Genomic DNA, 576,716 nt, shown 5'->3' with positions numbered 1-576,716 from the left:
TGCCTGTGTGTGTACAACAAATGCTTAACACTACCCTCTGATAGGCCTACTGCTCGACCACACTACCACAAAATAGAGCATTAGAATGATCTAATTTTGCCACTATCTTACCTCTAAGGGGAACCCTTGGACTCTGTGCACACTATTTCTTACTTTGAAATAGTATATACAGAGCCAACTTCCTACAGCGCTCATCTACATTCTCACCAAAATTGCATAACGCAGCTAGTTTACATAACGCTGTCACAAAATCTACTATGGACTCATCATTTTGTTTCCGCTTACCAAAATAATATCTCTGAAGAATAATGAACATTTTCGGTAAATAATGTCTGTCCGATCTAAGTAACGTAATCTCAAATTAATTCAAAGGAGTATATCCCTCACCACCTTCAGGAGAAGTAATAGATGGTAATGTCTCTAACATTTCTTGCCCTTCTGCGCCTAAGCAATGTTGTAAAACAGATAGTTTCCTTTCAGCTGACAAATTACTGCCACAAATGCGTATATAAGGTAAGAAAACTTTTTTCCATTTAGGCCCAGGAATGGGTGGATCTCCTGGGATAGATAAAAAAATGGGGGTGGAGTAATGCTTTGCCTTTTATGTGTGATAGAACAAAGCGAAAGAGAAAACCTGCAAAAGAGTGGAAAGTTAATAAAGATAATGAACTAAAATAACAACTAACAAAAGTATTCTCAAAAGTATTCTTCAACAAAGTCTGTCGTCTGAGCTCTGAGAAAATACAAATATTCTACAACCAGATTGGAGAGTGGAGCCCTTTTTCAATGTCCATTACAATGCCAGGAAATTAGTGCCTCTTCAGTGTTCATACATTGTGAAGACGACTGTCAAAGCAAATCAAAAAAGAACAGAGAGCAAAGTAAGATCCTTTTATCGCTTGTAATGTAATTGAGACGAATGTGGATAGTTGATATAATTCATGGAGCTGAACAAAGTTTTTGGAAATAGCTAAATAATCACCAATGTAGATCTTAGTACTGCATCCTCAATTACACGTGCATGGAGGCGCACGTTGAAAACAGTACGAGGTTTCAAAAATCAACAAGTCAATGTCTCTGACCAAAGCTGCTGAAGAATGCCATTCTAAAACCTTTTCCAAAATGCGTAAAGCACACATTATCGTAATCCAGAGCAATACGCTTGGTAATAAGCTTAAAAATTAATGAAATTTGTAGAAGGGAACAGCTTTAACTGAAGGCGCTTAGTAATCAATGAAGCATGTCGAAGGAACAGCTTTAACTAAGCGCGAGAAATGCCGCACAGAGAATGTTTTCTTTCCAATGCGTGGTGTTAAAGGAGGTTATATTAAACATGCCCCAGCTGGATAGTATTAAAATATTAAGGTTAACACAGTACTTTTTCAGTAAAAAAATAAATCCTATACAATATGGAGTACGTGTGTTGAAGTTTCTTTGAGAAGTTGAATTTTGGTCCAACCAGATCATCACCAAGTTGTAGTGTCATGAAGGAAAATCACAGGAATCAAAGAGTCCAGGAAGTTCTTGATATTCAGATGTATTTATTCTGGATCATCTTCACACAAAGAAACTCCATCCACATTTTAGGATCCAACCTCCCCTCAATAACCACCATTCTAGAATCTCTCTCTGGCCAAATACAATAGTGCCACAGAGAAAGGGACGATAGGAACATACCAATTGTACATAAATATACAAATTGAAATAAACATAAAGTGGAAAGGATACACAGTTCCAACAAATAATACTTCACTACTAATAAACAATACTACAGTATAGTTTGTGTATAAGAATGTCGTCTTGTGCGCATCGTCCTTAATTAATCCAATATCAACATTCCCCTCTCTAGTTGAATTTTCAACTACACCATCAAGCCCACGTTATGATGGTCATAGGGTTGGTACTTTGTTGTCCCACCTTCCTCGCTACTTGTGCTCTACCCAGCTTGGGGGCTGCATTTTTACAGCAGAAACCCCCAATTGTAGGAAACCACACAAAAACAGTAACATGACGAATATGGGCAACAGTGATATGCACAAACCGGTCAGCAACCAGGGGAGCCAGGAGAAGCAGTTTGTGAACCACTCTTGCTCAGGGGCGCCTCCCTCTTCATGCAGGTCCTGTAGTTGGTGCAAAGCTTGAATGGCAAGTGTCAAAGTTCCACTGTCCATATCATTGCCAGGTATGAAAGTACAGCAGGATGCAATGATCGTGGCACACACCCAACCCTCCATTGCAGTCATCAGGTCCAAATCATCCTGATTTTGCATCTCCATAAGGCGAATGGCCCTTGTAGGAGGCTGGCCCTCTATGTAGTGTGCAGAGCTAGGCACACAGTGCAGGGGGTCCAGGCAGCCACACATTGGTTTACATAGGTAAAAACTAGATCACCTAATGCTCTAATTTTTACAGTAGCTTGCTCGAGCAGTTAGGTCAGTCTTGGAGAAGTGCAAAGCATTTGCTGTACTCGCAGTATCAATCATGTTACTCACACATTCGAAGGAATAACTCAAGACTAATTTATAAAAATACTTCAGATTTTTATATAAATTGTAAGACCAAGATTATCAAAATTGGTTTAGTATAAGGAAAATTGTCTTTTTGCCCGTAATTACGCAGTATAGGAATCAATGGAAAGTCACCTTTAAAAATGCATATAAAATTGTACAGTTGAGTTACCCAGTTCTCCTTTTGCAGGTTGGTCGAGGTCATCGGTGGGTACACTGTGCCAGCTGGAGAACTTTGGGCGGCTCACCGTTCCGGCGGGAGCAGCTGGAAAAAGTCTCCGGAGCTGGTGCAGGGCCACTGCGGGGGACCACTTGGGAAAGCACTGCACAGGTAAGTTTAGAGGTGGTTCCTTGGGGTCCTCTTGGAGGGTCGAGGTCTTAAGGGGTGAGGTACCCTCAGGGAACAGCAGGTTCTTCGTTGCAGGGCACAGGGTGGCTGGGTGCAGAGCGAATTGGTGATCCAGGAGCTGTGCTCGAACATGCCCTTTGGATCTGGAGATAAGTCCCTTCCAGGGTTGCTTACAGGACAACGGGGGCACTCTGACAGTAGGTCTGGGGTGTTCCTAAAGTCCCTCAACTGGGGCTTCCTCCTGGTCCTGTTTCAGCCTGGTTTTCCTGTGTCCGACGTCAGCTGACCAGTACCCAGGGTATTGGTACGGTTCAGCCACTGGAGGGTGCAGTGCCAACAAAGTTGGCACACTTGCAGGGTTTGTCCTTGTGGTTGTTGGTATCTCGTCGGGTCCGGCTACGACTTCCAGTTCTGGATTTAGCTGCTGGTCAGTGAAGTGACCCTCACAGGGCTGCTGGTGCTTTAGTGGTTGTTGCAGAGTGGTACCTCCACTCTGGAGGGAGTTCTTCGACGATTGGTGAAGCCTGGAGGTCCTCTGGGTTTCTTGAGGTCAGTCCAGTTGTCCAGCAGCTCCTCAGCGGCGATTGTCAGGTCCTGGGTGCAGCAGGCAGGGTTTGGCACCTTTTCTTTGTGCAGCAGGTTCACAGTTCTCGTACCTTTGATCTTCTTTGTGCTAGTCTTTTTTGTGTCCTTTGAATCTGATTTCTTGGTCTAGGGATGCCCACTAAATAATTAATTTAGTGGGCGTTCCAGGGGGAACCTGTAGTGTCCAATGGGACACTTAACTTTGGGAGACTATACCCACTATAGTGACCTCTTCCTTTGGGAAGGGTCACCTCCTTAACCCTGATTGGCTATTTTCCTTCCATCTAAGATGGAGGAAAATGAAATGGAGTGTCCACCTCGCAGACAACACCTTAGGGGTGGTGCATGCCAGGTGGGGTCACACCCCCTACCCTTTGTGTGGTTTCCCGCCTTTGCTCCCTCCAAACTGGGGATTTGCAAAGGGGGGAGGCCATCTGCTGCTAGCAGCAGGCCTGGGAGTTGAGTTTCAAGGCCAGTAAGCCCTTTGAAGCTCACCAGCAGGGCAGTGCACATTCCTGGGGAGGGAGTGTTAGCACCTTTGCTTTTACAAACCAGAGACAGAGTTCTCCCCTAAGGTTTGTATATTGGATGTCTAGAGGTGGCAGGCTGGAAAGAACCAGTCCGCAACCATGCCAGGGTTAGTTAGCTTTTGCAGGTGGCACCACTTAGGTGACCCTGGGTGCATTTTATAATAAATCCAGTACTGGTACCAGTTTCGATTTATCATTCTTAGTTGTTTGATACCAACCAGGGTTTAGAGTAGCCATCATGTAGCTGGGAAACTCAAGTTCACCAGTGTCCAGTCCATATATTAAAATGGCTGCTCTGTTCACTCACTATGTCCCAGGTTTGGCAAGGACACAGTGGGGGCATATTGCTCATGCAGCTATGCCTTCACATATAATATGGTGCACCCTGCCTTAGGGGTTGAAGGCCTGCCAGCGGGGTGTCTTATTCATAGTGTATGCAGTGCATGGTGGACAGGGCACACAGGTAGTGTGTTATGTCGAGTTTGTGTTTTAGGGTTGCACCAGGACACCCAGCTTGCAATGGCAGTGCTGGGTGCAAGTGGATGCATAGCCCTAGAGGCTGGCACAACCAGAGCTGCTGCCCTCAAGGGCCTACCCTTAGTACCCCATGCCCTGGGTACCTAAGTACCTTTTCTTAGGGACCTACAGTGGTAGCTAAAGGTGTTTCCAATTACCTTTACAATGTTTTAGGGATAGAACACTGGCACTGGGAACCTGGCTAGGAGGATCCTAGTGCACTCCAGTCCAAGTTGCATCCAGAAACAAGGCAAAAAGTTTGGGGGTGGGGTTACTGCAACCAAGGTGCCAGTTTCCCACAGCCCTTAGAACTTTGATGCCATTAAGACCAAGCTCAGAGCTCAGTAGTGCTCATCATTTTGAGCATTTCCCACCATGTTATTTGCAACTAGCGGGCATTAGCTTTTGTCTGCAAGGTGAAGAAGGGTATAGACCCTCCTGGCGATACTTTGGCATCAGAGAACAGTCTAAACTCCTCGGGAATATTCTTGTAAAAAAGGCAAAATAATCAGCAGTTCTTTTCCTTTGAGCCTGATGCAGCAGTGTTGTTTTCTCCCTTAGCTGGTGTTGATACAGTTCAGACAGATCTTCTCCTGGGATGACTAGGTTTGTTGGCTGTATAGTGAAGATGGAGCAGATGCCATGCTTCCAGGCGCAAGCTGGGTGTAAGCAAACTTGCTGCACTGATCTACGGTGTCTATCAGCGGGGATGTGACCCATTGCATGTCCTGAATGTCCAGTATTGTGCCACAATTCTTGTTCGTGTCCACAAGCGGAATGGTTCATTTGCCTGTGAAACATAAGGAATACAATGCGAGTTTTCGTACAATTAGGGGTTGCCCCTTCTCTTCTATCCACATGTACCTGTCTATCTCAGTGTTCCAGAACTCCTGACACAGGGTGTCTATGCTGATGTTTAACCCTTTCTTATGAGACCCATTTGCCTTCCTATCACCGAGGTGGATGGCTCTGCACTGAGACTCCTTGTCTAGAATCCATTTGTTATTAACATAGACAGCCCAGACATGCTATGGGCCAACCTGGGACCACAAGCGGAAGCAGACGAGTTTGTGCAGTGGTTAGGTGGTTTAGCTACCTCCAAGAGTCTTTTCTCGTGAAAAGCTCAGGGCCAAACAGTGTCCTTCCCTAGAACTCCCTTCCTGCGCATTCTGTCCAGCTTATTTTGTATGTCGCTAGGCTCGCTAAGAAGGAACAGTGCTGTAGGATTTGTGTCATAGTGGGTCAGGTTTACTACTATCCTATGGGGCTGTACTCTGTTAAGTTGCATTTTAGCCCTAATTCTACACAGTTACAGATGGAGAAGGCATTTTGCTTTCTCAGTGGCTACCTCTAGGGATAAGTGTAGGAGGCTGGCCTGCCTTGTAGTGGGTACCAGAGGTACTTACACCTTGTGCCAGGTCCAGTTATCCCTTATTAGTGTAGAAGAGGTGTTTCTAGCAGCTAAGGCTGATAGAAGGTAGCTATGGCAAAGCAGCTTAGGCTGCACTAGGAGACATGTAAAGCTCCTACTATGCACAATATCATAAGAAAACACCATACCCAGAAGTACTAAAAATAAAGGTACTTTATTTTTATGACAATATGCCAAAAGTATCTCAGTGAGTACCCTCAGTATGAGGATAAGATATATACACAAGATATATGTACACAAACCAAAATTATGCAGATAATAGCAAAAGGAAGTAATGCAAGCAATGTAAAATTACAGTAGATTGCAATAGGAGCACATAGGTATAGGGGCAACACAAACCATATACTCCAAAAGTGGAATGTGAACCACGAATGGACCCAAAACCTATGTGAGCTTGTAGAGGGTCGCTGGGACCGTAAGAAAACAGTGAGTGTTAGAAAAATAGCCCACCCCAAGACCCTGAAAAGTAGGTGTAAAGTGCACCTACTACCCCCAGAGAGCACAGAAGTCGTGATAGGGGGATTCTGCAGGAAGAACAAACACCAGCAATGCAACAACCGTGGATTTCCAGACCTGAGTACCTGTAAGACAAGGGGACCAAGTCCAATAGTCGCGACAGTGTCGAAAGTGGGCAGGAGACCAGGAAATGCCAGCTGAGGGTGCAAGGAAGCTGCCACCTGTTGGAAGAAGCTTGGAGTTCTGCAAGAAAGAAGAGGACTAGGAACTTCTCCTTTGGAGGATGGATGTCCCACGTCGCGATGAAGCTTGCAGAGGTGTTCCCACGTAGAAAGACCACAAACAAGCCTTGCTAGCTGCAAGGGTCACGGTAGAGGTTTTTGGGTGCTGCTGTGGCCCAGGAGGGACCAGGATGTCGTCACTTGGATGAGGAGACAGAGGGGGCACCCAGCAACGTAGGGAGCCCTCACAGAAGCAGGCAGCACCCGCAGAAGTACCTGAACAGGCACTTGGAAGAAAAGTGAACCGGAGTCCACCCGAAGTCACAAAAGGGAGTCCCACGACGCCGGAGGACAACTCAGATGGTTGTGCACTGCAGGTTAGAGTGTCGGGGACCCACGCTTGGCTGTGCACGAAGGAAATCCTGGAAGAGTGCCCAGGAGCCGACGCAGCTGCAAATCATGCAGTACCCAGCAATGCAGTCTAGTGTGGGGAGGCAAGGACTTACCTCCACCAAACTTGGACTGAAGAGTCACTGGACTGTGGGAGTCACTTGGACAGAGTTGCTGAGTTCCAGGGACCACGCTCGTCGTGCTGAGAGGGGTCCCAGAGGACCAGTGATGCAGTCTTTTGTTGCCTGTGGTTGCAGGGGGAAGATTCCGTCGACCCACGGGAGACTTCTTCAGAGCTCCTGGTGCAGAGAGGAGGCAGGCTACCCCCAGAGCATGCATCACCTGGAAACAGTCGAGAAAGCCGGTAGGATGAAGCGATACAAGGTTGCTAGTAGTCATCTTGCTACTTTGTTGTGGTTTTGCAGCCGTCCTGAGCAGCCAGCGGACGATCCTTTAGCAGAAGGTGAAGAGGGAGATGCAGAGGAACTCTGTTGAGCCCTTGCATTCATTATCTGGTGAGATCCCCAAAGCAGAGACCCTAAATAGCCAGAAAAGGAGGTTTGGCTACCTAGGAAGGAGGATTGGCTACCAAGAGAAGTGGCTGGCACTGGCCACTCAGAGCAGTCCAGTGTGCCACAAACACACCTGTTTCCAAGATGGGAGAGGTCTGGGACACACTGGAGGAGCTCTGGGCACCTCCCCTGGGAGGTGCAGGTCAGGGGAGTGGTCACTCCCCTTTCCTTTGTCCAGTTTCACGCCAGAGCAGGGCTGGGGGATCCCTGAACCGGTGTAGACTGGCTTATGCAGAGATGGGCACCATCTGTGCCCATCAAAGCATTTCCAGAGGCTGGGGGAGGCTACTCCTCCCCAGCCTTCACACCTATTTCCAAAGGGAGAGGGTGTTACACCCTCTCTCAGAGGAAGTCCTTTGTTCTGCCTTCCTGGGCCAGGGCTGCCTGGACCCCAGGAGGGCAGAAACCTGTCTGAGGGGTTGGCAGCAGCTGCAGTGGAGACCCCGGAAAGGCAGTTTGGCAGTACCCAGGTTCTGTGCTAGAGACCCGGGGGATCATGGAATTGTCACCCCAATGCCAGAATGGCATTGGGGTGACAATTCCATGATCTTAGACATGTTACATGGCCATGTTCGGAGTTACCATTGTGACGCTGTACATAGGTAGTGACCTATGTACAGTGCACGCATGTAATGGTGTCCCCGCACTCACAAAGTCCGGGGAATTTGCCCTGAACGATGTGGGGGCACCTTGGCTAGTGTCAGGGTGCCCTCACACTAAGTAACTTTGCACCCAACCTTCACCAGGTGAAGGTTAGACATATAGGTGACTTATAAGTTACTTAAGTGCAGTGGTAAATTGCTGTGAAATAACATGGATGTTATTTCACTCAGGCTGCACTGGCAGGCCTGTGTGAGAATTGTCAGAGCTCCCTATGGGTGGCAAAAGAAATGCTGCAGCCCATAGGGATCTCCTGAAAACCCAATAACCTGGGTACCATATACTAGGGAATTATATGGGTGTAACAGTATGCCAATGTGAATTGGTAAATTTAGTCACTAGCCTGTTAGTGACAAATTTGGAAAGCAGAGAGAGCATAACCACTGAGGTTCTGGTTAGCAGAGCCTCAGTGAGACGGGCATCACACAGGGAACACATACAGGGCACTTACTTATGAGCACTGGGGCCCTGCCTGGCAGGGTCCCAGCGACACATAGACTAAAACAACATATATACAGTGAAATATGGGGGTAACATGCCAGGCAAGATGGTACTTTCCTACACAACCCCCCCTCCCAAACGAAGGACAATAAGACTAGCCATGACCTGATGAGTCTACATTGTCCCCCTCTGATAAGCCTACTGCTCGACCACACTACCACAAAATAGAGCATTAGTATTATCTCTTTTTGCCACTATCTTACCTCTAAGGGGAACCCTTGGACTCTGTGCATACTATTCCTTACTTTGAAATAGTGCATACAGAGCCAACTTCCTACAATTTGTTTTAGCCAAAGTTGATGTTTGTGGTCTGTCTGAACAATAAAGTGAGTACCAAACAGGTATGGCCTCAACTTTTTCAGTGCCCAGACCACAGCAAAGGCCTCCCTCTCTATGGCAGACCAACACTTTTCTCTAGGGGTCAACCTTCTGCTGATAAAAGCAACTGGTTGATCCTGGCCCTCAGAATTCAGTTGTGATAAGACTGCTCCTACCCCTAATTCAGATGCATCAGTTTGAACAATGAATTTCTTGGAGTAACATGGGCTTTTTAGGACAGGTGCAGAGCACATGGTCTGTTTGAGCTCCTCAAAAGCTTTCTGGCAGCTAGCTGTCCACAATACCTTTTTAGGCATCTTTTTACTGGTGAGATCATTAAGTGGGGCTGCTATGGAGCCATAGTTTTTAATGAATCTCCTGTAATACCCAGTGAGGCCTAGGAAGGCTCCCACCTGGGTCTGTGTTGTAGGGGGAACCCAATCCATGATTGTTTGGATTTTCCCCTGCAGTGGTGCAATCTGTTCTCCACCTACCAGGTGTCCCAGATAAACCACCTTTCCCTGCCCTATCTGGCACTTTGAGGCCTTGATAGTGAGGCCTGCCTTTTGCAGGGCCTCCAAAACTTTCCAAAGGTGGACCAGGTGCTCATCCCAGGTGGAGCTAAAGACAGCTATATCATCTAGATATGCTGTACTAAAAGCCTCTAACCCTTGCAGGACTGTCTTCACCAACCTCTGAAAAGTGGCAGGTGCATTTTTCAAACCAAAGGGCATTACTGTAAATTGGTAGTGCCATCCTATAGTTGAAAATGCAGTTTTAGGTTTAGCATCCTCAGCCAATTTGATCTGCCAATACCCTGCAGTCAAATCAAAGGTGCTTAGATACTTGGTAGATGCCATTGTATCTATGAGCTCATCTGCCCTGGGTATAGGGTGAGCATCAGTTTTTGTTACCTGATTGAGCCCTCTGTAATCAACACAAAACCTCATCTCCCTTTTTCCATCTTTTCAGTGAGGCTTTGGTACAAGCACCACAGGACTCGCCCATGGGCTTTCAGAAGGTTCAACCACTCCTAGATCAAGCATTTTCTGAACCTCTTGTTTTATGGAGTCCCTGACATGGTCAGGCTGCCTATAGATTGTACTTTTGACAGGCAAGCTGTCTCCAGTATCAATTGTGTGTTCACACCAAGATGTGGTGCCTGGCACAGTTGAAAAGAGTTCAGAAAACTGTCCAAGGAGATTTATGCAGTTGTCTTTCTGTTCTGCAGTCAGACAATCTGCCAAAACTACTCCCTCCACTAAAGCATCCTCTTCAGTGGAGAAGAGATCAGGGAGAGGGTCACTCTCTTCTTCCTGTCGTTCATCTGTTGCCATGAGCAGGGTGAGATCAGCCCTGTCATAGTAGCGTTTTAGGTGGTTGACATGAATCACCCTAAGGGGACTCCTGGCAGGGCCCAGGTCTACCATATAGGTAACCACCCTTTTTCTCAACAATTAGATGGGGTCCACTCCATTTGTCTTGGAGTGCTCTTGGGGCCACAGGCTCCAATACCCACACCTTCTGTCCTGGTTGGTCCTGAATCAGAACAGCCTTCTGGTCATGCCATTGCTTTTGGAGTTCTTGGCTGGCCTGAAGGTTTTTACTGGCCTTTTCCATGTACTCAGCCATTCTGGATCTTGGGCCAAGTACATAGTCCACTATGTCCTGTTTGGGAGCTTTTAAAGATTGTTCCCAGCCCTCCTTCACAAGTGTTAGTGGGCCTCTTACAGGGTGTCCAAAGAGGAGTTCAAAGGGGCTGAAGCCCACTCCTTTCTGGGGTAACTCCCTGTAAGCAAAAAGGAAGCACGGTAACAGGACATCCCATCTCCTCCTGAGTTTTTCAGGGAGTCCCATTTTCATACCTTTGAGAGTTTTATTAAACCTCTATACCAGTCAATTAGTCTGTGGATGATAAGGTGTGCTGAATTTGTATGTTACACCACATTCCTTCCACATAGCTTTCAAGTATGCAGACATAAAGTTGCTATGCCTGTCTGATACAACCTCTTTTAGGAAACCCACCCTGGAAAATATTCCCAGGAGGGCTTTTGCCACTGCAGGTGCTGTAGTGGTCCTTTAGAGGAATTGCTTCAGGATTATCTGTGGCATGGTACACAACCACCAAGATAAACCTATTGCCTGAAGCAGTAGGAGGGTCAAGGGGGCCAACCATGTCAACCCCTACCCTTTCAAAGGAGACCCCAACCACAGGTAGTGGAATAAGGGGAGCATTTGGTGTGCCACCAGTCTTGCCACTGGCTTGGCAGGTCACACAAGACTTACAAAAATCTTTTGTGTCCTCTGACATCCTAGGCCTGTGAATCAGGGGGACAAGCCTTTCCCATGTTTTGATCTGGCCCAAATGCCCAGCTGTAGGAGGCTGGACTGGCTTGCCACTGGCTTGGCAGGTCACACAAGACTTACAAAAATCTTTTGTGTCCTCTGACATCCTAGGCCTGTGAATCAGGGGGACAAGCCTTTCCCATGTTTTGATCTGGCCCAAATGCCCAGCTGTAGGAGGCTGGACTGGCTTGTAGGGGTAGGGGTACTTGCACCTTGCACCAGGCCCAGTTATCCCTTATTAGTGTATAGGGTGTCTAGCAGCTTAGGCTGATAGATAATGGTAGCTTAGCAGAGCAGCTTAGGCTGAACTAGGAGACGTGTGAAGCTACTACAGTACCACTTAGTGTCATATGCACAATATCATAAGAAAACACAATACACAGTTATACTAAAAATAAAGGTACTTTATTTTTATGACAATATGCCAAAGTATCTTAGAGTGTACCCTCAGTGAGAGGATAGGAAATATACACAAGATATATATACACAATAGCAAAAATATGCAGTATAGTCTTAGAAAACAGTGCAAACAATGTATAGTTACAATAGGATGCAATGGGGAAACATAGGGATAGGGGCAACACAAACCATATACTCCAAAAGTGGAATGCGAACCACGAATGGACCCCAAACCTATGTGACCTTGTAGAGGGTCGCTGGGACTATTAGAAAATAGTGAGAGTTAGCAAAATAACCCTCCCCAAGACCCTGAAAAGTGAGTGCAAAGTGCACCAAAGTTCCCCTAAGGACAAAATAGTCGTGTTAGAGGGAAAATGCAAGGAAAACACAAATCAGCAATGCAACAACGATGGATTCCTGACTGAGGGTACCTGTGGAACAAGGGGACCAAGTCCAAAAGTCACAAGCAGCTCGGAGATGGGCAGATGCCCAAGAAATGCCAGCGGTTGGTGCAAAGAAGCTCTTACTAGGCTGAAGAACTGTGAATACTGCAGGAACGACAAGGGCTAGAGACTTCCCCTTTGGAGGATGGATCCCCCACGCCTTGGAGAGTCGTGCAGAAGTGTTTTCCCGCCGGATGGACGCCAACAAGCCTTGCTACACGCAAATCGTGCGTTTGGCGTTTTTGGACGCTGCTGGGGCCCAGGAGGGACCAGAAGGTCGCAAATTGGACCTGCAGAGAGAGGGGACGTCGAGCAAGACAAAGAGCCCTCACTGAAGCAGGTAGCACCCGGAGAAGTGCCAGAAGCAGGCACTACGAGGATGCGTGAAACGGTGCTCGCCGAAGTTGCACAAAGGAGTCCCACGTCGCCGGAGACCAACTTAGAAAGTCGTGCAATGCAGGTTAGAGTGCCGTGGACCCAGGCTTGGCTGTGCACGAAGGATTTCCGCCGGAAGTGCACAGGGGCCGGAGTAGCTTGCAAAGTCGCGGTTCCCAGCAATGCAGCCCAGCGAGGTGAGGCAAGGACTTACCTCCACCAAACTTGGGCTGAAGAGTCACTGGACTGTGGGGGTCACTTGGACGGTGTCGCTGGATTCGAGGGACCTCGCTCGTCGTGCTGAGAGGAGACCCAAGGGACCGGTAATGTAGCTTTTTGGTGCCTGCGGTTGCAGGGGGAAGATTCCGTCGACCCACGGGAGATTTCTTTGGAGCTTCTGGTGCAGAGAGGAGGCAGACTACCCCCACAGCATGCACAAGCAGGAAAACAGTCGAGAAGGTGGCAGGATCAGCGTTACAGAGTTGCAGTAGTCGTCTTTGCTACTATGTTGCAGGTTTGCAGGCTTCCAGCGCGGTCAGCGGTCGATTCCTTATCAGAAGGTGAAGAGGGAGATGCAGAGGAACTCGGCTGAGCTCATGCATTCGTTATCTAAAGTTTCCCCAGAGACAGAGACCCTAAATAGCCAGAAAAGAGGGTTTGGCTACCTAGGAGAGAGGAAAGGCTACTAACACCTGAAGGAGCCTATCACAAGGAGTCTCTGACGTCACCTGGTGGCACTGGCCACTCAGAGCAGTCCAGTGTGCCAGCAGCACCTCTGTTTCCAAGATGGCAGAGGTCTGGAGCACACTGGAGGAGCTCTGGACACCTCCCAGAGGAGGTGCAGGTCAGGGGAGTGGTCACTCCCCTTTCCTTTGTCCAGTTTCGCGCCAGAGCAGGGGCTAAGGGGTCCCTGAACCGGTGTAGACTGGCTTATGCAGAATTGGGCACATCTGTGCCCAACAAAGCATTTCCAGAGGCTGGGGGGAGGATAGATCTCGGTCACAGGGAACGCCGTGCAATGATCTGACCACGGCTACGATGTTCCCATAAAGATACTAGCATATTTGATTAAGATTACATATTAGGATTCCTGCAGTATTATACTGGGATGTGATAATTAACTGCGTTCATCACACGAGATTTCCTAGACCACGATAAGAGTACCGTTGAACACAGGCCGTACCTGACTTTAAGCCCTGATGAAGTCCGTGAGAGGGATCTCTCATTGGACGAAACACGTGTTGGCTGTGGAGGCTAATTGTACATGATTTCAAGGACATTTCCCTATTATGATTGAACTACTTCAAGAAATAAATTTATCCTGAACCAGAGCCTGGCGTGATTGCCTTTCACACAGAGGATTTATTACATCACCATACTCTTAAAACTTTACTCTTGTGAGTGCTCTGACAGCTGTTTGTTGTTACTGTCAGTTTCCTTTGAAACATTGGAGGAGTCAGGAAGATCCTCCTGTCATGAGCACCATGACATAAATAATCTGTGAACTCGACTGCATGGACTTACTGTGAGCGCCCGTTACCTATGTCCTTCTTCCTAGCGGCTTTTTTCTAATCCAGAGGCTGGGGGAGGCTACTCCTCCCCTGCCTTCACACCATTTTCCAAAGGGAGAGGGTGTCACACCCTCTCTCAGAGGAAGTTCTTTGTTCTGCCATCCTGGGCCAGGCCTGGCTGGACCCCAGGAGGGCAGCTGCCTGTCTGAGGGGTTGGCAGCAGCAGCAGCTGCAGTGAAACCCCAGGAAGGGCAGTCTGGCAGTACCAGGGTCTGTGCTACAGACCACTGGGATCATGGAATTGTACCAACAATGCCAGGATGGCATAGAGAGGGCAATTCCATGATCATAGACATGTTACATGGCCATATTCGGAGTTACCATGGTGAAGCTACATATAGGTAGTGACCTATATGTAGTGCACGCGTGTAATGGTGTCCCCGCACTCACAAAGTTCAGTGAATTGGCTCTGAACAATGTGGGGGCACCTTGGCTAGTGCCAGGGTGCCCTCACACTAAGTAACTTTGCACCTAACCTTTACCAGGTAAAGGTTAGACATATAGGTGACTTATAAGTTACTTAAGTGCAGTGTAAAATGGCTGTGAAATAACGTGGACGTTATTTCACTCAGGCTGCAGTGGCAGGCCTGTGTAAGAATTGTCAGAGCTCCCTATGGGTGGCAAAAGAAATGCTGCAGCCCATAGGGATCTCCTGGAACCCCAATACCCTGGGTACCTCAGTACCATATACTAGGGAATTATAAGGGTGTTCCAGTAAGCCAATGTAAATTGGTAAAATTGGTCACTAGCCTGTTAGTGACAATTTAGAAAGAAATGAGAGAGCATAACCACTGAGGTTCTGATTAGCAGAGCCTCAGTGAGACAGTTAGTCACTACACAGGTAACACATTCAGGCACACTTATGAGCACTGGGGCCCTGGGTTACCAGGGTCCCAGTGACACATACAACTAAAACAACATATATACAGTGAAAAATGGGGGTAACATGCCAGGCAAGATGGTACTTTCCTACACCAGCCAAAAGGAATGTCATGTGCCAGAGTTAAGAGGAACTCTCTGTACTGGAATGACCAATCTCCTGGCTGCTCCAGGTTTTGGGTCCCTTGCCTCTGTGTACAAGAGGTTGTCCTCCCAGTAAACTCTATGTGAGTCACTGACATCCCCATTTTGCTGCTTAACAGCTTGCTGTCTGAGACCCTCTAATGTGGGACAGGATTGCTGTGCCACACTCAGCTCTTCCCTGGCAGGCCCCCCTCCACCCAAATGCTCAGCAGTGTCTGCTGCCAGCTCATCTGGTGAAGGTTCTGCACAGGGAGGAAATTCTTCTTCCTCAGAAGGAGAATCATCTGTAGAGGGAGGGATAGTGGGTAGGGATTTACCGTTGCTACCCCTAGCTTTAGGGAGCACTTGGTCCATTGTTCCAGGATCCAAGTTACCCTGTCCTTTTTGCTTTTTGGCCTGAGCCCTTGTCAAAGCAAAAATATGCCCAGGAATGCCCAGCCTTGCTGCATGAGCCTCCAACTCCACTTCTGCCCAAGCTGATGTCTCTAAATCGTTCCCTAGTAGACAGTCTACAGGTAAATCTAAAGGCAACCACAACTTTCTTTGGACCAGTAACCCCCCCCAGTTGAGATTCACAACAGCAATGGGGTAGCTAAGAGTGTTGTTATGACTGTCTGTCACTTGGTACTGGTGACCAAGTAGGTGTTGTTCAGGGTGTACCAGTTTCTCTATCACCATGGTAACACTGGCACCTGTGTCCCTGTAGGCCTGAACCTCAACACCATTTATTAGGGGAAGTTGCTTGTACTTATCCATATTAAGGGGACAAGCAACCAACGTGGCCAAATCAATGGCACCTTCAAAAACTAGCACAGCCTCTGTGGCCTCCCTAACAAGACCAACCCCAACTAAATTACCAAAAGTGAACCCAGCTACTCCCTTGGATTAGCTATTAGTAGGTTTGCTCCCACAACCACTGCTATTACTAGGGGCACTAGAATTTGCAGTAGGGGTTGTGGTAGTGGGAGGTTTGGTGTTTTTCTTTGGACAACTGGCATCAGTTGTCCAATGGCCTTTGACTTTACACAAATAACACCAAGGCTTTTTTACTTGATTTGAAGAGGATTTGGACCCACCACCCCCACCAGAGGATTTTTGTGGGCCTGATGAAGACTCATTTTTAGTTTTGTCCCCACCTTTGTCAGAAGACTTACCATCCTTCTTCTTGCCATCCTTGTCACCCCCTGTATGAACTTTTCTATTCACTCTTGTTCTGAACCATTTGTCTGCCTTCTTTCCCAATTCTTGGGGAGAGGTCAGATCTGAGTCCACTAGATATTGGTGTAACAAGTCAGACACACAGTTATTCAGAATATTCTCTGTCAGAATAAGATTATACAGGCTTTCATAGTCAGAAACTTTACTGCCATGTAACCACCCTTCCAAGGCCTTCACTGAACAGTCAACAAAGTCTATCCAGTCTTGTGAGGACTCTTTTCTGGTGTCTCTGAACTTAACCCTGTATTGTTCAGTGGTTAAGCCAAATCCATCCAAGAGTGCATCGTTCAAAACTGCATAATTGTTAGCATCACTTTCTCTAACAGTAAGGAGCCTATCCCTACCCTTTCCATTGAAAGATAGCCACAATATAGCAGCCCACTGCCTTTGATGGACCCCCTGTACCATACAGGCCATCTCAAGTGCAACAAACCACTTGTTGATGTCATCCCCCTCCTTGTAAGAGGGAACTATCTTGTGCAGATTCCTGTAATCATGCTCTCTAACAGGATTACTATCAGGAATACTGCTACTGCTGCCACCAGGGGGGTCCTAACCCCAATCTCTGTCTCTCCTTCTCCAGGTCTAGGGATTCCCTATCTAGAGCCAGCTGTTGCTGTTTAAGCTTCAGTCTGGTCTCTTCCACTCTCAACTTTTTGAGTTCCCTTTCTAACATGATGTCTTCAGGGTGCGTTGGTTGGGAATGCTTGGACACAGAAGATAAATTGGAAACAACAGAGGGAGATCTGTCCCTAACTGACTGGACTCTAACAACCTGGCCTCCGGGAATAAAAACACCCCTACTATGATGGGAGTCTCTATTACTACCAGCATTACTAGGTGGTCTGGTATGGGGCAGATTTGGAACAGAACCCTCCCCACCTCCCTTAAGGTGATCCCCTGAGTCAGAATGGGAGCTATCTATTAACTTCTCATTTGAAGTGCCTGCTTGGGACTCATCATTCACAATAAGCATGTTACATAGAAACTCTTTTGTGGGGTTCTTTCCTATCACTAAACCTCTATCTAAGCAGAGACTCCTTAGGCACTTGTAATTTAAATTGTCATAGGTCGTATTGACCATTTAAGAGCAGACTCTACATCAGACATGATAAAGGAAGGTTTAGAGACAGTGAGGAGAAAGACAAAGTTTCAGAACTTTTTAAAGAACAGAGAAAAAAACTGTTTCTAACTTTTTGGAAAATTTTAGAAGTTTAGAGAAACTTTTCAGAACTTTGTAAAAAGTTTAACAGGAGAAAAGCAAAACTTTTTGGTTAGGTGTACATACACTGAACTTGTTTTGTATATTATTCTCTTATGAAAAGTACACAATGACAAAGTGGTAAGTAGTTACAAGTACTTATCCCACCGCTGCACAACCAATGTAGGAGGCTGGCCTGGCTTGTAGTGGGTACCAGAGGTACTTACACCTTGTGCCAGGTCCAGTTATCCCTTATTAGTGTAGAAGAGGTGTTTCTAGCAGCTAAGGCTGATAGGAGGTAGCTGTGGCAAAGCAGCTTAGGCTGAACTAGGAGACATGTAAAGCTCCTACTATACCACTGGTGTCATATGCACAATATCATCAAGAAAACACCATACACAGAAGAACTAAAAATAAAGGTACTTTATTTTTATGACGATATGCCAAAAGTATCTCAGTGAGTACCCTCAGTATGAGGATAAGATATATACACAAGATATATGTACACAAACCAAAATTATGCAGATAATAGCAAAAGGAAGTAATGCAAGCAATGTAAAATTACAGTAGATTGCAATAGGAGCACATAGGTATAGGGGCAACACAAAACATATACTCCAAAAGTGGAATGCGAACCACGAATGGACCCCAAACCTATGTGAGCTTGTAGAGGGTCACTGGGACTGTAAGAAAACAGTGAGGGTTAGAAAAATAGCCCACCCCAAGACCCTGAAAAGTAGGTGTAAAGTGCACCTACAACCCCCAGAGAGCACAGAAGTCGTGATAGGGGGATTCTGCAGGAAGAACAAACACCAGCAGTGCAACAACAGTGGATTTCCAGACCTGAGTACCTGTAAGACAAGGGGACCAAGTCCAATAGTCGCGACAGTTTCGAGAGTGGGCAGGAGCCCAGGAAATGCCAGCTGAGGGTGCAAGGAAGCTGCCACCTGTTGGAAGAAGCTTGGAGTTCTGCAAGAAAGAAGAGGACTAGGAACTTCTCCTTTGGAGGATGGATGTCCCACGTCGCGATGAAGCTTGCAGAGGTGTTCTCACGCAGAAAGACCGCAAACAAGCCTGCCTAGCTGCAAGGGTCGCAGTAGAGGTTTTTGGGTGCTGCTGTGGCCCAGGAGGGACCAGGATGTCACCACTTGGATGAGGAGACAGAGGGGGCGCCCAGCAACGTAGGGAGCCCTCACAGAAGCAGGCAGCACCCGCAGAAGTACCTGAACAGGCACTTGGAAGAAAAGTGAACCGGAGTCCACCCGAAGTCACAAAAGGGAGTCCCACGACGCCGGAGGACAACTCAGAAGGTTGTGCACTGCAGGTTAGAGTGTCGGGGACCCACGCTTGGCTGTGCACGAAGGAAATCCTGGAAGAGTGCACAGGAGCTGGAGCAGCTGCAAATCACGCAGTACCCAGCAATGCAGTCTAGCGTGGGGAGGCAAGGACTTACCTCCACCAAACTTGGACTGAAGAGTCACTGGACTGAGGGAGTCACTTGGACAGAGTTGCTGAGTTCCAGGGACCACGCTCGCCGTGCTGAGAGGTGACCCAGAGGACCAGTGATGCAGTCTTTTGTTGCCTAGTGTTGCAGGGGGAAGATTCCGTCAACCCACGGGAGATTTCTTCAGAGCTCCTGGTGCAGAGAGGAGGCAGGCTACCCCCAGAGCATGCACCACCTGGAAACAGTTGAGAAAGCCGGCAGGATGAAGCAATACAAGGTTGCTAGTAGTCGTCTTGCTACTTTGTTGCGGTTTTGCAGGCGTCCTGAGCAGTCAGCGGTCGATCCTGTGGGTGATGCAGAGGAATTCTGATGAGCTCTTGCATTCGTTATCTGGTGAGATCCCCAAAGCAGCGACCCTAAATAGCCAGAAAAGGAGGTTTGGCTACCTAGGAAGGAGGATTGGCTACCAAGAGAGGTAAGAGCCTATCAGAAGGAGCCTTTGACGTCACCTGCTGGCACTGGCCACTCAGAGCAGTCCAGTGTGCCACAAACACCTCGGTTTCCAAGATGGCAGAGGTCTGGGACACACTGGAGGAGCTCTGGGCACCTCCCCTGGGAGGTGCAGGTCAGGGGAGTGGTCACTCCCCTTTCCTTTGTCCAGTTTCGCGCCAGAGCAGGGCTGGGGGGATCCCTGAACAGGTGTAGACTGGCTTATGCAGAGATGGGCACCATCTGTGCCCATCAAAGCATTTCCAGAGGCTGGGAGAGGCTACTCCTCCCCAGCCTTCACACCTATTTCCAAAGGGAGAGGGTGTTACACCCTCTCTCAGAGGAAGTCCATTGTTCTGCCTTCCTGGGCCAGGGCTGCCTGGACCCCAGGAGGGCAGAAACCTGTCTGAGGGGTTGGCAGCAGCTGCAGTGGAAACCCCAAAAAGGCAGTTTGGCAGCACCCAGGTTCTGTGCTAGAGACCCGGGGGATCATGGAATTGTCCTCCCAATACCAGAATGGTATTGGGGGGACAATTCCATGATGTTAGACATGTTACATGGCCATGTTCGGAGTTACCATTGTGACGCTGTACATAGGTAGTGACCTATGTACAGTGCACGCGTGTAATGGTGTCCCCGCACTCACAAAGTCCGGGGAATTTGCCCTGAACGATGTGGGGGCACCTTGGCTAGTGTCAGGGTGCCCTCACACTAAGTAACTTTGCACCCAACCTTCACCAGGTGAAGGTTAGACATATAGGTGACTTATAAGTTACTTAAGTGCAGTGGTAAATGGCTGTGAAATAACGTGGACGTTATTTCACTCAGGCTGCACTGGCAGGCCTGTGTAAGAATTGTCAGAGCTCCCTATGGGTGGCAAAAGAAATGCTGCAGCCCATAGGGATCTCCTGGAACCCCAATACCCTGGGTACCTCAGTACCATATACTACGGAATTATATGGGTGTACCAGTATGCCAATGTGAATTGGTAAATTTAGTCACTAGCCTGTTAGTGACAAATTTGGAAAGCAGAGAGAGCATAACCACTGAGGTTCTGGTTAGCAGAGCCTCAGTGAGACAGTTTGGCATCACACAGGGAACACATACAGGGCACATGCTTATGAGCACTGGGGCCCTGCCTGGCAGGGTCCCAGTGACACATAGATACAGTGAAATATGGGGGTAACATGCCAGGCAAGATGGTACTTTCCTACAATAAGTACTATCTATCTGCACCTACTGCGTGTGGTATCAGCGAACAGACATAACATGATCTGGCTGATGTCCTAGAGCCCACGGTGGTCATGTGCTGCTACCACGTGTTCTGTAGAAGAGCTCTGTGTAATGCGTGTGGAATACTAGGGTTGTGTGTGGTGTAATCAAAGGTGACGTGTGTGAGGTCCCTATGCAAACTTGGTGACATTTTTCAAATCAACTCCATTAAATCAGGGGATACATGGATGCTATAGCACCCCTAGCAACCGGAGAATGTATAAATGCATGAGTATGTAAATTTTTAACATCTTGGTATGCACCCAGGTGGAACGTCTGTAGCCCTTCTGGCGGATTGAGTTTGATGGTTTCAACAGTTCAAAGGAAGTTTGTAGTGCTGTTCATGGGGGTATGCTATGGAAGGTTTCAGCCACATGTAGGAAATGTGGAGCCATAAAACTCTCCCTTCCACTTTGAGGGCGGTAGGCGTGGCAGAGATTACTTCAAATTTGGCATGCTTCTGTTTTCTTACAAAGTTCCACATGTAAACTTCTTGACCAGGTTGAGGTAGCTGAAACATTAGCTTGGTGGTGGTGCACTTGGCGCTCCGATGGGTGACCTGTTTGGATGAGAACTTGGCGATTTTGGTTAGCTCTGAGAGATACACATGCAATTCGGCCCCCAGTGCCCGACAGCTAGTCCCCGCGCTCAATTTGGTCTGAGTTTTGGGGATAGGTGCCCTCATCAGTCTCTTGGTTACTATCTGGTGTGGTGTGAGGTGGTGATCGCTACTGGGTGTGTTCCTCAGAGCGAACAAGACTAGGGGCAGGCAGTGGAACCACGTCTTGGTGAGGCTGGAGCAAATTTTGCTTATTTGTATTTTAGTAGGCCGCTGAGCCTCTAAACTATACAGTTGCTTTGTGGGTGGTATACTCAGGCCAGCTTGTGTGTGATCCCTAATAGGGTGCAGATATGGTCAAACATGGAGTTAACTAAGTGCTTTCTGTTGTCTGACTGGATGACGTCTGGCACTCCCCACCTGGGTATTACCTCTCTGACAAGGAACGTCACCACTGTCTTAGCGTTGCAGAGTACTCAAGGACTGGCTTTGATACCCCTAGAGTATGGGCAGAACAATCAATCATATCTATGAAGTTGATGTGTAACACCCTGAAAAGCCCCGTTGGTCTCGGGAGAGCCGATGACACGACCTTGAGAGTGTGAGAGTGTAGTCGGCAGATGGAGCATTTGTTTAGGGTCATGGTCACTATTTCTGAGAGGATGGGAATAAAACAATCACTTTGAAGATCTTCCATCATGTTGTTCTTCACTGTGTGTGTTGGTAAGTGTAGGTGGGGGAAGCTATGTAAACTAACCGTTTCACCATAACGGGCTTCCCTGTGGATGTGTCTGTATATGAGGTTGTGTTCTGTTTGTGTGCATCCCCTGGCTACCCATCGCTCCCTTTCTTCAGGTAATGCAGTTTCTTGTAACTTACTCAAGTACAAATCATCCATTTTTGTATAAGGCCTGTCCTGGTCCTAAGGGGGTTCCATTTATGAAATCTGGTGGACGGGGAGTACACAACCATACCATATGTTGCCCTTTTCGCAATCTGGTCAGCTACCGCATTCCCTGGCATCCAAAATGTTTGCCCCCGGTATGGGCAGCACATTTTACCACAGCCACATGCTTAGCCAGGGTCAGTGCATTGATTAGCTCTAGAAGGGCCCCAATGTGTGATGGGCGTGCTGTCTGACTTTAGAAACCTTCGCCTTTTCCACCTACCTATGCTCAAGTGTACTGTGGTGGTAGCACAGGCTAAGTCCTTCCCAGAGCTCTAGGAGAGGGCTTCAATTAGTGTGGTCAGTTCTGCCGCCTGTGTTTAGAGGTGGGGAAGGAGAGTCAAATGCGTGATGACCTGTAGCTTCTCTGAGGTTGTGTGGCTCTGGGATATGACTGACAACCGCTGCCCCCCTGTGTCTTACCCCATCTCTTGATCGATTATGGAGGAACTGTTGAGGAACAGTGCTTCACTATTTCGGATGGGATCCTCCTCTGCTTGGTTGATCCCCTCAGGAGAGTATGTTGCTCAGTCATGGATCTCCTCCCCCTCTTGAGCCAGGAAGATGGCTGGGTTCACGAGGTGGTATCACACTACCCTAATTTAAGGCTGTAGGAGGCTGGCTCTCTATATTGTGTACAAAGACGATGTGCACTGTTCAGAGATTCCGAGTCACCCCACATTGGTTTACAAAGGTAAAAACTAGACCACCTAATGCTCTACTTTTTGTGGTAACTTGGTCGAGCAGTTAGGACAATCTTGAAGAAGTGCTAAGCATTTGTTGTACTCACTGTATCAATAAACATTGACATGCACTCAAAAGAATAATTCAAGACCAATTTACAAAAATACTTCAGAATTTTATAAAGCTTTTAAGACCAACATCATCAAAATTGAGTAGGCACTTCTTAGTTATGATTTTTCAAAGTTCAGCACAAATAGTATTTTTGTGCCTAATTATGCATAATAGGAATTAATGGGAGAAAATTTTTAAAATGCATATTAAATCAGGCAATGCTTTCACAAATGTCACCTTCTGGTTTTAGGTCGAGTTCATCGAGATGTCCTGTTGGCCAGCTGGAGACGTTTGGGTGGTTCCCGGTTCGAGTGGGAGCAGCAGATGAAAAGACTTGGAGCCGGTGCAGGAAAGGCAAAGGGGACTGCTTGGAAATGCACTACACAGGTGGACTTAAAGGTGAGCCGGGTGGATCTCTCTGGAGTTTAGAGGTTGCAAGGGTTTGAGGACCCCTAAAGCACAGCTGGTTCTCAGGTGCCAGAGAGGCCAGGTGCAGTACAGATAGGTCAGCCGAGAACTGTGCACAAAGGAGTCTTTGGAACCAGGGGGCAGGTCACTTGGAAAGTGGATTTCAGGTCAGGAGGGCCACTCTGTCGGGTTGTTCTTGGTGTCCTGAAGTCCCTTGACTGGTGCTTGTTTCTGGTCCTTGGAGAGTCCAAAGTGGACTTTAGTTTTGGATATCCGACATTGGGGGTGCAGTACCTCTGCCTATTGCATGGTTCAGCCACTGGAGGTCGCTGTGCCACAAACTTGCCACATTTGCAGGGTTTGTCCTCTGGATCCGCCAGGGGAAATTTGCTCCAGCTGCTGTGTTTGGTTCCTTAGTTAGTGGCCGGTCAGTGAACTGGACTTCACTGGTTACAGGGAGTGACACTTTCACTCTGGAGGGATGTTCCTGGCACTTCCTAGAAGGTTAGAGGTCATCTGGTGTTTCTTAGAGTCCGTCCAATGTCTAGTCAATCCCTCAGCGACGCTTGTTGAGTTCTGGGTGCATCAGGCAGAGTTTGGCGCCTTTTTCTTGGTGCAGCAGGACTTCTGTTCTCGAAGCCGCGGGTCTTCTTTGTCGCTGGTCTTCTTGTGTCCATCGAATCTGATCTACAGGTCTAGGGATGCCCACTAAATACTGCATTTAGGGTGCGTTTAGGGGAGATGTCACATCCCTAACCCTGATTGGCTATTTTCCTACCATGCAAGATGGAGGCAAATGAAATGGAGAGGTCACTTCACCACCCACACCTGAGAGGTGCTGCAGACAGAGGGCGGCCACTCTTACTCTCTGTGCATTTTCCTGCCATTGCTTCTGCCAAAAGTGGGGGTTTGCAACAAAGGCAGCCATCTGCTTCTAGAAGCAGGGCTGGGGGTCGCGTTTGAAGGTTGTCAAGCCGTTTGAAGCTTGCAGGCAGGGCAGTGCACATTCCTGGGGGAGCTGGTGTAATATCTCTGCCCAGGAAGGGCTTTGTTTTCTGGTCCCAGAGAGCAAAGGCCCTCACCCCAGGGATCCAGAATCTTGTCTGGTGGTGGCAGGCTGATTGGGACTCACCAGCTAATCTGCCAGCGCTAGTTTGCTTTTCAGGTGTCACCGATAAAGTGGCCCCCTGGATACATTTTGCAAACAATTCAATACTGTTACCAGTTTGGAGTTGTTGCCCTGAGTTGTCTGATACCAAACAACCCAGGGTTCAGAGTGGCCATCATGTAGCTATGAAACTTGTACTGACCAGTGTCCAGCACATGCATTTAAAATGTCTGCTTTGTACCCTTACTATGTTCCAGGTCTGGCAAGGACACAGTAGGGGCATATTTCTCATGCAACTATGCCCACACATGCATTGTAGGGTACCCAGCCTTTGGCTTATAAGACCTGCCAGGGGGCTGCTCACCTATATTGCATGCAGTGTGTAGTGGACAGGTCCCACAGGCTGTGTTCCATGTCATGTTTGCGTTTTAGGTTTGCACCAGGACACTCAGCCTGCAATGGCAGGGCTGAGTGCACTTGGATGCAGGGTCCCTGAGGGTGGCATAAGCTGTGCTGCTGCCATCGGGCCTACCCTTAGTATCCTATGCCCTGGGTACCTAAGTACTATTTACTAGGGACTTATAGTGGCAGCTAAAGGTGTTGTCAAATGTGCCAATACATCACAACTGTTTTTGGGAAAGAGATCTGGCCCTGGGAACCTGTTTAGCAGAGGCCAAGCGCACTCACAACTTTGAAACCACATCCTATATCAGGCAAAATGTGCGGGGCTAACCATGTCAAACCATTTCAAAAGAGGCACTTTCTCACAACAGCCTGGAGAGGATCAACTTATAGCCCGAAACCCATTGCATAGTCAGCATGCTCTTGCTCTTTTGGATAACCGCAAACACTGAATGTTCTGCATAGTGTCAACAGTGCCCCATCATGATGGGGGTGCTTTTGTTGACAGCAAAGGCTGCTGCCAGTGCCTGTTCTCAGGGAAAGTGACCCTGCTTGACGGAGTCCAAGAGCCCGCTGTAACACGCAAGGGGCTTGTGCCCCAGGGGACATTTTTTTGTTGGAACAGCTGACATGACTCGCTGCATTAACACTGGGAAACGTTGTGCATTTAAGGTGTTCAGACTTATTCCTTGTGGCCATCTTTTGCTTTTCTCATGGTATTGAGCAAAGGGGCAATGAGCATGCTGTAATAGAAGACCCACTGCTGAATGTAATTGCACAGGCCCAAAAACTTCTGCATGCCTCTCTTTGTTTACGTTGGTGGCATAGCTCTGATAGTCATGCGCTCCCGTGTGATTCGACGACTACCGCTGATTTCAGTTGACCCAGATAACTAACCTCCTTCTGTACGTACTGCAGCTTCTCTCAGCAGGTGAAGTCAGGAGGGCTATCATGTTCTGATGACATAGATCCTCAAAGGGACTGCATATCAGGATGTTGTCAGCATGCTGTATCATGGTGCTATCCAATCGGAAGTTGGCGAGGTCATTCATCAGTATCCTATTGGGAATCAGGAGTTTGCTTAGCCTTCTGGCTTGCAGCCCTGTGCCTTGGTCATCTAGTGACTTTTAACCTACTTAGCCTGCTCTGTTTTAGCACATTTATTTAATTATTTCTTCCAAGATGGTTGCTATTTTTATAGTTCAGAAGATGTGTTGATTTCTCGTTATCAGTGCCACTCTGTGAAGGTGTCACTGTCGGCGTCAAAGACAAGGATATATGTAGGTATTCGCATCATGTATCTTTCCCACTTATGTGTGACAGGAACATAATGTACTTTTGGAGGGAATTGTTTATATAATTGACACCCCAAGCATGACTTCTTATCTATTGTTTGGGAACATACTTATGTCAGGGGTCCTACAAGGTCTGTATAAATACATCTCATGCACACAAGATTATTAGAGGGATTCCTACCAGATGCCATCAATGCTATCTGTGCTACACGTCGCCTTAATGTAGACCCAGCCTTCGTGTCCCCATGGAGACTGATCTAGAGACCTCATTCCAAGGTAACAAGGGTTGGGGGGCACTTCTCATGGACATGGTACTTGCAGATTAGGTTTATCACACCTAGCTCTCTTTAGGTTACAGATTAGGTTCTCCAGGCTCGGGTTTTAGGGATCTTTTATATCTCATGTAATTGCAAGATGGTGGGGGTCTTTATATTCACAACTCTTGTTTTCACAATTTTGCTTCTTGCATTGTTCATTATCCTAATCATTGCAGCTCATGCATTTTACAGTAGTATGACGGCACAAGGAATCGGGCTGGACCTCCCATACGCTTGGGGCACTACACAGGATGCCGCAAGGGAGTTACAGGCCATACGTCAGGACGGCTGCCGAACGCCGGGGGAGGAGACAGAAATACCCGGAAGACGCCAGGAGGAAAAAAGAAGGAGGAAGAGGACGCGCAAGAGAGAGGAGAAAGAAGGAACCCACAGTGTGGTAACCAAGGAGGAGACGCAGGATGGCGAGCCGAAGGAACACAGAACCGAAGATGGACGTTGCAGAACACCAAGGAGAAAACTGCATCGAGACGACCGAGAGGGAGAGCGATCTATGCAGAAGCCGGCCACGTTCCAGGAGGAGCGTGGCCCAACCAAGTATGTGAACAGAACAGGGGAAGGGGACGTAATTAGTAGCGGGGAGGGAAAAGAGGTTCACGGAAATGGGGAGAACAGTTTTGGCACTGCGTAGATGTGTACATTCCAGAGCACTAAATAATTAAAGCACAAGGTGATGGGAAAACGGGTGATGCAATGTTTGGAAAGAAATGTAAATAACAGAAAAGGAGAAAAACCCAAAAGGAACACAGATTAAACAGAGCAACAGTACTAACAGAAAGGAAAGTAAAGGAAGTAAACCTAGGAAATTAACCAAGACACTAATCACTAAAAAAAGGGGCACAGAGAAGGATAAAGGAATAGCGTAGGAAAAGAAATAGTCTTAAAGAAAAGAAACAGAAACAAGATTTCCCCTACACTTACCTATTAAAAAGGCTTCTTCTTTTCTCTCTCCCTCTACTGGTATGAACGACCTTGTGGAGCCCTGGAACACCTCAACCTGATATAGAAAGAGAAGATATATGAGGAACTTGAAAGAAGGAAAAGAAGGAAACATCCCAGAAACGACATATGAGGAACTTGAAAGAAGGAAAGATCCTAAAGGCGTTCAGCAAGAGTAGAGGATAATTAAACACGGAAAAATAATTACAGAAGCAAATAAGAAGCCATAAATAAGTGTTCTGCCCACTAACTTGCTTAACTATTCACTTACCTGTCACAGTGGTGTCAGAAGTGGGATTTGAAAATCATCATCCCAGACAGGAAAAGTCAAATGGAGGAGAAGCCTAGTCTGGCAGACATGATAGCCCAATTGGCTGAAGGCCAGATACACTTACAACTAGTATGAGAGTAACAGATAAAATAAGCCAGAGAAGTTCGTGATGCTCCACAGACGGCACTGAAAAGCCAGACTACAATCTTAGCCAACAATCAAATCGTACATAAAACAGCACTAGGGGAAACTCACAGAGACAATTGCTACCACTAGAGTTCACTCGACTGTCCCTAGCACTATATTGCAGAAGTATCAGGCAGGTGAGGACTCTGATGCATTTTTTACCAACTTTGAGAGGGTAGCGAGTTCAGCTAACTGGCCACAAGAGCGCTGGGGCCAGTATATTGCCCCTTTACTCACTGGTCCTCTACACGCTGCCTATCAAGCGGTAAACACGGGCGGAAGAACCCCCTATGTAGACATTGAAAAGGCTATCCTAGAACGGGTAGGATTAGACCAAGAAAGCTACAGGTTGCGATTTCGACACACTAAGTGGATGAGTCCTGAGAATCCACATACTCTTTATTATCAGCTTCAACATGAAGCTTGTAAATGGCTATCTCCTACAGAAACTACCAAAGAAGAGATGTTCCAAGCCATAGTACTTGAACAGTACTTAAGAAGCCCTACCTACAACCACTCGGAATTGGATCAGACAGCATCCCAGCTTGGACAACTCCTCTGCTATTGAACTAGCCTGTGCATATCACAAGGCTCCAGACTTTAGGGGTACTGTTACCAGAACTGTTTCCAAACCGTCTCCTCAGCCCCTCGCTATAAAACCTCTAACTGGACTAAACATGGACAAAAACCCTCCTTATCGACCACCACTAAAGGAGCCCATGTCGAACCCCCAATGTTATCATTGTGCAGAATGGGGCCATATTGCACGATATTGTCCACAAAAACGGAATGAGGTAGAACCAATGGAGATAGGGATGGCCAAAGGAAGAGTATTGCGGTTGGGTAATACCACTACTCGGTATACCACATCTTTACTAGTAAACCACCAAATAAGAAGGACCTTGGTAGACTTGGGCGGTAGTCAAAGTGTCGTAAACCAAAAATACGTACGACCAGAACAATGGTTAAAGGGAGAGTATGTACTCATCACATGTGTACACGGTGATAGTAAAACCTACCCAGTGGCTGTCATACAGGTGAAGTGGTGGGGAGAAGAAGAGCAAGTTGTAGTTGTTGCCATCCCAGACCCAGTGGAGGAATTCATTATAGGAACTGATTATGTGGCATTTTAGGAGCTATTTGACAGCCTAAAACATACTAACCTGACAGAGTCCTGGTGGGCCAAGCACCTTTTTCCAAAGTAGAAATAGAAAAGAATATACCCAGGGAAAGACTGACCAAGACCCAGAAGCGAAACTAGAAGAAAACGTACGGCAGGGAAAATAATGATAAAGAAGGAAGCAACACTGATCCAATGAAGCATGTATTATCTGTTGCAGGAGATTTCTGACAGTCCCAACAAGATGAGCCTACTCTAAAACAGGCCTGGAATAGTGCCCTCACGAATAACAATCCTACGGTAGGTCTTTATTTCAACATCAGAACTGATTTGCTATATCGAGTGGTAACCCAACAAGGGAACAGAAAAACACAGTTGCTAGTTCCCAAAGATTACTGAGCCCAGGTACTACACTTAGCACATGGGGAAATGGGGGAAGGACATCTAAGAAGGGAAAAGACTGAAAAATACATAATGAGACGGTTTTATTGGCCAGGTATAAATGGGGACATACGGAAACATTGCCAACAATGTCCAAAATGTCAATTGATTAATCTCTCCTTGAAAGCCAAGGTTCCCCTTCTCTCTTTACCTATTATAGAAACACCATTCACGCGGGTAGGTATGGACTTGGTAGGGCCTTTGGTGGCATCATCTGAAGGTCACCAATACATCTTAGTCCTAGTTGATTACGCAACTAGATATCCTGAAGCCATACCTTTATCAAGCATGATGACTAAAAGTGTGGCTCACGCCATGATAGAATTATTTTCCTGTGTCGGATTTCCTAAGGAACTTCTGGCAAACCAGAGAACACCTTTCATGTCTCATTTTATGACTGAGATATGTCATAGTCTGGGCGTCCAGCAAATACGGACATCAGTTTACCATCCACAAACAGATGGCCTCGTAGAACGCTACAACAAAACAATCAAAAATCTCTCACGGAAAACCATAAACGATACCGGTAGGAATTGGGATAAAAAACTACCCTTAATGTTGTATGCTATAAGCACACATATACAATCTTCCACTGGACATAGTCCTTTTGAACATCTCTTTGGAAGAAAACTGAGGACTATTTGAGACATGAGGGCTGAACAGTTGGAAGAATTGGAGGAGGAGACAAAAGACATACTCACCTACACTAGGGATTTAAAAGAAACATTACATTCAGTGTGGGAGGACCTACACACCCAACTAGAGGAGACCCAAAAGAGACAGAAGACCCACAATGACATTGGAAGTAAGACACGGGAACTGACCATAGGCCAAAAAATATGAATACTCCTAAGTACAACCGAGAACAAATTGTTAGCCCGATGGCAGGGACCCTTTACTGTCCTAGAAAAGGTAACTCCGGTAACATGCAGGATCAAAATACCCACAGGGTCCAATAAAAGTCAAATTTATCACATTAACTTGTTGAAGACGTGGTATGAGAATGATGACGATGACTTGAATCTCTATATTACTACAAGTCAAGATTCAGAGATACCTTTATTCCCTACTCCTCCCGAATCCGATCAAGTAGTAGAGCCTCATTATGGTACTGAACTAACAACATCTCAACATCATCAATTAGAGGAGATAGTACGTAGCCACAAGAGGGTATTTTTTAAAACACCCGGTATAACTCACCTCATTAAACACCACATACGCACCATAGACAGAAGAGTATCCCAACAAAGACCATACCTCATACCTGAAGCTAGAAAGCAAGTTGTAGAGAAAGAAGTAATAGAAATTATAAAAGCAGGCATTATTGAACCTTCCTCCAGCCCCTGGTGTTCTCCTGTAGTATTGGTTCCCAAACTCGATCGCTCTATTTGTTTCTGTATAGACTTTCGACAGCTTAATTCCTTATCACACTTTGACACCTATCCCATGCCATGCATAGATGATCTAATAGAGCGATTAGGACATGCAAAATACCTCACTAGATTGGATTTAACAAAAGGCTATTGGCAGATCCTGCTACAGAAATCAGACAGGGAAAAAAACAGTGTTTTCAACCCCCTCAGGGTTATATCAATTCACGGTTTTACCCTTTGTGTTACATGGGGCACCAGCTACCTTTCAGAGATTAATAGATATCATGTTACGCCCTCATCATGAGTATGTGGGGGCCTACCTACATGATATTGTGATTTACAATAACACCTGGGAGAAACATTTAGAACACTTTTCAGAAATACTTCAGGCCTTCCAAAATGCCGGACTAACAGCTAATCTGGAGAAGTGTAATATAGCTAGAAATTCAATTAATTACCTTGGTTATGTGATAAAGAATGGAACAATCAAACCACAGGTAGTTGTTTTGCGTTCCTTAATGACCGAGCTGACAAAACTTCTCTGGAATGCACTTCTAAGTTTAAAGAAGACAATTTTTATTACTTCACCACGAGGTTCCTGAGAGAAGAGATTAGCAGGTTGGAGGCACACGATTAAAAGTAGTCACAGCAATGAAAGGAAATATATCAAAGTGATTCTCAATTGCAATGTACACAGCAAATACATGTGATTATATTATAGCATAATTTCAAAGCAAAGAATAAAAGTCAAAATTCATCACTGTAGGGCCTATCACTGCTCTTCATCTTTCTCATGCCTGAAAGTTGATGACTCCTGTTCAACTGCGAAAAATATATTTTCCACCCATACGGGAGGTCAGGCAGCTGACGTCTGCTCCTGACTGAAGACTTGGAAAAGTCCCCCTCGCTGCTGCCCAGGGACTTCTCTTATAATGAAAAAGCCTGCTAACAGGCCCTTTCCTCTAATCACAGCTGGAAAAGAACAAGCCGGAGAGTGGCCAAGTCTCCAAAGCTCGCTCCTTCCCAAGGCTGGGTAGAGAGGAAAACACCAAAATATACGCTCCCTTATCACGCTAGGGTTCGGTGTGAACAAAATACGAAAAACACAGCTTGGTCTACCATGTGGAAAAAAAACAGCTCATCTGCAATGTCTCAACTGCAATGTCTAACACCAAGATAAAGCCCATAGGCAGCTAAACTGAATACAAAATGTAATGTCTAATGCCACGTTAAAGCCAATAGGCAGCCAACCTAAATACAACATGTAGGTGGTCATTACAACCCTGGCGGTCGGTGTTAAAGCGGCGGTAAAACCGCCAACAGGCGGGCAGTAAAAAAATTGGAATTATGACCGTGGCGGAAACCACCAACAAAGACAGCCACTTTAACACTCCGACCGCCAAGGAGGTACAAACAAACAGCGCGGCGGTCACCGCCAACAGACAGGCAGAGGACAATGTACCGCCCACAGTATCACAACTTACTAATCCGCCACCTTTTCCGTGGCGGATTCACCACGAACAAAAACACGGCCGAAACTGGACTTTGAAGGGAAAACGCTCTACACACCCCACGAGGAACCAGGACGCCATGGAGCCAGAGCTTCACATTTTCCCAGCCTTTATCTTCTTGCTCCTCTACCAGGAGCATGAACGCCGGCGGCGAAGACCACGGTGAGCACTGCACCTACGACACAGGGGAGGGATGAGGGAAAAAACAGGGACACACACACGCAACACGCAACACCCCCACCCCCACCCTCACCCACTACAACACACACACAAGTACATGTTGCTACATTACAGTTACACCCCCAAATCCTCCTGGAAGAATGCAAAGACAAAAGGAAATGAGTGTAACCATTGTAATCTAGTAAAATCCAGTACTCAAAAAATATATATACACTGTTAACAAATATATACACCAATAATAGAAGTCCAGGTATTGCTACATTTAAGTTCGTGGAACACTGGGCCCACACTGCATGGTCGAGGCCCACACAAGGTACCCGAACATGACTGAGAGAACACTGCAGGGGCATCAGATAGAAATAAAACAGGCACCTCAGGGGGAAGGGAACGGGGGTGGGGGGCACCTCAGCCAGTTGAGTGCACAATGCCAAATCCACAAGGGGGTCACATGCCCACTGTTCAATCCTGGGGAGTGCAAAGCCACAGTCTCTCAAGTCTCTACAGTGGGTGGGTTGCCCACTGTTCAATCCTGGGGAGTGCAAAGCCACAGTCTCTCAAGTCTCTACAGTGGGTGGTTTGCCCACTGTTCAATCCTGGGGAGTGCAAAGCCACAGTCTCTCAAGTGGATAACAGTCTCCACTGGTTCTGGAGGGGGCTTTGTGCCCAGAGTGCTTCATCCTGCCAAGGACTGAGGTAGTAGATGCCTTTCTCCACTGGTTCTGGAGGGGGCTTTGTGCCCAGAGTGCTTCATCCTGCCAAGGACAGAGGTAGTGGATGCCTTTCTCCACTGGTTCTGGAGGGGGCATGGTACCCAGAGTGCTTCATCCTGCTTGTGGCGGACTCAGTAGCGTCAGTTCTCTTGGCGCTCATGGGCCAGCGGTGCTTGTGGGGGCGGTGTCCTGTTCAGCGGTGCTTGTGGCGGCGGTGTCCTTGGCAGCGGTGCTTGTGGCGGTGGTGTCCTTTGCAGCGGTGCTTGTGTCGGCGGTGTGCTTGGCAGTGACTCAGCTGCTGGCGGTCCTGTCTGGGCCTGCGGGGCTGCTGCTGGCGGTCGCCTCCTCGCCAGCGGGGCTGTTGCTGGCGGTCCTTTCTGGGCCTGCGGGCTGCTGCTGGCGGTCGCCTCCTGGCCAGCGGGGCTGGTGCTGACGGTCCTGTCTGGGCCTGCGGGGCTGCTGCTGGTGGTCACCTCCTGGGCAGCGGGGCTGATGGCGGTCGCCTCCTGGGCAGCGGGGTTGATGGGGGTCGCCTCCTGGGCAACTGGGCTGATGGCGGTCTTCTCCGCCGGTGCGATCTTCCCAGACGGGGCAAAGGCTGAGGGGCTTCCGTAGTGTTGCCCTCCAGGGCCATGTGGGATGCAGCTCCCTCCTGCTCCGGTGCCACTGTACCTCTGCCTGATGATGCTAATGCACACAAGAACAGGGAGACCACAAAAAGGGGGGGGGGACGACAGAAGAAAGACATGTTTAGTGCATGCATTACCGCTACCGTTGGCGGACACGACAGACACAGAAGCCCCCTGCACTACGCCGCGCACTTGGGGTCCACTATGCAATCCCTGGGACCTGGCCTACAAGGCTATTGCCGACATCTGCACACATGGATGTCACAGGAGCCTGACTAGGTGTAGTTGGCACTGTACCCAGGTGGGGTGGGGTGCCACAGGGCCTCCCTGAAAAAGGGGACCTAACTAGCACACTCGCCCTGGCCTAGGGGAACCCACAGACCACCTTCCCCACCCAGACACCTCCACTGCACACTGAATCAGCAGAATGAGAGTGTACTCACCCCTTTGTTGCTGCTGTGATGCCCTCACGCGCTTATCCAACTCCGGGTACACCACCACCAGGATCCTGAACATCAGGGGGGTCATGGTGCGACGGGCACCCCTCCCACGTTGGGAGGCCATCCCCAGCTGGGCCTCCGCCGTCTTCTTGCTCCAGCGGCAAATGTCCTCCCATCTCTTACAGCAGCGAGTGCTCTGTCTGTGATAGACCCCCAGGGTCTGGACGTCCTTGGCGATGGCACGCCAGATATCCTCCTTCTGGTGGGCGCTGACCTACAGGAATTGTACAGGGGAAAAAGAGAAGGTATTACCAACTACACCGTCACAGTCATTGGCCCGCATCCCTACCCTTGCCATGTGGCACATGCACTCACCGTCGTTTCTTGCACGCCTCATACTCTCCCCCCCTATCTTTCATCCACCCCACTCCACACAGGCATAGCCCATACAGCATGCTCCCAGTGTACTTACCTGTTTGTCTGGAGGACCGTAGAGTAGCGTGTACTGGGGGAGGACCCCATCCACGAGTTTCTCCAACTCCTCTGATGTGAAGGCATGGGCCCTTTCCCCAGACGCACGAGCCATTGTCTCTTCCAGACTGAGGTCACAGCAGCACTTGCAGTGTAGGTCCTTTCCTGTCGAAGATCAGGTATCGAGTGATTGAACAGATAGAAAATGGCGGTCACGTCCGCGGCGGTGCGTACCGTCACTGCCGGCATACATCGTCATTGGCTCCTGGGACCCATAGGGTCCAATGTTAACCAATGCAGAATTGCGCCGCGGTCTTCGACCGCCTACCGCGACGGTGTACAATGCCAGCGCAGTTACCTCATATCCCATTGTCCCACTTTACAGGTCAGGCAGCCGCCATTTCAGGGGCCCACATGGCTCTATTTTTAACTGCGTCACACATACCTAGGCCTTGCCTCAACACTCATACATGCTAATTTTGGATTATGAATCGTGTTCTGTGTAAGCTGCGTGTGCGTACCTCTGAGTTGGTTGACTCTGTGCTCGCTGTTGTCCGCTGGGACATGTGAGGAGATGGCGGCATCCTCCGGTGTACAGACGGCTGGTGGACCTGTCGACAACGTAGGAAAGACATGTAATCATCACCTACAGGCTTGATCGTGCCACAATCCTGGAACTTTTCTAACCTTATGTGAGGAAAGATATTGTGTTAGAACTTCATCCACTGGCTCAACAGAAAAGCGTTCAGGAAGATAACGACCAATTGTCAAGAGAAAAAAAAATGAAACCAATCCATAAAAGAAAGGCAAGCAATGTCAGAAATATCCACAGATAATACCATGGATAAACCAAATAGTTATTTTTTAACCATGTGTACAGCTTTTGTGTCTTTGAAATAGTTTCAGTTGCAGATGAAGATGAAGTTGTAGAGAAGTAATCTTGGTCGAATAAGTACCCAGAACCCGTCTCTGCAAAGACAGGAGCCAGTGCATTACTGGTGGATAGATCCACTTCACCTGGAGGTTCATAGTAGTTGGTATCATCAGTTTATGTTGCATTGGGGTAGAAAACAGCCACATCTTGGACAGTTCTTGTTGGTGAAGTGGTAACAAGAATCAGCACAAGGTAATTCTCTGCCCTCTCCATGCTCGAGGAGGCATTTGTAGCATTGGTGTACATGCTGGTATATTCAAGTGTTGTTCCTTCTTTGGAGAGGTATATCCTGTTGGGTAGTGAGAGGGGACTGGGGACTACCCAAGGGACCTCTGGATCTACTGTGCAGGATCGGCCACATGATGCAAATGTATGTTGTCGATGGAGACAAATCTGTTCCCTTTGCAACCTGGTAGCGGTGGTAGGATGACAGTTCTGGTGCCTTGTATTCCCAGGACTGAAACCTGTGCTCTGTAAGATGGGCTGAATTCCTTCTTCCCAGCAATCTTCCCACGAACCACAGCCCCAACTTTAGGAATCCAGCCTGTTGTTGGCAAATCCCTTATTCCTAAAGTAGCAGCACTGGCGGATGAATTATCATCACAAAATTGTTGAAGCTCCTGGAAGACAGTGAGACATTCATTTATATCAAAAGGGGTGTCTGGTGCCACAAAACCAGGGCCATGTAGCTATGGGATATCCATAAGTATCCCAAAGAGGACCTCATAAGGAGTGTGTCCTCCCAAGGACCATCTTGGCAGATTGGTCAGTGCTGTCTGGACCCCATGTAGGTGTTGAAGCTAACTGTGGCCTCAACCTAATACTCTAGCTGTTAAGGACTGCTTTAGGTAAAGATTTCTCCTTTCCGCAACACTATTACCCTTGGGATAATATGGGGAAGACTAATGGAGTTCAACACCCATCGTCCTCATGGTGTCTCTGAAAACAGGGCCCTGGTCCGAGTGGAATGCTGCAACTGCATATGTACCGATAAAGACCAGCAAGTCTTTTATAACAGTTTGACCGGCAGCCCACCGCTGTGGCCATACCCACCGGAATATAGAACAAGAATCTACAGTGACTAAGATGCATTTGTATGCACCCTCAGGTTGTAAGGGGCCACAGTGGTCCAGGTACACACAGTGTAGTGGCCTACTGGACACCAAGAGGGATGTCTGCGGTGGGCGTTTGATGTTTGAACCCTTTATTTGCTGGCACATTGCTTGTTCTGTTTGTATGGACTCGGCCACCAGAAGCATTTCTGTAAGAGCAATATTGTGGCCGTGATACCAGCACGAGCAGATGCGACACCCTCATGCACTGCTTTAATGAGATCTAGTCTCTGGTCCTGGTTGGGGATCACTCGATCTCCCACCCCAGGAATAGTCGTAAAGGCAGCATTCTGTGCACTGATATGGTAAGAATATTTATTATATTATATTTATTTATTAGGGTATGCTTTTGGAAGAGGCTTGCCCTCAGCCAAATCCTTCACTGCAGCATGTACCTCATTATTCAATCCCATGTGGGAACGAGTCCCCGCAGTACCAGAAGCTGTAGCTACTTCAGAGTTGGCTGCTTCGTCAGCCAAAGTGATTCCAATAACGTGTGCTCCTACCCGTTGGTGGCCTAGTGCATGTACTATATGAGCATCTGGTAGCTTATCCCTGAATCAGACCCCCTCCCCCACAGAATTCTGTGTTTAATGGTGTTCCCGTTTGAGCATCTCAATCCGTTCAACCGCCAGTGATTGAGGTAATCATTGTAAGACTGGACACAGTGGTACGAATCACACACAATCAACGTGAGATATCCTGAATCCGTATGTTCTAGTGCCAAGATGACAGCTTTAAGCTCAGCCAACTGGGCTATGCAATCCCCTAGGGTCTGCGTGCAGGTATTCTGAGGGTGGAATGCACCATCCTTCATTACTCCACTCACGGCTTCACAAGCGGCTGAATATTGATGTTTTGTACCTACAGCTGGTTGTGCTGAACCATCAGTGCAAATGACAGTATGATAGCTGTCAAGTGGCAAGATGTTAAGAGGTGCTGGTGACCCCTGCTCATACTGCAGAAGTTTTGGGTCAATGATATAATCAACATCGCCAGCAGTCAGCGACGTTGACCATTGAATCGAGTGTGGATGTAATGCTTTAGCATTGGGAACACTTGCTTTGGTGACAGCCTCTAAAGTCGGCACTGTGGTAATGAAATAATGCATTTCCCTTGGCAGGTGGCCTCTTCTTCAGGACAGCCATCTGTACATCAGTCAGAATATTTTCTGTGGGTTCAAAGTGTTGTTCTGTGTTGGGATATAAGTGTGATTTGTAAGCTATGGGCACCATGTCACCCTCATTAAAGATGACATAGGTGAACCTGATGTCACCAGCAATTATTCTGACTAAATTTGTTTTGTTGTCACATGTGTGTAAGTGTTTTTCTTCTAGCATGTCTTGCTGCAGTCCTCTAAGGATGCGTGTGTACTCAACTGTCCAATGGCTGTTTGAGAAATCTAGGTGAATTAAGTCATAGAGTGGTTTGATGCGTTGTGCATAATCTGGAATGTAAGTTCTGCCAAAGTTAAAGAAACCAAGTAAAGACTGCAGTTTCTTGATAGTGTTTGGTGGTTGCAATTGAGCACATTTTTCTAAAAAAGTGTGGGCCAGACTCTTACCCTCGTTTGATTGCTCGTATCCTAGGAACAATACAATGAGAAAGGCTATCTTAGTTTTCTTGAAATTCAATTCGTAGCCAAGGGCTGCGAATCCTAGAATGATCCGATCGACCCTGGCAAGATGAATGTTGATGTTGTCATCTGTGAGATAGATGTCATCCACTAGGACAACTCTTTGGGATCAATATCATGCAATACTGATTTTACATGGGCAGAAAACAACCCTGGGATATTCTTATAGCCCTGGGGCAAAACCGTTTTTGTGAGCCAAATGAGAATGCACTCCGGGCCCGACTTTCATGTGCTACGTTTTGGCAGAAAAACATATTGGAAATATCCATGGTTGTTTTGTATTTTTATGCACTAGGTTGTTAATTAGTGCAGTGCTGTGTGAATTTTGTAATGCAAATACAATGTAATTGTTTAAGTGTCTGTAATCTAAGACTACTCTATATGAATGGTTTGGTTTTGCAACGGGGAATAACTGGTTATTCATTGCAGAGACACAGGGCTCTAGTACTCCCTGGTACTCAAGCTGAGTAAGGATGTCTCTCATTGGAGCTTTAGCCTTGTTTTTAACAGGATATTGGGGCTGAGGCTGGAGTGTAGACCTAATAGGTATCACATGGTAGGAGGAATCCTTATCCCACCCTACATGGTTGCGGTATATCGCGGGTGCCTGAGCCAAAACCTAGTTGACAGCGGAGGCTTGCTTTATCGCTTCCAGAACAAGATCTGAGAAAGAAGGCAAAATGACATCTTCCCCATGTGGGAGCTTACAGACGTGTTTGGGTGGCCATTTCCTTTCAGCCAATAGGGTATCACGATTAAGCTCATCCCTTAAAATTACACTAATGGTGGCCTCTATGTCTCCCTCGATCTGGATATTTAAATCACAAACCCTGTTGGGACGGAGAACGCGCCGGTCTGCAGTCTCGACAGCAAGAAAGCCGTTAGTTGCTGTTACATCCAGATGATCTTTCAGACTCTGGTGACATATTGTGACTTCTGCCGCGCTGTCCAGCAGGGTCACTGCCCACGTCTTATTCTTCAGCAATGTTCTCAAGTTTGCTGGCATGTTTAATTTACATTTCTGCCACCTTTTTCTTTCCAAATTGTGGATTTTGTTGTGGGGATTTGTCTTCTTTCTTGTCTGAAGACCGATGTTAGTCTCTCTTTTGTTTCACGTAGTCAGAATGTTGCTCTGACCGGCCCACTCTTTCACTACGTCTAACCGGTGTGTTCTGAAAGAAACAAGAGGGACGTGAATCAGTATATCTGTCAGGAGCCTTTAAAGTTTCTGTGTTTCTGAGATTATTGGGGGTCATTCTGACCCCCGCCGGCGGCGAATGCCGCCGGCCTGGCGGGAACCGCCAGAAGACCGTACCGCGGTCAAAAGACCGCGGCGGTCATTCTGAGTTTCCTGCTGGGCTGGCGGGCGACCGCCAGAAGGTCGCCCGCCCGCCCAGCGGGAAACCCCCTTCCACGAGGATGCCGGCTCTGAATGGAGCCGGCGGAGTGGAAGGGGTGCGACGTCGCGATTTTCAGTGTCTGCCACGCAGACACTGAAAATCTATGTGGGGCCCTGTTAGGGGGCCCCTGCACTGCCCATGCCAGTGGCATGGGCACTGCAGGGGCCCCCAGGGGCCCCACAACACCCGTTCCCGCCAGCCAGGTTCTGGCGGTGAAAACCGCCAGAACCAGGCTGGCGCGAAGGGGGTCGGAATCCCCATGGCGGCGCTGTTTGCAGCGCCGCCGTGGAGGATTCCCTGGGGCAGCGGGAAGCCGGCGGGAAACCGCTGGCTTCCCTTTTCTGACCGCGGCTTTACCGCCGCGGTCAGAATGCCCCCGGAAGCACCGCCAGCCTGTTGGCAGTGCTTCCGCGGTCGTTGGCCCTGGCGGTCCATGACCGCCATGGTCAGAATGACCCCCTATATCTCTTTTCGGAGCCCTCTGGATGCCGAGAGTCTGCTCTCTGACTTCTTCTCTGTTTACTTTGTTTTTGTTTATCCCAGGATTTTTTAGAACCCTCGCGTCCTTGGAGGTAGTACTCTGAATTTCAGGCTTTTTTGGCTTGACTCCCAAACTATCCCATCCTATACTAGTATAGGTGTTGGAAATAATTTTTGGTAGTTGATGCTCCTGTTCCAACTGTGGAATCTCCCAGAGTCGCTAGTGTGTAGCAAATGCTATTACTTCCCCTTTCATGTTACTGAGTATGACTGAGGACCGTGTGTCAAAATTACTCATCAGTTTCATCACCAAATCCAGGCTGGAGCAGCCCTGTGCTCATTTTGAATTTGTTTTAACACTTATGGTAAATTGGCAAGTGCCAGGGTACCAAGCGTGGCAGTGTAAATTGCATCAAAGACTGTACCCCATTTGGTGCAGTCATCTTCTGAGGGAACTATTCCACATGGCAAGCACATTGTGAGAATTCTATGTTTATCTTGGGCTCCCATATTGGGAAACATTGCTTCCAGCTGGTTAGTTTTTTGTGCTATCTAGAACTGAATTTTCTCACGTTCCGTGGGCGCTTTGCTCACGATAAAATGTAAAATTTGTGGGTTAAACCCAGTAATGGACAATTGGCGACCAGCTGGTGTTGGGGCGGTGTTCAAGGTCTGCAAAGCGAATTGTACTAATCGTCTGTAAAGTTTTACTAGTTCATTATAAAGTGTGCCTATGTCAGCTATTTGCATAGCCTATACACCAGGATGTGGTGTATATGTGGCAAACATGGCCCATGTTAGTACGTCATTACTTAAGAGACCTAGGCCCTCATTACGACCCTGGCGGTTGATGGAGAAGTGTCGGTTTTACCGCCAACAGGCTGGTGGTAAAAAAAATTGAATTATGGCCATGGCGGTTACCGCTATGGTCACCTACCACTTCTCTGATCAGACCGCCATGGCGGAGACGACCGCTGGGCTGGAGACTTAGGTCTCCAGCCCGGCGGCCGTCCCACTACCGCCGGCGGTATCATGACCCGGCTCACCACCATGGATTTCATAGGGTTGGGAACCGCCATGAAATCCATGGCGGTGAGCACTATCAGTGCCAGGGGTCTAACCCACTCCCCACCCCCAACCCGAGTCCTTCCCTGACACCCACCACCCCCCCCTGCCACGCCTCAAAGGTGGCAGGACCCCCCTCCCCACCCCTAACATCACATTACTGATTCACACCCGACACGCACGCAGGCATCTCCAATACACGCGCACACTCCAACAAATATGCCAACAGCCACACACACAGTCATACACACACACCCACATTCAGACATACAAGCACACATCCATACAGACATACATATATACAGCCACACACACATTTCCAAACACACAACACCCCCGCATGCATACACGCACTCACACACCCCTTCTACATACTCACACCCCCATGCACACACACAACACCCCCCACCCCCTCCCGTAACGGACGATCAACTTACCTGGTCCGTTGATCCTCCGGGAGGAGACGGGATCCATGGGGGCTACTCTGCCACCAGCACCCCGTCAACAGAACACCGCCACGCCGAATCACAGAACGTGATTCGATGGGCGGTGTTCTGTTGACGTGGCGGTGGAGGTGGAGCAACCTCCAATTCCCCGCCGACCGCCAGTATGGCTGCTGGCGGCTCTCCGTCCAGAAAAGGACGGAGGGCTGCCAGCAGTCATAATGCGCCAAGCGGAAAACCGCCTGCACTGGCGGTCTTCAGCACGGCGGTCCCTCCGCGGTCTTGTAAAAAGACCGCTGAGGTTGTAATGACCCCCCTAATTTCATGAGTTGTATTACATGTGGTAGGGCGCCATTGAACAAATTTTTATGTTCTTGTTAGGAAAGTGCTATTTCTAGATACTGATATGCTCGGTACCGCTGTGCTTAGTTTGTTATTTTGTATGGGTGAAATGTATCTTGTCTCATCTTCTTCAGGAAAGGTGACCCAGAAATAGTTTCTGTTTGGGAGGCTTCATGAGCTTCCACTATAAATGTGACATCCCCGCTCTCATCTGTTAAGCCATGGGCTATTAGATGTTTTGTTAATGCGTGTCTGACATTTTCTGGAATGTCTATGGCGTTAGCCATGTTGAGTAATGGCAACAGAGATGGAACACCAAATGGCAAGAAAGTCCTTTTAGGAGTTCAAGCTTGGACAGCCTACAGCCTCGTTAGATGGCTCTTACTCCGCTGAGGAGGATTATCCCTAAGATCACAGACGTCTCCGTTTAATGGTACCTAGGGTACCTGCTGTGCGTGAGACTGAGATACTCAGGATGTCCGTAAATTAGTGCCAGAACACCATCGTTGGTGGCGCCATGTTGTGGTTGGACTCTCGCTCCTGGAAGAGTTTGCTGGTTTAGGGATGAAAGCACTTTTGTTTGCAGGTGACTAAATCAATCCTACAACAAGTCACAACTGTTGGCCCAGCCCTCTCAGCTCCCATCAGTACCTCACCAAAAACCCTAACAGTAAACGGTGATTTCTGGCAGCCTTTACGTATGGACTCCAGAGTGCGACGTCTCAGGGGCGTCATGGTGGAATGGAAATTATCCTTTTGACATTTTAGTAATAAGTCTCAGTCATACACAGGCAATGTAGGAGATGCAGGAAAGTTTTCAATTGGTTTATTGAAAAGACAGCCATCTACGGTAAAATGGATGAGCTGCAGTGATTAGGATAATGAAAAATTAAAGTACCATAATTGTAAAGACGAGAGTTGTGAATACAAAGCCCCCCACCATCTTGGAATAAACATAAAAATGTAAAATCCCTAGCATGGAGAGCCTGATCTCTAACCTTATGAGAGGTAGGTGTGATAAACCTGATCTGCCAGTACTGGGTCCATGAGAAGCGCCCCCCCAACCCTTGTTGAGGTCTCTAGGACAGACTCTGTGGGGACACGAAGAAGAGTTCTGCAGCGAGGTGACGTGCAGCCTAAATGGCATCTGGAAGGAATCCCTCTAATGACCTTGTCTGTGTGGGATGTGTTTATACAGATCATGTAAGGCTCCAGACGCAGGTATGTTCCCAAACTATGGATAAGGAGACAGACTCCTGGCGACAATCATGTAAACAATCTCCAACAAGTGTACATAATGTTCCTGTCACAGGTACGTGAGAAAGGGACATGATGTGAGTACCTACACACATCACTTGCTTATGACACTGATACTGACGCCTTTACTGAGTGGCACTGATAATGCAAATCAAAACATTTCTCTAACTATAAACAATAGCAGCCATCTCAAAAGAAATAATTAAATAAATGGACTAAGACAGAGAAAGCTAAGTAGGTTAAAAGTCACTGGGTGACCGGGGCTCAGGTCTGCAAGCCAAAGGGCTAACCTAACCTGAGTACCAATAAAAGCTAAATTGGATTCAGTCTCTCTTGTGATCTCAGTCCCTGACAGTTTTTGACACTGTCTGCCAGAGTGGTGTCTATTTGTAGTTATCGCAGACAGCCCTCCACAGGGAGTGGTGTCTCTTCAGTGATCTCACCCTGTCAGCCACCCCCTGGGAACAGTCTCTCACTCCCAGCCCTACTCTGTGAGTAGTGTCTCTGTAGTGATCTCGCTTTCAGCCGTTGTCTGTGAGCAGTGTCACTGTAGTGATATCACTCACCTCTGTGAGAAGTGGCTCTCTGCACTTATCTCACTCTCACCTCTCCTGGGGATCAGTGTCTCTGTAGTGATCTCACTCTCAGCCCTCCAGGGGGATCAGTGCCTCTCTGCACGGATCTCACTCTCAGCCCTCCGGGGGCTCAGTGTCTCTGTAGTGATCTCACTCTCAGCTCTCCCGGGGGATCAGTGCCTCTCTGCACGATCTCACTCTCAGCCCTCCCGGGGATCAGTGTCTCTGTAGTGATCTCACTCTCAGCCCTCCTGGGGATCAGTGCCTCTGCACGGATCTCACTCTCAGCCCTCCGGGGGATCAGTGTATCTGTAGTGATCTCTCTCTGAGCCCTCCTGGGGGATCAGTGCCTCTCTGCACGGATCTCACTCTCAGCCCTCCGGGGGATCAGTGTCTCTGCACTGATCTCACTCTCAGCCCTCCTGGGGACCAGTCTCACTCTCAGCCCTCCCGGGGATCAGTATCTCTGTAGTGATCTCACTCTCAGCCCTCCTGGGGATCAGTGCCTCTGCACGGATCTCACTCTCAGCCCTCCGGGGGATCAGTGTATCTGTAGTGATCTCTCTCTGAGCCCTCCTGGGGGATCAGTGCCTCTCTGCACGGATCTCACTCTCAGCCCTCCGGGGGATCAGTGTCTCTGCACTGATCTCACTCTCAGCCCTCCTGGGGACCAGTCTCACTCTCAGCCCTCATGGGGATCAGTGTCTCTGCACGGATCTCACTCTCAGCCCTCCGGGGGCTCAGTGTCTCTGTAGTGATCTCTCTCTGAGCCCTCCTGGGGGATCAGTGCCTCTCTGCACGGATCTCACTCGCAGCCCTCCGGGGGATCCTTGTCTCTGCACTGATCTCACTCGCAGCCCTCCTGGGGATCAGTGTCTCTGTAGTGATCTCACTCTCAGCTCTCCCGGGGGATCAGTGCCTCTCTGCACGGATCTCACTCTCAGCCCTCCGGGGGCTCAGTGTCTCTGTAGTGATCTCACTCTCAGCTCTCCCGGGGGATCAGTGCCTCTCTGCACGATCTCACTCTCAGCCCTCCCGGGGATCAGTGTCTCTGTAGTGATCTCACTCTCAGCCCTCCTGGGGATCAGTGCCTCTGAACGGATCTCACTCTCAGCCCTCCGGGGGATCAGTGTCTCTGCACTGATCTCACTCTCAGCCCTCCTGGGGACCAGTCTCACTCTCAGCCCTCCTGGGGATCAGTGTCTCTGCACGGATCTCACTCTCAGCCCTCCGGGGGATCAGTGTCTCTGTAGTGATCTCTCTCTCTGAGCCCTCCTGGGGGATCAGTGCCTCTCTGCACGGATCTCACTCGCAGCCCTCCTGGGGATCCGTGTCCCTGTAGTGATCTCACTCCCAGCCCTTCTGGGGGATCAGTGCCTCTCTGCACTGATCTCACTCTCAGTCCTCCGGGGGATCAGTGTCTCTGTAGTGATCTCACTCTCAGCTCTCCCGGGGGATCAGTGCCTCTCTGCACGGATCTCACTCTCAGCCCTCCGGGGGAGCAGTGTCTCTGTAGTGATCTCACTCTGAGCCCTCCTGGGGGATCAGTGCCTCACTGCACGGATCTCACTCTCAGCCCTCCGGGGGCTCAGTGTCTCTGTAGTGATCTCACTCTCAGCCCTCCCGGGGATCAGTGTCTCTGTAGTGATCTCACTCTCAGCCCTCCTGGGGATCAGTGCCTCTGCACGGATCTCACTCTCAGCCCTCCTGGGGATCAGTGCCTCTGCACGGATCTCACTCTCAGCCCTCCAGGGGGATCAGTGCCTCTCTGCACGGATCTCACTCTCAGCCCTCCAGGGGGATCAGTGTCTCTGTGGTGATCTCACTCTCGGTCCTCCTGGGGATCAGTGTCTCTGCACTGATCTCACTCTCAGCCCTCCAGGGGCATCAGTGTCTCTCTGCACGGATCTCACTCTCAGCTCTCCCCTGTTAGTAGTGTCTCTGCACTGATATCACTCTCAGCCCTCCGGGGGATCCGTGCCTCTCTGCACTGATCTCACTCTCAGCCCTCCGGGGGCTCAGTGTCTCTGTAGTGATCTCACTCTCAGCTCTCCCGGGGGATCAGTGCCTCTCTCCACGGATCTCACTCTCAGCCCTCCGGGGGAGCAGTGTCTCTGTAGTGATCTCACTCTGAGCCCTCCTGGGGGATCAGTGCCTCTCTGCACGGATCTCACTCTCAGCCCTCCGGGGGATCCGTGCCTCTCTGCACTGATCTCACTCTCAGCCCTCCGGGGGATCCGTGCCTCTCTGCACTGATCTCACTCTCAGCCCTCCGGGGGCTCAGTGTCTCTGTAGTGATCTCACTCTCAGCTCTCCCGGGGGATCAGTGCCTCTCTGCACGATCTCACTCTCAGCCCTCCCGGGGATCAGTGTCTCTGTGGTGATCTCACTCTCGGTCCTCCTGGGGATCAGTGTCTCTGCACTGATCTCACTCTCAGCCCTCCAGGGGCATCAGTGTCTCTGCACGGATCTCACTCTCAGCACTCCAGGGGCATCAGTGCCTCTCTGCACGGATCTCACTCTCAGCCCTCCGGGGGATCAGTGTATCTGTAGTGATCTCACTCTCAGCCCTCCTGGGGATCAGTGCCTCTGCACGGATCTCACTCTCAGCCCTCCGGGGGATCAGTGTATCTGTAGTGATCTCTCTCTGAGCCCTCCTGGGGGATCAGTGCCTCTCTGCACGGATCTCACTCTCAGCACTCCCGGTGATCAGTGTCTCCACCTCAGTGCATGTGCAGCAGGCGCAGGGACCCGCTGATCTTTGTGCCTGGGGACGATGCTGCTGGTGTTTTGGGGTCTCCTCTGCTCCGGTTCTTGCACAGACTGAGTCCCCCCTCTCTTTAATTCGGATCCTTGAGGGAGATCCTCGGACAGGAGTCAGTCCAGAGATGCAAGACTCCGAGGTGAGACCCCACCCCGGTGCAGCTGCACACTGCTGCTGGGGTGAGAGCAGGCACTGCTGGGGCTGCTGCTGAATGTGCCCTGGGGCTGACATGTTTCATGGGGTGCAGGGTCCTGGCAGGGTGGACGGCGCCCCCCGACTTGTGTCCTGCCTCCCTTTCTGAGTCCCGTTGTGTTGTATAGCGCTTCGGCCGCCTCTCGGGCCTCGTAGCGCTGCGTTTGGCTGGAGTGAGATTTGAGTCCCAGCCGGGTGAGAAGTCACTTTCTTGTTGGGAGTGAAGTTGGGGCGCCTCAGTTTGGGGGGGTCCTCTTGGGAGGGATATTCTCCAAAGCTTTGACATTTCACTGGGGGCTGTTACCAGAGAAAGAAGGTAATCCTCAGTGACCTCCTAGTGTCCGTGGGTGACCAGGTGGGGTCAGACTCCGGGCTCCTGTGTCCGTGGGCGACCAAGTGGGGTCAGACTCCAGGCTCTTGTGCTCATCTGTTGGGCCAGTGGGGTCAGACTCCGGGCTCCTATGTTCGTATGTTGGGTCAGTGGGGTCAGACTCCGGGCTCCTGTGTTCGTCTTTTGGGCCGTTGGGGTCAGACTCTGGGCTCCTGTGTCCGTAGGTGACCAGGTGGGGTCAGACTCTGGGCTCCTGTGTTCATCTGTTGGGCCAGTGGGGTCAGACTCTGGGTTCCTACGTTCGTCTGTTTGCAAGTGGGGTCAGACTCTGGGTTCCTGTGTTCGTCTGTTGGGCCGGTGGGGTCAGACTCCGGGCTACTATGTTCGTCTGTTGGGCCAGTGGGGTCAGACTCCGGATTCCTATGCTCATCTGTTGGGCAAGTGGGGTCAGACTCCGGGCTCCTGTGCTCATCTGTTGGGCCAGGGGGGTCAGAGTCTGGGCTTCTGTGTCTGTCTTTTGGGCCAGTGTGGTCAAACTCTGGGCTCCTATGTTCATCTGCTGGGCTAGTGAGGTCAGACTCTGGGCTCCTATGTCCGTCTGTTGGGCCAGTGGGGTCAGACTCTGGGCTCCTATGTTCATCTGTTGGCCCAGTGGGGTCAGACTCTGGGCTCCTGTGTCTGTGGGGGACCAGGTGGGGTCAGACTCTGGGCTCCTGTGTCCATCTGCTGGGCCAGTGGGGTCAGACTCTGGGCTTCTGTGTTCGTCTGTTGGGCCAGTGGGGTCAGACTCTGGGCTCCTGTGTCCGTGGGCGACCAGGTGGGGTCAGACTCTGGGCTCCTATGTTCGTCTGCTGGGCCAGTGGGGTCAGACTCTGGGCTCCTGTGTCCGTCTGTTGGGCCAGTGGGGTCAGACTCTGGGCCCCTGTGTCCCTCCGTTGGGCCAGTGGGGTCAGACTCTGGGCTCCTATGTTCGTCTGTTGGGCCAGTGGGGTCAGACTCTGGGCTCCTGTTTGTCTGTTGGGCCAGTGGGGTCAGACTCTGGGCTCCTATGTCTGTCTTGTTGGGCCAGTGGGGTCAGACTCTGGGCTCCTACGGCCAGTGGGGTCAGACTCTGGGTTCCTACGTTCGTCTGTTTGCAAGTGGGGTCAGACTCGGGGCTCCTGTGTTCGTCTGTTGGGCCAGTGGGGTCAGACTCTGTGCTCCTGTGCTCATCTGTTGGGCGAGTGGGGTCAGACTCTGGGCTCCTATGTTCGTCTGTTGGGCCAGTGAGGTCAGACTCTGGGCTCCTATGTTCGTCTGTTGGGCCAGTGGGGTCAGACTCTGGGCTACTGTATGCGTCTGTTGGGCCAGTGGGGTCAGACTCTGGGCTCCTATGTTTGTCTGTTGGGCCAGTGGGGTCAGACTCCGAGCTCCTATGTTTGTCTGTTGGGCAAGTGAGGTCAGACTCTGGGCTCCTGTGTTTGTCTGTTGGGCCAGTGGGGTCTGACTCTGGGCTCCTGAGTTCATCTTTTGGGCCAGTGGGGTCAGACTCTGGGCTCCTGTGTCCGTCTGTTGGGCCAGTGGGGTCAGACTCTGGGCTCCTATGTTCATCTGTTGGGCCAGCGGAGTCAGACTCTGGTCTCCTATGTTCGTCTTTTGGGCCGGTGGGGTCAGACTCTGGGCTTCTATGTCTGTCTTGTTGGGCCAGTGGGGTCAGACTCTGGGCTCCTATGTATGTCTTGTTGGGTCGGTGGGGTCAGACTCTGGGCTCCTGTGTTTATCTGTTGGGTCAGTGGGGTCAGACTCTGGGCTTCTGTGTTCGTCTGTTGGGCCAGTGGGGTCAGACTCTGGACTCCTGTGTCCCTCCGTTGGGCCAGTGGGGTCAGACTCTGGGCTCCTATATGTGTCTTTTGGGCCAGTGGGGTCAGACTCTGGGCTCCTGTGTTTATCTGTTGGGCCAGTGGGGTCAGACTCCGGGCTCCTGTGCTCATCTGTTGGGCCAGTGGGGTCAGACTCTGGACTCCTATGTTCATCTGTTGGGCCAGTGGGGTCAGACTCTGGGCTCCTATGTTCGTCTGCTGGGCCAGTGGGGTCAGACTCTGGGCTCCTGTGTCCGTCTAGTGGGCTAGTGGGGTCAGACTCTGGGCTCCTGTGTGCGTCTGCTGGGCCAGTGGGGTCAGACTCTGGGCTCCTATGTCTGTCTTTTGGGCCGGTGGGGTCAGACTCTGGGCTCCTATGTCCATCTGTTGGGCCAGTGAGGACAGACTCTGGGCTCCCGTGTCCGTCTGTTGGGCCAGTGAGGTCAAACTCTGGGCTCCTATGTCCATCTGTTGGGCCAGTGAGGTCAGACTCTGGGCCCCTGTGTCCGTCTAGTGGGCCAGTGGGGTCAGACTCTGGGCTCCTGTGTCCGTTGGCGACCAGGTGGGGTCAGACTCCGGGCTCCTGTTTCCGTCTGTTGGGCCAGTGGGGTCAGACTCTGGGCTCCTGTGTCCATCTGCTGGGCCAGTGGGGTCAGACTCTGGGCTTCTGTGTTCGTCTGTTGGGCCAGTGTGGTCAGACTCTGGGCTCCTGTGTCCGTCTGTTGGGCCAGTGGGGTCAGACTCTGGGCTCCTGTGTCCATCTGTTGGGCCGGTGGGGTCAGACTCTGGGCTCCTGTGTCCGTCTGCTGGGCCAGTGAGGTCAGACTCTGGGCTCCTGTGTCCATCTGTTAGGCCAGTGTGGTCAGACGCCGGGATCCTGTGTCCGTCGAGTGGGCCAGTGGGGTCAGACTCCGGGCTCCTGTGTACATCTTTTGGGCCGGTGGGCTCAGACTCTGGGCTCCTGTGTCCGTCTGCTTGGCTAGTGAGGTCAGACTCTGGGCTCCTATGTTCGTCTGTTGGGCCAGTGGGGTCAGACTCTGGGTTCCTGTGTTCGTCTGTTGGGCCAGTGGGGTCAGACTCTGGGCTCCTGTGTTCGTCTGTTGGGCTACTGGATCCAGCTGGGTCAGATTGAAAGCTACCAGTCGGACTAGTAAGTTCAGCAGGAAGGCTAGTAAGGTAAACTGGTAAGCCTATGGGGCCGGTTAGCCATCTAGCAGGTTGAATGAGTAAGGCAAATGGAAAGTGAAACATTCACCAGTGGAAACACAAAGCTTGGACCGCTTTGCACACTTTTAGGGTCACCTTGCTGGCTTCTAGTGTCGTTCGAGAGTGAGTGGGTTTAAATGGAAAACTAGGAAGGGCCACTTAGCAGTGAAGGAGGGTCACCTGGTTAGCTTGTTGGATCACCTCGTTGGCTCATGTAGTCACCTGGCGCCTAGCGGAGTCTCCTGGTCGGATTGAAGGGTCACCTGGTTAGATTGTTGAGTCACGTGGTTAGTTTGGTAGATCGCATGGCTGGCTTATATAGTCATCCGGTGAAGCTAGTGGGGTCATCTGGTCAGTTTGAAGGGTCATCTGGTTGACTTGTATGGTCAAGTGCATGATTCAGAGGTTACCTGTTGTGCTTTTAGAGTGATCTAGTTGGACCAAGGGTCATCTGGTGGTCTCGTTGGGATGTTCTGGGTCTTCTGGGGTCTCTAGGTTGGATTGCAGTGTCACCTGGTTGGATTGCGGGATCACCAGGATAGATCAGGAGATCATGCAGTGTGCTTCATGGGCTATCTGACTGTCTCGTTGGGTTGGTTAAGGTCTTCTGGAGTCTCCTCGTTGGATTGCGGGGTCACCAGGTTAGATCAGGGGACCACCCAGTGTGCTTCATGGGTCTTCTGGTCCTTCAGGGTCTTCTGGGGTCTCCTGGTTGGACTGCATGGTCACCTGGTTGGATTGCAGGGTCATGCAGTGTGATTTGATCTTGATATGGGGTGGAAAGTGCTTATGAGGGCTGGGCCTTAGCGGCTACCTCAGGGAACGTAGACTCCTGGCACTGGCGAGTGGGCAAGGCGCTAGAGTGGACAGAGCGGGTTCTGAAGAAAGACAAAGAGACGCTGGCCATCCCCACCAGAGGTGAGACTGCTGGATGTTATTGGGTGGATTGCTATTCCGAGTTCTCTGAGTGTAATGCCAGAGTGAGTGTGAGTCATAGCTTTGTAGTCTTCACAGCCAGGGAGCGTCCGCCAAGTCTCGCCTTCGTGGACCTAGGGGACAATACTCTGGAAGGCGTAACAATTTCTTCGGTCTCTTGTAGGGTGATACTGTGCAGACGTTGTTGCCATGTAGGACGTATGTGTCTCGTTGCAGATGGTTTTGTGGCAAAGGCATAGGGTCATACTTACAAGCCCCTTGCCCTGCCGTTGCATCACTTTTTGTAAAGCAACAGAGGTGCAAACCACTACATCATATCTATGAGGCCACGCAGAGCCACTCTGCATGGCTTTGCATGGCCTCGTAGATATGCAGTAAGGTAAGGCAGCGCAAATTGCTGCATTGGCGTACTCTGCACCAGGGAAGCGTACCATGGGCATTACGGTGAGTGTTCCCATGCACTTTTGACAACAAGCTTACCTGAGATCGCCACGTCAATAAGGTGGCGGGTACCTGCTTTGCCCTGCTTCGAGGTTTAAGGAAACTTTTACCTTTCTTCCACCGAATGCAAGGACTCTGTGAGAACTGTGATTCTTAGCAGGCTTGACTGTTGTAGAGCACTGCTGCTCAGAGTACAGGAGTTTCTGTTAAAGAGGTTGCAGAGGGTTCAAGGTTCAGAAGCAAAGGTGGCTTTGAATTGGCCAAGAAGATCATCTGCTTCCAGTGCCTTGAGGGAATTGCTCTGGCTTTCAGTTGGGTCACGGCACAGAGCAGATAGGCTGACCTTAGGGGCAATGTGGAAAGTATTTATGCTGTACCAAGACTGAGAGAAAGTCACAACACAAGAAAAATCAGAAATCAATTCAGATCAAGTATTGGCAAAGGCAATAGGCCTCCCCTTTGCAAGATAGATTGGCTTTGTCAATGTTTTTATGTTTTTTTAAGCAGAATGGCAGGTTTATCCCGGTCCCGTGGAGGTGCTTGGAGCCAAATCGTTACTAAGTCCCAGGTTTTAAGTGATGACAGAAGGAATACACTTTGACACATCCAGGGGTCAACACTTAGGGGGTGAAGAGTCACTCCGTCAGAGGCCAGCAGCAGGGCAGTCAGTATTGTGTTGGACTGAACTCCCAGTGGACTACTGGATTTTGAGTCACGCTGCGTCCCTTTTCTGCTCCGTTCATGTAGCGGCTGCTCATAGTGTCACCTGAATGCGAGTGACAAGCAGGGTGCAGATTCCGTCTGCCTTCGGGACTGCTGCTGCTTGACATCAACTATTGTGTCTAAGAGAAAGTCACCCCCAGTTTTTGATGTGGCAGTATCCCCAAAATGTCTTCCGCTTGGGAAGTTAAAGTCAAACCCACGTCCCTTGCTTTGGCTCTCAGAGATCAGCGGGGGGAGCTCCATGGGCTCACGGGGTATCGTTTGAACGTGTTGGCAGCCGCCCGCTAGCGCTGCAGCGAGTAAGACAACTGATGAGGCACTCGGTACTGTGGTTACACTCGCCTGCTTAACCTTACCCTGGTACTAGGCCACACCTCCCCTGCTTCCGGTGGCACTGGGGCTTATGGTGCAATTGGAGCTGTTGCTTACAGGAGAGCTCCCCGATCATCTGTTGCTTCGGCGTCATCAGCTGGTGGTGCACAAATCTTAAAGTGATTATTTATTGTCCCTGTACATCTCTGTGTGGCTTAGCACTCCCCAGGTCTTTAATTTTACTCTTTCAAACACTCTAGGAGACATATTTATAATCGTTTGATGCAGGGCAGTGTTGCAAGCCTTCTTGCTGCGCTGCCTTGCGTCAAAAGAAAAAAACAGGAAAGCACCATAACTACAAGATACGGCGCATGCCTGTCCTTTCCCCTGCCCTGGAACACAATTGGCTGCCATGTGCCAACGCAGGCACCCTTGCACTATGGTACAGGGGTGTCTACGGTGTGGGGGAGGATTGTTTTTTGTGCAGGAAGATACACCTTCCTGCACAAACACAATAATTTTCCTCTTCCAAAGTGTGCTGCAGAGTGCAGCACAGCACGCATAAAAAAAGCAAAAAACGAGGAGCAATAAAGGTCTCTCTCCTTGTTGCGCTTCCCTTACGCCAACCCCGAGGAGCATAGGCCTTTGACACATTCCCAGGTTTACAAATCCTTGTAAATCTGGGAATGTGTCAAAATCCATGGGTGTTGCGTGTTAACACCCACTGCAACACTCATGGAACGCCTCTTTGACACAGAGTAAGGCAACCCAGCGACTTGCGCTGTGTTGCATTACTCCATATCAACAAGGCCATGTAAAGCCACACATGATGGCTTTGCAAGACCATATGAATATTGGCCTACACCCTGCGCCATCAGTGCGTCAAAAAAGTGATGCAAGCTGCTTGTAAACATGGCTCTACAGTTGCATTATTTTTAGTGGGCCTGTCTCCAAGGCCTCCCACATCGGGGCCTGCTTTGTTCCGCCTTGTGGGTTGAACTAGGTGGATCCACCTCAAACTCAAAGCGGCTGCGTACTCGCTCTACATTGGATTGTTCAATGCACAGCGTGTCTGCCATGGTCACCAGGAGGTCTTTCAGCAGGATCGAGGTTCCCTGCTTCTTTCTTTAGTCCTGTCTGGGGCCTGCCACCATCATGCAATCTTTGCCAAGGTGGGCTTAACGTCTGGCTATCGACTCCCAACTAAAAGCTTACCATTAGGGGTTAAGATTGGAGCTCTCTATCAGAGCCACAACATCGCTCCAGGTCTGGCCACGTCCCCCTGGGCTCCCTAAGTTTGAGGTTTTTTAGAGGTGTGTGCTTGTTTGTGGTATTTTTTGTGGTACACCTTTCTGGTCAAAGTAGACTGTGAAGCTGAAAGTTGTAAATGTTAAATCCTCTAAACAGACAACTTAACAAACACTACTGAGATGCCATCCACTTTCTCAATGTGATGTCTTACCTGACCACACCGAGGAGGCAAAGGCTAGTGTATGCTTACTGGCCCAGTCGGCAGCCACTCGTCTTCTAAAAGAAATGCTAAACCATGTATAAATAAAGGTCTTATCCCACTGCTGCACCACCAGTGTAGGAGGCTGGCCAAGTGTGTGGTGAGCACCTATGGTGCTATCACCCCATACCAGGTATCCCCTATTAGTGAGGTGTAGAAAGTGTCTAGGAAGCCAGGCTCTCTAGAGGTAGCTGTGAATGAGCAGCCAAGACTTAATAAGGAGGAGTGTAAAGCACTTGCAATACCACAGTAGTCACCCAGTAACTTAACACACATGAAAGGAACCACATAGCGTTGCAAAAATAAAGGTATTTTATTACAGGAACATCACACTAGATTACTGTAGGCAAACCCCCTTCTGGAGGTAAGTACACACAAAATATACACAGGTAAGTATTGGAAATAGCATAAAATAGCAAGGGACCTATGGGGGGCTGTAGGAAAGTAGTCTTCTTTTAGCATGATTGCCCCCATTTTTGGCCTGTGTGTCAGTGTGTTTGACTGTGTTCACTGGGATCCTGCTAACAGGACCCCAGTGATTATGCTCTCTCCCTTCTAACTTGGTAACTTGTACCATTTTCACCCCACATTTGGCATACTGGTGGCCCCATGTAAGTCCCATGGGATGCAGCATGTATAATGCCACTCATGGTAGCCCATGCAAAGGGTTCTGCAGTCCTGCCATTGCAGCCTGCGTGAAAGGGTGCATGCACCCTTTTACTTTACAGATCACTGCACCAGGTCACTGTAAGTCACCCCTGTAGCAGGCCCTCATAGCCCAGAGGGCAGGGTGCAAATACCTGTGCATGAGGGCACCCCTGCACTAGCAGAGGGGCCCCCATGAACTCCAGTGCCATTTTTATGGACTGCGTGAGTGCTGGGATGCCATTTTATGTGTGTACCGTACATAGGTCACTACCTATGTCCAGCTACATAATGGTAACTCCGAACCTAGGCATGTTTGGTATCAAACATGTCGGAATCATACCCCAATACTGTTGCCAGTATTGGAAATATGATTCCATGCACTCTGGGAGCTCCTTAGAGGTCCACCATCATTGCTACGAACAGTCTTCCAGCGTTTTCCAGGCAGCCCAAGCTGCTGCTACCCCTCAGACACGTTTCTGCCCTCCTGCTGCTTGATCAGCTCAAGCCCAGGAAGGCAGAACAAAGGATTTACTTTGGGAGAGGGAGAAAGCACCCTCTCCCTTTGGAAATAGGTGTTACATGGCTTTGGAGGGGTAGCCACCCCAAGCCACTGGTATGAAGGGCACATTTGGTACCCTCCTTACATAAACCAGTCTTCAACGGTTAAGGTACCACCAGTCCCTGCTCTGGCACAAAACTGGACAATGGAAAGGGGAATGAGCACTCCCCTGTCCATCACCACCCCAGGGGTGGTGCTCAGAGCTCCTCCAGAGGGTCCCTGGGTTCTGCCATCTTAAATCCAAGGTTGGCAGGGACCTCTGGGAGCATCTGACTGACCAGGCCAGGCAGGTGACATCAGAGCTCCCACCTGATAGGTGGTCACCTGGCTACGTGACCAATCCCCCTTTCAGGGCTATTTAGGGTCTTTCTCCGGGGTGGGTCCTCAGATTCAGCTTGCAAGATTCCAGCAGGACTCCTTTGCAACCTCCACTTTGACTTCTAGCCACTGAAACTGTGACTGGACCCTACAAGAACCGACAATCTGCATCAATGAAGAAGACTCTTCTTGCAACATTGTTTCCACTGCTTCTTCCAGCTTCCGCAACATTTCCCCGGCTGTGCATCCTCTGAGGGCAGCAAGTCTTCAGCCTGCACGAGAAGGAAGAAGGAATCTCCCTTGGAGTGAAGGAGTCACCACCCTGCATCTGCAGGCACCTACTGCAACGACAACTGGCTCCGTGGATCTCCTCTCACCCTGAGCTGCGTGGATCCTGCATCACAGGTGGTGGTCCAGAGTAGTTCTCTTGGTCCTCTCTGCCAGTTGTCCAACTTTGGAGGCGGCAAGCCCTTACCTTCCCAAGGAGGACAGTACCTGGGTGCACCGTGTCTCTTGCAGCTGCCAAGGCTTGTTTGCATCTCCTCCAAGGGATCTTCAGGATGCATGTAGCTCCGGTCCCCAGCACTCCTTCCTGCAATGCACAGCCCTCTGCGTGGTTCTCCTGCGGCTAGGGACCCTCCTCCAGTTGTGCTGCGTGGGCTCTTCTTCGACTCCTGTGTCCTCGTCCTGTGGGACTCCTGTGGGTGCTGCCTTTGCTCCTGTAGGCTCTCTGTGTCGCCGAGGGTCCCCTCTGACTCCCATTCCTGGGTTGAGACCTCCTGGACCTTGCTGGTCCCTGGCAGCACCCTTTTCCGCAAACCTCGATATTTGCCTTTGCCAAGGCTTGTTGGTGGAATTCCTGCAGCGACACCTGACGGGAATGGATGAAGTTCAGATGCGGGGCCCAGGAGCTGCATAGAAGTCCCTGAGGTCACCTAGAAGCTGCCTGTCGCCGGACACCGGATTGGAGACGGGTCAGTGGTCAGGAGGTCCACCAAAAAGCAAATGCAAATGGGGCTGTTGCAGATTTGCAGAGCTGAAGAGAATCAGCAAGGTCCTGGAGACAGGACCCTTGGAGGGGAGTCCAGGCTGACCCCTGGCAAGGTCGAGAAGACAGGAAAGCCAGCAGAATCAGTCAAAGCCCCCACGAGCAACCCACTGGCAGCAGGCACAGTAAGTTGCAGTGAGGCCCAGGCAGTACACCTGAAGAGGAGTCCCATGTCACTTGAGCAGCAGAGAGGAGACTGGTCTTGCAGAGGTAGAGTGCTGAGTGCCGGGGCTACTTGGAGCCTAAAGATCCCTCTGAGCAGGACTCAAAAATCCTAGGTTGTTGCAACAGCCACAGTGCACAGGTGTTCTGTCTTTGAGGTAGAGGCGAGGACTTACCGTCTCCCAAGTTGGACAGAAGGCAGAGAGGACCCAGAGGATGCCTCAGAACCACCACCTGTGTTGGAGAATCTTCCAAGTCCAGGGGACAGCAGATCCCAACAACCAGATGTCGTTGCCTTAGGTGCCTGCAGGTGCAGGGGAGTGACTCCTTCACTCCAAGATAGATTCCTTCTTGCTTCTTTGGTGTAGCTGAAGTCTTGCAGACACCAGAGGATGCACAATCATGTTGCAGGTTGCTGACAAGAGCTGTGGAAACAATGTTGCAAGAAGAAGACGTCTCGGTTGTTGCAGTCTTGTTCGGTTCCTGTGGAGTGCATCAGCGGTTCCGGTGGCCAGGTGCAGAAGAGGCCTTTGCTGAGGAGTCCTGGTGGAATGTTGCATGACGAATCTGGGAACCCACCCACAAGGGAGTCTCTAAATACTTCAAAATGTGCCTTGCTCACCTTCTGAGGTGACCACCTATCAGAGATAGTCACTGACAACAGCTACCTACCCTGACCAGTCAGATGCTCCAAGGGGCCTCTGCACAGCTTGTTTTCAAGATGGCAGAACCAAGTGGCCACCTGGAGGAGCTCTGGGCACCTCCCCTGGGGTGATGATGGACAGGGGAGTGGTCACCACCCATTCCTTTGTGCAGTTACACTGCAGAGCAGGGACCAGGGGTCCCTGGACTAGTGCAAACCGGACTATGTAAGGAGGGCGCCAAATGTGCCCTTCAAAGCAAACCAGTGTCATGGGGAGGCTACCCCTCCCCAGCCCTGTAACACCTATTTCCAAAAGGTGAGGAGGTTGCACCCCTCTCCCACAGGAATTCCTTTGTTCTACCTTTCCCTGCCTAAGCTGGTCATGCAGCAGGAGGGCAAAATCAAGTCTGAGGGGCTGCAGCAGTGTGGACAGCTCGCAGACCCTGAAAGACTGGTAGGAGCAGTACTGGGGTGTCCTCTAAGAAGTCCCCAGAGTGCATGGAATCATGCCACCAATACTGGCATCAGTATTGGGGTTTGATTCTGACATGTTTGATACCAAACATGGCTAGGTTCGGAGTTATGATTATGTAGCTGGATCACAGGTAGTGGCCAGTACATAGCTAAAATGGCTTCCCCGCACTTACAAAGTCCAGGGAATAAGAACTGACATTTGTAAGGGCACCTCTGCTCATGCAGGGGTGCCCATGCACACAGGGACCTGGACCCTGCCCTTTGGATGGAAGGGCCTACCATGGGGTGACTTACAGTGGCCTGGTGTAGTGACCAGCAGTGAAAAAGGGTGCCTTCACCTTTTCACACAGGCTGCAATGGCAGGCCTGCAGACACAGTTTGCGTGGGCTCCCATGGGTGGCATCATATATGCCGCAGCCAATGGGGACCCCTGGTGTACCAATGCCCTGGGTACCTATGTACCACATACGAGGGACTTACTGGGGTACACCAGTGTGCCAATTGTGGGGTGTAAGAATCACCGCAGCAACTACATTTGGAGGAGAGAGCACAATCATTGGGGTCCTCGTTAGCAGGATCCCAGTGAAAACAGGCCAAGCACACTGACAGGCAAAAAGTGGGGGTAACCATGCCAGAAAGAGAGGACATTCCTACATCACCATTTACTCAGGGATGATCTTGCTACACGTGGGAGTCGCACCTCTCCAGAGGGGTCAGTCCTCCTGTGTGGGTAAGTTAATATTTTAAAACCACTTTCGTTCAGGTGCAAGATTTTTTGCTGTGATAGAGACACCCTGAAAATTCAACCCAGAAGTGCATTCCTCTAGCTAACCTTTCCCGGGGATGTGACCTACTAGCGTAAGTCAAAATGGCCTTCACTCGGACAGCAGTGGACATACAGCTTATCTTTTTATGACTGTACGATATTTCTATTTCAAAAGGAGTATGTAGATGAGGTGTTGTGAAGAATGTCACCTTGTTCTCTTGCAGGCACAAGGAACCTTCTGTGATGCTTCTGGCTGTTTCTCTGAAGAGGAGTGGAAGCTCTTGCAGGATTGGCAGAAGGAACTGTACAGCAATGTGATGAAAGAAATTCACCAAGCTTTGGTCGCACTGGGTAAGATTTCTCCATTGAGTTATACCTCAGGATTTTAAATATATCTAGAAAATTCCTGAATTGCTATTTCAGGAGTCTTAAAGGTACTTGTACGTGGCCTCCTTTGCTGTAGCCTGATGTGTGCTCAATGCACTTTATGGCCGGCCTCACCTTCGTACTTAAATTGATTTTACGAAAGTCATTCTTGAACAGTTTCTGTATAAATACATGCAAATGGACTTAGAACCCAGAGTTAGAAGCTGCGTGCATGATGTCTGAGGGTTATAAACCTGAGGTAGAAGAGAGGACCAGCTCTGTCAATGGTTCCCTTGAGCGTATAGACAAGATTTTGGAAGAGCAGCTGCATCTCCACAACGGGGCAGTGATTGTGTGGACACAGTGAACCTGCCATTGTGGCCCAATATAGGCAATGGGAATCAAACAAAATGTTTTGGTGTGCTAAGTATGAAATACAGGATCTTCTGCCAAATGAGCAATTAAATACTGTATCATCAAATGTTGGATGACGATGGATTGATAAATTGTGATATGTATAAGACAAAATATTGTGAACAAAATCATTGCGTGGTGCAAATATTGAGTCACAAATATTGTTTGCATAAGTATCATGTTCCTATAATTAAAATCTAAATGACAAAAATTGTGTGTCAAAAATCTATTGAAACAGATTATTGACTAAAACAGATAAGGCTATAGTTTTTCTAAATATTGACCTTAATTTATGTAAATAGTTAACAATAAAAAATATAAAAATAATATTCACACTAACAAATAAATGTAATAATGAAATATAGTAATATAAAAAAATCGAAAAAATATTACATTCAAATAAACTATTTTTCTAAAAATAATAATAAACACTACTGAAACAAAACATTAAATAATAACAACAAATAATACTATGCAACAATATTAAAATATTTAATATTAATTCATTCTAAGGAACAGCAGGGAAACAAATTGGACTTCGAAGAGACTAGATTTACTATTCCCACTCCAGTCTAAGCAACTGTAGGGAAAGTGTTGGACTCAGGGGGGATAAAATGTATTATTCCCACTCAAAATCAGATTTTATTAATATTTATATAGACCTCTGCTGAGGTGAACAACAGAATGCATAATAACATAATAATATAATAATACACCCGTACCCATTGGCACCTTTAATCTCAATTAATTACTCAAAAGAGTAACACACAAGTTTTGAAACACCTATAAAAGCCCCTTAAAAAATAAAAATCATATAACATATCAGTGGGAAAGGAGAATGAGAAATAAAATGCAAAATTTCCTCATACCTAGATATATTAAAATTCACAGTGAAAGGATATAAAAAACATTTTCTAACATCACTTAAGAAAGACAGAGATGCAATATGTGAATAAGTCTTGGGAACCCAAATTATATGTCCTGGACATTGAAGAATCGCCTTTTCATTTTGCTTTCAGAGTAATAAGGGTAAGATTGCCAATCTGTAAGGTGAGGATTACGTGCTTTACTTTGAGGCTTTTGGTAAAAAAGGTAAGGTTGTACTAATGCAAAATTATTCCCTGTAACATATTTCCCAAACAATTTAAAATTACTTCAGTGTTGTATGTCATGATTAAGACTGAGTTCAACACTTTATATCTTTAAAAAATTGCATCAGTGACCAGGAGACCAGGTTTTTAACAAATCCTTGCTACAATTAAGAATTTCAGATTCCGGGTTAATGGGGCACTCTCCGATAGCTTCGGGTTATCTAGGGGTACACGACAAGGAGGCCCACTCTCGCTATTTGTGGTGGAACTTGAGCCACTGGCATTTTGGATCCGAGTGGACGTGCAAATACGAGGCCTCCTATGGGACCCAGAGTGGGAGGATGTTGTCTTGTGATACACTGATGTCTCTTGTATCTGGTGGACTCCCTGAATTCTGTACCACAAATCCTGCACATCCTAGATATTTTCAGGACCTATGCAATGCTCCACATTAATTGGCACAAGTCGGTGGCCCTCCCAGTGGGAACGGGAGACCCGGTCTGGGATTGAGACTACCCTTTTTGGTGGGAGACCTGGGGTGCTGATACTTAGGGATATTTGTACCCCTGGATCAAGGTTTGTTTCTCCAGGAAAACCTAATGAGAGTACTGGAGGCCTACCGTCGGGATGCAGAAGGTGGAGGAAGCTTCCATTATCCCTCCTGGGTCATTCAGACCTTTATAAAAATGATTAGCTGGCCTAAATTCTCATATGTTTTGCAAAACACCACCTTCCCTGTTCCAGACACGGTCTTCCGCGTGGTAGATGGGATTACAAGGGTGCTACTATGGGATGGTGGGTTTCCTAGGATTACCCTATCACTCAAGCCTCGACACCTGATGGAGCGGGCATTGCCCTCCTGAATCTCCGGCTCTATTACTTGGCCTTACAGTTGCTGGTTGTTAATGACTGAGAGTTCTCATCCCAGCAGGAATCATCCCTGTGGGTGAAACAAACTGCCATGGCCCCTGACGACTCTTGGAGGGAGAGGGCTTTCTGCTCACCTCTACTCCATGGGTTTGTTGTTTAATATTTGGAAGAGGGCGACACGTAGAGTAGGAAATTTACACTGGAGACCCTGCTCTGGGCCTCGGACCTCTTGAGTGGTCTGCGTGAGGTAGAGGGACATAGGAAGTGGGATCTCTTGGGGATTTCAAAATTAGGTGACATGTGGAATGAGGGCACAGTGATCTGGTGTGCAGACTTAGAAGCTGAGTATGAGCTGACAGAGAACCAAATCTTGAGATAGCAGCAGATGCAATACATATTGGGGAAAGTGTGAGGCCCTTCGGGGAGACATGGAGGAAGAATCCCACTGGAGTGTAAGGTATTGGGTGCTCCACTGACAAACCAAGCAGTGTCCCAAATCTACTCCACGTTGTTGAATGATAGTCTTCCATCGATTGCACCACTGAGAGAGGAATGGGAACAGGACCTGGGTTGGCTTGGGGACTATGACTAGGGACAAGTGTGCAGATACGCCAGCGACGCTGCAGTCAGAGTGGGATTGATTGGTCCAATTGAAAATCCCGCATAAGGCATGTTATACACGAACCCGTCTGTTCTGCATGGGGGGGTGACTGAGGAGTACTGCTTAAGGGGATGTAAGATGAGCGGCACCTGCTACATACACTGTGGGAATCCCTGAGGACTGGGGCCTACTGGGAGCGGTTCGGTAGTGGAATATCTGAGGTCCTGGGCTACAGGGTGCAGCTTATGTCCAAGTTGATCACATTGGACATTTGGAATGAGCAACCTTTGGACCACTGTGCCCTGCTCTTCAGCAACCTCACGCTGATGGTGGCACGCAAGGATATACAAAAGTTCTGGGGGGCACAGACTTTGCCTACCATGTAGGCATGAACTGGTATACAGGGGCAGAGAAACTGGTGTATCAAGTGAGAAGACGCTCACGTAAATTTGACAGGATGTGGGACCCATGTGCTGAGGCGAGGGATGGCAGGGTGTAGAGATTCCTGCGTGGGTGAGTGTTGCAATGTGGGTGCTTTTCTTGTACTGGCCTGCTTGGTGTTTTTGAGACAAACAGATGTTTTTAACCGTCATTTTCACAGCGAAATGATTGTAAAAGTGCTTAAGCAACAGGCCTAAGAGGAGGAAGTTTGGCAGCTGGTACAAAGCTGTTAATGAGAAATGCCCTAGACGGGCACACAGTAAGAACAGCAAGGACTCATAAACATTCCCCTTTGTTATATCTTAGGTAAATGACCACTCTAGGTCTCCAAGCTCTATTTTGTTGCAGTCGAACTTGCTTGACTCCCACTCCCACACTCAAAACACAAGTGATGGCTCAACTCTAACCCCCAGGGGGCTCACACCGGAGGCCGCATTCACACTGCCTTCAAACAAATGTGCTCGCTTCACCCCTTCCTGTGTGGTCCTGCCCACCACATCCCAGCACGGCCCAAGGCCTCTGCACCTAATTCCCCCCAGCTCTCTCCGCAAGCCTTCTCTGACTGGAGACAGCCCAAACGATGGACCATTGTAGGAGCACAAAGCCAGAAGTCCAAGGTTGCAGCCGCTCGCCAGGACTGTGATATCTGTCCTTAGGAGCTGCCTGCTGTAGGTCTATGGATGATGAGGCCTGAGTGGATGTGCGTAGATGCCATTGTATCTAAGTATATTAAAGCATCTCAATATTTCTGACCCCTACTTTTTGTACACTGGAACAATGTTTGTGATGTTCTTGATATTTTTTGATGATAAGATAAAAAAAAAACTCCCTCCAATAAATTAATAAATAATTGAAATAAAACAAATAATTTACATAAGTAAACAATTGTAAACTAAACATAAATTTCAATTTAACATTTAAATACATTTATGAATTAATTAAAAACACATTATAACTTCAATAACTTTCTGCCATATTCCCCTGAAAAACCAACAACCTGCTACTAGAATCTAAATTAGTTTACAAAATATAATAATTAAAATATACATCAAGGTTTCTAAATTAAGCCTAAATAAATAACATTAAAAACAAATTATACAGTTTGCACAATTATCAATCACTTAGATATTTAACTTGCAATAAAATGATAACAATAACATTAAATTAATCATAATCTAATTCACAACTCACCCTATTCACAACTTGCACAAATAATCAATTTAACATTTACTTTATAGTAAAAATGAATTAACAACTACGTACATTAATAATAATTTAATTAACTTCCACTCTATTCCTCTACAAACCCAACAACCCCCTACTACATTATGTTACTAAATTAAATTAAAAATGTAGAATTACAAACTATATTTAAAACCATTAAGACATTTCTAATAAGAATGCTAACACCTAAAATATTATACTAGCTTATATATATTAAATTAAATTTAAAAATATAGTTATTACACCTATATTAAACAATATTAGATATAACAATATTATAAGAACAAAGTTATACTCCAAAAACCTGATAATCTTACCTTCGATATTCTGTTCCATGATATGTTAGTAGACCCAATTATTTTGAGGCAATGCTAGGGTAGTGCAATATTTGGTTTCAGATATTTGTGTTATTCACCATGAGCCAGAAAGAGGAAAATGTGCCTCCAACCACGTAAGGTGAAGGCCGATCATGTGTTCAATACGGGAAACTTTTGCAACACCTTTGTATAATCTAATTAAACATATACCGGGGCAAGGTAAAGGCAATGGCTCACTGTCTGTGGAAGCCAGGATCAGTGGGACAGGTTGCATTGGGTGAGATGTTCTCCATTACAAGTGGCATAGTAAAGGACCCAGCAGGTCCCGGGGTGTTGGGAGCCCCGAGCTCTATGGTGGACCCTGCCCGAGAGCTCCTGAATGAGTCTGGGGGGGGGGACCTCCATGTATTTTAGAGGGGGCCTCTCAAGTTTCATTACCCCACTGGATCTCTGCACTTAGACATCAAACACTTCAATCTTTTTGAAACGTTGTGTTGAAAGTTTGCACACATCTTTGAACATTCAGTTTACTTGCAATGGCTCACTCCTGAGACACCTTAGTAGAATCCCTGCCAGAGTATTTAATTCAAACTGCATATTTCTGCTGGAAATATTCTTCTCAGGAAAGCCACACAGAGGGAAGTTAAGCTCAGGAACCTACAGTACACTCATCAATTTCTAGGCTAACTAAAGAATAAGTCCTTGTTTTAAAGGTCTCTCTCTTATTGCACCTCTAAAGTCCGGTCTGACTTTTCATATTTTAACATTTCATCTATTTACTCATTCCTATTCTCTTCAGCTGTTGCAATTAACTGTGATACGTAATTTGACAAAGCTGTATCTAAAATGTAACGATGTATTAACTTTCATTCATACTTTTTACATCTGTTGTATTTTTGAAAATTCCAATAAAAATGAAAATAGCAAAAAATAACAGTACAAGTTTCTGTCAATGGAGACACATGGCAGACGAACAGATGCGGTGTTGACATATTACCAGTCACGATTCAATAAATACTTTATTCGGTCACATTTGAACATAAAAGCAACAAATAAAACAACACCACAAAATTTTAAAACGGAGATAACAAAACAACATAATATCAATAAAAACATAAATCACAAATTTAAAAAGAACATTTCATCTTCTCCAATTCATTACAGTTTGCGCCAAACACATCTATAACTAACGCTCTTATCTCCTTCTAATGGCCAATGCACTCCTTATAAAATTAACAACGGCCATAGCAATTTCTGTTGTTTCCCTCCTTTGAAGGCAAGTCGAATGCACTCCTGTAATGACTGATATTTGCTGTCCTCAGACATGGCAATAAAAACCACCTACATGGGTTATCAAACAACAGGAAAAAAGAATAAAGTGCAAAGTGCTCTGAGGTGTGCAGTTATCAGCAGCGTTTTAAACCAAGTTCCCGAGATGGGAAAAGAACATTAAAAAATGTACTGTATTCAGCCTGAATCTGGTTAAATAATACCTATGCTTAGACTTTAAAAATACAAGATATGGTTTGACGTTTTTAGATGGACCTAGGTCTATATACTCTCTCACCGTCTGCATATTCGTCACCTTTGTCAGTCGCAGGTCCTGCAGATGCTCCCCGAAGAGTGTTTTTGCCCTTTTGACTAAAGGCTGGGGAAACTAGAGCAGGATTTGTTAACAAATCACCCAACCCTATATCATTTAGTAATTGTTTTATATAATTCAACCAGGGAATCCTTTCCAATCTGCCAAGACAGTTCTTGTAAATGCAAGTTCCGGTGTTAGCCAGATCCTAAACCATAACATTATAGGGGCAATCTGAGCCATATCCTCCAAGAAATTCAAACTAAGCTCCTAATGCACAATAAATGTTGCTACTGTAGGTGGGGTTTGCAAGATACGACTAATAAAGAGATTTTCCTCCACTTGGAGACAACTAGGTTTTGTATAGCCCTGCATCCCTGCCCCGTAGAGCCCAAGCGATACACATTTACTTTTATATAGAAGTAGCAATTATTTTATCCACTTGACGCCTAACCTTGATGAAAAACGAAAAATTGCTTCCATGGCACCCTGCAACTGATTCTTCCTAATTTTAAGTAAATGAGTCCACGTTAGGGGGTATTAAAAGGACTACCAAGATAATTAAATTTGAAAACTCTATTTATCGTAACCCTTCCACCACATGTGTCCTCGACTTCGTCATTTTGTGACTCGATCACCATAAAGGACTTGGTGGAGTTAACCTTAAGATCTAAATTCCCCATGAAAGACGTAAACAACTCTAATAATCTCTGCAGACCATTTGTGGTTTGGGCAATAAGGACCGCATCATAAGTAAAAATGAGACACAGTATCCGACTGCCCCCACCTTTAGCAGAGCTACACAATTTGTGGATAAATGTACATCCAACTCATTGATATATAATAAAAAATCTCTAGTTGGCAGTCGGTTTAAGCCCTGTCCAAGTAGGGACCCTCACTCTAGTCAGGATAAGGGAGATACCGGCTCAGAAAACCCCTGCTAACCCCCATGGTAGCTTGGCATGAGCAGTCAGTCTAATATCAGAAGCAAATGTGTAAAGTATTTGCACATAACACACAGAAATAAGTGAAAACACTACAAAAGGACACCACACCAGTTTTTGAAAAATAGCCAATATTGATCTGTGTAAAACAAGACTAAAATGATACAAATTCAACATACAGGGCCTCATTATGACCCTGGCGGGCGGCGGAGGCCGCCCGCCAGGATGCCGCCCTCCATAATACCGCTCCGCGGTCAGAAGACCGCGGAGGGTATTATGAGTTTTTCCCTGGGCTGGCGGGCGGTCTCCAAAAGACCGCCCGCCAGCCCAGGGAAAAACTCCCTTCCCACGAGGATGCCGGCTCGTAATCGAGCCGGCGGAGTGGGAAGGTGCGACGGGTGCTACTGCACCCGTCGCGTATTTCACTGTCTGCTATGCAGACAGTGAAATACTAGCGGGGCCCTCTTACGGGGGCCCCTGCAGTGCCCATGCCATTGGCATGGGCACTGCAGGGGCCCCCAGGGGCCCCACGACAATCCTTACCGCCATCATGTTCCTGGCGGGCGAGCCGCCAGGAACAGGATGGCGGTAAGGATTGTCAGAATCCCCTCGGCGGCGCAGCGAGCTGCGCCGCCTTGGAGGATTCTTAGGGGCAGTGGAAAACCGGCCGGAGACCGCCGGTTTTCCCGTTCTGACCGCGGCCAAAGCGCCGCGGTCAGAATGCCCAAGGGAGCACCGCCGGCCTGTCGGCGGTGCTCCCGCCCCCGTTGGCCCTGGCGGTTCTCTACCGCCAGGGTCATAATGAGGCCCCCAGTGTTAAAGATATGAATTTTGCAGGATTTACTAAAAAATACAGTTCCTTAAAGTTGATAGCTCCACATCGGCTATCACGGTGTCGTGATCAACAAAACCAACAGTTCATGCCGGCCGCAGCGTCGCAGGCGAGCTACGGTGTCAGGGAGACCCATAAAGAGTACCTTTCGAATTGCAGGACATGGTGATCCTTGCGGTAAGCTCTGCAGAGCGCCGTCGTTGGTGTGGTAGTGTCGATTCCGGAGACGGTGTGGGGGTCGCCAGGTCCTTGAAGTCACACGAGTTGCAGATCGAAATCCCGGCTGATGAAGTCAGGATTTCTGGTGCGGATGGCACCGGGGTAGTGGTGCAAAGCGGGACGATGTGACGTTCGGTGGCCACAGGTCATGGTGCAAAGGGCGGCTTGGTGATGGCACCCAGTGGCGTCAGTATAACCAGGGCTGCGGTGTGAAGTGAGACGGTGCGACGTGCTGTGTCACCAGGTCACGGTGCAGGCAGCAGCGTCTTTGTTGCTGAAGCGCTGTTATCAGTAGGCCCAAGCCGGCGATGCGAGATGGTACAGTTCTTCGTGACCCTCACGAGCAGTGTCCACAGCCCACGGAGCAGGCAGGGATGCCTGGTGATGACACTGGAGTCGATGGTGCTGGCGTCAGTGGGCCGGGACTGTGTTGTGCGGGACGGTGCTTCGTGCTCCTCTCTAACGGTGTCCACAGGCCACAGTGCAGGCAGCGGCGCCGATGTCAGCTGGAGCGTCGTAGTTGGGGATGCTCATGCTGCGGTGTGAGCAAAGTGATGCCGGAGTGCGGGGCCTACAGGTCGCAGTGCGAGCAGCGGCTTGGTGAAGTTGTCCGATGACGGCGTTGGTGAGACCAGGATCGCAGTGCGAACAGGTGGCTCCGTGCGGCGTCAGCAGGTCACAGTGCAGGCCAGCGTCGGCGTTGACGGCATCGCCGTGGTTTTTCTCCTTGAGCAGCACAAAACACACAGTTCCCAGTGCTGGTGGAAGAGGAAACTGAAGTGTTTGATAACCCTGAGACTTCCAACAGGAGGCAAGCTCTACTCCAAGCCCTTGGAGAACTTTCTCAAGCAGGACACATAGCAAAGTTCACCCTCTGCACTCTTTTCAGGCAGAAGCAGCAACTGCAGGCCAGTCCAGCAAAGCAACACAGCAAAGGGACAGTACTCCTCCTTCAGCTCCTCAGTTCTTTTCCTGGGCAGAGGTTCCTCTTGATTCCAGAGGATTCTAAAAGTCTGGGGTTTTGTGTCTACTACTTATACCCCTATCTGCCTTTGAAGTTGGCAAATTTCAAAGCAAAGTCTCACATGTTTGCAAGATCCTTCCTTGTCCAAGCCAGGCCCCAGACACACACCAAAGGGTTGGAGACTGCATTGTGAGAGGGCAGGCACAGCCCTTTAAGGTATGAGTGACCACTCCTCCCCTCCCCCTCAGCACAGATGGCTCATCAGGATATGCAGGCTACACCCCAGCTCCCTTTGTGTCACTGTCTAGAGTAGAAGTGTAAACAGGCCAGCTGTCAAACTGACCCAGACGGTGAATCCACAAACAGGCAGAGTCAGAGAATGGTTTAAGCAAGAAAATGCCTACTTTCTAAAAGTGGTATTTTCATACTCACAATCCAAAATCCAACCACACTTAAAGATGTATTTTTAAATTGTGCGTTCAGAGTCCCTAAACTCCATATTTATATCTGCCCTCAAAGGGAATCTGTGCTTTAAAGTTAAAGGCAGCCCCCATGTTAACCTATGGGGTAGACAGGCCTTGCAACATTGAAACCCGAATTTGGCAGTATTTCACTGTTAGGACATGTAAAACATACCAGTACCTGTCCTACCTTTTAAATACACTGCACCCTGCCGATGGGGATACCGAGGGCCTACTACATGTAGTAAAAGGGAAGGTTTAGGCCTGGAAAGTGGGGACACTTCCCAAGTCGAATTTACAATTTAAAACTGCACACACAGACACTGTAATGGCAGGTCTGAGCCATGTTTACAGGGCTACTAATGTGGGTGCACAACCAGTGCTGCAGGCCCACTGGTAGCATTTGATTTACAGGCCTTGGGCACCGCTGGAGCACTTTACTAGGGACTTACCAGTAAATCAAATATGCCAATCATGGATAAATCAATCAACAGTACAATTTACATAGAGAGCACCAGCACTTTAGCACTGATCAGCAGTGGTAAAGTGCGCAGAGACAATAACCCAGCAAAAACAGACCTGAGAAAATAGGAGGAAGAAGGCAAAAGGTTTGGGGATAACCCTGCAAGAGGGCCGTTTCCAACAGCCACATATCGCTGCGCTCAAGACAGTCGTTAACAAGGGGCCCCATAGTTCAATAATAGTCTTAAACAGATCCATGGGGACACCATCTGTGCCGTCCGCTTTATCAGAAGAACATTTTTTAATGGCTAACATTACCTCCTTACAATCTGTGGAGTTAATTAATACCACCCTCGGGGACTCAACCATGTTGCCACCGTCTAATTCGTCCAGATCCACCACCTCTGATCATGTATAGTAAAAGATATTATAATAATAATTCACAACAACCGAATTCCCAAGGCTTTAGATGACACCTGAAGAACTTGAAACCAACTGGAGGTGTAAGGATGTGGTGCTGTAATACCGGGCAGACTAACTGGACACAGAACAGCTAAACCCCCTTCTGCGCGACCCTTAGGCGATGCTACCGCATCGGAGCAATAACCGTGATAACCAAACAGTCACTATTATTACGTCTTTCAGGTTTGATGGGAGGAGATTTCAATGAGAAATCCACAGACTCGTCACTCTCAGGGAGTGCCTAAAGTTGAATGCGTCCTAGTAGCGTGGGGCAATATGGGCATGCCAGTGGTGTAACATAGGCACCTGCTGCCCGCAGTGCAGAGGGCGGTCTCAGCACAATACCCTGACCTCAGAGCTTCTGACTGAGGCTGAAGGGGGGGCACAACCATGTACTTTGCAAGGGGGGCCCCCTCAAGTTTCGTTACGCCACTGGGGCCTGCCCATTTGCCTGACTCCAAGATGGCTGACACAGTGAAAGCGGACTGTGCTATTCATGTAGATGTCATAGAGGAAGACCTTGTGCAGTGGTTTTGGCGAAAGAGGAGAAAGAAAACATGGGAGTAATAATTGTTGTTTGGAAAGTGTACAGCTTGCAGGACAGTAACAAGTGTTACAGGGAGGCATTCTTGAGCGCATTGCAAGTTGCACAAGCGGTGAAGCACTTGACCTTTGGATGTTTGACATAGGGATATTGATCGCTGCAGGACAGGGATGTGTGCTCACTCCTAGTGCAGTGACCTCACTGCAGAGTGGGCCTTTCGAACAGCTGCATTTACAACCTGCCTTAGTAAACGTGAAACCTAGTATGACATTGTGAGTGACACTTCACCACAATGTTAAAAAGTAAACTGGTGTAATAAAGAAATGGTCAATCCTAAAAGTGCCTAAAGTGATTGTACTGTGAATGGTAAAGATACCAGAATCCATAGGCAAACAGACCTAGATTAGTTATCCACAACCATCGTCATCTCTAGGCTCTCACATGGTGAACATCTTAATAGTTGACAAATTACATGAGGAACTGTAGCCCTTCATTTCTCTGTTTACTTTTTATATCAGGTCCCCTCATTGCTTCCACTGTAAGTTCCTTAAGAGCGAAAGACAAGGAAGAACTGGGCCGTCCGGAGGTTCAAGACTGCGACACCAACCACGAGATACATCGGCCACCAAGTAAGTAAAACACCAGGTAAGAGTGAACTGACATAGATGCTTCCCAGAATGCTCTGGGCCCTGCTTGGCAGCATCCCCCAGCTGCAGTTGACCTCCTCCTCCAAGCACCAGGTACATGTCCACAGAAGAGTGCCTGATGATGGGGACAGAATTAGGAATACCTGCGGGAAATGGCCCCTTAACACCGGCTCTGCAGTTTATTCACCACTTTGGGTTTATTATTTCATAATGGGCGGGTTATTGAGGGGGAGACTGGCCAAAAACCACATTACTCCTAACAAGTCCATTGTAGTGGTCTGTGTTGAAGAGTCAGTATTTTTGCAGGTCACTAGTATAACTTTCATATTGTGATTCTACACCTAGGAAGAATGTTGGCAACAATCATCGTTTAAAAAAGAGAGATTTTGAATAAAAAATGAAAAAGAGGACAGAACAGCAAAATAAGTATAAAACAAAAGGTGTCAAATGCTTACAGCGTGAATGTGGGCTTTTCACTCTAGTTCAACATAAACTCATTGGATAAACATCACACAGGTCAGGAGGAGTTTCCAAAATCAGTGAATGAGGGCTGAAAACTGGATTTAGTACAAAGAGAACTGGGAAATCACTGGAGGGTGTGTGAAAGTCACGGGTTTCTGTATTCATACAGCGGGTACCACAATGTCTGAATCTGAGGTGCCCTTCTAGAGACAGAGCAACGAACCCCTCAAGGCCGCACGTCTTCAGGACTCAGAAGGAAGAGGAAAGCTTTCTACAAGTGCAGCTGATGCAGAAACATAACACACTCTAATTCACCTACCAATGCTCACACCTTCCTCAGAAGAATCCATTGGTAATGTAAAATTGACAAATAAAAACACACTAAAAAGATTTGCACTTTTACAAGAAATTTATCAAATTAGGAGTTGTGTAAAATCTTAGATCCAATGAAAGTGTTTAAAAAATGTCCGTAGGTGTCCCTAGAAAAGAAGCCTCAATGCAACCAGTAAAAAAGTTGTAAATAAAGCAACTCTCACAAGTAACTTTTATAATCTAAATTATCAGATTGTAATTTAATTTCATGCCTAAAGCCATGCACTAAAACATAAGTGTAGGAAGCTGGCTCTTTATATACTATACCAAAGTAAGGTACAGCGTGCACAAAGTCCAGGGGCTTAACTGAGGCTAAAGTAGATAATGCTAATGCTCTCTTTTGTGGTAGTGTGACCGAACAGTAGGCTTATCGTAGGGTTGTGCTAAGCTTTGGTTGACAAGAAATGAGGCACACACAACGACTAACGCCAGGTTAATATTGTTATGTATCAAAAAATATACTTTGTTACTTTATTTCTGAAACCAAAAGGATCTTTGCTGCAGCTAAGTACAGTTTCAATAATAAATCACTTTCAAGTATACAAAAACTTTGCACTTTGTTTAGAATTCACAATTAAAACAGTTTACAGGTAATTAATACTTTTCAGATAGAAAAGTAGACACAGTGCAATTTCTCATAGAGAGCAATGCAATTCTAGAGGGAGGAAAAGTAACAACACAATTTGCAGGTAAGTACTCTACTTACGATCCCAGTCTTCGGGGGTTAGGGTGTGCACAGGGCAAAGTTTAGGAGGACACCAAGGGTGGACCACCAGCAACCCAGGCCGGCCGAGGTGCAGAGGTCGAAGTTGGTGTCGGGCGGCCAATGGAATCCTATGGAGACAGCGGGCATTCAGAAAGAAACAGCTAGCAGGAAAGTACCCACGACTTCTGGGCACAGACTGGGGGGTTTAGATCAGCACTGACGGGGGGAGGGCCACAGGTCAGCACCAAACACATATCCTCAGCTACACAGGGGCGGCCGGGTGTAGGGTGCAAACACCGCGTAGAGCGCACAATGCTTTTCAATGTGGGAACCCCGGAGGTCACAAAGATGCTGCAGGCTGGGTCCAGGAAGTTGACTGAAGGAAACCAACTGCTGGACAGGTAAGTAGGGAGACCACTGGATGTTGCTGAACCATCAGTTGATTTCTCCAAGGCCAGGGGGCCGCGGGTGCACGGGTACCATTATGAATAAGGACATCTTCCCTGGAGCCTGTCACAGTCAGGGAGTCATCTGCATTTAGGCTGCAGGCATCGTTGTGATGGTCAGTAGGGGTCAACCCAGGGGCTCGAGGGCAGAATTGCCTGGGGACCTTCTCTGGACTGGTGGGCCACCTGGACACTGGTCCTGGCCGTTGGGGGCAGAGTGGGCAGGACCCGCGGGTCCAGGTTGGTTCTAGAGACCTTCTTGGACATTTCTTTGTGGGCAGGGCTGCTGTCCTTGGTCCTTGGGTAGGCAGGCAGTCCTCTGGGGGTTTGTAGAGGTCGCTGGTCCTGCAGGGCGAGTCATCTTCTTGTAGCACCAATCTTGAAGCTTCAGGCAGCCCAGTAGGGCTGGGGCTAAGTTAGTTGTTGTCTGGAGTCTTCCCTGCTGATGTGGCTCTTCAGCCCTTCTTCTTCTTTCAGGTTGCCAGGAATCTTGAGAGCAAGGTTCAGGGCCGCCCCTAAATAGTAGATTTAGGGGCGTTACAGGGGTCAGAGGGCAGTAGCCAATGGCTACTATCCCTGAGGGTGGCTACACCCTTTCTATGCCCATCTCCAAGATGGAGGATTCTGCCAGGAGAGGTTCACCTCAGCTCTGGGCATCCTAAGGGTGGACCCAGGTAGGGTGGATACTCCTCCTGGTGTTTACTAATTTTCCCGCCGGACCCGCCACCAAAAGTGGGGCCTGGTCCGGTGGGGGTGGCACCTCCACTAGCTGGAGTGCCCTGGGGCAGTGTAACATGAGGCAGGCGCCTTTGAGGCTTGCCGCCAAGTGTTGCAGTTCCTGCAGGGGGGAGGTGTGAAGCACCTCCATCTAGAGCAGGCTTTGTCCGGGACCCCAGAGAACACAACAGCTCTCACTTCATGGGGTCTGAAAGTTGTCTGTGGTGGCAGGCTGACACAGACTGGTCAGCCCTACACTAGAGGGTTGAATGAAATACAGGGGGCCTCTCTAAGATGTGCATTTTTCAATAAACCCACACTGGCTTCAGTGTGGGTTTATTGAGCTGAGAAGTTTAATACCAAACATCCAAGCCTTCAGTGAAGCCATCATGGAGCTGTGGAGTTAGTAATGACAAAATCCCAGCCCATGTATTCAGTATGGCCACACTGCACTTACAATGTCCAAGAATGGACTTAGACACTGCAGGGGCATAGTACTCATGCAGCTATGCCCTCACCTGTGGTATAGTGCACCCTGCCTTAGGGCTGTAAGGCATGCTAGAGGGGCGACTTACCTATGCCACAGGCAGTGGTTTGTGGGCATGGCACCCTGAGGGGAGTGCTATATCGACTTTGCCCATTTCCCCCACCAACACACACAATCTGCAATGGCAGTGTGCATATGTTAGGTGAGGGTTCCCTTAGGGTGGCACAACACATGCTGTAGCCCTTAGGTACGATCCCTGGCCACAGAGGCCTTCTTACCATTTATACCTTTTACAAGGGACTTAGCTGTGTGCCAGGGGTGTGCCAATTGTGGAAGCAATGTTAGAGTTTAGGGAAAGAACACTGGTGCTGGGGCCTGGTTAGCAGGATCCCAGCACACACTCACTTAGCATCAGATATCAGACAAAAAGTTGGGGGTTGACCAAGCCAAAAGGGGCACTTTCCTACAATAAGCATAACGTACGTCCTAGTCAGAGTGAATTTGCTGAATGGAATGTGAAGCACAATATGAATGGAGCTGGCCGACCTCATCCTCTTTACTAGTCTGAAGTAGGTTTCAGCAACTGCAGTGAGATTGCTGTGAATAAGCCTTCATTTGGTATTAAAAGCCATTTGGTTCCTTAAGTGGCCCTCTCCAGGTGCCAGATGGACAACTGCTGGTATGACCGGGCAGTGTAGTGGCGAGTGAGCCACTCGGTCAAAGGTTTGTGGCGACCGAGCCATTGGAAGTTCAGCCTATAGGACCTGGTGCTTCTCCCCTTCTAGGAAGGGTGCTGGAAACACGGGTTTGATGGGGCTGGGGTACAACTGATTTGTAGTGATTCTCCTGGTCCGCCAAAGCCCAAACAATTCCTGGTATGAGAGTCACTGGCCTTTAAACATTCTACCACCAACACCAAGACCACTTGATGATCTTAAAATTAAGTAACATTAGCCCACCTCTTGTAAAAAAAAGAAGAGTTTTAAGTGAATGCATTTTGTAGTTTTTAAATGTTACAAATCTCTGTTTCTAGATGCATCAAGTCAGGTTCTCAAAGCTGACACCTGCGGGAGGAAAGAAGAGCCTGCTCCAGTCTTCATTGATCCTCTTAGTGCAGAAGCGGGAGAAGGCAGCGCTGAGCCCACTGCAGGTCAAGTTATTGTATTTCTGACCATTAAAAATACTCAGCATGTTTAGAGTCGCCCGGTGGCGGCTCTGTTGAAGGCACTGGAGCTCTGATAGGCGTGGGCCATGCTTGATGTGACGGCTCAACAAAGTTTTATTTAAGTTTTCAAGAATGAACTCTGTAAGCAGGACAAAAACAGCAAAATCAATGACCTCCCAAGGCATCTTTCTACCTGCCAAAGGGGCCATTAAATGAGCTCTGTGCTGGGGTTGCGGGGCTTTCATGGTGGTCGAAGGCAGGAAAACAGAGTGAGGGTCAGCCATAGCGAGGGGGGTGACTGTCTCTGGCGGCTCTGAAGTGGACGGGCTGTCAGGTCAGTGGATTCCAGTGGAGGAGACGGCGAAGGTTCCACTGCCACTAATCCAGCACTTGCCGCAAATAAAGATGGGGGCTGCTGTGTTCCTGCGTTATGGCGCTGCTTCTCCTCCGCCAAACTCCAGCTACACCCTTAGATTTCCACACTGAGAGATTCCTTCCCTGCTCAGATAAGTTATGAAAATGTTCCAGGAGTTTTACACTGCTCTGAATTTACAGAGGGAACATTCCTGTCTCACACTGTTCTACATTCTGCATTTAATGCCTTATTTATTTGCCATAGTTTTGTTAACATTACTGAACATTTCAGGGCACCAAAAGGGCCTTTAACCACGGATATATCTGTTGCAAATGATGTTATCTGATACAATTACAGTCTTTTTAACCCTTTTTTGCTGTTTAGATCAAGTATGCATCTTTAAGCTGTCTTCTGGTGGTGATCTGTGACAGCAGTGTATTGTATATTGTATGGGTAGGTCTGCTCCCTGGCCGATCTAGGTTACAGCGAGTCCTGTGCAGAACGGGGACATTTTTTCCAATGTGCCGTTGGACTGCTGCTCTTACAGACATGTGGTGGACACAGCCTCTTTATTCACCCACTCATTCCTAGCTCAAGCCTCTATTGCTCTTGTAAGGAGCATCATCTGTACATTGACCCGAGCACCTTAAAGTGCTGTGGGTGACCCCTCTTCCAAGAACTTTTACTGAAAGGATGCTGCCAGTCTGCAAACCCCTAGGGTGCATTTGAATGAAGTGCTGTTTGATATGGTCTGTGTGATAATCATGCTTCAGCTATTATCTATTAAATGACAGGATACGAGGTTGCCTCCTGCTCCATTAAAGATGAGGAGACGGACTGTTGCATGAAGGCTCCAGACGACAAGAGGGTAAAACGCAGCTGGAGTCCCAGAGGTGAGTAGGCGCTACTTCTCTGACTTCGAACAAGAGTGCACGTTTACCAGACTCCACTGCACGCACTGGCATCGTAGTTACTTAAGTCTCTGAAGCTTTGAGGTCAGCAGTCCCTGCCCCTAGCAGTTGTGTTCTCTGATCCCAGCCATGTTTTCTGTTTGTCGGTATAGCACTGCAGGCCCCTTAGTACCACTACTATACTGTGCTGAAGTTACAAAGTGGACAGATACCGTGCGTTGGGGGATCAAAAGAAATAATGAAAGAAGACTGACGCGGACCAGCAGAAATGTAGGAGGCTCCAGGGATCAGAGCATAGAAGAAACAAAATGACAGTCAAAATACTGTTAGAAACTTAACAGAGTTAGAGACTTCATGAAGTATTTAAGGTCTGAGGTTAGTCTTATCGCCGCTGAAGCACTGGTTGATTTTGAGAGTGGTCAACCTGGCTCTCTTTACCAATCCTAAATGCCAGGATAGTTACTGTTGCGGGATTCTTCCTATTTAACGATCTGCTCTAGTACTCTGAAAGTTAAGCACGCGGTGGTAGATGTGAAGAGCTCTGAAATGGATTCTGTGTTCACTGGGGATCCATTGATGATCTTATAGAAGTCATGTGAAATTTTCCCTTCTATTTCTTTGTAATATAAGGTGCTGCTTAGTTTTGTACCAGCTGAGATTTATTACCTTTCTTCCCAGGCCTAGCACTAGAGTAACAAGAGTCGGCACAGGGAGAGCGTTCCCTCACAGTCTCAGGACGGTCTTTTCCAAAGCACCGTCCAGCGAGAGACCCACCGACAGGGAAACAGGGCCAGGTCTGGGACAGAAAGGAGAAAACGATAGCTCTGCCTGGAGCCGAGACCAGTGTCACTGCAGCATCAACCGCTAGTCTCCATTTGGTTTCCTTTCTCCCCCAATTGCTCTGCCGTTGGTGACTCAAAGCATCTGTGGGCATTGGCAGGAACCTTAAGGTGTGCAGGAACATGTGATATATCAGTCCTCATCTCAAGGCTCAAAACAGCAACTCCATTGCATCAGCAGGAGCCTTAGGGCCTCATTCTGAAGCTGGCGGGCGGCGGTAGCCGCCCGCCTGGCGGGAACCGCCATATGGGCGCTCCGCGGTCGAAAGACCGCGGAGGCCATTCTGGCTTTCCCGCTGGGCTGGCGGGCGACCGCCAGAAGGCCGCCCGCCAGCCCAGCGGGAAACCCCTTCCCACGAGGAAGCCGGCTCCGAATGGAGCCGGCGGAGTGGGAAGGTGCGACGGGTGCAGTTGCACCCGTCGCAAATTTCAGTGTCTGCTAAGCAGACACTGAAATTCTTTGTGGGGCCCTCTTACGGGGGCCCCTGCAGTGCCCATGCCATTGGCATGGGCACTGCAGGGGCCCCCAGGGGCCCCACGACACCCCATACCGCCATCCTGTTCCTGGCGGGCGAACCGCCAGGAACAGGATGGCGGTATGGGGTGTCGGAATCCCAATGGCGGCGCAGCAAGCTGCGCCGCCATGGAGGATTCCTGAGGGCAGCGGAAAACCGGCGGAAGACCGCCGGTTTTCCTGTTCTGACCGCGGCCAAACTGCCGCGGTCAGAATGCCCTGCGGGGCACCGCCAGCCTGTTGGCGGTGCTCCCGCCGACCCCGGCCCCGGCGGTCCTTGACCGCCGGGGTTGGAATGACCCCCTTAGTGTCTGCAGAAACAGGCGATATCTCAGCTCTGCTGTCCATGACTCGAAGAAGGAACTCCTATGGACATCCGCAGTGGCCTTAAGGTCTGCAGAAACAGGGAATACCTCAGCTCTGCTGCCCATGACTTGAAGCAGGGCCTCGTATGGACCTCCGCAGGAGTCTTAACGTTTACAGGAACAGGTGATATCTCAGCTCTGCTGTCCATGACTCGAAGAAGGAACTCCTATGGACATCCGCAGTGGCCTTAAGGTCTGCAGAAACAGGGAATATCTCAGCTCTGCTGTCCATGACTTGAATCAGCGCCCTATATGGACCTCCGCAGGAGTCTTAACGTTTACAGGAACAGGTGATATCTCAGCTCTGCTGTCCATGACTCGAAGAAGGAACTCCTATGGACATCCGCAGTGGCCTTAAGGTCTGCAGAAACAGGGAATATCTCAGCTCTGCTGTCCATGACTTGAATCAGCGCCTTATATGGACCTCCGCAGGAGTCTTGACTCGTAGTAGGAAATACTATGGACATCTGCAGCGGCCTTAAGGTCTGCAGGAACAGTTAGTATCTGACCTCCGCAATCCACAATTTGAAACAGCGACTCCTATGGGAATCTGTAGTGCTTTAAGTCTTGCAAGAACAGGTAATGCTTCAAGAGCCGCACAGGCTGCAGCGAGCAGAGCCACCACAAGAAGTCAGTCCTGCAGTAGACCTGGTCCAGCTTACTCTGGGGGACCAGGCCCCTCAAGGCGCATGGTCAGGATCTTGACAACTCTTGAATGAAGACTGCCTAAAAGGATGAGCTCCTCCAGAGGTGTGGATGGAGTAGAAGAGCAGGTGATACAGCCTCATCAGTCGTGAAGAGCACGTGATGTAGGGCTCAAGTAAATCTTCTCTTGCCCAGAGGAAGCATTTGAGCTCCTGGTCCACTCTCAACCTGTGCCATATTATGGAGGAGCTCCTGAGGACCCACAGCTTTAAGGCACTCTGATGAAAATTTTGTAAGAAGCTGAGATCCATTGGATGATTTGACTTGTGTTTCCCATTGTGCTCCTGGTGTTTTTTTAGACAGAGGTGTGATTCTAGGGAGATTGTAAAGGAGCCTTGTAAAGGAGCCTTTAAGAACATCAATGTATAAATGCGGCCTGGGATTAGGATTACAAATTCATCTCAGCTGTCACTCCTTAAACCAATGATTAGAGTTACCAGGGCTTGAATTTGGGGAAAAAGTGGGAGAAACTGGTTTCAGTTTGATGCATGAGTATGGCAACTGTGGTACTTGACCCTTTAACACTCAGAGAGTGAGACTGGGTCTAAACATCTAGGCCCTCATTATGTACATGGCGGTGTTGAGACGGCAACGCCGGCGGCGGTGGTAATTACCGCCACCGGCATGGCGGTCTCGACCGCCATATAAATAACAAGGGAAGACCGCCACAGGCGGTCCTCCGCCACTGCCAGGCAGCCGCCGACAGGCCGCCTGATGATGGCAGATTACATTATCCGACAGGGCAGCGCTGCACTTCGGATAATGTACCCTGTTTCCCCAGCCTGGCGGAAGGGGTGCTCCAGGGCCCCCCTGGGGGCCCCTGCACTGCCTATGCACTTGGCATGGGCAGTGCAGGGGCCCCCATACAGTGCCCTGTGGTGCAGGTCACTGCCTGATGTACGGGCAGTGATCTGCGTGACGGGTGCCGCTGCACCCGCCGCACACCAACATGGGTGGTGGCTCCATTTGGAGCTGCCGTCCATGTTAAGGCCCTGTTCCCTTCTGGGCCGGCGGACGGAAACACTATAAAACATTATATGGCCGGCGGGGGGCCGGCGCGCTGGCGGTCTTCTGTTGACCGCCATCGCTGATCTCGGCGATCTTTACCGCCAAGATCATAATGAGGGCCTTAGTGCCCAAATGTTCAAAATCCTTTGTCATTTGATGTGCCACATTGGAGAGTTCACCAGCGTAGTCTTGACATAACACAGTAAGACTGGGAACTGAAGGGTCTCCTGCGCAGAACAGGTGCTCACCTAGACTGAATTCTTTAATGTCTTGTGTTGTTTCTTGTGTTGTTGTTGCCTGTAATTCCCCCTCTGTTACCAGAGATGTCAGATTCCCCCTGCATGAAATTTTGAGTACAACAGTTGCCTACTGCAAAGGCTAAATTTCATTTTCGCTCACCTTTCAGCCATACAGTTAAATGCTGTTTTCTCCTTTTTATAAAACCATAGCAAGGGCACCTCGTTATTTGTGTCTTCAGTCTCTGAACCTACATCACTCTACTGGAGTAAGTCTTGACTGCTCATCTTCTCAACCACTTGAAAGTAAAAGTCGAAACAGGATGGTCTTGGAATTTTAGTGAGCTCGAAGTAGGGTCTGGTTCTCTAGTCTCCTGTGATAACGTAATGTTTGTTATGAGGAGTATCCCGCAGGCCCTGGAGACTTGGTCTGACACTTAGCTCAGCTTCATGGTGGATTAATGGATTGATGACCACCCAAGTCTTCAGGAATTGAACAATATAATAGTTTTATATGGGACAGTTTGTAGTTGTATCTAATCTAAGATCTAGATGAGGAATAAAATGTGATGGTTCAGATGTTTTCCTATAGTCGCTTTAGACACCACAACAGAAAAGATGCACCAGAGGGTTCCAGAGATATAGAATTTACAATGTAAAGACAATCAAGTTATTTCACTCAACCGCAAACACGCATTGGAAAATTCAACAAACTTAAAACTTAGAAACTTTTTCACCAAAACGTTTGGGCTATTAAGAGTGTGGTCACTTTAGGTACCTAATTCCAGTATGGGGCCAATCAGGGAGACTAGCCAGGTCCTCAGAAACACCTCAGCAGGTGAAGCAGTCTTCAGTCAGTTCCAGGCACTTTTATCCATTGAAGGGCTTTCCTATGGAGGTGGTTCTGATGCAAGAGATAAAGGATGGTGTGGATGTGATGTGTTCGGCAGGGGTCTTGTTGCAATTAATCCTCAGACCACGAAGAGGGTGAGGTTGTCCTGGCCCCAGGGTCGATGTCCCTCTAAGTCCTCTCAGGGCTGATAGAAGTCTAGTCACCACTGGACAACCGGTCCCCCAGTATCGCTGTCACAGGCCACTCGTTCCTGGGTCAATAACTCATGCTCTGGGGGCCCCAGCTGCACTCCGACAACACTCCTGAGCTCAGCGAAATTGGGTGCAACTTTTTGCATCAGTCCCAGTCACTGGTGCTGTACAGCAGCAATTGGCAACAGGTTGATGATCTTGGGCTATTAACTTGCCCCAGTAGGCCTCTCAGCTCTTGTGTCTCTGTGCTGTGAACAGGAGGCCAGCTCACTGACTCTTGGAGTTGCTTGGCTCAGGCTGGGCTCTGGAGACAACTTCTCCTCGAGCAGGATACAGCGGGCATAGTCCCTCTCCTTTCCTAGCCTTCAGGTTCAGCAGGTAGAGTCCACAACGGTGCAGCGTCTCTTTGCCAGTTCCATGGTGCAGCAGGGTAGTCCTTTGCCAGTCCTTCTTCCAGTCCAGTCAAGATCAGAGTTCATGGTGCCAGGGGTGGCCTACGTATGCTCAGAAAATGCCCTCAGGGCAAGATGTGCATGGTAGTCAATGAGCTACACGGTAACCTCCCACCTGATAATCACTTCCTGCAAAGTGTGGCATCTGGACATCCCTAGGATGCACCATTCTGCAGTCTTCCAATACAGCAGTAACTTTCTCCTGGCATGTGAAGCTCCCCAGCCCAATCCAGAGGAGTGGCTACCAAGGGGGCTACGTGCCCTTGAAAAACTGGTTGGACAACTGGCTTTCCCTTCCCTGTCCCTAGTGCCAACTTGCCTACCTAACAATATAGGAGCCCCTTTCCCAAGTTTTCCACATTTGCTCTTCAAAGACGGCTTTGCCTTTGCTGCGTCCCTTTTGGTCTAACAGCTCTGTGGCTTTCTTCCTGGGGGAGGTAACACCTCCTCCAGTGGCAGGTGGCTATTGTTACCTTTCCTGGGAGTCATTAGCTCCTCTCCCCAGGAGGGCAGAAAGCTGTCTGCAGGACAACAGTAAATGGACACTGGAAACCTTGGGCAGCTAAAGTGGCAGCTTCTAAAGTTGCACTTTGCCCACCAGTGACGTTAATATTGATGCAACTATTCAATTGGATTAAATGCACTGATTCTTCTGATACCTTACATTACCGACTTTAGTAGTCCCATTCAGAAAATAGCAGGCCTGTAACACTGTACTTGCCAATGTGGCTACTACTGTTTCCACACTAAAAACGAAAATGTAGGTTTTTTACTGCTGGAACATGTAAAGGTAAATGCTCCACCTTTAAGTAGACATCACCCTGGGCTCATTAGGCCTACCTTAGGGATGGTTACATATAATAATGCCATAGATCTCGCATTTGCAAGAGTTAGAGCTATTGCTGTTGTAAATGCATAATTGGACTTTTACTGCCACATAATAATAATATCTTTATTTCGGCTGAAAGCCATAAAAGCAATTTAAAAGAAAGTTATAAATACATGTAATCATTAATTTGAAAGAATTGAAACTTGAATAAGACCAGTCTAAAATAGCGCGTGATTAGTAGCTATCCAACCCTAAAAACATTTAGAAAACTATTGCAAAGTCCATTACTCGTCACGCTTCGTTTGAAGTATAGACTTTATTTCTTCTTCTCCACTCTGCGCCTACCTTCATCTCCTCACCTTCACCTCATAACATTCTAACATGTCCTCCAGTCCCTTGCCACCTCCCGACCAGTCCATTCTTATCATTCCACAGGGGAGCGGAATATACCATCCTGAACCAAGTCCTATTGGTATCGTTAATACATTATGGGGGTCATTCTGACCCCGGCGGGCGGCGGTCGCCGCCCGCCTGGCGAGAACCGCCATTTGACCGCCCCGCGGTCAAAAGACCGCTGGCGGCATTCCAACCTTCCTGCTGGCCTAGCGGGAAGAGGGCCTGCAACATTGAAGCCGGCTCCGAATGGAGCCGGCGGTGTTGCAGGTGTGCGACGGGTGCAGTTGCAGGCAGACAGTGAAAAGCAGGCTGGGGCCCTGTTAGGGGACCCCTGCACTGCCCATGCCACACCCGTTCCCGCCAGCCTCTTCCTGGCGGTGAAAACCGCCAGAAACAGGCTGGCGGGAAGGGGGTCAGAATCCCCAAGGCAGCGCTGCTTGCAGCGCTGCCCTGGAGGATTCTCCCAGCCGGGGGAAATCCGGCGGGAAACCGCCCGACCCGGCTGGGCGACCGCGGCTGTACCGCCGCGGTCGGAATGACGAATGAAGCACCGCCATCCTGTTGGCGGTGCTTCCGTCATTCGCGACCTTGGCGGTCTATGACCGCCAGGGTCGGAATCAGGGCCTATGTTATCTATAACATTAATTAACTAATGACACTTATTATTAAATAACATAATTAAGATAAACTATCAACCAATGTAATCCTCTATCTTTATGACATTAAACTAGGACATAACACATCTTCCCCCTATAATAAAACGACTAACAAGATTTTATATAGTATTATATTCAACTTTACCTAGAATTGTGAAAATTCAGGAACATAGGTATGCATATTATTGTTCATATTATTTAGTATAGTCCTTGCTCCATACAGGAGGTTTGGTCAAACGAGTGCTTGGAGTTCTCTGCACATTATTCTGGGACCTTCTCTGTGTAGGTTCACTTTGTGTAGAATTTTCACCTGGGTTTTCAGCTGTGACTGGATTCACATATTTTGTAATTCTGTCCAGGCTCCAGCATTATCCATTTCCCAGAACCACAACATTGTTTTTTACCTTAGAAATGCAAAAGGGGCCCATGAATTTAGAGTCTTTTAATCCTACTTTCGAATATCCTATCGGTTTTCTGATCATTACCTGATCCCCTACCTTCCAGCATTGTTTTTTTACCCCAAATTTAGTATTGTACCTCTTTTTATACTTTTCCTCGTGCTTTGATATGTTCGCATAATCGTATGAGGATGCATTTTCACTCCGTCTTCCCCCATCCAACCATGATGGATAGAATTTAGTACACGGTTCCCTACCTCGTAACGCTGAGAAGGGTGATATTTTGGTAACCGAGTTGGGAGTGGTATGATAGGCCCATAACATTTCTCTAATGGCATTTTCTACATTCAATCTGTTAATGCTTGCTAATTGGATACATTATTTTACCATTCGATTGGCTCGTTCTGCTAATCCATTGGCTCTGGGGCAATATAAAGCTGTAGTATAATGTTTTACCCCAAGGGAATTCAAAAATTGCTTCATCGAGCTTGACGTCAATTGAACCCCGTTATTAGTTATGAGAACTTCAGGAATTCCCTCTACGCTAAATACATTTTTCAGGAAATTAATGACTGAATCAGTGGTAATTTGGTTAACCAGTTTAGTGGTGATCCAATGTGATTGGTAATCTATGAGAACGATAGCAAATCTTGTTGGAAGCCCAGTATAATTAAGAGGACCAATGATGTCTATGGCTAATTTAATCCATGGCTTGACAGGAATCTGTACTGGAGATATGGGTGTTCTGCGTATTATTTTGGACTTGTCGCTTGGAACACAAATGGAACACTCTTTGACTTCGTTCTCAATCATAGAATCCGTATTCGGAAACCAGAATCTTTCTCTTACTCAGGCCTTAGTAAGACTTCTCCCTAGGTGGCCTTCATGAGCAAGTTTTATTATCTTTTGTTTGAGTTTCTGAGGGGGTATAATTTTATCATTCCTGAGAATATAATTGTCTTTTTCGTTAATTTCTAATCTAACCTCCCAAAAGTCTTTGATGGTGTCTTCTAGGTCTTTTTTCCCCAAGGGCCAACCTTCTTTTGCCTTCGATCTCAAAAGAGCTAAAGTATCGTCTTGTTGGCAGGCTAAGTTCCATTCCTCATCACTAATGGAGGGTAAGTCAATTGATAAAATGGGGCATTCCGTAGTATCGAAAGTTTCCATACAGTTCAACGGGGTTCTTGAAAGGAAGTCTGCTGCATAATTTTTATCTCCTGGTAAATATTCAACTGTAAAATAGAAGTTTTCCAGAGCTAGAATCCATCTAGCTATCCGGGGCGTGCTATTATTGAACCCCTTGGTGGGGAATACATATACTAATGGTTTATGGTCCGTGCGTAAGGTGAACTGAGTGCCCCATAGAAAGAATTTAAAATGCTTTACTGCCCAGAAACATGCAAGAGTCTCTCTCTCAATGACCGAATAATTGGCTTCAGCTTTGTTTAGAGTCCTAGACGCGAACTCTACTATCCTCTCCTTGCCATCTATGATTTGCGATAAAGTGGCCCCCAGACCCAGCTTGCTGGCATCAGTTGTAAGAAAAGTTTTTCTATTGTGGTCGAAATTACATAAGTATGGTGCATTCACAATGGCAGTTTTGATTTTCTTAAATGCATTATCATGGCGTTCGTTCCAGTTGTAAGGAACCTGGTTTTTAAAGAGTTCTCTAAGATCTGAAGAGACAGAAGATACATTTTTTACATATTTTGCCATAAATTCGGCAAGACCTAGAAAGGACCTTAGTTCATCCTTGTTTTTTGGTGCTTTGGCATTCCTTACTGCGTCAACAAGGGAAACTTCAGGCTTGAAGCCATCTTTTGATATGACGTGCCCTAAGTACTCCACTGAATTCACCTTCAACCGGCAATTGTCTTGCTTTAGTGTAAGACCCGCTGCTTTGAGTTTTCCAAGAACGATTCTAAGGATTTTGTCATGTTCGTCCTCTGTTGATCCATATATAAGTACATCGTCTTGGAAACAGAGAGTATTAGGTACATTACCCAGAATATTTTGCATGATTTTTTGGAAGACTGCCGCAGCAGATGCCAGGCCAAAAGGCATTCTATTAAACATGTAGGATCCAAATGGAGTAGTGAACGCTGTGAGCCATTTTGAATCAGGGTGTAATTCAACTTGGTGGTATGCACTAGAAAGGTCTAACACTGAGAAGCATGACGCCTCCCCTATAGTGCTTAATACTTGGTGTATTCTTGGGAGTGGATGCCTTTCTACCCAGATATTTTTGTTTAAATCTCTTAAATCCACACATATTCTGATATCATTGCAATTACTCTTCTTGGCCACCACAATGGGGGCCAACCATTCCGAGCACTCAATGGGTTGAATAATTCCTCGCGACTCTAAATTCTCTAATTCTTTTTTTGACTGACTGTCTCAGTAAGTGTGGCATTGGTCTGGTTTTATGTACAATGGGCTTATTTTTGGGCTTGAGTTTGATTTTATGTTGAATTTTTTTTAATAGACCTAGTTTATCGCAAAATATTTCGGGGAACTCTTGAATGAAAGCTTCCCCAGAATTCGAATTCTCGATGCACATAACTTGTTCAGGATTATTAGGATCCAGTTTTATTCCCAGTTCCTTTTGATGCTGCCAACCTAGTAAGTTGGAACCTTCCTCTACAACATAGACTTTACCAACCGTGGACCTATTTTTGAATTAAATAATACCTTTAAACATGCCTTTCAAGATGATAGGGTCTTTATTGTAATCTTTCGGGCTATTATCTGGATTTTGGAGTTCCATTGTGTTACCCTTTTGAATCTTGTTAAAGTCTGCAGTACTTATTATGGTGAATGGTGAACATGAGTCAGCGTACGCTTTTATTCTTTCATCATTAATTGTAATTGTACACACCGGGTATTGAGTGTTGATTTTGTCATCTGTATTCACTTGCAGTATAATTTTTTTAATCAACTGTGGTAGTTCTTCAGATTTTTTGCTATCCCCATTTTTTGAATTGTCCTTACATACCCTCGCAAAATGGCCTCTTTTATTGCACTTTCTGCAGATTGCAGATCTTGCCTGACAAAAGATGGAATTAGCAAGGTGATTGTTACTCCCACAACGGAAGCATGTTAAATTCGTTCTGTTACTACCATTCTTTTGGGGTTGTTTTTCACTACCTTTAATTTTTAAAATGTTATCCTCTCTTACATCTTCCATTACCTCATTTATATGTACCTCTGGGGAAGGGGAATTAATCTCCTGCAAACAAATTGCAGTGTGTTCAATTGATTTTGCTTACTCAATTGCTTCCATTAAACCTGGTTGCTTCTGTAGAAGCTTTTCTTGTATTTTAATGTTATTAGTGCAACAAACTAATTGATCTCTAATTAATGAGTCGTTTAGATCTCCAAACTCACATAATGTGCTTAAACCCCTTAAAGCTGCAATATAGTTCGTCACACTTTCCTGTTTGCCTTGGCATCGTGAAAAAAAATTATGTTGCTCTAGTACTACGTTGATTCTGTCTCCAAATTGCTTTTCTAGTTTAGAATATGTGGTAATGTATTCATCTTGGGCTTGACCCTCAATGAATATTGGATCAGGAAGAGATTCATATATTTTCCTTCCATGAGTTCCCAAATTGTGAAGTAATATTTGTTGCTTTCTAATGGGGTTGAACTTATCCCCTCCGATTGCAATTAGGTAGGATTCAAAAATCTTAAACCAATCTTTCCATGGTATGTTTGGTTCACCCATCTCATTCAAGAAAGGGATTGGTTGGGACATCCCGGCTGCTGCCATTGTACTGGGTTAATAAAGCCAAATTGCAATAAGTTATACTCTAAATAAATACTTCAACGAGGAACAAAATATTACAATTAAGTTAGACTTTTTTTTTTTTTTTTTTTGTTTCTTGCAGGCACTATAAGTTACTTCCTTAAGCAAATGAAAATAAAACTATGGATGGAACAAAGAATGTGCTGCCGTACATTCAAAATTTAAGTAAACTACAATAATTGGAGACTCAAAACATTGTAAAGTTGATGATAAATATACATTCAATTACGTGCTTGCCAGAGGAGTCTCTGCAAAGCAGCACTATACGTTGAATGTTCAATGCTGTCGGTATGATACGATGTTGTGCTTGTTAACGTGGGTTTTTTGACAGGCTAGAATGCTGTGCCTGTCAGCGTAATACTTACAGGTAAAAAGTGCATCCATCAATGTGGAGATCAACACTCACAATAAAATATAAAACAGTATAGATTTCTAGACATGAACTGTAAGTGCTGTGCCTGTCAGCGTAGAAGGACGACGGATCGGCTTTAATTGTTTGTTTGTAGAAGGGAAAACCTTGCAGTGGTGTCCCGATCGTGTCAGAACACCGAGGCAGTAAGTGAACAGCTGTGGAATTCCTGAGATTCCAGCTTGTGCGTAGCTTAGTGCTTGCCGAGTTCCAGTCAGAAGCGTCTTCTTCGCACTGCGATTAAATTCCACCTCGCTGTGTCAACAGTTCTTCGAGCCCCGATCAGCCGTGTAAACACGCTAAAGAAATTCCTGAGATTCCAGCTTGTGCGCGGCCCGTAGCAGTTGCCGAGTTCCAGTCAGAGGCGTCTCCGTCGACTCATCGAATCCTGCCTCACTGTGTCAACACTCAATGCCCTGGAACCTCTTCATGCGCGTTGCCTCCCGCGCTGTATGCCCGCCTATAATTTATTACTTATGGTGTTCCATAAGATCGCGCCTGAACACCACGGCTATGCGCGAAGCCTGTCTCAGGGCAGCCCCCTGATCAGCTGTGAAAACACGCGAACACTCAAAAGGAATTCGGCTTGCGCGCGGCTTCCAGTGCTTCCTTAATTCTAGTGCGACGATTAAATCTTATCACATCAATGCCTTATGAATCTTTGTAAGCGCTGCTCTCCGTGCTGTATGCCTGTATATATTTTCAGGTAATTTAAAGTCCTTATATAAGAAATACAGAAGGACACAGGATAGGTGGTACTGCTACCAACCTGAAAAGGGGTGGAGAAGAATGTGCCCCCTTACGCACTCCTCGTCGCCAGTATTACAAAGTCCATTACTCGTCACGCTTCGTTTGAAGTATAGACTTTATTTCTTCTTCTCCACTCTGCGCCTACCTTCGTCTCCTCACCTTCACCTCATAACATTCTAACATGCCCTCCAGTCCCTTGCCACCTCCAGACCAGTCCATTCTTATCATTCCACAGGGGAGCGGAATATACCATCCTGAACCAAGTTCTATCGGTATCGTTAATACATTATGTTATCTATAACATTAATTAACTAATGACCCTTATTATTAAATAACATAATTAAGATAAACTATCAACCAATGTAATCCTCTATCTTTATGACATTAAACTAGGACATAACAAAAACACTGTCAACGTATATTCATTGAGTCTAAAAAGGATGTAATTGATTAAGTTCAATCTATAATGTCACACAATTAATAGCCTATCGTTGTGTGCTGCATTAATAAGTCAATAGTTTAACCAGACATCTGGGCAAAGTTACAGGTCTATCAATGTAAACTCTGTCTGGATCGTGCCGCCCAGGCACATTGCAGATACCTTGCTACTACAAACACTACCTTATCACTTGTGTCACTTGTCAGTATACGGAGAGATTCTCTATGATTCCTTATACCAAAAAGTCTACATGAGGGGATGATCCACTTTCTCCTATGAGTTGAGTATCTTGGACAGAAAAAGACAAAATGGGCCATGGGCCACATAATTTGGTCAATCCTGCCTCATAATTTGGCCTTTTCCTGCCACATAATTCCACAGGCACTGCATATAAGTAAAGCACTTCAATTTTCCTCTATCTGCAGCAAAAAATGGAAATATTGCAAGTTAGCATCCTAATTTCAATCTGCCATGCTAATTCCAATATAATACCACTTTGGCCACCCCACCATCGGAGACGCTGGCTGGCTAACACAATTCCTAAAAAAGAAGACACAAGACAGCCACGGAGGAGAAATAAACTAGAAGGGTCACCCAAACATATCAAGAGTGTTCAAACAGTGATAGTGTTATAAGGATGTCAAGTTGGCCTGGGTCATGGTCATAATTGTGATAAGGAGAGCTTACTAAAATTTATACAACCATCATGTAAACCCAATAAAAAACCTTTATCATAAATAAACTTTTTGCATTAGACTGTAATACTCAAAACGGTCCCTAGAGGGCACCACAGCAAAAATAGCATTTGGGTGAAACATGGTCATGGAACTGTACAGTCAGCCCCTAGAGGGCATAACCACATGAAAACAGAATGGCAGAAAGTGATGCAATGTAGCCCCTAGAGAGCACAGTGCCTTACACATTTTCAAGCCTACTAGAATATTATTACAATCAAGGCATTTAAAACACAAACTACTCCCAGCTGTAAAACAAATGTTCCAGCCATGAGAGAACTTAAAAAGACACTGAATGGTGGGAGGGGTTATTATTTTGGGTCCCTCAACCTAGTGTGGGGACCCAGAGATGACCTAGACAGAAAGAGTACGTTATGCTGAACATTTCGATGGCGGTCCCCCTGTTCTAGGTCCACCACACGGTGAGTTATGGGCAAAAATGTTTTGTAAAAGGAATTTCCCGCAAAGCATTATGGGCAAGTTTGCAAGTGCAGCGAATATTGTAGTATCTTAACTACAATGCTCACAACAGCCCCTAGAGGGTATAGTGCATTTTGCATTTTCAGGCCTACTAGAATAATATTACAAACAAGGCCCTTTAAGCACAAACTACTCCTCGCTGTAAAATAAAAGTTCTAGCCATGAGAGAGCTTAAACAGACACTCAATGGTGGGAGGGTTTATTATTCTGGGTTTCCCACTAACCAAGTGTGGGGACCTAGAGATGCCCTAGACAGAAAGAGTGTGTTATGCTGAACAGTTTGGTGGTGGTCCCATCGTCCTTGGACCACCACAGACTGAGATATAGGCAAAAATGTTTTGTAAAACGAATGCCCCGCAAAGCACAATGGGTCGAGTTTACCAAGTGCAGTGAATATTGTAGTATGAGCTCTCCAGCTGTGCCGGAAGAGTCGTGTTGAGGAGTTCTGCATTTTTTACTATTGAAACGGCTGCAGTTTGCATACTTTTCAATTGTTAAACCTGGGAAGAATTTAGGAATGTGGTTGCAAATTTAAATGACTAATATTCGGTAACAAGATGATTAGCTGGTTCTTATACAAAGAGCTCCAATACCTCTGATTGAGTTCATGCTTCAAACTGCCATGGCCGCCGTGGAGCGTGAAGGGGAGAGACAAAAGAAAAATTTAAATGACTCAGATTCGGTAACAGTGTGACGTAACTGAAACTCATGCAAATCGCTTTAATACCTCTGATCTAGTTCTCACTATATGAAACTTCATGGTCACCATGGAGCGCGAAGGGGACAGACCAAAGAAAAAGTAGTGCACACACACAAAAGTATATGGCTGATCATGCAGTAACCCACGTAACAGGGTCAGTCTGCAAGATGTAACAAAGCAGCCTCAAGCCAGGACAAACGTCAAGCATTTACCTAGGAAATCAAGAGAATTTTGAAAGGTAGGCCCAGGAATGAGTGAAAGTGATGGGTGTGAGATGGGCGTGGTTAAATCCCACAGAATAGATTACAACATGTTGAGAAGAGCAACGCTTGTGCGCTGCTATGCTCAACCTAATCAAAAGGGAGTTTTGGGGTTTGCCGTTATCTTAAATGGCAAAGTCCAGTTAGCAGTTTAAAACTGCCCTTCTAGTCTGCAGTGGGAGCCATGTTTTAACTTGTACCACTCAGGGCGGCACAAGAAGTGTTGCAGTCCCTAGGGGACACCCTAAGTTACAGGCCCTGGGCACCCCTGGTACCATATGCTATAGAATTATACGTAAATTAGACTATGCCAATTGGGGACAAGCCTAGTAAACATGCATCATTTTAAGGATCAAAGCAGATTCACTGAGTAATGATTGTCAGGGCTCAGGCTGTTCAGCGTCATTATACCAGTACCTAGCCGTTAGTACTTACCTTTGTGTGTGGCCCCTAAAGGTATGGTACTCACCTTTGTAGGTGGCCTCTAACAGGCTGGTGCTCACTTCGGTGTGTGCCACAAAGAGTATTTTATTAAGCCCTTCACTTGAGTGCCATGTTATATAACAGGTTCACTGTTGACCAAACCCACCAGATTTCCCTTGCTCCTCAGGCAGTACAGGTACACCAACCAACCTACCATGCAAAGTAGGGGAAACAGACTGGGGGTGTCCCATACATCTCTGCTGAACGCACCCAGAGAGTCCGAGCCAGGAAATGAGGGTCATCAGTCAGAGACAAACCTGAAGCGCCTTCTATGTATATTGTGTAAAGTGTCACAGGTTCAGTTGTGTAGAATTCATTACTTAAGTCGGAGAGATGGAGAAGCCGTATGTTGTTCAAACATCAAAATCACCAGGTTGTGCAAGCATTTATGTACCGTGATAGGTTCCATTATTAAGATTCGATGAACAAATGTATATTTTTAGCTCTATTATTCTCCATTACAACAGTATTTACGATGCCTTTTGGAATGGGACAAGCCAGCGTCTCTGCATGTTTTATTGTGTATTTTATAAGCAGTCACAGGTCATCTTGCAGCCACTGCATCAAATGCTTGTTTTAATCAATAAACATTATAAATGTGGGGAACTGGGTACGGATACTTAATGCACCTCCATTGAATGGTACATATATATTTATATCTTGTAGTAATATACTTAGATTGGGTTTTTATGACAGGGCAGGAGATGATTTCATTTTGCACGAAAGAGGAGGACGAAGAGACCACTCGCTTGGACAAGTCATTGGAAAGTGTCCGCAATCGTTCAGGTGAGTCAGTTTATTTTTTTTTATATTAGTAGTTGTTTTACATAGTGCATCATTTCAAGGCACTATAAATACAAATCAAGTTGCTGATAGTGGGTGAGAAAAGCTCAACTTTTCATGTCAATGTAGACTCATGCTTTGAAAGACTAGTACAAGAGGACAAGGGTCCATGCAGTGTGTAGATTATAGTTGCAATTTAAAGTTCTGTGCAGTTTGTACTTAAGGTGCAAGGACCTGGTCGAGGTAATAGATGGATCTTCACAGTAACATGAGATGGACAAGGACCGTGTGTTCAAGTGTTTGCTTTTGAGATATTTTTCCAAGTTTTTTTGAAAGTGAGGAAGGTGGGAGAATTGGATCCTAGTTTTTGGAACTTGTTGTGAGAATAATCTGGATAGCTGAGGTCTTCTTCTGAAGCTGGGGTGACAAGTAGCAGTTTGTTTTTGTTTCTAGACTGTCCGGCTTCTCTAGAGACTTAGGGCCAGATGTAGGTAAGTGACAAATTGCGACTTGCAATTAGCAAGTCATAACAACTCGCAAATTGCAATTCGCGAGTCATAGCGACTCGCAAATTGCAACTCGCAATTCGCGATGCAGAAAGGTGTCTCATACACCTTCTGCGACTCGCTATGGGGTCGCAAAGACCCACCTCATAAATATTTATGAGGTGGGTCGCAGGTTGCGACCCCATAGCGAGTCTAGGCACTCACGGGGATAGTGGACTGCTGGAGACAGCAGACTACCATGTCCTTGACTGCTGTCTGAATAAAGCAGTTTTTTTTTTCTCTTTGCAGCCTGTTTTCCTTAAAGGAAAACGAGCTGCAAATAGAAAAAATACTGAAACCTCCATGGGACCACTGCCTGCTCTGAAAAAATAATTTTGTGAGCATTCACAAAGGAGAAGGGGTCCCATGGGGACCCCTTCCCGTTTGCGAATGAGTTACCATCCACTTCAAGTGGATGGTAACTGCGAGTTGATTTGCTACCGCTTTTGTGGTCACAAATCAACTCTACATCGTGGTGCGAATCGCAAATAGGAAGGGAACGAGTCGTAAACACATTTTGCGAGTCGGTACCGACTCACAAAATGTGTTTCTGCAGCGCGTAAGGGCTTTTGCGCCTCGCAAATGGCATTTTTCGCGGTTTGCGAGGCGCAAAAGCCTTCCCACATCTGGCCCTCAGAGTCTGATTTAGAGCTTGGCAGAGGGGTTACTCCACCAAAACGGTGACGGACATCCTGTCCGCCGAAATATAAGCCCCATAGGATATAATGGAATTTATATTGTGATGAATGGGATATCCATCACCGTTGTGACAGAGTAACCCCTCCGCCAAACTCTGAATCGGGCCCTTAATGTTTTTGTTTAGGTAGTTTGGGCTGCTGAGGTGGATGGCTTCATACGGAAGGAAGGCCATTTTGAAGGCGCTCTGAAATGCAAGCAGTTTAAGCTTGCTGCGGCAGGAGTGGTGTGCTTTTTTTAGTTAGTGTTAAGAAGCAGGATGCTGCGTGCAGATCAATAGCTTTAAACAGGGTGAGGCTTTTTTGGGAGACTGGTGAGAGGGGCATTACCATTGTCTAGTCGAGAGGTGACTTAGGCTTTGGCAACTGTTTATAGCTCTTGGTACGAGACAAAATGTTTGAAATATAATTTATGTTTAATGGCATGTGTGGCTGTAGATACACAAGCTTTGCATAAGTCCGCCATCTAGTGTTGGGCTCGGACTGTTACAAGTTGTTTTTCTTTGAAGAATCTTTTTGACTCACAAGGTTGAGTGACTCCTCTCGGTGATAGTGCGCATGGACATTGAGTTCTTTGTTAGATTGTTTTCTCTCTGCTGTCGGGTTGGGACATGTAATCCTCTCGCTCCGGTATCCCTCGGATCGGTCTGTTCCGAACTCTTCTTCCTGTCTTTTTTTCAGCGACGCTGTTGTATTTTGATTGTGTATTCTCTATCTAACACATTCAAATCTAATTTCTACGTCGGGGGTCGGTTTAACCGCCCTTTGGGGCCCCAGCACCCGTCTCAGGCCTATTACTCCATGTGGTGTTGAGAAATGTAGGGCCAATGGAACGCACTCCATTTCGATTTTGCCCTTCATTCCATTCGAAATTCCCACACACCTATCATCACCAGGTGTGTAACCTCTGCTTGTTCCCAGGCCACAGGGAAGAAATCTGTTATGCCTGTCAGTCTTTCTGCTCCAAGAAGACCCTACGAGACCGAAGAGCATGTCAGTTGGAGATGTCATCGAAGACCCCAGACAACACCCCTGATATCTTCGGGGAAGAGCATGCGCAGGAGGAGATCCACCAAGAAAGGGCTTTTTCAATAGGAGATTCGGACTCAGATGTTCAATCGGACATCGAAAGCCAGCCTCTTACCTCGGCGCAACCTGTGAGTACTACCTTGAGCTCCCAGGTAAAGACTTTAAAGAAGCCACATAAGATGGTTGTTGGTCCACCACTGCCTTCGGGCCATGGTCAGAATCGAAAATTACACTTGGATGCCCCACCTTCGGGCTTTGCAGTGAAAATAGCCAAGACTAAAACGTCTTTGGCATCAACTTCTGGCTCGACACCTCATTCAGCCTCAGCATCGAGTTGAACCCTCGATCTTTCGGCTACGACCAAAAAACTATCTACCTCTGTTTCGGAGTCAAAGGCTTCTATTCGACAAAGGCTCTGAGAATTTCTGAATTGAAAATCTCTCCTTCAAAAGACAATCCAGCTCCATATCCAAAAATGAACAGATGAATTATTGCTTATCTTCTAGGTATAATTAAAAGGGAACTTACTTTCCTGGAAACATTGGACACAGCTCCTTCACCTAAGAAGCTCTCCAAAGACAAGGCTCCTGTACAACCTAGTGTCACGATCTGAATGCTTCTTACCTCGATTGTTTGTCAGTCTCAGGCACCACCTGGTCTCTTGATGGTTCTGGACTGACCAAGGTAAGGGCGACCCTTTCCAGTAGCCACAGTGCTGATGATAGAGTAACACCAAGCAGACAGTGACCTCCAAAAGGAGTCCCAGAGGAAAAAACCCAGTCCTGGGAAAAACCTCAGAAGCAAGGAACTCCTGGAAAGGAGGTAAGAAAAAAGAGCTGCATAATATAAACTGGAAACAGCAATACTGCAGCCAAGAAAAAACACAGGAGAAGTCCAAAAATCACTGGAAACAGGAGCGAGGAGCACCACCAGAACGGAAGTGTTTGCAACGCAAGGAACAGAAGACCAACTGTGCTTATATACTGGAAAACAGTAAGTGACACGCAGGAAGTTCCAAAGACACCATCTTGAATTGGTAAAAGCCACATTTGAGTGAATGGAAAAATAGCCATGGTGTAAAAGAGGAAGCAAAGCATGCAAGGAAGGAAACACAGACTCCTGGGACGAAGAAAAGATGGCTAAGAGGAAAACCATAAAGAAAGAGAAAACAAGAAAAAAGAAAAAAGGCAGAAAGAATAGGTAAGAGAGATTATAAGGGCGAAAAGCGGGCGCAGCGCGAAGAAAGATTGACTGGTCACGCTGTGGACGGAAAAATAGGCAGCGGCCCAAAACGCGGCTCAAAACGCGGCCTGCGGCAGAAAAAGATGTCCAGGACTCAGACTGCTGATCTGACTGAGGTCCGCAAGAGGGGCGCTGCAGGTCCTCGCGGCGTCACACCTAGGCCTTCTCCTCCACACTCTCCTGCCCCCCCTCTTACTCTTACTCCTCCTCCACCTCCACAATCTCCTCCACCTATTATGGAGCCACAATTTTCTCCTCAAGGTTCACCAACACCTCAGGGAGATGACATGGAAGACATTCCACAGGACATAGGGGGTCATTCTGACCCCGGCGGTCAGAGACCGCCGGGGCCAGGGTCGGCGGGAGCACCGCCGACAGACCGGCGATGCCCCGCAGGGCATTCTGACCGCGGCGGTTCGGCCGCGGTCAGATGCGGGAAACCGGCGTTCTCCCGCCGGTTTCCCGCTGCCCTGCAGAATCCTCCTCCGCCGCCATGGGTATTCTGACACCCCCTACCGCCATCCTGTTCCTGGCGGGTCTCCCGCCAGGAACAGGATGGTGGTAGGGGGTGCCGCGGGGCCCCTTGGGGCCCCTGCAGTGCCCATGCCGATGGCATGGGCACTGCAGGGGCCCCCGTAAGAGGGCCCCACAAAGTATTTCAGTGTCTGCTATGCAGACACTGAAATACGCGACGGGTGCCACTGCACCCGTCGCACCCCTGCAACTCCGCCGCTCTTTTGGAGAGCGCCCGCCGGCCCAGCGGAAATGTATGAATGGCCGCCGCGGTCTTTTGACCGCGGTGCGGTCATTTGTCGGCGGGACCTTGGCGGGCGGCCTCAGCCGCCCGCCAAGGTCTGAATCAGGCCCATAGACCCTTGAGATTTTTATGATGTAGGTCCCGTACTCCCAAACGACCCTGCACAGCCTTCACCTCCTGAAGACGTAACATCTTATCAGCAGGTCATAGCACGGGCAGCTGCCTATCATAATGTCCAAGTGCATTCTGACCCAGTTGAGGAAATTTTCTATTTGACACACTAACCTCCACCCACAAAGAAAGTCAATTTCTTCCCATGCTACCATGCATGCTCAGATATGTTACAGACATTTTTAAAGAGCCTGTCAGATCTAGAGTAATTGCTCCAAGAGCTGACAGAAAATACAAGGCAGCTCCTATAGACCCTATATATATTAGGTTAGAATTGCCCCTGGATTCCATTGTGGTTAGTGCGGCATGTAAGCGTGCCAACTGTCAGTCAAAAGGTGATGCACCACTTCCTGATAAGGAAAGTAAGAAATTAGATGCTGCAGGTAAACGGGTAGCGGCACAAGCAGCCAATCATTACCGTATCACCAATTCCCAAGCTCTTCTAGCATATGATAGGGCCCACTGGGATGCGGTAGAAGACCTTCTCCAGTATCACCCAGAAGAACGCCGTAAAAGGGGACGGGAGATAGTTTCCAAGGGCCAAACTAATTCCAGTAATGCCATTAGGTGCGCCACTGAGGCTGCTGATACAGCCGCACTGGGCATCAATACCAGCATTATTATTAGAAGACATGCTTGGTTAAGATACTCTGGGTTCAAGCCTGAAATACAACAGGCAGTGCTTAATAGGCCTTTTGACAAGGAACATTTATTTGGGCAACAGGTTGACACCACTATAGAGAAACTGAAAAAAGTCTCAGACAGCAAAGGCCATGGGAGCCTTATTCACTACACCACAAAGGGGTACTTTCCGTCACCCGCAATTTAGGGGAGGTTTCAAGACAACATCTACTGGGCCTTCCACCTCCAAAACAAAACAAGGCACACACTTCTACAATAGAGGTTCCTTTAGAGGTTCCTGTATATGTGCCAACAATAAAGGTAGAGGGAAGGCGCCCACCTCTAGAGGTTCTGCCTCAAACACACGCCAGTGACTGGCTCCACCATCCACTAGCGCACACGTCTCCAATAGAGGTTCCTATACAGGTGCCAATGATAGAGGTAGAGGGAAGGCGCCCACCTCTAGAGGTTCTGCCTCAAACACACGCCAGTGACTGGCTCCACCATCCACTAGCGCACACATCTCCAATAGAGGTTCCTATACAGGTGCCAATGATAGAGGTAGAGGGAAGGCGCCCACCTCTAGAGGTTCTGCCTCAAACACACGCCAGTGACTGGCTCCACCATCCACTAGCGCACACGTCTCCAATAGAGGTTCCTATACAGGTGCCAATGATAGAGGTAGAGGGAAGGCGTACACCTCTAGAGGTTCTGCCTCAAACACACGCCAGTGACTGGCTCCACCTTCCACTAGCGCACACTTCTCCAGTGGGGGAGGGATTAAGACTGCTCCATTTCTATCTCCAGAGGTCCAATGTTACCACGGATCAATGTGTTCTATTAATTATCCAACATGGTTTCTGTCTAGAACTCCTTTACATTCCACCAAATATTCCCCCTTGCACTCACAATCTTTTACACGCCCACCTCACTCTCTTAAAAGAAGAGGTACAATCCCTTTTTCTCAAAGGGGCTACAGAACCTGCTACCCTATCACAGCAAGGGTTAGGAGTATATTCCCTATACTTCCTTATACAAAAGGAAGATGGCTCATTAAGACCAGCGCTGGACCTCAGACCTCACAACCTATGGTCGCTCTAAAAGATGTTATTCCGCTATTACAGCAAAAAGATTAGATGACCGCATTAGATCTTAAAGATGCTTATTTCCACATTCCCATACATCCAACACATTGCAAATACCTCCGATTTGTCATTGCAGGGAAACATTAGCAATTCAAGGTTCTACCATTCGGGGTAACAACCGCTCCCAGGGTATTCACAAAATGCTTAGCTGTAGTTGCTGCATTCCTCAGATGACAACATACTCATGTTTTCCCATACTTGGATTATTGGCTCATCAAAGCCAATCCCATCCAACAATGTCAGAAACATACACAGTAAACCTTCTACTCAGTCTGGAATTCACAATCAACTTTCTCAAATCCCATCTCCAACCCTCTCAGATACAGCCTTATCTGGGAGCAATTCTCAATACTCACTCAGGGTTGGCATATCCAAACCCCATACGGATTCAAGCTTTCCAAACTTTTCTGTCTCAATTACAGGAGAACCATACTTACAGAGTCAGACTAGTGATGCAGCTCTTAGGGATGATGGCTTCCTGTATTGCCATCGTTCCTAATGCCAGACTACACATGCGTCCATTACAGCAGTGTCAGTCCCGTCAGTAGTCCCAGTCACAGGGTCATCTTCAGGATCTAGTGTTGTTGGACCACTAGACTCACTGCTCTCTGCAATGGTGGATTCCCACCAACCTTTCCAAGGGGCGGCCCTCTTAGGACCCTGTGCCTCAGAGCACTCTCACTACAGATGCATCACAGATAGGCTGGGGAGCTCACCTCAACAACCTCATAATACAAGGCAGATGGGATCCCATTCAACAAACTTATCACATCAGCTACTTGAAGTTACTAGCAGTCTTTCTAGCGCTCAAAGCATTTCTGGACACTCATCTCAATTGTCTAGTGCAGACAATTTGGAAGTGGGCAATTCACAATCACATTCACTTACTGGCAGAATATCTCCCAGGAATGGACAATCAGTTTGCAGACCTCCTAAGCAGGATGCAGCAACAAGTCCACGAATGGGAACTTCACCAACAAGTATTTCATCAATACTTTCACCACTGGGTAACACCAGAAATAGATCTTTTTGCTACCGTAGAAAATTCAGAATGCCAAAACTTTGAATTCAGATACCCACAACCTCAGTCCAAGCGCAATGCTCTATAGATGAATTGGTCAGGGATATTTGCTTACTCTTTTACGCCTCTCCCACTCATTCCATTTCTGGTTCGCAAACTGAGACAGGCATCACTCACCATGATCCTTGTAGCCCCCACATGGGCATGTCAACCTTGGTCACAACACTATTAGATCCGTCTGTGGTTCCCCACTAGAAACTTCCCAACAGACCAGACCTTCTGACTCAAAAGCGAGGTCAAATCCGATATTCAGACCCCAAAACACTCAATCTTGCAATATGGCTCCTGAAGTCATAGAGTTTTGATATTAACTTCCATCTGAATGTATGGACATTCTTAGAGAGGCATGTAAACCTACAACTAGACAGTGTTATGCGCTCAAAATGGAAACATTTTGTATGCTATCATCCTAAACACATTGATCCACTCAAAGCATCAGTGCCAGACATTGGCCCTCATTACAACCTTGGCGGGCGGCCTCTGCTGCCCGCCAAGGTTGAACCGCTGAGCGCCCACCTATGCAGCCGCAATCCCGCCAGCCGCATTACAACATCCCCGCTGGGCCGGCAGGCGGAAACAGAGTTTATCTCAAACTCTGTTATCTCAAAGCTAAAAGACAATTACCTACAACTCCTAGAGCACACTCTACCAGGAAAAAAGGGGCTCCTATGGTCTTTTAAGGAAACATTCCAATAGCAGATATTTGTAAAGCTGCTACTTGGTCTGTACCACACACATTTACTACACACTATTGTGTAGATGTTTTAGCTCGCCAACAAGCAAATGTTGGTCAAGCAGTCCGCATAACACTTTTTCAAGCAACTCCAACTCCGACAGGGTAGTCACCGCTTACTTGGAGGGGACTGCTTTAGAGTCTATGCAAAGCATGTGTATTTACAGCAACACATGCCATTAAATGTAAAATGTTACTTATCCAGTAGATATCTGTTTGTGGCATGTAGTGCTGTAGATTCACAAACAGATGAAACTTGCTGAGTTTTCCATGAGTTTTACACAGTTTTTATGTTGGAGGTTGTCTTTAAGTAAAAATCTGAGTGATTTTGCTGATGTGGCCAGTTTTGGGGTAATGTTTGATCTTCATTAATTTGATTAAAGTAAGAGCAGTTGTTGAATTATGAATTTAAGTCAACGGGAGGAATTCTGTCTTTGTGGTCTTGAATTTGAGATTTCTTTTCCACTTATTGTTCTATGCCTTTGAGCTGATCAGGTGTGGAACACTCCCTCTATTCTGAGACTGTTTTGCCTGTTTTGAGTGAGTCCTGAGATGGGTTGTTTGTTTTCAGTTATATAAAAGTTCAGCTCAGATTTTTTCAAGAGCAGTTTTCTGTTTCTTATTTTTAGATATTGCAGTATATGTCTGTTTAGAGAGGTGTATTTGCCCACAAGAGCCGGTTTGAGAGAAATGTTTTGGATAGTTCTTTGCAAAGTGGTTAAAGAAGACGGTTGTTTTCAAGTGCAGTGGGCTTAGCATCCATGATGATGTTTAATCAATGTGACCTCTGAGACTGTAGAGGAGTCAGTCAAAGCAGCACCTTTTGGAGTGGTGTGTTGATATGTAATTAAATTATGTTATTAATATACTTCTCTTAGGTTTGGCAAAGAAAAAGGAGACATCAATTCACTTAGATATCTTGGGGTCTTCAAATACAGATTCTTGTATTTGATGTGTAAGCCTGAAAAAAAGTTGGCTTTTTTGTTGCTCTTTTGAGTCTTTTCCAGCAAGGATAGTGTTAGTGTATTTCTTTCTTTGTCTAAATAATCAATTTAGGAATGGAGTATTTGTTTTTACTGGTGTAATTTGTTGAGATTGTGATGGCGACAGCACCCTTTAGTGTCAACCTATAAGCGTGGAAAGGAGAGAGACAGTCATTAGATGTAAATGTGGAGAGTAGGGTGGAGGAAATGCCATAGCTCAACAGTTATTATCCATCTAGATTTATTGAGTTCCACTCCCATATCTGCCCACATTCTCATTGGATGTCAGTTTCTGTAGCATAGCCTGATATCGTAAAAGGGATTAGAACGTGGTGAGATGAGTAATTATGAATGGGACCTGCACTAGACTTTGCTTATTAATTTTAGGATCATTATTAATAGTACTAGTACAAAAGGAGTGGGATCGGAACTAGAGGGGATCTGAAGGGTAGTTCCCTTTGATGTTGAAGTGGCCTAGGAAAGTTTTGCTTATAGATGTGAAAAGGAGAGCAATATGGAGTTCTGTTGTCTCATTCATGAGAGAAGTGTTCAAAACCTCTGTTTTATCAGGAGAATGATACAGGATGGCAATTTAAGTTTTAAAGGAGACTAAATTCAGACCCCAACTTTCAAAAGATTTGAAGAATTGACCAGGGAATTCTGAGCGCGAGAAGTTATTTCTGTGTATAGTGGCCAAATCATCCCCACACTTGTCCTTGCGGTCTTGGGAGGAGTGATTCAGCCACGAGGAATGATATTTGTTGGGTTTGTTAATCATATTCTATCTTTTATAAAGAGCCTTTCTCCACGGTGTGTTACCAAAAGAAGCACCAAGCAGTACAGTATATAATAAGAGAATATTGGGTCTAAGAAGGATGACAAAGATTTGCTCTCTCTCTTATGATCAGCACATTATCCCCTAAAACAGAAAGCGTAGAAGCAGAATGGACTGAAGTGAAATCAGAAGATGATTTCACAAATAAGGATCAAGGAGTGTGAAGGAATGAAAGCGTGCAGAGGCATTTGGAAGTAATCAAAAGAAATTGCTACTCGGAATGAAGGGACAGAGTAGGGCGATAGGGAGAAATTAAAGAAAAGTGAGTGAGTGTAGGCCCTTAAAGATGCCACAAATATAACAGATCCTGACGGTGCCTGGTGGGACTCCAAGTTCCAGGCACCCCTGTGCTCTCCCTACACCTGGGGACACTCGCGGGTGCTACAAAGCGCACCGCGCAACGCCACTGCCTGACAGTGCCTGGTGGGACTCCAAGTCCCAGGCACCCCTGTGCTCTCCCTACACCTGGGGACACTCGCGGGCGCTACAAAGCGCACCGCGCAACGCCTCTGTCTCTGACAGTGCCTGGTGGGACTCCAAGTCCCAGGCACCCCTGTGCTTTCCCTACACCTGGGGCCACTCGCGGGTGCTACAAAGTGCACCGCGCAATGCCGCTGCCTGACAGTGCCTGGTGGGACTCCAAGTCCCAGGCACCCCTGTGCTCTCCCTACACCTGGGGACACTCTCAGGCGCTACAAAGCGCACCGCGCAATGCCGCTGCCTCTGACAGTGCCTGGTGGGACTCCAAGTCCCAGGCACCCCTGTGCTCTCCCTACACCTGGGGACACTCCCGGGTGCTACGAAGCGCACCGCGCAACGCCGCTGCGTGGGACTCGCCCGGGCAAAGCCCGGGCCAAGCGCGGGCCCGTCCTTCGTCCGTCAGCGACCGACTGAGGCCGGGCCGGGCCATCCCTCTTTAATTTTTGTTTGGGGGCCCTAGTTTTTGGCTTTGGATACCACGCAGTCAATAATGGGGAAACGGAAGGCAGATGACGTTCCTGCGCCACATTCTGGTGCCAAAAAACACAAGAAGCGAGCTAGCAGGAAAGCAGACGACCATCCTAAGCCCTTTAGGAATCAATTTCAAACTATTGACTCCTTGTTCGAGGAAGTAGAGGCAATATTGAGGAGCCCATCTATCACCGCTCCCCCTCTTCCTGCCACTTCGACCCATAGGAAGATTCCGGATTTACTTAATAAAAAACTGCGGACACCTCATTTGTCTGCGAAAGTGGACCTCCATTCGCCTCCCATATCCAAGGCTGCAATTCTTTCGCCACCAATGAGGCATACTTCGAATGCTGAAGTTGTAGAATGTACCCAATCCAGGGACTCTCTGCATTCAGGCTCCAAGACTGTAATTTCTAGTGATATCCCCTGTTCAAACAGATTTCAACCCCTAGCCTAGGTTTCTCTCCACCTTTAATTCCAGCGGAACCTGATACAGAGGAATTGGACTGGCCGATCCAACGTAAAAGGTCACTTGAACTGGAAATTGTTTCCCAGAAGCTGGATGATTTAAAATCCTTGGTAATGGTAATTTTGGGTAAAATTTCTGGACTATCTGATCAGAAGGTAATTTGTAATTGTAAATTGCCCAGCACGAATGTCCACATCCTTGAGCTGACCGGGGGGTCCAACGCGCTAGCAACATTAGACACTGGGGATAACTTAACTTCTTTCCCCAAATGCCTGAAGTTGGGGGCGAAGTCCACGAGCATGCCAATGAATAAAAAGGGGAGTTGTCTATTCTTTCCCATTGACAACCCCACTGATACCGGCCGTATGCTTAATCCTGCCTCAAAAAATAATGATCAGCGTCTTCCCTGTATAAATCCCCTGCCCAAGGAAGCCAAGGACGGGAAGGGTGCACAGGTGCCTGTAAGTCCACTTAGAGTCTTACATCAAGGTCAATCTAAACTAATTCAGGCGACTGATTCAAAGGGGAGATATGACCAGAGTAGAAAGGATGCATACATCTACATGATAGGGGTCCCTAGGTTGTCTGTTGGTCAGAGAGAGTCTCACGAATCTCTCATTAATAAAGTCATTTATTGTATTCGCATACAGAGGAAATGTCTGTCTGTTACCCGTTCTGATATTCGGGAGGTACGCAGACATGTCCAACCAGACTCAGATTTTGATTACATTTCAATTATTTTTTTCGATACCTCCATAGTCGATAATCTTATGGCTTTCAATTCACGGACCAGTTTTCTGGAATCTGGTAGAGACATCGGAATTGGCCTCTGTATGTACTCTCCAGGGGGCGAGACACGAAGGATTGATAGACCATCCAATGTGCTTGTGGGAGGGGTCCAGGGTCCACTCAATACAGTAGTAATCGACCAGTTTTGACCGAGATCCGTTCCCCCCGGTTATCTGATTTAGACTGACTAAATGCTGTCCCTCCCTCAGTGTTCCCCATTGCAGTTGCTACGGCCCACAGAGGCAAACGACCAAGGGCTTTGAATTTCACCGTACCACTGAGAGCTAGGCCCACATTTGTGCTTTCTGAACTTAATATTATGTCTTGTAATGTGGCTGGAATATAGAAAAAGATGGGAGATCCCGGATGGGTCAACCTTATTACTAAGCAAGATTTATGCATTGTTCAGGAAACTTGGGCGGAAGAGATAATATATGTTGAGGGGTTCACAACATATTTTGTCGCAGCTCAACCTGCCTCTGGAGGCTTTGGTAGACCTATGGGTGGGCTTATGATTTTAGTGAATAAGAAATTGCAATGTGACCATTCTGCACTATCCCTTAACTCGTTAGATTTACTGGGTGTTAGACTTACATTTCAGCCTGGTTTTATAGTGATTATGGTCAATGTGTACGTGAGGTCCGTCCCCCGTAGCATGGAATCTAGGGTGCTTGCTCAGCTAGCTGAGTATATGGAACATTTGCATCCATCTAATCATCTGGTGATAGGGGGGCGATATAAACTGTTCCTTCGTATTCAAGAACCTTATAGGCAATTTGACAACTGAAGAAGATGAATCTTGGGGGATGCCCCAAACGAAGGACGATACTCTTAGCATCGGTTCTTGTGTTGCCACGCAGATGGCCTCCCTTTGTTTACGCTTTGGACTCAGAGAACGCAATGGTCGCACTAGATCCGATCCAAATTGTGCCCCCACTTTTAAGCGTGGATGTTCTTCCAGCATTATTGATTATTTTTTGGTCGACATCAGGCTCTGGTCAAACACTCTGGATATGAAGGTGGAACCCCGCTATGATAGCGACCACCACCCCCTATGTTTTACTTTATCCAATAAAGCTTTTGGGAGAACCCAACATCTAGAGACTACTGATGTTCCGATCCATTGCCCGAACCTTAGGCAAACTCGCGTCAGTTGGCCAAAAGTTACATCTAATCCATTCCTGATCAAACACATTTATTTTTCCTTTCTACAGCTGTTCTCCGGTTTTGATGAGCAAGAGGTCGATAGTATTCCAATCTTGAAAATCCACGCCGAATTGACAAACATCCTACAGAATTTTTTCTATAAAGAAACCAATTTTAGGTATACTCTCGATACCATCCGATCTAGAGAATGGTTCACCAAAGACTGTGACCTTGCGAGGCTCAATCTCAAATTGGCCCTCCACAAGCACTCACAGGAGGAGATCAGGGACGCTAGATTTAGTTACACCAAGGCCCTGAATCTAGCGAAGAAAAATTGGGAATTTGAGATCTGGCAGAAGCTGCTGGAGGCAGTCAAAAATCGAGACAAGGGCTCTTTTTGGAGGTTGCTGACCAACAGGCATAGAGAGGGTAATGTCACTTTAAATCTCCATATCCAGCCCGAAAGATGGGTGGCTCATTTCTTCGAGATCTACGCTTTATCCATACAGCAGGACCATGAGGACCATAGGGCCGTTGAACGCAGACCTCTCATTGAAGGACCTACGGAGGACATTGTTTTCTCAATTGCTGAAACCACAGCAGCTATTAGTTCTCTGAAATCCGCTAAGGCTCCTGTTCCTGACAAGATACCGGGGGACCTGTTTAAGTCAGAACCCGTTATTTGGCCGTGGTATATTAATTCACTATCGAATGCCATCGCAGCAGGTGGCCCTATTCCGGATTCGTGGCTCGGGCCAAAATTATCCCTATCTACAAAAAAGGAGATGTGGGACTGCCCGTAAATTACCGCCCAATTAGTCTCATTGACAATCTACAAAAGATTTTCTCTAAGCAAGTCCTAGACAGGCTTATGGATTGGGTCCAAGCCAACCAGGTCCTATCCCTCCTCCAGGCTGGTTTCCGTTCAAGAATTAGCACTATGGACCAAGTTTTTAGATACTTCCGACTACTTTGGAAATACATTACTTTGGCCAAACAAAACTTGTATGTTGCTTTTGTTGACCTAAAGTCCGCTTTCGATCTTGTTCCAAGAGAGAAATTGTGGGAAGTCCTAAATAAATTGGTGTCCCTAGGAATCTGGTGCACCTAATCCAAAGATTGCACAAGAACACCTATGCTCGAGTAAGATGGGGTAGTCAGGGGGAACTTACTGATCGTATTAATATCAGGCGGGGGTACGCCAGGGCTGTTTCTTTGTTCATTAATGAGGTGGTGCAAGTTGTAACTGATTGTCAAAATGATGCCCCTTCATTGAACAACTTAAAAGTTCCAATTCTCTTATTTGCTGATGACTCCCTCTTGATCTCTAAAACACCTATGGGCCTTCAGGTTCTCCTGGATAGGTTCAGTGTGTTTTGTGCAGACCATGGATTGGAGCTCAATTCTAGTAAAACAAAACTTATGATCTTTGGTCTTGGTTGCACCAAACGATGTAACATCTTATATAATGAGGTTCCTCTATTGATTACCTAGGGGTGAGAATCAGCAATGACATGAACTGGCAGGCCCAGGTAGGAAAATGTTTAGCTCTTTTAGCACACAGGTCAGGGGCAATTTTGCGTTTCCAAAAGTCCAATACTGTGAAAGTTGTTTCCCCAGCTATTAAACTTTACCTAGCAAAGGCTCAGAGCGCCGCGGTTTATGGCGCTGAGGTTTGGGGCTGCTTCAAAACTAGTGAGTTATCTGTGGGGGAAAATAACTTTGTAAGATCGCTCTTGGCATGTCCTCGTAGTACGCCCTTGGTTCCAGTGTTTTTGGACTTAGGGTTCCCCCACATTTCTGATGTAATAGCCCCAAGGCCTCTAACATTTTGGGTTCGTATCTGGACCACCCCTGAATTAGTTGTATATAAGGAGTCCTTGCAAGATTTGTTGGATAGACCGAACGTACTTTCTATCCCTTGGTTTAAGTACATTTCGGAATGGTTTCACACCCTGGGACTTAGTGACTTTTGGAGCCAGCCAAATAATTTAAGGAGGGCTCACAAGGATCATTTAAAATCAGTTTAATGGTCCCATGTTAGGAAAAAGTATCTGTTATGCACTTCATATGGTAGGTTGACGTCTCAATTTCTCGATTACAAGTGGTTTCCCCACTTTGAACCCTTTTTAGACTTGATTACCGATCAACTAAGCAAAAGTTTGTATGTCCGGTTCAGGTATGGATGCCTCCCCCTGAAGTCTTTTACCAGTTCATGGTGCTCTACTCTGCTAACCGATCAATGCCCAAGTTGTAACGGCTCTGTAGAAACTGTAGTGCACTTTATGTTTATTTGTCCTGCCTATGGCCTTGTCCGGCGGAAATGGCTCCGTCCCGCTTGCAGGAATATGGGGTTGAGAACGTGCAAAGATGCCCTAAGGTTGATGTCGAGAGACTGCTCCCCCTTCCTAACTTGTGCGGTCAGCAAGTTCCTTGGTCCGCATGGCATATACGTACACATTTCTTAAAAAATCATAGTGATTTGTTATTAATTGAACCCTGATCTTCACTTATTTAATTTAATTACTGTTCATACGATAGTTTGAATTTTCTATCAAATTATCGATGAGGAAGTTAAAGGTAGCTAAAATGTGATGATTCCTCTTCATATATAGGATGGGAGACATATATGAAGATTTATATCAAGATTTATATCAACACCTTTTTGTATACTCGCAAATCTCTCATTTTATCCTCCTTATTACTTTTAAACCTTGTTATTATATATTTATTATGTATAGATCATGGTTTTACTGTTGTAAGTTATTGCTTTGATGGTTTAATTAGACTGAATAAAGCTTGTGTGACTTGAACAGATCCTGAACTCAGATGTGAGTACTAATTGATCAAAGCAGAACCTAATAGGGTGAAATAGGAGTTGGATAGCAAAACAATAAAAGAATACTAACACAGGAATTGTTGATAGATTGATGCAGAGGGATCAGATAATTTGAGAGGCGTACTTATATAGTAAAGAACAGCAGTTGATATGAGAAAACAAGCATGGTAGCAGCAATTTGAGCAAAGAGAATGCTAGAAAAGATATGACTATAGGGATAGCATGGAACTGCAAGCAACAGTTTTTGACAAATAACAAAAGTTGTTCTGGAAAAGCGAGTGATGAACCAAAGATTATCCCTGAGTCCTAGTTGAGGAAGAAGATGGGCTAGGAAACATACACCTGAGGTGGAGTAGATATGGCTGACAAGGCAGGGAAAAAAGATAAGCTAAGTTTTTAGGGTTCTATGTTAGGAATGCTATTACACACAATGCTCAAGGGTGTAAAGTCAAGCGATTATCAGGTTATGAAGAGAGTCAGTAAAAGCGGAAAGTGAGAAATAGACCAGATAGTTATCGGCATGGAAAAGAGGAATTAAAGGCAAAGGAAGACATCATAGAAGATAAAGGGATATTTTACAAACAAAGTATTGATGGAAAAACAAATAATTCTTGAAAACCAATCTTGAGAACTGGAAGGAAACTGATACAGCCTCTTTCCAGAAACAAAAAAAGAACAATCGGAAAGCCAAGAACAGAATAATTTAAGAACATTACTACAAAAAGAATAGCTAAAGAATCTATAGAGAATGAATGAAAATAAAGTGATCCATCAGGTTGAAAGCTGCTGAAGGATCAAGAATGAGAAAAAAAGACTGATTTTGATTTGAACATGAGGTAATGTTAGAGATTGAAAGTAGTACAGACACGATGGATTCACCAGGACGAAAACCAGACTGAACAGAAGAAAGAAGATTATTAGCCTGGTGAAAAGAAAAAAGTTGAGAAAGTAAAATATGTCACTTAGAAAGAAAGGGGTGCAAATAAATGAGATGGGAATTAGAGAAATCGTTAGGGTTAAGAGCAGGTTTTCTTCTCCCCACGGCTGCTCGCCAGCACCACTTTGGGGTTTCTGCTGCAGTGACATGATGCTGACAATGCAGAACTAGTTTTATGACAACAGTATGGGTCCTTTTTCATTGTTTGTAATCCTTCTCCTGGCCTTTTTGCCGTATCTGAGGACCCTTTATGTATAGTTACAAACCATGAGTAGCATTGGTTCCCTCTACCCCAAGTACTGGCTTATTTAAGTTGTCAAGTCAGCTACCATCCCCTCGCCAGTTCTTGGCTCCCAACATTCACTTACATGGCTCACCTCCGTGGGGCTCGCCTTCAAAATGATCTGATCTCGTTTCTCTCAGGCCTCCACGCACCCCGCTGTTTTATTATCTTCTCCTTATCCAGATAGCCGACAAAGGTCAGATGTACATTTTGCATTTTTGTTTATTGCAGTGGGGCCTTTTCGCATAGGTAAACATACAAATGAGTAAATGTATGCACTTAAATTTGCTTTTATATTTTTGAGTAAATTTACTATTTATTATCTTTTCACTATTTCCGAGTGTAAATTACTCAAAAGATTAAACTTGCATGTCCCCACCCCTAGAAGAAGTGGTTGGAGCTTAATTTACAACTGTTAAGAGCCTACTAGTAACTGCGAGACCTAATTTTACAATTCTGCACACTTGACGGAGGCCTCTGCCACTGGGGTGGATACCTTGACCTGTAGAGCCAACTTCTTTGTCACCGGGGTGGACGGCTCTCCAGGGTAAAGTATAGGGAAAGTGTAAAAGTTCATTATGCTTTAAAAAAATATTTGAAATCCTCTTTTTATTAAATGTATACATTTATTTTATACCTAGAACAAATTAAATAAAAAGCTGTAGTATTTTTAAGTTAATTGTAGATTAAATAACTAATTCTGTTATATTTAATTTAAAATATATTTATTTTTAAGTGCAAATATAACAGATTCTTAAGCCATATTTAATCTACAGTAAGATGTTTACATTTATTTACTATGTATAAAAAAATATTAAAGGTATGTATAGAATGTAATTATTTGACATATATTTAAAAATGAATGCTTGCCATCAGACAACTTTGGATTACTAGAGCTAGAAGAAGACCACTACAACATTTGAGAAATGTTCTGCAACCCAAACAGTTTAACACTGTTATAGTGACTCTTTGGAATGCCACTTTTGACGGCTAATATTACTCTGTCTACTTTTGAACCCCCTATGTCTCTCTTTCTTTTGTTTACATACCGAAGGCCTGTCCCTTTAAGGCTTGATCACGTGTCTACCGCTGTCTTCAAATTAAGTACACACCCATCTGAGGTGTGGTGGAAAGTTTCGTGGGCTGGGCATGGCTCAGCAGCTGAGCTCAGCGACTTACTTCTAAACTGGGTCCAACGAATTCGCATACAACTCCTCTTTGAGGGAGCAGCGCTCTGCTGCCAGCTTCAGTGCTTTGTTTTCCTTCTCTGGCATCTGTAAACAGTGGACCTTCACACCAGCTGTGCTCTGCATGGACTTGTTATGTCTGATTCTTCCTCTGCTTGATGCTACTTCCACCATCTAATACTTCCTTCCACACTCCAGGTTGTTATGCAATTTCTTCCTTAGTCTTCCTGTTTATAATATATTGTCCCTTTGCAATGTTTATTTAGTCTTTTGCATTACAAGGTAGGATTGTTATATGAATTATTGTCTCTATTTCAGGTTGTCCAGTTATCTCATCTGCTTTTACTAGAAGCATAAAACCAGAAAAGCAGAGACAAGAGGAAGAGGATCATTTACAGAAGAGCGAACCCAAGACATGGACCACAGGTGGGTGGGGACCGTGTGATGTTGATGCAACGATGGCAGCCAGTCAGTCTGTGGGACACAAAGACAGACAGAGAATGGGGACGAACCATGACTTCTTCAAGGTAACCTCTGGTGACCATTACTTGGAGAAAATGACCTCTTAAGCATCATCAACCTCATTTTCTCTTAGACTGTTCACCTTGTCAAAAGATAAATACTGTACATGTTATACACTTATTTATTTGAATTGAATTTAATATATTTAGATGGCTCCTCACTTAATGTACATTAAATTGATATAAAAATAATTATACATTTTCATTACTAAGGAATAATGTAGGAGCTACAATTGGGGAACCAGAAAATTATTTTAATACAATTTAAAGGAATGAAATTGGAATTTTATACAAATAATTAAATATTTATCATACCTTAGGTGCAGAGTTAAGATTGAGGCAAAGTACACTATGTGTAATTTAAAATAATGTAATAATAAAAGGAAGAGGTAAGGGATGGGGTAACTTTATGCTTTATGGGTGAGGACCTTTGAAAAGGCGAAAGTGGGACGAGAACGGCAGACAAGGCAATGCAGGAAAAAAAATTAGTATGAGAGTGAGGGGCAATAAAAAATAGAGAAACAGGGAGAGAGATAAACAAAGACAGGGAAAAGAGGGGGACAGAGAAAGGAAAGGAGAAGTAGAAGGTGAGAGAGAGGAGGGGGAGCAAGGATGAGAGAGGGAGAGAGAGGGGTTAGCAGATTGATGTCAGTTCATGGTGGAGCATCATGTTCTTTCTAATTATAACAAATACATGTGTACCATTTATTTAAAGCAACAGACGAACCAGGTGGCACATCTACACTGTCGGTGAATCTGAAAGATGAGAGAGGTGACCTCCTGTGGGAGCAGCAGGAGCCTTTGGTGAAAAGCACAGGTAGGAGCATTGAGACACTGAGAGGATTTGGTTCACCTGAATCACCTGAAGCTTTTTCAACTTGGTGTATTCTGCTCGTCCTCTGTATAAAACAAAAGCTTTCTGGTGGATGCATCTTTCTGCAGGTTCCTCCCCTTTCCAGTATCCTTGCTGGTGTCAAACTGAGCTTGGAAACGTACTTCCCCAGTAGTGGTTCTCACGTGCTGCGAGGTGGTGTCACGTGGACTCATCCGCGATACTACCTGGTGGACATGACAACTCTAGTGTATATTAGGCACCAGCATCCACAATGACCTCAGTTCCTGTTCTGTGCATAATCGATGGATTCTGGAGTACCTTCTCTGTGCTTCACCCTCAAAACTTTCCTCCGCTCAGACAGTGTCTAGGTGAAATGTCTTCCCTGATAGCTTTAGGGATCAATTACTTCTTAAGTTCCACACAGATGTCCACAAAACATGTGCATGTGGTCTCTTGCATCCGACCATGGTGAGGAGTCCTGAGGTTAGTGTTTCTTGATGCATCCTGAGGCCATCAGGGAGTGGAAGCCCGTTATTTTGGGCCATGTCCAAAAAAGGAATATGCCAAATTGCGCTCCTTCTCCTACAGGTGTATATCTGGAAAAGCAATGATCTCACAAAACATCTTTCCACAAAAAAGCACCCTATGAGGAAATAATCCCGTTCTTGGGACCTTTCGGAGGTTGCAGGGACCTCTGTTACACCCCTGCATCTGACCTAAACCTCCCAATGGCGGAGGTTGCTGTGAGCTCTGCAGTTTAACAGGATTCTTTTCTGGGACTGGTTTCTATTTATGTATCAATACGCTGATCTAAATCCCCCACCCCCATCCACCTCCAGTGCTTGGGCCGAATGCACAGCATTCCCTTCCACTCATCACCTTATGAGTACAATCCTAACACTAGTGTCTTTGTTCTCTACATGGGCTGCTCCACTTTCTGTTCAGCTTTCTTGGGATCCTTTGCCCCTACAGAAGACTGTTGTGGCCCTCATTATGACCCTGGCGATCTTCTGACCGCCACATTATGAGTGTGGCGGGTTGGCCTCTGCCAACCTGCCACATCCCCACTCAGACCGCCAGGTCGGTTGGACCCGCCGGGCCAGAGATGAGTATCTCTGACCAGGCGGTCCATAGAAGACCGCTGGTGGTATTTTGAGCTAGCTTTCCACCGGGGTTTCCGCTGCCGTAGCCCTACCATTAAAACCCTGGTGGAAAGGCTACCGGTGACGAGTCCCCCACCCACCCCCAGCAAGCATAATACCCCTCCGCTCCCACTCCCCCCTCGAGGTACAGCGCCCCCCGGGTACAGTGTGCCCTTACCCGCATACATGCACACGCACACAGACACCCACACAAACCCAGCATACACTCATTCGTCAACACTGACATACACGCATTCACTCACATGCATCCATACACACATTCACTGCAACACTCATACACTCATTCACTTCAACATTCATACACACATTCACTTCAACATTTATACACGCATTCACTTCAGCACTCATACACACATTCACTTCAACATTCATACTTGCATACACACATGCATACACACACTCAGATAAACATGCATACACACATGCAGACAAACATGCATACACCCGCATACACACATGCAGACAAACACCCACTTACACACGCACGCACGCACAACCCCCCCATCCCTTGTCAGACGGCCGACTTACCATATCTGGCGAGGAGGTCGTCCAGCAGGGAACGGGTCTTCCACCACCTGCAGGGACCCGCCATCAGGACACCGCCAGGCTGCATTACTGCTCATAATACGGCTCGTGGAGTCCTTTTGGCAGGGCGGGCCGGTGGTGGAACCATCCATGTGCCTCTGCCTGCCAACATGACTACTGCTGGATTTCTGCCCAAAATGTGGCGGAAATCCTGCAGTACTTGTAATATGGTGGGCGGAAGTCCGCCAGCACTTCTGGCGCCTGCAGCTTTGGCGGTCTTTGAAAAAACCCACCAAAGTCAAAATGAAGGCCTGTGTCTTCCTTTTTTCAAAAGTGCAAATGGATTTGAAAGATTTGCTTCTACCTTAGCTGCCTCATTGCGGCTTCACAGTCCTTCTGGGATTCAAAGGCCACTGTATCTAGGGAAAAATTACTAATTCTTGAAACCAGTTCCCAGCATAGGATGAAGAGCTTGATAATGCAATTGAGGCTTCTATATCCACACCAGTTACCTCCAGTCTATTACACTGTGATTCAGCGAGTGCAGTTTTCTGAGGTCCATATCCTCCTACTTAGAGCCATTCCTCATTACTATCAGACATTGGTTGTATAGGTTGAGAGAATGTATTTACTAAACTGAATTCAGATGCTGAGCCACCAAGTTTTCTATTTTCTTACGCTTGTGGGTCTAGCGTATAAGATCTGCCTGATCTCGTAGCCTTAGATTTTGAAGATCTGAATGCTTTCCTTGCAGAAAACTTGATGCCCCTGTTTTGACTGATACTGAGTTCAGACATGATCTCTTTGTTGTTTTCATGGGAGGACACACTGCACGACCTTATGGACACATTCCCACAGTAGGGCAGCAGGATGCAAGAATGAAAGACCTACTTTGCTGTGGTTCACGCCGCGACCTCCATTGGCACAGACTTGTGCTGTGGATCCTGAGTGATGCCACCAGCTGTCCACAATCACTCCGCAGCACCTCCCACTTGGTCTTCAAGGTCTGCAATCTGTTTCCTGGGTCAGACTCTGCAGCTTTGATTTCCTTTGCTCATCTGTATCGTACACACTGCAGCCACCAGCCTGTCTCCAATCTGGAGGTGTTGTACCCGCCATTACACTCTCTCTGGCAGCAACAGATGTCACACGTGTCATAGGCTCAGGCTTCGCTTTCACCAGTCTGCAGCCTCCAGCTGGTGCTATTCACATACCATCTTTGCACCATCCTTTGTTTCCATGAAAGACAGACCCTGGCACGCTGCGTTAACCACGCAATCACTTTCTTTCAGGTGCATGACATTTACTGTAGGCAAATATGCAATGGAAACATACATAATCTACAGACTTGAAAAGGGGTGTGTGGTACCATTCTTTCCTACTCCCACCTCCCCACATCTGTACCTCCAACATCCCTTAGACCCAGCCCCAGACAAGCTAGAAACCCTAGTTTGAGCTGCCACATGCTTCAGCATGGAGCCTCCTGATGCTAAGGCTGACTTGCTACAAGTATCTGCGAGGCCCGAGTCCTCCCAGGATTTAAATAAAGGGCTCCCTGGATGCCCTTATCTACCCACGGGGTGGGGTCCCTTTGTGGTTGTCCAGGACTGCTGCACACTGACAGTCTTCCTTATAGATCTATCACTCCATGCTACCATCCAGTTCCAGACCCCTCAGTCCTATGAGGGTGGGAGAGGCCAGGCTTTAGGGATTTTGTGTCTTGGTGGAGATGTGGTGGTGGTGGGGGCGAAGTATGGCCTTTCCAGGGCCACGCCACGGTGTTCTATGGCATGGAGTGCCAGCAGCTCTCTGTGGGCCTAAACCTATCCGAAAGTCTATCTGTCCAACTCATGGATGCCCAGGAGCAAGTCCCAGCCTTAGACGGATCATTTCTAGGTGTGCACCAGACTCTTACCTTCCCCCGGTGAACACTCCGGGGGTTGAGCTGATGCAGCACCAGTTCCTCTCTTTCCCCATGGAGGCTGTAAATATAAGTGACAAACAAATGTTTTTAGGTAGTCTGTAATGTCCCAGTTTTGCATTATACAAATGAAGTAAATGCCTGGTTTTTCTGTTATGTATTTTAAAGTAGTCAATTTACCAACTTCAGAAGTTTGAAAGGCTGAGTTGATCTTGCCGGGATTTAGACTCATGAGCTGCAGATCACCTCTCTTTCCAGCAGTAAGCATTTAACTCACTGAGTCATCTTCCTCCTCCCTGCAGATGATCAGTCACACACAGTTCATACGTGCTGACAACTAGACCCACCCGGGCAGTCCACGGTAGCTGCTCTATCATTATGGATTATTTTCCTGATCTTCTACTGCCACTATTGCCCTGCAGAGACCCAATAATACCATTAGTACCCCTGATGGGCGAGTCGAAGATGTTGCGTGTGAGGGGAAGGATGGCCCAGCTCTTCCACAGCAGTTCCTGCAGAAAGCGACCCAGAGCTGCACTTGCTGCAGGAGAGAGGGGCTGTATGCTCCAAAAGCAGCGCGGTCACCACTCCCTTGACCCGAAGGAGAGAAGCGGTGCCTGTGAGGAACATATCAAGACATGCTCCTTCACGTCAAGAGCCCATTGATTACAGTGCTGAAGACATCACCACAAATGGAACTTCTTTTCTGAGACATTGCAGCGCATAACTGTACAGCATCCCCTTTTACTGTTCTGTGGTTCAGTTTAAGTGGCTATTTCTCAATCCTTTCTTTTTATAATATGATAGATGAAAATGATGCTTCTGTCTGGTTTGTTTTCGGTGATTATGATTAGTATTGTGTCCGTCAATCGCCACCATATCTAATCAGAGGCTAATGGTCTTATTTAGAGTTCTACCGTGTGGCCTGCCATATGTCAGCCTGGCAAAGGTTATAGCTGCCACCACTCTGGCAGATTACCACCGTCCATATTTAGAGATCTCGACCTGCCTGACAGAGATGCCGATGGCTTCACGGGAGCCGCAGTCACGGCCACTCTTCTCAAATCACTGAAAGTTTTCTGAGCAGCTGCCATGGGTCAGGCGGCCGCTCAGCAAATACTTTTTTCAAAAACAAACTCACAGAGTGGGAATTATATTCTGAAAAACAAAATACTAATGACCCTGGGAGTTCTCTCCTGGGCTGTGAGGGTTGTGTTTATTTGTTTTACAAGTTCAGGACCACCAGTGGTCCCAAACAGAAAGACAAATACATGAGAACATCCATCCTGAAAAGAAATTCAGGTCCCTACACAGATGTCACCAACTTAATCAGAAAAGTGGCGTAAGGTTTTCTGCCAACGGAGCCAGTGGGGGCTCTTCAGGTGGAACCGTGATGGTCCACCCGACTAGACAGAGGAGGAGGGCATCAGTTTGGCAGGCAGGGTGCACTGCCACGCTTGTTGTGAAGTACCCTTCTGCCAAGAAAGGTCCCAAGCTTTTGGCGACACAGGTGAAGATGGAATTGTCTGCAGATGTGGTGAAAGGTAGGTTAAGATATTCATTGTGTTAGCCACATGGGCCATCTCCACATTGTTTACTAGTCTTTGTGTCTGTGGAGGTAGTTGCGGAGACCTCCTCAGTAGGAGAAAGGGAATAACATGTTTACGTTCTGGGAGAAGCTAGCTTCCTTTTAATGAGAAACACCAAATTTGTAGGGAATATGCACACATTTAGAAACATGTAACTTAAAAATGTGCAGATCTCCTTTGTAAGGTGCGGCACTGCAGGGCTGGATTGATGTTAGTAAGGAATGAATTATCTACCTCCTCTCAAACAGGCTTCCACCTCCAGGGGATGACCAAGGCTCGAGAGAAGCCTCTTCACTTGTATCACACAGGAGGAGCTTTCACTCCTCAGGGATGCTGAATTTGTAGGTTCCTAGTTGATTGCTTTGTCTATCACTGTCCTGTAAGGAGATCCTGGTCACCGGCATCGAAGGAGACCTGGATCGCTGAGCTTGTTGCACACAGCCATGTGGCGCGTATTGAACGGTAGAGCGGTGCTATATAAAAATGTGAAATCGATAACTTGCTTGATAGTAGTAGCTGTACTATCAAGTCTTGGAACAAACAATGTTTAATATTTTTTTTAATATTCAAGAGTTTCCTGTGGATAATTCTACTTATATATGTTTTAATTTACAGATAATGAAGATTTAAGCAGCGAAAGAACATATTTAGACTGTATTAGCACAACTGCACCGTTAAAAGATTCATCCAGAAAAGGGAAACAGAGCAGTCTTAGCAACGCTGAAGCAAAAACGAACTTTGAAAGTTCACCCTGGACTGAAGTCATATGGGGTCTTGAACAGTTAAACAGCAATCATTGCGAAAGGGCTGTCGGCAGTCAGGCGTACTTTGGTTTACACTCAGCACCAATATCTGGAGAAGGCACTAAAAGCGACATTCCTGTGAGAAATGAAATGCTTTGGACAGGTCAGCAAAGCATCCCTCCGAACGAGGCATCATATACCTGTACCGAATGTGGGAAAGGCTTCAACAAGTCAAATCTTAAAAGGCACATGAGAATACACACCGGAGAGAAGCCATATCAATGTCTCGAATGTAGGAAATGTTTCAGTTTGAAGAGCTCTCTCGATCGGCATCAGAGAACACACACGGGCGACCGCCCTTATCAATGTAGCGAATGTTACAAAACCTTCAATACAAAATACAATCTAACCATGCACTATAGACTGCATACAGGAGAGCGGCCGTTTCACTGCACTGAGTGTGACCAAACCTTCCATCGGAAAGACCATCTTCTTTTGCACCGCAAAACGCACATGAGAGACTGCATGCTTGTGGGAAAAGCCTCAGTATGAAGATCATGCTTAGTAAACAGTAGACTGCAGGGACACTTAAGGAGGTTTGACAGGAAATTGTATTTTTCTTCTTGCAGCTCCCCTAAGTATACTTCACTGTGCGATTACCTAACCCCCATTCTGATGGAACTCCATTGGCTCTTCCGGCTGCCCCGACATCTTCAAAATTAGCTGCATCATTTACAAAGCCACCTCGACCCCCATCCCGCCTGCAGGCAAGCTCACCAGCTCTGGTGGTTCTTGGATCACCTACAGCCAGGGGACCCTCAGACTGGAGACTAAGAAGTGTAAAAAAGAAACTAAATAAGGTAGCAGGCCTGTTCTCTCTGTGCACTCAGGATCATGGACAGCATCCCGTTATCCATCTGACGCTCTCCCGCCGTGTCCCAGTCTGGGAAAGAGCTGAAGACTTGCTTCTGTAAAGAACGCCGCAGTGCAGGAACAGTCCACTTCTGTCACCAGAGCCCAGCTACGACTCCTGTCTCTCGTGCACTGTATGCCAGCCTTTGACTCTGCACACGGGAAGAAATGTGTCCTTGCGTCACAAGTTCTACCCATGGAACCTGGGGACCAAGGTTCAAATCCATGCTAGATCCAGCATCGTGTGATTTGGGAATCCTGTTGCAAAATACTAGAAAGAGACTTGTGGTTGGGAAGTGGAAGGAGACGGGACTCTTGGTAAAGTGTTATTAGAGGGCTGAGGGTTGGGCAAGGCACCTGTTTGGGGAGTGGAGGGGAAGTATGAAGGTCAGAGGTCAGGTATAGTGCTGTGCTTGAAGGCTAGTGGGACAGCTGGTATGCCAAACTATGGTTGGGAACATGAGGCTCTCACATCAGGTATGGAACTGTGTGTGTGTAAATATTTCTTTGTATAGATTTGTTAAAATCAATTAAAATATGAATGTATTAAACAGGGGCGTAGCTCGGGGGGGGTTGTTTTGGGTGTTACAGCCCTCTTAAAAAATGTCTGTCGGATTTCACCTGGGATTTTTACATGCCCACATTGACATTGTCTATGGTTTGAAGGCCTTAAAAATGTTGATTAGTTTGAAAATATTGTGTTTTAGGTACCCTTAACAATCAGCACTCATCTCTCTTTCCACTTCCATGTGAGCACCCCCCCCATGTCCTGCTTCTCATGTAATTTGCTTTAACAAGATGTTTCCAGCGTGATTGTTGGGATATCAGAAGCTCGCGCCCACCAGTCATACTGACCAAGCTGTGCCAGCCCTGGCGATAAATCTCATAAAACATGAACTCATAAGAAGATCTCACAAATTCGCCTGTGCCACTGTTAAAGTTGTGACTTAGGTTACATTTAAAATAAAAAAAGAGAAATAGGGATGAAAGGAATTTCTCAAAATACATTGTTGTAAATAATAACTGTTTACCATGTAAAGCAATTTGACTAGGCAGCCAGTACAATTAGTAAATATTCCTTTAAAACAGCACATGGTAGCCTCCTTCACTGTTCTATTGTTGGCTTCTCTGAAGAAAGGATGCAAATATTTTTGAGGTAATTTGGAAACAAATAAATGTTCACCTGCTCTTCATTCTCTTTAGATAAGCAACATATGTCATGTTATGCTAAGTGTACTTGAAAAGCATCAACGTACGATGAGAAGTGGATGCCGCCCTGACTGCGTCCTAGGGAAAAAGCCAGGTTTTCAGTTTCTCCCTGAATTCTAGAACTGAGCTGGCAGCTCTAATGTGGGGTGGGAGTTTGTTCCAGGCTTTAGGAGCCAGGTAGAAGAAGGTAGAGCCATCTGACGCGGTGGCCAGCATCGAACAGGAGGTTGGCCGAGCGGAGGTGTCTGCTGGGCGTGTGGAAGCTGATGTGCCTGTTCTTGTAAGTGGAGCCTAGATTGTGTTGTGTTTTGTATTTGTGTGTGAGCAATTTGACCATGGACACTTGTGTATGGGAAGCCAGTTGAGACCTCTGAGGTGAGGAGAGATCGGTGTGAGTCAGGCTGCAGTATTCGGAACGATCTGGAGCTGCTTGGTGAGTTGGGTGTAGATTCTAATGTGGAATGCATTTGCATAGTCTAACTTCTTGGTGACGATTGCCTCGGTGATTGTTCAGTGGGTGTCAACAGGAAGTCACCTGAAGGGAATCTTGAAGCTGTGGAAGCAGGGTGACGTAATCTGGTTGACTTGGCTGGTCATCAATAGTTTGTTGTCGATCACGATTCCCAGGCTGCTGGTTTGACTGTACAGGATAGGTGTAGCTCTGAGATCGGACAGTCACTAGAACGAGGACCATAGAGAAGAGTCCTACCCAAAGAGTACTACCTCCGTCTTGTCTAAGTAGAGTTCAAGGCAGTTAGGTTTCCTTCATAACGTGTCTTCTGACAGACACTTGATGAACTTTGCTTGAGTGCTGTCGGTGTTCTTGGAGAGGGCGAGGAGGAGTTGTGTGTTGTTGGTGTACAAGATGATGTTGATTCCATAGGTTTGTACAATGTTGGCCGGTGGTTCCATATAGATATTAAAGAGTGTTGGGCTGAGTGAGGATCCTTGGGGGTCTCATCAGTCAGGGCAATGGTTCTGATGTACCTGGACCTCCTGTGAAAAGAATGGTTGATGGTGCTAGTCCTTCTGAGCATGAACCCTTAAGTTCTAGTAACAAAGGCACACTCCTTCAGCCAAGAGAGGTACTCTGCAAAAGGAACACAATCACTTCAGACAACCATACATGAATGCTTTACAGTCAGCCTGAGGTAAAAAAACTTTTTTTTAAAACACCACACTAGAATTACTATGCGAAATCCAAGCCCATGTGAAGGCCTTTGAGCATTTCCCCCTTTACTGAAACCTAAGCACGGATCCTCTGCTCAGATGATTCTTAAACCTTTATCTGTCCTTAATGCTGTGTTATTGCACACAAATAGTCCTTTTACTTTAGCCATGTTTTTTTGTATTTAACCTCAAATTGCTTGGGTGTCCTTGAAGAAAAAAGGAAATTCCAAAACTAGAAGTGTCAGTTTAGTGAACTAAACTGAGATCCATGTAATGGTCTGGAATTGTTGTAGCATTAAATTGTGGTGAAAAAACGAAGTTAGGCGATGGGAGTTCGCCAGCGCCAGCTCCATGACTGTGTTCTAAGGTTCAAGATTGTTGGAAGCTATCACGAAAAGAGTTCCAAGAGGGGTTGCTGGCCCCCTGCTTACAGGTGAAGGTGTCCAGGTTACTCTTGTCGTTGGCGGTGGGGTCCGGAACCCAGAGACAGCGCTGACAGGAGACACCGCTCGACAGATTGACGAAGCTAAGGGGGGGGCTGTGTTTGAAAGCAGTGTTTCCTGTTAATTAGAAGGCTGTCTCTGGCAGGAAATAGAGACCTTTAATTAGATGACAGGACAGTTGGGAAGCACCGACCAAACAAACAGACAACAGAACTAACATCTCAAAGTAGATGATCTTCATAGTGAAGGAGTCCACCACACCCGCCCCAGCTCCACTACCGTTGCCCCCTCCTAGGAGTGTCATACCCCGGTCTGGCTGTTCCGTTTGTTCTCCTTTATCAACACTTGTATCCAGTTAGGCAGGTGCCATGTACTCTGCTGTGCATTGCAAAGAGATCTGCTTAACTGAGTGTGAGCGCTTGGAATCTGTTTGAACAAACGTGGTGCTGAGTACTTCAAAGCCTCTGTTTCCTGCTGTACTCAAGGTTGCCTGATGTGCTTGTTTGTTGTTTGTTTGTTCAGTTGCTCTAACATATGATGCTGATTAGTTCAAAGCCTCTGTTTCCTGCTGTACTCAAGGTTGCTTGTTATACTTGTTTATTTGTTCACCTGACGCTGTTCCGTTCTGGAAACGACATTAAAAGCCACTTCCACTCGCTGACAACAATTCCTTTCTTTCTTGCTCCACCAGACACGGATCTGGAACTAAACCTCACCTCTTTTAGACCCTTACTTCGATCAAAAAGGTGTTTTACAGTGTGCAAGAAACATGTCACCTCCCAGAATGACACGTTGTAAGCCCTGTAATGGATGTTGCAAATGTTGGTGATAGATCCTCACCAGATTTGCAAGTAGTGCCTGGGGTCACGCCATGACTCTAAGGCCTGCAGTGACTGCGTGTCAATGAACACAAAGGCCATAAGAGACAACGGGGGGAAATTCTAAATCACCAAGCACCAGAAGACTCTGCGATGCAACCGGTGCAAGTTACAAATTCTGTCCAAGTCCCATTTGAGATCCAGAGGTCACTGGAGTCATTCTAGAAGTTGGTCTTCTCAAAAAAGGCAACAAATGTAAGTGCCACTTGTGCCATTTCCACTACTCACACTTCCCTGAGAAGGTGCAGGGGGTGGCACAATACATCTCAGTCTTGCTCCCAAAGTTGTTCAATTTATGAACCAATCCCGCAACTTGTTCTGGCACTGATCTTTCAGCCTTTGTCTTGGGTTTCATTGATGTCAACACCGAGGCTACTGGAATTGTAGACCTCCTGCATCCTCTGGTCATGCACGCCAGGTGGAATATGCGGGCTCTGTGGTGAGATCTGAAGTCGAGCTCAGCCACCGGTGTATGAAAGTAACCTCTTTTTGACATGGTTACTCACACTTTTTGCCTGCTGTCAGTGTGTTTTGACTGAGTTTACTGGGATACTGCTAACCAGGACCCCAATGACTGTGCTCTCCCCCCTAAAATTGGTTGTTACTGACCCTACAGTTGGCGTACTGGTGCCCCATGCAAGTCCCTAGTACATGGTACCTAGGTACCCAGGGCATTGGGGCACAAGAAGTTCCACATGGGCTGCAGCATGTCTTCTGCCACCCATGGGAGGCCAGGCAAAATGTGTCTGCAAGCCTGCCATTGCAGCCTGCATGAAAAGGTGCATGCACCCTTTCACTACAGGTCACTGCACTAGGCCACTGTAAGTCACCCCTATGGCAGGCCCTCCTAGCCCAGAGGGCAGTGTGCCGGTACCTGTGTGTGAGGGCACCCCTGCATGAGCAAGGGTGCCCCTACAAACTCCAGCTCCATTCTCTTGGACTTCATAAGTGAGGAGAAGCCATTTTACTTGTGTACTGGACACAGGTTATTCCCTGTGTCCAGCTATCTAATGCTAACTCTGAACCTGGGCATGTTTGGTATCAAACATGTTGGAATCATACCCCAATACTGTTGCCAGTATTGGTTGTATGATTCCATGCACTCTGGGGACTCCTTAGAGGACCCCCAGCTTTGCTCCTACCAGTTGCAGGGTTTTCCCAGGCAACCTGTGCTGCTGCCATCCTACAGATAGGTTTCTGTCCCACTGCTGCTTGACCAGCCAAAGCTCAGTAAGGCAGAACAAACGATTTTCTTTGGGAGAGGGATGCAACACCCTCTCCCTTTGGAAATAGGTGTTGCATGGCTTGGGTGGGGTAGCCTTTCCAAGCCATTTGTATGCTTTAAAGGGCACATTTGGTGCCCTCCTTGCATAAACAAGTCTGCACCAGCCCACCAGCCCAGGGACCCTCGGTCCCTGCTCTGGCGCGAATCTGGGCAATGGAAAGGGGAGTAACCACACCCCTGTTCATCACCACCCCTGGGGTGGTGCCCAGAGCTCCTTCAGTGGCCGCTTGATTCTGCCAGCTTGAATCCAAGGTGGGCAGAGACCTCTGGGGTGACCAATCCCCCTTGAAGGGCTATTTAGGGTCTCCCTCTTGAGTGGAGCCTCAAATTCGACATGCAAGATTCCAGAAAGACTCCTCTGCATCATTTACTTTATCTTCTGGCCACTGGAACTGCAACTGGACACTCCAGGAACCGATAATCTGCATCCACAGCAACGACTCTGTTTGCAACATTGTTTCCACGGCTCCTTCCTACAACTTCACCATTTCTCTGGCTGTGCATCCTCTGAGGTTGACGAATCTTCAGTCTGCACAAGAATCGAGAAGTAATCTCTCTTAGAGTGAAGGAGTCTCTCCTGCATCCACAGGCACCAACTGTGGATCTCTTCTCCTTCAGAGCTGCCTGGATCCTGCATCACAGGTGGTCTGAAGTGGTCCCCTTGGTCCCCTCTACCAACTGTCCAACTTGGGAGATGGTAAGCCCTTGTCTCTCCACGGAGGACAGTACCCCAGTGCACCGCGACTCTTGCAGCTTGTTGGCACGTCCCCCAAGGGATCTCTAGGCTCCGTGTTGCCCAGCAGTCTTCTCTGTGATGCACAGCCCTTTGCGTGCTTCTCCTGCGACTTGGGACTCCTTTCTAGATGTGCTGCCTGTGTGTCACCTGTGTGGGCTGCCTCCTCTTCCTGTGACTTTGCTCCCTGCTCATGGTCACTCAAACTCCCTTTCATGGGTTGAGTCCCCCTGGACCTTGCTGATCCCTGAAAGCCCCACATTTCTTCTTCCACAACATTTGCCTTTGCCAAGGCTTGTAGGTGGTTTTTGCACACCACTGACCGACTGCAATCCTTCTTCCAGTTTGGGACATCGACTACATCACTCAAGAAACTCTTCAGCTGCTCAAGTGCTGCACTGCTGACTGTCTTCTTCCACCGTCGACCTGGTCCTGCATCCACAGACAGGTGGGTAGTGGCTCCTGTCACGACCAGGCACTCCAACGTGAAATGGACTTGGTACCTTACTTTACAGGTCTTCCTCTTCCAGGATCCACCTTTGCCTCCTTGCAGTATTGTCTGGGTCTTGCATTATCTTCTTCTGAATTCCTTTTAGTGGGTTTGGGGAAAACCAGATCCTCACCTCTCTTCTTCTGGTCGCCGGGGGCATTCTTGTACTTAACTTTTGGGGTTCCTAGTTCCTCCAGGTCCTCTGTACTAATTCCATTTCCTTGGGTGAGGACCCGACTTTCTCATGCCACTATCTTAGTAGATGGTTTGGTACCCACTCCTGCCCTGGGCCTTCAGTGCTATTGCTTTCACTGTTTTCTATTGCTTTTTTTTGCTAATTCTTGACTCCTAATGTGGGGTATTGCCTATTCAGTATTTTAGTATTTGATATGTGTCACTGTAGTAAAGTATCTTTATTTTTGTAACATTGAGTGTTTTTCGTTCATGTGTGTAAGTGCTGTGTGACTACAGTGGTATTGCATGAGCTTTGCATGACTCCTTGATAAGCCTTGGCTGCTCATCCACAACTACCTCTAGAGAGCCTGGCTTCTAGACACTTCCTACACTACACTAATAAGAGATAACAGGACCTGGTATAAGGTGTAAGTACCATAGGTACCCACCACACGCCAGGCCAGCTTCCTACACACAGGCACCTAGTGGATCACAAATGGCAGTAAGACCTTGAAATGGCACAAATGAGAAGAACCTTGGCTGGATCTGTTCACAACTGCTGAGAATGTGCAATGTTAGCACTTCTGCGTATTGTAGTTTCCTTGACGTCGGTCACTTGGAGATGCTTTCCACCTCCAGTAGAACTAACTCAGGAGTCCTGTATGCTTGTCTGCCAATACCACTCCAGCCCAAGTTCTCATGAAGATCAGAACCAACCAGGATCAAGTCATCCAAGAGGCTCTGATTGGGCTCAGAGAGAATGGTATTCAGAACTCCTTGTCTTGAGCATTTGTCCTCCAGTCAGGCTGCCCCTCCTGGGGGACCTGCTGCGGCAGCAACAGGGCAGGGTTCTGCACCCAGACTGTGCAGTCTCCAGCTTCATGCTTGTAAATTAAGCAACACAGCTGAACACCTTTGACCTGGGCCGGAGGTGATTGATGGCATCCTGGCAGCATGGCGTCCTTCAACAAAAACTGTATATGCCTGTTGTTAGGACAGATTTGTGGCTTGATGCTGTAGTCGGCAGATAGACCCTTTTCAGGCCCAGTTATCTGACATTTAATTATTTTATTATTATCTCTAGCCCAGCAAGGCCTTGTCCTGGGCAGTTAAAAGGTAAATTTTTGCTCTTTTGGCCATTTTGTGGTTGTTGGATCAGCCCTCTTAGTTTAAGTCTCAAGTCATATGGTTTTTGAAAGGTTTACATTTGTTACCTCCCTCTCCCTTCGTCATGCCGCTGTGGGACCTTAACTTGGTCCTCACATATCTAATGTATCCTCCATTTGAGTCACTTCACAGCTGTTGCTCGCGTCTCCTCACCCTCAACACAGAGTTCCTCATCGCCATAACATCGGCGTGCTGTGTGAGTGAGTTTCAAGCTCTGTGTCAACCCACCGTACACACCTTCTTCACTGATAAACTGTTTTGACTGATATGGACCTCCATCTTGCCTAACGTTGTGACACCATTCCAGGTCAGTTAAAACATCACCTTGATGCTGTTCTATCCTCCACCACAACCCTTTAAGGAGGAGAGACTCCACCATTTGAACCCCAACTAAGCTTTCATATTGATCGTACCAAAGAGCACCAGGTAGACTACCAGCTGTTTGTGGGGTCTCTGTAATGAAAAAAGCAAGGGTGTCGGAAGAGAACCACGACCTGCTGGACCGTGCTTTGCATTAGGATCTGCTACGCATTGGCCAAAAAGCAGCTGTCTGAAGAACTGCATGCTCGTTCTTCAAGAGACGGAGCTGCTACCACTGTCGTAGACATTTGCCAGGCAGCTATGTGGGTTTCTCTTTAAACATTCACAAATTACTATTGTCTGGATACTCAGGTTGGCTGAGCACAGTGTTTCTTGTGCGAGTAACTGATAATCATTAATTGTATCGATCAGGGGCGACTGGTGTTTATGGGTACAAGGAGCGTTGCCCTGCCATCCTCAGGGGAGAGGCAAGAACAGGGACATAAACACAGAGCAACTGAAAATAATTCACTGCTCTGAGACAGTGTGGTGCATCTCCTGCGTGAACTCTAGTGAACTTTACAGATGTCCTGCTTCGCAAGTGTCAGCTGGGCGAGGTTTTTTTCGACCTGCAGGCACAAGCTACAGCAGTGACATCATCGGAAAGGGAGTGCTGAATTAGAAAACCAGGGATCCGATTGCTTTTGGGGCACATGAACAGTGGCCCTGGCCGGAATTAGCAAAGATCCATTTACTTCAGTCGTTCGCGTGGGTGGCAACAATATGTTGATCGTCACAGAGGGGCAGGTTGTAGGAGGGGTCAAGGGGGGCTGCTATCCTGGTAGTACACGTGTAGTACTGCGTTCGGTTTCACTTTGTAAAAACATTATGAAGCTGAGCACTATGGACAGAGTGCTGCTTATCGCGACTCCGTAGAGGCCCAAGAGAAGGAAGGAACCAGCTGCGGACAACAGCTCCACTAGTGGACTAAGGTTGTGTGCAGTGAAGCTTCTGCATCAGGGTCACCCTCTCCCTCCTCTCCCCCACCCCACTCCACTCCTGCTTTAGCCACTACGGGCCGCTCTTGTTGGGCCTCTTGTGTCTGCAGCTCAGCAGGCAAAGGCTCATAATTAACTTGGGAGGGTGAGTGAGTAAAAGGAAGGATGGGTGGATGAAATGGTGGATGGATAGATGCATGAATGAATGAGTAAAAGGATGGATGTAAGAATGAAAATGAAATGGAGAGAGTGTGTATGAGTGAAAGGGAGGGGTGGATGGATGGAAGAGTGAAAGATGGATGGATGAGTGGAACTGTAAAAGGATGGATGGAGAGAAAATATGGATGGATGAGCGAAAAGGTTGATGTGTGAAAGGATGGATGTAAAGATGGATGAGTAAAACAAAGGATGGATGAGTGAAAGGCAGGGTAGATGGATGTCTGGATGAAAGGATGGATGGGTGGATGAGTGAGAGGGTGAATTGATTGATGGACGGATGGCTGGATGAATAGATGGATGTGTGAGTGAAAGGAGGGATGGCTGAGTGAAAGGGTAAATAGAGGGCTGTATGAATTGGCAGACGGATGGATGGGTGGCTGAGTGAAAGGGTGGATAAATGGATGAGCTAAAGGGAGTATGATGGGCGGATGGAGTGAAACTATGGATAGATGGAGCAAAAGGGTGGATGGATCAATGAAAGGATGGATGAATGGATGGATAAAAGGGGGATGGGTAAGTGAAAGGATGGATGATTGAGTGGATGGATTGGTTTGATAGATGGGTGTCACTGGACCAGTGGCGACTCCCCTTTATGGGCTCCACAGCTACACTACACCCTCCTTGTTCTGTAGTCTGTTTTTATTGTATATAGAGTGAATAATTATTGACTCTTGGTATAATGAAGATAAAATGCAGGCCAGGTTCGGGTCCAGCAAGAAGCTGAGGCAGCTGGTGACATTGTTTGATGCCGACACAGGTGCATGAAGGGGCCGGCACCAACCATCAGAGATACTGTTCAGAGCTGGTGAATTCCCAGCAGTGTGACTATGTGTGTGAGTTAAAGTCACAAATAGTGAAGGAGTGAGTGTGAGTGACAGTAAGGGCGAGTTTGTGTGAGAATGATTGTGAGTGTTTGAGTGAGTGAGATAGAATGACAGTGAGTGTAACTGAGTGCTACTGTGTGTGAGACACAGTAAGACTGAGTAATTTAGAATGAGTTGGAATGAATGGGACTGAGTGAGGGAGTGGGTCAGAGTAGAATGAGTGAGTGCATGAATTAGTGAGACAGAGTGAGTCAGAGTGAGACTATAAACCTAGGGGGTTATTCACGAGAGGCTCGCGCCACCACGGCATCACTTTTCGAGACACTCTAGTGGCACAGGTCATATCTCTGAAATGACGCAAAGCCACCCTGCATGAATGACCTCATAGATATGGAGTAAGGTAAGGCAGTGCAAAGGGCTGTTTCTCCTTGCTTTGCATCAAGGAGGTGTTCCATGGACGTTGCCATGCAACACTCACGGACCCATGGATCGTCACACTGCCCCAGATTTACAAAGTCACGTAAACCTGGGGCAGTGCAAAACCTCATGCCTCCCCAGAGCAGGTGTAACGAGAAGAAATGTTTTCATTTGTCTTCATTTTTTCCTCTTTCCGTGTGTGCTGCATTCTCTAACACACCTCCATGGATTGTGTTTGTGCAGAAAGTCCCCCTTCCTGCATACGAAAATAATTCTGCCAACAACACAGACACACTTGCTCCATAGTACATGGGTGCCTGCGTTGGTGCCCAGCTGCAAATTGTGCACTGGCTGGAAGCACAGGAATGCACCGTATCTTTTAAATATGGTGCATTCCTGCCCTTTTGATTGGCATAGGGCAGTGTAGTAAAAAGACTTGTGGTGCTGCCCTATGCCAAATCTTCATAAATGCGGCCCTTAGTACAAGAAAGTGTGAGAGAACCCTCCAAGAAGCAGCTCCTTGGACCGAACCAAGGATTACGCCCAACCACTTTTAAAGGTCCCCAGCCTCCACTGTTTTGATCTGTCAATTAAATAAAGACTACAAGTTCATCTTTGTTGTTAATTCTTTGTAGATGACTTTATTCGGGCTATGTTCCTCTGAAGTCTTGCAGTCACCAAAGTAATTGAAGGAAGCGGTGTTATCTGGTGAGGACAGGAATGTAGTGCTCAGTTTGAGCCCAAGTCTGCAGTGCTATGCAGAGGATTTAAGGTTAAACAGTTGTCAAATACTTTTATTAAGTCTGTGAACTTTCTTTGTTTGCAACCCCGGGGAACCATAAAGCAAAATGAGACTCAGGGGGTCTTTCCGACTATGGCGAGAACTGAACAGCCATGCTGGCGATGGTCTTTTGACTGCCGCCAGGGTGGCGGCGCAGACCGCCGTATAACGAGTGTGGCGGTTTGGCCTGTGCCAAACTGCCATTTCCCGTTCCTACCACCACGGCAGTTGGACCCGCCTGGCCGGAGATGAGCATCTCTGAACTGGCAGGCCACCCAATACCGCTGCCGGTATTCCGAGTCCCCTTTCCGCAAGGGATTACGGGGCAGTAGCACCGTCACAAAATCCCTGGCGGAAAGGCTACCGGCAACAGGAATTTGCATTCCTGTTGCTGGTAGATGACTCCCCCCCACTCCCAGTAGTGACCCTCCCACCCCGCTGATCCCCGTACTTAACCCCGCCCTGGCATACACACACGCACCCACAGACACGCACACCCTGACACACCCTCACTCTCACTCACAACACCCTTACACTCACGTGCACACACACACGCATCACCATCAGCACATTTACACACAGACGCACGCACGCACAAACACTCCCCTCTCACCCCACCATTCATGCCATGCATACGCACACTCACACACACCCATTCACACACTCCACCCTCGTCCCCTTGCAGAGGACACTTACCTCATCCAACAAGGTGCTCCTCCCTGAGGGGACGGGACCTGGCTCTCACACCGCCTGCCTCGCTCCGCCATCAGGACACCGCCAGGCCGTATTACAGGTCGTAATACGGCTGGTGGAGTCCTTTTGGCAGGGCGGGGTCCGCGGTGGAACCACCTCTGCACCGCCGACCGCCAGCACGACTACTGGAGGATTTCTGCCCAAATTGTGGTGGAAATCCTTCAGTACTCGGAATATGGCATTTAGAGGACCGCCAGCACTAGTGGTCCTCTGGCGCCCGCAGCTTTGGTGGTCTAAGCAAAGACCACCATAGTCGGAATGAGCCCCTCAGTTTTTAGTTTGCAGCAGTAAGAGTGGGTCCCCTTGGCCTTCAGCTAAGTTGCCTAGAAATGCATTTTAGTGCATCAGTGACACCAAAACGTTTATTGTCAAGTTTTGTGGTGGTTAGTGGAAGCAACATGTTGGGTGGGAGAAAACACTTCTGACCAAAAGCAGGACGGCTAGGGTGGGAGAAGCAGGAAGGTAGTAGGGTCTGTGCTTGAGGCATGCAAGAAGGCAGGGTTCTTGGGGTGGGCTGTGGTGTGGAGTGGGGGAGAGCAGTAGACGTGTAGCTTTCCTGTCCAGGTGCATCCTTATTGCATGCACCCCTGGTGTTCATGTGCTGGTGTGTTGTGGACAGCTCCTGGCAGCCTACTTCCTGGATTAAATGCACTTGACAAGTTATACCGATTGGGCGGCAGAAAAGTGCAAGCAATAGATTTGAGAGAACCACAATGTTTAAAGGTTGCTGCAAAATATGCTACTGTGTGTGAAAAGGCTTCCATTTTCATGCTACACAATTTTGTAATCTAAGCTCCGATATATTGGGGGTCTGAGTGCCTCATTCTATAGTTCCATTTTAGAAAATTCATAAATTCTGTAAGTCTTTGCTTTGAAAGCGATGCACTGAAATCATAAAATTCACTTCTGCACTTCCTGTCCAACATTACGGATTGGGGTTTACACCTGGTGTGTGTGTGCTTTGATTATAATTCATGTAAAGCAGGAATTTACAAATAATCTGACACGTGACAATCACAAGGCTGGTTCTTTGTATTTAATTACCTTTATGTGCTGTGTTAGGTTTTGTATTTTTGATGTGGGGTTGTGGGTTGAAAATGTGGTAAATGTAATTTATGGACAGCGCTTTATGGAAGGTTTTGCATTCTAAATAACTGTCACATCAAATGGTGCCTGGTTAGCATTTATGATTTTATAGAGTTTATTGAATACAAAACAGAGAAACTGTAATATGCAATTATTTTTGTGATCGGACTGCCATGGTTTTAATAACATGTGGCGTTTGTGCCCAGGTGAGGCTCTAGTGACAGCACTTAGCTGGCTGGTGCTTCATTCACAAGCTGTCTTTGGACTCCATTAACAATCTTTCAACTCCATAACTCCACAGACAAATGAAATATTGTTTTCTTGTATTACCCTAATAGGACAGCAGTTTAAACCGTACTTCACTCTAGTGAGTTTAAAATATTTTTCCACTTCATGAAAAATCCTGTGTTACTAAAGGATGGTAAGTCCATCTCGCGTTTGATGGTTTAAAAACGAACCTAAGGATAATTCTACGTGCAGCCAGGGGCAGTGGGACTGTGGCTCTTCCCTGGTTACTGTTCAGTAAAGAGCATGTCTAGGTATGTTTGTTGCATGTGTGGCTGTAGATGCACACGCTGTGCATGCGTCTGAGACTTAGTATTGGGGTCCAACATTACAACTTACTTTTCTTTGAAGAAGTTTCAAGACACAAGATGTGCTGCGACTCCTCCCTTGGTCCACGATGGCCTTGGGCTCCGGCTACTACCTAGATTGTTTTTTCTCCGCCATCGGACTTAGACGTGTCCACCAACGGGTCTGGGACAGGCATGATACTTTCGAGCCTACTTACTCACCCTTCGAGACCGACGACTAGGATGAGAATCTTTCCATGGACTGTGACTTTCCAACGATTCTCACAACCGGCAGTCCGCTCCAGCTTCATCAACCGCGGCTGTCTCACCTCGATGTCCCAGGACTCATTGTCTCCGTTGTCTTCCTCAAGTTGATCAAGTTCTCTTAGATCCTGCAGAGGTCCTTTCGGAGAATGAACACTGCAGGGGTTTACGCAATACACACCCTTCCAATTCTGTCCAAGGTGTAATGCAAAATACTCCTTGGTGGACCAGCCTGGCGGTTGCAACCCTTGCCTGTCCCCGACCATCAGAAGACCTCCTGTGAGTTCTGCGTTGCCTTTTGCTGTAAGACAACCTTAAGTAATTTGTGAAAACAATGTTATTCTGTGAGGACAGAAATGAAAGCCGCAGTCTGCAGTGAGGAAGTTTATTTACTCTAAGCAGCCTTTATACTGCTTCAAGCATGATCCCGTTCACTTGCTGCTAATATAAATTTAGGCACAATTTAGGAGGGCCTAGCTCCCCCTTGCGCCACATTAGGTACGTTTTTATTTATGTACACTAATGTGGCCCAACGAGGCCAAAATCGCCACGCCAGATTTACAAAGGGATGCAGTGCATGCATTGGGCCAGTGTGTAACCCCTTGTGCCACATTATGCGTGCGCGAAGCATAATGTATGTAAGGGAGCATTCCCCCTCTAGAGAGGCCGAAAAAATGGTGCAAAGAAATCTTCATTTGCCATTTTTTGTGGCATTTTTAACGCCTGCTCAAAGCAGGCGTTAAAAGGCGGCACACCATTGGTTACAACGGGCCCCTATGTACTGTTCAGAGTTAGCACCAACATTTTGGCGCCAACCCTACACAGTACATCAGTAGCATCAAAAATGTTGAGGCTATTGCTCTGTACCCTGCACCATGGTGCGCCGTATTTTGAATATGGCGCACACATGGTGGTGGTAGGGGGTGCTGGGGGTGGAAGGAAAGTGACGCTGCACTCGGTGCGGCACCGCTGGTCTTAAATCCGCCTCTTATTGTTTTCACGTAACTTATTTTTAACTCTGGTTTAAAACCTGTGTTTCTAAATCTTATCTTATTTCCAATAACTATCTGAATTGGTGCTATTCTTTTTACCAATGGGTTTGTTTTGTCACTTTGTGAGTTACGCTTGTGGTGAACTTCTAGGCTTGTTGGGGACCTCCCGCGCCTTGCATCACTTGCTTTAAGTTCCTCTACATTTTCTCAGGCTGATCTTGCTTTACTTTGCACATTGTGCCTGCGGTCCTCATACTGATGTGGAGTACACGCCAGTCTGACGGGATTTCCCTCCACTTTAGGGGGTCCTCCTCTAGATGCCATTTTGGTTGGTGCTCCAGTTTCTTAAATGCATGTCCAAGATGGCACCTACGTAAGGCCGTCAGCGTGATGCTGGCACGCCAAAGGCAAGCGCTCCTTCGCATCCGCTGCACACAGTGCCAGATAGAAGGGATTTTAGGGACACTTTTTTGAATTTGAGGGAGGGTTATTTAAATCATGTCAGCTGCTGTAATTTCTCTTTGGCTGCACATTTGTCTGAACGTCACAGGCCTGAGCTGAATAAAGGGAAAGAGTCAACTACTACCCTGGAGATCGTGAATCCCTCAATCTCTGACCACATGGCTGCTTATTTAGCCTCTGAAGCTCCCCCTCCAGAAGAAACCGTTCCCTTAGTGAGAGATGGGATTGTACTATAGTGGGACTTAACTGTTGTAATCTAGATGAAATCATCTGACAGAAGAGAAGTTCGATCCTGTTTTTACTACTGAATCTTGGGTAAGTAATAACTCTGAGTTAGGAAGAGCCTGTCCAGAAGGCGGTAAAGCCATGCACCTTCCCCGTCCTTCTCTCAGGAGAGGTGGGTTAGGGATGCTCTTTAAAGCCCAGAGGAACACTAAAGTTCTTCAATCACAAGAATGGTTTCTTACAAACAACTGCCTCCCACACATCAGCTGGTATTTGTTATCGGATACCTGGCCCGGTGGCCAGAATTTTTGAGTCGGTTGATTTTATCACTCTCTTCCTTTTATCCAACTTTGGGGCTTATTTACAAGGAATTAGCACCACTTCAGCGTAATTTTTTTGCAACTAGCCAGAATCTAACTCCATGCGGTGCCATTTTGTAAATATGGTGCAAGTGGGATCTGTCATTAGCCGGTGGTAAACTTTTTGACGCTCCGCTGCCGCAGCGGAGCGTTATTTCTTGTAAATGAGGCCCTTTGTTTTTCCATCATTAGGTGGTTTTAATGTTTGAGCGGACAGCTCAGACAGCTGGCATGCATTGGATTTAATCACCTCTCCGGACCGCCGTGAGGCTCGATCAGTTTGTCTCTGGCCCAACACCTGGAGATGGCCACACGCCAGGTCAGGTTTCCACCCCTGATGACTTAGTGGCCATATCCCTCTCCAATCTGGTCTCACCACTTTTTAGTTCCATTGTAAGTTCCTTTGTCTGGCCTCTCGCCGTGAGACCCTCACGGGTGAGTAGTGCACTTTACAAATCTCCTGATTGATTGATTGATTGAATGGCACACTTCCACAGTCTGGCATTACAAACGCTCTCCCATTACTTATTGAGGCAAGCTGATCCAGAAGTCCTAGGAGACCGTCTCACTCATGCAGAACAACTTGACCTGTCAGGTCGTGCACAGCCTGTCACCTATAACCAATGGGTACAGTCATCTCTCTGTAACATCTCCCTCCCTCCCCCCAAAAGATGGGCACGGCCACGCAGGCGTCCTTCTGCCCTAAGGTGTGACCACACATTGAGAACCACCAAGTGGCGCTTGAGAACCATAAAAAAATCATTATGTCCACCAAAGCGGACTTCTTCGCAAGTGAAATACTTCATGCTTCTAATTCTGGGTAAAGGGTCTTTTCCGTATTTTTGGCAAATCCCACTTGTCTGTCACAGTCATTTGTCCATGCTCCATCACTGTGACAATCTGGCACTTTTCTGCAAGAAGTAAACTCTAAATAATTCTGAGCTGGCACTTCCATTACAGGTGGAACAGACGTGACTTTTCCTCTGCAGGAGCCATGTGAGGTCTTTCAATCACTTTCAGATTTTGGTCAGCTTGACCAGGTAGTTTTGTGAATCTAACCAAATCCGTGTCTGTGGATCTCCGCTTGATTCTCTCCTCGAAAAAAAAGTGGTTAAAAAATACTGACTGCGTGAACCGGCCCGTGGCCTTCAATATTTGACCTCCGCTTCTCCTCTGGTGCTGTGTCGATAAAGTGAAACCAATCCATGGTGGTTCATTTCATAACATTTTTGGCCAATATCTCTTATATCTTCTCCAGTAAAAATAATTGAAAGGCATGGGATCAGGATTTACTGGAGTATCTGGGGCACAATTTGCTGCTTGATCCAGCTCAGTCTGGATTTGATCCCTGCAAGGCACAGAAGGCCATATTTATACTTTTTGACGCAAAACTGCGCTAACGCAGTTTTGCGTAAAAAAAATTAGCGCCGGCTAACGCCATTCTGAAGCGCCATGCGGGCGCCGTATTTATTCAATGACGTCAGCCGGCGTTAGCCGCCGGCGCTGCCTGGTGTGCGTGAAAAAAAATGACGTACACCAGGCACCGCCGGCGTAGGGGAATATGGAGCTTGGGCGCCAAAAAATGGGGCAAGTCAGGCTGAGGCAAATTTTTCGCCTCAACCCGATTTGCGCCATTTTTTTCGACTCCCAACCCCCATTGAAATGACTCCTATCTTAGCAAAGACAGGAGTCATGCCCCCTTGCCCAATGGCCATGCCCAGGGGACTTCTGTCCCCTGGGCATGGTCATTGGGCATAGTGGCATGTAGGGGGGCACAAATCAGGCCCCCCTATGCCACAAAAAAAAATATAAAAAAATACTTACCTGAACTTACCTTAAGTTCCCTGGGATGGGTCCCTCCATCCTTGGGTGTCCTCCTGGGGTGGGCAAGGGTGGCAGGGGGTGTCCCTGGGGGCATGGGAGGGCACCTCTGGGCTCCTTCCGAGCCCACAGATCCCTTAACGCCTGCCTTGTCCAGGCGCTAAAAAACTGCGCAAAAGCAGCTGGACGTCATTTTTTTTGACCCGCCCACTCCCGGGCGTGAATTTTGCCCGGGAGTGTAAATACGGCGCACATGCCTCGGAGTCACTTTTTTAGACGGGAACGCCTACATTGCATATCATTAACGCAAAGTAGGTGTCCACGCTAAAAAATGACGCAAACTCCATGGACTTTGGCGCTAGACGCGTCTAACGCCAAAGTATAAATATGGAGTTAGTTTTGCGTCGGAATTGCGTCAAAAAAAACGACGCAATTCCGGCGCAAACAGAGTATAAATATGCCCCAGAGTCTGCCTTGAAGTCTCTATGAATGATCTTCAGAAGGCAGCTGAAAGGGGCAGCTCGCTCTGGTTTCAGTAGATCCCTTGGCCATCCTCAGCACAGCTAGTCATGCAATGCTGTCATGAGACCTTCTGCATTGAGCTGGTGCAGCCATCATCTTGAAAACCGACGGCAAGCGAAACTCTTACTACGATTTCAGTCAGACTTCTGCCCAGATCCTCAGCGGTTTAGCGTCGGTTTAGCATTGCTTTTGTAACGCTAAACTGACGCTAAACTTTTTTGAAATTCACAAACCACAAATAGATATTTGCTTTGCTTGTGTGGCACAGTTATGCCAAGCAGCACGAAACGCTGCTTTGCATTATTCTGCATGAAGGGGGGGGTTACATGGGTGGTACATGGGCGTACCCGGGATACCACCCATGCTTTTTGATGCTGAGCCCTGTTCTGAAACATCAGAAGAAAGGGTTTAGCGCCAAAAACTAACGCCTTTGAAAAGCATGCACAAAATGGAGAAATGTTTTTATTTCTCCCTGCTTTTCCGACTTTGCATATCGGCTGCACTGTACTGCACACATACAAAGGTGGAAAATAATATTTACACTTGTCTAGGTATAGTATTTTGTACAGTAAGAGTACCCTTATGCTAGACTCGCGCACACACCCTAGCACTATGGCACTAAGGTGTGTGCATGGCGCACAGCAGCTGAAAGAGAGGGGGGAGGAGAGTGCAGTTTTTATGTGTCTATGGCGCTCTCCTTCTCTCCTTGTTACGCAGCGCACCATTTTTGGCTGCTGCACTGTGCTGCGTGACACCTTTCTGAATTTAGGCCTTTATGTCCATTAGTCGAGGGGTACCCCAGGGCTCATCTTTGAGTTTTACCTTGTATGACATCTACCTCAGACCGCTGACCCAGATGAGTCTAAGCCAAAGCGTCACTTTTATGAACTACGCTGAGGATACTTAGCTCATCTTTGTGGATCAATCATTCCCAGGCCCTTTTGAATAACTTCACACTTGTTTGTGCAACATTACCACCTACCTCACAAGGAATCCGCTTAAGTTTAGAAGATATCTCAACCACTTCCCTCTTATTTTTGGCCATGGATAATTATTTGCTCTCACTGTTCTTTTTCCTTAAAGGGAAAGTAAAAGTGATTTGGGAAAGCTGGGAGACTGGCCTTGTCCCAAAAGCGGCTTACTCAGACAGGAGAGAGGGGTGGCCCAGCGATGTGCAAAAGAATTTCAAGACCCTAATAAAAAGGAAAGTAACTCCCTTAGCATTGTCGCTAGGGCTACAAAGGGCTCTGAAGTGGAAAGGATGCGTTGACACAGAGGGCAAGATTTACAAGGCCCTAGCCCCACCGGAGCGTTACTGTTAGTGATGCTCCGGCGGCGGCGCTTTTCACTGCACCATTTTTACAAGGAGGTGTTAAGCCACTTTTTGTGGCTTAACATCTCCTTGTAAATATGGCCTGACGCAGTTTTCTGCTTCAGAGGGGCATGCAATGGGTGTTTCTGTGGGCGTTCCACCACAACACTCATTGCTATCAATGCTGCCCCACATGTACAAGAAGGGGTAAATCTGAGACAGCACCAAAAACTAACGCCACCCCTGGGGTGGCATGGCACAACAAGGAGAATACTTTTAATTCTCTTCATTTTTGCTTTTTGTATGTGTGCTGCATTCTGCAGAACACATAGAAGGAGCAAAAGGCCGTGAATGATTGTTTATGTGCAGGAAGGTGTCCCTTCCTACACATAAACAATCATTCCAAAAACCTGCTTTGGTACTTCTTGTGCTGTATTCTGCACAGACCTAGAAGCACCAAATCGCCATTATAGATTGTTTACCTGCAGGAAGGGACACCTTCCTGCACATAAATAATCGATCTCCTCAAAGCAGATACCTTTGCACTACGGTGTAAGTTTGCCTGCGTTGGCGCAGGCAGCTTAATTCAGCACAAGGTGAGACACAGGGGTGTGCTGTAATCCTGTAAATACGGCGCATCCCTACATTCCAAGAGTGGCCCGTCTGCTAGTTTTGGTACAATACTGCGCTGCGCTACTTTGTCGTAAATCTGGGCCTGAGTTTTTTTGTTTATTTTATTTTTACTTCTTTTCTTAGACTTATGAGCATTTGCTGCAATCTTTGGAGGCCTTCTGCCATCACCGCAAGCCTGAAGAAGAAGAAAGAGAAGAAACATTAGACCTGAAACCAACAACTAGTCACATACTGGAATTTATAAAAGAAACACGTCATTTTCTTATGAACTTTTCTGTTTTGAGATCAATCAAATAGACAACCTTAAAGCTCTTTCCTGGAACAGTTATCCCCCACAACCGCATGAACCCCAAACCTTCCTTGGAACAAGTGGTGTCAGAAGTGGAATTTTCTTATCATCTGCAGAAAAATGGATGCTGTTTTTTAATTTTCCTTATTTAAAGCTTATTTAAACAAGATGGAACTTTAGAGTCCACAAACATGTCTCCTATGGTGTGCATTGAGTCAATCGCTCACAAGTGAGTGGTAGCCACGGGGGATGTGTGGTGAATATAAGGTATCAAAACCCAAATAGCGGAGCAGCCTGGTCCAGGCCCTGCATGCCGTGGGAAGTATCTGGATTTCTGCCGGATTTCTTGGTAAGCCCTGAGCCAATAAGGTAGAGAGGGGCGTGGGAGGGGCCTGCGACTGTTCCGGTATAGGATATTGAATTCTAACATCTGGGTGATACCAAAAGTATGCAGAATGTACTTGGGCAACTAAATAGTACATACCAGAAAATACTCTGTCGCAAGTCTCTCCTTATCAGCGTGGAGAGGTTGGTAGCTGGGTCCCGGACAAATACCAGAATATCATCTGCAGACAGTGAGGCCAAGGGGCCCATGAAGAAACCCTGGGCCCCGATGTAGATGCCGTTCCTGCAGGTGGAGCACCGAGGGATTCATGCACATAATAAACAAAGGTGGGAAGCGGGCAACCCTGTCTGGTACCTACAGTCAAGAAGAAGGGTTCGGAGAGGGCACTATCAACCCGGGGACGCGCTGAAGGGGTTGTGTACAACAGTGTAACTAAGTCCCAGAAGCCCCATGGGATTCCCAGTTTAATCAAAATGGCATGTAGAAATGGCCATTCCAGGGAATCAAAAACCTTTTTGGCATCCAACAACAGCTCAGGTGCTGGGAGTTCCAGGGTTATTTGTTTAATAACAGCAAATACCGTGCATAGATTGATTGAGGTAGATTGATAAAGAACAAACCCAGACTGCATGGGAGCAATTATATGTTCCATTAAGAAGGATAGTCGCGTAGCAAGTACCTTTGCTAATATCCTATTGTCTTGATTTAATAGGGACAGGGGCCTATATGATACAGGGACAAGAGCCTATATGATACAGGGACAGGGGCCTATATGATACACGGACAGGGGCCTATATGACACACATAGATGAGGTGGCTTACCAGGTTCAAGGAGGAGCAAGATTACTGCTTCATGCATTGTAGGGGGTAGGACACCTTGTTCCAGGGATTCAGCCTACACATCCAGTAGGTGTAGGATCAGGATGTCCTTATATGCTTTATAGAGGTCACCCGTCAAGCCATACAGAACAGGGGCTTTAGAGCCATTGAGGGCACCAATGGCTTGTGATACCTCTTTGCAGGTAATGGGAGAAGCTAAAAATTGCAAGTGGCCATCGTCAAGCCACACCATTGCGATCTCAGCTAGGTATCCCGCAGGGGAGTCAGCAGTGGCAATGGTGTGTGACGTGTATAGGGATTCATAATATGTGGTGAATGTCAACATTATTGAGGAGTATCTATGGCCATAGCGCCATCTTCCTGTTGCAAAGTGGTGACATAAGAGGGTTGATAGGAAGGTCGCAGTAATCGGGCAAGTGAACAACCAGGTCTCTCCCCCTCCCCGTATCGGCGTGCTTCGGCATATTTACAGAGGTATACAACCTCACCATCAGCAAGTTCCTGGCACTCCCGTATCAGCGAAGTTCTTGTGTGGGAAGGTTGGGATGGAGAGGAAGTTATAGCTTGACTATCCATATCTTGGAATTCCTTTTCAATTTTTGCCAAGTCTCCTCTGATGGAACAAAGCACTCCGGCATGTTTGGCCACACAAATCCCCCTGATATATGCCTTGAAGGCTTCCCAGAGATTCGCATGCTGCCGTACTGTACCTGCATTGAGCGTGAAATACTCAATTATTGCGTCTTGGATCTCGGCATGGAACACCGTGTCATGCAGTGCATTGGCAGAGAAGTGCCATGCGCAAAGCGGTGGAGTCTGGCAAGGGACTTGTAGTGTAGCCACCACTGCGGAGCGGTCACATGATGTGCGTGGGAGATGGGTAATGTTTGTGAGCCAAAGGAACATGGCAGGTGACAGGTACCGGTGGTCAATGCGAGGCCAGACATTGTAAGGGCTAGAGTAGAAGGTGTAACCTCTAGTAGAGGGATTTTGGGTAGCCAGGCATCAATGAGTTGAAAAGCATCAAGGAGAGTAGTCAGTGCTTGAATGGAGTGGGGCTCGGTAGCCCCAGTGGAACAGTGATGTCAAGATGTGGGATGCGTCTAAGGTTAAAATCACCCCCAAAAAGGATGTGCTCGGACTGAAAGTGGTCCATGTGTACCAACAAGTCGTGAAAAAACTTGGAGGAATCCATGTTAGGTGCATATACATTGACAAACAGGAGTAATGTTCCAGCCAAACAACCATAAACCAATAGATGTCGCCTCTGCATCTGAAAGCGAATCTCGACACACAAAGGGGAGGCTTTCGTCAATAAGCATGCAGACGCCCCAGGAGTAGGAGCTCTAATTGGAAAAAATGGTTTCCACCCCTTGCGTGGCAAATGTGCAGTTTGTGCGTGATGTCAGATGGTCCCCTGCAAGAAAGCACTTGGTTCCTTTTTCTCAGGTTATTCAGACTCCTAATATTCCATGTGACACAGGGGACATCAATAGTGCTATCCCCGGTCTTTGCAGTGTCATGAATTAAGGGACATATTTATAGTGTTTGTCAAAAGATTTACCGCCGGCTAACGCCATTCCAACGCACCAGCCGGGCACCTTATTTATGGATTGACGGTAGCCGGCGCTGCAGGCTGGTTAGAGTTAAAAAAAAAATGACTCTAACCGGGCAGCGCAGGCGTAGGGAAGAATGGGGGCTGTGCATCAAAAAATGGTGCAAGTCAGGTTAGAGTAAAAAATCATGGCTCTAACCGGACTTGTGCCATTTTTTGACACATAACCACCATTTAAAAGGACTCCTGTCTTAGGAAAGACAGGAGTGATGCCCCCCTGCCAATGGCTATGCCCAGGGGACTTCTGTCCCCTGGGCATGGTCAATGGGCACAGTGGCATGTAGGGGGGCTCAAGTTAGGTGCCCCTATGCCACATAAAAAAAATATCTCTACTTACCAGTACTCACCTGGGATGGGTCTCCCCATTCATGGGTGTCCTCCAGGGGTGGGTGAGGGTGGCAGGGGGTGTCCCTAGGGGCAGGGAAGGGCACCTGTGGACTGCTTCCATGGTCAGAGACCATGGAAATGAGCCCACAGGTCCCTTAACGCCTGCCCTCGCCCAGATGTTACAAAACAGCGCAAATCAGGCTGGGTGCCATTTTTTAAGGCCCACCCCCTTCCTGTGCGTCAAAATGACGCAGGAGTATATATAAGGCTTACAGGCCTTAAAGTAATTTTTTGGAGGGGAACGCCTACCTTGCATGTCATTAACGCAAGGCGGTATCACGCATCCAGAAAATGACGCACACTACTGAATTTTGACATTCGCAGGGTTGGGCAGCAAGGTATAAATATGGTGTTAGGTTTGCGCCGAATTTGCGTCAAAAATGTTGATGCAAATTTGGCGCAAACAGAGTATAAATATGCCCCTCAGTGTATGACATTGGAACAGTAGGTATAGTGTGAGTAGTTGTGAAATAAAGAGTACAAACGAGTATCAAATACAAACAATACAAAGTCAAACATCTCCAGCTCCTGACCCACATCAGAGGGAGTAGCCCTCGGCGAAGTCCCATAAACCCAACCAGAACGGAAAAACCAACTAAGTGTTGTACACCTTGGGGATGTAGCAACACTCCATACTTGGAAAAACATTGCCATATAATAAGGAAATGTAAGGCAGGTAAATAAACCGCTAGGAGCAGAGAAATCATAGGGGACATTGAACAATTACATCTTTGCTTATTGGCCAGTGAAGAGAGCTGAAGGCTCAGGCATCAGGATAGCTGAGCTTTAAGGGGATGAGGCAGTCTGGGAATTCAGGGGAACTTGGGGAGCCGCCCGTAGAGCATCGCCCAGATACAGATTGTCCCTAATTATGCTGTTTACAAAAAAGCATTGCATCTGCAGGGGTGTTGAAGACATGGGGGGTCATTACAACATTGGCAGGCGGCAACCGCAAAAGCTGCACAGGGCCCTGTCAGTGGCGACTCCCCGTACTGCCAGCCTTTTCCTGGCAGTTCAAACCGCCAGGAAAAGGCTGGCGGTAGGGGGAATCGTAATCCCCTGGGCAGCGCTGCAAGCCTGTTGGCGGTGCTTCAGCCAAAACAGCCCTGGCGGTCTTGGACCGCCAGGGTTGTAATGAGGGCCATGATGTTTGTCGTTCAGTTCCATACATAAACGTACCAGATATAACATGCCACATTGGAGGCTGGATTTCTGTAGCAAGCACTTTACCTCCGCATACTTGCGCTGTGCCTCCTGGACCACAGGGGTAAGGTCCGGGAAGAGTGACAAGGTAATTCCTTGGTATTGCAGCAGGCCCCCCTTGCGTCTGCGAAGTGCAGCATCCCAGTCCCTGAAACTGAGCAGGAGGGCAATTATTGGGCGCGTGGTGCACCTGGGATGGGACGTGGGACTAGCGACTGATGAGCCCTCTCAACAACAAAAGTAGCAGTGAAGGAGTCTCTGCAAACAGGTCAACTAGCAATTGTTCAACAAAGATGTCCATGTGTCCGGTGTTAGTGGTCTCAGTTACCCCAGTGATGCGAATGTTGTTACGGCGTGAGCGCGCTTCTACTTCTTCATTCTTCGCCGCAACAGTTTTTAGCAAGTGTTCAATTCTCTCCACACGTTTAGTGAGGGCAGCGCTGCTATCCTCCATATCCGATATCCTACGCTCAGCGCTATCCACTCTATTGGAGTGGCCTTCTAAGCATTCATGCATTCTGTCCAGGCACTTGGTGAGGGCATCGAAGCATGCATCTATGGGCTTAAAACTCACCTTCAGCTCCACCATTATCGTCGCAACGCTCTCCAACTGGGAGGCAGAGGTAACGCCGTCAGCAGAATCGTAATAAGTCAAATCTTCTGACCCCTGTATCCTGGGGGCCCTGGCAGAGTCAAAGGACAACTGTTGCTGTGTGGGGTCTCCACGGCCCATGGTATGTCAAAAAGGGAATCCCATGTGTTAGGGAAGAAGGGGCAATCCGCAATTGCAGTAAGGAGGGGTGCCCCCAGCTTAACTCATGATATTCATTGTGCGCTACCATTTCTTGGCATTCACATGGTGGCATTCGAATCGGCAAGACGCGCAATTCATTTCTTGTGCTTAACTCATGATATTCATTGTGCGCTACCATTTCTTGGCATTCACATGGTGGCATTCGAATCGGCACGACGCGCGATTTATTTCATGACACAGGGGATGGGGAAGGGAAAAAACAGAGACACATACATGCAACACCCCCACTCCCACCCCCCCACCCACTACAACACACACACTAATGCATATCAATACATCACAGTTACACCCTCCAACCCCCCAGAAGAATGCAAAGACCAAAGAAAATGAGTGTAACCATCTGAATATATTAAAAACAAGTAGGCAGAAACATATATATATATATACACCATGTAAAAATAAATACCAGGCATAGTAGTCCATGATATTCATTGTGCGCTACCATTTCTTGGCATTCACATGGTGGCATTCGAATCGGGACAACGCGCGATTCATTTCTTGTGCTTAACTCGTGATATTCATTGTGCGCTACCATTTCTTGGCATTCACATGGTGGCATTAGAATCGTCAAGACGCGCAATTCATTTCTTGTGTTGAACTCGTGATATTCGCAGTACGCCACCATTTCTTGGCATTCACATGGTGACATTCGAATCGGCAAGACGCGCGATTCATTTCTTGTGCTTAACTCATGATATTCATTGTGCCCTACCATTTCATGGCATTTACATGGTGGCTTTCAAATCGGCAAGACGCGCGATTCATTTCTTGTGCTTAACTCATGATATTCAATGTGCGCTACCATTTCATGGCATTTACATGGTGGCTTTCGAATCGGCAAGACGCGCAATTTATTTCACGACACAGGGGAGGGGGAAGGGAAAAAACAGAGACACACACATGCAACACCCCCACTCCCACCCCCCCACCCACTACAACACACACACTAATGCATATCAATACATCACAGTTACAGCTCCCCAACCCCCCGGAAGAATGCAAAGACCAAAGAAAATGAGTGTAACCATCGGAATATATTAAAAACAAGTAGGCAGAAACATATATATATACACCATGTAAAAATAAATACCAGGTATAGTAGTCCAGGTACTGCACAAAGAAAGTCCGTGGAACACTGGGACCACACGGTATGGGCGAGGCCCACACAAGATCCCCGACCATGACGGAGAGAACACTGCAGGGGCATCAGATACCAAGAAAACAGGCACCACAGGGGGAGGGAAAGGGGGGCACCTCAGCCGCTTGAGTGCACAATGCCAAATCCACGAGGGGGCCACATGACCACTGTTCAATCCTCGGGAGTGCAAAGCCACAGTCTCTCAAGTCTCTACAGTGGGTGTCTTGCCCACTATTCAATCCTGGGGAGTGCAAAGCCACAGTCTCTCAAGTGGATAACAGTCTCCACTGGTTCTGGAGGGGCATGGTGCCCAGAGTGCTTCATCCTGTGAAGGACAGAGGTAGTGGATGGATCTCTTCACTGGTTCTGGAGGGGGACTGGTGCCCAGAGTGCTTTATCCTGTGAAGGACAGAGGTAGTGGATGGATCTCTCCACTGGTTCTGGAGGGGGACTGGTGCCCACAGTGCTTTATCCTGTGAAGGACAGAGGTAGTGGATGGATCTCTCCACTGGTTCTGGAGGGGAACTGGTGCACAGAGTGCATCACTCACCCCGTGACGGACCCAGTTGCGTCAGTGCCCCTGCCGCTCCTGGGCTAGCGGTGCTTGAGTTGGCGGTGCCCTGTTCAGCGGTTCTTGAGTTGGCAGTGCCCTGTTCAGTGGTGCTTGAGTTGGCGGTGCCCTGTTCAGCGGTGCTTGAGTTGGCGGTGCCCTGTTCAGCGGGGTTTGTGCTGGCGGTCCTTCATGGCCCAGCGGGGCTAGTGCTGGCGGTCCTTCATGGCCCAGCGGGGCTTTTGCTGGCGGTCTTTCATGGCCTTTTTGCTGGCGGTCCTTCATGGCCCAGCGGGGCTTTTGCTGGCGGTCCTTCATGGCCCAGCGGGGCTGGTGCTGGCCTCCTGGGCAGCGGGGCTGGTGCTGGCGGTGGCCTCCTGGGCAGCTGGGCTGGGGCTGCCATTAGCCTCCTGGGCAGCTGGGCTGGGGCTGGGGCTGGCGGTGGTCTCCTGGGCAGCTGGGCTGGGGCTGGCGGTGGCCTCCTGGGCAGCTGGGCTGGGGCTGGCGGTGGCCTCCTGGGCAGCGGGGATGATGGCGGTCTTCTCCGCCGTGCAGCTCTTCCCAGACTTGCCGGGTTTCTTGTGGCCCTTCCCCACCTTGGAAGGTGTCACAGGTGACTCCACACTCCCACCGGGACCCCTGGGAGCAGCTTTGTTGGCTGGAGTCTACCCCCTTTCCCGCCGGGCACTGGCCAACTTCTGATGCTTCACAGGTGGGGGACTGTCTGTGCTGTGGCTCCGTGCCACACTGGCTGTCCTGGTGGCCGGTGCACTCCACATACCGGTGACTACAGGCACCACTGGTGCCGGAGATGTTTTGGCTGAGGTGCTACTTCGGGACCTATGAGATGGACAGGTTGGGGGAGGTGTGGGAAAAAGGTCAAGGCTGGACAGGAACAGTTTTTTGGACACACTGGGAAGGGTAGCTGGAGGGGGTTTGGGAGTGGAGAAAGAGGTGGTGGTAGTAGGAGGTGTTCGTTTGGTGACTTTGGGTGAAGGTGCATGCGCTGGAGGCTGTCGTGAGGTGGATTGCTGTTGGGTGGGTGTGTGCCTGCGTTTGTGTATCTTGGGAAGGGGCGTCACAGACACACTGGGAGAGGACACAGGGGACGTGTGAATGGTAGTGGGGGTGATGACTGCACGTGAGCGGGGTGTGCTGGTGGGTGTGCTGGTGAGGGATGTAGTGGCTGTAGAGGTAGTGCATGCAGGTGTGAGTGTAGACGAGACTGGGAGGGAGGAGGGAGACGACGAGGAGGAGGACACAGTGGAGGCAGTGGATGTTGGTGTGTCTGCATGTGTGTGTTGCTTGCGTGAGTGCCTGTGGGATGTGTGGTGCTTATGTTTGCCAGAGCTTCCCTTGTGTGTTGAGGTGTGTGCAGGCTGGTCTGATGGTGTGCTTGGGATAGGCAGAGGTACAGGGGATTGGGTCTGGGTGGAGGAAGTTGGAGGGGGGAGGCTAGAGACGGGGACACTGGCTGCCATCAGTGCTGAGGCCAGAGTTTGAAATGCTCGGTGAAGGGCCGCCTGACCAGAATGAATGCCCTCCAGGAATGCATTAGTTTGTTGCAACTGCCTTTCTACATCCTGGATGGCATTCAAAATGGTAGACTGCCCAACAGTGAGGGACCTGAGGAGGTCAATGGCCTCCTCACTGAGGGCAGCAGGGGTGACCGGGGCAGGGCCTGAGGTGCCTGGGGCGAAGGTGAATTCCACCCTTCTGGGTGAGCGGGCACGGGGCGAAGGCTGAGGGGCTGCTGGGAAGGCAGTGCTGGTGGGGGGGGGGTGGCGGCTGTACCTGTAGATGTGGGGGGCACAGATGTTGCCGCCACCACAAGGGAGCTCCCATCAGAGGACGAGTCCGTGTCGCTGGTGTCAGCTTCTGTCCCCGCCGTGGAGCTCCCCTCGCCCTCCGTCCCACTGGTGAATTCCGAGTCCGTAGTCTCGCCCTCCAGGGCCATGGGGGATGCAGCTCCCTCGTGCTCCGGTGCCACTGCTCCTCCGCCTGATGATGCTAATGCACACAAGAACAGGGAGACCACAAAAAGGGGGGCTATGACAGAAGAAAGACATGTTGAGTGCATAGATTACCGCTACCACTGGCAGACACAACAGACACAGAAGCGCCCTGCACTACGCCGCGCTCTTGGGCTCCACTGTTCAATTCCTGGGAAATGGCCTACAAGGCTATGGACAACATCAGCACACATAGATGACACAGGGGCATGACTAGGTACACTTGCCACTCTACAGAGGTGGGCTGGGGTGCCACATGGCCTGCCTTATGGAGGGGCCTTGCCTACGGAACTCGCCCTGGCCTAGGGAAACCCACTGCCCAACTCCCCCACCCAGACAACTCCACTGCGCGCAAAGTCAGCAGAATGAGAGTGTACTCACCCCCTTGTGTCTGCTGTGATGCCCTTAAGTGCCCATCCAACTCCGGGTAGGCCACCGCCAGGATCCTGAACATCAGAGGGGTCATGGTGCGACGGGCACCCCTCCCACGTTGGGAGGCCATCCCCAGCTGAGCCTCCGCCGTCTTCTTGCTCCAGCGGCGAATATCCTCCTATCTTTTCCGGCAGTGGGTGCTCCGTCTGTGGTAGACCCCCAGGGTCCGGACGTCCTTGGCGATGGCACGCCAAATATCTTTCTTCTGGTGGGTGCTGACCTACATGAAATGTACAGGGGAAGAAGAGAAGTCATTACCAACTGCACTGTCAAAGTGATTGGCCCCCATCCCTACCCTTGCCATGTGGCACATGCATTCACCGTCTTTCATGCACGCAGCACTCTACCCCCTTCCTTCTTACATCCAGCCCCCTCCACACAGGCATAGCCCATACAACATGCTCCCTGTGTACTTACCTGTTTGTCTGGAGGACCGTAGAGTAGCGTGTACTGGGGGAGGACCCCATCCACGAGCTTCTCCAACTCCTATGATGTGAAGGCAGGGGCCCTTTCCCCAAACGCACGAGCCATTGTCTCTTCCAGACCGAGGTCACAGCAGAACTTGCAGTGTAGGTCCTCTCCTGTCGAAGATCAGGTATCGAGTGATTGAACAGATAGAAAATGGCAGTCACGTCCGCGGCGGTGCGTACCGTCACCGCCGACGTACATCGTTATTGGCTCCTGGGACCCATAGGGTCCAATGTTAACCAATGCAGCATTGCGCCGCAGTCTTCGACCGCCTAACGCAACGGTGTACAACGCCAGTGCAGTTACCTCACATCCCATTGTCCCACTTTAGAGGTCAGGCAGCCGCCATTTCAGGGGCTCACATGGCTTCATTTTCAACTGCATCACACATACCTAGGCCTAGACTCAACACACATACAGGCCACCTTTTGTGTATGATTGATGTGCTGGGTAAACTGTGGGTACGTACCTCTGTGTTGTTTGACTCTGTGCTCGCTGTTGTCCTTCTTAAGCACCATCCGCTGGGACATGTGAGGAGATGGCGGCATCCTCCGGTGTACCGACTGTTGGTGGACCTGTCGACAATGTAGGAGCGACATTTGATAATCACCTACAGGCTTGACCGTGCCACAATCCAGGAACTGTGTACCCAGTTGGAGCCAGACCTGATGTCAGCAATCCGCCATCCCACAGGAATCCCCCCGCATGTGCTGTCAGTGCTCCATTTCCTTGCAAGTGGGTCATTTCAAACAACTGTGGCCATGGCATCAGGGATGTCCCAGCCTATATTTTCCAACGTGTTGTCCAGAGTGTTGTCTGCCCTTCTGAAACAAATGCGGAGCTACATCGTTTTCCCTCAGGTGGAGGATTTGCCTACAGTGAAAGGTGATTTCTATGCCCTGGGACAAATCCCCAACATCATAGGTGCCACTGATGGGACCCATGTGGCTTTGGTCCCCCCCCACAGGAGTGAACAGGTGTACAGAAACCGGAAGAGTTATCATTCTATGAATGTACAGATGGTATGTTTGGCAGACCAGTACATCTCCCATGTGAATGCCATGTTCCCTGGCTCAGTGCATGACGCCTACATCCTGCAGAATAGCAGCATCCCTTATGTGATGGGTCAACTCCAGAGGCACCGTGTGTGGCTATTAGGTGAGCACCTGGAAGCTAGTCAGTGGGAATGGTTGTCTGGGTCTGAGGTTATCCCTCCAGGTTAGTGTGTGTCTAACAGTTGCCCCTCGCCATTTGCAGGTGACTGGTTACCCCAACCTGTCATGGCTACTGACCCCAGTGAGGAATCCCAGGACAAGGGCAGAGGAATGCTACAATGAGGCCCATGGGCGAACTAGGAGGGTGATCGAGCGGACCTTCGGCCTCCTGAAGGCCAGGTCCAGGTGCCTCCATATGACAGGTGGATCCGTATTCTACTCACCAAACAAGGTGTGCCAGATCATCGTGGCCTGCTGTATACTTCACAACTTGGCTTTGCGACGCCAGGTGCCTTTTCTGCAGGAGGATGGTCCAGATGGCGGTGTTGTTGCAGCTGTGGAGCCTGTGGACAGTGATGAGGAGGAAGCAGAGGAAGAAGACATGCAGAACAGGGACTCAGTGATCCTGCAATATTTCCAGTGAGACACAGGTAGGAATACAAACCTGCCTACTACATGTACTTTGACACTACTACCTTTCTCCTGTCTGTCGTTTTCACCCAGTGTATGCTCACTGAGTTGTCACTTTCCCTTACCATTTCACAGATGTGGGTCCCACTGTGTGACATCTGCTTAGATTCCTCATGGACTAGAGTTGTGTGACATAGGTATGTTGACATTACTATTTAAAAAGCATTTTGTCACTGTAATTGCTAATACACTATTTCGAAACAGACTCCAGCTCATTTTTGCTTTAGGTGTGTTTATTTAAATGCTCAATATTGGAGGGGGTAGTGAAATGGTGAGGGGTGATGGTGGAGGAATGTTCATGGCAGAGTCCAGTCTATTAGTCTCACAGGTGCATTGCCCATATGGGCAAAGGAAGTGGAGCTGGGGCAGTTTAATTATGGACAGGGTGACAAAGTGGGACAGTAGGATGACAATCAGGGTGGTCTCATTTCTTGGCGGGGGTCTTGGCATCGTGCTCTGTCTTTGTCCTGGATCTCAGGGACCGTTTGCGGGGTGGTTCTCCCTCTGCAGGGGGTGGGGTGCTGGTGTGGTGGTCCTGTGGTGGGGCGTCCTGTCCACTAGCGCCGGCGGGGGGGGTGGGCAGTTCATCGTCCATGCTAGTGTCAGGGGCCCCTTGTAGTGCCACAGTGTCCCTCCTGGTGTTGAGTACTTCCTTCAGCACCCCTACGATGGTGCCCAGGGTGGAGCTGATGGTTCTGAGTTCCTCCCTGAAGCCCATATACTGTTCCTCCTGCATGCGCTGGGTCTCCTGAAACTTGGCCAGTACCATTGCCATCGTCTCCTGGGAGTGGTGGTAGGCTCCAATGATGGAGGAGAGGGCCTTGTGGAGAGTGGGTTTTCTTGGCCTGTCCACCCCCTGTCGCACAGCAGCCCTCCCAGTTCCCCTGTGTTCCTGGGCCTCCGTCCCCTGGACCATGTGCCCACCACCACTTCCCCCAGGTCCCTGTTGTTGTTGGGGTGGTGGGTTAGCCTGGGTTCCCTGTAGTGGTGGACACACAGCTGATTGAGGTGTCCTGGGGACGGAGGTATGGGCCCGCTGGGTGGGTGCTGTGCTGGTGTTTCCAGAGGGGGGAAGGTCTGTGGTGGCCTGTGCCTGTGTGAGGGGAACCGACTGTCCCGAGGTCCCCGATGGTCCGGGCTGGTCATCTAGATCCAGTTGGACAGAGGTGCTGTCATCACTGTGGGCCTCTTCTGTTGGTGGTGTGGACATGTGTGGACCCTCCTGTCTGGTGACGTTGGGTAGGGGTCCTGCAGGGGTATAAAACAATGTTTATTAAATCTGTGTGTGTAATGGTGTGCAATGGGTGGGTGACCGTGTACCCCAGTGCTAGCATTCCTGTGTGGGAGCTTGTGTGATGATGGTTTAGGGGGGTGCATGGGTATGTGCAGTGGGCATGCTTTGGTGATGGGTGTCCATGCTTTGTTGTTGCATGCAGGGCTTGGTGTTGGGATGTGTGGTTTGTGATGTTGGGACATATGTGAGGAGTTGGGGTGCTGGGGGTGAGGGTGAGGGTGGGGGTATGTGATAGCATGCAGGTAGGGTGGGGGATGTAATAGTAAAACTTTGTCTTACTAGAGTCCAGACCACCTACTCCTGCGAGGCCCTCAGGATGCAGAATTGTCAAGACCTGCTCCTCCCATGTTGTTAGTTGTGGGGGAGGAGGTGGGGGTCCGCCGCCAGTCCGCTGAACCGCCAGGTGGTGTCTTGAGACCACGGAACGCACCTTCCCCCGTAGGTCGTTCCCCCTCTTCCTGATGTCCTCCCGATTTCTTGGGTGTTGTCCCACCGCGTTGACCCTGTCCACTATTCTTCGCCATAGCTCCATCTTCCTTGCAATTGAGGTGTGCTACACCTGTGCTCCAAATAGCTGTGGCTCTACCCAGACAATTTCCTCCACCATGACCCTGAGCTCCTCCTCTGAGAACCTGGGGTGTCTTTGCCGTGCCATGGGGTGGTGTAGGTGATGTGTGGGGTGGAGTGTGTGGTGATAAGTGTGGTGATATGTAGTGGTGTGTTGTGTGAGGTGCGTGGAAGTTGTGTGGGTGATGGTGTTGTGTGCCTGTGGGTGCTGTTGTTCTTGCTGGTGCTGTCTCTCTCCGCCCTTCTTTCAGAATTTTTGGTTGTAGGGGTTTCTGGGTGATGTGGGGGTGTGTTTTATATTGTATTGGGTGTGTGGGAGTGGTGTGTGTATGTGTATCAGGTGTGTGTATTTTGAATTGTCCAATGTGTCTGTGTTTTGTAAAAGTGTGTGTATTTTGAGCACGGCTGTGTGTAACGCCAATGGAATACCGCGGTTAAAAGACCGCCGCGTGGATTCGTGTGTCGTGATAGTGTGGGCGTATTTCTATTAGCGTGGCGGTGTCGGTTTTGTTTTTGCCAGTTTATCACTGACCTTTGGTGTGGCGGACTTGTGTGGGTGTCTGACTTTTGGCGGATTCCGAGATGTGGGTCATAATAGCTGTGGCGGAATTCCGCGGCCGCGGCGGTGTGTTGGCGGTCTTCTGCACGGCGGTAAGCACCTTTTACCGCCAATGTTGTAATGACCGCCATAATCTCGATATTGTGTGTTTTAACCTTTTGCTTCCTACAGGTCTCCTTCCCAGCTGTTCCCTACCTAATCCCCTTTTCCCCACTTGGACTGTCTTAGACTCTGTGACATTCTAATCAGAGTATTAGAACTGTCTTGTGGTAGACATGTTGGGAAGTGCGCAGACCCCGAGGATCTGGTGACTCTGACAGAATAGTGAGCCCACAAATTAATTATCCTCCTGGTTTGCGTGTGTTCTCAGCATGGCCACCTTGGACGAGCTAGTCAAGGTTATCACGCAGCTCCAAGCAGAGGTGGTGTCCTCAATAGATATAGCAGCTCACCTAGCTAAGAGAGTGAGTCAGTTACAGGAAAAGGTAGAGAAGAAGGAACAAAATCCCTTAGGTGCGTCTTGGCCTGGTACTTCTTCTCAGGCTTCTGGAAATAATCCTCCTACGAACATTTCCCTCAACGTTTCTTCGGCCATTCCCCTAGCTCCTCCAGAACGTTTCTCAGCGCAACGTTTCTCCCTTGAAAGCGCAATCTTTCCTGGTTCAAGTGGAACTGCATTTTACCTGCCGACCACACACTTTCCCTGATGCCCAATCCAGAGTAGCTTTCTTGTTATCATACCTGTCTGGGGATGCAGCTACCTGGGCTATTCCTCTTGTGCGTAAAGACAGTCCCCTGCTTTACAATTGGAAACATTTTGTTTGTGGGTTTGAAATAGTATTTGATCGTAGAACTGTGACATTGTTGGCAGATCGTGAATTATTAGACTTGCGAAAAGGTACCCAGGATCTAGGGGGTGATTCTGACCCCGGCGGTCTTAGACCGCCGGGGCCAGGGTCGGCGGGAGCACCGCCGACAGGCCGGCGGTGCCCCGCAGGGCATTCTGACCGCGGCGGTAAAGCCGCGGTCAGACCGGCAACACTGGCGGTCTCCCGCCAGTGTACTGCTGCCCTATTGAATCCTCCAAGGCGGCGCAGCTAGCTGCGCCGCCGAGGGGATTCCGACCCCCCCTACCGCCATCCAGTTCCCGGCGGTCCGCCCGCCGGGAACCGGATGGCGGTAGGGGGGTCGCGGGGCCCCTGGGGGCCCCTGCAGTGCCCATGCCACTGGCATGGGCACTGCAGGGGCCCCCGTAAGAGGGCCCCCTACAAGTATTTCACTGTCTGCTTGGCAGACAGTGAAATACGCGACGGGTGCAACAGCACCCGTCGCACCTTCCCACTCCGCCGGCTCGATTACGAGCCGGCATCCTTGTGGGAAGGGAGTTTTTCCCTGGGCTGGCGGGCGGTCTTTTGGCGACCGCCCGCCAGCCCAGGGAAAAACTTAGAATACCCTCCACGGTCTTTCGACCGCGGAGCGGTATTTCGGAGGGGGAAGTCTGGCGGGCGGCCTCCGCCGCCCGCCAGACTTAGAATGACCCCCCTAGTGTCTTATCTAGCTAACTTTAATCGGCTGGTACCTGAGACATCCTGGCCTGAAGAAAAGCAAGTGGCCTTGTTCTACAAGGGACTCAAGGAGGAGCTAAAAGATATTCTAGCTCAAATAGACCCACAGCCTACAGACTGTCAAGACCTGATAAACCTTGTTTTAAGACTGGATCATCGTTTAGCGGAACGAAGGGGAACACGCAAAAAGACTGAGAAATATTCCTGGCGTGTTCACGACAATAGAGAATCAAGGACTCAGAAAGAATGAATGCCAAAACCTATGGAAATCGGTACAATCAGGAGGCCTCTGACCCAAGACGAAAAGGACCTACGTAGAAAGAATGGGCAATGTCTTTATTGCGGGCGCAAGGGTCATTTTGCCAAAGAATGTCCAATGAAACCAAAGAGCAAACAAGGTCCTCTCAAGAAACTTGCAGCCAAGGCACAAGTCGAGCCGGAAAACTAAATCACACAAGATGTAAAGAAGGGTTGCTCTTGGGTGTCACCGTGGACCCTTCACAATCTAGACATCCCAAGCTGGGCATAAAAGTTCAAGTAAAGAAAAATAAAAATTTCAAGAAGGCCCTAGTGGATTCTGGGGCTACCGGGAACTTTGTTGACGCCCAATTGGTCCGCGCATGGGGGATCCCATGCATCGAGAAGAAGACTCCTGAAATAATACAAGCAGTCGTTGGAAAACTCTTGACAGGAGGCCTAGTCTCTCCTCAGACTGTCCTCTTGTCGGTGACCTGTGAAGGGAAGAACCAAAGAAACAAACATAAAGAGAAACTCATCCTTGACGTGATCCATGCTCCTCAGTATGGAATTATCCTTGGCTTACCCTGGTTAACTCATCATAATCCTGAGATTAATTGGGCAGAAAGAAAGCTCATATTCTCCTCAGCACTATGTAAAGAAAAATGCTTCCAAAAGTCTCAAGTAACCAAAGTTGGCAACTCTTACATAGCCACTGCAGCGGAGAAAGAAGTTAAGTTGCCCAAGCAGTATTCATCCTATGAAGATGTATTCGATGAAAAGGAAGCAGAAAACTTGCCTCCTCATAGACCTTATGACTGTCAAATTGATCTAATCCCAGGGGCGATACTTCCCAGCTGTCGTGTTTACGCCCTGTCAGAACATGAAAACCAACATTTACGAAAGTATCTAGATCAATTCTTGGAGAATGGTTTCATCCGCCCTTCTAAGTCTCCTGCAGCCTCTCCTTTGTTTTTTGTCCCTAAAGCAAATGGAGATCTTCAAACTTGTATTGACTATAAGGGTTTGAACAAGGTCACCATCAAGAATAAATACCCCTTACCCCTGATTCTGGTCTTGCTGGAACAAGTAAAGAAAGCTAAAATCTACATTAATCTCGATCTAAGAGGTGCTTATCATTTGGTCAGAATGAGAGAGGGCGATGAATGGAAAACAGCGTTCAAGACAAGAAATGGCCTCTTTGAATACACCGTCATGCCTTTTGGTCTGTGCAATGCTCCAGCAGCATTTAAATTTTTCCTGAATGACGTTCTTAGAGAGTATCTCGACATATTTGCAATAGTAATCAATCAACGTATTCCATAAGGTGGTTGATGTTAAACGTCGCACATCCGATACAGGTAAGTCCAGAGTAGCAAATCAAAAGTGCAATTATGTGGAGGGTGCCATCCTGGTAAGAAAACCCAACCACCACGGGTTTCAGGGTGCACAGAGACACTGGCGGCACTACGAGAGAGCCACCTATGTCCCGCGCTGTAATAAACAAAGTGTAAAGGAAACAAGGCAACAAGGGCACTCCTAAGTCATGGATCCGAGATAAGTAGATTTGTAGAGGAATTTATTGGTAAACCTCAGTGGTGAAAACTTAATATTTATACAGCAATATTAGCGTCCATATGTTATGACGAATGCATGAAAATTCGGTAACAGCCAACACGTGTTTCGTCCTCAACGGACTTCTTCAGGGCTGGAAACAAAGACAGATTGGAGCTCTTAAAAAAATATATAGATTCACTACCAACCGGTAGGTGCGAGTATAGATTACACACTTACTTGTAAATTGGAATTTAGCGGGAAGCAAACATTTTCCACAAATAAAGTGCAAAAGCCCATTTGGAGTACATATGCAGTCAAGATAGAGATAACCCATTCATTCGTAGTGTGTTGTGTCCAAAGAGTACTCCTCTATATGACAAAAATGGTGAATAACAGTGAAAAAACCCAGACAGTTTATTTGTGAATGATAAAGACAGTGACAACCATCACCGGGAAACGGGGTATGCTACGGAGGGTGCTAATTCTTTCCAAGAAAGAGGATAGTGGTAAGATTGACATTCCATGCACATGAGTGATATAACATGGTGCCCGTAGAGAAATAAAATTACCTCAGGAACTAAGCTGTAAGGGGGACCAAATTGTTTCCGTTAAAGTTCCACGTGAGAATTCTATAATAGTAGAGAAAACCCAGAGGGAAACGCATTAATAGTGTGGAAGGCTCATATAGATAAAGTACAATAGGGAAAAAGGTGCATCAAGGCCAAAATAAGACCTACCAGGGAGACCAAAGGGTTCTCCATCATAGTAACGGGGTCCCTTTTTAATCCAGGAAAGAATGATTTCTAGGAAGCTAGCAAGCTATCATGTAGAGTGTATCCGTAGTGTAGGAAATACACTCTGAAAGCGGCCTTGGTAGAACCAGTCTGTGAATATTGAGCTAGGGAGAAAGGGGAGAAGGAGTTCCAAATTAGAGGCATAGCATAGGACCGAGAGCAGCAGCTGGGATAACCGTAGGGGAATTCTAGTTGACTTATGGGAATGGTGGGAGAAAGAAAGCACAAAGCGGGGCCTTCGCTTCTATAACTTTAAGTGTATCAAAAGGTAAAGGGCCACTCGCCAGAGATACCAAGATTAGTACCCTGCCAACTAAACGAAGTCGAATAAGGTATGGGAGTGTATCCCATTCCAAAAATAAAAAGTGAATGGGTTAAGCGATTGTTATCATAAGGAAACTGCACCGTTATAGTATTGTGTGTGGCTATTTCGCAGCTCGCCAGAGCACATTTTAAAAGTACAAAGATCATAGTCTATCCCCATGCGCCGGGGCATGTTATAAATCTCAAAACATATTTCCCATTTATCTAAATAGGTTATATTCCGGAACTACATACACAAAAGGAATACGCAACCAAAATCCTTACCCGTGTTTCCCCAGGCTCCGGGAAACTGCACACCGGTATGTGTGCTCGGTCGACAGCGTGTGCTAACGCTGCCGTTTTCAATCCGAAAACAGAACGTTTGAGGAGTATCGGCGTGTAAGTACGCGTACTCCGAAAACAGAAGAGGGACTAGCGTCTTGTCTACATGAGCGCAAGGGCATGTAGGCTCCATGATAAGAGCACTCCATGGACGCCATATTGGGAGTAATAACGCGGATGTCAGTGTCTTGGTGCCACAATGGTAGCGTGAAAGACCATGGTCACACTAAAATAGAAAAAAGGCGGGTGAGTGCCACTGTTATATATCGAAAGAATGTGGTAATAGATGGAAACCCCTTCACCAGAGTGATTACATGCTTCCTACAGTTTGATTAGAAAACAAGTGGTTTTAAATGAAGGGGGGGAGAAAAGAGTGCATGTATAGTGAGTTCCCTACAACATTTCGTAGGTAAGAACACAGGAAGGAATGCAGAAACAGAACACAAAATAAATGCATGGATATCAATTGAAAATATGTATACATACGGTGTACAGTTTGTTGAAAATTAAACATGGTATTTAACAATACTACAGTTTGGCATTCTCATAGAAATACTAACTTGGGAAGCTTAGTAGTGGGCACGAACAAGCGAACATCATGGAAAGGTAGTCCTTGCTTGATTGACCTTTTGGGGTCTGCTTGAGCCCATGTCTGCCATTTCTCAATGGTGAAGGAATTAAGGATATCTTCAAAGAAATCTTCAGGTTTTATGATGCATAGGACTTTGTCTGGAGCAATGATAGCTCTGGAGAGCTGGACTGCAGGCACCGCGGTAGACTATGGCGGGACAAGGGGTCAGCTTTGCGATTGTCTTTACCAGGACGGAATGTTACCACAAAATCAAATTCAGCAAAAAACAACATCCAGCGTAATTGCAGAGGAGTCAAAAGTCTGGCTGAACTCATGAACTGGAGATTGCGATGATCAGTATATACTGTGACAGTGTACTTGGCACCCAACAAATGATGTCTCCATTCTTTAAAGGCGTCACAAATCACCAGAAGCTCTTTCTCCGCAATGACATAGTTTTGTTCGGCTTCGTTCAGCTTACGAGACATGTAAGCTACAGGATGAAGTTGGCCAGTGTCTTTGCTTCGGTGTGACAAGACTGCACCAATTGCAACATCTGAGGCATCGGCTGCCACTATGAAGGGACAATCCACATCAGGGTGAGTCAAGACTGGGGCAGTGGAAAAAGCTTCCTTCAAAGATGAAAAGGCTTGGTCAGCTTCTCAGGACCATACAAATTTGTCTTTCTTTCTCAATAACTTAGTGATTTGGGCCACTGTGTGAGAGAAATGGTTTATAAACCTCTGGTAAAAATTTGCAAACCCCAGGAAACATTGTACATCACGAACAGTCTTTGGAGTGGGCCAATCAGATACAGCTTTTATTTTATTTTCTGCCATCACCATGCCTTGAGGGGTAAGGATAAACCCTAAAAACTCAACTGTGGTAACATGAAACTCACACTTGGTTAGTTTGCAATATAAATGGTGCTTTCGAAGAGCTGCAAGAATTTTCTTGACATGTTGTACATGTTTGTTTTCATTGTCAGAGTAGATCAGAATGTCATCAATGTAGACTATTGCGAATATGTCGAGATACTCTCTAAGAACGTCATTCAGGAAAAATTGAAATGCTGCTGGAGCATTGCACAGACCAAAAGGCATGACGGTGTATTCAAAGAGGCCATATCTTGTCTTGAACGCTGTTTTCCATTCGTCGCCCTCTCTCATTCTGACCAAATGATAAGCACCTCGTAGATCAAGCTTCGTGTAGATTTTAGCCTTCTTTACATGTTCCAGAAAGACCAGAAGCAGGGGCCAGGGATATTTATTCTTGATGGTGACCTTGTTCAAACCCCTATAGTCAATACAAGTTCGAAGATCTCCATTCGCCTTCAGAACAAAAAACAAAGGAGAGGCTGCAGGTGACTTAGAAGGGGGGATGAAACCATTCTCCAAGAATTGGCCTAGATACTTTTGTAAATGTTGATTTTCATATTCTGACAGGGCGTATACACGACAGTTGGGGAGTATTGCACCTGGGATTAAATCAATTTGACAGTCATTAGGTCTATGAGGAGGCAAGTTTTCTGCTTCTTTCTCATCGAACACATCTTCATAGGATGAATACTGCTTGGGCAATTCAACTTCTTTCTCTGCGGCAGAGGCTATGTAAGAGTTACAAACTTTTGGTACTTGAGACTTTTGGAGGAATTGTTATTTACATAGCGCTGATGAGAACACAACCTTTCATTCTGCCCAATTAATCTCAGGATTGTGATGAGTTAACCAGGGTAAGCCAAGGATAATTCCATACTGGGGAGCATGGATCACGTCAAGGATGAGTTTCTCTTTATGTTTATTTCTTTGATTCTTACCCTCACAGATCACTGACAAGGGGACAGTCTGAAGAGTTACCGGACCTCCAGTCAAGAGTTTTCCATCTACTGCCTGTATGATTTCTGGAGTCTTCTTCTCAATACATGGGATCCCCAATGCACGAACCAATTGGGTGTCAACAAAGTTCCCGGTAGCCCCAGAATCTACTAGGGCCTTCTTGAAATGGGTATTTTTCTTTACTTGAACTTTTATGCCCAGCTTGAGATGTCTAGATTGTGAATGGTCTACGGTGACACCTAAGAGCAACCCTTCTTTACATCTTGGGTGTTTTAGTTTTCCGACTCGACTTGTGCATTGGCTGCAACTTTCTGGACAGGACCTCGTCTGCTCTTTGGTTTGATTGGACATTCTTTGGCAAAATGACCCTTGCGCCCACAATAAAGACATTGTCCATTCTTTCTATGTAGGTCCTTTTCATCTTCGGTCAATGGTCTCTTGATTGTTCCAATTTCCATAGCGTCTGGCGTCCTTTCTTTCTGAGTTCTCGAGTCTCTATTATCGTGAACACGCCAGGAATATTTTTCAGTCTTTTTGCGTGTTCCCCTTCGTTCTGCTAAACAATGATCCAGTCTCAAAACTAGGTTTATCAGGTCTTGACAGTCTGTAGGCTGAGGGTCTATTTGAGCTAGAATATCTTTTAGCTCCTCTTTGAGTCCCTTGTAGAACAAGGCCGCTTGCTTTTCTTCAGGCCACGATGTCTCGGCTACCAGCCGATTAAAGTTGGCTAAATTTGACACTAAATCCTGATTACCTTGTCTAATAATTCACGATCTGCCAACAATGCTACAGTTCTACGATCGAATACTCGTTCAAACTCACAAACAAAATTTCTCCAGTTGTAAAGCAGGGGACTGTCTTTACGCACAAGAGGGATAGCCCAGGTAGCCGCATCTCCAGTCAGATATGACAACAGGAAAGCTACTTTGGACTGGGCATCAGGGAAAGTATGTGGTTGGCAGGTGAAATGTAATTCCACTTGAACCAGGAAAGATTGCGCTTTCAAGGGATCGCCAGAGAAACGTTCTGGAGGAGCTAGGGGAATGGCTGAAGGAACATTGAGAGAAATGTTCGTAGGAGGATTACATCCACAAGCCTGAGAAGAAGGACCAGGCCAAGACACACCTAAGGGTTTTTGTTCCTTCTTCTCTACCTTATCCTGTAACTGACTCACTCTCTCAGCTAGGCTAGCTGCCAAATCTTTTGATGACACCACCTCTGCCTGGAGCTGCGTGATGGTCTTGACTAGCTCGTCCAATGTGGCCATGCTGAGAACACACACAAACCAGGAGGATTATTAATTGGCTCACTATTCTATCAGAGTCACCAGATCCTCGGGGTCTGCGCACGTTCCCAACACATCCACCACCAGACAGCTCCAATACTCTGATTAGAATGTCACATAGTCTAAGAGGGTCCAAGTGGGGAAAAGGGGATTAGGTAGGGAACAGCTGGGAAGGAGACCTGTAGGAAGCAAAAAGGTTAAAACACACAATATCAAGATTATATCATATTAATCATTACTAGACTATGATTATAAGCACTGTCATTGTCCTCAGGGTCAACGACTGTCCCTGTCGCCACGGGGCCTCTGAGGACCGTGCCATTCTGCGGCGCCCAGAAGCGGGCTCTCCAGTGTCACGCCAGTACGAGCAAAAACTAGCCAGACTCCTGGGCAGGTGGTCTTTCTTATCCTGGGTGGTACCCCATCACCCAGCAGGGAGACTAGCAGGCCCTGGTCCCCAGTCCTATTTACAGAAAGACGTCTTGCAGAGCTTCCCCTCCTCACACAGCCTGTCTCCCTGCTCGGCAGATGACAGATTTTGGGGCCTCAACCTCCCATTCTTATAGTCTATTTCCAGACATCAAATGTGATTTAGCGTCTGAGTCTTTGAAGTTTGATGTTGGGATTCTGCGTCTTTTGAAGTGTACACTGTTCTCTCTCTTCTTCCTCGTGAAAGGCTGTCTGTCACAGCAGGAGAGGCTCTGAAGCCGATAGTTCCACAACACAAGCCATGGGAGTGACTATAGTTCACACCAGGATATCGGCCACAGTGGTATCTGCATCAAAACATTAATCCTGGGCTCCTAGCTCTTTTCTTTATGATTCCCCTATTAGCGCCATCTCCTTCCTGAAATGTGTCCAGGCCCTTTCCTTGTGATTTATCACTGAAGCAAAGAGCACCTTTTGAAGTCCACAGGGGGAGTCTCTCTCTCCCTTCTCCAGTGCACCTCACCCAGCTCACAGGAATGCAGCAAAATGCAAATCTGGCTGGGTGATTTCTCAACTCTTCTCCTCATGTCTTTACTAGACAGGCTTGAGTTTCTCAAAATGGAACCCATGGTCCTACATGTAATGTACCATTGCAGGCACAGTTGTGGTGTACCATGGTGAGCTACTTGCAAACACAGACTTCCACTACACCCATTTATCATGCGCACACTGCACAACACTTAACCTTTCATGTGTTGTACTTTTTGCAAGCACATGTACACCCAGCACATGCTTCCACTGTGCATACACTGCACAGCACTCTATCTCTCATGTAATGTACTCCTCGCAGGTACACATACACTCAATACATGCACTCACTTGCCAGGAAGATTAAAGCTGGAGATGTAACTACTGCAACGCTGGATCCAGGAGCGAGAGAACACAACGAGGGCAATCAAAGCATTGCAACACAATGGAAGTCTTGAAAACACTCCCTTCAGTAGGCTCTAAACAGGAAGAGGAAACAGAAGCATTTAAAAACCATGCATAAAATAGTGTCGGTCATCTTGGATTGAGTTGTTACATATCCTACCAGAAACTCTGGAAGAAGACTGGCCAGCAAGATGGCCCCATGCAGGCTGCCTGCTCTCCCCAACACCCAAGACATTTCAACCAAGGCGTACAACAGGAGGACCAAGCTCAAAGTAAGGCAATGGAAGGGCAGCTCTGGTCCGCCGGTGCCCCAGAAGGCTGTCACCACATGTGCTGCAGAGAGGCAACACGTCCTGCTTGACTGAGGCAATTTGGTGGGGCGTGAGCAGCGCAACCCTATGAGGGTAGCACTTTGGGCACCCCTCCTAGTCCAATAAAACAGCAATCTGTAACACAGGCCTATGTCATAGCGCACTCATGATCCGTGGTTGCCTGTAATCAACAAAAATCAGCATTAGGGATCCAGAGAACTGTACAGTTGGGCACTAAGGACAGGGTTACAAGTCTATTACTTTGCAGAGTACTTTGCTGTCCCAACAGAGAGCCTCACATGCTCACTTAAGTAATTTTTTACTAGCCAGGTAACGTGTTTCTGCAGCCTCCAGGAAAATGGTTTGTAAGGCAACCAATCAGATCTGCTTTGATTGTCTGACAGTTTTCACCTTCTTCAAGCTTAGACCTGGTGCCTATTTACACACTCTGTACTGCTGGTTTCAGGGAGCTCTGCTCCGTTACACACTTTCACATGAAACTCAACTTTGAATCAAAAGTCTGGTAAAGGGGAAGTGCTGTGCATCCCATGTGGGCAGTGCCAACCTCGGGCATGCAACTAAGCCGAGGGGCACACACCCAGCCCTTAATGCCTGTAGCTGCTTTTGTCGGAGATTTGGGCTGCCCTTGTTCCAGACTCTCCCTGAACTGCAACCAGGTCATTACCACCCCACAGCATCATCTGTAGCCAGCCCCGGCATCACTTGTTATGTTATGTTGATTTGTACAGCACACTAAGGGGCATATTTACAAGCCTCAAGCGCCTCCTTAGTGTTTTTTTTTTAATGCTTTGGTGGTGCTAACCAATCCCCCACCCTGCGCCATATTTACAAAGTGGCGCAGATCAAATATTGCACCACTTTGTAACCTCTTGCACCACATTGTACTTGCACCAGGTATGATGTATATAAAGGGGGTTTTCCCCCGCAGGGATTTCCAAAATAATTACATAGTGAACGTCTCCGATGCGCCAGTTTCCTTGCTTCGCCCTACGCCCCCATAACAACACCATGGTAGCGCTGTATTTACAATACAATGCACCATGGTGCACGTTAGGACAATAGCATCAGAATTTTTTATTTTATTGTGGTGCTTTGCTGGACTAAATAATATTGGCACTAGTCCAGCAAAGGACAGGGAGGCCCATAGGCTAATACACTAGTGTCAATTTAACACCTACCCAGAGCAGGCGTTTTTCGGAAAGTACCCTCTTTTTGGGTTGGTTACCCCCACTTTTTGCCTGCTATCAGTGTGCTTAGACTGTTTTCACTGAGATCCTGCTAACCAGGACCCTAGTAATGTGCTCTCTCCCTCTAAATTTGGTTACCTAGGACCTTTGTGCACTCCACAATTGGCATACTGGTGTCCCCTTACAAATCCCCAGTCTATGGTGCTTAGGTACCCAGGGCATCGGGACACCAGTGGTGCCTCATGAGCTGCAGCATGTATTGTGCCACCCATGGGAGCCCATGCAACTTGTGTTTGCAGGCCTGCCATTGCAGCCTGCCTGAATCGGTGCATGCACCCTTTCACCACAAGTCACTGCATCAGGTCACTGTAAATCACCCCTATGATAGGCCCTTGTAAGGAAATGCCTCCTTGGCATGGTTACCCCCTGACGTTTTGCCTTTGCAGATGCTAAGTTTTGATTGAAAGTGTGCAGGGACCCTGCTAACCAGGCCCCAGCACCAGTGTTCTTTCCCTAAACTGTACCTTCGTTTCCACAATTGGCACAACCCAGGCACTCAGATAAGTCCCTTGTAACTGGTACCCCCGGTACCAAGGGCCCTGATGCCAAGGAAGGTCTCTAAGGGCTGCAGCATGTCTTATGCCACCCTGGGGACCTCTCACTCAGCACAAGCACACTGCCTCACAGCTTGTGTGTGCTGGTGGGGAGAAAAAGACTAAGTCAACATGGCACTCCCCTCATAGTGCCATGCCAACCTCACACTGCCTGTGGCAAAGGTAAGTCACCCCTCTAGCAGGCCTTACAGCCCTAAGGCAGGGTGCACTATACCACAGGTGAGGGCATATGTGCATGAGCACTATGCCCCTACAGTGTCTAAGCAAAACCTTAGACATTGTAAGTGCAGGGTAGCCATAAGAGTATATGATCTGGGAGTTTGTCAAACACGAACTCCACAGTTCCATAATGGCTACACTGAAATCTGGGAAGTTTGGTATCAAACTTCTCAGCACAATAAATGCACACTGATGTCAGTGTGGAATTTATTGTAAAATGCACCCAGAGGGCATCTTATCGATGCCCCCTGAATACCAATCCAACTTCTAGTGTTAGGCTGACCAGTTTCTGCCAGCCTGCCACAACCAGACGAGTTGCTGGCCACATGGGGAGAGTGCCTTTGTCACTCTGTGGCCAGGAACAAAGCCTGTACTGGGTGGAGGTGCTTCTCACCTCCCCCTGCAGGAACTGTAACACCTGGCGGTGAGCCGCAAAGGCTCACCCCTTTTTGTTACAGGCCCCAGGGCATCCCACCTAGTGGAGATGCCCGCCCCTCCGGCCACTGCCCCCACATTTGGCGGCAAGGCTTGAGGAGATAATGAGAAAAACAAGGAGGAGTCACCCACCATTCAGGACAGCCCCTAAGGTGTCCTGAGCGGAGGTGACCCCTACCTTTAGAAATCCTCCATCTTAAGTTTGGAGTATTCCCCCAATAGGATTAGTGATGTGCCACCCTCCCCTCAGGGAGGAGGCACAAAGAGGGTGTAGCCACCCTCTAGGACAGTAGCCATTAGCTACTGCCCTCCCAAACCTAAACACACCCCTAAATTTGGTATTTCGGGGCACCACAGAACCAAGGAAATCAGATTCCTGCAACCTGAGCTACAAAGAAGGACTGCTGACCTACAAGCCTGCAGAGACGACGGACGACAACAACTGCTTTGGCCCCAGCCCTACTGGCCTGTCTCCTGACTTGAAAACCTGCAGCCAGCGACGCATCCAACAGGGACCAGCAATCTCTGAAGCCTCAGAGGACTGCCCTGAATCCCAGGACCAAGAAACTCCTGTGAGCAGCGTCTCTGCTCAACAACCTGCAAAAAACTTTTCTGCAACTTTAAAGAACCTCACTCTTCCCACCGGACGCGTGAGACTTCACACTCTGCACCCGACGCCCCTGACTCGCGATCCAGAGAACCAACACCACAGGGAGGACTCCCTGGCGACCCCGTGAGTAGCCCGAGACAACCCCCCTGGACCCTCACAGCGACACCTGCAGAGAGAATCCAGAGGCTCCCCCTGACTGAGACTGCCTGTAACAATGGTGCCGATGCCTGGACCAAGCACTGCACCCGCAGCCCCCAGGACCTGAAGGAACCGAACCTCAGTGCAGGAGTGACCCCCAGGTGACCCTTTGCCTAACCCAGGTGGTGGCTGTCCCGAGAAGCCCCCCACTGTGCCTGCTTGCACCGCTAGAGTGACCCCCAGGTCCCTCCATTGATTCCTATATGAAACCCAATGCCTGCTTTGCACACTGCATCCGGCCACCCCTGTGGCGCTGAGGGTGTGTTTTGTGTGCCTACTTGTGTCCCCCCAAGTCCTCTACAAAACCCCCCTAGTCTGCCCCCCGAGGACGCGGGTACTTACCTGCTGGCAAACTGGAACCAGAGCACACCTGTTCTCCATAGGCGCCTATGTGTTTTGGGCACCTCTTTGACCTCTGCACCTGACCGGCTCTGAGCTGCTGGTGTGGTAACTTAGGGGTTGCCCTGAACCCCCAACGTGGGCTGCCTATGCCCAGGAACTGAGACTTGTAAGTGTCTTACTTACCTCACAATCTAACCAATACTTACCTCCCCCAGGAACTGTTGATTTGTGCACTGTGTCCACTTTTAAAATAGCTTATGCCATTTTAACAAAACCTGTATATGTTATTTCTCTAATTCAAAGTCCCTAACTTACCTGTGTGGAGTATCTTGCATTTAATGTATTTACTTCAAATCTTGAACTTGTGGTTCTAAAAATAAATTAAGAAAATATATTTTTCTATATCAAAACTATTGGTCTGGAGTTAAGTCTTTGAGTGTGTGTTCCTCATTTATTGCCTGTGTGCGCACAACAAATGCTTAACACTACCCTCTGATAAGCCTACTGCTCGACCACACTACCACAAAATAGAGCATTAGAATTATCTAATTTTGCCTCTATCTTACCTCTAACTCACTTTGAGATAGTATATACAGAGCCAACTTCCTACAGCCCTCCTAGCCCAAAGGGCAGGGTGCAGGTCACAGGTCCCTGTGTGTGAAGACACCCCTGCATGAGCAGAGGTGCCCCTACGAACTCCAGTTCTATTTTCGTGAACTTCGTAAGTGCAGGGAAGCTATTATACCCATGTACCGGACCTGTGTACAGCTCCAAACCTGGGCATGTTTGGTATCAAACATGTTGGAATCATACCCGAATAATGTTACCAGTATTGGTTGTATGATTCCATGCACTGTGGGGGCTCCTTAGAGGATCCTCCAGTATTGCTCCTACCAGTCTTTAATGGTTCTCTGGGCAGCCAGTGCTGCTGCCACCCCACAGACAGGTTTCTTCCCTCCTTGTCCTTGACCAGCTCAAGCAGAAAAGGCAGAACAAAGGATTTCATGTGGGTGGGGGGAAACACCCTCTCACTTGGAAATAGGTGTTAGAAGCCTTGGGAAGGGTATCCTCCCCAAGCCACTGGTTTGCTTTGATGGGCACATTTGGTGCTCTCCTAGCATGAACTGGTTTGCACCAGTCCAGGGACTCCCGGTCTGGCACGAAACAGGGCAAAGGAAAGGGGAGTGACCACTCCTCTGTCCCTCACCACCCCAGGGTGCCCAGAGCTCCTCCAGGTGGCCACTCGATTCTGTCATCTTGAAACTAAGACGTGCAGAGGCTCCTCCGAGCATCTGAGTGGCCAGGTCAGGCAGGTGATGTCAGAGACCATTCCTGAGAGGTGGTCACCTTGCAAGGTGACCAAACCTCCTCTTAGGGCTATTTAGGGACTCCCTTGCAGGTGGGACCCCAGATTCGACGAGCAAGACTCCACCAGAACTCCTCTGCATTGTTTACTACTACTCTTCAGGAACTGACAAGACTGCAACACCTCAGATGACCTTGCAACATTGTTTCTCCGGCTCCTTCCAGCATCTGCAACATTTCCCAGGCTGTGCATCCACTGGGGTCGAGAGACTTCAGCCTACATCAAGAAGCAAGAATGAATCTCCCTTGTAGTGAAGGAGGCACTCCCCTGCATCTGCAGACACCTACAGCACCGACGTCCAGCTGCGTGGATCTGCTCTCCTCTGGAACTGCGTGGATCCTGCATCACATGTGTTGGTCTGGAGTTGTCTCCTTGGTCCTTTCTGCCAGCTGTCCAATTTGGGAGACAATGAGCCCTTGCTTCTCCTTGCAGGACAGTACCCTTTTGCACTATGACTCTTGCAGCCACCAAGGCTTGTTTTCACCTGCTCCAAGGGGTCTTTAGGCTCCGAGTAGTCCCGGCCCCCAGCACTTCACCCTGCCAAGCACAGTCTCCTCTCTGCTGCTTGAGCGACGTGGGACTCCTCTCCAGGTGTGCTGACTGGGCCTCACTGCGACTTATTGTGCCTGCTGCCAGCGGGTTGCCTGTGGGGCCTACAACTGCTTCTAGTGGCTCTCCCGACTGCTGAGGGTCAGTCCGGACTCCTTTCCAAGGATCGAGTCCCCTGGACCTTGCTGGTCCTCTTCAGCCTTGCAACTCTTCTTTTTCTCCTCTTGCATTTGCCAAGGCTTGTTGGTGGTTCTCCCGCACAACTGACCATCTGCGACCCGATGACCGACGTGGGACACCGTCTGCACTGCTCCAAGGACTCCTCTGCAGCTACTGGGCTCCACAGCTGGTCTTCTTCAGCGACAGAAGGGTGGGTAGTGGCTCCTGCCCCCACTGGACACTCCATCGTAGACTGGACTCTGTCCCCTCCTTTTGCAGGTCCTCTTCTTCCAGAATCCACCTTTGGTTTCTCCGACACTGGTCCTGTTCTTGCACAATCCTTTTTCTAAGTCCTCTTGTTGGACCTTGGGAAGACCAGGTACCTACCTCTGCTCTCCTGGTCGCTGGGCGTCACTCAAGTACTCACCTCCTGGGGTCCCTAGTAACTCCTGGGGTCTAACTACTCCATAACCTTGAGCGGGGAACTTCACTTTGCATTTCACTATTTTAGTATATAGTTTGATCCTCCCCTAGGGCCCTAACTATTTTTCACTAATTCTTGCCAATGCTTGTTGTTTCTTGTGCCAATTCCTAATTATGACTGTTGGGAGACTGCCTATGAGTAATCTAGGTGGTCATTACAACCCTGGCGGTCGGTGTTAAAGCTGCGTTAAAACCACCAACAGGCCGGCGGTAAAAAAATTGCAATTACGACCGTGGCGGAAACCGCCAACAAAGACAGCCACTTTAACACTCCGACCGCCACGGCGGTACAAACAAACAGCGCAGCAGTCACCACCAACAGACAGGCGGGAGACAATGTACCGCCCACACTATTATGACAGGCCAATCCGCCACCTTTTCCAGGGTGGATTCACCGCGGATAAAAACACGTCGGAAACAGGAATTTCGAAGGGAAAACGCTCACCTCTACACACCCCACGAGGAACGGGGACACCATGGAACCGGAACTCCAAATTCTACCTGCGATCGTCTTCCTGCTCCTCTACCAGGAGCACGAATGCCGGCGGCGAAGACCACGGTGAGTACTGCACCTACGACACAGGGGAGGGGGGAGGCAAAAAACAGGGACACACACACGCAACACCCCCACCCTCACCCACTACAACACACACAAAAGCATATCAATACATCACAGTTACACCCTCCAAGCCCCCCGGAAGAATGCAAAGACAATAGAAAATTAGTGTAACCATTGTAATATATTAAAAGCAAGTAGGCAGAAATATATATATACACCATGTACAAAATAAATACCAAGCATAGTAGTCCAGGTAGTGCACTAAGAAAGTCCGTGGAACACTTGGACCACACGGTATGGGCGAGGCCCACACAAGATCCCCGACCATGACAGAGAGAACACTGCAGGGGCATCAGATACCAATAAAACAGGCACCTCAGGGGGAGGGAAAGGGGGGGCACCTCAGCCGCTTGAGTGCACGATGCCAAATCCACGAGGGGGCCACATGCCCACTGTTCAACCCTGGGGAGTGCAAAGCCACAGTCTCTCAAGTCTCTACAGTGGGTGGCTTGCCCACTGTTCAATCCTGGGGAGTGCAAAGCCACAGTCTCACAAGTCTCTACAGTGGGTGGTCTGCCCACTGTTCAATCCTGGGGAGTGCAAAGCCAAAGTCTCTCAAGTCTCTACAGTGGGTGGTCTGCCCACTGTTCAATCCTGGGGAGTGCAAAGCCACAGTCTCACAAGTCTCTACAGTGGGTGGTCTGCCCACTGTTCAATTCTGGGGAGTGCAAAGCCACAGTCTCACAAGTCTCTACAGTGGGTGGTCTGCCCACTGTTCAATCCTGGGGAGTACAAAGCCACAGTCTCTCAAGTCTCTTCAGTGGGTGGTCTGCCCACTGGCCCATCCTGGGGAGTGCAAAGCCACAGTCTCACAAGTGGATGACAGTCTCCACTGGTTCTGGAGGGGGCATGGTGCCCAGAGTGCTTCATCCTGTTAAGGACAGAGGTAGTGGATGACAGTCTCCACTGGTTCTGGACGGGGCATGGTGCCCAGAGTGCATCATTCACCCCGCGACGGACTCAGTTGCGTCAGTGCCCCTGCCGCTCATGGGCTAGCGGTGCTTGAGATGGCAGTGCCCTGTTCAGCGGTGCTTGAGTTGGCGGTGCCTTGTTCAGCGGTGCTTGAGATGGCAGTGCCCTGTTCAGCGGTGCTTGAGATGGCAGTGCCCTGTTCAGAGGTGCTTCAGATGGCGGTGCCCTGTTCAGCGGTGCTTGAAATGGCGGTGCCCTGTTCAGCGGTGCTTCAGATGGCGGTGTGGCGGTTTCCATTGCAGGGTCTCAGCTGCTGGCGGTCCTTCATGGCCCAGCTGGGCTTGTGTTGGCGGTGGCCTCCTGGGCAGCTGGGGTGGTGCTGGCAGTGGCCTCCTGGGCAGCTGGGCTGGTGCTGGCGGTGGCCTCCTGGGCAGCTGGGCTTGTGCTGGCGGTGGCCTCCTGGGCAGCTGGGCTGGTGCTGGTGGTGGCCTCCTGGGCAGCTGGGCTGGTGCTGGCAGTGGCCTCCTGGGCAGCTGGGCTGGTGCTGGCGGTGGCCTCCTGGGCAGCTGGGCTTGTGCTGGCGGTGGCTCCTGGGCACCTGGGCTGGTGCTGGCGGTGGCCTCCTGGGCAGCTGGGCTGGTGCTGGCCGTGGCCTCCTGGGCAGCTGGGCTTGTGCTGGCGGTGGCCTCCTGGGCAGCTGGGCTGGTGCTGGTGGTGGCCTCCTGGGCAGCTGGGCTTGTGCTGGTGGTGTCCTCCTGGGCAGTGGGGATGATGGCGGTCTTCTCCGCCGTGCTGCTCTTCCCAGACTTGCCGGGTTTCCTGTGGCCCTTCCCCACCTTGGAAGGTGTCACAGCTGACTCCACACTCCCAACGGGACCCCTGAGAGCGGCTTTGGTGGCTGGAGTCTTCTCCCCCTCCCGCCGGGCACTGGCCAACTTCTGATGCTTCACAGGTGGGGCACTGTCTGTGCTGTGGCTCCGTGCCACACTGGCTGCCCTGGTGGCCGGTGCACTCCACATTCTGGTGACTACAGGCACCACTGGTCCCAGAGATGTTGTGGCAGAGGTGCTAGTTCGGGACCTATGAGACAGACGGGGTGGGGGAGGTGTGGGAAAGAGGTCAAGGTTGGACAGGAAAAGTTTTTTGGACACACTGGGATGGGTAGCTGGAGGGGGTTTGGGAGTGGAGGAAGAGGTGGTGGCTGTAGGAGGTGTACGTTTGGTGACTTTGGGTGAAGGTGCATGCTCTAGAGGGTGTTGTGAGGTGGATGACTGTGGGGTGGGTGTGTGCCTGTATTTGTGTATCTTGGGAGGGGGCGTCACAGACACACTGGGAGAGGACACAGGGGACGTGTGAATGGTAGTGGGGGTGGTGACTGCACGTGAGCGGGGTGTGGTGGTGGGTGTGCTTGAGAGGGACATAGTGGCTGTAGAGGTAGTGCATGCAGGTGTGAGTGTAGACGAGACAGGGAGGGAGGAGGGAGACAAGAAGGAGGGGGACACAGTGGAGGCAGTGGATGTTGGTGTGTCTGCATGTGTGTGATGCTTGTTTGCGTGAGTGTCGGTGGGATGTGTGGTGCTTATGTTTGCCTGAGCTTCCCTTGGGTGTTGAGGTGTGTGCATGTTGGTCTGTAGGTGTGCTTGGGATAGGCTGAGGTACAGGGGATTTGTTCAGGGTTGAGGACTTTAGAGGGGAGAGGCTAGAGACGGGGACAATGGCTGCCATCAGTGCTGAGGCCAGAGTCTGAAAGGCTTGGTGAAGGGCCACCTGACCAGAATGAATGCCCTCCAGGAATGCACTGGTTTGTTGCAACTGCCTCTCTACACCCTGGATGGCATTCAAAATGGTAGACTGCCCAACAGTGAGGGACCTGAGGCAGTCAATGGCCTCCTCACTGAGGGCAGCAGGGGTGACTGGGGCAGGGCCTGAGGTGCCTGGGGCGAAGGTGATGCCCACCCTCCTGGGTGAGCGGGCACGGGGCAAAGGCTGAGGGGCTGCTGGGAGGGTGGTGCCGGTAGGGGGGGTGGCAGCTGTACCTGTAGATGCGGGGGGCACAGATGTTGCCGCCACCACAAGGGAGCTCCCATCAGAGGACGAGTCTGTGTCGCTGGTGTCAGCTCCTGTCCCCGCCGTGGAGCTCCCCTCGCCCTCCGTCCCACTGGTGAATTCTGACTCCGTAGTGTCGCCCTCCAGGGCCATGTGGGATGCAGCTCCCTTGTGCTCCGGTGCCACTGCTCCTCCGCCTGATGATGCTAATGCACACAAGAACAGGGAGACCACAAAAAGGGGGTGGGGGGAAGACAGAAGAAAGACATGTTGAGTGCATGCATTACCGCTACCGTTGGCAGACACGACAGACACGGAAGCCCCATGCACTACGCCGCGCTCTTGGGCTCCACTGTTCAATTTCTGGGAAATGGCCTACAAGGCTATGGACGACATCTGCACACATAGATGACACAGGGGCATGACTAGCTGTACTTGGCACTCTACAGAGGTGGGCTGGGGTGCCACATTGCCTGCCTTACGGAGGGGCCTTGCCTACGGAACTCGCCCTGGCCTAGGGAAACCAACAGCCCAACAGCCCAACTCCCCCACTCCGCTGCGCGCAAAGTCAGCAGAATGAGAGTGTACTCACCCCCTTGTGGCTGCTGTGATGCCCTCAAGCGCCCATCCAACTCCGGGTAGGCCACCGCCAGGATCCTGAACATAAGGGGGGTCATGGTGCGACAGGCACCCCTCCCAGGTTGGGAGGCCATCCCCAGCTGAGCCTCCGCAGTCTTCTTGCTCCAGCGGCGAATGTCCTCCCATCTTTTCTGGCAGTGGGGGCTCCATCTGTGGTAAACCCCCAGGGTCCGGACGTCCTTGGCGGTGGCACGCCAAATATCTTTCTACTGGTGGGCGCTGACCTACATGAAATGTACAGGGAAAAAAGAGAAGTTATCACCAACTGCACCGTCAAACTGATTGGCCCCATCCCTACCCTTGCCATGTGGCTCATGCTTTCACCGTCTTTCATGCACGCAGCACTCTGCCCCCTTCCTTCTTACATCCAGCCCTCTCCACACAGGCATAGCCCATACAACATACTCCCTGTGTACTTACCTGTTTGTCTGGAGGATCGTAGAGTAGCATGTACTGGGGAGGACCCCATCCACGAGTTTCTCCAACTCCTCCGATGTGAAGGCAGGGGCCCTTTCCCCAGACACTCGAGCCATTGTCTCTTCCAGACCGAGGTCACAGCAGCACTTGCAGTGTAGGTCCTCTCCTGTCGAAGATCAGGTATTGAGTGATTGAACAGATAGAAAATGGCAGTCACGTCCGTGGCGGTGCGTACCGTCACCGCTGGTGTACATCGTCATTGGCTCCTGGGACCCATAGGGTCCAATGGTAACCAATGCAGCATTGCGCAGAAGTCTTCCACCGCCTACTGCGATGGTGTACAACGCCAGCGCAGTTATCTCACATCCCATTGTCCCACTTTACAGGTCAGGCAGCCGCCATTTCAGAGGCCCACATGGCTTCATTTTCAATTGCGTCACACATACCTAGGCCTAGACTCAACACACATACAGGCCACCTTTTGTGTATGAATGGTGTTCTGTGTAAACTGTGGGTACGTACCTCTGAGTTGTTTCACTCTGTGCTCGCTGTTGTCCTTCATGGGCACCGTCCGCTGGGAACTGTGAGGAGATGGCGGCATCCTCCGGTGTACCGACCGTTGGTGGACCTGTCGACAATGGAGGAGCGACATTTGATTATCACTTACAGGCTTGACCGTGCCACAATCCAGGAACTGTGTACCCAGTTGGAGCCAGACCTGATGTCAGCAATCCGCCATCCCACAGGAATCCCCCCTCAAGTGCATGTGCTGTCAGTGCTCCATTTCCTTGCAAGTGGGTCATTTCAAACAACTGTGGCCATGGCATCAGGGATGTCCCAGCCTATGTTTTCCAACGTATTGTCCAGAGTGTTGTCTGCCCTTCTGAAACAAATGTGGAGCTACCTCGTTTTCCCTCAGGTGGAGGATTTGCTTACAGTTAAAGGTGATTTCTATGACCTGGGACACATCCACAACATCATAGGTGCCATTGATGGGACACATGTAGCTTTGGTACCCCCCCACAGGAGTGAACAGGTGTACAGAAACCGGAAGAGCTATCATTCGATGAATGTACAGATGGTATGTTTGGCAGACCAGTACATCTCCCATGTGAATGCCAAGTTCCCTGGCTCAGTGCATGACGCCTACATCCTGAGGAATAGCAGCATCCCTTATGTGATGGGTCACCTCCAGAGGCACCGTGTGTGGCTATTAGGTGAGCACCTGGAAGCAAGTCAGTGGGAATGGTTGTCTGTGTCTGGGGATATCCCTTCAGGTTAGTGTGTGTCTAACAGTTGTCCCTCGCCATTTGCAGGTGACTCTGGGTACCCCAACCTGTCATGGCTACTGACCCCAGTGAGGAATCCCAGGACCAGGGCAGAGGAACGCTACAATGAGGCCCATGGGCGAACTAGGAGGGTGATCGAGCGGACCTTCGGCCTCCTGAAGACCAGGTTCAGGTGCCTCCATATGACAGGTGGATCCCTATTCTACTCACCAAAGAAGGTGTGCCAGATCATCGTGGCCTGCTGTATGCTTCATAACTTGGCTTTGCGACGACAGGTGCCTTTTCTGCAGGAGGATGGTCCAGATGGCGGTGTTGTTGCAGCTGTGGAGCCTGTGGACAGTGAAGACGAGGAAGAAGGGGAAGAAGACATGCACACCAGGGACTCAGTGATCCAGCAATATTTCCAGTGAGACACAGGTAAGAATACAAACCTGCCTACTACATGTACTTTAACACTACTACCTCTCAACTGTCTGTCGTTTTCACCTAGTGTATGGTCACTGAGTTGTCACTTTCCCTTACGATTTCACAGATGTGGGTCCCACTGTGTGACATCTGCTTAGATTCCTCATGGACTAGAGCTGTGTGACATAGGTATGTTGACATTAAGCTTGAAAGAGCATTTTGTCACTGTAATTGCTAATACACTATTTCGAAATCACAGACAGACTCCAGATTGTTTTGTGCTTTATGGGTGTTTATTTAAGTGCTCAATATTGGAGGGGTAGTGAAATGGTGAGGGGTGATGGCGGAGGAATGTCCATGGCAGAGTCTAGTCTATTAGTCTCACAGGTGTATTGCCCATATGGGCATAGGAAGTGGAGCTGGGACAGTTTCAGTATGGACAGGGTGACAAAGTGGGACAGTAGGATGACAATCAGGGTGGTCTCATTTCTTGGCGGGGGTCTTGGCATCATGCTCTGTCTTTGTCCTGGATCTCAGGGACCGTTTGCGGGGTGGTTCTCCCTCTGCAGGGGGTGGGGTGCTGGTGTGGTGGTCCTGTGGCGGGGCGTCCTGTCCACTAGCGCCGGTGGAGGTGGTGGGCAGTTCATCGTCCATGCTAGTGTCAGGGGCCCCTTGTAGTGCCACAGTGTCCCTCCTGGTGTTCACAAGTTCCTTCAGCACCCCTACGATGGTGCCCAGGGTGGAGCTGATGGTTCTGAGTTCCTCCCTGAAGCCCATATACTGTTCCTCCTGCAGGCGCTGGGTCTCCTGAAACTTGGCCAGTACCGTTGCCATCGTGTCCTGGGAGTGGTGGTATGCTCCCATGATGGAGGAGAGGGTCTCGTGGAGAGTGGGTTCCCTTGGCCTATCCGCCCCCTGTCGCACAGCAGCCCTCCCAGTTCCCCTGTGTTCCTGGGCCTCCGTCCCCTGGACCGTGTGCCCACTACCACTGCCCCCAGGTCCCTGTTGTTGTTGGGGTGGTGGGTTATCCTGGGTTCCCTATAGTGGTGGACACACTGCTGATTGACGTGTCCTGGGGACGGTGGTATGGGCCCACTGGGTGGGTGCTGTGCTGGTGTTTCCAGAGGGTGGAAGGTCTGTAGTGGCCTGTGACTGGGTGATGGGAACCGACTGTCCCGAGGTCCCCGATGGGCCGGGCTGGTCATCTAGATCCAGTTGGACAGAGCTGCTGTCATCACTGTGGGCCTCTTCTGTTGGTGGTGTGGACATGTGTGGACCCTCCTGTCAGGTGACGTTGGGTAGGGGTCCTGCAGGGGTATAAAAGGATGGTTATTACATCTGTGTGTGTCATGGTGTGCAATGGGTGGGTGACCATGTACCCCAGTGTTTGCATTCCTGTGTGGGACCTTGTGTGAGGATGGTTTAGGGGGTTAGAGTATTTGCAGTGGGGCATGCTTTAGTGATGGGTGTCCATGCTTTGTTGTTGCATGCAGGGCTTGGTGTTGGGATGGGTGGTTTGTGATGTTGGGACATATGTGAGGAGTTGGGGTGCTGGGGGTGAGGGTGGGGGTATGTGATAGCATGCAGGTAGGGTGGGGGTTGTAATAGTTAAGATTTGACTTACCAGAGTCCATTCCTCTACCTACTCCTGCGAGGCCCTCAGGATGCAGAATCTCCAAGACCTGCTCCTCCCATGTTGTTAGTTGTGGGGGAGGAGGTGGGGGTCCGCCGCCAGTCCGCTGAACCGCAAGGTGGTGTCTTGAGACCACGAAACGCACCTTCCCCCATAGGTCATTCCACCGCTTCCTGATGTCCTCCCGATTTCTTGGGTGCTATCCCACTGTGGTGACCCTGTCCACTATTCTTCGCCATAGCTCCATTTTCCTTGAAATGGAGGTGTGCTGCACCTGTGCTCCGAATAGCTGTGGCTCTACCCGGACGATTTCCTCCACCATGACCCTGAGCTCCTCCTCCGAGAACCTGGGGTGTCTTTGGTGATGTGTGGGGTGGAGTGTGTGGTGATATGTGGGGTGATATGTAGTGGTGTGTTGTGTGAGGTGCGTGGAAGTTATGTGGGTGATGGTGTTGTGTGCATGTGGATGCTGTTGTTCTTGCTGGTGCTCTCTCTCTGGCCTTCTTTCGGAATTTTTTGTCGTGGGGTTTGTGGGTGATGTGGGTGTGTGTTTTATATTGTATTGTGTGTGTGGGAGTGGTGTGTGTATGTATATCAGGTGTTTGTATTTGGAATTGTCCAATGTGGCTGTGTTTTGTAAGAATGTGTGTATTTTGAGCGTGGCGGTGTTTACCACCAATGGAATACTGTGGTTGAAAGACTGCAGCGTTGATTCGTGTGTCGTGATAGTGTGGGCGTATTTCTGTTGGCGTGACGGTGGAGGTTTTGTTTTCGCCAATTTATCACTGACCTTTGGTGTGGCGGACTTTTGTGGGTGTCTGAATTTTGGCGGATTCCGAAATGTGGGTCATAATAGCTGTGGCGGAATTCCGCGGCGGTGTGTTGGCGGTCTTCTGCACGGCGGTAAGCGGCTTTTACCGCCAATGTTGTAATGAGGGCCCTAGTGTAGTGTTACTGTAATAAAGTACCTTTATTTTTGTAACACTGTGTGGTTCCTTTTATGTGTGATGAAGCCAGTGTTTCCTATATAAGTCTTGGCTGCTCATTCACAGCTACCTCTAGTGAGCCTGGCTTCCTAGACACTGTCTACACTCACTAATAGGGGTCACCTTGTCGCGTGGGCTCTCATTATCCTAAATGAGACTACTGGATTTCTAGGCAGCAGGATCGATAACGGTGTGGGGGACTGAGTCTGACCCACGTGTAAGGAACTCTGTCACCCTAAATCCGGTTTTTGCTCCGGCTAACTAGCAGTGCCTCATTTCTCCCATGGGGAAGAGATGATTGGGCAGCCGAGTGCATGACATCTTTGGAACTTCTCAGGGAAGTCGTGGTCACTCAGATCCAAACCAACTCTCTCATTTACAATATGATCTCATATACAAATGACGAAGACAGTATAAGTTTTATATAATGATTTAATAAAACGACTGTATTTTAGATAATAAGGCATGAGCCGCAATAACCAGAACCATACAACACAGTAGGATTGAAATAGTTACCAGGAGAGTAAAACATAAGAACAAAGCGATCATTGTGTATAATAGTTTCTACTCTCCCTCTGCTTGTTATATTTCGAGCACAGCATGTTAAGCTTCTAGCTTGCCTGTCTGTATCACTGGGGAGACATCAGCCCTCATACCTGAGCAAAGGCCTGTGATCTTGGTTCAGCATCTGCAACAAGGCAGTCGGCGTCTAGTTGTGGTTCCCTGGTCGGAATCTCCCTCTTGCGTGTATTGGGACAAGGAAGTGATTTTATAACTAACATGTCAGTGTGATCACAAAATGTCCCTACGCAGGAATGCCAAGTCTAAATTCCTACCACGTCTATCGGCAATGTACCAGACTGTATCCTTGACTGAAGCACAGAGTGAATGTGTTATGGAGAACTCCAGTGCTGAAGTAGGCAAAACAGTGTGATGTGAATAAAAAACAAAACCGTAGAACTGGCTATTTGAAAAATAACAGTACGAAGCCTAATAAAAAAGCATTTAGGGCAAAGTGCACAGAGGCTCTAAGCTGCCAGCAAATGAATAAAATACATCCAGGGCAAAGTGCACAAAGGCCAAAAGCCTGAAGCGAACGCGCAAAGGATACGTAAAACCAACCACACTACAACCTGGTATAAGGTGCCAACACCATAGGTGTCCACCACACACCAGGCCAGCTTCCTACAGAGGTTAAAAAATTACGCTCGAGCGGCATAGTGAAATCTTTTAAATTTCACTGGGCCATTTTTGGGCCAGCCTGCGTGGGAACGCCCCCTTTGCATACATTGTACCTGACGCAGGTATAATGTGGCACAAGGGGTTACAAAGTGGCGGAATGCAAGCATTGCGCCAATTTGTAGATATGGCGTAGGGTAAGTGACTGGTTAGGGCCGCCTTAGCATAAAACAAATGCCACTAAGGTGTCACTAAGGGCTTGCAAATATGCTCCTAAGTGCCCGAGAGAGTATCCAGGCCTTTTGGAAGGTGTGTAGGTGCACCCAAGGTGCCTATAGGAAGAGTCAGGTCGTCAGATTCTTGCAGAACTCGAGAAGCGAGGAGGAGGCTGTGATGTGTTGAGTGAGTTTATTCTGCATCTTGGGCGTGATGTAGGAGTAGGTGTGACCTCTGCCTGTGCTTTTGCGGTTGGGGGGGAATGCGTGCGAGTGAGGGACAGAGCGGGTGTCTGGTGGATTAGTGAAAGTGTGTGCGGCTGCTCAGGTATTCTGGGCCTGTGTGGTCTAGGTGTTTGTATGGGTGCCTCAGAAGTTTGAATTCTCCTACAGAAGGGGACACCGGAGAAGACAGGATAAGTGCTCTGATTAAATGAAGCAAACAAACACAAATGATGGACGCAATGCGGAAGCAATCAAACATTCACCCCAGTCACAGATCTGGGTTTAATTCATCGTTTTTTTGCTCACCATGCCACACCAGTTTGGACCCAGCCATATGCAAATCGGTCTTGACCCTGTTCCCCATGGAAACAGTCCAGCCCAAACTGCCCGGCCAGGTCCTCCCTGGACTGGAAACTAGCATCCTGGGACCGGTTTCTGGGTATCACCCTTCATCAGCCAGGCTAGCTTGAATCCAGTGGCACAGCGAGCAAGGGACCCACGTCTGGGCATACCGGGGTCACTTATGGCGACAAAAGCAAACATTTTATTAAATTAATGTCATCATTATGTTCAGATCTGACTAGTGCTGCAATGCGTAACAATCTTGGGTGCTTGAGGGGATGCGTGAAAATTTCTAAAATGCGTTAGTATAACGCGAGATGCCTCGCAGGGCTGCTCCGTGAAGCAGTTTCTCTTTGTATTTATCTCACTTCCTGGTAGTCTCTGACACTGTCAGGGGGAGCAGTCTCTCTGTCTCTCACTCTCCACCCTCCTTAGGAAGTACTGTCTCTGTGTAGTTTACTGGTGACCTCACTTTCAGCTCTGCTGGGGGATCAGTGCCTCTCTGCACGGATCTCACTCTCAGCCCTCCGGGGGCTCAGTGTCTCTGTAGTGATCTCACTCTCAGCTCTCCCGGGGGATCAGTGCCTCTCTGCACGATCTCACTCTCAGCCCTGCTGGGGGATCAGTGCCTCTGCACTGATCTCACTCTCAGCCCTCCGGGGGAGCAGTGTCTCTATAGTGATCTCACTCTCAGCCCTCCAGGGGGATCAGTGCCTCTCTGCACTGATCTCACTCTCAGCCCTCCGGGGGATCCGTGCCTCTCTGCACTGATCTCACTCTCAGCCCTCCGGGGGATCAGTGTATCTGTAGTGATCTCTCTCTGAGCCCTCCTGGGGGATCAGTGCCCCTCTGCACGGATCTCACTCTCAGCCCTCCGGGGGCTCAGTGTCTCTGTAGTGATCTCACTCTCAGCTCTCCCGGGGGATCAGTGCCTCTCTGCACGATCTCACTCTCAGCCCTGCTGGGGGATCAGTGCCTCTGCACTGATCTCACTCTCAGCCCTGCTGGGGGCTCAGTGTCCCAGAAGTGATCTCACCCCAGCCCTCCTCTGTTAGTCGTGTCTCTGTGTGGTTTACTAGAGATCTCACTCTCAGCCCTTCTCTGTGAGTAGTGTCTCTATAGTGATCTCACTCTCAGCCATCTTGGGGGATCAGTGGCTCTCTGCACGGATCTCACTCTCAGTCCTCCTGGGGTATCAGTGTCTGTAGTGATCTCACTCTCAGCCCTCCTCAGGTAGTAGTGTCTCTGTGTGGTTTACTAGTGATCTCACTCTAAGCCCTCAGTGTCTCTCTAGTGATCTCACTCACCTCTGTGAGTAGTACCTTTCTGCACGGATCTCACTCTCAGCCCTCCAGGGGGATCAGTGCCTCTCTGCACGGATCTCACTCTCAGCCCTCCAGGGGGATCAGTGTCTCTGTGGTGATCTCACTCTCGGTCCTCCTGGGGATCAGTGTCTCTGCACTGATCTCACTCTCAGCCCTCCAGGGGCATCAGTGTCTCTCTGCACGGATCTCACTCTCAGCTCTCCCCTGTTAGTAGTGTCTCTGCACTGATATCACTCTCAGCCCTCCGGGGGCTCAGTGTCTCTGTTGTGATCTCACTCTCAGCTCTCCCGGGGGATCAGTGCCTCTCTGCACGGATCTCACTCTCAGCCCTCCGGGGGATCAGTGTCTCTGTAGTGATCTCACTCTCAGCCCTTCTGGGGGATCAGTGCCTCTCTGCACGGATCTCACTCTCAGCCCTCCGGGGGCTCAGTGTCTCTGTAGTGATCTCACTCTCAGCTCTCCCGGGGGATCAGTGCCTCTCTGCACGGATCTCACTCTCAGCCCTCCGGGGGAGCAGTGTCTCTGTAGTGATCTCACTCTGAGCCCTCCTGGGGGATCAGTGCCTCTCTGCACGGATCTCACTCTCAGCCCTCCGGGGGCTCAGTGTCTCTGTAGTGATCTCACTCTCAGCTCTCCCGGGGGATCAGTGCCTCTCTGCACGATCTCACTCTCAGCCCTCCCGGGGATCAGTGTCTCTGTAGTGATCTCACTCTCAGCCCTCCTGGGGATCAGTGCCTCTGCACGGATCTCACTCTCAGCCCTCCGGGGGATCAGTGTATCTGTAGTGATCTCTCTCTGAGCCCTCCTGGGGGATCAGTGCCCCTCTGCACGGATCTCACTCTCAGCCCTCCGGGGGCTCAGTGTCTCTGTAGTGATCTCACTCTCAGCTCTCCCGGGGGATCAGTGCCTCTCTGCACGATCTCACTCTCAGCCCTGCTGGGGGATCAGTGCCTCTGCACTGATCTCACTCTCAGCCCTGCTGGGGGCTCAGTGTCCCAGAAGTGATCTCACCCCAGCCCTCCTCTGTTAGTCGTGTCTCTGTGTGGTTTACTAGAGATCTCACTCTCAGCCCTTCTCTGTGAGTAGTGTCTCTATAGTGATCTCACTCTCAGCCATCTTGGGGGATCAGTGGCTCTCTGCACGGATCTCACTCTCAGTCCTCCTGGGGTATCAGTGTCTGTAGTGATCTCACTCTCAGCCCTCCTCAGGTAGTAGTGTCTCTGTGTGGTTTACTAGTGATCTCACTCTAAGCCCTCAGTGTCTCTCTAGTGATCTCACTCACCTCTGTGAGTAGTACCTTTCTGCACTGATCTCACTCTCAGCCCTCCAGGGGGATCAGTGCCTCTCTGCACGGATCTCACTCTCAGCCCTCCAGGGGGATCAGTGTCTCTGTGGTGATCTCACTCTCGGTCCTCCTGGGGATCAGTGTCTCTGCACTGATCTCACTCTCAGCCCTCCAGGGGCATCAGTGTCTCTCTGCACGGATCTCACTCTCAGCTCTCCCCTGTTAGTAGTGTCTCTGCACTGATATCACTCTCAGCCCTCCGGGGGATCCGTGCCTCTCTGCACTGATCTCACTCTCAGCCCTCCGGGGGCTCAGTGTCTCTGTAGTGATCTCACTCTCAGCTCTCCCGGGGGATCAGTGCCTCTCTGCACGGATCTCACTCTCAGCCCTCCGGGGGAGCAGTGTCTCTGTAGTGATCTCACTCTGAGCCCTCCTGGGGGATCAGTGCCTCTCTGCACGGATCTCACTCTCAGCCCTCCGGGGGCTCAGTGTCTCTGTAGTGATCTCACTCTCAGCTCTCCCGGGGGATCAGTGCCTCTCTGCACGATCTCACTCTCAGCCCTCCCGGGGATCAGTGTCTCTGTAGTGATCTCACTCTCAGCCCTTCTGGGGATCAGTGCCTCTGCACGGATCTCACTCTCAGCCCTCCTGGGGATCAGTGCCTCTGCACGGATCTCACTCTCAGCCCTCCAGGGGGATCAGTGCCTCTCTGCACGGATCTCACTCTCAGCCCTCCAGGGGGATCAGTGTCTCTGTGGTGATCTCACTCTCGGTCCTCCTGGGGATCAGTGTCTCTGCACTGATCTCACTCTCAGCCCTCCAGGGGCATCAGTGTCTCTCTGCACGGATCTCACTCTCAGCTCTCCCCTGTTAGTAGTGTCTCTGCACTGATATCACTCTCAGCCCTCCGGGGGATCCGTGCCTCTCTGCACTGATCTCACTCTCAGCCCTCCGGGGGCTCAGTGTCTCTGTAGTGATCTCACTCTCAGCTCTCCCGGGGGATCAGTGCCTCTCTCCACGGATCTCACTCTCAGCCCTCCGGGGGAGCAGTGTCTCTGTAGTGATCTCACTCTGAGCCCTCCTGGGGGATCAGTGCCTCTCTGCACGGATCTCACTCTCAGCCCTCCGGGGGCTCAGTGTCTCTGTAGTGATCTCACTCTCAGCTCTCCCGGGGGATCAGTGCCTCTCTGCACGATCTCACTCTCAGCCCTGCTGGGGGATCAGTGCCTCTGCACTGATCTCACTCTCAGCCCTGCTGGGGGCTCAGTGTCCCAGAAGTGATCTCACCCCAGCCCTCCTCTGTTAGTCGTGTCTCTGTGTGGTTTACTAGAGATCTCACTCTCAGCCCTTCTCTGTGAGTAGTGTCTCTATAGTGATCTCACTCTCAGCCATCTTGGGGGATCAGTGGCTCTCTGCACGGATCTCACTCTCAGTCCTCCTGGGGTATCAGTGTCTGTAGTGATCTCACTCTCAGCCCTCCTCAGGTAGTAGTGTCTCTGTGTGGTTTACTAGTGATCTCACTCTAAGCCCTCAGTGTCTCTCTAGTGATCTCACTCACCTCTGTGAGTAGTACCTTTCTGCACTGATCTCACTCTCAGCCCTCCAGGGGGATCAGTGCCTCTCTGCACGGATCTCACTCTCAGCCCTCCAGGGGGATCAGTGTCTCTGTGGTGATCTCACTCTCGGTCCTCCTGGGGATCAGTGTCTCTGCACTGATCTCACTCTCAGCCCTCCAGGGGCATCAGTGTCTCTCTGCACGGATCTCACTCTCAGCTCTCCCCTGTTAGTAGTGTCTCTGCACTGATATCACTCTCAGCCCTCCGGGGGATCCGTGCCTCTCTGCACTGATCTCACTCTCAGCCCTCCGGGGGCTCAGTGTCTCTGTAGTGATCTCACTCTCAGCTCTCCCGGGGGATCAGTGCCTCTCTGCACGGATCTCACTCTCAGCCCTCCGGGGGAGCAGTGTCTCTGTAGTGATCTCACTCTGAGCCCTCCTGGGGGATCAGTGCCTCTCTGCACGGATCTCACTCTCAGCCCTCCGGGGGCTCAGTGTCTCTGTAGTGATCTCACTCTCAGCTCTCCCGGGGGATCAGTGCCTCTCTGCACGATCTCACTCTCAGCCCTCCCGGGGATCAGTGTCTCTGTAGTGATCTCACTCTCAGCCCTCCTGGGGATCAGTGCCTCTGCACGGATCTCACTCTCAGCCCTCCTGGGGATCAGTGCCTCTGCACGGATCTCACTCTCAGCCCTCCAGGGGGATCAGTGCCTCTCTGCACGGATCTCACTCTCAGCCCTCCAGGGGGATCAGTGTCTCTGTGGTGATCTCACTCTCGGTCCTCCTGGGGATCAGTGTCTCTGCACTGATCTCACTCTCAGCCCTCCAGGGGCATCAGTGTCTCTCTGCACGGATCTCACTCTCAGCTCTCCCCTGTTAGTAGTGTCTCTGCACTGATATCACTCTCAGCCCTCCGGGGGATCCGTGCCTCTCTGCACTGATCTCACTCTCAGCCCTCCGGGGGCTCAGTGTCTCTGTAGTGATCTCACTCTCAGCTCTCCCGGGGGATCAGTGCCTCTCTCCACGGATCTCACTCTCAGCCCTCCGGGGGAGCAGTGTCTCTGTAGTGATCTCACTCTGAGCCCTCCTGGGGGATCAGTGCCTCTCTGCACGGATCTCACTCTCAGCCCTCCGGGGGCTCAGTGTCTCTGTAGTGATCTCACTCTCAGCTCTCCCGGGGGATCAGTGCCTCTCTGCACGATCTCACTCTCAGCCCTCCCGGGGATCAGTGTCTCTGTAGTGATCTCACTCTCAGCCCTCCTGGGGATCAGTGCCTCTGCACGGATCTCACTCTCAGCCCTCCGGGGGATCAGTGTATCTGTAGTGATCTCTCTCTGAGCCCTCCTGGGGGATCAGTGCCTCTCTGCACGGATCTCACTCTCAGCACTCCCGGTGATCAGTGTCTCCACCTCAGTGCATGTGCAGCAGGCGCAGGGACCCGCTGATCTTTGTGCCTGGGGACGATGCTGCTGGTGTTTTGGGGTCTCCTCTGCTCCGGTTCTTGCACAGACTGAGTCCCCCCTCTCTTTAATTCGGATCCTTGAGGGAGATCCTCGGACAGGAGTCAGTCCAGAGATGCAAGACTCCGAGGTGAGACCCCACCCCGGTGCAGCTGCACACTGCTGCTGGGGTGAGAGCAGGCACTGCTGGGGCTGCTGCTGAATGTGCCCTGGGGCTGACATGTTTCATGGGGTGCAGGGTCCTGGCAGGGTGGACGGCGCCCCCCGACTTGTGTCCTGCCTCCCTTTCTGAGTCCCGTTGTGTTGTATAGCGCTTCGGCCGCCTCTCGGGCCTCGTAGCGCTGCGTTTGTCTGGAGTGAGATTTGAGTCCCAGCCGGGTGAGAAGTCACTTTCTTGTTGGGAGTGAAGTTGGGGCGCCTCAGTTTGGGGGGGTCCTCTTGGGAGGGATATTCTCCAAAGCTTTGACATTTCACTGGGGGCTGTTACCAGAGAAAGAAGGTAATCCTCAGTGACCTCCTAGTGTCCGTGGGTGACCAGGTGGGGTCAGACTCCGGGCTCCTGTGTCCGTGGGCGACCAGGTGGGGTTGTCCGTCTGTTGGGCCGGTGGGGTCAGACTCCGGGCTCCTGTGCTCATCTGTTGGGCCAGCGGGGTCAGACTCTGGGCTTCTGTGTCTGTTGGGCCGGTAGGGTCAGACTCTGAGCTCCTCTGTTCGTCTGTTGGGCCAGGGGGGTCAGACTCTGGGCTCCTGTGTTCATCTGTTGGGCCAGTGTGGTCAGACTCTGGGCTCCTGTGTCCATCTGTTAGGCCAGTGTGGTCAGACTCTGAGCTCCTGTGTTCGTCTGTTGGGCCAGTGGGGTCAGACTCTGGGCTCCTGTGTTAGTCTGTTGGGCCAGTGTGGTCAGACTGTGAGCTCCTGTGTTAGTCTGTTGGGCCAGTGGGGTCAGACTCTGGGCTCCTGTGTCCGTCTGTTGGGCCAGTGGGGTCAGACTCTGGGCTCCTGTGTTCGTATGTTGGGCCAGTGGGGTCAGACTCTGGGCTGCTGTGCCAATCTGTTAGGCCAGTGGGGTCAGACTCTGGGCTCCTGTGTTCGTATGTTGGGCCAGTGGGGTCAGACTCTGGGCTCCTGTGTCCATCTGTTAGGCCAGTGGGGTCAGACTCTGAGCTCCTGTGTTCGTATGTTGGGCCAGTGGGGTCAGACTCTGGGCTCCTGTGTTCGTCTGTTGGGCCAGTGGGGTCAGACTCTGGGCTCCTATGTTCGTCTGCTGGGCTAGTGGGGTCAGACTCTGGGCTCCTGTGTTTATCTGTTGGGCCAGTGGGGTCAGACTCTGTAGGAAAGTACCATCTTGCATGGCATGTTACCCCCATATTTCACTATATATATATATGTTGTTTTAGTCTATATGTCACTGGGACCCTGCCAGGCAGGGCCCCAGTGCTCATAAGTGTGCCCTGTATGTGTTCCCTGTGTGATGCCTAACTGTCTCACTGAGGCTCTGCTAACCAGAACCTCAGTGTTTATACTCTCTCTGCTTTCTAAATTTGTCACTGCAGGCTAGTGACTAAATTGACCAATTCTCATTGGCACAGTGGTACACCCATATAAGTCCCTTGTATATGGTACTTAGGTTCCCCGGGTATTGGGGTTTCAGGAGATCCCTATGGGCTGCAGCATTTCTTTTGCCACCCATAGGGAGCTCAGACAATTCTTACACAGGCCTGCCACTGCAGCCTGAGTGAAATAATGTCCACGTTATTTCACAGCCATTTTTCACCACACATAAGTAACTTATAAGTCACCTATATGTCTAACCCTCACTTAGTGAAGGTTGGGTGCCAAGTTACTTAGTGTGTGGGCACGCTGGCACTAGCCAAGGTGCCCCCACATCGTTCAGGGCAAATTCCCTGAACTTTGTAAGTGAGGGGACACCATTACACGTGTGCATTGCACATAGGTCACTACCTATGTGTAGCGTCACCATGGTAACTCCGAACATGGCCATGTAACATGTCTAAGATCATGGAATTGTCACCCCAATACCGTTCTGGTATTGGGGTGACAATTCCATGATCCCCCGGGTCTCTAGCACAGAACCCGGGTACTGCCAAACTGCCTTTCCGGGGTTTCCACTGCAGCTGCTGCTGCTGCAAACCCCTCAGACAGGTTTATGCCCCTCTGGGGTCCAGGCAGCCCTGGCCCAGGAAGGCAGAACAAAGGACTTCCTCAGAGAGAGGGTGTTACACCCTCTCCCTTTGGAAATAGGTGTGAAGGGCTGGGGAGGAGTAGCCTCCCCCAGCCTCTGGAAATGCTTTGGTGCCCATCCCTGCATAAGCCAGTCTACACCAGTTCATGGATCCCCCAGCCCTGCTCTGGCGCGAAACTGGACAAAGGAAAGGGGAGTGACCACTCCCCTGACCAGTACCTTCCAGGGCAGGTGCCCAGAGCTCCTCCAGCGTGTCCCAGACCTCTGCCATCTTGGAAACAGAGGTGTTGGGGGCACACTGGACTGCTCTGAGTGGCCAGTGGCAGCAGGTGACGTCAGAGACCCCTCCTGATAGGTGCTTACCTCTTTCAGTAGCCAAGCCTCATTTCTGGGTAGCCAAACCTCCTTTTCTGGCTTTTTAGGGTCTCTCCTCTGGGGTATTCTTCAGATAACGAATGCAAGAGATCACCAGAGTTCCTCTGCACTTCCCTCTTCGACTTCTGCCAAGGATCGACCGGTGACTGCTCCAGGACACCTGCAAAACCGCAACAAAGTAGCAAGACGACTACCAGCAATATTGTAGCACCTAATACTGCCAGCTTTCTCGACTGCTTCCTGCTGGTGCATGCTCTGAGGGCTGTCTGCCTTCACCCTGCACTGGAAATCCTGAAGAAATCTCCCATGGGTTGACGGAGTCTTCCCCCTGCTAACGCAGGCACCAAACTTCTGCATCACCAGTCCTCTGGGTCCCCTCTCATCCTGACGAGCGTGGTCCCTGGAACACAGGAGCTAGATCCAAGTGACCCCCACAGTCCAGTGATCCTTCAGTCCAAGTTTGGTGGAGGTAAGTCCTTGCCTCCCCACGCTAGACTGCAAACCTGTGTACTACATGATTTGCAGCTGCTCCGGCTTCTGTGCACTTCTCCAAGGATTCCTTTACGCACAGCCTAACCTGGGTCCCCAGCACTCCGTCCTGCAGTGCTCAACCCTCTGAGTTGGACTCCGACGTCGTGGGACCCTCCTTTGTGACTCAGAGTCGACCGCTGTCCTCAGATCTTCCAAGTGCCTGCTCCGGTACTTCTGCGGGTGCTGCCTGCTTCTGTGGGGGCTCTCTGAGTTGCTGAGCGCCCCCTCTGTCTCCTCCTCCAAGGGGCGACATCCTGGTCCTTCCTGGTCCCCAGCAGCACCAAAAAACCTCTACTGCGACCCTTGCAGCTAGCAAGGCTTGTTTGCGGTATTTCTGCGTGGAAACACTTCTGCAACATCCAGCACGCCGTGGGACATCTTCCATCCAAAGGAGAAGTTCCTAGCCCTTTTTGTTGTTGCAGAATCTTCTGCTTCTTCCACCCGGAGGGAGCCTCTTTACACCTTCATACGGGGTTTCCTGGGCTTCTGCCCCCCCGGACACTATCGCGACTCTTGGACTTGGTCCCCTGGCCTTGCAGGTCATCAGGTCCAGGAATGCATCTTCAGTGCTTTGCTGGTGTTTGTGGTTCTTGCAGAATCCCCCTATCACAACTATTGTGTCATTTTGGGGCAGTAGGGGAACTTTACTCCTACTTTTCAGGGTCTTGGGGTGGGTATCTTGGACACCCAGACTGTTTTCTTACAGTCCCAGCGACCCTCTACAAGCTCCCATAGGTCTGGGGTCCATTTGTGATTCACATTCCACTTTTGGAGTATATGGTTTGTGTTGCCCCTAGTCCTATGTTCACCTATTGCATCCTATTGTAATCCTACACTGTTTGCATTACTTTTCTTAATATTACTTACCTGTTTTGTGTTTGTCTACATATAACTTGTGTATATTACTTACCTTCTAACTGAGGATACTCCCTGAGATACTTGTGGCATATTGTCATAAAAATAAAGTACCTTTAGTTTTAGTAACTCTGAGTATTGTGTTTTCTTATGATATATTGTGATATGTGATATAAGTGGTATAGTTGGAGCTTTGCATGTCTCCTAGTTCAGCCTAAGCTGCTTTGCCATAGCCACCTTCTATCAGCCTAAGCTGCTAGAAACACCTCTATTCTACTAATAAGGGATAACTGGACCTGGCACAGAGTGTAAGTAGAACAAGGTACCCACTATAAGCCAGGCCAGCCTCCTACAGACTCTGGGCTCCTTTGTTCGTCTGTTGGGCTGGTAGGGTCGGACTCTACACTCCTATGTTTGTCTGTTGGGCCAGTGGGGTCAGATTCTGGCCTCCTATGTTCGTCTGTTGGGCCAGTGGGGTCAGACTCTGGGCTCCTATGTTCATCTGTTGGGCCAGTGGGGTCAGACTCTGGGCTCCTATGTCTGTCTTGTTGGGCCAGTGGGGTCAGACTCTGGGCTTCTATATCCGTATGTTGGGCCAGTGGGGTCAGACTCTGGGCTCCTGTGTTTATCTGTTGGGCCAGTGGGGTCAGACTCTGGGCTCCTGTGTTCGTCTGTTGGGCCAGTGGAGTCAGACTCTGGGCTCCTATGTTCGTCTGTTGGGCCAGTGGGGTCAGACTCTGGGCTCCTGTGTTCGTCTGTAGGGCCACTGGGGTCAGACTCTGGGCTCCTATGTTCATCTGCTGGGCCAGTGGGGTCAGACTCTGGGCTCCTATGTTCATCTGCTGGGCTAGTGAGGTCAGTCTGTGGGCTCCTATGTTTGTCTGTTGGGCCAGTGGGGTCAGGCTCTGGGCTCCTATGTTCGTCTGTTGGGCTGGTAGGGTAAGACTCTGGTCTCCTATGTTCATCTGTTGGGCCATTGGGGACAGACTCTGAGCTCCTATGTCTGTCTTGTTGGGCCAGTGGGGTCAGACTCTGGGCTCCTCTGTCTGTCTTGTTGGGCCAGTGGGGTCAGACTCTAGGCTCCTATGTCCGTATCTTGGGCCAGTGGGGTGAGACTCTGGGCTCCTGAGTTCGTCTGTTGGGGCAGTGGGGTTAGACTGTGTGCTCCTATATTCGTCTGTTGGGCTGGTAGGGTAAGACTCTGGGCTCCTATGTTCGTCTGTTGGGCCAGTGGGGTCAGACTGTGGGCTCCTATGTCTGTCTTGTTGGGCCAGTATGGTCAGACTCTGGGCTCCTGTGTCCATCTGTTGGGCTAGTGGGGACAGACTCTGGGCTCCTGTGTTTGTCTGTTGGGGCAGTGGGATCAGACACTGGGCTCCTATGTTCGTCTGTTGGGCCAGTGGAGTCAGACTCTGGGCTCCTGTGTTCGTCTGTTGGGCCAGTGGGGTCAGACTCTGGGCTCCTATGTTCGTCTGCTGGGCTAGTGAGGTCAGACTCTGGGCTCTTGTGTTCATCTGTTGGGCCAGTGGGGTCAGACTCTGGGCTCCTATGTTTGTCTGTTGGGCCAGTGGGGTCAGACTCTGGGCTCCTATGTTCGTCTGTTGGGCTGGTAGGGTAAGACTCTGGGCTCCTATGTTAGTCTGTTGGGCCAGTGGGGTCAGACTGGGCTCCTATGTCTGTCTTGCTGGGCCAGTGGGGTCAGACACTGGGCTCCTATCTCTGTCTTGTTGGGCCAGTGGGGTCTGACTCTGGGCTTCTGTGTTCATCTGTTGGGCCAGTGGGGTCAGACTCTGAGTTCCTATGTTCGTCTGTTGGGCTACCTGGGTTGGTCTCTGGGCTCCTTCGTTCATCTGTTGGGCTGGTAGGGTCCGACTCTGGGCTCCTATGTCCGTCTGTTGGCCCAGTGGGGTCAGACTATGGTCTCCTATGTTCATCTGTTGGGCCAGTGGGGACAGGCTCTGGGCTCCTTTGTTCGTCTTTTGGGCTGGTAGAATCCGACTCTGGGCTCCTATGTTCGTCTGTTGGGCCAATGGGGTCAGACTCTTGGCTCCTGAGTTAATCTTTTGGGCCAGTGGGGTCAGACTCTTGGCTCCTGTGTCTGTCTGCTGGGCCAGTGGGGTCAGACTCTGGGCTCCTGAGTCCCTCTGTTAGGCTGGTCGGGACAGATAGTCGGCTTGAAAAGTTACTGGTTCGACTATTAAGGTAGGTCGGAATGGCTAGTAAGTTAAACTGGTTATAGAATTGGTTTTGGATGTAGAAGGGTGGGTGAGTAAGAAATGTAAAGGATTACATTCACCAAAGCAGCATTGCCCTACGCCCACTTTCCTGGCTTTTAGGGCCACCTTGCTGGCCTGTAGGGTTGGTTGGAGAGCCAGTGGGTTTAAAAGGAAAACTGAAAGCTCAATTAGTGGTGAAGAAGAGTCACCGCTTGTAAGGTCACCTAGTTAGCGGGGTAGTAGTGTGATATGGTTGGCCTCTTGCAGGCTTGTAGGCCACCTGCCTAGCTTGTTAGGTCACCATGTTAACTTGAAATATCACTTGGTTAGCTTGTAAGGTCACCTGGTTACCTTGTTAGGTCACCTGGTTGGCTTGTTAAATTACCTGTTTGGCTTGTAAGATCACTTGGTTAGCTGGTAAGGTTACCTGATTGGCGGGGTGGAAGCTTGATATGGTTGACCTCTTGCAGGCTTGTATGTCACCTACTTAGAGGTCACCAGGTTAAGGTGAAATGTCACCTGGTTAGCTTGTAAGGTCACCTGGTTGCCTTGTAGGGTCACCTATTTGGCAGGGTAGCAGCGTGATCTGGTTGGTGGGGAAGCAGCGTTTTGTGGTTGGCGGGGTAGTGGAATGATGTGGTAGCAGTGTGATGTGGTTGGCAGAGTAGCAGCGTGATGTGGTTGGCAGGGTAGTAGCATGATGTGCTTGGGGTAGTAACGTGATGTGGTTAGCGGGGTACCAGCGTGATGTGGTTGGCAGGGCAGGAGCGTGATGTGATTGGCAGGCCAGTAGCGTGATGTGGTTGGCGGGTAGCAGCGTGATGTAGTTGGCAGGGTAGCAGCATGAAGTAGTTGGCAGGGTAGCAGCGTGATGTGGTTGGCGGGGTAGTAGCGTGATGTGGTTGACAGGGTAGCAGCATGATTTGGTTGGTGGGGTAGCAGCGTGATGTGGTTGGCAGGGTAGCAGTGTGATGTGGTTGGCGGGGTAGTAGCATGATGTGGATGGTGGGGTAGCAGCATGATGTGGTTGGCGGGGTAGCAGCATGATGTGGTTGGCGGGGTAGCAGCATGATGTGGTTGGAGGGATAGCAACATGATGTGGTTGGAGCTGCAGCAGCATGATGTGGTTGAAGGGGTAACACTGTGATGTGGTTGGTGGGTTAGCATGTGATAAGGTTGGACAGGTAGCACTGTGATGTGGTTGGTGGAGTGGTAGCGTGAAGTGGTTGACGGGGTAGCAGCCTAATGTGGTTGGAGGGATAGCAAAATGATGTGGCTGGAGCTGCAGCAGCATGATGTATTTGAAGGGGTAACACCGTGATGTAGTTGGCAGGGTAGCAGCGTGATGTGGTTGGCAGGGTAGCAGTGTGATGTGGTTGGCGGGGTAGTAGCATGATGTGGTTGACAGGGTAGCAGCGTGATGTGGTTGGTGTGGTAGCAGCGTGATGTGGTTGGAGGGGTAGCAACATGATGTAGTTGGACGTGCAGCAGCATGATGTGGTTGAAGGGGTAACACCATGATTTGGTTGGCGGGTTAGCACTGTGATATGGTTGGACGGGTAGCACCGCGATGTGGTTGGTGGAGTAGTAGCGTGAAGTGGTTGGAGGTGTAGTAGTGTGATCTGGTTGGCGGGGTAGTAGTTTGATGTGGTTGGCAGGGTAGTAGTTTGATGTGGTTGGTGGGGTAGAAGCGTGATGTGGTTGGTGGGGTAGTAGCGTGATGTGGTTGGCGGGTTAGGACTGTGATATGGTTGGACGGGTAGCACCGTGATGTGGTTGGTGGAGTAGTAGCATGAAGTGGTTGGAGGTGTAGTATTGTGATCTGGTTGGCGGGGTAGTAGTTTGATGTGGTTGGCAGGGTAGAAGCGTGATGTGGTTGGCGGGGTAGAAGCGTGATGTGGTTGGCGGGGTAGAAGCGTGACGTGGTTGGCGGGATAGCAGCGTGATTTGGTTGGAGGGGTGGTAGTGTGATGTGGTTGGTGGGATAGCAGCGTAATGTGATTGGAGGGGTAGCAGGGTAATGTGGTTGGAGGGGTAGCAACGTTATGTGGTCCGAGGGGTAGCAACATTACGTGGTTGGCAGAGTAGCAATGTGATGTGGTTGGTGGGGTGGTAGCATAATGTGGTTCGCCTTGCAGGCTTGTAGGGCACCTGATTGGCTTGTAGGCTCATCAGGGTGTCATGCAGGGTTAGATTGGCTGATTTTACGGTCACATGCTTGGATCGCAGTGTTATCTTGTGGGGTTCTGTGGGGCACTTCTAGGGTCACGTGCTTGGATCGCAGGGTCATCTTGAAATCGTGTGGGGTTGTGAAGGGTGCTTCTAGGGTCACATGCTTGGATCGGATGGTCATCTTGTTATCTTGTGGGGTTATGCGGGGTGCTTCTAGGGTCACATGTCAGGATCGGATAAGAGGGTTATCTTGTGGGGTTCTGTGGGGCACTTCTAGGGTCACATGCTTGGATCGCAGGGTCATCTTGAAACCGTGTGGGGTTGTGAAGGGTGCTTCTAGGGTCACATGCTTGGATCGCAAGGTCATCTTGTAATCTTGTGGGGTTCTGTGGGGCACTTCTAGGGTCACATGCTTGGATCGCAAGGTCATCTTGTAATCTTGTGGGGTTCTGCGGGGTGCTTCTAGGGTTTGCTGGTGGGCTTGTGACCAGACTCTTCAGAGTGGTAGACACAGTTGTGCTGTAAGTGACCTCATCCCTGTGATAGAGTGCTGCGAGGAGAGTGCGCTTACCACAACTTACTCATGTTCTTGGTGTGGAGACCGCAGTAAGTGGCAGTAGAGTAGTCCATGCTGGCATGACCACCACGGGCACCATGGTAAAAGGGCTGCCACACAGGGGCAGTGGGTGGACCCTTCAAAGACACCACATATGGTGGAGGGTACGGCTTGTCACAGAACTTGCTTGATGTTTACAGGGGTCTGCATCACATCTGGCGCCTGGAGTGTGGCACTGAGAAGGCTCGGAGAGGTAGCCAAATGCCCAGCAAGACTGTGTAAAATAATCCCGTATCCCAAGGTGTCTAGAGTCACGATTGGGGCAAGGAGTCTGAGAGCAAAGGCGAGACACTGGTGTCCGGTGATCCCTGTGGGCCTCTGGATGGGGTGGCCATAGACTAAGATGGACCAGCGGGCCAGCTCTGGTGTCTCTGCGGCTTGGTGCCTTCTGCAAGAGATCAATTGACTTGTGTACGCAGGTGGGCCTCTTCACTCCTTGCCTTTGCCCCAGCTCCTATACTCTGCTTCATTGTGTTATATCTAACATCGAGTTATGTGAATAACCCCGAACAGACAAGGCACTGGAGAAGGTAGAGTGTGCATAGGGGATCTGAGCAATGCGAAGATCTTTATAATGCAGAATCCAACCAGAGAATCCAAGGTTGGAGTCGTGATGGAAGACCTCACAACCGGGGAGGTCGTTAGAACCTGGTGGTGTGTGGGAGCCAGATTTATTCCTGAAGAAGGGCAGGACATCGATGTTTAGTTGGGTATCATCTCTCCTTGATTCACCATCTCTTGGTAAATCCCACAAAGCCCCTTCGGTAGTTTCCACCATGAGAGGTTTGGTCTTGGGGGAGGGGCTTGTTTCCTCTGAGTATGGTCTGTCTGTAACCTCTGCAGTCAATGGGTGTTCGGTTAACTGACGTCCTGAAACCTTTGTTGAGGGCTGCTCAAGCGCTTTGCCGCCTCTTTTCAGGGCAAGGAAGTCTTCAGCATAAACTATTTTTGGAAGAGTGGGGGGCTGTTTATATAAATATATATATATATATATATATATATATAAATATATGTGTGTGTGTGTATATATATATATATATATATATATATATATATTATTTTTTTTGGGGGTGGGGAGGGGGAGTCACTTAGGGCCTGATTTAGTCATTGGTGGATGGGACGGGTTACTTCATCCAAACGGTGATGGATATCTTGCACGCCGAAATATATATCCTGTAGGAAATAATGAGATTTGTAATCTGGCGGATAGGGAATCTGTCACTGTTGTGACGGAGTAACCTTTCTGCCAAGAACTAAACCCGGTCCTAAGACTAATGTCTAATTCTCCTTCATGTCTAGACGGGTGATGGTTCGTCTGGAGCTGCTCCTGACATTGAGGTCTCTGGAGTAACATTTTCCATGACTGCAGCTGTCAAGGGCGAGGTCTTGGCTGACGCTTCACTCCATGCACAGTAGTATAGTTGCTCTTAAAATGCTGTTTTCCTGCAGTATGTTTAACTGCAAAGAATAAGTATGCCTTGTATATTAAATGACGACTTCCCAAAAAGTACATTTTTGGATGAACACAGGCAATTCGGATTCGTATTTATCTGTGAAATAGGATCTTTGATTATCTGCAAGTTACTTTGCATGTTTGCTTTGTACTTGTGTGTGTTAGAAAGCTGTAACATCTTGTGTGTTAAATGATAGTTCTGGCGTCATAAAGTCTATGCAAACACTTACACAAACTCACCCTTCAATTACCAAGCATCGTCACTGATGTAAAGCCACGACTAGCGCATTGCGAAAAGCTCACCTGATCAAGATCTCCTGATCATTACAAAACATGTAGTAACGGTGTGTCAAGAAGTCTCGCTATTAGTTCACTTCCTTGTTCAGTTGGTTCCTATAAACAGGATGAAACTTAGGGATGTTGGTTGTTTGATTTTAATTTTTAAGTCTCTTCTACAGACAGATTTTAGTTGCTGTTATGGAAGATACCAATACTTACTGGGGGTTTGGGGCAGCTCTTTGCTGTACCATTGGTTGGATTTCTTGTCAATCTCATTTGCTTGCTTCTTATTTGATCCCTTTTCTTCATCTTCTTGTGTTTGTCCCTCCCATGGAGTTTGCCTTCTTTACCATCCTTTTGATTGTGTGTCTTGGTTTCCTCTTCAGTTTGGTTTCAGGGAACTTCTGTTTTTCTTGCAGCCCTCCATGGGAATGCGTGTCTTTTCTTGCTCTCTCTATATCTCACACAAATCCCCACATGTCCACACATGCTGTGGCTTCACCCTGGCCCCATCCGCTCCTCCCTGGCGTCCTCTTGCACATGGCCCTTTTTGTAGGGTCATCCCCAGTCTTTTTGCCTCCTTCCTCCTAATTTTTCTGAACAGTTTTTGTTGGCTTTAGGACTGGGTACTCCACCACTGCATAAAGTGCATATGCTTTCTGTGTAAATTGTACTGTTGATTGGTTTATCCATGATTGGCATATTTTATTTACTGTTAAGTCCCTAGTAAAGTGCACTAGAGGTGCCCAGGGCCTGTAAATCAAATGCTACTAGTGGGCCTGCAGCACTGGTTGTGCCACTGTTGTATTGTGGCGATGTGTTTCTTTATGGAACTCTCAAGGGTTGGAATGCAGGGGAGGTAATGTAGAATGTTGGGCGGGGAAGTCATTCGTTGGGCGGTTAGACAGGAGATCGGACGTGTATTGAAGAGCTCAATAAACTTCTTTTATTGACGCAACCTGTCTCTTGAAGATTGAAGAATCTACAAAATTTGGCGACGAGGGTGTGGACACACCTTTTCTTACTTAAGGACTGTTACTGTGTGTTTCATGTAACACGCTGCGTCTTCCGAAGTCTTGCTGGTTACTAAGTATCTGGATTTTCTCCTCCTGGTTTGCCGACAAAGTTTACTTGGAAGATTGGTGAATGTCGGTAACATTGTTTCAACTTTTATCTGCGATTAATCTCTGTGCTAAGGAAATCTCGCTCGCGACCCTTCCTTGCCTAGCAACGCCGCTTCGTTGTTTTCTTTGCTGCCGGATTACGCTTACAAATCATTGCTAGCTACGCCACAGCTTGGTTTCCATGCTGTCAGCTGTCAAGAGCCTTTGAAACACGCTACACCGCTCGCGCGCTTGGATTTCTTTTTTTAAATTACATTCAATGTGCGCTGACGCGTTGTTTTCCTTCGCACTGAGGAGTTTCCTTCGCGTTGTTTCTGGTACTGGTATTTTGTATCAGAAGGGAAGCATATGAGTACACAAGTGGATTTGGACAGACTATTACATTCTTCATGTTCCTGTTAAAAATTACTGTGAAGAAGTTTTTTTAATGGAAGTGCTGTGTTTATTCTAATTCGTTTTCCCTAACATAGTGTGAGAAACAAACTGAATAATTACTAAGTGCAATACAAATAAAGACAATGATACTAATTTCCCAGAAAGAACAAAGATACTAATTTCCAAGAATGATGCAGTTTGAGCCACCAGCTAAATTTCTACAAATGAAAGGGGACCCACCCATACCATGGTCGAGGTGGAAGGAAGAATTTTTAACTTATTTGAGGGCCATTGATGAAGAAGGGATGTCACAAGAGAGAAAAAAAAAATAATTGTTACACTGTCTGGGTTCAGAAGGACAGCTTATTTTCAGGACACTTCCACCAGGTATCCTTCAAGATGATGAGGTGGATGTATTTCAGGATGCACTGAATAAACTGGAGCTTAGGTTCAAACCTACTACAAGCATAGCTTTAAATAGGTTCAAGTTCTACACTAGAAGTCAACAATTGGATGAGACATTCAATGAGTTTTTGACAAGTTTATGCAGTCTTTCCATGCATTGTAGTTTTGGGCGCATTACTGATGAAATGATTAGAGATCATATTATTGTTCATGTCAGGAGCAGGAGAATACAAGAGCAGTTATGGGTCATGGGTGATCCGAAGTTACAAGATGTTATAAACACAGCTAAAGCGTTGGAACAGTCTGAGAAATGGATGAAGTCGGTGCAAGGAACTGAGAAGAATAAGTTGTCGGACATGGATGTAGTAGGAGCGATTGGTGCGGGTGGATCGACCAACGATACCTTTACAAAGAAGACTACGTGGAGCAGGAAAGATGACAAAAATGTTAAAATGAACTCATGTGTTATCTTTGTGGCAGTTCTAATCATTTGGCTAATTTTCCACAGTGCCCAGCTGTTGGAAAGGAATGTAGGAAATGTAAAAGAGTGGGGCATTTTGCAAAAGTTTGCAGAGAAGTTAAGAAAGCTGATGATGACAGCAAGAACAGAATTGCGTGTGTTTGTGAGGAGAGAGAGAGAGGTGTGGTGTTATCTATCATGAATGATTCTGGGAATAACGAAGAGCATGTTGTTAAACAACCTAAATGTAAAGTTCTTGTTGAAGGTCGTGATTTGGAACTTATGGCAGATTCAGGATCCCCTTGGACCATCATTATGTGGGATTATTTACTCAAAAATTTAGTGAATTATGGGACAGTTCGAGTTTAGCATGCTCTGACATTGTAGCAGAAGGTTTTGAGGGCACTGTTATTAATATAATTGGATGTGTAAAAACTACAATTTATTTTAAGGACCGTTCTGTACAAATTAAAATATATGTGGCTGAGAAAGGAGTGAATGTGTTAAGGTGGAGAGATCAAGCTGAGTTGGGAATCATTTTGAATCCCAGGGCCCGCGAACCTGTGATGTTGGTCGAGCAAGGATTCAAAGGCAAATTAGTTGTCTCTAGGTTCCCACATGTGTTTTCTGATACTTTGGGCAAGTTGAAAGGTTATATTCACAGGATTAAATTGAAGGAGAATGCCAAACCAGTGGTACAAAAACTAAGGAAAGTTCCTATTGGGGTGCGTGAAGAATTGAAAGATATGTTGATGAAGATGGTTAAAGATGGAATCATTGAGGAGATTGAATCGTCTGAATGGGTTTCACCTATTTGTCTTGGCAAGGAAATCAGATAATTTGTTGAGGTTATGTGTGGATTTGAGAGCATTGAATGCCAATATTGTAGTAAATTGCCATCCATTACCCAACATAAATGAAGTTGTTAGTTTGCTTGATGGAGCTAAGATTTTCTCCAAACTAGATTTGAGGTCAGCATACCATCAGATTGAACTCACTGAGGATTCTAGGCATCTTACCACCTTTATTACTCCTCAAGGGTTGTCCCAATTCAGGCGTATGCCGTTTGGTTTGGCCTCTGCGGCATCGGTATTCCAGAGAGCCATGTTTCATCTATTTAAGGGCATGGACAAGTTTGTAAAGTGTTTCCAGGATGACGTGTTAATCTATTCTAAAGATGAAGAGGAACATAAGGGGCACTTAGTTAGAGTGTGTGAAGCGTTCAGCATGAGTGGTTTGACGTTGCAATTAAAAAAATGTTTTTTTTTTGTTAAGTCGTTGATTATCTGGGTTACACTGTCTCTGGTGAGGGTGTTGTGCCTAAACAATCTCTGGTTAAAGCCATTGTCAATGCACTGGCACCTGACTGTCGAGAAAAACTACTATCTTTTACTGGACTATGTGAATATTACAGCAAATTTATTGAACATTTTGCCACTAAGATGGAACCCTTGAGGGAACTGATAAGGAAAAATGTGGATTATGTTTGGTCAGAAAGGCAGGAGAATGCTTTTGTGGCTATCAAGAAAGAGATTGCTGATGTACCTACGCCTAAACCGTTTAATGTTCAAGCCCAATGTATTGTAACGGTTGATGCTAGTATGTATGGTGTGGGGGTGTGCTATCCCAGGAATGTGGCAAAGATAGGTGGAATGTTGCTTTCGCCTCACGCACATTACCCTATACGGAAAGAAGGTATGCGGTGATTGAGAAAGAACTACTGGCTTGTGTCTGGGCTATTGAACATTTCCGGAATTACATTTGGGGTTCACGCTTTATACTTCAAACAGATCACAAACCTTTGTTGGGTATCCTGTCCCCAGGAGGGGGGTGGAATGCGACAGCCCGTATTGCAAGGTTAGTCTCGAAGTTGCAGGAGTATTCCTTCCAAGTAGAATATGTGCCAGGAAAGAGAAATGTTGTAGCTGATTGTTTATCACATCTCCCTCAGAACGTTTCCGATGATCTGGAAGAATGTGGTGACTCTGATGTTGTTTCTGTGGTGTCAGAGTTTATCTCTGAAGGGTTTAAAGCCATTGAAGAAAGGGTTTGGCATGATAAAGATCAAGGAGACATAACTTTACAAGAAGTGAAACAATTTTTGAGGTTGGGCTGGCCAAGGAAGGAACTCATCTTAGGTGAGGTTATGTCTTTCTTTAAGGTAAAAGACGAATTAGGGATCGAAAATGAACTTGTGTTTAAAGGAGGGAAATGTGTTCCTCCTGAAGGGATGCGAGCTACCATTTTTAAGTTGGCACATGAGGGGCATCCTGGGATGTCGTCCATGAAAAGGCTTATACGTTCTTCTTTTTGGTTGCCAGGTATGGATATGATGGTGGAGAGGATGGTCAGGGAGTGTGGCGTTTGTGTGAGTGCTGACAAGATGTTGAGGACGGTGCCAGCCCCATTGTGTCCTGTGCAGTGGCCTGAATCCCCTTGGCAAAAATTGGGTTTTGACATTGCTGGTCCATTTTTGTTTTTGCCTTACGAGGCCAAGTTTGCTTTGGTATTAGTCGATTATCACTCAAAGTGGCCTGAAGTGAAATTGGTACCACATGTTAGAACGGCTGTGGTAATTGAGTTTTTCAAAGAGGTGTTTGCCAGAGAGGGGTATCCGGAGACGATAGTTTCGGACAACGGTGTTCAATTGGTGTCTAAAGAAATGCAAGAATTTCTTAGATATTGTAACATTAAGCATGCCACTACTTCATTATATGAACCACAGGAGAATGGACAAGTGGAGAGATTCAATCGGGTTTTGAAGGAGTGTATTTGTTGGGCACGTGGTTTTGGTGGGTCATGGAAGGAGAAAGTGCGAGAGAAATTATAGTATTATCGGATCACTCCTCATAGTACTACAGGAGTTAGCCCATTTGGATTACTGAGGGGCAGGGATCCTGTTTCCAAACTCTGTCCATGGTGGTTTAAAAAGAAGCACAGTAAATAGTGTGAGTGTGTTTATGTGGAAAGGATAAAAGATCATGTGAAGTTGAAGCAAGAGAAGAGCAAGGAGGCGTATGATAGGAAGTGGAGAGTTAAGGATCCTAACTTTGTTGTGGGAGACTGGGTCAGGGTAAGGAAGCCCAGAATGGTAAGGAAGGGGGTGTCTAGATTTGGTAAGCCTATGAAAGTGGTAAGAATGTACAGGAAAAAAGTGGTTACACAAGATGGCAAAGTTTGGAATGTGAGTAAATTGGCGAAGTGTTTTCCAGAATTTGGTGAAACTCAGGAAGGACACCGTGATGTTCCGGGACCCATTGTGTGTAAAAAGGGGGAAGAGCCCATTCTTGAGGAAGGAAGTCTGAATGATGCATGTTCTGGAATAGGTGAGTGTGAGATTTCAGATGGAGTTGATAGTGGAGAGATGGACAGTCAGGGTGAGGAAGAAGACTCTGTAGCCTCAAGAGTAAAGTCTGATGGTCGTTCCAGGAAAAAGTCTACTTGTTTGGCAGACTATTTATGAATAATAAGTATTGCTGATTAGTTTTAGTTTTTTTGTTTTTTTGTTTTGTTGTTAGTCTGTTTAAGGGGGGAAATGTGTTGTATTGTGGCGATGTGTTTCTTTATGGAACTCTCAAGGGTTGGAATGCAGGGGAGGTAATGTAGAATGTTGGGCGGGGAAGTCATTCGTTGGGCGGTTAGACAGGAGATCGGACGTGTATTGAAGAGCTCAATAAACTTCTTTTATTGACGCAACCTGTCTCTTGAAGATTGAAGATCCTACAGCTACCCACAAAAGTAGCCCTGTAAACATGGCTCAGTCCTGCCACTGCAGTGTCTGTGTGTGCAGTTTTAAACTGCCAATTCGACTTGGCAAGTGTACCCACTTGCCAGGCCTAATCCTTCTGTTTTATTACGTCAGGCACCCCTAAGATAGGCCCTAGGTAGCCCCAGGGGCAGGGTGCAGTGTATGTTTTAGGTAGGACATATACTAGTGTGTTTTATATGTCCTAACAGTGAAATGCTGCCAAATTCGGTTTTCACTGTGCAAGGCCTATCTCTCTCATAGGTTAACATGGGGGCTGCCTTTAAATATCCTTAAAACGCAGATTCCCTTTGAGAACAGGTAAAAATGTGGAGTTTAGGGCCTCTGAACTCACAATTTAAAAATACATCTTTTAGTGAAGTTGGTTTTTAAACTGTCTGTTTGAAAATGCCACTTTTAGAAAGGAGGCATTTTCTTGCTTAAACCATTCTGTGACTCTGCCTGTTTGTGCATTGTCTGTCTGGGCCAGTTTGACAGTTGGGCTCTTTGTGCCTCTCTAGACAGTGACACAAAGGGGGCGGGGGCGAAGCCTGCATATCCTGATGAGCCATCTGAGCTAGAGGGGAGGGAGGAGTGGTCGTTCACACCTGAAAGGACTGTGCCTGCCCTCAGACAATGCAGTCTCCGACCCCCTGGTGTGTTTCTGGGGCCTGGCCTGGACAAGGAAGGATCTCACAAACACTTGAGACTTTGCTTTGAAGTTTGCCAACTTCAAAGGTAGAAAGGGGTATAAGAAGAAGTCCCAAAACCCCAGACTTTTAGAATCTTTCTGGAATCAAGAGGAACCTCTGCCCAGGAGAAGAGCTGAAGGAGGAGTACTGTCCCTTTGCTGTGTTGCTTTGCTGGACTGCCCTGCCGTTGCTGCTTCTGCCTGAAAAGAGTGCAGAGGGTGAACTTTGCTGTGTGTCCTGCTTGAGAAAGTTCTCCAAGGGCTTGGAGTAGAGCTTGCCTCCAGTTGGAAGTCTCAGGGATATCAAAGACTTCAGTTTCCTCTTCCTACAGCACCAGGAACTGTGTGTTTTGTGCTGTTCAAGGGGAAAAACTACCATGACGCAGTCAGTGATGCTACTGGGCTGCACCGTGACCTGCTGACGCCGCACGGAGCCGCACTGGCCCGCTTTGCACCACAACCCTGGTCTCACCGACGCCGTCATCGGATGACTTCACTGAGCCGCTGCTCACACCGTGACCTGTGGGCCCCACACTCCGGCATCGCCTGCTCACACCGCAGCCTGGGCATCCCGATGAAGCTGCTCCTGCTGACACCGGCGCCTTTGCCTGCACCATGGCCTGTGGACACTGCTCGTGAGATACACGAAGCACCGTCCCGTCCCACACTGCAGCCCCGGTCCACCAACGCCAGCACCATCGACTCCAGTGTCGTCACCTGACATCCCGGCCTGAACTGTTGGTTTTGTTGATCACAAAGCAGTGATAGTCCCAGGTGGAGCTATCGACTTCAGGGAACTGTATTTTTTAGGAAATCTTGCAAAATTCCTATCTTTAACACTGTGGGGGGCATTCTGACCCCGGCGGTCTAAGACCGCCGGGGCCAGGGTCGGCGGGAGCACCGCCGACAGGCCGGCGGTGCCCCGCAGGGCATTCTGACCGCGGCGCTTCGGCCGCGGTCAGAAGAGGCAAACCGGCGGTCTCCCGCCGGTTTACCGCTGCCCTTTGAATCCCCCATGGCGGCGCAGCTTGCTGCGCCGCCATGGGGGATTCTGACACCCCCTACCGCCATCCTGTTCCTGGCGGTTCGCCCGCCAGGAACAGGATGGCGGTAGGGGGTGCCACGGGCCCCTGGGGGCCCCTGCCGTGCCCATGCCAATAGCATGGGCACGGCAGGGGCCCCCATAAGAGGGCCCCGTAAAGTATTTCAGTGTCTGCTAAGCAGACACTGAAATACGCGACGGGTGCAAACTGCACCCGTCGCACCCCTGCAACTCCGCCGGCTCAATTCTGAGCCGGCGTCCTCGTTGCAGGGGCATTTCCTCTGGGCCGGCGGGCGCTCTTTTGGAGAGCGCCCGCCGGCCCAGAGGAAATGTCTAAATGGCCGCCGCGGTCTTTTGACCGCGGTGCTGTCATTCAGCGGCGGTAGCTTGGCGGGCGGCTCCCGCCGCCCGCCAACATTAGAATCAGGCCCTGTATGTTGGATTTTTCTTGTTTTACACAGATAAATATTGGCTATTTTTCTAAAACTGGTGTGGTATCCTTTTGTAATGTTTTCACTTATGACTGTGTGTTATGTGCAAACGCTTTACACATTGGTTCTGAGATAAGCCTGACTGCTCGTGCCAAGCTACCAAGGGGGTGAGCAGGGGTGTCTCCCTTATCATGACTAGAGTGAGGGTCCCTGATTGGACAGGTTTCAAACCAACTGCCAACTAGAGCCCCCATTTCTAATACGTCCCCTAACCCTCCAGCTCATTTTTGGTCTCATCTACGGACAGCTTTTAGCTGTTTGTTGTGGAAGAACTATTGTGGAGAATACCAATTCTTACAGGGCAATGGCTTACCATTGGGTGACTCTCTTGTCAGTTTCATTTGCTTGCATCTTATTCAGTGGCTTTTCTTCCTCTTATGTAGTGGTTGCAGTCTTAGAGCATAGCTTTGTTACAAGCCATTTGATTGGATGGCATGTATCCTTACACTGCTTCATGTAAGAGACCTACTTTTTCCTTTGCCACCGCACTCCAAGGGAGTGCTTGTGTTCGTTTGCTCCCATCCCTACTCTGTGTGCTGCAAGCTTGCCCACATGCACTCACTGCTTCTCCATCGGAGCTTATTTCGGGAGCACATCCCATTTGCTTCTAAGAAGAGTTTTTATGGAAACACATTTTACCAGCGCCTTAACATTTTTTATGTTTGAGGGAATTACATTTTGAATGGAAATGCATGTGCGTTGCCTTGTATAAACAACACTAAGTATGGGATTGCTTGTCTCTGAGAGGACAGCTCTGCTTCTAGCAACACTTTCTATGTTGACTCTTTTTTTGTATCCGTCATGATTTCTGACACACAGTGTTGGCTGTTTAAACGTGAGCTTACCTGTGCATTTGTTTTGTAATTTAATATCATTAACAACGCCGGCCGCTCCATAACTCAAAGGGAGGGGGAGGGGCGGAGATGAGTTGAACATAAAAAAAAAAAAACACACACACTTAGCTCATTCCTCTGTTTCTGCTGCCTCGCTTGTCACTCCTCTTGTGGTGACCCAGTGTTCACTGCTGGGACCCCAGCACACGCTCCCTATGCAATCCGGGTGCTGCTTTCATGCTAAATTTAGCATGAAAGCAGTGCCAGGATTGGTCTGAGCAGCTCAGACTGCCACTCAGACACAACCCTGGGGTCTGTGCAGTTTGTTCAGGCCAGCTGTTAAACATAGCTGGGCTGGATAAACCTAAGAGTGCATGTGTGTTTAGCCACCCTGAGATGGCCGACCCAACACACATGCACACTTAGTGCACACCACTCCTCCTCCCCCTCCCAGTGCACAGCCCCGCCCCTCCCTGCTGGCTCAGCCAGGGGGGCGATGCTCCTTCGACACAGCAAAGGCGCCGCCCCTGATCTCTAGAGCTTATATTGTACTGTACTGTAGCATTTATGTAGTGCTTCCTACCCTGGGTGGGACTCTGAAATGCTGCCCTTCTTTAGAAGTACAATGCACAGTGTAGGGTGTGTGGTAGGAAGGATGGTTCCTTTATTTCCATCCTATGTGGCAAGAGTTTCCTTGTTGTGCGTGATGACCACCAAGGGGCAGTTTTCACGTTATGGGGCGCAGCGCGTGCAGTGGGTTGGATGAAGACGTGTGAGAGACAGAAGCCCAGTTTTATGTTTTCAGCACGCTGGTAGCCTTGAACAGCTCTGACTGTCCATTAATGGTGTTTCCTATGATATAATCCGCTTAGCTGGTTACTGCACGGGGTTGTCCAATCTGAGAGTTTGTGTATAGTTGTGGTCCCGAGCTGGCATGTTTGGCGTGAGAGAGAAGTGGAAAGATCTACTGGGATCTGTATTTTCATTTTCATTCCATACCTGAGGGTCTTTGTGTGGTGTAAAGAAGAGGTCAGACTCTATCAATACTTGGGACCTGCAGTAGATGAACTGTGCTAAAGTCCTCCAAATTGTCCAGTATCGTTTGACACATCTCTTCAGTTTTTCCATGCCTGTTCATTTGGTGATGTTTGTTTTGTTGTTTGCACAGTGCTGGTGATGGACAGCCCTTGTAGCAGATATGTTTTATCTGAATTTACTAGGTATAACTTACATTTTGTTCCTGACCGCTGCATCTTATGACTTTAGTACTATTGTGGTCCATAGCTGTTATATATGTAAGTTTGTAACTATATATAACCACACATTGCCACAGTGAACAATAGGGCGGCATTTTATTTTGAGCTTACCTGCATAATGACCTGGTTGAGTTGTTTGCAGTTTGTGGGTGTAAACTGAGGATTGCGCTTGAGGGTCCGGCTGTTTTCTGGGCTCTTTTGCTAGGATGTGGGTGATGCTGTGATCTAGGAAATAGCCATGTTTTCAGCTGTCTTCGAAAGTGTGTATGTTCCTTTCGTAACCTCTGTCTTCGCGGTATTGAGTTTAGATGGTTCTTCATCATCCATGTGTTTATGGCGCGAAGGCAGTCATCGAGGTTTGAACTGTCGAGGTCTTCGGAGCTATCAGTTTTGGAAAATGAATCAGTGTCACGTGTTGCGCAGTGTAATAGGTGACAAATTATTGAATCTGGTTTGGGAAGGGGTTAAGGTAGCGGGCGAATAATAGAGGGGACATGATGGACCCCTGACGAACGTTGCAGGGAAGCGTCTGACGAGCTGGCGTGAAAGATGGTCGGTTGACTACTCTTTGTCTGTGAGATAAGCAGACATACGCGCACATTTTATCAACATATGTACAGTTTGCTCTTAATTACTTAAGTGCAAGTGAGTGTGTTGAGGACAATAAAATGAAAACATTTCCCCCCACACCTCTGCAGAATGTGCATCGCAATACAAAAATGCAAATCGTAACCACGGACAAGAAGGTAACTTTGAAAGCCTCCAAGATGAGATTGTACAGACTTCCTAAAGGAAGAATGAAAGCCTGCCTGGGCCTTCAAGACATGGCTCCTGCAGACTTAACATGCATGTGCTTCACATGTGAACCGCTGTCTGATGCAGAGCACAAGGGGGGGGAGAGCCCGGGGAGAGTGGAAACCTACAGAGAGAGACCACTGTTACAAAATCAAGACTTCTTGGGACTAAGAAGGGCTTGTCTGTCACAAGTGTTTGGAGTGCTTTAGAAGTTAAGGCTCAGTCCGGTCTGCTAGGACTACCTTGTACTAGAGATGACTGCCCTGCTGAGCCGTGTTACTGGGTTCCAAAATATGTTGTAATCAAAACCATGTACTTCATATGAGATCCCTTCAGTGTGGCAAATTCAAGCATTTAGGTGCAGAGCATATTGGCCACTGAGGGGGCCAAACTGCTGGTCTTGTAACATGCTTCTCTGCGAGCAGATCAGATTTTAGCACACACTCTGGCATTTAGCAGTGCTTTTTATGTAAATCTGTGTGTGTCTATATATCAGCCGACCCCCCCCTCTCCTTTTAATGTGATTCTAATGCAGCTTCGCCTGTTCTTTGCTCTCATTTCAGCTGCCTCCCAAGGTTGCTCTTAGCACATTAATACACATGTCATTAAATAATCGATTATCACTGTTTGCTGCCTGCCATGGGACTGAGTATGGAGGAGTGAGTGCTGCACCAAGCAGCCTGGGACCCTCTCTGAGTATAGTCACCCGATGCTCTGCGTGAAGTATGAGCTGTGGACTAACACAGGCTCGTTTATGTTTTCATATAGAGACATATATGACACATGCAGTGTCCGCTATAGAGTTTGGCCAACAAAATCCAAGTGACCATATGAGGAGGCAGAATGTTTACCACCAGAGTGCAGAGCTTTGAAGCAACATATCTTAGACCAAAAAACACTGTATTTGACGTTTGTGGTTGTAGCACTGTCCAAACTGAACCACAGTGCAATCTACAACAATCAGCTCTTGGGAGAAGATGTTTCACCAGCTGAGATATTTTATGACTTTTCAAAAAAGATGAATGCGTTCAGTAACCACTCATCTTGATAGTGGTTTGCCAAGAACACAGACAACCATTGGTGAACCTTATAGTGTGGCACCACGTGTTCAGGGCCAGACATTTTGGCTTTGCCAAAGCTTGTTTTCTCTTCTTGTATGTATGCAGCCCCATGCTACTCCTGCGGTGATCACCTGGTTCTGCCCCTCTCTCCTTACTTCACCCCCACTCTGCCCCACCGTTCCTCCTTACCCCTATATCACAGCATTCGTGAATAGAGATCGCAAGTGAAGGCGAAGAATAATCAATGAATATTAAGCGTTGGCTGTTAATGCACAATAATGGAGCGGCCGCTGAAGGAAGAGTAGAAATACAGGGTAGAAACGAGAGAGAAAAGGTGGAAAAAGGGAAGGACGGAAGAAAGACCATCTAACGACAACATCTTCATAGAACAATATGTGCAACATTACACTTGTGAAGTCAATTACGGACAAACACAATAAAAGAAACCTGTAATGAAAACTCCACGGTTCAAAGGTAAGACCCATTTCATGGATGTCAGAGAAGCATTTCTATTTGCAGCCGTAGGCTAGCGTCTAGTAAGCGATGGCTTCAAGGTATCGCGGTGAACAGATCCATGAAAGGCTTAACTTGCCCTCTTATGGAGTCTATGACTACAGCAGAGTGAGCTCCACCAGTGTTGGATGGCGGTAGATGTATGAGCTCCACCGGTGTTGGATGGCGTTAGATGTATGAGCTCCACCAGTGTTGGATGCTCCACCAGTGTTGGATGGTGTTAGATGTATGAGCTCCACCAGTGTTGGATGGCGTTAGATGTATGAGCTCCACCAGTGTTGGATGGCGTTAGATGTGATCACCTGTAGACCAGTTGCTATTAGGAGAACCTCTAACGTGCTTAGCATTTTATTATGGGACCATCAATGTGACCATAAATTATGTAAGCCACCGAGGAACAACCTATCTAAGGAATAAGGTATAGAGATCTTAGTAATAGCCCACTGAACCCCAAAATCGGGCGCTGTTCGTGTAGGAGGCTGGCCTGGCTTGTAGTGGGTACCAAGGGGTACTTACAAATCTGTACCAGGTCCAGTTATCCCTTATTAGTGTAGAAGAGGTGTTTCTAGCAGCTTAGGCCGATAGAAGGTAGCTATAGCAGAGCAGCTTAGGCTGAACTAGGAGACATGCAAAGCTCCTACAGTACCACTGGTGTCATATGCACAATATCATAAGAAAACACAATACACAGATATACTAAAAATAAAGGTACTTTATTTTTATGACAATATGCCAAAAGTATCTCAGTGAGTACCCTCAGTATGAGGATAAGTTATATACACAAGATATATGTACACAATACCAAAAATATGCAGTAACAGCAAAATGAAGTAATGCAAGCAGTGTAAAGTTACAATAGATTGCAATAGGAGCACATAGGTATAGGGGCAACACAAACCATATGCTCCAAAAGTGGAATGCGAACCACGAATGCACCCCAAACCTATGTGAGCTTGTAGACGGTCACTGGCACTGTAAGAAAACAGTGAGGGTTAGAAAAATAGCCCACCCCAAGACCCTGTAAGGTAGGTGTAAAGCACCTACAACCCCCAGAGAGCACAGAAGTCGTGATAAGGGGATTCTGCAAGGAAGACCAACACCAGCAATGCAACAACAGTGGATTTCCAGACCTGAGTACCTGTAAGACAAGGGGACCAAGTCCAAGAGTCGCGACAGTGTCGAGAGTGGGCAGATGCCCAGGAAATGCCGGCTGAGGGTGCAAGGAAGCTGCCACCGGATGGAAGAAGCTTTGTGTTCTGCAAGAACGAAGAGGATTAGGAACTTCCCCTTTGGAGGATGGATGTCCCACGTCCTGAAGAAGCTTGCAGAGGTGTTCCCACGCACAAAGACTGCAAACAAGCCTTGCTAGCTGCAAGGGTCGCGGTTAGGGTTTTTGGATGCTGCTGTGGCCCAGGAGGGACCAGGATGTCGCCACACAGAAGCAGGCAGCACCCACAGAAGTACCAGAACAGGCACTATGAAGAGGAGTGAACCAGAGCTCACCCGAAGACACAAAAGGGAGTCCCACGACGCCGGAGGACAACTCAGGAGGTTGTGCACTGCAGGTTACAGTGTCGGGGACCCAGGCTTGGCTGTGCACAAAGGAAATCCTGGAAGATTGCACAGGAGCCGGAGCAGCTGCAAATCACGCAGTACCCAGCAATACAGTCTAGCATGGGGAGGCAAGGACTTACCTCCACCAAACTTGGACTGAAGAGTCACTGGACTGTGGGAGTCACTTGGACAGAGTTGCTGAGTTCCAGGGACCACACTCGTTGTGCTGAGAGGGGACCCAGAGGACCGGTGATGCAGTCTTTTGTTGCCTGCGGTTGCAGGGGGAAGATTCCATCGACCCACAGGAGATTTCTTCAGAGCTCCTGGTGCAAGAAGGAGGCAGGCTACCCCCAGAGCATGCACCACCAGGAAACAGGCTAAAAAGCCAGCAGGGTGAAGCGATACAAGGTTGCAGTAGTTGTCTTTGCTACTTTGTTGTGGTTTTGCAGGCGTCCTGGGCAGTCAGCGGTCGATCCTTTGGCAGAAGGTGAAGAGGGAGATGCAGAGGAATTCTGGTGAGCTCTTGCATTCGGTATCTGAAGAATTCCCCAAAGCAGAGACCCTAAATAGCCAAAAAAGGAGGTTTGGCTACCTAGGAAGGAGGATAGGCTAGTAACACAGGTAGGAGCCTATCAGAAGGAGTCTCTGACGTCACCTGCTGGCCCTGGCCACTCAGAGCAGTCCAGTGTGCCAGCACACCTCTGAATCCAAGATGGCAGAGGTCTGGGGCACGCTGGAGGAGCTCTGGGCACCTCCCCTGGGAGGTGCAGGTCAGGGGAGTGGTCACTCCCCTTTCCTTTGTCCAGTTTCGCGCCAGAGCAGGGCTGGGGGATCCCTGAACCGGTGTAGACTGGCTTATGCAGAGATGGGCACCATCTGTGCCCATCAAAGCATTTCAAGAGGCTGTGGGAGGCTATTCCTCCCCAGCCCTGACACCTTTTTCCAAAGGGAGAGGGTGTAACACCCTCTCTCTGAGGAAGTCCTTTGTTCTGCCTTCCTGGGCCGGGCCTGGCTGGACCCCAGGAGGGCAGAAACCTGTCTGAGGGGTTGGCAGCAGCAGCAGCTGCAGTGAAACCCCGGGAAAGGTAGTTTGGCAGTACCCGGGTCTATGCTAGAGACTCAGGGGATCATGGAATTGTCTTCCCAATGCCAGAATGGCATTGGGGTGACAATTCCATGATCTTAGACATGTTACATGGCCATGTTCGGAGTTACCATTGTGATGCTATACATAGGTAGTGACCTATGTATAGTGCACGCGTGAAATGGTGTCCCCGCACTCACAAAGTCCAGGGAATTTGCCCTGAACGATGTGGGGGCACCTTGGCTAGTGCCCGGGTGCCCACACACTAAGTAACTTAGCACCCAACCTTCACCAGGTGAAGGTTAGACATATAGGTGACTTATACGTTACTTAAGTGCAGTGGTAAATGGCTGTGAAATAACGTGGATGTTATTTCACTCAGGCTGCATGGCAGGCGTGTGTAAAAATTGTCAGAGCTCCCTATGGGTGGCAAAAGAAATGCTGCAGCCCATAGGGATCTCCTGGGACCCCAATACCCTGGGTACCTCAGTACCATATACTCGGGAATTATAAGGGTGTTCCAGTATGCCAATGTGAATTGGTGGAATTGGTCACTAGCCTGTTAGTGACAATTTAGAAAGCAGAGAAAGCATAACCACTGAGGTTCTGGTTAGCAGAGCCTCAGTGAGACAGTTAGTCATCACACAGGGAACACATACAGGGCACACTTATGAGCACCGGGACCCTGGCTGGCAGGGTCCCAGTGACACATACACTTAAACAACATATATACAGTGAAATATGGGGGTAACATGCCAGGCAAGATGGTACGTTCCTACACAACTCCCCCCAAACGAACGACAATAAGACTAGCCATGACCTGATGAGTCTTCATTGTCTAAGTGGAAATATCTGGAGAGTCCATCTGCATTGGAGTGCGTACTCCCAGGTCTATGTTCCACTGTATAGTCCATTCCCTGTAGAGATATGGACCACCTCAACAATTTAGGATTTTCACCTTTCATTTGTTTTAGCCAAAGTAGAGGTTTGTGGTCTGTCTGAACAATGAAGTGAGTGCCAAACAGGTATGGCCTCAACTTATTCAGTGCCCAGACCACAGCAAAGGCCTCCCTCTCTAAGGCAGACCAACACTTTTCTCTAGGGGTCAACGTCCTGCTGATAAAAGCAACAGGTTGATCATGGCCCTCAGAATTGAGTTGTGATCAGACTGCCCCTACCCCTAATTCAGATGCATTAGTTTGAACAATGAATTTCTTGGAGTAACATGGGCTTTTTAGGACAGGTGCAGTGCACATGGCCTGTTTCAGCTCCTCAAAAGCTTTCTGACAGCTAGCTGTCCATAATACCTTTTTAGGCATCTTCTTGGAAGTGAGATCATTAAGTGGGGCTGCAATGGAGCCATAGGGGGTCATTTTAACCCTGGCGGTCCAAGACCGCCAGGGCTAAAATGACGGGGGCACCGCCAACAGGCTGGCGGTGCCCCGCTGGGCATTCTGACCGCGGCGGTTTGACCGCGGTCAGAAGTGGAAAACCGGCGGTCTCCCGCCAGTTTTCCGCTGCCCATTTGAATCCTCCATGGCGGCGCAGCTCGCTGCGCCGCCATGGGGATTCTGACAGCCCATACCGCCATCCTGTTCCTGGCGGTTCGCCAACCAGGAACAGGATGGCGGTATGGGTTGTCGTGGGGCCCCCGTAAGAGGGCCCCACAAAGAATTTCACTGTCTGCATTGCAGACAGTGAAATTCGCGACGGGTGCCACTGCACCCGTCGCACCTTCCCACTCCGCCGGCTCCATTCGGAGCCGGCGTCCTCGTGGGAAGGTAGTTTTGCACTGGGCTGGCGGGCGGCCTTTTGGCGGTCGCCCGCCAGCCCAGTGCAAAACCCAAAATACCCTCAGCGGTCTTTCGACCGCGGAGCGGTATTTTGGAGGGGGAAGTCTGGCGGGCGGCCTCCGCCGCCCGCCAGACTTAGAATCACCCCCATAGTTTTTAATGAATCTCCTGTAATACCCAGTGAGGCCTAAGAAGGCTCTCACCTGGGTATGAGTTGTAGGGGGAACCCAATCCATGATTGTCTGGATTTTCCCCTGAAGTGGTGCAATCTGTTCTCCACCTACCAGGTGTCCCAGATAAACCACTTTCCCCTGCCCTATCTGGCACTTTGAAGCCTTGATAGTGAGGCCTGCCTTTTGCAGGGCCTCCAAAACGTTCCACAGGTGGACCAGGTGATCATCCCAGGTGGAGCTAAAGACAGCTATATCGTCCAGATATGCTGCACTAAAAGCCTCCAACCCTTGCAGGACTGTATTCACCAACCTCTAAAAAGTGGCAGGTGCATTTTTCAAACCAAAGGGCATTACTGTGAATTGGTAGTGCCCTCCAATAGTCAAAAATTCAGTTTTTGCTTTAGCATCCTCTGATAACTTGATCTGCCAATACCCTGCAGTCAAATCAAAGGTGCTTAGATACTTGGCAGATGCCAGTGTATCTATGAGCTCATCTGCCCTGGGTATAGGGTGAGCATCAGTTTTTGTTACCTGGTTGAGACCTCTGTAATCTACACAAAACCTCATCTCTCTTTTCCCATCTTTTGAGTGAGGCTTTGGTACAAGCACCACAGGAGAGGCCCATGGGCTTCCAGAATGTTCAACCACTGTAGTTCAAGCATTTTCTGAACTTCTTGTTTTATGCAGTCCCTGACATGGTCAGGCTGCCTATAGATCTTACTTTTGACCGGCATGCTGTCTCCAGTATCTATAGTGTGCTCACACCAAGATGTGGTGCCTGGCACAGTAGAAAAGAGTTCAGAAAACTGACCTAGGAGATTTATGCAGTTGTCTTTCTGCTCAGCAGTAAGACAGTCTGCCAAAACTACACCTTCCACTAGAGCATCCTGTTCTGTGGAAGAGAAGAGATCAGGGAGAGGGTCACTCTCTTCTTCCTGTCCTTCATATGTTGCCATGAGCAGGGTGAGATCAGCCCTGTCATAGTAGGGTTTTAGGCGATTGACATGGAGCACCCTAAGGGGACTCCTGGCAGTGCCCAGGTCAACCAAGTAGGTGACCTCACCCTTCTTTTCAACAATGAGATGGGGTCCACTCCATTTGTCTTGGAGTGCTCTTGGGGCCACAGGCTCCAATACCCACACCTTCTGTCCTGGTTGGTACTGGATCAGAACAGCCTTCTGGTCATGCCAGTGCTTTTGGAGCTCTTGGCTGGCCTGAAGGTTTTTACTGGCCTTTTTCATGTACTCAGCCATTCTGGATCTTAGGCCGAGTACATAGTCCACTATGGGCCTCATCACGACCCTGGCGGGCGGCGGAGGCCGCCCGCCAGGATGCCGCCCTCCATAATACCGCTCCGCGGTCAGAAGACCGCGGAGGGTATTATGAGTTTTTCCCTGGGCTGGCGGGCGGTCTCCAAAAGACCGCCCGCCAGCCCAGGGAAAAACTCCCTTCCCACGAGGATGCCGGCTCGTAATCGAGCCGGCGGAGTGGGAAGGTGCGACGGGTGCTACTGCACCCGTCGCGTATTTCACTGTCTGCCAAGCAGACAGTGAAATACTTTTAGGGGCCCTCTTACAGGGGCCCCTGCAGTGCCCATGCCATTGGCATGGGCACTGCAGGGGCCCCCAGGGGCCCCACGACAATCCCTACCGCCATCCTGTTCCTGGCGGGAGAGCCGCCAGGAACAGGATGGCGGTAGGGATTGTCAGAATCCCCTCGGCGGCGCAGCGAGCTGCGCCGCCTTGGAGGATTCTAAGGGGCAGTGGAAAACCGGCGGGAGACCGCCGGTTTTCCCTTTCTGACCGCGGCCAAAGCGCCGCGGTCAGAATGCCCCGCGGGGCACCGCCAGGCTGTCGGCGGTGCTCCCGCCTACAGCGGCCCTGGCGGTGTTACACCGCCAGGGTCGTAATGAGGGCCTATGTCTTGCTTAGGAGCTTTTAAAGGTTGTTCCCAACCCTCCTTCACAAGTGTTAGAGGACCTCTTACAGGGTGTCCAAATAGAAGTTCAAAGGGGCTGAAGCCAACTCCTTTCTGGGGTACCTCCCTGTAACCAAAACGGAGGCAAGGTAACAGGACATCCCATCTCCTGCTGAGTTTTTCAGGGAGTCTCATTATCATTCCTTTGAGAGTTTTATTAAACCTCTCTACCAGTCCATTTGTTTGTGGATGATAAGGTGTGGTGAATTTGTATGTTACACCACATTCCTTCCATATTGCCTTCAAGTATGCAGACATAAAGTTGCTACCCCTGTCTGATACAACCTCTTTTGGGAAACCCACCCTGGAAAAGATTCCCAGGAGGGCTTTTGCCACTGCAGGAGCTGTAGTGGTCCTTAGAGGGATTGCTTCAGGATATCTTGTGGCATGGTCCACTACCAACAAGATAAACGTATTGCCTGAAGCAGTAGGAGGGTCAAGGGGGCCAACTATGTCAACCCCTACCCTTTCAAAGGGAACCCCAACCACAGGTAGTGGAATAAGGGGAGCTTTAGGGTGCCACCAGTCTTGCCACTGGCTTGGCAGGACACGCAAGATTTACAAAAGTCTTTTGTGTCCTCTGACATCCTAGGCCAGTGAAACAGGGGGACAAGCCTTTCCCATGTTTTAATCTGACCCAAATATCCAGCCAAAGGAATGTCATGTGCCAGAGTTAGGAGGAACTCTCTGTACTGCAGGGTAATGACCAATCTCCTGGCTGCTCCAGGGTTTGGGTCCCTTGCCTCTGTGTACAAGAGGTTGTCCTCCCAGTAAACTCAATGTGAGTCACTGACATCCCCATTTTGCTGTTTGACAGCTTGCTGTCTTAAACCCTCTAATGTGGGATAGGATTGCTGTGCCACACTCAGCTCCTCCCTGGCAGGCCCCCCTCCACCCAAAAGCTCAGCAGTGTCTGCTGCCATCTCCTCTGGTGAAGGTTCTGCACAGGGGGGAAATTCTTCCTCAGAAGTTGAATCATCTGTAGAGGGAGGGATAGTGGGTAGGGATTCACCCTTACTAACCCTAGCTTTAGGGAGCACTTGGTCCATTGTTCCAGGATCCAAGTCACCCTGTCCTTTTTGCTTTTTGGCCTGAGCTCTTGTCAAAGCAAAAATATGCCCAGGAATGCCCAGGATTGCTGCATGAGCCTCCAACTCCACTTCTGCCCAAGCTGATGTCTCTAAATCGTTCCCTAGTAGACAGTCTACAGGTAAATCTGAGGCAACCACAACGTTCTTTGGACCAGTAACCCCCCGCCCCCTTCCCAGTTGAGATTCACAATGGCTAACACAGCCTTTGTGTTCTCCCTAACAAGACCAACCCCAACTAAATTACCAAAGGTGAACCCAGCTACTCCCTTGGATTGGCTATTAGTAGGTTTGCTCCCACCACCACTGCTATTACTAGGGGCACTAGAGGTTGCAGTAGGGGTTGTGGTGGTGGCAGGCTTGGTGCTTTTCTTTGGACAACTGGCATCAGTTGTCCAATGGCCTTTTACTTTACGTAAATAGCACCATGTTTTTTTTACTTGATTAGAAGAGGATTTGGACCCCCCACCAGAGTGTTTTTGTGGGCCTGATGAAGACTAATTTTTAGATTTGTCCCCTCCCTTGTCTGAAGACTTACCATCCTTCTTTTTGCCATCCTTGTCACCCTCTGTATGAACTTTTCTGTACACTCTTGTTCTGATCCATTTGTCTGCCTTCTTTCCCAATTCTTGGGGAGAGGTCAGATCTGAGTCCACTAGATATTGGTGTAACAAATCAGACACACAGTTATTCAGAATATGCTCTCTCAGGATTAGATTGTACAGGCTTTCATAGTCAACAACTTTACTGCCATGTAACCACCCCTCCAAGGCCTTCACTGACTAGTCAACAAAGTCTACCCAGTCTTGTGAGGACTCTTTTCTGGTTTCTCTGAACTTAATCCTGTATTGTTCAGTGGTTAAGCCAAATCCATCCAAGAGTGCATTCTTCAAAACTGTAAAATTATTGGCATCACTTTCTTTAACAGTAAGGAGCCTATCCCTACCCTTTCCACTGAAAGATAGCCATAGGATAGCAGCCCACTGCCTTTGAGGGACCCCCTGTACCATACAGGCCCTCTCAAGTGCAGCAAACCACTTGTTAATGTCATCCCCCCTCCTTGTAAGGGGGAACTATCTTGTGCAGATTGCTGGAATCATGCTCTCTCACAGGATTGCTATCAGGAATACTGCTGCTGCCACCATGGGGTCCTAACCCCAACCTCTGTCTCTCCTTCTCTAAGTCTGTGGATTCCCTTTCTAGAGCCAACTGTTGCTGTTTAAGCTTCAGCCTGGGCTCTTCCACTCTCAACTTAATGATTTCCCTTTCTAACATTTTGTCATCAGGGTGGGTGGGTTGGGAATGTTTTGACACAGAAGAAATATTGGAATGAGCATAGGGAGACCTGTCCCTAACAGTTGGCACTCTAACAATCTGGCCTTCAGGAATAAAACCTTCCCTACTATGATGGGAGCTTCTATTACTACCAGCTATGCTAGGTGTTCTGCTAAGGGGCAGATTAGGAAGAGAACCCTGTACCACTCCCTCAAGGGGCTCCCCTGAGTCAGTGTGAGCTGTCTACTAACTTTTCAAATGAGGTGCCACCCTGGGCCTTATCATTCTCAACAAGCATGCTAGACAGAAATTCTCTAGTAGGGTTCTTTCCTACCACTAAACCTCTATCAATGCAGAGACTCCTTAGGCTCTTAAAGTTAAGATTGTCATATGTTTTACTGACCAAATTAAGAGGAGTTCCTACACCAGACATGATAGAAGAAGGTTTAGAGACAGATAGAAGAGAGAAAAAGTTTCAGGACTTTTTAAAGAACAGAAAAAAAACTTTTTCAACTTTTTGAAACTTTTAGAAAGTTTAGGAGTACTTTTCAGGACTTAGCAGATAGTGTAAGAGAAGAAAAGCAAAACTTTTTGGTTAGGTGTACATACACTGAACTTGTTTTGTATATTTTTCTCTTATGAAAAGTACAAAATGACAAAGTGGTAAGTAGTTACAAGTACTTATCCCACCGCTGCACAACCAATGTAGGAGGCTGGCCTGGCTTGTAGTGGGTACCAGTGGTACTTACACCTTGTGCCAGGTCCAGTTATCCCTTATTAGTGTAGAAGAGGTGTTTCTAGCAGCTTAGGCTGATAGAAGGTAGCTATAGCAGAGACATGCAAAGCTCCTACTATACCACTGGTGTCATATGCACAATATCATAAGAAAACACAATACACAGATATACTAAAAATAAAGGTACTTTATTTTTATGACAATATTCCAAAAGTACCTCAGTGAGTACCCTCAGTATGAGGATAAGTTATATACACAAGATATATGTACACAATACCAAAAATATGCAGTAATAGCAAAAGGAAGTAATGCAAGCAGTGTAAAGTTACAATAGATTGCAATAGGAGCACATAGGGATAGGGGCAGCACAAACCATATACTCCAAAAGTGGAATGCAAACCACGAATGGACCCCAAACCTATGTGAGCTTGTAGAGGGTCGCTGGGGCTGTAAGAAAACAGTGAGGGTTAGAAAAATAGCCCACCCCAAGACCCGGTAAGGTAGGTGTAAAGTGCACCTACAACCCCCAGAGAGCACTATAGTCGTGATAGGGGGATTCTGCAAGGAAGACCAACACCAGCAATGCAACAACAGTGGATTTCCGGACATGAGTACCTGTAAGACAAGGGGACCAAGTCCAAGTGTCGCAACAGTGTCGAGAGTGGGCAGATGCCCAGGAAATGCCAGCTGAGGTTGCAAGGAAGCTGCCACCGGATGGAAGAAGCTTTGTGTTCTGCAAGAACGAAGAGGACTAGGAACTTTCCCTTTGGAGGATGGATGTCCCATGTCGTGAAGAAGCTTGCAGAGGTGTTCCCACGCAGAAAGACTGCAAACAAGCCTTGCTAGCTGCAAGGGTCGCGGTTAGGGTTTTTGGATGCTGCTGTGGCCCAGGAGGGACCAGGATGTCGCCACTTGGATGAGGAGACAGAGGGGGCGCCCAGCAAGTCAGGGAGCCCTCACAGAAGCAGGCAGCACCCGCAGAAGTACCGGAACAGTCACTTGGAAGAGGAGTGAACCGGAGTCCACCCAAAGTCAGAAAAGGGAGTCCCACAACGCCGGAGGACAACTCAGAAGGTTGTGCACTGCAGGTTAGAGTCTCGGGGACCCAGGCTTGGCTGTGCACGAAGGAAATCCTGGAAGACTGCACAGGAGCCGGAGCAGCTGCAAATCACGCAGTACCCAGCAATGCAGTCTAGCGTGGGGAGGCAAGGACTTACCTCCACCAAACTTGGACTGAAGAGTCACTGGACTGGGGGAGTCACTTGGACAGAGTTGCTGAGTTCCAGGGACCACGCTCGTCGTGCTGAGAGTGGACCCAGAGGACCGGTGATGCAGTCTTTTGTTGCCTGTGGTTGCAGGGGGAAGATTCCATCGACCCACAGGAGATTTCTTCAGAGCTCCGGGTGCAAGAGGGAGGCAGGCTACCCCCAGAGCATGCACCACCAGGAAACAGGCGAGAAAGCCAGCAGGATGAAGCGATACAAGGTTGCAGTAGTCGTCTTTGCTACTTTGTTGTGGTTTTGCAGGCATCCTGGCCAGTCAGCGGTCGATCCTTTGGCAGAAGGTGAAGAGGGAGATGCAGAGGAACTCTGGTGAGCTCTTGCATTCGGTATCTGAAGAATTCCCCAAAGCAGAGATCCTAAATAGCCAGTAAATGAGGTTTGGCTGCCAAAGAAGGAGGATAGGCTAGTAACACAGGTAAGAGCCTATCAGAAGGAGTCTCTGACGTCACCTGCTGGCCCTGGCAACTCAAAGCAGTCCAGTGTACCAGCACACCTCTGAATCCAAGATGGGGCATGCTGGAGAAGCTCTGGGCACCTCCCCTGGGAGGTGCAGGTCAGGGGAGTGGTCACTCCCCTTTCCTTTGTCCAGTTTCACGCCAGAGCAGGGCTGGGGGATCCCTGAACCAGTGTAGACTGGCTTATGCAGAGATGGGCACCATCTGTGCCCATCAAAGCATTTCCAGAGGCTGGGGGAGGCTACTCCTCCCCAGCCCTGACACCTTTTTCCAAAGGGAGAGGGTGTAACACCCTCTCTCCGAGGAAGTCCTTTGTTCTGCTTCCTGGGCCAGGCCTGGCTGGACCCCAGGAGGGCAAAAACCTGTCTGAGGGGTTGGCAGCAGCAGCAGCTGCAGTGAAACCCTGGGAATGGTAATTTGGCAGTACCCGGGTCTGTGCTAGAGACTCGGGGGATCATGGAATTGTCTCCCCAATGGCAGAATGGCATTGGGGTGACAATTCCATGATCTTAGACATGTTACATGGCCATGTTCGGAGTTACCATTGTGACGCTATACATAGGTAGTGACCTATGTATAGTGCACGCGTGAAATGGTGTCCCGGCACTCACAAAGTCCGGGGAATTGGCCCTGAACGATGTGGGGGCACCTTGGCTAGTGACAGGGTGCCCACACACTAAGTAACTTAGCACCCAATCTTTACCAGGTAAAGGTTAGACATATAGGTGACTTATAAGTTACTTAAGTACAGTGGTAAATGGCTGTGAAATAACGTGGACGTTATTTCACTCAGGCTGCAGTGGCAGGCCTGTGTAAGAATTGTCAGAGCTCCCTATGGGTGGCAAAAGAAATGCTGCAGCCCATAGGGATCTCCTGTAACCCCAATACCCTGGGTACCTCAGTACCATATACTAGGGAATTATAAGGGTGTTCCAGTATGCCAATGTAAATTGTTAAAATTGGTCACTAGCCTGTTAGTGACAATTTGAAAGAAATGAGAGATCATAACCACTGAGGTTCTGGTTAGCAGAGCCTCAGTGAGACAGTTAGTCATAACACAGGTAACACATTCAGGCACACTTATGAGCACTGGGGCCCTGGCTGGCAGGGTCCAGTGACACATACACTAAAACAACATATATACAGTGAAATATGGGGGTAACATGCCAGGCAAGATGGTACTTTCCTACAGTTGGGCAGAGAAAGAACATATGAGCATAGGAACCAGAGTGGGTGCTGCACCCCCAGTATCTTGTTTAAGTTTAAATAGGGATGCTGGGGTGTAAAAACGTCTATCATAAAAAACAGAAAGGATAATGTTTGAGTAAGGACGATCTGTAGAATTAATCTTTTCCAGAGTTTATCCTATGAGGGAAGAGACCAATTACAATGTAACTCAGGTTCCCATAAAAGTTCCTGTTTGGTTTTAGGTCGATCACGAGTGGGCATTCTACGTTTTTTATGTATTGATGCAGCTTTAGAGGGAGTAGTAATGGAGAATGGAATGATCTGAGGTTCAGCTCCCTGACTGAGAGGAGCCTTGAAAAACCCAAATGCAGCTTGCAGAGTATTTTCCAATTCTGTATACTGCTTAAGCCACTTAGGAGGAAGATTATAGGAGAACGAAAGCAAATCAAAGGGAATAATTGAACTGATATGTAGTAATTGCGAAATAGTAAAAAGACCATTATCTAGCCAAGTTTTCCCCATCAATGTCTTTCTGTTCGTTTTGAGCCATTTATTATACCAGATGGGACCTTGAAGAAATTGTTCGAAAGGGGAAATGTTGGTGACAAAATACACCCTAAATAAAGAACAAGAGTGAGTTACAACTGACGGTAACCAGAACCCGGGAGGATGAGGCATGAAAACGATATCTTTGTGGAAAAAAGGAGATAAAAAGGATATCTTTGTGGAAAAAATGAGATCACTTTGCTGACTCCAATTGAAACAAAAATTTAGAATTGGAAATGTTGGAACCGAGAAGCAACCCTGTATTTACCTAATTCCAAACACTTTAGGAAACAGGGAAAAAAATCAGGTAAATTTACCCCTCCTGAAGCCCTAGGAACTTTCAATCTATCTAAAAAACATAAGCCAGTTTCCCATTCCAAAGGAAACAAAATATCAATTTACCCATAGTAACAAAATACTTTCTGGGAAAACGTTTACAATATGAAGTAACATCATCTTAATGGTGTCTAGATGACGCCAGCAGGAGAGGAATAACCGTGACCCTCCCTGATTTCTATTAACCACAACTTTTGAATGAGGCAATGAATAAAGCAAATAAATTAATTGTAAAATTGAGGACCAAACCCTTGCCAATGTGGGGCATCTGTAAGGAATCGCCAATTGACCCTATTAAAAGCCTTTTCCACATCAAGGATTCTCACAGTGAGAGAATGATCATGTTTATGAGCTTTCCTAAAATGTTTAGGAAGATAGGCAGTCATTTACTATGTTCCTATTTTTCAGAAAAACAGATTATTCTATATCAATTAAATCCAGGATTAAGTCTATTAATCTAAGGCAGTGGTCTCCAAACTTTTTAATGCTGCGACCCCCCAGTTGAAAAATAAAACTCATTGCCCCCGCCTCAGAATTTTCTCCAATTATTTTATAAAGATGGCAATGTTTTAATATATCTTGACGTATTTAAACATTGCATTAAAGTAATGTTACCTTTTTATTTGTGCAGTAACATGTTTATGCTTAAAACAAAACACTGTTATCTGTATAATGCTTCTTTTGGCCAGAGCCTGGCGCCCCCCCCCCCCAGGGATCACTTGAGGCCCCCATAGGGGGGCCCGCCCCCCAGTTTGAAGACCCCTGATCTAAGGGTTAATGTTGTAGCAAAGATTTTGCAGTCAGTATTTACCAGTGAAATAGGACAATAGTTTTTACAAAGGGTTTGTCTGGAATGAGACAAATCATGGCTTCAGTAAAGGAGCCTGAAGAGTTATTCAGGGAGAAGAAATGATTAATTCATTTAAATAACTTGGGCATTAGTTAATTTCGTAAAATGATTACAAAATTTTACTGTGACGATACTTAACTGCTGTGAGAATGTGCCTCTTTGGACATGGTTAGCCCCCTACTTTTTTGCCTAGTATTTGATGTGGTTTCAAAGTTGTTAACCAGGTTCCCTGGGCAAGATCTCTTTCCCAGAACTGTTGTGATGCATTGGCACAATTGGCAACGCCTTTAGCTGCCACTATAAGTCCCTGGTAAAAGGTATTTAGGTACCCAGGGCATGGGGCACAAAGGGTAGGCCACTGAGGGCAGCTGCACAGATTGTGCCACCCTCAGGGACCATGCTTCCAAAAGCACCCAGCACTGCTGTTGCAGGCTGAGTGTCCTGGTGCAATCCTAAAATGCAAAACTGACATGGCACACAGCCTGTGTGACCTGTCCCATTCACACTGCATGCAATATAGGTAAGTCACCCCTCTGGCAGGCCTTCCAGCCTTAAAGCATGGTGCACTATACTGTATGTGTGGGCTTAGAAGCAGGAGCAATATGCCCCCCCTCAATCCTTGCCAAACCTGGGGCACAGTAAATGTACAAGGCAGTCATTTTAAATGCATGTGCTGGACACTGATCAGTACAAGTTTCCCAGCTACATGATGGCCACTCTGAACCCTGGGTTGTTTGTTATCAAACAACTCAGAACAATGAATCCAAACGTGTACCAGTATTGGATTTATTGCAAAATGTACCCAGCTGCCACATTAGAGGTGACCCCTGCAAAAGCTAACTAACCCTGGCATGGTTATTGGCCAAGAAAATCACTTCAGAGAGGTAGGAGAACTAATCTACCAGACCCCACTCACTCTTAACCACTTACACAAAATCAGCAAAAATTGGGTGGAAGCTTTCATCCCTCCAAAGTCCCTTATGATTCCTACTTATTACCATGTGTTTATACCCTGCTCTGGAGGGGCTCCCCTTTATGGATGGAAAAGCCTCACCCACTTAATAGTGCCATGCTTCATAATCGGCTAGTCCAACCCACGGGTTGAGATAGTACTAACCCAGCAGTCTCAACCATAGTCCCAGGCGGGAACTCGATCCTCCTGGGGTAGGGAGATCCATATAAAGTGTCTGTTGGTCAGTACGGTACCAGTGTGCTAAAAAGGTAAAACTACCTCAACATCCATCGTAAGGTTTTCCTTTATTAGGAGTGATACTGGATAGGGTTAAAACAAATGCACCTGCTTCCATCCTGAGGGTGATCACGGTGTTTAGTGGATCTATGATGGTTCCCTCTCCCTTGTTTATTCGGCCAACCTGTTTTGGCCACCCAGGAGGTACCTGCCAGGAAATCTATTTCTCAAGGCGTTCATCCTCTGGCCTTCTTCCGGGCAAACCGTCTTCAAACCCTACTGTCTATAGCATGTCTATTATATCTAGCATGCAAAGAGGTAAGACTAATTCCAGTGAATCACACGACTGGATGAAAAACATACTGCACACAGTGAATAACAACAGTGTGTAAATATATATCCTCATGCTAATAACTACTTGTACTTACCCTGCGACTGTCAGGGAAGGGCCTCATTAGTCTCTAGGAGGGGGGAGTTTCACTTATCGTCACATTCTAAAAAGTCAGAACAAATTTCTTAATGCATTAAAATTAATATGGCAAGTATATTTAGGTAAAGGACCATCATCATGCTGGGGGCGTAGCGTGACCCAATGCTTAATTGCGCTGCTTGCTTACTAAGGACAGTCTTACACATTGATCTTTCTTGGACCTCTTGTTATCTCATGTCCCAGTCTGGTGCGTCCTAACCCTGTCAAGTTTATAGTTGTATTGGTCATCACCCACAGCGCGGTCCGTGGTTATCTCAGATTTCCACACTGCAGCGTCTACTCATTTGTCTCCACAACATGGGATGTTTCAACGTACACATTTATTTTTTCATCATCTTGTGTTCTGTAATTCAGATGAATTCCGCATCCTATGGTGGAACTTGTTTGAAACATGCTCCCCAACTCACTTCGATCTAGAGAGCACTAGAAGTTTTGGTTAGTGTTGCATTTATATGCCCCTGATTCAGGTTCTACATATGCCAAACTTCACCCACCACATCACATACCACAGGGACCTTTGCTAAGAGTGTTCCCACATCCACCTGGCGGGTTGGACTAGTGATGATGAAGCATGCCACTATTAAGGGAATGAGGCTTTTCCATCCATAAAGCACATAGTAATAAGTGGAATCAGAAGGGACTTAAGAGTGGATGAAAGCTTCTGCCCCATTTTTGGTGGTTTTATGGTTGCTGGCCGGTCACAACAGCCTGCCACCACCAATGAAGATTCTGGAACACTGGGGTGATAGCCTTAGCTCTCTGGGTCCTGAAAACCAAGTCCTTCCTGGGCAGAGGCATTAGACCTCCCCCAGGAATGTGCACAGCCCTGTGTGCGAGCTTCAAAGGGCTTGCCGCCCTTGAAACTCAACCCCCATCCCTGCTGCTAGCAGCAGATGGCTGCCCCGTGGCAAACACCCTCTTTTGGCGGGAAAATGAACAAAGGACTGGAGGAGTGGCCACTCCTAGCCTGCACCACCCCTAAGGTGTTGCATGCGAGGTGACCCCTCCATTTCATTTTCCTCCATCTTGCCTGGTGGGAGAATAGCCAATCAGGAATAGGGAAGCGACAGCACACAGGAAGTGGTCACATAGTGGGTGTAGCCACTGTAAGATGGATGGCCCATTAGCCACTGCTAGGAACCTCCCTAAATGCCGCTAAATGCACTAGATCTGCATATCAGATTCCACGGACACAAGAAGGCCAGCAACAAAGACGACCCAAGGCTGGAGAACAAAAGTCTTGCTGCACAAAGTAAAAGGCACCAAACCTTGTCTGTTTCACCCAGCAGTCGACAATCACCCCTGAGGGGTTGACTAAACATTGGACGCACTCTACAAAACCCCAGAGGACCTCCAACCTTCTGAAAATTGCCAAGAACCTTCCCCCAGAGAGAAGGCACCACTCCCTGCAACCAAGAAACAGAAACCAGTGAAGTCCAGTTCATTGACCGGCCGCTGACCAAGGAATGAGGTATAGAATCTGGACCGAATTCCACAAGACGGACCTGGAGGACAAACCCTGCAAGTGTGCCAAGTTTGGTGGCACTGCAACCTCCAGTGGCCGAACTGTGGAATAGCCTAGGGGACTGAACCCCCAGCATCGGACACCCAGAAGAAAGGTCCACTCCGGACTCTCTGAGGACCAGAAGCAAGCCCCAGTCGAGGGACTTCAGGACGCATGAGAACCACCCGCCAGAGTGGCCCTGCCTACCCGCAATCCACCCTCAAAGTGACCTGCCTCCTGGTCCTAAAGGCACCTTTGTGCACAGCTCTTTGCTGACCTATGTGCTCTGCACCCGGCCTCTCTGGCCACTGCACTAGAGAACCAGGTATGCTCTAAGGGTCCCCCACCCGTTGCAACCTCTTCACTCCAGGGAAACTCACCGGACACACCTTGAATTATGCATGTGCAGTGTTTTTCAAGTGGAGCCCGCCATTGTCCTGCACGAGCTCCAAATACATTCAGCAGCTGCTCCTGCTGTAACCAGGAGCCGGCCAAACTTTCCCGGCTGGTCCACAGGACATCTTGATGACCTCGACCTAAAAACAAAAGGAGACATTGGTAAACGCATTGCCTGATTGTATATGCATTTTTTAATTTTTCTCTTCTTGATTCCTATGGTGCATAATCACGTACAGAAACAAATCATTTTCTAAACTTTGAAAAATTAAAACTTAAAAAATACTTTTTTACCCGATTTTGATGATCTTGGCCTTAAAAAGTTTATAATACTCTGAAGTATTTTTGTGAGTTTGTCTCGAGTTATTCTTTTGAGTGTGTCCTCATTTATTGATACTGTGAGTACAACAAATGCGTAGTACTTCTCCAAGATTGCCCTCTCTCCTGGAAAAGGCTGCCACAATAATTAGAGCACTAGGTGGTCTAATGTTTACCTCTGTAAACAAGCATGTGATTTCCTGGACTCTCTGCACAGTGTGCATCGTTTTTGCCCATAATATAGAGAGCCAATCTCCTACATTTGGTGTATCAGCAGTGGGATAGAGTTTAAAAGTCCTTACTTTAGATGGCCTTATCCAAAAGGGATTCAAAATGTCTTTAAAACTTTCCAACTTTAGTAGCATAAAACATGTCAGACTCAGAGAACCAGAGCTAGGAGCTCGACCTGGCCACTTAGATGGCATATACATTTGCCCAGTTAAGGATGCTCTGCAAGCTGTACAAAATTCATAGTGGAAAACATGCCAAATTAGACCAGCTTACGTTTCTGGAGGCACAGTATGAAGAAGCCCACTCCACAGAGTAAGTAAATGGTGAAGTCTGGGTGGAGAAGATGATACTGTGGACGATGGGGATGGCGGTAGCTCCTCTACCTCTAGCACTAGTGCACCCACAGAAGAGGATCTGACTTTGGCCAGCTTGACCAAAAGACTGACACTGGAGGCTCAGATTTTGGAAATTGAAACAAAAAGAAAGGAGTTGGGCATAGGACCCATCTCTGGCATATATGTTTTGAGACAGAGACCTTTCAATCTCAAATGCCCAAAAGAAGGTGTCCCACCCTTCTCAGAAGGGGATGATGTAGTCAAATAGTTTTCTGCCTTTGAAAGAGTCTTTTGTGGGAAATTGAAAGCAAACAAAGGGGCACACTGAGTTATTCTCAGGAAAGTGCAGAGATAGGCTCCTGACAACAAATGAGGCTGATTCTAAATCCTATGACTTTATGAATGGTACCCTGATTGAGGGCTTTGGATTTACAACTGAAGAGTACTGCATTAAGTTCAGGGAGACTCGAAAAACCCAGAGCCAAACTTGGGTAGAGTTTATGGACTATTCAGTAAAAATGCTGGGTGGCTGGTAAGCTGGTAACAAGGTACAAGATTATGATGGGCTGCAGTGCTTAATTTGATCCGGTGGTTTGCGCTGCGGGGCACCAGCACTTATGTTTGAGGGCCGGCACTTATTTTTCTGCCTCAAGCATTTTTTGTGAGCAAAAGACACATATGGAAAAGACAGAGGAAGAAAAAAACGAAAAAGCGTCACATTGGGAGAAATCAGAAAGCTGCACAAGTGAGCTGAAGGGGCGGGGAGTGGCTGTAAATGGATTAAAGAGGCCTGAGATGGATTCAGTATTATGCTGCCTCAGTCTTCTGTGCTCTCACATTGAATTGCAGCAGGCAAGTGTTTCAGTGGAGAGCTCTGGGCCCCGGCACGTTTTTAATTACAAATTTAGCACTGATAGGCTGTATAACCTGTTCATGAAAAAGCATCTGCTAAGTAATTGTTACAATGAGAAGCTACATCAATACCTGGTAGGCTTAGGTTCACTTTCTCCTCTTGAGTTGGGAAAGAAGACAGACCATTAGGTCAAGACAAAGGTGACCAAAATTACCACTTGTGGGGAAGACTAAAAGGAAGAAGCCAACCCCCACCCACCCCCCACCAAGGGAAAGATGGGAACCAGAATAAAAACAAAGAGTCTTCTCAAAGCCCCGAAAACCTGCACAGAACGGTGGGCCCAGAGACTTCTTACAGCCTAAGGGGGGGTACAGAGGTAGGAACTTTGATCCCAACAAGGCTTGGTGCTATGGTTGCAAGAATAAGGGGCACCGTACTGGAGACCATAGCTGTAAAAACAAGAAAAATGCCACTAGCCAACCTGTAGTAAATGCAGTTGCTAATCCCCAGATGGGATCACAGTTGTGGCCTGACCTTGTCAGTGAATCCACAGAGGAAACACTAGTTTCAGAAGGAGGGGTAGAATCATCCTCTGCTGTGTGACCTAGTAATATGCAAAAATACAGGCAGCACCCTTTGATAAATGGGGAAAAATCTGAATCTCTGAGGGACACAGGAGCTAGTGTCACCATGGTGACCAAGCACTTGGTTCACTCAAATCAGTTCCTGGTAGGGAAGTCTTATCCTGTCACCAGTGCTGACAATGAGACAAAGTTCCATCGCGTGGCTATGTTAACATTTTCCTTGGGGGGAGGCAGAAAGAAGTGGTTGTGTCCCCATCCACCCCAGTAGATTATCTACTTGGAAATGACATGGAGCATTCCCCCTGGGCTGAAGTAGAACTAAAGACCCATGCAGCAATGCGTTAAGACTGTGTTAAGACTAGGATGCAGAGCAAACTTCAGAGAGAATAAGAAGTGTTAGATCCTGAAATAGTGGACCAACCTTCCAGGAGAAAAAGCAAGAAGGCCGGGGAGCTGACTCCTATACAGATCTCAAGTCACAACCCCTCTTCTCAGGCAGAGGACTTGTTATTCCCTGAGGGAACGGAGCCTGCAGAGCTTGGCCTTACCACACAGAGCTCTTAAGCTCAGGGGACCCACCAGGGTGGGTCTGTGTCAGGGACAAATACACTGTCCAACTCCTGAAGGCCTCAGGCAGCAAGCTGCACAGGAAGAAAAGGGTAGTGTCAGTGGTACCCACAGGATTTACTGGGATGATAGACTCCTGTTCACTGAAGCCAGAGACCTCAAGCCTGGTGCAACCAGGAGGGTGGCAGTACCTCAACAGTACAGAGAGCTTCTCCTCTCTCTAGCCCATGACATTCCCCTGGGGCAGGCTAGTGAATCATTTTACTGGCCTGGAATGTCCCAGGAGGTGAAGGACTTCTGCCAGTCCTGTGTCACCTGCCAAGCCAGTGACAAAGCGGGTGGCCACCTAAAGACCCCCTTAATCCCACTACCTGTGGTTGGGGTACCTTTGAAAGGGTAGTGATTGATATTGTTGGCCCCCTTTACCCACAGACAACATCAGGAAATAGATATATCCTAGTGATGGTGGATCATGCCACTAGATATCCTGAAGACAAACCCCTTAGGACCTTCACTGCCCCTGCAGTAGTAAAGGCCCTCTTAGGTATTTTTACTGAGAGTTGGGTTCCTAGAGTTGGGTTCCTAAGAAGGTAGTATCTGACAGAGTTTCAAACTTCATGTCTACATACCTCAAGCACATGTGGAAGGAATGTGGTGTAACTTACAGGTTCACTACCCCATACCATCCACAGACAAATGGGTTGGTTGAAAGATTTAACCAGGCCATAAAAGGCATGATTGGAGGACTCCCTATAGAACTCAAAAGGAGATGGGATGTCTTACTTCCATGTCTGATTTTGCCTACAGGGAAGTGCCACAAAAGGGAGTAGGAATCTCTCAATTTGAACTTTTGTTTTGGCATCCTGTTAGGGGACCACTGAGTCTTGTAAGATAAGGCTGGAAGAGACCTCTCAAAGAGCCCAACCAGGACATAGTGGACTATGTACTTGGCCTACATTCCAGGATGTCAGAGTACACGGAAAAAGTAAGCCAAAACCTTCAGGCCAGCCAGGAGCTTCAGAAGCACTGGTATGACCAAGAAGCTGCTATGGTGGAATTCCAAACAGGGAAGAACATTTGGGTATTGGAGCCTGTGGCTCATAGGGCTCTCTAAGACAAGTATGCTGGGCCCTATCCCATACTTGAAAAGAAAGGGGAGGTCACTTTCTTAGTTAACCTGGCCAGTTGCAAAAATCCCAAAAGAATAATTCATGTAAACCATTTAAAAACCTACTATGATAGAGCTGATGTGACCATGATCATGTTTATAGATGAGGGAGAGGGGGAAAAGAGTGAGCCTCTCTCTCATCTCCTCTCCAAAAACCTACAAGATGGTTCTGTAGATGGATTGGTCTTGTCAGACACCCTCACAGAACAACAACAGGCTGATCGCAGGCAAGTCCTCAACAAGTATTTTGAGTTATTCTCAGTGACTCCTGGTAGGACTGATTGATGTACTCATGATGTGGACACTGGTGACAGATTGCCTCAAAAACAAAATGCACAGACAGTCAGACCAGGTCAGAGAGAGCATCCAGACAGAAGTCAAGAAAATGTTGGATTTGGGTGTCATTGAACCCTCAGAGAGCCCCTGGGCTAGCCCAGTAGATCTAGTCCCCAAACCTCACTCCAAAGGAGAGAAAAAGGAAATGAGGTTTTGTGTGGATTTCAGGGACCTCTATTCAGTAACTAAAACAAAGGCACACCCAATTCCAAGAGCTGATGAACTCATAGATAAATTAGGGAAAGCCAGATATCTGAGTAAGTTTGATTTGACATATGGGTACTGGCAGACTGGACGGACTCCAGGAGCAAAAGAGAGGTCTGCATTCTCCACTCCAAGTGGGCATTTTTCAGTTTACTGTTATCCCTTTTGGATTAGAAAATGTCCCTGCCACCTTCCAAAGGTTGGTGAACCAAGTCCTTGCTGGGCTGGAATCATTTAGTGCAGCTTATTTGGATGACATAGCTGTCTACAGCTCCACCTCGCAGGATCACCTGATCCACCTAGGAAAGGTCCTGAAGGCTCTACTAAAGGCAGGCCTCACTATCAAGGCCAGTAAGTGGCAAATAGGGCAGGGTAGAGTTGTTTATTTGGGCCACCTGGTAGGAGGAGGCCGAGTCAATTCCCTCCAACCCAAGATCCAGACCATTCTGGCTTGGGAGGCTCCCACAACCCAGACTCAGGTCAGGGCATTCTTTGGCTTGACTGGCTACTATCGGATATTTGTGAAGGATTATGGTACCATAGTGGACCCTTCACAGAACTGACCTCCAAGAAAATGTCCAAACAGGTTAACTGGACAGTGAGTTGTCAAAGGGCCTTTGACATGCTGAAGAATGTAATGTGCTCTGCTCCAGTTGTACAAGCTCCAGACTACTCCGGGCAGTTTATTATCCAAACAGATGCCTCAGAACTGTGGGTAGGAGTGGTCCTACCTCCGAAAAATTATGAGGGACATGACCAGCCTGTTGCTTTTATAAGCAGAAGACTACTCCTTAGGAAACAAAAATGGAGTACCATATAGAGGGAAGCCTTTGCTCTGGTGTGGGCCTTGAAGAAGCTGGGGCCATACCTGTTTGGCTCTCACTTCATAGTTAAAACAGACTACAGGCCTCTCAGATGGTTGCAACAAATGAGAGGTGAAAACCCCAAACTGCTTAGACGCTGCTACAGGGAATAGACTTTCAAGTGAAACACAGACCTGGGACTGCCCATGCCAATGCAGATGGCCTTTCCTGCTTCTTCCACTTAGATGATGAAGAGTCGCTAGGGAAAGGATATTCTCATCCTCTCTTGTTTGGGGAAGTGCGGTGTAGTGTGAGAAAGCGCCTCTTTTGAGATGTTTAGCCCCCCCACCCCCACCCCACTTTTTACCTAGTATTTTGATGTGGTTTCAAAGTTGTTAGTGCCCAGGGCCCTTGCTAACGAGGTTTCCTGGGCCAGATCTCTTTCCCAAAACTGTTGTGATGCATTGCCATATTTGGCAACATATTTAGCTGCCAGTATTAGTTCTTAGTAAATAGTTGGCACTTAGGTACCCAGGGCATGGGGTACTAAGGGTAGGCCCCTGAGGGCAGCAGCACAGATTGTGCCACCCGCAGGCACCATGCATCCAAACACATCCAGCAATGCCATTGCAGGCTGAGTATCCTGGTGCAATCCTAAAATGAAAAACTGACATGGCACACAGCCTGTGTGACCTGCACACTGCATCCATTATAGGTAAGTCACCCCTCTTGCATGCTTTCAGCCCTAAGGCAGGGTGCACAATGCTGCATGTGTGGGCATAGCTGCATGAACAATATGCCTCTACTGTGTCCTTGGCAAACCTGGGACACAGTAAGGGGGTCATTATGAGTTTGACGGACGCAAAAGGCCGTGGGCCAAACTCCCATAGTGAGGTTACTGCCAGTATGTCCCCTTCCCACGGGCCCCATTACAAGTTTTCCGCTGGGTCAGCGGGCAGGAACAGAGTTTCTGCCCGTGGCCCAGCGGGAAACAGCCCACAACATTGACGCCAGCACATAATTGGTTCAAAGCACACAGTGAAAAGCGCAACAGCGCTGGCCATGGGGCCCCCTGGACTGCCCATGCCAAGTTCATGGGTAGTGCATGGGCCCACATGGGGCCCCATGCACCCCGTCTCTGTCAGCCTTTACATGACGGGGCTACTGCCATGTAATCGCCAGCAGAGAATGGACTTGTTATCCCCAGGGAAGCGCTGCTTGCAGCACTGCCCTTGCAGATTAGGACCACCAGCACCGCCAGACCAATGAAAAGTTGTGATCTGGCAGTGCTGGCGGTACGACCGCCACGGTCGTAATGTGGCTGCCGTACTGCTACCTTGGCAGCAGTCCGACCACCATCCCAACCCTGGTGGTCATAATGATGCCTTAAATGTACAGAGTACCCATTTTAAATGCATGTGTTGGACACTGGTCAGTACGAGTTTACCAGCTACATGATGGCCACTCTGAACCCTGGGTTGTTTGGTATCAAACAACTCAGAACAATAAATCCAAATTGGTGCCAGTATTGGATTTATTGCAAAATATACAGAGGGGCCACTTTAGAGGTGACCCCTGCAAACGCTAATTAACCCTGGCATTGTTGCTGGCTGGTTACAACCAGCCTGCCACCACCAGACAGGATTCTGGAACCCTGGGGTGAGAGCCTTTGGTCTCTGGTTCCTGAAAACAAAGCCCTTCCTGGACAGAGGTGTTACACCTCCTCCCCCAGGAATGTGCACAGGCCTGCCAGCAAGCTTCAAAAGGCTTGCCACCCTTGAAACCTGACCCCCAGCCCTACTGCAAGCAGCAGATGGCCGCCCCGTTGCAAACCCCCACTTTTGGCAGGAGTAACGGTGGGAAAATCCACAAAGGATCGGAGGATTGGCCACCCCAGGTGTTGCATGCAAGGTGACCCCTCCATTTCATTTTCCTCCATCTTGCATGGTAGAAAAATAGCTAATCAAGGATAGGAAACTGACCTCTGCCCACAGGAAGTGGTCACATAGTGAGTACAGCCACCCTAAGGTAGAAAGTCCATTGGCCACTTCTAGGAACCCCCTAAACGTCCACTAAATGCAGTATTGAGTGGCACCCCTAGACCTGCAGATTAGATCCCACGGATACAAGAAGGCCAGCAACACAGAAGACCCAAGGCTCAAGAACAGAGGTCCTGCAGCACAAGGAAAAAGTTGCCAAACCATGCCTGCTGCATCCAGGACTCGACAATCACCACTGAGGTGTTGACTGGATGTCAGACGGACTCTACCAAACCCCAGAGGACCTCCAACCTTCTGAAAGTCGCCAAGACCACCCTGAAGAGTGAAGGCAACACTCTTTGCAACCAAGATGCAGAAACCAGTGACGTCCAGTTCACTGACCGGCTGCTGACTAAGGAACCGGACACAGGAGCTGGACCAAATTCCACCTGGCTGACCCAGAGGACAAACTCTGCAAGTGTGCCAAGTTTGGGGGTACAACGACCTCCAGAGGCTGAAAAGTGCAATATCTAGGGGAACTGGACCTCAACAACGGAGACCCAGAAGAAAAGTACACTCTGAATACTCCGAGGACCAGAAGCAAGCCCCAGTCAAGGGACTTCAGGACGAGTGAGAACCACGCCCAAAGTGGCCCTGCTGACCTGCAATCTACCCTCAAAGTGACCTGCCTCCTGGTTCCAAGGGCAACTTTGCACATAGTTCTTGACTTTCCTATATGCCCTGCATCCGGCCTCCATGGCCCCTGCACCAGGGAACCAGCTGTGTTCTAAGGGTCCCCCACTCTTTGCAACCTCTACACTCCCAGGGGACACACCTTGAAGTCTGCCAGTGCAGTGGTTTTCCAAGTGGTCCCCCGTTGTGGTCCTGCACCAGCTCCAAAGACCTTCATCTGCTGCTCCCCCCGGAACAGGGAGCCGGCCTGCCTTCCCTGGCGGGTCCACAGGACATCTCGACAACCTCGACCTAAAAAACAAAAGGAGACATTGGTAAACTCATTGCCTGATTTTATATGCATTTTAAAAGTTTTCTCCCCTTGATTCCTACAAGCCATTTTCTAAACTTTGAAAATCATAGCTTAAAAAGTACCTACCCAATTTTAATGATCTTGGTCTTAAACATATATAAAAATCCAAAGGATTTTTGTAAAATGATCTTGAGTTATTCCTTTGAGTGTGTTCCCTCATTTATTGATACTGTGAATACAACAAATGCGGAGCACTTCTCCAAGGTTGGCCTAAGTGCTCGACCAAGCAGACACAAAAATTAGATCACTAGGTGGTCAGGTTTCTACCTCTGCAAACCAAAGTGTGGTTACCTGGATTCTCTGCACAATGTGCATCGTTTTTGCCCATTATATAGAGAGCTAACCTCCTACAACTGCTGATTTTTTTTTCTTCATTTTTAAGTGGCTGCTCGGGGGGGGAGAAGTAATCATAATAATGAGATGTCTGGCTTTATGGTTAGAAAAGTAAGAATAAGTTAAGTCCTCCGAAGGATTAGATTCAGGAATATAAAGATTTTGATAGTAGTCTGCAAAGCACACTGTAATGTTTGTATCTCAAACTATCGGGTACCTAAAGTTTCTGTGATAGATTTAATAGACAATTTCTAGTTCTTACATTTTAAGTCGTTTGTTTGCAGGGTACCAGCTTTATTCGTTCCCCCATAATATCTGGCATGGATTTTAAGGAGTGTGCCACATGTCTTCTCTGTAGATAATTTGTTAAATTAACTCTTAACGGATATTAGTGCATCTGGATCTGCTTTGTTCCAGCAGCTTAATATTGGTTAGAGAGGAATTGGATTCTTTTTCCATAGCTTTTATCCTTGATGAGACATAATTAATAATAACGCCCATAGAAGCTGCTTTAAAAGCATTACATTTGAAATTAAAGGAGGTTTCCCCTGTGTCATTCTGCTAAAAAAAGAATTTGCAAAGGTTTTATATGAAAGGAGGAAGCAATTGTCAGAGAGTAATGAGTTATTGAATCCCCAACATGATTTGGGTGTATGATCTCGAAGAGTTTTCTAGGCCCGTGCAGCCAGGGGCATGATCAGCCATCAAACTTTATCCAATTTCTGAATTAATCAAGTATTGGGTCAGATTGTTACCTAGAAATATATAATCAATTCTTGTTTGAGGATTTTGAGAGGCGGAATGGATAATTCCGATGAGTCTTCTAAGGAGTGTTGAGTTATAGTGTGATTAAAAGCTTTGTGATCTGTGCGAGGGGTAAACCTAGCGATATAAGCCCTCTCCAGAAAGGGGTTGAAAGGTGATTACAGTTGCCACCCAGTACAAAGTGCTCAAAGGAATATTGGACAGTTTTATGGGAAATTATCTTCCAAAAGTTTGCATCTGGGTAAGTGGGACCATAAGCATTCAATATTGTAAAAATGTTCTCATGTATTTTAAGTCTCACCAAAACCCAAGACCCTGGGTCCACATTGGCAAAGCATTACACAGGCTTTGTACTTGCTAACCTTTCCAGGGTACTTGAACCCTTAGCATAGGTCAGAATGGTGTTTATTTTGGCTGGCAGGGATATACAGTTTATCTTTTTACTTTTACAGTGAATGAATGAATCAATGCATGAGAAGATATATAAAGCACCTCTCTGGACACAAAGACATTCAGAGCTCACAGTGTTACATCATTCTAAGCCAAGGCAAAGAGATAGGTCTTGAGTGCCTTCCTAAACAGGAGCTCCTGGAAGATGCTATTCAAATACTGAGGCAGCAAATTCAATTTCTTTAAGCCAGCGCTGAGAATGAATAGCCCCACATCTGGCTTTTCAAACAAGTGCCACTCTAGCTTGGATGCTGGCAAGGGCTTGAGGGAGCAGATGTTAATAATGGGTTCTATTTATCAAATATTTGTAGAAGGCCTGAAGCACAGAAACCAATGCCGTAAAAAGGATCCTTGTCCAGGTAGGAAGCCAGTGTAATTCCTAGTAACAGATTCTGTAGTAACAGTTCGCATCTGTGAATGCCAATGATAAGGCATGGTGCAGCATTCTGTACGGTTTGCAGTCTTTTAATCCATTTATAGGGGAAAATTAAGTATGATATGTCCCCATAGTCAAACCCAGGAGTTATTATCCATGGACAACTTTCCTGTGGCTGTAAGAAGAGGAGATCCAGAAATGTTCTAATTGAACGGCAATACAGGAGCTGTTGCAGAAAAGATCTGAGAGTGAAAACAGAGCTTGTCGTCAAATCTGACTCCAAGTTTCTGAGCTACTGAAGTTGGTGGTGGGGGAGGCGGAATGTCACCTTTTTTAATTACAAAAGGTACAAGTAGATTGCAAGTGTTGTAAATAATGTCCTCTGTCTCTTGCAGGCACTAGGAAACTTCTGTGATGCTTCTGGTTGTTTCTCTGAAGAGGAGTGGAAGCTTTTGCAGGATTGGCAGAAGGAACTGTACAGCAGTGTGATGAAGGAAATTCACCAAGCTTTGGTCGCACTGGGTAAGATTACTCCATTGATTTATATCTCAGGATAGGAAACCAATCAAGTACATGCCTGGGTTGCTTTTCTAGGATAGAGCTTTGATCACAGGCTTTTGGTGTAGCCTGGTATGATCTGAGTGCTCTTTGTGGCAGCCACCTATATGTGCTTAAATAGTGTTACAATTGTATTGCTTTCACTGAAGTCATTCTTTCTCAATCAATCAATCATTCATTTGTAAAGCATGGTAAATCACCCTTGAGGGTCTCAAGGTGCTAGAATTACTAGCTGCTGCTTGGTGATTAGTTCATTCGAACAGCCAGGTCTTGAGTCCTTTCCTGAATTGCTGGAGCGATGAGGTGGTTCCCAGCTTTGGCCACAAGATGAGAGAAAGAGCGCCCCCTGCTGTTGGCTCAGCAGAACTGGGGGCCTTCTGCAAGGATGAGGGAGGTGGAACATGGGTGTCTGGTTGGTTGGTTGGTGGAAGGTAATGTGCTTGTTGTGTATGCTGGTCCTGTGCTGTGCAAGGCTTTGTATGTGTGGGTGAACATATTGAACTGGTATCGCTTCTGGATCAGGAGCCAGTGTAGCTTCTTTAGGTAGAGTGCGATGTGGGTCCGCCTGGGGAGGTCAAGGAGGAGTCTTGCAACTGAGTTTCGTATTGTCTGTGGACTCTTCAGGATGTGTGTGGTGATTCCTACGTAGGGAGTGTTCCTGTAGTCCAACCTGCTGGTGACGAGGGCCTGTGGGATGTCTTTCTGGTGTCGGCTGGGAGCCATCTGAAGATATTGCGGAGCATGCGTAGGGTGTGGAGCAGGCGGATGAGACTGTGTTTACCTTTTGCTTCATAGACAGCTTGCTCTCCCAGATGATGCCGTGGTCTGTCGGGACAGGGGATGGGCTGAGTTCTGTAGGCCACCATGTCTTGTCCCATGGTGAGGTGTTGTTCCCAGAGATGAGGACTTCCGTCTTGTCCGTGTTCAACTTGAAGCAGTTGTCTTTCATCCAGTCTGCGACGTTCATCATACATCTGTGGAAGTTGGCTGTGGTGGTGGAGGGGTCTTCTGATGGTGAGAGGCAGAGCTAGGTGTTGTCGACATAGGAACTGATGTTGAGTCCGTGTGATCTGACGATGTTGGCCAGGGGGGTCATGGATGTTTTGAAGAGATGGTGGCTGAGGGATGATCCTTGGGGTACCCTGCAGATGATCTTCTTGAGTCCAGAGGTGAATGGTGGGAGACGGATTCTCTTGGTTTTTCCGGTGAGGTATGAGGCAATCCATTTGCGGGCTTGTCCCTGGATTCTGGTGTGGTGTAGTCTGTTGATCAAGATGTGGTGGGAGACGGTGTCGAAGGCAGCTGATAGGTCCTGGAGGATGAAGACTGCCATTTTGCTGCGGTCCAGGAGGGCGCTGATGTTGTTGGTGACTGCGATCAGGTCTGTCTCTGTGCTGTGGTTGGCTTGGAATCCAGTTTGAGAGGTTGTTGTATTCCAGGTGTTCGCTGAGTTGCTGGTTGAAAGCCTTCTCGAGAACCTGTGGTGATGTCACTGGAGGAGCATAGAACATGATGACATCTGTGGAATGTGTGACATAGATGTGTTCTATTTTTCCATTTGGCAGTTGCCTTCTGTGACCTTTTATGTACCAGACATAACTTCTTCTCCTGGTAATAAATACCAATTAATGTAATAAGAAGAGCGTGGATATTCATCCTTACAGAACCTTCACTGGAAAGGGGAGCATGGAGGCGGGTCTGTAGTTCTTAGGTTTTGCTGGTTCGGCAGATGGTTTCTTTAGGAGGGGGCCTTACTTCTGCGTGTTTCCAGTCCCTAGGAAGAAGGCAAAGGTGATGGAGCTGTTCTGGACTTTTTATTGAGCTTGTCGCCAATTGTCTTCCTTCCGAAGTTGATGACGTGGTTGGGATAGGGGTCTGTGGGAGCTCCTGAGTGCACGGAGTTCATGATGATGATTGTGGCTTGGGTTGTGAGAGGGTCCCAGAGGGTAAGCAGGTGTTCGGGTTTCGGGTGAACACTTTTCATATAAACATGTTCAGATGGATATAGGATCCAGATTTACCAGCATTGTGCATGATGTCTGAGGCCTATAAACCTGAGGAACAAAAGAGTGGCAGGGCCGTCAGCGGCTTGTGCAGCTAGTAGATGAGGCAGAGGGTACCTCATTGGCACAATGGGCAGTGATTGTGTGGACATAGTGAAAACTGACCCTTGTAGCGCAATGCAGGAGAAGAGAATCATCCAAAATATTTTGGTTTGCAGACTATGAAATACAGAATCTTCCACCAAAAGAACAATGAAATAATGTATCATGAAAAGGGTTCACCACAAAGAGCATCTTGTGCTTCCAACCCCGTAAAGTGAATCCAGAGCGTGTCCTGAGTCCGGAAACATTTAGAATAGTCTTAACCATGGCCATAACTGGCGTCAGGGAGTATGAGTATCAATGACCCAGGCATTAATGAGCATCAGTGGCCCCAGGCCCTTCTGAATACCTGTGGCTCCATAAAGTTCACACATAAGTGGCTTCAAGGTGCATTTACATCAGTTACTGCAGGCAGTACACGCATCAGGAGTCCCAGACCTCATGTACGTCTTTGGCCCTAGGCAGTGCAAATATCAGTGATCCCAGGTAGTGAGAGAACAGGTTGCTTCAGGCAGTACATACATCAACAGTCCAAATCAGTAAACTCACCAAGGCGGTACGTACACCAAGCAATTGCCCCCAAACAGTGCATGCACCAGTGTCCGCAGGCAGTAAGAAGCATCAGTGGCCCCAAGCAACTGTTTTATCAATTGCCCTCAGTCAAAAATTAGCATCTTTAGTTAGCTTCTGGAAAGATACTCAAATAGCATCAAGGAGTACTTATTCCAGTGTCCTTTTACTGTAGTCAGCATCTGTGGTCACAAATAGCACATGCACAAATGGCCCCACATGGTACACACATCAGTGGCGATGTGCAGAACATACATAAATGTCTGCAGTCAGTTTACGAGCATCAAGGGCCACAGATAAAGGTAGTACGTAGATCATGGTAGCCACTGATTGTTTAATATGCTGCTACAAGTTGACATTTTTAGTGTTTTTAGTGTTGGCCAAAGGAGTTGCACTTAAATTTAGCTTCATCATCTCAGATGCTGCCAAATGATCAAAGTAATAGTTGACACAAGTAAGTTTGGGCATGATTTTCTCTGTTTACTTTTTATATCAGGTCCCCTCATTGCCACCACTGTCTGTTCATTGAGAGCGAAAGACAAGGATGAACTGTGCCGCATGGAGGTTCAGGGCTGTGAGGCCAACCACAAGATACATCTGCCATCAAGTGAGTAAAGCACCAGTTAACAGTGAAGTGACATGTGTACTTCCCTGTGCACACCACACACACACACACACACACACACACACACCACACATGCACACACACATCCGTGTACACAAACACCACACACGCACACACACCCACGTACACACACCATACACACGGACAAACACCTGCATACCCACACCTGCGTACACACACCACACATGCAAATACACACACACACCCGCTTACACACAGCACACACACATGCTCATGTGCACACACCACACATCTGCGTACACACACCACAAAGAAATGAACATGGGATAAGGGCAGCAGTGGACCACACTGCCCTCTTGAGGAAGGCTGGATCGACTGTCAGGAGAAGAGGCTTGACCCCATGGTACACTAAGGAACCTAAGGATCTTCAGAGACTGTATAGACGTCAGGAGTGGAGATGCAAGTTAGATTCGGGCTTAGATGAGAGAACTAAACTCAGGACACTGCTTGGGGACTATAAACAGGTATTTAGGAAAGCTAAATCTGATTATTATGCCCTTAAGATTAAGGAAGTAGTCAACGCACCCAGAGATTTTTTTAAAGTGGTTCGCTCTCTTGCCTTTCCAGCCACTTCCCCCAAGTTAAAGAACTCCCAGTTTTTCTTTAACAAGGTAGCTGACTTTTTCAAAAATAAAGTCTTACAGATCCAAGCGGATTTTACTCGGCATTCTTTGGATCCGGCTCTTGAGGAACCTGGGGCTGGTGCAGAGACACATAGCGGGGACTTACTTGATTCCCCCTGCTTTCGGCTGACAGAATTAAACCTCTCTTGTCAGAGATTAGGTCGGGATCCCCAGATAATCCCTGTCCCCCTAAAGTTTTAAGATTGGCTCTTGACCTTATTTCTCAGACTTTGGAAATGGCCTATTGGGAAGTGTTAGACACTAAGGTTTTCCCTCCCTTCTGGAAAGAGGCTCTTATGATCCCACTAAAAAAGAAACCAGGGTCCAACCCTAATGATCTAAAGAGTCTTCACCCTATTTCGTTATTGCCTACCCTGGCTAAGATTTTAGAAAAAAACCTGAACATTGAATTGGCCCACTTTCTCCAGGAAAATGGATGCTTAGACCCCTCCCAGCATGCGTTTTGAAAATCACACAGCACAGAATCGGCCGTTATTGCCATCTCGGATTCTATCGGCTGGCTGGTAGACCAAGGTGGGGGAACTATTTTGGTATTATTAGATCTCTCGGCAGCATTCGATACCGTATCCCCTCAACTGATGATGCTTCGCCTATATCAGGCAGGAGTAAGAGATGATGCACTGGGTATTTTGCACTCCCTTTTGAGTGGAAGGTCCACCATTGTGAGTTGTGGGGAGTTAGGAGCCACCATGTTTCAACTTCCTGTGTGTTTAACTTGTATGAGGCACCGCTGGCGAAACTGGTCCGCTCCTTTGGTTTTCTGGTATCCTTGTACGCAGGTGATACTCTACTAATTATCCCAGTAGATAGGAATTGGGAAGAGGTGGCAGATAGGTTCTATATTTGCATGAATGAAGTAAACAAGTGGATGGGCCATAACTGACTGAAAATGAACAGGGAGAAAACAGATTATATTTTTCGGCTCAAACAGCTCATTATGGAGTACTCGCCGGTGGCCCCAATCTGGCAGAGCTTTGCCGTCTCCATTACCTGTTGCCAAAAACATAGGTCATTGTCTTTTGACTTACAGGTTAATCAAACCATGAAAATCTCTTTCTGGATGATCAAAACCCTTCAGAAAATGTTACCCCTCCTCCCTAAGTATCTCAGGACTTCTGTTGTACTGGCGTAGGTTATATCCATCTTGATTACTGCAATGCCTTACTGTTCAATATTAATCAAGGCTCCCTTCATAAGCTGCAACTCATACTGGACGCTGCAGCTCGCCTTGTGCTGGATCTCCCTTGGGCGGCATCGGCTAGTTAGAGCCTCAGACAGCTACACTGGCTGCTCATACAGAAGCGTATTTCCTTTAAAGCTCTGTATATCACCTATAAGGCTTTACACTCCCAGGGCTCGAAATATCTCAGTTTCACTTTAAGGTGGTATACGCCTAGCCACCAATTAAGATCAACCGGCCTTCACTTGGCCGCGTATGGGAAGCCGTTCATGTCAAAATTACAGCTCCCTATATAGTACACCTCCTGGAATGCATAGTGTGTTGCAAAATGAATATACCATACACCAGAATGAATGTCCTATGTGTCAAAATAAATATGATACCTGGCAGAGTGAATCTGACTTGAACCAAAACAAATATGAAACCAGGCAAAGTGAATATGCTACTTAGTGATTATTATGAACAACTCACACGCAGAATTGAATAAGAGATTTACTGAAATATATATTGATCATACTGAAATAAATATGGCCCCCACTGTAAATATCAAAGCAACCCCTGAAACACATACAATATTTGTCAAAAAGACTGCATTATTCTGAAAGGAATATAATATACAATGGACATTACATTTATTTAAAAAAATAATATGGTTTGCATTGAAAGTAATCTGATATACATTGACATGATTATGATATGTGTTGCAATTGGTATGAGTCATGTTAAAATTAATATCATGCGTTAATATGAATGAGACATCTAGAGAAAGGAATATGACACATGCTAAGATGAATAAGACATGCACTGAAATTAATATGAGCCCTTTTGAAATTACATCAACATGCCTTAAACTAAATATGACCAATGCTGAAATTAAAACGAAACGTTGTCAAAATGAATGTTATGCTTTGAAATCAATATAATACACATCGACATGAATATTGCATATATTGAAATTAATTTGACCTATGTTGAAATGGATATGACTCATATTAAAATTCTAATGTCAGGTGTTAAGATGAATATGACATCCACTGACACGAATATGCCATTCATTTAAAGCAATATGACACATGTTATGATTTATATGAACCATTTTCAAATGAATATGACATCTGATGAAGTTGATATGACCCATATCAAAATGAATATGACATTCATTAAAATGGATATGAAACTATGTGAGATAAATATAGCATGCTTTGAAATGAATAAAGAACATATCAAAATGAACACAAGCCACGTGTAAATTAAAATGCTCACTGTTTAACTAAATATGGTGTAGTAATCATGACTACAAGCTTAGGTAAAGTAAAGATCTTTTAATCCAAAAATAGACCGCTGCGATGTCGCAGCTACCGCCTCAACCGTCCTCTTGACTCCGAGTGTCTCGAGCTCTCTCTATCACGAGCTCGAGACGTAGAACAGGAGTCACGAGGACGCGGCAACACTACATATGGCTTGCCTTGAATCGATGTTGATTTGCTTTAAAACTAACATTACATATTGAAATTAATATTACATATTCTGAAAGGATATGATATGAACACAAATTAATTAACTAAAATAAATATATGTTTTCAACTATGTGCTACATTTAGTTTTTGCCGGCTTTTGGACCCTGAGCACTTTAGCACTGATGACCAGTGCTAAAGTGCAAGTGCTCTCTGTCTAAATTGACCTGATGATTGGTTTATCCATGATTGGCATATTTGTTTTACCAATAAGTCCCTAGTGTAGTGCAACATGAGTGCCCAGGACGTGTAGATCAAAAACTACTATTGGGCCTGGAGCACTGATTGTGCCACCCACGAGTATCCCTGTAAACATGTTTCATACCTGCCACTGCAGTGTCTGTGTGTGCAGTTTTAAACTGCCAATTCAACCTGGCAAGTGCACCCACTTGCCAGGCCTAAACCTTCCCTTTTACTACATGAAAGGCACCCCTAAGGTAGGCTCTAGGCAGCCCCATGGGCAGTGTGCAGTGTATTTAAAAGGTAGGACATCTACTGGGGTATTTCACATGTCCTGATAATGAAATACTGCTGTAGGAAAGTTCCATCTTCCTTGGAACGTTACCCTCATTTGTACCTGTGTGGCAGTATGTTTTTGCCCGTCTCACTGGGATCCTGCTGGTCAGGACCCCAGTGCTCATAGTTTGTGGCCTAATGTGTGTGTCTGTATAGTGCTTGACTGTGTCACTGAGGCTCTGCTAAGCAGAACCTCAGTGCTCATGCTCTCTCTGCTTTTAAATTTGTCACTGCAGGCTAGTGACTAAATTTACCAATTCTCATTGGCACACTGGTACACCCATATAATTCCCTTGTATATGGTACTGAGATACCCAGGGTATTGGGGTTCCAGGAGATCCATATGGACTGCAGCATTTCTTTTGCCACCCATAGGGAGCTCAGACAAACCCTTGCACAGGGCTGCCATTGCAGCCTGCGTGAAATAACGTCCACGTTATTTCACAGCCATTTTCACTGCACTTAAGTAACTTATAAGTCACCTATATGTCTAACCTTCACTTGCTGAAGGTTAGGTGTAAAGTTATTAAGTGTGAGGGCACCCTGGCACTAGAAAAGGTGCCCCCATATAGTTCAGGGCCAAGTCCCCGGACTTCGTGAGTGTGGGGACACCATTACACACATGCACTACGTATAGGTCAATACTTATATGTAGCTTCACAATGGTAACTCGAATATGGCGATGTAAGGTGTATAGGATTATGGAATTGTCCCCCCATTCCAAATCTGGTATTGGGGTGCCAATCCCATGCATCCCGGGGCTCCGGCATGGACCCCGGGTACTGCCAAACCAGCTCTCTGAGGCTTGCACTGCAGCTACACCTGCTGCCACCTCACAGACAGGATTCTGCCCTCCTGAGGTCCAGGCAGCCCAGTCCCAGGAAGGCAGTACAAAGCATTTCCTTTGGGAGGAGGGTGTTACACCCTCTCCCTTTGGAAATAGGTGTTACAGGCCCATTCGAAGGGCACAGAATTAGGAATATCTGAGGAAAATGACCCCTTAAAACCTGTTCTGTAAATTACTCCCCATCCCCGGCTCCTCATTTCGAAGTGATTGTAATCTGGAGCAGGAAACTGCCAATAGCCGTATCACTCACAGTGATCCCATTGTGGGGGTCTCTGCTGAGGATGGAGCCAGTATTGTTCTAGGTCAGTTTTAAAACTTTGATGTTGGGATCCTTCACCGTAGAGAGAGTTTTGGAAACAGTCATCATCTTAAAAAAGACAAACAAAATATCTCGAAAACTTTTGTCTCAAATGCTTACAGCGTAGACGAGGGTCTTTCCCTGGGTAACAGACAAGTCAGGAGAAGCTTCCAAACCCAGGGAATGAGGACTGAAGACTGAATGTAGGACAAACAGCACTGGGAAATCACTGGATGTGAGTGAAGTCAAGGGTTTCTCTTCAGACAGCGGGTACCACAATGTCTGCATCTGAAGCGCTCTTCTGGATAGTAGCAAAGAACCCCTCAACGCCAGGTGCCTCCAGGACCTCGGTGCAGGTGGTGCGGATAGTTTATAAACACTTTGTGTCACCTACCAATGCTCCCATCTTCCTCAGCAGAAATGACGGGCAATGTAAAACTGGCAAACGCAATACAAGAAGATCTGCACCTTAACAAGATAAGGACGTCTTATGTAAAACCGTTTCATCAATTAAAGCATTTTAATAATTCGGTCTAGGTGACACCAAAAAAAAACCTTCAAGCAACCAGTAAAACTTGGTAAATAGGGACCTCTCACAATGACCTTTCATATTCTAGATGAATTGTGGTTCCCCTGGTCCGCCGAAGCCCAAATGATTCCCGCTATGTCTGAACCACTGTCATGAAAACATTCTGACACCAGCACTCAATGACCTCCAAGTGGCATGACAATACCCGTCTCTTGTAACACTTGTAAAGTGAATGCATTGCTGTCATTTTCAACTATTCCAATTATCTCTTTCCAGATGCACCATGTCAGTTTCTTAAAGCTGATGTCTGCTTGACGAAAGAAGAGCCTGCTCCAGTTTTCACTGATCATCATTTGGGTGCAGAACCAGGGGAAGGCAGCACTGAGCACACTCCAGGTAAGGTTCTTTTCAGGGAATAAATTCCGCAGAAGCGTTCCACTTCCTAGATCCTCCTTTATGCTATGGTGGGTGGCTCACGGCTATGGCACCCACTGCCCTGGTAGAGGATTGTCCATCAGGTTAAGTCGATGCCTGGCCAGCAGGCTCTGCACCTTCAGTGGAGCAGCACGGGTGACGGCTCTCTGGAAGGCACAGAAACTTTGGGCGGGGCATGCTCTATGTTTGATGCAATAGATCAACAAAGTTTTTTAGTTTTCAAGAACTAATTGCCAATGAAGGACAAAACAAAAAATCAGTGACTCCCAATGTGCAGGAAGCTTTCTCCTTGCCAGAAGAGGACATTGATCGAGATTCATGCCAGGATTGCGTTGCCATCCATGGTGGTCCAATGCAGGAAAACCTAGTGGTGGTCACTGTAGGAGGCTGGCCCTCCATGTAGTGTGCAAAGCTAGGCACACTGTGAAGAGGGTCCGGGCAACCACACATTGGTTTACAGAGGTAAAAACGAGACCACCTAATGCTCTAATTTTTATTGTAGCTTGGTCGAGCATTTACGCTAATCTTGGAGAAGTGCAAAGCATTTGTTGTACTCACAGTATCAATAAAGCAAGACACACACTCAAAACAATAACTCAAGATTTGCACAAGTCAGATGGGGTAAGCAGGGGGAACTCACCGACAAAATAGATATTAGGAGAGGAGTACGCCAGGGTTGTGTTCTTGCCCCAACGTTATTTACATTGTTTATCAACGAGGTGGTGCAAGTCGTTACCAACTGCCAAAATGATGCTCCATCCTTGAACAACCATAAAATTCAAATTTTGCTATTTGCTGATGACTCCCTCCTGATCTCCAGAACTCCTATGGGTCTCCAGGTACTTGTGGATAAGTTTAGTTCGTTTTGTGGTGACTATGGACTTGAACTCAACCATAGCAAAACTAAATTTATGACCCTGGGTTGTGGCCCCACTAAGAGGTACTCAATTTTTCATAATGGTACCCCCCTAGGTATGGTAAGCTCCATAGATTATTTGGGGGTGAGAATTTGCAACAATCTGCATTGGGGGGCCCAAATCGATAAAAGTTTAGCTATTCTGGCACAGAGATCTGGGGCCATTTTACGCTTTCACAAGTCTACCTCTGAGAGAGTGATTACTCCAACTATTAAAATTTATTGAGCAAAGGCACACAGCGCTGCGGTCTACGGGTCTGAAATTTGGGGGTCCTCGAACACTGGCAAGCTTGCAGTGGGGGAAAACAACTTTGTAAGGTCAACTTTGGCCTGTCCTCGCAGTACCCCACTGCTGCCTATGTTCTGGGATCTTGGCCTTTCACGCATCTCTGATGTAATTGCCCTACGACCATTGCTTTTCTGGGTCCATGTATGGACCACCCCAGAGCTATCCACATACAAAGAGTCTATTCAAGACATTCTAGATAGACCAAATGTACTTACCATTCCCTGGTTTAACCACATCTCAAAATGGTTTCACAGATTGGGTCTTAGTGAGTTTTGGAGTCATCCAGAAAGTATAAGGAAGGATCAGAAGAATCATTTGAAAATTGTTTACTGGATATATGTCAGGGAAAACTACCTGCTGTGTTCAACACACGGCAGATTGACTTCACAATTTTTTGATTTCAAATGGTACCCATATCTGGAACCATTTATGGATACAATTCTTGACCCATTAAGGAAGAGTCTATATATTCAGTTCAGATATGGTTGTCTGCCTCTCAAATCCTATGGCAGTACACGGAGCGCGACCCCAAGTCCTGATACTTGTCCGAGTTGTAATCACATTTCAGAATCTATTGTACATTTTATGTTTTTATGCCCTGCTTATTTGATTGTGCGACGGAAGTGGTTACGACCGGTGTGCAGGAATATGGGGGTAAGACATTGTATTGTTGCCTTAAGGATCATGATGAGGGAAACTTCTCTCCCTCTATCTTGTGCGGTTAGCAAGTATATTGTAGCTGCTTGGCATATTCGTACTAATTTTCTGGGGAAAAAATGATGATGAGGACCAAATAAAAAAAATGAAAAAGTGTTTTAGTTGCTACAGTTTAACTATACACCTAGACTGAAATAAAACCCCATGTTTTTATTAAATGTTAGGTATTAGGGGGTTAGGTGCTTTTTCTAAGGAAAATAATTTTATGTGTTTTAAGGCTGAAATATATGTTTTTATTTTATTCTTATCCTTTTTTAACTTAATTCTTATTTCCTTTTTGATTCAATTGTTGGTTGTTTTGCTTTTATGGTTGAAAGTAACCGAATAACTCAAGACCAATTTACAAAAATACTCCAGATTTGTTTTAAAATGTTAAAACCAAGATCATCAAAATTGGGTAAGTACTTTTTAAGTTATGATTTTTTGAAGTTTAGCAAAAATAGTATTTTTGTGCGTAATTACTCATCATAGGAATCAATGGAGAAATACTTTAAAAATACATATAAAACCAGGCAGTGCGTTTACCAATGTCTCCTTTTGCAGGTATGTTGAGGTCATCGATGGGCACTATGGACCAGCTGGAGAAGTTCGGGCGGCTCCCGGTTTCTTCAGGAGCAGTGTGAAAACGTCTCTGGAGCTGGTGCCAGGTCACTGCAGGGGACCACTTGGAAAAACACTGCACAGGTGGATTTAACATACCTTTCGGTGGGTCCGCTTGGAGTGTCGAGGTCACAAGGGGTGGAGGACCATTAGAGCACAGCTGGATCTTCGGTGAAGGGCACAGGGAAACCGGGAGCAGAGCGAATCGGTGAGCCAGGAGCTGTGCACAAAGATGCCCTTGGAAGCGGGAGGTAGGTCACTTTGAGGGTCACTTGCAGGTCAGCAGGGGCACTCTGGTGGAAGGTCCTAGTGTTTATTGAAGTCCCTCCACTGGAGATTCCTCCTGCTCCTTTTACAGTCCGGAGTGGAATGTCCTTCTGGTGTCCAATGTTAGGTGACCACTACCCAGGGTAATGGTACAGTTCTGCCGCTGGAGGGTACACTGTCTGAGAATGTCCTCACAGACCGTCAGGTGGAGTTTGGTTCAGCTGCAGCATCTGGTTCCTTGGTCAGCAGCGGGTCAATAAGGTGGACTTCACTGGCTTGTTGGTTACTTGTTGCTGTAGAGTGACGCCTTCACTCTGGAGGGAGGTCTTTGGCCATTTTCGAAGAGTGGAGGTCCTGTGGGGATTTCTAGAGTCTTTCTGATGTCCAAGCAACCCCTAAGAGGTGATTGTCTAGTCCTGGGTGCAGCAGGCAGGTTTTGGCACCTTTTCTTTGTGTACCAGGACTTAAGTTCTCGAGCCTTGGGTCTTCCTTGTTGCTGGTCTTGATTTGTCCTTAGAATCTGATTTCTTGGTCTAGGGATGCCCACTAAATACTGCATTTAGTGGACATTTTAGGAGGTACCTGGTAGTGACCAATGGATCATCTACCTTATAGTGGCTACATCCACTAAGTGACCACTTCCTGTGGGCAGCAGTAACTTCCCTACACCTGATTGGCTATTTTCCTTTCATGCAAGATGGAGGAAAATGAAATGAAGGGGTTATCTCTTATGCAACACCTTAGGCTTGGTGCATGTTAGGACTGACCGCTCCTCCTGTCCTTTGTCTGGCTTCCCACCGTTGCTCCCATCCAAAAGTGGGGGGTTTGCAATGGGGATGGCCACGTGCTGCTAGCAGCAGGCTTTGGCATCGAGTTTCAAGAGCAGTAAGCCCTTTGAAGCGTGCTAACAGGGCAATGCACACATACACCTCCACTCAGGCAGAGCTTTGTTCTGAGTCCCAGAGAACAGGATCTCTCACCCCACGGGCTCAGAATCTTGTCTGGCAGTGGCAGCCAGCCACCATGCCAGGGTAGTTAGCTTTTGCAGGGGGCACCTCTAAGGTTACTTCTGGGTACATTTTGCAATAAATCCAATACTGGTACCAGTTTGGATTTATCATTCTGAGTTGTTTGGCTCCAAACAACATAGGGTTCAGAGCAGCCATCATATAGTTGTGAAGCTCGTACTCGCCAGTGTCCAGCACATGTATTTAAAATGACTGCTCTGTTCACTCACTATGTCCCAGGTTTGGCAAGGAAACAGTAGGGGCATATTGCTCATGCAGCTATGGCCTCACATACAGTATAGTGCATCCTACCTTAGGGCTAGAAGGCCTGTCAGAGGGCTGACCTATCTAGTTTGCATGTAGTGTATAGTGGATAGAGCACACAGGCTGTGTGCCATCTCGAGTTTGTCTTTTGGGATTGCGTCAGAACACTCAGCCTGGCAGTGCTGGGTGCATCTGAATGCAGGGCCCTTGAGGGTGGCACAATCTGTGCTGCTGCCCTCCGGGTCTACCCTTAGTACCCCGTGCCCTGGGTACCTAAGTACCATTTACTAGGGACTTATAGTGGTAGCTAAAGGTGTTGCTAACTGTGCCAATGCATCACAACAGTTTTGGGAAAGAGATCTGGCCTAGGGAACTGATTAGCAGAGGCCCTGGGCAATAACAACTTTGAGACCACATCAAACACAGGCAAAAGTGGGGGCTATCCATGTCGAAAGAGGCCTTTCCTCACAATCACCCATAATGAGGCCAATGACTGCCACTGATGGCCCTGTAGTGAACAGGCTGTCAGGTCAGTGGTTTCCAATGGAGGAGGCAGCTAAGGTTCTGCTGTCTCTGATCCAACACTTCCTGTGACTCTAAATAGTGGGGTGGGGGGCTGATGTGTTGGCGGGCAGGACCTCTGCCGCGTTAAGGCGGTGCTTCTCAGCTCAGGTGAGTTATGAACATGTTCCAACAGTTTTGCACTGCTCTGAGTTTACAGAGGGAACATTCAGTCTCATTCTGTTCTAAATTGTGCATTCAATTGCCATAGTTTTGGTTAACATTACTGAGCATTACTTGGCAATAAAATGGCCCTTAACAACTGATATATCTGTTGCAATTGAGGTTATTTGATAGATTTACAGTCTTTACAATACTTTATTGTGCATCTTGAACCTGTCTTCTTGTGGTGATGTGTGACAATTGTATATTGCATGGGTAGGTCTGCTCCAGGCTGCTCTGGTTTACAGTGAGTTCTGTCCAGACTGGCGACATTTCTTACAATGTGCAGTTAATTCACCCCCTCATTCCTCACACAACCCTCTCTTGGTCTTGTAAAGAGCATCAACTCTTTACTGACCTGCTCTCAGCACCTCAAAGTGGCAATGAGGGTGACCCCACTTCCCCTGAAATCCCCTCTTTTCATTAATGTACATTTCAATCAATCAGTCAGGATTTGTAAAGTGTGGATAATCACCCGACAAGGTATCCAGGAGCTTGCAGGTCCCAGAGGCTCATTCAAACAGCCAGAACTAGAGAGTCCTTCGAAATCCCAGAAGTCAGGTGATGGTCTGGAGTTGCGTGGGGAGGCTGCACAAAAAAGCAGGGGAAAAAGCACAGATAAAGCACAAAAAATAGTGGAAAAAGCTAAGTTAAAAAAGTGAAAACGAGGGAAAAGCAAGGAAAGGGCAGTGGGAATGAGGGCAAAACAAGGAGGAGGCAGTGGGAACGAGGGAAAAGCAAGGAACAGACAGGAGCAGGAGCGATGCAGCAGGCCGGAGAGAGCTGGGCCTGGTTCATGCGTTGTTTGATTTGGGATACATTATAACCATACTTTGTTTATTCTTTATTAAATGACAGGTTACGAGGTTGCCTCGTGGTCCATTAAAGATGAGGAGACAGACTGCTGCATGAAGACTCCAGACGACAAGAGGGTAAAACGCAGCTTGAGTCCCAGAGGTGAGTAGGCGCTACTTCTCTGACTTCGAACAAGAGTGCACGTTTACCAGACTCCACTGCACGCACTGGCATTGTAGTTACTTAAGCCTCTGAAGCTTTGAGGTCAGCAGTCCCTGAAGCTTTGAGGTCAGCAGTCCCTGCCCCTAGCAGTTGTGTTCTCTGATCCCAGGCATGTTTTTCCATTTATCAGTGTATCACTGCAGGCCCCTTAGGACCACTACTATACTGTGCTGAAGTTACAAAGTGGACAGATCCGTGGGATCAAAAGAAACAATAAAAGAAGACAGACGCGGACCAGCAGAAACATGGAAATGTAGAAGCTCCACCTGGGATTAGCACATAGAAGAAACAAAATGGGCATCTGTATAGCTCAAATGTAATTCAAGTGAAAGCCAGCAGAACTTAGTGAAAGTCAATGGTTGTAGATTGGGTTGAAAATGAAAATGACACAACCAGTCGCTTGTTCATGCGTTTTATGCTAGAAAATATTTTAAGATGCTTTTGGTGTGCGAGGTCAAAATACCAATGTGGCAAAAAAGTAAATGTATTCTGTGGAGGGACTTTGGGAAATCCCATTGTCACAATCCCGCCTCTGCCCTCCTCCCCACAGCTTCATCGTTGCTCCCCCGTCCAGGTTTGAATGTCTCCACGGCTGAAGACATCTACCTAGGGACATTTACAGGAGTTTGCGAGGGGTGCATGGACTTCATCAACTCCTGTCGCTACTCTCCAATGTCCCCTATATAGGCTTTGCCGGTGTCTCATTTCAATATTACGCTGCAGCCACCAGCTTACTTGTCACCAGGACTTGTACCATTCCATGGGGAACATGAGGATGGTGACACGAGACAACGAGGAAGCCTCAGATGCTGACCAGATACAGGCCTTCTGCAGTGGTGAGGAGGACCAGGATTAGACGACTCCACATAAAATTAAAATAAAGTGGGTGCCCCAGGATGACACTGATAATAATAAAACTCACCCACATTATGCTGCTCACGGATACCCTCGCTAGTTGCATTCTCCTTCCCCGCTGACAGGTTATGGAAGTCAGGTAGATCTGCCCTGCTCCCACGAGTCGGTCTTCAGTTGATCCCTTATTGGGTATTTGGGGCCTTATTCAAAGCCGCGCCATGCGTTTACCCCTGCAAGGGATGTGACGTAGGCCAAAAGTGCTGCATTCAGCTCATGTCCTACAATCACCTGAACAGCCACTTCTGCGGTCTGTCATCATTCCTCCCACAAGCAGCTGTGCCAGCACCTCCAGGGCTGCAAGCACCTTCAGCCTCTCCAGGGTATAATGTTCATGCACAATAACAGACTCCATGATCATACTGAAAGCCCTCAAACCACTCTACAGATCCTTAACTTTGTCAGGGCTACTAGCATTGTGTGGTAAGGAAGACCAAATTATGTGCCAAGGTTATCATAAGTAAGTGACAACTCATGGCAGATTTTCTGTCAATGCTGCTTGCATCTGTATGAGATAAAAACAATTTTGATGAAATCCGGAAATGTATCAAATTATGTGGCAAATGTAGTAAATCCATATTTATGCTGTAAATTCTTCTGCCACTGAAATGTTTAAATATATTGACAATCACCATTGTTTTGTTAACAATTATTTAAAAAAAGGTAAAGAAATCCTAGGAATTCTAATTCCAGCCTGTGTCCCTTGTTAGCTGCACTTTGAAGAAAGCAAAGTTTTCAAGATAGCTGCTCAAAATAATGGGTACCATGTATACCATAGTCATACAGTGACGCTGCTTTGTTTATTATGTCACCAGAATATGTCGAAGCCATATTTGGCTATGTGATTGAGTCACCTGTTATGCATCCTATCTTTTTATATATATATAATATCTATATATCTATATCTATATTACCTAGTGCGCTCACCACTAGGTAGTTATGGTTAGGACCTAGTTTCTATATAAAGGTGTTTTTTTACCTACCCATATCTTTGGCACCGCTTGACGAATCTTAACGAAACATTCCCAAAAAATTTGCCAAGCACCTCAGCTGCTGTCTGGAAAGTTTTAGGGGTGATACATTCAGGGTAAAAAGGCCTGCGAGAAAAAGGGGTTTTTCCCCATTAATTTTTCCATGGGGATTTTGAACAGCGATATCGCTGAAACTACTGGGAGGAATTACACCAAATTTGGCAAAAAGGTAGGTCCTGGTTGAGAAAGGGACCTTTTTTGCTTTGGTGAAATTCCATTCAGTAGTTTTTGAGAAATTAAGAGGGAAAACAAATGTGTATATATAGGGGCACGAAGGATTCGCAACACCTCCTAATCTTGTGCTGAGATCTGATTGGTTGATACCACTTCAACAACGGAAGTCGTTGAAGTGTTGTCAGCCATCTGGGGACTCGGCTGAAGCCGAGCCCCAGAAAAAAAGTACAAGTTAAGAAAAGGGACCAGGGTACGGACACTCTGACCTCTTAGCTCTGGTGGTGGGGTCCCAAAGGGTCCTCCCCGGGCTAAAAAGCATGCTTTTTTTTTTTTACGGATGGAGTCGCAGTGGATCCGCAGATCAGCCGTAAAATAAAATAAAAATGAAGCACGGGCTCCTGCGCTTCGTTATTTTAAAGCCCCCTGGTGGGCCAAGTCCGGGGCAATTTGGTTAAAAATTTGGGGGGGAGGAGTGGCCAAGCCACAGAAAAAAACTTTGTGGTTTGACGGTGGGACCTGTAAAGCAGGTCCCGCTGTCAAAAACACAAAGCTTTCATCTCTGTCCCCTGAACGAGTGCAGGGGACAGAGATGAAATGCTTCAGCAAGCACAGAGCTGCTGTTAAAGTAGCTGCATGCTTGCTGAAGCACTGGCACTGCGAGGGAAGCATTAAGGCTTCCCCTGCGGTGCCCGATAGCCGGTAAAGGGCATTTTGTAACTTTAAAAAAAAAAAAATAATATGTAAGGACCAAAGGGGAGCCCTTGAGAGTTACCCCGCAGTCTCTGAAAGCCCATAAAAAAATAATTAAAAAAAAGAAAACCTATAGCTCAGTGTGAAGGTCCCAGACCTTCACACTGAGCCCTCAGGGTTCGAGTCCAGGAGGACTTGCTTTCCTCTTTTTTGTTTTTTTTGTAGAAATTATTTTCATTTTTAAAAAAAGATAGACCCATTTTTTATTTAAAATTTTATAGAAATATCTAAGTATGTCATACATCAAAGCCTAAAAAGCTCTCTATGACTCTCCCTCTTACTTTCTTTCTCTCTCTTTCTATCAATTTTACCCACTCACACACCCACCAAGACACTTACGCACCCACTCACAGATCCACTCACAGCCTCGTGCACCCCCTCACAGACCCACTTAGACAGTTACTCACCCACTCACAAACCAACTCAGACTCTCACACACCCACTCATAGACCCACTGACAGCATCATGCACCCACTCACAAACCTGGGTACACACTGACGCACCCATTAAAACACTGATGTACGCACTTTCAGACCAACCCTTTCACAGTGACTTTCCCACAGATGCACCCTCTCACACCAGTTCAGACGCCCAGAGAGGCCGCGTCCAGCTTCCGCTGTGCACAGTCAAAGGGCCATTCACAGTATGGGGTTAGATGGTTAGGGGGGTTGGCTGCAGGGTCTAGGTCTTGCTGGCAACCTCTGCTGCGCATGATCGAAGGCAGTGCACAGTGCAAGGTTGGGTGCTTATAGGGGGTTGGCCTCAGGGCTTGGCCACAGGCCAGACCCTGTGGCCAACCGCCGCCACCGTGTGCAACGGTTGTTGGATTCACAGGGAGCAATGAAAATTAATTAACGTTAAAAAAACATAGACATTCACTGAAAAAAAACAAAGGTTACAGGGACGTTATAGTTAGGTTCTGAATTTACTCGTACAAAAACATAAAACTTCAGCAGTTATTGCTAGAGTTCTTTCAAGTAACTAAAACGCACGGCCTAAGGTAACTATAACTTGCGCCTTCGCCATGCACAGCTAATTAATCCACATATTAAATATTTGATGACACATTCTAGGCCATCTTTCATATACTTACTGCAACATTTACAATAAAATTATTGATGAGACAACTATGCATGGCGAGGGAGTGAGTTTTGGTTACTTGAAAGAACTCTAAAACTGCTGAATATATATATATATATATATATATGTTTGATGGCATGTGTAGCTGCAGATACATATGCTGTGCACTGTTCCTGCCATCTAGTGTTGGGCTCGGAGCGTTACAAGTTGTTTTTTCTTTGAAGTAGTCTTTTCGAGTCACAGGACCGAGTGGCTCCTCCCTTTCGGCTCCATTGCGCATGGGGGTGACTCCATCTTAGATTGTTTTCTTTCCGCCATCGGGTTCGGACGTGTTCCTCTTCGCTCCGTAATTCGAATCGGGAAAACTTAGAAAATCATCGAAATCCGTCGGTATTGTTTGCGTTCGGTATCGGTTTAGTATCAACACATCGGCACCGACAACGAGACCGCTACGGCGGCCCTTCGGGGCTTCCCCACTTAACCAAGGCCTGGTCAGCCCAACCACACCCGTCGTCGAAGACTCATGGGCCGGACCCCCTTCCGTTTCTGTCCGAAGTGTCACACCAAGTATCCTTATACAGACCAGCATCCGGTCTGTAACCTGTGTTTATCGCCCGAACACAGAGAGTATACTTGTGAGGCCTGCAAAGCGTTTTGATCCTAGAAGACCCTAAGAGATCGACGAGCAAGACAGTTACAGATGGCGTCGAAGCCGACACAACACCTCGACGTCGAGGAAGAAGAAACGAGAATATCCATTCAGGGTTTGGACTCGGATGACTCCGGGGATCGGCCATCGACGGCGGTGCAAAAAGTGAGTACACCTGCCCCGTCACACACCCAAGGTCAGATAAAAAAACAAAAGGCCTCAGGACGCCACTGCCGGAAGGCCATGGCTCGACCCACAGAAAATACGGTGACCAAATATTATCGGCACTGAAAAAGGCCAAAATATTGCCAAAGACTTCCGACTCGGGTCGAGAAACCGGCACCAAAAAGAGTCGACATCGAGTGGTCGAGTCGAGCAAACCTTGGAAAAGCCTCTCGGAACTGAGACCGACAGTTTCCATCAGGGTTTCGGTACCGAAAAAAACGGCTTCGGAGCCAAAAGAGGCTTCCTACACGGAAGAGCAGGGGCTCTCTCAGCAGCTCAAGGAAAGGCACAGATTCGAGCAGGAAATGGATTTGGAAGAGCTTGACCAAACTCAACAAAGGCTACAAATCCAAAAAGACACAGGGAAAATACAAATCATCCCTCCTCTCAAGTTCAAAAGAAAACTGGCTTTTCATGAGACTGAAATGCAACCTAAAGCCAAAGTGGTTAGAGAAAAGTCACCCCCACATTTCTCACCACAAACGTCCCCACTTCAATCACCACAGCTGTCACCAGTGGGTACACCTATGGCACAGTCACCCACACATACTGGGATGACACAGGACGATGCGGACCCTTGGGATCTATACAACCCACCAGTTTCGGACAACAGTCCAGAGTGTTATCCAACAAAACCTTCACCTCCAGAGGATAGCACGTCCTACACGCAGGTACTGGCCAGAGAAGCAACATTTCACAATGTAACAATGCACTCAGAACCAGTGGAGGTTGACTTTCTGTTTAACACTCTGGCATCCACGCATGCATCATACCAAAGCCTGCCAATGTTTCCGGGCATGCTTAAACATGCACAACAGGTTTTCCAAGAACCAGTAAAAGGGAGAGCCATCACGCCAAGGGTCGAGAAAAAATTTAAACCGTCCCCGTCAGACCCTGTGTTTATCACACAACAGCTCCCTCCGGACTCAGTGGTAGTGGGGGCTGCAAGAAAACGGGCAAATTCACAGTCATCAGGGGATGCGCCACCCCCTGATAAGGAAAGCAGTAAGTTCGACGCAGCAGGTAAAAGAGTGGCATCGTAAGCGGCCAATCAGTGGTGGATTGCCAACTCACAAGCCCTCCTTGCCCGCTACGACAGAGAACATTGGGACGAGATGCAGGACATTATCCAACATCTACCGAAAGAGCATAAAAAAAGTGTCCAACAAGTGGTAGAAGAGGGACAGCCGATCTCAAACAACCAGATCCGCTCTGCACTAGAATCTGCTGATACAGCGGCACGGACTGTCAATACAGCAGTCACCATTAGAAGGCATGCATGGTTGCGAAGTTCTGGTTTTAAACCAGCGATACAGCAGGCGGTATTGAATATGCCGTTCAGTCAACACCAGCTATTCGGGCCGAAGGTGGACACCGCAATAGAAAAAATTAAAAAGGACACGGACATGGCCAAAGCCATGGGCGCGCTCTACTCCAGGGGAACATTTAGGAAACCACAGTTTAGGGGAGGGTTTAGACACCAGCCCTCAGAACCATCCACCTTGCAAACAAAACCCACTTACCAGTCTCAGTACCAGAGAGGGGGGTTTCGTGGTTCCTACAGAGCACAGTTCCCAAGAGGAAGAGGGAAATTTCAGCCTGCCAAGCAAACCCCTAGTAGCAAGCAGTGACTTCAATGTCACACTTCCCCAACACACATCACCAGTGGGGGGGAGATTAACAAAATACCACAACAATTGGGCACACATTACCACGTCCTATCAATTATCCAACATGGTTACTGCATAGAGTTCACAAAAATCCCTCCAGATGTTCCCCCAAGAATGCACAAAATTTCAATACAACACTTAGACCTATTACAAATAGAGGTCCAAGAACTACTAGCAAAAATAAGCCATAGAACTGGTACCTTATCACCAGAAATGAACAGGGGTTTACTCCCTATATTTCCTTATTCCAAAGAAAGACAAAACGTTAAGGCCTATTCTAGATATCAGAACGTTAAATCTCTTCATCAAATCAGATCATTTCCACATGGTAACACTACAGGACGTAGTTCCCTTACTAAAACAAGGGGAATACATGGCAACACTGAATCTAAAAGATGCGTATTTTCACATACCCATTCATCCATCTCACAGGAAATACCTCAGGTTTGTAATACAAGGCAAACATTACCACTTCAAAGTGTTGCCCTTCGGAATAACAACAGCACCCAGGGTATTTACAAAATGCCTAGCTGTAGTAGCAGCTCACATAAGGAGACATCACATGCACGTATTCCCGTATCTAGACGATTGGCTAATAAAAGCCAACACTCAACAACAATGTCAAATTCACACGCAATATGTAATAGATACTTTACACAAACTAGGGTTTTATATAAATTACCAAAAATCGCATTTACAACCATCCCAAATACAGCAATACTTGGGAGCAACACTCAACACACAAAAAGCAATTGCCACTCCAAGTCCACAAAGAGTTCAATTGTTTCAAAATATCAGATCAAGCATGCAGCCAAACCAACAATACACGGTCAGGTTTGTGATAAAACTACTAGGCATGATGTCCTCATGCATAGCTATTGCCCCAAACGCAAGACTACACATGCGGCCCTTACAGCAGTGCCTAGCAAGACAATGGACGCAGGCACAGGGTCAACTCCAAGATCTAGTGTTGATAGACCGCCAAACACACTCTCCGCTTCAATGGTGGAACCTTGTAAATTTAAACAAAGGGCGGCCTTTTCAAGACCCAGTGCCTCACGCCAATCTCACAACAGATGCCTCCATGATTGGGTGGGGAGCACACCTCAACTATCACAGCATACAAGGTCAGTGGGACTGTCAACAAAAACAACTTCACATAAATCAACTAGAACTGCTAGCAGTCTTTCTAGCACTAAAAGCCTTTCAGTCCCTTCTAGTCCACAAACACATTCTTGTCAAGACAGACAATATGACAATAATGTATTATCTAAACAAACAGGGGGGGGACACTCGTCACATCTGTGTCTCCTAGCACAATAAATGTGGCATTGGGAAATTCACAACAACATTCGCCTGATAGCACAATTTATACAAGGCATTCACAATCAGTTAGCTGACAATCTCAGTCGAGATCACCAGCAAACTCACGAGTGGGAAATACATCCCCAGATTCTACAAGATTACTTCTACCGCTGGGGGACACCAAACATAGATCTGTTTGCAACAAAACACAAAATGCCAAAACTTCGCGTCCAGGTACCCACACCCTCAGTCCAAGGCCAATGCTCTATGGATCAGCTGGTCAGGGATATTTGCTTACCCTTTCCCCCCCTTCTCCCGCTCATTCCTTTCCTGGTCAACAAACTGAGTCAAAACAAACTCAAACTAATACTCATAGCACCAACGTGGGCTCGCCAACCGTGGTACACCACACTGTTGGACTTCTCGGTAGTACCGCACATCAAACTACCAAACAGACCAGATCTGTTAACACAACACAAACAACAGATCAGACACCCGAATCCAGCATCGCTCAACCTAGCAATCTGGCTCCTGAAGTCTCAGAATTTGGATATCTAAACCATTCAAATTAGTGTATGGAGGTCATTAAACAAGCAAGGAAACCGACAACAAGGCATTGTTATGCTAATAAATGGAAAAGGTTTGTTTTCTACTGCCAGGCAAATCAAATCACGCCGCTAGAGGCCTCTAAACAAAACATTGTAAGTTATTTACTACACTTACAAAAAGCAAATCTAGCTTTTTCTTCCATAAAAATCCATCTCGCTGCAATATCTGCTTATCTGCAGAATAAACATACAAAGTCGCTTTTTAGAATCCCAGTTATTAAAGCCTTTATGGAAGGACTAAAAAGAATCATACCTCCAAGAACACCACCAGTACCTTTGTGGAATCTTAATATTGTACTTACACAACTCATGGGTCCACCATTTGAACCCATGCATTCTTGTCAAATCCAATTCTTGACTTGGAAAGTAGCCTTTCTAATAGCCATCACTTCACTACGAAGAGTTAGCGAAATACAGGCATTTACTATCCAAGAACCCTTTATACAAATACACAAACATACAGTGGTTCTCCGTACAAATCCACAATTTTTACCAAAAGTCATATCACCGTTTCATCTAAACCAAACAGTTGAACTCCCAGTCTTCTTTCCACAACCAGACTCAGTAACAGAAAGGGCACTGCATACATTAGACATAAAAAGAGCGCTAATGTATTACATAGACAGAACAAAAGCATTTCGGAAAACAAAACAATTGTTCATAGCTTTTCAAAAACCAAATGCGGGTAACCCTATATCCAAACAGGGAATAGTGCCCTCCCACCTCCCCGGGTGCCTGTAGCCATTTTAGTTGCATGTAAATTGTATATATGTAAATAAATATTCCTTTACTACAAACTATGTACATACATATCTACTCCACTGCATGGGCATCTTTAGTATCCTTATTTTACCAACTCCTACCTCACCCTTTGCGAGGAAAATAATATAAGATGGAGTCGACACCCATGCACAATGGAGCCGAAAGGGAGGAGCCACTCTGCCCGTGACTCGAAAAGACTTCTTCAAAGAAAAAACAACTTGTAACACTCCGAGCCCAACACTAGATGGCAGGAACAGTGCACAGCATGTGAATCTGCAGCGCAACATGCCACGAACAGATGTACACTGGGTAAGTGACATTTTCTGTATATATATATATATATATGTATATATATATATATTTAAGCATAAATCATTACACACATCCGAGAGGTAATATTTACCAGCTTCTCAAAGCAGGAATGACTCAGACACTATCCATCAACCTGAAAGGTAATTTATTTTCTTATTTCATGTGAAGTACAAAGTGCAAAGTGCTATCCAGTGCTATCCAGACAAATATGGCAATGCGTTTCGCTTGAGCCTTCGACTGGCCATAGATATATACAGGGAGTGCAGAATTATTAGGCAAGTTGTATTTTTGAGGATTAATTTTATTATTGAACAACAACCATGTTCTCAATGAACCCAAAAAACTCATTAATATCAAAACTGAATATTTTTGGAAGTAGTTTTTAGTTTTAGCTATGTTAGGGGGATATCTGTGTGTGCAGGTGACTATCACTGTGCATAATTATTAGGCAACTTAAAAAAAAAAAATATATACCCATTTCAATTATTTATCATTACCAGTGAAACCAATATAACATCTCAACATTCACAAATATACATTTCTGACATTCAAAAACAAAACAAAAACAAATCAGTGACCAATATAGCCACCTATCTTTGCAAGGACACTCAAAAGCCTGCCATCCATGGATTCTGTCAGTGTTTTGATCTGTTCACCATCAACATTGCGTGCAGCAGCAACCACAGCCTCCCAGACACTGTTCAGAGAGGTGTACTGTTTTCCCTCCTTGTAAATCTCACATTTAATGATGGACCACAGGTTCTCAATGGGGTTCAGATCAGGTGAACAAGGAGGCCATGTCATTAGATTTCCTTCTTTTATACCCTTTCTTGCCAGCCACGCTGTGGAGTACTTGGACGCGTGTGATGGAGCATTGTCCTGCATGAAAATCATGTTTTTCTTGAAGGATGCAGACTTCTTCCTGTACCACTGCTTGAAGAAGGTGTCTTCCAGGAACTGGCAGTAGGACTGGGAGTTGAGCTTGACTCCATCCTCAACCCGAAAAGGCCCCACAAGCTCATCTTTGATGATACCAGCCCAAACCAGTACTCCACCTCCACCTTGCTGGCGTCTGAGTCGGACTGGAGCTCTCTGCCCTTTACCAATCCAGCCACGGGCCCATCCATCTGACCCATCAAGACTCACTCTCATTTCATCAGTCCATAAAACCTTAGAAAAATCAGTCTTGAGATATTTCTTGGCCCAGTCTTGACGTTTCAGCTTGTGTGTCTTGTTCAGTGGTGGTCGTCTTTCAGCCTTTCTTACCTTGGCCATGTCTCTGAGTATTGCACACCTTGTGCTTTTGGGCACTCCAGTGATGTTGCAGCTCTGAAATATGGCCAAACTGGTGGCAAGTGGCATTGTGGCAGCTGCACGCTTGACTTTTCTCAGTTCATGGGCAGTTATTTTGCGCCTTGGTTTTTCCACACACTTCTTGCGACCCTGTTGACTATTTTGAATGAAACGCTTGATTGTTCGATGATCACGCTTCAGAAGCTTTGCAATTTTAAGAGTGCTGCATCCCTCTGCAAGATATCTCACTATTTTGGACTTTTCTGAGCCTGTCAAGTCCTTCTTTTGACCCATTTTGCCAAAGGAAAGGAAGTTGCCTAATAATTATGCACACCTGATATAGGGTGTTGATGTCATTAGACCACACCCCTTCTCATTACAGAGATGCACATCACCTAATATGCTTAATTGGTAGTAGGCTTGCGAGCCTATACAGCTTGGAGTAAGACAACATGCATAAAGAGGATGATGTGGTCAAAATACTCATTTGCCTAATAATTCTGCACTCCCTGTATATATATATATGTCTTCACTGAAGAAAAAAAAAAGGTTACAGGGACGTTATAGTTAGGTTCTGAATTTCCTTCGCAATCTAACTGATATAACTCGCGCCCCCGCCATGCACACTTTGTTCGGCAAATTTTTTACAGTGGGTGTGTGAGTGGGTACTTCAGGGTCAAACTGGGGCTGTGAGTGAGTGCATGAGGGTTTGAGTGGGTCTGTGAGTGGGTGCATGAGTGTCTGAATGGGTCTGTCACTGGGTGCATGGGTGTCTGAGTGGGACTTTGAGTGGGTGCGTGAGAGTCTGAATGGGTCTGTCACTGGGTGCATGGGTGTCTGAATGGGACTTTGAGTGGATTCTTAAATGTCTGAGTGGGAGAATTCATTAAAAGAGACAGAGAGAGCAATTGAAAGTGAGAGAGAGAGAGAGAGAGAAAGAGAGAATGTTTTAGTCTTTGATGTCTGATATGCTTAGTTATTTGCTTCCATTTTAAAATCAAAAATTTTATTTTAAAATTGTGACCTTCACACTGAGCTAAGGTTTCTTTTTTAAATGTATTTATTTAGCCCTTTATGGGCTATCTGGGACCTCCCTTGCGGTCCCTCATCATTTATTTATTTATTTAAATAACAAAAGTAAGTAAAATACCCTGTGCAGGCTATCTTGGGACCGAGAGGGAGCCCTTAAGGGCTCCCCTGCGGTCCCTCATTTGTTTTTTTGTTATTAAAAACAAAAAAACTTTTTGTTTAATAAAATGCCCTCTTTATGGGCTTCCTGACACTGCAGGGGAAGCCTTAAGGCTTTCCCTGCAGTGCCATTCCTTAAGCAAGCACAGAGCTGCTTTGACAGCAGCTCCCTGCTTGCTGAAGAATGTAATCTTTGTTCCCTGCACACCTGCAGGAAACAGAGGAGAAAGCTCCACTGTTTGACAGAGTGACCTGCTTTAAAGATCCTGCTGTCAAACAGCAGACTGTTTGCTGTGGCTTGGCTTGGCTACAGCGCTGCAGCCAAGCCACAGCAAACAGCTGTGTTCCGGGTTGGGCACTCCTGGGACATAGCAGGAGCCGACCCTGGGGGGTGGCGGTCCCCAGGGCCATCAGAGACTCCACAAGACGTAAAGATAGCCCCAGCGGGGGGTGTTGTCCCTGGGGTGTGGGGGTCAGAAATGAACCCCCTTTCAATTTTTTACTGTTTGCTTCTGGGGTTGGTGGTTCCCGGGGCAGTGGGCGGGGAGGTGGTGGTCTCTAGGGGATCGGGAGGGAACCAGGAGGCCCACCCTCGCTTTTTTTTATAGGCACCTGAGACTTGGCCCACCCGGAGGCATTAAGGTAAAGAAGCACGGGAGACCACGGCATCGTTTTTTTTTTTTTTTACTTTTATTTTGGGGCTAGGCTGAAGCTGAGTCCCAAGATGGCCGACAACACTTCAACAGCTTCTGATGTTGTAGTGTTGTCGGCCAATTAGATTACAGCACAAGATCGTTAGGGGTAGTGAATCATTCGCGTCCCTCAATATACAAATTTGTTTTCCCCATAATTTCTCTAACATTACTGAATGGAATTACACCAAAACAACAAATAAAAGCACTCTTTCTGGACCAGAACCTACCTTCCTGGCAAACTTGGTATAATTCCATTCAGCAGTTTTTGCACTATCACTGTTCAAAATCCCTATGGAAAAATGAATGGGGGAAACGTGTTTTCTCGTCCCCCCTAGACAGATCACCCTGGAACTTTCCAGGCAGGAGGTGCCGGGAGTGGCAAATTTGTTTGGAAAGTTTTGTGAAGATTCGACAAGCAGCCCCAAAGATATAGGCAAGTTAAAAAAACACTGTTTATGTAGAAACTAAGGCCCTCATTCGGACCTTGGCGGGTGGCGGAGGCCGCCCGCCAAAGTCCCGCCGTCAAAATACCGTACCGCGGTCGCAAGACCGCAGCGGGTATTTTGACTTTTCCCCTGGGCTGGCGGGCGGCCACCGAAAGGCCGCCCGCCAGCCCAGGGGAAAACGACCTTCCCACCATGAAGCCGGCTCGTAATCGAGCCGGCGGAGTGGGAAGGTGCGACGGGTGCTACTGCACCCGTCGCGTATTTCACTGTCTGCTATGCAGACAGTGAAATACTAGCGGGGCCCTCTTACGGGGGCCCCTGCAGTGCCCATGCCATTGGCATGGGCACTGCAGGGGCCCCCAGGGGCCCCGCGACACCCCCTACCGCCATCCTGTTCCTGGCGGGCGAACCGCCAGGAACAGGATGGCGGTAGGGGGATTCAAATGGGCAACGGAAAACCGGCGGGAGACCGCCGGTTTTCCATTTCTGACCGCGGCCAAAGCGCCGCGGTCAGAATGCCCAAGGGAGCACCGCCGGCCTGTCGGCGGTGCTCCCGCCCCCGTTGGCCCTGGCGGTGCAACTCCGCCAGGGTCATAATGAGGGCCTAAGTCCTAACTATAACTACCTAGTGATGACCACCACTAGGTAATACATATATATATCTATAATATATATGTATTACCTAGTAACACTAGGTAATATATATATATTACCACTCCTGCCAAGTGCTGGGGGCTTTTGTTTTTAAACAAAAGTGGGGGGGCTTCTGGCCCCCTCCCGATGCTCCGGGGACCGCCACATCCCCGGGGCTCATATTTTTGGATGCCCTGGGGACCGCCACCTCCACAGGGCTTTAATGACATTTGGTGGGGGTGCCGTCTGCACCCCCGCTGCCTCAGGGACTACCACCCCTCTGGGGCAAATGTTTACAAAAAGAAAGGGGGTCCACCCACACCCCAGTGACCACCACCACCCCCCTGGGGCTATGTAAACATTGGAGGGGGCCACGCTGCCCCACTTGAGGAGCGCCTGATAGCCCTGGGGACCGCCACCCCACAAGGCCATCTTCTACTGAATCCCGGGGGTGTCCACCCCTGGGACATAGCTGTTTACTGTATCATGGTAACTATAGATGTAGTATCATTGTACACTTGTATCCCACATGAGAAAGGAATTCAGGCGTGTCAAATTTTTTTTAGGGATAAACCAATCAGACTATTGGAACACTCTGAACTACTTCTGAATATGTTAAAATTTGGTTTGGAAAATAATTTCTTTATTTATGAGGATCAATGGTATAGACAAACAACTGGGACTGCGATGGGAAGTTGCTTCGCTCCCAGTTATGCCTGTTTGTTTATGGGATGGTGGGACACACAATGGGTGATGGCAGATGAAAAGAGGGAATGGTTCCAACATATCATATTTTGGACACGATATATCGATGATATATTTATGATATGGGAAGGTCCAGAAGCAGTATTATATGATTTTCTGAACTCATTACCAAACAGGGACCTAAATTTACAATTTTCATTCAAAGTACACAAACAGGTGATGGAATTTTTAGATATAGAGGTTTGTGTAAAAGAAGGTACATTACACACAAAACTGTTCAGGAAAAGTACACCAGGGAAAAAGCATATTACATGCAACAAGCCACCACCCTCTGAATGTAAAATGGAGCATACCTTACGGGGAATTATTAAGAGCTAAGAGAAACTGTAGCACCCCACAAAGTTTTGAGGAAGAGCGACTTATAATGACACAGAGATTTAGATCTAGAGGTTACCCATATAGAGTAGTAAAGAAGGCATGCAAAAAGACAGCGGAAGTTCAAAGGGCGGAACTATTGGTTCCCAAAAAGAGAAGAGAAGGCACTAACACCCCGAGATTTGTGACAGTTTTCAATGCATATTCTTCAGAAGTTAAAAAGATCCTTATAAAATATTGGCATCTTATCAAGGCTGACAGAACAATTGGGCAGCTAGTTAGTCGTACTCCGTTGATAACGTATAAAAGAAGTAGCTCTTTAAGGGATATTCTGGTACATAGCTACACAAAGAAAAATAGAGAAACTTTCTTAGATAAATATCAAGGTTTTTATAAGTGTGCCAAGTGCAAAGCATGTAAATACAGTTCAAATCAGAAGCAATATGAGTTACCTACGGGCAGTCGAGTGAATATTAAAAAGTATATTATTTGTAATTCAGATTTTGCTGTCTATGTAATAGAATGTCCATGTGGATTACAATATGTCGGCAGCACAATCTTTCCTCTGAAAAAACGTATTCTTGAGCACTGGAGAGCAATATCGAATAAGGATGCCACGTATCCAGTAGCGCGACACTGCAATCTTGAGCATGAGGGGAAAGTTGAGAAAATGAGATTTTTTGGTATAGACAGGGTCCTTGCCACTCCGAGAGGAGGGGACAGAGAAAAACAATTAAGAAGATTGGAGTCTGAATACATCATTCAGTTAAACAGTCGTTTTCCCTGGGGATTGAATAAGGATGAGGGACTTTTTGTTCATATTGGTTGATATAATGATACAAAGGCAGGGTCTGATAATATTGGTTCAGGTTATTCATTATTTTCTGTTGAGAGGCCTATTTAAATATTAATTTTGATGATTGATTGTGTTACAAATAGTGGCTCACCCAACGATATTATTTCTGATGACACTTGTTATTGAAAATGGGAAGAACAGATAAAATGGACATTTGAAATGAAAAGAAAATGTAAGCGAACAAATTTCTATGTATATATATATAAACATATATTAAAAAAAAAAAAATGGGAATTTTCTTCTTCTATGTCTATGGATGAGGTTGTATATAGTTAGTCAATGGGTGGGGCCACATTTCTTCTGTTATATATGTATTGCAAGAGGGGCCAAGGAAGAAGACCGTGAAGGTTGAAACGCGTTGCCCTATGTTTCTGCTTTATGGATTTTTGTAATAAATGAAGACCATTGTTTTTGCAAGGAGTGCCAGATTTTGATTTATATACATTTTTTGGAGTGGATATGTATATATATATATATATATATATATATATATATACTTATACAGATTACCCCTGCAATAGCTTAAGCAGGGGCATAGTGAACCCCGGCTTTAGCAACGACAGCGGTGGGATTTTTATCGGCCTCTTATCCAAAACTTGGCAGATACGAGATCACAATTAAAAGGAGGAAAAAATGTGGGTTGCTAGAAAGGGAGAGAGGACGGATACAAATGTAAAAAAAATGTAAATTAGCAATTGTATAGCGCACTACTCACCCGTTAGGGTCTCAAGGCGCTGTACTCATACCGCTATGGAACTCATCCTGGCTTTTTCCCTGTGAGGCACCCACTCCTGAGCACCCCCAGGGTGAAGCCAGGCATCCAAGCGCTGTTGGGGCCGTTGTGGAGATTAAGCAAGCTATTGCCCAGAGTTGCAGAGTGGGACCCATGAATTAGATTAGGTACAGAGGCGAGAATTATCTGGTCAAGGGGAATTGAGCCCAAGACCTGCCGAAGCGGGACTTGAACCCTGGTCTTGAGCCAGATCTCTGCCTCAGGGTCTGCCGCTCTAACCATTGAGCCACACTTCTCCACATACAGGGGAGGGTGAAACAATGGATGGGTGGGTGTGTGAAAGGATGGGTGTGTGAAAGGATGGATGGGTCTGTGAAAGGATGGGTGTGTGAAAGGATGGATGGATGGGTGTGTGAAAGGATGGGTGTGTGAAAGAATGGATGGATGATTGCTGAAACTTGTGTGGATGAGTGGGTGAAAGGATTGACAAGTGGGTAAAAGGATGGATGGATGGCTGGGTGTGTGAAAGGATGGGTGTGTGAAAGGATGGATTGATGAGTTGGGAAAAGGATGAATAGATGTGTGAAAGAATGGATGGATGATTGCTGAAAAGATGTGTGGGTGAAAGGATGGGTAACTGGGTGGGTGGATGAGTTGCTAAAAGGATGTGTAGATGTGTGGATTTAAGGATGCCAAAGTAAATGAAAATACAAGAGGATGGATGGAAATCTGAGAGGATAGATGGATGACGGATGAATGTATGAATCGCCAAAAGATAGATGAATGAATGGACAAAAGGAACAATTGCTGGCTGAAAGGCTTTATTGAAGTACAGGTAAATGAAAAGATGGCTGTATGGGTGGATGGATGTACGGATGGGTGCATGCGTAGATGATGGATAGAATGGCCAATGGATGGATGGAATGGTGAAAGATTGACGGATGAAAGAATGAATGGATAACAAGGTAAAGGAAGAAGGGTGGCTAGAAGGCAGGTAAATGAAGGGTAAAGAATGATGGATAGGTGCTTGAATGGAAGGGACAAGGGAGCTCTTCTAGGGAGGTTCTGGCTCACTTGTATTGCGTCCTTGGTGCCGTTAGAGCTTTGGTTAAAAGTGAGGGTTATTTTAATTTTCTGGCCATCCCTTGCCAGGAACGTATGCACTCTGCTGCTATAAAATAGTTTATTTGAGCCATGTAGCTTGTAATAAATTGTTGTAAAGCACTGGAGGTTACACCTTCCAAGAAAATTAGTTGCTTATGTAACCTACATTTGTACACCGATGTGCGCACCTACGGGTGTCCAGCTCAGGCACTGACATCGTGGGAGCTATGTCCTGGAGAACATATTTATATAATATACTTCTGTGTGTACCATGTGTGCACCATGCTTCTCAGTATGTGGTCACATTCCCATGGGAAGACCCGTAGTTAATATTATAATCTGTGCATTTTTTGGGCATTGCCTCAGGGTAGTATCTGATTAGTTCTGCAGTGAACCAGATGGGCACCTTGTCTCGCTTAGTGGGTGCTTTGCGCATTACTGCATTTATTTTCTCCAGGCTAAAATGGGGTGCAGAAGATCATGGGAAACCAATTAATTCACATTCACATCATCATCTACAATACATATTCTCTAAGTTGTCTATACACTATTCTGCATTCAAATTCCATAAGTTTGGGTGTGGGGTAAATCCAGATAATAGCCATATATGTCCAGGAAGGCACAAAGGGTCCTTTCTAAATCACTCTGTGTTAAGCTCCCTTTAAAACATTGTTTTTGTTCTTAGTAACTTAATGGGGATTTCCTGCCTCTTATAATGTGCTTATCTTGAGTCGGGCAAGCACGCGTATCAACATGGTCGCCTCCTGCTGAACCTTCATGGCCCTCGCCCTTATTCGATGATATTTTGGTGAACAGAGGCCAGTTTTACCAGTTTGATCCTGCAGTGGCAGTGAGGCACGAATAGTGCTTTTGATGTGTGTTGCTGCTGTGGCTTTGGGCTACAATTGAGGGGAGTTTCCTCCATCAAGTCTCACACTGGTCTTTCACAGCAAATACTGCAGAGGTTCCTGTCAGGAGGGTGGTGTTACTTTCAGGAAAGGCCGCGGTTGAGGCCTAAGCCACCCCCACAATTGGCTATAGCTGCTGCACAGAATTGTTCTATATAGCCTTTTATTCCCACTTGTCTAAATCTTTCATTAGTGTCAATATATATATATATTTTTTAATAGCCATGGAAGGAAAAAAATATTCATATTATCAACAACAAGCATAAACAAACTACTTCTCCCCCTCCAGTGAAATTAAAAATAGTAGACACTACTAAACCTTCTTTAGCCACACCTCTTGAAGAAATACAAATAGTTTCGTCCAATACAGACAATATTGCATCAGAAATTTATAACTCATGCAAAAAAAGTCTACTATTTATATGAAAATATCGGACAATGCAATAACTATCAAAGATAATAAGACAAACATTGACAGTCTCCTACCTCTGGCAGCAAAAATTGTTCCAATGAGTAACTTACTGCTCAACTTAGAAAATCGTAATCGACAATACAACTTGTGAATATTTAAGTTGCCAAACCTTATGGAAGGTAGCAACTGCAGGCTGTATTTGGAAAACCTTTTACATGGTCTTTTACATTTACAATTCTTTGAGAAATTTGAGATTGGCAAGGCACACAGAATTCTGTCGCATCATAGTCCAAATCAGATCATCCCACGGCAAATAATATTTAAAATTTAGCATCATCATCACCTAGATGATAAGGAAGGCAGCAGGAGGAAGGCAGCAAGGAAGATTCCATCTTTATTGGTTAATGAGAATAACATTTTTCTTCATCAAGGCTTTGCCAAGGAGACTGTTTAAATCTGTAAAGAATTTACTGATCTTTAACCCAGACTGAGAAGCTCTGGTTTTAAATATGGCCTTTTCGATCCGTCAATAATGAGAATTTGGAAAGAATCGCTTCTCAAAGCTCTTTCAATGCCCGGAGGATCTTCGTACCTTTTTAGACCAACATTCACAGCTTTCCATGGAAACGAATGAAACTGATACTTGAGTACTATGCTTTAAAGTTCATTCTAACTAGCACATTTGGGAGATATTTGTTTAAGGGCACTCATGGTTAGGTCATGACTGTCATGCGTGTGTGCGATTCAAATGCATTATTTATGTTTACATATTGTCTTTTCCGTTTTTGTCTGCTTCTTTCCTTTTCCTCTGTACTTTTAGTGTTAGAGCTACTTTTTAATCTTTCAGTTTATCTGGTCTTTTCTTTTTTCCTGTCTTTACTCTTCTATATCAATGAATAATTTTAAAGGTGTTAAAATTGTTTCTTTCAACGTTAAAGGTTTACAACACCCTATTACATGTACTAAGGTTTTAGACTGTTTAGCTAGGCACAGAGCAGATATATGTTTACTTGAGGAGACTCATATAGACAATACAGTTCTACCATACATGAAAAATAAATGGGTAGGCAATATTGTTTCTTCTCCTGCGCTTAACAAAAATGGAGTTGCTGTTCTCTTTGCAAATAAATTGCATCTTCAAATTCTAAACAAATGTTCGGATTCAGAAGGTCGTTACCTCATAGTTAAAGTCAAAATTGACAATATTATTTTTCATTTGATTAATGTGTGCGGCACCACAAATGATTACCCTAATTTTTGGTTTAATTTGACATTGAAAGTACTAAAATTGGGTAAGGTTCCACTTATTATTACAGAGGACTTTAATCTTATATGTGATCCTTTATTGGGTAGAACATCACAAGCCAAATATCGCCTTCCAGAGGCTTACTTTACTCTTAAATCCTTTTTCAGATCTACCAAATTAATAGATATAGGCCATCTACATTATCCAACAGAAAAACAATTTACTTTCTTTTCCAATCCCCTTGATTCCTACTGTTGAATTGATTATCAATATCCCATCAATTAATCCATTCAATTTTTTAATCCCATGATTCAGAATATTTATAGTTCTGATCATGCACTCATTTCATGCGTTCCTCAACCAACCTCCTCTCAACAATCAAAAGGATGATTGCGCATGAATACAAATGTCATCCTCGATGAGGAAAATAAACCAAAACTTTTGTCAGTCATGCATGATTTTTTAAATTTAATCCAGAAGGCTCTACCTCAATTGTTAACCGATGGGATGCATTTAAGGCATATATTTGAGAGACGACAATATCTACATAATAACAAAACAATTAATTCTAAAATTAAAGAATTAGATAAACCGATATCAGAATACAAACATTTTTTTATCACGTCCAATGACATTAAATATAAGCTACAACTATAAAAATGTAGTTATGAATGAAATTCCATATTAAGCACTAGAGCTGGTATACACATATTCATTAATAAAGCTACATTTTGTTTCAATGCTAGTTGATCTGGAAGACTTTTGGCAAATTTTGCATTAAAAAGGATTAAATCAAATTAATGCCAATCATAATTCTATTGGTCGTATTGCTTTAGCCTCTCAAGAAATTGCTAATTAATTTATGACTTATTATTCAGCTTTATATAATGAACCACCCTCTACTGATACATTACATATTGATAATTGTTTAAAGAAATGTGGTCTGCTAAACATTTCTCAATCAGTTGAAGATAAATTGGATTTACTGATCACTTCAGAGGAGTTCAATCAACTGTTAAAAGCCACAAATTACTTTAATCTCCTGGTCCAGATGGAATACTCACTGAATTTTATAAAGAATGTTCTCCTCATCTGGTATCTCACTTACTCAAACTATTAATTCACTTTACTACTACAGGTGCAACTTCGGGGTCATTCACAGAAACTTTAATTATAGTTCTTCCAAAATATAACAAAGATCCCACTATTGTTTCACATTATCACCCCATCTCTTTAATCAATCAAGACTGCAAACTTTATGCTAAGATTCTTCTGGCTAGATTGGCCTCTGTGCTTGCTAATATTGTGCATATTGATCAATAATGTATGATTATTATTTAATGGGATTGAAGCTGGTCCATCCCTAGCTCTACCAGCTGGTGTTTTGGCTCTAGATGTGGAAAAGTCTTTCGATAAAGTCAATTGGCAGTATCTTTTCCATGCTTTAGATGTATTTAACTTTGTCAGTTTATTCGTACAATTTCTGCTCCCTAGTCTGCTCAATCTGCTCAACTTTTCATTAATGGTCAAGTTTCAAATAAATTCTTGCTTCATCGAGGTACCAGACAAGGTTGTCTTTTATCGCCTTCACTTTTTCTTTTGCCCATTGAACCTTTACTAATTGATATTAGAAATTGTATGGATAATGAAAGTCTCACTATAAAAAGTATTCCTATCAAAACTTCATTTTATGCTGATGATATACTCAGATATGTTGGTAATCCTGAAACTTCCATTCCTCCATTACTAAATGTAATTCACTCTTCATCAAAAATTTCAGGATATACTTTCAACACTAGCAAAACAGATTTTTTTTCCCCTCAAAATGTTCATTGTACCCCTGATATGCTTCCAAACAATGAAATAATGTGGCAAAAAGATAAACTTATCTATCTTGGTATATTATTTTTTCAGACCATAAAACAATCAATTGCTTTAAATTGTGATTATATTTCTGCTCATATTTATGATAAATTCCAAAAATGGTCTGCCTTACATCTATCTTGGTGGGGGAAAATTGATGCTATTAAAATAGTCATTGCCCCCAAAAAATTCTACCTCCTTGCTATGATACCTATTCAGTTTCCACTTAAATGTTATACATTTGTTGACAAAAATCTTTCTAAATGTATTTGTAAAAACAAATCTCGTTTAAGTTATAAACAATTACAATTGGCTAGGAGCAATGGTGGTTTTGGTTTACCGAATTTCTACAATTATCATAAAGCATTTATTCTTTTTAAAAATATATTTTTATTATATTTTAGCATAAAAGACATGTAAACCAATGTCAGCACAGCAAGATCAAATAGCACAATTGTTTTTCTGTAAGGCCTTACACTCATCTTCTCGTAGCATTTGGAGGCAATTTCAATAATCACAGTATTCCGAGGAACCCTAATTATGCTGGTCCTGGTTCCTTGGAGGTGGGGTATATCTATCACATAGTTCCTCGGGGGCGCTGGCTGGGTGTTGGTGTGCCAGTGTCTTCCATCATGTCTAGCTCATAGTATGTTCGTCCCCACACCCTTTGAAACGTTTGAGGGTACTCCCTGCTTCGATAGGTTACCTTTTTGGCTGCCATGTAACAGTCCATCCCTCGCTGCCATTCTTGTTTAGAGGGTATTTCCTTGGCACCCCGACCTGGCTACATCGCTATTAACCACCACTAGGGCAAGGGAGCAGAATAGAGGTTTGGAGTGAGGCATGTCAACCTTGCATGAAATCACCAGTAGGATGAATTTTGGGTCAATCAGGGGTGGGGTCCCCACTCTGTTTGAGAGATCGACAGTGATGGTAGTCCAGTATTGTCTTATGTGTGTGCATTCCCAAATTGTGTAAATGAAGGTCCCACGGGTCATAGCCCAACATATGCAGTGTGGTGTCGGTGTGCGTCCCATTTAATATAATCTGTTGTGGTCATAATTTACCTTGTTTAGGATTGTGTATTGCATCAGCCTCAGTCTCAACTTCATGGTCACTTCTCGAGGGTGCATCAATGCTGCTTCCCAGTCTATATGTTCCAGGTATCCTATATCCGAATGCCATTTCTCCATTAGGGGGCCTGGTGTATCCGACATGTTGTTGTTAATAGTCCTGTATGTGGCAGGCACCACTCCACATCCCAATTCCTCCATAAGGATATGGCTCTCTAACGGAATGCATTCTGGTATGTTGTCCCCTTGCAATTTTTCCGCTTGCCAAGCATGCTTCAGGTGAGCATATTGGAGGAACTGTGTGCAGTGGAGGTGGTATTCTGATTGCATGAATGCGAACAACATTAAGGCCCTCATTTGGACCTCAGTGGTCTTCTTACAAGACCGCCGAGGTACTGGCGTGCCGAAGACCGCCAGTGAAGGCGGTTTTCTGCACAGCGTATTATAACTGCCTGCAGCCCTCTGCCCTTTTCCGGACGGAGAGCCACCAGCAGCCATACTGGCAGTCGGCGGTGATGTGGAGGCTGCTCCACCGCCACGTTATCAGAACACCTCCCACAGAATCCCAACCCAGGATTCGGTGTGGCGGTGTTCTGGTGACGGGGAGCTGGAGGCGGAGCAGCCCCCATGGATCCCGTTTCCTCCCGGAGGATCACCGGACCAGGTAAGGTGATCATCCGTTAGGGGAGTGAGGTGGGGAGGTGTTGTGTGCGTGAATGGGGGGGTGCGTGTGAGTGTGTAGAGGGGGTGTGTGAGTGCGTGTATGCATGTGGGGGGGTGTTGTGTGTATGGGAAATGTGTGCGCATATGTCTGTGTGTATGTCTGTGTGTATGTGTGCGTGTATTTGTGCGTATATGTCAGCGTGTTTGTGTGGTTGGTGTGTGAGTGTGCTTGTAGGGGGTGGGGTGTGTGTGTGTCAATGGGGGGGTTGGGGAGGGGGGTCCTGCCACCTTTGAGGGGTGGTGGGAGGGTCATGGGTGTAGGGGGAGGACTTCGGGGAGGGGGTGGGGGAGACCCCTATCTGTGCCAGGGAAGGAATTCCTTGTACTAATAGTGCCTACTGCCATGGATTTCATGGCGGTACAGAACCCCACGAAATCCATAGTGGTATGCGGGGTGGTGATACCGCCGACGGTGTAGGGATGGCCGCCGGACTGGAGACCGAAGTCTCCAGCCCATCAGTCGTTACCACCCTGGCGGTCGGAGTGGAGAAGTGGCAGTTTAGCATGGCGGTCACCGCCATGCTTGTAATTTCATTTTTTATACCGCCGGCCTGTTGGCGGTATTACCCCCACTTCTCCACCGACCGCCAGGGTTGTAATGAGGGCCTAAATCTCCCTGTTTCAGGATGTCGGTTATTTTAGATATGCCACTGGCATCCCATCACTGAAAGCCAGTTAGTTTTGTGATCTATCGTAGCCTATTGCCTTCCCACATGGGTGTTTCCCTGGTGATCTTATGGTTCCATCCCATGACAGTCGTGGTTTTATGCCAGGCCTCTAGGGCTACTCTGGCCACTGGTAAAAAGGATTGGGTTCCTCCCCGTATAGGTAATGTAAGTATGTTCTGGGCACTAGGAGGCCCTTTGCAGACGGTATGTGGGGTGATCTTGAGAGGTGTGGATCCATTCATAAATAACAATTAGGTGAGAGGCCCAGTAATACCTTTCAACATCTGGGAGAGCCAACCCTCCTTTGTATTGGTTACGTTGAAATGTCCTGAGTGATACTCTGGGATGCTGGCCATTCCACAGTAGGGTTTGTAATTCCCCATTTGTTTCAACGAAGAAAGAGGGAGGGATAGAATGATATGTTTTTGGAGTGTGTACAAAAATGTTTGAAGTGTGATCAGTTTAAACATGGCTGCCATTCTAGGGATCTCCAGCTGCCCGTATCACCCTTAAAATCCCGGAGGACCCTCCCATTGTTGTGGTATATACATACCTCAGATGAGATGATGAGGAATACTTTTATTCCTAGTGTAAGTGCAGATGGGTCAGTCGAGCCTGCTGGGGCATAGAGCAGTGACTTATCCCAGTTAATTGTGTATCCGGAGTGGGCTCCATATTCTCCCAGTGTCCGGAGGAGTGTTGGGACTGCGCAATCTGGGTTAGTGATACATAGTAGGATGTCACTTCCATATAGGGAGATTTTCTCTTCCTTGTCATCTCTTTCTGTGATACGGAATCCGGTTATCCCAGAGTGATATCGAATGACACAAGCCCCCGCCTCCTGCACCTCAGACAAAGCCCGTTGCTCACCATCTTCAGGAAGAACCTCAAGACGTGGCTCTTCGGATGAGGCCCCTCTCTCCCCACTCGAAGCTCCTTGAGACCCTCACGGGTGAGTAGCCGCACTTTACAAATACTGATTGATTGGCTGATTGAAGCCAGGGGCTCCAGCGCCAAGGCAAAAAGAAAGGGCTATAGGGGGCATCCCTGTCTATTGCCTCTGCCTATTGGGAACGTGGTGCACATCGTCCTGTTCACTCTAACTGCAGCCATGGGGTTTCGATAGAGCAGCACTACCCATCTCATAAAATGTGAACCAAAGCCAAAATTTAGGAATACTTGCTCAGAAAAAGGCCAATGCACCATGTCACATGCCTTTTCGGCATCTAAAGAGAGGAAGTAGTGAGCGGTGGGCCAGTGTTGAGTGGCATGGAGCCAGTTATGTTCGCCATCTGAGGTTAAGGCGTATGGACCTACCGGGCATGAAGCCTGTCTGGTTGTGATGTATCAGTGGGGAGATTACCTGTATAAGTCTTGAGGCCAGAACGACTGCTAGTATGTTGGTCTAGACATTAAGCAATTATATTGGGTGGTATGAGCTGCATTGCTCTTTGAGCTTGCCTTCTTTAGGGATGACTACTATGGTCGCTTTCCTGAGGTCTGGGGGAAGTTCCCCTTCCTCCAGGGCATGCGTATAGGGTCCAATAATGTGTGGGCCCATTAGGTTAGCATTTCAAAAGTTTGGCTGGCAGCCCTTTGCGTACTGGAGTTTTCCCAGGGTGCAGTTTAGCAATTGCTGGCGATATCTAGTTCAGGGTCAACTCCTCCTCTAAGGATTCCCTGGCCGTCTTATCTAGTACTGGTGTGGATAGGTCATCTAAATAATGTGCAATCGCTACAGTGTAGTGGATTGGTTGGGCTCTTTAGAGCTCTTTATAGTACTGTGCAAATTCACCCGAGATGAGGGCGTCTCTTTCTAAGGTGCCCCCGTCAGGTCAGCAGAGGGACCTCACCCAATGTGCCTCTTTTTCCATCTTATTCAGCCATTCCAGGAGTTTCCCGGCCTTATCTCCAGCCTCATATAGTCTATGTAGGGTTACCAGTGCCTGTTAGTTGGCCTTCTCTTGTGCCAGGTCTATCTGGAGCATATCGATTTGGCGTAGTATCAGAGTCAGTGGGTCATGTTCCCTACTGGGGGAGCCTTATAATTCTAGGACAATAGTCTTCAGTTTTTCGATTTCGGCCCTCTCTGCCTTCTTCTTATGTGCTATTCTGTTTTGTGCCTTGTCATGGAGTACCGTTTTGAAAGCTTCCCAGAAGACTACCTTTGACTCTACTGTTCCTTCATTGTCCTGGAAGTAAAACTTTATATCTGTTCTGAGACCTTTTCCAGTGTCTTTATTTTGCAATTTCCATGCGGATAGCCTCCAGTTAGTGCCTTGCCTAACTCGTGTGTTTCCTAGTTTGACCAGTAGGTGTGAGTGTCAGAGAGGCCCCTAGCCACATATCCGGCATATCCTAGTTCCCTCATTTCACCTCTTAGTACAAGGATATCGTGTAGTCTTGAGTACACTTGGCGTGCTCCGGAGGAGTAGGAGTATTTACTGACCCCTTGGTGGGCTTTCCTCCACAAATACACCAGGCCCATTCCATTTGCAAACTGTGCCACATCTGTGACCTGTGTCCTCCCTTCCTACTCCCCGAATCTGTCAATGGCTGCGTTCATCACGTCATTGAAATCTCTGCCTGCTATGTGGAAAGCGGAGGTGGACTTTAGCAGTATGCCCGTTACTTTAGTCATATCAGTGCCATGTTTGTTTGGCCCTTGTACCTCTGAATCTTCCCCCTGGGTCTGTCCATATGCGGGTAGTTTGAAACAGGATGTGCTTTTTAATTAGTATAGCTACCCCTCTTGCTCCGGCCTCTTTCTCCCCGGGAGAGCCCTGCATGTGTCAGGGTAGTGAACACACCATTTCATAGGAACCTGCAGTGGGAGCCTATCATGTGCATTTCTTAGAGGAAAACTAAGTCAGGGTGAAGCCTTTTTTAATACTGGACCACCAACACTCATTTGATCTTATTGCCAAGTCCGTTGGCGTTCCAGGACAGTAGCAGTAGAGGGGTTCTTCCATTATGTCTTATGTTCCCATTGTGGTGTCTGTAATGCATGGTGTTTCATGTGCCTCTGTCTCATAGTTCGGCCGTGACATTGTGCGGTAGTAATCTTGCAAACCAATAAAGGTATGAACCCCAACAGTTGTCCCCATACACCCCACCCCGCCCCCATGAGACTTCAATTACTCCCAAACATTATAGGCATTCCTGTTGTTGCAAGGAGAGCATATGAGAGTTCTGAAGCCCACTACCCAATGATCAAACTTGATTATAAACAGCAATGGCCTTTAAGGTAGACAGGAGTGTGAAGAAAAGAGAATGGAGGAAGGGGAGAAAAGGGATGGGATTTGGAGCGGGATGAAGGGGCAGAAAGAAAGGTTTTTGTGTAAATTTGACTAAGTAGAGAGTCCCTGAGGTAAGTTTGGCAGGCAGTGGTCCTGATCCCCCGCCTTGTAAGGGGCCTGAAGTGCACATCTTTCTTCATTCTCAGTGTTCATCAACAACTCCTGTCTCGTTATCAGGTCAGTGAGTGTTGTGTGTCGTTGAACGATCCAGCCGTGAGATCTCTTTGAGCAGGGTATGAGATGTGTCAGAGTCTGTGGATTGGTCTCCTTCCGCGGGGTCTTGGGTTTTCCTATTGTAACTTGTCGTTTACACACCATTGGGGGTGTATCATCTTCAGTGCCGGAAGGTGACTTAGTATACCCGGTTTGGTTTGACTTACTACACATGTCTGCTGGGTTCCGACCCTATCTCTTTGCCCTAATTTCCGGAAGATTGGGCCGGGAGTTTGCAAACCAGTTTCTCTCCTTGATTGGGGTACATTCTGCGAGGGGGTCCCTCTCCCAGGGTCTCTGGGGGAACGCTCCTCCAGCCATTCCCACGCTTCCTCCAGGGTTAGAAAGAAGTGTGCTTTACCCTCAAATATGACCTTTAATTTGGCTGGAAACAACAGCATGTGGTCCAGACGGAGAGCTCTCAGTTTGGTTTTGACTGAGTCAAAAGTTCAGCGTTGGGCCTGCGATTCGCACGGGTAATCTGGGAAAACCACAATTTTAACGTTTTGACACAAAGTTGAGAAAGCACACTATCATGGGTTGTGGGGATGCGCCAGGGGGGTGAGCCATTAGTACCCTATGTGCACATTCGATCATGAAGCAGGAGTAGAACTGTGCCTCTGGGAGGCAGTTTTTCAGCCAGACTGTCAGGAACATCCCAGCATCCTTTCTCTCTGCATCCTCTGGGAAACCCACAAAAGAGAGGTTATTCCTCCTGGTGCGTTTTCTGCGTCCTCTACTCTCCAGTGTAAGTCTTTAGTCAATGTCCGGAGCTTTGAGAACTCTTGGTGAAGGTGAGCTGCAGTGTCTTCCCCCTCTGACTAGCCTTGTTTCCGCTACAGTGACCTTTTCTGAGGTGTTTAGGTCCTGTCGCAGCAGGGATAAGACCTCTGATCTTACCTCACCTATCTCTCCTTCCAGTGCTTGTCTTGAGGCTTAAATTGCTTGTAGTAGCATGGCATTGTCTGGCATACTGGGGCCTACAGGTTCTGTCGTTGGGGCAAGAAAGGTTGCTTATCGGTCTGTCTTGCCTTATTTGGGTTGCAGGGTCTCCTTGTCTTTAGCCATGATGAGATGTCTCTAGATCTCTGAGCGGGCAGTGAGGAGCGTGTGTGCTGCGATCGGGAGCATATGGGTCTCGGTCCAGGGGGCGCATGTAGTAACAGGAGCTTCTGCGGGACCACGTCCCAGGGGAGAGAGCGTGGCCTCTATATGCCAAGCCCTGGGAACCGCAGGAGCGTATCAAGGGGAACACACCCGACCTTCATGTCGTTTTCCTGGCAAATTCGGATCAGGGGGTCTCCTTCGTGACCCACATTTTGCGGCACATGTTGCCCCACAGTTCTTATTGTATCTTCAGGGGTCGGCCAAGTGTCCGCTTTGGTTATCACAGGTCAGCTTGAGCTTATAGACGATCTCTTCTGGTGCTGTGTGGCAGTCTGGGTACTCACCAATCTGTCCATCCCCCAGGGCTGCCACTCATGGAGTTAGGAGGTGGGTGGGTGGCGCCCCCTCAAGCGGGGGGAAGATGTATTTCCATATATCCTGTAAGGGGGGCCCCCATCCCAGTCTTGCTATTTTGCCTCCCTCTCCAAATGGGTGGGGCCTTCTTTAACGGCGGTCCTTCTGGATTGGCAACACGCTGGACCTGTAGTTGGTGACGGTGTGACGCACTTCTCACCTAAAATCTTTGACGGGGCATGAAGGAGGGATAGAGCAAAAAAAAGGGGGGATATTGCTCCGGGCTGAGTCACGACTGGTGTATCCTTGTGACCCAGCTGAGACCGCGTTCTATCAGTGCTCTCTCAGCCACTGTTCTACTGCTTCCCTGGGCCACAGTCCAGCAACACCCCTCCGGCCGACTAGCCTCTGATTATCTCTGCCCAAATGGGCCCCTGTGGGACCACTGCGTGTCTCTCCCATCTGCCTTTCACCGTATGCCACGTGGTCTCGCTAGTGGGTGCAGCTCTCTGGTGAGTTCAGGCACTCTCGCTCCTCACATCCAGGAACTCTTTCAGTCTCTCTTCCCCTCGCTCCTACCTCCATTCTGCCAGGTACTTGCCTGCCCGTTGCGTGGCCTCCCTCCGCAGGCCTCCCACCACGGTCCGCTCAGTCTCGAGGACGGATGCACCTCTCAGGCTTCCTTACCCCTCTCATCCAGGGTCTCCTCCTGATTGCCTTCACTCCTAGGGCCGGCCTCCACCCGGGTGGATGACTGCAGCAGCGCTGCATATTGCCCTCACTCCCTTCACATCTCGGTCTCACTGCCCTCTAGGACACTGGCTCTCTTGCATCTCATGTGTGGGATCACCTTCAGGCCTTCTTCGTCATTACACAGTTCCCATTTTCCGGGGCAGGTCGGTCATTATGGGGTTAACAAGCTGGCGTTTCTTTTCCTCTCTGCGAAATATGTTGCATCCGCATTGCAATTGGATCAAGGAGTGCTGATGCGGGCGGATTTTAGTTGGATTAATGGGGGATTGCGGCGGAGCTCACTCAGAGAACATCCGCCATGTTGGCTGCCTTGACCACACCCCTAGAGCATTTATTCTTAAGCATAGTTCCTTATATCACCATAGTGAGCTTCCTAATCCACCTTCATGGTTTCGTATTGAACAATATTTAATATCACCATTTCCTCCATCTGCATTACTCATTATGTCTAACTCTTCAGCCTTTTTAAGAAAATCAATAATATTAACATTTACCAAATTAATATCACAAGATTTAGACGCAATTTTCCAGTCCTGTATATCATATACTTCATACATATTATTTTGCTATAATCCTATATTAAAACTAGCTCGGAATACCAAATGTTGGTAATCCTGGATTAAAGCTTCTATATTTTATTTGAAAGATATTTGTCATGACAATATATTTTTAACTTTTGATGATTTACAACAGAGATTTAAGTTACAACCATCAGATATTTACAAATATGAACTTTTATGTAACTCTATCCTTAAATTCAATTCCAAACAATTGTCCACTAAATACTACCCCTGATTTACAATTATATATCCAAACAATTGCTTCATTATCCCATGCTATATCTTATATAAGAAATTTAATAACTGTAATAATGATAATATCAATAGGATCTCTTCCTTTTGGAACAAATAACTAGATTTATCATTATCTCTGGATACATGGGGGAAGATTTGGCTGAATGGTATCTGTGGATGGTTGCCTATTTCTTTATACCATGCTAATTACTTCATACTATTCAATTGCTTTTGGACTCCCTTAAAGTTATTTAATGCAAAATTCTTACAGTCTCCTAAGTGCTGGAATTGTACATTGGATACTGGTTCATTGAGACATATGCTTTTTGAGTGTACTAGTGTTAAGCATTTTTGAACTGAGGCTTGGAAGGTCATTACAAAAATATTCAGTGTTACAGATACTTTGTAATACAATTTATTAATTTGTACATCAATTTTACTTACTACCAAACTATCTAATATAAATTATAAACATCTAGACTTTTTACTTTCTGCTGCTCAAAAATTAATTACTGCATTTGGAAGAATGCTGAATTATTATCAGTTCATGCCTGGTGGTCTTGGCTAATTTTCACAAGAGAAGGTGCCAATTTGTCTATATCGGGTGTCATTCATAATACTCCTAATTATCACTTATTTTGGAAGCCATTAGATGATTATATTTCTTTGCATCTTTCGTATAGTATTTCAATAAACTGTTAATTGTTTTTAGGTATAGAAAATTGTGGAATTGCACAGCTCTATTTAAGCCTGTTATTTTGATGAGTTATTATTCCCTTTTAATTTAATTGTATTTATTCTTACATTATTATTACAATGGATATTGATTGGGACGTTATTGATGTTTAATTCTCATATTAGCTTCAGAGTTCTATAAGTAATTATAATATTATTTTAATATTGATATGATATTGTTAGTACCTAATCCGGTGCTCTTTTCTGTAATGTCTTTCATTCTCACTTAAAATTCAATAAAATATTTCGAATGAAAAGGTGCTTATCTTAGTGTGAAAGTGTGGAAGGCTTATATTTGACAAAAAGCCCGTAATACTCTTAGCTGATCCAAAATCTCCCCTAGAGTCAAATATTTCCAATGAGTTACCTGGACCGACTGTATCAACCAGTGCTATTTCCTCCCCTCTGGCCAATGAACTCTCTTGTCATCAAGTAGTGATATCATTAGTCACCAGACCCCATACATTCTCCCTTACTTGTACATTCCCACTCGCCTTTGTAACACAGGTTCAGATTGCAATTCAAAGCTTAATCGAGTAACGGGTATTCCCTTTGATTGTTGAGCTTCTTACACCCTATGGTAAAAGAGGGCATTCCTGTGTTGGTACTCCCCTTTGTATGTGGCCCCTAAGGGTATGGTACTCACCTTTGTATGTAGCCCCTAAGGGTATTTTATTCACCTTTGCACATGGCCCTAACTGTATAGTACTCACCTTTGTATGTGACCCCTAACTGTATGGTACTCACCTTTGTATGTGGCCCTGAAAGGTATGGTACTCATCTTTGTATGTGGCCCCTAGGGGTATGGTACTCTCCTTTGTATGTGGCCCCTAAGAGTATTTTGTTCTGCTTTGCTTCAGACTGAGAGGAGGTGAAAGGAATGCAAAGAATGCAGCACTCTTAGTCCGAGTAATGAATTTATTAAGGCACTTCCCAATTTTAATGAACAAAAAGAATAACATGAGCTTTTATTTCAAATGCAGCAACACATGGGAAATTCTAAAAATGATCACAGCAGTAGAATAATGATGATCACAGAAACAAAGAAAATGCAATACTCTAATATTGAATATAATATATATATATATATATATATCAAACCAAGGCCCTTTCAGGGATAGAGTGACGCATAAATTATGCAAAAAACAAAGGAGAACTCTGGGAAGTTCCCAATTTTAGGTGCAGAGCTGCTCTAGTAAGGAGCACCCTGCAACACCAGCGAAACTCTAGATTTGCTCACCTCAAATGTCTGCTTATCTAGCAAAGTCTTTAAGCATAGGATTAGCACAGTGCTATCCTCGCCGAGGGAGACCTCAATGGGATTTATTTTCATGGCAAGGCGTCCCTTCACTCTCAGTTGTCAAGCTTTCCCACCTTATATACTTTAAACAAACATAAGAAAAAGGTTCTAGAAATCCCCATCCCGTTGAGTGAGTTGTTGTTCAAACGCTAGCTGTATCAAGTTAGTATTGACAGAACGCGCTAGAGACGGGCCGTATCCCAAGGTGTACCTCCAAGACTGAGCTGTACCCTGCTTCTACCATAAACATTCTCAGCCTCGTACATCCTTATCCCTACTACTCCTCCATGTTATGTTCCCATAAGAAAGAGCGAAAACACGTTCACAAGCTGTGCGTGGAAAAATACCTGCGCCACCAATGTGATGGTGTTTGAAGCTAAGCCAAGCGCATAATGGTGTGGTAAAGACTGAGCCAGTGGTTAATACAGATAGCATTAAACTCCATCCTTTGACCAGTGGCTCTCATAACATACTGGTAAAAAAATTAACCCTTTTTGGTTTAACCATTGTGAGCAAATTAAGTATGCATTGTACACAGCAGCATAGCATTATTGTTATACAAATGACTACAACTATCCCGCCTAAAATATTGCGGAATTGCCCAAAATTTGGCAGCCAATTGAACAACCAGTCCCACCACCCTTTGCATACATCCTGGTTTACTCACCAATTCAAAGTGTCAGTATTGGACTGAATGGATTTAGGGTGGTCTGACAGATTAAAATAACACAAACCTTCAAATTCTGAGTAACCATGATTGTGCTTTACCAGTAAATAATTAATAGCGGCCTGGTTCTGCAATGCAGCTTTTCTAGTACCTCGTATGTCTAGTAATAACTCAGCCAAAGCAATAGACCTATGGTTAATGTTCTTCACCATTAAACATGCTCATTTTTTATAAGCGTGAGTATTAAAAAATGCTAATACTGGACCTCCTACAATAGAAAGACTTAAGCTCATATATTCTGATTTAGATAATAATTGAATTTCGGAATCACAATTCTTGCTTAATGGAACTGTTTCTCTTGGATAACGAGGATGTACAGAATGAAATGGTAACATCGTGAATCCTAATCTTGTAAAGGGACACAGTCCACCGGTTATATTAGAAGGAATGAATGTAAAGGTGGTATTTACACCAGAGAATAACCATCCCACAGATAGTTTGACATGCTAGGATCCGGAGACCGCCAGACAGCCCACACTCCCCCCACCAGCTATACGCAGACCCACAATCTTGCTTGTTGGAAGAAGTTTTTATTAACGCAACTTTAGTATTCTCTTAGCATAAAGTCATAAATCATTTATCATAAAAATCATTACACAAATATTTACAAGTCAGGAGATAGCAAATTAGTGACCATAAATCTTTTTCTGACAGGATCCCTTCCTGTCCTGAACCACCATTGGACCACACAAGTGACCCATATCTCACCTGTATCCTTAGGAGGGGCAGTTACCCTGACTACACCGTTCCTTGTCCTCACGCTCAGGGTTCCGCCCCTCCCCCCCTCCAAACACCAATCAGTCTCGGGGTGTAACGGTCAGCCAAGAGCTGGAGCCCCATGGCCCCCCCAGCGATCTGTGCTCCCTTACCCCTTAGTCTGGTGTGTACATCCGCAGGTTGGCTCAGAACTTCAGGATCCTATCCCTGGTGTCCTCCCGGGGCCCCAACCTTGGGGACCCCCATGTTGTTCCTGGTCACTTTAATACCTCAATTTCTGCCATGAGGGCGACCAGGGCCCCAAAGGTCCTTTGCCCTCCCCACCCACGAAAAGACTGCGAGCAAAAAAACACGTCATAAATGAACTGATCGTACCAGCATCCGACAGATGCACCATGTCCTTGTGAAACATGTGAGGGCCCTTTAAAAGTTTGTGAGGAATGTTCCATAGCCGCCCTGGCCCAGGGCATAGTTTAGCCATTCCGCGTTAAGTCAGCGTACTGAAATGTTGATTGTTCTTGATTTGATTCCTGTGCCCCACTTGCGTCGAGGCACCATGTGGGACCAGGCAATTGCCGTGTTTGGGTATTGTTTTGCCAATTTCGTGATCTCCATGATTATCGTTTCTCTCATTGCTTTGCGACCCATTCGCACCAAGTCATTGCCTCCTAGGTGAATAATGATGAGATCCGGGAACTGGAGCCCCTCAAATCATTTTGCTAAAGTGACCAACTTTTGCAGTTGGGCAATTCCCACTCCGCCAACTCTGCACCAACGAAAAGCCATGTGCCATCACCGGATTCGGCTCACGGAGCTATTGCACCCTGTACGCAGCCAGTCGAACAAACAAATGCCCCAAGACCCATACTACATGATGTGACATTGCACTGAAATGAAAAGAAAAGAGCATGAGGAGATCACACTTCATAAACCAGTTTTGCGACTATACCAGTTCAGGCCTAATGTATCGCCTATAGCAATCTGATGGCCAACAACCAATACCATTTACCTTGGACACCGGCAGGCCCGCAGTAGCCACCAGCGTAGCTGCCCCGAATCGAAAGGAATGGGAGGAGTACCTTTGTTGGTCAACCCCCATCGCCCTCAACGCTACCTTGAAGACCTCTGAGAATTGGTAGCCGGAAAGACATTCCCCGTTAGCGTGGATGAACAAAGCAGAAGAGCCTGATGGAGGACGGACCGAGAGATACGCTCTCATCAGTTTCACAGGGCAGAGAGGGGATCCAATAGCAGCACTAAGTGTAATGCGTACTCCTCTTTTAAGCTGGTCCGTTTTTGACTTGCGTAGGATTATTGATAATAACTCTGCACTGACCACCACGTCTCCCCACTGCAACCCTCCTACATGATCGCCCTTGGAAGAGCCCACAAATTCAGAATGCCCCGTAGAAGGCTATCGAAAACGCTGCCGAAAATATTGCTGACTCAGCCTGCGAGGAGCAAACTGTTGGGAGGGTGCGCAGAAGATTCTCAAGCAGGGAGGCTGTTACTGGGTGCCTAGATTCTGACCTAACCTGGACAGCCCTGGCTCATCCTGCTAGTGCCCAGTTTATAATAAAAGTATTCAGAGGTGCCTCCATGTTCCTGATTCTAGCGAAAAAGCGTATCGCAGCCAGGTAAGCTTTCGCACAAGAAACTGGACGACCCCTGTCTTTCAAATGTGTTAAGAAAGCGCATATCGCTGACTCAGAGAACCATTCTGAAGTTTGTTGCGCCTGCAAGAACTGCCTGTACTGGTAAAAATCTTTCTCATAAGCCCTTCTAGTACGCACCGTTAAAGATGTTGCTACTAAGCCTGGGAGGGCGGGACACCAATCTTCCACAGAGATTCTGGGAACTCCGTCATCTTCTCCTTCGCCTGAGGGTGGTACCGCAGATAGTCCTGCATCAATGAGCGAGACAGGGCGTCAGCAGCATTGTTATAAATCCCTGGTACATGTTTAGCCCGGAATGTAATGTTGTATCGTAAACATGTTAATAGTTTTAGAAGGCGGAGAACTAGTGGGCATGTAGCCCTTTGCTGATTAATGGCGTCTACTACAGCCATGTTGTAAGACCAAAAGATTACAAACCTATCCTTAAATTCTCCCACCCAGATGATGACTACAACAACAATAGGAAAAAGCTCCAAAAAGGCTATATTCTCTGCCCAGCCCTGCACCAGAGAGGGCCTAAGATTGCGCCAAAACCCATGCTACCGGCTGCATCAGTATTAAGCCCCAGAGTAGGGCTGGACACCGCCGGGTGAGGCCAAATCACCGCTCCATTAAAGTCCTGCAAGAAAACCTCCCACAACTTTAAATCCTCCCTGACCTCCGGTGACAATCGGGTGTGATGGTGCTTTTTAGTCAACCTAGCCATCGACCTGGCGATGGACCTGAAAAAGGGGTGGGCCATGGGAATAATCCTTTTCCGTGATAACGTTGTTATGGACTCCTTGAATGCCTGTAGTTTATCCTTAGGTAGGTGACACTCACCTGCCATAGAATCAATCTCGATCCCTAGGAAGGTAATACAAGTAGTAGGCCCTGCTGTCTTTTCTGGAGCCAAAGGGACCCCAAAGTCTTCAAACATCGTGATTAAGGCCCGGAGTGCCCACCTGCATTTCTGTGACCTAGGAGGACCCAGCACTAAGAAATCATCCAAGTAATGAATGACGTCATGGTGTCCGGTGCAATTTTAAAAGGGCCACTGTAGGAAGGTGCTAAACTGCTCAAAATAGCTGCACAACACACTACAACCCATGGGCATGCATTTATTGTAAAAATACCCACCCTGGAATTGGAAACCCAGCAAATGGTAATCTTCGGGATGAACTGGGAGAACTCTGAAGGCTGATTCAATGTCAGTTTTTGCCAACAAAGCCCCATGGCCTAAGGCCCTCACTTTTTCTAAGGCTTGGTCTACTGTCACATAACAGACCGAGCACAGCTGGGGATCGATGGCCTCATTTACCGATGCTCCCCGAGGGGCAGACAAATCATGAATCAACCTGAACTGGCCCGGCTCCCTCTTAGGAACCACCCCCAATGGAGAACAAACAAAGCCTTTCAAAGGAGGGCAAGGGAAGGGGCCTGCTAACCTGCCCAGCGCGCATTCTTTTGATAACTTCTTGGCCACCACAGCTGGGTTCCGTAATGCGGAGACTAAATTTTTACAATGATTCACAGGAGAGACATTGAGTGCTGGGATTCTAAAACCAGAGGAAAAACCATGAGCCAGTACCTCTGCGGACCCAGACGCAAGATAAGCCTGCAGCCATGGGAGCAGAGCGTCAAACTTAATGGGGGACGGCAGAGGAGATTTAGTTAGAGGGCTTGTTCGTATCTCTTTCTTTTTCTTTGGATTTTTAGATGCATTTAAACTGTGGGTGAGAGGGGTGACCACAAAAGGAACAGTTGTGCCTGAACTTACAGGGCGCGAACATATCTTCCTATTGAACGCCCAACAGGAGCCTTTCTTCTCACCTGAGTATTGTGCCCAAAAGGGCTGCCTCCCTGGTAATATGTTATTAACACATTCTAACCAGACCTTCACCTCTGTTTGATCCCAATCAATAGTTGGATCCTCCACTTTTGCCTAGCAAAAATCTTTATCATATTCCAACCAAGCAGAACTCCCATACATGTGTTGTGCCTTCAGTATCTTGTTTGCATAGCAAATCAACGAAATACCCAAATCAGGTTTATTTTCTGCCATTACTGACATGAATACATTGAAACCAAACAACCAGTTCGTAATGCTCTCCTCCACCCTGGGTTTTTTGTCCCCCGAGGAAGATGCCTTAACTTATTTTTCTTTATTGTCTACCTCCCTCCTTTTCCCCCTGATTAAAGAATATATGTCAACAAATTCCCCCTTCCAAATCTTTTCTTTTACCTCCGCACTAAAGTGTGCTGCCAGCTTACCTGGTCTTGACAGTAATGCATTGATGGTTGTCCCTTCCTTTGCCGAATTATCTGTGCCTGGAACCTTGCCATTTTCAGACAACCCATGTGTAACTAAAGGGGTTGCAGGATTCACAGCGCTCGGTGTCAGGGTGACACTCGGGCTACTTGATGCCGCCTGTGGTGGAATTGAGTTATGTGTTGCCGCCAATGCATCAACCTGGCGCTTCAGTTCCGTTAATGAATTTTGCAAAGAATCGTTTGAATTCCAAGGAGCTGTAGGCGGGGGGGGTTACTAGTTGGGGCATTAATATTTGCTAGTAGTCTAGACACTTCCAGCAAGGCTTGCGTGGTAGGATCTTGGACCTGCGCATGTTGGGTGGGTACCTGAGATTCAGGGGGTGCCATGGTTAGTGCTGCTGACGCTGGAACCCCCGGCACGGGGGTTGGTGGAGGCCCTGTTGGGGGTGCCAGAGAAGCCAATGATTTGTGTATATTATCTAAAACTTCCACCACACCTAGCCCAGTTGACATGGTCACTCCCTCGCTCCCCCCTTGGGGCACGGCGGCACGGACACAGTGGGAATTGGAACCACGGGCACCACTGCCTGCTCCGGGGGACTGACAACTAAGGTAGAAGACTGTGAAGCAGGTGCCTTCCCTTTATTCCTGTGCTTCACTGGGGGGAAAGCCGCGCGTGGGGCTACGTGGGACCATCTAGGACGACTGCTATTAGACCCATTAGTTTCATTATCAGATGCTACATCACTACTGTCAGTATCATCATTGCCTAATTTTTGCAGAACCATCTTCAATAGCACAAAGTATACAAAGGCTTTAAAGATGTACCTGCAATCAAAATAACAACATTACAGCGTTACGCCAACACCATGAAAACAAAACCAATACAATCGTTCAGCTGGTCAGTAGACTAGACAAACTGAGATCCCACTTATAGGCCCCTAGCCAGCACAGGACCACCAAGCCAACAACCAGGCTACGATTATTGTTTTTTTTTAACTGGAAGAAATAACTATGACCCCGAATGCAAGAGGAGGCAAATTAAATTGAGGGCTGAAAAGGCAAATAAAAGAGGGGAACCCAAACTGGCAATTGTTATAATAACAACATTAAACACATGAGTAATATTTAAAAACATAAAATAAAGCGCGATAGCCCTGAGTCTCAAAATTATGCAGTGGATTACCAATGTCTGCCGTTGAAAGCTAGGACACAATTAAACTAGGGCCCCAGTTAAAGAAGCGCCAAAAGTGGCCCTGCTAACTATGCACAGAAATACCCCAGCCTCCTTTACAGATACAATTACTTATGTTAGCGTAGTTAGGTAACTGTCTGTTGAAAAGACAAATATGCCTCTTTAAAAAACACTGAGCCTGGATACTATGGTAATTAAAGACAACGCAAAACTCTCTAAATAAGACCTCAGCACCACCAATTGAATGTACTGTAATTAAAACAGTTACCTGCAGCACATGAAAAAGGCCCCAAAAACGATAACACAATTCCCCAAACACCTCTCTTTAAGATAAAAAAACAGGCAAGCGGCGCGCAGTGGAATGCTCAACCTCTGAGTAATTTAAACTTCACAAGTTAATATTTAAACATGTGAGCGCGGCAAGAGCTAACAAATGTATAGATGTACAGTATTACCCAGGTAACTTTAAGTTCGTAAAGCAAGCAAGTGGTGCGCAGTGGAAATGCTCCACCACCGAGTATTCAAAATCTCACAAGTTACTGTTCAAAAACTACGTTTGCGCGGCCAGAGCAGAATTTTAAAAACAGGCGCTCTAGCGCGCGAAGCAAACACTTCAACTATCGGACGATGAAAATCCCTTCCCGACAACCCCTCGTCTATACGTACACGGGGCCCGCGTATTCTTCTCTCTGATCCTCGAACTCCCCTCAAAGTACCTGTGACTGCGTCTCACGCAGCCTGCGAGCTCCACCGAATCCTCTCCTTCTCCAGGCTCCAAACAAAAAACAAGGGTCGAGTGAGTCTGCACGCCGACGAAGGAGGACCCAAAGTATTCGATCGACACAACTGCGGGCCTCCACAAGCTCCAGCTGCCGTGTCAGAGATAAGAAGGACGAGCCTTCTTGGAGGGGCTCTTAAATAGCCCCCCCCACAGGCACGCGGCGGCTGGAACCGGCTAGCGGCCAGCGCAGCCGCTACGATTCCTCTGTTAAACTTCCGCCCCCACGCCTCGCGAGGTGTGAGGGTGAAAGTCAGTGGCCAGCCCCTCACAACACCAGTGTGTAGGGGAGCGTCGGGCCTCAGCGGCCCCGCCCCCTGACGGGCTGCGCTTCCCCATGTTGGGGGGCGCTTTACCCTTGGTGTAACTAGTAGCAGTCACAATGTGAAGACAAGACACGTTTTAGTCTGCGCGCTTGCAATGTTTATCAGTTAGATAGTAACATAGGGTTTGTTGTTCCCTCGTGATCTCTTGAGGAGACCCTGTTGTTGCCTCAAGATCGCTCTAGGCGCAGTTGAGCACATTTTCTGAAAATCACTGAACATGGAATAACATTATTCTCCTGTGGTAATGTTGTAAGTAATCACTTGGGTCAAGTTATCCCACTTTTCAGTCATTGTTTCTTGGCAAAACCAACAGTACTTGTAGGGACTAAAATTGAATAATACGTCACTTTTCTGGACTTCTCTATCTTTGTTGGTGACATTGAACATCTCAAGTAAAACGTTTGCAGGCATGGGTATGGCCACTAGACAGGTGGACATAACATCCACTGTACTTGTCATGGGAGCCATACAAAAATCCGACCGGTTGAGTATGACTCATGCCAGGTGTGTTCAAACATTTTCGGTCATATGCAGTAAAGGTGCTGATCGACGTGGTCGATCAATCATTTCGGAGCTGGGGCTGTTGGTCCACCCCAACCCCACATGCCGGAAGGGAGACAACGTAGCACAGCTAGCACACAGACATCTTGTAGTATTATCTGTAAAAGAAACATGTATGATAATTCTCACAAATAACATATATCAGCTGGTATATGCTCCCACCTCTTCTTCCCAGGTTTCCTGATTAATACAATATGGTCTTTGCCCTTGGCTATGATTTCTGCTGGTTCTGGAGGATCATTTGGGGATTCTACCCACACCTTAGCACCAGGGTTTTTGTCAGTTGAATCAAAACCTCCCTCCCCATGCACTGTAAGAGGGGCTGGGGCAGTCCCCTTTTTCACTGTTCTTCCATATACTGGGATAATCAGAATCTGAGCAATGTGGTCTCCAGATTGTATTATCAAGTCAGTGTCTCCACTATTCAGAAGAATAGTTTTGATTTCTCCTTGGTAGTCTGCATCAATCACTCCCCAAAGACCTGAATACCTTTAAGTGCCAACCCAGATCAGGAAGTTAGCAATCTGAAATGCTCTTTGGGAATCTGTAGTCCAACACCTGTTTCACGGAGTGCCATGACTCTTGGTTTCAATGTGTGAGCTCTTAAGGCATGTAGATCAAGACCTGCAATTTCTGGTGTGGCTCGGTAAGGAGGTAAGGCTCCTGGTTTTACTTCCCAATACATGATGTTGTTAGTCGCTACATGAGGTTGTATCTGTAATGCTGGGGTTAACATCCTCATCAGGGGAGTCTCTTCATTTGTCAGTGGCCTGTTGTTCAGAATTTGGAGGGCTTCATTTAAATGCTCTCTCCAGTTTTAAAAAGTTCCATCTGATAGTTTTTGTAATTGGGCTTTCAGCAAGACGTTCATTCTCTCAATCGGCACTGCAGCTTGTGGATAATATGGAATGTGATAAGTGCACTCAATATTGTGTTGTATACAATAGTCTTGCACCACTTTTCCTTTGAAATGTGATCCGTTGTCGCTCTGGACTTGGAGTGGGACTCCGTAATATAACACTAACAAGTCCAGAGTCTGTATGGTGTTATGCTGGGTGGCACGTTTGCAAGGAATGGCAATCAGGTAACCAAAATAAGTGTTCACTACTGTGCAAGCGTATTGACACCCGCAATTAATCGGTAGTGGCCTGATGTAATCAATTTGCCATATCTACCCTGGTAATGTCCCTCTCCCCAACTGGCCTTTGACTGTTTGCGGGACAGATCTCTGTTGTGTGTGTTGACAAGTAGGACATCGCATGATCACAGTTTTTATCAAATCTAAGGGAATGTGCATCCCTCTAATCTCTGCCCATCTGTAAGTGGCTTTCTCTCCCAGGTGTCCACATTTTTGGTGCACCCACTTAGCCATCCCCACCAAGTCAGAATCCTATGTCGCCACTTCTGCCTCTGAGATTTTGGCTTTGTCGTCTGCAAAGGAACTGAACCATTGTTCTAATGAATCAGTGGGACAGTGAGCATCTACATTATACACAGTAACGGTACTTTGCTCTAGCATTTCCCAAATGTCTTGCCATAACTCTTTGCCTCACGCCTCCTTCGAATGTATGTGTCAGTTATGTGCATGCCATGTGGGAAGCTAGGTGGCTAACCCATTGGTGATAGACCAAGAATCAGTGTAAATGTGACAAGTCCCCGGTAATTCTTATTTCAGTGCCTGATACACAGCGTACAATTCTTCATATTGACTGCTCTTCCCTTTTTCAGTAATGGTTACCAGCATCTTGGTGATTGGGTTATAAGACACTGCTTTCCAATGTCTCTTAGCCCCCACATACTTGGCTGAACCATTGGTAAATCATATTGCTTCCTGTCCTCAGGGGACAAGGATTCAAATGGCTCACCCCATCTCACTGGTGATTCTTTTATTTGCGGTATCTCCTGCACCCTCTTCCCATCCTGCACAGGGGCTTGTGACACCTGCTCATGTGGAGCGTCTGTCCCTGCTAATTCCACTCAGGCCCTATCCTGTATATACCATTTCCAGCATATAATACCAGCGTCTTGTGCATGTCCTATGCAGTGAGTCTTAGGTGAACTCATCATCCACTGCGTTATTGGAATCTCAGGGCTCAGAATTACATTATGACCTAGGGTCATTTGCTCAGTATCCACCAGAGCTCAGTAACAAGCAAGTAACTGGTTCTCAAAAGGAGTATATTGTTCTCCAGCATCAGGTGGCTTAATAATCCAAAAACCCAGGAGCACCCTCGTTCTTCCCTGCTTTTGCCACATGGTCCAGTTTGCATATTGCCCCTGAACGGTTACATGCAACTCCATGTCTCCTTCCAGTACTGGCCATAAGTCTAAAGCCTGTTGAATCGCCTCCTTTGCCAAGTCAAACTCACACAGCTGCTGTTCTTCCCATTCAAACTCATGCTTCTTTCTTGTCACTTTGTACAAAGGGGCCAAAATCTGACTCAAATGGGGGATGTGTTGTTTCCAAAAACCAAACAATCCAATGAATCGCTGCATCTCCTGCTTAATGCGGGGAGTGGCAAACTGTAAAATCTTTTGTTTTGCCTGCGGAAACACCTCTCTCTGTCCCTGATTCCACTGAATTCCTAAAAACTTCACATTTTGAGAGGGTCCCTGTGTCTTGTCTGGATTATTCATCCACCTTTTACCCTGCAAGAGTTCCACAACCCGCTCCAACTGAGTCTGCACCTTTTCTTGTGTCTCTCCTTGAATCATCACATCATCAATGTAATTGGTCACTTGCACACCTGGAATGACAAATACTTCCTTCAGGTGCTGTGCCACCAGCCAGTGACAGATGGTGGGGCTATGTATATACTCCATAGGCAAAGATAACATCTTAAATTGTCTGCCACACTATGAGAAACTGAATTGCTCTAGACACTCATGGGCAAATGGTATAGAAAATAAAGCATTAGCAATATCAATGGTTGCATACCAGGTCCCTTTATGTTTCTGTACTCTTCCAATCAAGGTGATGCTGTCGGGAACGGCGGCGCTCAAAGGGTGTGTATGTTTATTCAGCGTGCAGTAATCAACCGTCATTCTGTAGCCCTCATCAGGTGGACGAACGGGCCATAGAGGATTATTCCATTCAGTGGTGGTTGGAGCTATCACACCAGCCTCAATCAATTCTTGTATATATACTTATTTTCTCATGCCTTCCTGGAATGTGGTATTGCTTTATGTGAATTACCTTGGTTTATAGGGACACCTTTACTGAGGGTATCTTCAGATGTTCCACCCTCATGGCTGCCACTGAAATGTATCTCTTTAATCCAAATTGATAGCAACCATCATCTAAGTACAAATTCATCCCCTTTAGAATGTCAGTTCCCAGTATATATTCCAGGAAAGACACAATCAAAACAGCATATTCTGTTTTGGGTGTTCTTCCTATTTTCATCTGAACAGTAGTCTGCATGGCAGGGGTTTGCTTTCCACCCAACCCTGTGATGGTTTAGTGCTGACCAGTAAACTTCTTTGGATTTCAATATATTAAAGAGGCCTCCGCTCCGGTGTCAACTAATGCTTGGACCCTTTGAACATTTATGTGCTTCCAGTGTATTTCTAAATCAACATGTGGTCTGTTATCTTTACGAATACTTCTCTGTACCGGAGCTTGGCATGTTCCCTAATGTGATTTAAATCTGTCAACTTTTGCCCAAGTCAGGTCTGGATATATGCTTGCATATCTACAAGCGGATTCCTTTCCTTCCCTGCTGTCAGCAGTTAACCACTCCCTGTCCAAATCTTCCCCCTCTTTCCCTCGTGAAGAAACATTTTTCTCCCTCTCTTTACCATCCTCCTGCATCTGTGGCTGACTCTGAGTCACACATTTATTATCTTGCTTGTTAACTCTTCTGCTGCCTTCTATCCGGTCTAACCTTCTCTTACGGTACATCTCCTACAAGCTTTTGGTATCTATCCCATCAATCTCTTCCTTGTTTACACCATCCTTCAGTAATGCCATAAACATGTCTCTCCTACATACTCTGTTATTATCTGTGCGACCCTCAGATCTCAAGGCTCTTTCTGGTTTATTCTAGTCTCCCAGCTCTCCCAACTCGCAAACTGCCTCCAGCACATCTTTCAATACCTGCCCTGTCTGATTAATCAGGAGCGTCATTATCACTTGCTTGTAAGCTGGAGGAGAAAGGCAAATGATATATTTTCATACTGAAATTTTTAAGGGAGCATCTAACAAATTGTGAGCTTCATCCAAAAAAAGAGCAGTTTTCATACTTTGCTCTTTAATTTTGTGCACAGCATCTCTCAACATGTACCTAGTCTTAGCATTTGGCGGCCAATCTGATTCAGTACGATATTTTTGGCTACATCCCATAACTGCCAATTGCAACAAATGAGTAGCTCCATGATTCCCTTAACTTTTAAATTGTTCTTGTCAGAGCTAAGAGTGCAAAACGTCTTTGAATCTCCCTCATCTAGTGCCACTCCATAGGCAACCATGTCAAACAACCTCACCATCCACGTAAGCAATGCTTCCCCACATTTCTGTTTAAATCTGTCTAAAATATAATTGACTTCTTGCTGTATGTAATCTTCTAGGGAGTGCATTTCAGTACCTCCTGGGTTCTGTGGAGTGCCCTGTATTTTTCGTCTAAATATTGGCTGTGCACTGGCCACTTTTGGCTTGTCTGTCTCAAACTGGCCCCCACCATTTTTAACCTCTTCATTGCTGGAATTTGAAAAATCAGTACTCTCCCAAATATTCATATCCCATTTTTCAGGGTCCCAGTCTAATGTTGCTTTAGCAATGGCTAAATGAACTTTCTTTTGATTGATTTTACCCCCACATTTCCGATATCTGTTTTGAGCAACTTTAACAGCTACTTTCTCGGCAATAGACTGATAAGTATTGGTCTTATCTTGCAGTAACTTATTCTGACAAGACAGCAGGGTTACTTTCTTTGTGGTGTCGACTAGCTGCCAGTCTAATTGGTGGTTTTCATGCGCCAGCTGCTTAAATTTGTCATGCATTTTTCTATAAGAAGATAATAAAATCCACCCTCTTCTGCCTGAAACAGATACATTACAACCCTGTTCAAGAGGGTTGTAAACATAATAAAACATCATTTGTCTCAGCTTCATTAGGACAATCGTCCCAGCTCTCACCAAAACCAGCCCAAAACCCCATTCTTTCATAATGTTCTTTAATCCACCCTGGAATCTCACATGAGACTTGGGAAACTGCCTATGAGGGTGCTTTTCACTTCTTGCCAAACATTTTAGACTTCTAAATCTTACATGTTTTCAACCTCCCCCCCCACCCTGTACTGCTGAACTATGCCAATTTGCTCTGCTTCAGACTGAGAGGAAACAAAATGAAAAGAATGCAAAAAATGCAGCACTCTTAGTCTGAGTAATGAATATATTAAGGCACTTCCCAAGTTTCATGAACAAAAAGAATAACGTGAGCTTTTATTTCAAATGCAGCAACATACATCCAATTCCTAAAAATGATCACAGCAGTAGAATAATGATGATGACAGAAACATGTTGCAGGGCACGGAGTGACGTCATGTTGCAGGGCATGAAATGATTTCATGTTGCAGGGCATGGACTGACTAGGGCATGGACTGACTTCATGTTGCAGGGCATGGAGTGACTTCATGTTGCAGGGCATGGACTGACTAGGGCATGGAGTGACTTCATTTTGCAGGGCATGGAGTGACTTCATGTTGCAGGGCATGGACTGTCTAGGGTATGGAGTGACTTCATGTTGCAGGGCATGGAGTGACTTCATGTTGCAGGGCATGGACTGACTTCATATTGCAGGGCATGGAGTGAATTCATTTTGCAGGGCATGAAGTGATTTCATGTTGCAGGGCATGGAGTGACTTCATGTTGCAGGGCATGGAGTGACCAGGGCATGGAGTGACTTCATGTTGCAGGGCATGGAGTGTCTAGGGCATGGAGTGACTTCATGTTGCAGGGCATGGACTGACTAAGGCATGGAGTGACTTCATGTTGCAGGGCATGGAGTGACTTCATGTTGCAGGGCATGGACTGTCTAGGCTATGGAGTGACTTCATGTTGCAGGGCATGGACTGCCTTCATGTTGCAGGCATGAAGTGAGTTCTTGTTGCAGGTAATGGAGTGAGTTCATGTTGCAGGTAATGGAGTGAGTTCATGTTGCAGGTAATGGAGTGACTTCATGTTGCAGGCATGAAGTGAGTTCATGTTGCAGGGCATGGACTGACTTCATGTTGCAGGCATGAAGTGAGTTCATGTTGCAGGTAATGGAGTGAGTTCATGTTGCAGGTAATGGAGTGACTTCATGTTGCAGGCATGAAGTGAGTTCATGTTGCAGGTAATGGAGTGACTTCATGTTGCAGGGCATGGAGTGACCAGGGCATGGAGTGACATCATGTTGCAGGGCATGGAGTGACTTCATGTTGCAGGGCATGGAGTGACTTTATGTTGCAGGGCATGGAGTGAATTCATGTTGCATGAAAGAAGAGGAAGAGGCCGATGGCTTGAGCAGTGGTATCGAAAGGGTCTGCGGTCTCTCAGGTGACCCAGTTTATTTATTTTTTGTTAATAGTTGTTATTCACAGCGTGGAGTCCGGTGCATGAGGAAAAGGGCCCATGCAGTGTGTAGATTAAAGTTGCATTTACAGTTTGATGCAGTTTCAGAATCCTATAAACAAGGTGTAAAATGGCAGAATCTGTGTAGTCTTTAAATAGCATTTGAACATTCAATACATAAAGTACACATGGAAAGACCCTCAATCGCGTGGAAACAAGTTTTCAACATCCTACATATAAAGAACACAAATCCTGATTTTATGTAGACTGTAAAATGCACTTCTCATTTTACAAAATCGTACATTTAAAATATCTTTTAGTTTAATTTGCAGTTTGTTATTATTTTAAGTCAAATTTTGTGGCTGTAACTCACAAACACATCTTTCATTTGCAGTACTGCGCATAAGATTTTAATGCAGTTATCCAGTAACTCTACACCGTATATCTAAACTGCATTAACATGGTCAGGGACGTATAGGTGTCTTTGTCAGCAACATGAGAATACCAAAAATCAGATGTACAGGTATTTACTTTTGAGGAGGTTTTTCTGCTATTTTTGAGGGTGAGGGAGGGTGGTGGTTCCTCACCAGCGCAGAAGTTGGATCGCAGGTTCTGGAGCTTGTCTTGAGTAGAGTCCGGTTAGTGAAGTTCTTATCTGGAGCTGAGGTGATAATTAGGAGTTTTTTTCTGCTTCTAAATTGCTTGACTCCTTCTGAGACTTTTAATTTTTTTTTGAGGTGGAGGGCTTTGTAAGTGAGGCCCTTTTCAAGCTACATCATGCTTTAAAGACAAGCAGTCTAAGCTTGATGGGGCAGGAGTTTTGCGCTTGCTGTGCTAGTATTAGGAAGCAGGCTGTGGCAAGCAGTCTAAGCTTGATGGGGCAGGAGTGGTGCGCTTGCTTTGCTAGTATTAGGAAGCAGGCCGTGGCAAGCAGCTAAGCTTGATGCAGCAGGAGTGGTGTGCTTGCTTTGCTAGTTTTAGGAAGCAGGCTGTGCAAGCAGTCTTAGCTTGATGGGGCAGGAGGTGTGCTCTTGCTTTGCTAGTTTTAGGAAGCAGGCTGTGGCAAGCAGTCTAAGCTTGATGGGGCAGGAGTGGTGTGCTTGCTGTGCTAGTATTAGAAAGCAGGCTGTGGCAAGCAGTCTAAGCTTCATGGGGCAGGAGTGGTGCGCTTGCTGTACTAGCATTAGGAAGTAGGACGTGGCAAGCATTGTAAGCTTGATGGGGCAGGAGTGGTGCGCTTGCTGTACTAGCATTAGGAAGCAGGCTGTGGCAAGCGGTCTAAGCTTGATGGGGCAGGAGTGGTGAGCCTGCTTTGCTAGCATTAGGAGCAGGCTGTGGCAAGCGGTCTAAGCTTGATGGGCAGGAGTGGTGCACTTGCTGTACTAGCATTAGGAAGCAGGCTGTTGCAAGCAGTCTAAGCTTGATGGGGCAGGAGTGGTGCGCTTGCTGTGCTAGTATTAGGAAGCAGGCTGTGGCAAGCAGTCCCAGCTTGATGCAGCAGGAGTGGTGCACTTGCTTTGCTAGTTTTAGGAAGCAGGCTGTGGCAAGTAGCCCAGTATCTTTAAACAGGGTCTGGTGTTTTTAGGAGACTGGTGATGTGTGGCATCACCATAGTCTAACTGCGAGCTGGCTAAGGCCTTGACAACTGTTTTTAGATCTTGGTGAGAGACAAGTGTTTAAAATGTATTTTTTTGTAAGTGATGTATGATTTTGCCACAGCTTGTACAGTTTTTAAGTTGCTATTTTTCTTTAGGGAAAGAACCCAGTGATTTGTCTGATGTGGATAGTTTTGGAGTCATGTTTGCATCTTCTTTGATTGGATCAATTTTGGACAATGGTTGAACTATAAATTAAAGTCAATAGGAGAAGTTATTTGATGCATTCACTGCGGGATTCCTGGAGCTGAGATTGTAAGTGTTAAAAAAAAAACACTCACCCCCTTGGTAGCTTGACACGAGCAGGCAGGCTTAACTCAAAGCAAGGTGTAAAGTATTTGTACCAACTCACACAGTAATACAGTGAAACACTACAAAATGGACACCACACCAGTTTAGAAAAATAGGCAATATTTATCTAAATCAAACAAGACCAAAACAACAAAAATCCAACATACACAAGTTAAAATATGAATTTTCAAAAGAATAAGGGGGTCATTCCGACCCTGACGGTAAAACCCGCCAGGGCCGTGAACGACGGAAAGCACCGCCAACAGGCTGGCGGTGCTTTCCTGCCCATTCTGACCGCGGCGGTAAAGCCGCGGTCAGAAAAGGGGATCCGGCGGTTTCCCGCCGGATTTCCCGTGGCTGGGCTGAACCTCCATGGCGGCGCTGCAAGCAGCGCCGCCATGGGGATTCCGACCCCCTTCCCTCCAGCCTGTTGGAACAGGATGGCGGGAACGGGTGTCGTGGGGCCCCTGGGGGCCCCTGCACTGCCCATGCCACTGGCATGGGCAGTGCAGGGGCCCCCTAACAGGGCCCCAGCATGATTTTCACTGTCTGCATAGCAGACAGTGAAAATCGCGACGGGTGCAACTGCACCCGCCGCACCCCTGCAACACCGCCGGCTCCATTCGGAGCCGGCTTCTGTGTTGCAGGGCCTTTCCCGCTGGGCCAGCGGGCGCTCCCTTGGCGGGCGCCCGCCAGCCCAGCGGGAAAGTCAGAATGGCCTCCGCGGCCAAGTGGTCTTACTCCATAGAAAACAATGGAAGCAATGATTTTGCACAAAGTACCTGGTTTGCGTCAAAAATAAAGCCAGACGAGTGAGCATGCGTCAGAAAAGTTAGCAATGCGTCTATTCCTCCCTCGCAAGGGAGGCCGTGAGTCATTTTTGTCTCACGCAAGAAAGCAATGCGTCGCTTTCCAGACGGGGCACCTCAGATCCGCACAGAGTCAGGATGACTGTGACTTCCGGGGATATGCATGGAAAATCCGGTCACACGGTGTTAGAAAATCGCACTGCGTGAGGTTTGCATCATTATTAGCAGCCACGATCGGGTGTTGCGCGTCGTTTGAGAATGCGTCGATCTCCCAACTGCGATGCAGGTGGAGCATCGATTTCAGCCGCGAAGCCGGTGGCGTGACGTTTATCAACCACATTGCAGATGGTGTGTCAAAAATTTCCCTCCCCACGTTCCGTGCGTGGATTTTCAGCTGTTGTTCTGCCATAGTCACCTTTCAAGGACCCAGGGACTGGATAGAGCACCACTTGGCAGGGCAGGAGTCTCAGCAGAGAGTCCAGGTGCTGGCAGGAGAAGTCTTTGATGGCCCTGACACTTCAAAACAGGAGGCAAGCTCAGTTCAAGCCTTTAGAGATTCTTCAAGCAGAAATGCACAACAAAGTCCAGTCTTTGTCCCCTTTCACAGGCAGAAGCAGCAACTTCAGGATAGTCCAACAAAGCACAGTCACAGGCAGGGGGAGCACTTCTCCTCAGCTCTTGAGCTCTTCTTCTTGGCAAAGGTTCCTCTTGAATCCACAAGTGATCCTGAAGAAATCTAAAGTCTGGTGTTTTGGGTCCACTACTTATACCCATTTCTGCTTTTGAAGTAGGCAAACTTCAAAGGAAAGTCTATGTTGTTCACAAGATCCTGCCTTGCCCAGGCCAGGCCACAGACACACACCAGGGGGTTGGAGACTGCATTGTGAGAGGGCAGGCACACCCCATTCAAGTGTAAGTGACCACTCCTACCTCCACTCTAGCACAGATGGTTCATCGGGATATGCAGGCTACACCCTAGAACCCTTTGTCTCACTGTCTAGAGGGGATTCACAAACAGCCCAACTGTCAGACTGACCCAGACAGCGAATCCGCAAACAGGCAGAAAAACAGGATGGTTAAAGCAAGAAAATGCCCACTTTCTAAAAGTGGCATTTTCAAACTAACAATCTAAAAACCAACTTTAGTAAAAGACGTATTTGTAAATTGTGAGTTCAGAGACACCAAACTCCAAATTTCTGTCTGTTCCCAAAGGGAATCTGAACTGTGAAGTTATTTAAAGGCAGCCCCCTTGGTAACCTATGAGGGAGATAGGCCTTGCAACAGTGAAAAACAAATTTAGCAGTATTTCATTGTGAGGACATGTAAAAACACATCAGTATATGTCCCACCTTTAACATACACTGCACCCTGCCCATGGGGCTACCTAGGGCCTACCTTAGGGGTGCCTTACATGTATAAAAGGGGAAGGTTTAGGCCTGGCAAGTAGGTACTCTTGCCAGGTCAAATTGGCAGCTTACAATTGCACACACAGACACTGCAATGGTAGGTCTGAGCCATGTTTACAGCGCTACTATTGTGGGTGACACAACCAGTGTTGCAGGCCCACTAGCAGCATTTGACTTACAGGCCCTGGGCACCTCTAGCACACTTTACTAGAGACTTAGTAGTAAATCAAATATGCCAATCAAGGAAAAGCCAATTACACATACATTTTACACAGGAGCACTTGTACCATAGCACTGATCAGCAGTGGTAAAGTGCCCAGAGTACCAACAACAGCAAAACAGAGTCCAGCACACAGTCAAAACTTGGGAAGCAGAGGCAAGAAAGACAGGGGAGATCATGCCAAGAATGCCAGGTCTAACAGTAAGACATTGAGATATGTCTGGTAAGCAGGAGTTGATTCGGTTAGAAGCACTCCCATCTATTCTCACACTCTTTTACCTGTTCTGAGTGAGTCCTGAGATGGGCGTGCACTTTTCGTTCATATCCGGGCTCTAGTGTGTTGTTTTCAAAGATAAGTTTTCCGTGCTGTGGTCCTAGATATTGCAGTACTTGTCTGTTGTGTAGAGATGGGGTTGCCTACAAGAGCCAGTCTGGGAGTAAAGGTTGGTATAGTTCTTCTGAAAGTGGTTGAGAAATATTGTCCTTAGTGAACACAAAGAGCTTTGTATCCATGATGATTTTAATCTTTGAGTCCTCAGACTGGTGGGTGGAGTCACTAAAAGCACTAGTTTTATGGAGGTGGTGTGTTGATTTATATTATTATTATTATTACTACTAGATTGGTCATTTAGGGCCAGATGTAGGTAGCATAAAAATTGCGAGTCAGAAATTGCGATTCAATGCAAATCGCAATTTTCGACTCGCAAAATGGAATCCAAGAAAAAGTGCGACCCTAATTTGCGACTCGCAAATGTGTTGCACCGCATTTTGCGAGTTCGCTTTTCGCAAGGTCGCAGTGTCACAGTGTCGCAAATTGCGACTGGCACACAAATTGCCTGCAGGTGCTGCACAACAGTTTGGAAATTCACTTCCTGGCTCTTGGTGATGACATCAGAACCAGGAAGTCATCAAATACACCTGGGAGGAGGGAGGACCACACCCTTTCCAAACTGCTGTGCAACACCCAGGAGAGAGGACCTGCTGGTACAATGGAGGAAACAGGCAGTGCTCGGATAAGAAGAAAGCTGAAATCTTCAGACAAAGAACTGGGGGTGCTGAAAGAGGAATGCTGCCTGCACCATGACAAACTGTTTGGGAAGGCAGCCCTGAGTGTCCCAGACACAGAAAAGAAGATGATTTGGCAGCAAATTCAGGAACGGATTAATGCCATACGGGTGTGCCACCGCACCCTTGAGGAAATCAAGAAAAGGTGGTATGACCTGCGCTCCAGGACAAAGGAGAGGGTAGCAGAGCGGCTGAGAGAGATGAGGGGCACCGGAGGAGGCCCATCCACTGTCCCACCACCAACAGCCATGGAAGCAATGGTCGAGCAGACCCTGGAGCCTGAGGTCGTACTCGGAATGGGAGAAGTGGACAGTTCTGCGCCAGGGACATCCAAAAGTAAGTACCATGAGATACGCATTCACACCTACAAATGCAGTATACACACTCTCCCAGTACACAGCAGCAGACACCACCAGACTAGCTCCATTCCAGTCTAGTAAACCTCTAGAATAGTGCATTATGGGAAATGTAGTACAGTAGTCAGCATATAGGCAAATGTTTATTATGAGGCATAAAATAGATGTGAGAGACTGACAGTGTATTCCCTATGTCCCACAGGTCTCCCACAAGACACCCCCAGCAGCAACAACAGGCAGGGAGGAGACCGTGGACCAGAGACAGTGCAGGAGGCTGCTGCAGAAATTCCTGGGCCCAGCAGGACACCACCAGAGTCCTATCAGGAACAAGAACAGGAAATGGGGGCAGCTGATATGACCCCTGGCCCCAGCCCCACAGCAAGTCGTTCTGAGCTAGCAGCAGGACAAAGGCGCAGAGTTCTGGCGGTGCCGCAGGAGGAGATAGGGGAAGCAGGCTTTGCAGGAATGGAGGCATCCCTCATCAATGGTCAGCGCCTGCAAAACAGACAATTGAGGTCAATCTCAAGAACATTAAACAGGATGCGGAGCAGCATGACCCCTGGGTTGGCTGAAGTGAACACGCAGTTCACTAGAATGATTGAACATATGGGGGATCTCACCCAGGCCACCCGCCAACTTGTGACGGAACTGGTGGCAGACAGACAGTATGCAAGGCGCAGGGAGCGCCACACAGTGGCACGATTCGACCGCATGGCTGCTTCAATTGGGCGTCTTGCAACAAACACAACTGGCCTGTTTAGATGGACAGTGAGCGTACAGGTTGAACTTGGCCACTTTGGGGGCGATGTGGCACGTGGACTTGGCTGCATCAGCCACGCAGTGGACTTGATGGAAGCTAGGCAGGTGGCAAGGGGCACAGGTGAGACCCCTCAGGACAGTGAGGAGAAGTCCACAATAAGTAGTGTGTCTGCCATTGAGTCCCGTGTGCTAAGGAGTGCAAGTGCACGGCAGGGGTCAGGTTACCCACCTGGGATGAGCCATGCTGGGTGCACAAGGAGGAGGGTGTGAGCCATCAGACAGCATGAATCATGTGGCACATGATGTTAATGTATCCTCATAACATTAGGACAAGTACAGACTTTAACAGACAGCACTTTTCTTTCACCATATAGTTTACAAATAAAAAGGTTTGATTGTTCCACTACACAACTGGGTTATGTTTGTCTGACATCAGTGAGTGTGGTGACAATTGCCACGTACCTGCCAAAGTATTGGGTTGCAATGTGGTTCCGTCTCTGTCTGCCTTGATTTGCAATGTTTCTATCCCCAGGCTGTCGGTGTGGTAGCTCTTGCTCCTCATCCTCCAAATCTGTGTCTTCAGGGGTGAGATGTAGCCCACGTCTGGTGGCAATGTTGTGTAGGATTGCACATGCGGCGCTGTTTCTGGGGCATACTGGAGTGCACCTCCACTTTTGTGGAGGCATCTGAATCTTGCCTTTAACAATCCAAAGGTCCTCTCGATGACAGTTCTGGTCCACCGATGGGCACTGTTATATCGCCTCTCGTTCTCATTGCCAGGTGTTAGGTACGGGGTAAGTATCCATGGTCTTAGCGCATATGCACTGTCACCTGTTTGACAAAAATAAGCAATGTTAGCAGGGCATAGATGATTTCCACAGTGACCTGTATGTAAGGCTTCAGGGTGTATTCAGCAATACCTAATAGATATCCGTCTCCAAACCCCCACGTTCTAGGCGTTGGTGTATCCCACTGTGCCTGAATATGTATGAGTCCTGTGTACTCCCTGGAAATTTGGCTACAATGTCAGTAATGACATTATGGGCCTCGCATACCACCTGGATGTTTAGTGAGTGGGTACATTTCTTATTGCGGAACACATGTTCCAGATTTGCAGGAGGGCAAATTTGTATATGTGTCCCTTCCACACACCCTATTACATGGGGGAAGCTGGGAATTCTGCTGAAGTCCAACTTGGTGCTGTTAATTTCTGCCTCATTCCTGGGTAGGTATATGTATCTGGACATGTGCGTGAGTATGGCATCTAGGAAACATCTGAAGAATCGTGAGAATGCACTTTGGGATACCCCACCTGCCACTGCAATCACCCCCTGATAGCTACCCGAGGTCAAGAGGTGCAGTGAGCATAGCACTTGCACATGTGTAGGGATGGCGCTGCCGCGCACTGTCTGTCGTTCAAGCTGCGGATTGAGTAGTTCAATTAATTCTAATATTGCTGCACTGCTCAGTCTATATTTGTCATAAATCTCCTCCTCAGTTTGTTGGAATAGTGTCTGCCTGGTTCGGTATATCCTCTCCTGTCTCTGACTCCTCCTCCTCCTCTGCTGGGTGGCGTGGACTCTCCTCCTCCTCTGCGGGGCGGCGTGGACTCTCCTCCTCCTCTGCGGGGTGGCGTGGACTCTCCTCCTCCATGCTATCACGTACAGTTCAGCCATTTTGAGAAACCCAGATGCCTTCTGGGTCTCCTTTTATACTTTCGTTCTGGTTACCACCTGCTCTGAATCAGTGCTAATCTGGATGTGCAAAATGGGCTTGTTGTGACTAGTCGCAATTTGCGACTGGCTTTTTCATATGGTTTGCGACTCGCAAATTGCGACTTCCTCTTTGCGGGTCGCAAAATCAGGTTGCACATTTTGCGAGTCGGTAATGGCTCGCATCGATATTTGCACTTCGGAAATGGGATTTTTGCATCCCATTTCGGATTTTGCAAGGTCGCAAATTGCGAATCGGGCCATTAGCGACTCGCAAAACTTTGCTACATCTGGCCCTTAATCTCTAATACTCTTGATTTTGTCAAAGAAAAAGGATACACAATCATTTTATTTAGATTCTTTGAGCTCCTCAAAGATAGACTCTTGTACTTGATGTTCAAACCTGTTAGTTTTCTCCATTTGTTTAAAAGATGAGTTTTTTTCTGCAAGGAGAGCCTTTTTGTATATCTTTCTTTCTCTTTGTAATCAATTTAGGAATGTAATGAAACAGCATTTTCTGAAAACCCTTCAGGGTATTTCCAAAGTTCGTCTGTTCTGACTGAGATCAGGAAAAACCCATTAGGAGGATTTGTTTTTACTGCCATCTTTGTATGCAAGAGTGATGGTGGTCTACCCTTTAGTGTTGACCTTTAGGCGTGGAAAAGAGACTCAGGATCTTTATACTTAGGTGTGATGTGTAGTATTGCCTATCAGACACGTGGGGAGTGCGATGCACATTGTACAGGGAATTAGCTAAATTGGAAAGGGAATTGCGATCACTAGAGAGAGAGGTTGCGACTCACTTGGCGGAACCCGCCCAACTTCGTGATCTATGAAAAACACTCAACAAATCTGATACACGCTTACGTAGACATGACTATCAATATTACCTAACCAGATTACACGCAGAGGGCGACTGCTCGGGCAGACTATTGGCATGGCTTGATCCACGATGAACGACAGCATACCCCGTTCGGGGCAATTAAACTGACAGATGGCTCCTTGGCCACTACACTATCTGCTATTAACAACGCCTGCCAGGAATATTATATTACACTGTATCAGGCAAACTCGGCTATTGCCCCTACGCAGTTAGAGTCATTTTTGTCTGCTGTCCCCCTTACTCGGCTCTCCCCCCTGCAAAGAGATGACCTTGACGAACCTACACAGCTGGAGGAAATACAAACTACTATTTCCCAGATAGCCTGCAATAAGACACCTGGAACGGATGACTTGCCGATAGAGTACAATGCCACATACTCGGTGTTCCTTGCTCAACCTCTGTTGGATGTTATCATGGAGGCATGGATGCATGGAGAGCTCCCCGGCTCTCAGTGCAAGGCTCTGATTGTAGTGCTGCCTAAACCGGGATGCGATCCAACAGACGTGCGCTCCTACAGACCCTTATCTTTCCCTAATTTCGACTGTAAAATACTGGGCAAGATCCTCACAAAGAGACTCCTCCTTCTAATTAAGACATTAGTCCATGAGGACAAGTCCAGATTTATACCAGGCTGAAGCACGTTCCTAAACATACGGATACTGATATGTTTCTTACACAACACTCCACCTGCAGCATACAACAGAGTAGCGGTATCGAACATCGAAAAGGCATTCAACACTCTTAGCTGGGAATTTTTATTTGCCACATTAAGCCGTATGGCCTTTTGCCCTAGGTTCCTGAAATGGGTCCACACTCTATACACTAATTCGACAGCCAGGGTGAAAGGAGGTTGATTAATCTCTGAGAGTTTTTCAATCATCAGGGGCACTAGGCAAGGCTGCCTGCTCTCAGCTTTATTATTTGTGCTTGCAATGAAGCCTTTGGCCAGTCACCTATGCTTGCGAGTGCAGAGGTGGGGGATCCAGGAACTGGACACCTACCATATCGTAGCGCTTTATGCTGATGACGCATTGATTTACCTCAGAGACGCCATGACTTCTCTGTCTGGCTTGATGTCTCCACTGGACACCTTAGGGATGCTCTTGGGCCTTCAGTCAAATGGTCGAAGTCCTGCCTTTTCCCTCTGGTCCAATTACCTGCTTCCCTTCGGGACGCACTCCCGGCCCATCGTTTCCTGTGGTGTCCTGTGGATGCTCTTATGGACGGCAACATGGGCAGCGCGCTTCTATCTCTGCGGAGTTCTCTCTCCTTTTGGGGCTCCCTTCCGCTGTCATTATTTGGAAGAGTGGCAGTAGCTAAAATGCTGATCCTCCCCAGACTGCTGTATTTTTTTGATGCCTTGCTAATACTTATCTCCAAGAGTTTCTTTCAGGAACTGAATGGTTTACTATTGGAATTAATTTGGGGCAAGGACAGGCGTCGAGTAGCACTGCCCATTCTTCAACATCTGCTTCTCGAGGGAGGACTGGGTGTTCCAAATTTTGAGCTTTACTATTCCGCAGCACAACTACAATGGCCCCTCCTCTGGCTAGGCACATCTGCTAATGCAGAAACAGAGAGGATACGTGCAAGATTAGGCACAACTTCATCTACGTTTGGCTTTCGGACCACACACAACTGCCATTTAAGGGAAGCATTTTAAAGAAGATTGGTTGTGTTTGTTGGCACCAGTATGTTCGGGGCAGATCTTTTCCTCCTCCATTTCCCCCCCTAATCCCATTAATCAATTGCCGGGTGGAATCCACTTGTCCATGAATCATGATCTCGCCCTTAGATAGAGGCGGGGATGGATACACTGGGGGACTACTTTTATAATGGCACCTTTATGTCTTATGCCACCATTTCGGAGCTTACCTCCTTGGGCCCAGCCCATTTCTTGACTTATCATGCCGTTCGCCAATTGCTCTGTGACACCTGGGGCGCCAGTGATACAGTGCCGTCGCATTCCCCCATCCTTCACACATTACTATCAGACATTGGTCAAAGGAAGGCAATAACACACTTGTACGGAGCCCTTTCGGCGTCGCTACGACGAACATGGATGCAGCACTCACTAGATGGAACTCTCCAACAGGTGAGGGGGTGCCCCGCAACCCCAGATTCCACTTTACACAGTTTAATTTCATTCACAAGGCCTACTTATCTCCACAGCGCATTAATCATATGTTCTCTGCCTCTGCCACTAGATGCCGCAATGTGGATTAGGTGAGGTGGGTTTTTACCACATGGTATGGGACTGCCCCCCACTGCTGAGTGCCTGGCATGGTGTTGCAGGTGAAGTTTCCGATATAATGGAGCATTTGTTAGACCCTACCTCAGAATCCTGCGTACTGGGAATGCGTCGCAGAGCCAAACGGGACAAATATCTTCATGGATTCGTTGACCTATCATTTATTTTGTATAAACGACAAATTGCCATGCAGTGGAAGGCGCCCCTGCCATTGGAGATCTCCAGATGGCGTCAGTTGGTACTGAAGTGGGCGGAGGCGGAGGCAAGTGTGCTGAGTTCCCTCCGTGATAGCAGCCAGCTGCGCATAGGAAGCAAAAATTGGGACATGCTTGTGGTGAAACGGAAGCCAAAAATGACACTCATCCACCTTGAAGAAGTTAATAACCAGAATGATCCCACATTACATTTAATCACCCTTATCTCCGGAACAAAGGGTTGCCCGTAGCAGATGTGATCACTTACGTACATTAGCAGATTACATAATGGGATGCCCTGGGCAGGTTTCTGCCCGCTTGTGCTTGTGTGTGTTTGTCCACATCCACAGCGGGTGCAGCTCGCTCCGGATCCCCACAACTTGTTCATTTGCACCCCTGCACCTCTGGCTCACCTGAAGTCTCGTTATACTACACTTACACACGTCTTATTCACCCCCAACTTTGCACTGTCACCACTGTTTGGGTATTGTAATAATAAGTGCTGTGTGTTCCTCCTTTGGTTATAATGTGGACTGTGATATTGCAGTGTACTCCATTAAAGTGTGGGAGATTATTCCCCGATTATGTTTCCGAAATGCCCCACGGCACTACCAATGATACTGTGATTGTTACTGTTGTTGAATTATAAGACAATAAACAGCTTTTTAAAGGTGTGATGTGTAGTTTGGAGAAAATTGTTTAGCTCAACAGTTATTATATGTAGGAAGCTGGCCTGGTGTGTGGTGGGTACCTATGGTACTTACACCTTATACCAGGACCAGGGTTCTCCTATTAGTTAAGTGTAGGCAGTGTCTAGAAGCCAGGCTTTCTAGAGGTAGCTGTGGATGAGCAGCCAAGGCTTATCTAGGAGACATGCAAAGCTCATGCAATACCACTGTAGTCACACAGCACTTACCCACAAGAAACAAAACACTCAGTGTTACAAAAATAAAAGTACTTTATTTTACTGACACAATTACCAAAAAGTACTAGATAGGCAACCCTCCAATAGGAGGTAATTAACACACTAAGGGGTCATTTCAACCCTGGCGGTTCAGAAATGACGAAAGCACCGCCAACAGGCTGGCGGGCGGTGCTTCCAGGGTCATTACGACCGTGGCGGTTGCGCCGCGGTCGCACCGCCGGGGCCGGCGGTTTCCCGCCACATTTGCCCCGGGCGTGATAATACAACTGGGCAGCGCTGCTAGCAGCGCTGCCCAGGGGATTACAAGTCCCCGACCGCCAGCCTTTTCCTGGCGGTTTTAACCGCCAGGAAAAGGCTGGCGGTATGGGGAGTTGCGGGGCCCCTGGGGGGCTCTGCACTGCCCATGCCACTGGCATGGGCAGTGCAGGGGCCCCCTGACAGGGCCCCATGCAGCTTTTCACTGTCTGCTCTGCAGACAGTGAAAAGCGCGACGGGTGCTACTGCACCCGTCGCACGGCTGCAACACCGCCGGCTCCATTTGGAGCCGTCTCCCATGTTGCGGCCCACATCCCCGCTGGGCCGGTGGGCGGAAACTCGGTTTCCGCCCGCCGGCCCATAGGGGATGTCAAAATGGGCACCGCGGGAGTGCGGCCGCATTGGCGGTCGCACGGCGGTTACAACTCCCAGTTAGGAGTTTACAAAGCTAATAGCTCTAACTCGAGCAAATGCAAGACCAGTTGCATTGAAAATGCTTGTTTCCTTTGTTAACTACTGTGTCAAGGAAATGTACGTTTTTCATGCAAAGCCCTGTCTGACTTTATAGTAAATACCAGACTGTGGCCCTCATTACAACCCTGGCGGTCAAAGACCGCCAGGGTTGTACTGGCGATCGTACTGCCAACAGGCTGGCAGTACAAATCGGCATATTTTGACCATGGCGGTAGCGCCGTGGTCACACCGCCGGGACCGGCGGTTTCCCGCCATTGTTGTCCCGGCGGTTATAATCCGCCAGGGCAGCGCTGCTTGCAGCGCTGCCTTGGGGATTATGACTCCCCTTCCCGCCAGCCTGTCCATGGCCCCATGGAAAGGCTGGCGGGAAGGGAAGTCACGGGGCCCCTGGGAGCCCCTGCACTGCCCATGCACTTGGCATGGGCAGTGCAGGGGCCCCAGGCACAGCCCCACCCTGCTTTTCACTGTTTCACGGCCGCAACACCGCTGGCTCCATTAGGAGCCGGCTGCAATGTTATGGCCGACATCCCCGCCGGCCCAGCAGGGATGTTGTAATGCGGCCACATAGTCGGCCGCTTGGCGGTTCAACCTTGGCAGGCAGCGGAGTAAAGAGTGCCTCTGTGTTGATTTGTGTCACTTTGAGTCTGTGCAAAGCCTCAGTGAATATGGGCTTACATCTTTCCAGGGCTCCCTTTGGTTCCCAGCCGAGCCATACTTTATTGTTCGATTTCAGATGCTCACTATCACGCCTACACTCACAAGAGCCTCTGAAACACACTTCCGCATAATACCTGAACATATAAAATGATAGTTTAATTTTTCAGAGAGCAACAATCTTATGCGAAATCGCAGACACCACTGTCAATGGCCTAGCTTTCCATGGTGCAGAAAGCGCAGTGGAACTGGTACCAAGGAATATGAGTAGCCCACTGTACCCTAAAAATTACTATTTTATTACCAAACTAAGGGGTGGGGGCTTATTTACCTTTCTAGCATCCGTGCTTCACAACTGAACACTGCGGACTGATAAACTCTTAAATACCAATACAAATCTCAGAGATCACGGACAACTCATCAAATATAGTACAGTTAAAACTACAAAATCAAAGAGAATTGTGCAATGCAGATATGAATTCAGAGCATGGCCTGAGGGGAGTGGTGTTGATGCATAGGGGTCGGACCAGGGCTTTAAGTGGGTCGGTCGTAAAAGTGAATTTGAATCGAGTCTTCATCGAGACCTTTGTTCATGACCTTAATTTCATAGACAAAATCAGTGATCGATTTTTTAACAACAGTAAACACCTTTAGCCTAATCCATGTACGTAATGCAGTATCTCTCTACATTTCACGTGATACTTAAATTTGCATTCCCTGAGTTTGTTCATTTTTTGTAGGTTTTGTGTTTTAGATTTTTGAAGCAACATAAAGCATACTGTTAACGGAGTCTCTTAAGGTGTCCGGATGAGGGTGGGCATTTATGAAGGGGGTCCATTGGCAGCTCTGGAGCTGAGGCTGATGGCGGTGCATGTTTCTCTCACTGCCTGTCAGTGGGTCATAAAGACCCTTATTGTTGAGCTATCGATAGCACCAACGGAGAGGTGTGTGGGTGGGTTCTGTGTTAGTGCGTTAAGTGGAGGAGGTGAGAGTGAAAAGACGTGTTGAAGAGAATTAAAATGACGTGTGAGATAGGCAGAAGGGGCGGAATGTTGTAGAGGGAACGACTGCAGGTGCAGGAAAGTGGTGTGAGAGGGACTTAAAGCGTGATTCAGACACTCAGAAGACCACTATCCGTCCACAGTTCTTAGTAAGGTTTAATTCACAATCTCATATTTTTTTTTTATTAAAACGTTTCCAGTTCTAATCATTCTTCACAGAATCACCATTGTTAACTTACTGATTTGATACAGTTAGGAGTTTACAACGCTAATAGCTCTAACTCGAGCAAAAGCGAGGCCCGTTGCTATTAGCTTTAGAAACTCCTAACCGGACTTTTCTTGCCACACACATTTTTTTTAAAACTCAGCGCGATTGCCCTATGTAAACCCCAGCGTGATCGCGCTGTGTTTTTTTTCTTTTCATTTGTCTGGCAAGAAAAGTCCAGTTAGGAGTTTACAATTCTAATAGCTGTAACTCGAGCAAATGGGAGACCCGTTGCGCGGATCAGCACACACGGGATGAAAACAATAATGTTTTTCACATGACTTAAGTTCTGAAAAATGTCTGGAATGTGCCGCTGGTAGAGGGCGGCACACATCAAAATGGAAACAGTTTGCTGCAATAAAAATGGGAAATAAGGATTTCAGTGAAGCACCGCTGGAAACGTACTCCTGCAAACTATGGGGGTCATTCTGACTTTGGTGGGCGGCGGAGGCCGCCCGCCAAAGTCCCGCCGTCAGAATACCGCTGCGCGGTCAAAAGAGCGCCGCAGTAATTCCAGAAGGCCGCCCGCCAGCCCAGCGGGAAACCCCCTTCCATAAGGATGCCGGCTCCGAATGGAGTGGAAGGGGTGCGACGGGTGCAGTTGCACCCGTCGCGATTTTCAGTGTGCTTGGCAGACACTGAAAATCTTGGTGGGGCCCTGTTAGGGGGCCCCTGCAGTGCCCATGCCATTGGCATGGGCACTGCAGGGGCCCCCAGGGGCCCCACGACACCCGTTACCGCCAGCCAGGTTCTGGCGGTCAAAACCGCCAGAACCAGGCTGGCGGTAAGGGGGTCGGAATCCCCATGGCGGCGCTGCCTGCAGCGCCGCAATGGAGGATTCCCTAGGGCAGCGGGAAACCGGCGGGACACCGCCGGTTTCCCGTTTCTGACTGCGGCTGTACCGCCGCGGTCAGAATGCCCATGGATGCACCGCCAGCCTGTTGGCGGTGCATCCGCGGTCCCCGGCCCTGGCGGTAGTCAACCGCCAGGGTCGGAATGACCCCCTATGTGTTCTCTGAAAATGCAAATGCCTTGGTGAAATGTGTGAATGTCCCTGGCATGATGCAATAGTCTCGTGTTTGGTCGAGTTAGAGCTCATAGCGTTGTAAATTACTGACCGGACTTTTATTGCCAGACAGACTGAAAATAACAAAAGGAAGAGAGCGAGGGTGAGCTGGCCCTAGAAAAGCCCCCCTCTGCTGTGGTTTATGTTTACAGAGGGAGCTGGTGGGGAGGTGGGACTGAACAAGCACCCACACCATTGAAGTGAAACAGGCAAATGCCAAAAAAAAGTCCCTTACAGAAGAGATAAACAGGACATAGCGTAATTAGACAGTAGTTTGTGCTGCTCCCAAAGTGAAAAAAAGGCAGGACAAAGAGGCAGAACTGACCACTAGCAAGCAAGGAATTTTGAAGGACACTGCAACTAACAAATCAGAACGCTGAAACTCACTCTATTGTATACTTTAGTATACAGCAGGCCGAACGCTAACGCTCAACCTAAAAATGGAATGTGAATGCAGAACCCCCACCCAGGTAACCAGAATCTGTAGAGGGGAGCTGGAGGAACTAGGGACCCCAAAAGGTAAGTACCACAGTGCCTCCCAGCGACCAGGAAGAAAGGAGTAAGTTACTGGTTTCTCCCCAAACCACCAAAAGGACTGAAAAGAAGAATAATGCACTACCCAAACAAGACTACAAGAAACCAGCAGTGGATTCTTGAAGACAAAGACCTGAAAAAGAAGGGGACCAAGTCCATAAGTTGCAGAAGTGTCCGGGTGTGGCAGGAGCCACTACTCATCCGTCTGTGTTTGCAGGAGTTGGTCGACGGAAGGACGAAGACCACCAGCAATGCAGCCCTGCAGTCGGTGAAGATTTCCTGGAGGTTGCAGTCGGCGTCCCATGCTGGCTGGAAGATTGCAGTCTGGCTGTGGCGTAGAAAAACCACGACCAAGCCTTGGTAAAGGCAAGAGTCAGGGTAGATGAAAAGTGGAGCTGCTGGAGACCAGCAAGGTCCAGGATGACTCAACCCACAGAGGGGAGTCCCAGGGGATCCTCAGCAAGGCAGTGGGTCCATAGAAGATGAGGTAGCCCTCACAGAAGACCCACTGGAAGAGGACCCAGGAATCGCAAAGAACCCATGCAGCACAACTGAATAAGGGCCCCACACCGCAAGAGAAGCACGCAGAGGACCGTGCATCACAGGGAAGAGTGCTGGGGGCTGGGGCTTCACAGAGCCTGACGATCCCTTGGAGGAGATGCCAACAAGCCATGGTAGCTGCAAGAGACTCAGTGCACAGTGGTACTGCCCTGTGTGGGAAGGCAAGGGCTTACTTTCACCAAAGTTGGACAGCTGGCATAGAAGACCAAGGGGACCACTACAGACCACCACCCGTGATACAGGATCCACGTAGCTCAGAAAGAGAGGAGATCCATGCAGCCAGTCATCGTTGCAGTTGGTGCCTGCAGATGCAGGGTGGTGACTCCTTCACTCCAAGGGAGCTTCCTTCTTCCTTCTCATGCAGACTGAAGACTTGCCGCCCTCAGAGGATGCACAGCCGTAGCAATGTTGCAGAAGCTGGAAGGAGCCATGGAAACAATGTTGCAAGCAGAGTCTTCGTCGTGGAGGCAGATTGTCGGTTCCTGGAGGGTCCATTTGCAGTTCCAGTGGCCAGAAGTCGAAGTAAACGATGCAGAAGAATCCTGCTGGAGTCTTGCTTGTCGAATCTAAGGACCCAGCTAAGAGGGAAACCCTAAATAGCTCTGGAAGGGGGATTGGTCACCTAGCCAGGTGACCACCTATCAGGAGGGGGCTCTGACCTCACCTTCCTGACCTTGCCACTCAAATGCTCCCAGAGGCCTCTGCCCACCTTGGATTCATGATGGCAGAATCAAGGGGCCCTCTAGAGGAGCTCTGGGCACCACTCTTGGTGTGGTGAGGGACAGGGGACTGGTCACTCCCCTTTCCATTGTCCAGTTTTGCGCAAGAGCAGGGACTGGAGGTCCCTGAACCAGTGCAGACTGGTTTATGGAAGGAGGGCACCAAATGTGTCCTTCAAGGCATACCAGTGGCTTGGGGAGGTGACACCTCCCAAGCCATGTAACACCTATTTCCTAAGGCAGAGGGTGTTATCCCCCCTCCCAAAGTAAATCCTTTGTTCTGCCTTCCTGGGCTTGAGCTGATCAAGCAGCAGGAGGTTAGTAACCTGTCTGAGCGGTGGCAACAGCTTGGGCTGCCCAGAAAACCCCAGAAAGCTGGTAGGAGCAATGCTGGTAGTTCTCTAAGGAGCCCCCAAGGTGCATGGAATCATACTTCCAGTACTGGCAACAGTATTGGGATATGATTCTGAAATAGTTGATACCAAACATGCCTAGGTTTGGAGTTACCATTATGTAGCTGCACATAGGTAGTGACCTATGTCCAGTACACGTGTAATAAGGCGTCCCTTCACTCACGAAGTCCATGAAAATGGGGCTGGAGTTTGTGGGGGCACCTCTACTCATGCAGGGGAGCCCTCACACACAGGTGCCTGCTCCCTGCCCTCTGGGCTGAGAGGGCGTACCTTACAGTGACCTAGTGCAGTGACCTGTAGTGAAAAGGGTGCATGCATCCTTTCACGCAGGCTGCAATGGCAGCCCTGCAGATACACTTTGCATGGGCTCCCCATGGGTGACATTATACATGCTGCAGCCCATGGGAGACACGTGGTGCCCCAATGCCCTGGGTACCTGGGTACCGTATACTAGGGACTTATATGGGGGCACCAGTATGCCAAATGTGGGGTATGTGTTGTTCGAGCAACCAAGTTTGAAGGTGCTGAACACAGTCAAAACATACTGAGAACAGGCAAAAAGTGGGGGTAACCATTCCAGAAAGAGGACATTTCCCTTATTTCTAGGTTTCTGAAGTCCCTATGTGCCCACAATGTTGTTGAACATTAGTTTCTGGAGCAAACGCCTGACACTATAAAAGTGATCAAGATGTGGTGATGTGAGTGGATATTCCCAGGGTCCTAGCTGAGGCAGAGAATGGGAAAGGGGACAGACCTGAGGAGGAGTAGATATAGCTGCAGGGCAGGAAAGAAATCTGTTTTCCTAGGGTCAATTTTAGGAAATTTAATGACCGCTGATTTTTAATGGTGGAAAGAGAAGCAACAATCTGGTTATGGAGAGAATCAGTAAAAGAGGAAAATGAGAAATGGATCTGGTAGTCGTCAGCACAGAAATTTTAAATAAAGCCAAAGGAAGACGTATTGGAAGATAAAGATACTATATGATGAAAACAATAATTGTGTAACAACTGAATCTTGAGTAACACCGTTGAGAACAGGATAAGGACAGATAGAAGCTCCATCCAGAAATGGAAAAGAAGCGATTGGTAAGGAAATAACTTACTTAAGAACAGAACTAGCAATCCCCCAAATACGCAGAGAATGAATACGAATAGTGATCCTTTAGGGTGAAAGCAACTGACACTGGTAGCTATGGCACAGTGCAGACAGTCTTAACTTAGAGAAAAATTACAAGTACTAAAAAAATAAAACACAATAAAAATCCCACACTAATTCATAGATATAGATTAATATTGAATAAACAAAATTTACACCAAAATGACAAAAATCCAATAAGGGGAACTAGAGATCAGATTTTTTTGGGATTTAACAGAAAAAGCACCGAGAAATATTAAAGCGCCAATGAGTAAGTAGTCACTGTTTACTGGTGACCAGGATCTATGTGCGATTTCCGGCTGACCTTGATGGAGTGTCGGTTCAATACACCAAGCAGTTTTGTCCCAGTCAAAGATTTTACCTCAGCACTTAGGGCCTGATTTAGATCTTGGCGATAATGGTCCCGCTGTTGGTTTTGCAACTGAAAACCCATCCGCCGCCATGATGGTTTGCCTGTAGGATTTAGATGTTGGTGGACCCATAGGCAATAGCCCACAGTCATCCTGCTGTTGCCTCCAAAAAGCTCCACCCGCGTCAACAGCACCATAGGGAAAAGTGGATGCAGGAGGGACTCCAACCACCTCTCCCGTCATGCAGGTTTGGATGTGTATTTCCGCCCAGCCAAATGTGGCGGTCCAACCTCCACACTTAAGTTGGCATATTGTGGGGAGAAATGAGGTAAAAATGTATTCCCCCCCACCCAATTCCACTTCTGTTTTCGACAGGACATGACTGAACAATTCCTTCCGTCGCTGCTGCTGACACTGACCCACGGAAAATACATGACCCCCTGTCGTCGGACTTGAAAGTAGGGAACCCATGTTGACAGGGTATGTTGGGTGGGCACTGCATGTGAAGTCAGGCCCACTGCAGCCATACACATGTCACAGTAGTTTTTAGAATTTCAATGACATACATATGTTGGGAACATGATTGCGTCACACACTGATGGGGACACACTGGTAGAACACTTATATTGCACACATATCATTGTGGTGTCAGTATTCATTGCCAAATGAATGCGGGCTCTACAGTGACGGTACAATCATTATTGTGAACTGTGTCCATGTGTGCTCATTGCAAGGGGACCTCTACTGGTAATGTTGTGCTGCCTGTTATGTATGTGGGTCAGTACGTGTATGTATATGCGTTTAGATTGGCTGGTTGAGGTGGAGAGGGTGATGTGGTTGTGTCTGTCTGTGTGCCACTTGCATATGGGTCCGATGTTGTTGTGTATGTGTGGTTGTGTATTGTGTTGCTGTGTGTAACATTCAGGTGAGTGTTGTGTGGCGGTCTTTGTCGTGATGTGTGTAGTTGTGCTTTGGTGTGAGTGTGTTTATGTAGCTGAGTGTGTAGTTGCGTTGTGGTTGTGTTTGTGTGTGGGTGCAGTGTCAATGGTGTGTGTATGTTGTCTCATGGTTGTATCACAGTGGGTGTTTTCAGCATGTATGGGTTGTGTGATGTTGGAACTGGCAATGGATTACACTGTTTGTATGGTGTGTTGAGTTGTGCGTCATGCAAAGGGACACTTGTGGCTAAGGTACAGTGTTTGTGTGTGACTTACCTCTATTCCATAGCCACTTCCTTGTACAATGCCCATTAGGTCCAGCAACGGCCTCCCTCCATCAGCAATCCGCTGGTATGACACCGCCTGCATAGCTGTAACATCTAAATATGGTTGGCGGGACCCTGTCTGCCTGACGGCTAGGTAGAACACTCGGTTGTGGTGGTCTTCGGCTCAGCCACACTACATCTAAATACGGTAGGCGGAACTCCGTCTACTTGACGGAGTACTCAGGTCCACCACCGACACAGCTTGGCAGTTACACCGTCAATCTCTAAATCAGGCCGTTAATCTTTGAAATGGAAGTCAAACTCCTCCGGTGGGGCAAGGTAGTAGTGTGTATCGGCAAAGTCCCTTCAAAGTCAGATGCGCATTTAAGAGAAGTCCAGCTGAAGTATTTGGTTTTGGTGGGAAAAGCTTCAAGCAGAAAAATTCAAATTTCATGCTAAAGGAAATCCACTCGCCAGCCTGATACTTTTAGCACCTTTGCCCAGTCAAGGTTTCTACCTGTGTACGTTGTCCCTTTTTTGGATTTTGGATTCTTCCAGTGGGACAAGTCAGCAGGCTGTATCCGCGAAGGTTGCACTGAAATAAGATAAGCTTTAAGTGATGGTCCACCAAACTGGTTTTTCAGGCAGCAAAAAGCTCAGATTGGGAAGAGGGCTTTAAAGATGTGTGGGGCATGGTCCCAGGCCGTACCAAAAGAAGTGTCAGGAATACAAATCATTTATACAGAGTTGAAGGGTATGGGCATAATGGACCTGGAAACTACCCTAGAAAAGTAGAGACTGACTTAGGCAGAAAGCCTGGCAAAGTATCGAGGGACACATTTAGCAAACACGATCTGGGTCATGTATGGGTGTAATGTGCCATGGATGTTAGATACACTCTCTAAAGATCTATACATTTGCGACAAACTGTAAGTCTCATGGCTGGGGAAGAATAGCAAGCATCAAGATTAATATTTTCCTGCAGCTGTTGTATCTTCTACAGACCATATCGCTGAGCCTCTCAGAGGAACCAATAACACAAATCCAATGTGTAGGAAGCTGGCTGTCTATGTAGGGTACCACTGTAAGGTTAAAATAATAGCCCTTCAAGCTCTCTTTTGTGCTAGTGGGGGCAAGCAGCTAGGTTTTTTAGAGGAGATTGTTAAGCCTTTATTGCACTCACAGAGCCAGTAAGTGAGATACACACAATAAAGATATCTGACACCAATTTATAAAATTCATATTTTTGCATGAATTTCGACACCAAGATCATCAGTAATGGGTGAGTACTTTTCAAGTTATCAATTTTTACTGTTTTCAAAAGTTGACACAGTGCAATTTTTGGGTGCGGTAATGTTAACCCATGGTGGAAAAACATGTACTGCCTTTGGGCACTTAACAGGAGCTTACAGGACTGTTCTCTGAGACTTAAGATGAGTGTGGGGCATGGTCCAAGGCCATACCAACAGGTCACTTCGGGCAGCTCTGATGTCCTGGTGCAGAGGTGTGTTACGGCGTCAGGTGTCCCATTCACTTCAATGGGGATCGGTCTGGTTTGGTCCCCTTCTCCTCAGGCCAGGACAGCGAGGTGCAGAGGTGTCCTGAGGTGTTGGGTTTTTGTCACCAGAGGCACTCGCGGTACAGAGGGCCTGCAGAAAGAGGCTGTAGGCGGCGACTGGGAGTCCAGTCCTGTCAAACCCAACAGTGGGCTTAACTCCAAAGCGTCTCAGGGCTCTGTAAGCACTATTGACTCCCTTGGACTCAGGCTGTGGAGCTCAGGTGCAGAGGTGCTTTGAGGCATTAGATTGCAGTGGTCAAAGACCTGCTATAGGTCCTGGCAACCTGGTGCAGAGGGGAAACAGGGCAGCGGGGCTACTCTCCTGAATGGTCTTATGGATCCTGACATCCCTCAACTGTAGGTCTGCTTTGGTGCTGTTGGAGTCCGGATTGGACCACCAACAAGCCTTGGATGCTGCAAGGGGTCCAGTACCCCAAGTATAGGCACAGGAAGCCTGTGGGAGGGGTCAGCATCTCAGGACTTTGGTAAAGTGGTGAGGCTGACCTCCTAGGCTCCAAACAATCTTTTCCTGTCTTGTTGTTCCCTCGGAGGGCCTGATGACTAATGCGACTGGGTACTGGACCTTGAAAATTATTGAGTTGCTGGGCAGCCCTCCAAGTGTTTTGAAGAGGGTATACAGCTCTCTGTGAAGTTGGTTCAGCAATTGTCGAAGCACAAGCAGCTGGGTAGGGTTTTGTGCCAATCTTTGGTATAGGGCTTCTGTTGTCGCTCTCTTCGGTCTGGCTTTGGTCTTCCTCGGTTCCTAGTAGCCAAGTCTTGACTTGATCTGCTTTGCTGGTGTCCAGGGGTCCCCTAATTACTCAATGTAGGTGGTGATAAGGGGCGTGAAGGGTAGTAGCCAATGGGTGACTTACCCTTGGGGTCACTACAACCCCTAGATGACCACTTTCTGTGGAGAGTGGGCATCACCCTATCCCAGAATTCCCAATTCCACTACACACAAAATGGTGGAATCCCCTATTTTGTGTCCACTTCAGACTGCTCCCCTCGGAGGGTGTGTCCAGCCAGCAAGTGCAACATGCCTCCTGTCTAACTTCCTGCCTTTCCTGGTGCCAGAGAGGCCTCAGTGCAGGGTGTGCGCCAGTCTCCGGGCTGTGGGAGGCTGCAGGGTCTTTGAAGTCCCAGACCTTGGTATGCAGATCTGCTAGCCATCCTGTTGACAGAGGTGATGAGCAGGCATTGTTTCTGACCTTGAGAGCAGAGGCCCTCCCGCCAGGGGGTCAGAAACTCATCTATGGTGAAAGGTGGGTCCAAACCAGTCAGCCAGTACATCAGAGGACAGGTAGGATTCAGGGGGCACCTCTAAGGTGCCCTTTGGGTGCATGTCATAATAATTCCACTACTGGTGACAGTATGGATTTATTAAGACGAGGTGTTTGATACCAAATACCACTATTTTCCGTGACGCCTTCATGTAGTTGGGTCACTCATGCTGACCAGTGTTCAGTACATGCTTTAAGATGAGTGCCCAGTCACTTGCAATGTCTAGGAATAGAACTAGACATCACTGGAGCATGCCTGCTCATGCATATATGTCCTTACTTGTATTCACTCTTAAGGCATACTGTATGGGTGACACATGTAATACATGCAGTGACTGACATAGCATACTATGAGTGTGCCACGTTGTGATTTCACTCAGGGCCTGCACCCTAACATGCACTCTGCAATGGCAGGCTAAGTGCAATGTGTATATGGGTCCCTTAGGTTGGCATAAGATTTGCTGCAGCCCTTGGGGACCCTCTTTAGTACCCATGCACTAGGTACCAGGGGTACCATTTACTAGAAACTGACAGGGGTGCTAAAGTCCTGGTCCAATGGTAAACAATTAGACATACCTTGTTTTAAGGATGGAGCACTAGCACTGAGTTCTGATTAACAGGCCTCAGTGCACTGTCAGAGCTGAAAACCAGCATCTAGTATTTCTAAAAGGGGGCAAAACATGGGTGGTGGCATCTGCAAAGAAGCTCAGTTTCCCACACAATGGAATAAAGCACAGAGGGTAGACAAAAAGGCAATGGATAACGGATCTAAGAGGGGTGGAGTTAGGACTGGATAACAGCAAGAATTTGCAATGCAATGGGTCTCGTGTTTGCTCAGGGTAGAGCTATTAGCGTTGTTCATTCCTAACTGGACTTTTCTTGCCACACAAACTGAAAATAAAAAGTAAAACGGTTGACATAAGTGAGCCGATTCAAAGTGCTGCCGTGAGGGCGAAGGGAGAGACAAAAGGAAAAAGAAGTTCGTTCGCAGTCAAAGTTATCGGCAAAAGTGCAATTATCCATGTAACAGGGTTGATGGCCAAGGTGGTAATGAACCACCCTATGGCGGGACAAACGTAAAGCGGTTGCCAACGAAAACAAAGTATTTTTGAAAGGCAAGGCCATGAACGAGTGATAGTGATGGGCGTTGTTAAAAGTCCAGATACATACTAACATGTCGGAAAAGCAGTCCTTCCACGCTGCTATGCTCGACCTAAAAACTAGGTTTATGCAGTACAATTATCTCCCACATAGGACTGGCACCGCTTCCTGTAAAAAAAAAATGCCCTTTTTGCAGGATCACCCCCACTTTTTGATGCTGGTTTAATGACTCTGCACAATGGGGCGCAGATGTCCACTGCCCAGTGTATGTGCTCTCTGACCTAAAAGCGTGTACAATTAGCAAGTCCTTGACAGGTATATTTAGCTTACTTATAAGTCCCTAGTATGTGGTACCCTGTGTACCCCAGGCCTGCAAGTTAAACGTCAATAGTGAACTGCAGCCCCTATTCTGCCACCACTAAAGTGAGAAGGCAAAGCAGGTCTTCAGGCCGGCCTATTCAGCATGAATGTGAACTTTTAAAGCTGCGAATTCGACCTGGCAAAACCGACCTCTTGCCAGGCATAAACCTTCCTTTTTATTGCGTATAAGTCCCCCTAAGGGTAGGCCTTAAATGCCCATAAGGCAGGAGTCATGGGATTTAAAAAGTATGTGTATTTAACTTTCACATGTCCTGGCAGTGAAAAATCTCCAAAGTCGTTTTGCACTGTGGGAAGACTGGCTCATCAGAGGAAAGCATTAGGTTACAATATGACACTTTATAATGTATAACGCCAGCTTGGGAATAGCAAAGGCTATAGGAGAAGGACTCAAATTAATAATAATTTAAAATCCAGCTGGTCGCAAAGTTGGATTTGAAATTACTATTTTGAAAATGTACTTTTCAAAAGTTGGCATTTCTCTGCCTAAAGTCTCTGGCAGTCCTTTCAGATGCCTGGCAGACTGCTGATGCTGTGAATTGCTCACAGGAAAAGGAACAAAAGAGCCCTGGCTGGGAGGAGTGTGACCTCCTCCTGACAGGGTGGCCAGGGTGATGTGGCCGCCAATTGCATCAGCTTTGAAAGGGCAGCCCCGGCCATAGGCAGATACAACTGCAATTCTCTAACTAGTCAGAGTAGCCCCAATGCTGGGGAGGGGAGACCCTGCCCAGAACTAGTTTTGCAGGAGGAGTTCCTCATTTCCCTAGACTCACCTCAGAGGAGTGCCCCTAACTCTGACTCAGGGATTGAAAATTCTTACATCTTGGGTAGAGTTAGAGTTGCCCATGGGAATTTTATTTCAGTGGCTCAGGAAGTCTTCCCCACCCACAAGCTAGTGTCAGGCGTAAAAGTGCCACCCGTGGCTACCTTCTTCAGATCACCCTCGGGACTTTGGAAAACAAAAGAACTGAATCTGCTGAACCAAAGGACTGCAGCTCTTTAGAAGGACTTAGCCTGTTGTTTTACATGAGGAGAGAAGCCTCAAAGGCTGCACATTCTCCTACTTGAACCCAGGACAGAAGAGTGAACGTCAAGCACTATTTGGTTAGCATCCTGTTAAGCTCCATCAACACTAAAGAAGCAAGAAGCCTGCAACAAAGAAGAGCCCAGCTGAGAAATTCCAATTGGTTTTGCCCTGGATCCCTGCTGGTGGCTTCTGGGAGATTCAGTTCTAACTTACGAAGTGGTGCCCAAAAGAATCAGAACCCATGGCTGGTGCAAGAATGTACTCTCTATCCCTCAAGATTGCAAATGTGGACACCTAGAAACTTTTTTCTTAACTTTTTCATAAAAGAACCATAGGCTGCCATGGGGCCACCACCGAACCGCAGCCGTCATTGTCGCATCGCCAGTCGGATTAAACTTTCTGGTTTGCTCTGCTGAAAGCAGCTTGGCTTCCAGAAAAGTTTGTAAGTCCCATGTAGAGGATTTCACTGGGACCAATACTGAGCAGCACCCCACCATCGCCAGGCCTTCTGTCGAATTCAGCTGCCATCCCAACCCACCGACAAGAAAAATCTTTCTGAAAAAAACTAAGTCAGAAGGTAAACTTTTCACTGCTCAAAGCTGGTCCCTGTTGCCACCCCACGCTCCATCGCTGCTCAATTTGAAGCCTGGTTCAACTGATTTGCACACAATTTCTCTTTGAGAGTGCAGCGCCCTTGTGCCCCTCTTCAGGAGTTTGTTTTCCTTTTCTGGCATTTGTAGTCAGTGGATATTCATAGGAAAGTGGCACATTTGTCTCTGCACCCACAGATGGCTGTCTGATCTAAAAATTTAAAACATATGCACTTGTTATGTCTCGGTGTTTCGTTTGCTTGAAGCTCCTCCCACCATCCAATAGTGCCCCCCACTCACCAGGTTATTATTCAGTTTAACTGAGTCTCCATGTTTGCAATCTATTGTCTCTTTGCAATGAGTCTTACCCATTATAAGGTAGCATTATAATATGAATTATGTTTTTTTTTATTTCAGGTTGCCCAGTTATCTCATCTGTTTTTACACTAACCATAAAACCAGAAGAGGAGAAACGAGAGGAAGAGAAGCGTTTACAGAAGACATGGACCTCAGGTGGGTGGGAACCGGGTGATGTTGATGCAACGATGGCAGCCAGTGAGTCAGTGGGACACAAAGACAGACAGAATAGGGATAAACCATAACCTCTCCAAGATTACCTCTGGTGACCATTACCTTAGCAAAATAGCATCTTTAATACCATTATTTCATTTGCCACTAGTCTGTGCACCATCACCTTGTGAAAAGGTAAATACATATTTAACATTATTTATTATAATTAAATTAATTTAAAGGGCTCCTGTAAGAAAGTACCCTCTTTCTTGTCATGTTTACCACCATGTTCTGCCTTTTGTCAGTGTGTTTGACTGTGTTCACTGGGATCCTGCTAACCAGGACCCCAGAGATTATGCTCTCTCCCTTCAAACTTGGTTACTTGAACCACATACACCCCACATTTGGCATACTGGTGCCCCTGGTACCCGTGTACCCAGGGCATTGGGGCACCAGGGGATCCCCATGGGCTGCAGCAGTTATTCTGTCACCCATGGGAGCCCATGCAAAATGTAACTGCAGGCCTGCCATTGCAGCCTGCGTGAAAAGGTGCATGCACCCTTTGACTGCTGGTCACTGCACCAGGTCACTGTAAGTCGCCCCTGTAGCAGGCCCTCCTAGCCCAGAGGACAGGGTGCAGGTATCTGTGTATGAGGGTACCCCTGCACTAGCAGAGGTGCCCCCATGAACTCTAGTTCCTTTTCCTGGATTTCGTGAGTGTTGGGACGCCATTTTATGGGTGTACTGGACATAGGTCACTACGCATGACCAGCAACATAATAATAACTCTGAACCTGGGCATGTTCCTTAACAAACATGCCGGAATCATACCCCAATACTGTTGTTATTATTGGAAGCATGATTCCGTGCACTCTGGGGGCTCCTCAGAAGACCCCAGCATTGCTCCGACCAGCCTACTGGGGTTTTCCGGGCAGCCCAAGCTGCTTCTACCCCTCAGACAGGTTTCTGCCCTCCTGCTGCTTGACCAGTTTACATTGATTTAATTCATACAAAAACAATTACACATTTTCATTACAAATTAATAACGTAGAAGTTACAAATTGTAATTAACTACAAATAATTACATACTTTTCACACTTTAGCTGTAGAGTTAGTGTTAGGGCAAAGAACACTCCATAACTGAATTTAAAATGGTTTAATAAAAAACTGAATATCTAATGTGAATACGGAGTGGGATCAGTGTTGGCCATTACTGATGAGAAATTGAGACAAGGTAGAAGTGGGAAGAGAATGGACGATGGGGCAATGCGGGATGATTAGTGTGAGGGAGACAGAGAGGGGTGGAGAAGGATACAGAGGGATACAGGCAAAGTGAGAAAGAGAGAGGCAAGGAGAGAGAAAAGGGGTTTTAAAAAGAAAGGTGAGAAAAGAAGAGAGGAAGAGGGAGCGAGGCAGAGAGGGGTTAGCAAAGTGATATTAATTCATGATAAAAGCATAGTTTTATTGTTCTAATCATAATAAATGCATCAGTACCATTTCTCTTAAAGGTGAGCGACATGTGACGGCTCCTGTATCAATGACTCTGAGAGATGAAGGAGACTCCCACCTGCAGGAGCTGCAAGAGCCTTTGGGGGAAAGCTCAGGTAGGAGTAACGAGACATTATTGAGAGGATCTTGAGTATATGAATCCCCTTAAAGGCTTACCAGTTCAACGTATTCTGCTTTTCTCCCATAAAAATGACATGCTTTCTGGTTGATAGATATTTCTGCAGATTCCCCACCTTAAACATATCCTCTCAGGTATCAAACTGCTCTCAGAAACGCCCAGTAGTAGCTCCTAAGTGCTGCAAGGTGGTGTCATACTGCTCTCATTTCATGTTTTTTTGTGTTTCATTAGCAACATCCGGAGCGCCTTCTCTGTGCTTGACGGTCAAAACTTTCCTTGACTTCAACGGTGACTGAGTCAAATTTGTTCTCTGAAAGTTTCAGGGTTGAAATTGGGTCTAAGATTCTGCAAGTGAATGTCTTTATCGAATCCACATACCATGCGCATGTGATATCTGGGACACACTAGTGTCCTGTGATTTGTGTTTCCTGATGCATCAAACAGCCACCAGGAAGTGGGTCAAGGTGTAAAGGGTCACCCTAAAGCTGCAGGTAAGTTTCCTGAGAAGGAATCAATTCTCAAACATTTTCCCACAAAAAACACTGTGTGAAGCAGAAATCTTCCTCTTCTTCCAGGACACACTCACGTTCCCAGAACTGTCCGGTGTTACAGTGCTACTTACTACACTAGGCTCCTCCGCAGAGTTGAGTTTGAAGCAGCAGATGATCGAGCTCGTATTTCCCGATCCATCTGCTGACCCTACTAAGGTTGAGACCAAGTGCCAGAACATGTTGGACATCTTTGGGATGGTGCTCTGTTCCCTCTGGGCCACTCCCCAAGGGATGACCTACTCCCAGCCTGGTGACACTGGCAGCTCCAGGGCTTTCCTTCTAACCACCTCCATGGGCCTCGGCCTTGATGCCGGGGAAGAAGTCACAGGTGGCATCATCAGCCCTCTTCTGGTGCTCTCTCCTTAGCTGACCATGCTTAAAGCTTACCCATAAATTCTCCTTTCTCAGACGTGTTTGCCCTACTATAGCAGCGTTCACAACTACCACATCATAACAGGCGCAATCTTCACTTCTTCCCATTCTCTGTTCTCCATTGTGTGGGAGTCGATGCAAGTGATTTCCACAAGAGTGACCTTAGTTTCATAAGTGATGACTATTTTGCGCTTTCGTTTAGATTGGGCAGTGTAGTAAGAAATCCTCCTGCCATGTAGGGTTGCCTTAAATACATCACAAACTACAGAATACTATAATATAAATTCTCTAATTTCTGTAATCCACACTTCATCTTGAAGAAGCTTTTCATCAAATCGCGTCTGTCAGAGGAGCTGAGGAGCATCTGGCTTGAGATCCAACTAAATTGGTGGGTGGTTCAAGAGGCTGTTAGACAGCCGCCTTACAGGGAATTTGGTAGTTTTAACCGCCAGGAAAAGGCTGGCGGTATGGGGAGTTGCGGGGCCCCTGGGGGCCCCTGCACTGCCAATGCCACTAGCATGGGCAGTGCAGGGGCCCCCTGACAGGGCCCCATGCAGCTTTTCACTGTCTGCTCTGCAGACAGTGAAAAGCGCGACGGGTGCTACTGCACCCGTCGCACGGCTGCAACACCGCCGGCTCCATTTGGAGCCGTCTCCCATGTTGCAGCCCACATCCCCGCTGGGCCGGCGGGCGGAAACTCGGTTTCCGCCCGCCGGCCCATAGGGGATGTCAAAATGGGCACCGCAGGAGTGCGCCCGCATTGGCGGTCGCACAGCGGTTACAACTTGGCGGGCGCCGGTTGCCGCCCGCCAAAGTTGTAATGGGGCCCTAAATATGTACACTAGTAATCAGAAATAGGCATAAATATCAATAGAAAACAGTGCAATAGCAATAGACAGTAGTGATCCTAGGGGGAGCCCAAACCATATACTAAAACAAGCATTTTCAATGCAACTGGTCCTGCATTTGCTCAAGTTAGAGCTATTAGCTTTGTAAACTCCTAACTGGACTTTTCTTGCCACACATATAAAAAATAAAAAAATAAACGCAGCGCAATCGCGTTTGGCAAGAAAATTCCAGTTAGGAGTTTACAAAGCTAATAGCTCTAACTCGAGCAAATGCAAGACCAGTTGCATTGAAAATGCTTGTTTCCTTTGTTAACTACTGTGTCAAGGAAATGTACGTTTTTCATGCAAAGCCCTGTCTGACTTTATAGTAAATACCAGACTCTGGCCCTCATTACAACCCTGGCGGTCAAAGACCGCCAGGGTTGTACTGGCGATCGTACTGCCAACAGGCTGGCAGTACAAATCGGCATATTTTGACCATGGCGGTAGCGCCGTGGTCACACCGCCGGGACCGGCGGTTTCCCGCCATTGTTGTCGCGCCGGTTATAATCCGCCAGGGCAGCGCTGCTTGCAGCGCTGCCTTGGGGATTATGACTCCCCTTCCCGCCAGCCTGTCCATGGCGGTAGAGACCGCCATGGAAAGGCTGGCGGGAAGGGAAGTCACGGGGCCCCTGGGAGCCCCTGCACTGCCCATGCACTTGGCATGGGCAGTGCAGGGGCCCCAGGCACAGCCCCACCCTGCTTTTCACTGTTTCACGGCCGCAACACCGCTGGCTCCATTAGGAGCCGGCTGCAATGTTATGGCCGACATCCCCGCCGGCCCAGCAGGGATGTTGTAATGCGGCCACATAGTCGGCCGCTTGGCGGTTCAACCTTGGCATGCAGCGGAGTAAAGAGTGCCTCTGTGTTGATTTGTGTCACTTTGAGTCTGTGCAAAGCCTCAGTGAATATGGGCTTACATCTTTCCAGGGCTCCCTTTGGTTCCCAGCCGAGCCATACTTTATTGTTCGATTTCAGATGCTCACTAACACGCCTACACTCACAAGAGCCTCTGAAACGCACTTCAGCATAATACCTGAACATATAAAATTATAGTTTAATTTTTCAGAGAGCAACAATCTTATGCGAAATCGCAGACACCACTGTCAATGGCCTAGGTTTCCATGGTGCAGAAAGCGCAGTGGAACTGGTACCAAGGAATATGAGTAGCCCACTGTACTCTAAAAATTACTATTTTATTACCAAACTAAGGGGTGGGGGCTTATTTACCTTTCTAGCATCCGTGCTTCACAACTGAACACTGCGGACTGATAAACTCTTAAATACCAATACAAATCTCAGAGATCACGGACAACTCATCAAATATAGTACAGTTAAAACTACAAAATCAAAGAGAATTGTGCAATGCAGATATGAATTCAGAGCATGGCCTGAGGGGAGTGGTGTTGATGCATAGGGGTCGGACCAGGGCTTTAAGTGGGTCGGTCGTAAAAGTGAATTTGAATCGAGTCTTCATCGAGACCTTTGTTCATGACCTTAATTTCATAGACAAAATCAGTGATCGATTTTTTAACAACAGTAAACACCTTTAGCCTAATCCATGTACGTAATGCAGTATCTCTCTACATTTCACGTGATACTTAAATTTGCATTCCCTGAGTTTGTTCATTTTTTGTAGGTTTTGTGTTGTAGATTTTTGAAGCAACATAAAGCATGCTGTTAACGGAGTCTCTTAAGGTGTCCGGATGAGGGTGGGCATTTATGAAGGGGGTCCATTGGCAGCTCTGGAGCTGAGGCTGATGGCGGTGCATGTTTCTCTCACTGCCTGTCAGTGGGTCATAAAGACCCTTATTGTTGAGCTATCGATAGCACCAACGGAGAGGTGTGTGGGTGGGTTCTGTGTTAGTGCGTTAAGTGGAGGAGGTGAGAGTGAAAAGACGTGTTGAAGAGAATTAAAATGACGTGTGAGATAGGCAGAAGGGGCGGAATGTTGTAGAGGGAACGACTGCAGGTGCAGGAAAGTGGTGTGAGAGGGACTTAAAGCGTGATTCAGACACTCAGAAGACCACTATCCGTCCACAGTTCTTAGTAAGGTTTAATTCACAATCTCATATTTTTTTTTATTAAAACATTTCCAGTTCTAATCATTCTTCACAGAATCACCATTGTTAACTTACTGATTTGATACAGTTAGGAGTTTACAACGCTAATAGCTCTAACTCGAGCAAAAGCGAGGCCCGTTGCTATTAGCTTTAGAAACTCCTAACCGGACTTTTCTTGCCACACACATTTTTTTAAAAACTCAGCGCGATTGCCCTATGTAAACCCCAGCGTGATGGCGCTGTGTTTTTTTTCTTTTCATTTGTCTGGCAAGAAAAGTCCAGTTAGGAGTTTACAATTCTAATAGCTGTAACTCGAGCAAATGGGAGACCCGTTGCGCGGATCAGCACACACGGGATGAAAACAATAATGTTTTTCACATGACTTAAGTTCTGAAAAATGTCGAGGTGACTTAGGAACAGTCTAAGTTAAATATGTTAGCCACTGTATATACAGCTTCGCTCAAAATATTATTTTTTTGCTTACAACAGTAATGACTGCAAATGTAACAGAATTATTCTCCTGTTCTCGGAGTGAGAAAACAGCGTGTGACTTAAAAAAATAAGTAGCATTTACCCTGGAGCAGAACAAGCGACAGCAGACACACCAGAACCTGATTACGTGCCTAACACTTAACTCTTGTTGATACGGACACACAGCATCCTGCAGCTCAGCTTTGGCAACCACTCAGCAAATTCAGCCCCGAGAAAACCCAGGACTCCGAAACAGGAGAGCTGGAATGTGCCGCTGGTAGAGGGCGGCACACATCAAAATGGAAACAGTTTGCTGCAATAAAAATGGGAAATAAGGATTTCAGTGAAGCACAGCTGGAAACATACTGCTGCAAACTATGGGGGTCATTCTGACTTTGGTGGGCGGCGGAGGCCGCCCGCCAAAGTCCCGCCGTCAGAATACCGCTGCGCGGTCAAAAGACCGCCATGGTAATTCTGAGTTTCCCGCTGGGCTGGCGGGCGACCGCCAGAAGGCCGCCCGCCAGCCCAGCGGGAAACCCCCTTCCATGAGGATGCCGGCTCCGAATGGAGCCGGCGGAGTAGAAGGGGTGCGACGGGTGCAGTTGCACCCGTCGCGATTTTCAGTGTCTGCTTGTCAGACACTGAAAATCTTGGTGGGGCCCTGTTAGGGGGCCCCTGCAGTGCCCATGCTATTGGCATGGGCACTGCAGGGGCCCCCAGGGGCCCCACGACACCCGTTACCGCCAGCCAGGTTCTGGCAGTCAAAACCGCCAGAACCAGGCTGGCGGTAAGGGGGTCGGAATCCCCATGGCGGCGCTGCCTGCAGCGCCGCCATGGAGGATTCCCTAGGTTTCCCGTTTCTGACCGCGACTGTACCGCCGCGGTCAGAATGCCCATGGATGCACCGCCAGCCTGTTGGCGGTTCATCCGCGGTCCCCGGCCCTGGCGGTAGTCAACCGCCAGGGTCGGAATGACCCCCTATGTGTTCTCTGAAAATGCAAATGCCTTGGTGAAATGTGTGAATGTCCCTGGCATGATGCAATAGTCTTGTGTTTGGTCGAGTTAGAGCTCATAGCGTTGTAAATTACTGACCGGACTTTTATTGCCAGACAGACTGAAAATAACAAAAGGAAGAGAGCGAGGGTGAGCTGGCCCTAGAAAAGCCCCCCTCTGCTGTGGTTTATGTTTACAGAGGGAGCTGGTGGGGAGGTGGGACTGAACAAGCACCCACACCATTGAAGTGAAACAGGCAAATGCCAAAAAAAAGTCCCTTACAGAAGAGATAAACAGGACATAGCGTAATTAGACAGTAGTTTGTGCTGCTCCCAAAGTGAAAAAAAGGCAGGACAAAGAGGCAGAACTGACCACTAACAAGCAAGGAATTTTGAAGGACACTGCAACTAACAAATCAGAACGCTGAAACTCACTCTATTGTATACTTTAGTATACAGCAGGCCGAACGCTAACGCTTGACCTAAAAATGGAATGTGAATGCAGAACCCCCACCCAGGTAACCAGAATCTGTAGAGGGGAGCTGGAGGAACTAGGGACCCCAAAAGGTAAGTACCACAGTGCCTCCCAGCGACCAGGAAGAAAGGAGTAAGTTACTGGTTTCTCCCCAAACCACCAAAAGGACTGAAAAGAAGAATAATGCACTACCCAAACAAGACTGCAAGAAACCAGCAGTGGATTCTTGAAGACAAAGACCTGAAAAAGAAGGGGACCAAGTCCATAAGTTGCAGAAGTGTCCGTGTGTGGCAGGAGCCACTACCCATCCGTCTGTGTTTGCAGGAGTTGGTCGACGGAAGGACGAAGACCACGAGCAATGCAGCCCTGCAATCGGTGAAGATTTCCTGGAGGTTGCAGTCGGCGTCCCATGCTGGCTGGAAGATTGCAGTCTGGCTGTGGCGTAGAAAAACCACGACCAAGCCTTGGTAAAGGCAAGAGTCAGGGTAGATGAAAAGTGGAGCTGCTGGAGACCAGCAAGGTCCAGGATGACTCAACCCACAGAGGGGAGTCCCAGGGGATCCTCAGCAAGGCAGTGGGTCCATAGAAGATGAGGTAGCCCTCACAGAAGACCCACTGGAAGAGGACCTAGGAATCGCAAAGAAGCCCATGCAGCACAACTGAATAAGGGCCCCACACCGCAAGAGAAGCACGCAGAGGACCGTGCATCACAGGGAAGAGTGCTGGGGGCTGGGGCTTCACAGAGCCTGACGATCCCTTGGAGGAGATGCCAACAAGCCATGGTAGCTGCAAGAGACTCAGTGCACAGTGGTACTGCCCTGTGTGGGAAGGCAAGGGCTTACTTTCACCAAAGTTGGACAGCTGACATAGAAGACCAAGGGGACCACTACAGACCACCACCCGTGATACAGGATCCACGTAGCTCAGAAAGAGAGGAGATCCATGCAGCCAGTCATCGTTGCAGTTGGTGCCTGCAGATGCAGGGTGGTGACTCCTTCACTCCAAGGGAGCTTCCTTCTTCCTTCTCATGCAGACTGAAGACTTGCCGCCCTCAGAGGATGCACAGCCGTAGAAATGTTGCAGAAGCTGGAAGGAGCCATGGAAACAATGTTGCAAGCAGAGTCTTCGTCGTGGAGGCAGATTGTCGGTTCCTGGAGGGTCCATTTGCAGTTCCAGTGGCCAGAAGTCGAAGTAAACGATGCAGAAGAATCCTGCTGGAGTCTTGCTTGTCGAATCTAAGGACCCAGCTAAGAGGGAAACCCTAAATAGCTCTGGAAGGGGGATTGGTCACCTAGCCAGGTGACCACCTATCAGGAGGGGGCTCTGACCTCACCTTCCTGACCTTGCCACTCAAATGCTCCCAGAGGCCTCTGCCCACCTTGGATTCATGATGGCAGAATCAAGGGGCCCTCTAGAGGAGCTCTGGGCACCACTCTTGGTGTGGTGAGGGACAGGGGACTGGTCACTCCCCTTTCCATTGTCCAGTTTTGCGCAAGAGCAGGGTCTGGAGGTCCCTGAACCAGTGCAGACTGGTTTATGGAAGGAGGGCACCAAATGTGTCAAGGCATACCAGTGGCTTGGGGAGGCGACACCTCCCAAGCCATGTAACACCTATTTCCTAAGGGAGAGGGTGTTATCCCCCCTCCCAAAGTAAATCCTTTGTTCTGCCTTCCTGGGCTTGAGCTGATCAAGCAGCAGGAGGTTAGTAACCTGTCTGAGCGGTGGCAACAGCTTGGGCTGCCCAGAAAACCCCAGAAAGCTGGTAGGAGCAATGCTGGTAGTTCTCTAAGGAGCCCCCAAAGTGCATGGAATCATACTTCCAGTACTGGCAACAGTATTGGGATATGATTCTGAAATAGTTGATACCAAACATGCCTAGGTTTGGAGTTACCATTATGTAGCTGCACATAGGTAGTGACCTATGTCCAGTACACGTGTAATAAGGCGTCCCTTCACTCACGAAGTCCATGAAAATGGGGCTGGAGTTTGTGGGGGCACCTCTGCTCATGCAGGGGAGCCCTCACACACAGGTGCCTGCTCCCTGCCCTCTGGGCTGAGAGGGCGTACCTTACAGTGACCTAGTGCAGTGACCTGTAGTGAAAAGGGTGCATGCATCCTTTCACGCAGGCTGCAATGGCAGCCCTGCAGATACACTTTACATGGGCTCCCCATGGGTGACATTATACATGCTGCAGCCCATGGGAGACCCGTGGTGCCCCAATGCCCTGGGTACCTGGGTACCGTATACTAGGGACTTATATGGGGGCACCAGTATGCCAAATGTGGGGTATGTGTTGTTCGAGCAACCAAGTTTGAAGGTGCTGAACACAGTCAAAACATACTGACAACAGGCAAAAAGTGGGGGTAACCATTCCAGAAAGAGGACATTTCCCTTATTTCTAGGTTTCTGAAGTCCCTATGTGCCCACAATGTTGTTGAACATTAGTTTCTGGAGCAAACGCCTGACACTATAAAAGTGATCAAGATGTGGTGATGTGAGTGGATATTCCCAGGGTCCTAGCTGAGGCAGAGAATGGGAAAGGGGACAGACCTGAGGAGGAGTAGATATAGCTGCAGGGCAGGAAAGAAATCTGTTTTCCTAGGGTCAATTTTAGGAAATTTAATGACCGCTGATTTTTAATGGTGGAAAGAGAAGCAACAATCTGGTTATGGAGAGAATCAGTAAAAGAGGAAAATGAGAAATGGATCTGGTAGTCGTCAGCACAGAAATTTGAAATAAAGCCAAAGGAAGACGTATTGGAAGATCAAGATACTATATGATGAAAACAATAATTGTGTAACAACTGAATCTTGAGTAACACCGTTGAGAACAGGATAAGGACAGATAGAAGCTCCATCCAGAAATGGAAAAGAAGCGATTGGTAAGGAAATAACTTACTTAAGAACAGAACTAGCAATCCCCCAAATACGCAGAGAATGAATACGAATAGTGATCCTTTAGGGTGAAAGCAACTGACACTGGTAGCTATGGCACAGTGCAGACAGTCTTAACTTAGAGAAAAATTACAAGTACTAAAAAAATAAAACACAATAAAAATCCCACACTAATTCATAGATATAGATTAATATTGAATAAACAAAATTTACACAAAAATGACAAAAATCCAATAAGGGGAACTAGAGATCGGATTTTTTGGGGATTTAACAGAAAAAGCACCGAGAAATATTAAAGCGCCAATGAGTAAGTAGTCACTGTTTACTGGTGACCAGGATCTATGTGCGATTTCCGGCTGACCTTGATGGAGTGTCGGTTCAATACACCAAGCAGTTTTGTCCCAGTCAAAGATTTTACCTCAGCACTTAGGGCCTGATTTAGATCTTGGCGATAATGGTCCCGCTGTTGGTTTTGCAACTGAAAACCCATCCGCCGCCATGACGGTTTGCCTGTAGGATTTAGATGTTGGTGGACCCATAGGCAATAGCCCACAGTCATCCTGCTGTTGCCTCCAAAAAGCTCCACCCGCGTCAACAGCACCATAGGGAAAAGTGGATGCAGGAGCGACTCCAACCACCTCTCCCGTCATGCAGGTTTGGATGTGCATTTCCGCCCAGCCAAATGTGGCGGTCCAACCTCCACACTTAAGTTGGCATATTGTGGGGAGAAATGAGGTAAAAATGTATTCCCCCCCCACCCAATTCCACTTCTGTTTTCGACAGGACATGACTGAACAATTCCTTCCGTCGCTGCTGCTGACACTGACCCACGGAAAATACATGACCCCCTGTCGTCGGACTTGAAAGTAGGGAACCCATGTTGACAGGGTATGTTGGGTGGGCACTGCATGTGAAGTCAGGCCCACTGCAGCCATACACATGTCACAGTAGTTTTTAGAATTTCAATGACATACATATGTTGGGAACATGATTGCGTCACACACTGATGGGGACACACTGGTAGAACACTTATATTGCACACATATCATTGTGGTGTCAGTATTCATTGCCAAATGAATGCGGGCTCTACAGTGACGGTACAATCATTATTGTGAACTGTGTCCATGTGTGCTCATTGCAAGGGGACCTCTACTGGTAATGTTGTGCTGCCTGTTATGTATGTGGGTCAGTACGTGTATGTATATGCGTTTAGATTGGCTGGTTGAGGTGGAGAGGGTGATGTGGTTGTGTCTGTCTGTGTGCCACTTGCATATGGGTCCGATGTTGTTGTGTATGTGTGGTTGTGTATTGTGTTGCTGTGTGTAACATTCAGGTGAGTGTTGTGTGGCGGTCTTTGTCGTGATGTGTGTAGTTGTGCTTTGGTGTGAGTGTGTTTATGTAGCTGAGTGTGTAGTTGCGTTGTGGTTGTGTCGTGTGTGGGTGCAGTGTCAATGGTGTGTGTATGTTGTCTCATGGTTGTATCACAGTGGGTGTTTTCAGCATGTATGGGTTGTGTGATGTTGGAACTGGCAATGGATTACACTGTTTGTATGGTGTGTTGAGTTGTGCGTCATGCAAAGGGACACTTGTGGCTAAGGTACAGTGTTTGTGTGTGACTTACCTCTATTCCATAGCCACTTCCTTGTACAATGCCCATTAGGCCCAGCAACGGCCTCCCTCCATCAGCAATCCGCTGGTATGACACCGCCTGCATAGCTGTAACATCTAAATATGGTTGGCGGGACCCTGTCTGCCTGACGGCTAGGTAGAACACTCGGTTGTGGTGGTCTTCGGCTCAGCCACACTACATCTAAATACGGTAGGCGGAACTCCGTCTACTTGACGGAGTACTCAGGTCCACCACCGACACAGCTTGGCAGTTACACCGTCAATCTCTAAATCAGGCCGTTAATCTTTGAAATGGAAGTCAAACTCCTCCGGTGGGGCAAGGTAGTAGTGTGTATCGGCAAAGTCCCTTCAAAGTCAGATGCGCATTTAAGAGAAGTCCAGCTGAAGTATTTGGTTTTGGTGGGAAAAGCTTCAAGCAGAAAAATTCAAATTTCATGCTGAAGGAAATCCACTCGCCAGCCTGATACTTTTAGCACCTTTGCCCAGTCAAGGTTTCTACCTGTGTACGTTGTCCCTTTTTTGGATTTTGGATTCTTCCAGTGGGACAAGTCAGCAGGCTGTATCCGCGAAGGTTGCACTGAAATAAGATAAGCTTTAAGTGATGGTCCACCAAACTGGTTTTTCAGGCAGCAAAAAGCTCAGATTGGGAAGAGGGCTTTAAAGATGTGTGGGGCATGGTCCCAGGCCGTACCAAAAGAAGTGTCAGGAATACAAATCATTTATACAGAGTTGAAGGGTATGGGCATAATGGACCTGGAAACTACCCTAGAAAAGTAGAGACTGACTTAGGCAGAAAGCCTGGCAAAGTATAGAGGGACACATTTAGCAAACACGATCTGGGTCATGTATGGGTGTAATGTGCCATGGATGTTAGATACACTCTCTAAAGATCTATACATTTGTGACAAACTGTAAGTCTCATGGCTGGGGAAGAATGCAAGCATCAAGATTAATATTTTCCTGCAGCTGTTGTATCTTCTACAGACCATATCGCTGAGCCTCTCAGAGGAACCAATAACACAAATCCAATGTGTAGGAAGCTGGCTGTCTATGTAGGGTACCACTGTAAGGTTAAAATAATAGCCCTTCAAGCTCTCTTTTGTGCTAGTGGGGGCAAGCAGCTAGGTTTTTTAGAGGAGATTGTTAAGCCTTTATTGCACTCACAGAGCCAGTAAGTGAGATACACACAATAAAGATATCTGACACCAATTTATAAAATTCATATTTTTGCATGAATTTCGACACCAAGATCATCAGTAATGGGTGAGTACTTTTCAAGTTATCAATTTTTACTGTTTTTAAAAGTTGACACAGTGCAATTTTTGGGTGCGGTAATGTTATCCCATGGTGGAAAAACATGTACTGCCTTTGGGCACTTAACAGGAGCTTACAGGGCTGTTCTCTGAGACTTAAGATGAGTGTGGGGCATGGTCCAAGGCCATACCAACAGGTCACTTCGGGCAGCTCTGATGTCCTGGTGCAGAGGTGTGTTACGGCGTCAGGTGTCCCATTCACTTCAATGGGGATCGGTCTGGTTTGGTCCCCTTCTCCTCAGGCCAGGACAGCGAGGTGCAGAGGTGTCCTGAGGTGTTGGGTTTTTGTCACCAGAGGCACTCGCGGTACAGAGGGCCTGCAGAAAGAGGCTGTAGGCGGCGACTGGGAGTCCAGTCCTGTCAAACCCAACAGTGGGCTCAACTCCAAAGCATCTCAGGGCTCTGTAAGCACTATTGACTCCCTTGGACTCAGGCTGTGGAGCTCAGGTGCAGAGGTGCTTTGAGGCATTAGATTGCAGTGGTCAAAGACCTGCTATAGGTCCTGGCAACCTGGTGCAGAGGGGAAACAGGGCAGCGGGGCTACTCTCCTGAATGGTCTTATGGATCCTGACATCCCTCAACTGTAGGTCTGCTTTGGTGCTGTTGGAGTCCGGATTGGACCACCAACAAGCCTTGGATGCTGCAAGGGGTCCAGTACCCCAAGTATAGGCACAGGAAGCCTGTGGGAGGGGTCAGCATCTCAGGACTTTGGTAAAGTGGTGAGGCTGACCTCCTAGGCTCCAAACAATCTTTTCCTGTCTTGTTGTTCCCTCGGAGGGCCTGATGACTAATGCGACTGGGTACTGGACCTTGAAAATTATTGAGTTGCTGGGCAGCCCTCCAAGTGTTTTGAAGAGGGTATACAGCTCTCTGTGAAGTTGGTTCAGCAATTGTCGAAGCACAAGCAGCTGGGTAGGGTTTTGTGCCAATCTTTGGTATAGGGCTTCTGTTGTCGCTCTCTTCGGTCTGGCTTTGGTCTTCCTCGGTTCCTAGTAGCCAAGTCTTGACTTGATCTGCTTTGCTGGTGTCCAGGGGTCCCCTAATTACTCAATGTAGGTGGTGATAAGGGGCGTGAAGGGTAGTAGCCAATGGGTGACTTACCCTTGGGGTCACTACAACCCCTAGATGACCACTTTCTGTGGAGAGTGGGCATCACCCTATCCCAGAATTCCCAATTCCACTACACACAAAATGGTGGAATCCCCTATTTTGTGTCCACTTCAGACTGCTCCCCTCAGAGGGTGTGTCCAGCCAGCAAGTGCAACATGCCTCCTGTCTAACTTCCTGCCTTTCCTGGTGCCAGAGAGGCCTCAGGGCAGGGTGTGCGCCAGTCTCCGGGCTGTGGGAGGCTGCAGGGTCTTTGAAGTCCCAGACCTTGGTATGCAGATCTGCTAGCCATCCTGTTGACAGAGGTGATGAGCAGGCATTGTTTCTGACCTTGAGAGCAGAGGCCCTCCCGCCAGGGGGTCAGAAACTCATCTATGGTGAAAGGTGGGTCCAAACCAGTCAGCCAGTACATCAGAGGACAGGTAGGATTCAGGGGGCACCTCTAAGGTGCCCTTTGGGTGCATGTCATAATAATTCCACTACTGGTGACAGTATGGATTTATTAAGACGAGGTGTTTGATACCAAATACCACTATTTTCCGTGACGCCTTCATGTAGTTGGGTCACTCATGCTGACCAGTGTTCAGTACATGCTTTAAGATGAGTGCCCAGTCACTTGCAATGTCTAGGAATAGAACTAGACATCACTGGAGCATGCCTGCTCATGCATATATGTCCTCACTTGTATTCACTCTTAAGGCCTACTGTAGGGGTGACACATGTAATACATGCAGTGACTGACATAGCATACTATGAGTGTGCCACGTTGTGATTTCACTCAGGGCCTGCACCCTAACATGCACTCTGCAATGGCAGGCTAAGTGCAATGTGTATATGGGTCCCTTAGGTTGGCATAAGATTTGCTGCAGCCCTTGGGGACCCTCTTTAGTACCCATGCACTAGGTACCAGGGGTACCATTTACTAGAAACTGACAGGGGTGCTAAAGTCCTGGTCCAATGGTAAACAATTAGACATACCTTGTTTTAAGGATGGAGCACTAGCACTGAGTTCTGATTAACAGGCCTCAGTGCACTGTCAGAGCTGAAAACCAGCATCTAGTATTTCTAAAAGGGGGCAAAACATGGGTGGTGGCATCTGCAAAGAAGCTCAGTTTCCCACACAATGGAATAAAGCACAGAGGGTAGACAAAAAGGCAATGGATAACGGATCTAAGAGGGGTGGAGTTAGGACTGGATAACAGCAAGAATTTGCAATGCAATGGGTCTTGTGTTTGCTCAGGGTAGAGCTATTAGCGTTTTTCATTCCTAACTGGACTTTTCTTGCCACACAAACTGAAAATAAAAAGTAAAACGGTTGACATAAGTGAGCCGATTCAAAGTGCTGCCGTGAGGGCGAAGGGAGAGACAAAAGGAAAAAGAAGTTCGTTCGCAGTCAAAGTTATCGGCAAAAGTGCAATTATCCATGTAACAGGGTTGATGGCCAAGGTGGTAATGAACCACCCTATGGCGGGACAAACGTAAAGCGGTTGCCAACGAAAACAAAGTATTTTTGAAAGGCAAGGCCATGAACGAGTGATAGTGATGGGCGTTGTTAAAAGTCCAGATACATACTAACATGTCGGAAAAGCAGTCCTTCCACGCTGCTATGCTCGACCTAAAAACTAGGTTTATGCAGCACAATTATCTCCCACATAGGACTGGCACCGCTTCCTGTAAAAAAAATGCCCTTTTTGCAGGATCACCCCCACTTTTTGATGCTGGTTTAATGACTCTGCACAATGGGGCGCAGATGTCCACTGCCCAGTGTATGTGCTCTCTGACCTAAAAGCGTGTACAGTTGGCAAGTCATTGACAGGTATATTTAGCTTACTTATTAGTCCCTAGTCTATGGTACCCTGTGTACCCCAGGCCTGCAAGTTAAACGTCAATAGTGAACTGCAGCCCCTATTCTGCCACCACTAAAGTGAGAAGGCAAAGCAGGTCTTCAGGCCGGCCTATTCAGCATGAATGTGAACTTTTAAAGCTGCGAATTCGACCTGGCAAAACCGACCTCTTGCCAGGCATAAACCTTCCTTTTTATTGCGTATAAGTCCCCCTAAGGGTAGGCCTTAAATGCCCATAAGGCAGGAGTCATGGGATTTAAAAAGTATGTGTATTTAACTTTCACATGTCCTGGCAGTGAAAAATCTCCAAAGTCGTTTTGCACTGTGGGAAGACTGGCTCATCAGAGGAAAGCATTAGGTTACAATATGACACTTTATAATGTATAACGCCAGCTTGGGAATAGCAAAGGCTATAGGAGAAGGACTCAAATTAATAATAATTTAAAATCCAGCTGGTCGCAAAGTTGGATTTGAAATTACTATTTTGAAAATGTACTTTTCAAAAGTTGGCATTTCTCTGCCTAAATTCTCTGGCAGTCCTTTCAGATGCCTGGCAGACTGCTGATGCTGTGAATTGCTCACAGGAAAAGGAACAAAAGAGCCCTGGCTGGGAGGAGTGTGACCTCCTCCAGACAGGGTGGCCAGGGTGATGTGGCCGCCAATTGCATCAGCTTTGAAAGGGCAGCCCCGGCCATAGGCAGATACAACTGCAATTCTCTAACTAGTCAGAGTAGCCCCAATGCTGGGGAGGGGAGACCCTGCCCAGAACTAGTTTTGCAGGAGGAGTTCCTCATTTCCCTAGACTCACCTCAGAGGAGTGCCCCTAACTCTGACTCAGGGATTGAAAATTCTTACATCTTAGATTTTAGCAGATAAATGCTGTGGGATTGTTTGGTGCCAAATCCCCAGGAAGTGTTGCAAAAGTGGGTAGAGTTAGAGTTGCCCATGGGAATTTTATTTCAGTGGCTCAGGAAGTCTTCCCCACCCACAAGCTAGTGTCAGGCGTAAAAGTGCCACCCGTGGCTACCTTCTTCAGATCACCCTCGGGACTTTGGAAAACAAAAGAACTGAATCTGCTGAACCAAAGGACTGCAGCTCTTTAGAAGGACTTAGCCTGTTGTTTTACATGAGGAGAGAAGCCTCAAAGGCTGCACATTCTCCTACTTGAACCCAGGACAGAAGAGTGAACGTCAAGCACTATTTGGTTAGCATCCTGTTAAGCTCCATCAACACTAAAGAAGCAAGAAGCCTGCAACAAAGAAGAGCCCAGCTGAGAAATTCCAATTGGTTTTGCCCTGGATCCCTGCTGGTGGCTTCTGGGAGATTCAGTTCTAACTTACGAAGTGGTGCCCAAAAGAATCAGAACCCATGGCTGGTGCAAGAATGTACTCTCTATCCCTCAAGATTGCAAATGTGGACACCTAGAAACTTTTTTCTTAACTTTTTCATAAAAGAACCATAGGCTGCCATGGGGCCACCACCGAACCGCAGCCGTCATTGTCGCATCGCCAGTCGGATTCAACTTTCTGGTTTGCTCTGCTGAAAGCAGCTTGGCTTCCAGAAAAGTTTGTAAGTCCCATGTAGAGGATTTCACTGGGACCAATACTGAGCAGCACCCCACCATCGCCAGGCCTTCTGTCGAATTCAGCTGCCATCCCAACCCACCGACAAGAAAAATCTTTCTGAAAAAAACTAAGTCAGAAGGTAAACTTTTCACTGCTCAAAGCTGGTCCCTGTTGCCACCCCACGCTCCATCGCTGCTCAATTTGAAGCCTGGTTCAACTGATTTGCACACAATTTCTCTTTGAGAGTGCAGCGCCCTTGTGCCCCTCTTCAGGAGTTTGTTTTCCTTTTCTGGCATTTGTAGTCAGTGGATATTCATAGGAAAGTGGCACATTTGTCTCTGCACCCACAGATGGCTGTCTGATCTAAAAATTTAAAACATATGCACTTGTTATGTCTCGGTGTTTCGTTTGCTTGAAGCTCCTCCCACCATCCAATAGTGCCCCCCACTCACCAGGTTATTATTCAGTTTAACTGAGTCTCCATGTTTGCAATCTATTGTCTCTTTGCAGTGAGTCTTACCCATTATAAGGTAGCATTATAATATGAATTATGTTTTTTTTTATTTCAGGTTGCCCAGTTATCTCATCTGTTTTTACACTAACCATAAAACCAGAAGAGGAGAAACGAGAGGAAGAGAAGCGTTTACAGAAGACATGGACCTCAGGTGGGTGGGAACCGGGTGATGTTGATGCAACGATGGCAGCCAGTGAGTCAGTGGGACACAAAGACAGACAGAATAGGGATAAACCATAACCTCTCCAAGATTACCTCTGGTGACCATTACCTTAGCAAAATAGCATCTTTAATACCATTATTTCATTCGCCACTAGTCTGTGCACCATCACCTTGTGAAAAGGTAAATACATATTTAACATTATTTATTATAATTAAATTAATTTAAAGGGCTCCTGTAAGAAAGTACCCTCTTTCTTGTCATGTTTACCACCATGTTCTGCCTTTTGTCAGTGTGTTTGACTGTGTTCACTGGGATCCTGCTAACCAGGACCCCAGAGATTATGCTCTATCCCTTCAAACTTGGTTACTTGAACCACATACACCCCACATTTGGCATACTGGTGCCCCTGGTACCCGTGTACCCAGGGCATTGGGGCACCAGGGGATCCCCATGGGCTGCAGCAGTTATTCTGTCACCCATGGGAGCCCATGCAAAATGTAACTGCAGGCCTGCCATTGCAGCCTGCGTGAAAAGGTGCATGCACCCTTTGACTGCTGGTCACTGCACCAGGTCACTGTAAGTCGCCCCTGTAGCAGGCCCTCCTAGCCCAGAGGACAGGGTGCAGGTATCTGTGTATGAGGGTACCCCTGCACTAGCAGAGGTGCCCCCATGAACTCTAGTTCCTTTTCCTGGATTTCGTGAGTGTTGGGACGCCATTTTATGGGTGTACTGGACATAGGTCACTACGCATGACCAGCAACATAATAATAACTCTGAACCTGGGCATGTTCCTTAACAAACATGCCGGAATCATACCCCAATACTGTTGTTATTATTGGAAGCATGATTCCGTGCACTCTGGGGGCTCCTCAGAAGACCCCAGCATTGCTCCGACCAGCCTACTGGGGTTTTCCGGGCAGCCCAAGCTGCTTCTACCCCTCAGACAGGTTTCTGCCCTCCTGCTGCTTGACCAGTTTACATTGATTTAATTCATACAAAAACAATTACACATTTTCATTACAAATTAATAACGTAGAAGTTACAAATTGTAATTAACTACAAATAATTACATACTTTTCACACTTTAGCTGTAGAGTTAGTGTTAGGGCAAAGAACACTCCATAACTGAATTTAAAATGGTTTAATAAAAAACTGAATATCTAATGTGAATACGGAGTGGGATCAGTGTTGGCCATTACTGATGAGAAATTGAGACAAGGTAGAAGTGGGAAGAGAATGGACGATGGGGCAATGCGGGATGATTAGTGTGAGGGAGACAGAGAGGGGTGGAGAAGGATACAGAGGGATACAGGCAAAGTGAGAAAGAGAGAGGCAAGGAGAGAGAAAAGGGGTTTTAAAAAGAAAGGTGAGAAAAGAAGAGAGGAAGAGGGAGCGAGGCAGAGAGGGGTTAGCAAAGTGATATTAATTCATGATAAAAGCATAGTTTTATTGTTCTAATCATAATAAATGCATCAGTACCATTTCTCTTAAAGGTGAGCGACATGTGACGGCTCCTGTATCAATGACTCTGAGAGATGAAGGAGACTCCCACCTGCAGGAGCTGCAAGAGCCTTTGGGGGAAAGCTCAGGTAGGAGTAACGAGACATTATTGAGAGGATCTTGAGTATATGAATCCCCTTAAAGGCTTACCAGTTCAACGTATTCTGCTTTTCTCCCATAAAAATGACATGCTTTCTGGTTGATAGATATTTCTGCAGATTCCCCACCTTAAACATATCCTCTCAGGTATCAAACTGCTCTCAGAAACGCCCAGTAGTAGCTCCTAAGTGCTGCAAGGTGGTGTCATACTGCTCTCATTTCATGTTTTTTTGTGTTTCATTAGCAACATCCGGAGCGCCTTCTCTGTGCTTGACGGTCAAAACTTTCCTTGACTTCAACGGTGACTGAGTCAAATTTGTTCTCTGAAAGTTTCAGGGTTGAAATTGGGTCTAAGATTCTGCAAGTGAATGTCTTTATCGAATCCATATACCATGCGCGTGTGATATCTGGGACACACTAGTGTCCTGTGATTTGTGTTTCCTGATGCATCAAACAGCCACCAGGAAGTGGGTCAAGGTGTAAAGGGTCATCCTAAAGCTGCAGGTAAGTTTCCTGAGAAGGAATCAATTCTCAAACATTTTCCCACAAAAAACACTGTGTGAAGCAGAAATCTTCCTCTTCTTCCAGGACACACTCACGTTCCCAGAACTGTCCGGTGTTACAGTGCTACTTACTACACTAGGCTCCTCAGCAGAGTTGAGTTTGAAGCAGCAGATGATCGAGCTCGTATTTCCCGATCCATCTGCTGACCCTACTAAGGTTGAGACCAAGTGCCAGAACATGTTGGACATCTTTGGGATGGTGCTCTGTTCCCTCTGGGCCACTCCCCAAGGGATGACCTACTCCCAGCCTGGTGACACTGGCAGCTCCAGGACTTTCCTTCTAACCACCTCCATGGGCCTCGGCCTTGATGCCGGGGAAGAAGTCACAGGTGGCATCATCAGCCCTCTTCTGGTGCTCTCTCCTTAGCTGACCATGCTTAAAGCTTACCCATAAATTCTCCTTTCTCAGACGTGTTTGCCCTACTATAGCAGCGTTCACAACTACCACATCATAACAGGCGCAATCTTCACTTCTTCCCATTCTCTGTTCTCCATTGTGTGGGAGTCGATGCAAGTGATTTCCACAAGAGTGACCTTAGTTTCATAAGTGATGACTATTTTGCGCTTTCGTTTAGATTGGGCAGTGTAGTAAGAAATCCTCCTGCCATGTAGGGTTGCCTTAAATACATCACAAACTACAGAATACTATAATATAAATTCTCTAATTTCTGTAATCCACACTTCATCTTGAAGAAGCTTTTCATCAAATCGCGTCTGTCAGAGGAGCTGAGGAGCATCTGGCTTGAGATCCAACTAAATTGGTGGGTGGTTCAAGAGGCTGTTAGACAGCCGCCTTACAGGGAATTTGGTAGTTGAAGAGGACATTAAAAATCGTTTCTGGTCACAATTTAAATCTAGATGCTATATGTGTTTTTCTCATAAACTAGGATTATTGATTCTCTGGTATGGATCAGCTCAGTCATTAGTGGCCCTCAACAGTTTTAGTTTATTTTGTGTTCTATCCTCCGACGATGAGTCCAGAGTAACAGACTGCGAGCGCTTTAAATCGTTCCCATTCATTAATTCACTAGTCAGTGCAATACAGAAACTAGTGGACTATCCAGAGGCCCTGGATCCTCTTTTATCAGGCCGTGAAAGCTAGCAAGGGTGAGGCCATGGAGGCGAGTGAGTAACACAAACCTATTGACCTGTTTTCAGAATGTTCATTGTGGGAAAGTACCCTCTCTCTTGGCATGGTTACCCCATTTTCTGCCTGTTATCAGTGTGTTTGGCTGTGTCTACTGGGAACCTGCTAACAAGGACCCCAATAGTTTTGCTCTCTCCTGTAAAGTGTACCTATTTCTCCCCACAATTGGCATACTGGTCCCCCCATGTAAGTCCCTAGTATATGGTACCTAGGTACCCAGGGCATTGGGGTTCCAGGGCATCCCTATGGGCTGCAACAGTTATTCTGCCACCCATAGGGAGCCCATGCAAAGTGTTCTGCAGGCCTGCCATTGCAGCCTACGTGAAAGGGTGCATGCACCCCTTCACCACCAGGTCACTGCACCAGGTCTCTATAAGTCACCCCTATGGAAGGCCCTCTCAGCCCAGAGGGCAGGGTGCAGGTACCTGTGTGTGAGGGCACCACTGCACTAGCAGAGGCGCTCCCACAAACTCCAGATCCATTTTCCTGGACTTTGGGAGTGAGGTGGACACCATTTTATGCGTGTACTGGACATAGGTCACTACCTATATCCAGCTACATAATGGTAACTCCGAAGCTGGGCACGTTTGGTGTCAAACATGTCAGAATCATACATCAATACTGTTGCAAGTATTGGAAGTATGATTCCATGCACTCTGGGGGCTCCTTAGAGGATCCCCAGCATTGCTACCACCAGTCTTACAGGGTTTCCGGGCAGCCTAGCTGCTGCCACCCCTCAGACATGTTTCTGCCCTCCTGCTGCTTGATCTGATCAACCCCAGGAAGGCAGAACAAACGATTTCCTTTGGGAGAGGGAGGTAACACCCTCTCCCTTTGGAAATAGGTGTGACTGGCTTGGGAGGGGTAGCCTCCCCAAGCCACTTGTTTGCTTTGAAGGGCACATTTGGTGCCCTCCGTGCATAAACCAGTCCACACCGGTTCAGGGACCCCCAGTCCCTGCTCTGGCACGAAACTGGACAATGGAAAGGGGAGTGACCACTTCCCTGTCCATCACCACCCCAGGGCTGGTGCCCAGAGCTCCTCCAGAGGGTCCCTGGGTTCTGCCATTTTGTTTCCAAGGTTGGCAGGGAACTCTGGGAGCATCTGAGTGGCCAGGCCAGGTAGGTGATGTCAGAGCCACCTCCTGATAGGTGCTTAACTGGTTAGGTGACCAATCCCCCTTTCAGGGCTATTTAGGGTCTCTCTCTTGGGTGGGTCCTCAGATTCGGCTTGCAAGATTCCAGCAGGACTCCTCTGCATCCTCTGCTTTGACTTCTAGCCTCAGAACTGTGACTGGAACCTCCAGGACCCGACAAGCTGCCTCCAAGAAGAAAGAACTCTTCTGCAACAGGGCTCCTGCCAGCTTTGAAACATTTTCCCCACCGTGCATCCCCTGAAGACAGCAACTCTTCAGCCTGCACAAGAAGAAAGAAGGAATATCCCTTGGAGTGAAGGAGTCACTCCCCTGCATCCGCAGGCACCTGCTGCAACGACAACCGGCTGCATGGATCTCCCCTCATCTTGAGCTGCGTGGATCCTGCATCACGGATTGTGGTCCGGAGTAGTCCTCTTGGTCCTCTCTGACAGCAGTCCAACTTTGGTAGAGGTAAGCCCTTGCTGTCCCACGCAGGACAGTACCCCCATGCACTGTGTCTCTTGCAGCTGCCAAGGCTTGTTTGCATCTCCTCCAAGGGATCTTCAGGCGACGTGCAGCTCCAGTCCACAGCACTCCTTCCTGCAACGCTCAGCCCTGTGCGTGGATCTCCTGCGGCGTGGGACCCCTTTCTGTAGTGCTGCGTTGGGTCCTTCTGTGACTTCTGTGTCTCCATCCTGTGGGACTCCTGTGGGTGCTGCCTCTGCTCTTGTGCACTCTCTGTGACACTGAGGATCCCCTGTGACTCCCCCCTCCTGGGTTGAGTCCTCTTGGGCCTTGCTGGTCCCCGGAAGCACCACTCTTCCACTAACTGTGAGTTTGCCTTTGCCAAGAGTTGTTGGTGGAATTCCTGCACCGACACCTGTCTGCAACCTTCACTCCAGCGGGGGACATCTTCTGCATCCATCAGGGACTCTTCTCCGGCACCAGGGCTGCAATGCTGATCTGTTCTTCATCACCGTTGACCAACTCCTGCAGGTACAGCTGGGTGGGTAGTAGCTCCTACTCCTCCTGCACTCCACTGTGACTCTTGGACTTGGTCCCCTCTCCACAGGTCCTCTGTCTTCAGGATTCCACGGCTGGTTTTCTTGCAGTCTTCTCTGGGTGTCTTCTTTTCATCCTTTTGGGTGGTTTGGGGAAAATCCAGTGATCTACTCCTGCTTTCCTGGTCGCTGGGGGGTGTTGTGTTACTTACCTCTGTAGTTTTCTAGTACCCACAGTTCCCCTCTACACATTCCACTTACCTAGTTGAGGGTCCCCTATTTGTATTCCATTTTTTTTAGTATATGGTTTGTGGTCCCCCTAGGGACACTATTAGTTATTGCTATTTGCACTGTTTTCTAACCCGTTCTATGCCTATTTCTGATTGCTAGTGTATATATTTAGTGTATTACTTACCTCCTAGTGGAGGATTGCCCTTCTAGTATTTTGTGGTGATTTGTTCCAAAAATAAAGTACCTTTACTGGGTGTTTCTTTCATGTGTGTAAGTGCTGTGTGACTGTAGTGGTATTGCATGACCTTTGCATGTCTCCAAGATAAGTTTTGGCTGCTAATCCACGGCTACCTCTAGAGACCCTGGCTTCTAGACAGTGCCTACACTTCACTAAGAGGGGATACTTGGACCTGGTATAAGGTGTAAGTACCTTAGGTACTCACCACACACCAGGACAGCTTCCTACATTCATCTTTAACCCTTTTCTAAAACAGACAACCACTCCTGTATGAGCTACTTTTACAGAGGCATACGCAGTCTGTTCCATCCATTCAACAAGAGGTTTTAACTGTATGCTTAGAGCTCTGACAGAATGTATCTCTCATAGTATGACCACAGCTCCGTCTTGGCTTCTAGTAACCTCATAATCCTATTCTGCTTTCAGACATTGTTCAAACCTCTCACGTTAAGATATATTACTTTCGGATGATTCATATTATATGCTATGCAAAAGTAAACCAATACTCCTCTATGTGTTTGTACCTTTGATACTACCTTATTGCCATTTAATTTCTTTGTCTTTTGAAATTCCTCTGGATTTTTCGACGTTCCTACCTCTCCTTCTCCCTGCAAATGGGGGATAGATTTGCTGCTGTACAAACATTAAATCAACAAATTCAGACTTTAGGCCTGATTTAGAGTTTGGCAGAGGGGTCACTTCATCAAAAATGTGACGGACAGCCCATCAGCTGTATTACAAGTTCCATCACCTATAACGGAATTGTAACATGACGGACCTTTGTGACAGAGTAACCCTCTCTGCCAAACTCTAAATTAGGCTCTTTGTCTAAGAATGCCGTCTTGCGATAAGCAGTGGCCTGTGGGGCTCCTGGTAACTGATAACCTCCTTTAGCAGGCTTAGGGGAGCTGGCAATGAGCCGTGCCCTCAGTGTCTAAAAGAATTTGTGAACGGTTTTCCCATTCAGTTGCCCTTTCACCTACATCGATTTAACAGTGATAGATCTAAGGTGGAATATATAAAAAATAAAGTTACCATTCTGACAATGCCTTGGCCTGGCCTCTCTGTAGCGGGAAGTGATCCCACTTTGGATAATTATGCAGCCTTTATACAGAGTTTGACTGTGTTTGATCATCGAGGCACCGTCTTTACCTCGGAGGAAGCCTTACATCGGGGTCACTAGACATGGTTCCTCATGTAACCTGCTTTAAGCATGTGGCTTTAGAATTGGTTGGTCAAAAAAGTCGCAATATCCTTCATTTGGCCGAGATTTAACAGAGGAGATAAAGGTTGAGTTGGCCAGACTACTAAAATCTGAGACTTTACAACACCCTATGGATATTTCTCTACAAATTGAGCATCATTTACAAGAATGAAAAGGTGAGAAGAAAATAGGACAGCCTTTGCGGCTTCCGATGGTAAGTCCTCCAAGTCCTAACCGTTCTTAAGCCAAACAATACCCAATGCAATAATGAGACCCTTGTTCTGAAGAGAAAGATAAAGAGAAGAGGAGATCAAGGGCTTTGTATGTATGGTGATCAGAAGGGCTCCATGGTTCACTCCTATGCAGTTTGCGTTAAAAGACAAGGAAACTCCAGCAGCACCGCTAACAAGGGAGCTCAGTAACACATCCTATTCGAACAATCGAAGTAACTCATCCGCAGTCGTCTACCTACCTGGTGCTGCTTCATGGACACCCTTTCTGCTCTTTGAAGAGGAACATCACGGTCCTGATGAGGGTGGTTCTGGGAATGCCGGGTTGTTAAAGACAAGAGCTGGGCCATAAAGAACGATATACGTACGGTTTCAACGCAGCATGCTGATATGGTCCATGCGGTTCATGGGTCTGTTTTAAATTCAGGACTTGCTACTGAAAGAACAGCTTCACTCCAAGTATCCAGTGAAAGGCATGTTGAATGTTGTTCTTTTGATCTGCTTGCTTCGCCTAATTGACCAGTGCTCTTTTGAGTTCCATTGTTCTGTAGATACAATCATACATCAACTGGGCCACTGAGACCTTAGTTTTGTTATCAGAGTTCCATGCTCTGCCCGGCTTGCAGTCTGCTCACTCAGCGTGTAGCCTTGATGGCACACCTTTCTACCAGATACCATATATTTTCTGATAGTTTTGAAAAAGCTGTAGTACATTAATTACCTCCCTTTCAGGAGTATGACTGTCATATTGATGTTATTCCTGGTAAGAAAAGTTCATTTTGGTAGAAAGCACTTGTTGTTACAACTGGGGTAGAAGTCCTTGAAGGGAGAATTTGAAAAACAGCTTTACCACTCTGCCTCTCTCCAGCTGGGCTTCTCACTTTTATGTAGCCAAGACCTAGATGTCCGAACTACAACCTTGAATTAATCACGAGGACCGAAGAGTGTCACAAACAAGAACCGTTATCCTCTACCCTTAATTAGAGATACTTTACAGTCACTACAAGGTGCTAAGATCTTTACAAAACTCGAGCTTCTGGGCACCTATCACTTGTTAAGAAATGCTGACTAACGAAAGATTGCTTTCACGACACACTTTGGACATTATGAGTACAGAGTAATGACCTTTAGACTGGACACAGGTTTCTCTCATATGCTTAATCAACCAGCCTTTTTCATGTGGATGCCCTCTTGATTTTCAACCTTAGCTCACAATATTCAACATGTCACTGAGGCTTCACAATGATTACGTGCCCACAAGCTTGGATGTAAGCCAGAGATCTGTACCTGTGAGGTGACTAAGGTTGGATATCTTGGTTACCTTCTTTCAGAGGAAGGCCTTTCCATGGACCCATGTAAGATTTCAGCCGTCGCAAACTGTCCGGTTCCCACGACTCTTAAGGAAGTCGGATGTTTCCTTCGCTTTGCCAGTTTTTATAGGCAGGTCATTAAGAAATGTTTACAGTGGCCTGTGCTTATTACTATCTTGTTAAAAAAGAGGGATGTATTTTCTTGTTATTCAAGTGCTAGTCAAGCTTTTTGAAGGTTAAGAGGTGCTTTTGTTACAGCCCTGGTTTTGCATCATCCTGCTCCCACTTTTCCTTTCATCCGTCACTTCCAAAAGAGATACTGGGCAGTTCTTTTACAAAAACAGAAATGATGACCAAACACTACCTCGAGGGCCACACGTACAGACCTTTGAATCAATGAGTCCCTAATTGAGCTTTAATGGGAATCTAATTAGGATATTGCTAATTCAAATGTATGAAACCCTTTAGAGTTTCATGTGCGATTTGTAGTGGGTCGCAATTACACCTACCTCAATAATATTACTGAGATAGGTCGCAATTTGCGACCCATTAGGAATCGTAGCCATCACGGGGCTGGTTCACTGCAGGGCTCAGCAAACCACCATGTATGTAATGGCTTTTTAAATAAAGCAATCTATTTTTTTTTTTTAAACTTAGCCCGTTTTCCTTAAAAGAAAACGAGATTCTTTCAAAAATAAAAAAAATAAAACGTTTAAGTTTCATTTTTAGGTTGAGCCTACGCACTGCATGCACTGTTTCTGCGAGATGTGCTGTGTTCAGTATATGGGCTTTAATCACGCCCACTCTTGCCATTCGTTCTTTGTTGTGCTTGTTTTAAATGGTTTGTTTTTTATTGGTGCATTCTTTCTCAATGTCCCTTCTCTGTGTACTTAGTTCCCTCCCAGGTGATTCCACTAAGAGGACTTTTTTTGTGCCATCACACTATGTCACGCTTCCTCCTGTCACAGTGTGTGATGGCCCCTCCTCCCATCCGGTTTCACTTTAATCCCAGCCCCAATCCTTTCTCCACAGGGTGATCTCAAGAACACTTCCTAACTTCGACTCCCCTTTCATCGTAGCTTCTGTTGAGTTGTATATTTTTTGATGTGGCAATTTTATTGTTTTTATTTTGTTGCGTGTGTCCAATACATCTTGCCGGTTTGTACTTGTCTCCTTGCTTTCTATTCACACTATTGCTCTCTGCTCCTGCTTGCCGGCGGAGTTTCAGATCTTTGGTCTGTTCGCCGTAGTCCTTCTCAGCTTGGTGCTGTGCTGTTTCTGCCTGTTCTCACTGTCTCTGGACCTAAGCCCGGCTCTCCTGCAAGAGGCGGTGCTGATGGTACGGCATTCTCCCAGGGAGGAGCCAGGGAGCCCATGCGGCACCCAACGGCAGCAACAACAACAACAACCAACAGAGCAAGCGGGTAACCAACGAGCCCTCCACTTTTCGTGTGTGTTCCGTAAAGAATGTAACTAGTGATACCCTGTCAAGTTGCGTTTTTGTAAACGTACGGTGAGCTTTGGGTGAAAGAATGAGGTGAATACAGGTAATAGGTGATGTTCACACTGATTTCTTTTGTATATGAAGATGTAGCCGATGCAAGCAGTGCTTAATGTGGGTAGGTTGTGATGTGCTGCATGGCTAAATACTTATAAGGTCCCAAAGGCGAGACCTATTGGCTACGCCATTGCTTGTTTAAGAGTAGGCAGTGGTCTGTTGGACCACTGCCTGCTCTTAAAAATATTTTCCCAACCATTCTCAAAGGGAAAGGGGTCCATTAGGGACCCCTTCCCATTTGCGAATGGGTTACCACCAACTTTCAATTGGTGGTAAAACTGCAAATGTTTTACAACTGCATTTTGGTCGCAAAACATTTGTACATACCTTTCAGATTCGGTATTAAGAAGGGACGCCTTCAACACACTCCTTGCTAATAACAAATCGCAACACCCAAATTGCGATTTGGTAACAAGTTACCGACTCTCAATTTGGGCTTTGTACATTCCAAAAGGCATTTTTCTAGTCACAGACGGGCCGATTCTGCGAATTGGCCTGTTTGTGACTGGAAAAATGATTTGTACAAGTGGCCCCTAGTTCTTTCTACTCTTATTCTTTGACTAAATAGTAGGTAAATATTCTGTTTTAGATAAAGAGTTACTTGCTTTGAAGGAAGCCTTTACTGAGTGGAAACATTTGTTACGGGGGTTTAAGTACATACAGATCATAGATATCTGCAAGTTCTACAGAATATGCAATGTTGTAATAGCAGGCACAGTAAATGGACTTACTGTAGGAGGCTGGCCTGGCTTGTAGTGGGTACAAAGGGGTACGTACACTCTGTACCAGGTCCAGTTATCCCTTATTAGTGTAGAAGAGGTGTTTCTAGCAGCTCAGGCTGATAGAAAGTAGCTGTGAAGAGCAGCTTAGGCTGAACTAGGAGACATGCAAAGCTCCTACTATACCACTGGTGTCATATGCACAATATCATAAGAAAACACAATACACAGATATACTAAAAATAAAGGTACTTTATTTTTATGACAATATGCCAAAAGTATCTCAGTGAGTACCCTCAGTATGAGGATGCCAAATATACACAAGATATATGTACACAATACCAAAAATATGCAGTAATAGCAAAAGGAAGTAATGCAAGCAATGTAAAGTTACAGTAGATTGCAATAGGAACACATAGGTATAGGGGCAACACAAACCATATACTCCAAAAGTGGAATGCGAACCACGAATAGACCCCAAACCTATGTGAGCTTGTAGAGGGTCGCTGGGACTGTAAGAAAACAGTGAGGGTTAGAAAAATAGCCCACCCCAAGACCCTGAAAAGTAGGTGTAAAGTGCACCTATAACCCCCAGAGAGCACAGAAGTCGTGATAGGGGGTTTCTGCAAGGAAGACTAACACCAGCAAAGCAACCAAAGTGGATTTCTGGACCTGAGTACCTGTGGAACAAGGGGACCAAGTCCAAGAGTCGCAACAATGTCGAGAGTGGGCAGATGCCCAGGAAATGCCAGCTGAGGGTGCAAAGAAGCTGCCACCGGATAGTAGAAGCTATGGATTCTGTAAGAACGAAGAGGGCTAGAAACTTCCCCTTTGGAGGATGGATGTCCCATGTCGTGAAGAAGCTTGCAGAGGTGTTCCCACGCAGAAAGACCGCAAACAAGCCTTGCTAGCTGCAAGGGTCGTGGTTAGAGTTTTTGGATGCTGCTGTGGCCCAGGAGGGACCAGGATGTTGCCACTTGAATGAGGAGATAGAGGGGGCGCCCAGCAAGTCAGGGAGCCCTCACAGGAGCAGGCAGCACCCGCAGAAGTACCAGAACAGGCACTTAGAAGAGGAGTGAACCGGAGTCCGTGCGAAGTCACAAAAGGGAGTCCCACGACGCCAGAGGACAACTCAGAAGGTTGTGCACTGCAGGTTAGAGTGTCGGGGACCCAGGCTTGGCTGTGCACGAAGGAAATCCTAGAAGAGTGCACAGGAGCCGGAGCAGCTGCAAATCACACGGTACCCAGCAATGCAGTCTAGCGTGGGGAGGCAAGGACTTACCTCCACCAAACTTGGACTGAAGAGTCACTGGACTGTGGGAGTCACTTGGACAGAGTTGCTGAGTTCCAGGGACCACGCTCGTCGTGCTGAGAGGGGACCCAGAGGACCGGTGATGCAGTATTTTGTTGCCTGCGGTGGCAGGGGGAAGATTCCGTCGTCCCACTGGAGATTTCTTCAGAGCTCCTGGTGCAGAAAGGAGGCAGGCTACCCCCAGAGCATGCACCACCAGGAAACACTCGAGAAGGCGGCAGGAGAAGCGATACAAGGTTGCAGTAGTCGTCTTTGCTACATTGTTGCGGTTTTGCAGCCATCCTGAGCAGTCAGCGGTCGATTCTTTGGCAGAAGGTGAAGAGAGAGATGCAGAGGTACTCTGGTGAACACTTGCATTCGTTATCTGAAGAATTCCCCAAAGCAGAGACCCTAAATAGCCAGAAAAGGAGGTTTGGCTACCTAGGAAGGAGGATAGGCTAGCAACACAGGTAAGAGCCTATCAGAAGGAGTCTCTGACGTCACCTGATGGCACTGGCCAGTCAGAGCAGTCCAGTGTGCCAGCAACACCTCTGTTTCCAAGATGGCAGAGGTCTGGAGCACACTGGAGGAACTCTGGGCACCTCCCCTGGGAGGTGCAGGTCAGGGGAGTGGTCACTCCCCTTTCCTTTGTCCAGTTTCGCGCCAGAGCAGGGCTGGGGGATCCCTGAACCGGTGTAGACTGGCTTATGCAGAGATGTGCACCATCTGTGCCCATCAAAGCATTTACAGAGGATGGGGAGGCTACTCCTCCCCAGCCCTGACACCTTTTTCCAAAGGGAGAGGGTGTAACACCCTCTCTCTGAGGAAGTCCTTTGTTCTGCCTTCCTGGTCCAGGCCTGGCTGGACCCCAGGAGGGCAGAAACCTGTCTGAGGGGTTGGCAGCAGCTGCAGTGAAACCCCGGGAAAGGCAGTTTGGCAGTACCCAGGTCTGTGCTAGAGACTCGGGGGATCATGGAATTGTCTCCCCAATGCCATTGGCATTGGGGTGACAATTCCATGATCTTAGAAATGTTACATGGCCATGTTCGGAGTTACCATTGTGACGCTATACATAGGTAGTGACCTATGTATAGTGCACGCGTGAAATTGTGTCCCCGCACTCACAAAGTCCGGGGAATTTTCCCTGAACGATGTGGGGGCACCTTAGCTAGTGCCAGGGTGCCCACACACTAAGGGGGTCATTCCGAGGGACCGCGGATGCACCGGCAACAGGCTGGCGGTGCATCCAGGCCAATTCTTTCCCGCCGGTTTTCCCCTGGCCTGAGGAATCCTCCATGGCGGCGCTGCAGTCAGCGCCGCCATGGGGATTCCGACCCCCTTCCCGCCAGCCTGGTTCTGGCGGTTTTGACCGCCAGAACCTTGCTGGCGGGAACGGGTGTCGTGGGGCCCCTGAGAGCCCCTGCAGTGCCCATGCCAATGGCATGGGCACTGCAGGGGCCCCCTAACAGGGCCCCACAAAGATTTTTGCGACGGGTGCAACTGCACCCGTCGTACCCTTTCCACTCCGCCGGCTCCATTCGGAGCCGGCATCCTCGTGGAAGGGGGTTTCCCGCTGGGCGGGCGGTCGGCCTTCCGGCGGTCGCCCGCCAGCCCAGCAGGAAACTCAGAATGACCGCCGCGGTCATTTGACCGCGGTTCGGTCATTCGGCGGCTCCCGCCAGGCGTGCGGTTACCGCCGCCGGCGGGAGTCAGAATGACCCCCTAAGTAACTTAGCACCCAACCTTCACCAGGTGAAGGTTAGACATATAGATGACTTATAAGTTACTTAAGTGCAGTGTAAAATGGCTGTGAAATAACGTGGACGTTATTTCACTCAAGCTGCAGTGGCAGGCCTGTGTAAGAATTGTCAGAGCTCCCTATGGGTGGCAAAAGAAATGTTGCAGCCCATAGGGATCTCCTGGAACCCCAATACCCTGGGTACCTCAGTACCATTATACTAGGGAATTATAAGGGTGTTCCAGTATGCCAATGTGAATTGGTGAAATTGGTCACTAGCCTGTTAGTGACAATTTAGAAAGCAGAGAGAGCATAACCACTGAGGTTCTGGTTAGCAAAGCCTCAGTGAGACAGTTAGTCATCACACAGGGAACACATACAGGGCACACTTATGAGCACTGGGGCCCTGGCTGGCAGGGTCCCAGTGACACATACACTAAAACAACATATATACATTGAAATATGGGGGTAACATGCCAGGCAAGATGGTACTTTCCTACACAGCCCCCGACCCCAAACGAAGGACAATAAGACTAGCCATGACCTGATGAGTCTTCATTGTCTAAGTGGAAATATCTGGAGAGTCCATCTGCATTGGAGTGGGTAGTCCCAGGTCTATGTTCAACTGTATAGTCCATTCCCTGTAGAGATATGGACCACCTCAACAATTTAGGGTTTTCACCTTTCATTTGTTTTAACCAAAGTAGAGGTTTGTGGTCTGTCTGAACAATGAAGTGAGTGCCAAACAGGTATGGCCTCAACTTCTTCAGTGCCCAGACCACAGCAAAGGCCTCCCTCTCTATGGCAGACCAACGCTTTTCTCTAGGGGTCAACCTCCTGCTGATAAAAGCAACAGGTTGATCCTGGCCCTCAGAATTGAGTTGTGATAAGACTGCCCCTACCCCTAATTCAGATGCATCAGTTTGAACAATTAATTTTTTGGAGTAACATGGGCTTTTTAGGACAGGTGCAGTGCACATGGCCTGTTTCAGCTCCTCAAAAGCTTTCTGACAGCTAGCTGTCCACAATACCTTTTTAGGCATTTTCTTGGAAGCGAGGTCATTAAGTGGGGTTGCAATGGAGCCATAGTTCTTAATGAACCTCCTTTAATACCCAGTGAGGCCTAAGAAGGCTCTCACCTGGGTCTGAGTTGTAGGGGGAACCCAATCTATGATAGTTTGGATTTTCCCCTGAAGTGGTGCAATCTGTTCTCCACCTACCAGGTGTCCCAGATAAACCACTTTCCCCTGCCCTATCTGGTACTTTGAAGCCTTGATAGTGAGGCCTGCCTTTTGCAGGGCCTCCAAAACTTTCCACAGGTGGACCAGGTGATCATCCCAGGTGGAGCTAAAGACAGCTATATCGTCCAGATATGCTGCACTAAAAGCCTCCAACCCCTGCAGGACTGTATTCACCAACCTCTGAAAAGTGGCAGGTGAATTTTTCAAACCAAAGGGCATTACTGTGAATTGGTAGTGCCCTCCAATAGTCGAAAATGCAGTTTTTGCTTTAGCATCCTCTGATAACTTGATCTGCCAATACCCTGCAGTCAAATCAAAGGTGCTTAGATACTTGGCAGATGCCAGTGTATCTATTAGCTCATCTGCCCTGGGTATAGGGTGAGCATCAGTTTTTGTTACCTGGTTGAGACCTCTGTAATCTACACAAAACCTAATTTCCCTTTTCCCATGTTTGGAATGAGGCTTTGGTACAAGCACCACAGGAGAGGCCCATGGGCTTTCAGAATGTTCAACCACTCCTAGTTCAAGCATTTTCTGTACTACTTGTTTTATGCAGTCCCTGACATGGTCAGGCTGCCTATAGATCTTACTTTTGACAGGCATGCTGACTCCAGTATCTATAGTGTGCTCACACCAAGAAGTGGTGCCTGGCACAGTAGAAAAGAGTTCAGAAAACTGACCTAGGAGATTTATGCAGTTGTCTTTCTGCTCAGCAGTAAGACAGTCTGCCAAAACTACACCTTCCACTAGAGCATCTTGTTGTGTGGAAGAGAAGAGATCAGGGAGAGGGTCACCCTCTTCTTCCTGTCCTTCATCTGTTGCCATGAGCAGGGTGAGATCAGCCCTGTCATAGTAGGGTTTTAGGCGGTTGACATGAATCACCCTAAGGGGACTCCTGGTAGTGCCCAGGTCAACCAAGTAGGTGACCTCGCCCTTCTTAACAACAATTAGATGGGATCCACTCCATTTGTCCTGGAGTGCTCTTGGGGCCACAGGCTCCAATACCCACACCTTCTGTCCTGGTTGGTACTGAATCAGAACAGCCTTCTGGTCATGCCATTGCTTTTGGAGCTCTTGGCTGGCCTGAAGGTTTTTACTGGCCTTTTTCATGTACTCAGCCATTCTGGATCTTAGGCCGAGTACATAGTCCGCTATGTCTTGCTTGGGAGCTTTTAAGGGTTGTTCCCAACCCTCCTTCACAAGTGTTAGAGGACCTCTTACAGGGTGTCCAAATAGGAGTTCAAAGGGGCTGAAGCCCACTCCTTTTTGGGGTACCTCCCTGTAAGCAAAAAGGAGGCAAGGTAACAGGACATCCCATCTCCTCCTGAGTTTTTCAGGGAGTCCCATTATCATTCCTTTGAGAGTTTTATTAAACCTCTCTACCAGTCCATTTGTTTGTGGATGATAAGGTGTGGTGAATTTGTATGTTACACCACATTCCTTCCACATGGCCTTCAAGTATGCAGACATAAAGTTGCTACCCCTGTCTGATACAACCTCTTTTGGGAAACCCACCCTGGAAAAGATTCCCAGGAGGGATTTTGACACTGCAGGTGCTGTTGTGGTCCTTAGAGGAATTGCTTCAGGATATCTTGTGGCATGGTCCACTACCACCAAAATAAACCTATTGCCTGAAGCAGTAGGAGGGTCGAGGGGGCCAACTATGTCATCCCCTACCCTTTCAAAGGGAACCCCAACCACAGGCAGTGGAATAAGGGGAGCCTTTAGGGTGCCACCAGTCTTGCCACTGGCTTGGCAGGTCACGCAGGACTTACAAAAATCCTTTGTGTCCTCTGACATCCTAGGCCAGTGAAACAGGGGGACAAGCCTTTCCCATGTTTTAATCTGACCCAAATGTCCAGCCAAGGGAATGTTGTGTGCTAGAGTTAGGAGGAACTCTCTGTACTGCAGGGGAATGACCAATCTCCTGGCTGCTCCAGGTTTTGGGTCCCTTGCCTCTGTGTACAAGAGGTTGTCGTCCCAGTAAACTCTATGTGAGTCACTGACATCCCCATTTTGCTGTTTGACAGCTTGCTGTCTTAGACCCTCTAATGTGGGACAGGATTGCTGTGCCACACTCAGCTCTTCCCTGGCAGGCCCCCCTCCACCCAAAAGCTCAGCAGTGTCTGCTGCTAGGTCCTCTGGTGAAGGTTCTGCACAGGGGGGGAATTCTTCTTCCTCAGAAGTTGAATCATCTGTAGAGGAATGGATAGTGGGTAGGGATTTACCCTTACTACCCCTAGCTTTAGGGAGCACTTGGTCCATTGTTCCAGGATCGAAGTCACCCTGTCCTTTTTGCTTTTTGGCCTGAGCCCTTGTCAAAGCAAAAATATGCCCAGGAATGCCCAGCATTGCTGCATGAGCCTCCAACTCCACTTCTGCCCAAGCTGATGTCTCTAAATCATTCCCTAGTAGACAGTCTACAGGTAAATCTGAGGCAACCACAACTTTCTTTGGACCAGTAACCCCCCCCCCCCAGTTGAGATTCACAACAGCCACGGGGTGGCTAAGAGTGTTGTTATGAGCGTCTGTCACTTGGTACTGGTGACCAAGTAGGTGTTGTTCAGGGTGTACCAGTTTCTCTATTACCATGGTAACACTGGCACCTGTGTCCCTGTATGCCTGATCCTCAACACCATTGATTAGGGGAAGTTGCTTGTACTTATCCATATTAAGGGGACAAGCAACCAAGGTGGCCAAATCAATGGCACCTTCAGAGACTAGCACAGCCTCTGTGGTCTCCCTAACAAGACCAACCCCAACTAAATTACCAAAAGTGAGCCCAGCTACTCCCTTGGATTGGCTATTAGTAGGTTTGCTCCCACCACCACTGCTATTACTAGGGGCACTAGAGGTTGCAGTAGGGATTGTTGTAGTGGGAGGCTTGGTGCTTTTCTTTGGAGAACTGGCATCAGTAGTCCAAGGGCCTTTTACTTTAATAAATAGCACCATGGTTTCTTTACTTGATTAGAAGAGGATTTGGACCCACCACCCCCACCAGAGTGTTTTTGTGGGCCTGATGAAGACTCATTTTTATATTTGTCCCCACCCTTGTCTGAAGACTTACCATCCTTCTTCTTGCCATCCTTGTCACCCCCTGTATGAACTTTTCTGTTTACTCTTGTTCTGACCCATTTGTCTGCCTTCTTTCACAATTCTTGGGCAGAGGTCAGATCTGAGTCCACTAGATATTGGTGTAATAAATCAGACACACAGTTATTCAGAATATGCTCTCTCAAGATTAGATTGTACAGGCTTTCATAGTCAGAAACTTTACTGCCATTTAACCACCCCTCCAAGGCCTTCACTGAATAGTCAACAAAGTCTACCCAGTCTTGTGAGGACTCTTTTCTGGTTTCTCTGAACTTAATCCTGTATTGTTCAGTGGTTAAGCCAAATCCACCCAAGAGTGCATTCTTCAAAACTGTAAAATTATTGGCATCACTTTCCTTCACAGTAAGGAGCCTATCCCTACCCTTTCCACTGAAAGATAGCCATAGGATAGCAGCCCACTGCCTTCGAGGGACCCCATGTACCATACAGGCCCTCTCAAGTGCAGCAAACCACTTGTTAATGTCATCCCCCTCCTTGTAAGGGGGAACTATCTTGTGCAGATTCCTAGAATCATGCTCTCTCATAGGATTAGTATCAGGAATACTGCTGCTGCCACCATGGGGTCTTAACCCCAATCTCTGTCTCTCTTTTTCTAAGTCTAGGGATTCCCTGTCTAGAGCCAGCTGTTGCTGTTTAAGCTTCAGCCTGGACTCTTCCACTCTCAACTTATTGAGTTCCCTTTCTAACATCTTGTCATCAGGGTGGGTGGGTTGGGAATGTTTTGACACAGAAGAAATATTTGAATGAGCAGAGGGAGACCTGTCCCTAACAGTTGGCACCCTAACAACCTGGCCTCCAGGAACAAAAACATCCCTACTGTGATGGGAGCTTCTATTACTACCAGCATTGCTAGGTGGTCTGCTAAGGGGCAGATTAAGAAGAGAACCCTGTAACACTCTCTCAAGGGGCTCCCCTGAATCAGAGTGTGAACTATCTATCAACTTTTCAGATGAGGTGCCACCCTGGGCCTTATCATTCTCAATAAGCATATTAGACAGTAACTCTCTAGAAGGGTTCTTACCTACAACTAAACCTCTATCAATGCAGAGACTCCTTAGGCTCTTAAAGTTAAGGTGGTCATAAGTAGCACTGACCAAATTAAGAGGGATTCCTACACCAGACATGATAGAAAAAGGTTTAGAGACAGATAAAGGATATAAAAAGTTTCAGGACTTTTTAAGGAAAAGGAAGAAAAAAAAAATTAAACTTTTTGAAAGTTTTTGAAAGTTTTAGGAGTTTATTTCAGCACTTAGCAGATAGTGTAAGGGAAGAAAAGCAAAACCTTTTGGTTAGGTGTACATACACTGAACTTGTTTTGTATATTATTCTCTTATGAAAAGTACAAAATGACAAAGTGGTAAGTGGTTGCAAGTACTTATCCCACCGCTGCCCAACCAATGTAGGAGGCTGGCCTGGCTTGTAGTGGGTACCAAGGGGTACTTACACTCTGTACCAGGTCCAGTTATCCCTTATTAGTGTAGAAGAGGTGTTTCTAGCAGCTTAGGCTGATAGAAGGTAGCTATAGCAGAGCAGCTTAGGCTGAACTAGGAGACATGCAAAGCTCCTACTATACCACTGGTGTCATATGCACAATATCATAAGAAAACACAATACACAGATATACTAAAAATAAAGGTACTTTATTTTTATGACAATATGCCAAAAGTATCTCAGTGAGTACCCTCAGTATGAGGATGCCAAATATACACAAGATATATGTACACAATACCAAAAATATGCAGTAATAGCAAAAGGAAGTAATGCAAGCAATGTAAAGTTACAGTAGAGTGCAATAGGAACACATAGGTATAGGGGCAACACAAACCATATACTCCAAAAGTGGAATGCGAACCACGAATGGACCCCAAACCTATGTGAGCTTGTAGAGGGTCGCTGGGACTGTAAGAAAACAGTGAGGGTTAGAAAAATAGCCCACCCCAAGACCCTGAAAAGTAGGTGTAAAGTGCACCTATAACCCCCAGAGAGCACAGAAGTCGTGATAGGGGGTTTCTGCAAGGAAGACCAACACCAGCAAAGCAACCAAAGTGGATTTCTGGACCTGAGTACCTGTGGAACAAGGGGACCAAGTCCAAGAGTCGCGACAATGTCGAGAGTGGGCAGATGCCCAGGGAATGCCAGCTGAGGGTGCAAAGAAGCTGCCACCGGATGGTAGAAGCTGTGGATTCTGCAAGAACGAAGAGGGCTAGAAACTTCCCCTTTGGAGGATGGATGTCCCACGTCATTAAGAAGCTTGCAGAGGTGTTCGCACGCAGAAAGACCGCAAACAAGCCTTGCTAGCTGCAAGGGTCGCGGTTAGGGTTTTTGGATGCTGCTGTGGCCCCGGAGGGACCAGGATGTCGCCACTTGGATGAGGAGACAGAGAGGGCACCCAGCAAGTCAGGGAGACCTCACAGGAGCAGGCAGCACCTGCAGAAGTACTGGAACAGGCACTTAGAAGAGGAGTGAACCGGAGTCCATGCGAAGTCACAAAAGGGAGTCCCACGACGCCAGAGGACAACTCAGAAGGTTGTGCACTGCAGGTTAGAGTGTCGGGGACCCAGGCTTGGCTGTGCACGAAGGAAATCCTGGAAGAGTGCACAGGAGCCGGAGCAGCTGCAAATCACGCGGTACCCAGCAATGCAGTCTAGCGTGGGGAGGCAACGACTTACCTCCACCAAACTTGGACTGAAGAGTCACTGGACTGTGGGAGTCACTTGGACAGAGTTGCTGAGTTCCAGGGACCACGTTCGTTGTGCTGAGAGGGGACCCAGAGGACCGGTGATGCAGTCTTTTGTTGCCTGCGGTTGCAGTGGGAAGATTCCGTCGTCCCACTGGAGATTTCTTCAGAGCTCCTGGTGCAGAAAGGAGGCAGGCTACCCCCAGAGCCTGCACCACCAGGAAACAGTCGAGAAGGCGGCAGGATCAGCGATACAAGGTTGCAGTAGTCGTCTTTGCTACTTTGTTGCGGTTTTGCAGGCGTCCTGAGCAGTCAGCGGTCGATCCTTTGGCAGAAGGTAAAGAGAGAGATGCAGAGGAACTCTGGTGAGCTCTTGCATTCGTTATCTGAAGAATTCCCCAAAGCAGAGACCCTAAATAGCCAGAAAAGGAGGTTTGGCTACCTAGGAAGGAGGATAGGCTAGCAACACAGGTAAGAGCCTATCAGAAGGAGTCTCTGACGTCACCTGATGGCACTGGCCACTCAGAGCAGTCCAGTGTGCCAGCAACACCTCTGTTTCCAAGATGGCAGAGGTCTGGAGCACACTGGAGGAGCTCTGGGCACCTCCCCTGGGAGGTGCAGGTCAGGGGAGTGGTCACTCCCCTTTCCTTTGTCCAGTTTCGCACCAGAGCAGGGCTGGGGGATCCCTGAACCGGTGTAGACTGGCTTATGCAGAGATGGGCACCATCTGTGCCCATCAAAGCATTTCCAGAGGCTGGGGGAGGCTACTCCTCCCCAGCCCTGACACCTTTTTCCAAAGGGAGAGGGTGTAACACCCTCTCTCTGAGGAAGTCCTTTGTTCGGCCTTCCTGGGCGAGGCCTGGCTGGACCCCAGGAGGGCAGAAACCTGTCTGAGGGGTTGGCAGCAGCAGCAGCTGCAGTGAAACCCCGGGAAAGGCAGTTTGGCAGTACCCGGGTCTGTGCTAGAGACTCGGGGGATCATGGAATTGTCTCCCCAATGCCAGAATGGCATTCTGGCATTGGGGAGACAATTCCATGATCTTAGACATGTTACATGGCCATGTTCGGAGTTACGATTGTGACGCTATACATAGGTAGTAACCTATCAATCAATCAGTCATTAACATTTATAAAGCGCCCTACTCACCCGTGCGGGTCTCAAGGCGCTAGGGGAAAGGGGGGGTTACTGCTGCTCGAATAGCCAGGTTTTTAGGAGTCTCCGGAAAGCGGGGTGGTCCTGGGTGGTCCTGAGGCTGGTGGGGAGGGAGTTCCAGGTCTTGGCCGCCAGGAAGGAAAAAGATCTCCCACCCGCCGTGGAGCGGCGGATGCGAGGGACGGCAGCGAGTGAGAGACCAGAGGAACGGAGGAGGCGGGTGGGGACGTAGAAGCTGAGGCGTCGGTTGAGGTATTACGGTCCCTTGTTGTGGAGGGCTTTGTGTGCGTGGGTGAGAAGTCGAAAGGTGATCCTTTTGCTGACTGGGAGCCAATGCAGGTGTCTCAGGTGTGCGTAGATGTGGCTGTTGCGGGGTACGTCGAGGATGAGGCGTCCCGATGCGTTTTGAATTCGTTGCAGGCGATTTTGGAGTTTGGCTGTGGTCCCGGCGTATAGTGCACGCGTATAGTGCACGCGTATAGTGCACGCGTGAAATGGTGTCCCCGCACTCACAAAGTCCGGGGAATTTGCCCTGAACGATGTGGGGGCACCTTGGCTAGTGCCAGGGTGCCCACACAGTAAGTAACTTAGCACCCAACCTTCACCAGGTGAAGGTTAGACATATAGGTGACTTATAAGTTACTTAAGTGCAGTGGTAAATGGCTGTGAAATAACGTGGACGTTATTTCACTCAGGCTGCAGTGGCAGGCCTGTGTAAGAATTGTCAGAGCTCCCTATGGGTGGCAAAAGAAATGCTGCAGCCCATAGGGATCTCCTGGAACCCCAATACCCTGGGTACCTCAGTACCATATACTAGGGAATTATAAGGGTGTTCCACTATGCCAATGTGAATTGGTGAAATTGGTCACTAGCCTGTTAGTGACAATTTAGAAAGCAGAGAGAGCATAACCACTGAGATTCTGGTTAGCAGAGCCTCAGTGAGACAGTTAGTCATCACACAGGGAACACATACAGGGCACACTTATGAGCACTGGGGCCCTGGCTGGCAGGGTCCCAGTGACACATACACTAAAACAACATATATACAATGAAATATGGGGGTAACATGCCAGGCACGATGGTACTTTCCTACACTTACATATTTTCCTAATTTGAAATTCATCTTACATTCCTGACTTTCAAAATATTTTCTCTGATTCATTAGCTAGGTAGTATCCTGAAATGAATGATCAAAAGGAAAGGCCAACAGCCATTCTTTTGCCCCAGTGTTTTTGATTGAGGTTCAGTCTTCTCCTGCTAAAGTAAGAGAAGCGTATCTTGCATTACAGAGTCAACCATCCCAGAAGAAGTTGTAGTTAAGGATGGTCTACTTTTGGGGAGCGGGGTGAGCCAGGCTGTAAGATGGTCCCCTAACTGAGAGGCTCTGCCGTTCTGGTGCTAAATCCGACATAATCCTAGTGTGTGAGAGCGCTCAACAGTTACCCGCCATGGTTCCTGTGCTGCAGGTACGGTGTGTGACAAATGCTGTCCAAAAACCATCTGTCTATAAAGTCTACAGAGCCAAAGAACGAAGGTGGATTGCTGCTAGGAGAGGAATGGGTGGAGGGGATCCGACCCTTTGCCAAGCAGGCTTTCTAGTGGCGCGAAGGAGCACTCTATGGTAAAGCAAAGAAGCACAGTGGCGGCTGGTGACATTTGAATGTGGTGGGGTGTAAAATTTGGGTATGACTTTTATGTAGCGATTGAAGTGAGCAAGCTTAATGGACAAACGTGGGGTCCAAGGTAAGCCCTCCTCCCAAGAAAAAATGAAAAAGGATTGACAAATGGTGCATTTGAAAGCAAATTAATTTAGTGAGAAAGCAAGGTTTATAAAGCAGTGGGAATGTATAGTCTTAAAATACTAAACACATTAAAACCTGCCCCATATCGTACTGCATTAATAGGTTCAACAGTTATATAATAACACAACAACTGACATACACATAAAACCTGTCAGTACTATTGGCTTTGCCAATGGTTGTTACCATTAGTTATAAATAATTAACATTGGAAATGATTAGATTCTGAAATTGTGAGACTGTGAAGGCCTGTGGAAGGAGTAGGGCAGTAATGTGTGCTTTACGTTAGAGATCTTTCCCTTTTTCTCTTCACATCTCATCCATCTGCACATTTTCAACCTCCTCTCTTTCCTCTTCAGCACCCTCTTTTCCCTCTCCCCTGAATGCACTCGCTAGCATCTCTCTCATTTTACCACCCCAAACGTACATTGAACTCATTCACATTTAAGCACTTTATTTCCTTTTCCCTTCTAAATATTTTGACCTCTCCTCACCACTTCACACACATTTACACTGAATTTCATTTGCTACTGGAATATATGACCATTGTTCTGTGTGCTCTGCAGAGAGACCAACCCACTGTCAGGCACTTTGCTTTGCCTTCAGCCTCATCACCAGCACTCTCAATCGAAGCCCCTCATAAACATCTGGCACGAGTGAAAGTACGCACTATGCAAGAGTAATACAATGCACAGAAGTATGGTGAAACTGCTAACTCTTGGGTAATGCAACATTAAGTAAAATGTGAAAGAGGAACTAAACAGATGCACACATTTTAACATTCATTGTTTACATATCAATCCATGTTTGTGCCATTTATGTTACGGGCTTGAAGATAGGTCCAGTTTTAACGCCACACAGCTGATAAATGCCTTTACTGTAAGCACGTATTTCTCCCCTGGCGCTTGACTTGGATATTTGGATTAATTTTGCAAAGGAACAAGAATTCTGCTTGTCTTTTGGAACAATTTCACAAGGAACAAATACAGCAGCTTCACTTCTAAAGGAGCCAGCGATCTGCAGCCGGGGCCTGAGGTGTCACATGGGGAGGCTAGCATGTCAAGGGGTCTCATCACATCAAAAATAATACAAGATTAGCATTATAACACTTACCGTTACCGAAGACAAGGCACTAAATCACGCATGCTTGCATCCACTCCCACTGCGTGACGAATGGGGAAAAGGTGGGATCTATGCCTGTGACTGACAGACGGCTGCCCTCACGCAGGGACGAAGACTACAACGGCCAAAATCATGACGCTAAAAGATTCACTGGCCTATAGTGGATACTGCCATAGACCACAAGAGAAATAAAGGGCTTTAGAGCAGTCAGACCTGCGTTGTGCGGCACAGTGTAGAAAGTTGATTTACTGCCTGGCTTCTGTCTCGTACTTCAAAGTGAGGCGGGGCATGCAGCCTGGGACAGACAGCCCAGAATTAAATGCATCGATTTGTTTAGAGATACAATTGTATTGCTAAACAAATCGATCTATTTAATATTTTATTTATATGAATGTGTAGGAATTTCAGAGGGGCAGCCCTAAAAGAGAAATGTCCCCTGCAGAAGCAGGACGCCCACACCTCTCACCTTGCTTAGTGATAACTGAGATAGGGTGGCGGTCTCTGCGTGGACTGCGGTGCTGAGCTCCACCCGTACGTGAACTCCAGGTGGGACCTGGACCTGGAGGGCCCAGCGTTGACTACGACATGCATCAGCCCCGGTGCAGGTGGCAGGCGCAACCTTGAAAAAGAGTGGAGTAGAGGTCTATGACACCTCTCGCTTACAGCACCCAGAAAACAAGTCCGCCTGCGAGATTGAGGTGCCGGCAGAGTTAGGGAGACAGACAGGCTCATAATGAACTGCCAGTTCTAGGACCCCCAACCCCCATGTTCAACATTACAGCGCAAGGGGGGCTCAGACGGGACAAGGTGGGTTTCCAACAACTGGACATAGGCCTCCTGGCATTCACAAAAGGGAATGGGTCACTCGGGGACACCTTCCACATTTGTGAATGGGTTACCACCTACTTGAAGTAGGTGGTAAAATCTGCATTTCAGTCACAAAACATTCTTGTATACCGCTGCAATCCGGTATTAGGAAGGGACACCTTGAAAACACCCCTTCCTAATACCAAATCAGTATGTATTCGCAGTTCCAAGTTGCTATTTGGTAAGTTACCAAATCACAAATTGGAATTCATACATACTAAAATGCATTTTTCACATTGCAAGTTGCCTGAATCTCCGAATCGGGACGTTTGTGACCGGTAAAATGCATGATACATATGGCCCCAAGTCTGTTATTTTCACTTTGACTCAGGCTATGGGGCCTTTCAAATGGAATATCCGTTGGAGAGAGCTAAGACATCTGTCAAATAAGCTGGACTTCTGGGTTAGCAACAACATAACTTGGCTTTGCCACGAGAACTATGGGTGGCAGTGACGTGACTGAAGGAAAAGGTTCCTGTCCAGGCTGCCCCTGTTGGTGGCAGGCAGGGTAGCCACTGCCAAAATGGTGGTCCTACCCAGACTTCTCTGTTTATTTGTTAACATTCCTATTTCTCTCACAAGAGCCTTTTTCAAACGTGTCAGATCACTGCTGACCAGACTTGTACAGGCAGGCAAACACCTAAGATTAGCATGGGAGGTACTTACGCTACCGTTTGAACAGGCGGAATGTGTGCTCAGGTATATTGAGGTGTACTATTACTGCGCACAAGCACAATATGAATACCACTGGATCCACTCCACACCATACTTATCCCATAGCACAGTAGAAGCTGCAATTGCACATTCATGCTCACTAGCTACAGCAATATGTGCAAAACTGAAGCACCCCAGAGCACAATGGATACCGTGGGATTCACCTCGTGGGCATAGGACTGGCTCCGACAAAGAGCTCGGCTGGACTGCCTCTAAGCTGCCAAGCAACAACGAGAGCATAATCCAGTGCTCCCTTCCATGGAGGACAGCTGGGCTCAGAAGCAGATGGCCTCTCATAGATAAACCTGTCAGGCACTTTTATCGACCTACAAGATGTGTGGTGTTGCCCTGGATGCAGATCGCTGGATATCTTGCTCTGCCATTGCCTTGAGAATGTACTGGTTTCTCCTCCCCCCAAAAACTGATTACAAGATTTACATGACCATGTAGGACGAGGCACCTGTGGTAGCCGCACCTGAGATTTGGCGGCAAGACTTAGGACAAACATTGACGGTCGAAAGCTGGAGGTACTGAAGTGCCCAGTTAGGCAGGCTCTTTCCCCTAATTATAGATTACTAGCGGTGGATCCTTCAGCCAGCAGCATGTGAAGGGAGGGGCGGGGCTGGGCCACGGGGGGGGGTAGGAGAGAGTGCACCTAAGAGCACATGTGTGCTTGGCCGGCCGGCTTAGGCCGGCCAAACACACTTGCTCACTTAGATTCCTCCTGTGTTGAACAGCCGGGCTGGAGAAACTGAGAAACTGCAGAGACCCCAGGGTTATGTCTGAGCGGCAGTCCAAGCCACTCAGACCAATCCTGATGCTGCTTTCATGCTAGCTTTAGCATGAAAACAATGCCAGGATTGGTAAGGAGCCTGTGCTGGTGTCCCAGTGAATGCTGGGACACAACATCGAGGGAAGAGGAGCGACGAGCGAGGAGGCAAGAGATGGCGGCGTCCGAGAAGGTAAGTTTATTTTTATTTATTTTAATTTTATTTTTACCCCCCCCCCCCTTGCCTTTCTCCCACCCTATCCCTTTGCCGCAGCCGCCGCTGTGCATTACGCTTTATCCACGCCAATTTTCTATGTAAAATATATCACACCCAGTAGGGCTTTGTAAAATTGGACCGCAGGCTGATTCTTACTGCATCTGATGTGGGAGGACTGATGCTGACTTCCTGCTCCTACTCCTTGTTTTTTGATGCCCTAAGTATGACAGGTATGTGAAGATGAGGGTCCCGTGCTCACTGTGTGTAGGAAAGTACCATCTTGCCTGGCATGTTACCCCCATATTTCACTGTATATGTGTTGTTTTAGTTGTATGTGTCACTGGGACCCTGCCAGCCAAGGCCCCAGTGCTCATAAGTATGTGCCCTGTATGTGTTCCCTGTGTGATGACTAACTGTCTCACTGAGGCTCTGCTAATCAGAACCTCAGTGGTTATGCTCTCTCTGCTTTCCAAATTGTCACTAACAGGCTAGTGACCAATTTCACCAATTCACATTGGCATACTGGAACACCCTTATAATTCCCTAGCATATGGTACTGAGGTACCCAGGGTATTGGGGTTCCAGGAGATCCCTATGGGCTGCAGCATTTCTTTTGCCACCCATAGGAAGATCTGACAATTCTTACACAGGCCTGCCAGTGCAGCCTGAGTGAAATAACGTCCAATTCCATGATCCCCGGGTATCTAGCACAGAACCCGGGTACTGCCAAACTGCCTTTCCGGGGTCTCCACTGCAGCTGCTGCTGCTGCCAACCCCTCAGACAGGTTTCTGCCCTCCTGGGGTCCAGGCAGCCCTGGCCCAGGAAGGCAGAACAAAGGATTTCCTCTGAGAGAGGGTGTGACACCCTCTCCCTTTGGAAATAGGTGTGATGGCTGGGGAGGAGTAGCCTCCACCAGCCTCTGGAAATGCTTTGATGGGCACAGATGCTGCCCATCTCTGCATAAGCCAGTCTAGACTGGTTTAGGGATCCCCCAGCCCTGCTCTGGCGCGAAACTGTTCAAAGGAAAGGGGAGTGACCACTCCCCTGACCTGCACCTCCCAGGGGAGGTGCCCAGAGCTCCTCCAGTGTGCCCCAGACCTCTGCCATCTTGGAAACAGAGGTGTTGCTGGCACACTGGACTGCTCTGAGTAGCCAGTGCCATCAGGTGACGTCAGAGACTCCTTCTGATAGGCTCTTACCTTTCTTACTAGCCTATCCTCCTTCCTAGATAGCCAAACCTCCTTTTCTGGCTATTTAGGGTCTCTGCTTTGGGCAATTCTTCAGATACCGAATGCAAGAGCTCACCAGAGTTCCTCTGTATCTCCCTCTTCACCTTCTGCCAAAGGATCGACTGCTGACTGCTCAGGACACCTGCAAAACTGCAACAAAGTAGCAAAGACGACTACTGCAACCTTGTATCGCTTCATCCTGCCGGGTTTCTCGCCTGTTTCCTGGTGGTGCATGCTCTGGGGGTAGCCTGCCTCCTTCTTGCACCCGGAGCTCTGAAGAAATCTCCTGTGGGTCGATGGAATCTTCCCCCTGCAACCGCAGGCAACAAAAAACTGCATCACCGGTCCTCTGGGTCCCCTCTCTGCCCGACGAGTGTGGTCCCTGGAACTCAGCAACTCTGTCAAAGTGACTCCCGCAGTCCAGTGACTCTTCAGTTCCAGTTTGGTGGAGGTAAGTCCTTGCCTCCCCATGCTAGACTGCATTGCTGGGTACCGCGTGATTTGCAGCTGCTCCGGCTCCTGTGCACTCTTCCAGGATTTCCTTAGTGCACAGCCAAGCCTGGGTCCCCGAGACTCTAACCTGCAGTGCACAACCTTCTGAGTTGTCCTCTGGCGTCGTGGGACTCACTTTTGTGACTTTGCGTGGGCTCCGGTTCACTCCTCTTCCAAGTGCCTGATCCGGTACTTCTGCGGGTGCTGCCTGCTTCTGTGAGGGCTCCCTGACTTGCTGGGTGCCCCCTCTGTCTCCTCATCCAAGTGGCGACATCCTGGTCCCTCCTGGGCCACAGCAGCATCCAAAAACTCTAACCGCGACCCTTGCAGCTAGCAAGGCTTGTTTGCGGTGTTTCTGCGTGGGAATACCTCTGCAAGCTTCTTCACGACGTGGGACATCCATCCTCCAAAGGGGAAGTCCCTAGTCCTCTTAGTTCTTGCAAAACACCAAGCTTCTTCCATCCGGTGGTAGCTTCCTTGCACCCTCAGCTGGCATTTCCTGGGCTCCTGCCCACTCTCGACACTGTCGCGACTCTTGGACCTGGTCCCCTTATCTTACAGGTACTCAGGTCCGGAAATCCACTGTTGTTGCATTGCTGGTGTTGGTTTTCCTTGCAGAATCCCCCAATCATGACTTCTGTGCTCTCTGGGGGTTGTAGGTGCACTTTACACCTACCTTACAGGGTCTTGGGGTGGGCTATTTTTCTAACCCTCACTGTTTTCTTACAGTCCAGCGACCCTCTACAAGCTCACATAGGTTTGGGGTCCATTTGTTGTTCGCTTTCCACTTTTGGAGTATATGGTTTGTGTTGCCCCTATACCTATGTGCTCCTATTGCAATCTATTGTAACTTTACACTGCTTGCATTACTTCCTTTTGCTATTACTGCATAATTTTGGTATTGTGTACATATATCTTGTGTATATTTGGCATCCTCATACTGAGGGTACTCACTGAGATACTTTTGGCATATTGTCATAAAAATAAAGTACCTTTATTTTTAGTATATCTGTGTATTGTGTTTTCTTATGATATTGTGCATATGACACCAGTGGTATAGTAGGAGCTTTGCATGTCTCCTAGTTCAGCCTAAGCTGCTCTGCTATAGCTACCTTCTATCAGCCTAAGCTGCTAGAAACACTTCTTCTACACTAATAAGGGATAACTGGACCTGGCACAAGGTGTAAGTACCTTTGGTACCCACTACAAGCCAGGCCAGCCTCCTACACTGTGTCACTGGAATCAAGCAATACCTGGCGATGAGCCCATAATAAAGGCAAAACGGGTCCTGGTTTGCTTGTTTTCTGGTTCCGGTAGGAGCCTGACCTTGCAGTTCGGGCTGGATTGTTCCCACGGGAGCAGTTCAGTGGTGATTTGCATACGGCTGGGTCCAAACTGAGGTGGAAAGGTGGATGAAAAATGATGGATTGGGATGCAGCCTGAGTGATTGCCAGTGGATGAGAATAATTCAAGCATTCCATCCATCACTTTATTTTTTGGCCTCCTTCAGCTGGCACGGAGTTGTGGCCGAGTTTGTGAACAAAGAGTTTATATAGATGATGTGATGAATTGGAAGACTGGAAGATTCCTAGAGGGCAGCTGGCTGGTCTGATGGGGTGTGTTAATGATGTCCTGGGTGCCTCCTACAAGCTATTTGCTGTGAAGCTGCTCCTAGCCAAGAGGAGAGTGGAGATACAGTAGCGGAGACACCTCACCCCCATGTGAGAAGGACTGGGTGAATTACATGAACCACTGCCAGGAGAGGCTGGAGGAGTACTGGAAACTTCTGCTGGTCACATCCTGGCCTCTGGGTATATGGATCCCCCTCCGCACCTACGTGGCTTTACAAGACTGGCACAAACACGAAGTGACCAACCTTGTAGCAGGGAAGGTTGGAGACGACTCCCCCAAGACTGGTGTTTGCCCACTGCCTACTTGAACACTACAGCAAGTCCATGTAAAGTGGTGCCAACAACAGGGCCCAAACAAATGAGCACAACACGTCACTGCAAGTGCTTAAACAATTGTCATGTATTCACCCTATGCTGTGTAACTTTTATGAATCTCCACCATCATTGCTTAAATCTTGCTGTCTTCTTTTTCCATTGCTTTTTGATCTGTATACTATCCCAAACCAATAAAACAAGCATTTGCAAAACTCCAAACCGGACTTTTCTTGCCACATGAATTCAAAATGAGCCGATTTAACACAACACGTCATGAGCATGAAGGAGACACACAGAAAGAAAAATAAGTTTGCCTGCAGTCAAACGTATCGGCAGAAGTGCAATTAGCCATGTAACACGGTCGATGCCAAGGCGGTAACCAAACCACCCCAAGGAGGGACAAAGGTAAATCATTTACCAATAACAAATGATTTTTGAAGGGCAAGCCTATGAACGAGCAATAGCGATGGGCGTGAGATGGGCGTGGGTTAAAGCCCAAATAGATACCAACTGTTAGACTGGCATCCTTAGCATGGTCTCCCCTACCTTTTTGCCTCTGGTTCCCAGGTTGTTGCTGTGTGCTGGACTCTGTTTTTGCGGTTTTTGTTGCTCTGGGCACTTTACCACTGCTGACCAGAGATAAAGTGCAAGTGCTCCCTATGTGTAAATTATATGTTTAATTGGCTTTTCCATGATTGCCATATTTCATTTAGTATTGATTCCCTAGTAAAGTGCACCAGAGGTGCCAAGGGCCTGTAAATCGAATGCTACTAGTGGGCCTGCAGCACTGATTGTGCCACCCACATGAGTATCCCTGTAAACATGACTCAGACCTGCCACTGCAGTGTCTGTGTGTGTGCGCAGTTTTAAACTGCCAATTCGACCTGACAAGTGTACCCACTTCCAGGCCCAAACCTTCCCTTTTTATACATGTAAGGCACCCCTAAGGTAGGCCCTAGGTAGCTCCGTGGGCAGGGTGCAGTGTATGTTAAAGCTGGGACATGTACTGATGTGTTTTACATGTCCCAACAGTGAAATACTGCCAAATTTGGTTTTCATTGCTGCAAGGCCTATCACTCTCATAGGTTAACATTGGGGCTGCCTTTAAATATCTTTTAAGTGCAGTTTCCTTTTGGGAGCAGATGGAGATATGAAGTTTGGGGTCTCTGAACTCACAATTTATAAATAAATTTTTTGGTAAAGTTGGTTTTTAAATTGTCTGTTTGAAACTTCCACTTTTAGAAAGTGGGAATTTTCTTGCTTAAATCATTCTGTGACTCTGCCTGTGCGTGTATTCCCTGTCTGGGTCAGACTGACAGTTGGGCTGTTTGTGAATCCCCTCTAGACAGTGACACAAAGGGAGCTGAGGTGTAGCCTGTATATCCTGATGAGCCATCCGGGCTAGAGTGGAGAGAGGAGGGGTCACTTACACCTGACTTGGCTGTGCCTGCCCTCACACAATGCAGTCTCCAACCCCCTGGTCTGAGTCTGGAGCCAGGCCTGGGCAAGGCAGGATCTTGTGAACAAGAAAGACTTTCCTTTGAAGTTTGCCTACTTCAAAGGCAGAAAGGGGTATAAGTAGTGGACCCAAAACCCCAGATCTTGAGATCACTTCTGGATTTAAGAGGAACATCTGCCAAGGAGAAGAGCTGACAAGGTGAGGAGAAGTGCTGCCCCTGTCTGTGACTGTGCTTTGTTGGGCTATCCTGCAGTTGCTGCTTCTGCCTGTGAAAGGGGACAAAGGCTGGACTTTGTTGTGCATTTCTGCTTGAGAAGCATCTTCAAGGGCTTGGATTGAGTTTGCCTCCTGTTTTGAAGTCCCAGGGCCATCAAAGACTTCCCTTCCAGCATCTGGACTCTCTGCTGAGACTCCTGCCCTACCAAGTGGTGCTCCATCCAGTCCCTGGGCCCTTGAAAGGTGAAGTTGGCAGAACGAGGACTGACATCCATACAGGGAACTTTTTGACCCACCACCTGCAACGCGGCTGAAAAGCTATGCGCCACCCGCATTGCAGCTAAAATCAGTGCCCCGCCAGCATCGCGGCGGGAGATCGACGCATCGCAGTTGGAGAAACGACGCAAACCCCACACAGCGCGGTCTTCCAACACTGTGCGACTGGATTTCTCATGCATCATCGCTGGGTGTCAAAGTCATCGTGAACCTGCGAGGATCCCAGGTGCCCTGTCCGGAAATCGACGCATCGCTGTCTTGCGAGGGAGGAAAATGACACATTGCTTACCCGACCGAAGAAGAAACAATGCACAGCCTCACTTGCGAGTAAGGAATCGACGCATCGCTTATTTTTCTGATGCACACTTGCCCGTGCGGCTTTATTTTTTACACAAACCAGGTACTTTATGTAACAACGTTTTCATTGTTTCCTATGGAGTAAGACTCTTACTCTTTTGAAAATTCATATCTTGACTTGTGTATGTTGGAATTTTGTCGTTTTTGTCTTGTTTGATTTAGGTAAATATGACCTATTTTTCTTAACTGATGTGGTGTCCATTTTGTAGTGTTTTCACTGTATTACTGTGTGTGTTGGTAGAAATACTTTACACATTGCCTCTAAGACAAGCCTGACTGCTTGTGCCAAGCTACCAAGGGGGTGAGCAGGGGTTATCTTGAGTGTGCATCTCTATTACCCTGGCTAGAGCGAGGGTACTTGCTTGGACAGGGGTCAACCTGACTGCCAACCAAAGACCCCATTTTTAACAACAACACTTCAGCAAAACAGCGCTTGCGCGCTGCTATGCTCAACCTAAAAAGGATGGATACATTTTGTGTCCAAGAAATTGTGGTGACCAAAACTGGGATCACAATTACAGTTCAGGAGGAAGTATCTTGACACACCTATGTTAGGACAACAAGGTGTGAAGACCATCACTGAATGGGTACCTCGTCATTTCTAGTGCCAGTCATTAAAGCGCAACATTAAGACCTTATTTAGATTCCTGTTTAATTTGTGCAAAAGAGATTAAGAAAGTCACCAGCAGGTTTTCTAAGACCTTTAGTAATCTATTCTGAACCTTGTTCTGTTATTTCCACTGACTTCATTGTGAATCTTCCTGTCTCTGGAGGTTGTTCAGTCATCAGGGTAACTGTTGACATGTATAGTAGGATAGCTCTTTCAGTAGATTACAGTTGCCTTCTGTCCTGGAAAGGATTCAAGTGCCTCTACAAGATGTTTTCTGCCTCTTTGGGTTACTACAGAAAATCGTGTTAAATTGGGGATCTCAGTATATATATCTGTGTTTTGAAAACCCTTGGAATCCAACCAGCTATGTCTCAATGTACCTCCAACAGACTATGGACACATAGAGAGCTTGAATCAAATATTGGAGAAGTATCCACTCAATATCTACCATCTGTGGAGTCTGCTTACAATGATGTGGCAACAGGGTTTTCTGTCTTCTTCGCTTGTATGGCTTGCAACCTATATCCAGGTAAAGCTCCAGCTGCTATAGTACACGAGGATTTGAGATCTTCTACACAGTGCAATGCTTGGAGGATTCTGTCATCATCATATCAACCCCCCTTGCACACCAGTCCCTTGTTTCTTCTTCCCAGGGCTTCTTAGGTTTCTTTTTGTGCTCTGTTTTTCATCGTTTTGATCAGATGGGTATTTTTCTCTTGTCTAATTGTTCTTTTAGAGAGGTTATTTTTGCCTTGTGCTTTTTCTCTCTTACTTACCATTTTTACATCTTTGCTCTTTTCTTCTGGGGTTGTTTTGGGTACCATTTCATAGCTTCTTACTTGTGTCCTTTAGTCACTCTGGAGAACAGAGTGGTGAGGGGGGGAGGTTGCCCCTGTCATCCCTGCTCCAGGTGAAAAAGGTAAAAGAGGTTTGAGCTGCAATTAACGTGGTGGAGAAAACACGATTGAGTGCACTCAAGTAATATTGACATCTTCTGCAAATACTAGAAGAATTACTTCTTCCCCCCTCACTAGAACTAGTACCACTTTGGCATGCTTCCGCTTTATGAGCAAATCCAAGATTTGGTCTACGGAATCTGTTTTCAAGGTTGCTTCCTCTTTACCGATAACAATTTGTTATGTAGATTGGTCTCTGTCGTTGGGATATCCATTGGTTGATGCTCTAAACATGAGACTCGTGATCAGTTTCTTCGAATCAGCTCATAAAGTTCTTCAGTTTTGAGTCAATCCTCTTTTTCTTGGTCTCAAGTAGCATCCACCTCTGTGCCTGTGATTGTTTAATTTCCATAACTATTTCTAAGATGTGACAAGCTTTTGAAACAGCGAATCAGTGTTCTGAAGGTGATCCTGTGAGGAGTCCTCCTGTGAGTTGGAGTGTCCTGTTGACTGATCTTCTCACAGGTCTGTAGGGCTGGGACCCCTCCTTCAGACTTATTTCTCTCAGAGTCCACTTCTAGAGGTTGAGAAACCGGCAGCCAAGTGACTGAATTCGAATGCGGAGCCACTGAGTGCTCCATTTTCTAACACTCAAAGGGCAGACGTAAAAGATTTGCCCTGACTTCATATTCCTAGATTTTGAAGATTTCAATACTTCCTTGCGGATACCTTGTTGTCCACCTTTTTATTTGCACTGAGATGCATTCACAGAGTAGTCCGGGAGGGCCCAAGAATGAACTAACTATGGAAGTATGCTGAAGAACCAATGCATGAAGACCTTCACTGGCACAAAACCTTGCAGCAGATCCTGACCAATGCCACCAGCTCTCCACTCACACTCCAAAGCACTTCTCGGTTGATTTTCAATGTCCATGATCCCTTACCTGATCTCACACCGCAGTAACCACAGATTCGCTTCTTTCAGTTGCATGACATTTATTGTAGGTAAATACAAAATGGAAAACTCTACATAAGATACACATTGGAAAACCCCTCCTTCTTCCATGCTCCCCACCCCCTCCAACACCCATCCTGCAGGTCTCCCCTCCACCCTGGACAAGATACAGGAACTAGTGATGTCTCATTGGAGTAGCTGGACGTGCAGAGAACGTAGGACTCTCTCTTCAAACCCTCTCCGGCTTGGTCTGATGTCCTCTTACAGCACACCCTGGCGTGTAAGCATAGGTAAGAGAGGTGGGTGGAAACTTGCAACTACAAAGATCAAACCTGTGGGAGAACCTAAAAGCTTTCCTCACTCACCTGTAACCAAGGAAGCTGAAGGGACTTGAGCTGCTGCGTGCTTCAGCAAGGGGCCTCTTGATGTTAAGGCTGACTTGCTACAGGTCTCTGTGAGGCCAGAGTCCTCCCAGGATTTACATATGGGGCTGCCCTGGATGCCCCTACCCACCCAGGGGGGTGGTAGCCCTTTGTGGTGTTGTGACCTACTGCTCACGTGCTGTCTTCATTGTAGAACCATTGCTCCATGCTACATCCAGATTCAGACCCCACAGTCCTGTGAGGACGGGAGTGGCCAGGCTTTAGGGCTAGTGAATCCTGCTGGAGTGACGAAGGGCTAGGCCTTCCCAGGGCCACACTGTTCTATGGCATGGAGTGCCTCCCGCTCTCCGTAGGACTAACCTATCAGAAAGTCTATCCGTTCAACTCAAGGATGCCCAGGAGCATGTGTCTGCATTAGAAGGACCACTTCCAGGTGTGCACCAGACCCTCACTTTCCCCTTGGTGGAACACTCCTGGGGTTGAGCTGCTGCAACACCTCTCCTTAGTCCCTAGAACATTATAACACTCTCTCCAGGGAGACTTCAATTACAAACGATACACAAGTGGGCTTATGTAATACTTAATGTCATAGTTTTGCATTTTGCAGGTGCAATAAATAACTGATATTTCTATTATGTATTTTAAGGCACTCAATTTACCACTTTGGAAGGTTGGAATGCTGAGTTGATCTTGCTGGGATTAATACACATGAGCTGCAAATCTCCTTTCAATTCGGCAGCAAGCACTAAACTCACTGAGCCATCCTGCCCCTCCCTGCAGCTGACCAGTCATACATACTTCATACATGCTGACAACTAGACCCACCCTGGCAGTCCCCTAGTAGTTTATCATTCAAAACTCCCTTCTACCGAAGGATGCACGCCGCAGCCTGCGAGGAACATATCAGGAATAGCTCCTTCACACTAATGAGCTGCTATAAACATCACCACAAATAGTACATGATTTTTCTGAGAAATTACAGTACATATTGTTTTAAAATAATGAGGTCCAGGCACCATTCCTAACATTTGTATTACATTTTGTGGCCGCCACATTTTACGATTTGATTGTTTTTTCAGGGGCACTTAAATTCTACATTCGGATGCACTTGTTCGTCTTGCTTAAGAGTCGACGAGGTCACTTCATGTGTGATATTGTTGCTTTTCTTTCTTCCAAATAAATACCAGGCGTAGTCCCTTTGCATGGTGGATACAAGTATTTGTACATGGATCTAAGGTGGTGGATACAAGTATTTGTACATGGATCTATTATGATGGTTATAAGTATCTGTACATGGTTCCATGGTGGTGGATACAAGTATTTGTCCATAGATCCATGGTGGTGGATGCAAGTATTTGTACATGGATCCATGGTGGTGGATACAAGTATTCGTAAATGGATTAATGGTTGTGGTTACAAGAATTCGAACATGGTTCCATTGTGGTGGATACATATATAGACACCTTCTGTGAATGCCTCTGTGGTTCAGTTGCCATATTTAGAGATCTCTGACTACCTGGTGGATTACTGCATTTGATATTTAGAGATCTCTGACTACCTGGTGGATTACTTCATGCCATATTTAGAGATCTCAAAGTACATGGTGGATTACTGCATGGCACATTTGGAGATCTCAGACAACAGGGTGGATTACTGCATGTCATATTTTGTGATCTCTGACTTTCAGGTGGATTACTGCATGCCATATTTAGAGATCTCTAACTGCTGGGTGGACTGCTGCATGCTATATTTAGAGATCTCTGACTACTGCGTGGATTACTGTATGCCATATGTAGAGATCTCTGACTACCTGGTGGATTACTGCATGCCACACTTAGAGATCTCTGACTACATGGTGGGTTACTGCATGCCACATTTAGAGATCTCTGACTACCTGGTGGATTACTGCATGCTATATTTAGGGATCTCTGAATACCTGGTGGATTTCTGAATGCCATATTTAGAGATCTCCAACTACTGGGTGGATTACTGCATACCAAATTTAGAGATCTCTGGCTACCTGGTGGATTACTGCATGCCATATTTACAGCTCTCCGACTACATGGTGGATTTCCTTATGCCACATTTAGAGATTTAGACTACCTTGTGGATTGCTGTGTTCCACATTTAGAGATCTCTGGTTTCCTGGTGGATTACTGCATGCTATATTTAGGGATCTCGGACTACCCGGTGGTTTACTGCATGCCACGTTTAGAGATCTCTGGCTACCTAGTGGATTACTGCATACTATATTTAGGGATCTCTGACTACCCAGTGGATTACTGCATGCCATATTTAGAGATCGCTGACTACCTGTTGGGTTACAGTGTGCCACATTTAGAGACCTCTGACTACTTGTTGGGTTACTGCGTGCCAAATTTAGAGATCTCCTACTACCTGGGTGGATTACTGCATGCACACTTAGAGATCTCGGACTACTGGGTGGTTTGTTGCATGCCATATTTAGAGATCTATGAATGCCAAGTGGATTACTGCATACTATATTTAGGGATCTCTGACTACCCAGTAATTTACTGCATGCTATATTTAGGGATCTCTGACTACCCAGTGGATTACTGCTTGCCACACTTAGAGATCTCTGACTACTGGGTGGATTACTGCTTGTCATATTTAGAGATCTATGACTACTGGGTGGATTACTGCATGCCATATTTAGAGATCTCTGACTACTGGGTGGATTAATGCATGCCATACTTAGATATTTCTGAATACCTGGTGAATTACTGCTTGCCATATTTAGAGATCTCTGACTCCCCAGTGGATTACTACATGCCATATTTATAGATCTCTGACTACCGGGTGGATTACTGCATGCCATACTTAGAGATCTCTGACTACTGGGTGGATTACTGCATGCCACACTTAGAGATCTCTGACTACTGGATGGATTACTGCATACTATATTTAGAAATCTCTGACTACTGGGTGGATTACTGCATGCCATACTTAGAGATCTCTGACTACTGGGTGGATTATTGCATGCTATATTTAGAAATCTCTGACTACTGGGTAGGTTACTGATTGCCATATACAGAGATCTCTAACTCCCCAGTGTATTACTGCATGCCATATTTAGAGATCTCTGACTACTGGGTGGATTTCTGCTTGCCATAGTTAGAGATCTCTGACTACTGGGTGGATTACTGCACGCCACACTTAGAGATCTCTGACTCCTGGGTGGATTACTGCATTTCACACTTAGAGATCTCTGACTACTGAGTGGATTACTGCATGCAATATTTAGAGATCGCTGACTACCTGGTGGAATACTGCATGCCACATTTAGATATCTCTGACTACTGGGTGGATTACTGCATGCCATATTTAGAGATCTGTGAACACCTGGTGGATTACTGCTTGCCATATTTAGGGATCTCTGACTACTGGGTGGATTACTGCATGCCACACTTAGAGATCTCTGACTCCTGGGTGGATTACTGCATGCCACACTTAGAGATCTCTGACTACTGAGTGGATTACTCCATGCAATATTTAGAGATCGCTGACTACCTGGTGGAATACTGCATGCCACATTTAGATATCTCTGACTACTGGGTGGATTACTGCATGCCATATTTAGAGATCTGTGAACACCTGGTGGATTACTGCTTGCCATATTTAGGGATCTCTGACTACTGGGTGGATTTCTGCATGTCATACTTAGAGATCTCTGACTACTGGATGGATAACTGCATGCCACACTTAGAGATCTCTGACTACTGGGTGGATTACTGCTTGCCATATTTAGGGATCTCTGACTACTGGGTGGATTACTGCATGTCATACTTAGAGATCTCTGACTACTGGGTGGATTAATGCATGCCATACTTAGATATTTCTGAATACCTGGTGAATTACTGCTTGCCATATTTAGAGATCTCTGACTCCCCAGTGGATTACTACATGCCATATTTATAGATCTCTGACTACCGGGTGGATTACTGCATGCCATACTTAGAGATCTCTGACTACTGGGTGGATTACTGCATGCCATATTTAGAGATCTCTGACCGCTGGGTGGATTACTGCATGCCACACTTAGAGATCTCTGACTACTGGATTGATTACTGCATACTATATTTAGAAATCTCTGACTACTGGGTGGATTACTGCATGCCATACTTAGAGATCTCTGACTACTGGGTGGATTATTGCATGCTATATTTAGAAATCTCTGACTACTGGGTAGGTTACTGATTGCCATATACAGAGATCTCTAACTCCCCAGTGGATTACTGCATGCCATATTTAGAGATCTCTGACTACTGGGTGGATTTCTGCTTGCCATAGTTAGAGATCTCTGACTACTGGGTGGATTACTGCATGCCACACTTAGAGATCTCTGACTCCTGGGTGGATTACTGCATTCCACACTTAGAGATCTCTGACTACTGAGTGGATTACTGCATGCAATATTTAGAGATCGCTGACTACCTGGTGGAATTCTGCATGCCACATTTAGATATCTCTGACTACTGTGTGGATTACTGCATGCCATATTTAGAGATCTGTGAACACCTGGTGGATTACTGCTTGCCATATTTAGGGATCTCTGACTACTGGGTGGATTACTGCACGCCACACTTAGAGATCTCTGACTCCTGGGTGGATTACTGCATGCCACACTTAGAGATCTCTGACTACTGAGTGGATTACTGCATGCAATATTTAGAGATCGCTGACTACCTGGTGGAATACTGCATGCCACATTTAGATATCTCTGACTACTGGGTGGATTACTGCATGCCATATTTAGAGATCTGTGAACACCTGGTGGATTACTGCTTGCCATATTTAGGGATCTCTGACTACTGCGTGGATTTCTGCATGTCATACTTAGAGATCTCTGACTACTGGATGGATAACTGCATGCCACACTTAGAGATCTCTGACTACTGGGTGGATTACTGCTTGCCATATTTAGGGATCTCTGACTACTGGGTGGATTACTGCATGTCATACTTGGAGATCTCTGACTACTGGATGGATAACTGCATGCCACACTTAGAGATCTCTGACTACTGGGTGGATTACTGCTTGCCATATTTAGAGGGATCTCTGACTACTGGGTGGATTACTGCATGTCATACTTACAGATCTCTGACTACTGGATGGATAACTGCATGCCACACTTAGAGATCTCTAACTACTGGGTGGATTACTGCATGCCACACTTAGAGATCTCTGGCTACTGGGTGGATTACTGCATGCCACACTTAGACATTTCTGACTACTGGGTGGATTACTGCATGCCATACTAAGAGATCTCTGACTACTGGGTGGATTAGTGCATGCCACACTTAGCAATCTCTGACTACTGGGTGGATTACTGCTTGCTATATTCAGAGATCTCTAACTCACCAGTGGATTACTGCATGCCATATTTAGAGATCTCTGACTACTGGGTGGATTACTGCATGCCACACTTAGAGATCTCTGACTACTGGGTGGATTACTGCATGCCACACTTAGAAATCCCTGACTACTGGGTGGATTACTGCATGCCACTCTTAGAGATCTCTGACTAATGGGTGGATTACTGCATGCCATATTTAGAGATCTCTGACTACCGGGTGAATTACTGCATGCCATACTTAGAGATCTCTGACTACTGGGTGGATTACTGCATGCCATATTTAGAGATCTCTGACCGCTGGGTGGATTACTGCATACCATACTTAGAGATCTCTGACTACTGGATGGATTACTGCATGCTATATTTAGAAATCTCTGACTACTGGGTGGATTACAGCATGCCACACTTAGAGATCTCTGACTACTGGGTGGATTATTGCATGCTATATTTAGAAATCTCTGACTACTGGGTAGATTACTGCTTGCCATATATAGAGCTCTCTAACTCCCCAGTGGATTACTGCATGTCATATTTAGAGATCTCTGACTACTGGTTGGATTACTGCTTGCCATAGTTAGAGATCTCTGACTACTGGGTGGATTACTGCATGCCACACTTAGAGATCTCTGACTACTGAGTGGATTACTGCATGCAATATTTAGAGATCGCTGACTACCTGGTGGATTACTGCATGCCACATTTCGATATTTCTGACTACTGGGTGGATTACTGCATGCCATATTTAGAGATCTGTGAATACCTGGTGGATTACTGCTTGCCATATTTAGGGATCTCTGACTACTGGGTGAATTACTGCATGCCATACTTAGAGATCTCTGACTACTGGATGGATAACTGCATGCCACACTTAAAGATCTCTGACTACTGGGTGAATTACTGCATGCCACACTTAGAGATCTCTGACTACAGGGTGGATTAGTGCATGCCATACTTAGAGATCTCTGACTACTGGGTGGATTACTGCATGCCATACTTAGAAATCTCGGACTACTGGATGGATAACTGCATGCCACACTTGGAGATCTCTGACTACTGGGTGGATTACTGCATGCCACACTTAGAGATCTCTGACTACAGGGTGGATTAGTGCATGCCATACTTTGAGATCTCTGACTACTTGGTGGATTACTGCATGCCATACTTAGAGATCTCTGACTACCTGGTGGATTAGTGCATGCCACACTTAGAGATCTCTAACTACTGGGTGGTTTACTGCATTCAACACTTAGAGATCTTTGGCAACTGGGTGGATTACTGCATGCCACACTTAGACATTTCTGACTACTGGGTGGATTACTGCATGCCATACTTAGAGATCTCTGACTACTGGGTGGATTAGTGCATGCCACACTTAGCGATCTCTGACTACTGGGTGGATTACTGCTTGCCATATTTAGAGATATCTAACTCCCCAGTGGATTATTGCATGCCATATTTAGAGATCTCTGACTACTGGGTGGATTACTGCATGCCACACTTAGAGATCTCTGACACCTGGGTGGATTACTGCTTGCCATAGTTAGAGATCTCTGACTACTGGGTGGATTACTGCATGGCACACTTAGAGATCTCTGACTACTGGGTGGATTACTGCTTGCCACACTTAGAGATCTCTGGCTACTGGGTGGATTACTGCATGCCACACTTAGAAATCCCTGACTACTGGGTGGATTACTGCATGCCACACTTAGAGATCTCTGACTACTGGGTGGATTACTGCTTGCCACACTTAGAGATGTCTGGCTACTGGGTGGCTTACTGCATGCCACACTTAGAGATCTCTGACTACTGGGTGAATTACTGCATGCCACACTTAGAGATCTCTGACTACAGGGTGGATTAGTGCATGCCATACTTAGAGATCTCTGACTACTGGGTGGATTACTGCATGCCATACTTAGAAATCTCGGACTACTGGATGGATAACTGCATGCCACACTTGGAGATCTCTGACTACTGGGTGGATTACTGCATGCCACACTTAGAGATCTCTGACTACAGGGTGGATTAGTGCATGCCATACTTTGAGATCTCTGACTACTTGGTGGATTACTGCATGCCATACTTAGAGATCTCTGACTACCTGGTGGATTAGTGCATGCCACACTTAGAGATCTCTAACTACTGGGTGGTTTACTGCATGCCACACTTAGAGATCTCTGGCTACTGGGTGGATTACTGCATGCCACACTTAGACATTTCTGACTACTGGGTGGATTACTGCATGCCATACTTAGAGATCTCTGACTACTGGGTGGATTAGTGCATGCCACACTTAGCGATCTCTGACTACTGGGTGGATTACTGCTTGCCATATTTAGAGATATCTAACTCCCCAGTGGATTACTGCATGCCATATTTAGAGATCTCTGACTACTGGGTGGATTACTGCATGCCACACTTAGAGATCTCTGACACCTGGGTGGATTACTGCTTGCCATAGTTAGAGATCTCTGACTACTGGGTGGATTACTGCATGGCACACTTAGAGATCTCTGACTACTGGGTGGATTACTGCTTGCCACACTTAGAGATCTCTGGCTACTGGGTGGATTACTGCATGCCACACTTAGAAATCCCTGACTACTGGGTGGATTACTGCATGCCACACTTAGAGATCTCTGACTACTGGGTGGATTACTGCTTGCCACACTTAGAGATGTCTGGCTACTGGGTGGCTTACTGCATGGCACACTTAGAGATCCCTGACTACTGGGTGGATTACTGCTTGCCACACTTAGAGATCTCTGGCTACTCAGTAGACATTTCTATGTCCCCAGGGGCTCTTCTGAAGGCACAGAAAGATTTCTGATTTGCTTCCATGGTTCATGCGGCCGGTCAGCAGACTGTTTTTGTTTTTAAAAAACAAACGACAAAGGAGGAGTTGTTCTTAAAAAATAAATTACTAATGACCCTAGGAGTTGCCCCACAGACTTTTAGGCTTACTTTTCTTTTTTTCTGTTCGAGACTGCCAGGATTTTCATTGTGTGCAGAAAGTCCACTAACGGAAACGTTGGTCTGCCCGACTTTAAATGGAGCAGGTGGTGTTCTGCTTTCCTGCTCTTATCTCATGACCGAGCTTACAGAACCTCTCTGGAATGCACTTCTGAGTTTAAAGAAGACATTTATTATTATTATTACTTCACCACGAGGTTCCTGAAAGACAAAATTTGTAGATTGGCAGCACACGTTGAAAAGTAGTTGCAGCAATGAAAGCAAAATATATCAAAGTACTTCTCAGTTGCAATCTACACAGCAAATACATGTGATTATATTATAGCATAACTTCAAAGCAAAGCATAAAAGTCAAAATTGCATCACCGTAGGGCAAGGCTGTAGGGCCTATAACAGCTTCATCTTTCTGAGGTCTGCAAGTTGATGACTCCGGTTCAACTGCGAGAAAGAGATTTTCTACCCCAACGGGAGACAGGCAACTGACGTCTGGTTCCTGTCTGAAGTCAAGATAGTTTCAATCTAACTCTGCTGTAGTCCAGAGCCATCCTGAAAAGCTAACTCAGTGTGAGAACCGAAGAAACTTGGAGAGTGGCCAATTCTCCGAGCCTCACTCGTTCTCAGACTGGATTGAGAGGTAAACACAAAATCTACATGCTCTTATCAGCTAGGGTCTGGTGTGAAAAACACAGCTTGGTCTATCATGTGGAAAAACACAGTTTGGAAAAACACAGCTCATCTGCAATGTCTCAACTACAATGTCTAACTCCACGTTAAAGACAATAGGCAGCTAACCTAAATACCAAATGTAATGTCTAATGCCATGTCAAAGCCAATAGGCAGCTAAACTGAATACAGAATAGAGGTGGTCATTCCAACCCTTGCGGTCCATGACCGCCGGGTTGGAGGACCGCGGGAGCACCGCCGACAGGCCGGCGGTGCTCCAATGGGCATTCCGACCGCGGCGGTAAAGCCGCGGTCGGACCGGCAACACTGGCGGTCACCCGCCAGTGTACCGCCGCCCATTGGAATCCTCCAAGGCGGCGCAGCTAGCTGCGCCGCCGAGGGGATTCCGACCCCCCCTACCGCCATCCAGTTCCCGGCGGTCCGCCCGCCGGGAACCGGATGGCGGTAGGGGGGGTTGCGGGGCCCCTGGAGGCCCCTGCAGTGCCCATGCCATTGGCATGGGCACTGCAGGGGCCCCCGTAAGAGGGCCCCTAAATGTATTTCACTGTCTGCTGGGCAGACAGTGAAATACGCGACGGGTGCAACTGCACCCGTCGCACAGCTTTCACTCCGCCGGCTCGATTCCGAGCCGGCTTCATCGTGGAAGCCTCTTTCCCGCTGGGCTGGCGGGCGGCCTGAAGGCGGCCGCCCGCCAGCCCAGCGGGAATGTCAGAATTACCGCCGCGGTCTTTCGACCGCGGAACGGTAACCTGACGGCGGGACTTTGGCGGGCGGCCTCCGCCGCCCGCCAAGGTCAGAATGAGGGCCATAATGTCTAATGCCATGTCAAAGCCAATAGGCAGCTATACTGAATACAGAATGTAATGGCTAATGCCATGTTAAAGCCAATAGTCAGCTGACCTGGATACAGAATGTAATGGCTAACTCCATGTTAAAGCCAATAGGCAGCTAAACTGAACACAACATGTAATGTGCTACTGGTGAACATTGAGCACCTAATATGCGCAGTGGTGAAACACAAAGTCATTGGTCAAACACAATTAATAGCATCACAGGTGGGGTGTCAGTTTGGTGGACAGGAGAGTCTTGTTGTGGATTACTGTCTTTCAAATTCAAAACGAGTCTACATTTTCACAAATACTGGGGAACATAGCATTGTGTGTGGTGTGGGAAAGGTGCAATATCTGCTTTACACAGAAGTAGAAACCCTAATTTGATCTTTGTCGCCACATGGGCCACCTCCACAGTATTTAGTAGTCTTGGGCTGGGGGCCGCAGGTCCGTCATCAGCTCATAGCAGAGAAGGATATGACACGTATAGGTTTTGAGAGAAGCCAGCTGTTTTTTAATCACAAACACGTGTCAAGAATTGATTTAGGAGTGTACAGATCCCCTTTTTAAGGTGCGGCACTGCAGGACTGGATTGATGTTATTAAGGAATGAATTATATTCCTCCTCTCAAACAGGCTTCCACCTCCAGGGGATGACCAAGGCTCGAGAGAAGCCTCTTCACTTGTATCACACAGGAGGATCTTTCACTCCTCATGGATGCTGAATTTGTAGGTTTCTAGTTGATTGCTTTGTCTCTCACTGGACATCCTGGTCACCGCCATCGAAGGAGACCTGGATCGCTGCGGTTGTCGCCACAGCCATGTGGCGTGTATTGAAAGGCAGAGCGGTGCTATATAAAAATGTGAACTGAATGACTGTGAATAGCTGTATTTCAAGTCATGGCTTAAACCAGGGGTAAAACGTTCTTTGTTTGAGGGTTTCCTGTGAATAATTGAACTTATATATGTCTTACTTCAACAGATAATGAAGATTTAAGCACAGAAAGGAGTGAAGGCGAATACTTAAACTGCGGTGACACAACAGCACCATTGAAAGCTCCACCCAAAAAAGGCAAACAGAGAGTTACCAGGAACACTGAACCGAGGACGACCTCTGGAAGGCAGCCCTGGTCTGGAGTCACCTGGGGTCTTGAACAGTTAAGCAGGGTTCATTGTGAAAGGGCTGTCGGCAGTCAGGCGTACCTTGGTTTATACTCAGCACCAATATCTGGAGAAGGCACTAAAAGTGATATTCCCACTAGAAATGAAATGCTTTGGACAGGTCAGCAAAGCAATCCTCCGAACAAGGCATGGTATACGTGCACCGAATGTGGGAAAGGCTTCAACAAGAGCACAAATCTTAAAACTCACATGAGGACACACACCGGCGAGAAACCATACCAGTGCCTCGAATGCATGAAGTGCTTCAGTATGAAGAGCTCTCTCGATCGGCATCAGAGAACACACACGGGTGATCGACCATATCAGTGCAGCAAATGTGATAAAACCTTCAAAGTAAAGTCCAATCTAACAATGCACTACAGGCTCCACAGTGGAGAGAGGCCTTACCGCTGCATGGACTGCGACCAAACCTTCCATCGGAAAGACCATCTTCTTCTGCACCGCAAAACGCACATGAGAGACGGCATGCTTGTGGGAAATGCCTCAGTGTGAAAAGAAACTCTGTCAACACCAAACTACGTGTCTATTTAAGGACGCTTGAAAGGAAATGGTATTTTGCTTCTTGAAATTCAGAGAACTACACCCCTTGATAAGATTACCTGTCCCACTTCTGATGGAACTTTATTGACTCCCTTTGGTAGCTGACACTATCTTTAAAACCAGCTGCATCATTTACACACCAATCACCACCAGCATCCCCGCTACATGCTCACCATCAATGGTGGTTGTCAGCCTACCGCAGCCAGGACACCATCGGACTGCAGACCAAGAAGTGTAAAATATGGCCCTTTCCATCTATGCACTCAGAATATGGAACATGATCCCTGTGTCCATCAGGACCCCTCCAACCCTGATCCGCTTTAGGAAAGAGCAGAAGACACGCTTCTATGAAGAACAGTACATCACGGTGCAAAGAGTCCAAACTGTTCCCAAAATCCAGCTACCCCTCCTGTCAATTGTTGACTGTATCCAAGTCTTCGGCGCGGCTGCCGTTTGGCTGGTAAATACTGCAAACATGCATGCATACATACATGCTTTCATGCATACATACATACATGCATAAGTACGTACATAAATGCACACCTACATACAAGCATACTGTAGGAAGTTGGCTCTGTATGTACTATTTCAAAGTAAGAAATAGTGTGCACAGAGTCGAAGGGTTCCCCTTAGAGGTAAGATAGTGGCAAAAATAGATAATACTAATGCTCTATTTGTGATAGTGTGGTCGAGCAGTAGGCTTATCAGAGGGTAGTGTTAAGCATTTGTTGTATACACACACTCAAAGACTTACTCCAGGCCAATAGGTTTTTTATATAGAAAAATATATTTTCTTAGTTTATTTTAAGAACCACAGGTTCAAGATTTACAAGTAATACTTCAAATGAAAGGTATTTCACTCAGGTATTCTGGGAACTTTGAATAATCACAATAGCATGTACAGTTTTGGCAAAAATGGCAATAAGCTATTTTAAAAGTAGACACAGTGGAAAAATCAACCGTTCCTGGGGGAGGTAAGTAATTGTTAAGTTCACAGGTAAGTCAAACACTTACAGGGTTCAAAGTTGAGTCCAAGGTAGCCCACCGTTGGCGGTTCAGAGCAACCCCAAAGTTACCACACCAGCAGCTCAGGGCAGGTCAGGTGCAGAGGTCAAAGTGGTGCCCAAAACACATAGGCTTCAATGGAAACAGGGGTGCCCTGGTTCCAGTCTTCCAGAAGGTAAGTACCCGCGTCCTCGGAGGGCAGACCGGGGGGGTTTGTAGGGCACTGGGGGGGACACAAGCAGGCACAGAAAGTACACCCTCAGCGGCACAGGGGAGGCCGGGTGCAGAGTGCAAACAGGCATTGGGTTTTGTATTGAAAGCAATGGGGAGACCCGGGGGTCTCTTCAACGATGCAGGCAGGCACAGGGGGGGGGGGAGGCTCCTCGGGGTAGCTACCACCTCGGCTAGGCAGAGGGTCGTCTGGGGGTCACTCCTGCACTGGAGATCGGTTCCTTCAGGTCTTGGGGGCTGCGGGTGCAGTGTTGGTTCCAGGCGTCAGGTCTCTTGTTACAGGCAGTCGCGGTCAGGGGGAGCCTCTGGATTTCCTCTGCAGGCGTCAGTGTGGGGGCTCAGCGGGGTCGTCTCTGGTTACTCACGGGCTCGCAGTCGCCGGGGAGTCCTCCCTGAGGTGTTGGTTTTACGCAGGTCGAGCTGGGGGTGTCGGGTGCTGAGTGGAAAGTCTCACGCTTCCGGCGGGAAACGTGAAGTCTTTAAAGTTGCTTCTTTGTTGCAGAAAGTTGCAGTTTGTTGAACAGGGCCACTGTTCTCGGGAGCTTATTGGTCCTTTTAGATGCAGGGCAGTCCTATGAGGCTTCAGAGGTCGCTGGTCCCTGTTGGATGCGTCGCTGTTGCAGTTTTTCTCGAAGTTGGGAGACAGGCCAGTAGAGCTGGGGCCAAAGCAGTTGTCGTCTCCGTCTTCTCTGCAGGGCGTCAGGTCAGCAGTCCTCCTTCTTCTTCAGGTTGCAGGAATCTAGTTTCCTAGGTTCTGGGGTGCCCTTAAATACTAAATTTAAGGGTGTGTTTAGGTCTGGGAGGGCAGTAGCCAATGGCTACTGTCCTTGAGGGTGGCTACACCCTCCTTGTGCCACCTCCCTGTGGGGAGGGGGGCACATCCCTAATCCTATTGGGGGAATCCTTCTTCTACAAGATGGAGGATTACTAAAAGTAAGGGTCACCTCAGCTCAGGACACCTTAGGGGCTGTCCTGACTGGTGGGTGACTCCTCCTTGTTTTTCTAATTATGTCCTCCAGCCTTGCCGCCAAAAGTGGGGGCAGTGGCCGGAGGGGCAGGCATCTCCACTAGCTAGGATGCCCTGGGGCGCTGTAACAAAAGGGGTGAGCCTTTGAAGCTCACTGCCAGGTGTTACAGTTCCTGCAGGGGGAGGCGAGAAGCACCTCCACCCAGTACAGGCTTTGTTCCTGGCCACAGAGTGACAAAGGCACTCTCCCCATGTGGCCAGCAACATGTCTGGTGTGTGTCAGGCTGGCAAAAACTAGTCAGCCTACACTGGAAGTCGGGTATGTTTTCAGGGGGCACCTCTAAGGTGCCCTCTGGGTGTATTTTACAATAAAGTGCCCACTGGCATTAGTGTGCATTTATTGTGCTGAGAAGTTTGATAGCAAACTTCCCAGCTTTCGGTGTAGCCATTATGGAACTGTGGAGTTCGTGTTTGACAGACTCCCAGACCATATACTCTTATGGCTACCCTGCACTTACAATGTCTAAGGTTTTGCTTAGGCACTGTAGGGGCATAGTGCTCATGCACCTATGCCCTCACCTGTGGTATAGTGCACCCTGCCTTAGGGCTGTAAGGCCTGCTAGAGGGGTGACTTACCTATGCCACAGCCAGCGTGAGGTGGGCATGGCACTCTGAGGGGAGTGCCATGTCGACTTAGTCTTTTTCTACCCACCAGCACACACAAGCTGTGGGGCAGTGTGCATATGCTGAGTGAGGGGTCCCCAGGGTGGCATAAGACATGCTGCATCCCTGTGAGACCTTCCCTGGCATCAGGGCCCTTGGTACCAGGGGTAACAGTTACAAGGGACTTATCTGAGTGCCAGGGTTGTGCCAATTGTGGAGACAAAGGTACAGTTTAGGGAAAGAACACTGGTGCTGGGGCCTGGTTAGCAGGGTCCCAGCACACTTTCAAATCATAACTTGGCATCAGCAAAGGCAAAAAGTCAGGGGGTAACCATGCCAAGGAGGCATTTCCTTACACATACATACAAACATACATACACACAGGCATACATACATGCACACCTACATACTCAGATACATACATACATACAAACTTCCCTTTTCTGCTCTGGCTAGCCATGGGACTCATTTTGTCACTGCATGTTTACCTCCATAGGCTGATTTGTGTTTCTTGCCCTTTATCATGGCATCAACATCCCGACAAGGTCTTGTCTTCCAGGTGATAAGTCAAGCTTATGTTTAGCTGGCTTCGTGTGCTCAGTCGATTAGTTCCTGTAATATTGCTATTTCTGCCCTGGTTGCGATGGTTCAGGGCAATCAGAGGTAGCGGGGTCCACCTGTGAGTGTTTGAGTTGGTTACTACTGCTGTCCAAGTCCCCCAAACTATTGGACCCCAAAAGCAGTTACCAAGTGCTCCCCTACAGCACGTGACTCTCTGTGGTAACAAGGCAATGCAGTTCAAGGCTTAATGGAGAGCTGATGAGGGTTAGTCATGCAGTAAGAAACCACAGTACCGGGTAGTAACTCAGGCCTGATTCATAAACTGCGCTTTGTAGGTCGTAAAATCATTCTGTAGTAACACTACTCACATACTGCAAAATGCTATTCACAAACCTTCGCTCCGCTGCCTGTCTGCGTGGCATTCTGTGCCACGGTGGCCGAGATCTCTGCACACCCGCGTAGACATTTCAGAAGTATATGGGGCGGGACTAGCTGGGCATATTGGGAATGATTATCAGGAAATAGGAGGGGGTCAGAGAAATATAAGGAGAATCCACGAATACAAACACCCCCCACCAAAGAGCAAGACCACTGCAATTCACAAAATACACCTTTAATGTTACTACAGCTCTAAAAGTGTCAAACCAGACTCAAAAGTACTCAAGCCAGTTTTGGAGTAAGTCAAGCACCGCTCGTGGCCACCCTGTGACATTGCAACACATTCCAGCTGAAATCAGTAGAGGCTGGAAAGTATTAAAGTAATTACATTTGTTTCTCATTTAAAAACACACACACACACAAACACACACATACCATACATATAGATGTATTTAGTGCCATTTTATGTATAATTATTTTATTTCATAATTGAATACACTTAATTAAAACTATTAAACGTCTAAACTTTTATTTAAACAGATTTAAATGAATTAAAGACAATTTTTTACCAAATGTAAAAATACCAAGGTTAGAGAAAGTGGGAAATTTTATTCTTAAATTATTTTAAATTTTTTAAGTTTCATGAATTAAATAAATATATTTAAATTATTTTAGAATTTAATTTGAAGAGGTAATTTGCTGAAACTTTTTATTTTATTAGCTTCAGACTAACATTAACAAATATTTGTAATAATTTTACATTTATATTTTGCATAAAAAAAATAAAAAAAATATTTAAAAACAATAAATGTCATTACATTTTTCTGGATTTTCCCGTCGAGAGATCTCTGCCTCGGTGGTAGAGAGCTCCACTGGCAGGTGTAAAGTCACTTCACACTTATAAATTCAGTTGCAGACTCTCCGCCCCCTCATTTGAGGCGGTGGGGACATGTACGTCTGCACCTAGGTGTAAAAATCCAATCGCAAATGGTGAATAGCAAAAATGGGAAGTTGGTGGTGGTGACAAAAACGTGTCGAGTTACAGCTAGGTGTTAGTAAGCATACATGCAAATACATATATATTTATATACACTTGTGTATTTAGCTTTGGGAAAGAGCGTTGCGCTATTTCGGCTGCTCACTCTCTAGCAGCGGCCAGTACGCGATAGCTACAAACAGATGTCAGGGCACTCATGAATAAAAGTTCAGTCCTCCATGTGTGTCAGATCTTGGTATTTTGTTCAAAATCATCAAATATAAGTCGGACCGGGATTAGTAGGCAAAGGTTCAATTTAATCTTGAAATGCAATGTCCATTAGGGCAACAAAAGCCGTCCTTGGAAAACAATATCCATAATGCAACAACAGCCAACACGTGTTTCGTCCTATGAGACAAATATTCTCAAAGACTTCATCAGGGCTGTAAGAAATATAAATGGTAACTATGATTATACTAGAACTCGTCCCACTGCACATCTAATTACCCTGTGACTTTTGTGATGAGAAACCTATCTCAAGAAGAAAAATACGAAAAATCAATGACATTATGATAGTCATGACACCCGCGTGCATGTCCTCACACGATATAAATGAAAAACAAGAGAAAGTGCGTCCCAAGTCATCAAAAAAGAGAAGTGAAAGAAATCATAACGTTGCAACTACCCCGAGTGCCAAAAGTAATGCGGTGCCGCCAGCAATAACCTAAAGATCCACAGGGCGTACCTTCTGCAATAGTTGAAGGGACTTGAATCCCCATAACAATCGAACTATATCTAGGTATCTAAAATAAAAATGATAACCCAAATTAAGCCTTACTTAGTACCAAATCTAACATGCGAATGTCAACATTACCGAGAATAATCTCTAAAATATGCAGCCAAAAGCCTACATACCCCGTAGTGTGCCGAGCCAAAGTTATGCCGTACTGCTCAATCTGTTATGTGTAAATCCCACTGAAAATAAGTACTTAAAGTACTACAGTTATTCCAGCACCAAGCTAAACGTTCTGCTAGATTATATTTACAATAACATAACCCAGCCCACTCACTCACCTATAATTAAAAAATATTGGAAAACCGCGTTCCTATCCTCCCGCGGCGCTCCTGTATACAATAAGAAGATGAGCACCGGCACCCGGGGAGACCATTATTTATAGCGTCCTCCCAGACACTCCAATGCTCAAAAGTGAAAGAGGGCTGAAGCCCCCAGCGCGGGCGCCATCTTAGAAGTATAAAGTCTGGAAATCTTAACGAATACTCACGACTGTGCCCAATCATGGGCTACAGCATCATTGCAGAATCAATAACCACGTCGTAGAAAGACTACAATTACTACCTTGAAACCCTCGGGGTATCAATCTAACAGGAAACCGTAACAGAACATATTTGAAATACCATGATAGCACTGCACAAATGCCTGCCAATAATTATGGGCGCCATATTGAAAGTATAACAAATTGACACATAATATGGTTGAAAAAGTGAGTGCCTGGACCAAAACAAAATATTGACAAAACATAATATTTGAGTCAGAAAAGGCAAGACAGGGGGAGGAAGAATAGGGAAAATTAATACACTATGAGGTAGCTAAAAGGAGGATATTTCACCCATGTGTCATGACTATCATTATATCCTACATAACAATAAATCTCAATCTACGTGTAATACTAATAGTTGAATTTTACAGTCAGCAAAACACACAGTATATACATATGAAATATCGAAGGAATTAGTAATCTATCCACTTCTAGTCAATGTCTGTAGGCAAATCCCATATATCACAGTCATAGTAAACAATTGGTATATATGATTCCCCTATTCATAGACTCTGTCCAAAACATTTAGTCAATGACCCTTTGATAATCATTCAATGATCATCTCCGTAAACCTAAATGTATCATGGTAACTGAATAATGTAGATGTCACATTAATCCCCTAGGTAGTATTCCATTTCAAAGTTTGTGTTGAGACCCTCCTCAACCGCTCTAAGTTTTAGGATCCAATAGCACTCACGTTTCCTAAGGGCCAGCTCTCTATTCCCTCCTCTGGGATCCTTAGTTACATGGTCAAAACCGAAAAATTCAAACCCTCGTGTCTGACCCTGCTTGGAACAATGTCTCATGTGACTCACTATGGGGTATCGATCATCATCTTGTCTTAGGGCCCTAAAGTGTTCACTCGCTCTTATCCTGAGTGACCTAATGGTGCTGCCTACATAGTAAAGACCGCATTTACAGGTGATCATGTAAATGACAAAATTACTGTCACATGTGATTTTATGTCTGATATCAAACTGGACGGCAGTAGAACTCGTAAACGTAGAAATGCCTGATTTAGCCCATTTGCACATACCGCAGTGTCCACATTTGTAAAAACCTTTATTACAACACCTGTTGGTGTCTAATGCAATAGCTGGGGCACAACATGTTCTTGAGGGTCCTACCCCTACGAAATGTAAAGTACATGCCAGTGTCTATTCATACATTTACGCAGTAGTGCATCTGTTCTCGTGTAATTTACTATGCAACGGATATTATTGTCTCCTGGTCTAGATTTCTGATTTAATGTGTCAGTCCTTTTCAGGCGCATTACCCTATCACGTGCTTTGTCAATGACATGAGGAGGATAACCTCGTGATTTAAATCTAGTTCCCATATCCTCTATGCATTGTACAAAGTCCCTCTCTAGACTGCAGTTCCTTCTCTCCCATACCATTTCCCCATATTGTATTGAGTATATCTGATGTATTGGATGTGCACTCCGCGCATGTAGAATGGAATTACATGCCGTGCTTTTTCTATAGAGACGGCTCTCCACTTTATTGTCATGGATAAAAAGTTCCACATCTAAAAATGCAATGCTGGTTGTGCTGTGTTCAGAGGTGAATCGAATATTAAAATCATTGGTGTTCAAATAGGTTATGAAATCATTAAGTTTCTGTGTGTCACCCGTCCAGATCATTAAACAATCATCTATGTATCTGCCCCAAAAAAGTATATCAGTGTTCCATGTGTTTCCCTCCGTGCTCCAAATAACATTCTGTTCAAAGAATCCCATAAAGAGGTTAGCATAAGCTGGTGAAAATCTGGATCCCATGGCCACGCCCTGTCTCTGGCGGTACCAATCATTCTTGAATAAAAAAACATTGTTATTCAAAATGAACTCCACCATTTTCAGTAGCATGTCAGTATGACCATACAGACTCGCTGGTCTCTTATGAAGGAAATGACGCAAGGCTATCCTTCCTAAATCATGATTTATGCTCGTATAGAGGGAAGTAACATCCAATGTCACTAAAGTCATCCCTGATTCCCAAGTAATGTCTGCCAATATACTTAATATGTGCTTGGTGTCCTTAATATAGGAAGGCAGATTAGCTACAAATGGCTGAAAAAAGATATCCACATATTCCGAAAGTCTCTCTGTGGGGCCACCCATACCTGAGACAATAGGCCTACCCGGTGGAGGAATAGGGTTTTTGTGAATTTTTGGTAATGTATAAATGCAAGGGTTTCTAGGCCTGAGGACACAAAGGTAGATGTACTCATCCTCTCTTAATAATGATTGATCCAAGCATTCCTGCAAAAATGTGTTGATCCTATTTGCAAGTGCAGGAATAGGGTCAACAAAAATCTTCTCATAGCATGTGGCATCATCAAGTTGTCTATAAATCTCTTGTTCATAGTCTGGGGTATTCATGATCACGATATTGCCACCTTTATCAGCCTCCCTGATCATTATGTCTGTCCGTGTTTGCAATTGCCTTAAATTAGTACGCTCCTCGTAGCTCAAATTGTGATACCTAATGTATTGCTGAGTACTTTTCTTAGACTCTAATATATTCAAGTCACGCCAGACTAATTTAAAGAATGTATCAATACAATTACCACTAACGAGAGTAGGTGTCCACCTCGATTTAGTCCTTAAGCCACTATACAGTCTGAGATATAGTAGTAGGATCTTGCTCGCAGTCTGTGATCGACAATAAGGTAGCTGTATCATAAATATCCTTAATGGACAGAGAGTGGTAATCCTTACTGCTGTCAGAGAGGATATTGATTTCCCTATTATCAGTATGATGAGCAAAATGCTTTTTCAGTTTTAAGCGTCTGATAAATTTAAAGAAATCAATCTTTGTCTTTTGGAAATCACCTGGACAGAATCCAAGACCTCTGCTTAATAATGTAAAGTCATGAGTTGTAAGTTCCATACTAGAAAGGTTGATAATGTCAATCAAACCATTACTAATATTACCTATTTCTCCTTGTTCCATGACCTGGTCTTCATTCCCTTTCTTCCCTCTGTGTGTTCCTCCTCTCCTGCCCTTCCTTGTTTTCCGGGGTCTACCTTGCGTCGATTTGTTTCCCATTGTCCCTGTCTTATCCTTTGAACCTCCGCTAAAAAAGAAGGAGTACCCTGTTGTGTTGTGACATCCTGTCTGGATATGTTAGATATCCCACTCATTTCACTATTACTAGTCAAAACGCTATTTAAAGAGGATGAGGAACCAACATCCTGGGTTTGTACATGCTCACTACTTTTAACTAGGTGATCATATTTGTGAGAAAATGTGAATATCCTGCCGTTCTTGTAGTCTAATTCATCACGTCTGAGCTTACGCGTTTTTCTTTGTGTGCTATCATTCTGATGTTGGTCAATAATCTCATTTAGGATCTTATAGTTCTTGGCAGTTGACTCTTCTAAATTCATACTCTTAATTTCTGTCTCTAAAGCAGATATTTCCGTTTACAATCTAGTAACTTTTCTCTCTGAATTCTCTATCAGGATATTCATTAGTCTTAACAAACTTGAAATTAGTTCTTGTTCCCAGCTATCCAATAAATCCGGATCCAGATCATCAAAAGTAGGGAAAATATGCAATCTTAGTCCCCTAGGTATCCTGTTCAATTTCACATATTGTTTTAACGTGGCTCCATCCCACCACTTGGAGACCTCCTGTTTTTTCAATTTCTCCAATCTAAAGAATTTATCTCGTAAGCCCACTGTGGCTTGTTGAGCGCCAGACACATGGGGTTTCAGTACACACCCTGTGCGCTCCAGGTTGCCAAAAATATCTGCTGCCAATTTGTCCCGGTCCATGTTTAGGAAAGAGACTATAGAAAATGCTTTACAATAAAGGTGTACTGGAGCAGCCCTCCTATACATACTCGATAGCTACATTCCAGATTCAGGAAGTATATCTGTGCTTACGTTGCTGCCATTGATGCACATTTTCTGAGGTATTTGTGTTTTATGAGGTTAAGGAGGGGTACTGCTCAGGACCAAGATGACGCTCACCTCCTGACGTACAGAAGTCTATGCACATCTTGGCAAAGTAAATGTTCTGAGGGGAGCGTTACGTGGGCGACGAGCAGTGCATGGCGCCCAGTGTTGGGCTATGGGTGACCACTAGCCCTCAGAGCTGTGGGAGGGGGAGGGCTGCAGATGGTTTCAGAACTCCTAAAACAGAATCTCAGCGCTTGGCAGAAAGCTGACTCCAAACCACTGCATCTTCCTAGCTGCCAGTTGTGTTTCCTTTTTATGGTGCCAGGGTACGCACTGAATTGGCACTGGCCATATGTGAAGTCTAAGGCAGGCCGCCTGTCCTTTCAGTCAGTGGGTTAACAAAACTTGAGGGGGATCCCTGCAAAGTACATGGAGAGCCCCTCCAGATTCTGTCAGGACTCAGGCCAGGGTACTAGGCTGAGGGGGCTCCCTGGAGCTTGGGAGCTCTTTGGCACCACGGGAGCTACGGGTGTGAATGTTACGCCAGTCCTTGCAGTATGAGCCGTAGTTCAGGGGTCAGTGTCCCTGCAACTGATGTGTATCCTGTTTATGGCAGTGGACCCAGTGTCCTATGCTTCAGCTGCCTTTAATACCCCTGGCCAGCAGGGGAAGTGTGGTCCACTAGGGTCTGTGAGGTCAATCTGAGGGTGCACCAAAGTTACGCTGTAACATGTGAGGGTCTCACTCAGCTCGCTTGCTCCCTAAGGCTGGGGGCCCGGAGAGGTGCAAGCAGCCTGAGAACCTCATGTCCAGGATGGCACGGGCCTCACAACAGCACCCAAAGGTCTACACGTGGCTGTGAACCCCCTCTCTCAGGTAGATGTGAACCCCCAATGCTGAAGGCCCTGAGTGATGCAAACAGATATTGTATCTTCTTCTCTTGCACAGCAGCCTGGTGACCTCACGTCCAGGACAGCGCAGACCTCATAAAAGCACCCAAAGGTCCACACAGTGTCTTGACTGTTAAATCCATCTCCCAGGTAGATTTGCCCCTTCCCCACCCCGAAGGCTGAAGGCCCTGAGTGATGCAGGCAGATATTGTATCTTCTCCTCTTGCACAGCAGCCTGGTGACCTCATGTCCAGGACAGCACAGACCTCATAAAAGCAATCAAAGCTCCACAAAGTGTCTTGGCTGTTGAACACCCTCTCCCAGGTAGACACGCCCCCCCAAGGCTGAAGGCCCTGATTGATGCAAGCAGATGTTGTATCTTCTCCTTTTGTACAGCAGCCTGGTGACCTCATGTCCAGGACAGCGCAGACCTCATAAAAGCACCCAAAGGACCACACAGTGTCTTGGCTGTTGAACCCCTCTCCCAGGTAGATTCGCCCCCCCCCCAAGACTGAAGGCCCTGAGTGATGCAAGCAAATGTTGTATCTTCTCCTTTTGCACAGCAGCCTGGTGACCTCATGTCCAGGACAGCGCAGACCTCATAAAAGCAATCAAAGCTCCACAAAGTGTCTTGACCCAAAGGTCTACATGTGGCTGTGAACCCCCTCTCCCAGGTAGACCTGCCCGTCCTCCCACCCAAGGCTGAAGGCCTGAGTGATGCAAGAAGATGTTGTATCTTCTCCATTAACACTGCTTGCACAGCAGTGTGGTGACCTCATGTCCAGGACGGCGCAGACCTCACAACTGCACTCAAAGATCCACACAGTGGGTGGACTGTGAACTCTCTCTCCCAGGTAGACGCCACTGCAGAGTGTGCAGACTAGCATCCCGCTCCACGGAGCATTAGTGTTATTGCCCCAGACCTAGTCCTAGTCTGTCAAGAGGACATTGTGCAGGCAGACTCTGTCCCTCGAGCTCTGTACGTCTCAGCTGTCCTAGACTAGTTCACTTCCCCGTCTTGGTTCTTAAGTCATTCAGATCTGCAGCAGAGTACTGGTCAAGCTGTCCACTATCTATCGTCAGAGCTGACCAATCACCTCTCTCTGGCCGGTCCCTGCCAGAGTCATGGTAAACAGGCACCCCTCCTGGACCGGTTCCACCTGAACCACATGGAAATGTGTATTAGACCCGGAGAGCAGGTCACATCTTGTGTACTCTGACCCCCACAGCCCTTCAGCCTCTCCCTGTGTTACACTGTCACAGACACCACATGCCATTCCTGTATTTACGTGGACAGTCATTGACATAATATAGCATCCTTGTATATGTACTATTCCAAGTCCATGCATGCCCATATACTAGGGTAGGTTATAAAGTGAACCAAAGCAAATATAACTGCACTTTTAGGTTTTTGATGCACTTGATTGAAAATACCTAAAAGCCCTACCAGGACCGGTCCTCATGAAGTGCTGGTCCTCACAGAGAGGGTGTTTGCCAATACTATGAGGACTGATCAGTTCCTCACAGTGTGAGTTAAAAACACACACATGCACACATTCACACACAGACACACACAGACACATCCTCTAATGCACTCTGACAGACATGCACACAGGCCCCACACTCAACATTTTCCTTACACTGCATGTACATGCCCTATACACATAGTCCACAAACACACACACACACACACACATATCCTCTAATGCACTCTGACAGACATGCACACAGGCCCCACAATCAACCTGTGACTTACACTACATATACATGCCCTATACACATAGTCCACACACACACACCCTCTAATGCACTCTGACAGACACACACACAGGCCCCACACTCAACCTGTGACTTACACTGCACGTACATGCCCTATACACATAGTCCACACACCTCCATGCTAATGCACTCTGACAGACATGCACATAGGCCCCACACTCAACCTGTGACTTACACTATATATACATGCCCTATACACATAGTCCACACACACACACCCTCTAATGCACTCTGACAGACACACACACAGGCCCCACACTCAACCTGTGACTTACACTGCACGTACATGCCCTATACACATAGTCCACACACCTCCATGCTAATGCACTCTGACAGACATGCACACAGGCCCCACATTCAACCTGTGACTTACACTGCATGTACATGCCCTATACACATGGTCCACACACACACACCCTCTAATGCACTCAGACAGACATGCACACAGGCCCCACACTCAACCTGTGACCTACCCTGCATGTACATGCCCTATACACATAGGGGGTCATTCCGACCCTGGCGGTCCAAGACCGCCAGGGCCGGGGACCACGGAAGCACCGCCAACAGGCTGGCAGTGCTTCCCAGCCCATTCTGACGCCGCGGTCAGAAAATGGGATCCGGCGGTTTCCCGCCGGATTTCCCCTGCATGGGCTGAATCTCCATGGCGGCGCTGCAAGCAGCGCCGCCATGGAGATTCCGACCCCCTTCCCGCCATCCCGCCATCCTGGCATGGACAGTGCAGGGGCCCCCTAACAGGGCCCCATAAAGATTTTCACTGTCTGCTTAGCAGACAGTGAAAATCGCGACGGGTGCAACTGCACCCGTCGCACCCCTGCAACTCCTCTGGCTCCATTCGGAGCCGGCTTCCTTGTTGCAGGGCCTTTCCCGCTGGGCCGGCGGGTGCTCTTTTGGCGGTCGCCCGCCGGCCCAGCGGGAAAGCCAGAATGGCATCCGCGGTCTTCTGACCGCGGAGCGGCCATTTGGCAGTTCCCGCCAGGCGGGCAGCTCCCGCCGCCCGCCAGGGTCAGAATGACCCTCATAGTCCACACACACACACACAATCTCTAATGCACTCTGACAGACAAGGACACAGGCATCACTCTCAACCTATGCCTTAAACTGCATGTACATGTCCTATACACATAGTCCACACACACACACATATCCTCTAATACACTCTGACAGACATGCACACAGGCCCCACACTCAACCTGTGACTTACACTGCATGTACATGCCCTATACACATATTCCACACACACCCTCTAATGCACTCTGACAGACATGCACACAGGCTGCACACTCAACCTGTGTCTTACATTGCATGTACATGCCCTATACACATCGTCCAAACACACACACCCTCTAATGCACTCTGACAGACATGCACACAGGCCCCACACTCAACCTGTGACTTACACTACATGTGCATTCCCTATACACATAGTCCACACACACACAAACGCACACACATATCCTCTAATGCACTCTGACAGACATGCACGCAGGCCCCACACTCAACCTGTGACTTACACTGCATGTACATGCCCTATACACATAGTCCACAAACACACACACATATCCTCTAATGCACTCTGACAGACAAGGACACAGGCCCCACACTCAACCTATTCCTTACACTGCACGTACTTGCCCTATACACATAGTCCACAAACACACACACACACATATCCTCTAATGCACTCTGACAGACAAGGACACAGGCACCACACTCAACCTATTCCTTACACTGCAAGTACTTGCCCTATACACATAGTCCACAAACACACACACACACATATCCTCTAATGCACTCTGACAGACAAGGACACAGGCCCCACACTCAACCTGTGACTTACACTGCACGTACATGCCCTATACACATGGTCCACACACACACACCCTCTAATGCACTCTGACAGACATGCACACAGGCACCACACTCAACCTGTGGCTTACACTGCATGTGCATGCCCTATACACATAGTCCAGACACAGATATCCTCTAATGCACTCTGACAGACATGCACACAGGGCCCACACTCAACCCGTGACTTACACTGCAAGTACATGCCCTATACACATAATCCACACACTCAGGGGGTGATTATAACCTTGGCGGACGGCGGAGGCTGTCCGCCAAGGTACCGCCGCCAAATGACCGCACCGCGGTCAAAAGACCGCGACGGCCATTCAAACATTTCCTCTGGGCCGGCGGGCGCTTTCCAAAAGAGCGCCCGCCGGCCCAGAGGAAATGCCCCTGCAACGAGGACGCCGGCTCAGAATTGAGCCGGCGTAGTTGCAGGGGTGCGACGGGTGCAGTTTGCACCCATCGCGTATTTCAGTGTCTGCATTGCAGACACTGAAATACACAGTGGGGCCCTCTTACGGGGGCCCCTGCAGTGCCCATGCCATTGGCATGGGCACTGCAGGGGCCCCCAGGGGCCCCGCGGCACCCCCTACCGCCATCCTGTCTCCCGCCAGGAACAGGATGGCGGTAGGGGGTGTCAGAATCCCCATGGCGGCAGAGCGCGCTCCGCCGCCATGGAGGATTCCCCCGAGCAGCGGGAAGTCGGCGGGAGACCGCCGACTTTCCGCTTCTGACCGCGGCTGAACCGCCGTGGTCAGAATGCTCGTGGGAGCACCGCCAGCCTGTTGGCGGTGCTCCCGTGGTCGGTGGCCCTGGCGGCCACCGGCCGCCAGGGTCAGAATGACCCCCTCAATCTCTAATGCACTCTGACAGACAAGGACACAGGCATCACACTCAACCTATGCCTTACACTGCATGTACATGCCCTATACACATAGTCCACACACACACAAACACACACACACATATCCTCTAATGCACTCTGACAGACACGCACACAGGCCCCACACTCAACCTGTGACTTACACTGCGTGTACAGGCCCTATACACATAGTGCACACACACAGGGGCTCATTCTGAGCCCGGCGGGCGGCGGGAGCCGCCAAATGGCCGCTCCGCGGTCGAAAGACCGCGGAGGCCATTCTGGCTTTCCCGCTGGGCTGGCGGGCGACCGCCAGAGGGCTGCCCGCCAGCCCAGCGGGAAACCCCTCCCCACGAGGAAGCCGGCTCAGAATGGAGCCGGCGGAGTGGGTATGTGCGACGGGTGCAGTGGCACCCGTCGCGTATTTCAGTGTCTGCAAAGCAGACACTGAAATACAAAGTGGGGCCCTCTTACGGGGGCCCCTGCAGTGCCCATGCCATTGGCATGGGCACTGCAGGGGCCTCCAGGGGCCCCACGACACCCCTCACCGCCATCCTGTTCCTGGCGGTCGGAGCCGCCAGGAGCAGGATGGCGGTGAGGGGGTCGGAATCCCCCATGGAGGCGCAGCAAGCTGCGCCGCCATGGGGGATTCCCAGGGCAGCGGAAAACCGGCGGGAGACCGCCGCTTTTCCTTGTCTGACCGCGGCCAAACCGCCGCGGTCAGAATGCCCTGCGGGGCACCGCCAGCCTGTTGGGGGTGCTCCCGCATCCCCGGCCCCGGCGGTACTTGACCGCCGGGGTCGGAATTACCCCCACAATCTCTAATGCACTCTGACAGACAAGGACACAGGCATCACTCTCAACCTGTGCCTTACACTGCATGTACATGCCCTATACACATAGTCCACAAACACACACACACATATCCTCTAATGCACTCTGACAGACATGCACACAGGCCCCACACTCAACCTGTGACTTACACTGCATGTACATGCCCTGTACTAATAGTCCAAACACACACACCCTCTAATGCACTCTGACAGACATGCACACAGGCCCCACCCTCAACCTGTGACTTAAACTGCATGTACATTCCCTATACACATGGTCCACACAAACACACACACACACATATCCTCTAATGCACTCTGACAGGCTCGCACACATGCCCCACAATCAATCTGTGACTTACACTGCTTGTACATGCCCTATACATATAGTCCACACACACACACATACACACACACCCTCTAATGCACTCTGACAGACATGCACACAGGCCCCACACTCAACCTGTGACTTACAATGTATGTACATGCCCTATACACCTAGTCCATACACACACACACACACACACACACACACAATCTCTTATGCACTCTGACAGGCAAGGACACAGGCATCACACTCAACCTATGCCTTACACTGCATGTACATATCCTATACACATAGTCCACAAACAGACACACACATATCCTCTAATGCACTCTGACAGACATGCACACAGGCCCCACACTCAACCTGTGGCTTACAGTATATGTACATGCCCTATACACATAGTCCACACACACACACAATCTCTTATGCACTCTAACAGACAAGAACACGGGCATCACAATCAACCTATGCCTTACACTGCACGTACATGCCCTATACACATAGTCCACACACCTCCATGCTAATGCACTCTGACAGACATGCACACAGGCCCCACACTCAACCTGTGACTTACCCTGCATGTACATGCCCTATACACATGGTCCACACACACACACCCTCTAATGCACTCAGACAGACATGCACACAGGCCCCACACTCAACCTGTGACCTACCCTGCATGTACATGCCCTACACACATAGTCCACACACACAATCTCTAATGCACTCTGACAGACAAGGACACAGGCATCACTCTCAACCTATGCCTTAAACTGCATGTACATGTCCTATACACATAGTCCACACACACACACACATATCCTCTAATGCACTCTGACAGACATGCACACAGGCCCCACACTCAACCTGTGACTTACACTGCATGTACATGCCCTATACACATATTCCACACACACCCTCTAATGCACTCTGACAGACATGCACACAGGCCGCACACTCAACCTGTGTCTTACATTGCATGTACATGCCCTATACACATAGTCCAAACACACACACCCTCTAATGCACTCTGACAGACATGCACACAGGCCCCACACTCAACCTGTGACTTACACTACATGTGCATTCCCTATACACATAGTCCACACACACACAAACGCACACACATATCCTCTAATGCACTCTGACAGACACGCACGCAGGCCCCACACTCAACCTGTGACTTACACTGCATGTACATGCCCTATACACATAGTCCACAAACACATACACACATATCCTCTAATGCACTCTGACAGACAAGGACACAGGCCCCAGACTCAACCTATTCCTTACCCTCATGTACCTGCCCTATACACATAGTCCACAAACACACACACACATATCCTCTAATGCACTCTGACAGACAAGGACACAGGCATCACTCTCAACCTATTCCTTACACTGCACGTACTTGCCCTATACACATAGTCCACAAACACACACACTTATATCCTCTAATGCACTCTGATAGACAAGGCCACAGGCCTCACACTCAACTTATTCCTTACACTGCATGTACATGCCCTATACACAGTCGACACACACACACATATCCTCTAATGCACTCTGACAGACAAGGACACAGGCATCACTCTCAACCTATGCCTTACACTGCATGTACATGTCCTATACACATAGTCCACACACACACACACACACACACACACACACATCCTCTAATGCACTCTGACAGACATGCACACAGGCCCCACACTCAACCTGTGACTTCGACTGCATGTACATTCCCTATACACATGGTACACACACACACACACCCTCAGGGGCCCCACGACACCCGTTCCCGCCATCCTGTTCCTGGCAGTAAAAACCGCCAGAAACAGGGTGGCGGGAAGGGGGTCGGAATCTCCATGGCGGCACTGCTTGCAGCGCCGCCATGGAGATTCAGCCCAGACAGGGGAAATCCGGCAGGAAACCGCTGGATCCCCTTTTCTGACCGCGGCTTTACCGCCACGGTCAGAATGGGCAGGGAAGCACCGCCAGCCTGTTGGCGGTGCTTCCGTCATTTTAGCCCTGGCGGTCGCGGACCGCCAGGGTTAGAATGACCCCCATAGTCCAAACACACACACACACATATCCTCTAATGCACTCTGAGAGACATGCACACAGGCCCCACACTCAACCTGTGACTTACACTGCATGTACATGACCTATACACATAGTCCAAACACATACACCATCTAATGCACTCTGACAGACATGCACACAGGCCCCACACTCAACCTGTGACTTACACTACATGTACATGCCCTATACACATAGTCCACACACACACAAACACACACATATATCCTCTAATGAACTCTGACAGACACGCACACAGGCCCCACACTCGACCTGTGACCTACCCTGCATGTACATGACCTATACACATAGTCCACACACACACACACATATCCTCTAATGCACTCTGACAGACATGCACACAGGCCCCACACTCAACCTGTGACTTAGACTGCATGTACATTCCCTATACACATAGGCCCTCATTCTGACCCTGGCGGTTCTCTACCGCCAGGGCCAACGGGGGCGGGAGCACCGCCGACAGGCCGGCGGTGCTCCTTTGGTCATTCTGACCGCGGCGCTTTGGCCGCGGTCAGAACGGGAAAACCGGCGGTCTCCCGCCGGTTTTCCACTGCCCCTTAGAATCCTCCAAGGCGGCGCAGCTCGCTGCGCCGCCGAGGGGATTCTGACCCCCCTACCGCCATCCTGTTCATGGCGGGAAAGCCGCCATGAACAGGATGGCGGTAGGGGGGGTCGCGGGGCCCCTGGGGGCCCCTGCCGTGCCCATGCCCATGGCATGGGCACGGCAGGGGCCCCCTAACAGGGCCCAACTAGGCTTTTCAGTGTCTGCGATGCAGACACTGAAAAGCGCGACGGGTGCTGCTGCACCCGTCGCACGCCTTCCACTCCGCCGGCTCGATTCCGAGCCGGCTTCCTTGTGGAAGGCGCTTTCCCGCTGGGCCGGCGGGCGATCTGAATCAGATCGCCCGCCGGCCCAGCGGGAAAGTCAGAATACCCCTCGCGGTCTATTGACCGCGGGGCGGTATTCAGGCGGCTTCCGACGGGCGGGCGGCAACCGCCGCCCGCCTAGGTCGGAATGACCACCATAGTCTACACACTCAATCTCTAATGCACTCTGACAGACAAGGACACAGGCATCACACTCAACCCATGCCTTACTCTGCATGTACATGTCCTAAACACATAGTCCAAACACACACAAACACACACACACATATCCTCTAATGCATTCTGAGAGACAGTCACACAGGCCCCACACTCAACCTGTGACTTACACTGCATGTACATGACCTATACACATAGGCCAAACACATACACCATCTAATGCACTCTGACAGACATGCACACAGGCCCCACACTCAACCTGTGACTTACTCTACATGTACATGCCCTATACACATAGTCCACACACACATATATCCTCTAATGAACTCTGACAGACACGCACATAGGCCCCACACTCGACCTGTGACCTACCCTGCATGTACATGACCTATACACATAGTCCACACACACACACACACACACATATCCTCTAATGCACTCTGCCAGACATGCACACAGGCCCCACACTCAACCTGTGACTTAGACTGCATGTACATTCCCTATACACATGGTCCACACACACACACACACACCCTCTAATGCATTCTGACAGACATGTACACAGGTCCCACACTCAACCCGTGACTTACACTGCATGTACATCTGTAGGAAAGTACCATCTTGCCTGGCATGTTACCCCCTTTCTCACTGTATATATGTTGTTTTAGTTGTATGTGTCACTGGGACCCTGTTCACCAGGGCCCCAGTGCTCATAAGTGTGCCTGAATGTGTTACCTGTGTAGTGACTAACTGTCTCACTGAGGCTCTGCTAATCAGAACCTCAGTGGTTATGCTCTCTCATCTCTTTCAAATTGTCACTGACAGGCTAGTGACCAATTTTACCAATTTACATTGGCTTACTGGAACACCCTTATAATTCCCTAGTATATGGTACTGAGGTACCCAGGGTATTGGGGTTCCAGGAGATCCCTATGGGCTGCAGCATTTCTTTTGCCACCCATAGGGAGCTCAGACAATTCTTACACAGGCCTGCCACTGCAGCCTGAGTGAAATAACGTCCACGTTATTTCACAGCCATTTTACACTGCACTTAAGTAACTTATAAGTCACCTATATGTCTAACCTTTACCTGGTAAAGGTTAGGTGCAAAGTTACTTAGTGTGAGGGCACCCTGGCACTAGCCAAGGTGCCCCCACATTGTTCAGAGCCAATTCCCTGAACTTTGTGAGTGCGGGGACACCATTACACGCGTGCACTACATATAGGTCACTACCTATATGTAGCTTCACAATGGTAACTCCGAATATGGCCATGTAACATGTCTATGATCATGGAATTGCCCCCTCTATACCATCCTGGCATAGTTGGCACAATCCCATGATCCCAGTGGTCTGTAGCACAGACCCGGGTACTGCCAAACTGCCCTTCCTGGGGTTTCACTGCAGCTGCTGCTGCTGCCAACCCCTCAGACAGGCATCTGCCCTCCTGGGGTCCAGCCAGGCCTGGCGGAGGATGGCAGAACAAAGGACTTCCTCTGAGAGAGGGTGTTACACCCTCTCCTTTTGGAAAATGGTTTGAAGGCAGGGGAGGAGTAGCCTCCCCCAGCCTCTGGAAATGCTTTCTTGGGCACAGATGTGCCCAATTCTGCATAAGCCAGTCTACACCGGTTCAGGGGACCCCTTAGCCCTGCTCTGGCGCGAAACTGGACAAAGGAAAGGGGAGTGACCACTCCCCTGACCTGCACCTCCCCTGGGAGGTGTCCAGAGCTCCTCCAGTGTGCTCCAGACCTCTGCCATCTTGGAAACAGAGGTGCTGCTGGCACACTGGACTGCTCTGAGTGGCCAGTGCCACCAGGTGACGTCAGAGACTCCTTCTGATAGGCTCCTTCAGGTGTTAGTAGCCTATCCTCTCTCCTAGGTAGCCAAACCCTCTTTTCTGGCTATTTAGGGTCTCTGTCTCTGGGGAAACTTTAGATAACAAATGCAAGAGCTCATCCGAGTTCCTCTGCATCTCTCTCTTCACCTTCTGCCAAGGAATCGACTGCTGACCGCGCTGGAAGCCTGCAAACCTGCAACATAGTAGCAAAGACGACTACTGCAACTCTGTAACGCTGATCCTGCCGCCTTCTCGACTGTTTTCCTGCTTGTGCATGCTGTGGGGGTAGTCTGCCTCCTCTCTGCACCAGAAGCTCCGAAGAAATCTCCCGTGGGTCGACGGAATCTTCCCCCTGCAACCGCAGGCACCAAAAAGCTGCATTACCGGTCCCTTGGGTCTCCTCTCAGCACGACGAGCGAGGTCCCTCGAATCCAGCGACTCTGTCCAAGTGACCCCCACAGTCCAGTGACTCTTCAGTCCAAGTTTGGTGGAGGTAAGTCCTTGCCTCACCTCGCTGGGCTGCATTGCTGGGAACCGCGACTTTTGCAGCTACTCCGGCCCCTGTGCACTTCCGGCAGAAATCCTTTGTGCACAGCCAAGCCTGGGTCCACGGCACTCTAACCTGCATTGCACGACGTTCTAAGTTGGTCTCCAGCGACGTGGGACTCCTTTGTGCGACTTCGGGTGAGCACCGTTTCACGCATCCTCGTAGTGCCTGTTTCTAGCACTTCTCCGGGTGCTACCTGCTGCTGAGAGGGCTCCTTGTCTTGCTTGACGTCCCCTCTCTCCCCTGGTCCAATTTGCGACCTCCTGGTCCCTTCAGGGCCACAGCAGTGTCCAAAAACGCTAACCGCACGATTTGCAGCTAGCAAGGCTTGTTGGCGTTCTTTCGGCGGGAAAACACTTCTGCACGACTCTCCACGGCGAGAGGGATCCGTCCACCAAAGGGGAAGTCTCTAGCCCTTTTCGTTCCTGCAGAAACCTCAGCTTCTTCTGTCCAGTAGAAGCTTCTTTGCATCCACAGCTGGCATTTCCTGGGCATATGCCCATCTCCGACTTGCTTGTGACTTTTGGACTTGGTCCCCTTGTTCCACAGGTACCCTAGATTGGAAATCCACAGTTGTTGCATTGTTGGTTTGTGTCTTTCCTGCATTATTCCTCTAACACGACTTCTTTGTCCTTAGGGGAACTTTAGTGCACTTTGCACTCACTTTTCAGGGTCTTGGGGAGGGTTATTTTTCTAACTCTCACTATTTTCTAATAGTCCCAGCGACCCTCTACAAGGTCACATAGGTTTGGGGTCCATTCGTGGTTCGCATTCCACTTTTGGAGTATATGGTTTGTGTTGCCCCTATCCCTATGTTTCCCCATTGCATCCTATTGTAACTATACATTGTTTGCACTGTTTTCTAAGACTATACTGCATATTTTTGCTATTGTGTATATATATCTTGTGTATATTTCCTATCCTCTCACTGAGGGCACACTCTAAGATACTTCGGCATATTGTCATAAAAATAAAGTACCTTTATTTTTAGTATAACTGTGTATTGTGTTTTCTTATGATATTGTGCATATGACACTAAGTGGTACTGTAGTAGCTTCACCCGTCTCCTAGTTCAGCCTAAGCTGCTCTGCTAAGCTACCATTATCTATCAGCCTAAGCTGCTAGACACCCTATACACTAATAAGGGATAACTGGGCCTGGTGCAAGGTGCAAGTACCCCTTGGTACTCACTACAAGCCAGTCCAGCCTCCTACAACATCCCCCATACACATAGTCCACACACTCAATCTCTAATGCACTCTGACAGACAAGGACACAGGCATCACTCTCAACCTATGCCTTACACTGCATGTACATGCCCTATACACAGTCCACAAACACATCCGCTAATGCACTCTGACAGACATGCACACAGGCCCCACACTCAACCTGTGACTTAGACTGCATGTACATTCCCTATACACATGGTCCACACACACACACACACACCCTCTAATGCACTCTGACAGACATGCACATAGGCCCCACACTCAACCTGTGGCTTACACTGCATGTTCATGCCCTATACACATACTCCACACAAGGACACAGGCATCACACTCAACCTATGCCTTACACTGCATGTACATGTCCTAAATACATAGTCCAAACACACACACACCCTCTAATGCACTCTGACAGACATGCACACAGGCCCCACACTCAACCTGTGGCTTACACTGCATGTTCATGCCCTATACACATACTCCACACACACATATCCTCTAATGCACTCTGAGAGACATGCACACAGGCCCCACACTCAACCTGTGACTTACACTGCATGTACGTGCCCTATACACATAGTCCAAACATATACACCATCTAATTCACTCTGACAGACATGCACACAGGCCCCACATTCAACCTGTGACTTACACTACATGCACATGCCCTATACACATAGTCCACACAAACACACACACATATGCTCTAATGCACTCTGACAGACACGCACACAGACCCCACACTCAACCTGTGACCTACCCTGCATGTACATGCCCTATACACATAGTCCACACACACACACACACAATCTCTAATGCACTCTGACAGACAAGGAAACAGGCATCACTCTCAACCTATGCCTTACACTGCATGTACATGTCCTATACACATAGTCCACACACACACACACACACACACACATATCCTCTAATGCACTCTGACAGACATGCACACAGGCCACATACTCAACCTGTGACTTAGACTGCATGTACATGCCCTATACACATGGTCCACACACACACCCTCTAATACACTCTGACAGACATGCACACAGGCCCCACACTCAACCAGTGACTTACACTGCATGTACATGCCCTATACTCATAGTCCACACACACATATCCTCTAATGCACTCTGACAGACAAGGCCACAGGCCCCACACTCAACCTATTCCTTACACTGCATGTACATGCCCTATACACATAGTCCACACACACACACCCGCTAATGCACTCTGACAGACATGCACACAGACCCCACACTCAACCTGTGACTTACACTGCACGTACATGCCCTATACACATGGTCCACACACACACACACACACCCTCTAATGCACTCTGACAGACATGCACACAGGCACCACACTCAACCCGTGACTTACACTGCATGTGCATGCCCTATACACATAGTCCACACACTCAATCTCTAATGCACTCTGACAGACAAGGACACCGACATCACACTCAACCTATGCCTTACACTGCATGTACATGCCCTATACACATAGTCCACACCCACACCCACCCTCTAATGCACTCTGACAGACATGCACACAGGCCCCACACTCAACCTGTGACTTACAAAGCATGTACATGCCCTATACACATAGTGCACACACACACACACAATATCTAATGCACTCTGACAGACACGCACACAGGCCCCACACTCAACCTGTGACTTACACTGCGTGTACATGCCTATACACATAGTGCACACACACACACACAATCTCTAATGCACTCTGACAGACAAGGACACAGGCATCACTCTCAACCTGTGCCTTACACTGCATGTACACGTCCTATACACATAGTCCACAAACACACACACACATATCCTCTAATGCACTCTGACAGACATGCACACAGGCCCCACACTCAACCTGTGACTTACACTGCATGTACATGCCCTATACTAATAGTCCAAACACACACACCCTCTAATGCACTCTGACAGACATGCACACAGGCCCCACCCTCAACCTGTGACTTAAACTGCATGTACATTCCCTATACACATAGTCCACACACTCAATCTCTAGTGCACTCTGACAGACAAGGACACAGGCATCACACTCAACCTATGCCTTACACTGCATGTACATGTCCTAAATACATAGTCCAAACACACACACACCCTCTAATGCACTCTGACAGACATGCACACAGGCCCCACACTCAACCTGTGGCTTACAGTATATGTACATGCCCTATACACATAGTCCACACACACCCACAATCTCTAATGCACTCTAACAGACAAGGACACGGGCATCACAATCAACCTATGCCTTACACTGCATGTACATGTCCTATACGCATAGTCCACAAACAAACACACACATATCCTCTAATGCACTCTGACAGACATGCACACACGCCCCACACTCAACCTGTGACTTACATTGCATGCACATGCCTATACACAGTCCACACACACACATATATATATCCTGTAATGCACTCTGACAGACAAGGACACAGGCCCCACATTCAACCTATGACTTACACTGCATGTAAATACTCTATGCACATAGTCCACAAACACACACACATCCTCTAATGCACTCTGACAGACATGCACACAGGCCCCACACTCAGCCTGTGACTTACACTGCATGTACATGCCCTATACACATAGTCCACACACACACACACAGGGCCTCATTCTGACTTTGGCGGGCGGCGGAGGCCGCCCGCCAAAGTACCGCCATCAGAATACCGCTGCACGGTCAAAAGACCGCCGCGGTAATTCTGAGTTTCCCACTGGGCTGGCGGGCGACCGCCAGAAGGCCGCCCGCCAGCCCAGCGGGAAACCCCCTTCCACGAGGATGCCGGCTCCGAATGGAGCCGGCGGAGTGGAAAGGGTGCGATGGGTGCAGTTGCACCCGTCGCGATTTTCAGTGTCTGCTATGCAGACACTGAAAATCTTGGTGGGGCCCTGTTAGGGGGCCCCTGCAGTGCCCATGCCATTGGCATGGGCACTGCAGGGGCCCCCAGGGGCCCCACGACACCCGTTACCGCCAACCAGGTTCTGGCAGTCAAAACCGCCAGAACCAGGCTGGCGGTAAGGGGGTCGGAATCCCAGCGCTGCCATGGAGGATTCCTCAGGCCAGGGGAAAACCGGCGGGAAACCGCCGGTTTACCTTTTCTGACCGCGGCTTTACCACCGCGGTCAGAATTGGCCTGGATGCACCGCCAGCCTGTTGGCGGCGCATCCGCGGTCCCCGGCCCTGGCGGTCCATGACCGCCAGGGTCGTAATGACCCCCACAATCTCTAATGCACTCTAAAAGACAAGGACACAGGTATCACAATCAACCTAGGCCTTACACTGCATGTACATGTCCTATACACATAGTCCACAAACACACACACACATATCCTCTAATGCACTCTGACAGACATGCACACAGGCCCCACACTCAACCTGTGACTTACACTGCATGCACATGCCCTATACACAATCCACACACACACATATATATATATATCCTGTAATGCACTCTGACAGACAAGGACACAGGCCCCACATTCAACCTATGACTTACACTGCATGTACATGCCATATACACATAGTGCACACACTCCCACAAACACACACACACACATAACCTCTAATGCACTCTGACAGACAAGTACACAGGCCCCGCACTCAACCTATGCCTTACACTGCATGTACATGCCATATACACATAGTGCACACACTCCCACAAACACACACACACACATATCCTCTAATGCACTCTGACAGACACGCACACAGGCCCCACACTCAACCTGTGACTTACACTGCATATACATGCCGTATACACATAGGGCCTGATTCCAACTTTGGCGGAGGGGGTTAATCCGGCCCTAATGTGACGGATATCCCGCCCACCATATTACGAGTTCCATAGGATATAATGGACTCGTAATACGGCGGGTGGGATATCCGCCAAAGTTGTAATCAGGCCCTTAGTCCACACACACACACACACACACACACTCTAATGCACTCTGACAGACAAGGACACAGGCCCCACACTCAACCTGTGACCTACACTGCAGGTGCATGCCCTATACATATAGTACACACACACACACACACAAACACAATCTCTAATGCACTCTGACAGACAAGCACACCGCCCCCACACTCAACCTATGCCTTACACTACAGGTATATGCCATATGCATACATAGTATACACACATACACACACACAAAAGCTCTAATGCACTCTGACAGACATGCACACAGGCCCCACCTTCAACCTATGACTTTCACTGTATGTGCATGCCGTAGACACACAGTCAACACACACACACACATACTCTAATGCATTCTGACAGGCATGCACACAGGCCCCACCCTTTACCAATGACTGACACTGCATGTACATGCCCTATACACAGAGTCTACACACAAACAAGTGGAAGACCAGTTAAGACTGGTCAAACTGTTCACACGTGCCAGAAAGCCTCTCCCCTGAAGGTAGCAGATAAAAAGGCCTATCACCTCAGTGATCAGTGGGTTGCCTTCCCCATCAGAACCCCAAAGCCTAGATAAAGGGCACAGTAGTGTCTTAAAGAGGGGTACACTTTGAGTGCCCCTGTCCACCTCAGTGCCTTGCTCTGCGGCTTCTGCCCGTTTCCTAGTGAGGCCTGGAGTGAGCTGGGGTGGTCGCTGGGGCACGGGCGGAAAAGAGAGACTGACCAGTGGGAAGAGACCAGGGAGGGCACCATTCTCTTAGGAGCCCTGCAGCCTACTGGTCGGGATATGGCTCTGAGGCCAAGAGAGGTCTGGCTCTGCACTGTCTGCATCCTTAATGGAAAGCTTAACCCCCTCCTAGCCCCCCATATATATCACAGAGCAGCTGCACTGCCTGGGACCCTTCACCCCCCCTCAAACAAATCACTGAATAATTCAGTCGTTGTAAATTTTCCAACGTAATTTCTGTTACTGTGTCCACCTGTAAAGGTTGATGGTAAGTGCTTGGACCTGACATCTTTCTTCATCGTTGCTACGTTCTAACGCGGGGTACTTTGTTACTAAAGGAAGCCAAGGCCTAGTGGGTGGAGGAAGGAGGGCGAGGGGCAGTCATTCAGCTCTGGGGACTGCCCAGACCAGCAGTGGACTACCCAGGGTGTCTTGGGCCCTTGTGCAAGGGTGGAAAGAGCCTTCCTCTGCTGTCTGAATTTCAGAATTCATCAATGATGAGGGTTCAGTGGGGCCATCAGACCGTGGGACCCCGGTGCCAGTGCACCTGCTCCACCAGTGGAACCTACGCCCCTGAACACTGGGAGCGAGGAGCTGCTGCCACAGTTTCCACCCTGGGCGGTATTTCAACACTAGGTATTGCCTGCAATGGAAGCATTCGGATTGGCTGTCCAGTTCCCAGTCCCCCGTCCTGGTGCTGATGAGAGGGATGCTTAGGTAACTATACTGACGTATGATAAAGGAAGAGTCAGACACGTTTTCCAGGTGTTAAGAGAAGCGTTTCTCCCTGCACTAATATTTTCATAACATTTGTTCACTGAGATGTTCTGCCCTGAAACTGTTGTATCTAATATCACAATACCAGCAATGCCGTGACAAACATATAAGAAAAGGTAAACTGTGTCCAGCTGCATGGGGTTCCTAAGGGAGGAAATCACTGTTTTTGAAAAGCAATTATTGGCTGTAAGTAGCCACAATGATTTTTGAACAAAGAGCTACTGTCTCAAATGGTCACAGAGCAGGACATGCGGCACCTTTAAAATGTAAAAAGTCCAAACCTTTGCCAAGGATAAAGGCTGCTTTTCAAGACTGAAGGGCAAATGGAAAAGCAAATGCATTTATATGTCCGATTGTGTTCCCGGGGCATCCCGGCCCCGCTTCACCTCTCAGAGCCAGACACCTGCCAGGTGTTTGTCATCCCTCTTGGCTCATCTGGTGGTCCAGCCTCCCATCTCTTTGCATCCATTGCCACCCTCCACCACTCTCCACCATCCTCTACCACCCTCCAGCATCCGTCACCACCCTCCAACACCCTCCACCACCCTCCACCATCCTCCACCATCCTCTACCATCCTCCACCACTCTCCACCATACTTCACCATCCTTCACCACCATCCTTCACCACTGCCCACCATCCTGAGCCATCCTCCATCACCCTCCACCACCTCCAGCCTCCTCTACCAACTTCCATCATCCTTCAACACTCACCACCACCCTCCACCACTCTCCACCACCCTGCATCCTCTACCACCCTCCAGCATCCTTCACCACCCTCCAACACCCTCCACCATCCTCCACCACTCTCCACCACCTTCCACCGTCCTCCACCACTCTCCATCATCCTTCACCATCCTTCCCACCGCCCTCCACCATCCTTCACCACTGCCCACCATCCTGAGCCACCCTCTACCACCTCCTGCCTCCTCTACCAACTTCCATCATCCTTCAGCACTCACCATCACCCTCCACCACTCGCCATCATCCTCCTGCATCCTCTACCACCCTTCTGCATCCTTCACCACTCTCCAATATCCTCCACCATCCTCAAACATCCTTCACCACTCTCCAATATCCTCCACCACCCTCCAACATCCTCCACCAAATTCCACCATCCTCCACCACTCTCCACCATCCTCAACCATCCTCCACCACCCTCCAGAATCCCATCCCTCTCCCCCACCATCCTCCACCACCCTTCACCACCGTCCTCCACCATCCTCCACCATCCTTCACCATCATTCACCACCCTCCACCATTCTTCACTACCGCCCACCATCTTCAACCATCCTCTACCACCCTCCACTACCCTCCAGCCTCCTCTACCACCTTACATCATCCTTCAGCACTCGCCACCACGCTCCACCATCCTTCACCATCCTCCACCACCCTCAACGATCCTCCACCACCCTCTATCATCCTCAACCATCCTCCGCCAACTTCCACTATCCTTCACCACTCTCCACCACCCTCCACCATCCTTCACCACCCTCTACCATCCTCCACCACCCTTCACCATTCTTCACCACCATCCTCCACCAACTTCCATCATCCTTCACCACTCTACACCACTACCCTCCACCATCCTTCACCACCCTTCACCAACCTCCACATCATCCACCACCCTCCACCATCCCATCCCTCTCCCCCACCATCCTCCACCACCCTCTACCACCTTCCGCCATCCTTCACCACTCTCCACCATCCTTAACCATCCTCCACCACCTTCCACCATTCTTCACCATTCTCCACCACCCTCCATCACCCTCTACCACCCTCCACCCTCCTTTACCACCCTCCACCACCTTCCATCATCCTTCACCACTCACCACCACCCTTCACCACCATCAACGATCCTTCACCATCCTCCACCACCTTCCACCATCCTCCACGATCCTCAACCATCCTTCACCATCCTCCACCATCCTCAACTATCCTCCACCACCCTCTACCATCCTCCACCACCCTCTACCATCCTCCGCCACCCTCTACCATCCTCAACCACCTTCCATCATCCTCCACCACTCACCACCACCCTCCACCACCCTCAACGATCCTCCACCACCCTCCACCGTCCTCAACCATCCTCCACCATCCTCCACCACCCTCTACAATCCTCCCTCCACCATCCTTTACCTCCCTCCACCATCCTCAACGACCGCCCACCTCCCTCCACCATCCTCCAGGCTATGATGTCGATGGTTGAAGGCAGAGAGGCAGGTAGGAGACTGTGATGTGGGTGGTGGAAGGCAGAGGGGCAGTAATGGAAGCCTTTTTAGAATCTGGGGAAGGCAGGTTGCCAGGTACCCAGATATGCCTGTGGGTGTCAGAGGGAGGCTAGCTGCCAATAATGGGGCAAGGCTTGGAATACAGGTGGAAGGATATCTGGTACATGTTTAATGCAAAGACTGGGCCTGGCAAATCATTGTGGCATGTTACTTCTAGGCGTATTCATTACATCGCCACTTGACATGATTGGCTCAGTCGAGGCAGAGGAAAGTCACCATTGTGCTAGACTTTGTGTGAATGGGGAACAGGGTTTGGACACTATATGTGAGATTTAGTTTTGGGGTGGGGGCAGCACATATACTATGGGGTTATGTTTGTGGGTGGAGAAGGCAGGATGCCAGGTAAGGAATGTTGTTGCAAGACACCAGAATGAGACTTGTGATTGATAAATAATTGATTGCCACTTTAAGGAGTTTAGTTAGGCAACCATTCAAGCCCCCAAACATACCTTTAAAACAGTCGACAGTACCCTGCTTCACTCTCCCAGGGTTGACTGCCCGGAAGAGAGGACACAGTTGTTTTGGGATAATATACCAAATTTGGACACAAACATACATTCCACTGTTTCTTCGTTCTCTTCACATAGAGCGTTGCAATTTTGAATATTTGGTCAGTTTCTTACAAACTCGCTATATCTGTAAAATTTTAGGTCAGGGCTGTGTTTTCGGAAGTGGGGGTGCAGCATAGTTGTAATGTACCTCTCAAGGCAAATAATTTGGAAGTAGACCTCTTAAGGCACATCATTTGGAAGTAGACCTCTCAAGGCACATCATTTGTAAGGAGATCTCTCAAGGCACATCATTTGTAAGGTGATCTCTCAAGGCACATCTTTTGTAAGGAGACCTCTCAAGGCACATCTTTTGTAAGGAGACCTCTCAAGGCACATCGTTTGTAAGTAGACCTCTCAAGGCACATCATTTGTAAGTAGACCTCTCAAAGCACATCATTTGTAAGGAGACCTCTCAAGGCACATCATTTGTAAGTAGACCTCTCAAGGCACATCATTTGTAAGTAGGCCTCTCAAGGCACATCATTTGTAAGTAGACTTCTTAAGGCACATCATTTGTATGTAGACCTCTTAAGGCACATCATTTGTAAGTAGACCTCTTAACGCATATAATTTGTAAGTAGACCTCTTAAGGCACATCATTTTTAAGTAGACTGTTTTAAAGGTATGTTTGGGGGCTTGAATGGTTGCCTAACTAAACTCCTTAAAGTGGCAATCAATTATTTATCAATCACAAGTCTCATTCTGGTGTCTTGCAACCTCTCAGGGCTGTGTTTTCGGAAGTGGGGGTGCAGCATAGTTGTAATGTACCTCTCAAGGCACATCATTTGTAAGTAGACCTCTTAAGGCACATCATTTGTAAGTAGACCTCTCAAGGCACATCATTTGTGAGTAGACCTCTCAAGGCACATCATTTGTAAGAAGAACTCTCAAGGCACATCATTTGTATGAAGAACTCTCAAGGCACATCATTTGTAAGGAGATCTCTCAAGGCACATAATTTGTAAGGTGATCTCTCAAGGCACAACTTTTGTAAGGAGACCTCTCAAGGCACATCTTTTGTAAGTAGACCTCTCAAACCACATCATTTGTAAGGAGACCTCTCAAGGCACATCATTTGTAAGGAGACCTCTCAAGGCACATCATTTGTAAGGAGATCGCTCAAGGCACATCTTTTGTAAGGAAACCTCTCAAGGCACATCGTTTGTAAGTAGACCTCTCAAGGCACATCATTTGTAAGTAGACCTCTCAAAGCACATCATTTGTAAGTAGACCTCTCAAGGCACATCATTTGTAAGGAGATCTCTCAAGGCACATCATTTGTAAGGTGATCTCTCAAGGCATAACTTTTGTAAGGAGACCTCTCAAGGCACATCTTTTGTAAGTAGACCTCTCAAACCACATCATTTGTAAGGAGACCTCTCAAGGCACATCATTTGTAAGGAGACCTCTCAAGGCACATCATTTGTAAGGAGATCACTCAAGGCACATCTTTTGTAAGGAGACCTCTCAAGGCACATCGTTTGTAAGTAGACCTCTCAAGGCACATCATTTGTAAGTAGACCTCTCAAAGCACATCATTTGTAAGTAGACCTCTCAAGGCATATCATTTGTAAGGAGATCTCTCAAGGCACATAATTTGTAAGGTGATCTCTCAAGGCACAACTTTTGTAAGGAGACCTCTCAAGGCACATCTTTTGTAAGTAGACCTCTCAAACCACATCATTTGTAAGGAGACCTCTCAAGGCACATCATTTGTAAGGAGACCTCTCAAGGCACATCATTTGTAAGGAGATCGCTCAAGGCACATCTTTTGTAAGGAGACCTCTCAAGGCACATCGTTTGTAAGTAGACCTCTCAAGGCACATCATTTGTAAGTAGACCTCTCAAAGCACATCATTTGTAAGTAGACCTCTCAAGGCACATCATTTGTAAGGAGATCTCTCAAGGCACATAATTTGTAAGGTGATCTCTCAAGGCACAACTTTTGTAAGGAGACCTCTCAAGGCACATCTTTTGTAAGTAGACCTCTCAAACCACATCATTTGTAAGGAGACCTCTCAAGGCACATCATTTGTAAGGAGACCTCTCAAGGCACATCATTTGTAAGGAGATCGCTCAAGGCACATCTTTTGTAAGGAGACCTCTCAAGGCACATCGTTTGTAAGTAGACCTCTCAAGGCACATCATTTGTAAGTAGACCTCTCAAAGCACATCATTTGTATGTAGACCTCTCAAGGCACATCATTTGTAAGTAGACCTCTCAAGGCACACAATTATAGCTTTCTCCCCAGGTGTTCGAGTGGTGATGTGTTGTAAACAACTCTTGGCAGCTTGCTGCAAGAATTTAATTTACTGGAAAATGTCTAAACTTTGGGTCATAAGAAGACAGAAAAGTAATTAATTTAAATAAACTAAAATGCTGGAGGAATGCAGCAAAATATGTTACTGTTCGTGGAAAGATTTCCATTTTTAAGCCACAGATGTTTGTGACCCAAGCTGTGATACTTTGGTTGTCTGAGTGCCTTCATTCAATAGCTTTCTTCCTGAAAGACCTTTGTTTTTAAAGCGATGCACTGAAATCATAAAATTCACTTCTGCACTTCCTGTCCAACATTATGGATTGGGGTTTACTCCTGGTGTGTGTGTGTGTGTGTGCTTTGATTATAATTTATGTAAAGCAGGGATTTATAAATAATCTGATTTGTGACAATCACAAGTCTGGTTCTTTGTATTTAATTACCTTAATGTGCTGTGTTAGGTTTTGAATTTTTGATGTGGGGTTGTGGGTTGAAAATGTGCCGAATGTTGTCATTTATGGATAGTGTTTTGTGGAAGTTTTGGCTTCTAAATAACTGTAACATCAAATCTTGTTTGATTAGGAATATGATTTTATAGGGTGTATGGGTTACAAAAACAGTAAATGTAATTACACAATGTAATGGGACTGACATTGTTTGTACAATATTTGGAGTTTCTGCCCCGACGAGAGGCTCTACTGACAATTCTTGTTGACTGTTGCGTCCTTTACCAGAACAAAAGACCTGAGGGTAACATATTTGGACCTCATTATCAGTCTTTCAACATCGCAAAAAAATAAAATAATTTTTCTAATTTTTTAAATATTATCTTGATATGACAGGTGTCTAAACTGTACTTAGCTGGAGGACTGTACTACGAAATATTGTCCGCGACCATAGCTTCGCGCAAGAATGTCTTGCGCAGATCCAGGGACGAGGCATTGAAAGGGAAGTGCGTACAAGGAAGGTCAGATTTACTGTTTCTGGCTCCACATCTACGTACCAAGAGGATACCAGTACAGTATATGTAGGTGATTATATGAGGAGGTAGGTGTAGAAAATCTAGACTTACTTACCTGTCAACCTTTTCTTTTCAAGATTCTGTCCTCTTTATACTGTGGTTTCAGTATTCAGAAGGCACACCTAGCTCTAGTCTTTCTAAAATATGCTTCCATTTTGTGATAAACCTTCAGAGTTAACAAAGGATCATTGGGTCATCACTCACATGTTTTGAGTAGTTTTTGTTGGATCTCATTTAAAGTCCTTTAATAAATGAACATAAGCATCATTAGACTTACAGCCGGTGGCACAGGGGTTGTGTCATTTTCCTTGTTTCCTTCGGCTTAGGTCACGAGTATGCCTAGATGTTGGTGGCATGTGTGGCTGTAGACAAACATGCTCTACTCCTCCCAGCGTTGGGTCGGGCATTACAACTTCTTTGAAGATGTTTTCAATCATTAAATATGTTGTGACTCCTCCCTTAATCTTCAATGCCCATGGGCACCCCCCCACCCCAGGGTGTTTTTTTCTGCCATCGGGTTTGGATGTGTCCAGCAACAGCTCTGAGACTGACGCGACCCTTGCAACTCTTTCGAGCCTACCTGCTCTACTCTTTGAGAGCGATAACTCATAACAATCACTGCGTAGTAAACTACTCGACCTTCACCTACTGCGACCGTCTCAGCTCAGCCTCCTGGTGCTCAATGCCTCCATCACTTTCCTCAGCTTGGTTGAGTCCTCACTCATCCCTGCAGAGCTCGTCCCAGAGAATGACTATACGAAGGTGGTGATACAACGCACACCCTTCCAGTATTGTCCAAGGGGCAACGCAGAATATTGCTGGCAGACCAACACAGCGTTTTCATCCTTTGCCTATTGCACAACCATAGCAACACCTCTGTGAGTTCTGCCACTCCTTTCACTGCAACAAAACCTTAAGTAATTGATGAATGTGATGTTATCCTGTGAGGATAGAATTATGATGCTCAACTCAAGCCTACGGGGCATACTTACAATAAAGTGGCACAGGGCAGCGCAGCACAGTGACCTTCCAGGGTTGCCCTGTGCCATAGGAAAGGGCAGAAATGCACTGTATTTACAAAATATGGGGCATTTGTGTCCTCTCCCCCTGTGCTGGCGCCCTTTAAGCTTCCTAGCACCAACACAGGGACCCTTACACCTTGGTGCAAGGATGCCTGCATTGCATGCAGGATTGTTTTTGTGTAGGAAGGGACACCTTTCTGCACAAAAACAATCCATGAAAACGTTTTCCTGTCTCTATGGGTGCAGTACACATAGAATTCACACATAGGAAGAGGAAAAAATGAGGAGAAATAGAGCTATTTCTCCTTGTTACGCCTCCCCTGAGGTGTCACGATCGGAATGCTTCTTACCGCGGTCTCGAGGCACCACCTGGTCTCTTGCTGGTCCTGGACTGACCAAGGTAAGGGCAACCCTTTCCAGTAGCCACAGTGCTGATGATAGAGTAACACCAGGCAGACCCTGACCACCAGGAGGAGTCCCAGAGGAAAAAAATCAATCCTGGGAAAAACCTCAGAAGTAAGGAACTCCTGAAAAAGAGGCCAGAAAAAGAGAAGTGTAATATGACGTGGAACAGCAAATACTGCAGAGAAGAAAAAATAGGAGAGCTCCAAAAAATCACCGGATACAGGCGCGAGGAGCACCACCAGAACTGAAGTGTTTGCAACCCAAGGAACAGAAGACCAACTGTGCTTATATAGTAGCAAACAGGAAGTGGCATGCAGGAAATTCAGAAGACACCATCTTGAATTGGGAAAAGCCACATTAGAGTGAATGGAAAAATAGCCATGGTGTAAAAGAGGAAGCAAAGCATGCAGGGAAAGAAACACAGAATCCTGGGAAGAAGAAAAGATGGCTAAGAGGGAAACCACAAAAAAAGAGAAAACACAAAAGAAGAAAAAAAGACAGGAAAAAATAGGTAAAAGAGATTATAAGGGCAAAAGGCGGGTGCAGCACGAAGCAGCGTCCAAAGTAAGATGTGCCAGTAGCGGACCGAAATGCGGCTCAAAATGCGGCCCGCGGCAGAAACGGCCGTCCAGGACACGGACCACCGATCTGACTGCGGTCCGCAAGTGGGGCGCCGCATGTTCTCGCGGCGTCACATGAGGAGGCTTATGGTTTTGACACATTCCCAGATTTACAGAGCCTTGTAAATCTGGGAATGCGTCAAAGCCCATGGGTGTTGCATGAAAAAATCCCACTGCAATGCCCAAGGAACTCCCCCGACACAGAGTAAGGCAATGCAGAAACTTTCACTGCGTTGCCTTACACTATGTGTATGACATCATGAAAAGCCACGCAAAAATATGAGTCTGCACTCTGCGCAGCTGGAGAGTAAAAAAAGAGTGATGCTCCAGTGGTGCACAAGGCTTCTAAATATGCCCCTTAGTCTGCAACGGCAAAGTCATGGGTTGAGGCAGCTCTGGCAAAGGAGCCTCTGCTACAAAACACTGACTCATTCACACTCTCCCCTGATCTCACAAAGCTTTCAGGGGGTGAAGTAAAGGATTTCTACCCTCCCTGGGCGGAAATCACCTCTGACCAGTAGGTTGTAGCAGATGTACTGCTTAGAATTCCACACCACCCCTCAAAAATACCACCACACCACACAGCTTCAGTCAAGACCACCTTACTCTGAAGAAGAGGTCAAAGTGCTCCTCCAAAAGGGCACAATCCAACTCCTGCTGCCTCACCAACAGCCCTAAGGTGCCTACATGCTGTACTTCCTTATCCCAGAGGACTGCTCCTTCCATCCTGGTCCAGAGGCCACGAAATCAGCACATGCAATTGGAGCACTTTCATATGACATCCTTGCAGGACACTATCCCGCGCTCCTCCAAGAGGATTCCATGATGACACTAGACCTGAAATATCATGTTCATTATCCTTATCCTTATCGCTGTTAAGTTTGGTTTGTGGTAAATGTACAACACTATTAAATGAATGTTCTATCCTGCTCAGGCAGTAGGGCTCCCTGGGTCTTTATGAAGTATCCAGCAGTGGTGCCCACTCAACTTCACAGAGTTGGCTTTCTGTAGATGAACAACTGGCTGACCAAGAACAGAAGATGCAGCAATTACTAGCACACATATTTGGACAGCCGTAACCCTGCTTTACAGCTTTGGGTTCACCATAAGAAATACAACCCCAACAGATCCACCCCTTCATGGGCTTTGCGTTTAAATGCTGTTAAAATAGAAAGCATATCTCCAGCAGCAAAGGGTGATGGCATTTCAGCAGCTTCTGCCTCTTTTTCTGTCCACTTACTGTGAGAACTGTAATGAAGCTCTTGGGTATGATAGCATCCTACAAAGCAATGGTGCCACATGCTAGATTACACATGCCCCAGAACAGTATTTCACAAGACAACTGTCACAAGTAGAGGGTCATTGGGGAGATCCAGTATTGATAAAGGCCGACACTCAGTGCTCTCTGCAATAGTGGAAGAGCAAAAGCCTGCTGCTCAGCAGTCCTTTCTTGGACTCTCTACTGCAGGTGACCATTACCACCAAATTATCAATCATTGGGTGGGACGCACATCTCGGAGACATGGCTGTGCAAGCTACTTGACTCCTCAGCATGAAGGGCAGCACATCAACTTCCTAGAGTTTCTCACTAGCCACCAGCCCACAAGGCCTTCTGCAAGCTGGTTCTGTGGATGGTAGTCCTCATAGGAAAGGACAGCAAGACGGCCATGTATTTTATACAAAAACGTGGGGTAATCACTCCCACAGGCTGTCTGCGGAGATCTGGCACTGTCTGCAGGAGATCTGGCACTGGGCAAGCCGCAACAGGATCCACCTGTCAGTGAAACATCTTTCGGGAGACCACGACTTTGCAGACATGCTAAGCAGGGTGCATCAAAAAGTCCACCCCCAAATGCTACGTAGGTACTTCCAACAGTGGCGAATCTCTGTCATCAACCTCTTTGCCACCCCAGAAAACACAAACTCCCTGCGCTTTGTCCCCGTGTTCATAGTCCATCAGCAACGCACTGTGCATGAACTGGTCAGGAATGTTTGCCTATGCCTATCCTTCTCTCCCATTCATCCTCTATGTGGTAAGAAAGATGAGAAAGGTATACATGACACTTGTCCTAGTGGCCCCATTGTGGGCCAAACATCTCTGGAAGATGGCCTTTTTAGTACCTGTAGCCTCACTCAGGTGCAACAATGAGTTACAGGCACTCGTCATTCAAGAGACATTCACTCAGGCACATAAGGAAATGATGGTTTTTAGAACTAACTCAAGGTTCCTGTGCAAGGTAGTCTCATCTTTCCACATTAACCAGACTATTGTGCTGCCCATATTCTTTCCACAACCAGATTCAGAAGCGGAACGGGTGTTACACACTTTAAACATCAAATGTGCACTTGTGGACTATAGTGAGGATAAAAAAGACTAACTAGTTTTTTTGTAGCTTTTGGTAAACTACATAAAGGTCACTGTATTTCCAAGGCAGGCATTTCCAGGTGGGTAATCAAGTGTATCTGTACCTCCCACTCCAAAGCCAAACATATATTCCCTTACCTTCCAGCCTTCCAGTGCACATTCTACACATAAAAAAGTAGGCGTCCAAAGTCTTTTTAGGTAACATCCGTTACAGGTCAGCTACCAGCTCAACACCACACACCTTTGAAAAACACTATTGTGTGGACATTTCAGCCTGTTAACAGGCTGTGGTTGGCCAACTGGTGTTAAGAACACTGTTCCAAACATCTGAACCGCGTAGGAGAAAACTACCTTTATGTTGATTCTGCAAATGTGTTTTTTAAGCCACACATGCCACAAACAGGACATGTTTCCCTGTAAGCATCTGCATCCGTAGCACCGCTGTTGTTCAGCCAGTGAGAGTGCCGTCCTTATTTCAGTTCAGACCAGACAGTGGAGAGCCAGTGGAAAACCAGCAAAGTCCCTTTATCCTGAGTGGAATTGGTATATAGTGTAGAGACTTACAAAGTGATCTAACTGGAGAATTATGAATATAGCAAAATTGTGCCATGGGCATTTTAGAAACCTGCATATTCATAATTCTCCAGTTAGATCACTTTGTAAGTGATATATTATATAGACTTGCAAATTAGATACCAGTGGCATTCCAGACAATTGTTTAGTATGCCTCGACTCCAGTGTAAAGTGTTCTCGCAGACTATCAGGCACCACAGTGTTGTTGGATAATCTTCCATCAAATGCAACATTCATCGCAGAAACTCTTTACGTCTCCTTTGAAGTAGCCTTTTACAGCCCTTCTTTATTGTAGGAAATGTGTCTGAAATAATATAGTTAAATTGCAACATTTTGGACTCATTTTGCTAGGATTTCATTGGGGAGCAAATCCAACCCACTTCATGTGAAGTTATCTTTTAATCCTACCCGGTTTTTAATATTGCTGCTGGCATAATTACGTTTAAATAAATAATTCACAAATGTTCTTTTAGCAGAGAACACCACAACTTTGCAGGTTTGTATTTTAGTCAGAACATGATTGTGCAATGTTATTGTGAATACATGCTTCATGTTGTACCATTTGTAAGTTATGTTCAAAACCTGCATCAGGAGAGCTGGCAACTCCCTTGTAAATCCATCAAATATGTAGCAGATTTCGTGGCTTAATCGCCCTTAAAATTAACTATTCACCAAGTTTGAAACAATACTTTAGGCCTCATTACAAGGCTGGTGGTCTTAAGACCCCCAGCCTCTTGGTGGCGGTCAGGACCACTGCTGCTGTTTCGGTCTGACCGGCACATTGAGACCCTGGCTGTGAGGCTGTCAGGGTTTCGCCGCCTTCGCCGGGATCGGTGATCCAGACGGGTTAATGGCGGCTGGAGGTCGTAATTCTGCAGATTGGGACCGCATTCTCCACCAGCCTATTAATGTCTGCTTTACTGCCATGAAAAGACTGGCAGAGAACAGGTGCAGGGGGCTACAGGGAGGGGCCTGCTCTGCCCATGCACTTGGCATGGGCAGTGCTGGGTCCCCCTGCCCAGCACCCTTGCAGTGTTCCCTGTCTGCTGTGCAGCCATTGAACATTGTGAGGTGCTGGTGCACCCTGCAGGCTACAGCACTGCCCAAGGCTCGATTTCGAGCCGGAGACAGTGCTGCCGCCTGGTTCCCGCTGGGCTCATGGGTGGAAGCTGAGATTTCTGCACGTCAGCCTAGTGGGAAACGCCTAGTAGGTTTGGCAGGATGGTCGCCACTAGGGTGGCGGCCACCCTTTCGAGAGTTTGTCAGACAGGCTTTCCGGACTGCCAAACTCAAAATGAGGCTCATAGTCAGGAATCCATGCTTCGTGTAAATTTCTCTTTAAATCAGATTTTGATGATCAAGGAGTCCATTGTACTTTAACTTTCAGTTCACCACTCTATTGTCACAGAGTATGGTCACATGCAATTACGTATTGTTTATCAATATTAGGTTCCAGTTTATTGTGAGTGAGAGCAGGGAAGAGAAAGGCGCCTAGAACATTCCGTTCAGGAGATGCGAGGAAACCTGAGGATAGTTCTATTACAAAAGGTGAGACAATCCCGTGTTACAAACTTAGAAGAAACTTGAGTGGAATAGAAACTGAGATTTGATGAGTGTTGGAGGTGAGGAAGCGAGACATGGGGGTGCTCCTGGCCTCACAGACCACGGGAGACAAGATGCTCCCCATTCATCGTTCATTTCTAGGGCCCAGATTGTCACGTATATAAAATCTTGCAACATCGACATGGTTCAGATGCACTTGCTTACAGGTTAACAAGCAAGCGGTTGTGTTGCATGTACAGATATCGTTGTAGATTTACTCAGATACCACACAGCGCAGCACGTGCGGTGAGACAACTTGCTGTGCGCATTGTGTAAAAGAGAGACACCAGAAAAGCTCCTAATTTTCAAAGATAACTTTCTGCGGCCTCCTTACGCTGGCGCACTGTGTACTGCCTGGTGCCAACGCTAGCACTATTGCACCATGATGCAAAGGGCCCATCCTTTTGAGCGGAGTTGTTTTATGGAGGAAGGAACAGCTTCCCGTATAAAAAGAATTCTTAAAGGCATTTCCCCTTTGCTATGTGCGATGCAGACTGCATCACACATAGAAAAGGAAGTAACAAGGACCAATAAAGATATTTCTCTTTGTTAAGCCTGGGTGTGAGAGGCATACCATTGTTATGCCTTCCCAGGTTTACAGCTCTTTGTAAATCTGGGTCTGTGCCAAAATCCATGGGTGGATCCGTGTGAACTCCCACACTCCAACCATGGAATGCCTTCTTGCCGCAAGGTAACGCAAGGCATTGAAATTCGCTGCCTTGAATTACCTTGGATTTAGTAAATCACACAGAGCCAAGCAAGAAGGCTTTGCGTGGCATCATAAATCCCAGGTATCAACGCAAGTCCATAGTAAAGGTGGCCCATATAAGATAGTTTCAGTTCTGTTGGTCAGAGGGCTGAGGTCCACTTGCAAGATAAAGAATTAGAAATATCTGTTTGAATAAGTTTGGAGAAGTCGCTTGCAATATAAAAAGATGATTGTTTACATCAGTAAGTTTGAATGCTATTGGTTAGCTTGGGGTAACGGGTTTTAGACCACCAGTAGTTGATTGCTCTAAAAGCTTCTTGGTGGCCCATCCACTAGCAGCTGCCATCAAGCACCTGAAAGTTTCTGCTGACTTTGCTTTTTCCAAAGGTTTTTCTCTTACAGACAATCCCACACTGGGATGATTCTGCTGCGAAGATCTGAGGGTGAGGTCTCACCAACAGGAAGACGTGAAGACGCAGGCCTTATGGTCCGGTGTTCTTCACTAACTGCTTCTTTACATATAGCACTGACCCAGACTCGGTGGGGGGTGGACATTCCCTCATCCTTATGGAGCCATGGCCCATGCAAATTAGGAATCACTGTGCCACTGTGCCCATGGGAGGTGCACTGACTGTGTCCCACATATTGGTGATGTAAACTGAGTGCTCCCCAACATCAACCCCTGTAAAGGGGATCTTACAGCCCTCCTGCAAGCGGGTGCAGTCACTCATTGCACCTGCCTTCAGGTGATCTCTGCCCCCTTTTCACATGTAGGCTGGGTTGCAACCTGCACAGTGACAGACGCACATGCAGCTTCACACAGCCAGTTCTGCCTTTCACTAACGTGCTGCCCCACAGGTTCACAGCTAAGAGGAGGCAGTGCATTCGTGGTGCAGTGGTGCTCAGAGCTCGTATGAGCCAGGCGCCCCCAGTTAAAGGTGCCCTCTGCACACAAGGGGAGGTGTGCCATATTTGTAATGTATGCCAAGGCACCCTAAAGCTCCTCAGTGTCAAGGGATCCCCAATGATGAGGTGGGGATCACAGGTGAGGGCAGGGCTGCATGGACTATGGGAATGTGGCACACATTCCAACATTTTAAAAGTGGAAAGCAGGAGATTTTGAAAAACAATTGGGGTAATGTATTTTCACCATAGAGCTATACTAAAGCAGAATCAATATTATGCAGGAGACATGTAAAATAAAACCATTTTTGGCTTAAGAAATCGTTAGTTTCTCATCTGAATCAGGTCTCTTGACATGTGTGATGTGGGGTCTGACTACAAGGGCTGAAGTGACTGCTGGGGAGAGGGGTGGGTTGGGCATGACACCATGTCTCCAACAAAACTGAGATCATCATCTTCGGCCCCAACAAAACCATATGGGACGACTGCTGGTGGCCCAGCGCCCTAGGACACGCACCCACCCCCGCAAACCACGCACGCAACCTCAGCATCATCCTGGACCCCGCCCTCTCCATGACACAGCAAATCAATGCACTTACCTCCTCCTGCTTCCTCACACTCCGCACGCTAAAAGATCCTTCAGATGGATTCCCCCAGAGACCAGGAAGACAGTCACCCATGCACTCATCATTAGCAGACTAGACTACGGTAACGCCCTCTACGCCGACACCACACTCAAACTCACACGCAAACTGCAGAGAATCCAGAATACAGCCGCACGCCTCGTCCTTGGTCTCCCCCCTCCACGAACGAATCTCACCACACCTCAAAACCCTTCACTGGCTCCCCATAAACAAGAGACTCACATTCAAGATCCTCATCCACGCACACAAATTCCTCCACAACACAGGCCCAACATGCCTCAACAAAAGAGTGAACTTTCACACTCCCACCCGCAACCTCCGATCAGCCAACACCGCCCTAGCCACAGTCCCCCGCATCCAACGCACCACCACAGGAGGCAGGTCCTTCTCCTACCTCGCCCCCATAACCTGGAACTCCCTCCCCACCAACCTCCGCAAAACCAAAGACCTCCTGCTCTTCAGAAAAAAACTCAAAACATGGTTGTTTGAACAGTGACACTCCTCCCCACCCCCCCCCCCCCAAGCGCCTTGAGACCCTCACGGGTGAGTAGCGCGATTTATACATTCTTTGATTGATTGATTGATTGACCAGAGGTCGCATTTCCAGGGGTGGGAAAATAACAGAGATTGCATGTTTTGGGAAATAACATGTAGCAATCTGTGTTTTCCCCCTGATTCTTGCATGGGTTCCCTGGTGTTTCATCAGCCAACAGGTTTGTGTGAAACACAAAATGGCACATTCCTGTCCTTTGCCCTGCGCTGGCGCACAATGGGCTGCTCTTGCACCATGGTGTAAGAATGGCTGTGTTGCTTGCGGAATTGGTTTTGTGCAGAAAGGGGGACCTTCCTGCACAAAACAATCCTTAGATATGGGTCGAGATCGTTTCATACACTTCGATCCACCTGAAATGCAGGAATTTATGTAGACACAACAAAATTGTATTTTAGTCTGCAGGCACTCTGTTTTGGGGCCACCCTGGCTCTCTGTTGTGGCCATTTGCTAGCCACCAGCTGCCTACAGTGGTCGTGGGGTACCACCCGCCATGGTCTGATGTGGGTGGGTCGGGTGGTGGGTTCTGTGGCTACACTAGGTCACATCATTTTAAAATTACCACGTTAACCCTGCATCACACTTGCCACTGCAGGTGTTTTTTGAGGGCGCCTTTGTGGTCTCGAAAGGATGGCGGTTACACACACGTTTCTTGATAAAGCATCACTGGAAAATGACAGACAGGCTGCCACCTCTTAGGACACAACTTCTTCCATCACTCAAAGCTAAAACCGTGAATTGAATGTGACTTTTGTTTTTGTCTTCAGTTAACTCTCGAGCTGAGAGATTCAAGCAATTTAGGAGTCTGAAGTGGCTTCGATATTTCTCCAAATTCCCCATCTCCAGTCAGTGTCAGTTTGCTGTAGTCACTCAATTACTTCAAGTTATTACCGTGAGATAACCCTTTCTAATTAGACCAAACTAGAATAAAAGTCAGTCTACACCTGGGACCTTCTAAGCAGCTGCAGCGTGGCTAGTATACTGAGGTTTTGTTTAATTAGAAATAAAGTTTGAGCTCATTTCACACAGACTAATGAGTCTGGGGCTCATCACAGGTGTGTTTCCAGGCACCTGTAATTAAGCCTCAGGGACTGAAGAAGATGTAACTCTGATCATCTTGTACTCAGCGCTGCCTGGCGGCTCCTCAGCTCCATCTCTGTCCTCTGGGGTCTGAGGAGGAGGGAGCCAGGTCCGCCTCTTATTAGCTACCTTTGAGTATGTTTCAGCTTAGGGCCCCAGAATTGGCACTGTTAGGAATGGGGTCTTTGGTTGGCAGTTGGGTTACCCCCGTCCAAGCAAGGACCCTCACTCTAGTCTGGGTAAAGGAGAATCACCCTCAGTTAACCCTGCTCACCCTCTTGGTAGCTTGGCACGAGCAGGCAGGCTTAGCTTCAGAAGCAATGTGTAAAGTATTTGTACCAACACACACAGTAATACAGTGAAAACACTACAAACTGGACACCACACCAGTTTAGAATAATAAGTTATATTTATCTAAATCATACAAGACCAAATCAACATAAATCCAACATACACAAGTCAAAATATGAATTTTTAAAAGAAAACAAGTCTTAACCCTTCTTCTTTACAAGCAGGAATGCACAACAAAGTCCAGTCTTTGTTCCCTTTCACAGGCAGGAGCAGCAACTGCAGGACAGCCAAACAAAGCACAGTCACAGGCAGGGGCAGCACTTCTCCTCAGCTCTTCAGCGCTTCAGCTCTTCTCCTTGGCAGAGGTTCCCCTTGAATCCAGAAGTGATCTTGAAGAAATCTCAAAGGGGTTTTGGGTCCACTACTTATACCTCTTTCTGCCTTTGAAGTAGGCAAACTTCAAAGGAAAGTCTCTCTTGTTTGTAAGACCCTACCTTGCATAGGCCAGGCCCTAGACACACACCGGGGGGCATTGTGAGAGGGCAGGCACAGCCCATTCAGGTGTAAGTGACCACTCCTCCCTCCACTCTAGCACAGATGGCTCATTAAGATATGGAGGCTACACCCCATCTCCCTTTGTCTCACTTTCTAGAGGGCATTCACAAACAGTTCAACTGTCAAACTTACCCAGACAGGGAATCCACAAACAGGCAGACACACAGAATGGTTTAAGCAAGAAAATGCCTACTTTCTAAAAGTGGAATTTTCAAACTAAAATCTAAACATCAACTTCACTAAAAGATGTTTTTTTAAATTGTGAGTTCAGAGACCTCACACTGTATGGGCCAGATGAAGCAACCCTTTTGCGAGTCGCAAACAGCGAAAATCGCCGTTTGCGACTCGCAAACGTGGGTTTGCAATGCACAAATGCATATTGCGACTCGTTACCGACTCGCAATATGCATTTGCGACTCGCAAATAGGAAGGGGTGTTCCCTTCCTATTTGCGAGTCGGAGTGGTATGCAACTCCATTTGCGACCGCGTACGCGGTCGCAAATGGAGTCGCAGTTACCATCTACTTGAAGTGGATGGTAACCCACTCGCAAACGGGAAGGGGTCCCCATGGGACCCCTTCCCCTTTGTGACTGGACCCCACATTAATTTTTCAGGGCAGGGAGTGCTCCAAGGGACCACTCCTTGCCCTGAAAAATCCGAAACTAAAGGTTTCGGATTTTTTTGAAATGCAGCTCGTTTTCCTGTGAGGAAAACGGGCTGCACTTCAAAAAAAAAAAAATGCTTTATTTAAAAGGCAGGTCGCTAACATGGAGGCCTGCTGACGTCAGCAGGCCTCCATGTTAGCGAGTGCCTATACTCGCAATGGGGCCGCAATTTGCGACCCACCTCATGAATATTCATGAGGTGGGTCATTGCGACCCCATTGCGAGTTGCAGTCGGTGTCTCAGACACCGTACTGCATAGCAATTTGCGACTTGCAAATTGCGAGTCGCAAATTGCTTTTTTTGTACATCTGGCCCTATATTATTATATGCTCTCAAAGGGAATCTGCACTTTAAAGTTATTTAAAGGCAGCCCCCATGTTAACCTATGAGAGAGATAGACCTTGCAACAGTAAAAACTGAGGCCCACATTTATACTTTTTCAGCGCCGAATTTGCGTCATTTTTTGACGCAAAAGCGGCACAGACTTACAAAATACAGTTGTATTTTGTAAGTTTGCGCTGCTTTTGCGTCAAAACGCAGGGCAAATATGGCGCTAAAAAAGTACAAATACAGGCCTGAATTTAGCAGTATTTAGCAGTATTTCACTGTTAGGACATGTAACAAACATGGGTACATGTCCCATCTTTAACATCCACTGCCTCCTGCCCATGGGGATACCTAGGGCCTACCGTAGGGGTGCCTTACATGTATGAAAAGGGACAGTTTAAGCCTGGCAAATGGGTACACTTGCCAAATCGAATTGGCAGTTTAAAACTGCACACACAGACACTGCAGTGGAGGGTCTGAGCCTTGTTTACAGGGCTACTAATGTGGGTGGCACAACCAGTGCTGCAGGCCCACAAGTAGCATTTGATTTGCAGGCCCTGGGCACCTCTAGTGCACTTTATTAGGTACTTACTAGTAAATCAAATATGCCAATCATGGATAAACCAATCAACAATACAATTTACACAGAGGGCATATGCACTTTAGCACTGGTTAACAGTGGTAACGTGCCCAGAGTCCTAAAGCCAACAAAAACAGGTTAGAAAAAATAGGCAGAAGGAGGCAAAAAGATTGGGGATGACCCTGCAAAAAGGGCCAGGTCCAACAGGCACTAACTCTTGGGAGATGGGACCACACCGACCCTGACAGACACAGGCCTGTGGCCCAGGGCTCACCACCCATGGGGCCTGCAGACCTCGGAGTCCTGGTGCCTCACAATGTATTGCATGAGTTACACATGCTGCAGCTTCCATCTGCCCTGGTTCAAACTTACTCGTGATTAGTGTTAGTAACTGGTTCACAACGCTGAGCTGCAGTCCTGGTGGCTGCCAAGACCTCAGATCTCCCCCACCTCTAGTGCTCTGGGCACTTCTCAGCCAAACCCACCCATCATTCAGACCACCCCCTAGTCCTTATTCCACTCCTCCCAGCTTTTTGGCCACCCCCCACATGCCTCAGGCCACCGCAAACAGCAGTCCTGCACACCCAGTACTCCTGCACCCTACCCTTTGGTCGGGTCTCCCAAACCAGCTCTCATGCCACCCTACCCATGTGTCTGGCCAGAGACTAGACCTCAGATCTCCCCACTGACCCGCAGGACTCCAAACCAAGCACTACCTCACCCATTGTTTGGTTCACCCCCACCACTATGGCCACCCAACTCGAGGCTTGGGCCTCCCTACCCAACACTCCACCACCCCACCCAACACTGTGGCCATCAGACCCACCCATCAAGGAACCCTAACAAACTTATGCCAACCTGGTCCTCTGACGGCGCCAGCGAGCCCTGCCCCATGTTGTGACACTCCGCCGTCGGACCACCCTAACCATCTTTTAGCCACCTAGCCCTCTGACGGTGCCAGGAAGCCCAGCCCCTGGTTACCACACTCAGCCGTTGGACCACTCCTCCTAGAACACATTCAGCATGATTAAATGTTGGGGGTCAATCCATGTGCCTCAGATGGGGATAATCTCAATTAAACTGCAACAGTAAATGTAAGGAGAACCAAGACCTCTTACTAGTTAAATAATACATCAGCTTTATTCTGAGTGATGTGCTAGTTAGTATCAGCCCCTGGTCGAATTCCGATTGCATGCGATATTGGGGGCAGATTTACTAACATTTTGTCCTGTCTTTGCACCACATAAGTGGCACACACAGGTGCAAAATGTTTATTTGGGAATTACTTTCTGGCCTAAAATGTGTATTTGCTGGAAGGATGCATGAAAATAACAAGCTGCAAAAAAAGTTGATGGATTTAATGCTTGGATTAATCCAATCCACTGGCAATCGCTCGGGCTACACTCCAGTCCATCTTTTTTTACCCACCATTCCACCTCAGTTTGGACCCAGCCAAACATAAATCAGCCTTAATCCTGCTCCCCATGGTAACAATCCATCCCGAACTGCCAGGCCAGGTCCTCCCTAAACCAAAACACAAGCAACCCAAGACTGGATATAAACTGATTGGGGCTCTTCACTCCGGTGTAGCTTGGTTACCATAGCACAATGAGCACTGGACCCATGTCTGGACATACTTTTACCTGTCACACTTATGGCATTGCCTGCAAAAACAACACTCTAACGTATGGAATGCAGAATTAAGGGTCAGATGTAGCAAAAAAGCAATTTGCGACTTGCAAATTGCTATGCAGTACGGTGTCTCAGACACCGTCTGCAACTCGCAATGGGGTCGCAATGACCCACCTCATGAATATTCATGAGGTGGGTCGCAAATTGCGGCCCCATTGCGAGTATAGGCACTCGCTAACATGGAGGCCTGCTGACGTCAGCAGGCCTCCATGTTAGCGACCTGCCTTTTCAATAAAGCATTTTTTTTTTTTTTAAATGTAGCCCGTTTTCCCTAAGGGAAAACGAGCTGCATTTAAAAAAAAAACGAAACCTTTTGTTTCGGTTTTTTCAGGGCAGGGAGTGGTCCCTTGGACCACTCCCTGCCCTGAAAAAATAATTTGGGGTCCATTCACAAAGGGGAAGGGGTCCCATGGGGACCCCTTCCCGTTTGCGAGTGGGTTACCATCCACTTCAAGTGGATGGTAACTGCGACTCCATTTGCGACCGCGTACGCGGTCGCAAATGAAGTTGCATACCACTCCGACTCGCAAATAGGAAGGGAACACCCCTTCCTATTTGCGAGTCGCAAATGCATATTGCGAGTCGGTAACGACTCGCAATATGCATTTGTGCATTGCAAACCCACGTTTGCGAGTCGCAAACGGCGAATTTCGCCGTTTGCGACTCGCAAAAGGGTTGCTACATCTGGCCCTAAGTCTCAAACTGCTGGCAATCGCTCTCGGTCTCATTGTTATCTATCATTTGTCACTCACCATGCCACCTCAGTTTTGGCCCAGCCATATGCAAATCAGCCTTGACCATGCTCCAATAGGAGCAGTATGGCCCGAACTACCAGGCCAGGTCGCTCCTCCACTGGAACACAAGCATCCCAAGACCGGTTTTGCCCTGATGAGCCCTAATAAGGATGACACCTGGCACTTCAGGTTGACTGTTCTCATTCTGTTGCCCGGCACGAAGATCCTTTCTCACCTTGGCTCTCTATAGCTAGTATTTTTATACATTTTTTTGTTGAAGACTTTTAGAATAAACATCCAACAAGAAATGGCATAATATTCTTTCAGCTATTTTCACTCTCTCAGGCAATGTTTTCTTGATTTGACAACAAATGGCCCTTCTAGAAATTCTATAGTTTCATAATAAAGATCAAACATAAAAATTATTTAAAAAGCAGTGATTTTGCAGTATTAGAACAATACGAGAAAGAATGTGCATTTGATTTATCACACATACTTACTTTTTGATTAATTTATTAGTTAGCACATGTCGTTCTCAGAAGAGTGAAGGCACGTGTTTCCACAGTCCTGCCCCCCTAGTGCTCTTCAGGAACCCCATGTGCCCTCAGTGCAACTTCATAAGCAGAAAACCACTTATCAATGTCATCTCCCACCACATAACTTGTCACCACATCTTTGGGTATACGAACATTCTTGTCTTCATCAGGTACTGTACGTATGTTGCCACCATCGCTGCTGGAATGCCAGCTCTTTTAGCCTCAGTTCGTAAGCCAGAAGTAGTTTTATTTTCTGCTCAGTCTCTTTCAGCTTGCTTAGCTTCCCTCTCAGCCTCTATTTTTAATTTTACCTACTGCAGCTGATATTGTCTCTCCTTTCTCCTTTCCTCTGCGGTCAGGCCATGTCTGGAGACACTGCTTCCTGCTTTCTCAGGGGGGACAAATGTAGGGGTATCCCCTCTCAACTGCTGCAGGTAGCTTCACAGGTGAGCCATTCGCATGCTCCCCCGACTCATCATTCTCTTGGGAGTAGGATTCTGCCCATGTCTTCAGCACCATTTGATACTCCACCTTCTTGGTGGCTCCTCATGCAGATACCTCCATCTCTTTGCAAAAGCTTCTCAACTGGCTAACTGTGTACTCCTTCAGCTTATCCAGCTCAAACTCCATTGCTCCACTTGTAGAACCAGCTAGAGACATGATGTGTAGGATTAAAAATGCAAAGCAGGGAAGAAAGCAGAAAAAGAAAAAAAATCAAAATGGTCTATAACTGTGGGTAAGTAGTGTACTGTGGTGTGGCACTGCACAAGCACAAGTCCTATCGCACTGCTGCCACCAGTGTTAGAAATTAGATCTCTGGTTCGCAGACGTATGCACCCTGTCCAAGTAGCGACCACAATCCTTGTCAGGGTAAGTCACAACACAACCTAAATTATTCCTTGCTCACCCTCGAGTAGCTTGGCACAGAGTAGGCATGCTTAACTTAAAAGGCAATGTGTAAAGTTTTTGTGCACTAACGCATACTGTAACACAGTGAAAACACCACAGAAAGCACTCTACATCAGTTTAGAAAACTAGATAATATGTATCTGAATAAAATAAGGCCAAAATTACGAGACTCTAATATCCACAAGTCAAGAAATCACTTTTTTAGAAGTTTAAGTAAGTCTTAATCAATAGGAATCAATGGATGGTTCTCTTTAGCACAAAGGCCCTGATTTATACTTTTTTTGTGCCGCTGAGGGCCGCATAGGAGGTGATGGATCGCAAAGTAAAGCGATGAATTTATTTTTCCAGCGTGGAGGAAGTGGCGCATCAATTCCTTCCTCGCAGGCAAGGTGATGCGTCAATTTCCAGGTGCACAGCCATGGTTCCTTGCGGTGCAGGGATAATTTGATGCCCAGGAAAGATGCATGGAAAATCCATACACGTTGCAATGATGAAACAGGCGCTGTGGTGATTTTTCAGCTGTGAGACAGGCGCTGCGGCGATTCTGCAGTCGTTGCATCGATTTTGCAGGGATTGTGTACATTTTTCCTGCACAGTGGATTTTGTCTATCAGGTGACGTCTTTGATGGCTCTGAGAATTCTTAACAGGAGTCAAGCTCAGTCAAAGCCCTTGGAGGTCATTTGTGGGGGAAGGCAAAGTCCTTCCAGCAGAGTAAGGGAGCAGCAGGCAGCAGGGCAACAAGTAGGAGATCAGCCCTTCCAGAAAAGCAGTCCAGATAAGTCCTTTGGGCAGCACGGCAGTCCTTCTGACATAGTCCAGTTGTAGGTCCAGAAGTGTCTGATTTAAGGGGGCCACAGACCCCCTTATACACATATATAAGGTATCTATGTCTCAGTTATGCAAACTATGTAAATTATTTGAAGTAGTTTAACGATTATAGGTGATTCATTTATTAATTGTGAAATTTAAACATAATTCTATATTTAAACATGTCTTAAGATGGCCGCCGCTTTAGTTCACACTGTGGTGTTATGGAAATAAATGAAGGACTGTTAATTTGCACTTAAAAGATGTTGGCTTTGTAGCCACAGCTGTCCAGTAGAAGGCGTTTTGTCGAAACGCGTTGACATCGCATTTCATGACGCTGTGTCACCTGTATTAAGAAATAAAATTATCAACTGAATTCGAGCCTGTTGGATGCGAGTTTACTTTACCATTAAAAATTCACTGACGGGATTGGTGCAGCCGTCAGATGGCTAACTGTCCATCTGTTGAAGAATTATTTTAAACGTGGTCTCCGGTACGCGATACGGCTGGCACGCCGGTTGAGTGCGCGTGATCTCTACAACTGGAGAAACTTGGAAATCGCTTTTCACGCAGCACCGTGCCTTGGATAATTGGAAGAGAAACGCAGCTGAACTGGTATGGTAGGACTGTTTCTGTCTGCCGGGGGGTTGGAGAACGCCCGTGAGGTGAAGATTACGGCTCTCCCTACAGTCAGACGATTGCATATTTGGCGTGTCTGTGTTACATCGAAAATTGGCACACGGCCCGTAAATTAAACGATAGAAAATAATTAACTTTGCCTGTCATAATACGGCCTTCCCGTTGAATTTTACAATAAATCTTGAGTCTCGCAATCAGATAAGATCAATAAGCAACATAAGTATTCAGTTGTTATTTGGTTGATATTTACACAGCGTCCTGTCATTTAGAATTCATACCTATATCCTTTTACTCTGCATGGTCCGTTCCTCTGGTAAACGGCTACAAATTAATTATTTTTAAGTGATTATACATTGTGTCCCAGATAGTATGGCTGAACGGAGAAAACTGTGGGAACAGGCTGCAGCTGAATTGTTTGACAATTCCACAATCAGTAATGGACCCCGAGGGCTCAGATTCAAACAACCTCCAGCATTATAGGCCAATTAGAAAAAGCACAAATTTCCGAGCTTAAAAAATGGTGGGAGATGACCTCACTAACTAAATATATTGAAAGTGGTAGAGTACCCAGAGGTCTACGCATTTTAATCTTACCCACTTTAGGCGACATGGATCCAGATTTACTGGAGGAATGGAGAATGCAAACAGCAGATTGCTCAACGAAACTCATGGGAACTCTAATCGTTCAAGCAAAAAGACGAATGGAGGAAAAAATTATCAAGATTGAACAACTAACTAAAGATCTTGAAAAGATATCTAATCAACAAGAAGTTTCTAATCAACTAGCTAAAATGGAAGAACGGATCAAATACAAGGAAGATGAAATCAAATCACGCAAAGCACATAAGTTTAATAGGGATAAGTTGGACTACGAACATGGACGAGTCTATACATTTGCTGGAAAATACGACACTGCAAGAACCAAAGATATGTCTTAAAATTGGGCGGATGGAGCTGTACAACATGTATCCGCTGACGATAGCTCAGAGGTAGAATCCTCGGCTGATGAGATACCACGAAACAAGCTGGATTTTCAGGGGGAAATGCGCCTTATGCAAATGGTCACGCCACCCCCTGGTCAAAACCGCAGAAGGGGCAGAGGAAGCGGAAGACGAGGCGGAGTAAGAAGAAGAAGCAATCAATAATTACAACAGATCTGAACCCCATCTCTACTAACACATTTAGGCCCTCATTCTGACCCTGGCGGTCGGTGATAAAGCGGCCAACAGGCCGGCGGTCTAAAATATGCAATTCTGACCCTGGCGGGAACCGCCAACACAGCCCGCCAACTTAACACTCCGCCCGCCACAGCGGTACAAACAAACAGCGCGGCGGTTCCCGCCAACAGCCAGGCGGCAGACAATGTACCGCCCACCCTATTACGACCCACCAATCTGCCACCTTTTCCGGGGCGGGAGCACCGCCGATAAGAACACGGCGGAAACAGACTACGAACGGGAAAACGCTCACCTCTACGCACGCGAGATTCCGGCAGTATGGAACCAGAGTTGCAGGTCATCCCCGCACTCCTATTCCTGCTCATATACCAGGAGCACGCCCGGCGGCGCAGAAGACATCGGTGAGTACTGCACCTACGACACAGGGGAGGGAAAAGATTACCGGCACACACCCACCCACCCACACCCACTACAACACACACATCAATGCATTCCCACAGATCACTGTCACAACCCACAAACCACCCCCCTCCGAAATAATGCAAAGACCAAAAGAAGAGATCATAAACGGGCAGATATATTGAAATATGGACACCAGTAATCCCAATAAATAAATAAACTATGTACAAAATATATACAGCTACTAAATGTAGTCCAACCACTGTCCGTGGATCACAGGGGTCCTGTGCAAAGGGGCAAGGCCCAGTCCCACGACAAGAACTCCACGGAGAGAACACTGCAGGGGCATCAGAAAGAAAATAGGACAGGCACCTCAGGGGGAAGGGAAGGGGGGGCACCTCAGCCACTTGAGTACACGACGCCAGATCCACGAGGGGACTCCATGACCACTGGCCCATCCTGGGGAGAGCAAAGCCACAGTCCGTACAGTCCATACAGTGGGTGGCCTGCCCACTGGGCCATCCTGGGGAGAGCAAAGCCACAGTCCATACAGTCCATACAGTGGGTGGCCTGCCCACTGGGCCATCCTGGGGAGAGCAAAGCCACAGTCCATACAGTCCATACAGTGGGTGGCCTGCCCACTGGGCCATCCTGGGGAGAGCAAAGCCACAGTCCATAACAGACCCCACTGCCACTGGAGGAGGCAAGTTGGCCAGAGGACATCCTGCAGCCCTGCCCGAGATAGATCCTGCCCTGCCACGTCTGCCAAAGGGCCAGCGGTCCTTGCCTTGAAGGGCCCAGTTCAGCGGTGCTTGAGACGGCGGGGCCCAGCGGAGCGGTGCGTGAGACGGCGGGGCCCAGCGGAGCGGTTCTTGAGACGGCGGGGCCCAGCGGAGCGGTGCTTGAGACGGCGGGGCCCAGTTCAGCGGTCCTTGCCTTGAAGGGCCCAGTTCAGCGGTGCTTGAGACGGCGGGGCCCAGTTCAGCGCTCCTTGCCTTGAAGGGCCCAGTTCAGCGGTGCTTGAGACGGCGGGGCCCAGTTCAGCGGTCCTTGCCCTGAAGGGCCCAGTTCAGCGGTTCTTGAGACGGCGGGGCCCAGCGGAGCGGTGCGTGAGACGGCGGGGCCCAGCGGAGCGGTTCTTGAGACGGCGGGGCCCAGCGGAGCGGTGCTTGAGACGGCGGGGCCCAGTTCAGCGGTCCTTGCCTTGAAGGGCCCAGTTCAGCGGTGCTTGAGACGGCGGGGCCCAGTTCAGCGGTCCTTGCCTTGAAGGGCCCAGTTCAGCGGTGCTTGAGACGGCGGGGCCCAGTTCAGCGATCCTTGCCCTGAAGGGCCCAGTTCAGCGGTTCTTGAGACGGCGGGGCCCAGCGGAGCGGTGCTTGAGACGGCGGGGCCCAGTTCAGCGGTCCTTGCCTTGAAGGGCCCAGTTCAGCGGTGCTTGAGACGGCGGGGCCCAGTTCAGCGCTCCTTGCCTTGAAGGGCCCAGTTCAGCGGTGCTTGAGACGGCGGGGCCCAGTTCAGCGGTCCTTGCCCTGAAGGGCCCAGTTCAGCGGTTCTTGAGACGGCGGGGCCCAGCGGAGCGGTGCGTGAGACGGCGGGGCCCAGCGGAGCGGTTCTTGAGACGGCGGGGCCCAGCGGAGCGGTGCTTGAGACGGCGGGGCCCAGTTCAGCGCTCCTTGCCTTGAAGGGCCCAGTTCAGCGGTTCTTGAGACGGCGGGGCCCAGTTCAGCGCTCCTTGCCTTGAAGGGCCCAGTTCAGCGGTTCTTGAGACGGCGGCCGGTCTATGGCCAACTGCTAATTGCCTGGTGGTGCCCTCCTGGGCAGCGGGGATGGTGCTCCTTCACTGCCCACCTGGGCTGTGGGTGGTGGGGCCCTCCTGGCCAGCTGGGCTGGGTCCTCCCTGGGCAGCGGCTATGGGGGTGGTGGGCTCTCCCGGGGCAGCTGTGCCGGTTCCTCCCGGGGCAGCGGCTATGGGGGTTGTGGGCTCCTCCTGGGCAGCAGGCCTGCTGCCTGACCTCTCCGACTTGCTGCCCTTGCCCTCCTTAGTCGTGGGCCTGTGGCCCTTTCCTCCCTTTGGAGCTGTGGCTGGTGACTGTCTCTGGGTGGTGTCCGGGGGGGATGTAGAAGGCGGGCTCCTGCGGCGCCCCTTCCGCCTTCTGCTCCTCTTCCCAGGGGGTGGGCTGGCTGTCCCCTTGCTGCTGGGCGAAGATCCAGACATGCGGGCTGGCGGGCTCCAATACCCCTGCACCCTTGTCAAGGGGGCTGCAGGGCTGGTGGTGGCTGAGGTGCTCTTCTTACCCCGACGAGAAGGAGGGGGGGGCTCAGGGTCAGGAAAGAAGTTAGTAGTGGCGAGGAAGAGCTTCTTGGGACAATGGAGAGTGGTAGGTACAGTGGGAATGGGAGTGGAGGGAGAGGATGTGGTTGTAGTTGAGTCACGTTTGCTGTCTTTGGGTGCAGGTGCAGGAGGGATAGGCTGTCGTGAGGTGGATGGCTGTTGGGTGGGTGGGTGGCTGCGTTTGTGTGGTGTGGAAGAGGGGGTGACAGACACAGTGGGAGAGGACACAGGGGACGTGTAAATGGCAGTGGGGGTGGTGACTGCACGTGTGCGGACTGGAGTGGAGGGTGTGCTGGTGATGGAAACACTGGCTGATGGTGAGGTGAATGGAGGTGTGAGTGTAGACGTCACAGGGAGGGAGGAGGGAGACGAGGAGGTGGGGGTCACAGAGGTGGTAGTGACTGTTGGCATGTCTGCATCGGAATGTTGCGTGTGTGAATGTCTGCGTGATCTGTGGTGCTTATGTTTGGATGAGCTTCTCTTGGGTGTTGAGGTGTGTGCAGGCTGGTCTGATGGTGTGGGTGGGACAGGCAGAGGAACAGGAGACTGGGAGGAGGGAGTTAGTAGAGGCAGGCAGGAGACAGGGACAATGGCTGCCGTCAGTGCTGAGGCCAGAGCCTGGAACGATCGCTGATGGGCAGCCTGACCCGAATGAATGCCCTCCAGGTACGCATTGCTGCGATGAACCTCCCTCTCCACCCCCTGGATGGCATTCAAAAGGGTAGTCTGCCCAACAATGAGCGTTCGGAGGAGGTCAATGACCTCCTCACTGAGGGCAGCGGGGGTAACAGGGGCAGGGCCTGAGGTGCCTGGGGCGAAGGAGATGCCCGGCTTCCTGGCAGAGCGGGCACGGGGCGAACGCTGAGGGGCTGCTGGGAGGGCGGAGATGGTGCGCTGGGTGGCGGCTGTACCTGTAATGGCGGGGGGCACGGATGGTGCCACCCCCGCAAGGGAGCCCCCTTCCGAGTCCGTGTCGCTGCAGGGTCCAGTCGTCCCCGTCGTGGAGCTCCCCTCGCCCTCCGTCTCACTGGTCCAGTCTGACTCTGTGGCATGGCCCTCCTGGGCCATGTGAGATGCAGCTCCCTCCTGCCCCGATGCCACTTCTCCTCCGCCTGATGATGCTGATGCACACAAGCACAGAAAGACAAACAAAAAGGGGGGGGGAGAGAGAAATAAAGGGATATTGAGTACATGGATCTCCGGTACAGTTAGCGGACATGACAGACACAGATGCCCCCTGCACTAAGTTGCGCACTTGGGGTCCGCTACGCATTCCGTGGAACATGCCCTACACGCCTAGAGTTGACAACTGCACCCATGGATGACACGGCCCAGGGATGGCTGTACTGACAAACTACTGAGGGTGGTGGCTGGGGACACAGGGGCTTACGGGGGTGCCCAGCCTACAGATATCGCCCTGGCCTAGGGGGACCCCCAGCCCTCCTCCCCCAACCAGACACCTCCACTGCGCGACAACAGAGTAGATAATGCTTGTACTCACCCCCTTGTGTCTGCTGTGCTGCCCTCACGCGCCCATCCAATTCAGGGTAGGCCACCGCCAGGATCCGGAACATCAGGGGGCTCAGTTGACGGCAGGCACCCCGCCTACGTTGGGAGGCCATCCCCAGCAGAGACTCGGCGGTCTTCTTGGTCCCGCGGCGGATGTCCTCCCACCTCTTGCGGCAGTGGGTGCCCCGTCGATGGTGGACCCCCAGGGTCCGGACTTCCTTGGCGATGGCACGCCAAATCCCGATCTTCTCATGGGCGCGGACCTATGTGACACGTACAGGGAGGGAGAAATACCACGTTCAAGTTTGTCAGCATTTTCCTTTCCAGTGGCCCAACGCCCCCCATCCCCGCCAGGCCCCCCGCCATGCCCCCCGCCAGGCCCAACATGCCCCCCATCCCCGCCAGGCCCCCCGCCAGGACCCCCGCCAGGCCCAACATGCCCCCCATCCCCGCCAGGCCCCCCGCCAGGACCCCCGCTAGGCCCAACATGCCCCCCATCCCCGCCAGGCCCCCCGCCAGGACCCCCGCCAGGCCCAACATGCCCCCCATCCCCGCCAGGCCCCCCGCCATGCCCCCCGCCAGGCCCAACATGCCCCCCATCCCCGCCAGGCCCCCCGCCAGGCCCAACATGCCCCCCATCCCCGCAAGGCCCCCCGCCAGGCCCAACATGCCCCCCATCCCCGCCAGGCCCCCCGCCATGCCCCCCGCCAGGCCCAACATGCCCCCCATCCCCGCCATGCCCCCCGCCAGGCCCAACATGCCCCCCATCCCCGCAAGGCCCCCCGCCATGCCCCCCGCCAGGCCCAACATGCCCCCCATCCCCGCCAGGCCCCCCGCCATGCCCCCCGCCAGGCCCAACATGCCCCCCATCCCCGCCATGCCCCCCGCCAGGCCCAACATGCCCCCCATCCCCGCAAGGCCCCCCGCCATGCCCCCCGCCAGGCCCAACATGCCCCCCATCCCCGCAAGGCCCCCCGCCATGCCCCCCGCCAGGCCCAACATGCCCCCCATCCCCGCCAGGCCCCCCGCCATGCCCCCCGCCAGGCCCAACATGCCCCCCATCCCCGCCATGCCCCCCGCCAGGCCCAACATGCCCCCCATCCCCGCCAGGCCCCCCGCCATGCCCCCGCCAGGCCCAACATGCCCCCCATCCCCGCCATGCCCCCCGCCAGGCCCAACATGCCCCCCATCCCCGCCAGGCCCCCCGCCAGGCCCCCAAGCCAGCCAGTGGCCCCAAATCCAGATTGAATTAAACTCACTTGTTGGTCTGGAGGACCGTAGAGTAGCGCATACTGGGGGAGGACCCCATCCACGAGTTTCTCCAACTCCTCTCCAGTGAAGGCAGGGGCCCTTTCCCCAGGTGCAGCAGCCATTGTCCCTTCCAGACCGAGGTCACAGCAACACTTGCAGTATAGGTCCTCTCCTGTGAAAGTTCAAGTCGCAAGTGGATAAGTAGATAGAAAATGGCGGTCACGTCCGCGGCGGTGCGTACCGCGGCGGTGCGTCCCGCCACCGCCGGCGCCCTTCGCCATTGGCTCCTGAAACCCATAGGCTTCAATTTTAACCAATGCGGCTTTGCGCCGCGGTCTTCGCCCGCCGCGGTGTGCCACGCCAGCGCATTGACCTCACATCCCATTGTCACACTTCACAGGTCAGGCAGCCGCCATTTCCAGGGCCCACATGGCTCAATTTCAACTGCGTCACACAGGCCTAGGCCTTGCATAGCCACTCAGACACGCCATTCACTGCATAGAGAATCGTATACTGTGCTAGCTGTGAGTACGTACCTGTGGGTTGCTTGACTGTGTGCTCCATGTTGTCCTTCCTAGGCACCGTCCGCTGGGTTGGGCGAGGAGACGGATGAATCCTCCCGTGTACCGACCGCTGGTGGACCTGTCGACAATGGAAGAACGCCACATTATCCTGACCTACCGTCTTAACCGTGCCACTATCCATGAACTGTGTGCCCAGCTGGAGCCCGACCTGATGTCCCCCATCCGCCAACCCACAGGGATTCCCCCTCTGGTGCAGGTCATGTCAGTACTCCATTTCTTGGCAAGTGGGTCATTTCAGACAACCGTGGGAATTGCTTCTGGGATGTCTCAGCCCATGTTTTCGAAGGTGTTATCCAGAGTGTTGTCTGCCCTGATGAAATCCGTGAGGAGCTACATCATTTTCCCTGAGGTGGGCGAATTGGCTACAGTGAAGGGTGATTTCTACACCCTTGGACATATTCCCAACGTAATTGGTGCCATTGATGGGACCCATGTGGCTTTGGTTCCCCCAAGAGACAGGGAGCAGGTGTACAGGAACAGAAAAAATTACCATTCAATGAACATCCAGGTGGTGTGTTTGGCTGACCAGTACATCTCGCATGTAAATGCCAAATTCCCAGGGTCAGTGCATGACGCCTACATCCTAAGGAATAGCAGCATCCCTTACGTGATGGAACAGCTACAGAGACACCGTGTATGGCTAGTGGGGGACTCTGGGTACCCCAACCTGTCGTGGCTACTGACCCCAGTAAGGAATCCCCGGACCAGGGCAGAGGAACGGTACAATGAGGCCCATGGGCGTACTAGGAGGGTGATCGAACGCACCTTTGGCCTCCTAAAGGCCAGGTTTAGGTGCCTGCATATGACAGGTGGATCCCTAATGTACTCACCTAAGAAGGTGTGTCACATCATCGTGGCCTGCTGCATGCTTCACAACCTGGCTTTGCGCCGCCAGGTGCCTTTCCTGCAGGAGGATGGTCGAGACGGTGGTGTTGTGGCAGCGGTGGAACCTGAGGAGAGTGACGAGGAGGAAGACGACGGGGCTGAAACAGACAACAGGGACAGAATCATTGAACAGTACTTCCAATAGGACACAGGTAACATTTCAAAGATAATTTAGTAAATGTTAACTACTCTCCAGCATCTCTGCTGCCTGTCTATTTGCCCCAGTGTATGATGACTGAGTTTTGGCTTTTCCCTCCCTATTTCAGATCTGGGGTCCCCACTACGAGTCCTGTGCTTCGTTTCCCCATGGACTACAGCTTTGTGACAGCTGTTTGTTGACTTCACCATGTACAAGGACATATTTGCACTGTCATGTCAATTACAATCTATTGAAATCACAGCCAGACTCCAGATATTTTGGTGCAAAATAGGTGTTTATTGAAGTGCTCAAAATGGGATGGGTGGTTTCAAGTGGGTGGGGGCTATGGTGAAGGAATGTCCATGGCAGAGTCCAGAGTAACAGTCACACAGGTGCATTGTCCAGAGGCCTGTGGAGAGATGGAGCATGGGCAGTTCAAGGATGGACAGGGTGACAATGTGGGACAGTGGGATGACATCAGGTGGTATCCATTGCTGGCGGGGGTCTTGACATCCTACTCTGTCTTCTTGCGAGATCTCAGGGCCCTCTTGCGGGGTGGTTCTTCTCCTGCAGGAGGTGGGGGTCTGGTGGGCTGCTGCTGTGCGGGGGCCTCCTGTCCACTAGCGCCGGCGGAGGTGGTTGGCTGTTCTTGGTCCAGGCTAGTGGCAGGGGCCCTTGGGTGTTGTTCAGTGTCCGCCCTGGTGTTTACGAGGTCCTGCAGCAGCCCTACCATGGTAACCAGGGTGGTGTTGATGGCTCTGATGTCCTCCCTGTACCCCCGATAGTGTTCCTCCTGCAGTGCCTGGATCTCCTGGAACCGGGCCAGTACCGTCGCCATCGTCTCCTGGGAGCGGTTGTATGCTCCCATGATGGTGGTGAGGACCTCGTGGAGAGTGGGTTCCCTGGGCCTCTCCTCCCCCCCCTGTCGCACAGCTGCCCTCCGAGTTCCCCTGTTTCCCTGGGCCTCTGCCCCCTGGCCGGTGTGCCCACTACCACTGCCCCCAGGTCCCTGTTGTTGTTGGGGTGGTGGGTTATCCTGGGTGCCCTGTAGTAGTAGACACACCACAGATTGACGCGCCCTGGAGACAGAGGCATGGGCCCGCTGGGTGGGAGCTGTGCTGGTGTTCCCAGAGGGGTTAGGGTCTGTAGTGGCCTGGGCCTGTGTGAGGGGAACCGACTGTCCAGAGGTCCCCGATGGTCCGGGCTGGTCATCGGTGTCCAGGTCGACAGAGCTGCTGTCATCGCTGACGGCCTCTTGGGTGGGGGGTGTGGAGAATTCTGGCCCCTCCGCCGCGGTGTGTTGACGGTCGGGTCCTGCAGGGGTATAGAGGTATGGTTATAGTTTCAATGAGTGGCATATGGGTGTATCTGTGGGTTCTCGTGTCCCCAAGTGCTGGCATTCGTGTGTGGGGGCTTTGGTGAGGGTGGCTTGTGGGGGGGATGTGTATATGCATTGGGCATGCTTTGGTGATGGGTGTCCATGCTTAGTGGACGCATGCAGGCCTAGGTTTTGGGATGTGTGGGTTGTGATGGTGAGACATTGGCGGGGAATAGGTGTGCTGGGGGTGGGGGTGAGGATGGTGGTGGGGGTGAGGATGGTGGTGGGGGTGAGGGTGGGGGTTGAGGATGGGGGTGGGGGTGAGGGTGGGGTTCGAGGATGGGGGTGAGGGTTGGGGTCTGATTTGGCATGCAGGTGGGGGGGAAGCAGTATTGAAGCTTCAACTTACCAGTTTCCATTCCTCCGCCGACTCCTGCGAGGCCGTCAGGATGCAGGATGTTCAAGACTTCCTCCTCCCATGATGTGAATTGTGGGGGTTGAGGTGGGGGTCCTCCGCCAGTCTTCTGCACGGCGATGTTGTGCCTGGATACCATGGAACGCACCTTCCCCCGTAGGTCGTTCCATCGCTTCCTGATGTCTTCCCGATTTCTGGGGTGCTGTCCCACTGCGTTCACCCTGTCGACAATCCTCTGCCATAGCTCCGTCCTCCGGGCAATGCTGGTGTATTGTATCTGTGTGCCGAACAGCTGGGGCTCTACCCGAACGATTTCCTCCACCATAACCCTGAGTTCTTCGTCTGTGAAGCGGGGTTGTCTTTGGGGTGCCATGGGGTGGTGTGTATGATGTGTGGGGTGGAGTATGTGTATTTAAGTGAGTTGAGTGTGGTGGTGTGTGTTGTTTTGTGTGTGGATAGTGTGTGGGTGATGGTGTTGAGTGGCTGTGGCTGTTATTTTTTGGATGCTGGTGTCTCGCTCTTGCCTTCTTTACGAATTTTTTAGCGTAGGGGTTTGTGGGTGATGTGGGTGTGTGTTTTATATTGTATTGTGTGTGTGGGAGTGGTGTGTGTATGTGTATCAGGTGTGTGGGATTCAAATCGTCCAATGTGGCTGAGTTTTGTTCGTTTGTGTGTATTCTGACCGCGGCGGTGTGTCCCGCCAATGGAATACCGCGTTTGAATGACCGCCGCGTGGATTCGTGGGTCGTAATGGCATGGGCGTATTTCTGTTGGCGTGACGGTGGAGGTTTTGTCACCTCCACCTTTCCGCCGACCGCTGGTCTGGCGGTCTGTTGTGGCGGTCGGATTTTCGGAGGTTTGCCTTCTGCGGGTCAGAATGACCGTGGCGGGTTTCCGCGACCGCGGCGGGATTATGGAGGATTTCTGACCGGCGGTAGGCGCCTTTTACCGCCGAGGTCAGAATGACCCCCTTAATCATTTGAGTACTGTTGTAAATATCTCCAGCAGCACCTTCATTGACAATCAATTACGCATACTTGATTTAGGATTAAGTTTTTGCCCAAATATTCAGTGGGATTATGTCAACACTCAAATTGAACTTTACAAATATGTTCGTAAATTACGTCTAATCAAACATTTTTCCAACAAAGACATCAATCGAATGGCAGAGAATATCGATATGAGGGCTATGGCTTCTGGATTCAGTATTGTTGACAGCCCACAATTGATAGCCATTAACGAGCTAGCCAATGACAGTAATGAAGTTGGATGTTCTTCACATGATGATGTAAACTACAGTACTACCACACTTAATGAGATGGGATTCAAAACCAATCTTTATGACAATAGCCATCTAAAATTGCCAAGTAGATTCAATCCTCCGTTACCTAGTGGTAATTTGATAGATATATTTCACAAATTGGTAATTAACGATATTGACAAGTTTTGCAGAAAAGGTTTACCCAAGACAACGAGAATGACGAGCAGATCCAACTTTACCCAACAAGATTGGAAAGACCTAAATACGCTGGGATCCAACTCTACAATTGTCATCAAACCCTCTGATAAGGGTGGTAACATTGTCATAATGGACACAATTGACTACACTAAAGAAGCATTTCGACAATTGATGAACACAGATCATTATGAAAAAGTATCGATTAATCCTGTAACTCAGTATCAGGCGACATATCATGAGATGCTTAATGAGTGGTATACTAAACAATTGATGGACTATGATGAGCTCACTTACTTAAAAATTGATCATCCGAAAATTCCATGCATTTACTTTCTGCCCAAAATTCATAAGAATAAGACACATCCTCCAGGCAGACCAATAGTTAGCATGAATCAGTCGCTACTTGAAAATACCTCGCGATATTTAGATCTGTTTTTATGTACGTTTGTCACTGAACTACCCTCATATCTATGTGACACTAATGATTTTTTAGCCAAAATACATAACATCCCATGGCATAAAGATTACTTATTGGTCACTATGGATGTGGCATCTTTGTACACCTCTATTAAACATCACTGTGGGTTACAGGCTTGTAGATATTTCTTGCAAACACGACCCATAGAATTTCTTGAACACACCAATATGCTCCTATCTATGCTACAATTCTGCTTAACCCATAATCTGTTCCTTTTTGATAATGAATGTTTTTTACAAAAACAAGGGACAGCTATGAGGGCATCCTTTGCTCCCACATATGCCAATTTATATATGGGCTGGTGGGAAAAGGAGGTGGCCTGGTCTGAGAATAATAACATCTACATGGATAAAATGGTACTGTGGGTACGTTATATCGATGATCTGTTCATTATCTGGGATGGCACGGAACAACTATTGTTGGAATACATTAATGTATTGAACAACAATCAATTTAACATTTATTTGGATGCCATTTACAGTAGAGACACTATTGCATTTTTAGATGTTCTATTGAAAGTAGAGAACGATCATCTACAGACCACCATATATCGCAAGCCCACGGCCTGCAACTCCTTATTACACGCCAATAGTGGCCATCCTATGGCATTGAAATGGAGCATACCCTACAGTCAGCTATTGCGGGCTTGTAGGATATGTTCGGATGAAAACAAATATGAATTTGAAGCTAGAGCAATGGTGGAAAGATTCTTAAGCAGAGGTTATCCTCGTAAAATCTTGATGGATGCACACCATAGGGTTAAAGGTAAAAATAGAGATGATTTACTTTTCAATAATAGACTAACAAGTAGTGAGCCCATACAATCACCACCTAGAATATTCTTCCAATATAATCAACAACATGAGTCATTAAGAACTATACTTCAAAAAAATTGGCATGTTTTACAGAATGATTCAATCATCAGAGATAACATAGGTGCACACCCATCCATAACTTTTTGTAAAGCACGCTCATTGGGAGACTATCTAACCAGAAGCTATTTCTCGATGAAAGCCAATACATCCTGGCTGAGCCAAAAAAGTTTGGGATTTTGGAAATGTGGCCGTTGCAAGGCTTGCAATTATGCCCAGAATATGCAAAAGTATCAAACCTTTGATGGTCGCCAGTGTGAAATTAAAGATCGAATCACTTGCGATACGGAATTTGTGATCTATGTTATTGAATGTGGATGTCACAAGAAATATATTGGGAGCACCATTCACAAGCTAAAAGTCAGATTTTTACAACACTTTAGAGCCATAAAAAATCAGGACAGGACCTATCCTTTGGATTTTTTGGGACATACATAAAGGAAATTATAGTACACTATCTTTTTATGGTATTAAATCTATTAAAAACAACCCTAGAGCAGGCAACAAAGTATTAGAGCTCAGACAATTGGAATCGAAAATTACTTTACTTTTAGGTTCTGAGTCTCCATGGGGGCACAATCTTGACGCTGAGCTTCATGTCCATCTTAGATGAAATTTTAACTTTTTGAACTGTGCTAACTCTGTGTAGTGTGCCGATTTAATATAGAAAGATATGTTGAATGGCTATTCAACTCCATAAATAGAATGGTGTATACTATATCGTTTCCGAACCATAATGATGTCTAAGGAGGGAGATGACAACATTACTATGATCAAATAAATAAAAACAATTTAGAGGGGTATTTATTTATTTTTAAATTTACCTCCATTTCCAACTGTAGGTCTAGAAATTATTTTGAAAAATGGCTGTCTGTTATGTTCTTATAGGTCTGTATTTGCAATTTGGTTTTAAGATCTTATCGTCCTTCTATTTTGAGACATGCAGAATATTGAAGTTATACATATATCTATAGGATATAGGATGTGAAGCAAAAAGCTATTAATATAGTCCTTTTAGTATTGTTTTTAATATTTAGCTGCACTTTATATGCATGTTTTGCACACTTAATTATTGTATTACTCAGCACTTAGCACTTTACATTTTAAGCTCAGGCCTTGTCTAATTATAGACCAATAACATGTACTTTTAGGGTTAATTAATATACAGACAAAAACGAAGAAGAATCACTTTAGAAGATGTGGACACTAGATAAATATCTAGGTACTAAGTCATAATTCAGGATGTCTTTTGAACTATGGCACTAATTGGCCACATACATACCAAACATAAAAATAGTAAAGAAATTGGATATCAACTGTTAAGCAAATAACTCAAAATGAGGTTGTAGACTATAATTGATCGAATGTCTCTTAGATATGAAAACCCATTACCAACATGATGTCGTTTTGACAACATAGATTAGATTGCAATATAAATACAACGTAAGTTATTGTCGCTAGTAATAGATTAGAGATGAAAGTGATGAACTGTCGATATACTACATGTGTTATTTTCTATTTATTTATTTATGTATTGAATAGGATAACTAAAGAGTGACATTGGATTGAATTAAAATTATGTATTGTTTATTGGAGTTTTATCATGTCTTATCTATAAGGTATCTATGCCTCAGTTATGCAAACTATGTAAATTATTTGAAGTAGTTTAACGATTATAGGTGATTAATTTATTAATTGTGAAATTTAAACATAATTCTATATTTAAACATGTCTTAAGATGGCCGCCGCTTTAGTTCACACTGTGGTGTTATGGAAATAAATGAAGGACTGTTAATTTGCACTTAAAAGATGTTGGCTTTGTAGCCACAGCTGTCCAGTAGAAGGCGTTTTGCCGAAACGCGTTGACATCGCATTTCAGGACGCTGTGTCACCTGTATTAAGAAATAAAATTATCAACTGAATTCGAGCCTGTTGGATGCGAGTTTACTTTACCATAAAAAATTCACTGACGGGATCGGTGCAGCCGTCAGATGGCTAACTGTCCATCTGTTGAAGAATTATATATATATATATATATATATACCCAAATGTGCCTTTGAAGTGGGGGAAACTTCAAAGAGTGGTTTTGAAGTCTACCAGTTCCCCTTTCAACCCAGTCTTGAATGCCAGGAGATCTGCTGGCCTATGAGGGAAACAGGCTTCACAATAGTGAAAAACGACTTTGGGTGTTTTTCACTATCAAGACATTTAAAACTTGCAAGTTATTGTCCTGCCTTTTAGTTACATAGCACTCTGCCCTATGTGCTACCTAGGGCCTACCTTAGGAGTTAATTATATGTAATAAAAGGGGAGTTTTTGGCTTGGCAAGTAGTTTTAAATGCCAAGTCGAAGTGACAGTGGAACTGCACCCACAGACCTTACAATGGCAGGCCTGAGGCGTGGTTAAGGGGCTACTTATGTGGGTGGCGCAATCAGTGCTGCAGGCCCACTAGCAGCATTTGATTTACAGGCCCTGGGTACATCTAGTGCACTTTACTAGGGACTTATAGGTAAATTAATTGGGTATATGTGAGAAAGTAGCTTCTTTCTAGCATGGTTACCCCCCACTTTTGGCCTGTTTGTGAGTGTGTGTCAGTGTGTTTTGCCTGTCTCACTGGGATCCTGCTGGTCTGGACCCCAGTGATCATAATTTATGGCCTAATGTGTATGCCTGTGTAGTGCCTAAATGTGTCACTGAGGCTCTGCTAACCAGAACCTCAGTGCTTATGCTCTCTCTGCTTTTAAATTTGTCACTGTAGGCCAGTGACTACATTTACCAATTTCACTTGGCATACTGGACCCCTCTTATAGGTCCCTAGTATATGGTACCTAGGTACTCAGGGCATTGGGGTTCCAGGAGATCCATATGGGCTACAGCATTTCTTTTGCCACCCATAGGGAGCTCAGACAAACCCTTACACAGGACTGCCATTACAGCCTGCGTGAAATAGTGCACACACTATTTCACAGCCATTTTCTCTGCACTTAAGTAACATATAAGTCACCTATATGTCTAACCTTCACTTGCTGAAGGTTACGTGCAAAGTTACTAAGTGTGAGGGCACCCTTGCACTAGCAAAGGTGCCCCCACACAGTTCAGGGCCATTTCCCCAGACTTTGTGAGTGCGGGGACGCCATTACACGTGTGCACTACATGTAGGTCAATACCTATATGTAGCTTCACAATGGTAACTCCGAATATGGCCATGTAACATCTCTAAGATCATGGAATTGTCCCCCCATTCCAAATCTGATATTGGAGAGCCAATTCCATGCATCCTGGGGGCTCCACCATGGACCCCCAGTACTGCCAAACCAGCTTTCTGAGGCTTGCACTGCAGCTACAGCTGCTGCCACCTCACAGACAGGGTTCTGCCCTCCTGGGGTCTGGGCAGCCCAGTCCCAGGAAGGCAGAACAAAGTATTTCCTCTGAGAGCAGGGTGTTACACCCTCTCATTTTGAAAATAGGTGTTAAAGGCTGGGGAGGGGTAGCCTCCCCCAGCCTCTTGAAATGCTTTGAAGGGCACATATGGTGCCCTCCTTGCATAAACCAGTCTACACCGGTTTAGGGACCCCTTCTCCCCTGCTCTGGTGGGAAACTGGACAAAGGAAAGGGGAGTGACCACTTCCCTGTCTATCACCACCCCAGGGGTGCTGGCCAGAGCTCCTCCAGTGTGTCCCAGACTTCAGTCATCTTGCTTTGCAAGGTGTGGGGGCACTTTGGAGGGATCTGAGTGGCCAGTGCCAGCAGGTGACGTCAGAGACCCCTCCTGATAGGTCCATACCTGATAAGGTAGCCAATCCCCCTCTCAGGGCTATTTAGGGTCTCTCCGGTGGGTTCTCTTAGGATTCTGCTTGCAAGTTTCCTTCAGGAATCCTCTGCAACAACTTCAGACTCTTCTGACCTCGGATCAACTGCAGCCTGCTCCAAGAAACTCTGTAACTGCAACAAAGTGTCTACAAGAGACACTTTTCTCAAGCAACCTCAGCTCCAAGTCAGCAACTGCAACAGTTTCCACAGTGTGCACACTCTGGGGACTCCCTGTCTTCATCCTGCACCAGAAGAACCGAAGAAATCTCCCATGGAGTGATGGAGTCACTCCCCTGCTCCAAGCAGGCACCTTCCAAGACGACGACCGTACTCTGGGACTCCTCTCACAATGACGAGCATGCTCCTAAGGACACAGAGGGTGGACATCATCAACCTAGACTGTCCTGAGCTTCTGCTGACGCAATTTGGAGGAGGTAAGACCTTGCCTTCCCCAAGAACGATAGTACACCTGTGTACTGTGTCTTCTTTGCCTCCTGAGGTCTCTGTGCACTCTTTGCAAAATTCCTTCATGCACAGCCTGGCCTAGGTCCTCAGCACTCCATCCTGCGATGCTCAACTCCCTGAGTTGTTCTCCGGCGGCGTGGGACCTTCTTTTGTTGTGCTGCATCAACTGCATTTTGCACCTCTTTTGAACCAGGATCCTGCAACTCCTGGGGGTGCTGGCTGGCATCCTGAAGGCTCTCTAAAGTGCAGAGAGAATCCCTCTTCCTCCGCACACAGAGTTGAGGCCCCCAGGTCCCTCCTGGGGCCATCCAGCGCCATTGTGATGCAAAACGCACTTTTATCGTAGCCAAGGCTTGTTGTTGACTTCCAATACAAAATCTTATCTGCAATGATCTTCATGCCGTGGGACATCTTTTGCATCATGCAGGAACCCGCTGGCATCTTCCTAGAGTGCATTCCTGCAGACTTCGACTAACCGGGGACTCTTCTTTTGCACCCTCTTCTGGGTTGGCAGGGACTCCTGTCCTTCCTGGAACTTCTTTCGACTTCTGGACTTGGTCCCCTTCCTTTACAGGTCTTCAGGTCCAATAGTCCAGCAGTTGTTCTTTGCAGACTTGGTTGGCTGCTGAAAAATCCCCAAAACTACGTGTAGTGTGTCCTAAGGAAACTTGAAGTACTTTACTCCTTCTTTTATGTGCTCTGGGGTGGGGTAATTTACTTACCTTTAATGTATTCTCACTCTCCCAGCTATTCTGCACACACTACACTTGTCTAGGGGGGAATTTGTGATTCACATTCCACTTTTTTAGTATATGGTTTGTGTTGCCCCTAGACCTATTTTCTCCCATTGCATTCTAAAGGATTTCCTACTGTTTGCATTGTTCTATGACTGTTTAATTGTCTAATTTTGGTTTCTAGTGTATATATTGTGTATAATGCTTACCTCCAGAAGGAGTATTGTCTCTAAGATATTTCTGGTACCGTGTCACCCAGATAAATACCTTTATTTTTGGTAGCACTGAGTATTGTCTTTACTTGTGTATAAGTACTGTGTGACTATAAGTGGTATTGCATGAGCTTTGCATGTCTCCTAGTTCACCCTAAGCTGCTCTGCTATAGCTACCTCTATCAACCTAAGCTGCTAGAACACTACTAATCTACTAATAAGGAATAACTGGACCTGGTATAAGGTGTAAGTACCCAAGGTACCCACTATAAGCCAGGCCAGCCTCCTACAGGGCTTTTCTCAGGTCACACACAGCAGGGTCAGTATTTTATTGATCTTCCGCAGGTCGAAGGAATGTTTTGAAGAAGTGTTTGGACTGTCGGGGTCACTTGGATCCAGCTCCTGTGTTCCAGGGACCACGCTCGTCAAGATGAGAGGGGACCCAGAGGACGGGTGATGCAGAAATTTGGTGCCTGAGTTGGCAGGGGGAAGATTCTGTCGACCCACAAGAGATTTCTCCTTGGCTTCCAGTGCAGGGTGAAGGCAGACAGCCCTCAGAGTATGCATCACCAGGAAACAGTCAAGAAAGCTGGCAGGATGAGGCGCTACAATGTTTCTGGTAGTCTTCTTGCTACTTTGTTGCGGTTTTGCAGGCATCCTGGAGCAGTCAGCAGTCGATCCTCGGCAGAAGTCGAAGAGAGAAGTGCAGAGGAACTCTGGTGAGCTCTTGCATTCGTTATCTGAAGAGAAACCCACAGGAGAGACCCTAAATAGCCCTCAGAGGAGGATTGGCTACCTAACCAGGTAAGAACCTATCAGGAGGGGTCTCTGACGTCACCTGCTGGCACTGGCCCCTCAGAGGTCTCCATTGTGCCCTCACACCTCTGCATTCAAGATGGCAGAGGTTTGGGACACACTGGAGGAGCTCTGGGCACCACCCCTGGGGTGGTGATGGACAGGGGAGTGGTCACTCCCCTTTCCTTTGTCCAGTTTCGCACCAGAGCAGGTTTGGGGGGATCCCTGAACAGGTGTAGACTGGTTTATGCAAGGAGGGCAGCATCTGTACCCTTCAAAGCATTTCCAGAGGCCAGGAGAGGGTACTCCTCTCAGGCCCTTAACACCTATTTCCAAAGGGAGAGGGTGTAACACCCTCTCTAAGAGGAAATCCTTTGTTCTGCCTTCCTGGGACTGGGCTGTCCAGGCCCCAGGGGGGCAGAAACCTGTCTGAGGGTTGGCAGCAGCGGTAGCTGCAGAGAAAACCCCAGAGAGTTAGTTTGGCAGTACCCGGGGTCCTTGCTGGAGCCCTGAGGATGCATGAGATTGTCCCCCCAATACCAGAATGGTATTGGGGGGACACTTCCATGATCTTAGACATGTTACATGGCCATGTTCGGAGTTACCATTGTGAAGCTACACGTAGGTATTGACCTATATGTAGTTCACGCGTGTAATGGTGTCCCCGCACTCACAAAGTCCTGGGGAAATTGCCCTGAACAATGTGGGGGCACCTTGGCTAGTGCCAGGGTGCCCTCACACTTAGTAACTTTGCACGTAACTTTCACTAAGTGAGGGTTAGACATATAGGTGACTTATAAGTTACTTACGTGCAGTGTAAAATGGCTGTGAAATAACGTGGACGTTATTTCACTCAGGCTGCAGTGGCAGGCCTGTGTAAGAATTGTCTGAGCTCCCTGTGGGTGGCAAAAGAAATTCTGCAGCCCATAGGGATCTCCTGGAACTCCAATACCCTGGCTACCTAAGTACCATATACTAGGGAATAATAAGGGTGTTCCAGTGTGCCAATTAGAATTGGTGAAAATGGTCACTAGCCTGTAGTGACAATTTTTTTTTGTTGATAAAGACTTTTTTTTATTTTGCAAAAAGAAAAGAAAAGGGTAAATACAATGGTACATACATGTAACAGGATGCCAACGTGCATCTAACAACAGCCGAGCCCATACTCCCAGACAGTACAATATGATTGGTGGCTATACTTTGTTTAATCTAAGGACCTGCAGCAGCCTCCCACTTCCCCCATATCTTATTATATTTGTTTGGACAGCCTCTGGCCTCATATACAAGTTTTTCATTCTGCGCACACCAGTCTACCCCTCTTCTCCATTTAGTCAGTGTTGGGGCACTTATAGCCTTTCAGCCCGCCACTATATCCCTCTTGGCTACCAGGCACGCCACCCCAAGGAAAACTCGGTCCGGTCTCCTCAACCCAGTGTCGCCCATGATCCCCAGTAGAAGGGGCAGAGGTTTCCTCTCTATGTCTTCCTGTAGGACCTCGGAGATTTCCTGCAAAACAGCCACCCAGTATGTCACCATGACTGGGCAGGTCCATACCATGTGGAAAAAGTCGGCTGTAGGGTTTCTGCAGCGAGGGCATTCCGCTGTGGGGCGTAAGCCCGCTCTGTGTAGTTTGATGGGTGTGAGATAGGCTGTGTGAAGATAATATGTTTGTATCAATCGAAGGCGTGTAGCCATCGCTAGGGCGCGCGGGGCCATCAATGCTTCGTCCCAGTCCATCTCCTCCATGGGGCCCGTCCATCCCTCCCACCTTCGGCGGAGCCCCTCCAGAGAACCCGGGGTGCCGGCGACCAGGGCACGGTATATCTGGGAAACACCTCCCCTACCCAGGCCCCCCATCAGCACCTTAGCCTCCATAGGACTGTGCTCGGGTATGGCTTCTCCCATTCGGACATGTGCTAGTAGGGCGTGTCGGAGCTGGAGATATCTGTGGAACTGTGTCTTATTCAGGGAGAAAGTTTTTTGGAGATCCTCAAAGGATCGCATATACGACCCTCTCCAGACGTCCCCCAGAGTAGAGATACCTATGTTGTCCCAGTTTCGAAAACCCTCCAAGCCCGCCACCTGCGCCAAGTGTCTCCCATGCCATAACGGGGTTTGTTGGGTGAGACGCCCCTGCCACCCCGTCAACCTCTGAGCAGTCCGCCATCCCTGTAGTGACAATTTTAAAAGCAGAGAGAGCATAAACACTGAGGTTCTGGTTAGCAGAGCCTCAGTGATACAGTTAGGCACCACACAGGGAACACATATAGGCCACAAACTATGAGCACTGGGGTCCTGGGTAGCAGGGTCCCAGTGACACATATCAAACACACTGACAAAATAGGGTTTCCACTATGAGCACTGGGGTCCTGGCTAGCAGAATCCCAGTAGGACAGTCAAAACACCCTGACATATACTCACAAACAGATCAAAAGTGGGGGTAACAAGGCTAGAAAGAGGCTACCCTCCCACAAGCCCTGAAGGACTGGAGCCACCCCCCTCTCTCCTTTAACAAGGGCAAAGAAGAGGACCACGAGGGGCATAGGGCTGACCTCCTGTTAAAACTACAGGGACACAAAAAGCTACAAACGGCCTTTTCTGGCAAGTGGCCCTGGTCTGCACCCTACTGGTGGCCTCTGCCTGACACCAGTGAGTTTCTAAGTGCCTCCCCTGAAGCCTGGTAGACTTTAGACGTGTACTCCTGCGGTGGTTTGGGACTTAAAGGACTTAGAGTTAGACCAGGATGAATCAGGCTGTTGTATACTAACTGCTTCATTGTGGTCAGCGGCAAATTGTGCTTTCTCATGGTCTCTCACCGCAATTGACTATAACTTTATGTTTCTTGGTGCTATTCCTACTTAAAACTTTTAACATGAATAGCTCTGGTTCTCCTTATTGGGTTTTTGATATTTTGCTGTGATTTTATTACATTTTACTCTATTTTTCGAATTCAGTTTTGGATTGTTATTGTTTTACATTTTGGGTTTATTTTTGTTTTGGTTCTGCACAAATACTTTACTCATTGCTCTAAGTTATGGCTGTCTGCTCTGCACTATAGCTACCAGGGGATGAGCTCAGGTTAATTTAGGAGGGGTTCATCCTGCCAAGGGTTCTGATTATTCCATGAGGTGTGGTCAGTCACACACCCCAAATAATAATCCAATTTCTTGTGCTGTGCTTTGTGAGGGAGTTGGATGAATATGATCCGAAACCTTGGAAATTAATTCACTAAAAAGCGAAGGTTAAAGTGGCATTATAGTTAAGAATGGTAGTAAGATCTTATTTTATGTTAAAAACCCTTAGAAATTCACTTAAAAAACACAAGGTTATAATGACGTTATAGTTAGCTATGGTAATAACATCTCATCTTATATTTAAAAAAATCACAAAATCACTCAAACAACAAATTTTAAAGTGGCGTAATACTTAGTTATGGTAATATGATTTTAGATTACGTTACAAAAACCCTAGAACTTCACTTAAAAAACAAAGGTTAAAGTGATGTTACAGTTAGGTGTTGAAATAAAGTAACAACTTATGTTTAAAAACAAAACAAAAACACAAAAATTAACAGGTTATAATTTATTGAGCTAAATATATCCTGCGCCCTCACCATTCACTGCTTATGACCTCACATATTACATTATTTGTGTCATAACAAATTACATTCGTGACATTACTGATGACACTAGACCTTAGTCTGTTGTGTGCTGTACAATACACACAATAGTATGCACTAGGACAAGGATAGGAAATAACTGACACCCCTATATCAGATGCCACGATCCCTTTAAAGATTGTCTACACTTATCAGACTAGACGTTTGCCCCCCTGGTATACTGCGGACCCTGTGGAAGCCAAACGTAAGTGCAAAGAACTTGAAAGGACTTGGAGACAAGTTTCCGACCAAGCGGCTCAGCTTTGCTATAAAACTGCACTTGAGATCTACAAAGTGCTTGTTCAGAAAGCATGCTCTAGCTACTATTAAAACCACATTCCACTCACAAAAACTCTACAAAAGAACTGTTTTCTATGTATAACTCATTGGCTATGCGCTAAGCCAGTATTTTAACTCCTCTTGCTCAAAAACTCTGCTTTAATTTGGCAAAGTTTTTTAATTAAAAAACACTTGTCATTTATCATCATTTGTTCCAACCTCCTTGTCAAGTCCCTCTACACAGATGATTGATGTAACATTGTGTGATACGATACCATCCTAGCTAAGGTACCAACTATTAACTCGAGTTCTCTGCTATGTCCTGCCCAGCTAAAGTCTTTAAGGGGCATATTCATGAGCCCTTTGTGCAGCTGTTGTTACTTTTTGTGATGCAATGGTGGCGCAAACCTTGCGATCTTATCTATGAGGCCACGCAAACCCAATTGGCATGGTTTGGAATGAATAATGGTATGGAGTAAGGCAAGGGAGCATAAATTGCTGCATTGCCTTACTGTGCGCAAGGGAGGCATTTCCATGGGCATTGCAGTGGGCGTTCTCATGCAACACTTATGGATTTAGACACAAGGACTTGCAAACCTGGGTATGTGCCAAAACCGAGAAATATGTTTATTTCTCATTGTTTTACCTGTATATGTGCTGCATGCTGCAGCACACATAGAAAGAGGAAAAAGCCTCCCAGGGTTTTTTTTACAGGAAGGTACCCCTTCCTGCACAAAAACAATTTTGCATGCAACGCAGGCACCCTTGCACCTTGATGCATGAGTACCTGCATTGGTGCTAGACACCCAAAAGGGCACCAGCGCAGGGGGGAAGGACAGGGATGAGCCAAATTGGATAAATATGGTGCATCCCTGCTCTTTCCCTGTGGTGCAGGGCAAGGGCACCACAAAGCCAATAAACATGGCCCTCACAGGCTTAGCCCATGCTTAGAAGGAGAGCGGAGTGGAATTGCATTGTAGCATTTTGCTCTGCTCAATCATAAGCGGGCTGGTGTCCCCATACCCAGATTTTCTGGTGTGGGAATCCTGGTTTCGATTTCACTGTCCAGAAAATCACCTTGGGAATGGGCTGCAATACTGACAATCCACCAAGCAACATCACCCCCTTCACTCGTTCATCCTCCTTGACCCCAACCCCCACCTTGCACCTGCTGACTCACAAAAATTTAAAGCTGCTCAGAGCAAGTGGTAGCTCTCTGCATAAAATCCCATGGCTTTGGGAATTGCATATAGAATTCCACCTTACAAAACCAGGTCCACACAGTTATTCCACAAAACTTGGTACGTGATGAGCAGAGATATAATCTCTGCCTAATTCGTAAGCAGGGCATTGAGCCCTTTCTCCATCCCAGGACTTCTGCAGTACTGTAGAGGCCCTACTGCTGGCTACAATCAACTACAAGAACTCTGTTTTTGCAGGAGCTCCAGTGTCCTCCTTAAGACTTGTTAAAGATATCCTTCATTCAGCAGCAAGGCCTATCTTTGGCACAAAAACATCTGACCACATTCCCTGTTTTAAGGACTCTCCCTTGACTCCCTCCTCCTGATGCAGCAACAACCTCAGAACATTTCCTGAGCCCTCAAGATGCTGTTTATAAGGACCTAAGAAGCTTACCTAACTCAGGGCTGGAAATGAAACAATTCATAATTAATGAATGGGCAACACAGTCCTTCTCTGCAGCGGCCTTTCTCTGTTGAGAGGCAGCTTGATATGCTGGGAGACCCTGGTGCTATTCCAAAACAGATGAAACACCATTTATTTAAACTTTTTCAGAACTACACCTGCTAATCCTTCACTCAACCTCTCATCTTGCAGGTATTTAATCCTATTTCTTCTTCACTACTCCATTTTTAGCTTTTCTTTTACCTTCTCTTCCTCCGACTCTTCTGCTTGGTACTCCCCTTGAGTGCTCTTTCCCACTAGCTTTTTCTTTCAAGCCGGGCACTCATTTAGATCATCCGCAGTACTCGCCCTTCTCCTGCTTCCCCTTCCAGCAACTTTCATCCTCTCCACCTGCAGCTCTTCCTGTGTCCTCTTTGGATCTTCTTCTGTCTTCTCGTAACAGAAGCAGCTCCTCATGTGCCCCCCTTAAGTCTTCTTCTATCTTCTCCTAACAGAAGCATCTCTACCTGTGTCCCCCTTGTGTCTTCTTCTGTCTTCTCCTAACAGAAGCAGCTCCATGTGTGCCCCATTAGGTCTTCTTCTATCTTCTCCTAACAGAGACAACTCTACTTATGCCCCCCTTAGATCTTATTCTATCTTCTCCTAACAGGAGTAGCTCTACCTGTGCCCCCCTTAGGTCTTCTTCTGTCTTCTCCCTACAGGGGCAGCTCTACCTGTGCCCCCCTTAGATCTTATTCTATCTTCTCCTAACAGGAGTAACTCTACCAGTGCCCTTCTTAGGTCTTCTTCTGTCTTCTCCCTACATGAGCAGCTCTACCTGTGCCCTCCTTAGGTCTTCTTCTGTCTTCTCCTAACAGAAGCATCTCCACCTGAGACCCCCCTCTTAGGTCTTCTTCTATCTTCTCCTAACAGAAGCAACTCTACCTCTCCCCCCTATTGTCTTCTTCTATCTGTTCCTAACAGGAGCAGCTCTATCTGTATCCCCCTTAGGTCTTCTTCTGTCTTCTCCCAACAGAAGCAGATCTACCTGTGCCCCCTTAGGTATTCGTGTATCTTCTCCTAACAAAAGCAATTCTACCTGTGCTCCCCTTAGGTCTTCTTCTGTCTTCTCCTACAAAACCAGCTCTACCCGTCCCCTCCTTAGATCATCTTCTATCTTCTCCTTATAGGAGAAGCTGTATCTGTGCCCCACTTAAGTCTTCATCTGACTTTTCCTAACAGAAACAGCTCTACCCGTGCCCCCCCTTAGGTCTTCTTCTGTCTTCTCCTAACAGGAGCAGCTCTACCCGTGCCCCCATTAGGTCTTCTTCTGTCTTCTCCTAACAGAAACAGCTCTACCTGTTCCCCCCTTAGGTCTTCTTCTATCTTCTCCTAACAGAAGCAGCTCTACCTGTGCCCCCTTAAGTCTTCTTCTGTCTTCTCCCAACAGGAGTAGCTCTACCTGTACTCCCCTTAGGGTCTGTCTTCTCCCAAAGGAAGCAGCTCTACCTGTGCCCCCCTTGGGTCTTCTTCTGTCTTCTCCCAACAGGAGCAGCTCTACCTGTGCCCCCTCTCCCTTTAGGTCTTCTTCTGTCTTCTCCTAACAGGAGCAGCTCTACCTGTGCCCCCCTTTGGTCTTCTTCTGTCTTCTCCCAACAGGAGCAGCTCTACCTGTGTCCCCCTCCCCTTAGGTCTTCTTCTGTCTTCTCCTAACAGGAGCAGCTTGGTCTTCTTCTGTCTTCTCCTAACAGAAGCAGCTACACATGTGCCCCCTTAGGTCTTCTTCTTTCGTCTCCTAACCGAAGCAGCTCTGCCTGTGTCCCCCCCGCCCCGGTGTCTTTTTCTGTATTCTCCCAAAAGAAGGCTGACAGTGACCTTATGGTTGTGTTTGCTCACTGCTCCTTGGAAGATACGCCAGGATCTCACAATGTTGCTGTAAGTGAAGGGCACCCACCCCTTAATAACATACATTTTGTTGAAGATGTGAAGTATTGTCCAAAACCCAAAAAAGAAAAAAAACCTGCACAATGGCATGGCTGCTAGTGGTGGCCTCATCATTCCATAAGCACATACATGCATGATGAAGCATGTGCACGCATGTGTCACCATACATGTGCACGCAATCATGCAGGTGCCATGTTTTTTATTTATTGACCCAAATTGTATGGTATATTAGAAAAGGTCATTTATGTTGCATGCAATCGCATTATGTAATGTGGAGCGAACTAGCAGAAAATGGGAGCTGCCAGGTTACCCAAATAAAATGAAAATAAAAAAAAAATATTGAAAGGACTATGGGGGTGAGGAGCTACGGATAAGCGGGTGGGGGAAGTGGGTATGGAGGAAGTAACTGAGGGTGTCACGTGATGTTGTGCCGGGAGTAGTAACAGAAAGTTAAAAAAGGAAAGCCAGGAAGGGTTGGGACTGCAATAATAAGCTCATGGGTGGGTGAGTGACCCACACAGACAATGTGCAGGTGATATTTTGGGGGGATGTTTGGGGAAACACTCCACACAATGGAGAAAGCTAGAAAATATGTGCACTTTTATAGGGTGCTGGTGAAAAAGAAAAAGTTCCATGAATGCGATCAGGGAAAGAATGCAAGGCATCCAATCCGAAGGATGGTGAAGGTCTATGCTCTAAAGGAGGGACCAACACAAGGAGAGGGAGGTGTCGGAAAACAGCCTCTTTCTAACTTGGTTACCCCCACTTTTGGCCTGTTTGTCAGTGTGCTTGTTCACTGGGATCCTGCTAACCAGGACCCCAGTGATTATGCTCAATCTCCTCTAAAAAAATGTGTTGCATACTGGTAACCCAGTTTCACCCAACATTGGCATACTGGTGCCCCTTCATAAGTCCCTAATATATGGTACCCAGGTACCCAGGGCATTGGGGTTCCAGGGGATCCCTATGGGCTGCAGCATTTCTTTTGCCACCCATAGGGAGCCCATGCAAAGGGTTCTGTAGGACTGCCATTGCAGCCTGCATAAAAAAGTGCATGCACCCTTTCACTGCCGTTAACACTGCACCAGGTCACTTGTAAGTCACCCGTAGAGCAGGCTGTCCAGCCCTGTGGACAGGGTGCAGAGTATCTGTGTGTGAGGGCACCCCTGCACGAGCAGAGGTGCCCCCACGACCTCCTGGATCATTTTCCTGGACTTTGTGAGTCGGGGACGCCTTTTTACACGTGGGTCACTACCTAGGTCCAGCTACATAATGGTAACTCCGAACATAGGCATGTTTGGTATCAAACATGTTGGAATCAAGTATGATTCCATGCCCTCTAGGGGCTCCTTAGAAGACCCCCACACTATTGCAATTCCAGCCTTCTGAGGTTTTCCAGGCAGCCCCAGCTGCTGCCACCTCTCAGACAGGTTTCTGCCCTCCTGTTGCTTGAGCAGCTCAAGCCCAGGAAGGCAGAACAAAGGATTTCCTTTGGGAGAGGGGTGTTACACCCTCTCCCTTTGGAAATAGGTGTTGCAGACTTGGAAGGGATAGCCTCCTGAAGCCACTGGAAATGCTTTGAAGGTCACATTTGGTACCCTCTTTGCTTAATCCAGTCTGCACCGGTTCAGGAATGCCCAGTCTCTGCTCTGGCATGAAACTGGACGGGAGTGACCACTCCCCTGTCCATCACCACCCCAGGGGTGGTGCTCAGAGCTCCTCTTGCATCTTCAGCTCCTGCCAGCAACTGTAACTGTTTCCCAGTCGTGCATCCTCAGAGGACAGCCTGTCTTCAGCCTGCACCAGAAGAGCAAAGGAATCTCCCTTGGAGTGAAGGAGTCACTCCCCTAATTCAGCAGGAACCTCTCTGCATTGGCAAAAGGTTGCGTGGATCCCCTCTCCTGACGAGCTGCATGAATCCTGCATCACGGATGGTGGACTGAAGTGGTCCTGACAGTCCTGATGTCCTACTGTCCAACTTTGGTGGAGGTAAGAGCTTGCCTCCCTACGCAAGACAGTATCCCCATGCACTGTGTTTTGCAGTTGCCAAGGCTTGTTAGCACCCTTCCATGGAGTTCTTTGTGCACCTTGCATCTCCGGCCCTCAGTACTCTATCCTGCCACACACAGCTTCCTGAATAATTCTCCGGCAGAGTTGGGATCCTTTGTTGTAGTGCTGCGTGGGCCTCCTTTTGCACCTTCTTTGTCCCTGTGCTGTGGGACTCCTGTGTGTGCTGCCTGGTCTCCTGTGGACCCTCTGAGTTGCTGAGAGCCCCCTTCTGCTCCCCTTCCTGGGTAGAGTCCTCCAGGTCCCTCCTGGTCCCGGGCAGCTCATTTTCCACTAACCGCGAGCTTGGCGTGTGCCAAGGCTTATTCGCGGACTCCAGTGACACAAACCAGGTCACCAACCAGGCACCCGAATTCATCTTCTTGGGTGCAGTACTGACTGTTCTTCTAAACTGGTGGTTCCTCTTTTGCACCTTCATCCGGGTAAGCAGGGGCTCCTCTTCTCCCTGGACTCTTCTGTGCTTCTTGGACTTGGTCCCCGTCTTCCACAGGTCTTCGGGTCCAAGAATCCACTGTTGGCGTTTTGCAGTCTCCTTTGGTTCTTGCATAATCTTCTTCTCGTGTTCTTGTGTGTTCTAGGAAAGTTACTGTGTTTTACTCCTACTTTCCTGGGCTCTGGGGTGTGATCTGTTACTTACCTTTGGTGTTTGCCACTCCCAGCACCCCTCTATACACTACACTTGCCTAGGTGGGAAACCGACATTCGCATTCCACTTTCTTAGTATATGTTTTGTGTTTTCCCTAGGCCCATTTCTAACTATTGTAGTTTTCAGTAATTGCACTGTTTTCTAACTGTTTTTATGCCTATTTCTGCTTACCAGTGTACATAATTTGTGTATTACTTACCCCCTAAGGGAGTATAGTCTCTATGGTATTTTTGGCATTTGTATCACCAAAATAAAGTACCTTTATTTTAGTAACACTGAGTATTTTCTTTCATGTGTGACTATAGTGGTATTGCATGAGCTTTGCATGTCTGCTAGATAACCCTTAGCTGCTCAGCTACAGCTACCCCTAGACAGCCTGGCTTCTAGACACTGCCTACACTTCACTAATAAGGGATAACTGGACCTGGTATAAGGTGTAAGGACCATCGGTACCCACTGCAAACCAGGTCAGTCTCCTACAGAAGGCATGCCATCAATTAAGAAGCAAGTAAATGAGTGCCCAAAAACAAGCAGTGGTGAGAAATGGAAGGGCTTTAAGCTCAACTGAAAGTTTTTGTTATGGTCGACAAGATGCTTTTTCCATTAAATGTCTGGTAAGTGAGACCCAAAAATGCAAAAATAGAAAAGTAATTGAATAAAATAAGGGAAGGCGAAAGGCCTAGGGGAGGAAAGTGAGAACTGAGGGAGGACAGCTCTGGAACAAATATGCCCCCCCTCAAAAGTCAAACAAACTACCTACACTTCAGGAAAGTGGTGGAAGCTACCTTCTTCTGGGAAGTGTTTACCAGGAAATCCGATTACTAACCACCCTCTCCACGACCACCCGACCCCAGGGTCTGGGCAACACGAGGTGAGCTAGATGACGGGAAGACCATGAGGCCCATTACAGCTGGCCGTGGAAGTGCACAAGCCACTCACTGTCTGGTTGTTCACAAGTCAATGGTGGCACCACCACCATCTACCTATCTGCAGATCATGCAACAGAATCGAGAGTGGACAAGACCCAAGATCAACCAATTCAACACAACACTGTGGGCCCCAGGACAAGGAATCACTGAGGAAGCTAATACCAACAATCATTGTGTTACAAAACACTTCTTTTCTATCCAGAGCCTCTGTGCATGTCGGAATGTAGATGTGAGATTGTATCTCCCTGCACATATGTGACTCCGCGTGCTCTAACTCTGTATGTTGATGGCAACATACAACACCCGTGTGTGTGGATTACAGTGAGGATTGTGTGCTTGTAAGGGAGACACCCGGGGTGAAGAACAAGCTCAGAGCTAGTTCTACCAGATCCAGGAAGGAAGATTGGGCCAAGTGAAGAGTTAACAGCAGGAGAACTTCTGAGCTTCAGGGATCTCCAGGCTGCGTCCCTCTGGGTTCTGTGCTCAATAAATTCACTGCACTATCCCTGGTGTTGTCCTTGGAACAGGAAGCACCAGGACAGACGATCTCTGGTGCAGGGGGGACTTACGCCTTTCTGCACAAGAGTTGGCAGGTACTCAGTGGAGTGCTTGGCTTGATGCGACCAGCCCAGGTACACACTGTGGTCTGTAGCGGTGCGAAGCCGGCTCCCCACCCGGGTGCCTCGAAATCTCCAAGCAATCTTACAAAGTGAAAACTTTCCTCTCCACAAGGTAGAGTGGATTATTCAGCAAACTACACGAGACTGTATGAAATATCACTGTCACATATTGTCAAATTGAAATGTTTGTTGCATACATTTGTAATTGGTTTCTGCATTGGAGTTTAACTGCAGCATCAGCTGGTCCGTAACTATTTGATCCCTCTGTGTTCGTTGCTCTCTGCACTGACCCGTCTAACACCCTCACCTCTTCATTCGTAGAAGCTTCAGCCATGTCCATCCCAGAAGCCAACACTGGTCACGGGCAGCACTTATAGGGAGGAGCCCTAATGACAACTAGAGCTGGTGCTCTGCCAGTGCCAGCCTTGCCATGGCCTGTGACCCGGGGCTTTGTTGTGGCCTTCATACCGGGGCCCTTGTTGTGGCCTTTATACCGGGGTCCTTGTTGTGGCCTTTATACCGGGGCTTTGTTGTGGCCTTTATACAGGGGTCCTTGTTGTGGCCTTTAGACCGGGGCCCTTGTTGTGGCCTTTATACCGGGGTCCTTGTTGTGGCCTTTATACCGGGGTCCTTGTTGTGGCCTTTAGACCGGGGCCCTTGTTGTGCCCTTTAGACCGGGGTCTTGTTATGACATTTATACCGGGAGCCCTGTTGTGTTCTTTATAGTGGGGGGCTTGTTCTGGCCCTTATACGGGGGGGGGCTTGTTGTGGCCTTTATACCGGGGCCCTTGTTGTGGCCTTCATACGGGGGCCCTTGTTGTGGCCTTCATACCGGGGCCCTTATTGTGGCCTTCATACCGGGGCCCTTGTTGTGGCCTTCATACCGGGGCCCTTGTTGTGGCCTTTATACCGGGGCCCTTGTTGTGGCCTTTATACCGGGGTCCTTGTTGAGGCCTTTATACCGGGGCTTTGTTGTGGCCTTTATACCGGGGTCCTTGTTGTGCCCTTTAGACCGGGGTCTTGTTATGACATTTATACCGGGAGCCCTGTTGTGTTCTTTATAGTGGGGGGCTTGTTCTGGCCCTTATACGGGGGGGGGGGGGGGGGGGGCTTGTTGTGGCCTTTATAGTGGCGCCTTTCCAATAACCTCTAGACCTCTGGCATTGCCAGTGAATTTTAAAATTGCTACTCATACCTATTATTTGAAATAATAATAATAATGCTGTTTATTAATATTATTATTGTTGTTGTTTTGTTAATGTTACTCTTAATCTTGTTATTATTATTACTACTGGTACTCTTATGCAGTGCACTTCTACCACGTGTCGGTCCATAGAAATGCTGAACGTGTGCGGCAGAGGGGCCGTGCAGAGGGGCAGTGCAGAGGAGCAGTGCAGAGGGGCCGTGCAGAGGGGCAGTGCAGAGGGGCACTGCAGGGGGCAGTGCAGAGGGGCAGTGCAGAGGAGCAGTGCAGAGGGGCAGTGCAGAGGGGCAGTGCAGAGGGGCCGTGCAGAGGGGCAGTGCAGAGGGCAGTGCAGAGGGGCAGTGCAGAGGGCAGTGCAGAGGGGCAGTGCAGAGGGGCCGTGCAGAGCGGCAGTGCAGAGGGGCAGTACAGAGGGGCAGTGCAGGGGGGCAGTGCAGAGGAGCAGTGCAGAGGGGCAGTGCAGAGGGGCAGTGCAGGGGAGCAGTGCAGAGGGGCAGTGCAGAGGAGCAGTGCAGAGGGGCAGTGCAGAGGAGCAGTGCAGAGGGGCAGTGCAGGGGGGCAGTGCAGAGGGGCAGTGCAGGGGGGCAGTGCAGAGGGGCAGTGCAGAGGAGCAGTGCAGAGGGGCAGTGCAGAGGAGCAGTACAGAGGGGCAGTGCAGAGGGGCAGTGCAGAGGGCAGTGCAGGGGAGCAGTACAGAGGGGCAATGCAGAGGATCAGTGCAGAGGAGCAGTGCAGGGGAGCAGTGCAGAGCAGCAGTGCAGAGGAGCAGTACAGAGGGGCAGTGCAGAGGAGCACTGCTGAGCAGCAGTGCAGAGGAGCAGTACTGAGGGGCAGTGCAGAGGAGCAGTGCAGAGGGGGCGTGCAGAGGGGCAGTGCAGAGGGCAGTGCAGAGGGCAGTGCAGGGGAGCAGTACAGAGGATCAGTGCAGAGGGGCAGTGCAGAGGGCAGTGCAGGGGAGCAGTACAGAGGGGCAATGCAGAGGATCAGTGCAGAGGAGCAGTGCAGGGGAGCAGTGCAGAGCAGCAGTGCAGAGGAGCAGTACAGAGGGGCAGTGCAGAGGAGCACTGCTGAGCAGCAGTGCAGAGGAGCAGTACTGAGGGGCAGTGCAGAGGAGCAGTGCAGAGGGGGCGTGCAGAGGGGCAGTGCAGAGGGCACTGCAGAGGGCAGTGCAGGGGAGCAGTACAGAGGATCAGTGCAGAGGGGCAGTGCAGAGGATCAGTGCAGAGGGGCAGTGCAGAGGATCAGTGCAGAGGGGCAGTGCAGAGGAGCAGTGCAGAGGGGCAGTGTAGAGGGGCAGTGCAGAGGGGCAGTGCAGAGGTGCAGTGCAGAGGGGCAGTGTAGAGGATCAGCGCAGAGGAGCAGCGCAGAGGGGGGGGCGTGCAGAGGAGCAGTGCAGGGGAGCAGGACAGAGGGGCAGTACAGAGGAGCAGTGCAGAGGGGCAGTGCAGGGGGGCAGTGCAGAGGGGCAGTGCAGAGGGGCCGTGCAGAGGAGCAGTGCAGGGGAGCAGTTTAGAGGGGCAGTGCACGGGAGCAGTGCAGAGGGGCAGTGCAGAGGAGCAGCGCAGAGGGGCAGTGCAGAGGGGCCGTGCCGAGAGGCCGTGCAGAGGGGCAGTGCAGAGGGGCAGTGCAGGGGAGCAGTTTAGAGGTGCAGTGCCGAGGAGCAGTGCAGAGCGGCAGTGCAGAGGTGCAGTGCAGAGGGGCCGTGCAGAGCGGCAGTGCAGAGGGGCAGTGCAGAGAAGCAGTGCAGAGGGGCAGTGCAGAGGGGCAGTGCAGGGGGCAGTGCCGAGGGGCAGTGCAGAGGAGCAGTGCAGAGGGGCAGTGCAGAGGAGCAGTGCAGAGGGGCAGTGCAGAGGAGCAGTACAGAGGGGCAGTGCAGAGGAGCAGTGCAGAGGGGCCGTGCAGAGGGGCAGTGCAGAGGGCAGTGCAGGGGAGCAGTACAGAGGATCAGTGCAGAGGATCAGTGCAGAGGGGCAGTGCAGAGGATCAGTGCAGAGGGGCAGTGCAGAGAAGCAGTGCAGAGGGGCAGTGCAGAGGGGCAGTGCAGGGGGCAGTGCAGAGGGGCCGTGCAGTGGAGCAGTGCAGAGGGGCAGTGCAGAGGAGCAGTGCAGAGGGGCAGTGCAGAGAAGCAGTGCAGAGGGGCAATGCAGAGGGGCCGTGCAGAGGGGCCGTGCAGGGGGGCAGTGCAGAGGGGCAGTGCAGAGGGGCAGTGCAGAGGGGCCGTGCAGAGGAGCCGTGCAGAGGAGCAGTGCAGAGGGGCCGTGCAGAGGGGCAGTGCAGAGAGGCAGTGCAGAGGGGCCGTGCAGAGGGGCAGTGCAGAGGGGCAGTGCAGAGGAGCAGTACAGAGGGGCAGTGCAGGGGGGCAGTGCAGAGGAGCAGTGCAGAGGGGCAGTGCAGGGGGGCAGTGCAGAGGGGCAGTGCAGAGGGCAGTGCAGGGGAGCAGTACAGAGGGGCAGTACAGAGGGGCCGTGCAGAGGAGCCGTGCAGAGGAGCAGTGCAGAGGGGCCGTGCAGAGGGGCCGTGCAGAGGGGCAGTGCAGAGGGGCAGTGCAGAGGAGCAGTGCAGGGGGGCCGTGCAGAGGGGCCGTGCGGAGGGGCAGTGCAGAGGGGCAGTGCAGAGGAGCAGTGCAGGGGGGCTGTGCGGAGGGGCCGTGCGGAGGGGCAGTGCAGGGGGGAGTGCAGAGGGGCCGTGCAGAGGGGCCGTGCAGGGGGGCCGTGCAGAGGGGCCGTGCAGAGGGGCCGTGCAGAGGGGCCGTGCAGAGGGGCAGTGCAGAGGGGCCGTGCAGAGGAGCCGTGCAGAGGAGCAGTGCAGAGGGGCCGTGCAGAGGGGCAGTGCAGAGAGGCAGTGCAGAGGGGCAGTGCAGGGGGGCAGTGCAGGGGGGCAGTGCAGAGGAGCAGTGCAGAGGGGCAGTGCAGAGCGGCAGTGCAGAGGGGCAGTGCAGAGAAGCAGTGCAGAGGCGCAGTGCAGAGGGGCAGTGCAGGGGGGCAGTACAGCGGGGCAGTGCAGAGAGGCCGTGCAGAGGGGCAGTGCAGGGGAGCAGTGCAGAGGGGCCGTGCAGAGGGGCAGTGCAGAGGGGCCGTGCAGAGGGGCAGTGCAGAGGGGCCGTGTGCAGAGGGGCAGTGCAGAGGGGCAGTGCAGAGGGGCAGTGCAGGGCACAGTTACTATAAATGAGCTGCTGGCACTCTTAGAGTCTGCCTCATGCGACAGAAACCTTCCCACCGCGTGCACGTGCCAAAATCCTTGCGCCATTAATACAAAATGGCACAATGCATGCTTTGCGCATTTTGTAATCCTTTGCGCTACATCATGCCTGCACCAGGCATAATGTATGCAATGGGGCGTTCCCTCTTGGGGGAGGCTCAAAAAATGGCGCAAGGAAATCTAATAGATTTCTTTGTGTCATTGTTTACGGCACTTTTAGCGCCTGCTCAGAGCAGCCATTAAAAGGGGCTTCCATTCTTTAGAATGGGCCCCTATGTACTCTCCAGGACTAGCGCCAATATTTTGCGCCACTTCTACAGAGCACATCAATAGCATCAATAAACAATGACGCTATTGCCCCTTACCCTGCGCCATGGTGCGCCGGATCTTAGAGAAGGCGCACACATGATGGAGGTAGGGGGGTGCTAAGGGGCGCAAAGAGAGTGGCGCGGCGCTCAGTGCATCGCAACTTCCCTTAAATACAGCCCCTAATACCACATTAGCATCAAAAGATAGCGCTAATGTGGAGCCAGGCGGCGCTAGGGCCTCGTAAGTGAGGCCCATTGGGTTGATACGGCGCAGTCTGGCCATCCCAGCAGGTCGGACTTTGTGTCCAAATCCTTGAGCGCTTCTCTGATCTGCCCAAGTTACACCCACCTAACGCCCCTTGTGCCTCCACTCTGAAGCAGCGCAAAGCGCTATATGTGCCGGGAAAACTACGGACACCTTTTGCGCTAGAAAATAACAGCCTCGCAAGACCCTCCAGTGCTTGGCATCGGTTTGCACTGCGTGTGACCCTCGCCACATCGGGTCTTGGGGGCCGTGAAGACGGCACCAGAAACAAAAGGCGCTTGCCCGGGTCCGGCAGGGCGCTGACCAGGAGGCCTCTGATGGACGACAGACCAGAGGGTGGCTCCGGGGGCCAAGGGGAGACTGGGGCCCCAGGGAGGCGCCACGTGATGGCAGCGAGAGCAGGCACAGGTGAGTCCGTCGCCCACAGATCTAGATGGCACTGACCTCTGACCTCTGCCCCTCCAAAGAGCTTGAGCCTCAGTAATGGGGTTCATTGTCCCCTACAGTCTCACAGGCCAGGCGCTTTCCTGTCTGTGGCAACAGTTCTTGTTTATTTGAGAATTCGTCCATATTATTAAATAATAAACTAAAGTCCCAACACGAAAGGAAAATTTGCTTTGCCCACAACTGAAACAAACCCTTACTTTTAGTTTGCGAAGTGACTTGCCACAAGTGGATAAAATCCCTTCCAAACTCCACGCGGCCTCTCGCGCTCTTTCCGTCTTTGGGGCCCGGGAGGGAGGTGCTGAGCTGCACCTGCTGTCGAGCTGTGTGCCCCTTGTGCTGTCGAGCTGTGTGCCCTTGTGCTGTGTGCCCTTGTGCTGTCGAGCTGTGTGCCCTTGTGCTGTTGAGCCGTGTGCCCTTGTGTCCCTTGTGCTGTCGAGCTGTGTGCCCTTGTGCTGTCGAGCTGTGTGCCCTTGTGCTGTCGAGCTGTGTGCCCTTGTGCCCCTTGTGCTGTCGAACTGTGTGCCATTGTGCTGTCGAGCTGTGTGCCATTGTGTTGTCGAGCTGTGTGCCCTTGTGCCCCTTGTGCTGTCGAGCGGTGTGCCCTTGTGCTGTCAAGCTATGTGCCCTTGTGCTGTGTGCCCTTGTGCTGTGTGCCCTTGTGCTGTCGAGCTGTGTGCCCTTGTGCTGTGTGCCCTTGTGCTGTCGAGCTGTGTGCCCTTGAGCGGTGTGCCCTTGTGCTGTCGAGCTGCGTGCCCTTGTGCTGTGTGCCCTTGTGCTGTCGAGCTGTGTGCCCTTGTGCTGTCGAGCTGTGTGCCCTTGCGCCCCTTGTGCTGTCGAACTGTGTGCCATTGTGCTGTCGAGCTGTGTGCCATTGTGTTGTCGAGCTGTGTGCCCTTGTGCCCCTTGTGCTGTCGAGCGGTGTGCCCTTGTGCTGTCAAGCTATGTGCCCTTGTGCTGTGTGCCCTTGTGCTGTCGAGTTGTGTGCCCTTGTGCTGTGTGCCCTTGTGCTGTCGAGCTGTGTGCCCTTGTGCTGTGTGCCCTTGTGCTGTCGAGCTGTGTGCCCTTGTGCTGGGCGCCCTTGTGCTGTCGAGCTGTGTGCCCTTGTGCCCCTTGTGCTGTCGAGCTGTGTGCCCTTGTGCTGTGTGCCCTTGTGCTGTCGAGCTGTGTGCCCTTGTGCCCCTTGAGCTGTGTGCCCTTGTGCTGTCGAGCTGTGTGCCTTTGTGCTGTGTGCCATTGTGCTGTCGAGTTGTGTGCCCTTGTGCCCCTTGTGTTGTCGAGCTGTGTGCCCTTGTGCTGTCGAGCTGTGTGCCCCTTGTGCTGTCGAGCTGTGTGCCCTTGTGCTGTGTGCCCTTGTGCTGTCGAGCTGTGTGCCCTTGTGCTGTTGAGCCGTGTGCCCTTGTGTCCCTTGTGCTGTCGAGCTGTGTGCCCTTGTGCTGTCGAGCTGTGTGCCCTTGTGCTGTCGAGCTGTGTGCCCTTGTGCCCCGTGTGCTGTCGAACTGTGTGCCATTGTGCTGTCGAGCTGTGTGCCATTGTGTTGTCGAGCTGTGTGCCCTTGTGCCCCTTGTGCTGTCGAGCGGTGTGCCCTTGTGCTGTCAAGCTATGTGCCCTTGTGCTGTGTGCCCTTGTGCTGTGTGCCCTTGTGCTGTCGAGCTGTGTGCCCTTGTGCTGTGTGCCCTTGTGCTGTCGAGCTGTGTGCCCTTGAGCGGTGTGCCCTTGTGCTGTCGAGCTGCGTGCCCTTGTGCTGTGTGCCCTTGTGCTGTCGAGCTGTGTGCCCTTGTGCTGTCGAGCTGTGTGCCCTTGCGCCCCTTGTGCTGTCGAACTGTGTGCCATTGTGCTGTCGAGCTGTGTGCCATTGTGTTGTCGAGCTGTGTGCCCTTGTGCCCCTTGTGCTGTCGAGCGGTGTGCCCTTGTGCTGTCAAGCTATGTGCCCTTGTGCTGTGTGCCCTTGTGCTGTCGAGTTGTGTGCCCTTGTGCTGTGTGCCCTTGTGCTGTCGAGCTGTGTGCCCTTGTGCTGTGTGCCCTTGTGCTGTCGAGCTGTGTGCCCTTGTGCTGGGCGCCCTTGTGCTGTCGAGCTGTGTGCCCTTGTGCCCCTTGTGCCCCTTGTGCTGTCGAGCTGTGTGCCCTTGTGCTGTGTGCCCTTGTGCTGTCGAGCTGTGTGCCCTTGTGCCCCTTGAGCTGTGTGCCCTTGTGCTGTCGAGCTGTGTGCCTTTGTGCTGTGTGCCATTGTGCTGTCGAGTTGTGTGCCCTTGTGCCCCTTGTGTTGTCGAGCTGTGTGCCCTTGTGCTGTCGAGCTGTGTGCCCCTTGTGCTGTCGAGCTGTGTGCCCTTGTGCCCCTTGAGCTGTGTGCCCTTGTGCTGTCGAGCTGTGTGCCCTTGTGCTGTGTGCCCTTGTGCTGTCGAGCTTTGTGCCCCTTGTGCTGTCGAGCTGTGTGCCCTTGTGTCCCTTGTGTTGTCGAGCTGTGTGCCCTTGTGCTGTCGAGCTGTGTGCCCTTGTGCCCCTTGTGCTGTCGAGCTGTGTGCCCTTGTGCCCCTTGAGCTGTGTGCCCTTGTGCTGTCGAGCTGTGTGCCCTTGTGCTGTGTGCCCTTGTGCTGTCGAGCTGTGTGCCCTTGTGCCCCTTGTGCTGTCGAGCTGTGTGCCCTTGTGTCCCTTGTGTTGTCGAGCTGTGTGCCCTTGTGCTGTCGAGCTGTGTGCCCTTGTGCCCCTTGTGCTGTCGAGCTGTGTGCCCTTGTGCCCCTTGAGCTGTGTGCCCTTGTGCTGTTGAGCTGTGTGCCCTTGTGCTGCCGAGCTGTGTGCCCCTTGTGCTGTCGAGCTGTGTGCCCTTGTGCCCCTTGTGCTGTTGAGCTGTGTGCCCTTGTGTTGTCGAGCTGTGTGCCCTTGTGCTGTCGAGCTGTGTGCCCTTGTGCCCCTTGTGCTGTCGAGCTGTGTGCCCTTGGCCACCTACCGGACCAGGTTTAGGCCCCAGAAGCTCTTTCCACAGCTTATGGAAACAACATTCAGACCAGAGGGAGGGCACGGGGTCAGATCTCTCTGCAACGTCCCACCCCACCGCCTAACCTCTCCGGAAAGGGTGACTTTTTAACCAGACCGAGCCCTTTCTCTCAGAGCATGTTGAGTCCTCTGTGTCGGTGCCCGGTTTCTCTCCCACCCTGTCTCGCCGACACCAAGGGGCTCCTCTCTTGGTGTGCGCCCTTTGGCCCTCAGGTCTATTATTTTCAGTCCTTCCCAGGGATCCCAAATTCTTTTGCACTGTGATTGTCGTCAACCTTCTGCTCTCAGCTCACATCTGCCTCAGAAAACTGTCTCTAAATAACACATTAAAGATGGACCTCTGGCCTTTGAGGACCCGAGCTGCCCAGGCCCCGGGGAACATTGCACCCAGATGACCAGAGCCATCTCTAGCATCTCCAGAGAGGTACCAGGACCGTGAGTATGGTCAGCCTGCGCGGACCCTGACCCAGAGGGTGTACCAGGACCGTGAGTATGGTCAGCCTGCGTGGATTCTGACCCAAAGGGTGTACCAACACCGTGAGTGTGGTGCGCCTACGTGGACCCTGACCCAGAGAGTGTACCAACACCGTGAGTGTGGTGCGCCTACGTGGACCCTGACCCAGAGAGTGTACCAACACCGTGAGTGTGGTGCGCCTACGTGGACCCTGACCCAGAGGGTGTACCAGGACCGTGAGTGTGGTGCACCTATGCGGACCCTGGCCCAGAGGGTGTACCAACACCATGAGTGTGGTGCACCTACGCGGACCCTGGCCCAGAGGGTGTACCAACACCGTGAGTGTGGTGCGCCTACGTGGACCCTGACCCAGAGGGTGTACCAGGACCGTGAGTGTGGTGCGCCTGCGCGGACCCTGACCCAGAGGGTGTACCAGGACCGTGAGTGTGGTGCGCCTACGTGGACCCTGACCCAGAGGGTGTACCAACACCATGAGTGTGGTGCACCTACGCGGACCCTGGCCCAGAGGGTGTACCAACACCGTGAGTGTGGTGCGCCTACGTGGACCCTGACCCAGAGGGTGTACCAGGACCGTGAGTGTGGTGCACCTATGCGGACCCTGGCCCAGAGGGTGTACCAACACCATGAGTGTGGTGCACCTACGCGGACCCTGGCCCAGAGGGTGTACCAACACCGTGAGTGTGGTGCGCCTACGTGGACCCTGACCCAGAGGGTGTACCAGGACCGTGAGTGTGGTGCGCCTGCGCGGACCCTGACCCAGAGGGTGTACCAGGACCGTGAGTGTGGTGCGCCTACGTGGACCCTGACCCAGAGGGTGTACCAACACCATGAGTGTGGTGCACCTACGCGGACCCTGGCCCAGAGGGTGTACCAACACCGTGAGTGTGGTGCACCTATGCGGACCCTGGCCCAGAGGGTGTACCAACACCATGAGTGTGGTGCGCCTACGCGGACCCTGACCCAGAAGGTGTACCAGGACCGTGAGTGTGGTGCGCCTGCGCGGACCCTGATCCAGAGTGTATGAAACTGGCTCTGTATATACTATACCAAAGTAAGGTACAGTGTGCACAGAGTCCAGTGGATCCCCAGAGGCTTAACTGACTAAAGTAGATAATACTAATCCTCTCTTTTGTGGTAGTGGTCGAGGAGTAGGCGTATCAGAGGGTAGTGCTAAGCATCTATTGTACACACACAGGCAAGAAATGAGGCACACACTCAATGACTAACTTCAGGCCAATGTTTTATGTATCAAAAATATACTTTGTTACTTTATTTCTAGAATCAAAAGGATTTTTGTTGCAGGTAAGTACAGTTTCAAGAATGTATCACTTTCAAGTAACAAATGCACTTTGTGTAGAATTCACAGATGAAACAGTTTAGAGGTCAGTAATACTTTTCAGTTTCAAAAGTGGAAAGTGCAATTTCTCATAGAAAGCAATGCAATTATAAGGGAGGAAAAGTAACAACACAATTTGCAGGCAAGTACTCGACTTACAATCCCATTCTTTGGGGGTTCAGCTGTCCACAGGGAAAAGCTTTGGAAGACACCAAGGGTGGACCACCAGCAACACGGTTCCGTCCAGGCGTAGAGGTTAAAGTTGGTGTCGGTGCCCAATGGAATCCTATCGAGACAGTGGGCACCCAGGAATAAACAATGTGCAGGTAAGTACCCGCGACTTCAAGGCACAGACCTGAGGGGTCTAGATCAGCACAGGGGGGCCACAAGTCAGCACCAAAGAAACACACTCAGTGGCACAAGGGCAGCCGGGTGCAGGGTGCAAACACAGCACTAGGTGCCCAATGCTTTTCAATGAAGGAACCTCAGGGTCACAAAGATGCTGCAGGCATTGTCCAGGGAGTTGCCTGAAGAAAACCAACTCCTGAGTAGAGAGCCTAATGGACGTTGCTGGAATGTCGGTTGGGTTTGACAAGGCCAGGCGGCTGCGGTTGCAGGAGTACCTTCAGGTGTCTGGAAATCTTCACTGGAGCCGGTCGTGGTCGGGGGGGTACTGTGGATTTAGGTTGCTGGAGTTGTCATGCTGGTCAATAGGGATCAACTTGTCGCGTTCGATCTCATTATCCTAATGAGACTACTGGATTTTTGGGTAGCAGGGTCGTTCACAGTGTGGGGGACTAAGTCTAACCCACGGCGAAGGACCCTTGTTGCCCTCAATCCGGTTTTGCTCTGGCTAAGTAGCAGTGCCTCATCTCTCCCAGAGGGAAGGGATGATTGGGCAGCCGAGCGCATGACATCTTAGGACTTCCCAGGGAAGTCGTGGTCACCCAGATCCCAACCAGTTCTCTAGTACACAGTGTGGTCCCACATATAAATGACAAAGGCAGTTTAAGTTTTACAGATTGATTTAATAAAACGACTGCATTTTAGATAACAAGGCGTGAGCCGCAATAACCAGAACCATACAACACAGTAGGATTGAAATAGTAACGAGGAGAGTGAAACATAAGAATAACGCTATCATAGTGCTACTAGATTATGTTCTCTCTTCTAAATTCTATTTTGAGCACAGCATGTTAAGCTCTAAGCCTTCCTTTCAGGTTCCCCCGGGAGGACATCGACCCTCATACCTGATCAAAGGCATGTGATCTGGATCAGCATCTGCAACAGGACAGTCAGCATCTAGTTGTGATTCCCTGGTCGGAATCTCCCTCTCACGTGTACTAGGACTAGGAAGTGTTTTTATACTTAACACGTCGGTGTTCTAAGAAACGTCCCTACGTAAATGTGTGTTTTATATGAACCCTAAAGACTAAACTCCTACCACGTCTATCGGCAATGTACCAGACTGTATCCTTGACTGAAGCACAGACCGAGCAAGAATGTATTGTTTGAGAATTCCGGTGCTGAAGTAAGCTAAACAGTGTGATAGAAGAAAATAAAACAAGACTGTGAAACTGGTTATTGAAAAATAACAGTGCGAGGCTAAATAAAATGCATCTAGAACAAAGTGCACAGAGGCCTAATGCTTTAAGCAAACGCGCAAAGGCTATATTAAAAATGGCTACACTACACCCTCCCCTTGTCGGTAGAAAGTGGTTAAAATCTACTACTAAAAATATATCATAAAATCGCCCTATGACAAAAAATTAACTAAAAACCATATAATTTCAACAAGTCAAGAGGACACCAAAGCACACTAATCCTAAATTTCAAAATAAGCATGCAGCAAAAAGCCAAATTCATATAACAGAGACAATTTAGACCAAATCCAATTCAAACGGTGGTCATTGAAAGCAGGAGGTTCTCCACTTTGGCAGATGACAAGACCGGAAAATCCACGCCAAAGACAATTAAGGAGCATGTGTGTTCCAAAGCCTTAGAACCAACCAAGACGGCATCCCGTGCAGGGCCTGTGAATGAGTTAATATCAACTTCCTCCAGGAAGGGGAATTTCGTAATCAGCCTCACAAAGCAAATGCAGCCGCAGCGCGCATGTCTGGGAATGAGCCCTCATCGGGAACATCAACAGATCAGCATCAACCACTGGGGGGCGTTGCTGTGAGAGACAGACGTCTAGTGCATGTTCAAATGAGCACCAACGGCATCGAAACATGGGCTGCAGACAATCCAAAACCGGTCTGAATGACAGAGACCAGTCACACTCCAAGGGGCATATTTATACTCCGTTTGCGCCGAAAATTTTGACGCACTTTCAGCGCAAACGTTGCCCCATATTTAAACCCTGACGCCCGATCCGGCGCACCAGGAAAATGGCGCTATGTGCACCAGTTTTTGGAAGCGGCACCCCACCCTGCGTTAATGACATGCAGGGTAGGCGTTCCCGTCCAAAAACAGACGCACATAGCGGTGCGTGGTATTTATGCTCCAGGGCAAAAATCACTTCCGCGCGGCAGCCGGCGCAAAAAAATGGCGCAAAGCACGAATAGCGTGAAATTTTAACGCCTGGGTCAGGGCAGGCGTTAAAATGGGGCAAACACACCTGTACTTAATCAGAACACACAGAACAAACAACAGAGCAGCAGAGCAGCAGAGCAGCAACAGGGAGACATGGAGGTGCTTTTTCTTCAACGTGCACGTAGACGCAGAGCCCTGCAGCAACAACAGCAGCCACAACAACAACAGCAGGGACCCCAAAGACAGCGCAGAAGGCAGGAGAGGATATTCCGCCCACGAACAACCCTGCATGGCCTCAGGGAACGAGACATCATCCAGAGGTACCGGTTGAACTGGCAGGCCATTCAGCAGCTGCTGACAAATATTGAACAGCAATTGGCCCCCACTTTAGTGACTCCACGCACTATCCCAACCGAAACAAAGCTGCTTGCCGTACTTCACCTGCTGGCAAGTGGCTCGTTTCAGACAACTGGTGCCCTGGTTGGTGGAATCTCACAACCATCTTTCTCCGCATTCCTGCCTAAAGTACTGGATGCCATCATTGGACTGACACCCCGCCACATCTGCTTCCCTAACACAGTGCAGAAGCAGCAGGAAACAAAACAGGGGTTCTACGCCATCAGTGGCTTCCCGCACGTCCTTGGTGCAATCGACTGCACACACGTACGCCTTGTGCCACCTGCTGCGAGTGAACACCTCTACCGCAACAGGAAGCACACACATTCCATCAACGTGCAGGCCATAGTCGATCACCAAGGACTGATCAGCAACATTGTGGCTAAATATCCTGGGAGTGTACATGACGCATTCATCTTCCGTCACTGCACCATCAACCAACACTTCCAGGATGGACGGTATGGCAATGGACTACTTGTTGGTAAGGACAAAAATCTACTTATATACTCACTGCACAGAAACCCTCTAGGATAAACAACACATACACCACAATAGCAACACCTAGACAGGAACACACTGAGGTACTCACATCACTAGCCATATGTCACAAGTCACCATTGAACCTCTCACACATTTGAATTTACTCCACAGCTTAGTGTGAAGACATTCATGACTGTGTTTGCCTAAATGTCACCTTGCAAATTGGAAGTCTCACAATAACCTGTACACTAATACAATGCATAACTTTTAAGGGATGGGATGGCCTGGCTATGTTCATATGAACGTTTCTAATACCCTTTCATGTTTCAACTCTGCATGGAACTATCATCACACCCCCAGTGAGGACACACGGACACCTGTGTCACAAGTCACAATGCAAGGGAGGGCACACTGTACTTGAGAAACCAATACATCCTGCTGACAAACAGTTAGACAACAAACACTTGCTCAGCCAAGGAAAAAAAACAATGCCAAAGTTTCCACCAACAACCATAGATTGTCACATTAGTACACAAAATAGTCACAGACAACACAACACAACTACTGCCATCAAAGATACGTACAACAGTGCCTCCTACATCTAATTGATACCATTCTGTGTTTCTCTTTCAGCTGATCAGGGGTATGGCATCCAGCCTTGGCTAATGACACCATATGGGAACCCAAATACTGCTGCTGAGCGGGCATACAATGACACCCACAAGAGGACCCGCAGCATTGTGGAGAGGACCTTTGGGATCCTAAAGTCAAGGTTCCGCTGCCTTGACATCACTGGCGGAAGCCTACTCTACTCCCCAGAGATGGTCTGCAAAATCATACTCACTTGTGCCATATTACACAATATTTGTGTACAAAGGAACATTCCCCTCCTTGAACCGGACCCAAACATGCCTGAGGATGATGATGAGGAGGATGCTGGCCTGCAACAGGAGGGGGAACAACCTAACACCGCAGCAGGAGTGCGTAGGCGCCAACAGCTTGTGAACAATTTTTTTACTTAAGTTATTATAATCACTTGTATTCCACACTTGTAAATAAACACAGATAACAAACACCACATCATGCTTTGGCCTATTCATTTCTGACCACCTTTAGTTTGAAATAGCTGAAGATGAATGTCGTCTCATTGATCAAGAATGCCATTAAAAATCATCACACCAAAAATAAACATCACAACTGTATGCACAGAGGGTAGGATGTGACATGTTACATTACCATACACAGAGCCCAACAAGAGTACAAATGTGACAATTACACATGCCGGATCCAAACACCTGAAACAGTCTCTCATCCAGCCCAAAATTGGAGATCATTTGAAAGTCACATCACACGTGTTCAGAGACAGGGTGGGACCATCCATGTGTACGTGACCATGTCATCAATGGCTTCTCTCAAGTGTGTGATATGAGCAATACACAATTGCAACAACATCAGCTGCCAGTAACTCAGGAGGAGACCTTGATGTCACAGTGACAACATACACCCAGACCGGTGATAGTGGATCCACATTCCAACACACATGTACACATATGTCATACAATCAACCTAATATTTGAAAGCAGACCATCACAGTTGTGTCCCAGTTTGAACCTAGCAGGAAGATTGTAACATGCCACTAAACCAGTTAATGCAGAAAGGGACACAGACAAGCAAATAAATCTTCGCATTATCACATCGGGAACGCTGAGAGTCTTGCAAACTTAGGGGGTCATTCTGACCCTGGCGGTAATTACCGCCATGGCGGAGGTCGGCGGTAGCACCGCCAACAGGCTGGCGGTGCACCGATGGGCATTCTGACCGCGGCGGTTCAGCCGCGGCCAGAAACGGGAAGTCGGCGGTGTACCGCCGACTTCCCGCTGCCCTTGAGAATCCGCCATGGCGGCGGAGCACGCTCCGCCGCCATGGGGATTCTGACACCCCCTACCGCCATCCTGTTCCTGGCGGGTCTCCCGCCAGGAACAGGATGGCGGTAGGGGGTGCCGCGGGGCCCCCGTAAGAGGGCCCCACAAAGAATTTCAGTGTCTGCTTTGCAGACACTGAAATTCGCGACGGGTGCAACTGCACCCGTCGCACCTTCCCACTCCGCCGGCTCCATTCTGAGCCGGCGTCCTCGTGGGAAGGGTGTTTCCCGCTGGGCTGGCGGGCGGACTTTTGGCGGTCGCCCGCCAGCCCAGTGGGAAAGCCAGAATGACCGCCGCGGTCTTTCGGCGGGAACCGCTTGGCGGGCGGCGACCGCCGACCGCCGCGGTCAGAATGACCCCCTTAGTCATATGAAAATGGTATGCAACTTAGCTCCAAATCATCATTACTGCAAACATCAAATGGGCTAATGAGATGAATGAATGGTCAACAGTCATTCATACCATATGGCCTTACATTCGCCCGCTGCTGCAGGTTTGCCAGGATATGATATTCTGGATGGTCAAATCCTAGGGTGCTGGGGGCCTAACTCCACCTCTACCACCCCCAAAACATACAAGAATCATGTACTTGTGAACTAAACACATGCATAAGGCACATGTGTGGCCTCCATGTCACAAGTCCTACACAAATATGAAACACAAAATCATAATGGGACATGGTCAGCCCCATAAAAACTGAAAGTGACTCTCCCACTCCCTGTTAGGACTACAGATAAAAGCATCCCCATCATAAAGGTGGGGACATTTTGGAGACGGAATACATAATGGTATCAAAAACATCATTTCAAAATAGCCATCAGCAATTACACCAAATATGTTGTCAAATATGGTCAATACATTAGTTAACGTATCCCAAACATCACAGTGTGAAGGCCGTCTATACATAAAAGTACGGACATTTGTCATATACAAACACAAATGTGTCTCACATCGCACCGTTTTACCATGACAAATCACCTTTCCAAAGCTAAACACATGAAGACATTTGGATAAATTTGCTCCATATTCTACGCATACAGCATGGCCGTCATACTTTGTTCACGTACATGAGTGCACACAATGCAGAGTCAGATACAAATGTATCCAAAAGTGTCTTGATATTTCACCTTCAAATTATTATTTACATCCACAATATTTTTGACTCTGCATCATGTGCACTACTGTACGTGTACAAAAAACGACGCCCATGATGTATGCGTGGTGAAATTGACGCTACATGCACAATATGTTGGTCATTTCATGTACAGTATTAATTATTAATATTCATATCATATTTTTTCACTCCGCATCATGTGCACCACTGTCCGTGTAAAAAAAAATGACGCCCATGATGTATGCGTGGTGAAATTGACGCTACATGCACAATATATTGGTCATTTCATGAACAGTATTAATTATTAATATTCATATCATATTTTTTCACTCCGCATCATGTGCACCACTGTCCGTGTAAAAAAAAATGACGCCCATGATGTATTCGTGGTGAAATTGACGCTACATGCACAATATATTGGTCATTTCATGAACAGTATTAATTATTAATATTCATATCATATTTTTTCACTCCGCATCATGTGCACCACTGTACGTGTAAAAAAAACGACACCCATGATGTATGCGTGGTGAAATTGACGCTACATGCACAATATATTGGTCATTTCATGTACAGTATTAATTATTAATATTCATATCATATTTTTTCACTCCGCATCATGTGCACCACTGTACGTGTAAAAAAAACGACGCCCATGATGTATGCGTGTGAAATTGATGCTACATGCACAATATGTTGGTCATTTCATGTACAGTATTAATTATTAATATTCATATCATATTTTTTCACTCCGCATCATGTGCACCACTGTACGTGTAAAAAAAACGACGCCCATGATGTATGCGTGGTGAAATTGACGCTACATGCACAATATATTGGTCATTTCATGTACAGTATTAATTATTAATATTCAGATTTTTTCACTCCGCATCATGTGCACTGTAATGCGTCATAAAAAATTTACGCACAACTGTGTATGCGTGAAAATATGACGCATAACGGGAAAATAAAAACGCCGGCCATTTTATGCAGGAAGTGATGTAATAGGATATCCTGTTTACAAAATCTGTACTGGGAGGTAACTTTCACTTTCACTTTGCAGTCTCAGATTTCTCTAGACTGTGTGGTTGTGTGAAAGGTGTTGTCCTGTGTTTTACTGCTCTAGTGTCCTGTGTGCCTTGTATTTTGTCTTAGTGTCAATCTATTATTGTTGTATCACATTGTCTCAGTCTGTTTAGTGTTATTTTGTCTATACCTGTGATAGTTTGTATTGTCTGTGGGAGTCTGTTGTGGGTAGCATAGTTTGGGGGTTTAGTTGGGCTATTTTTCTACTTCTCCTTTTTCTTTCACACCTCTTCCTTTCCCCATTTCCCCCTTTATATTTTATATTTTGTTGGTACATTCTTATCCCTCTCAATATGTCAGGTAGGCCTCGCCTGTCCAGGATGGGGGAAGACGAATTGGGGGGGTTCATATGGCTCGTAAGCCATTTCCTCCCACTAATGCTGGAAGCTGGGGGCCGTGTGATACAGGGGTATCACACGGAGGCCAGGAAAATCCGGTGGCAGAAGGTGCGCCATCACCTGGTCCGGGTCTATGGGAGTCTCAGGAATGTACACCAACTCAAGCACCGCTGGGCAGATCTGATCACCAGGGAACAGGACCTGCTGGACCACCTGGGACTCCAGATTGGTGGCCATGTTGGTGAGTAAAAAACAATTACATGGGAATGACAGAAATCGGTGTGTGAACATATGATGATTGTTAGCGAATCTGCAAAATAAGTAGCTGAGTGTGTGTAATGCCAGGGAATCCTAGGCCCATGGTGTGAGAAAACAGGGCTGATTGCAGAGGCCCCATAACTTTTTGCCCCCATTTTCCACTTTTTGCTGGTGTTTTCCTGACTTTAAAGGTGCCCTGGGTACTGCTAACCAGTCCCAGGGCCTGTGCTCTGTGTAAAATGGATATGCAAATTAGGCTAATTATAATTTGCTAAGTTAACCTACCTATAAGTCCCTAGTATATGGTAGGGCATGTAGGTTTAGGGACCACAGCATAGGTGGTGCACACCTAGGTGCATTGCTGAGGCACCCAGTGTCATTTTAAAAGCAAGCCTGCCTTGCTGGCTGCTTTTAAATTAAAGTTATATGCAAATTCGACTTTGGAATTAAAGGTACTTCCAAAGTCTTAAACTACCTTATTTTTACATATAAGTCACCCCTAAGGTGTGCCCTATGTGCCCCTAGGGCTGGGTGCCATGTAACTATAAGCAGGGACTTTATAAAAATAGATTTATAAGCCCTGGTGAGGTAAAAACAGCCAAATTCGTTTTTCCCTCATTGAAGTAAATGGCCTTCATAGGCTAGAATGGGCAGACTTTATTTTAAATTTTAAAGTCTCCTTAAATGTTACATACCAAGAATTTGGTATCAAATTGATTATTGTAATAAATCCCACAACTTCTAGTTGTTGGATTTAATATAACTTGTCCAGGTAAAAAGTTTAGACTTTACCTAAAAAGTTGCCAATTTCAGCTCTGCATTGTTTTTGCTGCTGTGCTCTGATTGGCCAGCCTGCAGCAGCTTATGCCAGGCTGCCTTGATGAGGTGTGAAGTGGCCAGACTTCACACAAAGGAATGTGCTTGGGGGAGAGAATCTCCCCTCAGCAGATGGTGAGGCAGGAAGGGGGAGGGCTGCCAAACTGGTCTTCAAAGGCAGAGAAGGACATTTGCAGCACCCAGCAACACCCCCACATCCTGCAACCCCAGACAGCTAGGTGCCCCCTTGATTAGATTAGGAGAGGGCAGGAGAGGGGTGTGTTTATGATTTTTAGCCACACCAGTGGGTGGGCTCAGCCAGATGTAACCTCCAAAAATCAGATTCATCCATGTTGGATTTTTAGAGACTGTTGCCTTCTGGGATGGATTTTTGCCACACTTCCCAGGAAGTGGTCATCACAGGGGGACGACCCTGTCCCTGATTGGAGAACCAGGGCCCCCCTGCTTTTCACCCAGGAGCAAGGATAAAACTGGCAGACCTGCACCCACACCTCAGATCCCCTCCAGAATTCAACAAGAAAGGAACTAAAGAAGAAGAAGGACTGCACTGCTGGACCCCTGGCCTGCACCTGGAACCTGCACTCAGAAGGACTGCACCAGCTGCACACTTGGGCTTCACCACAAGAAGGACTTTGCCTGGCTTCAACTGGTTCAAGGAGGGACTCCCTGTTTGCTACAGGTGAAAAATTGCTAAACCAGAGTCCCCTGCACCAACTCCTGAAGAAAGCGACCAGCTGACCACTGTCCAGTGGCCAAAAAGGAGTTTGCGCCAGGTGCATTCTGGGAGTTGAAGTCCGCACCCCCCAAGGACCATCACAGAACTTCTGGACCCTTGGGGTGAGCTGTGGACCCCAAAAGAACCTTAAAAGAACATCTGGGTGAAGCCCCAGAAGTTTGGAAAAGATTTGAGAATTTTTGGAAAAAAGCTCCAGAGAGGGACCGACCCGCCGCGGAAATTCTAGCCGGCTTGCCTCAACCGCGACCCAGCCTGACTTCGTGGTTCGTCCCGGTAAAGAAAAACATCCAAAAAAGAGACTAAGTCCGAACGTAAAAAGTTGACCGGGACCTCCCAGCCATCGTATCCGAGAAGGGCTCCATGGACGTCGGATCAAGATCCAGGTTTACCCCGGTCGAAGGATTTTCATCTCGAAAAAACGACTAAGTCCGAAGGTAAAAGTCTCCACCGAGGAAACCCACATCGCGTATCCGGACAAGGGCTCCAGGAGGTCGGATTCAACTGGCAGGTTCGTCCCGGTGAAGAAAAACTTCAAAATAAAGACTAAGTCAGAAGGTAAGTTTTTAACCGAGGCCTCCCGCGACCTGTAGCCGAGCAGGGCTCCATCGCGGTCGGCCTGAAAGTTTGACTTTGCCCCGGTCGAGGTGCAACCAGATGACCCGATTGGCGCTTTTTGTTTCTAAGCGCTAGAAAAGTAATAATTCTTTAAAAATTCATATCTCCGGTTCCCCTGAACCGATTTTAATCATTTTTGTGTCATTTTAAAGATAAAAATATAAACTATTTTTATAAATTGGTTTTGGATTTTTAAACTGTTTCCTGTGTTTTATTTAATTACTGTTTTGTGATATTTGAATGCTTTACACTTTGTCTCCTAAGTTAAGCCTTGACGCTCGTTGCCAAGCTACCAAGGGTTGAGCTGGGATTAATTTACTGAGACCTAACTGTACCTATGTGGAGGTTAGTGGCTTGTTGCTAGGTGTAGGTACCTACCTGCCCTACCAATAACCCATTTTCCAACATAATTGGAAGCAGCGACGGGATCCTGTACTTGTGTTCAATATCACGTTACAGTTTTGGGTAAAACAAATTAAAAATCCTTTAAATTGTCCTAGTGCAAAAATTGTTTTTAGTTTTTAATTTGGATTAATTTCAATTATTGAATTTTTTTTCATTTTTCTAAATTCTTGTTTCCAATTTTTGCAAAAAGTTTTTGTTGACACAAAACTAGGGAACCATGGAGCTTGACCTGGCTAGCCTACCCACACTGACAGTAGTCCAGCTTAGGGGGTTGTGTATTGAAAGAGGGTTGCCTGCAACCACTGATCTCAGGAAGCAAATCCTGATCACATCCCTGACAGCATGGTCTGAGGCCCAAGAGGTAGAGTCAGAAGGAGCTCCAGAGGAGGGAGAAAGAAGGGAGGATGCAAGCTCTAACCACTCAGGGGAGGGAAGGCATCTGAGCCCAAGTGAGGATGAGGAAGAACGGTCCTCAGTAAACACAGTCACTAGGGGCAGATCCAAAGCTAGTGGTGGGAAGGGGGTCCTTTCAGGAGGAGAGAACCCATCCATCAGAGAAAGAGAGCTGGAGGCCCAGCTAGCATACATAGCTTTGGAAGCAGAGAAGCTGGCCCTAGAAAAGAAAAAGTGGGCATACAAAGAGAAAAGAGATGGAAGCAGCGATAAAGAAGCTGAGGTGTCCATGGGTGGGGGAGTTTGCCCCAGGTTACCCAAGGGGGTAGTTCCTGCTTATGTAGAGGGGGATGACATAGATAAGTGGCTGGGGGCCTTTGAGAGGGCACTCCAAATGAGAAGGGTTACGCCTCAATACTGGGGTTCCCTTTTGTGGGAGTTGGTCCCCAACTCAGGGAGGGATAGGCTTCTGACCTTAAGGGGGGAGGAGGCAGATTCATACCCTAGTATGAAGAGGTGCTTAGCCAAGAAGTTTGGTCTGACCCCAGAGCAATATAGAATGAAGTTCAGGGACACCCAGAAGGTCAGTACCCAGTCTTGGTTTGACTTTGTGGACATTTCACTAAAGGCACTAGAGGGCTGGATTATTGGTAACAAAGTAGATACTTATGAGGGGTTATACAATCTGATCATGAGAGAGCACATCTTGACCAATTGTACCCAAGAAAGGTTACGCCAGCATCTAGTGGACTCTAAGCAGACCAACCCTAGAGAGCTAGGGGAGGCAGCTGATGAGTGGTTGAGAACCAGGGTGGTTGTCAAGTCCCAGGGGGGAGACTCCAAGAAGGGGGGGACAGGTCCCCAAAAACCTAAGGAGGGAGGTGGTAAGCCCACCACAGAGACTCCCTCTGTACCCCAGAACCCTAAGAAGGAGGAGAGTAAATCCCACTCCCACTCTGACAAGCAGAGACAGGGAGACCCAGGGTTAAAAAAGCTCTTGGACAGTAGGGCTTGCTTTGACTGTCAGCAGACAGGTCACTTCAGAGGAGATGCAGCCTGTCCAAAGAAGGTGGTTAGCACTGGGCTGTCCAGTGTAGCCATAGAGGAGGATTCCTCAGATGATGAAGTCCTCCTAGAATTGAGCTGGGAGACAGGACCAGATGGTAAGCTGGTGATCCCTGAGGGTGGGAGTAGGCACTTCCACCACATTCAAGTGAATGGGATCCCTACCACTGGCCTGAGAGACACCTGTGCCAGTCACACTATAGTGAGTGACCGGTTAGTGACCCCAGACATGTATGTCCCAGGAAAGACAAAGAAAGTCAGGATAGCCACAGGGGAGGTCACCTCCAAACCTGTAGCCATAGTGCCCCTAGAGAGGGAGGGTATCCTTGACTGGATTAGGGTGGTAGTCAGTGCTGACCTTCCCCTAGATTGTATCCTGGGCAATGACCTCCCAGAGGTGAGTCTGGTCACAGATGGGGTGGTCGCCCAAGGCGCCCCCCCAACCCAAAGTCCTGGGGAGTCAGTCCCTACAGTTAGGAGACAGGGGTCCCCAAGAAAAGGAAAGAAGAAAAGGAAGGGTAGACCACTCTTAAAGAGAGTTCCAGGGAGCCAAGGGCCTTCTGCCCCAGTAAGGGGGGAGCCCAGAGATGGCACTGGTGAGGCCTCACCTGACCCCAAGGAAGTCCTGAGTAGTCAGGCAGCTGTCCAGATGCAAGGTGTTGCCCCTGCACTGACAGAAGGGAGAGTGGAAGGAGGGTGTCTGCCACAGGAGGTGGTAGCCTCCCACTCTAGACAGCAAGAGGGGTGCCAGGACCCCAAAGATGCCCCTAAAGCAGCTCAGCCACCTGTCAGTGGAGAGCTTAGGGTGTGGTTCTGGGTACTGACAGCTGTCAGTAGCCTCTGCTGGGTGCTAGCCTTCCAGGCAGCACTGTACTTGGCCTGGGAGGCAGACCCCAGGGCCAATAGCAAAGCAGGCCCCCTGACCCTATTGGTCATGGTGGGGTTGCTCAAGTGTTGGGTGACCTCTTTGGGTAAGCTAGGTGTTGCCCTAGCAAAGTTTGGAGTAGGGGAGGTGGGCACCTCACTACCCAAGTTGGCAGAGAGAAAGGAAGAAGACCCCCCCTAGAGGGAAGTTTCAGTTTGAGTTGGGTCCTTTTACTGTTGGGATGGCTTCACTACCCAGAGGGAGTGACCCTGACAGGGGGATGTAAGGCAGAGTAGGCCCTGCAAAGGGACAGCCAGTTTTCTTCACTGTCTTCCTCGCCTAACAAGCCAGGAAGACTCTCCCAGGGTTGGGCTGAGTCTCCTGGGCGTGTGGGCTGGGGGGGGTTGTGTGAGAAAACAGGGCTGATTGCAGAGGCCCCATAACTTTTTGCCCCCATTTTCCACTTTTTGCTGGTGTTTTCCTGACTTTAAAGGTGCCCTGGGTACTGCTAACCAGTCCCAGGGCCTGTGCTCTGTGTAAAATGGATATGCAAATTAGGCTAATTATAATTGGCTAAGTTAACCTACCTATAAGTCCCTAGTATATGGTAGGGCATGTAGGTTTAGGGACCACAGCATAGGTGGTGCACACCTAGGTGCATTGCTGAGGCGCCCAGTGTCATTTTAAAAGCAAGCCTGCCTTGCTGGCTGCTTTTAAATTAAAGTTATATGCAAATTCGACTTTGGAATTAAAGGTACTTCCAAAGTCTTAAACTACCTTATTTTTACATATAAGTCACCCCTAAGGTGTGCCCTATGTGCCCCTAGGGCTGGGTGCCATGTAACTATAAGCAGGGACTTTATAAAAATAGATTTATAAGCCCTGGTGAGGTAAAAACAGCCAAATTCGTTTTTCCCTCATTGAAGTAAATGGCCTTCATAGGCTAGAATGGGCAGACTTTATTTTAAATTTTAAAGTCTCCTTAAATGTTACATACCAAGAATTTGGTATCAAATTGATTGTTGTAATAAATCCCACAACTTCTAGTTGTTGGATTTAATATAACTTGTCCAGGTAAAAAGTTTAGACTTTACCTAAAAAGTTGCCAATTTCAGCTCTGCATTGTTTTTGCTGCTGTGCTCTGATTGGCCAGCCTGCAGCAGCTTCTGCCAGGCTGCCTTGATGAGGTGTGAAGTGGCCAGACTTCACACAAAGGAATGTGCTTGGGGGAGAGAATCTCCCCTCAGCAGATGGTGAGGCAGGAAGGGGGAGGGCTGCCAAACTGGTCTTCAAAGGCAGAGAAGGACATTTGCAGCACCCAGCAACACCCCCACATCCTGCAACCCCAGACAGCTAGGTGCCCCCTTGATTAGATTAGGAGAGGGCAGGAGAGGGGTGTATTTATGATTTTTAGCCACACCAGTGGGTGGGCTCAGCCAGATGTAACCTCCAAAAATCAGATTCATCCATGTTGGATTTTTAGAGACTGTTGCCTTCTGGGATGGATTTTTGCCACACTTCCCAGGAAGTGGTCATCACAGGGGGACGACCCTGTCCCTGATTGGAGAACCAGGGCCCCCCTGCTTTTCACCCAGGAGCAAGGATAAAACTGGCAGACCTGCACCCACACCTCAGATCCCCTCCAGAATTCAACAAGAAAGGAACTAAAGAAGAAGAAGGACTGCCCTGCTGGACCCCTGGCCTGCACCTGGAACCTGCACTCAGAAGGACTGCACCAGCTGCACACTTGGGCTTCACCACAAGAAGGACTTTGCCTGGCTTCAACTGGTTCAAGGAGGGACTCCCTGTTTGCTACAGGTGAAAAATTGCTAAACCAGAGTCCCCTGCACCAACTCCTGAAGAAAGCGACCAGCTGACCACTGTCCAGTGGCCAAAAAGGAGTTTGCGCCAGGTGCATTCTGGGAGTTGATGTCCGCACCCCCCAAGGACCATCACAGAACTTCTGGACCCTTGGGGTTAGCTGTGGACCCCAAAAGAACCTTAAAAGAACATCTGGGTGAAGCCCCAGAAGTTTGGAAAAGATTTGAGAATTTTTGGAAAAAAGCTCCAGAGAGGGACCGACCCGCCGCGGAAATTCTAGCCGGCTTGCCTCAACCGCGACCCGGCCTGACTTCGTGGTTCGTCCCGGTAAAGAAAAACATCCAAAAAAGAGACTAAGGGGGTGATTCTGATTCTGGCGGGCGGCGGAGGCCGCCCGCCAGAATTCCGCCCCCATTATACCGCTCCGCGGTCAGAAGACCGCGGAGGGTATCATGAGTTTTTCCCTGGGCTGGCGGGCGGTCTCCAAAAGACCGCCCGCCAGCCCAGGGAAAAACTCCCTTCCCACGAGGATGCCGGCTCGTAATCGAGCCGGCGGAGTGGGAAGGTGCGACGGGTGCAGTGGCACCCGTCGCGTATTTCAGTGTCTGCAAGGCAGACACTGAAATACTTTGCGGGGCCCTCTTACGGGGGCCCCTGCCGTGCCCATGCCATTGGCATGGGCACGGCAGGGGCCCCCAGGGGCCCCGCGACTCCCCCTACCGCCATCCTGTTCATGGCGGCTTTCCCGCCATGAACAGGATGGCGGTAGGGGGGGTCAGAATCCTCATGGCGGCGGAGCGCGCTCCGCCGCCATGAAGGATTCCCCCGAGCAGCGGTAAGTCGGCGGGAGCCCGCCGACTTGCCGCTTCTGACCGCGGCTGAACCGCCGCGGTCAGAATGCTCGTGGGAGCACCGCCAGCCTGTTGGCGGTGCTCCCGTGGTCCGGTGGCCGCCAGGGTCAGAATGACCCCCTAAGTCCGAACGTAAAAAGTTGACCGGGACCTCCCAGCCATCGTATCCGAGAAGGGCTCCATGGACGTCGGATCAAGATCCAGGTTTACCCCGGTCGAAGGATTTTCATCTCGAAAAAATGACTAAGTCCGAAGGTAAAAGTCTCCACCGAGGAAACCCACATCGCGTATCCGGACAAGGGCTCCAGGAGGTCGGATTCAACTGGCAGGTTCGTCCCGGTGAAGAAAAACTTCAAAATAAAGACTAAGTCAGAAGGTAAGTTTTTAACCGAGGCCTCCCGCGACCTGTAGCCGAGCAGGGCTCCATCGCGGTCGGCCTGAAAGTTTGACTTTGCCCCGGTCGAGGTGCAACCAGATGACCCGATTGGCGCTTTTTGTTTCTAAGCGCTAGAAAAGTAATAATTCTTTAAAAATTCATATCTCCGGTTCCCCTGAACCGATTTTAATCATTTTTGTGTCATTTTAAAGATAAAAATATAAACTATTTTTATAAATTGGTTTTGGATTTTTAAACTGTTTCCTGTGTTTTATTTAATTACTGTTTTGTGATATTTGAATGCTTTACACTTTGTCTCCTAAGTTAAGCCTTGACGCTCGTTGCCAAGCTACCAAGGGTTGAGCTGGGATTAATTTACTGAGACCTAACTGTGTACCTATGTGGAGGTTAGTGGCTTGTTGCTAGGTGTAGGTACCTACCTGCCCTACCAATAACCCATTTTCCAACACATGGTTATACACATTAATCACCATTCTTGCAACACATGTACACGCAATGACAGCTTTATAAATTCAACATCTATTTGTATTATGCTAAGTCGCCCCCTCTCTGCGTCCCAAAATGTTTCAAATGCTGCGCTACAAAGGTATACATATGTGTCCTAATGTGTATTTGTTGCAGAATGTGTATGAAGACCTATGCTACCAGTCCGATGGATCATTTTTGCAACACATACCAGATGCCTGTAGCTGCATGTAATGTAGTGTTGCCTTTGTGTCAGAAATGCAACACGTGAACGGCTCCATTTGTACTCCACTGGTCATAATGGCCAGTGAGTACGTCATGTAGAAACAACATACCTACAGATGCAGACGCCATAGCTAGACAGAAAATTGGAAACACATGATGATGCTATACATGTGTGTTGCCGTCACGTCACAGGAAGTCAGTCATGTTGTTCACACATATGTCACATGTGTGTCTGGTTGCTGTCTGTTGACCCTGTCCAAATAGCCTGTTTTATTGTGAGTGGTCATGCAGTCCTCATGGAACCAGTTTTGGAATGTCTCTCGGGGATGCACATGCTGAGATGTATGGATAACATTATTGTTGGGGCATACTAATGGAGGATTAACTTGGACGCCACCTGACTGTCCTGACCACTGCATGAGTGTAGTAGGGTGTGACACTGGAGCAGGAGACTCATCCAATGTTAATGTTGAATACAAAGTGATCCATGCAGGATGAGCATGTGTGAAAGTCTATCATTACCATGTCATTTTCACACAGTGTCATTGTAACATAAATCTTTTGTCCGTTCACCCAGTCTGAGTATAATCTTTGTTTCATGGTTTACAGGTGGACCAGCCCCGTACACCGTGGGAGAGGTGGCCCATTTTGACGACCCCGATACCTACAGTGAGTGTCGCCTGAGTGCTATTTACATTGTTTGGTAATGACGCATGATGGATTACTTTGTGTTCAAGAGAATTCATGATTTGATGTGCTGGCCGTTCATTGGCTTTGTTCTTTTAGTGTGATATCAAATTAGAATTATGTTTCTGCAAAGCAATACGTAGTCATCTCTCAGATTGAGGGGCTGTAGCCCATTCAATTATGGCGGCAATTGGGAATGGTATGACTCATTTCGAATAGACTGGTCAATGTTAGACTTGGTCAGGGACTTGCCATGAACTGAGTCTGCATATCAGACTGACAGTCTCCCAGATAGCTTAGGCACATGGCATTGATGACAAGTGCTTCTTCCTAGTTGAGGATGGACTGTGTACACTGTAGGTTGGATCTTCCATGGGCATGCACTTCCACAAGGTGAACTCGAAGTGTGTGTGACTTGAGTGCAATGCCCTAGGTGTTCAGTTGAATCATGTGAATGGGTGTACTACCTCCCCTGTGTGTGTTGTTAAACATGCCTCACTAATAGTATGTTATGTTGGGCTAAGTCATAACATTTTGACATGTGTGGACCTGGGATGTGACAAGGTTGGGCTGACTACAACGTGTTGCTAGCCCTTCATAGGTGTTGTGTGTGAAGGCACATAATTGTTGCACTTTCTGTACACTCCTGGGTGTGCATTGAACATGGGATTGTTGGTTGTTCTTCCCACACCACCCACAAAGACTGGGATGTTACTGTGAAACCGGGTACCTAGGACTGTAGCAACCAGTATGTTACACGTACTTAACACCTTTTGTGACTTGAGTTCGTACCTTGGGCCAGAGTGAGAAAAATGTCTACACGTTGCAAATGGCATAAATATCTGTGTGGGATTTGCAAACGTCTGTTTCCTATTCCAAAATGTCTTTGGTGGTCATGTACATATGAGTAAAATGCTTTTCAAAATTGATATAATGAAGGGTTTTACCAGACCTACTTGCAAATCACAGTGGTAGGCAATCCCATTTGCAACCGAGTACGTGGTTGCAAAGTGAGTAGCTGTTATCATCCACTTGAAGTGGATGGTAACCACCTTGCTGACTGGAAGGGGTCCTCATTGTAAAGCTTCAGCCTTTGTGAGTGGACTAAAAGAATCCTGCGCAAAAAAGCCAGTGGTCTAAGGGACCAATAATTACCGTGAAAATTTCCAAGTACAATTGTTGTGATTTAAAAATAATTGCTGCTCATTTTTCTTTCCGGTAAACGGCCTACACTTGGGGAGAAATAACTTGCTTAATTTAAAAACAGTCACGTCTATGGAGTTCTGCTGGTCCCAGCAGGCCACCATCCCCGTGAGTGCCCATGTTGCTAAGGTGGGGCAACTTGGAACCCACATCATTGATGTTCATGAGGTGGGTTTTATGGACCCCATAGCGACTCGCAGACGGTGTCAGAGACACCGTTCTGCTTTGCAATTTGCTAGTTGATTTTCCTAATTTCCTACATCTGACACCTAGTGTGGACACATGCTTCTGGGCCAGGGGTTCAATCTTAGCACACAACTAATTAAAAATGCTATTGAGTGAGGAGTGTGAGTGTAATCACATAGAATGACATACTGTATGTACTGAAGTCAGTATGCGGAAGAGCTGGTGCCATAATGTCAAATGCCTTAGGTATGATTTGGATGAGTAGTTTAGGGTGATGTCATCCATCATGTAGAGACATGGATATGCTAGGTGTGATATGACCTTAGGGATGCATGATTCACATGTACTTCCTCTGAGCATTTCCGTGAACTATGTTGTAACAATTGCTGCATACAATATATTTCTAGTAATGGACAAATGAGCCATTGTGGGATTCAACCCACTGTAAATTCAATGCTCAATATTTCCCTTTTCTCTTCACAGCTGCAAACCTGAGTGCCGCAGAGCGCAACCATTTTGAGCACAGGGCAATGAGGTACAGGCACATCCTGCAGGTGCAGTGTGGGTATCGGAGGATGGCCCGCAGATACAATTCCGATCGGGCCTCCGGGGCGTGGTATGCCACACCACAGGCTCCACCAACGGTGCCACCTACAACCACCAGGTCTGCCCAAGGGGACCCAGCGACGGACCAGCCATCTTCCTCAAGACCTGGACCCAGCCGTGTGTTGGGAGCAGGGCTGTCCCGTGGCCACTCCACTCCAGCGACAATCTCCACCTCCACCGGCACGCAGACCAGCAGTGACCCTCCAATTGACCCTGCAGCCTTCCAGGCATTGTCTAGGAAACTGGACAGGTTAATTCAAAAGGTGGACAACCTGACGGAGGACATGGCGGAGGTGAAAAAGAAGGTGCGCTCCATCCGGCGCACACTTCAGAGGGCAAATCTTTAGTTCTTTTGCCCTCCTGAACTTTTACCCCTCCCCTCTCCCCTCTTTCCTCTTTTCATACTGTTAGTTGGGTTTGGGGGGTTAGTTATAGGATAAGTATAGGTAATTAGCTTAGTTAGTGTTAGGTAAGAGGGTGGGGGGGTCCTTATACTTTCTATCTAATATTTTTGTGTGGGTGGGTGGGTGGGGGTCAATGTTGGGATTCCTGTTTAATAAAAAAAAAAAAAAAAAAAAAAAATATATAAAAAAAAATATACAAAAAAATATATGTTTGTTTAGGATAGTATAGTATGTGTGTAGGTTAGTAAGTGTTGTCCTGCATGTGTCTTGTCTCTTAATGGTGGGTGGGGGGTTGATGTTTAGATCGTTTCGTTACATGTGTAGAGTAAGTTTAGCTTAGGTTAGTTAGGGACAGTTGTGGGTTAGTAGTAGTCAGGTTAGATTAGTGTAGGTTTACCTTTCCCTTAGTTGCCTCTTTTATTACTACTTTTAAATAAAAAATTTGTTAACCCTTTACCTGATGCGTTAGGTGCTACCTTTTCATGGCCTTGACATCAGTGTAGCAGCAATGTTAAGTATGACATTTGTGTTCCATGCTCCCTATCCCCAGGCTTATGAGGTTTAACATGCCAGCTACCCGTGTGCTAACTTGGTAAGTATCCACCATGTTGGAGAGCCACCATTGGTAGTGTGCAGTGATCATCAAGGTTTGGGGTTGGTATGTATCCTACTTCACAAAGAGTGCTTCCAGACTTGTTATTGTAGGTAAATAGATAGGTCGGACAGCATTGTGAAGTTCAGGGAGAGCTTTATAGATGATGATTTGTTCACACTCTTGTCTTGTTGCTATCATTGCTGACCTACATCATGTGTGTACTGATTCAGCATGACTTTCCTTCATGGAAGTATACGCCGTAAGGGTGATTGATGCAGTGTAATTTGTTTATCATTCCTTTCATTCTACAACATAATTTCAAATTTTAGTATTGCATGGTGCCTAAATTTCTCAGCCACCATTAGTTGTGTAGAATAGCTATAGATGGTGCATCATTCTGTCCAACACAGCATGATTGTGTGTGCCCAGTCCCTTCATCAGTTATTTTCCTCAGTATAGTAAAGCTATGATGCAATCCTGGCCACTGCACAGATGATTCAGTATACATGTAATCAGGACAGTAGTATAGAGAATCGACATGGTTTCCACACAGCCACTTTGGAGTTATCTACTGCACAGTTGAATTTTGAAATGACACAGAGACACAATAGGTGTGCAAGTGATATTTATTTATAAGTGGTGTTGTGCAAAATGTCCATTCACCATGTTTGCTGACTCCTTTCTGGTGCATTATTACATGGTGATCCTACAGAAGGGGTGTGGATGATGCTCCTGACATGCTGGGGTGATGTCACAGACAGTGCAGAGGAACATGAAATGCCAAATGGTAGGAGAGAAACATTCACTGGCAAGGTGGACAAGTCAGACAGTGGATTGCCGAACAGTCATTGAGGTTAGTTGTAGTGAGACTGGCATGTGTCAAAACGTAGGACCTTGGTCAGAGTAGGGCATGGTGCAGGGACTAGGGCTTCCGGGTACTCTTGCGTGTGAATGTTATCTGTTCCATGTCTTCTTCTGATGTGTGTGTTGCCTGGTGTGTCCTTGTTGTTGTTGGTTGTGAAGGGGCAACACATACCTCAGTGTTAGAAGACATGGAGGCAGACATCCCGGGGGCTGATCCCTGTTGAGTAAGGAAGGGCAGTACTGCAGCAAGGAGGGCCTGCTGGTTTTTCAGAATGGCAGCCACATCCCGATGGTAGGCAGCCAGGTCGGCCCTGAGGGGTTCTATGTTGCATTCGTGCACACGTTGAGTGGCTTGCAGTTTGAGTTGTTGTGTCAACTGGATGACAGCTGTGCCAATTTCCTTCAGTGTTTTTGAAATGTCCTCCAAGAGAAAATTTCTGGCTTGCATTGCAGCTGCCTGATCAGCAGTTGACAACATGCACGAACGCACCCCCTCAAGGCTGGCTGCCATATTTTGCATCCCCACCCGCACCTCCTTGGCCAGCTCCCGCTGGACCCCAACGACAGTTCTTTCGAAGCTGGTGCCAGTGTCGTCAGAGTCATCAGCTGTGTTGGAGCTGGCAGGTCTTACAATTGGGGTGGCGGGTGGTTCTACTGTGGTGGCTGCTTCTTCTGTGCTCCTCCTTGTGACTGAAGGTGGGGTTTGGAGGCTTTCAAGGACCATGTCAATGGTCTCTTGTGGGAGGTTGATGGTGTCGTCATCCATGTCATCAGGGAACTCATGGACAGGCAGATCAGCAGGAGATCCGTGTTCCTCTGCAATGAAACAGGGTACAATTAGTGTGTCTGTGTTGTGACAATTTTGCAGTAAGATACAAGCCTTTGGATGCCTTAACATTGTACTCTGTGTTTGTCTAGGTATCTGCTGTCCGTCATAGGGCATTGTTGTAGGCCTATGGCCCACCTGTGTGTCACATGTTTGATATGGATCTTTCAGACATGTCTGCCAGGTCGCCTCTAGGTGTTGCTTTGTAATTATTTAGGAATAGGTGTTTTTTTCTCCAACTCCTCACTCGGTGTTTCACTATTGTTATGGAGGGACATTTTGTAGGGTGGGCTCTCATTATCCAACATGTGATTCTTGGCTTTCTAGGCAGCAGGATAGCTAATGGTGTGGGGGACTAAGTTTGACCCACTTGAAAATAACTCTGTCACCCAGATATTCAATTTAGCTAAGACTAACTAGCAGTGCCTCTGGTCTCCCACATCAAAGGAATGTTTAGACATCCGAGCGCATGACATCTTTGGAACTTCTCAGGGAAGTGGTGGTCACTCAGGTCCTACACATTTGTATCTTTTCCGGTAGGTTCCCATACACAAATGACATAGACAGTATTAGTTTGATATGAAGTTTCATTGTACAACTGACTTGTAGGAATTTAGGTGTGAGCCCCATTTACACAAACAATACACACTGTTAGAATTGAAATAGTCCGCAGGAGAGTAATACATTAGTACACAGCTTTCATGGTGCCTAACTGTTTCTACTCTCCCCCTGCATGTTCTATGTATAGCACAGCTTGTTAAGTTTGGAGGTTGCCTGTCAGAATCACAGGGGAGACATCATCCCTCATATCAGAGGAATGGGCTAGGATCTGGTTGTGCATCAGCAGCAAGGCAGGCAGCATCTAGTTGTTATTTTCTGTTTGGAAACTCCCCCATGCGTGTCTTGGGACAAGGGAGTGAATGTAAAAGACATATGTCATGGTGATGAAAAAGTTTCCCTAAGCAGGAATGCCAAACCTTGACCCCTACCACATCTATCAGCAACGTACCAGACGGTATCCTTGACTGGGGCACAGAGTGAATATGTTCTGGCAAACTCCAGTGCAGAAGTAGGCAAAACAGTGTGATTTGACTAATTGACAACACCTTAGGACTGACTATTTGCTACATTAACTGATAGGAAGAGCAATGAGAATAATTTAGTGCAAATTGCTCTGAGGCACTTAGATGTGAGCAAATGAGTATAAGTACATTCAGGGTAAGATGAACAAAGGCCTCCAGCCTGAGGCTAATGCGCAAAGTATACTTTTCACTTGCCACACTACACTTTGACTGACTGTGGGTGTTGTGACTGCCCTGCCAGAACACTTGCCTCTCAGGCCCTGCCCCATACACTTTTTATTCACATTGCATGATCTGTACATGTAACGTGGCATTACCTATGCATGTCAATGTTAGGATGTGGTATGGATGTAAACATTCTTGATGTTTTGAGATGGTGTTGGGTGATGTGTTTTGAATTGGATTGGCCTGTTTATCGTATGAAGGTCCTATTTGTTTGTCCGACTTTGCAGGTGTGTTTCAGTGACCAGTTGCCTGTGTCCCCTCCTCAATGTTGTTGTCTGAGCAGTATGACATTAGTGATGTAGCCTTGTTAGCCAGGCATGTGAGGGACCCTGACGTATGCAGCATGTGTGTATCGTTAGTGCTGTGTGGCTCCTATTGCTGTTTACTTAGGCTTATGTATGTGTCAGTTATGGACATTCGGCATTTGAGTGTACTGGTACCTTTGTCTTATTTCTAGGAGTAATTGCAGATGTCACCCTCACCCCCTAATTTAGGTATGTATGTTCCAGGGTGGGGTTTCTGCCATTTGGTACTATAGCTGCACAGAGATGAGAGGTGTTATTGTCAACTGTGTTTGCAGTTAAGTTACAGTTGTTGTATTTGCTACTGCATTACAGATAGGGACCTAGTTGATGTAGAATAGATTTTGCAATACAAGTGCCTGGATGTGGATTTGAGGTAGTGTCCTTCCCACCTGTCACTGCTTTCCCTTGGCTCTCTTGTTGTAATTACAGGATGTACCCGTGGGACTGTTGTGGTTGCTGTATTTTGTCGTGCCCCAGCTTCGGTCAGTACTGGGCATGCCCCCCTGCCGTGCCCCTTTCCCCATGCCACTTCATATATGTGCTGACTTACATGCATTGTGTAGTAGGTATCCCCCCCCTGCTTACAGTCCCCATTATTGTATTATGATTCCCCATGCGACTTACCCTGCATGTGCGTAGTGTCGTGGTAGTCTGCGCTGTCCAGTCCTTGAATCCCTGTGACGATCTCCTCCGGGATGACGGCTGCGACCATCTCCTCCATGTGGTCCAGGGCCTCCTGTTGTGCTGGACTCCCCCCTCCAGTCTGCATTGCTGCCTTCCTGTTCCTGGCCATTTTCTCTTTGGTCCTACGTTTGCAGTCATGCCAGCGTTTCTTACACTCGGTGACTGTCCGGCGTTCTTCAGCCACACTGTTAATCTTGTCCACAATTTGTTTCCAGATGGCCTCTCTCCTACTGAGTGGCAATTTTGAGGAGATGAAAAGTTGGTGCTGGTGTTCCGTCACCTCTTTCACCAGGATTTCCTGCTCCTCTGCACTGAAGCGACACTTTCTTTTTTTTTTTTAAATGTCCTGGGTCCTGTATGCTTCCTCCTGGCTGGTTCCTGGTCTGCTCTCATCCTCTCCTGGGGTCTGTTGGGGCATCTAGGATCCATTTTGGGTCTCCTCTCCTGAAAGGGCAGTTTTTGCGCAAAAATGTGACGCTATTGCGTGAAAAAAAATGGCGTTTTCACGATTGCGCTGTCGTAAATCGACCCACAGTGATGTGCGTCGCATTTACGTTGGTTTCCTTTACGACAGACCGACGCTGTGTGCGTCACGAAATAATGACTCCCACCTGTTGGTTGCGCCGCCGTACGTCAAAGTATAAATTTGACGCCCGCATGGCGCATCCAAATGGCGTTAGACGGCGCAAATTTTTTTGACGCAAAATTGCGTTAGCGCAATTTTGCGTCAAAAAGTATAAATATGGCCCCAAATGTCCCAGGAGTGTTGCTCCGAAGTGCTGCATCATGCGTTCACGACACAGCTGCACTGATGGGAGCGCCCACATTTGTTCTTGTTGCGGCGGGACAGCCATTGCGGAAAAACAACAGCAACAGCAAAACGCCGGCTAATAAAGCCAAAGTGATCGGAAATCCCCCCAAAATGCTTCTGAAAATTGAATGAATAGCCGAAGGTATCAGACCGAATATGGAAGAGAAGGTATGAACAAAACCAACACCTACGGCTTTGAAAAAATGTGCCAATCCAGCTGTGCTGGACGCATTAAATATACGTCCCACGAGTTCACAAAAGTGGCTCGGAAAGTTGGTATTTAACAGGGACTGTATTTCTGCTGATGACCTTGCCACCTGAAGTGCGAAGGTCTCGCGCGCAGGTGTAAGGGCCACATGCTTTTGAAACAATAAAGCCTTTAGTCTACTTAACTTGTCGAAATTCACCTTGGAAGTAGCAATGTGAGGCCAGATATCTGCTACCTCCCTTAATTTAGTGGGGGGAAACAACACATTCCCGCAGCAAGTAACGGCCTTGGTGACCGAAACAACGTAAACTATTCTGGCCCGCATGCCACAACAGTCTTCACTATTCAGGAAGACGTAGCTGCCGTTTGAAAGCACCTGGAATGTGCGTTTAATCAAGGGGACCGGAACTCCCTTCAGATAGCAAGCCAAATTCGCAACCGAGGCATTACATGCCCCATGCAAGGACAGCTGCTTACAAATAATCGAATGGCTGACTGAAGTCTCGCATTCACTACCGCTAAGAAAAACCTCTCTCATGCCATTGAGACATTTGTACAAGAAGGGTAGTTCCCACACCTCATGTACTATCTCCCAACTTTTCCTATCTGCCTACCGGAACATGTTTTAAACAAGAAGTGAATTGTAGTGTAGAAATAGGCAAATTAATAACCCCGTGTATTAACCACTCAGCTGAGGGAATCTCGGCCACGGTAAAAGACAATCTTTCAAATTTTTCAATGTTAAGCATGACATAAGTCGCCTCCTTCTTAGCCATCAGTTGTTGTTGTTGTGTCAAATTAAAGGAAAAGAATATGTCCCTGGCTTGATGTGTTGCCACGGAACGCGATCCGCCTTCACTGTCTGAAGTGTACAACCCAACTGCATAATGGACTTTGTTTGACTTTGTCCATGATATAATGAAGACATGTCAGATCGTATAATGTCTATGGTAGAAGAAACAAAGTTGTAAATGGTATATATTCGGTCGGACAGGGTGTGAATTCCATTATCCACAACAGCTAATGCCTTTTTCAAATTTTCCTGATCTACTTGCCTTAACCGGGACACAGCCTCTTGTTGGGAAAGTTTCCATATTTCATTGTACACTTCGTACAAAAAACGTTTCCTACGTGGTGTCTTCGGGCCTGATAAAAAATCTTGCAAGTCAGTGTTATTAGACAGGAGAGCGAGATGTGTCTTTACTGCATCTAGCGAGGAATATTTTAACCATTGTTGACACAATTTTCCCACACTATATGTAGTAATAATTTCAGCTTGTTCAGGTGATATATAGCGAGGGTCTGCCCTACTTGTCCTGAAACCCCCCGAGGAGGTGACAAAACATTGATGACACCCGTTGGTGTCTATAGGCCACAATAACCACCTGCCCGGACATGACAATGAAGTGTTAAATGTACCATTCTGGACCCAGTCCGTAAGTTCAATAAAAGTGGCATTGATTTATTTCTGACAATCCTTCATTTTGGTAGGGACAGGTATACCAGGCATATTCAATTCTCTAATCGTTGCTCAGCCCAAACAGCTAGTCTGTTGCACAGTTTCATTTTAAAAAATCATCTGGACGGGGATGAGACATGCTCTAAACAATGTTTCTCTACCCTGTGTCTGCCAATGTTTTGTTCCCCAAACACTTTTCAAATCAACATTTTTGGACCAATATTCATAACCTTCAATTGACAGTCGAGAAACAAAAGAATCTGAGTATATGAATTTTGTATTAGTCAACAACATTTGCTTATCTTTATACGGAGTTAGCTTTAAAATAATATGACTTAGCATTCATTTGATGATGCCCAGAAAAATACGCAAATTTGTCAGAATATGTTTTAGAACTCCCTCGCGGGGGAGTTGGGCAATGCTCCCATTGCGTGTAGTCAAATATTGTCTTTGGACTACTGGCTTTATGTATAAAGTGGTGCCCATAATAATTATAACAAAACATGTCATCATAATTGTCTTTAAACTGGTAAACATCTTCATTCTCATAGACAGTATAATATTGTAACTCAGTCATCATGGAATCAACTGTCTTCATGTCCCAATCATCAGATACAATGCCTGGTATCACAATATCATTCATAGATAACTTTAGAACGTACGGTATTTGAATTACCGTATAAATCAAACATTACTTTATCCCACACAATCCCATCCAGAATTGGCACTGCAGAAATGTTCACAAAGGACAAGTCTCTTCGAACCTTATGTGATGAAAAATGTGGCTTCAACACCTCCTCCACCTGTTCAACTGCTGATCTCTCAGGAAGAAAATGACCATGTATCAACAGAAAAAAGGTAACAACAAACCCTACCCAGAGATTTTTTTTTATCATAGTCAATAGAATCCACAGATAGTTCCCAGGAAAAACAAAATACGTAACAAAATACGTATCTTTAAGCCAATAAATCAGCTTACGTGGACCTGGGTCAGGTGTTGAAGAGGCAAATGAGTCTGATAGACCATCGTCGTTGTTGGCAAAGTACCCAGAGGCAGCTCTTGCAAAAGGTGCCGCCGTATTCAATGGAGGAGTAGGTGTTTCTCGCGGTGGTATACTTGTAGATCACACCACCTGCAACATCAGCAGTCATGGTGACTCGATCAAATGATTCCAAATTATTTGTCGTCAGTGGATCCATCGCAAGATCATCTTCCACCCTCCCCAAGCTCGGAGAGGCAATAGTGTTGGTATAAATAACTTGGAGCGGAACATCTTCTCCAGTAGTGAGAGGGATTCGGGAACTACTGGACCTTCCTCTTGGTCTGCTGTGCAGAATCGGCCACATGTTGTAACTTGACATTGTCAATGGAAACAAAGTGATTTTCTTTGGCACCGGGCAACGGTGGTAAAATAACAGTTCTTGCTCCGTGTATCCCCAACACAGGGACTGGTGCTCGATAAGAAGGGCCAAATTCTTTTTTCACTGCAACCTTTTCACGCACAAGATCCCCAACTCTGGGAATCCAACCATTATGCGTTACTGGCACATCCTTAATTCCTGTGGAGGCAGCACTTTTAGAAGAGTTATCTTCACGGAACTGTTGTAATTCCTGCAAAACAGTGACAATATCATTTATGTCAAAAGGCGTTTCCACCGCCTCAACTCCAGGACCATCTAGATCTGGAACAAACATTTGTGTTCCAAACAGGCACTCATATGAAGTATGACCCCCCAGGGACCTTCTAGACAAGTTATTCAGTGCTCTCTGTACTCCATACAGGTGGGTTATCCAACTACGACCCGTACCTAAGACTCTTGCCGTTAAAGATTGCTTTAAATCACGATTTAATCGCTCCATGACAGAATTTCCCTCGGGATGAAATGGAGACGAGAACTGGAGCTGGACCCCCAACGAAACCATGGCGTCCCTGAATGCCCTTGAGGCAAAAGCAGGGCCCTGGTCCTAATGGAACACCGCAACTGCATATGTACCGACAAAGACACTCAAATCTTTAATAACAGTTCGAGCGTCAGCCAAGCACTGTGGCCATACCCACACAAATCTGGAGCAAGAATCAACAGCGACTAGTATATATTTGTATGCACTGTCCGGTGTGAGTGGACCGCAATGATCCAAGTACACACATTGTAATGGTCTGTTTGATATTAAGAGGGGCGTCTGCGGCGGGCGCTTAGCCGTTGAGACTTTAATTTGTTTACAGATGTCTCAACAAAGGACATACTGCTTCGTCTCCTTATAGAGACCAGGCCACCAATAACGGGCCTGTAACAGCGAAATTGTGGCTGCCACGCCAGCATGTGCAGGTGCCACCCCTCATGCGCTGCATTAATCAATTGAGGTCTTACAACTTTATTGGGAATCTCGCGTACGCCTACGCCCGGAATTTTAACCTCAGCATTCAGCATACTTCCCATAAAGTATTGATATTTATTAGGAAATCCTTTAGGATAAGGCGTGCCATCAACCGTAGCTTTTATGGCAGCCAAAATCTCTGTGTCTGGTTTGGAACTCGAACGAGTAACTGCGGCCACAGTGGCAACTGCCACTGCCAACTCTGCGGCTTCATCAGCCAAAGTATTCCCAGCAACGTGTATTCCAACGCGCTGGTGTCCAAGAGTATGTACAACATGGACTTTGGGTAGCGTCTCCTTCAGGTCTGCTACCTTCCCCCCACAGTAGTCTGTGTTTTATGGTGTTGCCCTTTGAATCTCTGAACCCATTCAATCGCCAGCAATGTAGATATTCATTAAAAGACTGGACACAGTAATATGAATCACAAACAATTAGTGTAAACTGTGTTGGATCAGTATGTTCTAGTGCCATCAGTAGAGCTTTCAGCTCAGCCAACTGTGTCGTACAATCCCCTAATGTTTGGGTATAAGTATGTTGGGGGCAGAATTTCTCCCCCTCCAAATGGCCGCTCACTACTGCACATGCAGCAGAATATTGGTGTTTTGTCCCCACCGCCGGTTGCGCAGAGCCATCGGTGTACATGACTACTTGATAGTGATCAATAGGCAACGTGTCAGCGGGAACTGGATATTCAATTTCATATTGCAGAAATTCCTATGTCTGTGGCTTTGGGTAAAAAATGTAATCTACATGAGTGGCTATTAAAGACGTAGCCCATTGTATCCATTGCGGGTGTAATGCTTTCGCGTTAGGAACACTCGCTTTCGTAACAGCCTCTAAGGCTGGAATGGGGGAAACAACTATAATGCGTTTGCCCTGGGCAAGAGGTTGTTCTTTAATAACAGCCATCTGTACAGCAGTGAGAATTTTCTCTGTCGGCGCGAATCGCTGTTCAGCAGCCGAATACAAGTGAGACTTGTATCCTATCGGGACTGTCTCACCTTCATTAAAGGTGACATACGTAAACCCAATGGCCCCAGCTATTACCCTGATGACCAAATGTGTCTTATTGTCCTGTGTATGTAAATGTTTTGCAGCTAGGAGATCTGCTTGCAACTCTCTAAGAGTATGTGTATGCTCAATCGTCCAGAATTTGCTTGAAAAATCAGGACGTATTAATTCGTATAATGGTTTTATGCGTGTAGCATAATCAGGAATGTATGTTCTGCCAAAATTTAGAAAGCCCAACAATGATTGGAGTTTCTTAATCGTATTAGGTGGTTGTAATTGTGTACACTTTTCTAAAAATTGTGGCGCTAGGCTCTTAACTTCGTTTGAAAGCTCATATCCCAGGAATATGACGCTGAGGAAGGCAATTTTTGACTTCTTCAAGTTAAATTTGTAGCCAATTTTGGCAAACCCTACAACAATGCGGGCTACTCGTCTTAAATGTTGTAGTAACTCGTCATCCGTGAGATATATATCATCTACATATGACAATGCTTCAGGGTCCAACTCGTGCAATATTTCAGTCACACGAGCCGCAAACAGTCCTGGGCTATTCTTATACCCCCGAGGCAAACAACAGAATTTTTTCTGGGAGCCTAATGCACTAAAACTTGTAAGGTCCCTACTGTCGGGTGCTATATTCTGGCAAAAGAAACCATTCGAGATATCTAAGGTCGTTTTGTACTTTTTCCGCACAATGTTGTTCATTAGTGCTGCGCTATGTGAATTTTGTATAGCGTATGTACGTGTGTGTCCGTTCAGGTGTCTGTAATCTGAGACTATTCTATACGAATGGTCTGGTTTAGCTACAGGGAATAAGGGATTATTCATCGGCGAGACACAGGGTTCAATTACTCTCTGGTATTCTAATTGTTTAAGTATTTCTCTTACCGGTGCCCTTGCTTCATGTTTTATTGGATATTGCGGTTGTGGCTGAGGTTCACCTTTAATCGGAATTACATGATATGGAGAATCCCTATCCCACCCTACGTGATTTCTATATAAGGCAGGGGCTTGTGCTAGAGCCCATTTGATGCTATAGGACTCTGCGAGTTCCCCTGGAACAAGTGGTGAGAACGAAGGTTTAATAACCTCCTCCCCAACTGGGCATGTGCGAACAAAGTCAGACGGCCAATCCTGTTCAGCCAGCAAAATGTCATATATCTTGACTACACGATCCCAAAAGATTGCGTTTATAGTGCGTTCAATGTCTCCTTCCAATTGTAAAGTCACTGTATATACCCTATCGGGATCAGAGACACGCATATCTGCTGTTTCAACTTGTATGAAGTCATCAGTTGCTTTCACCTCCAGTTGCATTAGAAGATTCTGGTGAACTATTGTGACCTCTGCTGCGCTGTCTAACAGTGCTAGTGCCCACGTCTTGTTCTTCAAGAGAACTCTCTTCCTGTGTGGCATCTCTAATTGAGACTGGCGCCACCTTTTTCTTTTTAAATTGCTGCTTTTGTTGGATCGGTTTCTCTTCTTGTTTGACAGAAACCTCCGTTGAGCGTTGTGATTCCTGTCTCGGTTTCACGTACTCTGTTCTCCGCTCTGACCGCCCACCTCTCTCATTTCTCTTTTCTGATGAGTCCTGAAAGGAGCGAGATTGGCGTGTATGAGTGTATTGATATCTATCAGGCGTTTTCAAGTTATCCCTAATTCTGAGATTATACCTAGTCTGCGGGGACTCCGGTCGCGGAGATTCTCCCCTTTCTGTTTTAGGAGTCTGTTGTTTTTTCTCCCAGCGCTTTTTATTAACCTCAGGTCGCTGTTTAGTATTATCTTTACTAATTTTCCCTTGAAACTGTGGTTTCTGTGGTCTAGGCCCTAGGCTATCTCGACCAATACTGGAATATGTTTCCGCTATTATTTTAGGCAGTTCCCGCTCCGGATCCAGTTGCGGGACGTCACGAAGACGCATACGCACCGCTAGTGCTACCGCCTCCCCTTTAAGATTACTTAATATTATTGAAGAAACCGCGGCAAAATTGCCCATCAGTTGCATTCCCAAATCTAAGGCTGGGGCAGCCCCATATTCATCCTGAATCTGTTTAAGCACTTCCGGTAGGTTTGCCAATGTCAGTGGACCGTGTGCTGTTGTGTAGAGCGCGGCAAACACCGTGCCCCATGTATTACAATGTTCCACTGTGGGAACCATTCCGAATGGTAAACACATAGTTAATATTCTATGTTTGTCCTGAGGTCCCATATGGGGAAATACTGCCTCCAGCGTATTAATTTTTTGCGCCAGCCAAAATGGAGTCTCCTCCCGTTTTGCTAGAACCTTACCCATAATAGAGTGTACAGTCGCCGGTTTTATACCTGGAGCTACTGCATGTTGTTGTGCTGGAGCAGCACGCGCTGGGTTTGTATTTAGTGTCTGCATCACAAATTGTACTAAGCGTCTATAAGTAGCCTTTAAGTCTGTATATAAACGACGAACTTCAGCCACCGGCATATTTGCAACCGCAGGATGTGGTGTATATGTGGCCAATAAAGGCCAAGTCGGACCATCATTACTCAGTGGACCTAACCGTACTGGTAATAATATTGTATGGGGTAGGGCTCCATCAAGCCAATTATTATGCTTTTGAAAAGATAGAGGTATCTCTAAATATGCGTACGCCCTGTACTGGCCAGGCGCGTTCGCAATCGTGTATGTGTGAAATGTGACCCAAGAGTAAAAAAGTTCTGTTCTATAGGCTGCATGGGCGGCCACCACAAACGTGACTGGACCCCCCTGGTTCGTAAGACCATGTGTAAGCAAATGCGCTGTGAGTGGTTGTCTCATATTAAGAGCTACTTGTATTACCTGGGGATTCGCCATTAGAAAAACAGCGACTGTTCAGAGAAGGCACACCACAAACAGGGTCTTTCCTTTTAAGGTTCAAGCTTGAACAACCACCCGCTATATCTAGGTTTACCTATATCGCGGTGGTGGAAGTCCTCAGTGCCACGGACGTCTCCGTTAAAGGAACTGAGGGATCATTATAATATATGAGACCGAGAGAGACTGGTGGACCCGAAAATTAGAGCCAGACCAATCGTTGGCGGCGCCATGTCGCGTAGGCTCTCATTATCCTAATGAGACTACTGGATTTCTGGGTAGCAGGGTCGTTCACAGTGTGGGGGACTAAGTCTAACCCACGGCGAAGGACCCTTGTTGCCCTCAATCCGGTTTTGCTCCGGCTAACTAGCAGTGCCTCATCTCTCCCAGAGGGAAGGGATGATTGGGCAGCCGAGCGCATGACATCTTAGGGATTCTCAGGGAAGTCGTGGTCACTCAGATCCCAACCAGTTCTCTCATACCAAGTGTGGTCTCATATACAAATGACAGAGGCAGTTTAAGTTTTACAGACTGATTTAATAAAACAACTGCATTTTAGATAATAAGGCGTGAGACACAATAACCAGAACCATATAACACAGTAGGATTGAAATAGTAACGAGGAGAGTGAAACATAGGAATAACGCTATCATAGGGCTACTAGATTACGTTCTCTCTTCTAGGTTCTATTTTGAGCACAGCATGTTAAGCTCTAAGCCTGCCTTTCAGGTTTCCCCGGGAGGACATCAACCCTCATACCTGAGCAAAGGCCTGTGATCTGGATCAGCATCTGCAACAGGGCAGTCAGCGTCTAGTTGTGGTTCCCTGGTCGGAATCTCCCTCACACGTGTACTAGGACTAGGAAGTGTTTTTATACTTAACATGTCGGTGTTCTAAGAAACGTCCCTACGTAAGAGTGTGTTTTCTACGAACCCTAAAGACTAAACTCCTACCACGTCTATCGGCAATGTACCAAACTGTATCCTTGACTGAAGCACAGAGCGAGCAAGAATGTATTGTTTGAGAACTCCGGTGCTAAAGTAAGCTAAACATTGTGATAGAAGAAAATAAAACAAGACTGTGAAACTGGTTATTGAAAAATAACAGTTTGAGGCTAAATAAAATGCATCTAGAACAAAGTGCACAGAGGCCTAATTCTTTAAGCAAACGCGCAAAGGCTATATTAAAAATGGCTACCCTACAAACTCAGGGAGGACTCGAGGTCAGAATCATCTGGGGACCTTCTCTGGACCAGTGGGCTACCTTGACACAGGCCATGGGCGTTAGGTACTAAATGGGCAGGACCCGCGGATCCGGGGAGGTTCTGGAGTCCTTCTTGGAGCCGCAGTCCTCAGGAGGAGATCTTGGTCCCTGGGTAGGCAGGCAGTCCTCTGGGGGTTTGTAGAGGTCGCTAGTCATGCAGGACAAGTCGCCTTTGTGTAGCAGGAATCTTGAAGCTGCAGACAGGCCCGTAGGGCTTTGACCAAGTCAGTTGTCGTCTAAAGTCTTCTCCTGGTGCAGCTTTTCAGTCCTTCTTGTTTTCAGGTCGCCATGAATCTGAAGAGCAAGGTTCGGGGGTGCCCCTAAATACTAGATTTAAGGGTGTCACAGGGATCAGAGGGCAGTAGCCAATGGCTATTGTTCCTGAGAGTGGCTACACCCTTCCTGTGCTAGGGGGCGCACTCCTTACCCTATTGGTAATATCCTCCAAAGCAAGATGGAGGATTATGCTAGGAGGGGTTCACCTCAGCTCTGGGCACCTCCTGGTGTTTAATAATTATCCTGCTAGACCTGCCGCCAAAAGTAGGGCTTGGTCCACGGGGCGGGCATCTTCCACTAACTGGAGAACCCTGGGACAGTGTAACATGAGGAAGGAGCCTTTGAGGCTCACCACCAAGTGTTGCAGTTCCTGCAGGGGATAGATGTGAAGTTCCTCCACCCAGAGCAGGCTTTGTTCCTGACCCCAAAGAGCACAAAGGCTCCCACCCTATGGGGTCAGAAACTTGTCTGTTAGTGGCAGGGTGGCTCAACCTTACACTAAGGGGTTGAGTGAATACAGGAGGCATCTCTAAGATGCCCTCTGTGTGCATTTTACAATACTTCCAACACTGGCATCAGTGTGGGTTTATTGAGCTGAGAAGTTTGATACCAAACTTCCCAGTCTTCAGTGAAGCCAACATGGAGCTGTGGAGTTCGTAATGACAAACTCCCAGCCCATGTACTCAATATGGCCACACTGCACTTATAATGTCTAAGAATGGACTTAGACACTCTAGTGGCAAATTGCTTATGCACATATGCCCTCACCTGTGGTATAGTGCACCCTGCCTAAGGCCTGCTATAGGAGTGACTTACCTATGCCACAGGCAGTGGTTTGTGGGCATGGCACCCAGAGAGGGATGCCATGTTGACTTTACCTTTTTCTCCCCACCAGCACACACAAGCTGCAAAGGCAATGTTCATGTGTTTGGTGAGGGGTCCCTTAGGGTGGCATGATGCATGCTGCAGCCCTTACGGACCAACCGTGGCCACAGGGCCCTTGGTACCACTGGGACTTTTAACAAGGGACTTAGGTGTGTGCCAAGGGTGTGCCGATTGTGGAAGCAATGGTATAGTTTAGGGAAAGAACACAGGTGCCTGGGCCTGGTTAGCAGAATCCCAGCACACACTCAGTCAAGGTAGCATTAGAGATCAGGCAAAAAGATGGGGGGAACCATGCCAAAAGGGACACTCCCTCCCAAATGAAAGAGGATGAGACTAACCTTTCCCAAGAGAGTCTTCACTGTCTAACTGGAAGAACCTGGAAAGTCCATCTGCTTTGGCATGGACAGTCCCAGGTCTATGTTCCACTGTAAAGTCCATTCCCTGTAGGGAGATGGACCACCTCAAATGTTTAGGGTTCTCACCTTTTATATGCATAAGCCATCTGGAAGGCCTGTGGTCAGTCTGAACAGTGAAGTGAGTGCCAAACAAGTATAGTAGAGAATTCTTTCTTTTCGTTTGCCCCTGGTGCCATGTCCATTAGCCAGTACCCTGCATTCAAGTCAAAGGTAGTGAGGAACTTTGCTGCACCTAATTTTTCTATCAGCTCATCAGCCCTGGGTGTAGGGTGAGCATATGTCTTAGTGACAGTGTTGAGACCGCTGTAGTCCACACAAAACCTCATTTCCTTTTTTCCACCCTGGGAATGAGGCTTGGAGACTAAGACCACTGGGCTAGCCCATGGGCTGTCAGAAGGTTCAATAACCCCTAAATCCAGCAACGTGTTGACTTCAACTGTGATGCTCTCCTTAACTTGGTCAGCCTGCCGATAGAGCTTGGATTTCACAGGCAAGCTGTCCCCAGTGTACACCAGTGTGTCTCTACAGGGGTTAAGGAGAAGAGCTCTGCACACTGCTGCAGGACCTGCCTGCAGTCAGCCGCTCTTGGGCAGTGGGAGTGTGTGAGTAGACAGCTCCATCAACTCACCCTTCTTTTGGGTTGTGAGAAAGGAGGTCAGGGAGAGGTTCACTCTCTGTTTCCTGATCCTCATCAGTAACCATCAGTGTGGTCACATCAGCCCTGTCACAGAAAAGCTTCAGGTGGTTCACATGGATCACCCTTTTGAGTGTCCTGCTAGTGCACAGGTCTACCAAGTAGGTGACCTCACTTTTCTTTTCTAGTATAGGGTAAGGGCCGCTCCACTTGTCCTGAAGTGCCCTGGGAGTCAAAGGCTCTATTACCCACACCTTCTGCCCTGGTTTAAACTCCACCAGTGCAGCCTTTCAGTCATACCACTGCTTCTGGAGCTGTTGACTGGCCTCAATGTTTTGGATGCTATTTCCATGTACTCTGCCATTCTAGAATGTAGGCCTAGTACTTAGTCCACCACATCTTGCTTAGTTTTGTGGTGAGGTCCCTCCCAATGCTCCTTCACAAGTGCAAGTGTTCCCCTAACAGGATGGCCAAACAGAAGTTCAAAGGGGGGGACCCTACTCCTTTCTGAGGCACCTCTCTCTAGGTGAAATACAAGCATGGAAAATGGACATCACATCTCCTTTTGAGATTTTCAGGGAGTCCCATGATCATGCCCTTCAAAGTCTTGTTGAACCTTTTAACAAGTCCATTGGTTTGTAAATAGTATGGTGTGGCAAACGTATAGGTCACCCCACACTCATTCCACATGTGTTTCAGGTAAGCTGACATGAAGTTGGCATCTCTGTCAGAAACCACCTGTGTAGGAAACACTACGCTGGTTAGGATACCAATGATGGCTTTGGCTACTGCAGTGGCTGCAGTAGACCTAAGGGGATTTGTTCAGGATACCTGGTAGCAAGATACAACACTACCAGTATATATTGGTTGTGGGTGGTTCAAGTGTAACCACTATGTCCACACCAACCACTAGTAGTGGAATTAGGAGGGCCTTTGGATGGCCACCTGCATTACCAGTGGCTTGGCAAGTGACACAGGCGCTGCAAAACTCCTTCACTTTTTGTGACATGTTGAGCAAGTAGAAACGGCTGACAAGCCTATTCCAAGTTTTAGTTTGGCCCAGATGCCCAGCTAGAGGGATGTCATGGGCTAGTGTGAGGATGAATTCCCTGAACTGTTGAGGCACTACCACTCACCTGGTGGCACCACATTTGGGGTCTCTGGCCTCAGTGTACAAGAGTGTAGCAGCTTGTGGTCGCAGGCCTTCTAGAATGGGACTGGTTCTCTGTCCCTGGTACAGTTGGTCCCTAAAGGGTCCCCGCGGGCCCAAGAGCTCAACTTGGAAAGGTTTAAGTTCCATGGGCTCAGTTCCCTCTGGGGTTGGTAAGGTTTCTTCCTGAGAAGAGGAGTCTTGGGCTTTTTGCTGTACAGAATCTGGTCCCCCAGTCTTCTTGCCTTTCCGCTTGGAAGGCTGGGGCATTATTCCAGGCTCCAACACTTCTTTTTCACCCTGTGCTCGGCTTTTTGCTCTAGTCTTTACACACCCCATCTCAGGGATACCCAGCATGGCTGCATGGGTTTTGAGTTCAACCTCAGCCCATGCCGAGGATTGCAGGTCATTCCCTAGCAGACATTCAACTGGGATTGCAGAAGAGACTACTACCTGTTTCAGGCCAGTAACCCCTCCCCATTCTGAGGTCACCATAGCCATGGGATAGACCTTAGTTACATTGTCAGTATTGGTAACTGGATATGTTTGTCGAGCCAAGTACTGTCCTGGGGAAACCAGTCCAGTTTTTTTTCTGTTACCATGGTGACACTAGCACATGTATCCCTCAGGGCTTCTGCTATAGTCCCATTAATCAAGGGGTGCTGTCTGTATTTGTTCATATTAGGGGGAAGACAGCAAGAGTGGCAACATCTAACCTACCATCAGAGACTAAAATAGCTTCAGTGTGAATTTGCCCTAGGCACACTGTAGATCTCACCTGGAGCCTGGCTATACCAGTGCTAGCTGCAGTACTAGGGGGATTCTTTTTGTGACAGGCCAAGTCTCCAGTTTGGTGTCCATTCTGTCTACAGTTGAAATACAAGACCTTTTTGGGATCAAAGTTTTTACCTTTGTATCCATGAGTGGATGTGAAGAGGTTCAGGGCCCACACTCCTGGCAGGTTTTTAGGGACCTATAGAAAACTCTTTCATCCTTAGGTGTCTCACCACTCTTCCCCTGGGAGGCTTAGTAACCCATTTCTTTTGGTCACCCCCAGTGGAAGTCTTGGTCACCCTAGTCTTGACCCAATGATCTGCCTTCTTTCCTAATTCTTGGGGAGAAACTGGACGTAAGTCTACCAGATATTGATGCAACTTTTCATTGAAGCAGTTACTTAAAATGTGTTCTTTTATAAACAAATTATAGGACCCATCATAGTCATGCGCTTCACTTCCAGTTAACCAATCATCTAGTGTTTTCACTGAGTAGTCTAGGAAATCAACCCAGGACTGCCTGAAGGTTTTGTGAGCCCCCCTGAGCCTAATTCTATACTCCTCAGTGGTGAGCCCAAAGCCCTCAATCAGGGTAACCTTCATAAGGTCATAGGACTCAACATCTGCTCTAATGAGTGTGAGAAATCTATCCCTACACTTACTAGTGAACAGATCCGAAAGGAGAGCTCCCCAGTGAGACTTTTTCACATTCCTCATTCCACATGCCCTCTCAAAGAAAGTGAACCATTTGGTGATGTCACCATCCTCATACTTGGGGACAATCCTTTTGGGGATTTTAGGGTCATACGATTGCTCTCTGCCCCTAGGTATTATGTCTCTGCCACCATTAATGGGTACTAAGCCCATTTCTGCTTCTGCTCTCGACCTCTCTATAACCAGGATCTGTCTCTCCAAAGCAAGTTGCATATTTATACTTTTTGCTGCAATACTGCGCAAACGCAGTTTTGAGGCAAAAAATATAGCGCACGCTTGCGTCATTCCAAAGCACCAGCCGGGCGCCATATTTATGGAATGCCGCAAGCCGGCGATCAGGTTGGGCTAGCATTAGAAAAATGATCTTAGCCGGGTGGGGGTGGCCGTACGGGTGAAAGGGGGTTTGCCTCAAAAAATTATGCTAGGCTGGTTAGAGGCAAAATAAATGCCTCTAACCACCCTAGCGTCATTTCTGACAGAAAACCATCCATACCACACAACTCCTGTCTTATAAAAGACAGGACTCGTGCCACTACCCCAATGACCAGTACAGGGGACCGGGGTGCCCTGAGCATGGCCATTGCACCCAGTGCCATGCAGGCACGCCCATATCAGGGCCCCGATTGGTACTTCATTTTTAAAAAAAATACTTAACTGTACTTACTGTACTTACCTGGGATGGGGTCCCCCATCCACCGGCGATCCTCTGGTGTGGCTGTGGGCGTTCCTGGGGCTTGGAGTGGGCACCTGTGGGCCCATTCCAATGTGTTTCACCATGGCAATGGGTCCCCAGGTGTAGGAGGCTGGCCTGGCTTGTAGTGGGTACCAGCGGTACTTACACCTTGTGCCAGGTCCAGGTATCCCTTATTAGTGTAGAAGAGGTGTTTCTAGCAGCTTAGGCTGATAGAAGGTAGCTATGGCAAAGCAGCTTAGGCTGAACTAGGAGACATGTAAAGCTCCTACTATACCACTGGTGTCATATGCACAATATCATAAGAAAACACAATACACAGATATACTAAAAATAAAGGTACTTTATTTTTATGACAATATGCCAAAAGTATCTCAGTGAGTACCCTCAGTATGAGGATGAGAAATATACACAAAATATATGTACACAATACCAAAATTATTCAGTAATAGAAAAAGGAAGTAATGCAAGCAGTGTAAAGTTACAATAGATTGCAATAGGAGCACATAGGTATAGGGGCAACACAAACCATATACTCCAAAAGTGGAATGCGAACCACGAATGGACCCCAAACCTATGTGAGCTTGTAGAGGGTCTCTGGGACTGTAAAAAAACAGTGAGGGTTAGAAAAATAGCCCACCCCAAGACCCTGTAAGGTAGGTGTAAAGTGCACCTACAACCCCCAGAGAGCACAGAAGTCGTGATAGGGGGATTCTGCAAGGAAATCCAACACCAGCAATGCAACAACAGTGGATTTCCGGACCTGAGTACCTGTAAGGCAAGGGGACCAAGTCCAAGAGTCGCGACTGTGTTGAGAATGGGCAGGAGCCCAGGAAATGCCAGCTGAGGGTGCAAGGAAGCTGCCACCGGATGGAAGAAGCTTGGTGTTTTGCAAGAACGAAGAGGACTAGGAACTTCCCCTTTGGAGGATGGATGTCCCACGCAGAAAGACCCCAAACAAGCCTTGATAACTGCAAGGGTCGCGGTTAGGGTTTTTGGATGCTGCTGTGGCCCAGGAGGGACCAGGATGTCGCCACTTGGATGAGGAGACAGAGGGGGCGCCCAGCAAGTCATGGAGCCCTCACAGAAGCAGGCAGCACCCGCAGAAGTACCGGAACAGGCACTTAGAAGAGGAGTGAACCAGAGTCCATGTGAAGTCACAAAAGGGAGTCCCACGACGCCGGAGGACAACTCAAAAGGTTGTGCACTGTAGGTTAGAGTGTCGGGGACCCAGGCTTGGCTGTGCACAAAGGAAATCCTGGAAGAGTGCAGAGGAGCCGGAGCAGCTGCAAATCACGCGGTACCCAGCAATGCAGTCTAGCGTGGGGAGGCAAGGACTTACCTCCACCAAACTTGGACTGAAGAGTCACTGGACTGTGGGAGTCACTTGGACAGAGTTGCTGAATTCCAGGGACCACGCTTGTCGTGCTGAGAGGGGACCCAGAGGACCGGCGATGCAGTCTTTTGTTGCCTGTGGTTGCAGGGGGAAGATTCCGTCGACCCACAGGAGATTTCTTCAGAGCTCCTGGTGCAAGAAGGAGGCAGGCTACCCCCAGAGCATGCACCACCAGGAAACAGGTGAGAATGCCGGCAGGATGAAGCGATACAAGGTTGCTAGTAGTCGTCTGGCTACTTTGTTGCGGTTTTGCAGGCGTCCTGAGCAGTCAGCGGTCGATCCTTTGGCAGAAGGTGAAGAGGGAGATGCAGAGGAACTCTGGTGAGCTCTTGCATTCGTTATCTGAAGAATTCCCCAAAGCAGAGACCCTAAATAGCCAGAAAAGGAGGTTTGGCTACCTAGGAAGGAGGATTGGCTACTAACAGAGGTAAGAGCCTATCAGAAGGAGTCTCTGACGTCACCTGCTGGCACTGGCCACTCAGAGCAGTCCAGTGTGCCAGCAACACCTCTGTTTCCAAGATGGCAGAGGTCTGGGGCACACTGGAGGAGCTCTGGGCAGCTTCCCTGGGAGGTGCAAGTCAGGGGAGTGGTCACTCCCCTTTCCTTTGTCCAGTTTCGCACCAGAGCAGGGCTGGGGGATCCCTGAACGGGGTAGACTGGCTTATGCAGAGATGGGCAGCATCTGTGCCCATCAAAGCATTTCCAGAGGCTGGGGGAGGCTACTCCTCCCAGCCATCACACCTATTTCCAAAGGGAGAGGGTGTTACACCCTCTCTCAGAGGAAATCCTTTGTTCTGCCTTCCTGGGCCAGGGGTGCCTGGACCCCAGGTGGGCAGAAACCAGTCTGAGGGGTTGGCAGCAGCAGCAGCTGCAGTGGAGACCCCGGAAAGGCAGTTTGGCAGTACCCGGGTTCTGTGCTAGAGACCGGGGGGATCATGGAATTGTCTCCCCAATTCCAGAATGGCATTGGGGTGACAATTACATGATCTTAGACATGTTACATGGCCATGTTCTGAGTTACCATTGTGACGCTATACATAAGTAGTGACCTATGTATAGTGCACGCGTGTAATGGTGTCCCCGGACTCACAAAGTCCGGGGAATTTGCCCTGAACGATGTGGGGGAACCTTGGCTAGTGCCAGGGTGCCCACCCACTAAGTAACTATGCACCCAACCTTCACAAAGTGAAGGTTAGACATATAGGTGACTTATAAGTTACTTAAGTGCAGTGGTAAATGGCTGTGAAATAACGTGGACGTTATTTCACTCAGGCTGCACTGGCAGGCCTGTGTAAGAATTGTCAGATCTCCCTATGGGTGGCAAAAGAAATGCTGCAGCCCATAGGGATCTCCTGGAACCCCAATACCCTGGGTACCTCAGTACCATATACTAGGGAATTATATGGGTGTTCCAGTATGGCAATGTGAATTGGTGAAATTGGTCACTAGCCTGTTAGTGACAATTTGGAAAGCAGAGAGAGCATAACCACTGAGGTTCTGGTTAGCAGAGCCTCAGTGAGATAGTTAGTCATCATACAGGGAACATATACAGGGCACACACTTATGAGCACTGGGGCCCTGCCTGGCAGGGTCCCAGTGACACATAGACTAAAACAACATATATACAGTGAAATATGGGGGTAACATGTAAGGCAAGATGGTACTTTCCTACACCAGGTCCCCTAATGCCTGGTCTGACCCAGGCTTTAAATAATGGTGCAAAGCAAGATTGCACCATTATTTAGCCCCTCCTCTCACCCATGCATCATTTTAGCACGTGGGAATAAATATGGCGCTCTGGCGTTAGCGCCATTTTTCAGATGGAAACGCCTACCTTGCATCTTATTGATGCAAGTTAGGTGCACCCATCCAATAAATGGTGCTAACTCCAGTATTTTGACACTAGACTTGTCCAGAGCAAAACAGAGTCCTTACCGTGCTGTGGATGAAGCTTCTGTAGATACGAAGCCAAAGATGATGATTATGGAAATGGTTAAATTATGACTGCGCTCCCCTATGCCAAATCCCCATAAATGAGGACCTGTGACATTAAGAGAGAAGTTAAATGCCACTGCCTAGCCTGACCGTCATTAGAAATAACTTCATCTAACCAGGAAGGTTTCTAACAGCTGTTCCATATGCTCTGCCTTCACTTGTGGTGGCAGTCACATGCAAACATACACCCAGTAGTTCCACCTGTTTCTGCTCTACAGACATTTAAAAGTAAGTGAACAGTATCACTGACATCATTCAGTGACACTGAAAGATGAGTAAGGGAACAGTATCATTGACATTGTGCTGTATGAGGAGTAAGTGAACAGTATCACTGACATACTATATGAGGAGTAAGTGAACAGTATCACAGACATACTTTATGATGAGTAAGTTCACAGTATCACTGAAGTTGTGCTGTAGGAGGAGTAGGTAAACAGTATCACTGAAGTTGTACTGTATGATGAGTAAGTGAACAGTATCACAGACATACTATATGATGAGTAAATGCACAGTATCACTGAAGTTGTGCTGTAGGAGGAGTAAGTAAACAGTATCACTCACATTGTACTATACGAGTAAGTAAACAGTATCACTGATATTGTACTGTATGATAAGTAACTGAACATTATTGCTGACTTTGTAGTATATGATGAGTAAGTGAACATTATCATTGACATTGTTCTATATGATGAGTAAGTAAACAGTGTCACTGACCTTGTACTGTATGATGAGTAAGTGAACAGTATCACTGAAGTTTTACTGTATGATGAGTAAATAAACAGTGTCAGTGATATTTTACTATATGACGAGTAATTTAACAGTATCACTGACATTGTACTATAGGATGAGTAAGTGAACAGTATCACTGACATTGTTCTGTATGATAAGTAAACAGTATCACTGACATTGTATTATATGAGGAGTACATAAACAGTGTCAGTGACATTGTAGTATATGATGAGTACGTGAACAGTATCGCTGACATTGTACTGTATGATGTGTAACTGAACAGTAACGCTGACATTGTACTGTATGATGAGTAAGTGAACAATATCGCTGACGTTGTAGTATATGATGAGTAAGTGAATAGTATTGCTGATGTGGTATGTGATGAGTAAGTACACAATATCACTGAAGTTGTACGGTATGAGTAAGTAAATAGTATCACTGACATTGTACTATATGATGAGAAAATAAACAGTGTCAGTGACATTGTAGTATATGATGAGTACGTGAACAGTAACTCTGACATTGTACTGTATGATGAGTAAGTCAACAGTATCGCTGACATTGTACTACATGATGAGTAAGTAAAGAATGTCAGTGACATTGTAGTATACGATGAGTACGTGAACAGTATCACTGACATTGTACTGTATGATGTGTAAGTGAACCATATCACTGACCTTGTACTGTATGATGCGTAAGTGAACAGTACACTGATATTCTACTGTATGATAGGTAAGTGAACAGTATCGCTGACATTGTACTATATGATGAGAAAGTGAACAGTATTGCTGACGTTCTAGTATATGATGAGTAAGTGAACAGTGTCGCTGACATTGTACTATATGAGGAGTAAGTGAACAGTGTTGCTGACTCCTCATCACTGGTGTTGTAGTATATGATAAGTAAGTGAACAGTATTGCTGACGTTGTAGTATATGATGAGTAAGTAAACAGTATCGCTGACATTGTACTATATGAGGAGTAAGTGAACAGTGTCACTGACATTGCACTATATGAGCAGTAAGTGAACAGTATCACTGATGTTGTAGTATATGATGAGTAAGTGAACAGTATCACTGTGATTGTACTATATGAGCAGTAAGTGAACAGTATCACTGATGTTGTAGTATATCATGAGTAAGTAAACAGTATTGCTGACATTGTACTGTATGAGGAGTAAGTGAACAGTGTCACTGACATTGTTTTGTATGATGAGTAAGTAAACAGTATCACTGACATTGTACTATATGAGGAGTAAGTGAACAGTAACGCTGACATTGTACTGTATGAGGAGTAAGTGAACAGTATCACTGACATTGTTCTATATGAGGAGTAAGTGAACAGTGTCACTGACATTGTATCACTTGCATTGTATTATATGAGGAGTAAGTGAACAGTGTCACTGACATTGTGTTGTATGATGAGTAAGTGAACAGTATCACTGACATTGTACTATATGAGGAGTAAGTGAACAGTGTTGCTGACTCCTCATCACTGATGTTGTAGTATATGATGAGTAAGTGAACAGTATTGCTGACGTTGTAGTATATGATGAGTAAGTAAACAGTATCGCTGACATTGTACTATATGAGGAGTAAGTGAACAGTAACGCTGACATTGTACTGTATGAGGAGTAAGTGAACAGTATTACTGACATTGTTCTATATAAGGAGTAAGTGAACAGTGTCACTGACATTGTATCACTGACATTGTACTATATGAGGAGTAAGTGAACAGTGTCACTGACATTGTGTTGTATGATGAGTAAGTGAACAGTATCACTGACATTGTACTATATGAGGAGTAAGTGAACAGTGTTGCTGACTCCTCATCACTGATGTTGTAGTATATGATGAGTAAGTGAACAGTATTGCTGACATTGTAGTATATGATGAGTAAGTAAACAGTATCGCTGACATTGTACTATATGAGGAGTAAGTGAACAGTGTCACTGACATTGCACTATATGAGCAGTAAGTGAACAGTGTCACTGATGTAGTATATGATGAGTAAGTGAACAGTATCACTGATGTTGTAGTATATGATGAGTAAGTGAACAGTATTGCTGACGTTGTAGTATATGATGAGTAAGTGAACTGTATCACTGACATTGTACTATATGAGCAGTAAGTGAACAGTATCACTGATGTTGTAGTATTTGATGAGTAAGTGAACAGTATTGCTGACATTGTAGTATATGATGAGTAAGTAAACAGTATGGTTGACAGTGTATTGTATGATGAGGAAGTGAACAGTATCACTGACATTGTACTATATGAGGAGTAAGTGAACAGAATCACTGACGTAAAGTATGATGAGTAAGTAAAGAGTATTACTAATATTGTGCTGTATGATAAGTAAGTGAATAGTATTGCTGAAATTGTACTGTATGATGAGTAAGTGAACAGTATCACTGGCATTGTACTATAAGATGAGTAAGTAAACAGTATCACAGACATTGCACTGTATGAGTAAGTGAACAGTATCACTGACATTGTACTGTATGATGAGTAAGTAAACAGTATCACTGACATTGTACTGTATGGGTAAGTGAACAGTATTACAGACATTGTGCTGTATGATGAATAAGTATCAGTATCACTGACATGGTACTATATGAGGAGTAAGTGAACAGTATCACTGACGTACTGTACGATGAGTAAGTAAACAGTATCTGTGACATTGTACTATATGAGGAGTAAGTCAACAGTGTCACTGACATTGTACTGTATGATAAGTAAGTGAATAGCATCGCTCACATTGTAGTATATGATGAGTAAGTGAATAGTATTGCTGACATTGTACTGTATGATGAGTAAGTGAACAGTATCACTGACATTGTACTATATGAGGAGTACGTGAACAGTATCGCTGACATTTTACTGTATGATGAGTAAGTAAAGAGTGTCAGTGACATTGTATTGAATGATGAGTAACTAAACAGTATTGCTGACGTTGTAGTATATGATCAGTAAGTAAACAGAATTGCTCACATTGTACTGTACGATAAGTAAGTGAACTGTATCACTGACATACTGTATGATGAGTAAGTGAACAGTATCACTGATATTGTACTGTATGTTAAGTAAGTGAACAGTATTGATGTTGTAGTATATGATGAGTAAGTAAACAGTATGGTTGATATTGTACTGTATGATGAGTAAGTGAACAGTATCGCTTACATTCTAGTATATGATGATCTAGTGAATAGTATTGCTGACGCTGTAGTATATGATGAGTAAGTAAACAGTATGATTGATATTGTACTGTGTGATAAGTAAGTGGACAGTATCACTGACGTACTATATGATGAGTAAGTGAACCATATCACTGATACTATGATAAGTAAGTAAACAGTATCACTAATATTGTACTGTATGTTAAGTAAGTGAACAGTATTGACGTTGTAGTATATGATGAGTAAGTAAACAGTATGGTTGACATTGTACTGTATGATAAGTAAGTGAACAGTATCGCTCACATTGTAGTATATGATGAGTAAGTGAATAGTTTTGCCAAAGTTGTAGAATATGATGAGTAAGTAAACAGTATGATTGATATTGTACTGCATGATTAGTAAGTGAACAGTGTCACTGACATTGCCATATATGATGAGTACGTGAACAGTATCGGTGACATTGTACTGTATGATGAGTAGGTGAACAGTATCACTGAATTGGTACTGTATGATGAGTAAGTGAACACAATTGCTGACATTGTACTATATGATAAATAAGTGAACAGTATTGCTCACATTGTAGTATATGATGAGTAAGTGAACAGTATTGCTGATGTTGTAGTATATGATGAGTAAGTAAACAGTATGGTTGACATTGTACTGTATGATAAGTAAGTGAACAGTATCGCTCACATTGTAGTATATGATGAGTAAGTGAATAGTATTGCCAAAGTTGTAGAATATGATGAGTAAGTAAACAGTATGGTTGATATTGTACTGCATGATAAGTAAGTGTCACTGACATTGCCATATATGATGAGTACGTGAACAGTATTGGTGACATTGTACTGTATGATGAGTAGATGAACAGTATCACTGAATTTGTACTGTATGATGAGTAAGTGAACACTATTGCTGACATTGTACTATATGATAAATAAGTGAACAGTATCGCTCACATTGTAGTATATGATGAGTAAGTGAACAGTATTGCTGAAGTTGTAGTATATGATGAGTAAGTAAACAGAATTGCTCACATTGTACTGTATGATGAGTAAGTGAACAGTATCACTAATATTGTACTGTATGTTAAGTAAGTGAACAGTATTGACGTTGTAGTATATGATGAGTAAGTAAACAGTATGGTTGACATTGTACTGTATGATAAGTAAGTGAACAGTATCGCTCACATTGTAGTATATGATGAGTAAGTGAATAGTTTTGCCAAAGTTGTAGAATATGATGAGTAAGTAAACAGTATGATTGATATTGTACTGCATGATAAGTAAGTGAACAGTGTCACTGACATTGCCATATATGATGAGTACGTGAACAGTATCGGTGACATTGTACTGTATGATGAGTAGGTGAAAAGTATCACTGAATTAGTACTGTATGATGAGTAAGTGAACACTATCGCTGACATTGTACTATATGATAAATAAGTGAACAGTATCGCTCACATTGTAGTATATGATGAGTAAGTGAACAGTATTGCTGATGTTGTATTATATGATGAGTAAGTAAACAGTATGGCTGACATTGTACTGTATGATGAGTAAGTGAACAGTATCACTCCCATTGAAGTATATGATGAGTAAGTGAATAGTATTACTGACGTTGTACTGTATGATGAGTAAGTAAACAGTATGGCTGACATTGTACTGCATGATGAGTAAGTGAACGGTGTCACTGATATTATACTGTATGATAAGTGAGCAGTATTGCTCACATTGTACTGTATATGATGAGTAAATGAACAGTATCACTGACCTTTAACTGTATGATAAGTAAGTGATCAGTATAACTGACATTGTAGTATATGATGAGTAAGTGGACAGTATCACTGACGTAAAGTATGATGAGTAAGTGAACAGTACCACTGATATTGTACTGTATGATAAGTAAGTGAACAGTATGGCTGAAATTGCCAAAGTTGTAGAATATGATGAGTAAGTAAACAGTATGATTGATATTGTACTGCATGATAAGTAAGTGAACAGTGTCACTGACATTGCCATATATGATGAGTACGTGAACAGTATCACTGACATTGTAGTATATGATGAGTACGTAAACAGTATCACTGAATTGGTACTGTATGATGAGTAAGTGAACAGTATCACTGACATTGTACTGTATGATAAATAAGTGAACAGTATCGCTTACATTGCAGTATATGATGAGTAAGTATTGCTGACGTTGTAGTATATGATGAGTAAGTAAACAGTATGATTGATATTGTACTGCATGATTAGTAAGTGAACAGTGTCACTGACATTGCCATATATGATGAATTTGGTTCGGATTCTGCAGCGAATTGTTTCGTATTGGATACTAAGAAACTGCATTGCTTCAAGTCAACATATGGGACAACATACACCCTTGTCACGGACTTTTTGGACTTGGGTGTCTTTTGACTTTTAAGTCTCTGGAGTTCAATGATATGGACTTTCTAGACGAGTTGTGTCAAATTTGTGAATTTATTTCTTTATTTTCTGTTGTTATTTTGAATTATTAGTTTTATTTGTATAGGTGTGTTTCTATTTGTATTAAATGTGAATTTCAAATAGTGTAGCCAATATGTAGAACTTATTATGTATTTGAACTGTACCATGGTTGTCTATTGAAGTTTAAATAGAACCAAAGGACTCAGGGTTTCAATTATTATTGGAAGTAAATCAATAATAGTGTGCTCCATTCTTCCTTTTGATTATAAGTAAACAGTATGGTTGACATTGTACTGTATGATGAGTAAGTGAACAGAATCACTCCCATTGTAGTATATGACGAGTAACTGAATAGTGTTGTTGACGTTGTAGCATATGATGAGTAAGTAAACGGTACGGCTGACACTGTACTGTTTGATGAGTAAGTGAACTGTGTCACTGATATTATACTGTATGATAAGTGAGCAGTATCACTCACATTGTAGTATATGATGAGTAAATTAACAGTATCACTGACATTTAACTGTATGATAAGTAAGTGAACAGTATCACTGAATTGGTACTGTATGATGAGTAAGTGAACAGTATCACTGACATTGTACTGTATGACATTTACATTGACACTGACATTTAACTGTATGATAAGTAAGTGAACAGAATCACTGACGTTGTATATGAGTAAGTGAACAGTATCACTGATGTGGAACTATATGATGAGTAAGTAAACAGTACCACTGACATTGTACTGTATGATGAGGAAGTGAACGGTATCGCTCACATTGTAGTATATGATGAATAAGTGAATAGTGTTACTGACGTAGTATATGATGAGTAAGTAAACAGTATGGCTGACATTGTGCTGTATGATGAGTAAGTAAACAGAATCACTGATATTGTACTGTATGATAAGTGAAAAGCATTGCTGACGTTGTAGTATATGATGAGTAAGTGAACAGTATTGCTGACGTTGTAGTATATGATGAGTATGTAAACAGTATGGTTGACATTGTACTGTATGATGAGTAAGTAAACAGTATGGTTGACATTGTACTGTATGATGAGTAAGTGAACAGTATTGCTGACGTTGTAGGCCACTGTAGGTGTCACAGTCTGTGCTGAATTTAGAGACAACCAGCCGTTGTAGGTGCTGAGTTTAGAGACCACCAGCCACTGTAGGTGTCACAGTCTATGTAGGGTTTAGAGACCACAGGCACAGTAGGTGTCACAGTCTGTTTTGAGTTTAGAGACCACAGGCCACTGGAGGTGTCACAGTCTATTTAGGGTTTAGAGACCACAGGCTGCTGCAGGTGTCACAGCCTCTGCTGCGTTTAGAGACCACAGGCCACTGGAGGTGTCACAGTCTATTCTGAGTTTAGAGACCACCGGCTGCTGTAGGTGTCACAGTCTATGCTTAGTCTAGAGACCACTGACCGCTGTAGGTGTCATAGTCTATGCTGCGTTTAGAGACCACAGGCCACTGGAGGTGTCACAGTCTATTCTGAGTTTAGAGACCACCGGCTGCTGTAGGTGTCACAGTCTATGCTTAGTCTAGAGACCACTGACTGCTGTAGGTGTCACAGTCAGTGCTGAATTTAGAGACCACCGGCAGCTGCAGGTGCTGAGGTTAGAGACCACCAGCCACTGAAGGTGTCACAGCCTCTGCTGAGTTTAGAGACCACAGGCCACTGAAGGTGTCACAGCCTCTGCTGAGTTTAGAGACTACCGGCCACTGTAGGTGTCAAAGTCTATGTAGGGTTTAGAGACCACAGGCCACTGGAGGTGTCACAGTCTATGCTGAGTTTAGAGAGCACAGGCCACTGGAGGTGTCACAGTCTATTCTGAGTTTAGAGGCCACAGGCCACTGCATGTGTCACAGTCTATGTATGGTTTAGAGACCACAGGCCGCTGTAGGTGTCACAGTCTATGTAGGGTTTAGAGACCACAGGCCACTGTAGGTGTCACAGTCTATGGTACGTTTAGAGACCACAGGCCACTGGAGGTGTCACAGTCTATGTAGGGTTTAAAGACCACAAGGCACTGTAGGTGGCACAGTCTATTCTGAGTTTAGAGACCACAAGCCGCTGTAGGTGTCACAGTCAGTGCTGAATTTAGAGACCACCGGCAGCTGTAGGTGCTGAGGTTAGAGATCACCAGCCACTGAAGGTGTCACAGCCTCTGCTGAGTGTAGAGACCACAGGCCACTGAAGGTGTCACAGCCTCTGCTGAGTTTAGAGACTACCGGCCACTGTAGGTGTGAAAGTCTATGTAGGGTTTAGAGACCACAGGCCACTGGAGGTGTCACAGTCTATGCTGAGTTTAGAGAGCACAGGCCACTGGAGGTGTCACAGTCTATTCTGAGTTTAGAGACCACAGGCCACTGCAGGTGTCACAGTCTATGTATGGTTTAGAGACCACAGGCCGCTGTAGGTGTCACAGTCTATGTATGGTTTAGAGACCACAGGCCGCTGTAGGTGTCACAGTCTATGTAGGGTTTAGAGACCACAGGCCACTGTAGTTGTCACAGTCTATGGTGCGTTTAGAGACCACAGGCCACTGGAGGTGTCTCAGTCTATGTAGGGATTAAAGACCACAGGCCACTGTAGGTGGCACAGTCTATTCTGAGTTTAGGGACCACAAGCCGCTGTAGGTGTCACAGTCAGTGCTGAATTTAGAGACCACCGGAAGCTGTAGGTGCTGAGTTAGGAGACCACCAGCCACTGAAGGTGTCACAGCCTCTGCTGAGTTTAGAGACCAGAGGCCACTGGAGGTGTCACAGTTTATGCTGAGTTTAGAGTTCACAGGTTGCTGTAGGTGTCAGTCTATGCTGAGTTTAGAGACCACAGGCCACTGAAGGTGTCACAGTCTATGCTGAGTCTAGAGACCACCGGCTGCTGTAGTTGCTGTGTTTAGAGGCCACAGGCTGCTATAGGTGCTGAGTTTAGAGACTACCAGCCACTATATGTGTCACAGTCTATGTAGGGTTTAGCGACCACAGGCCACTGTAGGTGTTACAGTCTATGTACGGTTTAAAGACCACAGACCACTGAAGGTTTCAGTGCATACTGAGTTTAGAGACCACAGGCTGCTGTAGGTGTCAGTCTATGCTGCGTTTAGAGACCAGACTGCTGTAGGTGTCACAGCCTATGCTGAGTTTAGAGACCACAGGCCACTGGAGGTGTCACAGCCTATGCTGAGTTTAGAGACCACATGCCACTGAAGGTGTCACAGTCCATGCTGAGGTTAGAGACCACAGGTTGCTGTAGGTGTCAAAGCCTCTGCTGAGTTTAGAGACCACAGGCCATTGGAGGTGTTACAGTCTATGCTGAGGTTAGAGACCACAGGCTTCTGTAGGTGTTACGGCCTCAGCTGAGTTTAGAGACCACAGGTAACTGGAGGTGTCACTGTCTCTGCTTAGTTTGGAGACCACAGGCCGCTGTAGGTGTCATAGTCCATGCTTAGTTTAGAGACCACAGACCGCTGTAGGTGCCATAGTCTATGCTGAGTTTAAAGACCACCGACTGCTGTAGGTGCCATAGTCTATGCTGAGTTTAGAGACCACTCACCACTGTAGGTGTCATAGTCTATGCTGCGTTTAGAGACCACAGGTAACTGGAGGTGTCACAGTCTATGCTGCGTTTAGAGACCACAGGCCGCTGTAGGTGTCATAGTCTATGCTGCGTTTAGAGACCACAGGCCGCTGTAGGTGTCATAGTCTATGCTGCGTTTAGAGACCACCGGCTGCTGTAGGTTTCAGTCTATGCTGAGTTTAGAGACGGTGAGTTTAGAGCAGCGGCGGCTCCTCCGCTATGGCGGGGGAGCGTCGCCACCCCGCCAGCAGCAGAAACTGCAAACCTTTTTCAACGAAACGATAATAAACTATGGGGCATATTTATAAGCTCCTAACTCCACCTTGCGCCACATTCGCGTAATTTTGTTAACCTAATGTGGGCCAACGAGGCCAAAATCCTCATGCCATATTTACAAAGTGGCGCAATGCATGCATTGTGCCACCTTGTAACCCTTTGCGCTACATTATGCCTGCCCCGGACATAATGTATGCAGAGGGTACATTCCCCCATTAGGGAGGCTCAAAAAATGGTGCAAGGAAATCTACCAGATTTTCTAGCATCATTTGTTACAGCACTTTTAACGCCTGCTCAGAGCAGCCATTAAAAGGAGGCTTCCATTATTTATAATGAGCCCCTATGTACTCTGCAGGAGTAGCGCCAATATTTTGGCGCTACTCCTGCAGAGTACATCAATAGAGTCAATAAAAATTACACTATTGCCCCGACCCTGCGCCACGGTGAGCTGTATCTTAGATACAGCGCACACATGGTGGCGGTAGGGGGGCAATAGGGGGTGCAGGGAAAGTGGCACTGCACTAGGTGCAGAGCCACTTTACTTAAATATGCCCCTATGTTTATTATTCTTTCGTTGTGAAAGGGGCGGGCCATATGGGATGACAGGTATGAGGGGAGTGCACTGTGCGACACACATGCGCACTGTGCTGTCTCTGGAGAGAGCAGGCACAGGCTCACAGTCTGCCTGGGAGCGCTCTGGCTGGGCACTCCCAGCCAATCCTAACGCTGCTCTGAGCAGCGTCAGGATTGGCTGCAGGGCAGGCTGGGAGCCGGTGCCTGCAGCGACAAGGGTAAGAGGAGTGGTGCGCCGGCAGTGAAGCAGGTACGTTTTGTTTTTTATTTATTTTTTATTGAATGTGCCCCCCCCCACGGCACTGCACCTGCCCCACCCCTTCAGAGCGCAGTGAGCCACGACTGGTTTACAGACCACAGGCAGCTGCAGGTGCTGAGTGTAAAGATCACCAGCCACTGTAGGCGCTGAATGTAGAGACCACAGGCCACTGTAGGTGTCAGTCTATGCTGAGTTTAGAAACCACAGGCCACTGGAGGTGTCACAGTCTATGTATGGTTTAGAGCTCAGAGGCCACTGTAGGTGTCATAGTCTATGTATGGTTTAGAGACCACAAGCTGCTGTAGGTGTCACAATCTATGTAGGGTTTAGAGACCACCGATCATTGTAGGTGTCCCAGTTTCTGTAGGGTTTAGAGACCACAGGCCACTGCAGGTGCTGAGTTTAGAGACCACCGGCTGCTGTATGTGCTGTGTTTAGAGACCACCGGCTGCTGTAGGTGCTGTGTTTAGAGACCATAGGCCACTGTAGGTGCTGAGTTTAGATACCAGCGGCTGCTGTAGGTGCTGTGTTTAGAGACCACCAGCTGCTGTAGGTGCTGTGTTTAGAGACCACCGACTGCTGTAGGTGCTGTGTTTAGAGACCACCAGCTGCTGTAGGTGCTGTGTTTAGAGACCATCGGCTGCTGTAGGCTGCTGTAGGTGCTGTGTTTAGAGACCACAGGCTGCTGTAGGTACTGTGTTTAGAGACCACCAGCTGTTGTAGGTGCTGAGTTTAGAGACCACCAGCCACTGTAGGTGCTGAGTTTAGAGACCACCAGCCACTGTAGGTGCTGTGTTTAGAGACCACCGGCTGCTGTAGGTGCTGCGTTTAGAGACCACCGACTGAGGTAGGTGCTGAGTTTAAAGACCACAGGCTGCTGTAGGTGCTGTGTTTAGAGACCACCGGCTGCTGTAGGTGCTGTTTTTAGAGACCACCAGGTGCTGTAGGTGCTGTGTTTAGAGACCACCGACTGCTGTAGGTGCTGTGTTAGAGACCACCAGCTGCTGTAGGTGCTGTGTTTAGAGACCACCGGCTGCTGTAGGTGCTGTGTTTAGAGACCACCGGCTGCTGTAGGTGCTGTGTTTAGAGACCACCGGCTGCTGTAGGTGCTGTGTTTAGAGACCACCGGCTGCTGTAGGTGCTGAGTTTAGAGACCACCGGCTGCTGTAGGTGCTGAGTTTAGATACCACCGGCTGCTGCAGGTGCTGAGTTTAGATACCACCGGCTGCTGCAGGTGCTGTGTTTAGAGACCACCGGCTGCTGTAGGTGCTGAGTTTAGATACCACCGGCTGCTGTAGGTGCTGTGTTTAGATACCACCGGCTGCTGTAGGTGCTGAGTTTAGATACCACCGGCTGCTGTAGGTGCTGAGTTTAGATACCACCGGCTGCTGTAGGTGCTGAGTTTAGAGACCACCGGCTGCTGTAGGTGCTGAGTTTAGATACCACCGGCTGCTGCAGGTGCTGTGTTTAGAGACCACCGGCTGCTGTAGGTGCTGAGTTTAGAGACCACCGGCTGCTGCAGGTGCTGTGTTTAGATACCACCGGCTGCTGCAGGTGCTGAGTTTAGAGACCACCGGCTGCTGCAGGTGCTGTGTTTAGATACCACCGGCTGCTGCAGGTGCTGTGTTTAGAGACCACCGGCTGCTGTAGGTGCTGTGTTTAGAGACCACCGGCTGCTGTAGGTGCTGAGTTTAGATACCACCGGCTGCTGCAGGTGCTGAGTTTAGATACCACCGGCTGCTGCAGGTGCTGTGTTTAGAGACCACCGGCTGCTGTAGGTGCTGTGTTTAGAGACCACCGGCTGCTGCAGGTGCTGTGTTTAGAGACCACCGGCTGCTGCAGGTGCTGTGTTTAGAGACCACCGGCTGCTGTAGGTGCTGTGTTTAGAGACCACCGGCTGCTGTAGGTGCTGAGTTTAGATACCACCGGCTGCTGTAGGTGCTGAGTTTAGATACCACCGGCTGCTGTAGGTGCTGTGTTTAGAGACCACCGGCTGCTGTAGGTGCTGTGTTTAGAGACCACCGGCTGCTGTAGGTGCTGTGTTTAGAGACCACCGGCTGCTGTAGGTGCTGAGTTTAGATACCACTGGCTGCTGCAGGTGCTGAGTTTAGATACCACCGGCTGCTGCAGGTGCTGTGTTTAGAGACCACCGGCTGCTGTAGGTGCTGTGTTTAGAGACCACCGGCTGCTGTAGGTGCTGTGTTTAGAGACCACCGGCTGCTGTAGGTGCTGTGTTTAGAGACCACCGGCTGCTGTAGGTGCTGAGTTTAGATACCACCGGCTGCTGTAGGTGCTGAGTTTAGATACCACCGGCTGCTGTAGGTGCTGTGTTTAGAGACCACCGGCTGCTGTAGGTGCTGTGTTTAGAGACCACCGGCTGCTGTAGGTGCTGAGTTTAGATACCATCGGCTGCTGCAGGTGCTGTGTTTAGAGACCACCGGCTGCTGTAGGTGCTGAGTTTAGATACCCCTGGCTGCTGTAGGTGCTGAGTTTAGATACCACCGGCTGCTGTAGGTGCTGTGTTTAGAGACCACCGGCTGCTGTAGGCTGCTCTAGGTGCTGAGTTTAGAGACCAAACTCTGCTAGCGGTGCTTCGGATTTGAGCTTAAACAAGTACATTGTGGTCATGTTTTATGATGTCTAGATCCAGCACATATGTCAGTCACGCTACACACATTTGATTTTGTGGACTCGGGTTGGTGCTTGCATCGTCTTTTTGTATCACTCTTTACCTCACCAAGCCAGTGTTACTCATCATCATTGATGGAATGTGTGTGAAAACTTAGATTACTTGTATGTAAGTGTTTGAATAGAATATTTATGTTTCTTTGTTGAGTAACTACACAATAGTCCAGCCATGAATTGCGGTATTTTATCAGTGATGGACAAATATTCAGCATGGACGACAGTTTATTTTTATTTTTTCTGCAAAGGATTGTTAATTGAATATTTGTATGAATGGCAAAGTCACGCTTATGGTTTTTTTTCTGACATTAACATGTTGGAGCATCAAAAGGGATCTCACTCTGGTCACAGGAGGAGATTTCAGATCTTCTCTTTATGAGGTAGTTCATCCTTGCCACTTCTGTTCTGCAATATGTTCCAGCTTTTCACGCGAAATGTGAATGTACATTCTTTTGTGTAATTCAGGATGCATTTTTGTTGTGCTGTTTAATATTGATTAGTACTTATGGTACACACGAATCATTTGGTTTGTGATACCGAAGAATGCTACAGTTCTCACGAACAGGAATGTGCACATCTGTCCCAGAGAACCACCTCCTATTTGTGCGTTTCCCTTCGGATGCTTTATGTACAGGCTGTGGTATATCACACATACATTTTAGGCATACGTTGCAAAAAGAGCCATTCTAAAGCTCTCACCCCATCTCTAGTGTTAGTAATGTTGTGCCTGTGTCACTCAGATTTATTGAGTGTTGGAAAGTGGTACCTACAACTAGAAATAACACCACAGTCACAAATAAGGTCAACTCAAGTGTCAATAAATTAACGCATGCTCAACCCTTGGTAGCTTAGCTGATGAGCCGTCAAATTTAACTTTGGAGACAGTACATAAGTGAGAGGAAACACACAGTAAACATCTAATACCAATTTATAAGAATAGAGAATATTTTTGGCTTCAGAATTACACCTGAATGCCAAAATTCCAATGTAGTAAACCAAAGATATGCATTTTTAAAGATAAAGGCCCATATTTATGGAAAGTTAGCGTTGGCTTAGCATCATTTTGTTTACGCTAAAGCAGCGCTAACTTAACTCCATATTTATATTTTGATGCTAGACCTGGCTAGCGTCAAATTATTGGAGTAAGCGCCATTTTTCGGAAGTGCCAACCCACCTTGGGGCATACTTATAGGCCCCTAGTGCCACCTTGAGCCACATTAATGTAATTTATTTTGATGTCTGTGGCCCAACGACCCCAAAATCCCCACGCCGTAGTTACAGAGTGGCGAAATTCATGCATTGTGCCACTCTGTAACCCTTTGCACTACATTATGCCTGCACTAGGTATAATGTATGCAAAGGGGGTGTTCCCCCCTTAGGGGAGCCGGAAAAATGGCGCAAGGAAATCTATGAGATTTCCTTGGTACATTTATTACAGCACTTTTAACGCCTGCTGAAGAGCAGTCATTAAAAGGGGGCTTCCATTCTTTCGAATAGGCCCCTGTGTACTCTGCAGGAGTCGTGCCAATATTTTGGCACGACTCCTGCAGAGTACATCAATAGCGTCATAAAAAACAATACAGCGCACACATGGTGGTGGTATGCGGGTGCAATGGGGTGCAGGGAAAGTGGCGCTGCACTCGGTGCAGCACCACTTTCCATAAATCTGCCCCCTTGTGTCTCATTGCGACAATGAGATGCAAGGTAGGCGTTTCCATCCAAAAAATGACACTAGACCTCTAGCGCCATATTTACCTCCTGATGGAAAAACAACGCATACCAAGGAAGCGGACCCCAAAACTTATGCTAACTCCGATTAGCGTCAAAATTTAGGCCCATATTTATACTTTTTTTGCGCAGCATTTGCATCATTTTTTTACGCACAAGCGGTGCAAACTTACAAATTATAATTGTATTTTGTACATTTGCACTGCTTTTGCGTCAAAAGTGGATGCAAAAAAAATATAAATGTGGGCCTTAATGCCTGGTCAGACCAGGCGTTAGAAAGAGGCCCACACACCACCACTTAATGAAAACACACAGAAAGAGCATTTGCAACCTTCAGGACAGCATGGAAGTTGTACTGCTCTAGCTTGGCACCCGCAGCAGACGTCAGCGAAGACAGCAGGTCCCTCCTCCACCACCGCAGCAACCCCAAACACCACTACAGCAGCCACAAAGGCAGAGCAGAAGATGGGAGAGGATCTTCAGACAGCGGACAACCATCCTTGGCCTCAGGGAACAAGATGTCATCAGGATGCACCGACTGAACCGGGAGTCCATTGTACGTCTGCTGCACCACATTGCCCCACACATCACAGCAAATGTGCAAACTTCTACAGTAATTCCACCCATGAAAAAATCTTGGACACGATCATGCGCCTCACACCCCACCACATATGCTTCCCAAACACCTGGCAACTGCAGCAGCAGACCAAGCAAGGTTTCTACCAAATTGCTGGGTTCCCGCATGTGCTGGGTGCAATGGACTGCACCCATGTCCAACTGGTGCCAACTAAAGCAACCAAACATCTATATAGGAACCGCAAACACACCCATTTGATCAATGTGCCGGCCATTGTGGACTGCCATGGGCACTGCACTAACATCCCAGCAAAATACCCCAGCAGCGTCCATGATGCCTACATATTCCGCCATTCCACTATCAACGAGCAGTTCCAATATGGCAATGGCCTACTCGTAGGTAAGCCACCATACCAATCATTACACACACAACACACCAACCATGTAGGACAAACAAGACATCCACCACACTAAGGCCCATATTAATACTTTTTTAGCACCGCATTTGCGCCACTTTTTGACGCAGAAAGCACAAATTGTATTTTGTAAGTTTGTGCCATTTTTGCATCAAAAAGCGGCGCAACTGTGGCGCTAAAAAAGTATAAATATGGGCCTAATTTCTCATATGCATAATACCACACTACACCGCAATCGTTGCACATCACAAACACATACACCCACATGTACATAATACAGCCGCAACCTGACTGGAATCACCACGTGTGGAGCTATGCTCCCTTTGCATACAGAGGCTGCCCACAAACCACTACAAGTGCCCACTGGTTGACAACTAAATACAGATTCCACACACATTATAGCAAAAAAACAATAATTCAGCTACGCCAATGACATAGGCCATGGTAAAGAAAGTCACACATAGGCACAGCCCCACGTAAATCACGGTGTGCAAGCCTCTGGTAGTGCCTATATCAAATTCCACCCAAGTGGTGCCATTACCAACTACATAGCATCTACACATACCTTACATACCTGTAGTGTGCACATACACCTGTGTGCTACATTGTGTTGCACACATAGGAATGCAAATTAACCTGCCATGAAAGACCAAGGGACAGAATCATGGGAAATGGTGTAGCACCTACTCCAGTGCCACCTCACATGCGCCCCTTAGCGCCCCCTAACACCACCATGTCTTTTCCGTATACTAGAAACAGTCCACCATGGTGCAGAGTTTGTGCAAATGTGTAAATAGCGTGGATGCCATAGTAGGATTTGGTAGGAGTATTGAGGACATACCTGACCTTTCATGCACCGTACATAGGGACCCATGTGAAAAATAGGTGTGCCCAAGCCTGCACTGTGTAGGTGTTGAGAGTGTCTGTGATAAATCATGTATTGGAAGCTAGGAAATACTACTGCACCAAATTAGATCATCCTACTCGATGTACGGTGTGATTCACACCCTTGTTGACTAGATGGATGGCACAACCACAAAGGGTCACTAAGGGCCGTATTTATACTCCGTTTGCGCCGAATTTGCGTCGTTTTTTTCGACGCAAATTCGACGCTAAACTAACGCCAACTAACGCCATATTTATACTATGGCGTTAGAGGCGAATAGCGCCAAAGTTCCCGGAATGTGCGTCATTTTTTAGCGTGAACCCCTTCCTTGCGTTAATGATATGCAAGGGAGGCGTTCCCGTCTAAAAAATGACTCCCAGGCCTTTACGTGGTATTTATACTCCCGGGCAAAAGAGACGCCCGGGAGTGGGCGTGGCTAAAAACGGCGCATTTGCGCCGCTTTTTAACGCCTGGGTCAGGCATGGCGTTAAGGGACAAGTGGGCTCAAAATGAGCCCAGAGTGCCCTCCCCTGCCCCCAGGGACCCCCCCTGCCACCCTTGCCCACCCCAGGAGGACACCCAAGGCTGGAGGGACCCACCCCAGGGACATTCAGGTAAGTATTTTTTTATTTTTTTTTTATAATTTTTTTGGGCATAGGGGGGCCTGATTTGTGCCCCCCTACATGCCACTATGCCCAATGACCATGCCCAGGGGACAGAAGTCCCCTGGGCATGGCCATTGGGCAAGGGGGCATGACTCCTATCTTTACAATGATAGGAGTCATGTTGATGGGGGATGGGCGTCGAAAATAAATGGCGCAAGTCGGGTTACGACGATTTTTTCGACGTAACCTGACTTGCCCCATTTTAAGACGCCCATGCGCCATTTTCCCCCTACGCCGGCGCTGCCTGGTGTACGTGGTTTTTCTCGCGCACACCAGGCAGCGCCGGTCTGCTTGCGCCGGCTAACGCCATTCAATAAATACGGCGCCCGCATGGCGCTTCAGAATGGCGTTAGCCGGCGCAAAACTTTTTGACGCTAAACTGCGTTAGCGCAGTTTAGCGCCAAAAAGTATAAATATGGGCCTAAGTGTCACACTGCATGCATAGTGCCACATGGTAACTCGGAGGGCACGATTTGGCTTTGTAGGGCTACCATTGTGTCTCTACATCTGACACCACTGTGGTGCAAGGAGATGGTAGGTTCCATCCAACAATAGGACACTGCCTCAAATATGGACTACACAACACATCTTTGCAATGGTTTAACCATCAGTATGGAATTAATATGACAATTCCCTGGTCCCTGAGCCACTACCCAATATTGGCATGTCCCTCAACATAGACCTATGAAACCATTTCGCAAAAACAGGAACATACATTATACCACAAGCAAGCCTGAGTCACCACTCCTCCTACAACTAACAACTGCCATGGTATATTCCAAACCACTATCAAGCTTTACCAACACATCTTCTCTCATTCCTTTGCAGCCGATCAAGGTTACGGCATACTGCCTTGGGTAATGACCCCATTTGTTAAGCCCACAACGGTTGAAGAGCATGCATGTAACGAAGGGCACAGAAGAACACGCAATGTGGTGGAGAGGACATTTGGGCTTCTGAAGTCAATGTTCAGTTACTTGGCCCTGACAGGAGGAAGCCTCTTGTATGTCCCACCACTGGTATGTAAAATAATACTGGCATGTGCAATCCTCCATAACATATGTATAAGAAAAATGTGTCAGCATGGTTACCTAGTGTTCTCTGTATAACAACATACAGCACATAGCAGTACACACCACTCATTGTCACTCACATGACAGAACAAGTGCAAGGTAGCAACAGTTATTAAATGGGAGTAGAAGTAGCCGTATATCTTGTATTTGGCTAATAAAAAACACAGCACTGAGATGATTTCACACATCAACATCATTCAGTCATGATAACAGTTACCTAGGTTGTGGCATGCTGGAATAAATGCATACCCATGTTCAACTGAGGATGTGGATGGACAGCTGAGAGATACCCACAGATACGTGCAAATACAACACGTATAGTCACTTGGAGATAACACAAGTGCTGTGGCAGGTATAATGTCATGTGTGTGTGGCCCTCGTTATATCTCACAAATACCGGCAATGGGATGGTAAACTATCATGTAGCAAGTAGGAGAAGATGTCAACATCCACAATTTACACAAGTCACATGCATCCTGTCCATGTATGACCAGACAATGTTGCTGTAGAAGATGCGTACAAAGTGCAAGCAGCCTAAAGAATGGGAGCAATATAGGAGACAATATATACCTTACAAGTAATGTGGTAAAACATGGAGAAGGAACGCACATAGACCAGTTCAGACTGTCTACATGTGAACATTCAACATATGTACAGAGAGGGTGGCCAGGTCAGTTCATAACCCAGTCATGTTTATCACTCCCATAACCTGGTAGTTGCCCATTGCATGCCAACGTGACAGGAGGAAGTGACAGATAACACCACCTGTCCCCTGGCACATTCCCAAAATAGAAGTCACAACAGAGATACAACCCCTAACCAAGCTGCCCATGGAAATTACTAAGGACATCAAATGATGAGACATGTCCAACACCTACAAGTACCCAGTCCTCTGCACATAAGAGGGGAAGGTTGACATCAATGTGATATCCTGGTCTGTTTGATCACAATTGTGCATGTGTCTGTCTGCAGGGGAGCGTGCATTGCTCTTCTGATTAGCGATCATGAAGAGGCTAGATCCCTGCTCAAAGCACCCTAACACCACTGCTCTTGCTACATAAACGTATGACATTTTCAGGGGTCTAATGCATGTGCACAGTAAACTGGAGCTCCGTAAACCTGTCCCTTCACATGCAACCATGGGTTTGTGTTGCCATAAAAACTCCAACATTAGTGATGAAAGTAGGCTGCCATCTATATCAGACGGCAACACTGCTACACAGTAGTATGCCATTGTATGTGACAGTCATAAAAAACATGGGGTCAGATTTACAGAAAAGTGGTGCAGCACGGTGCTGTGCCAAAATTGGCAGCGCCGTGCTGCGTCACTTTAGAAACGCAGGGATGCGGCGTATTTAAGGGAATCCGATGCACCCCTGCGCTGGTGCTAAATTTAGCCACCAGCGCTAATGCAGGCATCCTTGCACCATTGTGCGAGGATGTCTGTGTTTAGGGGTGTGATTGTTTATGTGCGTAATAAACAATCACTAATGGCGCTTTGGCACCTTAGTGTGGGCTGCACAGCACACAGAAGTGCCAAAGAGTCATTTTCAAATGATTGTTTATGTGAAGGAATGGACACCTTCCCGCACATAAACAATAATTTCTGGCATTTTGCTTTTTCTACATGTGAAGCAAAATGCAGCATGCATAGAAAAAGCAAAAATTGAGGAAGAATAAAAGTATTCCTCCTGGTTGCGCCTTGCTAATGCCACCCCTGTGGGTGGCATTAGATTTTGCCGCTGCCTCAGGTTTACGAGATTTCATAAATCTGAGGCAGCATAAAAAAGCAATGGGTGTTGCTGTGGCACGCCCATAGCAACACCCATTGCACGCCCCTTCCACGCACAGTGCTGCGTGGGAACGGGCCATATTTACAAGGTGGCGTTAAGCCACAAGAAGTGGCTTAACGCCACCTTGTAAATACGACGCTGTGGTTAGCGCCACCGGCGCATCACTAAAAGTGGCGCTCCAGTGGCACTAGGGGCCTATAAATACGGCCCATGATGTGGACGAATGTGAGTGCCTAGTTGGTGGCATGCACAGATATATCACGTAAATCAGCACACACGTACCACTGAAATGGCTCAGCATGGTGATGTGTATAGGATTCTGAACAAAAGGCAACCTACCGCAAGTGTAAGGGCATATGTATCACAAGATCACTGACTGAAAGAAATTACCTTCACATGTGTTCTGAAATACAGAAACATAGGCGGCACTGATATGACTACACAGGCATTTGTCAAAGCCCAACATGTGTCCATGCAGGAAGATAGTTATGTAAGGTTTCACATCCCATTAACACACCACTGTGGTCATATGTTACTGGAATGACACTACACATATCTTTACGCACACACGGCATATAGCAACCTTCAGTGACACGTGTTCATACCAACACACCACAGAGTGGACACACATGCATACACAAATTGCCAGGGGAAACGTGATGTCAACCCAGTCCTAGTCCACTGCATCCTCTAAGTACAAATTGCCATGGCAGTCACATGCCTTGCCATCTTTTGGACATAGGTCATCATAAATATTGTGTTGTTGGTATGTGTACATTTGTATATCAGACATAACAATGTAGTACTCCCACAAATAATTGTTCAAACACAAATGTACACTCATAGTACACACGTGCTAATATGGATGTGCACAAAGTGTAGCTATACATGCACATTTGCTCAAGCTATGAGTAATCGCCTGCAGCAGACACATAAACAAACCTATAAGCTCAGCATACCAATGTCACCATAAAGATACGACTGGATAGTTACACACATGTAGCCATACCATAATTACACCATTGTTGCATAGCCCATGTGACATGGTAAGGGAATATGCGTGCAATCAAGGCGTACATGGCAAAAGTCCATGCATTTTCGTCATGCGTCACAAATTAATGATGCAAGCGGCTCATATCTACACTCTGCAATGCCAGAAATATTATGCCTGGCCCTTGAGTATCTATCAAACGTCCACAGGCCTTTTCATGCACAATGGGGTAAAATCAATACATGACCATCATGCGTCAAAAATATAGATGCAAACACCTAAACCTCATACTTTTCCGCACAGCTAAAAGACGCCTGGACCCTGAGCGTCTATTGCACGCCCACAGGCCTTTTGATGCACCATGGGGAAAAATGGACGCACAACCGCCATGCGTAAAAAATGTATACGCAGACGCCTATACCATACTTTTCTCTCCAGCAAAAAGACGCCTGGCCCCTGAGCGTCTATGGCACATTCACAAGACTTTTCATGCACAATGGGGGAAAAAACAACGCATAACCGCCATGTGTCAAAAAAAGATGCATGCCTGGAAACGTGACGCACAGACCCAGGAACTGATGAAACAGGACATCCTGCCTGCATACACAGTACAGTAAATCCACTTTCACTGGAGAAGTGTGGCACAATGGTTAGAACGGCAGACCCTGATGCAGAGATCTGGCCCGGGACCAGGGTTCAATTCCCGCCTCGGCGGGTCTTGGGCTCAAGTCCCTTGGACCAAATAATTCTCGCCTCTGTGCCTAATCTATTTAATGGGTTCCACTCTGTAACTCTGGGCAATAGCTTGCTTAATCTCCCCAGCGGCCCTGACAGCGCTTGGATGCCTGGCTTCACCCTGGGGGTTGCCCAGGAGTGGGTGCTTCACAGGGAAAAGCCAGGAGGGGTTCCACAGCGGTATGCGTACAGCGCCTTGAGACCCTAATGGGTAAGTAGTGTGCTATACAAGTGCAAAGTTTACAGTTTTTTCACTTCACAGTCTTCTTGTCTGTGACTGTGTGAGGGTGTGTATTTTTTGTCTTTTAATCTGTCTCTTCTATTATAATTGTTCTGTATCTGTCACTGTATTGTGGGTTGTTTGTCTGGGGTAGGATTGCTTGTTGAGTATTTGGGGTAGTTGGGGTACTGTTAGGGCATTTATTTTTCTGCCAACTGCATTTGCAGTGCATGATGTCGGCCGATGGGCTGGGGGGCTTCATTTGGCTGGTACAACATTACCTCCCCATGATACTGGTACTGGGTGGCTGTGTAATTCAGGGCTACCCCCACAGAGGCCATTAAGATGTGGTGGGGCAAGGTGCTCCACCACCTGACTAGAGATTTTGCCACCGGAAGGAATGACCACCAACTGAAACACTGTTGGGCTGACCTCATCACAAGGGAGCAAGATCTGCAGGATCACCTGGGCTTTGAGATTGGTGGAGCAGTTGGGAAGTATCCCATTTCCATACCAAGGGCCAGATGTAGCAAGGGTTTTGCGAGTCGCAAACGGCGAAAAACGCCGTTTGCGACTCGCAAAAGCCACTTTGCTATGTAGAAATGCATTTTGCGAGTCGGATCCGACTCGCAAAATGCATTTCCGAATCGCAAATAGGAAGGGGTGTTCCCTTCCTATTTGCGATTCGCAATGGTATGCAATTCCATTTGTGACCGCGTATGCGGTCGCAAATGGAGTCGCAGTTACCATCCACTTGAAGTGGATGGTAACCCATTCGCAAACGGGAAGGGGTCCCCATGGGACCCCTTCCCCTTTGTGAATGGACCCAAAACATTTGCACCACTCCCTGCCCTGAAAAAACTGAAACAAAAGGTTTAGGGAAAACGGGCTACATTTAAAAAAAAAAAAAACTGCTTTATTTAAAAGCAGGTCGCTAACATGGAGGCCTGCTGACTACAGCAGGCCTCCATGTTAGCGAGTGCCTATACTCGCAATGGGGTCGCAAACTGCGACCCACCTCATAAATATTTATGAGGTGGGTCTTTGCGACCCCATTGCGAGTTGCAGAAGGTGTCTGAGACACCTTTCTGCATAGCAAATTGCGACTTGCAATTTGCGAGACGCACGGACTCGCAAATTGCAAGTCGCAATTTGCTTTCTTCCTGCATCTGGCGCCAAGTTCATTATTTGCATGTGCATGACAGGTGCTGATACGTTTGAGTGCAGCATGTTATGTTTAAGGATCTGGACATGTGGTATTCTGCCTGTATGAAAAGCCCCAGCGCCACCTTACGCCTGCCATTCTAATGTACAGTAATTAAGCCAAGGCAGGGCAGATGTGCGATCTTCCCTGCACAACCATCACAAAGTGTTGTGATGCATGCATTGGGCAACTCGGTATTGAGCAGCACAACATGAGGCCTGTGCCATGCATCATGTATGGGGGGGCAACACCTGTTTGGGGGGTAAATGTAAAAGCATCTGGGAAAAATAAGGAATACCTAAATCCCATTTTTCATGCACTTTGAACGGCTGCTTAGAGCAGGTGTTATACGGGGGCATATAAATGTATCTGATGGGCCCCTATGTACTCAGCGTCGTGATGACCTGTTTTGTTGCAACTCCTGCTGAATACATAATTTTCCTCCATATAAGTAGATGCAGTTGGACCCTGCATCATGCTGTGCCTTAATTCTCATTAGGCACAGACATGGCGGGGGTAAGGGGTGCACTGAGCGCCACATGAACTGTAGTGATGCACTTGGTGCTGCACCACTGTCATTCAATCTGCCCCTTTGTGTCATTGGCCAAGGCATGTAAGGGAGCTTGACTATGCACTGGGTCCAGACTACTAGCACTTTCCTCTTGCTGTACATAGTGTATCACATACACCCCAAATTATGGCCCTCATTATGAACATGGCAGTCTGGCACTAATTACTGCCACCGGCATGGCAGTCCAGACTGCCATATAATATACGTGGCAGAACTGCCACTTTTGTAACTCTGCCACTGCCAGGCTTCTGCCACCAGGCACCCGGGCAGTGGCAGAGTTACATATCCGACAGGGCAGTGCTGCAAGCAGCGCTGGCCGCCGGATAATATGTCAGGTTCCACCAGCCTTTCCATGGCGGTTCACCCCACCAGGGAAAGGCTGGTGGAATGGGTGTCTCAGGCCACCATGCACAGCCCCGTTGTGCATTTCACTACCCGATTTATGCGCAGTCAAATGCGCGATGGGTGCTGCTGCACCCACTGCACTGCTACATTGCTGCTGGCTCCATTTGGAGCCAATGTCAATGTTCAGGCCCTACATTTGCCGGCCCAGCTGAATGTTCTTTATGTGGCCGGCGGGGGGTTCTGTGCGCCGGCGGTCTTTTGTTGACCGTCAGAGCCGAGTTCATAATGAGGGCCAATGTCTATCACCACACACACATGTGCTGAATTAGCACCACAGGCCTGCTGCATCTTACTGGCAGTATGGGGCTGCCCTGCATCTGCTCCATCACTGGCACATTGCTCAGAAACCTGCACCAACACATGCATCCTTGGACCACAGAGCAAGTGTGTCTGTGTTGAGGCATCTGTCTATGCACATGTTCTTATCCCTCCCTGGACAAGTAATGGTATACAATGTCAACAATGTCTGGCCACACAGTATTGGCAATACATCTGTAATTTCAATCAATCAATGTGCAAGTGGGTACAACTATTTAAACATAAGTAAACTCCCATAGCATTACTGCCCTTGTGTGTGCCTTGTGATGGGACACACATATTAGTAACTACAAACAAGGATGTATCACAGCATTCCTCAACATTTTGCAATACCCTTACAACCCCTGGGCAGCAGTTTGTCAGTTTGCTGTGACAATGAGGTAGATGTCTTTAACATCTGGGGCAGGCTCAAATGCTATGGGTGTCACAGTGGGGATGACCACTGCCACAACCATCGCTTGGCCCTCAGATGCAGTATACGGTGTCATGCAGTCCCATATGGTCATGGAGGTGTAAAGCTAACAAACACCAGCATGACAATGCCATGTATATATGGTGCAGTGAGAAGCACCACAGGAGTGTCTGGGAAACTGATGGTTTGTAGGTGCCATGGTCTCCCTTATCTAAGACTATGTTTGATTGCCTGATCACAGATGTTTGTCAGTTGCTCTGATCTACCACTAGTTTGACTTGCTCACTCAGCCTAACAAGTTGATAGTAAACAAGTTATCCATTAACTGATCTGTACAAATATCACTAAGCAATGTTTTCCATTAATGTCTTGCAGGTGGACCTCAATCCCTACACCTTCGGTCAGGTCGCCAGATTTGAAAACCCTGTTGCAGCCAGTAAGTGTCATCTTGTGCGTCACGTGTGCCAATCCAGGGTTTGGTGCGAGTCAGTCAGATGTGTGGAATGCTATGAATAATGGTTTTGCCTGACCAATGATATGATACGACTCATGGTGGCCCTCCGTCCTCGGACCCCCACCCACCCCTGCCAGCCACGCAAGAAACCTCGGCTTCATCCTGGACTCCGCCCTCACCATGTCCAAACAGGTCAGCGCCGTCTCCTCCTCCTGTTTCAACACCCTCCGAATGCTCCGCAGAATTTTCAAGTGGATTCCAACAGAAACCAGAAAGACGGTGACCCAGGCCCTCGTCAGCAGCAGACTTGACTACGGCAACGCACTCTACACAGGAATCCCAACCAAAGACATCAAACGCCTCCAACGTATCCAAAATGCCTCCGCCCGACTGATCCTCAACATACCCCGCCGAAGTCACATCTCCCCTCACCTAAAGGAACTCCACTGGCTCCCGGTAGACAAGAGGATCACCTTCAAACTCCTGACCCACGCTCACAAGGCACTTCACAACACCGGACCCTCCTACCTCAACACCAGACTTCACTTCTACACCCCAACACGTCAACTCCGATCCGCCAACCTCGCCCTCGCCATCGTACCCCGAATCCAGCGCAAGACATCCGGCGGCAGATCCTTCTCCTTCCTCGCCGCCAAGACCTGGAACTCTCTCCCCACATCCCTTCGCCAGACCCAGGACCTCCTCGCATTCAGAAGGCTCCTCAAGACCTGGCTCTTCGACCGATAAACCAGCAGCGCTCCCCTCCCCCCCCCCCCCCCCCCCCCCCTCAGCGCCTCGAAACCCTGACGGGTACATAGCGCGCTTTATAAATACTATGATTGATTGATTGATTGATATCATTGGAGTTAGGATGGTGACATCATGTTTGTTGTAATGTTGAGCACTAAGAATGGCTCGGTTGTAGCAAAGGGCAACGTGTGCTGGTATGGAATTGTGGATATTAGGAAATGGAATGGCTGGCCACATTGTCATTGATGTCTACCATGATAGGTGTCAGGGCAGCTATTTATGTACATAGCATGCCTGTTGACAACAACTTTGTCACAGCACTATTGACAGCACTGTGTGCTTCACATAGCTTACACTTACAAGATGGTGCAGATGTATTTTATATATATATATATATATATATATATATATATATATATTTAGGTCTCTAGGGGGCCTGTGTAGGAAACACTTGCACCACAGGTGCCTCAGTACCCTTCAGATATATATTGAGGCTGTAGTGCTGCAAGGACCCGTATTGTGCTGGACAACAGTCAGTAGTGTTTACAATTAGGAGACAACCCAGCTCCAGATGGGTGTGGGAAAAGTCAATGAATTTTCCTTCTCAAGCCAGCTCTCAGCAGAATTCACAACATGGTCCTGCCACCATGATATTTGTGAGTGATTTAAGTCACATCACATGTGCATATGATGTGAATGCTGAGTGCGTACCTGGTACTTTGATGATGTCTGACATGCATGTGCACATAATGTTCAATATATAACAATACTGTTGCAGCACCCAGTACAGTGCGAAAGACACTGTGGGCCTAAGGGCACCCATACATCCACCATCTGTGTGCCGTTTTACACATGTAACAAAACATAGCACAGGGTAGGGGGCATTAGTTCTTTAATGTGTAGACAACTTTGATGTGCAGGTCAGGCTTTGCCCAAACTTTCTGGGGACATTGCATTATTTGTACATGTGGGCACTTTATGGGCAATGGTGTGCCCTCTTGTAAGGTAGGCCAGGTCTTAAACCAGGACACACGAATGAAGATTTACCAAACCTTAGAATAGCCGGGGGGAAGTTTCCAGACCCCCTATCAGATGGCCCTCACCTTGCATCCATGATGGCTGGGCAAGCCTTGATGTTTCACCAGGGGTGTCAAAGTGGTGGATTGCATGTAAAGCCCCTCTTATGGACAAGGACACAGGAAATCTAGACTTGTTGGGGCATGTGATCCTCACAAGTTTGATAACACAAATGTTGATCAAGGACAATTTAGTCCACACACCTCTGGGCCCTGATGGTCAACAATGGATAGCCGTCATCCCAGTGTTATGTAAATGATACTGTAGATGGCTAGTAGGAAATAGTCATAGATGAGGATTAAGTAATTGTTGAGGATTGAGTGGTGGACCGTATGTGTTATCTGCAGTTGTAGTATACATTATGGGGGTCATTATGACCCCGGCGGTCAGAGCTAATGTGGCGGTAGTACCGCCAACAGGCTGACAGCACTTACCACCACGTTATGACAGCCACCGGGCTGGAGATTGGAATCTCCAGCCCGGCGGCCGCCATTGTGCTGCCAGCGGTATTATGTCCGTGCCTACCACCATGGTTTTCGTGGCGTTCATAACGCCACGAAAACCATGGCGATAGGCCTTATTAGTGACAGGGAATTCCGTCCCTGTCACTAATAGGAGATCCCCTCCCCCCAAACCTCCCTGGATGTCTCCCTACCCCCGTACATCCACGTCCGCCCAAAACTCATACGCAGACACACACTCATCCACACATAATTATTGGCGCATGCATACATTAATTCACGCACACATCAAAACATACACACAGACATGCATTCACATTTCCATACATGCATGCACTCACACATTCATACACGCATGCAAACAACAAACACTCGCATTCATGCACACACATACATGCACACACACACACACACACACACACAACACCCCTCACCCCCCCTGTCAGAAACCCGACTTACCTTGATCCAGGGGGTCTTCCAGCAGGGGACTGGACGGGGCGCTGCTACCGCCAGCAGCACCCACCAGTAGAACACCGCCAGGCCATTTTATTTTTCATAATACGGCTGGCTGCAGTCTACTGGCGTGGCGCTGATGGTGGTAGCAGCGCCAGTAGACTGCCATCCGCCAGTATGGCCACAGCCGGATTTCCCTCCTTCTTGTGGCGGAAATTCGGCTGTGGTCATATTATGGCGGACGGATGGTAGCCGCGGCGACAGTCTTTTGGCAGCCGTCGCCACGGCAATAGGTGTTTTTTACTGCCATTGTCATAATGGAGGCCTACATAATACTGTTCAACTTCTACCCAATGCTGAATCTGATGCTTGAATCTCCTCATTTTTCAGCTGCCAATAGGACACCTGACCAAAGGCATGCATTACACAAAAGGGTTGAAAGGTACAGGCACATTTTGGAAGTGGATGCTGGATACCACAGGATGGGAAGAAGGTTCCGCAAGGAATAGGCTATTGAGGAATGGCGTGCGTTTGCACATGGGAAACCTCCACAGCAGCCGCAAGAAAAGAAGGACAGTGTGGGCAAAACATCAGGGGTGCAGGGGGCCTCAACAGGTCCAAACCCTTCCGCATCTGCTGCACCCGTTAGAGCCAGGCACCTGTGCAGCCACCTGCTGAAGGCATGAGAAACCAATTTGAAAGACATATGAGACAGGACATGGCCAACATAATGGCCAAACTGGAAAGATTGGAGAAGGAGAGTGCCGACAACAAGAAGATGTTGAAGTTCATAAAAAAATAAACTGAAACAAATGTAAAAAATGTAAAAAGCTTGTTCCACAGCTTCCCAGTTTCTTCCCCTCCCTTTTACTGTTGTACATAGTTTCAGATTGGGTTTTAAATAGGTAGTATTAGGTTAGTGTTGGGTAGGCATAAGGTAGATTAAGTATAGTTGGGGGGTGGGCTTTTGTACTTTTTTATTGGGGGAATTGTGTATAAAACTATAGATACAAAAATAAAAAAAATAAAAAATAATATATATATATATATATATATATATATATATATATATTTGTTTAAGCCATAGGTTAGGTTAAAACGTGTAGACATAGTTGATGTTGTCCTACTTGTGTCTTGTCTCTTAAGGAGGGTGGTGGTTACATATCTTAAGGAGGGTGGTGTTACATGTCTAAGATAAGTTTAGAATAGGTTAGATAGGTGTAGTTGTAAGTTAAGTTGTTAGTTTAGTGTAGAGTAGTTTTTAGGCTAGTAGTAGGTATATGGTTGTTAATATTTTACACTAATCCTGTTTCTATAAGACTAGTTTTTTTCAAAGTTGATTGAGTGTCTGGGGGTTCTCATGTGTGCACTGGCCAGGTTGAAGGAATGGCCTATGGTATGCTTAATGTCTTGATTTCCAAGGATTACCATGTGCATCCCCTATGACCAAGGAGCTGTCAGATTGGCTGCTAAATAACATCAACTAGTCCATACTTTTGCCATCCAATGTTCCAGCTATTCACAATGTGTATGTATACTTTATCTTGGACAGGGAAGTATGGAACTTCAACTGTCATTCGTGGGGTTTAGCAGTTTCATTGTTGGCAAGTGTGTCACATCTGACAACAGGCACAATTGGTACTGTATCCTGCAACACTGACAGGTGCCCATCACTGATAAGGTTAACTTATTCTGTCCCATACAAATTTGTGGTACTGGTACTCCCATCTGGGTAAATTACCATGGACTTGGTTCTGAGCCATACATGCCGTATGTCGACTTCAAAGGACATCTGTTCAATATTTGTATAGAATACTCAGTAAGTTGCTTGTAGCCGACAACACTATCATTCACCTTTCTCATGTTAGGATCCTAGGGCCGGAGGTTTTTACCCATTCTGTGTCTATGGGAAAAAGTGTTCGTACATATGGCCCCTAGTGTGTGGGTTTGTGTCTGACAGTCATGCACTCATACTGATTTTCTGCACTCATTGACATTGATTCACATAATGCAATAATTTAGCTGAGTAGATAAATCACAGTAAACGTAGAAATGCTACATGTGCACAAGTTGCTTTCTTTGCAGGTGCAAGTGTATTTTCAAATGCTATACAATGTCCAGTTCCCAGACCCCATGAGTGAACTTAGCCATATGTTGCACAATCAGAGTCCAGGGTTGAGGGGCATGTCATGAGACCTGGTTAGGAGTAGTGTGCATTAGTGAGGAGGTTGAAAATTGCCAATTGGTAAGAATGGAGTCAATGACGGTACATAGCAGACAAGTTGTTAGAAATGGGGTCTTTGGTTGGCAGTCAGGTTACCCCTGTCCAAGCAAGGACCCTCACTCTAGTCAGGGTAAAGGAGAATCACCCTCAGTTAACCCCCACTCACCCCCTTGGTAGCTTGTCACGAGCAGGCAGGTTTAGCTTCAGAAACAATGTGTAAAGTATTTGTAGTAACACACACAGTAATAACATTACAAAATGCACACCACACCAGTTTAGAAAAATAGGTAATATTTATCTAAATCAAACAAGACCAAAACAAAAGAAATCCAACACACACAAGTCAAGATATGGATTTTAAAAAGAATAAGAGTCTTAGGGGGTCATTCTGACCCTCGCCGGCGGCGGATGCCGCCGGCCTGGCAGGAACCGCCAGAAGACCGTACCACGGTCAAAAGACCGCGGAGGTCATTCTGAGTTTCCCGCTGGGCTGGCGGGCGACCGCCAGAAGGCCGCCCGCCCGCCCAGCGGGAAACCCCCTTCCACGAGGATGCCGGCTCCGAATGGAGCCGGCGGAGTGGAAGGGGTGTGACGGGTGCAGTTGCACCGTCGCGATTTTCAGTGTCTGCCACGCAGACACTGAAAATCTATGTGGGGCCCTGTTAGGGGGCCCCTGCAGTGCCCATGCCAGTGGCATGGGCACTGCAGGGACCCCCAGGGGCCCCACGACACCCGTTCCCGCCAGCCAGGTTCTGGTGGTGAAAACCGCCAGAACCAGGCTGGTGGGAAGGGGGTCGGAATGCCCATGGCGGCGCTGCTTGCAGTTGCACCGTCGCGATTTTCAGTGTCTGCCACGCAGACACTGAAAATCTATGTGGGGCCCTGTTAGGGGGCCCCTGCAGTGCCCATGCCAGTGGCATGGGCACTGCAGGGACCCCCAGGGGCCCCACGACACCCGTTCCCGCCAGCCAGGTTCTGGCGGTGAAAACCGCCAGAACCAGGCTGGTGGGAAGGGGGTCGGAATGCCCATGGCGGCGCTGCTTGCAGCGCCACCGTGGAGGATTCCCTGGGGCAGCGGGAAGCCGGCGGGAAACTGCCGGCTTCCCTTTTCTGACCGCGGCTTTACTGCCGCGGTCAGAATGCCCCCGGAAGCACCGCCAGCCTGTTGGCGGTGCTTCCGCGGTCGTTGGCCCTGGCGGTCCATGACCGCCAGGGTCAGAATGACCCCCTTAATCCTTAGAAAACAGTGAGAATGCTGTTGTTACGCAAAGTACCTGGTTTACATAAAAAATAAAGCCGCACAGGTGAGCATGTGCCAGAAAAGTCTGCGATGCGTTGATTCCTTACTCACAAGTGAGGCCATGCGTCATTTCCTTCTCCGGTCGGGTCGGCGATGCGTCCCTTTTCTCCGTCTCAAGAGAGCAATGCGCCGATTTCTGGATGGGCACTTGGGATCCGGGCAGGATTTGCATAGATTTTTTACGCCCAGGGATGTTGCGTTGAAATCCGGTCACACGGAAACCATGCTGCGTACGATTTGCATTGTTATCAGCAGCCGCTAGCGAGTGTTGCGCTTCGTTTCTCCAGCCACAATGCGTCGATCTTCCAGCTGCGATGCAGGCGGCGCGTCGATTTCAGCCACAAGGCTGCAAGCAATTCGTTTATCAGCCGCGTTGAAAGTGGAGCGCCAAAAATATCCCAGCACAGCAGTCTTTGCATGGATATCAGTCCTTTTCCACCAGCTTCAACTTTCAAGGGCCCAGGACAGGATGGGGCACCACTTGGCAGGGCAGGAATCTCACCAGAGAGTCCAAGTGCTGGCAGAGGAAGTCTTTGATGGCCCTGAGACTTCAACAACAGGAGGCCAGCTCAACTCAAGCCCTTGGAGGTTCTTCTCAAGCAGGAATGCACCACAAAGTCCAGACGTTGTCCCCTTTCACAGGCAGAAGCAGCAACTGCAGGATAGCCCAACAAAGCAGGCACAGGCAGGGGCAGCACTTCACCTCAGCTCTTCTCTTTGGCAGAGGTTCCTCTTGAGTCGAGAAATTATCTTTAAGAAATCTAAAGTCTGGGGTTTTGGGTCCACTACTTATACCCCTTTCTGCCTTTTAAGTTGCCCAACTTCAAAGACAAGTCTCTGTTGTTTACAAGATCCTGCCTTGCCAAGGCCAGGCCCCAGACACACACCAGGGGACTGGAGACTGCATTGTGAGAGGGCAGGCACAGTCCATTCAGGTGTAAGTCACCACTCCTCCCTCCCTTTAGCACAGATGGCCCATCAGGATATGCAGGCTACACCCCAGCTCCCTTTGTCTTTCTGTCTAGAGAGGATTCACAAACAGCCCATCTGCCAAACTGACCCAGACAGGGAATCCACAAACAGGCAGAGTCACAGAATTGTTTGAACAAGAAAATGCCTACTTTCTGCCCTCATGTTAACCTATGGGAGAGATAAGCCTTGCAACAGTGAACACTGAATTTAGCGGCATTTCACTGTTAGGACATGTAGCACACATCAGCATATGCCCCACCTTTAAAATTCATTGCACCCTGCCCAGGGGGCTACCTAGGGCCTGCCTCAGGGGTGCCTTACATGTATAAAAAGGGAAGGTTTAGGCCTGGCAAGTGGGTACACTTGCCAAGCCTAATTGGCACTGCAAGACTGTACACACAGACACCGCAATCACAGGTCTTATTCATATTTACAGGGCTACTACTGTGGGTGGCACAACCCGTGCTACCGGCCCATTAGTAGCATTTGATTTACAGGCCAAGGGCACCTCTAGTGCACTTTAATAGGGACTTATTAGTAAATCAAATATGCCACTTGTGGATAAACCAATCAACAATACAGTTTATACAGACAGCATATGCACTTTGCATGGTTAGCAGTGGTAAAGTGCCTAGAGTCCTAAAGCCAACAAAAACAGGTTCGAAAAAATAGGAGGAAGGAGGCAAAAAGTTTAGGGATGACCCTGCAAAAAGGGCCATTTCCAACACAAGTCAACAGCAGTGCAGCTGGGTGAAGAGAGCACATTTCCTACTGTCACAACACTGGCATGAACTAAGGAGGTTCTGGTGCTACCGGGTGCTTTTTCTTGTGAATGTTATTCCTTCCACATCTTCATCCTCTGATGTGTGTTGTGTGTCCTATGCCATGGCTGGTGCTGTTGTAGAGGTAGAGGGGGCCACACACACTTCAGGGGATAGAGATGCGGAGTCAAAATCCCCAGCAGCTGCCATTTGTGGGAACACATAAGGGGTATCACTGCAGCAAGGAGGAACTGATGATTTTCTAACACCACAGGAACATCACAGTGGTAGGCAGCCATGTTTTCCCTGTGGGAAGCGACTTCCCACTGTATGGACTCCAGGGTATTCTGCATAGCCCCCAGCCTGTTATCTGTTATGCCGCTTCCACTTTGGGAGGGCAATTGTTGTAGCCTCTCCCTCATGACAGCAGCTATGTCGGCCAGGTACTGCTGGAGTCCACGTAGCGGGAGTGGGTGCCTCTGATGGCAGCTGAGTTGTCCTGATTTGGACTGAGGCACCTCTGCACTCCCTCTAGGCTGCCTACCATGGTCTCCATCCCCACCCGCACCTGCTTGGTCAGCTCCCGCTGTACTCCTACCACTGTCCTCTGAAAGGTGATCTCTGGGTCCTCAGAATCCAGGGCTGTGTCAGTGCTGGCTGGTGGTTTGTGTTTGTAGCTGGGTGGTTCATTTGGAGACCATGCAACACTATGTGTCCTCCCTGTGACTAGAGGTGGTGTCTGGAGGGATCCTAGGACATCCTGGAGAGTCTATTCATTGATGGCTGGCAGCTGGTCATCCATGTCATCTGAAAAATCCAGGACAGGCAGCGCAGCAGGAGGTAAGCCATCATCCTCTGCAAAGAGATAGTGTAAAGTCAATCGTAGATTGTGGCTGTTGACATGGCACATCATTCAGTTGCTACTGGAGGCTCAGTGACATGTTACTGACCCAAGGTTTTAGTTGTACATTATGGCCCTCATTTCGACCTCAGTGGTCTTTTTTAAAGACCGCCGAGGTACCGCCGTGCTGAAGACCGCCAGTGCAGGTGGTTTTCCTCGCAACGTATTATGACTGCTGGCAGCCCTCCTTCCTTTTTCAGACGGAGAGCCACCAGCACTATCAGTGCCAGGGAAGGAATTCCCTGGCACTGATAGTGCCTACCGCCATGGATTTCGTGGCGGTTCCAAACCACCCGAAATCCATGGCGGTATGCAGGGTCCTGATACCGCCGGCGGTCTGGTGACAACCGCTGGGCTGGAGACCGAGGTCTCCAGCCCAGCGGTTGTCACCGCCCTGGCGGTCGGAGTGGAGAAGTGGCGGATGACCATGGCGGTAACCACCATGGTCATATTTCCATTTTTTTTTCCACCGTCCTGTTGGCGGTTTTACCGCCACTTCTCCCCCGTCCGCCAGGGTCGTAATGAGGGCCTATGTGTTGCATTGTGCATCACACATGGGTCAAGCTCACAAAGTATTTTGGGGCATATTTAGGGACCCAAGCACCACCTAAGTGTCACTTTTGGTGAGGCTCCGGCGGCACAATTCCCTGTGCCGTATTTACAAGGTGGGTATAAGCCACTTTTTGTGGCTTAACGCCACCTTGTAGATACAGCCCCTTCACATGCAGCACTTTGCGAAGAAGGTGCGGCAATGGGTGTTGCTGTGGGTGGCTGTGGGTCACCTCTTTGACCAGCATGTCATTCTCCTCCTCTCGAAAGTGACACTTGCACTTTCTCTTCTCCATCTCCGGGGACTTTTCTGGACCCTCCTGGGTGGTACTTGGGTGATTGGGGTCTACCTGGGGTCTCTCCTGGCAGGATAACTCCATCTTCTCTTCTAATTGCAATTTTTCCTGCTTGTGCATTTTGTTTTGATGCTAATGCTGTAAAAAATGGCGCTAACCCATTTTGCAACATGTTTACGTGCCGCAAAATGGTCTAACATCACTGCATTGGCGTCATATTTCTTCACATCATGTTGCAACGGTTAACATATTTTCTTTATGCTAACCATTCCTTAGCACCATTGTGCGTTATTTCTTCAATATGGAGAACGGATGGTGCTAGGGAATGACGTTAGCTCGCTTAAAAAAACAAATGACGCACAACTGCACTAGCGCAGTTGTGCGTCGTTTTTCTTAAATATGGGCCTAAATGTATAGATGTGCTTTCTAGCGCCAAAAAGCGAAAAGCTCCAACCGTGGCTATTCTGGTTACACCTGACCAGGAGGCCAACCGCAGTGGAGTGCGGGTTGGCTAAGATGAGCTGGAAGGTCCGGTCAGAATTGTACATACGTAAATTGTTTGGTTAATTTTCTCTTGACATTCAAGCAAGCCTCCTCAGCAGGCTCACTTGCAGTTTGACGACGGCAGCTTGCCTCAACACGAGGTCGTGTTGAAATCCTGGAGATCTTGGTTCTTGTCATTGACAGGAAAAGCTCTTGAGCTTTTAGCGGGGCAAACCTGAATTTCAGGCCGGGTCACGGTTTGACATCGCTGGTATGACTCTCGACGACGGGTCGGTCAACTTAAGGAGCATTTTACCGAAAATTCTCCAAATGATTCCAAACTTCTGGAACTCCTTCCAGAAGGTCCTTTGGGGTCTTAAAGGGTCCACAACACCAGTCAAGGTTCCAGAAGGTTTGAGGTGCTCCTACGACCAAATTCAGTTTTCACTGTTGCCAGGCCTATCTCCCTCATAGGTTAACATGGGGGATGCCTTTAAATATGAATAAATAGCAGATTCTCTTTGGGAGCAGATAGACTTGTGGAGTTTGGGGTCTCTGAACTCACAATTAAAAAATACATCTTTTAGTGAAGTTGGTTTTTATTTTCCTAAACCATTCTGTGGCTCTTCTTGTTTGTGGATTCCCTATCTGGGTCAGTTTGACAGTGGGGCTGTTTGCACCCCTCCTCTAGACAGTGACACAAAGAGAGCTGGGGTGTAGCCTGCATATCCTGATGGGCCATCTGGGCTGAGGGGAGGGGAGGAGTGGTCACTTACACATGAAAGGGCTATGCCTGCCCTCACGCAATGCAGTCTCCAACCCTCTGGTTTGTGTCTGGGGCCTGGGCTGGGCAAGGCAGGATCTTGAAAACAACAGAGACTTTTCTTTGGAGTAGGCAGAAAGGGGTATAAGAAGAGCACCCAAAACCCCTGAAAACCAGATTAGTTCTGGAACCAGAGGAGCCTCTGCCTAGGAGAAGAGCTGGAAGCTGGAGGAGGAGTACTGCCCCTTTGCCTGTGACTGTGCTTTGCTGGGTTGGCCTGCAGTAGCTGCTTCTGCCTGATAGAGGACAAGTACTGACTTTTGTGTGACTTCCCTCTGGTGAAGAAACTCCAGGGGCTTGAACTGAACTTGCCTCCTGTTGAAGTCTCAGGGACATCAAAGATTTCTTTCTGCCTGCACCTGGACTTTCTGCTTAGAGTCCTGCCTGCCAAATGGTGCCCTAAACCATCTCTGGGCCCTTGAAAGGTGCAGCTGGTGGAAAAGGACAGAAATCCATTCAAAGACCATGTGCGGGGAAACTTTCGACGCACCACACGCCTCGTGGCTGAAAAACGCAGCGCCACTGGCCTTGCGGTGAACATCGGCATTCCACCTGCATCGCGGCTGGAAGTTCAATGCAACGCTGCTGGAGAAACGAGGCGCAATACCCGCAGCTGCTGCTGTTAACAACACAAGCTGCCGCGCGGTTTCTTGACACCGTGTGACCGGATTTCGACACAACATCGCTGGGACCGGAAAATCAACGCAAAGCCTGACCAGACCCAAGATGCCCGTCTGGATTGACGTTTCGCTGTCTTGCAGGAAAGAAGAAACGATGCAAGCCGACCCGACCGGAGGAGGAACGACGCATGTTCTCACATGTGGATAAGAAATCGACACATCACTGGCCTTTACTGATGCACACTCGCCCGTGCAGCTTTATTTTGATGCTTCCCAGGTACTTTTGCACGCCATCAACGTTCTCACTGTTTTCTAAAGGATTTTAGACTCTTATGCTTTTTAAATTCATAACTTGATTTGTGTATGTTGAATTTTTGTCGTTTTCATCTTTTTTTGTTTAGATAAATAATATATTTTTCTAATCCTGTGTTGTGTCATTTTGTAGTGTTTTCACTGAGTTACTGTGTGTGTTGGTACAAATACTTTACACATTGCTTCTGAAGTTAAGCCTGCCTACTCGTGCTAAGCTACCAAGTGGGGTGAGGGTCCTTGCTTGGACAGTGGGTAACCTGACTGCCAACCAAAGACCCTATTTCTAACAAAACAAATGTTTTGAAATATCAATAAATGAAACAATATGAAATGGGCAGTCTTTCCCTCACCAGGGCGTATAAAACATATTTCATAATGTCCCTGCTTTTGATTACAAAGCCAAAGCGCTCCACCCTTGAGGCACTTAGGGCAGGCCTTAAGGGTGACATATATATAATTAAAAAGTAGTTTTTGACTTTGGAAGTACTTTTAATTCCAAAGTCGAATTTGAACATCGTTTTATTTAAAAGCAGCCTGCAAGGCAGGGCTGAGTTTAAAATGACAGCAGAGACCACAGCCGTGCACCCTGAAGTGCCTTAAATCTACTGGGGTCTTTATACTACATGCTCTTCTATATACTAGGGACTTACAGGTAGGTTGTCAGAGCCAGTTGAAATTATGCCTAACTGCCATAAACTGTTTACACAGAGGACTGGCCCTGGTCCTGGTTAGCAGAGCCCGGGGCACAATCAGAGTCAGTAACCACCAATATCTGTCAGAATATTTGGGAGATCAGGGCAAAAAGGATGCCTTTCTCACAATGAGTATGTAGTTGACATGCGAATGGGAGTCTGGGAGGATATACAATGCCCTCTATTTTTGCAAATACATGATGCCATGATATGATTAAACTGATGGCACAATCTTGTTTCAAAGTGGATGAGCATCTTTTGAAGCAGATGAGGTTACATCATTCTACCCTGACCCTGAAGTAAGTTTAACATCTTTACAGTTTGGAGAATGAACGTGTCAACTTTCAAGAAGTAAGTTTAACAGCTTCACTCTTTGGAGTATGAACTTGTCCACTTTCAAGAAGTGAGTTTAACAGCTGCACACTTTGTAGTACGAACGTGTTCACTTTCAAGAAGTAAGGGGCAGAGTTATGGAAAGTTCCACTACACCGAGTGCAGCGCCACTTTCCTTGCACCCCTTAGCACCCCCCTACCACCACCATGTGTACGTCGTATTTAAAATACGGTGCACCATGGAGCAAGGTACGGGGCAATAGTGTCATTTTTTATGACGTTATTGATGTATTCTGCAGGAGTAGCGCCAAAATATTGGCGCTAGTCCTGGAGAGTACATAGGGGCCCATTCTAAAGAATGGAAGCCCCTTTTAACGTCTTCTCTTGAGCAGACGTTAAAAGTGCCGTAATAAATGGCACAAGAAAATCCCATAGATTTCCTTGCACCATTTTACCTGCTCCCCTAACGGGGAATGCCCCCTTTGCATACATTATGCCTGGCGCAAAGGGTTACAGAGTGGCGCCATGCATGCATTGTGCTACTCTGTAAATAGGGTGCTGGATTTTGGCCTCATTTGGCCACATTAATGTAAAAATAAATTACGTTAACCTCTTAGCTGCTGGGCCTTTTCCTCCCCCAGTGCTTAGCCCTTTTTTGGCTATTTGGGGTAGTTCGCGCTTAGGCCTTCATAACTTTTTGTCCACATAAGCTATCCACGCCAAATTTGCGTCCTTTTTTTCCAACATCCTAGGGGTTCTAATGGTACCCAGAGTTTGTGGTTTTCCCTGGAGGAGACCAAGAAATTATCCAAAATACAGTGAAAATTTCGTTTTTTTAAAAACATATGGGAAAAAAGGGCTGCCGAAGAAGGCTTGTGTTTTTTTTCCCTGAAAATGGCATAAACAAAGGGGTTCCGGTGCTAAAGTCACCATCTTCCCACCTTTCAGGAACGGGCAGACTTGAATCGTAAAACCAAATTTTTCAACCACAATTTTGGCATTTTACTGGGACATACCCCATTTGTACTATTTTTGGTGCTTTCAGCCTCCTTCCAGTTAGTGACAGGAATGGGTGTGAAACCAATGCTGGATCCCGGAAAGCTAAACATTTCTGAAAAGTAGACAAAATTTTGAATTCAGCAAGGGGTCATTTGTGTAGATCATACAAGGTTTTCCTACAGACAATAACAGTTGAAATAAAAAAACAATGAAAGTGAGCTGAAAAAAACAGCCATTTTTCTCCACGTTTTACTCTGTAACTTTTTCCTGCAATGTCAGATTTTTCTTGTGCCAGATTTTTCTTGTGCCCCTTAGTGCCCCGCTAACACCTCGATGGTAGCGCTGTATTTAAAATACAACGCACCATGACAGTAGTTAGGTTGACTAGCATCATACTTTTTGCCGCTAATCCGGTGCTTTGCAGGAGAAGATTCCTTTGCGCCATTTCACATCCCCACTAGAGCCAGAACGCCCCCCCTTGCATACATTATGCCTGGTGCAGAAATAATGTGGTGCAAGGGGTTACAAATTGGTGCAATTCAAGCATCACACCACTTAGTAAATATGACACAGCGTTTTTGGCTTCGTTGGGCCACATTTGCATAACAAAATGATGCAAATGTGGCGCAAGGAGGCGCTAGGATCTCTTAAATATGCCCCTATATCTACAGAGATATGGCACTCTCCTCCCCTTTCCACACCTTTGTGCCATAGTGCAAGGGTGTCTGCATCAGGCTAGCATAGGTTTTGTACTGAAGGGCACCCCTCTAGTATAAGGTACTATGCCTAGACAACCTATAAAACTTATCCTACTTTTTATGTGTCCTGTATAGTGTAGCACACAAGCTAGGTCAGAAAATGGGAGAAATAAAAGTACTTCTTCTTTTAATGCCTGCTTCAAAGTGGCATTATTTTTGGGGCGGAAAACCCAGTCAGCTATTGTTAGTGGATAGCGTTTTGTACCACAAAGCATGGGTGGTTCCATGGAAACTCCTATGTACAACCCTGTAAAACCCCTTTAGCACAGAGTAACTCAAAGCAGCGCTATGCACTGTTTGCATTACTTTTAGGCAACTTTCCAGCACTGTAAAGCAAATCTAACAAAAAACGTTTTGCACTTTTGTGACACAAGCCCAGGCCAAAGGGTTTGTAAATCTGGGTCTAAGTGTAGGGTGCTTGTTTTACACTACGGGGTGCATGCTTCAGCCCGAGTACATCTTAGGGGAGACATCCACCACTGCAGGACAACTACCATTTGTTCTAAATTGTTCTGTATCCGCTGCCACACACAAACTACTCTGCTGCAAACTGGCCAGTGGGGCTTTGTGAATTACAAGGTAATCTGGGCTTTATTCACACTGACACTGAGGCCAAAAACTCTGCTCTAAATTTACAATTTGCGCTACTTTAAGCCTGCACCAGGGATAATGTATGCAAAGGGTGTGTTTCCCTGTTAGGAGGCCGAAGAAATGGTGCAAAGAAATCTAAAAGATTCTTTTTAACACCTGCTCAGAGATTACAATGGGCCTCGATGGGCTTTGCAGGGTTATTGAGAAAATTTTTGTTGCTGATCCTGCAAAGCTCCGGACTTGCGTCAGAAATGTTGACATTAATTGTTCCTCTAACTACCGCCAGGGAGTGCCGCATCTTAGATACAGTCACCCATGGTCACATTAGGGGGTGCTAAGGGGTGCAAGAAAAGTGGCGGTGCACTGGGCGCAGCCTCACTTTTCTTTAAATCAGCCCCCTAGTGAATTGGCTTTTTAGTGTTTTACTTCACTAAGAAGGGCAGGATTGGCTCGTACTAAATTCATAACCAGGAATTTTTAGTTACAAAAGTTAACTGATTTTCAAATATGTATATGTTTCAGACCACAATGAATATGGGGAATAAAACGGCTGTTTTGGTGTTCACCCTAGTTGGATTTTCCGTCCCTCCACATGTGCAAGGTGCCCTGTTTGTTGCATTCCTGCTTGTTTACTTCATAACTCTGTTTGGGAACCTTCTGATCGCTGCTCTCATCACAGTCAGTCCAAACCTTCACACCCCAATGTACTTCTTCCTGTTTCATGTCTCCTGCCTTGACATCGGCTCGTCTTCAGTCACTGTCCCCCGGTTATTGCTGGGTCTAGTGGCACATCAGAAATGCATCTCCTTCAGTGAGTGCATTGCACAAGTGTTTGGTTTCATTTTTCTGGGTACCACAGAGGTGTTCATCCTATGTGCCATGTGCTATGATCGCTATGTGGCCATCTGCCTCCCCTTGAACTACGCAGTCATCATGAGCCCGCGGTTCTGTGTCCTGCTGCTCGCCATCTCTGGGGTGGCTGGCTTCACCTATTCCTTCGTCTTCACCATGCAGCTTTCTCAGCTACCCTTCTGTGGTGAAATTGTGATCGACCATTTTGTGTGTGAGATCCCAGCGCTGCTGAAGGTGGCTTGTGCTGACACCTCACCCAATGAGACTGTGATCTTTGCACTGACTGGGACTGTCGCGCCTCTCACCTTAGTGGTCATCGTCATGTCCTACGCCCACATTGTCAGAGTCATCCTGAAGATGCCATCAGCGGACGGCAGGAGCAAAGCCTTCTCGACCTGCTCGGCTCATCTCGTGGTGGTTCTCCTATTTTACGCCTCGGGGGCTGGTACGTACTTGAAGCCTTCTCACAGCTCGCTGGGCTATGAGAAGCTAGTA

At 47.8% G+C, this 576,716-nt stretch overlaps 2 protein-coding genes across 5 annotated transcripts; both read left to right on the top strand.

Moving 5' to 3' along the window:
- The first annotated feature begins 46,926 nt into the window (after positions 1 to 46,926).
- LOC138258806 (zinc finger protein 2-like) lies at positions 46,927 to 121,137 on the top strand. 2 transcript variants are annotated; one of them, XM_069206042.1, is made up of 9 exons: positions 46,927 to 47,084; positions 59,277 to 59,403; positions 71,365 to 71,475; positions 75,717 to 75,833; positions 76,998 to 77,096; positions 93,316 to 93,405; positions 112,159 to 112,266; positions 113,077 to 113,178; positions 119,010 to 121,137. In XM_069206042.1, the coding sequence occupies exons 1-9, from the start codon at positions 47,070 to 47,072 to the stop codon at positions 119,687 to 119,689; spliced, it is 1,449 nt and encodes a 482-aa protein (XP_069062143.1). In that variant the 5' UTR covers positions 46,927 to 47,069; the 3' UTR covers positions 119,690 to 121,137. The 2 variants fall into 2 exon arrangements, with proteins under 2 accessions (XP_069062143.1, XP_069062144.1); XM_069206043.1 differs by having other exon boundaries at positions 113,083 to 113,178; positions 119,010 to 119,834.
- Positions 121,138 to 187,063: 65,926 nt separating this feature from the next.
- On the top strand, positions 187,064 to 563,493 carry LOC138258805 (zinc finger protein 567-like). 3 transcript variants are annotated; one of them, XM_069206041.1, is made up of 11 exons: positions 187,064 to 187,344; positions 239,365 to 239,491; positions 242,699 to 242,809; positions 248,653 to 248,772; positions 254,453 to 254,551; positions 329,882 to 329,977; positions 331,483 to 331,578; positions 348,335 to 348,430; positions 349,936 to 350,031; positions 559,936 to 559,996; positions 563,146 to 563,493. In XM_069206041.1, the coding sequence occupies exons 1-10, from the start codon at positions 187,330 to 187,332 to the stop codon at positions 559,977 to 559,979; spliced, it is 900 nt and encodes a 299-aa protein (XP_069062142.1). In that variant the 5' UTR covers positions 187,064 to 187,329; the 3' UTR covers positions 559,980 to 559,996; positions 563,146 to 563,493. The 3 variants fall into 3 exon arrangements, with proteins under 3 accessions (XP_069062142.1, XP_069062140.1, XP_069062141.1); XM_069206039.1 differs by lacking the exons at positions 559,936 to 559,996; positions 563,146 to 563,493 and adding an exon at positions 395,748 to 404,401; XM_069206040.1 differs by lacking the exons at positions 254,453 to 254,551; positions 559,936 to 559,996; positions 563,146 to 563,493 and adding an exon at positions 395,748 to 404,401.
- The last annotated feature ends 13,223 nt before the right edge of the window (positions 563,494 to 576,716 follow it).

The sequence above is a fragment of the Pleurodeles waltl genome, chromosome 9, assembly GCF_031143425.1.
Source record: "Pleurodeles waltl isolate 20211129_DDA chromosome 9, aPleWal1.hap1.20221129, whole genome shotgun sequence".
NCBI lineage: Eukaryota > Metazoa > Chordata > Amphibia > Caudata > Salamandridae > Pleurodeles > Pleurodeles waltl.
This window is presented reverse-complemented; position numbering and strand designations above follow the sequence as displayed.

Coding starts and splice junctions, on each gene's coding strand:
- LOC138258806 (XM_069206042.1), top strand. Junction 75,834..76,997: donor CAGCGCTGAGCCCACTGCAG/GTCAAGTTATTG, acceptor ATTAAATGACAG/GATACGAGGTTGCCTCCTGC. Junction 77,097..93,315: donor ACGCAGCTGGAGTCCCAGAG/GTGAGTAGGCGC, acceptor TTTTTATGACAG/GGCAGGAGATGATTTCATTT.
- LOC138258805 (XM_069206039.1), top strand. Junction 242,810..248,652: donor CAAGATACATCTGCCATCAA/GTGAGTAAAGCA, acceptor ATCTCTTTCCAG/ATGCACCATGTCAGTTTCTT. Junction 348,431..349,935: donor ACAGAAGACATGGACCTCAG/GTGGGTGGGAAC, acceptor TTTCTCTTAAAG/GTGAGCGACATGTGACGGCT.